Source organism: Schistocerca serialis, chromosome 2, assembly GCF_023864345.2.
Source record: "Schistocerca serialis cubense isolate TAMUIC-IGC-003099 chromosome 2, iqSchSeri2.2, whole genome shotgun sequence".
NCBI classification, from domain to species: Eukaryota; Metazoa; Arthropoda; class Insecta; order Orthoptera; family Acrididae; genus Schistocerca; species Schistocerca serialis.
In genome coordinates, this window is record NC_064639.1 from 55037141 (window position 1) to 55557377 (window position 520237).

The 520237-nt window shown below is 42.1% G+C and overlaps 2 protein-coding genes and 1 non-coding gene across 3 annotated transcripts; 1 reads left to right on the plus strand and 2 right to left on the minus strand.

The window, feature by feature from the left end:
- Positions 1 to 91062: 91062 nt before the first annotated feature.
- Positions 91063 to 157454, plus strand: LOC126455725 (proline-rich protein 36-like). Its single transcript, XM_050091494.1, has 3 exons — positions 91063 to 91107; positions 98778 to 101156; positions 157128 to 157454. The coding sequence occupies exons 1-3, from the start codon at positions 91063 to 91065 to the stop codon at positions 157452 to 157454; spliced, it is 2751 nt and encodes a 916-aa protein (XP_049947451.1).
- A 55954-nt stretch (positions 157455 to 213408) lies between these two features.
- On the minus strand, positions 213409 to 478305 carry LOC126456756 (putative E3 ubiquitin-protein ligase UNKL). Its single transcript, XM_050092503.1, has 15 exons — positions 478187 to 478305; positions 477879 to 478088; positions 477429 to 477615; positions 439228 to 439327; positions 425996 to 426131; positions 381545 to 381747; positions 373174 to 373319; positions 339527 to 339679; positions 301256 to 301439; positions 276991 to 277104; positions 254703 to 254863; positions 247993 to 248187; positions 247728 to 247889; positions 238721 to 238882; positions 213409 to 216149 (listed from the first exon to the last, which is right to left on the minus strand). Exons 1-15 carry the CDS (start codon positions 478243 to 478245, stop codon positions 215988 to 215990), a joined length of 2334 nt encoding a protein of 777 aa, XP_049948460.1. The 5' UTR covers positions 478246 to 478305; the 3' UTR covers positions 213409 to 215987.
- On the minus strand, positions 423234 to 423308 carry Trnal-caa (transfer RNA leucine (anticodon CAA)). Its single transcript has one exon. It is a non-coding gene; the product is annotated as a tRNA-Leu (tRNA).
- Positions 478306 to 520237: the final 41932 nt, after the last annotated feature.

A 520237-nucleotide genomic window follows, 5' to 3' on the forward strand; every position in this document is an offset into this window, starting at 1 on the left:
TCTACCAACTGAGCTACCGAAGCACGACTCAGGCCCGGTACTCACAGCTCTACTTCTGCCAGTATCTCGTCTCCTACCTTCCAAACTTTACAGAAGCTCTCCTGCGAACCCTGCAGATAAACTCCAAAGATATATAGAGACACACAGTATTTAACATCTTAAACAAGTCCATTATTTATCATAACCGAAAATATTCATAATTAAATAAATTAAACACGTTTTCTGCCAACATAATGAAATTACCTTAAGTCTTTACTGTGGGTGTCGTACTTGTCGCTTGAGATAAACTTTATCTCTGACAGTTGATTACATTACAACCTGGATGTGGGATTTTAGTAACTACAAATGCCCCAGTGTACAAAACCTCGCAGGAGAGCTTCTGTAAAGATTGGAAGGTAGGAGACGAGATACTGGCAGAAGTAGAGCTGTGAGTACCGGGCGTGAGTCGTGCTTCGGTAGCTCAGTTGGTAGAGCACTTGCCCGCGAAAGGCAAAGGTCCCGAGTTCGAGTCTCGGTCGGGCACACAGTTTTAATCTGCCAGCAAGTTTCATATCAGCGCACACTCCGCTGCAGAGTGAAAATCTCATTCTGGAAACATCGCCCAGGCTGTGGCTAAGCCTTGTCTCCGCTATATCCTTTCTTTCAGGAGTGCTAGTACTGCAAGTTTCGCAGGGGAGCTTCTGTAAAGTTTGGAAGGTAGGACACGAGATACTGGCAGAAGTAGAGCTGTGAGTACCGGGCGTGAGTCGTGCTTCGGTAGCTCAGTTGGTAGAGCACTTGCCCGCGAAAGGCAAAGGTCCCGAGTTCGAGTCTCGGTCGGGCACACAGTTTTAATCTGCCAGGAAGTTTCATGTCAGCGCACACTCCGCTGCAGAGTGAAAATCTCATTCTGGAAACATCCCCCAGGCTGTGGCTAAGCCATGTCTCCGCTATATCCTTTCTTTCAGGAGTGCTAGTTCTGCAAGTTTCGCAGGAGAGCTTCTGTAAAGTTTGGAAGGTAGGAGACGAGATACTGGCAGAAGTAGAGCTGTGAGTACCGGGCGTGAGTCGTGCTTCGGTAGCTCAGTTGGTAGAGCACTTGCCCGCGAAAGGCAAAGGTCCCGAGTTCGAGTCTCGGTCGGGCACACAGTTTTAATCTGCCAGCAAGTTTCATATCAGCGCACACTCCGCTGCAGAGTGAAAATCTCATTCTGGAAACATCCCCCAGGCTGTGGCTAAGCCATGTCTCCGCTGTATCCTTTCTTTCAGGAGTGCTAGTTCTGCAAGTTTCGCAGGGGAGCTTCTGTAAAGTTTGGAAGGTAGGAGCTGAACAAATGTTTATACAGAGAAACTGACCACCTAGAGAACATCGACGAGTTGTTATATAAATTTAAAAATATCCAAATTATGTCAAGCCTTGACCTAACTTCAGGTTTTCATCAAGTACCTCTCGCAATTAGTTCCAGAAAGTACACTGACTTTCTTTTATAATGAGAGATGTTACCAATATTGTGTAGTGCCTTTCGGATTAAACTCATCAGTAGCAGAATTTATAAGAGCACTAGACTATGTACTTGGCCAAGAAGTTGTGTCAGAATTAACTGTTTATGTAGATGATATATTAGTGTCAAATCGAAGTTGGGAGGATCATTTGAAGTTATTGAAAAAGGTGTGTGAGAAACTCAGAAAAGGGGGAATGACATTAAAACTAGAAAAATTTAAATTTGGTGTGTCAGAAATCAAATTTTTAGATCATGTCATTACTAAGGAAGGGATAAATGCAGACCCTGAGAAAATAAAATCTATTGTAAACTTTCCATCTCCTAGAAACCGAAAACTATTTAAATCTTTCTACAGAATCTGTGGATTCTATCGAAAATATATAAATGGACAATGCCTTAATGTAACATGTTTAAAATGCTTAGAAAAATGCTACATGGAATTGGTCCGACGAGTGTCAGAAAGCATTGGAGAAAATTAAGAACGAACTTTGTAAGAACAATCTTTTACACAGACCAAAATTTTAGTTTGGCATTTTGTCTTCACACCGACAGTAGTGATTATGGACTAGGACAACTATTCAGGAGAAGGTTGTGAAAAAATCTTCATTGTACTATTGCATTTGCCAGTAGAACGTTACTTAAACATGAGTAACAGAAAAAGAATTACTCACAGTAGACTGGGCCTTTACAAAATTTAAAACATACCTGTTAGGACACAAGATAAAAGTGTATTCAGACCACAAAGCCTTAAGTTATTTACAGGAGTGCAAACTATATCATAATAGATTAACCAGGTGGGCAATATTCATGCAACAGTTTGGCTATGAAATTGAGTATATTAAGTGGTCAGAAAATGTGGTAGCTGATGCTTTATCCAGGTTACCAGTAGGAGGAGATGAGGAAATGTATGATCAAGAAGAAGAAAAAGAATTTAAAATAAGATATATGAAGGGAATCCAAGATGAAAAGCTCATAAGGACACTTTGCAATAACGTCAGGAGGGGACAATATAACGATCCTAATTGGAAAGTGGTTAAGGACTGTTTAGGCAAAAGATGGTATCATAAACTTGACAAATACTGTAAGGTCTTTAAGGGAACACTCTTTAGAAGAACAGATGTGGACTCCGACAAATGGAAGCTATGTTGGCTAGAGTGTGAGGCAGACAAGTTAATAAAGTACACCCATTCAAGTTATGGTCACTGTGGAATATGTATAAAAAAGTTACAAGGAAACATCTACTTTTATAACATGGTAAACAAGGTGAGGAACGAAATATCAACATGTGACAAATGTCAAAGAGTAAAAGTAACTAACAGAACATGTCAGGGAGAAATGCAGAACATTATTCCGGATAAGCCTTTTAGATTTAGTAGCTGTAGACTTTTATGGTCCTTTACCCAAAAGCAAAGGTGGTCATTGTTTTATATTCGTCATGGTAGATGTATTTTCCAATTTAATTAAACTCTATCCTGTTCGAGAAGCTATGTGTAAAGAGATTACTGCAAAGATTGAGACAGATTACTTCAAGGATGTAGGAAAACCTAAAGCCATACTATCTGATAATGGTTCACAATTTGTTTAAAAAAACTGGAAAGTATTCATGGAAAGAGCTAGCACAAAACACATCTTGATATCTGTGTACAAACCATCTTCAAACCCAGCAGAAAAGGTACATGAGAGAAATAGGGAAACTTTCCAGGACATATTGTAGTCACAAACACCCTAGTTGTTCCGACCATGTAAACAACTTTGAGGACAGCATGAACAGCTTGCAGCATAGCTCTACTGGATTTTCACCATATGAAATTGTGTTTCATCTGAGATCAGCGAATCTTATTTCTGAATTAATAGACTTTCCACGATGTGCCTTAATATCAATGAAAGAACGTGAAGAGATTGTAAAGAAAACGATGAAGAAACTAGGTGAAGCTAGGAAAAACAGTCATGATAGGAAAATAAAGGCTACCACATTCATAGTAGGCGACCATGTCTTAGTGAAATCCCACGAACGATTGAAGTTATTAACAGCAGAACTCAAGATTTTTGATATTTACATTGGGCCATTTGAGATTATTGAGGACCCCCACCCAAATGCATACCGATTAGTATATCCCAAGTCGAGAAAGCTGTTTGGTCTTAGGAATGTTGTTTCTTTGAAGCCGTATATTGAGAAAAGAACAAATTGAGCCCTCAAACATTCCGTTATCTGGAAAGAATTTTACTGGAAAAAACGAAATGCTGTGAGATAAAGTCACAGGAACAAATTGCAATCACCATACTAAGCTGTGTATCATATCTCATGCAAAATGATGTTGCATCTAGACTGATTGTTACTTAATTCTGTTATAAGATTAGATTTAATGATTCCAAAGTGCTTGTTTAAGTAACTGTACAGTATTTAATGATTTGAAAAACAGGTAAACTTGATAAATGAGGGATTTTATTTTAATGATGATGCTAAGAGACAATACATGTCACCCAGCCCGACAGTTTGAGAATAGCAAATCTCATAATTTTGGAAATCTTGCTCATTCACTTAAATAGACCGTAATGCTTATAAAATTTGCTCTATAGTTAACAGACTATAATTTCTTGGATATGCAAGTGTGCTTCTGTTTTACAGCATGCTCACCATGAATAACCATTTTTATTTGACTGTGTTGATCACACAACACAGATACTTTATGTTGGCTTATTTCACCTCTTTATGGTGATATCTATCACATAATCTACAAGGTTCATGAGAGAATAGTATGCTTGAACTGAAATAGTTTTGTAACATCAGTGATGATATAGGAGTTAGTGCTATGTTTATTCTAATATGAGAAAATGTTTTAACTACGGTATTATTTTATAGTAAATTTCTAGGCAACAAACTGATATACATGTTTATGTAATTTATGTTGTGAGACAAAGGAGGGCGTCAATGGGTGAGGTAAGAATGAACAATCTACTAGAGTTGTGATAAAAAGTTGTATACAAGCCAAGACAGTGATTCAATTTCTGTATCGGACTGACAAGTGGACCAGGGTACACTTGTACGTCCTGGCGGGCTATTGTAATGTAATCAACCGTCGGAGATAAAGTTTATCTCATGCTAAAAGTACGATGCCCACAGTAAAGAGTTAAGGAAATTTCATTAGGTTGCCAGAAAATGTTAATTATGGATATTTTCTTTTGTGATAAATAATGGACTTGTTTAAGATGTTAAATGCTGTATATTCATATACATATTTATATGTGTCTTCGGAGTTTATTAAGGTCTGTAGACCAAAGACTCTAGAATGCAGGAATGTCTGCAACTTCTGAGCACATGTTGGCTTGCCGACCACTACTCTGTCAGTATTGGAGAGAGATGGACGTGCTTATGTGACAAGTGCAGTATAATGGATTTAGATTATCAATGTTCATAATGAAAATGGTGTAGTTCCTAACAAAAAGTACGAATAAATATAATTTGTAGCTGAAAGTATTTCAGATCCGATGGTGTTTATTTGGAATGATTGTTTTGCAGACAAATCTAAGAAAACCCCCTATACAAACGAGATCTGCAGTGTGCAATCTTTCAGCAACTTCTAAAAAAACTAGTCATGCTGAAATTGTTCTGGAACTGGTCGTATTATTCTCATTCAAAAACTCGTGGTGAGATTGTGGTCCTACCACGATATACCGCATAAGATTCCACAAACAATATCTCAGTTATCTAAGAAACGAGAAAGATAATAACCAGTACAAGGTGCATAATGATTGGCCTACCTTACTAGTGGAAAGGACAAGGGACTTTATCCACACAAGTATTAAGAGAATTAGTACACTAAAAGGATTGTCCAAAGGCTGAACCTCATTTGAAAGTACTGTGCATGAACAAATGGAATATTTCATTATTCTATGGTGTGTAGATGATGGATTTCAGCAACAGAAAAAAATACTTCTTTCTATTCCCTGTCACCATTCCTTCTAGATCAGTAGATGCACTTCCAGAAGACTTCAGAGAGGCAGGAATAAGCATGGCTGTTTGATTTTGTTGGTTAACACGAATGAAGACTTCCACTGTCGTGTTAGCAATCTCGATTTACAGGTGCATGAGTGAGACGAAATGTGAGGACAGTGGTTTATGCATGTCATCAAACCGTATATATGTATTTTGTCCTTTCAATCTTGAAACTGAAGAAACAATTTTAATTGTTATCCTATGTAAGATAATACCATTGCGTGAACTCAAAGATTAAGAGAGCTACCTGCTCATGATAAATCTGTAAGAGACCAACAGCCTTAGAATGTTCAGAGAAAATGTCAAGTATTGTATATTTAAAATATCATAATGCGCCTCTCGTGTGGCTCCGGGAAACTTCCACCGTAATTATTATTCTAAAAATTATTAATTAATTAGTAGACTGTTCTAGAATACTGTTTCTCCAAGTAGTGTCCTATGCCTTACTGATGACATAGAGTATACCGAGACAGTGATGTTTACGTAGGAAATCCTGATAAATATACCCAGTCTAGACGGGTCAGATTGTCGACAGTGGAGTGAATTCTCCGAATCCACACTGAGAACGGCTAAGGAGTTAACTCGTCTCCAGAGCAGGCAACCAGACCAGGCGACGGCTATCTATGCGCTCCAAGGTTCCGTAGATTCCAGTCCACTGTCGACAATCTGACCCTTCTAGACTGGGTCTATTTAACAGGCTTTCCTACGTAAACATCACTAAACAGAGCTTTCTGTTTAGTAAGTCCTTCTACTTGTGTAACTGCCTTATTTCGGTTTTCAGCCACAGGTTTTCTGCTTTGTGCTTTATAAGTTTTTCTACGCTGCTGCTACAACATATTTTCACTTTTATTTCAACATCAGGTACACAGAGCACATTAAAGCCCACACACACAACGAACACACTACGTCAGCAATAGCAACACACATACATAATACAGGACACCCATTTGGAAAAATAGAGCAAAATGTCAAATTACTCCACCGAATAAATAAAGGATATAAAATGGATTTACTAGAAGAACTGGAGATATATTCACATTACAGAAAATATGAAGATAAAATATTAAACGAAAAACTTGAAAGTGAATCAGTGAATTTCTTCAGATGTTTCGACAGTATACTTAAATAAAAACAGTAAAACATAGAAATATGCACAATTGTAAAATCGATATAAGTAAATTATGAGTCAAATTTTTAAGCTAAATAACCTCCGTACAAAGGCATATCATAATCTTGGAAGACCTATAATGTTATCGCTGTGGACTACTTGTAAGAACATCTTTGTAACTGTTTTGTTTATATAAGATGTTTTCGATGTTTAAGGTGTACATCAAGTTGTGTCTGATGTTTAGTGTGTGTGAGACTCTGCAGAAATGGACCATTAGAAAACTGTAAGTAGAAATTCTTGTAAATTTCGCCACTAACTTCACGAAAAGAATCGATAACCAACTAAAACATCGCGTAAGTAAAAGTCTACGAAATGAAGCACTCTTTCACACATTGACAACATCAATAGCAATGGCTTAATACACACAAAAACGCACTTGAAAATGGAAATTATTTCCCGAAACGCGTCGTGCGAAAAGTAAATAAAGAAAAATCGTGATTGGTAGCATAAGATTTATTTATAAACATTCGAAGATGATTTCCATTGATGGTGTAGGCAAGTGCCGAAGCATGCGGTACCGGATTTTATGGTGAGTGTGTGCAATGCCACCAGTGTGGGATCCCGGCTACTCGTGTAATATGCAGGTAACGTGCCCATGGAGCTGTTTCTCAGGTAGCCAGGCGATGTACAAGCAAACCGTATTAGTGGAGTTTATTTCAGTAATTGATTTGACAATACTTAACTTTGCCTTCTACACTGAAGTGTCGCAAGGAATTGGCGATATGCAAATAATCAATGCCCTTCGCTATACAAAATGTCCACGCAAGTAACTGGTGCGGATCACAAGTCACGGCTGTTGTGGCGCGGTTCCTACCAGTCCTCCCTTGTAGTGCGGCCGAGGCAAGACGGCGCGGCGCTTTCATTCTTCTCGTATGGAGGCCGGTGCTGTCGTGGAGACGTCGTCTCACAGCTCTCTCTGTTGTATCGTTCTCGATCTTCGTGCCGGCGCTTGACGTTACGCCGGACCAAGTAGTGTCAGACAGCGCGAGTTCCTGCTCCCACATGGAGAAAGGGCAGTTGTAAGACAGAATTGTTGGATCTGTCTCGAGTCGGACAGTAGCGGTGAAAGGCCGAATCCTGTCTAGCTTTCGCAGTAGTCCGTGGAAAATGCTGTGCCGCCGTCTGAGCGATGTCTCCAGACGTTGTTTGGAGAAACCCCTGCTATTGGTAAAAAAGTGTGTTTACTAGAAATCCTCCTAATAACTTCCCATACTTTTGAAGAACAAGTGAAACGGTTGATGGAGTCCACGAACGCTTCCCATGACCTTTTCTTGCTCTCCTTAATCGTACATCGGGCGTTGGACCTCGTGACCCAAAAGGCTGTGAGATTGCTGTTGGGCAGTACTTAGACTGTCGAAGATCTGCACGCCTCTTCCAGATTCCTGAGTGGCACTCAGTGGCCCACCGGGAAACGTGTTGCCTCCTAACAGGAGCTGATGACTTTGGTTCAGTAAGTCAGCAGCACAGCAGATCATTCGTGTGATGTGGTCCACCCATTTCTGGAAGCTGTTGCGATGTTCACACACAGCCACGTGGCTGAACAGTGTCCAGTTAGCCCATTTCGGTGGCTTCTGTTCAGGTAATGCTCCATCCAGTAAGTCGGTCCACAGTGGGGAGTTCCCACTGGAATGTAGGTCATCGGTTGCTTCCCACTGAGCAGAGTCTGCGAGGGCAGGGCTGTAGAAAGAGAGCAGCTCAGAACTGAGTGGGCCAGTTCTTCGAGACTAGATCCCTGGGGCAAGTACAGTTCGAGCCCCACAATACATTACAGGCACTGAAATTATTCAGTGGGAGAAATGGACGAAAGAGACGTCGGATAAGGCCCGCGAGAGCCTCAGAGTCTATTGCGTTCTGTGGAAGTAAGTGGCAGCAATGGATGAGAGGGCAGGCTGAATCTTTGGAGGGGCGAGTAGTTTCGCAACACTGGCAACCACAGCTCTCTGTGAAGTTTTGGGGTCAGGGACAGGCTTCGAACTGAATGGCGCAGTACGAGTGCACTGAGAAACGGAGAAACACAGGTACTAGAGCTGACATTATAGACCTCTATTCGTGTAGCAGCGTCGGCTTTCTGCGCATTCGGTCGGGGACGTAAGGCCGCAAACTTAGACAAAGGAAATCTGCTTAACGCGCTCAGCAAGTTTCATGCTACGAATGTCAGGACAAAGGGGTCAGATTTAACAAAATTCCCACGAATCATCTTCTTTATGTTTTGCACGTCGACTATAGCTTTTGGAGTCCACACATCTTTCAGTTCACGCTCGGGAATGTCAAGTAGATGCCTGCGAGTCACAATATTTTTGCTGTAGTTCGAGGTGCTGTGCAACTTGAAGAAAGAATTTCTGAGAATTTTGAATATCATTGCACGAAAGTGAATCACAGAGTGTAGGAAGACAGGAAATGAGAGTCAGTGTTGTTAGAGAATGACGCTGAACTGAAGAGATCAGAAAATAGAGCAAATACTTAAGAATTGTGATTATGCGTGCTGTGGTACTCTGAGGTGAAGAGAGTGTCCTCGTGCAGGGTTGCATCGGTCCCCCCGGGCCAGCTGCCGGCCTGCCCACAGCTACGACACGACACGACCCTGGCCACCCCGGCCAGCCAGCCCGCAGCCAGATCGTCGGCCGAGTGAAAGCTTAATTACACGTCGTGGGCGAGCTTAGAAAGCCAACTGTCAATCCCACACCGATGAATATTCTAATAAAATTGTTTTGTAAAATTGTTAAACATTTTATTGCCTACTCAGTACATCTATAGCAATCATTGTAATTTACAGTACATTGTCTGATCACTAAATCTACAGCAATCATTGTAACTTACAAATATAGTAGAGGTTCTACAGTTCACATCCTAGTGCAGTAAATTTGTATGTGCGTTGAGTGAACCAGACTGGTTTCTGACCTTACTTGCACGGTTGTGGCTCGATCTGTGCTACGAAAGTCAGTGAGAACTGCATGCGAGAGAATGCTTCTCAGATTACTATTGCCGCTCAACTGAGCAGAGAATGACCAGATGGTCTGTTCAGTGAAAGAAATGAGAGGATAGGTTAACCCCGTAGTGGCGTATAAGAAGTGGTCAGTTTCAGAGACGTATTCCTCTGGCACGAGAAATAGCTGCCCACGTCGATTGTAGGTAGGGTTGTAGGTAGGGGGCGGTGGTAAGTAAATCTGTGTGTGTGTGTGTGTGTGTGTGTGTGTGTGTGTGTGTGTCCCTCTTATCACAATTCATGGCATGTTAAAGCCATGAAGCGACCTGGAAATAACGTTAGGTATAAAAAAAACCGTGAGTCGACAACTAGACTTGAGAGACAAGCAAACCACTAAAGGTTTGTAAATAAAAACGGCCTAGGACCGCGTGTTGGTTTTTTAAAATTTATTAATCAGCTGACCGGTTTCGCTCGTGGTACAATCGTCAGACTAGATGAGGAGTGCAGGCGACAGGCGCGCGCCTACCGCGGCCGCACAGCGCGCTGCTCCACGCCTCTCCCTCCAGTTTTAATCGCCTGGTGACGATCGTACCACGATCGGTGCCGGTCACCTAATTAACCAATTTTGAAAACTTACATCCCGCTCTAGACCGTATTTATTTACAAACATTTTCTGATCGCTGTTTCGCAGGAATAATACTCCAAAAGATACTACATACAGACCATTTCAAACGGCCAACCAAACGGCTCGGTGTATGCTGCGCTTAACTTGTTTATGTCTCCGTGTTCGCTACTACAACAGCCCGAAGGTGGACGCACCATTTATGCATTTCCTCTGTCGTAGGTGAGCCTTGAAATTTGGTAACCATATTTCTGTGACTAAAGAGATTGGTAGTCTTTCAGTCTGTACAACTTTGAGTGTTTTACATCGTGCTCATTTATTCAGTGCGCATGACTCGGTCACTCAGCCACCCACCTCATTCTCGAAAAGACGTTCCGATGAGATCGCAGAATCTCGTTCAGAAGAAGCTTCTCTGGTCGCTGAACCCTAAATTTCTTTTTCTTTCGCGATAAAAAACCGCGTTTTCGTGGAACTCTCTCAATGGAACAGAAGCATCACAAATTAATGCGCTCTTTAATATCTGCAGCGATTTTGTTTAGAGCACTCACAATGCAAACAAGTTCGCACATGAAGAACACAACATGTTCCTGTCTCCACAAACGAAAGGATTCTGTCATTCCATACACTGTCAGTAGTCTTTAAATTCGAAAATGAAATACTTCTCTTTCCTTTTTCTCAATACAGGGACATACACTATAAAAAAAATTCAAAGGAAACAGAAACGCTCAAACAACACACATCAAAACTTAAATTCTCAGGCGAATTTTCTCTATTTTCAATACTAAAACAGCAGCCCAACAGAAGGACGAACTATCCTCTTCCCTCATATTTTTCAGTCTTGTATTCAAAAAAGTAATCAGAATGTAGGACAAATAAAAGAATTGACAGATTACACGAAAATAAAATTCACTGGCTGTGTTTTCTTACATCATCAAACAAGGAAGAAACAGTTCATGAAACTCCAGCTAAAACTGGATTACATAATTTCATACGTAAAAACTGAACACGTCAGAAATTCTTCGGCACCTAGTTGGACAACTCAATTCACCAAAATATTTCAGATACCGCACTAAATTCAGATATGTGGAGGTAATCATCCAACCTTCAAGAATAAAATGTGAACCAAAGAAAGCAAGTGTATCTAAACTACAAAGGACCTACAGAATGACTCGCAACAGATAAAACGAAAAATCAAAAGCCCGAAACGCGAAACTGACTCATTATAACATAGTGATCAAACCACAAGCATTATACCCATCGAAATATAGGAGGAAGGCCACTAATTCCATGGGTTAAAAATAGAAAAAAGAAAAATTTTACGGAATTGGTCCAGCCTGCTTCGACAGAATTTGATTGAAAAAGAAATATCAGGAATTACGTCAGCATACTGAGAAAATCTCTTACTCTTTCTGGAAAAGACGTTTGAAATTTTATGTTTCCATGTTTAGAATAAGTGATTACAGACTGACCAAAACAATTCTCCGTCTTGTCATCTCAGTGAAAGTTGGTGATTGAAACTCAATGAGATGATCAGGAAACGAGCGTCACAGATGGTGTGGTACAGAACACCGAGGCATTCAGAATGCCAGTCGAGAATCATCAGTACCGAGAACTGGAACCAACAGAACCTGCGCGGAAGAACGGATGAGAAAGTTCAGGGATAAGATGAAGAGATATTGTTAGACGAAGAGAGGAAACTCATCACCCGAATAACTTCAATAACGCCCTCCACTTGCGCTTAACGATGTGACAAAAAGATAAAAATTATTAGTTGCCGAGCATCACTAATAGTATTAAAAATTATGAGGATACAGGAGAACAGACAATCTTCTTTGTAAGATAATACTGACAGTGTTTTTCTTATTAACCTTTTACTGAAGAAGTGTCACAGAGAAGATCGTAGATGAGAGAGAGAACATCTGCAGGCACTCGTCTCGTGGGAATAAGACAACGCCACTGGCATCCGTACACTTCCCGGACAACAAGCATCACGTGTCAGGTAGGAAAACACCGACGTCAAGCTCAGGTAATGCACTGGTGTGACAAGCAAGGAGAGTTGCTGCTCGCACGGTCAGCTGGTTATAACCACATGGCACAACGTAATACCGTCCTGACGATGACCTTAGCAAATCGATCGGAAGGTGGGCAATTTAGCTGCTTTAGTAATTTATAATGACGCGGCCCAAAAACCAAATAGATTTTATTAAAAAAAGGCACAACTTAATGTTAATTAACAGGTTCAGGCTATAAGTAGCAAAGGGTGATAATGAAAGCGAGGAGACAAACAGCAGGTTCACGTGTAAGTTTTATTAACATCAAGTTCTGCTCGAAACAAAACATGAGGGTTCCTATCTCGGTGTCAAGTCCTACTGAGCGATCTTTATCGTACACATAATATACGGACGGCATAATCTCAGAAAACGAGTATCACACTGAATGATAGTTCAAAGTGAAACTTTTGAAGTAACAGCGTCAGAAGACCCTTACTTAGTCAGAGAGGACACAGTACACCAACATGGATATTGCGTCAATGTGAAGCGCTTAACGACTAATGGATACTGCTTTCTACATAAACTACCGTGAATGACTTCTCGACTAGCATGATAAAAAGGTGCACTTGAGAAAGACGTGTAAAATGTTTCACAGTAGACACGTTGCAGATACGCGTATATGCGAGATTATCATGATGAAATTCTGAATTCTAGAAGTCGACCAGAAAAACTTGAAGAGCTCTGACATTTGAAAGGCGTTAAAAACCTGATATTTTTCTCTGAAGAACCACAAGAAGTCGACAATAACACGACAACAATGACACTATCAGCTAAAGGGAAAAAATAAAATAAGGAAAAAACAGTTACATGTTGAAAGAAGGGAAATTTTGGTGAAATACACGTCCGTTATCAGCGAGCTACAGCCTCATCACAACCTGGTGACTGACGGACATCTGTGTAACCACAGATGGTGCGTTTGACTGTTTGGACATGGAGGGAGGTAGGAACTGCACGGTTCTCTGTGTTTAAAATCACCCTACAATCGGCCTGAAGTAATGTGGACAAACAAGAGGAAGAAAAAGGCAGAACAAACGGATGAGACCTAGACTATTGTACACAACAGTTGGATGTGAGATTGGTGTTTTAAATTCTACAACGTCTCGCTTCGTACCAGATACTTGAAAGGGTAGTTAGACATATGTACAAAAGTGTAAGAAGAATAAGACATTTGTATTTTACGGAAAGTCCGTGTCTGCAGTCTCGACTGGCTTCCATACAGTAAATTCAAAAGGGGTACTCAAATTCTCATTATTCAGTCGTCAAATGTGTTGTAGTAGGTAGAAAAGTTTGAACTGCGTGCATCATGCTGCGATGAAAAAACATTTAAGTGTTATGGTCCAATCCCCCACCCCTAGTAACGTTTTTTATGCTCGGCAACTTTCGAGGGTATTTGATTGAGTGTGTTAGCCCATGTGGAATGCAGTACATAGGCTGCTCGCTTGCACTGTTTCAAATTACCGTGTGCTAAAATGTGGGCAGCTGGATCAGCAGACAACTTTTGGCACTCGAAAACCAGTGTCTCACTTGCTGCACAGCAGCACATTTCTTTCCTCTGTCACATAACATGAAGTCTCTTTCAGTCATCGACATACATCACAGATCGACAGCCACCCCAGCCTAAACGGTAGCCAAAATAAAAGTGACCTTTAACGTGTTTTCGACACTGCGTGGAAACGTAATCTAAATAACAATTAATTTACGAATTTATTAATAGAATGTGCACGTCTGCGTGGACATTTTAAAAGTAAGACGGAGCAACACCACACAGTGCAGAGCTGACGGGGTGCTCAGCGGCGAGAACACAGTCGTCCGAGGCAGTAAGATCTCGCCGTCTCAGAGAGCTCCCAAAGTCCGTGGCCGTGCTCTGAAACCTGTGGCGCACGGCGCACAGGTGGCCGACGCCGCACTTCCCCTGTCCATTAAGCGGGGCACCTTGCAAGCAAGTGACGAGTAAAACAACGCTGGACTAGAACTTGCGCCTCTCCGCCTCCGCCTCCACGTCGTCGTCCACGGGGTAGGGGGGCGGCGGCTGTCCCCAGGGGCAGAGCGCGGCGTGCGCGGCGGGCGGCTGCTCCCAGGGCAGCGTCGCGACGGCGGGGGCGGCGAGGGCCGGTCGCGGGGGCGGCGCGGGCCGGGGGCGGCGCCGGCGCTGCGGCCTCCTGCCTGCCAACACAACACAGTCACAAACTGACGCCTTGTCCAAAACTACGTCCTGAAGACGACTTCTCGAAAACATAAAACTGACGCCTATCTGTGGATACAGCGGCTCTCCAAATTTCGGTTCGCGATGCTGCCGTGGCGCAGTTGCAGAGTGCACACCGGTAGGGGACACGTGTGGCGTATAGGGAAGCGACGTGTGTCCTCAGATTCGCGAGATGTGAGTCAGTTGTGAGAGTTTGGCGACGATCAGGTAAAAGCTACAGCACACAAAAAAGTCGGTGGGTGATAAACACAGAGGTGGTTTTGAGCACGTCAAGGAACAGAACATTACAGGTCTGGAAAAGATAATAACTGTAGGCGCCTCCACGACGGTAAGATGGTGCTGGGAGGTTGGCGCAAGCATTTCAACGAGATATTCGTATTGGTTTCCCTTACCCAGCAGTGCCAAAAGGCAATGACACAATTGCACTAGTTCCCTGCATCGAAACAGATGAGGTCAAAGCTGCCATTTGTAACATAAAAGTGGAAAGGCTCCAGGACCAGACGACCTTCCTACAGACATCTGGAAAACAGGCGAAGCGATCGTCTGGCTGGCAGAATTCTTCAGCTCCGTCTTTCATGGCGGCCACGTGCCCACCTATTGATCATGTAGTATCACAGTGCCTATTCTAAGTGCAAGAGTGATCCTGCCGAATGTACCAGCTACTGTCCTACCCTGCCCCCCTCCACACTATGAAGATGGTCGAACGCATCTTTGGTGACAGGCTGCGGGACATAGTCCTGCTCTCAATAAATCAGTGCGTGTTTGTTAAGGGATGTGACACGACAGACGCAGTTTTTGCTGCGGCATCTGATGGAGAAATTCCGCGAGAAAAGCGAGTCACCACATCTCGCCTTTCCTAACCCCGAGAAGGCATCTGTTGGAGAACCACACCAGATGATCTGGTCTGCTCTGCGCGGTCATTGAGGTCCTGTACAGACGGGGTAAAAATGCCATACAAGAACCCGAGCAGCGGTGTGTGGTGCTCTGCAGACTGACAGCTGGCGTTGCCAGGGCTCAGCTGCTCATTGTTTTCGCAGTGAGTACCAGGGAGGACCTTGATTGTCAAGTTCGAATACGGTACCCTCGTCTACAACTTGTGGCCGCCGTTTAAACATCCACTACACTGATAACCTCGAAACTATTCCATGTATTGGTGTAACTATACAAATTAATGGAGCTCCTCTTACCGAGGTACATAGAATTCTGATCTCTATGTTCTCGACCATAGGGTGACAGCTCTGTGAATCTGGTTGTGCGAGCAAACAGTCAAAGCGACCTGGATACGATCCACGACGTGACTTGTACTATTTTTGATGAGAAGACGCCTACGGAGGTAATGTCAAAGATATAGAGCACAGTGGTGAGGCCAGCTAGATCATATACACACAAGTGCTGAGCACTCGCCACAGTCACAGAAATGCGGATACTGAGGAGAATATAACTAGGTATTTACGTGCTCGACCATACCGACAGTAAAACGATCCGAATGTAGCTGGAGTGGCTCCAGTCAATGAGGAGATGGAAGAAGAATGGAGACCTGGGTGGTATGGAGGCACTGTACGGGCACCACCTGCCTCAGTCATCGGCTCAGACACCATCTTACTGCCGAATGCCAGAGACGGTGCGGCGTGGAAAACTTAAATTACGGTGACGAGACAGTATAAACGCAGATCTAGGATCGAGATCAGGATGACGATGATGATTTTGGCTGAGGGCGCTAAACAGCGAGATCATCAGCGTCCTTGCATTAATAATATACCGACGAGCATGGTGAACTGTTAAAAATGACAATAAAACGGAAAATCAAATTGCATTCCCTCACAAGAACTGGAAAACGACACCGATGACGCGAGATTCAGAAAAATCTGTAACAAAATCCCGACGAGACACAGGACAATAACTACATGAAATCAGAGATAAAATACTTGTAAAGGCACTGTTAAAACGGGAAAAGATGACTGTGGCTACGTAACTATTATAAATAATGAGTGACCGAGCCATTCTGTGACACATTAAATCTGACACCCAATATTTTGGGAAGAATTCCGGACGCCGCACAAAATCTCAAAATACAAACAGCACTCGCCTCATTATCAGTTAAAATATAGGGAGCGTCCTGTGGGACACCCACATCAACCTCAGGTTGTCATACAAAACATGTGAAATTAAAATATTTCGTATCGACACCTGTGGCATACTGGAGGCTTCTCGCGACGTAAGCCGCGCTCTGGCCCACTCTACTCTACGCCGTGTAACGGCTGCTTCTTCACACCGTCGCGCTCGGAAGCGGGTAAGCCACGGTCACACTGAAAGTCTTACAGGATGTGATTTATTATTCCTGATTTGCCTCCCGGCAACACATGGCCTTCCCGGTCAAAAATGAGGTGACAGCCGCATCGGCGAGTTCCTCTCCCTGAATGCCTGTGTGTCCTGGAACCCAGCAGAAAATGATTGCCTTGTCTTGCCTTTGCAAGAGAAGGAGAGTGTCCTGCACTTGTTGTACCATCCAAGCTGCTGGGTACATCTTTCCAAAAGCGAGAAGGTCACTTTGAGGACCCGAGCAGTTGAGGAATTTTTTTGTCACAGCGCTGTCTCGTCTGCCCACTGCCCCCAGGGTAACAAATAATTCGTGCTCTGGGAGCCCTGTCCTGGGAACAATGTCGAGGAATACGACAGAGCAGCTGATAAAATCTCCCCGCTCAGACGCATCTGTGTAAACAGTAATAAAATGCGGGTGCCCACGTAAAATCCCATTAAATTTAATCGTAAAAATGCAGTCTGGGGAATAACGGTTTCTGTAACCAATCTGTTCTAAAAGAACTCTGGGCCCCCCAGTAGCCAGAGGGATACCACACTCAGCCTCGGACCTTAATGAATGCCCCAATCTGTAAGAACACGAGGCTCTCCCGTCAGCAGATCCCCAATGGCCTCATTGTCTCTGGCCGATGACTCAACAGCCGTTCCAGTGGCGTCTGTTCGACGTAGCTGGATGCTGCGATGTAGGAACAGACAGAGCCCTATAGACACTTGGCGTGCTACGAAAAGAAGATGTGGAACAGACAGCGGCGGCCTCCCAGCCTCCGTGCACAGGCTGGCAGCGTGACCCGCGCAGTAGGCCCCTGTTGACAGCCTACTACCTCGTGGCGAACCGCAGCCAGCTGGCCCTGGCACCTGTATTCAAGCCGGGGTCACACAAAGTCCTTATAAAGTAACTGTCCGCCTTATAAAGCTACTGTCGGCTCCCCGAGACCTATGACCGACGCATTGAAGGATGTTTAAGCCTCGAGACATCTCAGTTTTTGTTGTTTAGGGTGTAGCAGCCGTGTTACCACTTTTCATCTCATCTTTCCCTTAAAAGTGTGAACGGTGATCCCAATTTTAAAGCGGGTAAATTAAATTAAGAACGTGACTGATTAAAATCAGCACAAACAGGTTTCTTCAAGGTGAATTTAAAACCTGTGGTGCAAGAGCATTCGTCCGACCGCCTGATCGTCAGTTGCAATTGCCGAGTAGCTGTTGCGAGGTTGGACGATGCACAGATATTGGAGAACTGGTCCACAGACGAGGAACACAGTGCGGGATGTCTTTCTGTAGACGTAATACTGCTTATTGCAATGGCGAATGCCGTGACACTTGAGACATTCCCTCGAGGGAAAACGGTCAGACGAGACATTCGCAACCTCGTATCTTCCGAGAGGAAGGACTCCACGAATGTGGGCAGACATCCACGGAAACACCACTGATTGAGCTGCAACAAATTATTACTGCTCCAGTTAGTAGCGTAGACCTTTTCCGAGTCGAAGAAGACACCCAGAGGGTTTTTCTTAGGAAAGAAAACTTGTCGAATTACTGCTTCGAGCAGGGTCGTGTTACCGAGCGCGGTTAAACCTCACTGGGGACGGCCTAGTAGGGGCGCACACTGCGCGCCCGTCCACTGTACTTCCCCGTGTCTTCCTTGCTGTGCAGCTCGTCAGCCTACCGCAGTTCGCCCTGTCCTTCCTCGGTTTTAAAATCAGGGTTAAAACAGTCTCCCCACGAGTTGGGAAAGTTCCCCGTCAAGTAGATCCCGCCGAGGAGCTGCAGGAGCGAGGCGCAGTGCGCCGGCAGCCAGTGCCCGGACGTCCCGTCACCAGCTGTCACGGAGAGAAAGGCTGCACGTCGGCAAAACCAGCCTTCTCCTCTGCCGACCGACATCGACGGGAAGCTGGCACTTGGCCACAGTCGGCTGTAGGGAACTTGTGCGATTCAGCCATCGGCTGAGCTGCGTGCCAGTGTCATTAAAATGTACGGTAGAATGTTCCTACGCACATGCGTGCCCACTAGACCACCGACTCCCAGTAAACGTGTCCTTCACGTGCAGGGATTCACGTGACGTGAGGGTGCGGCTTGCGACACTCGGGCGACGACGCACAGAAGCTCGGCTGTGGCCGTGATAGGTGGAGCAGCTGAGGCGGACGCAGCGTCAAGCGTGACGTCCTGCTCGGAGTTTCGGTACGGGACAGACTTTCACTGTTGTCATTCCAGAGCACAGCCGATTGTGGTTCATAATCACCACAGCGAACACATTTCCCGTGTTACTGAACTACCTGCTAACGTTTTCAACGAAATCAACTTTAAAAAAAAATGCAGACAAACAGTTTCGACAGCGAAAATATCTATTTTGATGGTAAGCAGTTTCGGTCAGTTTTTGACCATCCTCAGACGCTCATACCGCGATGATAGGCTGTGGCGGTGAATGGAGCGGGTGTTGTAGCAACAGCTTCGAGCAGTTCACATTCGTGGAGCTATAACACACGCTCCATTCACCGCCGCAACCTATCGTCACGTCATGAGCGTCTGAGAACGGTCAAGAACTCACCGAAGCAGGTTATCATCAAAAAACATCTTTTTGGCGGTCGAGGCTGCCTGTGCCCATTTTTAAAGTACTTTTTGCCAGACCGCTGTGGTCCACGGGAAATGTTCTCAAAAATCACTTAACTCACCTCGTGCTAATAAACTCAGGCATTTATCGTATCTTTGAATTTCATTTCGTAGCGTAATTAAGGAAATTATGTAATTACCCCCACCCATCGATCCATCGTTGGCCCGAAAATTAGCGTTTATTAACTCCACTGTCCACAGTTTAGTTAGCGTGGTTCATTGGGGGGAGAGATCTACAGACACTTGTAAGTAGAATCAGTTCTCAGCCTCTTTAATAGTGGGGGCGGCAGAGAACGGGAACAGACCTGCCACACTTCCCCAGGGGTCTCCCCCCTCCCTACGACACCCGCAGCGGAGGACAACATACTTGGTGTGGTATCGATACCAACGATGCCACGGCGTATTCAAGTTATTAGGTTGCCGCTACGACTGACACCGACGACGGCGCCCTCTAGTCGGTGCTGTCCAGATCTACGAGTTCCGCTCCAGGTTCTCCCCATTTGATCGAGAGCAGACGGCCGGGACACTTCGCATCAGCTTTGCTCTACATACGACGGGTCTCAGCATCACACCTCATCCCAAGTTATGTAACCGTGTATTAACTTGTTTTTTGCACCAGTAAACCACTTTTACTTACGTGCAGTACCGACGTATTTTTCCTGCTCCTGCTCCTGCCCACGCGCCGCCTTCCGGGCGGAATACAAAAGTTGGCGACGAGGTTTCCCCTATCATTTCTATTTTTTGTTTGCTCGGTACTGCTTTTCGTGCTAGCCTCAGTACAACACTTAGCCGGCCGGGGTGGCCGAGCGGTTCTAGGCCCTTCAGTCCGGAACCGCGCGACCGCTACGGTCGCAGGTTCGAATCCTGCCTCGGGCATGGATGTGTGTGATGTCCTTAGGTTAGTTAGGTTAAGTAGTTCTAAGTTCTAGGGGACTGATGACCTCAGCAGTTAAGTCCCACAGTGCTCATAGCCATTTGAACCATTTTTTTGTAACACTTAAATTTGCGTAAACCGTGGCGTCACCACAGGAACAGGCTTCGCTGTCCGATCTTGTACGTTTTCAGGCTCAGCAAATGACGCAGCTGCTTGCTGCCATAAATGGACTGGTCACACTACAAACTGCAGCTACTTCGGCGCCTCGGACGCCACCGCCTGTACCGACGCCGTCGCCGACGGCTCCGCGATTTCGTGCCTTCAATCCTGACGTTGGACGCTGGCCAGGATACATCGCCCAGTTCGAGGCACACTTCGCAGGATACAACGTACCAGGCACAGAGCGGCTTGCTTTTTCCATTGCCAACGCGGGTGTTGTGTCGTATCGTGCGCTCGTGAAATTGTTTCCCACCACCCGCCCAGAAACTAAAACTTACGACGAAGTGATTGATGCTTTGAACTCCCACATCCGTGGCAGTGTAAATGTGGTAGCTGCACACTACAAATTCTTTCGCCTCCGGCGTGGCCCTACTCAGTCCAATAAATCTTGGTTAGCGGACCTTCAGGGACTAATTTCTGACTGTGACTTTACATGCTCGAGTGGACGCTCATATGCGGATATAATGATTAGAGACGCTATCGAGCAGAATGTGGCAGTTCACCGCATCCGTGTACAAATCCTCAGATTTAAAAACCAGTCTTTGCAGGAAGTAGTGGACTTGCTAGACAGACAAGATACATTAGACATGGCTACTTCCGCGTTCGACGTGGCCCCGGGTGTGTGTACTGTTAGCGCGGCATAACACGTGCCCTCCCGCCTAGCCCCAGCCACGCCGCGCCGCTCGCGCGCACCTAAACACGTTTCCAAACCGGCACCCTCTAAGAAACTGAAATCATGTCCGAACTGCCTTCGCGCCCACCCACGGGACAGTTGCCCACCCCGTCAAGCACAGTGTTATTTTTGTAATAAGAAAGGACACGTGCTAGTTGTGTGCAGTAAGAGAAATTCTAATTCCCGACCTATCTCCCGTTCGCGTGATTCGCGTGGGCGTCACTGCCGTGACCGTGATTCACATCAGCTTATGGACGTTAATGCCATTTATTCCAAGCCTCCTGCTTCACGTGCGTCAACAGCTCGTCGTGTGAATCAAGTTTTGCCAGACACTTCCTCATTCAGTGCGATGCGAGGAAACTTTTTGTTACTTTGAACATTTGTGCGTTCTGTTCGCTTGCAGCTGGACACTGGTGCGTCAGTTTCTTTACTGAACAAATCAACGCATGACTTGCTTGGTTCGCCCCCGCTTAGTCGTTCGCATTCCACGCTGACTGCATTTACTGGCCAGGAAGTCTGTGCTTGGCGTGTGTAGTTTGGAAGCCACGTACGGTGCGACGACCCGCACAGTGTCTTTCCATGTGCTCCGCTCTAGTGATGCTACGAACATTTTTTGACATGGACGCATTTGAACTTTTTGGCCTCGCAATTCAGGACGATGTACTTGGCATCAGCGCTAGTGACCACGCAGACAGTGTTGCCGCACTATGCGATGATTTTTCTGAACTCTCTTTCTGATGGCCTTGGTTGTGCCACAGACTTTGCAGCGCATGTTGTAGTTACAGACAACGCCATGCCTATTTTCCGGCGCGCACGCCCGGTACCGCACGCACTGCGCTACGCCGTAGCTACTGAACTTCAACATTTGCAAGACAATGGTGTCATTGAACCTGTTTCTGCTTCGCCATGGGCTGCGCCTATAGTGTGTGTCAAGAAACCAAACGGTCGTCTCCGTATTTGTGCTGAATTTAAGTCAACAATAAATCCCCAGACAGTGGTCGCTACGTTTCCCTTACCGCGTCCTAAGACATTTTTGATAAGCTTCGTGAGGGAAAATTCATTTCCACGATTGACTTGCGGGACGCATACTTTCAGATTCCGTTCGACGAACAGTCGCGGCGCTGTTTTGTGATCAATACCCACCTTGTATTGTTCAAGTTTCGCCGCCTTCCGATCGGTTGTGCTTCGGCTCCTGCTATTTTTTTGTCTCATTTGCAGCAGTTGTGTGCCAGTGTCCCCGGTTGTTCCAACTATCTGGACGATGTAGTCGTATCAGGTCGCACCCCTGACGAGCATTTGCAGAATTTGCGTGCCTTATTTAATGTACTTTTGCAGGCAGGACTATAGTGTCACAGAGAAAAGTGCAAATTTTTTCTCATTGAGATTCAGTATTTAGGCCATATGATTAACGGACACGGTATCCACCCCTCGCCGTCACATGTCCGTGCGATTAGAGACTTTCCAGCACCCAGGAACTTGAAAGAACTTCAGTCTGTGTTGGGCGAGGTTACACGTTACATTAGGTTTATACCAAATGCAGCGCAGATTGCAGCGCCTTTGCATCGCCTTCGGCGTAAGAACGTTCCTTTTCTTAGGTCTTCGGAATGTGACGCTGCTTTCCACAAGCTCAAATCTGCTTTGTTGAGTGATCGCTGTTTGATTCCTTTCGATCCCTCCAAACCAGTTGTTTTGGCTGTCAAAGCATCTCACAGCATCGGAGTGATTCTCTCGCACCGCATTAATTCTGTCGATCGCACGATCGCTTTTGCGTCTAAGTTGCTCAATTCTGCCCAACAAAACTATTCTCAAATCGAGGAACAAGATTTAGCTATTGTCTATGGAGTGACTAAGTTTCATGATTTTTTGTACGGTCGCAAGTTCTATTTGGTCACCGACCATAAGCCTTTGACGTCGTTGTTTCTCCCGTCAAAGCCAGTTCCGGACCGTACCGCACAAAAGTTGCAACGTTGCCCAGCTTGGCAATGCTGATGTTTTGTCTCGTCTGCTTATCGGTCCTGACGCAGTGTTTGATTATTCCGAGCTGTCCTGCATATTTATTGATTCGCAAGATAAGGAATTAGCTGATGGTTTTCCGGTGAAGTTTCGTCTCATTGCTGCCGCGATAGCCGTCGATGCTTCTTTGCAGATTCTTTTGCAGTATTTCGTACTCAATGGCCTCCATCTGCTACACAGGTTTGTGATCCACTTGTTTGACATTACTTTGCGCAATGTCACAACTTGTCTGTACACCACGGTGTTATGTTGTTACGAACTTCCCGGGTTCGATTCCCGGCGGGGTCAGGGATTTTCTCTGCCTCGTGATGGCTGGGTGTTGTGTGCTGTTCTTAGGTTAGTTAGGTTTAAGTAGTTCTAAGTTCTAGGGGACTGATGACCATAGATGTTAAGTCCCATAGTGCTCAGAGCCATTTGAACCATTTTTTTGTTACGAACTGACAATGATCGGTCTCATGTGATTGTACCTCGTTTGTTGCAGTTGGAAATCGTCCGTTTACTGCACGCTGGTCATTGGGGTATAGTGCGGACGAAGCAATTACCGCGTCGTCACTGCACTTGGGTCGGCATTGATAAAGAAATTGAGAATTTGCTTGCTAGCTGTCGATCTTGTGCGGAACATCAATCTGCTCCCCGCCAGCGCTTCTTTGCGTGGCCGACTCCTACTGCACCTTGGCAGCGCGTTCATATTGATTTTGCGGGTCCTTTCTGGGACACCCGCTGGTTGATAGTTATTGATGCGTACAGCAACTTTCCTTTTGTTGCACTTACGTCTTCTACACCTGCCAGCACTATTCGGGCTTTGACGTCTATTTTATGTATCGAGGGCCTTCCTGAAGTTGTTGTCTCCGACAATGGCCCACAATTCGTCTCCTCAGAGTTTGAAGCGCCCTGTGCTGCTAATGGCATTCGCCATCTGACCTCAACCCTGTTCCGCCCCCAGTCGAACAGCGAGGCAGAACACTTTGTGCGTACATTTAAATCGCAGATGAGCAAGTTGCACACGACACACTCTCGCTTCGTATCGCTCTCAGCCGCGCGGCACCCGTTCCCCAGCGGAACTGCTGCACGGCCGCGCCCATCGGTCGCTGCTGCAGCTACTGCACCCGCCGCTCGCTCCCTCCCGCTGCTTCGCCTCGTTCTGGCTCGCCACCGCACGATTTGGTGTCGTATCGCGTTTTCTCCGGCAGGCAGCGCTGGGAGCAGGGGCGCATTCTTTGCCGGCTCGGCCGCGCCTTATTTGTCATTTGTGGTCCCTCCGGCACTGTCAAGCGACACCGGAACCAGATCCGTTTGTGCCGTTTTCGGTTTTCTCCCGCCGGTTATTTTCCGGCAGAATTGGATGCTTGACGGCTTCCGCCGCCTCAGCCCACGACTGCACCGACAGCGCCTGCCGGCGCCGCCGCCGCCGCTGCCGGTCCGCTCACCTGCACCGGACGGCCGCCTCTCGCCGCCGCCACGGCCCCACCTCCGGCCACCGCCGTCGCCGTCGCCTCCATGTTCCTCCACGGTGCCAGAAATGATGGACGCTGAGGCTGCTGTCACGCCGCCGCCGCAACCGTCGCCCATGGTGGTCGTTGCTCCGCCTCCTCATCCGAGCTTACCCAGCGGCGGTGCGTGGCCTGGGCAGATTTTCCAGGGGCGTTTTCCTCGCCCCTCGCGAGCAATTAGGGGTCGCAAGTGCACAGTGTGCCCCGGCAGTTCCGCTGTGCGCCCTGGGTCTCTGCACCCACCGTCAGAAACCGTACTCGACGACGGTGCGTCATTTCAAGGGGGAGGGATGTGGTATCCAAATCAACGATACCACGGCGTATTCAAGTTATTAGGTTGCCGCTACGACTGACACCGACGACGGCGCCCTCTAGTCGGTGCTGTCCAGATTCTCCCCATTTGATCGAGAGCAGACGGCCGGGACACTTCGCTTCAGCTTTGCTCTACATACGACGGGTCTCAGCATCACACCTCATCCCAAGTTATGTAACCGTGTATTAACTTGTTTTTTTCACCAGTAAACCACTTTTACTTACGTGCAGTACCGACGTATTTTTCCTGCTCCTGCTCCTACCCACGCGCCGCCTTCCAGGCGGGATACAAAACTTGGTTCTACAACATAATAAGTCTTTGAATCACTCACACATCTGGAAACCCATTCCATATGCTCGTAACTTTAACAGCCTGCACTGGGGTAAAACGTGTCAAATACTCTCAGAAATCTAGGAGTACGGACTCTGACTGGTGTCATTCACCTATCATTTGCAGGATATCATGTTAGTAAAGGGTGAGCTGGGTTTCGCAAGAGTGATCCTTTCTAAAAGCGTGCTAATCTGTAAACAGAACTTTTGGAAATTTGTGGTAAGTTCCTATGGGACCAAACTGCTGAGGTCATCGGTCCCTAGGCTGACACACCACTTAATTTATCTTAAACTAAGGACAACACACGCACACCCGTGCCCTAGGGAGGACTCAAACTTCCGACGGGGGCGAGCCACGCGAACCGTGGCAAGGCGCCTCACGCCGCGCGGCTATCCCGCACGGCTGTAAACAGTATTTTCCATCTGAACAAAATGTATTATATTCAAAGTCAGAATATGTTCAAGAATACGGAGGCGAACCGATGTTAAGGATCAGTCCGTAATTTTGTGCATTCGTTCTCTCTCTTCTTATGTACACCACTCTCCTGACTTTTTCGAGTCACTTGGGACTTGCCTCCGGCCGAGAGGTTCGCAATAAATTGGGCCAGTGCCGCAGGGTACTCTCGGTAAAACCGAACTGTGATTCGACCTGGACGCGGCAACATCTTTTTTTTGTTCAGCTCTTTCTGTTCCCTCTCAACGGAAGCGACGCCTGCTCCTGTGCCCTGGGGTCATCACCGTGCCCCTGCTCGCCTCCGGTGGCTCCCACAGTCACCTGACAGCAGTCCACATGATTTCTTCTCACGGAGTTACGTCAAAGATCGTATGTTCCTGCCTCTGCTGCTACTTACATTCGAAGCATAATTACAGCGGTCACTGATAGTATTGGAACAACGTTCGTACCACCCTAAATTACCGTTATCCTAGATGGTGGCGATGACGTCATCCAAGATGGCGGATGTGACACATCAAGATGGCGGATTTTGGCGGGAAGCTGGAATTTTGGCGGGAAAGTGCCACGCCCCCTACCCTAGAAAAATGGAGCGAAGTTCAAATTCCACTCACACCACGCTTATCTCTACTCTGCAAAGAACATAGCGAGGAAAAAGTACTTGTCTGTATTATTTAACCAATTTCAAGCAGGTGTGTTCGGCACTGGGTCTGGACTCCAACTGGCTTAGTTCATATCGGTGCCACCAGAGGGCGCTCTCCTGATATCAAACCATGACGCAAGCACAGTAATTCGAGACAGCTGCACTCAGTGTGTTCATCACGAGCTCCAGAAGCCAACTGACTTATCTATCGTGGCCACAAGAGGGCACTACCGTGACGTCGGTTGATGACACAAGATCGTTTGCTCTCTCTCTCTCTCTCTCTCTCTCCCTCTCTCTTTCTCTCTCCCTCTCTCCCTCTCTCTTTCTCTCTCCCTCTCTCTTTCTCTCTCCCTCTCTCTTTCTCTCTCCCTCTCTCTTTCTCTCTCCCTCTCTCTTTCTCTCTCCCTCTCTCTTTCTCTCTCCCTCTCTCTTTCTCTCTCCCTCTCTCTTTCTCTCTCCCTCTCTCTTTCTCTCTCCCTCTCTCTTTCTCTCTCCCTCTCTCTCTCTCTCTCTCTCTCTCTCTCTCTCTCTCTTGCGCACATTATCACTGCCTCGTCATCGCCCCGCAAAACGGCGGCCACTGACCTCACAGCCTCCACCCTAAAGCTTTACACTCGCGCCAGACATAGTCTTCTGTAAATATGCTAACGAATTGAACTGAACACAAGTGACACCAACATCGCTCATCTAACCCATGAATTACCAAAGTACTTAATTCCATTTAAATTTTAATCATATTAAATAAGTTAATTAACAATTTCAATATTCAATGATCAAATGATAAGTTCCACATTTTCCCACTATCAGCGCAGTGTTCATTCGTGACCTAGCACCCCCACCCTTAGAATGCTGCACTCCTATTGGCTACTGCATTAGTCACGTGATCCGACTTCACAGAACCTAGAACTTGGAATCCATTTTCGCTAAATTGCATCCACAGCTAAACCCACAAAATTGTCTCCACATTGTCAAATACATATCAGACTCACAAGAATATTGCAAGCCAAGAACATATTTACCACTGTAACTACAATTAAATATTACTATTGCTGCTACAGTCTGATACCTATCAATGTACAGGTAATCTCTCCTCTTGACGACTGTACTTCAGTATTTATAGCAAATACAATTTTCCCATCAGCCTCTTCTTTCTTTCTACAGACACGACATTCAGCAGTAATAAACTATTTTAGACTGACCGCCATATTGCATCGACAACTAAACCTCGCAAAGTGCCATACATATCGTCAAATACGTAAACACACCTACTCATTTACACACTCCTCCCACTGCGGCCAGGAGCTTGAATATTAGTGCTTGAGACCGATCTCCAATTCAGCAATATATCAACACATACCGTAACGATCTACTAAACACGCAATTCATATCCTACGCCTTACAAAATCACCCATTTTACACCAGAAAGCCCTCAGTGAATCGAAGTCACTGTCAGAATTGATGTACAAAGACCCACTCGTTTCCCCCAAGGTACAAACGCGCTACTCTTTCTGGTCCGGACCTGCCTGCTTGCTTGCTTGCGTTTCCACTGACATCTCCAGACTCTGGGATTACATGAACACACCTATTTTCACCATAATATCATATCACTTTCGCCGTACTTCTCGATAACAAGCAAACAGCAGTAGCCTACCGATCGCTAGGGCAACATAATTCCGAACATATACACTGGAAATTATTTCTCTACAAACCCGAAACTTTAGCTACGTGGAGCGTCCTCTAGACGACTGAGTAACTAGAAAAAAACACATTAAAATCATATTTCCACCCGCGAATACCCATCTCTCTGACGTAACACATTCCAAATCATCCCTACAATTTACGAGCCAACTAAGGTCTTTCCCATGTCTAGAGAACAGGCAACCGTGTCTTCCACATGCCAGATGTACACACCACAATCGATCTTCTCTCAACTAAATAAAGGCTCCAAATGTGCAGAAGGAGTGAACGGAACAATTTACATGGGAGCAAATAATGCTCCACCGCAAACGCACCATCTTCTCAAAATTCCACTTGATCACGAAAGCCGCCCAACACATACTAAGTATTAGTTCGCTATTCAGTCGTGTAGAAGACTACAAAGTTAACTCTTATACATTACATGGGAGAGAATAACACTCCAACAGGCCTCTGCACTCGGAAGACCGCTGCTGTTAACGGATAACGTGAATCAGTGCCGCCATACATACACCGAAACATTCTAGAAAACCGGCCACATATATCTCCCTACATTATACTTATGATTAACTGCACCGATCATGGTCTCAACTGAATGGCATTCGGCAACGAGCGAAGTATCGGAAATACACCCCACTGAAGGCTGTTGCTCTGGAAATGGAAATATCTGTATCTTTCTTACTACTGGACATACTCTTCCCTTTGCCATCCCAGAACCCACGTCAAATCCATACCCACCATACATCTGGACATAATCATTTCCTTTACACAAAAAGTAACTTTATAAACCTCAGGCTCAAATGCGAAGATATCACGCACCCAGCACTAATACTATCTACAATACGTCATCAATAACTGTTTGCCTACGATACGAAATAATACTGACCGAAAATCATCTATCCGTGTTCATGTCTCTTACGTTCTTCCTACGAGTCCTACCTCACTGTCATAGACGTAATCGACCAGATGTTAAAGAAAAAACACGATACCAGCAACTACTGCATGTTACTGTCAAAGGCGGTCTTTGTTCTACAGGTGCGCACAAGTATCCATCTTACATGCTATACCCTCGTTACAAATCGAGGTACGACATTACCTCTGAATGAGGCGGCGTTTTCCGGACAAATACTGTGACCGTGATCGTGTGAATACGTATTCTGAGCCAACGATGCAACCGCGTCATAAAAGCAATGAACTTTGAAACTGATTCTGCTAAGGAACATGGTATGTAAGAGGTATTTGTGACTCCCTCACACCGCCCCAACTAGAAAATTCTTTAGTATTTGCAACACATTCTGTCTCGAGACCATATCGGAGGTTCTGCGATATATCCACCAAGTCATAGGCGATGACTGATGGAGAAGGAGCACAAACAGTAGTAATAGTAGTAAGTGATGTGCCGATTGAGGTCCTAAGGAGAAAAAATGTACATTACCTTACCAGATCCCTAGTGTTACGCTATATGTTAGAAATTATGTCCATCATTTGGAATCTGGTTTTTTCATTCAAGCACATACTTGCATAGGCTCACACCCACAAGTGAATCATATTTCACGCACTCTTATATCTCTAAACAAGGCACCTTCCTGGAACCTGTCTGCTACAGTAAAATTACAACCTGGTTTTAATCACACTCTACACGTCTTGCACTCGCACCCATTTCTACAGCTTTCCACAAGTGCTAGTTCCAATTTAAGTCGGAGAAAGACATATCCAACACCTTCTGCAACCCGTGTAGAAACAGAACGACATGAGTTACTGCAACAGGGCCGTGCTTTGAGCATTCGGTGGAAATGCGCGCAATATGGTATGTCCCCAAACTAGATACAAGTACTACAGATCCCTGTCCATTCAAATCAATCAGCCCAACATGCTATCACTGTTATTCTCTACCCTCCCAACATAGAAAAATTACGCAGTATAGAAGCTCATACGATTTACAAGTCATCTAGGTATCGATGCGGATACAGTGACGCATAACTGCGGCGGACCTCCAGTGCGGAGAAACTGGTTTCACAATTCCTCCCCAGAATAGCGCAGAGTGCAGCCATCCAAGCATTCCTAACGGCCCCCTCAATCCCTCACCTCAAACTGCTGCTGCTACTGCAGATGCCTATGTGGACACGATCCTATTACATATTACATATATACAGGCAATGCAGAGGCCACTTTAAAGTCTGATCACCTATACTCTAGGCGAATGGTCGTGCGAGACGCTCCCTGTTGTCCCGTTTAGTTGTTTCAAACAGTGTTTTCTAACACGCTTCTGTACAACGCCAAACATTTCCTTTTTTTTTTTTTTTTTTTTTTTTTTCCTGCCATGACTTCCAAGCCTGTGTCAGGTTCTAAACTGACATTAAGACACTCTGATCCACGGCCTCTCACAGAATACTAGACATCGCACGGTGTAAATCATATTCTTACGGCGGATAGCATAACACTGGATGATTTTAAATAAAAGACAGTTACAAGATAAGGAAATCAGAAGAGTTTGGCTGCGTTGTGGAGAGCTTCCAAACTACCGTCCAAAAGGGATTCACGACCTCTACATTTAAACTCCTATGTCTCAGTGACGGAATAGATGGTGTCTCCGCATTCCATTTCGAGTGATTCATCATTTTGCACTCGTGTACGCAGTCACTGTTTCACTGCTAGCAACTCCCAGAAGTTGTCACCCATCCACAAAACTTTTTCCCCAACTCAAACAAGCGTTGTCAGTCATTCATTATGTGGTAACCAACAGTGCACCAATGCATGGATGGGATGAAAAAGACAAATGGTTCAAATGGCTCTGAGCACTATGGGACTCAACGGCTGTGGTCATAAGTCCCCTAGAACTTAGAACTACTTAAACCTAACTAACCTAAGGACAGCACACAACACACAGCCATCACGAGGCAGAGAAAATCCCTGACCCCGCCGGGAATCGAACCCGGGAACCCGGGCGTGGGAAGCGAGAACGCTACCGCACGACCACGAGATGCGGGCTGAAAAAGACACCGCCGATGTATTGTAATATTAAGCAACTCACTTGATAGCGCAAAGAATTTTACAGTAACTTCAACACCGGCCAGTCATGTGACAGCATGTTTCCCCAATTTCAGCATCATAGCTAAACCATTCCTTCTCTAATTTGCGAGTATCATTGCGAATATGGATGGATGACTAATCAGTATGCCCATTCACAGTTAATTCTTGAACACATAAATAAATAATCAAAGTATACCAGACAGTGCTCTACATATTTCTAAGACCTCGAGCACAGTACTTAATTTACGATCCATCTCTCCGTGAATGGGAGTCAGAGAGCATTCTCCTCGTCTTAGGGTAAAAGACCATCCTCACACAGTCATTGACCAACCCGCCCTGCTGCACCGTTAGAGAATTAATCTCCAACCGATCAGAATGCTACACTCCACGTCTCGTGAATGAATAGAGCCTTCCGAGTCCTAACCCACCCAAGTACACAAGATTTCTCGAGATGTGACCGTGTCAAGGAGCTTAGCACTTTGTATCGATGTGTAGTATCAGATTTCAAAGTGCCGTAATGTAATAGCATACAGTTAAGAAGAACAAGAAAAGACTTATTTTTATACATGATGGAGTTCGAGACGAATTGAGTTCGACACATTTTTACCTAAATCAACGAACCTATCAACTCTAAATTATTGTTCTAGAGTCTAGGATCTGTACCTGGAAGGTATTGGTAAGAGAGAGAACATAAACACTCGCACTCCTAAGACTACAGCGTACTGCACTTAAAAATTGGCCATAATGTTAGATCGAATACCTTTCCGGCCTATCAGACATCCATCCTTCGTCACAGTTTCTCTACGCTGAACTATCTTATCGAATCATAAAACGAAAAAACTACTTCCGTAAAACATTTACTTTGCATCATACGAACACAATATAGCTTTGTGGAGGCGTATAGTGTCCACTGTTCACATCCGATGACTGTTCAGAAATTATACGATGCCTGCATCAGGCCTATATAAAATGATAAATAGTAGCGGGGGATACATCCTACAAGGAAACAGATAAATGCATAGCAGCAGCGTCCGACATGTGAAAATTACAAGTCATTTCGCCACTAACTCTGTAAACACAACATCTTTCAGGCAGATGTGTACACAGGGATTGTAGCATGTCACAAGCTCATACCGCTAACTTAGTTATGACGCTTAAGTCTCGATTTTACACACAAGATGAGATAGGGGCGATTGCATAAATCAAAGCGCGTTTATAGGAGTGTGCAAGTTTCTTCACACGTGAGATGGAAGTCCTCTGATGACCGACAGGTTTACCATTTACGATCGCAGGTAGACAGTGCTTTGAAGCACATACGGAACACGTAGCTCTATACGAGTAGGACGCAGGCTATGTCACGTGACTGATGCATCCAGACAGAACACGGAAAAAAATTGACCTCCATCAACTTATCCTTCTCTAGAATTAATCTGTCAGCCATTAGATCGTACCTCGTTACAACTCCATCTCAATTGATCACCCGGTCCACTCTCTGCATAGACCCAAGTTAGCTTTCGAATATGGATCCACCGCATGTTATATCCGGATCGATGTTGAGATGCGGATCCACAATATGCCGCGCGTGGGATAGGGTTTGGAGGTGGACCCGTCATGCGCAATGTACGAAGTGGTGTTGGGATGCAGATCCACAATATATCAGTAGTGGGACTAAGTATGTGTCGCCCCACTCCCCATTGTTGCCAAATTTATTCAAGATGGCGGCGCTGACGTCATCCAACATGGCGGCATGTAGACTTGGCAACAGCTCATGACGTCATCCAAGATGGCGGATATGGAGGGAAAATAGACCAATTAGGCTATGTCCACTAACCTAAGCCTCCAGAAGAAAAAATGGCAGGAAGTTTGAATTCCAACAGGATAATGCATGCAAAACTGTATGTGTCTTTATTATCATTCATTATCATTTATTATCATTCATTATCATTTATTATCATTCATTATCATTTATTATTATTGACCTGCCTCCACTAGAAAATTCCCTCCAAATTCAAATTTCAACACGGTAATGGCTGCAAAACCTTACTTTTGTTTATTATTATTCATTATCATTTATTAACATTCATTATCATTCATTGTCATTTATTATCATTTATTATCATTATTATTATTATTATTATTATTATTATTATTATTTATTATTATTATAGGCCTACCTCCACTAGAAAATTGCGCCAAATTCAATTTCCAACATGATAATGTCCGAAAACTGTACTTCTATTTATTATTATCATTTATTATTTATTCAAGATGTCCGATTTTCTAGGGGAAAAAGCCATTTTCCTTACATCCATAACAAAAATCTATCACAAGTTCAAATCCCAACACCATAATCGATCACACGTACGAACTTTCTCTGTCACTTATCTTTTTTCACTGGTAACCTATCAGAATCGCGTCAAATAATAAACTGCACTTACAGTAACGTAAGTCACGTCCTTTGATTTTGCAGGGGGAAGGGACTGAAAACTTTATTTCAAGCAGTACGGTCATCACTTGTTCTCCGACACAGTCAGCACACACATCTTTTATATCGCAGTGCAGTCGCCACGACGTCCGCGCTCCCACTGAATTAGTTCAAATCCTCGCCACCCCATGGCCAGCGCGCGGAGACACTGCCGACGCCTGTCTGGTCAGGCGGCTTCAGTTTCAGTTGTGTTTGTGCACCGCTACATAAGCAGATGCTACAGATGCACTGCGAAGTGCTAAATGGCACGACCATTTTGTCAGACTTCCTTCCAAACTTAGTACGCCCCTCGTCCCCTCCCTCCGCCACTAAGCAACATTCTGTATTGCAGTCAGGAAACGGAGGAGAAGGTGGCCCTCCACGAGCTTACCGGACAGTAGCTGCTGAAGGCGAGGCAGAGGGGCGGGGGCGAAGGAGCTCCACCAAGAGAACTGGAAAATGACACAAACACACAGCACTCCTTCCCCTCCCCGAAGCCTATTTATAAGTATGTATAGCAGTAGAGTCTACACCTGTGTTCTTAATCGTACAACTAAGTGAGAAACTGTTAATGATGAACACATACTTGGAATTCACACCATATACGCTCTGAAAGTGTCAAAATTGTGAAATTTTATTCTTACTGTAGTTGCAGAGATCGAAAATACCGCTTGAGCTGGCCGCCCGCGGTGGTGGAGCCGTTCTGGCCGCTTCAGTCCGGAACCGCGCGACTGCTACGGTCGCAGGTTCGAATCCTGCCTCGGGCATGGACGTGTGTGGTGTCCTTAGGTTATCAGGTTTAAGTAGTTCTAAGTTCTAGTGGACTGATGACCTCAGATGTTAAGTCCCATAGTGCTCAGAGCCATTTGAACCATTTTTGAACCGCTTCAGTTGTAAATTACTTTATTTTCAGACGACCGGTTTCGGACTGTTGTAAGCCCTTCCTCAGGTGTCGTAGCTGTGCTGTGGTCCTCGAGTGCCGCGTGTACCGGGCGCGGTGTGATGCCTATGAGCGCAGAACAGGGAGTAGTTCTTAAAACAATTGAATGACACAGGCACTTGACAAATTTTTGGAGACATTCTTTCCAGACGATGTCCTAAAAACCTTAATAATACAGAATACCCCAGAAGACACGACAATGTAGCAAAAATAATAGATCAACAACTTGCCATACAACATAAACTAATAAAACAACACGTTCCCACATACAAGTATGCACCACAAAATGTACTGGAGAATGATGAATAGAAATTATACTGGAACAGAACCATTATAACAGATAAAACAACACCGCATAACAAATCTGACATCATACTCACCAATAAAAAGAAGTAATAAACACAACTAATCGAAATATCCATACCCAATACAACAAATATACAGAAGAAAACAGGAGAAAAAATTGAAAAATACATCGAACTGGCTGAGGAAGTCAAGGACATGTGGCATCAGGATAAAGTTGACATTATACCAATTATACTATCAACTACAGGTGTCATACCACACAATGTCCACCAGTACATCAACGCAATACAGCTGCATCGAAACACACACACACACATATATATATATATATATATATATATATACAACTACAGAAATCTGTAATTATTGATACATGTTCAATTACCCGAAAGTTCCTAAATGCAATGTAACATATACCGCACAGTTAAAAGGAAGTCACGCTTGATCAAGGTCCGCGTCACTTTCCATTTTTAACCAGACATAACGTCTGAGAAAGGAAAGAAATAATAATAATACTAATACTAGTGTGGTGATGTTAGAATGTGGGCCAGCTCACCCCTGCTCCTCCTGGGACAGGCGGCCCAGCAGACGACGGCGACTCCGAAGGCGAGCGCGACGAACCCGGCCCCCAGGCACAGCCCCACCGCGGCGCCCGACCTGCCGGCGACAACAGGCCACAGCACTCAACACCGTCCGCAGCTTGCAAACACATGTCACTCCGTCTTACCTATTCCCAATCTTTCCTTAGGCTACGAGCACACCGTATTACAAACTTGTGAAGGCTTTCGTGGCCACTTGTTGGCCATGCCTCGTGTTCTTCAGTCGACGCTCGTCTGAGGATTCTGCTGACGTCCCGCTAGCACTCGCGGCCGCGAGCTCGGGTCCGGGCCACCGCCAGCAATGGAGGGTGAAACATTCACACCAGCCACTCGTGCTACCGAAACGTCAGAGAAATCCTCAGACGAACGTCGGGTGCGGAAGCCGATAGGCAGCTTCCCACACCGTAATGTCGTATTTCGTAAGTTAACGAAGTTTATTTCGACATCTACAGTATTAAAAAATTGACTAGTTTTGCACCGTTCAACTTTCGCAAAAAAATATTAGGTCAAATAAATCAACTAGTAACACCACAGTAATTCTGGGTCCACTTCAGGCGATCGGTTAAAATTGGTGACATTCACGTAACAACCAAATGTGTTCACTATTGCCTAAGATAAGATTCTCCTACCACACCATAGCTTCACTGTTACTCAATCGGACGGTGAAAGAATGAGAATCGACCGCGCCACGAATTCAGAATAACGAAGGGAATGGACTTGTCGACGTCGGGTGTTAGGCAAGAACCTGACGTATCGAGGGCTTGCCAACACTAGTTAGATGCAGGCATCTGAAATACATCGAACAAGTTCATTGTGCTTGATGTTACAAAAACTATACATTTACATCTACACGGATACTCTGCAAATCACACTTAAGTACGCGGCAGAGGGTTCATCGAACCACCTTCGCAATAATTCGCGAAAACTCTCGAACAGCGCGCGGAAGAAACGAACACATATACCCGTATATCTCTTGGTGCGAGCTCTGATTTGCCCTACTTTATTAGGATGGTCGTTTCTCTCCGTGTGGGTCATCGTTAAACATCTCCACACGGTGTGGTAGGAGAATCTTATCTTAGGCAATAGTGAACACATTTGGTTGTTACGTGAATGTCACCAATTTTAACCGATCGCCTGAAGTGGACCCAGAATTACTGTGGTGACGTGCTGGATGAGTCACACCCGCCTATATGTCAGCACTTTCGGAACGTATTTCCGTAGGGTCTGAAACGTAGGGTGGTGCAACTGCTACCTATGGTGAGCAAATATTAGAGCAATGCTGTCGAACACGGCACAAGTACTGCACACTGCGGGCGCTTAGAAGTGACCGTCAGTACTCGTGTGCATCACGTACTCTGGTGCCTCGCGTGGCATAGTGAGGAGCCCTCCGTCGCCTCACGCCAGATCTCACTTGCTTCGCTGTCCCCGTCGCGACCCTCTCAGATGGGGGGTAGTGGTAGGAGGGTAAGTCGACAGCCCCTCAAAAACTCAACGCTGGCCAAGCATGGAAACAGAAAGACGGTGAGGAAAAAAACACTGCACGGTCCAAGGAAAAGAAGTGCAATACAGAGCACCCAGAGAGAGCAGTGCCGCTGAGTTTCAGTGGTCGCGGTGTTCGAGCCTCGTAATTTTTTTTTTTCGCTGTTCAGTGTAGCCAAATTCGAGTCTGTGTTCTGGTGTAACCTTCGTCTGGGAACCAGAAACGCTTGAAAACGAGGTGACAAGTCAACCGATTGCTCCGCTGGAAAACACGTCTGGTGTGTCATACACGACATTAGTCACAGTGCGTGTGTGATACGATAGGAATGTCTTATCGACGCACGTAATCTGTACGCCTGATAAGTGAGTGAGGTATTCCTTCTTGCCCTATTTAGGTGTTCGTATGAATGTGAATGTGATCACCCCTAAGGAAAGGATGAAAACGTGAGAGTTTGTCAATAGTTTGTCACATAGGCTGCAGCGAATTAACGCGACAGTTTCACAGCCACACAGTTTCTCTGTGCTCTGTCAAAACATACGTTTTTAACTGTTTGAAGTTGCGTTCCGTTTTGGAAGTTTTCACTCTCGAATTCCTTTGTGTAACATAGTTGTTTTCATTTCTCTCAGACGTCTATGTGGTATCTCGCCTGTTTTGAGTATTCAACGCGTTTACTTGCAGCAGTAACATATATTCTTGCCACATGACTCATATTCTATAACGAATGTATAGTATGACAACTGCAAAGACTACAGAAAGAGAAGAAAATTTCAGTGGCCGGACGGACAGTTCATTACGTTGTGGACAAAAAATTTACACGATGGAGGTTCGAACACGGGTCGCCCGCTTGGCAGTCCAACAGCGTGACCATTTTTGGTTTGTTTGTTTTCGTTGCGTCTGGTCTGGGCGGACGTCACACGAAGTCCGGCCACCTTTACTCAGGGGGCAACACGCTGAGGTGCCTTATAGGCCCTACTGCCTGCACATCTTCAGCTTGGACCGTCCATTGTCTCTATTTTGCGTTCTTTTCCCACAGTTCAGTACACCTTCTTCCTGGTTCCATGTTTCACCTGTGTTCAGTTTTTTACCTGCTAAGCACTGGGCCATCTTACCATTAAATCTGAGGGGGGGAATACTGGGTAGTTTTCCTTGTAAGCATTAAAACTGCAACCTCGACTTGGCAAGAAGGTGCTCGTATATGCAAATACTTAGCATTTGGATGCAGCCACACGAGATAGGTAGCAGTAAAACTGTCTACATTCCTATGCACAACGAAAGATTCAACAGACCGAATGCCGCGAGGAGATGCGCCTGCCGGCAGCGAGAGCAGACGGCAGAGGGCAGAGGGCCGCCCCCCACCCACCCCCACCCCCACCCCCACCCCCACAACACCACCACCACCACCACCACCACCACCACCGAGGCTGCGATCTACCCCCACGCTGGCGCCCGCGGCTGCCGTGCGAACGTCGAGTCTGCGCGACTTTTCCGTTTCGATTCCCTACAAAGCGCGAGTCAGCCAGGTATCTGTACGAGTTGTCAGTTCCATACGTGACTCACTGACAGTACCGTCATAGGATACTACGTTTTTCCGTTTTGCGAAGTGCGCAATTTTACAATTCTGAACATTTAAAGCCAGTTGCTAATCTCTACACCTCCTTGACTCGTTATCAAGAATCAATATGCAGGTTCTTTCAGACAGTACTTCACTACAGACAAGCGCATTACTGCGGAAAGTCTGACGTTACTATTAGCATTGTAACCTCACACTGTTTGTACATGACGCAGTTATCTATATTGAAGTACCGTCTGAAAATGGCTCTGAGCACTATGCGACTTAACTTCTGAGGTCATCAGTCGCCTAGAACTTAGAACTAATTAAGCCTAGCTAACCTAAGGACATCACACACATCCATGCCCAAGGCAGGTTTGGAACCTGCGACCGTAGCGGTCGCTCGGTTCCAGACTGCAGCGCCTAGAACCGCACGGCCACTCCGGCCGGCCGAAGTACCGTCTGAAAGAGGCTGCATACAAATATCAGTCAGATCATGATAAGATTTCAAAGTGGTGCAAAAGTTGTCAACTTGTCTTAAATGTTCAGAAATGTAAAACTGTGCATTTCATAAAACGAAAAACCGTAGTATCCTATGACTGTACTGTCAATGAGTCACAGACGGAATCGGCCAACTCATACAAATATCTGGATGTTGCACTTTGTAGGGATATGGAATGGAACGACCACACAGATTTCGCCATGGGTAAAGAAAATGGAAAATTCGACTTATTGGTGGAATACTGGGGAAGCGCAATTAGTGTACAAAGGAGACTACTTACAAATATCTTGCGCGACCCATTCTAGCATATTGCTCAAGTGTGTGAGAGCCATACTAAACAGTGGTAACAGAGCATATTGAACGTATACAGAGAAGGGCAGCAGAAATGGTCACAGGTTTGTTTGACCCCTGGGAAAAGTGTTGCAGTGGAGCTCAAGAAACTCAACTGGAGGACTCTTGAAGACAGACGTCAACTATCCCGAGGAAGTATACTAAGTTTCAAGAACCGGCTTCAAATGATTACTCTACGGATATACTACAACTCCCTATGTATCGCTTACATCGGGATCGTGAGGACAAGATCAGAATAATTACAACGGGTACAGAGGCATTAAGAAACAATCATTCTATACGCGCTCCCTACGTGAATGGAATCGGAAGAAACACTAATAACCACTTCACAGGTGGTTTTCAGAGTATAGATGTACATGCAGATGTAGATAATAACATTTCAGTTAATGCACGAGTGATTCGAATACTTTTCCTGTAAACTGCAGGTGGTAGCCCATGTCGGTACCAAAGAAGTGTGTCGCTTTGGATCGGAGGAGATTCTGTCTGGTTTCGGGCGGTTAGCGGAAATGGTAAAGACTGCGAGTCTTGCTTGCGAGATTACGATGGAGGTCACCATCTGCAGCACCGTTGATAGAATCGACTGTGGTCCTTTGGTGTAGAGCCGAGAGGAAGGTCTGAATCAGAGGCTCAGGCGGTTCTGTTACCGTGTAGGCTGCAGATTCCTTGACTTGCGCCATAGGTTGGCGGGTTCCCGGGTTCCACTTAATAGGTCAGGAGTCCACTACACACAGGAAGCGGTTACACGGGTAGCGGGCGCTGTATGGAAGGGACTGGACGGTTTTTTAGGTTAGGGGGTCTCAGGAAACCACACACAGGGCGTCAGTCTAAAAGGGGGCAGGTAAAACACACAAAACTAGTTGAAGAAACGATCGTTATTGTAGTTGTAAATTGCCGTAGCTGTGTTGGGAAAGAACCAAGGCACCAAGCCCTAATAGAAAACACTGAAGCTCAAATAGTTATAGGTACAAAAAGCTGGCTAAAGCCGGACATAAGTCCAGCCGAAATTTTTTCAAACGATCTAACAGAGTTCAGAAAGGATAGATTAAATACAGTTGGTGGTGGAGTATTTATTGCTGTCAGAAGTAATCTGCCTTGTAGTGAAATTGAAGCAGATAGTTCCTCCGAAATAGTATGGGTAGAGGTTATGCTTGACAGTTGGGACTAAACTATTAATTGGATCGTTTTACGGACCCCCGACTCAGAAGAAATAGTTGATGAACAGTTCAAAGATAACGAGTCTCATTTCAAATAGGTACCCCACTGATACAATTATAGTTGGTAGCGACATTAATCCACCCTCGATATGCTGGAAAAATTATATGTTTAAAGCCGGCGGCAAGCATAAAACGTCATCAGAAATTGTACTGAATGCTTTCTCAGAAAATTATTTTGAACAATTAGTTCATGAGCCTACTCGAAGCGTAAATGGTTGCGAAAGCATACTTGACCTCTTAGCAACAAATAATCCTGGACAAATAGGGAGTATCATGACGAAAACAAGGGATTAGAGACCACAAGGCAGTTGCTGCTGGGCTGAATACCCTAACACCCACAACCATCAAAAAGAAACGCAAAGTGCATCTATTTAAAAAAAGCTGATAAAAATGCTCTTAACGCCTTTTTAAGAGACAGTCTCCACTACTTCCGATCTGATCATGTAAGCGTAGAAAAGATGTGGAATGATTTCAAAGAGATAGTATCGACGGCAATTGAGAGATGTATACCACATAAAGTGATGGTACTGATACCCCATGGTACACAAGACGGGTCAGATCGCTGTTGCAGAAGCAACGAAAAAAGCATGCCAAATTTAACACAACGCAATATTCCGAAGATTGGCACAGTTTTGTAAAAGTTCGAAATATAGCGTGTGCTTCAATGCGAGATGCTTGTAATAATTAGCACAACGAAACTCTGCCTCCGAATCTGGCAGAAAACCCAAAGAAATTCCGGTCATATATAAAGCACACCAGTAGCAAGACGCAACCAATACCTCCACTGCGCCATAACAATAGTGAATTCACTGATGACAGTGTCATCAAAGCAGAGTTATTAAACACGGTTTTCCGAAACTCTTTCACCAAAAAAGACGACGTAAATATTCCCGAATTCCAATCAAGAACAACTGCGAAGATGATAAACATAGAAGTAGATATCCTCTGTGTGGCAAAGCAGCTTAAATCACTTAATAAAGCCAAGGCTTCCGGTCCATATGGTATACCAGTCAGATTCCTTTCAGAGTATGCAGATGCAATAGTTCCATATTTAGCAATTATATACAAGCGCTCGCTCACAGAATGTTCTGTACCTAAAGACTGGAAATTTGCTCAAGTCACACCAATACCCAAAAAGGGAAATATGAGTTATCCGCTGAATTTCATACCCATATCACTAACGTCGATTTGCAGTAGGGTTTTGGAACATATACTGTATTCGAACATTGTGAAGTACCTCGAAGAAAACGATTTACTGCCACATAGCACGGATTCGGAAAATATCGTTCTTGCGAAACACAACTAGCTCTTTATACTAATGAAGTAATGAGTGCTATCGACAAGGGATGTCACATTGACTCCATATTTTTAGATTTTCAGGAGGCTTTCGACACCGTTTCTCACGAGCGTCTTCTAACCTCAAACACCCAGGTGTCATGTTATAACATGACACCTTACACACTCAGGTTTCATGTTATAACATGAAACCTCTCACTGAGTGTGTTGTCAGAAATGTCTGCTTGGATGACTTTTCGCCACAATTTGTCTAAGTGCATGTGAGGGGAAGTAGTGAGCGGAAATTTGTAAAAACTGAGTGAAAGCAATGCTTAAATAGCAGCTTATTGAGACACCAACCAGGAACAACGAAACAGGACGGATAAATTTGCAGATGACAGGCTGTAAAAAAAAAAATGAAAACGAGCACTAAAATCGATATATAACAACACAATTCAGTTAACTACGTAATTTTAAGAAATAAAAAAAATTTGACCTACAGAAGATAACACATTGGAGTCGAAACATGTCTGGGTAAATATAAGAATAAACTAATTGTGTTTGCATAAGGCTGATTTCCAAAACAACCCAGTTTTTAAATCTCAAACACGGAAGAACGAAAAAAGGAGCTTCAGACCTTAGTAGAATGCTTGTAACAGGAACTTGGAACATACTGTGTAAACGGTGCCAAGAAAAATGTAAAAAAATTGCCATTTACAGGGCAGCCAGTCTATATAAACATATCAAAAAAAGTTTTGCATCACCCTGGTTCCCAGAACTCCTGAAGATAGACGTTGACTTGTATCACACACACAGTCGCTTTGACTGTTCAGAGATGTCACTAAACCCGCCCAAAAATGTAAACAACCATGCACGAGCCGTGCCTATTAGACGGAGAGGATCCGACAGCCGATCAGTTTCAGTCATTCCACCGGGAAGGAGGTACACGACTCGTGTTGTCTGTAGTTCAACCATGCCTAGACGATCAATACCGCGGTTCGATCGCGTCCGCATTGTTACTTTGTGCCAGGTAGGGCTCTCAACAAGGGAAGCGTCTAGGCGTCTCGGCGTGAACCAAAGCGATGTTGTTCGGACATGGAGGAAATACAGAGAGACAGGAACTGTCGATGACATGCCTCGCTCAGACCGCCCAAGGACTACTACTGCATTAGACGACTGCTACCTACAGATTATGGCTCGGAGGAACCCTAACAGCAACGCTACCATCATGAATAATACTTTTCGTGCAGCCACAAGACGTCGTGTTAAGACTCAAACTGTGCGCAATAGGATTTGCATGATGCGCAACTTCACTCCCGACGTCCATGGAGAGCTCAGGATTGACATCACGTTCTCTTCACCGATGAGTGTCGCATTTGGCTCGAACCAGACAATCGTCGGAGACGTGTTAGGAGGCAACCCGGTCAGGCTGAACGCCTTAGACACACTGTCCAGCGAGTGCAGCAAGGTGGAGGTTCCCTGCTGTTTTGGGGTGGCACGATGTGGGCTGACGTACGCCGCTGGTGGCCATGGAAGGCGCCGTAACGGCTGTAGGACACGTAAATACCATCTTCTGATCGATAGTGCAACCATATCGGCAGCATATTGGCGAGGCATTCGTCTTCGTGGACGACAATGCGCGCCCCCATCGTGCACATCCTGTGAATGACTTCATTCAGGATAACGACATCTCTCGACTAGAATGTCCAGCATGTTCTCCAGACGTGAACCGTATCGAACATGCCTGGGACAGATTGGAAAGGGCTGTTTATGGACGACGTGACCCACCAACCACTCTGAGGGATGTACGCCGAATCGCTGTTGAGGAGTAGGACAATCTGGACCAGCAGTGTAACTTGATGAACTTGTGAATAGTATGCCACGACGAATACAGGCATGCATCAGTGCTAGAGGACGTGCTACTGGGTATTAAAGATACCGGGGTGTACAGCAATCTGGACCACCAGCTGGGAAGGTTTCGCTGTATGGTGGTACAACATGCGATGTGTGGTTTTCATGAGCAATAAAAAGGACAGAAATGACGTTTATGTTGATCTCTACTCCTATTTTCTGTACAGGTTCCGGAACTCTCGGAACCGAGGTGATGCAAAACTTTTTTGATATGCCTATTGCAAAGTAAACATTAAAAAGTAATTCTGTTAATTAACAGAACACAGTTTGACGTTGCAGAACTGCAGCCGTGGTACGACATACGGTGCAAGCGGATGCATCCTGTTCCACACCTGCGTCCACATTCCGCAGTTGCATTTTACGGTGTGTGGGAAAGAGTACTTATTGTCATTTGCACCCTCCCCGTTCCATTCGGGAACAGTGCGTGGGAAAAACTGCTGTTGTTAAGCACCCTTTTGAGCTCTAATTGCTACGGTTTTTTCCTCGTGATCATTGTGAAAGACATCTCTGAGAGGACGTAATATGCCGCCCGGCCGTTCCTGCAACGTGTGCAGCTGGATCTGAGCAGTAAGCGTAGGCGTGAGGCTGGAAGTCTCTGGAGCGCCTGCGCCGCCCACTGGACCGGACGACGGTGAGGAGGCGTGGCGCTGGGCGTCGCACCTCGCCTCTCCCTGTGTCAGTCCCACAACGATGAGCAACTATCATTTCGTGGATGAATTGCATTGCATTTGCTTCGAAAGATACGCTGCCCATCATCTTCGTTTCCCACAACCAGTTTTACGTGGTGATTCCACTTTACCCGAAGTCGGATGGTTACTACAATACTTTTTCGGAAACGCTATTGAGAAAATTTAGAGAATCGGTGTTTGAACCTGTTTTACAATTGTTCTTTTCGAGAAACACTATTGAGAAAGTTTAGAGAACTGGCACTTATAAGCTCACTGTCGAACGTACATTGCGCGTGAGGTCCACGAAGATAAAATACGCGGCATCAGCGCTCATACGGAGGCATATACATCGTTATTTTTCCGTCTCTCTATCTGCGAGTGTAACAGGAACGGAAGTGACTACTACTGGTATAGGGTACCCTCTGCCACGCACCGTACGGTGACTTGCGGGCTATCTGTTTAAATGAAGACGTAGACGTTCCTGCGATTCACTGTCAACAGCGGAATGTAACAGTAATGGACGTCCTCGGCTGCCTGTGTACGACGTCTCACATTCACGCAGGAACGCTCTGGTCTTGCGGCATTTCGCTGCAGACTCGTACCGTCCTGTACACCATAGCCACCTCCGCAAACAGCACCAGGCAACTTCCGACATTACCCATGAATTGTATCAGCTGCAGCAGCGCCCCCTCAACAATTCGTCACTGCACCCCAGAAATTAACGCTATTACTGCTTGTTTCGCAGCTTTATCATTACTTTGGACCGTGCTAAGGCCCCCAAATCTCATAATGGTCGTAGACAATTTGTCGCAGGCATCTGGACCAGCTATGGCAAACTGAAGTTCGTGGTGTGTAGTACGAGAAGATCCACTCCCCCCCCCCCTCCCAGTTTCCACTGCACAGCAGCGATGAGACGGAACACAGGTGGTTAGCCCGTACTACAGGAGGCGCTGCCCTGTGGTACTTGTACAGTACAGGCTGACGCGTCCGCCGGCCGACACGCGCTGTACTCGCGTTGGCTGCGGTGTCTCCGCACCCGCTCGCTCTCGCCGTACCTGTGTCCACAAACCACCTGCAGAGTCCAGCTCCGTACACAAGACTGGACGACGTGACCCGTCCGGTTTGCGAGATGGCACTCGGAGTGGGCGGGGGGTTATGAAACTCGGTAATGGTTCGCGGTTCGAAGAACACTCGACGGGTAGGAACGTGCTTGTGTGGCTCTCCACGTTATCTAACCAATATTCTATTGAGTGCACAAAAGTAAGACCACTTTCCACGATCAGTCGTTATAACAAATCGCTACTGGAAACTTGACAGCACTATGGAAAGGGGCGGGGAGGGGGGGGGGGGGGGGGGAGGGAGCGCGGAAGAGACTTGCGAAGATAAAACTGTCTACCAATGTTGGTGTTGTCTCTCACGTGATGTATGTTAAGTACTTACCACATAACCCTTTATTTTTATCTGCGCATTTGTGTGAGTCCCCACTTGCTGAGCGAGCAAGGGGAGTTACTAACGCAACGTACTGTAGCACGCAGGGATTTTGGAACATATACTGTGTTCGAACATTATGAATTACCTCGAAGGAAACGGTCTATTGACACACAGTCAACACGGATTTAGAAAACATCGTTGTTCTGAAACACAACAAGCTCTTCACTCACGCGAAGTGTTGCGTGCTATTGACAAGGGATTTCAAATTGATTATGTATTTCTAGAGCTCCACAAGCCTTTTGACACTGTACCTCACAAGCGGCTTGTAATCAAACTCCGTGTTTATGTAATATGTCCTCAGTTAAGCGACTGGACTCATTATTAACTGTCAGTGACATCACAGTTTGTAGTAACTGACGGAAAGTCATCGAGTAAAGTAGAAGTGGTTTTTTGCATTCCCCAAGGTATTGTTAGAGGCCCTCTGCTATTCCTCATTCATACAAACATTTTAGGAGACAATCTGAGCAGCCGTCTTAGGTTGTTTGCAGACGATGCTGTCGTTTATCGTCTACTTATGTCATCAGAAGATCAAAACCAATTGCTGAATGATTTAGAAAAGATATCTGCATAGTGCAAAAATTGGCAGTCGACCCTATATAAAGAAAAATGTGAGGTCATCCACATGAGTGCTGAAAGGAATCCATTAGACTTTGGTTACACAAAAAAAAAAAAAAAAAAAATCAGTCAAATTTAAAGGCCGTAAATCCAGCTAAATACGTAGGTATTACAATTAGTAAAAAGTTAAATTGAAATAACACATAGAAAATGTCGTGGGGATGGCGAACCAGAGACTGCGTTTATTGGCAGCACACTTCTGCTAAAGTACACTACACTTGTCTTTCGGAGTACTGCTGCGCATTGTGGTATCCTTACCAGACACGATTAATGGAGTACATTGAGAAACTTCAAAGAAGAGCAGCACGTTTTGTATTATCGATAAATAGGGGAGAATATGTCAAGGATAAGACACACGATTTGGGGTGGATGTCATTCAAACAAAGGCGTTTCTCGTTGCGGCGAAATCTTTTCATAAAATTTCCATAACCAACTTTCTCCTCCAAATGTAAAAATCTTTTGTTGACGTCAACCTACATAGGGAGAAACGATCATCATAATAAAATAAGGGAGAGCAGAGGTTACACAGAAAGATGTATGAGTTCGTTTTCTCAGCGCGCTCTCCGGGATTGGACTGATAGAGAATTACTGTGACTCTGGTTCGATGGACCATCTCCCAGGAACTTGAGTGTGATTTGCAGAATACTCCTGTAGATGTGCATGTATCTGATCTCGAATTTAAGACAAATAGCCTTCGCCTTTCGTTTGGCAGCATTTCAATCAATATGGCAGTGGTGGTAATAGTGGTACGGGTGCAAGTTTCATATCAAATTGATATGCAAATTAATTACTCCCACCCCCACCCCCAGATTACAACATGTGATTTCCCCAGCCAACACTTGGGCCCCCTCCCCACCACCACCCCATCCCTCCATTCCACCACCTACCCTATATGCGGGAATTTCGAATTTTGGCGAGAATTTCGAATTTTAAAAAATGGCAGGAATTTAAAAATAGTGGGAATTTCCTTGTCCAAAGGCTTTGCTGATGTCCCAAGGCTTTGCTGACGTCCCACCCCTCCCCCAGAAATTGGAAGGAAATTCAAAGTGGCGGTAGCCTTCCTGGGAATCGAACCACAATTCTTCTGGGTGGAAAGCCCAAGTCCACATGGAAATTGTCCAGATCCTGGAGAAGAAGGTTAGTTTTGTGTACTTTATTTATTTTGGTTGGTAAACTGAAGTAAAGATCAGTCCAAATTACGTAATTAATAATAAAGATCAGTCATAATTACACAACTACGTGCATAGCGCTACACAAAGGGCACGTGAAATCGCGAGACAGCTTAAAAATTGACGATGACATACAACTGACGTCATCCTACTGGGAAAAAATTTTTCAGTACCACTCGAAACTAGTGGCACACTTACTCAAGCTCTACAAGGGATGATCCTTTTGTCCACAAGCTGGCGGGGAAAAAACGCTGGAGTGGAGGGTAGTATCTTTATCGTTGGCGGGAATTGCGTTCAACTGATGAGGTGCTGATGTCGGACAGAGATTAGTTTAATAATCTTACAGCTGGCGACTGTTTCACGTCACAGTTCAGTGCAGACACTCCCATTACGTTGCTCAACAATCAGCCTTCAGCCCAGGCGACCGAAATTAAGGAATGCTAACGCACGCTACCACTACTGGTGGAAAATGTTCCACTGTTCTAGTTACGCACCAAAGTTGTAGTGAAAAACACCAGCACTCGTAATCACTGGGTCCTGTGGCTACACATGTACTGGGGAAAAGGGAAAATCGTCCTCTCAAAAGACTGCACCAGGGGAGAGGGGCGGCAGTTGCACGTACGTTCTGCTGGATGTGCGGTCACAGAGTAACCAGTGTAGAGCCACTGGGCACTCATATCTCCCCTCCTCCCTCCCTCTCCCCACTGTAGGTCTGCTCTGCCTTGTCCACAAAGAGATCTATCTGGTGGCAGTTTGTGAGTTACAGATGGGTGCTTCCTGCAATCCGTAAATGTATTTCTCGGAAAGACTGGAACAATAATGAAATTCTGGAGAACTCTCCAGATCACTTTTTCAAATGGACAGCTGCGACGGCTTCTGCGTGCAGGCTCTCAGTCCGCTTCCCAACAGGTGGGCGTTGCCAGAGGTCCACGTGGTCCAGGCACTCGGTCAATGTCGAGGACGCCGTCGTACAGGAAAGCGCGCGACGCCGGGGGTCACAGAACGAAGCAAGATAGATGACGGTAGCTCGATAGCGCCCTGTTTGTCCAATGTGCCAGCATACCACCCATGCGATCACCTCTCGTTCTGCGATAAAACACTTCACTCTAACAAATGTATTCATCATCAGTGCACCTCCCATAACTGAGCACCTGTAAAAAAACGAAAACACAATCGTGGTGATACTAAATGTCCTGTTTCCAAGAAACGGGCACAGTCCATTTTCTTATAGTTTGTATACATTTTACGTTCAACTGAAGGATACAATTTGCATCTCTCTCTCCCCCCACCTGCTGTTATTTTGCGACAACAAACATACCTGTTAAGCCATTTCTTTCGGTTTGATGGACAAAATTACGCGGTTTCAGAGAATCCCTGCCGTTCAAATCAGTATTTATAAATAAACTGTCATGCATGTGTGTACTACAAACTTTTCATACACGTGGAATAACATTACAGAACACAGCAATTCACGCCATTAGCTCACATGTTGGAAAAAAACGCAATCATTTTATGTTCGACAACAACAAATTATAATTCAAGAGGACGCTATTGTTTCGTACGCTATGGCATGTACCATTTCAGCAGTGCATCCACCGGCGTTTGCGAAACGTGAAAAAAAGGACCGTGAGAGCGTGTCTTGTAACATCATCTGTTACACTAAAGAACCCTATGAGAGTCCAGCCACACATCAAAACAAATAACGTGTGTGTGCACTGACATCTGACATTTTTTGCTCCATAACTCGCCTCTAGTGACTGCTTTTATAGTTTCTGCCGCATCCAGCAGACTATCATTCGCAATAGCAGCAGAATCTTCCATCGTAGTTTCATAAGCAATTTCATCTTCACAGAGCAAATTGTTTCACGCAGTCTACTCACATGCTGGGAGGTTCCACAGCAAGTTATAACTCAAGGGCTGTCTGTTTTATAATTAGAGATTATGAACTATGATATAACACAGGATTTGTGGTAATACAAATATTTTAAACCCACGTTCTTTACGATACTAATTAAAACAATCATGATTCCACAAGAATATACGTACTCGATTTCTGTGGGTTTTATGAGCTAAGTCGGCGTAGTTTGAGAGCATTCCGTGTGTTAAGATTACAATGTGTCATGCACGAGGGCATTACATTCATTTCAGATGTATGAAATACCGACAAAGATCAGCATCTATACAGTCATTTATTATGTTCAGGAGGACTCCTCATCGTTATTTTGTAAGATCCAGAGGAGGTAAAAAAAAACTACGAAGTATCTGCTTACAAACTTTATCCAGTCATACCACTCCTTGTAATACAACCTCCTGTAAGATTTTATCGCATCTCTCTCTTCCGATAAATCGAAAAACAAATACCGAATCGGAGTTGACATCGAACATATTACACATACATATATCGCTCCATTGGAGCTCCTAGCTCCCACAGAAAAGTAAGTGAAATAATTATGGCAGGCCACAACGTCACTTACAGACTTCGTTACTACGACAGTTTGATTCCCAGTGCTGAAACTTCATCGACGTAACAGATGTTGCACAGTAGCTGTCTGATGTAAGTGAGTTACTGCACATGAATCAAGTAAACATGAATCGTCCTAGGTAACGATTTCACGAAACGTTGTTACTTCCATGTGTCATTTCTACCATAACACCTGATCGGTGTTAGTACCAATATTAACGAGGTGAGAGAGACAGGAATTTCCGATTTTCACGTATTGGAGATTTTAATGCATCATGCAGAAGGTATTATCAGAGATATAAATATGAATGCCTCTACTTCCTTTTGCGACTCTTAACAGCTACATATACACATAATTTTTTTTCTTTGTGCGCAGCTATGGCAGAGTGTGTTACGAATTCTAAAAGTTCAGTGGCCCCCTTAAAGTTTGTTCTTTAATGATCGCTTTCATGTATTAATATTATGCCAGCCATATAATGGCTTACAAAGCCTTGATTCTATCTGTTAAATGTCCTAGGATAGTTAAAGCGATACGATCATTCCTTTTCCTAAATAAAAAAGGAGCTGTATCTATTCCCTACATAGCTTACTGACAGCAAACTTCAATCAAGTTATACACCATCGTCGTTTCCATTTTGTCTACCAGCTTGATTCCTAAAGGAATTTTACTGCTGGAGGCAATACTTTACAGTTGAGAACAAAACCTTCAAAGAGGGAAAAAATTATATAGCTGCTGGATCTATTTATAAATCTTTTATGGATATTGATAACCTAACCCGCAGTGCTATGCTTACTAGTGACATATCCAAGCTACTTTCATTTAGGTTGAGCACACGATGTCCTGCATTAAGTTCCTGTCTTAGTACTGTACTTAAAACCTGTCGGAGGCGTGTAAATTTCTCTCTGCTCGTTAACATGTGTGCTGTGTTTCCCTCAAGCGATGCCTCCTGATCCTGCGTACCTCTTGTTCTACACAGCCTGCGTGCAGCATTGGCTGGTGCTCTTTTCAGTTACGAGTACCGACTACAGCATGTCAGATTCATAATAAAAGTGATATTGTCTGACTCGTTATGACACGATAGATACCCAGCAGGGTTTGCTGATACACACAAAATTCGTGGTGGATTTCAGCACACAGCTGTGTGTGTGTGTGTGTGTTTGTGTGTGTGTGTGTGTGTGTGTGTGTGTGTGTGTGTGTGAGAGAGAGAGAGAGAGAGAGAGAGAGAGAGAGAGAGAGATGACAACACAGGAACGCTATCTTGTGATTGCTAGTCTGTGGGAGATGGTCTTACTCCAGTACAGTCAACAAAACTCTACACAGGTTTGTGAACGTGACTTTGATAACTGGCCACATGCTCCAGTGGAGCACTACATGTATATGTAATACGCTTGATATCAACATGCATACAGTATTTGTTTTTCGATTTATTGGGAGACAGAGACATGGTAAAATCTTATTGGAGGTTCTATTACAAGGAGTGGAATGACTGTTTGAAAGTCTGGAACCAGATAGTTTTTTTTTTTTTTTTTTTTACTTACTCTGGATGTTACAAAACAGCGATGAGGAGTGCTCTCGAATGCAGCGCATGCTGATCTGTACCGGCATTTCATACGTCTGAAATGAACACAATGCCCTTGTGCACGACAGATTGTGATCTGCACACAAAGAATGTTCTCAGATCACACCGACTTTGCTTGTAAAACTAATAGAAATAGACTGTATCTATTATTGTGGAATCTGACTGTTTTCATTATTATCCTAACGAATGTGTGTTTAAAAAATATGTATTACCACAATTTTTGTAAATGTTAAAACTGGTGCCAACTGCTACCCTGAAAAAACAGCCAGCATCCCAGTGTAAGTTACAGCATTACCTGCAAGTAATGTCAAAAAAATTCAAATCATCATCAGTACATTACTTACGCAATTGCCTTTTTAGCTAGTGTTCATATTACCATTCAGGAAGTTACTCATACTCTCTGTTATCCAGCGTAAAGTAGCAGTTCGCAAGCAAGCCACACCATGGGCTCTTCTTCGAATGGACAAAGCCCGGTGTGAGGGCCGTGTTTCCATCAGCATTAGACAGGCACGTCCCAGGAGCACTAAGCTGGCGCGCTTCACCCATGGCGAGATATTTTTCCTCAAAGAACCCCGCCCCATAGGGAGGAGGGTCATTCTCAAGTGACAGGGCAATTGTGGCAGAAGACTAGGGTGCAAAACAGTGAGTCCTAAATTGCAAATCATTAGTACACTGAGCGATCTGAATGAATATGGAGGTTAAAACAAAAGGATACCTATTACAGAGAAAAGTACATAGGGGTTTTAGAAAATGGAACTATTTGATTAGTACTTTGCAACAAGAGCACGCAGTCTGACTTCTCGTGGCAGATTTGATAAGCTTTTACTGGCTCAAGACTAATTCTGAATAATTATTTCTCTATTTCAGGAACTTTTGGGGGGAGAATTAAACGTCAGGCAGGTAATATTAAGGGGATCGTAGTAACCTTCGGAAGTGACCAACGGTTACAATGAAACCACGTGTAGCAATAAGTTGAAATACTTCCGAGTGCTTAAGTTAAGCTGAATTACTAGCGTGTATACTATAAGTTGGAAATATTTAAGAAATGGCGTGTGCAGGACTTGAAATTAGAGACGAGTACTTCCACGTGGTGAGTACTGTGTGAGTCTCAATCTGTGTATGGGACAAAGGATAAAGAGAAGTACTCGTCCATGGTATCAGTTGAGGACCCACGTGTGTGACGAATATGATCTTAATATTACTTTGCGTGTTATGTTTCCGTGTGACGCTAGATTCAAACTCTAATACTCTGAGAGAGAAGCAAGCTGAGTCAGCCGTCTATCCAGCAACGCCACTTGGCTTGCATTGCACAGGAAGACGTGCATATGTCCTCCAGAGTTCGTAGTAGTAAAGAAAAGTTACGAAGTGGGGCAGTGTCGTGTGAAACTGGGATGAATACTAATTGAAGTGGGAAAGCTGAAAGTGAAGAGATTCTAACGTTGTGACTATTCTTCGTAATGTATTGTATGTTGCCAGTGTGATGTATTTCATGTAATTTAAGTAGGTGTGGTTTGCGTGGGAGAGTAGCAAGATAGGTTCAGAGGCAATGGGTTATGCATGTTCCTTTTTGTACCGCCCGGTCTGGAGTAAATTTTCGTGATGGTGGGTGTGAGAATCGAAGTATAAGATATAGCATAAGATAAACCATCCTATCCAGAAAGTGCACTGTAGCGTTAGATAATTACGAGACCATAAGATAGAGAATCACCAATGTAAAGCCATGCCCACTGGGCGGAGTTTCTCATGTGTAATTGTTGCACAAAATGTAATTGTGTGTTTAGGTTATCTTTGAATCATAATAGAATTTATCGGAATAAAAAAGATAGTGAAAAGGAAATGATTGGTGGCCTTGTTCTTCGAATAGTGTGCAGTCATGATAACCAGAATTTATAATGTGTGCGCCATTCATATTCAGTGCGATGGCCACGTGTTGATCAAAGCCGTTGGGTAAAAAAGAAAATGTGGTATTGTCAGAGCGTAGTGAACAATCAGAGTTGTGTAAATTCCCAATAGTCAGATATGCGTTATCCGTTTCCGTTGTGTAATATTCAAACAGGAGAATAATTTTTAGCTTAATTGTGGGTACTAGTGCTCATAATTAGTCATTGATGTTTTGCGAGAAATAAGAATAAATCCACTCGCTTGGCAGACCACTCATCTTGCAGGCTGACTGCTTGATGCCACAATATGAGCAAGGCACGTGGGTGCCTCTCATAGTGATCTTCAAACTTGACCCTAGCAGTATCAACTCATTTTCAGTAATACACATTACCAAGTGACCCATATAAAATTAAAAAGAAAACAAAATTCGATACTTTTTTTGTCTTCATTAACTACATGCTCTTTTAAGATGTACTGACATGTAAGCAGACCCAGAACCTGAAAATATGTTTTACTACACTCTTAGTTCTACCAACGACTTTCAATAATGTATGCTGCTAAGGGCAGGGCTACTTTATGACCACAACAAAAAATTTTTAAAAATACAAATTTCGTTACTTCTTGTTGAATTTCACTCACGACATAACCTCTAAAGGGAGACTGACGTACAAGTTGCGCCCTGAACCCGAAACACTAAAAATGACTTTCACTGTGAAAAGTCACATTTACTACTAAGACATAAATTTTGAGTTCGCTGAAAAATTTTAAACATTTATGTACTTTGGTAGAAGACTTCATTAAAAACAATAAATACTTTTTTCAGAATTTTAAAATACGAATACAAGTTGATTACAGTATTTGCAAAACAAGGGCACGGAAGTACCACTCCCCACTTTCTCCCTGGTATTGCGAGGATTAAAAATTCGTACATTTAAGCACAAAAGAACACCATAGTTAAAACTCAAAACTATCCATTTTAATTACATAATATGCATAAAAGAGAATTTTATCGCCATGAAAAGTTGCACGCCTGCTACTTAACCTCCATTATATTACATTTGCGAAAAAAATTGTACACCATCACAAATGTTAATAAACGTTTGGTGAGATACTTGGCACTGCACATCGTTGGCATTTTTGCTGAATTCTGGTGAATAATTTGTCAGCGCCAACTGTATACAATATGAAATATGAGAATCAGTTTATTTCTAAAATTAGACTTCACTATGTTCATCGTTCAAAACGCAGCCTCGCTTTCATGAGATAATTCAAAGAATGATACAACATACGCTGCCCACTTGTACAATGTTAGAATAGGTTCTTAACATTTACTTATTTCTGAAAGTTACCTTCATTGTATTCTGAGTTAAAGGAAATATCATTTTGAAATCGAATTATTTCCTCTTCAGGTTCAGTCTCACTAGAAGAAGAATATCTTCCACATCCATTTTTTGGAGAAGTTCTACTATGAAAGCTAGAACAGGTTTCGTGGTCTTTAAATCTGAAAATCGGTTTTCAAATTCCGTCTTTAGCGCTGTCATGTTGGCCGCATACTTTTGTCCAGGTCCTCTATCCAATGGTGTTTGATGATCCGACAGTATTGATTTTATTTGAGAAAGTGTTTCACATTTAATTTCTGTATCAGTGATATCAAAAGGTCACGCTTTTGCACGAAACACTGTACACAAGATATAAGAGTTATGACAGTTTTGTTTTTGCGTCGAAGCTCTTCGTTTAACTCATTTAGTTTAACTGTCATATCTGTTAAAAATGCCAGATCCAACAACTAGCTCACATCGTACAGTTGTGGGTACTCTTCCTTTCCTTCACACGCAAAAGATTTCGTCGCTGACAGAATTTCTCTAAATGTGTTGAGAACCATACCTTTACTCAGCCACCGAACTTGACAATGCAACACCAGGTCTCTGTACTGGCTGTCCAACTCTTCTACTAGAGCTCTAAACTTTTCTTCTCTGTAGTGACTGTGAGCTAACTGAATTCGCAATTTTTATGACAATACTCATAACATGTTCCATATTCAAAACATGTCCACAAAGCACTCGGTGACGCACGATGCGGTGGTGCTGGAAGAGAAGTGAGAAAGATTCATCGTTCGCACATCAGGTAGCAAATGCTTTGTGTTTGCCGACCGTGTAAAGTGCTGCATCAGTAGTAATAGATGCAAGTTTCTGAATCGACAAATCATATTCAGAAAGGAAGGATTTGAATGCGCTGTAAAAATCCTCGTGTCGCGTCTTTTGAGGTCAAAACTGTAAGCAAATCTTTTACAATGAAATCCGAAAACATCGTTTAACAAAAATAAGTTGTGAATCGACTCCATCTAGTGACTCGTTTAACTACAATGAGAAACGCAAGCAGTATTGGAAATCTGTTACGAGTTGGCCTTTTATATTGTATGCCGTTAATTCCACTTTTCTCGTTGTAGCAGGTCTTGACAGAGGGATGTCTCTGACGGCTGATATTATCTCTGACTTGTTTTTGAATGCCGACAGCAAAGACTCACTAGTCGCCAGAAAGCGCTTCTTAAAACAGTGCCATTGTAAAATGGTTTTGCATGTTTCATCAGTACTTGAGATACACGAAATGATGCTACGTTTGATGAGACTGGTGACGTTTTAAGGACACATTATTTCTTCTGAAGGCATTCAGCCGGATCCTGAAAAGTTAGAAGCAATCAGAGCCATTCCAGTTCCATCCACAAAAAAAACTAGTCCGCAGTTTTCTAGGTCTCGTAAATTTTTACCGTCGTTTTCTGAATATGCAAATTCTAGTTACAGCAAAACTTTGTTCTCTTACTGAATTTGTACAGGCGTTACAAAAAAAGACTGCTGTGGTCGTAGTTTACTTTTTAAGAATATAGAGAGTCTTCCTCCTCGACTCACTACCGACAGCTTTATGAACTTTTCTAGAGCAGCGTTCAGTATTCCCCTTTCCAGGAGTGGCTACAGTGGTGTTGTACACCAAACATGTGCGTCTATCGTTATGCACTATAACAAAAAACTGCTGTTGCCAGTGAGGACGGAAGCGGCACGTCTCCCCGCGTTTAGCGGCACTCGGCTTCCACGAACACGGTACTGACGGGAGTGAGGGCCGCGGGCAGGCGGGGCCCGCGCGGCCGGCGCCCGCACTCTGCAGCGGGAGAGGCGGCCGGCTGGCGCCAACGAAGACGCTACGCTGCTGTCACATTCAGCGCCTGCAAACACCGTGCAAAATACTCTTCGCCAACAAACTGGTAATTTACAAAACAGCTTATTTTGGACAAATGTTTTATGATCGATTCGTAAAGCCATGGCGAGTGCCCCAGCTCAGGATGATGGAGGACGACGAACACGTAGAATACAAAATTCAGCAGCAGATGGAGCAAGTTAGCCAAGACAAGTAGACGACCAGTAGGAAAGCTGCAGGTACAAGAAAAACACGTGTAATGTGAACGCAGTGGTAAAGCAGTTGTTGGAAAAAGTTAAGTCGCAGACTACTAAACTAAACCTTTGGTTCGGAAAGAACGTCTTTCTTTGTGAGTGTAGCGCACAGTGAATGTGAGATTTTTATTTGTTTTTTGTGTTTCCTAGCGTACACTCCTTAGTAAGGAGTACGTTTGTAATACAGACAATTTATATTCCTTCTCTTCTCTTTACTTTGGGTCCTACCCTACTTTTGGATATTCACCGAAGAGTCAAAGAAACTGGTACACCTGCCTAATATCGTGTAGGGCCCCCGAGAGAACGCAAAAGTGCCGCAACAGGACGTATCGTGGACTCAACTAATGTCTGAAGTAGTGCAGGAGGAAACTGACACCATGAATCCTGCACAGCTGTCCATACATCAAATGGCTCTGTGCACTATGGGACTTAACATCTGAGGTCATCAGTCCCGTAGAGCTTAGAACTACTTAAACCTAACTAACCTAAGGACATCACACACATCCATGCCCGAGGCAGGATTCGAACCTGCGACCGTAGCAGTCGCACGGTTCCGGACTGAAGCGCCTAGAATCGCACGGCCACACTGGCCGGCCATCCGTAACAGTGCGACGGGGTGGATATCTCTCCTGGGTTGGGTTGGGCTGATTTGGGGGAAGAAACCAAACAGCGAGGTCATCGGTCTCATCGGATTAAGGAAGGATGGGGAAGGAAGTCGGCGGTGCCCTGTCAGAGGAACCATCCCGGCATTTGCCTGAAGCGATTTAGGGAAATCACGGAAAACCTAAATCAGGATGGCTGGTCACGGGATTGAACCGTCGTCCTCCCGAATCTGATCCAGTGTGCTAACCAATCCGCCACCTCGCCCGGTGATCTCTTCTGAACAGCACGTTGCAAGGCACACCAGGTATGCTCAATAATGTTCATCTCTGGGTAGTTTAGTGACCAGTGGAAGTGTGTTCCTGGGGCCACTCTGTAGCAATTTTCGACGTGTGAGATGTCGGATTGTCCTGATGGAATTGCCCGAACCCGTCAGAATGCACAATGGACATGAATAGATGCAAGTGATCAGACAGGGTGCTTACGTACATGTAACCGTATCTAGACGTATCAGGGGTCCCATATCATTCCACCGGCACATGCCTCACACCATTACAGAGCGTCCACGACATCCACTCGATACAATTTGAAACGACACTTGTTATATCAGACAAAATGTTTCGACTCGTCAACAGTGCAATGTCGGTGTTGACGGGCCCAGGCGAGGCGTAAAACTAACTGTCATGTAGTCATCAAGGGTACACAAGCGGGCCTTCGGCTTCGAAAGCCCATATCGGTGATGTTTTGTTAAATGGTTCATACGCTCACACTTGTTGATGTCCCAGCATTGAAATCTGCAGCAATTTGCGGAAGGGTTGCACTTCTGTCACATCGAACGATTCTCTTCAGTCGTCGTTGGTATTGTTCTTGCTTTTTCGGCCGCAGCGATGTCGAAGATTTGATTTTTTACCGGGGATTCCTGACATTCACGGTGCCTTAGTGAAATGGTCTATGGGAAAATCCCCAGTTCAATGCTACCTCAGAGATGCTGTTTACTATCGCTCGTGCGCCCATTGTAGCAGCATGTTCAAACTCATTTAAAACTTGATAACCTGCCATTGTAGCAGCAGTAACCGATCTAACAACTGCGCCAAACACTTGTGGCTTATACAGGCGTTGCCGACCGCAGCGCCGTATTCTGCCTGTTTACGTATCTCTGTATTTGAATACGCAAGCCGATACCAGTTTCTTGGGCGCTTCAGTGTAGATATAGTTGTAGATGTAGAAGGCAACCACAACAGGTTGAAATTCATTTATTATTCTACAACTATTTACACGTGTATTATATCATAGTTCATTCCACTTTGATCAAAAAATCGGAAATCGTAATGTTGCACTGTTTACGTGACGACAATACTCAATGGTCCGCATACACAATTTATCCTTACCTGGATATTGTCCGTGTTGACAAGAATTGTTAAATTATCGCTACAAGGCTGTTTGACAATTGCGGGAAATTTTTACTGATGTCACGCGCCTCCATCACAGTTATAGTACAGAATACCCGAGTCTGAATTTGCATGGTGGTGGTAGTGGTTGCTGGTAGAGTAGCTGTCTGATGACTTGAGACTGTAAATAAATCATTCTGTGGCTGCAAGGATGATTTTTTGTCAATGCCTATTCGGTTTGGCGGCTGCCAGCCCCATCCACAGATGCACCTTGAAATATGCAACCAGTGAATGTCAGGTATTATTTTTTTGGGGTCACCGATCATCAAACGTTGAAGAGCCGCATCCACAACGCCACACACACAAGTAATCTTGTCCGACAGCCGAGGCGCCATCTGTGCGACGTTGTGCACGCGGGTCTCGATCTTTCGATGATCAGCGATCCAGAAAAATTAAAACCTGACATCCTCTGGTTGCATACTTCAAGGCGCATCTGTGATGCAGCTTGCAATCGCCAAATCGATTACGCATTGAAGAAATTAAAAAAAAGAAAAAAAGCATAGTCGCAGCCAAGACCAATTTATTTGTAGTCGCACACCTAAACCAGAATTAACCTCTGTGTATTTGTTGGTAGTGTTTTTGTAATTTTTGAACTGCCTCTTGCGATACCGATCTGGGTATAAAGATCACGCAAATACAATGTATTGTGTCAATTATGAACATTAATACGTCCCTAAAGTTATTTGTGCGAGGCAGTGCAGTGGGAAGAACTATCTAATTGAAAATACATAATGCGGCTTATTTTTGCAGCTATGTCAATGTGGCTGCGTCTGAATAAGCAGAACTTGGCACGCATTTCAACCTAAGTGTTTTCGACAGAAAACAAAGTAGGTCTCGCCCAGTGGAAAATAATTTACTGTGAGGCAGTGGTTAGGTATTAACTTTCACCACATCCATTACACCGTCGAGATTACAAGTGCCGAGATATCGAAGAGAGTGCAAGACCTGAAGACCCAACGTAGCTTCGAAATATCCCTGCGAAAATGCTGGAGTGGCTTTGTATTGTCGCCTGAAGTCAGACAAAGGACGTCTGAAAACAAGTTACTCCAGTACGGTTTCACAAAAAGTCACGACGTTAAGGATGCTCTGCGTACTTTCGTTAGGATTCCGATGAAATGCTGTCGTCGTCGTCGTCGTCAGAAAGCTTGTCTGCCCTCGACCCACTCACGCAGCTGCAGCGTTGCCCCCCAGGTAGAATGTGGCCCGCACACTTCCCTCCGTCACCGCATCGACCCGTCTTTGATGTCTTTGGACGTGCCCTGTCAATCCATTTCTTCTTTCAGTCAAACTCTACTGCAAAGCTTTTTTTATCTCCAGTTCGATTCGTTACCTCCTCATTGGTTATCTGATCTGCCTATCTAATCTGCGTATCATAATGCCCTGTTCTCTTCGCGTTTCGCTCCTTATCGAGCCCGTACGACTTCATATTGCGCTACACTTGGGACAATTAATTACAGAAAAAACTCAGTAACATTCAAATTTACAACAGTTTTGGAGTATTTCGAAGGTGCATGGAGAAACATAGACAAATTAAGAACTGAAATGCGCATTATTGCTCTTCCATAGTAATATCTATTTTATACGCCGTTCTAAACCGACTTTCTACGTGACATACAGACAACTTAATACTGAATGGATACTCACCACATCAGCGAAAGTTTATGATTGTACGGAGGTTATTTTTTCGAAGATTAATTTAAATTTTATATTCGACGTTATCAAATTTCTCTTCTTCAGAAATCCTTTACTCGCTCTCGCACCTACGAGTACATCTGTACTCTACAAGGCGAATTACGGTGTGTGACGGAAGGTACTCCATGTGCTACACTATCCTTCCGGCCCTTTCCTTGTCGAGTCGCGAATGGTTACCGCAAAAATGTCTGTTGGTAAGCTACCGTGTTAACTCTAATCTCTTTCCTTCGGTTCTCTTTTCGTGGGACACTCCCGGACGGCGTTTGTGGAGACGACCATCGACTATAGACCCAGTACAGCAACAGTGTGGTTCAGCCGACGAGCCGGCTCGTTTCCATCGACGGACGATCGAATCCCGATGGTCCTGTGTCCACTGCAATCGTAGTACACGATATCGTCGGCTCAACACGTGAACACGTAGGGCTGGTCTGCTGCGGACCTCCGTGTTCAACAACGTGCGACGAACGGTGAGCTCCGAGACACTGTGCTCTTTCGGCAGAGATGCCACAGATCAGCATCTGTACTACGTTACATAGCAGACCCCAACTATTCAGCGCCCAGTGGTAGTTTCCCTGTCCTCCTACCTCTTTCCGTAGATCCTCACGCCAGTAGCACTCGAACATTGGACCAGCTCGATGTGCTCGGTCACAGGCTGTTCTCTTTGTCAGAGTCGCCTGTCTCAGCCAGGTCTGTGCTCCGCTTACACAGCGTCACGTCACGTCACGCCACCAGGCGGCATCCGACGTCGCGGTCGGCAGTGGTCAGAATGTTTGGCTTGCCGGTGTGTCTTCTACGAGATCCCGCTCGGTTTTCCACAGAAAGAAAAAGAGAGAGAGCTGTGGACAAAGAAGTGGATAATGCGAGGAAAGAAATTCACCCAAATTCTGTTACTTAACCAGCTGGGACCGATGATTTTCCCGATTATCTAAGAATGGATGAATCATTCTTAACGAGAAAGAATACAGTCACGAGGGAGGCTGTAAGCTGCGAGAGCAGCAGTTCAGTGGACTGTTGTGTCGCCGTAGCTGTTCACGAAAATGATTCTTGAAGCCTGCAACATTATTTGTAGTTGAATGACGAAACACAGCATGGTAAAACAAAAAAATGTTCACGAAAACGTTATCTCTACATAAAGAAGGCAGTGTATCAGCTGGTCGTCTCGCTCACTGACTCATCATAGACAGAAACCTGAAACTTGTAGAGGGTGTGGACCTCATACTGTAAGCGTCGTTTAAGAAGGGATTTTTCGGTATTCCATCTCTAAGGAGATCAAATAAGGGATGAAATGTTTTTTTGAAAATATGTTGCTATTAAGACAATTTTCAAGCCAGACCTACGAAAATTGGCATTAGGTTTTTCAGACAGAAATTAAAAAATACGTGTATCAGCACTTTTGGAAATTCAACCACTAAGGGGATAAAATAGCAGGTGAAAGTTGCTTGGATATAAATCATTATTAAAGAACTACTAAAGCATTTCAAAGCTAAATCTGTGAAAACTGATATTTGCCTTCTCACTTAGAAATAAAAAATACAATTTTCAGTGTTTTTAGAAATTAAGTCAAATAAGGGCCGAAAGTTTTTATGAAATTAATTCATCATGAAAACATTTTCAAAGCTAACTGTATGAAAATTTTTATTTGGCTCCTCTGTTAGAAATTATAAATACATGTTTCATTGTTTCTTGAAATGCTATGTATTAGGGGATGTTCCTATGGAGATGCCAGCACACAGCACAAGAACGCAAAAACCTTCGATTCCAGCTACCAGAATTGATCAGAAGTACATTCCGTAAAGGCTAGTCTTCTACGGCCTTAATTAGTGCGGAAAGTATAGAAGGTGTTGCAATCTGTGAACCACATAAAAACTTTATTAGAGAAAAAGAAAACAAAAAACTCTTTGCTGACAATACAGACTGCGCTAGCGAAGCAATGGGCGTTAAACCAGTATATGATATATGTGGAACTATGGTTCACTATACAAACACATGGTGTTATGCAGATTAAAATCTGTTAAACCGAACGTCGTTTCGAAACTCAAAGATAAGAACAGCCGGACTGATGATACTGACGAACGACTCATGCAAGGGAAAGGACACCGTAAACGGAAGAATGATGTATACTTTTCTACTTGCAATGTAAGAACTTTGAAGAAACCAGCAGCACTACATGGACTCAAACAAGAGATGGAGAGGAGTAGCAGCAATTCAAGAGGTCAGATGGAAAGAAGATGGTATCATAAGAAGTGGTAATTACACAATTATGTGTAGTGGAGGAGACAGTGGTATAGTAGGTGGTAATGGCTTTCTTGTAGATAATAAGTATAAAGTAGCAGTCATAAATTTTAACTCTATAAATGAAAGGATGTGTACTTTGAGAATGAAGGCCCATTCTTTAACATCACTCTAGTATGTGTGTATGCACCCACAGAAGAAGATGAGGATGAAGTGGAGGAATTAGAAGGCATACCAAGGAATGACATATGCACAAATGGGAAAAGAAGAAGCCTTTAGAGAAACAGTAGGAAGTAAAAGCCTGCATGAGGCGTAGAATAAAAATGGACAAAGACTTGTAGTCTTTGCCATGGGCAATGCAATGGTAGTGAAGAGTACATGGTTCCAGAGAAAGAACATAAGGAAAGCCACATGGCGCTCGCCAGATGGCACTACTTTTAATCAAATTGACCATGTGGTAATCGACTGGGGACAAGCGTCTGACATCCTTGAAGTTGATAGCTGCAGGGGGCGTGACTGCAACTCGGATCATTACATGGTAAGAGTGAAACACAGACAACGCATAGCCGTCTATAGATTCAGAGGGAAGAGAAAAGCTTCGCGAAGATACAATGATTCCAAACTGAAAGAGAAGGGAGTATCCGATAAGTATGACACAGAACTGCAGAAGAAGTGTGAGACTAAACAAAGCCAAGCTCTAGAAAGTATCGAAGGGAAACGGGGTATAATTAATGAGGCTCAACAAGAAACTGCAGAAGTAGTTTTAGGTTTAGAAGAAAGGGTGAAAATGGCAGGACGGTACGTTGAAGATTGTAAAAAGGCAGTGGAAGAGAGAAATGAGGCAAGGAAAAGAATGATAAACAGGACAACAAGATCTAATACAGAAGAATTCATGAAGACAAGGAAAGAGGCAGATAGAATTTGCAGAAGAAAGAAACGAGAATTAGAGAAGAGATGGATTACGGAGCTAGAGGAAGAGTATAATGATCAAGAGGCAAGAAAATTCTACAAGAGAGTTCAGGAGCTGAAGAAATGCTTCCAACCACGTACGATATTCTGCAGAGATAAAGAAGGATATTTTATATGAGGAGAAGAACGGGTTCTAGACCGATGGGCCGAATATCTCAGTGAGCTGCTGAATGTCACTACAGAAAGAGAAGTTCTGGAAGAAAATTAAACAGAGGGTGACAAACCGTGGCAGAATGTTAGGATGAAAGACCTGTACCTATACCGACAATATAGGAAGTTTGGAAGGCAATTAAAAACCTAAGGAATAATAAGGCTCCAGGTAACGACAACATTTTAGCAGAGATGATGACTGATGGAGGTGAACATCTAACATGATTGGTACATTAGCTGATAGTGGAAATATGAGAAAAGGAAGAGATGCCAGACCAGTGGAACATGGGCATTATATGCCCGATTCATAAGAAGAAGGACATTGCAAACTGTGAAAATTACAGCGGTATTGCTGTAGTCAGCGTGATGTAAAAAGTATTAGCCAAAGTTATTGCTATGAGACTTGCACCAATTATAGAAGAAAGACTCGGGGACTACCAGTGCGGTTTTTGACGGGGCAACTACTGACCAGATCTTCATTATAAGGCAATTAAGAGAAAAGTGTTATGAATATAATGTGGATGTACACCAGCTTTTTGGAGACTTTAAGGGGCTCCGGAACGCCCTATACTTGCAATGTTAAAATAACGCTTATAAATTACATCTTTCCTCACAAAGTATTTGAGGTAGGAAGTTGAACTTTTTACAGATTATTTATTGGAATATGGGCTACAACTTAACACAGGGATTTTACAAAATTTTAGTTCAGTTATTAAAGATGATTTTTTTTCAATTGTAATGAAAATTCACAACATTTTTTTGCAATTTTTTATTTACATATTCAAAAATATACAGTTTTTCGGAAAAAGGCTGTGTTAAATTATGCAGAAGGTACTGTGTAACATTTACTGAAAGTTTGAAACAAATATGTTTGGAAGATCCTTAGAAAACATGTAATTAGCATGAGAAAATAAAAGTTTTGGGAATCGAGCGACAAAGATTGGATTAACTTTTTAGTGCATTCCAGGTCCATAGGATGGATTATCTTCATCCTCTGCAAACTCCTCCTCCAGCTTCCTCTTGTTCCTCCTCCTGTTTACTCTTGCTTGTATTTCTAGACTCTTTACAGCCCTGTCTGCAGCCCGAAGGCGTTCCTTGTCTAAAGCAAGCATCGCTCGTTGTTGTGTTCGTAGATTTTGCTACCATTTTCTTCAGTTGCAGTTACTGCAACACTGTTCCAAAAGGTGGTCATGTATGAACAGTTATCACATTTCAGTTGTATTTCACTAGCAAGTCCTACGTGGTTTATTATGGAGAGTTCCAGACCAACTTCACTACAATGAATACATCTTACACAGTTTGAAAAAATTCCTTTGAGAACTGACATATCAAATATTTCATTCACATCCGATTCGCCCATAAAACATTCATAGTTTTCACTCATTGAACCAAGCTTCTTCTGTGAAGTATTTTCTTTCCCACTTTGACTGCTATGGGCAGGTGTACTTGAGAGGTTAGGTTCACTCACTTGGTTATCGTCTTTATTGTTTACAGTAATAACACATACCTTTGGCTTTCCAACATTTCTCCTTTTCTTAAAAGCCTTCAGAGGATTTCTAATAAGTTTACTTTTACTCATTATTATACTTCAACAAAACAGACACTCAAGAAACAGAATTAATTACGAATATTTTCGAGATAACGACAGAGTAAATAAACATGAAACAATCGACAATCACACCAGCGATATATATTGAACCATCACAGGTTAGCCGTAACACATACTTTATCTCACATCACTAAAATGTACCTGATGAACACGGACGTTAATAATAACACCATTTGACAGCAGTTTAACAGCGCCACAGTGGGTCACGCCCATGTAGAACACATTTCAAAAAAAATTTAAAAATAGTTGTAGTCTTCGGAATTGAATAAATTATATATATATATATATATATATATATATATATATATATATATATATATATATATATATATATTCTGCAGATTCAGAAAACGCAAAAAAGTAAAAATTGAACTTTTCATGATTTTGAGCCTTTCCGGAGCCCCTTAAACAGGTCTGAGATAGTGTTAAAAGGAAAAACTATATGACATCTTAATGAAGATGGAGTTCCCAAGAAAACTTATCAGACTGGTACAAATGACCCTCACCAGCACAAAATGCCAGGTAAAAGGAGAAGAAAAACTTTCTAAAGAATTTGAGGTCAATCAAGGTTTAAGACAGGGTGATGTATTATCCATGCTACTCTTCAACATAGTGTTGGAGAGAGTGATGCGAAAGGTGGAGATTGATAACCGAGGTGGCACTCTGTTTAACGGTATGCACCAAAATCTAGCTTATGTCGATGATGTGTGTATGCTGACTAGAAGTTTGAGAGAAATGGAAGAAGGATTTGGCAGACTGGAAAATGAGGCAGAACAGTTGGGACTTGGAGTAAACAACACAAGAACACAGCATCTCTTTGCTTCCAGAAAAAATGCTGTTGTTAAAAATATTAAGTTGATCAGAGGAAATGATGAGAGATATGAGAAGTTCCAATACCTGGAAGTGCTGGTTACGTGGGATAGCAGAATAAGAGAAGAAATAAAATCTAGGATTGCTGCAGGAAATAGAGCTTGCTGGGCCGTGATCAAGATCCTTCTGTCACGTAACCTGAGCAGAAAATCAAAGGTGACTGTCTATAGAACGGTCATAAGACTGGTGGTAATGTATGGCTCAGAAACATGGACAATGAAAGTGGCAGAAGAAGAGCTCTGAGAAGATGGGAGTGGAAAATATTAAGAAAGATTTTTGGAGCCGTGTGTGAGGCGGGGCAATGGAGGATAAGGAGAAAGAAGGAACTGGAAGAACTGTATAGAAATTCTGACTCGGTGACTGAAATTAAGTGTAACAGACTGAGATGGCTGGGCCATGTAAAGCAAATGTCGGAGGATCTAGATGTCAAAAAGGTTTACACAGGAAATCCAGGTGGCAAAAGAAGCAAAGAAACGATGGATGGAGTACGTGAAAAGTGATTTGAGAAAGACTGGAGTCAGGAGATGGAGGAAACGAGCAGAAAGTCGTCAGCAGGATTGGGCTGTGATCACCAGAGCGGCCAAGGCCCTACATGAGCTGTAACGCCAACGAGTAGTAGTAGTAAACCGCCCGTTGGGGGACTTGTCAGAAGAGGAACCGTTTGCGCACATACGTTGAAGCAAACATTGAACTAACTTTGCCAACTTGTCTGTACTGTCACGAATACGGCTCTTGGGGTAACATTTTATAAGAGTCTTGTAAATTCCTCGACTGACCTAACAGGTAGCTGAGCCGGGTGCTTCACTGTACGTCTGTCAGCTCAGGTCTGACGTAATGAGGAGGTACATCAGCAGCACAAGCGAGAACGGTCTGACAAATAAATCGAAGTCAGTGTTCAATGTGCAAAATCTAGAAATCTCTTTGAGAGCTCATGACGAAATTTTTGAATTACTGAAACGAAGGTAGTCACGTTTGGTCGAGAAATGACTGCTTTGAGTAATGAGAAATGTTCCATATCATCAACTTGAAGCCTACTTTTCCATATGATTAACTTTTGTTTAGTGGCATGAATCTGTAATACGTGTCAGCATATCGTTTCCTCTTGCATTAAAACGCTCGATGATACCAAATAATTGGTCAGTCTGTTTTCTCTTAACTCAGTTTTCACCCTAGCAACATCATCATTGTGCCTGGTGTTGTGACGATCATCCAGAGAATATTTTTCCAACTCTTTAGCGTGATGGTAGCGATCAGTTGGTACTGTGTTCAAGACGCAATTCCCATTCAGCATTGAATGATGTGACGCCTCCAGCTTTTTTTAAAATAAATGCATAGACGCAGTGGTGTCCGCAATTCAGAACCTACGTGTAGCAGTGGCTCAACACGGTCGGTGTTGACGGCGAACAGCGACAAGCCGACTGTCGCGGCTGCGCCCTTTCAAATTCTGAAGGTGGCAGGGGTAAAATACAGGGAGCGAAAGGCTATTTACAATTTGTACAGAAACCAGATGGCAGTCTAAGAGTCGAGGGACATGAAAGGGAAGCAGTGGTTGGGAAGGGAGTGAGACAGGGTTGTAGCCTCTCCCCGATGTTATGCAATCTGTATATTGAGCATGCAGTAAAGGAAACAAAAGAAAAATTCGGAGTAGGTATTAAAATGCACGGATAAGAAATAAAAACGTTGAGGTTCGCCGATGACATTGTAATTCTGTCAGAGACAGCAAAGGACTTGGAAGAGCAGTTGAACGGAATGGGCAGTGTCTTGAAAGGAGGATATAAGATGAACATCAACAAAAGCAAAACGAGGATAATGGAATGTAGTGGAATTAAATCGGGTGATGCTGAGGAAATTAGATTAGGAAATGAGACACTTAAAGTAGTAAAGGAGTTTTGCTATTTGGGAGAGAAAAATAACTGATGATGGTCGAAGTAGAGAGGATATAAAATGTAGACTGGCAAGGGCAAGGAAAGCGTTTCTGAAGAAGAGAAATTTGTTAACATCGAGTATTGATTTAAGTGTCAGGAAGTCATTTCTGAAAGTATTCGTATGGAGTGTAGCCATGTATGGAAGTGAAACATGGACGATAAATAGTTTGGACAAGAAGAAAATAGAAGCTTTCGAAATGTGGTGCTACAGAAGAATGCTGAAGATTACATGGGTAGATCACGTAACTAATGAGGAGGTACTGAATAGGGTTGGGGAGAAGAGGATTTTGTGGCACAACTTGACAAGAAGAAGGGACCGGTTGGTAGGACATGTTCTGAGGCATCAAGGGATCACAAATTTAGCGTTGGAGGGCAGCGTGGAGGGTAAAAATCGTAGAGGGAGACCAAGAGATGAATACACTAAGCAGATTCAAAAGGATGTAGGTTGCAGTACGTACTGGGAGATGAAGAAGCTTGCACAGGGTAGAGTAGCATGGAGAGCTGCATCAAACCAGTCTGAGGACTGAAGACAACAACAACAACAACAACAACATTGATTTTATCATGTTGGCGTCATTTAAGAAGGGATTTTATGAAATCCCCTAAGAGGGTGAAACAGTGCATGTTGTTATGGAGGCAATTTTGAAGCTAGACCTGCGAAAATTTATATCTGGTTTGTCGGTTCGAAATAAAGAAACAAGTGTTTAAGCATTTTTGGAAATTTTACCCCTTTGGTGGTGATATAAAGGGTGAAATTTTCTTGAAAATAATCAGTGTTAAAGAACTACTAAAGCATTTTTAAACATGAAAATTGGTATTTGACTTCTTGGTTACAAATAAAAAATAAATGTTTGAATGTTTTTAGAAATTCAGCCTCCTAATGGAGTGAAATAGGGGATAAAAAGTTTTATGAAACTATTTCATTACGAAAACATCTTTAAAGCTAACATCTGTTTCACAGATTTTGGAAATTCAAACCTTTAGAGAGTGAAGTAGAGAGCGAAAATTTTTAAGAAAATATTTCATTGTATTAAAAAAATTTAAAATCTAAATCTATGAAAAGTGGTATTTCACATCTCACTTTTTAGGGGATGTAAGTTCCCATGGAAATGTCAGCAGAAGAAAGCAAAGACCTTGGACTCCAGTTACCAGAATCGCTTTTCAGTCATAAGTACCTCTGGAGAAGACCGTGCTTTTATGGCATTAATTAGCGTGGAAAGTTTAGAAATTGTTGCAATTTGGCAATAACGTAATAATTCGATTAACGGAACACTAACAAACAAAAAACCTCTGCAAACTATACAGTCTACGTGAGCGAAGTAGCAAGTGCTAAGCTAGTTAATTTATGTAAGTAATGTAAAAGATGACCTGTATGTTTAAGAAACTCATTTGAAATTCGAAGAAGAAAGACTACACAGGTAGTAGGATAAACCAAGTTCTGGCCGACTTTTGATATCAAATTAATTGTGCATATTAATTAACTGATCAATTAATTACCACCACCCCTGGTTTTCCCCAGCTGTAACGTGGGCTCCCTCAGGGAACTCCCAGCCCCCTCCCTTCCCCCTCTCCACCCTCAGTCTGTGTCTACCTGCTGGACTGGGAGGACCTCACAACAGTAGACTAATATAACACGCACAAGGTCTTTATTAAACAATTTGTTTAAGAATATTGTTTAGTTATTTCTGAAATTGCAATACATCTCGAAATTGATGCTGGTGTTTGGGCAATAAAGACAATGTTTAGCAATTGCAGTACTTTTTTAAATTCAAATACTTAAAGGAAGCACGTAATTACGCTATTGCAGATCACACTAAAGATATCCGAAAAACTTTCTCGTCCACCAGAGCCCGTGCTGGGCTCGAAGCACCGGCACGTGGCGGCAGCCTGCCTGGCGCGCCGCCTTCCTTCATGGCACATGGGTACGCCCTGTTGTACAACTGAACACAAACTGCTTCAGCGGTTATTAAATCTCGTGTTTAAGCAAAGTGTGGAATATTGTCACAAAACTCTTCAAATGCTGCTGATTCAGAACATGCGCCACAGGAAATATTAATTAGACAATTCATTCCACAAAGTGTATATATATCACGAAACTACTCGAGACACACTTGCATACAAAACACTGTAAGATGCATAGTTGGAATATTTAATCAATTTGCAGTGATACTGTATATTGTTTAAACAATTTTGGCATCATGTGAATTATCTCACATAGTTTATAAAATGAGGATGTCACAGCAATTAAATGTAACACTGCACAAAGAGAGAGAGAGAGAGCTTTGCAGAAGACAGAAGATTATTTAAACAATTTGCGACACACTTACACTTTTTGTTACGAGGCGTACTGCCACACTTGAAGTCTGAAAAGCTCGTGCTGGGTTCTGACACACTTGTGAAACCTTTCAGTCTTCATCCAGCCATCCTCCCCGAGACACTTCGGATCCTTTCGTCGGAAATACCACAGCCTTCCACTGTCTTTGAGAACAAGCTGCTTCAGGAGTTGTTAAATCCAATTGAATATGGCTCTAAATATACTTTCAAAAAGACCCCTGCACAGTAGTTTGCTTCAAGATGCGTCGTACATAAATCGTTAAATAATCTGCCAGGATGGATTTGACAAGTTGAGTAGGAAGTGTTGTTGTTGTTGTGGTCTTCAGTCCTGAGACTGGTTTGATGCAGCTCTCCATGCTACTCTATCCTGTGCAAGCTTCTTCATCTCCCAGTACCTACTGCAACCTACATCCTTCTGTATCTGATTGGTGTATTCATCTCTTGCTCTCCCTCTACAATTTTTACCCTCCACGCTGCCCTCCAATACCAAATTGCTGATCCCTTGATGCCTCAGAACATGTCCTACCAACCGATCCCTTCTTCTTGTCAAGTTGTGCCACAAACTTCTCTTCTCCCCAATCCTATTCAATACCTCCTCATTAGTTATGTGATCTACACATCTAATCTCCGGCATTCTTCTGTAGCACCACATTTCGAAAGCTTCTATTCTCTTCTTGTCCAAACTATTTATCGTCCATGTTTCACTTCCATACAAACACTTTCAGAAACGACTTCCTGACACTTAAATCAATAGTCGATGTTAACAAATTTCTCTTCTTCAGAAACGCTTTCCTTGCCATTGCCCGTCTACATTTTATATCCTCTCTACTTCGACCATCATCAGTTATTGTGCTCCGCAAATAGCAAAACTCCTTTACTACTTTAAGTGTCTCATTTCCCAATCTAATTCCCTCAGCATCACCCGACTTAATTCGACTACATTCCATTATCCTCGTTTTGCTTTTGTTGATGTTCATCTTATATCCTCCTTTCAAGACACTGTCCATTCCATTCAACTGCTCTTCCAAGTCCTTTGCTGTCTCCGACAGAATTACAGTGTCATCGGCGAACCTCAAAGTTTTTATTTCTTCTCCATGAATTTTAATACCTACTCCGAATTTTTCTTTTGATTCCTTCACTGCTTGCTCAATATACAGATTGAATAACATCGGGGAGAGACTACAACCCTGTCTCACTCCCTTCTCAACCACTGCTTCCCTGTCATGTCCCTCGACTCTTATAACTGCCATCTGGTTTCTGTACAAATTGTAAATAGCCTTTCGCTCCCTGTATTTTACCCCTGCCACCTTCAGAATTTGAAAGAGAGTATTCCAGTCAACATTGTCAAAAGCTTTCTCTAAGTCTACAAATGCTAGATAAGTAGGTTTGCCTTTCCTTAATCTAGCTTCTAAGATAAGTCGTAGGGTCAGTATTGCCTCACGTGTTCCCATATTTCTACGGAATCCAAACTGATCTTCCCCGAGGTCGCCTTCTACCAGTTTTTCCATTCGTCTGTAAAGAATTCGGGTTAGTATTTTGCAACCGTGACTTATTAAACTGATAGTTCGGTAATTTTCACATCTGTCAACGCCTGCTTTCTTTGGGATTGGAATTATTATATTCTTCTTGAAGTCTAAGGGTATTTCGCCTGTCTCATACATCTTGCTTACCAGATGGTAGAGTTTTGTCAGGACTGGCTCTCCCAAGGCCGTCAGTAGTTCCAATTGAATGTTGTCTACTCCCGGGGCCTTGTTTCGACTCAGATCTTTCAGTACTCTGTCAAACTCTTCACGCAGTATCATATCTCCCATTTCATCTTCATCTACATCCTCTTCCATTTCCATAATATTATCCTCAAGTACATCGCCCCTGTATAGACCCTCTATATACTTCTTCCACCTTTCTGCTTTCCCTTCTTTGCTTAGAACTGGGTTTCCATCTGAGCTCTTGATATTCATACAAGTGGTTCTCTTTCCTCCAAAGGTCTCTTTAATTTTCCTGTAGGCAGTATCTATCTTACCCCTAGTGAGATAAGCCTCTACATCCTTACATTTGTCCTCTAGCCATCCCTGCTTAGCCATTTTGAACTTCCTGTCGATCTCATTTTTGAGACGTTTGTATTCCTTTTTGCCTGCTTCATTTACTGCTTTTTTATATTTTCTCCTTTCATCAATTAAATTCAATATTTCTTCTGTTACCTAAGGATTTCCACTAGCCCTCGTCTTTTTACCTACTTGATCCTCTGCTGCCTTCACTACTTCATCCCTCAAAGCTACCCATTCTTCTTCTACTGTACTTCTTTCCCCCATTGCTGTCAATTGTTCCCTTATGCTCTCCCTGAAACTCTGTACAACCTCTGGTTTAGTCAGTTTATCCAGATCCCATCTCCTTAAATTCCCACCGTTTTGCAGAGTACGAAATATTAATTGTAATTAAAGATCGACATTGCTTTGGAATATTTGCGCGCATAAACAAATTGCGTAAAGTGTTTGACACCTCAGTACATATGCAAATGTTGCTTTAAACCACTTGTTTCAAATACACTGGCACACAAAACACTGCACTGTCTTCCCAGGAGCACATGGAACGGAAATACATCACACAAAAATAAATTAATGTAAACACACCCGAAAATACATCGTGCAGGAATATTTATAAATTGAAATTAAACTAAATGGACGCAAATACACTGTGTCGAAACTCTGAAGACGATCCTCCATCACGTAAAAATATTGTTAAATACACTATCACAGTAGTTTGGTACAGGAGGCCGGGCGTAATGCGGGATCCGCGAAGTGGCATGTCAGCCAGTGGCGACAGTTTATCGCACAGTGAGCCACTAACCAGAAATGGGCTCTCCAAACAGATTGACGAGCGCGCAATGAACGGATCGGTGAAACAAGTTGGTACTTCCAGAGTGCGCCAGAACCTGCATACAAAAGCGTGTGAAATCTATGGCCGGCACACCACCACCAACGTATCGTGCGTGCTCACACCAGCATTCATCAGCAAATGGGGAGGAATACTGCATTCCTGTTGGCTGCCTGGGTGAAATGGTGGGTGGAGGGGTAGAGATTGTGGTGTCACCGCCAGACACCACACTTGCTAGGTGGTAGCCTTTAAATCGGCCGCGGTCCGGTAGTATACGTCGGACCCGCGTGTCGCCACTATCAGTGGTTGCAGACCGAGCGCCGCCACACGCCAGGTCTAGAGGGACTTCCTAGCACTCGCCCAGTTGTACAGCCGACTTTGCTAGCGATAGTTCACTGACAAATTGCGCTCTCATTTGCCGAGGCGATAGTTAGCATAGCCTTCAGCTACGTCATTTGCTACGACCTAGCAAGGCGCCATTATTATTTGCTATTTATCTTGTGATGCATGTACCGTCAGACCGATGTTCACCAATTATGGATTAAAGTTAAGTATTCCAGCAGCTACGTACTTTTCTTGCTAGTATAACTCCTTTAACTGTTCCAGACCTCACGCCAGCCTGCATGAGCTTAAACGCGTGCCTTTCGGCTACCCGTCACTGTGGATTGGCTGTCTTGCCAGTCCACAACAGAGGTGGTGGTGGGCAGCTGGAGGCTGACACACTCTTGCAGCAACAGCCTCCAGCAATAACAATCGAGACAGGGCAGGAAGAGCGTAAGTGCACTTACTTATGTTTTTGGTAACATGTAGCTGTTAGAGAAAAAATTTTGTTTGCTCACATATGTACTGTGGTTCTAATGATGAGGACTGGGTGATGCACATACATTTATTTTTCGTAACATGGTGCATTCAGCTGTCTGAGACATATTCTTTGCTTTTCCAGGTGTTTCTATGGACGAGGAAGGAGAGGTAGGGGTATGTGTCGAGGCCAAGAGCCAGGAGCCATCGATTCACTCTTGTAAGAACCAGAATCCGACTTTCAAATTCTGTGTGTTTCACATATAAGTAATTTCATTGAACTGGAGAATACGATTTTCTGTTTATACTTCAGTGAGCTAAATAATACGATTTTCTGTTTATATTTCAGTGGCATAAATAAAACGATTTTCAGTACGATTTTCTGTGTGTGTGTCTCTAACATTTACAAGAAATAATTGTGTTCAATATCTTATTGTTGTAGGTAGGGTCGGTGAGCAAGACAGATGCCGCAAGCGAGGGTGAAATACCAGAGTGGGTGTATGAGATGGCGGCTGCAGAAGAAGCTTAAAGGCGGTGCCATCTCGCCCTTTTGGAGCAGGACAAGGGATTACTGGGTTGGGTGGGACAACTACCGGAAACCCTTACTGAACTGGTCAATCCTTGGACCCAGAGTGGAAAAGGTGATTACATCGCAACTGTAGTCGTTCCAACATATAATAATTATTACTATTATTGCCGGCCGAAGTGGCCGTGCGGTTCTAGGCGCTGCAGTCTGGAGCCGCGAGACCGCTACAGTCGCAGGTTCGAATCTTGCCTCGGTCATGGATGTGTGTGATGTCCTTAGGTTAGTTAGGTTTAACTAGTTCTAAGTTCTAGGGGACTAACGACCTGAGAAGTTGAGTCCCATAGTGGTCAGAGCCATTTTTTATTACTATTATTCTGAAATGTCGTTATTTGTTTACAACATATATTTCTTAAAAAGCGTGAGCGCTGTACTTAATTTTTTTTCATTATTCGTATGTTCGAGGTACGACAGTTGCCACAACAGCTGGCAGTGGCACGAATGCCTGGAGGGGTGGCTGCGGCGGCAGGAGTGGGACACGCACTGCCGTGGAGTGCGTGAACGGCAACGACCTCCCACCCCCCAGGCTGGTGGTGGTGGAGCCTCCAGCATGCAGCAGCAACATTGCCGGATGCCTTCACGACAACCAGGCTGCTCCCGCTAGGCCCCATCGCCTCCACCTCATCCTACTGCAACTCTTCACCACTGCCGGTCACAGAAAGTATGTGTGCATACCCCTCACTTCAGCAGGCGCCTCCTCCCCAACGCTGCCACCCACCAGGTGGGCGGAGTCGCCTCCTAGTTCTAGTGTTAACCTGCGGCTACCGGCAGCGCTGTCTCCCGTCCTGCTTGTCAAAGACATCAGATTAATGGCGTCATGACTCTTCTGGAATACTCGGTGGTTGCTAGGGCCTTTGAGGGTAGTATCTCTTTCACTAGAACTGAGAGTCAGCTTGGGGGTATCGCCACTCAGTCAGGTTTCTAGAAGCATGCCTGCCGGTGCTGGACACAGAGCTCCTCAAAGCCCTAGATTAATGCAGTACTCAGCTGCGAGTTGACTCAACCACGCAAACATGCACAACATCTGGGGTGATAATGGAGTTATATCTCGGAGCATACCAACCACTGAGTAGTCTCGTACTATTCTGGCCTGGTTTTCCAAGATGGTAGTAAGAAGGTCAGCTAAAGCAATACCACATCTCGGCATCCACATTCATTTCTGTGATCCTTTAAAACGAGTGTCCACTTATATCAAGCTCCATAACGATAAGATGAAAGTGTTAACGTCCAAAATGCATAGGATGCGGCTTGTTTTGTATGGTCAATCCTGGCCTGCCAGGGAAATTACAAGAAACATGCACAGCGCAAATCTCGATACAGAGGAGGTCTTAACATTCGTGGATGTTACAATGTTGACAGTATCGAGATCCCTGTAAAGATTCAGGACATACCAAAATTTGAGGCACAAAATCCCAGAATATCGGTTCATGTTTATGGCCTGGAGAAGAAAAGCATGCCAGATGAGCAAGAGAAGCATTATCTTGTTGGATCACTCCATTTTTCGAAATATACAGGTCAGGGCGATCTTCAAGTAAACATCAGCTCTTCTCTGAAAGTGATAGTCAGCATAACATATGGGTCAAAGACATGTCCCACCTTCTCGCCTCCCAGATGAGTAAACACGGGAGTAAAGAGGATATTTGCTTCAAGTGTCTACATGCCTTTTCGGAGAACAGTATTTAAAAAAGCATCTGAAGGACTGCAATTCCAAAGAACTGGTACGTGTTGTTATGCCTTTAGAAGTAAACAAGTTTCATAAATTAAAGAATGCTCACCACCATGAGTGATGTCCATTGTTGTATATGTTGATTTCGAATGTCTCCCCCCTATCACCCACTGTGAAGGGAACCCCCTTAGCCTCACATACCAACTTCAGTATGCTTGCAAGTATATGCGAGAAAAAGTTTTAAAAATTATAAGAATTATGAAAAAGTTGAAAAAACTTAGCAAAGTATATATAAAATAATTTAAAGGTTGTAGAAAACTCATCAAAAAGTTAAAAAATTGTAAATGGAGAAAAAATGTAATTTTACAGTGTTTCTCTCTCTTGCACTTCAAGTGTGTGTGTGTGTGTGTGTGTGTGTGTGTGTGTGTGTGTAAATAGAAAGTTTCACCTGCTGCTAGCTGTCGAAGTCGTATTAGTTTCAAGTGAGAGTTCCTGCCAGTTCATTTTAGAGCAGTTCTTTGGGGTGGCATTTTAGAGCCACTCACTGCACTGCATTATTAAATTTTTTCAGCCGCTTGAGGTGGAAAATGTTTAGAGCCACATCCTTCAACGTATAAATTAAGTCTTCTGTTCGGGTGGAATTTCACTAGTAATAGTAGTCGTAATAGTATTAGTGTAAGAAAAACTGTACCTCTGCAAAAGCTGTCATCAGTACTGAGACGTAATGCAGAAATTTTCACCCAGTACTGTTAATCATGTAGAAATATTCAAACACAACTGTAATGTAAAGTAAAAAAAGTTTTTTTTTCAGCCAGTACTATTATTTGTAAAACTGTGTGTGTGTGTGTGTGTGTGTAAAAAAAATTGGAACTGTGAATGTACAACTAATATTAATTCGTGTGTTGTAAAAACAATAAGATTTCTGAATGTAAAGCGGTATTACTCCTGTGAATATTTATGTCTGAATAAAAAAGACTGTTATTCGCTGCCACATGTCTTTGCTTTTATTTCACAAATCCCTACCCTCACAAATGAATATAAAGGCTGTGCAAGACGAAGATGGTATTCGTTTGAAACACAAGGGAGGTGATGTTTAAAATAAAATAAAAAACATGAAATAACGACATGGGACTTTGCCTATCATACTGCCTGCGTTGGATTACGGGCACAGGTAGCACGTGGCCATGTCTAGTTCCAAAGACATGTAGCAAACATGTCTAAAATTATATTTCCAGTGCTTGAGGAAAATCACAGGCACAGTATCTGGGATCAACTACATGGCTCGGGATGAAATCAGTAAAAGAACAATGCACGTAATGTGAGGTAAAATTCATTCGTTTCTCATCCAACTTGAAAGTAATTTCACATTTTCATACGCAGACACAGCAACACTACTTCCACACATCTTCTTCTTGTGTCAATGGAGAGCAGGACACCCGCAGAACAGCAGCAAACTTGAAGATTCGATGCATCCATGAGATCTTCTCCTTCCCATTTCACATACATGACGGCATCCATGTAGTCGAATGATTGAAGTGACGTCACCATACCTTTATAGGGTATGCCAGAATCGTCCCAGTGAATTCCGTGGTAGAAATGTGTTAACCACTCTGCACTCTTCCATGTTTTATATCACTGCACATTCCTGAAATACTTCTGACAAGTGCAAAGGAAAGTACTATGTCCAGTCGCAAGGAAGGTATGGATTTCACGTGGAGTACTGTAATAGCCTGGGAGACTATGTCAAGTCATAAGAATGGGTACTGATACTTCTATTTCCAGAGCCACAGCCGTCAGCAGGGTGTGTTTCTGATACTTAGCTCATTGTCGAATGTCATTCAACTGAGACCACAATCATAACTTTTAGTTGTAAGTACAGGGATAAAATATATATGTGACCGATTTCTTAGGATGATTAATTCTACCTGTGCATGCTCGGCCTGCAGCGTCAGTGATCTGTGCGGGGGTGATTCACGTTTCCGATTAATGGTAGGAGCTTTCAGAATGGAGAGGCCTGTTGGAGTGCAGGAATGTAGATGAATTAATGTGCTGTCCTCTAGACTACCGAATAGCGAACTAATACTTAATATGTGTTGGACAGCTTTCGTGATTGCGTGGAAATTTGAGGAGATTGAATATGTAGATGCATTTGCGCAGGACCATTATTCCCTCCCATGAAAATTGTTTGGTTGACTGCTTCTGCACAATTCGCGCCTTTATTTAGTTGAGGGAAAATCGATTGTGGCATGTACAGCTAGCATGTGGAAGACACGACTACCAGTTTTCTAGACATGAGAAACACCTTAGTTGACCTTGTAAATTATAGGGATGATTTGGAATCTGCTACATCACTGACATCGGTATTCGTGAGTGGAAATACCAGTTTTCTTTACTTTTTTCGAGTTTGTGAGTAAATGTCTTTGCAAACGTGACAGGTTTCTAGTTAGTCAGTGGTTTACAGCACGCCCCACCTAATTAAGTTTCAGTTTCTAGAGAGATAATTTCCAGTCTCTACCTTCGGAATTATATAATGCGAGAGGTACTGCTATGCAACCAATATTGATATGTGCTTGATATCGAGAAGTACTGGGAAAATAGTATGATATTCTAGCAAACCACACGAAATTAGATATGTTCTTGTAATCCCAGAGTCTGGAGATGGGTGTAGAAAAGCGAGCAAGCAAGCAAGCAGGTCCCCACCAGAAACAGTAATGTGGTTGTGCCAAGGGGAAAGGAGACTGAATTTGTACAACAGTTCTGAGAGTGACTTGGGTCTTATGAGGGTGCTGTGGCCACCCGTCTGGCGTGGATGACTGCCGACCATGCAGGGGTATATCTAATGGTGTGAGTATTCATACTGTGCTGTCTATCTTCGTGGTATATGTATGAATGATGTAAAAGGGGCGATTTTTGTACGGTGTAGGATACGAATTACATGTTTACTACACCGACACAGTAGGCAGTGATATATTACTGGGTTGGAGATTGGTTTCACGCTCTAATATTCAAGCTCCTGTCCTCAGTGGGAGGCAGTGTAATTGAGTTGGTGTGTTTCCGTATTTGACAATATGTAGGGTACGCAGTGATATACTGATGGGCCACAGGTCGGTTTCCTGTTCTAATATGGAAGCTCATGTCCTCGATGGGAGAGAAGTGTAATTAAGTATGAGTCTTTCCCTATTTGACAATATGTAGGGTTCACTTTGCAGGGTTTAATTGTTGGTACAATAGGGTAATCAGTGTAAAATATTTTTTTGCTGCTGGATGACAATCCACTTATTTCATCATTTTTCTTAAATGTGGTTGAAGAATAGGGTTTATGCGAGAAGTATTCTTGGCATAAAATTCGCTCATCATACTCTACTGGACTGGTTATATTGAGTGAGGACGTAATTGCGAGGTTTCAAGCCAACTGATTTAAGAAACTATTAGTTCACACCTGTTATCACTTTGCAGTTCGGCAGCAAAGTGACGTGCTGTGGATTGCGTGTGCTGCTTTTATATAGTACGCCCATCCTGCCTTAGATGTAATCGTACAGTGATCTCCTCACCACGAAAGTCAACAAGTCGATTATTCTGGTCCACAATACGCAACACCAAATAGTCCAATGTCTGAACTGTCACTGGAAGGTATATTGCATTGGTGAGAGTCTCAGAAATCTTATACTCTGTTGCAACTGATGGGAAGAATTTGTAAATAGTATGAATCAGACTGTCGTTGGGATAGTTCATTGCAATGTCACACTCAACCCGGATTGTGCTGACAGGCAGTATGTCAAGTCTTATCTGACTTGTAAAATTTACTATGATCCTTCTTCAAAACCTGTCCTTTTATGAAACTCAGTAGGCGGCCTATAGAACTTTCCTGGTTAAAATCAATCGTTGCATTCACATTGCTTATTTCAGATTTAAGTGTATTAATGTTTGCACCCAGCTCAATAGCTTTCCCAGTCTGTTTTAAGACTTCGTTTATATCATCGATATCGTATGCATCAGGTTCTATTTCAACAATGTCTTTTTCATCATTAATATCCAGGTGCAGTTTATTGTTATCTTCGGTTATATTTGGGATGCTGTTGTACGTCTCCAGTCCAATCAATTCCATTCACCAATGCTCAAATCAATTGGCGGATAGTAATTTGCACTTAACACAGGTGATCGTTCTTTCATTGTCAAAGTGGTTGCATCTGAACATCAACTGATGAAATGTTTAAAGCATTTACTTACATATGTCTGCTTTGTAAACGTCGAGAGAAACATGGTGCACAGATGTCCATAGAGGTGTGTGTTACAGTCCTGATAGCACCGAAAATTGGGGAACACGCGTCTTCTGCGAGTGAAGTGTTGTTTTAATTCTTCTGCCAGTTGCAGGTCACCAAATGAGTCGAATCAGTAGACGGTATTTGCATTTTTCGTAACATATGACAACCAGTGCGTGCCGGGACCTTCAGCTACATCTAAATTCACAATACCACTTGCACCAGTTTTCCACTTAATCTTCGGTTATGTATCTCGCATAAACACACCACCACGGAATCTTGGAATGTTGAATTTCTTCTAACAAACTGAAGTGGATCAGTATTTGTGAGTGTCCGATCTTGTGGGACTGCTAACGGGTTTGTTTCTATTTATGAATAGACCAAGCCCTTTCCTGTATGGATTCAAGTATAGGAAAGGTGGCTGCGATTTCCATCGTTTACTATACCAGTATCCTTTTTTCTGCGTATCGCCTTAGCCTTATCAGCTAAAATCCTCTCTGCAATGTGACGATTAGGGATACCTTTATTTGCAGCGTATGCAATGTAATTTTCCATACACGCTTCGTCGAGCAGCTTATCACCTCGTGCCAAGCGTTTTTGTAGCTTTATTCCAGGTCCACAATAGTCATATCCCGAAATTCGACTGGCAGTTTGTCTAGTGTGTCTCCTAGCACGCTTGTTGTTGTGGCCTGCGCAACCCATTAGGCAGCAAAAAGTTAACATCAGTCCACCTGTATTGTGCTGCAGGAAAACCAAGCCATTTGACTATTTGCTCGACGTCTTATAAATCTCTCCACGAGAAACAAATCCGGTTCTGAGCTTTTCTGCAACTCTTCGGTGCAGAAGCAACCTGCAATTTCTTCACTTTTACTATTCTGCAAGACACACACTAAAGCGCCAAAAAAACTGGCACACCTGCCTGATATCGTGCGGGGTCCCCGCGAGCACACAGAAATGCCGCAACATGACGTGTCATGGACTCGACTAATGTGTGAAGTACTGCTGGAGGGTATTGACACCACGACTCCTGCAGGGCTGTCCATAAATCCGTAAGAGTACGAGGGGGCGGAGATCGCTGCTGAACATCATGTTGCGAGGCATCCCAGATATGCTCAATGGTGCTCATGTCTCGGGAGTTTGGTGGCCAGTGGAAGTGTTTAACTCAGAAGAGTGTTCCTGGAGCCACTCTGTAGCAACTCTGGACGTGTGGGGTGTCCCACTGTCCTGCTGGAATTGCACAAGTCCGTCGGAATACACAGTGGACACGAGTGAATGCAGGTGATTAGACAGGATGCTTACGTACGTGTCACATGTCAGAGTCGTATCTAGACGTATCAGGAGTCCCATATCACTCCAACTGCACACGTCCCACACTATTACAGAGCCTCCACCAGCTTGAACAGTCCCCTGCTGACATCCAGGCTTCAAGGATTCGTGAGGATGTCTCCCTACCCGTACATATCCACCCGCTCGGTACAATTCGAAACCGACCAGGCAACATCTTTCCAGTCATCAGCAATGCAATATCGGTGTTGACGGGCCCAGGCGAGGCACAAAGCTTCGTGTCGTGTAGTCATCGAGGGTACACGAGTGGGCCTCTGGCTCCGAAAGCCCATACCGACGGAGTTTCGTCGAGTGGTTCGCACGCTCACGCTTGTTGGCGGCCCAGCATCGAAATCTACAGCAATCTGCAGAAGGGTTGCACTTCTGTCACATCGACCGATTCTCTTCAGTTGTCGTCGGTCCCGTTCTTGCAGGAAACCAATGTCGGAGATTTGATGTTTTACCGGATTCCTGATATTCACGGTAGACTTGTGAAATGGCCGTACGGGAAAATCCCTACTTCACCACTACGTCATACACGCTCAGTCCCATCGCCGACTATAACACCACATTCAAACTCACTTAAATCTTTTATAAATTACAGAGCGCAGCAATCAGTCGTCCTTTTGTTGCACGTTTTATTTGGCAAATCCAGATTTCGCATAGTGCCTAGCCATTAGCAATGCACTGTTTTGTAGTCTCAATGCATCTCAGTTCCCTGTTGTTCGGGCGTCAGTCACAGTTTGAAAGATGCATTGAGACTAGTTTGAAATCCGTTCGCGTGTCGCTGTGGTTAAACTACACCGTGCATGGCAAAATTGCGCTACTGAAAACCGCCACCGAGGCAGCGACAGGTGACAGGAGTGACCGCTGGCCGCGCGGAACTGCAGGGGCGGAAGGACGCGCAGCTGACAGGCCACAACCGTCGCCTACCAACAGTGACACCTCAACGATCATTGTTGCGTACAGGGCCACGTAGCAGGCGCCTGCTGCACGCACCACCCGTGGCGAGTGCTGTTCGTCGGCGAGGAAGCTGGGATTTACAGGCCGATACCGCAACACAACGTCCACTCAACATAATTATGTTCTCCTGGCTGGAGACCCGGCACGAATACAATCAATTATTACGCAGGGATAGTTTACGAAGCCACATACAGTAAATACCGCGTCTTTGCAAATTAAACACACCTACGGAAGAAACAGTATCTCGCGAGATACTGTAACTCCGGATACGGCCGCACTTCTTTCACCTATTTTCGTGTCACTGAGGTGTTCTGCTAATGTGGAGTGGTTTGTCCCACACTTGCAGACTCTCACGTGTTCTCTCTATCCGACATCAAATGTTCTACCTGTTTGTTGTACGTATGTGCCATCACAAGTGCTACACTGTAATTCGTATATACCTGCTTTCTAGTATATGTCTATGTCTTTTGTCAGTTTTGGGTGTGTTTTGGGTAGAACTGTATGTTGTGTATGCCCTGTCTTTTGAAAATGGTGATTTTACGTATGAGTTCGTACTGTATAACATCTTGTGTTTTCTCGTATATTTTCTTGATTATTCTGTTGTCTGTGGTTTTGTGTTTCCACTACAGGAGAACTTAACATCACGCGAGGTTTATCTTTCCGCATCTGCCAAATACACTTCCAGTTGCTTTGCACATTTTCAAAAAGAAAGGGAATAATTTAGAAAAGATTATCTTGTAAGGCAAAATCGAACGTAGAACACTATGGGCAACAGCAGAAAGTAGATGACTGGGTCAAGCGAAGACGACTGCAGGCCAAATTTTCCAACCAGCCAATATATAGCAAGTAATAATCGAGCGCCAGTCAATGCTAGAGCACACCTGCGTTCTTTCTACTAGAAGAAAAATAAAATTTGCCTACTACCTTAGTGACTCATTACCTAATTCCTTAAGCATCGAATGATTTAATTCAACTACATCCATTACCCGTGCTGTACTTTCTTTGACGTAAACCTCACAGTCTCTTCTAGAGCCGCTAACCCTTCCAAGACGTTGGTATCTCTAACAGAATTACAGTCTCATAGGCAAATCTCGAGCTCTTTTTTTTCCTCTATGATCTGTAATTCCCTCTCCAGATTACCCCTTGTTTTCCTTTACTACTTGTTCACAGGACACATCGAATAACGTCAGGGGTAGGCTACGCCTCTCATTTCCTTCTCAACCTCTCTTTCCCCTTCCCGTGCTTCAATTCTAATAACTACACTCTGGTTTTTGTACAAGTTGTATATAACCTTTTCCTCCCTGTATTTTAACTCCGCTACCTTCAAAATTTCAATGTATTCCAGTCAACATTGTCAAAATCCTTCTCTACAAATTTTATAAGCGTGCGTTTCCCTCCCTTCAAACGTAGTATCTTCCAAGATACGTCTAAAAGGTCAATATTACTCACGTATTCCAATATTTTTGTCGAAACTAAACAGATTTTCCTCGAGATCGAACGTCTACCAGTTTCTCCATTGTTCTGTAAACAATTCGTGTCGTACTTTGCAACTTTAACTTACTAAATTCATCAACATCATAATGATTCGGTTTACTCCCTGCTAAGCGAAGTTACTTCATTAATTTGTTAAGTAAATGGATCCTGGACTACATGTCTGCATCCACAGCGATCTTCAGCCCTTCTTAATATAATGTGAAGAGGTAGGCCGGTAATCTTCTTCGCTTGACTCAACCGTCTACTTTCTGCTATTGCCCATAGTCTTCTACGTTCGATTTTGCTTACAAGATGGTCTTTTCTAAATTATCCCCTTCCTTTCTAAAAATGTGCCCGAGAAACTAAAAGTATCTTCGGGCGACACGGGAAGATAAACTTCTCGTGATGTAAAGTTCTTCTGTAATGGAAACACAAAACCAGAGACAACAGCTACACAGAATAATCAGGAAAATACACGAGAAAACACAGTGTTTCACAATGACATACAAACACAAACTCATACATAAAATCACCAATATTTTCAAAAGACAGGGTATAAACATAGCATTATTTCCGCATTCTCTGTCTCATTCATGATATAATAATACAAACTGTTAATAGATGTCGGTACGATCGTGTTCTGCACGGAAAATGGCATCCCAGTCAACGAACAATCACGCCAACCATGATGTCAGGGCACCTATCAAATAGGGTAGTGTTTGTCAGATGGTCCAATAACCACAATCGTTGTGTACACAGTCACAGACGGTGCGGTGTGCAGTGTGGCACAGAAAAGATGCGTACCAGACTCCCTGCGGTGGTCGGCCGTAGGAAGATTGCAAGCAGAGCAATGCAGACTGATGCAACGCGGTGGCCTAGTGTGAGTCGTCCTCTTGTTTCTCTGAAGTGTCGACATTTTATGTTATAGACTGAAACTGTATCCCGAAGACCAGCACAGGTCGGGCCACGTTATCTGGCTGTAAGGGCACGACGACACCGCCTTAGTACTGCACTGCAACTGCCGTCTGAGCTCGCAGTATCCACTGGACGAGTTGTATCGAGGAATACGGTGTAGAGAAGGCTTCGGCAGTGTGGCCTTTATTGTCGTGGGCATGATGTATGCGTACCTCTGACACGTCTTCACAAAAGAGAACGTCAAGAGTGGAGTCGCCAAGGTGCCACCCGGACAGTTCTTTCCGCAGATGAGTCCCGATTTGGTCGGGAGAGTGATCCTCAGCGGATTCGCTTCTGGAGGGAACGTGGAACACTATTTCGAGATCCAGAGATTCGGAAAGAGACCGGAGGATTCCGCATGGTGTGAGCAGTGATTATGTTGACCACTCGAACACCTCTTCATGAAATTGTACAGGGGAATCGTCAAGGTGTAACTGCTATTAGGTATCGTGACGAGATCTTCGGACTTCGTATGTGGTTGCTGCGCGATGCTGTGGGCCCAGACTGCGTACTGATGGGCGGTAATGTTCGACCTCATAGAACACAAGTGGTTGATGTTTTCTTAGAAGATATGGGAGGCATGGCGTGGTCTGCTCCCTCTCAGATTGGAATCCCACAGACAATGTGCAGGCTGCACCAGGGAGACGCGGTGCATCGCGTCAGCATCCACCAACCATTCTCCAAGATCTGCGAGCAGCTCTGCAGGCAGAATGGGCGTTATTGCCCCAGCATGAGACGAACATCATTCAAAGCATTCCCCGTCGTTGTCAGGCTTGTATTGCTGCCAGAGATGTCATACCCCATACTGGGAACATTAACCAGTTGTTGGAACGTGTGTGCAAATCCGTTAAGTTGGCATTTTGCAGTGGTGAACTTCTGTGTTCTTTACATTGTTTTTACTTTACTGTCACCTGTTTGTACGGTATTTAAGAAAAATAATGGCAACCTTGCAAAATTTCCGTTTATTGCTTTAATTTTAGACACCAATGTACATATAACAGGCAGAAAATTTGATATAAGATACAAAGAACACGTGAGAATCTGGAAGTAAGGGAACAGTCACAAGCCAACCTCTAGAAAAGGAGACATGAAAATTGTGGTGTCACCGCCAGACACCACACTTGCTAGGTGGTAGCTTTAAATCGGCCGCGGTCCATTAGTACACGTCGCACCCGCGTGTCGCCACTGTGTGATCGCAGACTGAGCGCCACCACAAGGCAGGTCTCGAGATACGGACTAGCACTCGCCCCAGTTGTACGGACGACGTAGCTAGCGACTACACTGACGAAGCCTCGCTCCTTTGCCGAGCAGATAGTTAGAATAGCCTTCAGCTAAGTCCATGGCTACGACCTAGCAAGGCGCCATTAGCCTTACATAGCAATTGATAATTATCGTCTAAAGCATGTCTCAACAAGAACGATGTATACAACAAGGATGGATTAAAGTGAAGTATTCCAAAAGCAACGTACTTTTCTTTATAGCATTCATTGAGCGTCCTGTTTCAGACTTCACGATATTCTGCGTGAGCTTATAGCGTGCATATCGGCCCCCTCAAAATAACACTGTGTCGGCACTTCTGTCGACACATCAAAAATAATTAGACTCAACAATAAAAAAACACCTCCTAAACCTGCAATAAAATTATCACATACAAAAAAAATCAAAGCAGAGAACAAAACCCTGTTGAATGAACAAGTAACATGACAGAGAGCTTACTGTTTACATTAATAGATAAAATAATAGAGTAACAGTCTAAAAGAGGATTATTATCATAATAATAATAACAACAACAACACGTAACACCTGTCCACTCATTTGCCCAAGAGCCCCTCCACAAAACATTTAAACCAAAACTCATATCAACTGAAACCCAAAACTTTCAAAAACCCCCTGTCACATTCACATTCAACTTCCTACAACCCGCCCTGAGGAACCACTGACACACCCACAGCCACACCACAAAAAACCTACATGTACATTCTTTTTCTTACACAGACACACACACACACACACACACACAACTAAGAGAACATAAATGAATAAGCGTTGGTTTTCAGCATACACCTCGTTAGGAGGACAACATATACGTAAACAAACCAAACAGGAAGAGACATAAACTAAACACACAGTAGTTACGCCTTTAAACCATAGTTTTCTTTAAAATATCTACGACTAGTGACAGAAGACTGATAGTGCTCCACAGAAATTAGCGCAAACAATGTGAAAACTGTAAAGACAAAAGTTCGTAACTTGAAAACGTGATTATGTTTCGTAAATGAAGTTATAGTGCGACCTTCAGCAAGTGACCAGATTAGAGGAAACACAGATGCCAGCCAAAAACGCGAACAACTGCAAGCAATCAGTTATTTACGTAAGAAACAAGACGTGAACTGTTTTATAATCTACAAATATCACATACCAAAACAAAATTGTATCATTGTAGATTCCACTGAAGATGCCTTAAAGTAAAATGCGAAACACGTTTGGATGAAATGAAACACACTGGAGCAAGAGAAGGCGGTTTTTATTTGAAAAAACGAGTATTGGTCGTTGTTTCTGGCCACGGTACACGAAAAATTAGTTCGGCTCTTGTCACTAGCTTCTACGGTACAAGTCTCGCAACCGCCCGAGAAGGCAGTGCACCCCAGCAGGCGCATCTTGCTTGCTTTGGGTTTCGCCCGGTCGACCAAGGACAACCCGTCGGTACTACTTCCTTGCATCGCACTCTCTTTAGTCATTGATCAGAGGTCGTAGATACGCTCAATCATTCACTCCCTCCAGGTCCTTTAAGCATCTTGTAAGATGGTTCTGATCTCAACCTTCGCGATTAATAACCACTAGTTTTCTCTCAGTGTTAATACCTAACTAATAGTCTTTACCCTCGAGATCAGTAACTAAGTTTTTCTTAACTTCTTGCAGTGAGGGTAGGCTCATCTGCAAAGCGTAGGTTCTTCATTTTCCTGCTGCCAGTTGAAATTTCACGTCCCGAGATATCCGGTGCGTCGCCTATGACATACCCTGCATACGTGCTATAGGGCTCAGATGATAGTGTAGGAACATCCATTTGTCACGTCGAAAAACTGCGAGTCTCCAACTTCTGTCTTTATGGCTGCAGTATGACTTAAAAATTCCGTTTAGTAGTGATACTCGGTGTTCTGGAACCCCCATTTTTGAGCACATTCCACAACTTGTACCACATGAGACAATCAATCTAGGAAACAAACGAAGGCAGAGACACAGAACTCAGACCTCCTTCAATTATCTGCTTTAAATTCGTGGCTGCCTCTCTAGTACCTTCACTTGTCCCAGAATGTGATTTTTCTGCAGAAATCTCAAACTCCAAGAAATTTCTTTAGACTTCGATTCATTATGTAAAAGGAGGACTTTGCCAGCACGCAATATTAACGATATAGTCCGGTAACTGGATCAATCCCTAACTGATCCTTTTTTGTGAATAGGAATTACGTCCAGTCTTAAGGCCATTCACCAGTATGCCACACCGTATTACACATTAAATGTCAAGCACGCATACCTTCCATCACTGTGTGGATTTCTCTGGAATTACCGTCTGTACCTGGGGCTTTGTTGTTTTTCGCATGGTTGATGGCATTCTCGATTTCACCGAACTGAATATCGGGTTCCGTGTCTGATTCCTCGCAAATGTTCTCTTCCTCGATGTTATTTCCTTTGCAGTACAGGGTTTCGCAGTGTCGTTTCCATTTAACTACTGCTTCTTTCTCGTCAGCAACAAGATCGCTATTTACATCTTCTATAATTCACTTGTGCGGTTTGAACTCTCGGGTAATGCCGTTTATCTTCTTGGAGACGTCATGTGTTTGATTTAGCTTTTGATGCTGTGGTTTGATCACATACGCTGGCGAGATACTGTGTCTTGTCAGTTCGCCGGAACCGCGCTGCTGCTACGGTCGCAGGTTCGAATCCTGCCTCGGGCATGCATGTGTGTGTGATGTCCTTAGGTTAGTTAGGTTTAAGTAGTTGTAAGTCTAGGGGACTGACGACCTCAGATGTTAAGTCCCACAGTGCTTAGAGCCATTTGAACCATTTTTCAGCTCGCCGGCTGCGCCACGTTTTGCGTTGCACTCTTCCTAAACTTGAGCAGTTTGTACGCCACGTCGCTTCAGGGTTCAAAATCCAAGGATGCTTCGCTCGGAAGGGCGGTCTGTTCGGGAAGAGACGAACTCATTATTTCCTTTATTTTGTCTCGTGTTTGTGGGGGGATATTCCTGATACTCTGGTAAAATTGAAAACTGTCATCACATGCCTATTTTGGAATTGGAATTATTACTTATCGCGTTTCGAACTCGAGTGTGATTTGGATGTAGGAAAGCTATTCCGATATTTTCACATATGTTTTACTCATTCACTCCATTATCGTGCAATAAAATGCCTACATGATGTGCAACAGGAAATGGTGGTTCGATGCGATATTTGCTAAACCTTTAAGCACGAAAATCAAGCGTTCCTAATAATACAGACACAACGCTAACAAAACTGACGTTTACACATATCTGGTATTTGAAAGGATGCATTTCCTACAGGCAAGTATATTTGTGAGAACTTATTTCTCTAAACAAGACATTAAATGTGTAGTTTTCAGGAAGATAATCTGCACTTTGTGCTACGAGTGGTCTATTTTGAGTTTTGACACAGAAGCAGATGTACAAGGTGACTGACAATGGATTTGGGAATGGTGCTGCAAGACAAACGCAGTTTTACGGTTGATAAATTAATCATAAATTCCTGATGCCATTTACTGGAACAAAACGTGAAGAGAAACTCGAAAATACGAAGGAAGGGTATTATTCCAGTTATCTGAGACACACGTAGCAAAGTAAAAGAGTCTTACGCCGGACTCTCAGAGTGTACTGTTACAGTGAATGACATAGTGTTTACAGTTAGAAGTAAGCCAGCAATCGTTAATCACGTGGTGACTGGTAGAAAGTTTTTGCTGAGATAACACTGAGAGACGACTAGTGTGCGCAGTCGACAGTCACTTGGACGCTCTGCCCGCCTCCGGCAATGCCCCCCGGACACGCAGACACGAGGCAGGGAGTCAGACTCACCGCATCGTCCGCGCTGGCTGGCTGGCTGGCTGGCTGGCGGCTGCGCGCTCCGGCCTCGTGCGGCGCCCGCGGCTATCTGGCCGCGACTCGCTTCGCCTCGCCATATCGCTTCAGCGCCCCTCCCGTCCCCTTATCGAGACGTCCCTCGAGTCACACAGCCCGGCCAGTACACGATATGCGACTTGCAACTGACAGTCGAACTATTCCTCAGTTACAGCTGACATAAAGCTCCAACTGCTGGCCATTAAGACCGCGACGACATGAAAGCGGCATGCAGCAGAGGTCACATTGCCACGCACTCAACTACAACCGTAGAGTAAATATCTCTGGAGTCAGCATTCACATGCGCAGAACAGATTTTGTGTTGCCAACATACATTGCCGGCTTGGTCACGTGTTCTCGGGACGTCGTGTGTTTGTCCGTATAGCGCCCTCTATATTTAGAATGTCACTACATCTCTAGTACAGACGGATTCTTTTCGTACGAGTCGTGGATTATTTATATATGTTGCGTAGACATTTTAACAGTATCCATTTGATACCCGGAATAAACCAGCTACGTAACTTTTAGGTGCAAGTGATACTCGTTTTGCATTCTGCTTCTGGACACTGTTTTTGGTATTTTTCGGTATGATACGGCACTTTATAGTATTACAGAACCTGAAGTACATTTTGCACTGATAGTCTTGCAAAACGACTTGACAGTACGCTAGTACTTTTGAAAGTGTCCGAAAAAACACCGAATTTGCCACACATTAGCGATTATATCCCTGCTAATTCGTCCTTTTTTTCCTGCTATTCCTGCGTATTTATTTTCTGGTTTTGGGACCTAAAGGACAAATTTTCTTACTGGTGACACTTTGAACTATTTATTTAACGCATTTTACGTACTTGCTCCCAGTTTATTAAATAAATAGTAGACTGAGTAATCTATACATATAATCGACAAGTCACTGATAAATGCATGGAGGATAGTATTTGTTGAAACAACCAACCATTTCCTTTCCTGTTCCACTAGCAAATTTACGAGAGGAAGCGATTGTTTGTAAGCTTTTGTACGAGCCGTAATATCTATTATATAGTCATAAAATCGTAGAAAAATGTGTCTACAGAATCAAGCCTTAATTATAATGCGTCTCGAAATTTTTAACATATACATCGCTATTACACTATCAACAAACGGCGAAACACAACAAAAACTCTTGATATTATAAACTTCAAACGCTGCGGAAAGCACACACGCACAGCGAAGTCCCGAGAACACGTGACAATCCTGGTTTAATGTTGACAACATGCGCAGAACGCAATGCTCACTCCAGAGATATTTACTCTATGACTACAACCTCCGAAAGTAAAAAGATTAGCGTGGCAGCGCAACCGCAAAGATTGCGTAGGAGTGATGCCATCCGTGTTCTAGACTTCCCAATATTTTATGTGAAAACTCTTAAAGCTTTTTAAATAAAATTAACATTATTAATATTCTCCACGTTTATTCTTCGTGTCTACATATTTGCAATCCACTGCCGCTAGAGGGCTCCGAATTGTCGCGTACAACATGGCGATGTGTAATGTAGAGTCATGTAATCGCGCTTCTGAAAGCACGAGCCGGCCAGTGTGGCCGTGCGGTTCTAGGCGCTTCAGTCTGGAATCGCGTGACCGCTACGGTCGCAGGTTCGAATCCTGCCTCGGGCACGGATGTGTGTGATGTCCTTAGGTTAGTTAGGTTTAAGTAGTTCTAAGTTCTATGGGACTGACGACCTCAGATGTTAAGTCCCATAGTGCTCAGAGCCATTTGTACCATTTTTTTGAAAGCACGAATTCCAAGAGTTCGTCCGTACACCGAGTACCCCCTCCTTCAGCACGACAACGCCAGACCACACACTGCCCACGCAGTCTCGACTTGGCCCCATCCGATTTTCATCTGTTTACAACACTTAAAGAACACCTTCGAGGACTTCACTTTGATAGCGATGAAGTGGTGCACGCGGAGGCGAGGTCGTGGCTCCGTCAACGATGTGAAACATTTCTGCAGTGACGCTATCGCCAAACTGGTCTCTCGTTGGGAGAAATGTGTTCGTCGCCAACGTGAAGGGTTATGTTGAGAAATAAATGCGTGGACACGAAGAATAAACGTGTAGAATGTTAACAGCATTTGCTTTGTTTAAAAAAGCTTTAAGAGTTTCCACATACAAAATTTGCAGGCATTACCTTTCAGCACGCCCCCGTATATACTCGTATAAGGAAAGACCACGTTTCAGTGTTGTCTGTTTCTGTTTCGCGGAACTCGAACGAGCGTCTACTGGCACACGTCGGAATTCGTCCCCGGCAAGATCGTGCACTATGTAATATCTAATACATAATTTACTATTTTTCTCGAATATTAGAGTAGTTTATTCACTAATTATTAATCTTTGCAGCACGGAAGCTAATACAACTTTTAATATTACTTCGCTCACTGAATTTCGTGCATCATTTGTGCAACTCGATGTCAGAGTTTTTAATTTTCTGTCTTCTCTCTTTCTACTCTCAGCACTGATACGAGCAGGGTCCAGTTTTCGGGTACTCAGATTAGGTATACGTTCTATAATTGCATTTAAATCACCAATATCGTATAAGCCATGAGATATTTGTGCAACTTTACTACTTCCTAGATGTAATTCACTGTTCGCCATGGTGATGTTAGGAATGCTGTTGTATGTTTCAAGAGCGATCAGTGCAACACTCCACTCTCCCTTGCTTAGATCTACCGGCAGACAGTAATACTGACAAGCACTCTTCTGACATGAGACTGCATGACATCAACTGACTCAGTGATGTGCATGCTGCTTGTACAACAGGAAGTAATTGCATAATTCTTTAGGCAGACGTTATTCTAGTGTTTTTCTAACATATGTAACACAGTGGGTTCCAGATTCTTCCACAATATACAAATTAACAATCCCCCCCCCCCCAGTTTGGATTTCTCCATCGTCTTTCGCAACAAACGCCGCACAGCACTGCGCAGTACAGCTAGGAAACTAATTGTTTAATTAACAGGCCAGGTCCTTTCTTGTATCTTTTAAATATACTCCTTCCCTAATAGTGCCTGCCTGTTATGTCTTTTTGCCTCCTACAGTTGTTTCTCTGCATTTGGTACATTCTTCTCTGTTCAGGCTATGGCAGCAGCCACCTTCGTGCTAAAAACGCAACAGCGTCTAGTCCTGCAGAAATTAGAATAGAAATGGGATAATTCCACGAGTCGTGCTGGGTATTGGCAAAGCTGTAGAAGTTTTAAGACGTCTACTTGCTGTTCCTACTACTTTCTTCTCCAGGGCACTTTTTGCCACTGCCACCACAGACTGGACGCATTTTTTTAAACATCCAACAGGTTTTTTCTTCTTCTGTTTTATTGTATGATGAGCTGCGCTCATAACTTGTCGGAATTTAGTCCAAGCACCCAACACAAGTTTGGCATATATTGTTTGATCAACTGCAAATTCTGCAATATGTTACCGTATGCCTGTGTGACATGTACGAGTATGTTTGGCTTTGTCATTTAAATTTCGATCAACAGTGAGACATTCTGCCAAATGCTAAATCATGTTCCTTGGAGGCCTCATCTACTAGATTAATCGACTTATCTGCACGAGCTAGACAGTTTTCCATCACCTTTCCAGGTCCACAGCAGTTAGTTATATCCAGGGATATGTAATTCAATATGTAACTTATCGAGAATGGTGTACTCTGTAGCACTCATATTATGGTACTGGACTGTCTGCGGTTGGTGCACCCTGGTATACACCAGATCGTGAGCATTCACTAAACGTTGTGTGATGCTGGAAAGTCCAAGTCTATGAGAAACATGTCCGCTCCAGTGCGTCTCTGCAATTCTTCTCTATAAAAGTTCCAGCCGGGTACTCAGCTTCACTGTCCTTTATGACGTAAGTTCGGAGGTTTGCTCATTTCACTCTGCAAATTGTAAATATCTCCACTGGCCAGTTAAGCAGACAAAATTTCTTAAACGCGGTTTTGTCTTTTACAATAGACACCAAATCACCTACATTAAATTTCTGCTTCTATGGATCCAACATTTTAATACAGTTGTGTACTGCGATTAGACGCTCATTGTCACAAATGTTAAGAGGCCTCACTCTTATCAAAAGATGTTTAGTTCGAGTATATTCTCCAAGTATTTGTGGGAGACTTTCTAGCCATTTGTATGAACCGTGGAGATTAAGTAATATCCACATATGTTTTTTTTTAATGTTCAAACAATTCAGAATACTCACTTTCATGTGGGAAAATGTAGATTAGTGGTTTATTCTGTATTGCTCCGTTACTATCTTCAAATACCTATTGCAAAATTCCAGCCCATGGTCGATTCGAAGATTGTCAGGACAACGATTCATTCCTGACTGCAGCTATTGTTCATTCGCCTGTGCAACTTCCTTCCCAGTCTCTGCTTTCACAGATAAGGCCCAGGCAAATTTTGAATAAATATCTACAACCATCAAAATATATTTGAAACTTTTATTTACTGACGAATATCGTCTCACCTCAATGAGATCTGCCAGCCATAAATGATCCACACCTCACATTATGACACGTGTATGCAGGAATGTGGAGTGACTGGACTACCACTCCACCATTACTATTCTCCTTTCAAGGGGCACCGCCGATTACCTTCCCCAGCACTGACATAATCCGAGCCTGTGCTCTCAACCTAATCACCTCGATGTTAAGGGGACGTTAAATCCAATCTTCCTTCCTTCCTTCACAATTATAATTTAGTAAGGCAGCATTCTTGAAACTCTGAAGTGACTGATGTGGGCAGCGACCGCTGCGGCAGCCATAGCCATTGGGGCCAGCGTAGTGGAGGAACTCCAGAGGTAGACTTCCCAGTCTTTTATACTAAATGTCAGTGGCTTTTCCTGCGCTGTCTGCGACGGCTAACCCAGTGCCGATAATATTCATGTATTTGCCAGTGTTCGGGATTTTTATTCTTCTATCTGGTGTGTAGTTTTGCCTGCATTAGTCATATGTAATAATTAAGTCCAGATCGCAATAGTTATTTTATTTAAAATAACCTGTTTCAGCCCAGTCTTAGGCCACCTTCAGAATAGCACTGTGTAGACTAGAAATCGTGCAAGTTGCATAAAGAAGTCAGTGACTTAAAATAATCTGTCCTGATTATACTGGAAGAGTCTTTACCCATCACCTGCGGTTGACAGTGTTCAGAACAGTCAGTATACCTCAGGCGCTAGTGTTGGCTAGGCACCATTGCGTTATGTAGGTCTTGTGAGGGCGTGTTTAGTTCTATGACGCCAACGTCAGCCAATGAGGAACTATTTACATAATTTACGTATCATCTGAAGATACAGTTTATCTAAAAGTGAGTAATCATAAAAAGTAGTGCCTATACGACAGAACGGATTGTTAAAAATAGTGAGTAACTGTAGTAAGATTATTTAAATTAATATTTCTTGTAGTACCATTTGGCGGAAATAATTTACACCCATAGCATCGGCTATTTCGCTCTGAGCACTATGGGACTTAACATCTAGGGTCATCAGTCCCCTAGTACTTAGAACTACTTAAACCTAACAACACCCAGTCATCACGAGGCAGATAAAATCCCTGACCCCGCCGGGAATCGAACCTGGGAACCCGGGCGTGGAAAGCGAGAACGCTACCGCAGGACCACAAGCTGCGGACATCGGCTGTTTAATCAATAGAATGTGTGTATGGAATAAACAAATGAATTCACGTAAAATTATTATCATCTATGATAATTATACAGTAATTACACTGTGTTCTGAATAATACGAAATTTGAAACTTCCTGACAGATTAAAACTGTGCGCCGGACCGAGACTCGAAATCGAGACCTTTGCCTTTCGCGGGCAAGTGCTCTACCATCTGAGCTACCGAAGCACGACTCACGCCCGGTACTCACAGCTGTACTTCTGCCAGTACCTCGTCTCCTACCTTCCAAACTTTACAGAAGCGCTCCTGCGAACCTTGCAGAACTAGCACTCCTGAAAGAAAGGATATTGCGGAGACATGGCTTAGCCACAGCCTGGCGGATGTTTCCAGAATGAGATTTTCACTCTGCAGCAGAGTCCGGCACACTGTTTTAATCTGCCAGGAAGTTTCATATCAGCGCACACTCCGCTGCAGAGTGAAAATCTCATTCTGGATACGAAATGTAGTAGAACTTTGGCGCACTCTTCTCGCCTGAACTTGCTATTTACGGACGCCGTTGCTATACAGATGTCAAAGTAAGATGACCAGCAAATATCAAAATGTATATCATGGACGCCATGTGTTACCATAACGACTGACGTCGATCACAGCTGTCAGAGATAATCAGGACGGTGTTTTCTGAAGCAGCGCCAGTACAATTTTTACTGCAAGTTGCCAGCAAAATGCTAGTCATTCTCGTAATACAGACCTGTTGTAGGCCGCGCGGGGTAGCCGAGCGGTCTGAGGCGCCTTGCCACAGTTCGCGCCGCTGACCCCCCTCGGAGGTCCGAGTCCTCCCTCGGGCATGGGTATGTGTGTGTTTCCTTAGGGTAAGTTAGTTTACGTTAGATTAAGTAGTGTATAAGCCTAGAGACCGATGACCTCAGCAGTTTGGTCCCATAGGAACTTACCAGACCTGTCGTACGTAAGAACAACAGTACTTGGAAGCCAATAATCCGTTATTTGTGGTGAAATTACGTCAACGTATAAAAACTGATTATAAAATTGCGTCTAATCATTTAATAAAACTGGAATGCGGGCCATACTGTTTATACAGAACTATTTTCTCACAAAAAATAATGTACTTGGAAACCCATAAATCGTTATTTGTCGAGAAATTACGTCAGCGCATAAAATCTGGTAATAAAAGAGCGCATGATCACTTAATTAAACTGGAAAAACTAGGAAGTAGTTAATCATGTCTGTATTTTGCTAACAAATTCAGAACAAGATAATTAAATGTAACTCCCTGTTACGGAATTCTAGGTTACAAAATTAAAGTACAACTGGAATTAAGGTAAAACAGAAAAACAGCAGTCTTTTTAAATGACGTCTTCAAATAGTTCGAAGAAAGCTTATCTCGAAAATCACAGACTCCTTTATGTAACTGGCACGATGTTTATCTTTGACAGTGTTATTCTGAAGATGGCCTAAGACCGGGCCGAAACCGGTCATTTTGAATGAAATAACCATTGCGACCTAGATTGTTTTTCACCAATTTTATATAGATGACAAAATGTCACCAAAAATTTTGAACTTTTCCATAGTCTACAAAATACTGATCCTGTTACGTATTGGTGTACTTTATTGCAAACAGAAACCTACCTTGGCTGTCATTCACTTTTCTCGTTTTCTCAATGCTCAGAACGTCGTACTGCACGTGATTCCATCGATCCCCACATGCCAATGAATTCGTTAAATGTCATGCCGATTCCTACATGTGCTCGGAAAATACGTCCTAAATTCAGGTTGTCCTGTCCGAAAGCAATAATAAGGTTCACATTACCCTTTTCCAACTGCTTCAGAATCGTCAAAAATGAGTGGCTCCAATAAGACATTTGAACTTTCATACGTCGGACAAATCAAAAATATTTCCGTATTTGATTCTGGTTCTCCACTGCAACCTCGTCAATACGAATAAACAGTTAGGCTTTACCTTTTCAGGTGGGGGGAATAGCACTGCTTTTGCTGAACTTCTGGAAGGTTGCTTCATCGATTCCGTGCAAAATTTGTTCTTTCAGACCTTTCACGCCGTACACACCAATGGCCGCCTGTGCGATGACCACCTACCATCACTGAGTGGACGTCCAGTTACGGTACTGGCGTACAAATTCGAGATTCGTCGTGACTGAACGGCAGTCACGAACCAGGCGCCCGCTGCGGGGGCCCGAATACAGCCGAACGGTCGCCGGGGAGACTGGGCAGCGCCACCCTCGGCTGTACGGGTGCTCACTCGCCCGCCCGCACACGCCTCGCCTCGGCAGCCGCCGCTCAGCCCTGCTGTCATCTCCGCCCCCCTCGGCTGTACGGTGCTCACTCGCCCGCCCGCACACGCCTCGCCTCGGCAGCCGTCGCTCAGCGCTGCTGTCATCTCCGCCTGCCTCGGCTGTACGGGTGCTCACTCGCCCGCCCGCACACGCCTCGCCTCGGCAGCCGTCGCTCAGCCCTGCTGTCATCTCCGCCTGCCTCGGCTGTACGGGTGCTCACTCGCCCGCCCGCACACGCCTCGCCTCGGCAGCCGCCGCTCAGCGCTGCTGTCATCTCCGCCTCCCTCGGCTGTACGGGTGCTCACTCGCCCGCCCGCACACGCCTCGCCTCGGCAGCCGTCGCTCAGCCCTGCTGTCATCTCCGCCCCCCTCGGCTGTACGGTGCTCACTCGCCCGCCCGCACACGCCTCGCCTCGGCAGCCGCCGCTCAGCCCTGCTGTCATCTCCGCCTCCCTCGGCTGTACGGGTGCTCACTCGCCCGCCCGCACACGCCTCGCCTCGGCAGCCGTCGCTCAGCCCTGCTGTCATCTCCGCCTGCCTCGGCTGTACGGGTGCTCACTCGCCCGCCCGCACACGCCTCTCCTCGGCAGCCGCCGCTCAGCGCTGCTGTCATCTCTGCCTCCCTCGGCTGTACGGGTGCTCACTCGCCCGCCCGCACACGCCTCGCCTCGGCAGCCGCCGCTCAGCCCTGCTGTCATCTCCGCCCCCCTCGGCTGTACGGTGCTCACTCGCCCGCCCGCACACGCCTCGCCTCGGCAGCCGTCGCTCAGCCCTGCTGTCATCTCCGCCCCCCTCGGCTGTACGGTGCTCACTCGCCCGCCCGCACACGCCTCGCCTCGGCAGCCGCCCCTCAGCCCTGCTGTCATCTCCGCCTCCCTCGGCTGTACGGGTGCTCACTCGCCCGCCCGCACACGCCTCGCCTCGGCAGCCGCCGCTCAGCGCTGCTGTCATCTCCGCCTCCCTCGGCTGTACGGGTGCTCACTCGCCCGCCCGCACACGCCTCGCCTCGGCAGCCGCCGCTCAGCCCTGCTGTCATCTCCGCCTCCCTCGGCTGTACGGGTGCTCACTCGCCCGCCCGCACACGCCTCGCCTCGGCAGCCGTCGCTCAGCCCTTCTGTCATCTCCGCCTGCCTCGGCTGTACGGGTGCTCACTCGCCCGCCCGCACACGCCTCGCCTCGGCAGCCGCCGCTCAGCGCTGCTGTCATCTCCGCCTCCCTCGGCTGTACGGGTGCTCACTCGCCCGCCCGCACACGCCTCGCCTCGGCAGCCGCCGCTCAGCCCTGCTGTCATCTCCGCCTCCCTCGGCTGTACGGGTGCTCACTCGCCCGCCCGCACACGCCTCGCCTCGGCAGCCGTCGCTCAGCCCTGCTGTCATCTCCGCCCCCCTCGGCTGTACGGTGCTCACTCGCCCGCCCGCACACGCCTCGCCTCGGCAGCCGTCGCTCAGCCCTGCTGTCATCTCCGCCTGCCTCGGCTGTACGGGTGCTCACTCGCCCGCCCGCACACGCCTCGCCTCGGCAGCCGCCGCTCAGCGCTGCTGTCATCTCCGCCTCCCTCGGCTGTACGGGTGCTCACTCGCCCGCCCGCACACGCCTCGCCTCGGCAGCCGCCGCTCAGCCCTGCTGTCATCTCCGCCTCCCTCGGCTGTACGGGTGCTCACTCGCCCGCCCGCACACGCCTCGCCTCGGCAGCCGTCGCTCAGCCCTGCTGTCATCTCCGCCCCCCTCGGCTGTACGGTGCTCACTCGCCCGCCCGCACACGCCTCGCCTCGGCAGCCGTCGCTCAGCCCTGCTGTCATCTCCGCCTGCCTCGGCTGTACGGGTGCTCACTCGCCCGCCCGCCCGCACACGCCTCGCCTCGGCAGCCGCCGCTCAGCCCTGCTGTCATCTCCGCCTCCCTCGGCTGTACGGGTGCTCACTCGCCCACCCGCACACGCCTCGCCTCGGCAGCCGTCGCTCAGCCCTGCTGTCATCTCCGCCTGCCTCGGCTGTACGGGTGCTCACTCGCCCGCCCGCACACGCCTCGCCTCGGCAGCCGCCGCTCAGCGCTGCTGTCATCTCCGCCTCCCTCGGCTGTACGGGTGCTCACTCGCCCGCCCGCACACGCCTCGCCTCGGCAGCCGCCGCTCAGCCCTGCTGTCATCTCCGCCTCCCTCGGCTGTACGGGTGCTCACTCGCCCGCCCGCACACGCCTCGCCTCGGCAGCCGCCGCTCAGCCCTGCTGTCATCTCCGCCTCCCTCGGCTGTACGGGTGCTCACTCGCCCGCCCGCACACGCCTCGCCTCGGCAGCCGTCGCTCAGCCCTGCTGTCATCTCCGCCCCCCTCGGCTGTACGGTGCTCACTCGCCCGCCCGCACACGCCTCGCCTCGGCAGCCGTCGCTCAGCCCTGCTGTCATCTCCGCCTGCCTCGGCTGTACGGGTGCTCACTCGCCCGCCCGCACACGCCTCGCCTCGGCAGCCGCCGCTCAGCCCTGGTGTCATCTGCGGCACGTGCTGCACCTCAGCTACCGAGGCGCTGCTTCTCGCTGCACCATTTTGCCGTAAAAGTACTCTAACCGTCCACAAACTTTGCAGTTTCAGAATCGATTTCGCACTTGGCCCGAAAGCCAATAAGTGTGCTCTTTTGGAATCAGATAAATCACTCGATTTGTACATTACGACAGTGACTACACTGTTTTCTGTGCCACCTCGACACGATGTATATACCCCCCACGCCTAGTGCTGCCACCAGTGATATGTGAGTGGTTACTGCATACCGATTTGCAACGTAGGCAGTGGCCACATTAATGTGACTCGACTATGTTCCTATGTAGTTGGACGATCCGACAACATACTATGTGTAATATGGAGAAGTAATGGTCCATTGTTCTCCTTCTTCCACTTTCCTGTCGGTAAGGACGAGGCACTTGAGATAATGCTGTTTCATCCACTTGCTCATGGTACACAGGGGATTTTATACAGAAATAAAGACACACATGAAGCTCTTACACTTATTATTTCTTATTTATATTCTCTTCATATAGAAGTGTGTACGAATGTAATTCTGTGGCTACATCTGCCACAGTTGTTTCATACATTTCTACACGAATCGATGCACAACTTGAATCGCAAAGTTCAGCAGTGGTTGCTTCCCGTGGACAAAGTTTTGCATACCAACTCTGAGAGATTGCTCCGTATTTTGTCGAAGAGTTAATTCACGTGCGACCACCACCTCAGTCGACACACCAGAGCAACGGCAGTCCAGCTGGTCCGTACTGCCCACTGGCGCGTGTTCCGGATTTGCCGGTGCGTAGCACGTCATACGGATCTTAAGAAACATTTTCGTTAGGTTTTCATAAAACTTCGACGTAAAGCATTTGGTGAGAAATTTTTATATTATGCTTCAACTTACTGTAACTCTGCTTAATAATTTTTTCAATATAATGTTACTTCACTAAGTAAATTAAATAATTACCTTTGATATCAGATTTGAGTTATTCGGAAAATTACCTTTGTTTGGTACGCACCTCGCGTCCATTAAATTGTTATTTGAAAAGCCTTCAAAATTAATTATTACTTATTCGCTATCAGTTTAATTTTCGCCGATGATTTGACTCAACTTTGGTGTGTGATACATAGTGAACACATACTCTAGTTATACAGGTCACATATGTATTTATGAGATGCATTTGTTTCAATTATGTTGTGTACGATGCTGTATTCTATTTTGTGATTTGCAAATTCCTATGAGAGTACTGCAGTCATATTTGAGCTTCCTGATGCATTAAAATATTCTCTTTCTTTATTCACGTTTAGGGGATTTCAATTGATGTTTCTCGGAGTAGGTGAGTCGATTCGGTGAACGACGCATAGACGATCAGTCTCCCGTTTTAAATGTTACGAACTTTTTCTGTATCTCGGCGTATCGGTACTCTGCCAGATGCCACGAGCTCTCTGCAGGAATTGCGAGATACTGACGGAAGGAAAATAACACGTTTATCTTGTGACCCAGCTTCTGCGTCTATTGCTGAGCCCGGAAAAGTTCGGCGCGCGAATTGCGAATTTTTGAAGTTTTGTTGCCACGAGAGGCAGGCAATAGAGCCCAGCACAGCTGACGGTGCCCTCACGTCACAACAAAATACTGTGTACAGGGGCAAGTTTGTGACACCAGTCGACGGTGGAGCAACAGTGTGACAAACAGTGAAGTAATATTTTGTAGGTCGGGCACTCGTGTGCTACCGAGAACTGCAAATCGAACTGGGCCTGGCAGCCCGAGGTCAGAGCAGAGAGAGAGAGAGAGAGAGAGAGAGAGAGAGAGAGAGAGCTACGAAGAGCTGGGAGGAAAAGAAACTGAAAGCGTATTAGTCACGTCGCTATAAGAGTATGAGTAGTCGAGTGTAGGGGCTCAAACCGTTCCATCTGCTAGTCGAACTGGAGAGAGTAAAGGGGTTTTGAGTTTGAGAGAAACCGCGACCCATCCCCGGTGACGCCGATCGGCCGACTAGGTGACGCCGATCGACTCGTCCGAGTTCCGGCGAGACGTGCCTACCTGCGGCAGGGCGCCGCCGAACTAGCTGGAGCGCAGCGCAGCCAGAGGGGGGCTGGCCATCTCACAAGCTGTACCCTCACTGCCAACACTGCTTCCCTCAGGTTTCCCTTTTCCATAGCAATTTGCCGGCACAGTTTCTGGTGAGTAGACCAAGTACAGCCAGTGCCTCCCTGTCTCTCGGATAGATTTCCTTTTCGCAGCTGGTCTCATTCGTTTTCCTTGAGAACATACTCGCCTCACACGTCTGCCTATCAGTCTGTACCGGTCTGTCTGGACAGACATCATTACTCCCACGAGTGTATTTCTTCAAATCCGCTGACGATGTAACTACACTAGCTTCCCCACGACCTGAAATAAGTGGTGTACCACTGAAATTTCAAACTGACCCCTGCTACAGGTATGTGAACCGCTATATATACCCTTGCTCCATCCTTTTTTACTGTTATCCTAACCTTACGAAAAAAATTTCGCTAATTACTTTCGGTGTGCAACTCATTCTCCACCTACATGAACCCTTGTGCTGTAATCAATACTCGGCTGGACAATCAGTTTCCTGCAGTGCAGTGACGTTACTCCTAACATCACCCAGCACGGAGCAAACTTTCAATGCCCAACTTGTTATCCAACGAACTTAACTGTCTTGTCTTTCATAGGTAGTTATTTAACATCATCTTTGTATCACTGGTATACCAAGTTAGCTCCACAGTTAATCTCACACTAACCTCGTATTGTCCAATATTCCGTGTTCTAAACTAGACAATAGAGTTGTGTGCCATTTTGCGACACCCTTCGCAGAACTCGCCATTTTCTGGACCACTATATATGCCCTTGTTCCCTTTGTTTCTACCCTTATTCTACCCATGTGAAACAAAAACATACTGAATTACTTTGTCGCTTCTTCAGATGTCGTGTCTAACATTCGTGTGAAAGCTTAGCATTTTAGAAACGGTCTCTTTGTGTTGGCTACTGCGGGAGTCACCACCGACATAAACGAGAAAGGAGAGAAGACTCTGGTACACTATTACTTGTCACAGAATGCAGGCTTAGTATCTTCTTCCCGTTACTCAGTACTGACGCTCTCAGAGTCTGCGACCGAACTGGGGCCGACCGGCAATGGGCGACTAGTGAAGCCACTGTTAAGAGGGGGCGCTGAACTCTGGAGGTGTGGCGCTGCCCGCTGTCTCCACTGGCGCGCGGATCAGCGGCATCTGCAGAGGTCAGTGTTCAGTCAATGCATTGCGACTGCACAGCTCTAATGGATGTGCTCTGAGGGTGGAACAGGCTCAGTCATAACTTACGAATACACACTAAATGCAGCGTAGTTGTTTTATGAGTTCTGGAATGAATTTCGTGTCCTCGCCTTTGACTAAGGTATCAGGCAACCCAAACTTCAGTATCCAAATGTTAACTAACACCTGTGCCACAGTACTGGCATGTCGGTCTAAAATCACTGTTGTAGCTAAAACTGTGAAAAATGATCTACGACCATTATCACGTACCAGGTCCCTGAGGTGCTTTGTTATGTTCTTGTTACCGTGGTCTTCAGTCCAGAGATTGGTTTGATGCGGCTTTCCATGCTACTTTATCCTGTGCAAGCTTCTTCATATCCAAGTAATTACTGCAGCCAACATCCTTCTGAATTTATTTAGTGTGTTCATGCCTTGGTCTCCCACTACGATCTTTATCTTCCTTTCTTCCCTCCAATACTAAATTGATGGTCCCTTGATGCCTTAGAACGTGCCCTACAAACCGAACCCTTCTTCTAGCCAAGTTGTGCCACAAATTCATCTTCTCCTCAGTTCTATTTAGCACCTCCTCATTAGTTACGTGATCTACCTGCCTGATCTTCAGCATTCCTCCGTAGCACCACTTTTCCGTTTCTTGTCTAAACTATTTATCCTCCATGTTTCACTTCCATAAGTGGCTACACTCCATACAAATACTTTCAGAAACGACTTCCTGGCACTTCAATCTATACTCCATGTTAACAAATTTCTCTTCTTCAGAAACGCTTTCCTTGCCATTGCCAGTCTACATTTTATATCCTCTCTACTTCGACCATCATCAGTTATTTTGCTCCCCAAATAGCAAAACTCCTTTACTACTTTAAGTGTCTCATTTCCTAATCTAATTCCCTCGGCATCTCCCTATTTAATTCGACTATATTCCATTATCCTCTTTTTGCTTTTGTTGATGTTCATCTTATACCCTCCTTTCAAGACAACTCCCCATTCCGTTCAACTGCTCTTCCCGGTCGTTGCTGTCTCTGACAGAATTACAATGTCGTCGGCAAACCTCGAAGTTTTTATTTCTTCTCCATGGATTTTAGTAGCTATTCAAAATTTTTCTTTTGCTTCCTTTACTGCTTGCTCAGTATATAGTTTGAACAACATCGGAGATAGGCTACAACCCTGTCTCAGTCCCTTCTCAACAACTGCCTCCCTTTCGTGCACCTCGACTCTAATAACTACCATCTGGTTTCTGTACAAACTGTAAATGACCTTTCGCTCCCTGTATTTGACCCCTACCACCCTCACAATTTGAAAGAGAGTATTCCAGTCAACATTGTCAAAATCTTTCTCTAAGTCAGTAGGGTCAGTATTGCCTCACATGTTCCAACATTTCTACGGAATCCAAACTGATCTGCGCCGAGGTTGGCTTCTACCAGTTTTTCCATTCGTCTGTAAAGAATTCGTGTTAGTATTTTGCAGCCGTGACTTATTAAACTTGTTTTGTTATACCACAAATGTCGAACCCAACCATTGGAAATGGCTTCGACGCCCTTTCTAACATCTGGAAAGGGATTTTCTGATGCAAAATATCTGCCGTCTGCACGCACGTTACGCAGTCTCTGCATACTGCTCCACGTCGCGCTTCCTATTGCTCCACCAAAACCTTTCCACGACTCGCCTATCTGTTGGTCGTCGATCACCGTGACGTGGAGGAGACGGTCGCGACCCTGTTGTAAAACTGCCAGGACCACGACGCACGGTCCACACGTCATGACTCTGCAGAACAAATCTTCACGTGTGGTAAAGTGTGGCTTGACAGTCTTTATCCTCTGCCTGTGTTTGTGGCCATTCCGACACAATCTTGTCCAATGAACTCAACACGGCTACTTTGCATCTTAATATGTCCCTGTTTGTGTATTTTGTAGTCGGTTACGGACAACCTCATAATCGTACACACTAAGCCTGGAAAGTCCAACATGTTAGACGACAAGACTTTTAGACCGAGCAACTAATTCAATGACGCACGATCAGTCACAGCTTTCAATCAATGTAAGTAAGACAGGCAATATGATACCATATATGACTGACAACATTTCCTCTCCAGTTGTGGAATAGCTACATTCCTCCTTATTTAACTGCCCCGAAGCACAAGCTTGTAGATGATCCTGTCCATTAGTCGTCTGATCCAAAATACAACCGACTTCTTCATCAGAAGGGTCAGAAGAGAGGACCAACTCTTTTTCAAAATCTGAAAAAAAAAAACATGGGATCCGAATTCAGTGCCTCCTTCAATTTCTCGAATGGCAGCTGAAACTCCTGTGTTCACTGAAACTTAACACCCATTTTGAGTAACCTGTTCAAAGGTTCTGCTGTTACGTGAAATCCTCTACGAGTTTACAGTAACAGTTGCACAAAGCGGCGAATGACAGTATCTTTTTTGTCGTAAGTGATGCTGGAGAATTTTGAATTGATGATAGTTAACACGAGTTTGAGCAATATGCCACGCGGTCGTGCTGAGCATCGACCGTCCAGACTGTGTATCCCACTGGAAACATCGTCCAGTCGTCTGACACGCTATGATGTATGCTTTGAATAGATTGTTACGCCATTAAACATATCACAAAGGTCTTAAGCTCAAAACTCCATCTAATAACCACTGGAAAGCAGCAGGCGCATTTTTTAAACCGAATGGCAGCCGTTTAAACTGATAATATCCACACGATGCAGTAAACGCTGTCCGTGGTTTATCCTCAAGTGCTACTTCTAACTGACGATAACGAGTTCTGAGATCTATCGTACTGAATTACTGACACCAGTCGAAGTTATCCGAGGTTTCCGTAATATTAGAAACTGAAGTCCGCCCGAACAGGCCTCGGAAGGGTCAACCGACCGGCCGCCGTGTCATCTTCAGCCCACAAGCGTCACTGGATGCCGATACGGAGAGACGTGTGGCCATCACACCGCTCTCGCGGCCGTATGTGTTTACGAGACAGGAGCCGCTGCTTCTCAGTCGAGTAGCTCCTCAGTTTGCCTCACAAGGACTGAGGGCACCCCGCTTGCCAACAGCGCCCGGCAGACCGGGTGGTCACCCTTCCCAGTGCTAGCCCAGCCCGACAGCGCTTAACTTCGGTGATCTGACGGAAACCGCTGTTACCACTGCGGCGAGACCGTTGGCTTCTGTAATATTAGGGATTGGATAAGCTTCTGTAACGGTCTGTGCATTCATAAATCTGTAATCACAGCGAAGCGTATATTTCTTCGTTCCATCCAGTGATTTCTTAGGAACCATTACGATATTTGTGCTCCAGGGACTGTCACTGGGTTCTACGATCCCATCTCGTAGTTGCTATTCGACGAACTCGCCTGTTAATGTCTCGCTACGCGATACGGTTCCCTACGAACCGGTGTAGTACCGCCTGCCGGTGTGCGGTGCCGGGTCGCCGGAGGTACCGGCGATCCGCCGTCGCCAGGCTCGAGTGACCACTGCCCCTCCAGTGGGCCGGCTTCTCGCCTAACACAGCCGTGTCGACGGTTTTCTTACGGCTTCTATCCACACTCGATCTACCCAAGTTTCCTTCATCTAATACTTCCAGAGTGGCTACTTCTGTGCCTTTTGACAATTTCACCTATGCCAAAGTTATGTATGCTAACTGCAACTATATATTCCCCATTAACATTACTCACGTGTACTATGTTTCTGCGTACAAAACAATGTGACTTGTCCTACTCTTCATTACTCGACAGGGGCTGAACCACGTACCAAGTTGCACAAAGCAAATTCGTACCCACCGAAACCTATACTAACTTTCCCATACTAGCTGATATTTTATTCTGCCGATCAATCTTCAGTGAACTCGCCTGCGGTTTAGTTGGCGTCATTCTGACGACAAGTGAGCCTCGCAGCATGGCTTCCTTTGCAGTTGTATCACCCGAGACGCGTTGTCGAAGGTTAATCCTCACACGATGTGGGTCAAGAGTCAGTGAATATCCTCGGCGCGAGTGGTGCACTCAGGTACCGCTGGACTCGCCGACGGCGCGTGACTGGCGACGCACCGTGGCGGCCGGCCGCAGCCTGGTAACAGCCATTTGCGGCCCCCGGCCTCTGTTCCACAGCCGCGGCCGCAGCCGCAGCCACTCACTAGCAGCCGGCAGCCGGCAGCCGGCGGCTGCTTTCCGACGGTCCGAGCGGTCTCGCCTAAGTTTCATCTTCGTACACCTATATTTCAGGTGCATGAAGGTGGGGCACAGCTGGTATAATTTTTGTTAAAAATGAAACTCCTCCAGCTGTACTTAAGTTCAATGGCTGCTTCTCCTGATGGTGCTTCCCGTTATTGCTCTTCCGACAATCATATACTCGTCGGCCTATTTCCCCGTTCAAGTAACACTCCGGTTGCTTACACTGTGGACCTTAAGCCCACACTTGTAGCATCTGAATACATGCTGATACACCCGCTGCTTCGTGGCAAAATCTCTTTCCTCCCATTGCGCCGTAGTTATAAAAAATGCTTCAAATGGCTCTGAGCACTATGGGACTTAACATCGGAGGTCAGCAGTCCCCTAGAACTTAGAACTACTCAAACCTAACCCAAAGACATCACACACATCCACGCCCGACGCAGGATTCGAACCTGCGACCGTAGCAGTCGCGCTGTTCCGGACTGAAGCGGTTAGAACCGCTGGGCCACCACGACCAGTGCCGCAGTTATAAGAGGTGCTGTTACATCACTCTGATTGTCAGTGCGAACTGTTCGTGCCATTTCTGCGGCAAGTCCCGTTTTCTGCCTCCTGCAGGAAGACCTTATTGGCCTGTGCCTTCTAGGTGGGCACATACGTCTGAGCATTGACTTGGCGAATCCTATCTGAAAATACTTTGACCCATTACGCGAAAAAAACCGTGTGGTATTTTGTTGTTGGTAATGCTGGCTTAGTGCAGTGACCGACAGCTGAAACGACTGTGCTTCACCGAGGATCTCACCATGTACCACACACGTCTCCGCCTCCCCTGTGAAACACAAGTTAGCCACACGTACGGTTACTTCGTCCGATCGACCGCTCATTCCTGCAGTAACTGTAACATCTTTAATGGAAGCCGACACATCTTCCGTTGTTTTACCCAAAAAGGGATTGTTAGTTGTTACTACCGCTGGACGAAATAAGAAGCAGCTAACCGCCAAGTCTGGCTTATTTTCCCCCCGACTCGCGCTGTAACTAAACCTGACCGACTTTGGAAGCCTCAGGAGGTCCTCGTGCTCCTGCTTTCGGCGATAATTTTCTTCTGTTCACACCTGCACTCGCTCTGTTACACCAGAAACACTCTCTGTAGTAGTAGTAGCCGCTACTGCAATTAGTACCAGAAAAACAGATAAGCCACCAATACACTAAAAAACTTTATAAACTACTTTCTCCCGCATATTGTCATCCATTTACACTCTGAACAGTCGCGAGCCAAATGAGCGAGACGCCTACGAGTAAAACATGTGGGTGCTGCGGCAATTTGTGCCCAATTACTGGTTCCAGATTATCAGGTATGTCATTACCCTTAAACAGTGACAAGACCACGGGTTCACGTGACTCGAAAAACGTAATCTTAACCGTACTCTAAACGATACTCAACAAATTAGGTCTAATAAGTGAAAAAAAATACTAAATTAAACATAAGCAATGTGAGATTCACCAAACCCCATTCTGCCGAGCGGGAGATATGCCGAGCACATGGCTCGGATGTAATTTATTAAATTACCCAGTCTTGCAGCTCGACACCAAAGCAAAGTGTGTGCGTGTCGAGAGTTACCTACCCTGCGACCACTTCTCTCGCCAAACCGTAGTGCTCGGATGCCGGACGAACGCTTCCCGACGCAGTCTGTGTACTGACCACTCGAAGGCACCAGCTGTAACGAGCGGCTCGCTCACCCCGCGCCACTGGTCCAGGGAGGGCAGGCCGCGTGCACTTCAGGCCGTGGCGGCCTCGTACGGCACTCTACCCACCCTCGCAGCCGCACCGCGTGTTTGCAAACACAGCCGGACGTGGAATGCACTGCGAGTGTCGCAGACGGCTTCTGCAGTCTCGCCAGCTACGCACCGCCGCTCTTTCTCGGTGTGCCCGGGTGCAGCCGACGTCTGGCCGGCTACTAGGAGGCCGGGGCGCATATGTGCACAGTCTGCAGGTCCACCAAAACATCAGTTGCCAGTCAATTGGTTAGCCAAGGGAAAACTTGTGGAAGTAAAACCTCTGTATTAAGTTGTATAAACATTAGGTTAACGATTGTATTGTAGTATGGTCTTCGAATTTGAGAGTAAGCTCATGTTAGCAGTGGATAAGGGAGAAACCCATGTAGGGCAGCTCACGGTTGGAGTTGAGTGTAGCCGTCAGCACGGTAAGGCGATGTTTTGCGCTAAGTTTAATTAAAGAATCGTCTCTGAAGATTCAGGATAAACCTTTCGAAAGAAGGGATGCGTCTGAAACGTCCCCTTTTGATCAATTATACATGACTGTGCTTAACCTGACACACAATATTTTTAGCGCAACGCAGTCTGACGTTCAAAATTCCCTACAATGGCCCTGACTAACATTAAACTATACCTTTCACAAATCACTTACCTCACAAAAATCTTCGCTGCTCAAGCTACTGCAATACAGCGAGCGCCACTACTGCCAGCTAAATAAAAGATTCAAACTACGGAAGGCACTAACTACTGATAGGGATAGTTAGCAAATGAAAGATATTAATAGAGAACAAACAATGTATTTACCTTGATATCATCATATATAAATATAGCAGTTCATGACAAATTTCAAAACTCCACCATCTCTCTCCCCACATCCACCACTGCTGGCGGCTCACCTCCAACTGCGCAACGCTACGCGCTGTTCACAGCCAGCTGCCTAACACTACAATGGCGAGTATTACAACAATGCAAAGTAGCCACAGACTGCACACAGCACAGCCAGTGATTTTCATACAGAGGTGGCGTTACCAATAAAAAAAACTAAACAGTCTACAAAAACCTAAACAGCCTACTTACATAGCCCCCATGCTCCCCACAAAAAAATTTTACAAATTGACTTGGGCAGTGACCAATACAGATTTGAAAAAATTTTTCATAATTGCAATAACAAAGATATCAAATGCACACACTTATTGATACAACGTTGGTCAAAAGCTAAAATTTTGTCACAGTCCATAAAGACAGTCCTGATCATTCATCACAGTGAAACTGCCGTTTCTTTTCTCAAAGTCTGAGCAGTAAAAGACAATGCACACGGAAGTAGTGGATTTCCATGCCGTCTTGAAGAAGTAGTGTTGTCCTTCCAACGGAAAGACAGTGCTGACTCTTGACATGCTGACAGGTAATGGGCCACAATGGAGCAAACCCACAGCAGAGTCATTCGAAGTTTTGAAGAATATTGGTAGGTAGGTCATCACAGAGCAGACCCACTGGAGTGCTGGTAGAGATTGTGGTATTGGTGGGCCACCAGAGGTGCAGACCCACTGTAGTCCTTGTAGAGATAATGGTAATGGTGGGCCATCAAAGATGCAGACCCACTGTAGTCATTGTAGAGATGGCCAGCAGCCATCTGTTGCGATTGTGCAGGTGCGCATTCACCATCGAAGAGTCTTGCGGAGAATATAGCAAGTCCATAAACCACCACTTTTGCACTCACAAAGTTTTTGGAATTGTCCTTAGAACCAGCAATGCTGTTATCCAGTCCCTTGCTGAATTAGTAACACACGTGCAAACACTAACAGTCCCAACTTCTCACATATTGTCCATATACTATGACCAACAGAAACGTGTGCAGTAAAATGTAACTTAATTTGAAGAACTGGTGTCTATACAATTATAAATTTACAACATGAAAATAAAATTACAAAGGTACAAAATACATCATTAAAGAACATAACAATATAGATAACATTTGTAGTACAGGCTTTACAAAAAATCGAAATAACATATCCATCAGAGTTACAGGAATTGTGACATAAGTAAATATATAAAATAATGAGAATAGTTTTCGAAACATTAATTTGACACATGAGCATTAGACAGAACAGAATTAATAATGTCTAACATCTTTACAAAGTAAATAACATATTATTAATGCCAATTATATTCGAGGATAACAGTATTCCTCATCATAGTGGATGTAGCTTAGTATTAGAAGAGAAAAAAGTTCTATGAAACAGTACACAGAGACAGGAAGAAAACAAATACACAAGGGTACACCAACATATAGTGGGATAACACAAAAGGGAAAGGACAGGGTTTGTTTTACTGCAGTATTTTGCATGGAGATCTCCCTTTGTTCATCATTATTCCCAAAAAGTCCTATCTATAACTGCTTTCTGTATTCTATTCATATTTCTTTCAAAATAATTATTTCTCAGTGTACAATACTCATTTTGGCCCAAATATTTTTTCATATAACTTCGCAATGCATTCTTTACCTATTCTCCATAATCAGTTTCTTATATAGTCTACCCCCTCTTAAGCTAACTTAAATCTACTGAGCTCAGATGCTAAACTAAGGGACGAGGCAATGCAGCAGCACATAAAACAATTAATATAAACAGCAATGAAAAAAATGGAAAATCGCAAAGCAAGCTACACTAAATCTAAATTACCAAGCAATTCAACATTACAACTAATATGAGGCAATGCGCAGCAAACAAAAAAATAAATCTGGCTTAGCAGAGTAACACAAATTAAAGTTCAGTAGCACTATGCCTGGCAAACAGCAGCTTATATCTAAACATGACATAGCTCAAGCAGAAAAAATAGTACACTAAAGATAACAATGCAGATAAGGGAAATGTATAATCACATCTTAATGTCTAAGTAATTAAAGTGGTGCACCACAACAACTTATTGTAAAAAAAATATTACCATGTACTTGAAAAGAAAATTATGTGTCCAGTTACTGTTACTAGTCCCTTCTTATTGTTCTTTCCTTTCCAAGTGCTCCTTTTTTTTTAAAGAATGTGGATCACAAAATTATTATTTAATAGATCTGTTGACAGAAAGTGTTCACATTAGCAAATGCATTTAATTTTATTTTATGAAACCAATGCTGCAACACAGCTGGAAAACAGATGTCAAATGAAATAAGCAATTACGCAAACCAAAGCATAAAAATATCTTTCAATAGTCATGTGGCATTTCGTAAGTCAGTAGCTCTCAACTCTCGTAGAAAGACACTTGTCATAATCAGGTGTGCAGATGTACGAATATTTCCCATCAATTCATAAGCATTTCAGTAATTAGCACAAAGTACGAGTAACCATATGTTTTCAGGTAATGAGCGTGTAATATTTGCGATGCTTTCTACAAAGGAACGTCAATAGCCAGGATAATGGCCTCCCTTTTTTTTCTACCTGTGCCGCTGAAAGGCTAATGGCTTTTTTTCGGGCGGCTGTCGCCCAGGTGGGTGCCCGCGACGCATTACGTGCAGGTGGTCATTTAACTTTCTTACGGATATATTTACGACAGCAGTTTCCGCTACAGTGACAGTCTCACATAAAAATATTTCACAGGTCAAGAATTAGCGTTGCAAATCTGTAGAAAGAAAATCCTATAAATATAAGTGTCCAAATAAAATATTCGTCAGCATTGTGATACAGTCACGCATTTACGCACATTTCATAACTCTTAAAGTACGATTCTTGGTTTCCAACATACTTCTTATTCCTCATATACGGTAGCATCATCTTATTGATCATAAACATATCTCAACAGCATAGTACACATCGTCATCGTAATAATATCATAACATCTCAGTCAATTCTCAAAATCGTCGTAGCTTCCTCCAATAATTTCAAAACCTAAAAAAATTCTCTGCTCATTTCAATAGTGTCATCTACCTCAAACGTATTTTAAAATCATGCTCCCTTACCAAATACATCATTCAAAGCTCTCATAGTATCACAGTGATTCCGAAAAAATATGAACAGTTTACAAAGTACAGACAAAATACAGTTTCATAAGTGTGAAGTTACCCAACTGTGTATTGCGTAAACATGTGTCACTGATGTAGTAAAAAATGTTTATTTCTCAGTTAAATGATCAGATAGATGTGTAATTTGTGTGTTAGAGAAATATGGTACCGATGTGTAAAGTTGTATAAGCAAATACCATATTAGCTAGGGTTCCTTGTGGTTGCCACACACATGGTACACAAAGTAAGCGTGTACCCCCCTGAGGATTAATGTAATTATACCCTCAGGTGTTACAGATTACAGCAATGGAATGAAATGTATCACGGAAAACTTTCTTTGTAATTCAAAAAATCTTTAAAAATAAATGTTTTAAGTACAAAATTAATCACTCAAATACGTGTACTGTAGCGCTAAATGTGCGTCTTGTTGCAACATAATCTCTGTGGAAGTGTCGTAGTTATCGTCCTCCGAAAGCTAAGTTCTGCAGAGGTCAATGTACTTACCTCATAATACACAAAAGTGAAATGCTTTGCGTATAAATGTCTTAGTTATTACGCTTATTGCTGTGATGAAGAAAGTACTGTACTGTAACATATTGTTGTGCTACGGAAAAGGCAGTCTCATTGTAGCTATACTACAAAAGTTACTACTAAAACCTGTTTTACTTTCCAGAATAAAACAGAAAACTGTGCAGATATAAAACAGAAACACTGCAAAAGCAACATTGTAAATTTTCACTCATTAGTAGCGTCGTGATAAAACCGTGTAGTTGTCACATAAACTAACCACTGTGTCGTCTGGTATCTCACAGAAAGTACTTCAAACCCAGAATGTATTTTCAAGTAAACCAAAATGTTGCATTAAAATCTCATTAGCAGTACTGGTAAATGTTCTAAGTATGTGAGCCTTATAGTCGTTACGTAATCGTGCAACTAACAAGCAAGAATGTACAAATACAACACTGTGTCGTCTGTTCACTACAACAATGCATTCGTAATTTCTGTTTAAAAATGTTCCCTAGGTTCTAGACTGGATATTTAACTTCAAACATAGTTGTATGTTAACAGTTTCTTAAGTCTGACACAGCATACCAGTAATACAAAGTGAAAAGTTATATGACAAAGACAAAGTTAAAAAGCAGATTATCTTTCAATAAACGGTTTTACATGTGAAATGTGGTGTAAACCTTTACTCTTCCTAGTACGCAGAGTTTCAACTTCAACGCAATTATCATGTGGTATACGTCGGATTCTGTAAGGTCCATTGTAAACTAGAAAGAATTTGTGACTCAAGTGTTTCTTCTTATGTGACAATGAATGAGCTTTAATGAGAACTTTCTGACCAATATACAATTTCTTTGCATTTGCTTTACCGTGTAGTTTTCTCCTTTTGTCTGCTGCAGATTTTATATTTTTAAGAGCCAAATCAATTATGTCTTTGTGTCGAAGTTTACGTGTATTCGGGAAAGGTACAAGCTCTCTGATTCTGTTCGGTGGTTCTTCATTCTTCAGTACAAGAGTAGGTGGTAAAGCAGTGGAGTCGCGAGGCATTTCATTCAGCACGTTTTGAAATAAGTGTAAATATCTGTCCCAATGCTGATGCTTTCTGTGACAATAAAGTCTGCAAAGCTTATTGATTTCTTTCATAATCCGTTCGGAGGGGTTACAATATGGTGAGTACAATGAAATAAAAACAGGTTTGATTTTATGCATGCGTGACCAAACAGCAGATCTGAATTGAGGTCCGTTATCTGAAATGACTTTGCAAACGTGTCCAACTTCACGTAAGAAATTTTTAACAAAGGCGTTGGATACAGATCGTCCAGTGGCTTTACGTAACGGAGTGAAAGAAACAAATTTTGAAGTAAGTTCAACAGCGACTAAAACGTACGAAAATCCATTAGATGTTCTGACAAGCGGTCCCAAGAGGTCAACAGCAGCAAATTCTTTTAATTTAGAAGGAATAATAGGAAATAACGGAGCACGATGTGAGACAGTAGATGGTTTCGCCTTTTGACAAAGTTTACAAATAGACAAGACTCTCTGAATTCTCTTTTCCATATTGTTAAAATAACAAGTCGTTCGAAGAATATGATAACATTTTCGTGGACCAAAATGTGCGTAGCTGAAATGAATGTACCAAATGAGCTTATTAACAAAATCGTCAGGAATGCAAAGTACCCATAGCTTGTCATCAACAGTGCAGCGTTTGAACAGTATGTTGTTTCTAACCAGATAATAATGCCGAATCTGTGTGTGTGCCTTTTCATGCCATTTGCTCTTGATGTCTTTCCAAATCGGATCTTTATCTTGTTCATGAGCAATGTCCTTTAAAGATGTGGTGATGAAGTTTTCAAAGGCGACTTTCTGAATGTAAAGAATACTGAAATTTTTCTCAGTGTTGCCTTCTGTGTTACTTTTCTCAAGCCCAGCCGGTGCGCGTGACAGTGCGTCCGCAACAATGTTCTCCTTGCCGGGAATGTAGACTATTGTGAAGCGGAATTCTTGCAGAAACAATGCCCAACATTTTAACCTGTCATGATTTAATTTTGAAGACATAAGAAATTGTAATGCACGATGATCACTGTGCACTTTTACGTGCTTACCAGAAAGAAAGAAACGGAATTTGTTAAATGCCCAAACGATAGCCAAAGCTTCTAATTCAGTAACGGAATAATTTTTTTCAGATTTTGTTAGCACTCGGCTAGCAAAAGCAATGGTTTTCTGAATGGTAGTGTCATTTTCTATGGCTTCTTGAAATAAATGGGCACCAAGACCGACTTTAGAAGAATCCGTGCTAAGGCAGAAATCTTGTGACAGATCTGGATGAGCTAGTATTGGCGCGTTAAGTAGCGATTCTTTCAAAGAATTGAATTCCAACTGTGCTTGTTCGTCCCAGTTCCAAATAGTATTTTTTCCAGTGAGAGAACAAAGTTTTGGTGTAACAAGAATTTGCATATTCAGAAAACGACGGTAAAAATTTACGAGACCTAGAAAACTGCGGACTTGTCTTTTTGTAGATGGAACTGGAATGGCTCTGATTGCTTCTAACTTTTCAGGTTCCGGCTGAATGCCTTCAGAAGAAATAATATGTCCCAAAAACTTCACTTTTGTCCTACCGAATTCAGACTTTTCCAAGTTAACTGTAATTCCAGATTCTGCAAAAATATGTAACACGCTGTTGAGGATGCGATTGTGTTGTTCCCATGAAGTTTCTGCTATTAGAATATCGTCCACATATAAGGTGATGTGACGTTTTAAGAACTCAGGTAATATGGAATTTAGCCCGCGAATGAATGCTGCTGAAGAAATGTTCAAACCAAAGGGAAGTTTCCGAAACTGAAAACAACCGCCGAAACAAAGGAAAGCTGTGTATTTTCTACATTCTGGATGAAGTTCGATCTGATAAAAGCTGGATCTGAGATCAATGGAAGACAACACTTTTACACCATTAAAATTTTGAAGAAGTTCTTCCATCGTCTGCGGCCTGTCTGTTTCAGGAATAATGATAGTATTGATTTGTCTCGAATCTAAGACAAGCCTGATCGATCCATTTTTCTTCTCAACAACATGTAACGGATTGTTGTATGAGCTTACTGCAGGCTCAATAATGCCCTCGTCAAGCATAGATTGTATTTCTGTTCTAACACGGTCCCTATAATGTGCTGGAATTACGTATGGTCTAACACAAAATTTAGTATGCTCACGAACAAGAAATTGGTATTGAAATCCCTTGATTGTTCCTGTTTTGTGAGTAAAAACTGTGGAATGTGCTTGTAAAATCTCAAAAAGGTCCTGCCTATCAGTGTCATTACAATTCTCAATTGTTTGAATTTTATTCTGAATTAACTTATTAGTGTCAAATGCGCCGTCGATATCATCCCTGTCAGTACTTGCAGAATGATTGTTAGCGTCAAGTTCCGTCGAAAATTCCGAACTGTTGTCTAACAGGAGGTAAAGCCGATTAATTTCTTCGTCATGGTTTGAGAGCCAATCTTCAAATTTCAAAGCTACTGACTTACCTTCTTTTTCTAAAGTTATTTCAGCATCGTGAAAGTTTAAGATTGCTTTGTATTCATTCAAAAAGTCTACTCCCAGTATAATTTCCGTCGACAATAATGGAACAATAAGAAAGTTCATAGAGAAGCTGTGGCTTTGACAAAAGAATTCTAAGTTGGTTTGTTGGCGTACATCTACACTTTTTCCAAAGATTGCACCTTGTAATTTAATCTTACGTAACGGAAGTGTGGGGCAATCGTTCGATTTGTTGCATTTGCTAAAGGCTGTTTCACTGATTACTGAAATGGGACTGCCAGAGTCAAGTACTGCCGTAAATTTTACGTCATTTACTGTAATGTGAATCACAGGATATGCAATGTTGTTATGTTTTACGTCGTGTTCTTGGAGTAAGATGTCCCTAATGTCTTCCATTTTTTACGTAATTACTAGCTACGGCAGCTGCGTCGTCAGTTTCATAAGTACGTTTTGTGGCAGCCAGCGGTGTGAGTCATTGCCTATGGTCTCTTTGTTGGCGCGCGTCGTTATTGGGATTTGGAGACCTAACTTCTACAAATTCACCGTGACGAGAGGGCCCTGCCCTGTTTAAATCCCGCCAGTTCTGATGCAATTCAGGTCTGTCGTTACGATCACATCGTCTGTCGTCATGTCGATAGTTCCTGTAGTTTCTTTCTTGTCGGTTAAGTGGTGGAGAATTTCTCCCTGAATCGTAACTGCGCGCTGGACCGTTGCGTCTAAAGTTATTCTGTCTCCCTTGATAATAATTGTTTTGGTTCCCATATTGTCTGTTTCTCTGATTGTCTCTGTGATAGTCACTACCGCGGAGAGGTGATCTTTCCCTGTAATTATTACTACTCTGCCAACGGTTGTCATACGGGTGGCGTCTATTTTGGTCACGATTTGCGTTGCAAGAATAGACCTGTCGTGTCCAGTTATTGTTTCTGTCGTCACGGAATTGTGACGGAAGTGACCTGTAGTGATTGTTTTCCTGTTTTCGCATCCCGCGACTGTCTGTGTCAATTTCCAGTTCTTGTAACAGTCCCTGAAAAGCCTCAATGTCTTCTTTACAACGTCCTGCTAAAATAATATGTCGTAAATGTTCAGGCAATTTGAGTAAGCAAATGCGGATGAGTTCTGAGGGGCTGTATGGGTTTGAAAGATACTGATTCTTATGCAACATGTCTTCAAAATATTTCACAAGACTGGAAAATTTAGATTGTTCGAAATGTTTCATCATTATGATGCCATGTTTTACTCGGTCTTGTGTGGCTTGAGACCAATATGCTGAGAGGAAGGCATGGTAAAACTCTCCTTCACTGTGGCAATCGTGAATTACTGATCGCATTCTTACAGCTGGTTCATTCTCCAAGTAGCCACACATGAATTCTAATCTGTGTTCTAACGACCAGTTGGGAGGAAAACAATGAGAGAATTGATGGAGCCATGCTTGTGGATGAATGCCGTTGCCAGAATTCTTAAATGTTTTGAATTTACGTGTAGTAATGAACAGCTTATAGTCAAAGTCATCATGTCGGCGAGTCGCATATCGGTCATTGTTACGTCGTTTCGGCGGTTCCATTTCAAAATTCGATGCGCCTTGCCAATTTCTTTCATAATTTCCGAAGTGTCCGGTGTTATTATTTTGTGGTTGTTCCGTATTTCTATGTCCCTCTTCCCGTATTGGAGCGCGAGTGTCCTCTGAAATACGTAATTCTTGTATTACCTGCGTCAACTGATCTTGTACTTCCCGGATTTCTCTTTTGTGCTGTGTATTGATTTGATTTTGATTTTGTTTGAATTTTCTTATTTGTTCATACTCTTCTGTGTCAGTGAAGGCTATGGGTCTTGTGTCATTCAGATCATCATCTACCTTTGTAGATAAGTTAGTGAACTGATCCGAAAGTTCGGCTACTTTCTCCGATAGTGTACTTATTTCCTCCATGTGTCTTTCTGAACCAATTTTCAGGGTACCTACTGTGTCCTTTAAGTTTTCCTGAGTTCTTGCAAGTTGCGTAACAGAATCGGTAGATGCAACTGAGTCAATTTTAGCTTGCAAGGTCTCATGATTTTCATGAACAATAGTTTGCAGTTCTTTTATGGCTGCTTCGTGATTCCGTAATACATTTTCATGACGCGAAAAAATAGGTTGGAAATGCTCACAAATTTGTGTTTTTACGTCATTACAGACCTTTTGACATCTCGATTCGATGTTATGTAACTCAGTGGTTAAATCTTCACGTGTTTGTTCAAGTGTAGTGTCTAACTTTTGAAGATTTTGTTCCATTGTGTCTAACTTTTTGAGATTTTGTTCCACTGTGTCTAACTTTTTGAGATTTTGTTCCACTGTGTCTAACTTTTTAAGATTTTGTCCCATTTGTCTCTGATTTTGTTCCATTTGTTGCATTAATTGCAATAATAATGTATTAGTGTCTGGAATCTGTTTCTCTACGCTTTTCGGCAGTGCATTTGCACCGGCAACATTCACATTTTGACAAGCAGAAAATGCGTCTTGACTTATTTGAGAAAACGGTGATAACCCAAAACCTGAATCTACAGTATTTGCGAAATTGTGTCCTGTCATTTCGGATTCCTGAGACGAGCTGTTGCCGACCGAGCGGTCGATAATACTTCCCTGTTCACTACCTGTTTCACTGTCTACACCATTGTTTGCAGCCCGCTCCATTTCCCTATGCACAATTACCAAATTACTACTTTGAACATCAGTTAATTCATTACTCGGTGGCGCTAACACACTGCTTTCATTTTCACTGTCATTTCTCAGTTTACTTTGGAGCCTAGTATTACGTTTTTCACACGCCATTATTGTCACAGTATTTCACACGACAACACAGAAAAACACAATTTGAAGATCAAAAATAAGAGAACACATTAACACAGCACTGAAAATAATATCTAGTTAATTGCAGCTGCGAAATACTTGGTGCAAATCTACATGCATGCCACAACTGTTTTACTGTACAACAATGAAAGACTGCAACTACAAAGGAGATTTTCTCTACAATTACGCGCTAGCAATAAACAAAATCTACACTAATTACACAAACTACAACAAAAGATCAGAAGATTCCAGTGAGGTATCCTCGGCTAAGGGTCGACATATGAAACGTCCCCTTAGAAAAATTTTACAAGACTGTGCTTAAACTGACACACAATATTTTTAGCGCAACGCAATCTGACGTTCAAAATTCCCTACAATGGCCCTGACTAACATTAAACTATACCTTTCACAAATCACTTACCTCACAAAAATCTTCGCTGCTCAAGCTACTGCAATACAGCGAGCGCCACTACTGCCAGCTAAATAAAAGATTCAAACTACGGAAGGCACTAACTACTGATAGGGATAGTTAGCAAATGAAAGATATTAATAGAGAACAAACAATGTATTTACCTTGATATCATCATATATAAATATAGCAGTTCATGACAAATTTCAAAACTCCACCATCTCTCTCCCCACATCCACCACTGCTGGCGGCTCACCTCCAACTGCGCAACGCTACGCGCTGTTCACAGCCAGCTGCCTAACACTACAATGGCGAGTATTACAACAATGCAAAGCAGCCACAGACTGCACACAGCACAGCCAGTGATTTTCATACAGAGGTGGCGTTACCAATAAAAAAAACCTAAACAGCCTACAAAAACTTAAACAGCCTACTTACACTAGACAAGTTCAGTGAGCGAACTGTGAATTTTTAAAGTTCTATTCCTACTGCAGTCAGGAATTAGAGGCCACTGGATGGTAGTTTTAGTATTATGACAAAATACTCGAAGCAGACGGGAGTTTGCGACACAGGTCAATGGTCGAGTGCACGGAACAGGTAAGACAGTGAGACTGAGAGGAAAGTGACAATTTGTACGTCGGGCACTCGCATGCTACCTAGAAAACCACACGTTGCAAATCTAAAACATCTGATCGTTCTCAACGCACTCAGGCACTTCATCTTAAGGCAGGAGCTGAATAATCGGCTGCTCAGATCGATGTTGAAATGTTACTTTTTTTAATAATTAATAGAATATGCCAGAAATTTTTATTACGGATAAAATACATGAAGAATTTATTTTTTCTGTGTAAATAAATCTGCAAAGTAAGGAAAAAAGTCACGATTTAATGTAAGGAATAGGCAGTCGCCCTAATTTGTTTCTGGATTATATAAAAGCAGGAGCTGTGAGCTCTCTCTCTCTCTCTCTCTCTCTCTCTCTCTCTCTCTCGTTTGATGTCGGTGGTTGTTTCACTAGTGTTAGTGTCGCTCTGTAATGTTTGGCAAATAATTACTCTGATTTAATTTCAAAAGCCTTGTTTTCATTAAGACTGTACTTTCCTTTTTCATTAATTCCACATATGAAATTATTATGCTACATTTTGGAAATTTTCTAGGCTGCAGCGAAGGAGAGAAGCCAACGAATTGTTTGGTGGCCACAGCCGAACGCTACTAGTGTTCAAACGGCTATTACTTTATCCAAACTTTTACTTCAGCGTCCCTGAGACATCTTTTGCCGGTCTTTTCTATCAGTATCCGGGCAATGTAATTACGCAAACTGCGTAATTTTTAGATCGGTCACTGGCCTCTAAGCAATGCCGTCGATCACGTTCTCGGCGGTCTGATGGGAATCGGATGCTGGTTGGCGTAATGCACTTATCCAAAAGTAAAAGTTTTCTATGTACCAATTTACCATTGTAGAAGCTTGCCATCAGCAAAAGCGATAAATTTAATATTACCTTATTTTTTAAAAATATCAGTAATATTAAATTGGCGCAGCCAACGTCTTGCTGAATTATGATATTAATTGATGCTTGCTTGTTCTGTTTTTCATTAATGTCTCTATTGTTGGAGACAAGAAAAAACTGATGACAGCTACTCGAAACATAAATGAAATTAGCTGATGTAATGGAATTAAAGCAGACTCCAGGCAGCTACACGGAAAAGAAGGTATGGTTATCAACGTGTTACCAGTTGCCTTTGCTTTCGTAGTCTGCAACGCGTAGCTCTTTTAATTCATGGCAGTTGCCGTTGCATAATATGTAAAGTCGCTAACCGGTGTTAAAAAATCCGCTCGATATGTAAAATAACGGTCACTAAAAATCCGCTAGATGTCGCTAAACTTTCTTAGGGGCAAAGATATGTCGGCGGGCGAGGGGGTGGGGGGGGGGGAAGGGGAATTATTACACTACAAATCACATTAATTTATTGATAAATGGTTCTGAAAGTTTATTATTTTCAACAACAAAATTAGTCTAACATATGCACAGTTAGAAAAATCTGAAAAAACAAATTAAATTTGTAAACGAAGCCATTAAATGTTCCACTCAACCGAAATTATACGTGTCTCAAGCTTCCGATCTGAAGACAAAATTAAAAGTATGCTTTTAGCTATTAAAATTCTGTAGTTGTAACTATATACATGAGATTGATTATTAATAAAATAAAATACATACTGTGGTGTCACCGCCAGACACCACACTTGCTAGGTGGTAGCCTTTAAATCGGCCGCGGTCCATTAGTATACGCCGGACCCGCGTGTCGCCACTGTCAGTAATTGCAGACCGAGCGCCACCACACGGCAGGTCTAGAGAGACGTACTTGCACTCGGCCCAGTTGTACAGCCGACTTTGCTAGCGAAGCTACACTGACCGATACGCTCTCATTTGCCGAGACGATAGTTAGCATAGCCTTCAGCTAAGTCATTGGCTACGACCTAGCAAGGCGCCATAGCTTTGATAATTAATATTGTGAAGCATGTATCATCAAGAGCGATGTTCTACAAATGTGGATTAAAGTTAAGTATTACATCAACTGCGTCCATTTTCTAAGTTCTCATTTCCTTTTAACTGTTCCAGACCTCACGCCAATCTGCGTGAGCTTAACGCGTGCCTTTCGGCTTCCTCTCGTTGTGACTTGGCTGTCGTGCTAAGTCACAACACATACACTGTGACATTTTAAACGTGTTACATTGAAAGCCCAGATAATGTAGCTACTCATAACTCCAACTTTTATTATGAGATAAACCCTGAAATCGCGGAAAAAATCGGCTGTTTCACATAAAAAGACCAATGCCACTCAAAAAATATATGTTATAGCTAATTTTTTGCTATTTCACGGCTGGTCCCATAGCAGAAGTTGTTCGCAATGATGAGTAACTTCGATTCAACTTTTGATGCATGTCACGATGTACATATTACGCTGCACTTTCATGAAAGAAAATATAACTATTAGCTGAATGCTTTTACCTAAATTTCAAAATCATGTAACAAGTCTCCGGGATCATCAATTGCGTTAACTGAAGAAGTTGAAGCCTCTCCAGTTTCTCTTGGTCTTACTTTGCCGACTTGGTTAATAACATCTTCTGGGAGATCGTAAGTCGAGCAACTCATGTTTTTAATCTTGAGTTGGTCTCTGATGAGAAGAAAATTTACACTTTGTTCAGAAAGTCTGTTCCGAAGCTTATTTTTCACAATATTCATGGAGCTAAACACCCTTTCTACTTCGACGTTTGAATGTGGTAAAGATAGAACAGCAATAGCGAAATAACTCAAATCCTTGAAGGTTTTTATTCCAATTGCATTTTTATATTCGGCTACTTTAGCCCAAAAGCTAATAGTGTCCCCGTTTAGCGGATTCCAATCAACGAAGTGAATAGTTTGCCACTGCTGCAAGATTTTGTCAATTTTTTCGTCAGGGTATCTCATTTCCTTTACAAGATTAGTTAATACGTGTCTTTTGATTGTTTCAAAGTTTCTTCCTCACTCATTTTTTCTAAAGCTTTGTAGTTGGCTGGAAGTCTTTTTTGGATTTATTCTCCTAACTTTACGTTAAAATCAATACACCGTTTTTTATTCCTGCAGTACTAACATTATGATTTACTGGAAGCTTCTGCACATGTGACTCAAAAAGATATCCGAGGTAGGGGACGGGATTAAGGTGGTCTCTTATTTTGAGATCTATGTAGACTTGGTCGGTTGTTGCTGCCGTCGGCAACAGAATTCTTTGGCAGATTGAACGTAGCAAAGCCATCAAACAACTTAACTGTTTTATGGGGTTTGCTTTTTGACTCTCAAAGATTTCGATTGTTGCACCTCACCAAGAATTGTTTTCAAAAAGTACATATAAAGTCGATTCTGTTCATCTGAGTACATATTATAAAGCATCTCCGTTGTGTAACATCGATCTTTAGTAGTCTTAAAATGCAATTTTAACTCATCCCACTGGGATAAAATTCTTGCTATAGCCGGTTCGGTAGACAGCCATCGTGTGTCATACGCTTTCCGTTTTTTTAACGGTGCATCACCGCAATTAATTAGCTAAAAAATATTTTTATACTCAATTTGGCGCTTAGACGAGTGTGAGAACCAGGTGTAGGTTTCACGAACCAAGTGATTTCTGATGTGTGCGTTACTGCCCACTGTAATGAGTGACATACAAAAGGTATCAAAATGAGATGTGGAAGATTGTGTTGCGTTTTCAGAATTGTATACACGCTGTGGCTGAAACCAGTCATAACAGCTCCATTATCGGTTCCTATTGCAATTAAATTTTGTAGTTTGAGGCCCTCAGCTTTTAAACACTGTAAAAGTGCAGATACCATTCCAACGGCATACGAACTCTCCAGGGACTGCAAAGCTAAAAACGCAGACACTACTTTTTTTTTATTTAAACTAAAATATCGTACGATGATCCCGAGGTATTTCCTGATGCTTACATCTGTTGATTCATCTAATAATAAGCTATATTTTTGGTCACCTATGTCACTTAAAAGTTCCTTTTTGAAATGAGGTGCTAGAATATAATTTATTAGCTCCGAATATTTGGTTCTATGTAATTTCATGTCGTTTGTTGATTTCGAATCCTTATAGCATTTTTTACACACGTCAGTCAAGTGATCAGTGCTGGAAATTGAGCTATGTTCAGCAATGTACAACGCTAACGTACACTCAGCTCTTGCACATGAATTACATGTTTTCACTGGTACTGCAGAAAATGTCAGTTGCTTATTTTGAGAAATTAGTTCAGATTTTGCTCTATGTTTTTTCGTTTCCAAATGATTTTTCAAATCGTTAATTTTTGCATACATTTCGGACTGACAATAGCTACAACAGGCTTTAGTTGAGTTACTTGGCACAAGCTTCAACCAATGCTTGAACTCCATACAGTTTTCCCACTCTTTTCTATAACTCTGGCTGTAGACCTTTCTTTTAGGTGGCACTTCCATGATTTTTTTTTATAACTGCGTTAATTCCACACAACTACTATCGTTACACAATCAAAACTGATAATTTGTAAACTGCAAGAACTAACGACACCGCAACACATCGATACAACTAAAACGAATATGACATTCCAAACAGTCCAGTTCCAATACACAGTCCAGTTCGATACAACTAAAATGAATATGACATTCCAAACAGTCCAGTTCCAATACAGTATTCTTGTTCTCTCATTGTTGAGTCACGAAGCTCCTACAGTTTTTCTGCAGGCTCGCTACTGCAGTGCCGCCAAGCGGCTGTTCTGTATAAACGCTGCAACAAATGTGTGTAATCTTGTGGGACTTAACTGCTAAGGTCATCAGTCCCTAAGCTTACACACTACTTAACCTAAATTATCCTAAGGACTAACACACATGCTCGAGGGAGGACTCGAACCTCCGCCGGGATCAGCCGCACAGTCTATGACTGCAGCGCCCTAGACCGCTCGACTAATCCCGCGCGGCAAACGCTGCGAAAGGATTGTGCGTTTTGTAAATGAAGTGCAAAAGCACATTCAAAATAAAAATGCGGTAGTATTTCGGACTTATTATGGCACTATAAATTGCAGCAGATTTCAAAACTATCACTTTTTCGATTTCCAAAGAATGCTGTGAATAATTATTATAGAAATTTTAAAAAATGCCCATTTTAACGTACTTATACTTTTAGGCTTGCGAGAAAATATTTACATATTCTATACAGTCGTTTGACATCAGAACTTTGACACTTAACGAGACTGGCAAAAATCTCTTTATCATCTTTTCATGATGTTATTACTGTGTAAATGGCTGACTGTTTCTCGGATACAAATATCCTTGTCAGTGGACAACTTTTCCAATCTGTACCTATTAATATACTACTCATTGGTTTCATACTTCAGTTTCATTAAAAAATAAAAGTAAACACAGCTGTGCATTTTTGTACTAGGTTAAGGAGGAAATATGTGGATCTTTTTGTACATAATTAAGATAGCCGTGTATAAGTTTCCAAGAAAACTGTTAAAATTAGCAGGTCGTATGAAGGTTTATGATAGCAAGGAAGCGTTTTGAATCGCAATTGACTACATTATGCGAGGGAAGAGTTAATTAAAGTCTCTGGATAGAGTAGCATGGAGAGCTGCATCAAACCAGTCTCAGGACTGAAGACCACAACAACAGCGGATACTGGTGCTGTAAAAGTATTTTGCGGTACAACATGCATGCGTCGAGTTTTTCTCCATAGAATAATCTTTTATTTTCCCTCCCCACAAGGGGAATTCGGGAAGCAAAGGAATGTTGATATTTATTAGGAAGAGAAAATTAGCACAACACTGAGGATGTAGAGGTGGTCCATAGCCGAAAGTGACTGAGTTTTAAGACCGACTCATATGCAAAAGATTTAAAAGGTAACTTAGTCTCGACTGACTAAAAAATCACTAGAAGTCGCTAATTTTTTTTCCGCTAAAGCCACAATTTTGCCCGCTAAAAGTTCATGGCAACACTGATTCATGGTCATTTTGATTTTCTGCTTCTGCGTAGTTTGCATTGTAGTAGGCATTGTTGATAAGCGCTATACTAAAATGGCTACTTTTACGCTCCGCGCAAGCGAAATGAAAACGAATGATAGTGGATTGTTTTAGTTTGAAGCATCTATATTGTCATTTTAATTATACAATGAGTTTCTGGCTAATTTACGCTAATTATTCAGTGTGTTGTCAGGAGATTTTATTTTAAAGTGTATTTTCAATTTGTGTTATGACAAAGATAGGTCAACTTCAAAATACGGATTCCGCAAATGATAGTATTTCTAAAAAGAACGTTGATGGCGGTGATAATAGTACCGATCCGACGGTGGGAGAATTCGATGCTCAAAATGTGGAGGCAGAAGCTAATATGCAGGCACAAGCAATTGAAAGTGCCGAGCAAATACCTCCTCCCGGCGTAGATTCCATTTCTCTGTTACTCAATAAAATTGCTGAGATGATTAACGCACGCGATGAAGCGCTTGCTTCGCGCATAAATACTACTTTTGCTGAGAGAGACGTAGCGCTGACATCTCAAATAGGAGATAGTAATGAAATTAAACACTGGTTTAGGAACAATAGCATCCGAAACTACCATCTAAAGGAGGCACATAAGACTTTAGCAGAAACTGTTTCCAAACTGTCAAGAGATGTGGGAACAATACAATCAGCACACAAGACGATGGAAGATACGATGTGCGTGTCGACAGCCTGTCCGTAGAAACAGAAAAAGTGTCAAAAACCCGGATAGTTGAGCCAAGTGGCTTGAGCAGAAAGACAAAATGCTCACTGATAAAATAAATTCAACGTGGAAAGGCATAATACAACACGCTGGGAGCGAAGTGATGGACGAACTCGACACGGCTAAACGATAGGCCACATGAAGCACACGATACATCACGGCCTTTCACAGTGGCGAGACGAAATTTCGCCACAGGTCACGAGAAGCACCGACTATCGATACGCAAATGCAGGTCGCGCACATAGCAGGTCCACAAAGCTGGTCTCCACATACTTTGAACAGCATCAGCCTATGAACCCCGCTGTACAACAACCGCATAATGAGATGGGGGCAGGTGAAACCTTGACAGAGATCTTTCAGGAAGAAAGCCTGTTGAAACACTGACAATTTCAGGTCTTTATCGCAGACAAAAAACATGTCCATCCCGTAGTTTTCATACGTTCATTCCGTAACGTATCGCCCAGGTCATGAAATGAGAGACAAAGAATACAATTCGTTGCCTCATATATACAAGGAGACGGTGCTTTATGGGTTACCGAAGCGCCAGAGAACTGTACGCATTATGAACAGTTTGAAAAGGCTTTTCTTGCTAAGTACTGGATAGTGGCCACACAAAAATGCCTTAGAAAACGGGTCTTAAGCCCAGAAATTTACAACCCAAAGCAGGGTGGACTTAGGAAGTATTTCGAAAAATACATTAATTTAACGAGATACTGGTACGAGCCAGTCGCGCACAAAGATGTATTATGCATCTTAAAGGCAAAATTACCTCTGCACATAAGGGAAAAGTTAGTAACAGTCCCTGATTTTGACGTTGAACACTTTTTGTCAGTGCTTGATACCGTGGACTTAATACAAGAGTATGCGAAAAGCAGCACTGCCAACAATGGCTCGCAGTCCGCGTATAGAACGGACGCGGCCACAACCGTAACGGCGGGTCGCGAAGCAACAACGGCACGTCGCAAACCATACACGCACATCTGAACGGCGGCAATGGTGGTCCACAAAGCGGACAGGCATTCTTTCAAATACAGAGACGAAATAGCGATCGGTACCATCCTTTGAGCTTCCTGTTACCAGTCGCGTGACGAAATGGGCGCAATAGTTTAAATGCACAGATAAACATGCCGATCCAACAGGATCTGAAGAAATATCTTCAGTAAAAATATTTGTACAAATGCCAAAGTATTTTATATTTTATCTACTATTCTGTATGGAGAATATACACACTCCTTGAAGTTTTATGCTGAATTTGTCATACTATTAAAGTCTATTGCACAAGGAAGAACGTGTACTACTGTACCAAAACTAATGGACATAAATATTACCAATGATATATATGTATAGATAGCATTAGAATGTGATAAAACTACTGAAATTTGTTTGGCATTAGAAGCAGTAATGATCTTTTAATTTTAAGTATTTGCTGAATATAAGCAGTAGTTAGGAAGTTTTTCTGTCAGTTCTCATGAAAATACGTTTATGTTGTCGAAAGTGACTATGTAATGAGAAAGTTCCACTACATCACTAAGACTGTGACTGTGGAAAAAAAATATTTTCAGCATTAGTTACACTCCTGGAAATTGAAATAAGAACACCGTGAATTCATTGTCCCAGGAAGGGGAAACTTTATTGACACATTCCTGGGGTCAGATACATCACATGATCACACTGACAGAACCACAGGCACATAGACACAGGCAACAGAGCATGCACAATGTCGGCACTAGTACAGTGTATATCCACTGCTAGCGCCATTCGACGGCCAACACCGCGGTTCCTGGTGTGTCCGCTGTGCCGTGCGTGTGATCATTGCTTGTACAGCCCTCTCGCAGTGTCCGGAGCAAGTATGGTGGGTCTGACACACCGGTGTCAATGTGTTCTTTTTTCCATTTCCAGGAGTGTATATGAAGTCTAGAAGTTTGACAAGTTTATGATGGAAGATATTTCTGTATAAATCATTTAAATTATAGGATAAGGGAAAGTGATAAAAAAAAGCCAAATGAGAACTAAAGTTATGTTTTCATAATTTGTTGCCCAATAGAAACATAAGCAGATGAACTGTTACCTGCAACTAAGTGCATATGGAGCAAGAGACAGTAATATTCAGTGTAATTAGTTATCTTGTGGTAAAGATCTTTTTTTAAGGTTTAATTTCTATGGAATAAATATGTGATGCACTTATACATTGAATACTACCAAGTAAAGGACAATTAGTTAACTCTGTAAACAGAGCGCGTTCTCTGGTCACACTTGTGCCATATAGGGTGACACTAGACAGAGCTTTTCATTTATCGAAAGAAAGATGTATAGCCATGTAATAACTATACTAAAACTGTAAATATTAGTATGTAAGCAGCACAAAAGATAGCATTTCTAGTATGTAACTCAATCAGAAGCTAGTACAAGGTGCTATTGGACTGATATTTTATTTTGTATGTGAATATTTATGTCTATGTTAATTTCTTACTTACCTATGTCATGTGAGTTGATATGAATTATATTTTGAGTTAAATAATTGCTATGCAACGGTATACTGGCGCAATTTCATTAGCATGATGCATTACATGTTAAATGATGTGAGAACATGAGTTATGTGAGTTTATGCGGAGCAGGAGTTTAGATATTTGCCACATGCAATTTCGGAGGCATGTGTTAATTTCGTGATCGCGGTCTGTGTTGTTTGGATTTTGTTTGTGCTTTGCTCGTTGCCGATCCGTATCTAGAATGGGGTTATTTCGTGGGTACAAGGTAACATGACGCTAACCTAGGTACTAATACACAATCTATGAAATATTAAATGAGGGAAGTAAAGAATTTAGTGAACATCAGACCACGAGCAATGCATTGCAACGAACACGGCTAAAGAAAAACGAGCAACCCATTATTCGTGCAAAGTACGCCACTTGTAAGAAAGACAAATGTAAAAACTATGTCAGTTAATTTGTACAAGAAGTAAATGCGATCCAGGGAACGAAAAGACTGGTGTGGATAAGAAAAAGGGACTCAATTTATTTGTGAGCGTTTATATAAATGAAGATTGGTAAACTGGTGGACACTCAAGCGAGTGACGTTGGGAATCCAAAATACACTCCTGGAAATTGAAATAAGAACACCGTGAATTCATTGTCCCAGGAAGGGGAAACTTTATTGACACATTCCTGGGGTCAGATACACCACATGATCACACTGACAGAACCACAGGCACATAGACACAGGCAACAGAGCATGCACAATGTCGGCACTAGTACAGTGTATATCCACCTTCCGCAGCAATGCAGGCTGCTATTCTCCCATGGAGACAATCGTAGAGATGCTGGATGTAGTCCTGTGGAACGGCTTGCCATGCCATTTCCACCTGGCGCCTCAGTTGGACCAGCGTTCGTGCTGGACGTGCAGACCGCGTGAGACGACGCTTCATCCAGTCCCAAACATGCTCAATGGGGGACAGATCCGGAGATCTTGCTGGCCAGGGTAGTTGACTTACACCTTCTAGAGCACGTTGGGTGGCACGGGATACATGCGGACGTGCATTGTCCTGCTGGAACAGCAAGTTCCCTTGCCGGTCTAGGAATGGTAGAACGATGGGTTCCATGACGGTTTGGATGTACCGTGCACTATTCAGTGTCCCCTCGACGATCACCAGTGGTGTACGGCCAGTGTAGGAGATCGCTCCCCACACCATGATGCCGGGTGTTGGCCCTGTGTGCCTCGGTCGTATGCAGTCCTGATTGTGGCGCTCACCTGCACGGCGCCAAACACGCACACGACCATCATTGGCACCAAGGCAGAAGCGACTCTCATCGCTGAAGACGACACGTCTCCATTCGTCCCTCCATTCACGCCTGTCGCGACACCACTGGAGGCGGGCTGTACGATGTTGGGGCGTGAGCGGAAGACGGCCTAACGGTGTGCGGGACCGTAGCCCAGCTTCATGGAGACGGTTGCGAATGGTCCTCGCCGATACCCCAGGAGCAACAGTGTCCCTAATTTGCTGGGAAGTGGCGGTGCGGTCCCCTACGGCACTGCGTAGGATCCTACGGTCTTGGCGTGCATCCGTGCGTCGCTGCGGTCCGGTCCCAGGTCGACGGGCACGTGCACCTTCCGCCGACCACTGGCGACAACATCGATGTACTGTGGAGACCTCACGCCCCACGTGTTGAGCAATTCGGCGGTACGTCCACCCGGCCTCCCGCATGCCCACTATACGCCCTCGCTCAAAGTCCGTCAACTGCACATACGGTTCACGTCCACGCTGTCGCGGCATGCTACCAGTGTTAAAGACTGCGATGGAGCTCCGTATGCCACGGCAAACTGGCTGACACTGACGGCGGCGGTGCACAAATGCTGCGCAGCTAGCGCCATTCGACGGCCAACACCGCGGTTCCTGGTGTGTCCGCTGTGCCTTGCGTGTGATCATTGCTTGTACAGCCCTCTCGCAGTGTCCGGAGCAAGTATGGTGGGTCTGACACACCGGTGTCAATGTGTTCTTTTTTCCATTTCCAGGAGTGTATATAAAGTAAATAAGTGTTACATAAAGTGAAAGTTCATATGTCAAACTCACCGTTGTGAACTGCACGCCAGCCAAAGCAGTGAGAAGTCCGATGCACATGACTTGTCTTCGACTTATACGCACGCGTTGACACATGTATTCACACACAAAAGTGACCTAGTGAACTTATAAAAGGTATTAGTGCATTGCCGAGGTAATGGGCAAGTAAAAAAACGGCCTCGTCAATAAATAAACACAGTGTGAAAGCTTCCTTAACTGTCGCGGCACACAAACTTTGCAATTTTACACTGAGTGAAATTTTTTAATGTAGTAATTCTAAGCAGTGACTGTGCAGAAACCTTCTTGAAATGCCTGTGGTGAATACTAAACGGCGTAACCGAGTACTGTTTGTTAAGTGCGCAGGCAAGAAGTAGACTCATTTAATTTGAAAGTGCGCCATGATCTGTAGGCAGTGGTGCCAACTACAAACTAGTGATAAATAAAGTTCCCTAAAGATAGACCTGGATCGCAAGAACAATACACATGCAAGACCATAATGAAAGTGAAATCCATTGTACTAATCAAATTTTTCTCTAGGGCAGCTCTGCAATACGGTACTAATTTTTGTAGAGGTGATACTGCTTTGCTTTGATTTGCATATATCAACGGCCGCAGCCGGGCGTCACGAGTACGGAACAAGCAGTAGTGGGGACGCGGCCAGCCGCCAGAGCCGTTCGTACGCGTTGCAGCAACTGAGCAGCGAGGTTGCTGCAATCGCCGCCAGAGCTCACCACACCAGCAGTCCCACCTCATCAACGGAGCGCGCCAAATCGAGAAAATGTGACGTGTCAATCAGACGCGCCGCGCGTGTTACGTACTTACAGACAAGTGCGTCAAGATTCTTATTAAAAAACAAATCAGTAAAAAATAGAAAAAAGATCTAATTTTTCTAAAGTATTTAGTACAGTTTGTGGAATTGATCAGTTCTGTTACTTTCAATGATTCAAGATGTGTCATCTGCAACTAAAACTGAGTGACACCCAATATTAAGTGGCAGAACATATATGTAAAACAAAAACAGGATGGAACCTAAGACAGAACCTTGGGGTACTCCATGTGAAATGGTTTTCCATTTTGAAGTATAAGTTCCTCTCTTTGATGTTATAACCACACTTTGTCTTCGGTTGGTTGGACAGGACTTAAACCATTCTAATACTGTGCCCCAAATTCCATACTTTTCCAGTTTACAGATTAGTGAGGAATGATTCACACTATCAAAGGCCTCTGATAGGTCACAAAAAAAAATCCTGTGGCATGCAATGAGTTGTCTAGAGATGAGCTGATTTCATCAATAAAATTATTTATAGCAGATCCTGTGGTTTTGCCTTTTTGAAACCCATACTTATTTTTTGAGATTATTTTAAATTTTTCTTTTAAATTATTAATTTTTATGGTGACTACCTTTTCAAATATTTTTGATAGTGATCGAAGAAGAGAGACTGGGCGATAGTTTTCCATGTGTTCCTTTGTGCCTTTTTTGAATAGTGGTTTAAGTACTGCGTACTTCAGTGTGTTTGGACAACAACCTTCCTGACGGGACTGGTTAACTATTGTAGTCAGTGGCTGTGCAACTATTTTAGAGACTGTTTTTAACACTTTTGTTGCTATCCCATCGCATCCTGCTTATGTTTTACATTTTAGTGACAGTATCACATTTTCTCCATCTTTTACGGTAGTTTTAGTAAATGTACTGAAATATTGACTGTCAGTTTGCACACTGTTGAAGAAATTTACCTTGTCTGGGTACTCTGCTACATTGACATTAGATTTGTTTACAGTTATAAAGAATCGATTAAGTAAATCAGAAATTTGAGTAGGATTTACAGTATATGAGTCAAACGCATGCTATGTCACGCGTCCTGACAGAGCAGTGGAAAAAATGACATACAGCAACTTGTCCCTCTCTAGAATGCATCATCAGTCTACCATTAGATTGTATGTCGTTACAGCTCCATGTCAATCGATCCCCCATCCACCCTCTGTCATCCTTTAACGCAGATGCATGTAAGTTTAGAGGCGGACGGTTCTCTGTATTCCTGAAAAGCGTCAAATACAGTAGTCAACTCGTGTCTACCACTGGTACCTCAATAGACATACAATATAATGCTCCCTCGACGGAAAAATGAAAATTTACTTCTTCTCTGATTCCCTTCGCTTCCCTGTCGACATTTTCTCGGATTCCTCTTGGTGCCGCATACTTGTTCCCATGTACAAATTGCTCTGCACCAACAAGAAGATACACAAGTACTTCCTCAATTTCCCTGCATTTCAGTATATATTCGGCCAATTTATACCTATCCCCCCATTATTTTTCGCAATTGTATTGATTTTATGTCAGTTCCATCCATGCGATCATGACATAACCTCTCGTTCTGTGTTCTAAAATTGCCTGTAAATGTAGTACATCTGCAACATCTAGACCAAATGCACTACTCAGGAGACACGGTACAGCACTGTACTCATTTGTACCCAGTCACCTCCACATTTGGAGAGCGTTTGCTCTGTTTTCATGTGTTGTGGATGGCTCCCAGGACCCGCAGTAGACGTGAGTTAGCATTCGAGTGTGGATCTGCCGTGCATTATATCCAGAGCGATGTTGGGATGTGGATCCACAATACGCCATTCACGGGATAGGGTTTGAAGATGGATCCACCACGCACAATGTACAGAGCTGTCTTGGGATGCAGATTCACAATATACCACGACCGAGTTAACGTTCGAGTGTGGATCTGAAACGCACTATATATATATCCGGACCGATGTTCGGAGGCGGATCCACCACATTTCGCATCTGGGATAGGGCTTGCACGTGGACCAGTCACGCGCTAAGTACGAAGACGTGTTCTATGTTGGAAGTTCGGTCCACCAGGGGGGGACTGGGTCCTGGGAGCCATCCGCACACAGCAAACGCCCTCCAAATGTGGAGGTGACTGGATACGATCGAGTACACTGCTATACTACGCCTCCCGATCAGTACGTTTTGGCTAGGTGTTAGCAGCTTGGCTACATTTATAAGCAATTTTAGAACAGAGAATGAGGGGTTATATCATGATCGCATCGATAGATCTGACATAAAATCGATAGACTGCGAAAAATGGCGGCAATAGGTATGAATTCACTGAACATACACTGAAATGCAGGTAAATTGAGGAAGTACTTGCGTATCTTGTGGTTCACGCAGAACAATTTGTACATCGGAACAAGTATGCGGCAGCAAGAGGAATCCGAGAAAATGTCGACAGGGAAGCTAAGGGAATAAGGGAAGAAGTAAATTTTCATTTTTCCGTCGAGGGAGCATTATATTGTATGTCTATTGAGGTACCAGTGGTAGACACGAGTTGACTACTGTATTTGAAGCTTTTCAGGAAGACAGAGAACCATCCGCCCCTAAACTTACATGCATCTGCGTTAAAGGATGACAGAGGGTGGATGGGGTGATCGATTGACATGGAGCTGTAACGACATACAATTTAATGGTAGACTGATGGTGCATTCTAGAGAGGGAGAAGTTGCTGTAGCTCAATTTTTCCACTGCTCTTTCTGGATGCATGAGTCGCGTCACATTTGACTCGTATACAGCCACATGTTCTGTATGTGATTTAAAGCACTGTCTACTGGCGATCGTTAACGGTAAACCTGTTGGTCATCAGAGGACTTCCATCTCAGGTGTGATGAAACGTGACATATTCTTCTAAACGAACTATGATTTATGCGATGTACTCCAATCCCCTGTCGCATCTTGGATGTAAAATCAAGACTTCAGCTTCATAACTAAGTTAGCGATAGGTGCTTGTGAGGCACTGCAATCCCCGTGTATACATTTGTATGACAGTTGTGCCGTTTTCAGAGTTAGTGGCACAATGACTTGTAATTTTTACATGTTGGACGCTGCTGCTATATGATTATCTGTTTCCTTGTAAGAGGTATTCCCCATTACTAACCATAATTTTATATAGGTCTGATGCAGGCATAGTATAATTTCTGAAGAGTGATCAGATCTGAACAGTGGACGCTATACATCTCTGGAAAGATATATTGTGCTCGTATCACACAGATCCAATGTTTCAAGGAAGTAGTTTTCTCGTTTTACGGATCGACACCAAAGTTTATCGTAGAGAAACCTGCGAGAAGGATGTATGTCATGCGCTGGAAATATATTTCTTACATTGGAATATTAACAGCACTACATTCCATATGAGTAGTCGGTCGGAAACACGAGCGATCTAATATTATAGCCCATTTTAAGTGCGGAACACTGTAGCCTTAGGAGTGTGTGTGTTTATATTCTCTCTTACCAATACCTTCCAGGTACTGATCCTAGACTCTAGAACAATACTTTAGAGTTGAGAGAGTAGTTGATTTACGTAAAGTGTTTCGAACTCCATCCGTCTGGAGCTCCATCACGCACACAAATCATCCGTTACTTGTTGTTCTTAACCGTCTGCTATTACATCACAACACTTTCAAATCTGTTACTATACACCGATAACGGGTGCTAACCTCCTCGACATGGGTGCATCTGGAGTAATCTTGTGTACTTGGATGGGCGAGGACTTAGCTAGAGCTCCATTCATTCACGAGACGTCGAATGTAGCGGTCCACTTCTCGTCAGTTTCAGATTAAATTGGTAACGGTGCTGTAGGGCGAGTTGGTCAATGATGTCGTGAGGGGTCTTTCAGTCTCTAATTTCACCCTAAGACTGTGAGAATTCTCTGTGATCCCCCACCAGCATAGAGATAGACTGTAAAGTAACCACTATGCTCGAGCTGTTAGAAATATGTAGAGCACTGTCTGCTACACTTTGATGATGTAGGTTTTCGACAATTAACAATGAATGGACGTACTGCACAATCATCTAATGATACTCGCAAAGTAGAGAGAGGAGTAGTTTAGCTATGATACTGAAATTGGGAAACAAGCTGTCGCAGCATTGCTCGATGTTGAAATTACTTTAAAATTGCTCAGATTGTTTGCACTATCAACTATTATTAGAGTACACTGATGGTGTCTTTTAGACCCCATCCATTAACTGGTACACTGTTGGTTACCACATAATAATTGACTGACATCGCGTGTTTGAGTTGGAGAAAGACTTTTTGGTGGAGAAACACCACCTTCTGTGGTCAGATAGCACCGAAACAGCGATCGCGTATATTACTGCAATGTGAGGAATCAGTCGAAACGGAACGCAGAGCCATCAGCTTTTCCATCACTGTGACAGCTGAGTTTAAATGTAGATGTTATCAATCACTTTCGGATAGCAGTTTGAAAACTCTCCACAACGTCGCCAAACTCTTCCAGTTTCCTTACGTTGTAACTATCTTTTATTTAAAATCACCCAGTGTGTCCGGCGTGTCATGGTAGCAGCAGTAAGAAGATGATTTACACTGTGCGGCATCTAGTTTTCTGCGAGAGGCCATGGATCAGATCCTGTTAATGTCAGTTTAGAACCCGACACGGATCTTGAATTTGTGGCGGAGAAACAAAATGTATGGCAGCGTACAGAGTGTGTTACAGCATAAAAAAACCAATGTTTCAAACGACGACATAGGGTCACAACGAGCATCTCTTGTGGCTTACAGTATAGTCTGTGGGATACGGTCATCCTCCTACAGTACAGGTGATGAAACTTTAAACTGCTCTGTGCAGTGGATCAATACCTGTATATTTAATAGGATCGTCACATGTTCTCGATGCCGGCATGCATGCGGTATTTGTTTTCGATATATGGGAGAAGAGACATGCGGTAAGAATCTTATCGACTTCTCTATTGGATGAAGTTAGTGGAGCTTTTATAGTTTGTAATTTTTCTCTGGTGGATGGAACAGAATAACAGTGATAGAATATTGGGGTGACGCATGTGAATGGACCCTGAGGGACGTGGATGTGTAGTACCTGCTAGCACCACAATGCAGCAGCAAACTCCACATCCTTCCCCTAAGTTCCCGTACTGTCTTTTATACTACCTCGTGTTGCAGGAGCAGGCTTCGTTTGCGTCGAATGATCTAAACACAGTTCTGTCACATTAACACAGTTTCGCCTGTTTCTACATGGGTTGCTGAAGGTGGTAGATATAGCTTTCTCTGACTTCTACTCAGTTCCGACTTATGTTGGAACAATCATATGCACAAAGCCATAGGAATGGTAGCACAGAGTCTGAGGGGTAGTTGCAAGATACATGGGGGCTACCTAAAACCGTAATGGAACTTTACTGTTGCAGATAGGTTCGAGAAAGGTTGCTCATTTCGAGATATGAGAGTGTCAGAAATATGATATGGCATCGAGACAGAATGTGTCACAAATGCTGGAGAAATACCTAGTGTCAGCAGCGTGAGGGGATTGCACATACCTGTTTCATTCCACACTCCTTAGCCGAATCACTTTCAAAATTCGACAATTTTATTATGAGGGTGCACTGTCAGTGACGTGTAAGCGCACTGCTGGTGTGATAATATACACTCCGGCGATCACCGTCTATATTCATTATGTCATGGTATTTGTCTGGAAGAACCGCGTCATTCGTAGGCAATGCTATATATGGATTTATAAAGCTGGTATGGCTTTTAACATGGATACTTGTGTGCACCTCTAGAACCAAGACGGCTTGTGATGGTAATATGGTTGTGTTTTTGTTTTGTTTTGACATATAGCGATTTGTAAGACTATTACGTACATCTTTCTAAGACACGGTGGTAGCACTTGCAAAAATACTTATGAGGCATGTCGACCCATCGTTGATTTTCGGTCAGTACTGTTTTGTATTGTCTGCAATCATTTATTTAGTTGATAGAAGATCAATTGTGGTGTTTGTGTGTCTAGGAGTTGGAAGACACGTTTGGCAGTTCTCCAGACATGAGAAACACCTTAGATGACTTTGTAAATTATAGGTACAATTTGGAATCTGTTCCATCACTGACATCGGTATTCATGAGTGGAACTATCATTTTCCTCTATTTGTTTCACATAAAGGTCTTTGCAGACAGGATAAGTCTCTAGTTGCTTGGTGGTCTAGAGCACGCTCCACCTCGCTAAAGTTCGGGGTTTGTAGAGAAATAATTTCCAGTCTATATCTTCAGAATTATGTTGCGTGAGCGATCGGTAGGATATTGCTGTGTGCTTGATATCGAAGAGTACTGTGAAAGTGGTATAATATTATAGCAAACCAAGCGAAAATACATGTTTTCTTGTAATCCCAGAGTCTGGAGATGGGTGTAGAAAAGCAAGCAAGCAAGCAGGTCTGGACCAGAACAGAAATGCGTAGATGCCGAGGGGGAACGAGTCCGAATGTGTAGAAATGTTCTGAGAGTGACTTATTTCGGCTGAGGGCACTCTGGTCATCCGTCGGTTGTTGATAATGGCCGACCTCGCAGGGAAATGCTGATAGTGCTGCGAGGGGTATATACGGTGCTGTCTGTCTTCATGCTATACGTACAAATGATGTAAGAGGGCTGTTTTTGTATGGTGCAGGATACGAATTGTATGTTAACTACATCAACACGGTACATGGTGATATATCGCTGGGTTGGAGATTGGTTTCAAGCTCTAATATTTGATCTCCTGTCCTCATTGGGAGAGCAGTGTAATTGAGTAAGGGTCTTTCTATATTTGACGGTATGCAGGGCACTTTGCACGGTTCAGTTATCGGTGCAATATGGCAATCAGTGTATAATAGTTTATTGGCACTGATAGTCTCATCTACAGAAAGAACGAAACAGGTGGATGGTGATTTCACACCGGCGGCATCAGTAATTCGGCGGGTAAATTCGATAGGAGCCAATCATAATCCCCCATTCATTCACAAGGCATCCTTTGTGCTGGGCTGTAGGAGTCTCTACATAGTGGTGAGAACGTTTGTGTATGTTGAAAGCAGGAAGGGTAACACGTGATGGACGGGGTGCCGTATTAGCACTGCGAGGAAGAACGAATTCGCATTTTCCATGTTGTTATATCGATTGTGATGATGATTATAGTACACCAACCCGCATCAGTGATGTCTTTCCAAGCATTACGTCCATGGATGCAGTATTCATTGTCACACATAGTGCCGGACGCCTGTCCTTCATAACACTTGCTTGAGAGAATCTTGCCAGGATGCAGCACCTTCCAGAAGCGCTGATTGTAAGTCTTTATCAGATAACAAGTTTGTTTGTGTGGCCATCCTTTGATTTGCAAAACAAGTACTTTATCAGATAATTTCCCAGGACTGAGGAGAATCGAGACATATACTCGGTGTGAGTTTAGGCATACCGTAATTTTTTTGGGTGCTGTACAGATGTATAAGGTAACTGCACTGTTGTGTAAAATGTGTATATATTGCGGTGCAAAGTTACTGTGGTTCATGTTGTGGCATGACCAGAGAAGATGAGTGTGTATCCTATCGTGAGGAGTGTATAGATTCAGCACATCGATAACCGCGAGGGTATAAGAGAAATTTTTTATGTGGAAAATTATGTGCGCTATAGATACTGAGATTCGTTTGAGAAGCACAGCCGTCAAGAGGAGGCATTACCTGTACATCGATCGGTGTCAGGCTGTAGCAGCAATCGTAATACTTAATTGTAGTTACACTGCTAAATATTGTCGCAGGAACCATGGTGTAGTGGTTATGTGTGATACTAGACTATTGTGTGGAGGGTCATGATTTCAAAAATCACCTGGACTCTACAATTTTAATTTCTATTTTCGGTTCGAGTACATTCTAGAAGTATCCACAAATGTCAAGAGTCATTGTACTGTATATATACTGTATGTGTTCTGACCAGAGGCAGTTCTCTTCGCGCTCTTGTATGTGCAAGTGCTGAATAAGTGAAGTTTGTGTTTGTCATTCATCTAATTAATTCTCATAATAATTAAAAAACAGTCGTGATCGCAAATTTCTTTTAATGGGAGTGACTGGTTTCAGTGAGTCAGTTCAGCGTCGTGGGTCGGCGCAGTCTGTTCCATGGAAGTCCACCTGCCGTTCTTGAGTCTGAAGATGATCCTTGAGGATTGAAACCAGTCACTCCGATGAAAAGAAATTGGCGATCAAGACTGTTTTTTAATTATTATATTAATTAAGATCGCTGATAATGTTTTCAAAAAAATTATTTAATTACACTTTCTCCTACGTGGCATGATTCTGGCGGAGACGCTGGGTATTGGAACTTGTGATGGCGCACATGATCGACGACACAGTGGCTCCCATCAGGCCACGACAGAGCCGCCGTTTACGTGGCGAGAATCCCGAGTTCGAGTCATATTCAACAGATCGCGGAGCGGCCTGAGCTGGAGAGGCGAGCGCATCGCTGCCGTTACGTGCTTCGCTTACTCGGCCGTTGAGAGCTCGTGAAGAGGTTTTCTGTGCTGTGGGCGCCGCGGAGAGCAAAGTGTCGTGCGTTGTTTTTACAACGCGTGCAAATTGTCGTGTTCCGCGCCTCGCAGCATGGGAAAGAAGGGTGCGCAGGGGAAACCTGCCGCTACGAAGGGTCCTTCAGTTGTGCAACTCACTGAGTCTGCAGACCGTGCAAGGAACTCCCGAGAAGACGAGTCGTGGCCTGTCCCCCCTTTGTACGTCAAGTGCAAAGGCGGGTGGACAGCGCTGTTCGACACCATGACGAATTGCGCTCGGAACGAGGTGGTCTACGAGTCTGTCGATACAGACCCGCCGATCTGCGTTCGAGCCGCAAAGGTGGCCGATCACAGGGCGATCGAGGTCGCAGTGGCCGACCACATCGTCGACGCGCCGCCGGCGCGTGAGAAGGCACCTTCCGTAGGAAGGATGAAGACGACCGAGGCACTCCTCAGGGGGCTACCTCGGTGCTGTGATGAGGCAGCGGTCCGGGAAGGGCTGCTGCGAGCCGGGTTTGGTAATGCAGCCGCAAGGTTGCACAACCGAACCGACAGGAAGAGGGCGTCGCTCTATGCCGTGATCGTGCAAACGGTCGACGGCGGGAGCAACGTCTTCGACTTGCGGAAGTTGCTGGGCTCCCCGGTTACGACGGAGGCTCTCCCGACAGCCACGGACCCTCAGTCCCAGTGCTTTACGTGCCAGGGCGAGGGCCACGTTGCGAAGTATTGCCGCAACGCGGCGCGGTGCGTCAAGTGGTCAGGTGAGCACGACAGCCGCGCCTGCGACCGCGGCGGCAACGCTCTGCCGACTTGTGTCCGGTGTGGCAGAGCGGCCCGCACGTCGCCAGTTGGCGCGGTTGTGCGGCTTTCTCGAGCCGCAACCGTACCGGGGGCGGCGAAGCGGCCGCGGCCGCGGCCGCACCGACGCAGCGGCAGAAGCGAAGACGACGTCGGAAACGGCGTAGGGCGCACAACAGCCCGGCGCAGCTGAGGGACGGCGCAGCAGCAGATCCACCTGTCAGGGGCGGGGACGGCCGCTCGGAAACGGGCAGCCAGGACGCAGCTCGCTCTCCCGTGAAGAGATGTGACCTCGAACTCGGCAACGCCGTGAAGGAGGCCACAGCAGCCCTCAAAGCCGTCATGGCGGCGGAGAGGGCTGCCTTCGCAGCCGCCGTGGCTGCAGAGAAGGAAGAGGCCCTGAGGCAACTGCGAGCAGTCTTCGCCCGAGGCCTCAGCGCAGTCGTACCCGCGAACACTCCTCCTGCGACCTCGCAGAAGGACGTTCGCGCGCCTATCCCAGCGGTTGTCCCAGCAGCACCGCAGGTGAGAGGCGCAAAGAAGACAACCGCTGCCTCAGCGGAACCGGTGGCGACGCCGACCGCTGCGGGCGGGAGCGTCCATCATCGCGACAGCGAGAGCGAACGGCATACATTTCTCCGACGCTGAAGCGGCGCAGCTCACTGAACAAGCGGAGCGGCTCGAAGCTGCAATGCAGAAGTCCTGCGCCGTGCAGTAGAGGAGGACGCTGAACGGCAGCCGATCGCCGCCGTTCTGCACCAGCCTGATGAAGCTGCACCAAGTCACTGACGACAAGGCGCAGCAGAGGGCCTAACAGCAACGCATGCGTTGCCGCGCCGGACTCTCATGTTACAGGGAAGAAGCCACTGCGGCCGGCCCAGGAGACTACAAGCGAGCCCAGCCGCAGCACCCGGACTGACCCAGCTAACGACCACGCAACACATATGTAACGATGCACGATACCTCACGCTAACCTTCCCTCACCTTGCATGCTCTGTCGCAGCTAGCAAGCCGCTACTGCCCTTACTACCCGTCCTACTGTCGCAGAGGTTTTTTTCCCTTGGCGCTGGCCTTGGCACTTTTTTTCCTCTGCCCTTACAACCGCTACCCTTCAATCGTTTTCGACCACTTCTATCTCCTGATGGACCATGTTAGTGAGTAATCTTACCCAGACGCATGGATAACATCACAAAAAAATGGTTCAAATGGCTCTGAGCACTATGGGACTGAACATCTATGGTCATCAGTCCCCTAGAACTTAGAACTACTTAAACCTAACTAACCTAAGGACAGCACACAACACCCAGCCATCACGAGGCAGAGAAAATCCCTGAACCCCGCCGGGAATCGAACCCGGGAACCCGGGCGTGTGAAGCGAGAACGCTACCGCACGACCACGAGATGCGGGCGGATAACATCACAGCCTGCATCCTGTGACGCCTGATTCAAAAACTAACATGCTTACGGAGGTGACAGTAGAACTTTTGGTTTGGTCACCACGTTGGTGCGGGCGTGGAGGGGCCCCATCCTTTATAAAAATAGATCGCAATCTATCAGAGACAGAAGAAGAAGAGGATGTTCCGATGACAGCAACTGTGTGCCACCACATGAGACATCCTTCCGGGTTCTCTGGTGACGTTGGCCAAGATTCAAACAAGTGGCTGAAGGTATATGAGCGTATAGCCAAATTTAACGAATGGGATGACACCGTGTGTTTGGCTAACGTATTTTTCTCTTTGGAGGGCATTGCCAAGCGATGGTATGAGAACAAAGAGGAGAGGTTCACAAGCTGGGAAGTATTCCTGGCGGAACTGCGCAAGTATTTCGGCGGCACACAACGACAGAAGTGCAAGGCTGAAGATAAATTAAAGTGCAGGACACAACATCCTGGAGAAACTACAACATCCTACATTCAAGGCATCTTGGAGCTGTGTAAAATGGTGGATCCTCGAATGAAGGAGAAACATAAGGTTGCACATCTTATGAAGGGTGTTGCTGAGATGTATCAAGCCCTACTCCTGAAGGAGGTTTCGACAGCAGACGACTTCATAAAATGGTGCCAGTATATCGAGACAATGCATCAAAAAAGAATTACACGCAAGAAGTTTGAACGGCTTCCAAACGTCGTATCGATGTCTGTGATGGAGGAAGAAACTGATTTCACAAGCGATCTTCGTCTGATAGTGAGAGAGGAAGTTCAGAAGGCCCTTGAATTGCACGGCGAGCAAAAAACCGAGACGCTTCAAGAGGTCATAAGGCATGAAGTGGAACAGACATTGAACCCAATCTCTCGTCCTTTGAAACGGTGAAAAAGTCGAGACCCAGGCGAAGTTACGTTCCTACAATGCCGCATGAGGAACCTGTTTGGGCACCAAGGAAGACTGACGTCTGGAGGACCCAGTATAACCAACCAGTATGTTTCCACTGCGGACGACCGGGACGTGTGGTGCGCTATTGTCGAGAAAGGCGGCGGATATTTGATGACGCCCGCGCCAAAAGACAGCAGACCGATCTTAGCCGACGCCAACTCCGGGACGACGAAGATGAACAAGAAGATGTGGGTGCAGGACGACGTAGGTCACCATCGCCGCAAGCTAGTCGCTGGAGAGGACGCTCCACTAAACAAGCCGATCGAGGTCTCCATCGCCGTTTAGAAGCTCCAGCCGATCACCTAGCCGCCGCAACCTGGAAAACTAAAGGGTGCGACATTCCTTGGAGATGAGGCCACCGAAGAGAAAAATCCTCCGCCGTCGATCACTACGAAAATGATAGGAAACTACGTCGATATCCTCATGGATGGCCGACCAGCCCAAGCTCTTGTGGACTCTGGAGCGTCATATTCAGTCATTTCGGACAACTACCGTCGCCAGTTGCAAAACCCCGTATTCTCTCCTGAAAGTGGCTAATGGGAAATATGTAAAACCTACAGGATGATGTACAATTTGGGTGGGTATAAGTGGCCATACACAGCCCATTAGAATTTATCGTCTTACAAGAGTGTAGTCATGACGTCATTCTAGGATGGGACTTTTTGAAAGCTTCTCAAGCAATTATAGATTGTGGTCTCTCGAAGATTATGCTAGACGAGATGAGATACTGTGGACAGGAAGATGCACATCCGAGTGTGTGGAGACTATGTGTGCTGGATGAAGTGATCATTCCTGCAGTGAGCGCTAGAAAGGTAACTGTCATGTGTCACTTTGATCTCCAATAACTCATGTACTATTCAAGTTACATGCCATTCATACCAATTTAAGTTTACACTAATAGTTTTCTTAAGACATGGCGATCGATAAAATCGGATGAACCGTTTATATTTTGGAAATTCGTTGCTGAGTGTTACTTGTATAATTTATAGTGAGATACCAAACCTTAAACTAATAAAGATATTGAAAATCTGGTTACACCATCAGAATCGTCATGCAAATAATGGTAATGTACATGTTTCTTTTTAAGGTATCATGATTCCTCTGGCTATTATTAATTTCTGCATGAGCTGTGAAACGTCTGCCATTGTGGCTCCACAAAGCCTACCATCTTTGGCACCCCCAGCATGCACATCTGCTTCGTCGACACAAAGCACCCTCCGCGACACAGGCACGCGGTCGGCCTGGAGCACGCGCTGCGGCTGCCCACCCCTCTTGCTCTGGCTGACGTACGGCACCGTGTGGCCGCTGGCAGGCCCCGGCTTGCCAAGTCGCCCGTGCGGCCATGCCAGTTCCGAACTTAGAATGCTTTCAGGGCGCCACAGCTTGCCCGTTACCTCACACACTGTCGAGAGTGCCAGAGCAGAAAGGCAGTTCCTCAGGAACCAGCTGGCCGACTCATACCGATTTCACCAGCTGAAACGCCTTTCCAGCGTGTTGGGATTGACCTCCTTGGATGATTTCCAACGTCTGCTAGTGGCAATAGATGGATTATTGTTTGCACTGACTATCTGACGTGCTATGCCATTACAAAAGCCGTGAAAACAGCCGAAGCATTCGATGTAGCCAAATTCATCGTGGAAGACATTGTATTAAAACACGGTGCCCCAAGATCGTTAGCTACGGATAGAGGGAAAGTTCTTCAATCAAATCTTGTGGCAGAGATAACCTGTTGGTGCAACATTACTCATCACATGACCACCGCCTACCATCCGCAAACTAACGGGCTTACTGAACACCTTAATAACACCATGGCCGACATGCTATCACTGTTCGTCAATGTTGAGCAGAGCTACTGGGATGAGGTCTATCTTCCGTGACGTTTGCCTGCAACACCGCCAAACAAGACACCACATGATCTATGCCATTTTTCCTGGTGCATGAGCGTGAGGCGACTACGACTATGGACACTGTGTTTCCTTTACATCCTGATGACGTGGACGACGACTACATCGGCCAGGTGTTAACCAGAGCTGAGGATGCTCGGCAGTTAGCTCAACTCGGCACGCTGCATGCTCAAGAAAACAATCGCCGAAGGTATGACGCGAGTCACCGCCCTGTTGTCTACCAGCCTGCGGACCTCGTCTGCATCTTCACTCGTGTTCGGAAGGTTGGTCTCTCTGAGAAGCTCCTCAGGCGCTACTTCGGACCTTATAAGGTTGTAAAACAGTTGTCTGATGTTACTTATGAAATTGAAAATTTCGACCCCGACACAAGACGACCAAGGATCAGAGATACGGTCCACATCCTTCGAATGAAGCCCTATAAGGATCCTGCAACCCAGGGTAAATTGAAAGCTCCAGTGACAGGCAACAACTGGAAAGGTGACAATGAGCGTAGCGGCTATGGAAGTTCTAAGAACATCACAGCCAAGGCGAACATCAGTCATCAGGAGTTGAGTTGGAGTATGCAGGACCGATGACTCATTCCCGTACTAGGAGGACGTAACATCGAGATGCTGTTCTCTTAAGAAGCGAGCAACGTTGCAGAAACCGTGGTGCAGTGGTTATATTACTAGACTGTTGCATGGAGGGTAGTGAGTTCAAAACTCACCTGAACTGTAAAATTTTAATTTCTATATTCGGTTTCAGTACATTCTAGAAGTATCCACAAATGGGAAGAATCATTGCACTAGAATGTTGTGTACCTATATAAATATACTGTATGTGTTCTGGCTGGAAGCAGTTCGCTCCACGCTCTTGTATGTGCAAGTGCTGAATAAACCTTCATTAAATGAATTTTGTGTTTGTCATTCATCTAATTACACCTTCTTCTACGTTTCAATTTGTTACTGGTTTCCAATATTCTTGTGAGTCTTGTATGTATATGATGATCTGTAGACAACTTTTGCGGGTTTAAATGTCAGTGTAATTTAGCGATCTGTGCAAAATAATTTTACAGCTGAAAGTCTTGTCTGCAGAAAGCGAAGGCAAATGGTGCTCCCTCTGGACCCTCAACGCAGCTATGTGTCATCGCACCAGCAATGGTAAATACACATGTGCACAGTCCAGAGGATGACTTTGCACTTATTTAGATAGAGATGTGACATCAGTATAACAATCGAAGAACTTCCACATACGGTCGGTAGTGGACTGAGAGTGACGGCTTGTGCTGGACAGCGTCTGGTGGTGGCTCGCAATGGTATCAATGCTTGTACGCCCTGGAGTGTCTGCACTCTGCAAATAGGTATCCGCTGCTGTCCGGTCGCATCAGCAACGGTGCCTAGGTGAACACGTATTTCGAGAGGAATTTCTCAGATACCAAGTACGAAAGGGATGTCACCACCTCATGCTAGCGGGACCCGAGTGGGCACCTGGGCATGACTTCGCAGGGGGTGCCGGTGCATCCCGACTTCTGGATGCATGTGCAGTAGCCTCCTGTGCAACCCAGTGGATTGGGGGGGGGGGGAGGGGGCGGGGGGGGGGGGTTGCTGGTGGTGTGCACGTACATTGTTTGTGTGTCTGTTGCATAATTTTGCGAGAAGGTGTGCTATGCTGTGCTATGCACTATTTTCACAGTTCATGAGTTGATTTGGAGTCTGCAAATCAGTGTACTGCATTATTTAGGAGCAGTTTTCAGGTCTGTACTGAAATTAGTTCGTTAATTTAGGAGTTGTTTGCGTGTCTGCAGAGCGTTATTTAGGAGTAGTTTACAGGTCTGTGCACTGTGTGGCGTGGCCCCAAGCATGTGAGAGTGTGTGTTTTGTATCCATGTGATAAATATATTATCTCAAATCCATCCCTAAACATATTGTTCAAAAATAAATAAAGTAAACTTCTTCCTCTCTTCAGCACTCCACTGTAGACTGAGTCATTTTCCCCTCCAGACAGTCATCTTGGATTATGTCACTGAATTGACGACAGTGCCCTCTGGTGACAGTACTGTGTAGTAAGTCCATACTTTGTGACGAGCACACTGTTTCCTGCCATCTTCCCCCATCGTCTTGGGTTATGTCACGGAATGGTCGATAGCACTCTCTTGTGGCAGTACTGTGTACTAGGTCCAGACCTCGTAGTGAACACACTTTTTCCCGCCAAAATCCTCCATGTTGGATAACGGTACTTGCGTAATCAGCTGACGTCATGGTAGTCATCTTGGATTACGTCGCAAGAACAGATGACTGCGCCCTCTGGTGGTTTTACTGTGTACTAGGTCAGCTGTACTCTGGAACTCCTGACAAACACACTGGATGGCAGTAGTACCTCAAATTGTTTAAATAAAGACTGGTGCATGATTTCGACAGTTGATGATTGAACTTCCTGCCATTTTCTGGGGGAGGGGAGAGGAGGGGTTTGATTAGTGGAGGTAGCCCAATTGACTTATCTTCGCCCGGAAATCCGCCTTCTTGAATGATGTCACAACCACCATCTTGGGTACATCTGGCAACAATGCAGAGTGGCGCAGAACGAACTTAGTCCCCCTACTCCCAACAACATGCCGAATGGACCACTCGGGATTGCATTATGTTCTCTTCACCGATGATTGTCGCAGATGCCTTCAACCAGACAATCGTCCGAGACGTGTTTGGAGGCAATGCAGTCAGGCTGAACACCATAGACTCACTGTCCAGCGAGTGCAGCAAGGTGGAGGTTCGCTGATATTTTGGGGTGGCATTATGTGCAGACGATGTACGCTTCTGGTGGTCATGGAAGGCTCCGTAACGTCTGTATGATACGTTAATGCCATCCTCCAACCAATAGTGCAACCACATCGGCAGCATACTGGCGAGGCATTTGTTTTCATGGACGACAATTCGCGCCCCCATCGTGCACATCTTGTGAATGGATAACATCGCTCGACAGCGTGACTAGCATGTTCTCCAGACATGAACCCTATCGAACATGCCTGGGATAGATTGGAAAGGGCTGTTTATGGACGACGTGACCCACCAACCACTCTGAGGGATCTACGCCGAATCGCCGTTGAGGAGTGGGACAATCTGGACCAGCAGTGTAACTTGATGAACTTGTGAATAGTATGCCACGACGAATAGATGCATGCACCAGTGCAAGATTATGTGCTACTGTGTATTAGAGGTACCATTGTGTACAGCAATCTGGACCACCTGCTCTGAAGGTCTCGCTATATGATGGTACAACATGCAATGTGTGGTTTTAATGAGCAATAGAATGGGCGGAAATGACGTTTATGTTGATCTCTATTCCAATTTTCTGTACAGGTTCCGGAACTCTCGGAACCGAGGTGATGCAAAACTTTTTTATGTGCGTTTATTACATTTAATATCCTTGTCAGAAAAGCGCTAGGTAAAGAAAGCGCACTTCATCTCAGATTCAAGAGAAGTAAAAACCTAGCTGACTAGCAAAAGATGAACGAGGCGAAAATGAGGATAAGGAGAGCGATGAGAGAAGCGTTCAATTATTTAAAGTAAGACGTTGTCAACCGATCTCAGTAAAAACCCTAAGAGATTTTGGTCGTATGTAAAATCAGTAAGTGGGTCAAAGTCATCTATTCATTGTCTCTGCAACCACACAGGCTCAGAAACGGAAGATAACAGAGATAAAGCCGAAATACCGAATTTGGTCTTCCGAAATTGTCTCACCGTGGAAAATCGTAACACCGTCCCTCCGTTCAATCGTCGTACGAACGTCGACATGGCAGATATTGAGCCAACCGATCGCGGAACTGAAAAGCAGCTACCATCGGTTAGTAGTGGAAAGGCTTCAGGAACAGATGAGATACCTATAAGATTCTGGAAAGCTTATGCGAAGGAACCTGCTCCCCTTTTAGCAGTAATTTGTCGTAGATCGCTTGAGCAACGAAAGGTACCTAACGAATGGAAAAAAGAGCAGGTCATTTCCGTTTTTAAGAAAGGATGCAAGACCTATATCGTTGACGTCATCTGTTGTAGAATTCTGGAACATGTTTAATGCTCAAGAATTATGGTGTTTTTGGAAAATGAACATCTCCTCTGTAAAAATCAACATGGATTCCGCAAACAGAGATCCTGCGAAACTCAGCTCGCTCTGTTCCTCCATGAGCTCCACAGCGCAGTGGACAACGGCCCTGAGGTTGATGCCGTGTTCCTTGATTTCAGTGAGGCATTTGACACCCTCCCGCATTGCTATTTAATGACAAAAGTGCGAGCTTACGGAGTATCGGAGCAGACCTGTGATTGGATTCAAGACTTTCTTGCAGATAGAACTCAGCACGTCACTCTTAAAGGAATTAAATCGACAGATGTGAATGTAATATCCGGAGTACCACTGCGAAGTGTGTTAGGACTGTTGCTGTTTTCAATATATATATATATATATATATAAAATTAAAAGAGTTAGTGGGAAAAGCAGACTCCAGATTCATCGGAAGAATCTTATAGAAATGTAACTCATCCACGAAGGAAGTGGCTTATAAGGCTCTTGTTCGCCCGATTCTTGAGTATTGTTCATCTGTTTGGGATCCCTATCAGGTAGGACTGATAGAGAAGAGCCAACGGAGAGCGGCGGGTTTCGTCACGGAATCGTTTGGCTGGCGAGAGAGCGTTACGGAGATGCTGAACAAGCTCCACTGGCAGACGTTACAAGAGAGGCGTTGTGAATCACAGAGAGACTTACCTTTGACATTTCGGGACAGCAATTTTCAGGAGGAGTCAGATAGCATATTACTCGCCCCCCCCCCCGCGCACACACACAGACATGAATCTCGCCTGTTGACCGCGAGGCGAAAATTCGAGAAATAAGAGCCAATACAGAGGCTTACCGACAACCATTCTTCCCACGCACTATTCGCGAGTGGAACAGGGTTGGAGGGACCAGATAGTGGTGCCGAAATTACCCTCCGCCACATACCATTAGGTGGCTTGTGGAGTATAATGTAGATGTATATATACTTATTTGATTATTTGATTATTAAACATGCCTCCCGACATTTTGCTTTTAAAAAGGGCAAAGAAAAGTGTTCGGATGATCAGAACATCATCAAATATAACGAAAAAAATGGAATGAAACAAAGTCACAACCGAGAATCGCAATACAGACGACCAGTGCGGTAGTCTGATGCCTCGACTTTTTTTCTTAACAGTAATTTATTGAGCAGTCTTCATGTAGAGTTAACTTACACTGAAACAAAGGTAATGAACACGAGAGTGACACAGTTTGCATAGAGGGTGTGTCACAGTCCCGACAGGACTGCCTGAGTGCAGTGCTGCTACACTAGGGCGAGCTGCGGCGTTACGGTCCTCGGAAGTTTCAACGAGAGCCGCGAAGAAGGTCAAAGAGGCGCGCGGCCAGTGTTAACAGAACGTGTCGGACACCAGCCGGGAAACGGCGGTGTAGCTGCGAGCCGACGTCGAGCTTCGTGGCAAGTGGGCGAGGGCTGGCCGCGAGGCTGGCCGGCTCACGGCGAGGCGGCCACCCCAGGCCACAAAGCCCCGGCGCAGCCCTCGTACTCGCCGGATTTGGGCCCAGACCACTTCTGGTCGTCCTCCAAATTGAAACTGGCAACGACGCAGTTAAGGACACCCGAGAAAACTGTACTGCAGTCCTAAATGGAGTTCCGAAAAAGATTACAGTGACTGTTTCAAAACACTTTTAAAACGGTTTCAGGTGTGTATTGACTGTCGGAAGGACTATTTTGAATAAATGCATTGAATTTGTGAACATAATCCGCGAGCTTTATTTTTCATAACCACAGTCCTAACGGAACTGGGGCATGCTGTGTATACGAAAATAGAGTAATTAGAAGAAGCACAAAAGAAGTATCTTAACAGTTGTGAAACAAGTTTTGAAAAAGTCAGTCGGTAATGGTAGCAGTAAGCTCGAGACCGCGAGGAGAGGGGGGGGGGTGTCAAGGCTCACTCACACCGTCTGCTTTTTTTAATTTTTTTTTTTTTTAATGTTCCAAAAACAATACCAAAAGCGCAAAAGGAAGGAACACAGAGGAAGAACAGAGACGAGAAAAGAAAACTACAAGAAGGCCCGTAGCTGCTGCCGGAACTGTCTCTGGAAGGTAGGGAACAGCACGCTGGCAAAGAGCTCTCGAAATCGGGGCAGTTGCTAGCAGGACCAGCAAGCCGGAAACGTAAACTGGAAAAAATCCGAACGGTCACTGTCACCCGCACCAGTAACGCCAAAATCTACAAAGTGAACAACCAGCGATACGATCGCATTAATCTTTGTCCTCGGAAAAAAAAGAAGCAGCCTGTTGCAGAATTACCTCAATGGAATACCCAGCTTCGACAGAGCGAGTGACGAAAGCAAAAACTGCTTCCTGAGCCGGGACCATTCTGCTAGGTGACTATCGCAAGTAAACATGTTCTGCAGTGTATCTAGGGACGCGCACCTAGTGCATATACCTGTGTCACGGTATAGACGCTCGCTCGTGGAAATCGGATTGTTGAGTTGTTAAACATCCTACCAGGAGAAGGCTGCTGCCATCGATAGAGCCGGGAGACAGACATTGATTCACACAATTTTCCAGAATACTCGCAGTGCTAATTGTTCGACGGAATCCCTTCCGAGGGGGTCTACAAAAACTCGGCCGCTGCGGTACTCATTCCCCAAATAGCTCACGGCTAGGCAGGACCCTCCAATTTGTCACAGTTTAAAATCCAGACGACCGACGTTAACAGCGGAATCGAGATTCGCTCGATGCACTAAGGCTGACAGCAGAGGCGTAAGGGTATATAAGTCCCGAGTGATCGTCCAAATGGTGCGACAAACACATAAAACAGACGCCTTCCTCTTAATGTTAGAAAGGCCCATTCCGCCGCGGGAACGTGGCTTCGTCACACTCTCGTGTCACAACTTGGAGATACGACACTTGCATAACAAGCGACTGGTCAACTCCTTCACTTTCTTAGTCATCAGAGAGCGAAACGGGAAAAGTTGAGCGACTTAATAGGCCTTGCACAACACATATCCAATATTCGAATGGTAAGAGAGCGTCGTTCGTGTTCCAGTATTGCCGCCTGATTTCCAATTGAGAGTCACCATTCGCAGTGGACAACGATCGATAACAACTCGCAGCGCTGTATGTCGATAAACAGCAGTAGCCCAGGTGATTACTGCTCCGTCTAAGTCCCGTAAGTTAAGAAGTTTACTTTTGCCCTTGTTAAGTCGCGCTCTCGAGGCACGGCAATAATCATTGATGACCACTTTCGACAGAGGTATCTCTCACGTCGCCTTTGCCTTTCTGGGTTTTAACAAGCCTTTTGATCGTGTGAATCGTGAATTTCCGCTTCGGATTTTGGAGACGATCGGATGTACTGTTGAGTCTCCTAGGATGTTCGCACGTATTGCAGCTTCGGGCAACTGACACCCCCGATAACCATCCGTCTCTGTCTTATACCTGGAAGGCTGCTTCCCAGTTTCAGGGCTCAACACTTTCTGGAAGGACCGCAGCTGTTTGCACATACGCTAATGACGTGACGGTTCTGTTCCGGCGCACCCGCAACCCTTCCATCAGTTGCCGCTTCAACTGCAACAACATTGCTTTAATATATTGTACATCTGTAATCCACAGGGGGGCTCGATGCGCACCGTCATACCAGACGTGCAAGAGGCAATAACAAAATGGAGAAAATTCGTCGATATCAGCTAGGAAGGAAGCCAAATAAAATCGTCATAGATTGTCTAGCTTTTGCAGATGACACGGAGTTAATTACTGATTGACTATATAGTGCCAAAGAATAAATCGCAGATTTGTAGAAACGAATAGACAAAATAGGACTAAAAATATAGTTTGAAAAAAATTCGTGACAGAAGTCAATGATGCTCCTCCAAAATTTGAAACCTGTGACAACACAATATCTTAAAAAAAACTTTTAAATACCTAGGAGAAAGGGTGACAAGCAACACAAAAGGAAAGATAGCCATAGAAAATAGAGTACATAAAATGGAAAGGGCATTCCAAATGACAAAAAACATCTATAACAAAAAAAAAATCTGGTCCTGGAGTGCAAGACGACGACGCTATCAAACAGCGGTAAGGCCTGAAACACTGCACACAGCAGAAACACTTAAACTAACAACATTTGCGGCTCTCGAAAAACTGGAAAAAGTCAAAAAAGAATTTTAGAGAAAATATTGGAACCTATAAGTAATAGTAGCGTTGAATACAAATTAAGATCAAACAGAGCTCTATTTGAAAATGGAATAGCTAACTGATGTAATGCGGAAAAGAAAACTACAGTTCTGTTGCCACATATACCGAAGGGATAGTAACAGACTAACCGAGCAGATCTTCAGCTTACTAAACAGCTACAAGTCCAAACCCACACGGTTCACTGAAACTGACAAAGGTATGAGAAACACAGGAATTAGAATAGACATAACAGGTAACAGATTACTTTTTAGAGAAGCAAAACAAAACGTAGGATTTTAGGAAAGAAATAGTTCTCTAAAATGAAGGAAGTGGACCCGGGGAGAAAAGGAACGACACTACCCAAGGATGAAGGAAGTGGAGGAGCAGCGAAAATTAAACGCAAAGAAGCGCAACCAAAGTTGATCTGTTGCGTCAACGTTAGCCCACTAAGATAGCACCGTCAACGATAGCGAGTTTGGTAGCAGTTCAGGACAGACTTTTGTCAGAGACAGAGCCCTCTACTTGCGACACATCTGTGTAAGTGCCAAAGTTGAGTACTGTATTTGATTACTTGTAATAAAACTCATCAATACGAGTTGTCTGTCTGTCTAGCGAACCGAGTATGCGGGCTCCGTAGACACACTGCGAGAGAACGGAATAGTTTCACCTGCTGCTGATCGAGCTGGTGCACACCGAGACCAGGCACAGCGCTGGGATCACACGGTTAACGTTCAGTGTGACACATGTATAGGTGCGTACTCGAGCCGTCAGTCAAAAGGAAAAACACAGAAGGAACAGCACAGCAGTAGGACTACTCCAGCAGTCCGTCGCGGAGTCCCACAACGAACGCGCGAGCGGGAGACCGTACAGGTGCCAACCTTCGGTCGTTTTGGGCTGTACACTTTGTGTAGCCCGGCTGCGAGGCATAAGAGCCTCTGCATTGGGCGGCGTACCGTTTGCATATCAATCTGTGACTTCCCAGGGCTCCAGGTCTGCCCCACGGAAGGGTCACTCTGCAAGTGACGCAGACTCCCTAATGGACGGCAGTCGGAGTGAATTTCAGATACAGCAGGAGACAACAGGAGTCGCAGTAGGTGGCAAATCACGAGAGCAGACAGAGGGACAGGAGAGCATGATGTGTTACCGACTCCACTCGTGGCGGCGGGTGCGAAAGACACGGTTCCGACGCACTGTCGCTCCAGGCCAGCTCCAGAGGCACTACTGGCAGGGGAAGGTGTGGGCAGCTAACTCGTCCCCGTCGCGGTCCGAGCAGCAGCAGCAGCAGCAGGGGCGGCTGCAGCCGCACTGAGGGTGAAGCTGGACACCAGGGGACCAGGTCAGCAGCTGTTAACTTCCGAGGAAGACGGTGAAACAAATATTCTCCGCGGGCAGTTGTTTCGAAGATGGCCATTTTGGTTGAACAGGAAACACGTCCCCTGTTGTCCGCTGTTCAGCCACAAACGTGCAGATGACGTGGAGTGGCTCGCACCTGCACGTGACGCACTGCAGCCGGTGTCGATTTGATTGACATCCACGGCGAACGCTCCTCACGTCAGCACACTGCGTGCGCCACGAAGGAACACTGAATATCCTCATCTGCAAGCAGCACCGTACTGGCCGAACCTCCTCTGTGCTAGAGGGAGCGGATCTACGAATTTCACAAGGAACACATAGAGTTCAATGTCAAAATAGGCGGTATGCATTTTGTGCGAGGTGACATGAAAAGTATCAGCTAACCAGCCACGGACTTCCAGAGATCTGGGCTGCACGTTACGTACCGACTTAACAGATGAAAAAGTCACGGTAGCCGCTACGCGTACCCCTGAGCAACAACTGCCTTACTAACTCCAATACTACTAGCTTTGGAGCCCATAGTAACTTAATAAGAATGTTTGTTTTTAGACAACCTGTCGATGTATACCATTTAGAATACGGATAGATTATCCGGCATCAGCTTCACCTCTACTTTTTAAGAAACTGGGGATTCTCTTACAAAAATCTAGTCTCGAGATCATCAATAATACAGTGTACAAGTAAATGGATAGGATGTGAGAGACGTGTGAAACAAAAAAGTGGTATTGATCGAATTGGCCTTGTACTACTAGGAAAATAGAAGGAACATTGGCGTCAGGTTCTAATGAGAACTCGTCGTCGGCTAACTGCCCAGCGACAAGCTCCAGCAATAGAACTGTGTTAATTTTCTTGCTTCGATTGCAGTTTGACGTAGTTCTGCAGCAACATTTAAGGTGGACAAAGACTCGAGAAATTCGAGACTGTTATCTTGGAAAAAGTATAAAAAATGAACTCCTTAATTTCCTCGCTAACAAAGTAAAAAAAAAGCGTTGTTAATTTTGCGAAATAAAGTAAATACTTTTCTGTCATACTTGATTGCACTCCTGATACAAGCCACAATAAATAAATGACATCGATTATTAGGTTTGTTGTATCTTATCAGAAGACGCAGTGACTGCAGAAGATGCTTTCTCGAGTTTCTGAACATCACTTCAGCAACGGCAGAAAGTTTTGTCAAAACCAGGTCAACTACAACTCGATATTCGTAACTGCAGAGGCCAAATATGAAAGATCATCGAATCTGTGTTGAAGCCCAAATCCTTAAGTGTAATCCGAGAGCGTTTTATTTGCCACGTGCTAGCTACATTCTACAACCTGTTTTATCAAATGCGGTGAAATGTACAACAATTCAAAAAATGTACATCGTTTTGGGCTCATCCACTCATAAGCGGGAAATCTCATTGAATAGGGTACCAACTGTAACAGTGAAGAAACTTTCAGATACTCGATGGGGAAGTAGGGTGGAGATGGTCAAAGCTATAGCAATAAGGTACCAGACAAGATAAGTAAGAGGCGCCCTCTTTGAGCTCAGCAATATCACTAGTGACTCGAAAACAATGAGCGATGCACACTCGCTTTCTGTGAGCGAATCAGAAAACTTGGACTTTATTGTTAGCGTTTCCGGACAGCATGATCTTCTCTTCGGCATTAACGCAGTAACTCACCACAAGAAGAAAATATGGACGTAAAAGTAGCAGCCAAATCCGTCGAAATTTTAGTGAAGATAATCGAGAATTTACGTGAAGAAGGTTTTGTTAATGCCCACATAACTGCGGAAGGGATAGGTGGAAGTGCAGACATCGAGCGAAAATTTCGAGAAAAGAGAACTGGCAAGAAGAAGAAACAATCTGATTGTAAAAGTAACGATGTGGTTTGCAGGGCACAGCTTCCAGAGGGGAAATACGAATTTTTTTATCTTGTCGTTGACAGAGTATTAAATGTTTCAAATTCGCAATTACTTTAACAACTAAATGAGACACATGCACCAGCTACATAAATGCAGATAGTAAATTCAGTTTCTTCAAAACACAATTACAAAACTAGTAACATCTTTCCATCACTATAAATATATTTTTGCGACCCTGACACAGCCGGGCCGCCGCTGCCGGCTCCAGCCATCCACAGCCTGCACCGTTCTCAGAAAACATCTGAATTTCGGCAAGTCCACACAAGTCCAGCGAGCCATAAAACTGTCAGTAAAACTGCCTCTGGAGAGGTTTTGTCCTGTGTTTAGTGCTGTGGGTAGCTAAGAGCTGAGGCAGAGTCGTAGTACTGTCAGTCCCAAGTGTTTGACTCTACGCTTTAGCTGTCAATGATAAGAAAATTGTTCCCGCAGGATTGTTCACGGTTTAATTAAGTTTCTAATCAGATAGCCGAGTTAAGGACAGTGTAATATATTATTCTGTGAAATTTGGTTACTGTGGAGGAAGTTAAGATCGCCAACAAAAGGTTATCATTAATTAGAAACCTTGTGTGAGACAATTAAATCAATTTCTTGATTCGTACCGCGTCCCATATGCGTCCAGGAGGGGGAGGGGAGAGGTGAAGAGATAATCCAGAATTTTCACACATTTCTAAATGCGATTATCTGTTATTGTACGATACCGTAAATCCACAATTGCAGAGTGTGATGGGAAATATTGTGGCTTGAACTGTGATTATATAACTTTGGCTGGTTTGGTTGTTAGGCTGAACAAGGGGAATTACACCTTTTCCTTTGTGTGGTGGTGGTTTTGGCGCAGTTCTGTAGAAATGAAGAACGTGAAGATTTACACAAGATTTCCAAACTACTCCCCAATATATTCTCTACCACTTCCTCTTAAGCCCTTATCAAACTGCAGAAACAAACCCTTCTAACACGCTGATGCGCGGATAAGGGAGAGACGAAAAAATTCTACGTATCAGGGTCCTTATAGGCCATCGAGATGACTTCTCCAGTAAATGTTAGATGGCAATTTCCGACTAAAACATGTGTTATCCATTACAGCAGAGCTAAACCCTTTAGAGGAATGCTGGGTGCATTGCCATAAGTCCCGATGATGGAGGGAGGGCACAAGAAAATGACTAAGGTTCGGAAGCGTATGCCGACGGACAAGCAGGGCGTGCGTAGGGTGCCCTACACATTAACGTCACCTGACAAGTTTAGTTGCACTACGTCTAGGAGTTTTTCTGTTCTTGCCGAGTGAATTCTGAATTTGTACAGTAGATCGTTACAATTATACAATAGTTACGCGTTATTTATGAGCTGTTTTGTTTTATGTATGCGAAGGACGGAGAGGGAGGGGAAAGATGGTTTCCTTTGGTGGCGAATCGCTGGGAGCAACCAGATGCGTTGCGATAACTTTGACGTCGCATCAAAACGGGAGCAAGGCGTACAGTTCGCATTCGACCGTTGGAGGCAGGTGTGTTGTCCTCTCGGCAACCAGATACGTGTTGCTCACCAGCCATCACTGGATTCTGAGATTGACCGCTGATGTGTGGGAGATAAGGAATGAAGTTCACAAACTGCGGGAAGCATTTGTAGAATTAGTTAGAAAAGTGCAGGAGAACAAAATTCTCATCGAGGTGCAGCGTGTATACCAGGAATTGAGGCTGTCGAATGGCAAACTGAGAATTCTACTGACAAAATATCACTGACATTGTACCACAGACATTAGTTCGTAGGAAAAGAGCGTGGTTGAACGCAGGAGGAAAAATTTAACAGTGTTGGGAACAGTGGATAATGAAGATATCTAGGATCGGAATAACATGATTACAGAAGTGCAAACAAGTTGTCGAATTTAGAACAGGGCGTTCTGAATTACACCGAGATGGTACGTGAGTTAAATGTGGGGTTAGCCCAATCCACCCCTTATACAATGGACACAGTGAACAGTGGTTTGGGAGAAATACAAAAACGATTGAGTTTACTGGACAGCAACAACTAGCTGTAGGCAGACTTAAATTCCCCACCAGATTAAAACTGTGTGTAAAGGTGGAAGTAAAGCAGTGAGGACGGGTCGTGAGTCGTCCTCGGGTAGCTCAGTCGATAGAGCACTTCCCAGCGAAAGGCAAAGGTTCCGAGTTCGAGTCTCGGTCCGGCACACAGGTTTAATCTGGCAGAAAGTTTCATATCAGCGCACACTCCGCCGCGGATGGAATCTCACTCTGGAAACATCCTCCAGGCTGTGGCTAAGCCTCGTCTCTGCAATAGCCTTTCTTCCGGGAGTGTCGCCCTTGAAGGTTTTGCAGAATAACTTTTGTGAAGATTGGCAGGTAGGAGATGAGGTACTGGCAAAAATGAAGCTGTGAGGACAGGTTGCGAGTTATACCTAGGTACCTAAGTCGGCCCGCGAAAGGCAAAGATCCTCCCACCCCCCCCCACCCCCCGCCCCCCAAGTCTCGATCCAGTTCACAGTTTTAACTTGCCAGAAAGTTTCGTATCAGCGCACACTGAGCTGCAGAATGAAAATCTCATCCGAGTAGCCACACTATTACCAGAGTTAGCAGATCTCTTCCATGGTGCAAATAGTAAAGTGGGGTCATTACAGATGGCAGTCCATCACGTAGTAAACAGACGACTGAGTTCGGTATCACCGGTGCCACAACAGTTCTTGACACGGTTGCGACCCGGGCAGGTGCATCTGCACAGAGCGACAAAAGTTTGGGTGCGTCAAAATTTTGCCATCGAAAAAAAAAGTTTTAATTATAATTTTATGTTCAATACATCAGCATTCAGGGATTCAAAAATTTGTTGACAGAGTGTTGAGAGATATTTGTACCTGTCATTAAACTCGTATTTTACTACCAGTCCAGCTGTATAACGTCTTCTGTGTAGGAGCGCACCGAGACAGGGCTGGCCGGTTGCAAGGTGTGCGCAAGATGGCGGCCCAAACAGAAACACTGACTGAGCTTGTGCGTACAAATGTGTTTTTGTATGATATACGACTTTCTCATTGCAAAAATGTGATGAAATAGTAGATAACAAGGAAGAAAACTGATGCGAGTGTTTATCAAACAGTTTTTTTCTTTGTTTATAAATAAATGTGTAGCTGCATAATCTAGTAGGTACCAGCTGAACATTGTAGTGTAAAATACAGTTCGGCTGAAATAATAGCGTGTTTGCATACCTAGCGGTCCACTGTAGCACTATTTAAGGTACCAAGACGCCGCTTTAACAATAGTTACTGCACTATCGATGTAAGTCTATAGACCTCAAAAAGAACTCATCAGTCTTGAGCTAGTATATCGAAAGCATTTTCCACCACACACCAGGCCTTAAAGATTGGTTTACTGAAAATTGCTTTTGAAGGATCTTCCACTGCCGCTGCTTTGAGGAAAATAGATCATTAGATAGATTTCTAATTTAAACCGTTCGTCGTATGTCAGCACACGAGGGACGGGCATATTTGTGTCCGGCAATGTTTTTCGAGGCATAATACGTTTCCCTCGCACGAATCTGCGGAAAAATGCAGAGTCGTCAGATCTGGTGCTGCCGCAGCTGCCCACGTCGATATCCACGGAGTTGTAATCGAAATCAACAACTGCAAGCAGGATAACTGAAAACAATTTTTTGTAACAAAAACAACTTGAGCCAATGTTTCTTGACACTTTATTCCAACGTGTTTCCCACCTATGCTGGCAGTGCAGTTAGGACATTGCCACCGATCGACCAGTGCTGTCTTCCAGATTTCCTCTGCTGCTTGAGGCAAATCGTCGCCGCCGGCTGAGTTTTCATTTCTCTCCTGAGATTCCCTTTGTCACGTTTCAGGGGCGGAAATGTCTTTGATGGCTTAGTAGTTCAATCCTAGCACGGAACATGTGACCACAGAAATTACAAATGATGGAAGGTGGAGGACGTGGCTGGGCCTGGAGGAGTTTGCGTCTGTGGCGTTTGTCATTCTCCGGTCTTCGACGTTTCTCGCTCAAGGCTCTGAAGAGCATCTGGGGCAGAGCGCCAGCGACTGCGATCTTCTGCCATAGTGGATCAGTTACTCGGATCGATGCTCGAGGTTTTTAGATTTTTCTTATACTGATCCTTAAGACGGGCACCTCGTGGCCTTTTACCTGTGCTCACTTCACTGTACAGCATTTGACGTGGAAGTCTGTCATCTCTCATCCGCTGGACCAGTCCAAACATCTTAGTTGGTGCCCAATAATGAGAGCTTCTATACTACTCATTTTCGCTTTCTCACGAACGGTGGTATTCGATATAAAGTCATCCCATTCCATGTTCATGACGTATCTTAGCTTCTGTTGGTTGAAGCGTTCTAGTTTCTTCAGATCGCCGCGGTACAATGTCGAGGTTTCGCAACCATAGAGCAGCTTTGAGATGACAACAGCTTCATACACCATCAGTTTGGTGTATAGTGTTAGGTCTTTATTCAGGAAGACGACCAAGTGATACATAGGCAGAACGTATTCTGTTCTCCACGTCTTTTTCAGATGAGCAATTGGATGACAATATGCTTCTTAGCTAAAGGAAATGGTCCACTTGTTCCAAGGGGGTATCAGAAATGGATATGCTGAAATCGGGAAGGGAAGAGCGAGGAGGTGGCTGTGCGAGCACCTTTCTCTTTTGAATATCGATGGAGAGACCAAATCGGTTGTATGGATTGCTGAAACAATTAAGAGACTGCTGCATCTCTGCAGGTGAATGAGCTGGAGAGGCGTTGTCGCCAGCATACTGCAGCTCTGTTACACGAGTGGTACTTGACAACTTTTTTGAGTGGAGTCTGGACTGGTTAAAAATCCTCCATCGAACCTGTACTTTAGTTCTACCCCAGCGTTGCTTACAGATGTTTCATAAAGCATAGCTGCCAGATACGAGGCAAATAATGTTGGTGCGAGAACACACCATTGTTTGAGCCCACTCGTTATTGGGAATTCATTAGAGGTTTCATTCTCGCAGATGACCTGTCCAACCATGTCATCGTGGAGAGCTTTAATAAAGGCTACAAAATGTTCAGGGCAGCCGAAACATTTTAAGACCATCCACGTGGCTTCTCTGGGAACTGTGTCAAAGGCCTTTTCTAGGTCGTAAAAAACTAACAGTAAAGGCTTTTGTTGTTCTCTGCGCTCCTCCTGCAGCTGTCGTTCACACGAAATAGTGTCAGTCATCCATCTCGATGGGCGAAACCTTCATCGAGACTCGGGAAGCACAGTCTCTGAAAGTGAAGGCGATTTAAAAGGATTCTGGCAAAAATTTTACCAGCGACAGAGAGCAACGATATTCCATGGAAGTTACCACAGATGCTTCTATTGCCTTTCTTGAAGATGGTGACAACTGTGCAGTTCTTCATTTCGGCTGATACCTTGCGGGTTTCCCACATTAATAGTATGAGTGACAAGGGCCTAGTTTTTAGAGGCAAGCGGCCACTCTGAATAAGTTCCAACAGGATGTCGTTTGATTTGATTTGATTTTACTTTCATTCCAATTGATCGGTAGTGAGGAGGTCCTCCAGGATGTAGAACATGTCAGAAAAACAACAATACATGACAAATATTTACAACTCAAACAAATAAGCTGATGTACCATTCCACAGGTCCCAAGTGGAATGATCGTCAGTTTTTAACGAGCACTATATGGAAGGATCATTTTACAAATACTAATGATTTTAAAATAATTTATTTATTTATTTATAAGGTAATAAACGTGTAATACAACTACTATAATATTTATTTACAAAGAACACATTACTGCACTGAAATGGTGCAGAAGTTAAATTCTACTTACACACACACACACAAACAAACAAACAAACTTATTTACAATGAACACATTACTGCAATGAAATTGTGCAGAAGTTATATATATACAAATCAGTTGGTTCTACTGAGAAATTCATCAATGGAGTAGAAGGAGTTGGCTACCAATAAATCCTTTAGGCTTCTTTTAAACTGAATTTCATTGGTTGTTAAGCTTTTTATGGCTGCTGGCAAGTTATTGAAAATGTGTGTCCCTGAATAATGCACACCTTTTTGTACAAGACTAAGTGACTTTAAATCCTTGTGAAGATTATTCTTATTTCTAGTATTGATTCCAAAAAAGTGTTCAAATGTGTGTGAAATCTTATGGGACTTAACTGCTAAGGTCATCAGTCCCTAAGCTTACACACTACTTAAACTAAATTATCCTAAGGACAAACACACACACACCCATGCCCGAGGGAGGACTCGTACCTCCGCCGGGATCAGCCGCACAGTCCATGACTGCAGCGCCTTAGACCGCTTGGCTACTATTGATTCCATGAATTGAGCTGTTGGTTTGAAAAAGTGATATATTTTTAATGACAAATTTCATTAAAGACTAAATATATTGGGAAGCAGTAGTTAGTATCCCTAGTTCCCTAAACAGGCTTCTGCAGGATGTTCTTGAGTTCACACCACATATAACTCTTACTGCACGTTTTTGTGCCCGGAAAACTTCAGCTTGGCTTGATGAATTACCCCAAAAAATAATCCCATATGACATTATGGAATGAAAGTAAGCATAGTATGCCAGCTTTTTCATTTTTATATCCTCCATGTCTCACACAATTGGCATTGCAAATAGAGATTTGTTAACACGCTTCAGCAGCTCTGTGGTGTGCTTTTCCCAGTTGAATTTATTATCAAGCTGTAATCCCAAGAATTTAACACCGTCCACTTATTCTATCTGCTTGCCATCGTATGTTAGGCATGTACTCGTGGGATACCCTACCCCTTACTGGTTCTGAACTGCATGTAGTGTGTTTCTTCAACGCTTAGTGACAAAGAATTGGCTAGGAACCAGTGATTAATGTCCTCAAATATTTTATTAGCTGATCTTTCTAAGACTACACTTTATTTGGTATTTATTCCAATGTTTGTATCATCGGCAAACAAAACGAACTTGGCATCTGGTAATGTTACTGATGAAACAGGAGGTCCAGAAGCATTTCCTGGTTTCTTACTAAGGAGTACCTCGCTGAATTCTTGAAAAGTTGGAAGATCAGCCATCCAGGGTTGTGGAGGACGCTGTGCGACATGATTCAGAAAGTCTCCAGAGGCAGTAGAAGTGCGGTTCAACAGTGAGCTGAAGTGCTCTTTCCAACGATTTGAGATGTCCCGACTTTCAGTAAGGGCGGTGGTGTTGTCAGCAGCTTTCAGTGTTCCAGATGAGGAGCGGACTGGTCCATAAAGCTCTTTAATTCCAGCATAGAAGCCACGCAGGTTCCTGGCATCGGAAAGATTTTGGAGTTCCGAAGCTTTTTGTTGCTATCATTTGTTCTCGATTGCTCGTATTTCACTCTGACATTCCTGCTTGAGGTCTTGAAAGTGTGTGTTCTTTTCCGCGCAGGCCGGATCTTGAGCAAGGGCTAGGCAAGCATCCCGCACTGATCGTGGCTCGGATTTCTTCATTGCTGTCATGAAACCAGTCACTTCTCTTCCGCGCACCAAAACAAATAACATTCTCTGCAGTCTCTTTGATGATGTTCTTTAATGTGGTCCATTCTTGTTCGACATCATCTGTGATCGCTGGAGATTTTTGGAGTTGTTCTGACAGCTCGTCTCGGAAGTGTGAGCGAACGTCTTTGTTCTGCAGGTTGTGGATGTCGAGTTTTCTGCGCGGTGGGTTTGAGAAGTGGGATCGTGGCTTGCGATACTTTGGTAACCTCACACGCCTAAGTAAAAGTTTATGATCAGTCCAGGAATCATCGATGTTTCGAGCTGTTTTTGTGATGAGAATGTATTTCTTGTCATGCTGTCGAGTGATGACATAGTCAATAAGATGCCAATGTTTGGCGCGTGGGTGCTTCCGTGTGGTCTTATAGCGGTTAGGCAAGCGGAATTGCTTATTGGTGATGAAGAGGTCGTGCTCGGCACATAGACCAAGAAGTAATAGCTCATTTGCATTGCAGTTTACAACTCCTTGTTTACCCATGATGTCTCTACTGCTTGAGGTAAGGACAGTGGCTGTAAAACGCTGTACAGTTCTCGACGCACATATTTCACTAAGCTGGAGACAGCTGTCCTTTCCATGCATAATTAAAAGGCGATGGTGTGCTGTGGAACAGCTGTGGCCAAAATCTGGAACAAAATGTTCTATTGTTAGTAAGAAATGCATCATATGATACAAAATAATTTGTGTATGGCTTGACTGACTGGTGAGGCTCGTCGAGCAAAACAGAAGAATCTACGAACCTCCTATAGCAAATACCTAAAATTCATAAAGGGAGGCACAGGTTCAACCAACAAGTATCAGAATTGGCCAGGGGCAGGTCATTTGGAGTTTCTTCCTGACACATTGTCAAGTCATTCGTCATCAAATGTTCAAGAGTCAGAAGAACCATTTCCTGACGATGGAGATCGAGAAGAAGAAGCATAACTGAATTCATAATGTTAGTTCATCTGGCGAAAAAGCCAAAACGAAAGAAATACATGAAGATGTAACTGCAGTCACAGATTATCAGCACACCAGAGACAGCAAAAGAACAGAGAGGCGTGAGCTCGACCATGTGTCAACTCATGTTTGAGTCAAGACATTCCTGGCTCGAGCACAAACCCATTTAAAAATGAAGATGGCACAGTATTTGGAGAGATTGAACTTGCGATATTAAACGAAAAAACACCATCTCATTTATACCCCACAGTCCTTGCATCACCCAGTTCAGTGGTGTCACAATTTAGTGTTGACACTATGTCATAAAATGAAGTCATTTCAGTTTTGGAACCTGGGGAATCTTCCAATGACTTTTCTGGTGCCAAAGTTTGAGGTAAAAGTTTGTTTCAATGTAGATGACTAATGATTGACCTGTAGCTCAAACTTGTTTGTACACAGTGTTGAAAATATTTTTCAGTCTATATTTTATTTCTATAGTTCCACGTTTTATGATTATTACTGTTCTTGAAAATACCGGATGAATTACCTAGAACAGATTGTAATAGTACTTAGGAAGTGTATTTTTTGTGCAAACATACACTTTTTAAATGGAACAATGCCTATTGACATTCACAAGATAAAAGTAGGGTGAGTCAGATTACCAAGTGTCTAGTGCGAGTCTACGAGGTGTCGTGTTTGAAAAGTTCCCATACCGACGCTTGTAAAATAGCCCTACCTGTGTAACACACACTAAAGAACAACATAAGTGCATATTATGACCAGTAGCGAGACAACTGACCACCGCAGGTTGTGTTTAAAGTGCTCACAGGCAACAGCAATACAGGCTTTCAATCTTGTATAGAATAACAGCTGCACACATGCTAGCATTTCAGTGGAGATGTCTGAGCAGGCTGCTGTAATAGCACCAATTTCTTTAACATCGGCAGCTCGTGTGCCTTGCGCAGCGCCTTCCTCTCACTTACCAACCACTTCATCTGAATTCGCTGCTCGCGCACCCTGTGTGGCAATAACTGCTTTCATCTCCTTTTAATTTTCGGACAACGCCCTCTTTTCGACGTTTCTACTTTCGTTTCTCCCTTTTATTAATTCCCTGGCGGTATAATCCTTTTTAAAATCTTCCCATTCATATTGTTTCAAACTGTAAAATAAATCATCACTCCATTCTGCGGTCGCTGAAGACTTCTCTAGGCACAAATTGTCTGTCTTTGCTTGGTTGTCGATGCTTTTGCTTTTACTTAACAACGTGACCGATTCCTTTCTCATTTCGATGATATTTCCCACCAAAACGGTCCACTGAATTCCCTTTTCACATCATCTCTTCCTACTGATGCTACTGCAACCGAGCTACGGACAGCTATGGTTCCACCAAGTTCTATGCTCGCTGTTGCTTAGTTCGCACGCTGGTCCCTGTAGCATGACTCACTCATGCCCGCACCTGTTGTTCTGTGTACGCCATCCTGTGTCGCTGTTCTGCTGCTTACTTGTCTCTTAAATTCACTTTGTTTTGGCAGGTATGATTTCGTTCAAAAAATGGTTCAAATGGCTCTGAGCACTATGGGACTTAACATCTGAGGTCATCAGACCCCTAGGACTTAGAACTATTTAAACCTAACCAACCTAAGGACATCGCACACATCCATGCCCGAGGCAGGATTCGAACCTGCGACCGTAGCGGTCGCGCGGTTCCAGACTGAAGCGCCTAGAACCGCTCGGCCACAGCGGCCGGCCACTGTCTTCATTCGTGTCATCTCTCATACCTTGTTTTATTTGTAACGAGCACATCATCTGAATGTGATCGTTGACGCGTGTATAGTACTCAACGTAAGCCTGTTGCCGTCCCGTGGCATCGTCTAGTGTACTACTGCCATCTAGTACACTATGTACTTTTTTTTGTTTCGCTCGTTCTGACCTACTGTCGTCTTTGTGTCCATTTTAATTTTGTTAGCACTTTATATTTTATCTTTTAAAGACCTGTAAGGCTTTCTGTTAATTATTTGGATGTCATCGGTTGTAATTGGTATGCCCTTGTACATAACGTCTTTTAGTTTTCCCCACGGAAAAAGTCTAAAGGTGTCAAATCCAGGGAATGGGCTGGCCAAGGTACAGGTCCTCTGTGTTCAATCCAACAATCTGGGAACAATTTGTGAAGACATGCAGTAGTACTTGGTGCACTCTGGGCTGGGCAGCCATCATGCTGGTACCAAAGGTTCCTCCTAGTCTGCAGAGGGATATGTTCTAGCATCCAGGAAAGATGCTCTGTTAGGAAGCTGTGACACCTGTGCACGTTCAGTGTTCCGTATTTGAAAAACGGGCGTCTGAGCTGATAGTGCACTACCCAATACCACACGTCTACACTCTCGCCTGAAGAAGCCAACGGGGATTGTCAACAAACCAATAGCCCATGTTTTGGCGGTTTATCTGGCCATGACTGGCAAATCTGGCTTCATTTCTAAACAAGGTACATGATACGTTCGGATTATCCTGTCTTAATCGTTTCCATGCAGCTCCTGATGGAGAGAGATGTGATAGGGATGGAACCTACGTCTATGGAGAATGCGTAGGGCATACCATTTCCTCGTGCGATAGTGCGGGTGATAAAGTGTGGATTAACTGCAGCAGCATCAAGAACGTTATTTACCCTCTTCTGTCATTACCCGTTACTTCTTTCCTTCTGTTACGTTGTCTACTCCTTACACTATCACTTTCACGTAACAGATTTGAAGAGGCTGATAAATAACTGCCGGGATGGTTGCGGTCTTTGGAATATCTTGCCTCACACACCGTTCAAGAACTATCTGCTTTCTTTCTACTCTCTCCATACAGCATGAAAATGTCTGCTTCTTCTGCATAGGTAAATCCCATCGACCACTCACGATATAATGGTTGGACTGCCACACACTAATACTCTAGCAAGTCGCAGTGCACCCAAGGAATACACAAGCACACTGTAAGCAAACACGATAACATTGTACCTAGCAACTACACAGGTTCAGTGGCACAAACGAACGTCGGCCTGGAAAATTTTCAAATTACAGTATCTCGCAAACGTCTCACAGTAGGATGTAGCAATAACCACCACTTACATTCTAATTTACCCTACTTTTAGTCTGTTAATGTCAATAGCCATTGTTTCATTTAAAAAAGTGCACGTTTGCACAGAAAATATGATTATAGTTTGTTTGTTGGCTAACAATACGAGCCCCTTGACTACGAATCTATTCTGTGAAAACCTCACATCAATAGCACTTTCCATTTCCTCAGTATTTGGGGTGCGAGTTTAAGTTGATTTACCTTGTATACAGGGTGCGAAATACGCGCATTCAGGCTTCACAGCGCGACTCCTCACATGCCAGCAATAAACAAATGTCTCTCACAAAATTTCGTCCGGCTAGTACATCCGGTAGAAAATGACGTTACGGAGTGGCAATCTGGCAACACTGTAAGCACATGTCTGTTAACTACCTCTATCAGCACCAATTAGCAGTGCTGTACAGTAGAGTTGGGCAACACGATTCTTTTTCCCGATTCGATTCCTACGATTCAATCTCACATTGTGAATCGATTCCTACGATTCGTTCACAATTCTTTCACGATTCATTCTAGTCTGCGATGGCACGATTCTTACGGAATGCAAAAAGTTCATCTTACTCACAGATGGCAGGACATGTCTGAAATTGTCAATGGGGTTAGAATCGAACTGTGTCATGATAAGATATGCCAGAAATAGTTTATTTATGAGTAAACATGCATATGACGTTACAAGTGTGAGTCTCGATTTATGCATGTAATGCCTTAATTGATGAAAGGTCGCGTTTGATTTCATTGCATCTATTGTTTTATTTCAGTATGCCAGGAAAGAGGAGTCGATTTGTGCGAAAGGTGGTGCAAAATTACGTGGTATGCCAGTTTGGTTGTGTGGCTTGAACGTATCTAACTGCAGACGTCTGTTTTATAGTAACAAAATCTAGCAGTGAGGCAGACATGGTTTGGCTCATATCATATATGAGCCAAACCATGTCTGCCTCACTGCTAGATTTTGTTACTATAAAACAGACGTCTGCAGTTAGATACGTTCAAGCCACACAACCAAACTGGCATACCACGTAATTTTGCACCACCTTTCGCACAAATCGACTCCTCTTTCCTGGCATACTGAAATAAAACAATAGATGCAATGAAATCAAACGTGACCTTTCATCAATTGTTTTTCTGTGCTAAGATGTCTTTCCGAGTCCACATCAGCCTTGTAATTCATGACGCTGCTGACAGCCCTCCCACACAGCAAATTTAGCTTGACTTTCATTTCTTCTAAATACAAAGCACAGGTATTTTGCTTTTAATTTATCTGAGAACTTGCCGCTGTCACTACTATTTACGTGAGAAGACGACATACTTCTAAACAGTAGGATTCAATCGTATACATCGACATTACTTCACTAAAATTTGATATGAATCTGAACACGATAACATTCGAAAACTCGAACTTGAAATTATTAATTACAAAAGCTTTTGTTTAAAGATAAACTTAAAAATCTAAATATAAAATTTTATCCAAACTGTTACAGCCGTTCCCAAGAAACACGAAATTCGCGTTTTTATTTAAAAAATTCTTTTGTGTAAAATCGCGTGCTGTAAGGAAAGACAAAGATAAACATGAAAACCAAAACCTTAACTATATTCAATACGTACTAACAAAATTTTACGAGATGGCGTTATAAAAACATGTGAAATAGCGTTTTTACGAATGGAACTATGTAGGATATATATATATTGCAAAATTGACTTTACGGAAGAATGGAACCATGTAGGTGAATTCAAAAAGCAAAAACCAGTCTAAATACAAAATTTCATCCAAATCGTTAGGGCCGTTTTCGAGATACGCGAAATATAATACATAATCCAAGTGCTATTGCTCGTGTGTATAGAAGGTGTGTGTGTGTTTTGCATTGCATCTGCAACAAATAAGAGGTACGTATTTATTCATCATACTTGGATTTCTTGATTTTAATCGAGTGTATTGGGAGCTGTGTACTCGCTGTACATCGTTCTGTCATCACTAGTTCGTGTATTACTCGCGCAAACTAAGCGGACGTCGGCGCGGTGGCTGATGGTAGCGATAGTAAATGGGAAATGCCTTTACGCTCGGTGCCGTCAGCCACCGCCAAGTGTCAGCAAGTTTTCACGAGTAATATTACGAACGACTGCTCATCCACATTGCCCGAGAACGAGTCCTCCCTGATGAGCAGTTTGGCTTCAGGCAGGGACACGCAACCGCTCACCAACTCCTACGCCTTGTAGAAGAGGCACTGGACGCCATAGAACGTAGGGAGTACTTTGGGGCCATACTCCTCGACGTGTCCAGAGCGTTTGACTCGGTCTGGCACGAAGGGCTGCTCTACAAATTATTTTCCCTTGGCTTCCCAGTGTCCCATGTACGGCTAATAGCCACATACCTGGAAGGCCGCACCTTCCATGTCAGGATCCCAGATGGGAAATCTACACGACGACGAATCAGAGCAGGAGTACCACAAGGCAGCGTACTTGGACCGCTACTCTACTCCCTCTTTACAGCCGATCTGCCCTCTGCGCCGAGGGTACAATTAGCTCTCTACGCAGATGACACTGCACTCTTCTCTCGTTCTCGGAGTGCGGCAGTTCTTCAACAGCAGCTCCAGGGGGCTACAGATTCCCTAACCGTTTGGGCTAGGACCTGGCGTCTGGCATTTAATCCCTCCAAAACCCAAGCCCTTATCATCGGCCGACGCCGTATTCCCATTCGGCTCCCTCAGGTGACGGTCCTTGGTACCCCAGTCCCCTGGACTCGTACTGCAAAGTACTTGGGTGTTACCCTGGACCAACGCCTCACCTGGCGCCCCCACATCGACGAAGTGCGTCGTAAAGCAATGGGGCGGCTATGCCTGCTCTACCCTCTCATCAACCCAACTTCACTCCCCACACACCTTGCTGTCAGACTGTACACCTCCCTTGTTCGTCCCATCCTTGAATACGCGGTGGTGGTGTGGGGCAATGCTGCCCCCACCCACCTCCGCCGACTCCAAACCGTCCAGAACCGGACTCTCCGGCGTGCCCTCCGCCTCCCCTTCGACTTCCCAACCCACGAGCTCCACCTCCTGGCTGAAGTGCCGCTCCTTCGTACCCGCATCCTCTCCGCAGCCCACTCCTTTTACCAACAAACCCGTCTCTCTCCTAATCCCTTAATCCTTTCCCTGGGTACCCGTGTTCACCGTCTAGCCACCACCCGATGGCCTGACCTTTTATTTCGCCCCCCATGACTTCACATACAATAGCCATCTCACCTCATGACAATCACTCTCTCTCACACCATTGACCTTCCCCCCCAACATGTCATGTCATTCACTCCCCCACACGCCACCACCCCACACCCCCAATCCCTACTGTCGGCCTAATTCACGACAGGCCTTTCCTCTTTCACTCCTTCATCTGTCACCCTCTGACTTCTTTCTCTCTCCCCGCCCCCCCAACCCTCCACTCCACGACTGACTGCCATCACCATCAAGACGCCGCTATGGAGAAGAAGAAGAGGCCAGGACAATGGCCTTTCGTTTTCACTATCTCTCACTATTCCTCCTCCTCTCTTTAATTCTGTAACGTAGTCGTAAACCCCGGCTAGTCTATGGGCCGTCCGTTCGTTTTCCCCCACCCTTCTACTGTCCTGTCTTCTTTCAAAAAAAAAAAAAAAAAAAAAAAAAAAAAAGGGGGGGCAGTCAATTGGGCCATTCGTTTTCCCACTTCTTACACTATCACTCTCACTATCCTTTCAACTTTATATACCTAATAAAAAAAAAAACAAAAAACTAGCACAACAGTCAAGGCCAACAACACCTGTCATGTGACACCCACATTCTCACCACACCAATTAAGAAGGAGAAGCGCATTAAAAGCGCTAGAACTTCGTTCCCAGCTGAGGATTCAGCCCTCCATCATGTGCGTCGTCGTCGTCGTCGAGTAATATTACGGCCCACGAACTTCGTTTGGTTATTCCTAGCTTCCTTTGTTCACACGCATCCTCCATTTGACAGCCATCTGGCGGTCATAATCATTCGGCACGACTCGGCATGATTCGGAAGTTGCCTTCGAAGCATAGCGTACTAAGAATCGATTAATCGTTGGAACTTGGAATCGTCACGACTCGGAAATACACAATCGTTCTTACGATTCTTTTGAACGACGATTCGTCCGTATCACGATTCGATTCTTACGATTCTTAATTTAGAGTCATTCAAATGAACGATTCATTCACGAATAGCCACAACTCTACTGTACAGTTGGTGCGGTGGGTAGAGTTGTGGCATAGCGTGCAGGACGCCATGGGTTCGACCCTGGGTTGGGGTGCATTTTTTTTATTTGCTAATTTCATTGTGACATTTCATACTGCAATATACGCCATTTCTTAAGTCACACGTATCCTTAACATTTTGTAACGCTGAACATAACAAATACGTGGTTAGACAAATAAAAACAGATGAAACTAATGACCTGTCATAGGACAGAACAGCTACGAAAACAATATCAATTTCGAGATGCTAAAGACGACAGCCCAGTACAATAACACAACGTCTACTTGTCATTTATACTGCATGTAATATGAGCGTTCAGATTCGCACAATAATAATGTCCATATTAATGACTGCATGACCTTCACAACAGAATACGTTGTCCTCAGAACAACAGGGCTCAAAGCGACCTCCCTCATGTCCAAACATTGCGCAGCCTGCCGGATCATACAGCTCTGGGCCCTTTGTAGCAAAGCTGCGTCCAAGGGCAGCACGAACACACTCTACCAATTCTTCCACATTCGTCGGCGGAGTGGAATACACGTGCTCCCTCAGGTGTCTCCACAGAAAGAAATCCAGGGGATGTAGGTCAGATGAACGAACGCTGTGGCCATACAGCTGGACCTCCACATCCGAGCCATTTCCCTCTAAATGTTCTGTCCAAATACTGTTGCACATTAATTCCAGAGTGTGGAGTGCACCATCACGGAACCATTTCCTCTGCCAAACATGTAGTGGAACATCTTTCAGCACATCAGGCATATAGTTTAAGAGGAATGCACGATACCTTCTTGCAGCGAACTGGTCAGACAGCACGTATGGGCCCAAACCCCTGTCGCCCAATATTCTGGCTCGGACGTTGTTACCAAAGCGAACTCGATATCAACGGCTGCGGGTGGCGTGCGGGGTAACCCCACCAATGGTGGGCATTGTGCATATTGAAGACACCCTCACGAGGGAATGCTGCTTCATCCGACCATATTACGGTGTTCACGAAGTCACAGTTGGCTACCCGTTGTTGTTGGAATCGTTCACAGAATTGCATCCACTGATGGCGACCTGCGGGATGCAGGTGTTGCGTGATAGCATAACGGTACGGTTGCAGCCCGTGCTCGTGCATCACGAGACGCGCAGCCGCCTGGCTGTGCTACGTGTGCCTCGCTGAGGTTCTCGGTGTATGCCCTCTAGAACAGCTTCCTCAGCAGCTGGAGTATGGCGAGTGCGTGGAGACCTCTGCCGTGCAGTGGTGGAAGGAGGGAACCTGACTCCCGAACGTGCTGCTCCAGACAACAAAACACATTTTGATCCGGATGGCACTAACGAGCATATCTAGCAGCATATTCACCAGCCCAGGTGTCAGATGCACCAAGAACGAGAAGTATATCCACATATTCATCATCTGTGTATGCCACACATCTGACACACTGGTTTAGAGGTTTACAATGAGAAAACTCGATAAGTGTACGCATGTACATTGGTCTGAATAAATTCACATTCAAGTTTTCCGTGTAAAATTTTATCTCCATATTTTCTGTAATGTGAACATATCTCCAGTTCTTCTAGCAATTCCATTTTATGTCCTTTATTTAGTGAAAGTGAATCAGTGAATTTCTTCAGATGTTTCGATAGTATACTTAAATAAAAATAGTAACTCATAGAAATAAGCACAATTGTAAAATAGACATAATTAAATTATGATCCAAATTGTTAAGGTAAATAACCTCTGTAAAAAAGCATAACATACTCTACGGAAGACCTATAATGTCATCTCTGTTGACTACTTGTAGGAGCATCTGTGTTACCGTTTTGCCGGCCGGTGTGGACGAGCGGTTCTAGGCGCTACACTCTGGAACCGCGCGACTGCTACGGTCGCAGGTTCGAATCCTGCATCGGGCATGGATGTGTGTGATGTCCTTAGATTAGTTAGGTTTAAGTAGTTCTAAGTTCTAGGGGACTGATGATCGCAGAAGTTAAGTCCCGTAGTGCTCCGAGCCATTTTTTGTAAGTGTTTTGTTTATGTAAAATGTTTTCGATGTTTAAAAGTGTACGGTACAACAAGTTGTGTGAGATGTTTAGTGTGTGCGAGACTCTGCACAAATGGACCATATGGAAACTGTAAGTGCAAATTCTTCTAAATTTCGCCACTAACTTCACAAAAAGATCGACAACCAACTACCAATAGCGTCTTTTCTTATATATTGCAGTAAAGTCAACGAAATGAAGCAGATTCCCACACATCGACAACATCGCATAGGAATTAACTTAAATTTTCATAATCAACAGCCTCAGTTACACCGTTTACGTAGAATTTACCTAGGTTTCAGTCGGGAAAACCTAACCTTTTTCAGAATAACAGTTATTACCGTTTGTCCATAGTGGACATCGTCAAGCTAAAACTACAAATCCATAAATTATCGTCAGACTATAAAACTCATCTGAACTGCCTCGGCCCCACTTCGCGACCGCGATGCGTCAACCACGAGTGCTGTACTGGAACTGACCGTAGCGTCTTGAGGCCCGCCTAGGCGGACACAATACCTTGCGCCTGCGCGTAAACTGTACGACAGTTAGTTGTTGGCACAAGACGTAAACTTAGCTCCTGACCTTGCATATACCAGCAAAGTGAAATAAAAGGTATAGCTGAGGAAAAGGGCGTATATGTTAACTTGTGCAGAAAGTACTTAGATCGACTGTCTTAACATTTATGAAGTATTCATTGGTCATGATATGAGGGAGGCATCATGTGCTTACAAGGTATGGCCTATCTAGGAAAATTATTGTGCTTAAGCACGAAGTGTAATCACCTAAAAAGAACTTAGGAGTGGGAAGGATAATATAAAGCCAACATCGTCATTATTACGAATAGGTCAGGACTAAGACATAATTGTTAAGCACTTGCTCAGCTATGGTTACAACGCATGAACATCCTATTGACTTAGCACACAAATTGTCATGATTGAACTCATGAACAAGTCTATATCTAATCTGTAACATCTGGCAACACGGGCCATATAAAATAGATGGTAATTATTCAAGATTAGTATATTTGACCTGAAATAGTCTAGAATCAAGTCAAACTAATGCACGTGCTTGAATGAGCTTCTTGGTGAAGTTATGGTTATGAGGTGCAGAAAACACTGTAGTAGGGGATAATGTGGCGGCAATGGGGTACTCAATTTGCCTTCATACTGTAAAAACTGTGTGTGGACCACTGCCATCATAATTCGGGCCTGATGACCAGTGCCATTGAAATTAGGGAACGACAGCGGAAATATGCCTGAGGCTAAAGTGTGACTTGGCGAACATCGCTCCAGTCAACACACTTAAAAACTATTGACCGACATAGATCAATTATGCTCAAAGCCAAAGTGTGACTTCGCGAACATCGCTCCGGTCAAAACACTTAAAATAATTGACCGACATAGGTCAATATGTAATTAAAGAACTAGTCTAAATTATGGGAGGATGACGGGAAATGGTTAAATTATGATATGATTTGGCGAGCAACTCTCCAAGGACACCTTTAAACGTCATGGAGTAAGATCAATTCAAACTGATCGTGACTGGTAGCAGATGAGTTATTTATAAACAAACCTAAAGTAAATGGTTTCTGTCATAAATAATGTCCTATCATAAATCATGTTCTACCAAGCGATGACAGACTATAAGTAATTTGCTTGCCTGAAACAGACTTACGAGTCTGTCCTCTGGATTTTCTCTAGCTCGTTTCAGTTTTTGAGATTTTCGGTTAAGTGAGCTTGTGGAACGTATCCAATGGCTCTCGACATATTCGATAAAAACTAAAAAAGCGGCCTTCACCTTGCAACTCCGGTTAAATTCCCGTCAGTTTGTCGTTTAGTGTTAATTTCATATTTCCACTTTCTTCGTTTCCTCGAAGTGAGTGCAAACAAAGGCAACATTTGATCGTCATGAGAACTGCTACGCATGTTTACTGGACAGCAGCTGACTCGCTCGCATTGTGCATGTTGACTATTATACGGTGGTGCATCTCAGCTTGCAACATCTGGTTTCAATGACTCGAGCTATGCTGGAATACGAATAGCTGAACATGAAAATTCTACCTCTCACAGAGACTGCTCATTAAAATTGAAAAACAGAGGAAACGAGATGAATAGAATTAACAAACGATTGCTCACCCAGCAAGAAAATGAAGTTACGTATTGGAGAAATATGCTAAAAAGAGTTGTTTCTGTAGTTAAGAACCTAGTTTCTAGAAGTCTAGCATTTCGTGGAGACAAAGAGATGTTTAGCTGTGTGAAAAATATAAATTTCATGATGTGTCTGGAATTAATTGCGGCGTATGATTCTTTTTCGGCCGACTGTACAAGGTTTGGTAACCCTGGAAAAGGATTTACTTCATACTTGTCACCAGCAACTTATGAAGATTTAATACGTCTTATGGGGACGCCAGTGACCCAAAACTCTGTAATGAAGTTATTTCTTCTAAATATTTTTCAGTCGTAGTAGATTTCATGCCTGATATATCCCATAATTGTCAGTTAAGTATAATCTTTAGATACGTAAATGAAGAGGGGTTCTGAACTGAAAGATTTCTGTGTTTTATAGAAACACTAGGGAAGCTTTTTGAAGCAGTTTTGAATTCTTTATCACTACGTTGACTGAACTTTGACGACTGTAGAGGATAGTCATACGATAACGCAGCTAACATGTCTGGTGCAAAACTCTCTAATTTTCTTGATTCCACGTCCGGTTCACTCGCTGGCTGTACTGTTCAGCTACAATACAGTTATTTGCAGATTCTACCGGCAGATGAAACGTTTTGGAAACATTTTTTGATTCTGAAGTCACTGTCAACAACACGATGGTGCGTGCGTGAGGATGCTTGGCAGAGTGTGAATGTAGATTAGAAAGCTGTGTTTTCTGCATTGAGAACAAATTCAGAAAGTGACTGTGGTAGAATTAGAAGTGAAGCTGAAAGTCATCTGAGAAAGTAGTATTGAGGTAGCTTTCATGACATGAGTGTTGGGTTGCATACTGCAACAGTTTGGCAAAGCAGTAAAAAAACAGCAAGCTGAGGATGTAGACATTTCTACTTCTGTTGATGACTCTCTTGTAATGTTTATAACTGGACTTCAGACGTCTTTTTCAATTCAGAAGGATCTAGCTGAAAAGGAGCTTGTGGAGATCAAGAATTCGGTATCAGTTCCATCTCCTCCAGCTGCTGAGAATCAAAAACGGAAACGTCAGATTAAATGCAAGAAATTCTTTGATGAATACAAGTTTCCTGTAGAAGAAACAGAAAAAGATTGCTTTGTAATGTGGAGATGAATGAAAATGTCGTATTCTAAGATTATACAAACTCTTCAGGATGAGTTGCAGAAGGAAGTCAAAGTCTACAAAGAACATAACTTTTCATCTCTCTCAAATGCCACAGAACTACAAGCTGTTCAGATTTATGACGCTGCAGAGAAACTTAGAGCTATTTCTAGTTCTGACCTGCAGAACAACTTTGGTGAAGAATGTGTACATTTTAACTCCTATCCGTTGTCTATGAAGAAAGAAGATGGTGACAAATCGTGCTCGCTTCCTTTTCTTTGTAGAATGCTGGTTTCAAAAAACAATTGGTGAGATGCCTATCCAAATATCTACACAGTACTTAAGATTTACAGCTGTACTCCAGCAACAAACTGTTCAGCTTAAATGTCCTCTTCAGTTTTAATACGGATGAAGAACTGCCTACAGATAGCAGAAAATCAAGAAGGACTGGTCAGTCTAGCCACAGTATTAGGCGTGACAATTAGTCTGGATTTTCAAGCGCTAAATGAATTCGCAAATGCAAAAGTGAGAAGGAAGTCGTTTCTTTTAAGTTCGCTGTATTTTGGAAAAGGCCAGTTAAATGGTGTTGTACCGTGTATTTGGGAACGACTAAATTTCACGTTTATTTTTGGTATAGGCTATTAAACTGTAATACTGTTTTTATCATATCTTGTGTCCAAATTTGATGATTCTGTGGCAATTTTTCAATAAAAGGGGCTACTAAACCTTGGGAGCTATTTTGTTAGTTTTCAATATTTAACTTGCTCGTGTGCTTTGTGTTATAAGTTGTTTAAATATGCCAATGAAGTTTAGAATTGAAGCTGATGATTACACAGCCCCGTTGTTGGTTGTCCATAAACAAATAGCGATGCTGAAGTTTAGGAACAGCGAGAGTAAAATAAACTACTGCACAGGGGCGTCACGCGAACTAAATACGACCTCGGTTGCGACTAGCAGAAAAAGAATTTCCTACAGAGCTATGATACGTATCACAATATGTTGGAAAATGGCTTGGCCATGTTTTACGACATAGTAAATGTGTTAGTAAATAGGGACCGAAGAAAATTATACGTCCTGGTTCGAGTACCTTTGGTAGAGACGAATAACAATATCGATGTTACACGCTATACCCACGTCCAGTGAGACGGAGAGGGATGAGAAAATGGGTACAAGACTCGAGAGGTGATAATACTTTCTGAGCGTGGAGAAACTCCTGCTAAGAGTCCATAAGGGATCTAAAGGAGTGTTTGAAGGGGAATGTTGCCGTTTTTACAGCCAGAGAAGTGCAGACTGAGACACGGGCGTTGGAGCTGCAGCTGTTTCCGGGGAAAACGGAGGCAGCGGAATGTCAGAAGGAAATATCGGCACCACAGCCTCGCTTTCAAAGGGCGAGAGCACATTGGACTTATTTAGTTTTTGCACTGCAAACGGTAATCGTGAATTGCTGTATGAATGGAAATCACAGGGAGCATTTTGGTGAGATGGCCAGGGCGACTTTCCACTTCCCAGCTACAGTCACGGGTGTGGTCGTACTACATTTCATTCCGTCTGCTTTGCACTGGGCAGAGAAACTGCTGGAAGTAGCGTCAGTGCAAAATCTAACCTGACTTAAGAAAATTACGAAATCGAAATTCCGACACTAGCCGCCATCGGTCATTCAAATAAACTGAATGGAACCACTTGAAAATTTGTGCCACACCGAGACTCCACCCTGGATTTCTCGCTTTACGCAAACAGATGCCTTAACAGCTTCGGCTGTCTGAGCACGCCTCCCATCTGACCCAAATTCTCAACACTGCGCACACTACATACGTAGCCCCCCCCCTCCCTCTCCCCCACCCCGGCATTACCCTCACTGCTCGCAGCCCCACAAGAGGTCGGGCGAAGAGTGCATCTGCTCTGAGCGATCATTACCTGACGTCAGGGCACACGTACGTGTGTGTGTGGTGTCTCTTCCCGTCAAGTTGGGAACTGGATTCCCACGGGAAGCGTGCTCGGACAGACGGACAAGCGAGCCCCGCATAAAGCGAAGTCTGAGGCAGACTCCCAGTCCTCACTCGTCGCCATTTGATTTATTTCAGTACGCAATTGCAGCTAATGTCAATATATTTCACTTTCATCACTTATACAGGGTGGTCCATTGATAGTGATCGGGCCAAATATCTCACTAAATAAACGTCAAACGAAAAACTACAAAGAACAAAACTCATCTAGCTTGAAGGGGGAAACGAGATGGCGCTGTGGTTGGCCCGCTAGATGCCGCTGCCATAGGTCAAACGGATACCAGCTGCGTTTTTTTAAAATAGGGACCCCCATTTTCTTATTACATATTTGTGTAGTACGTAAAGAAATATGAATGTTTTAGTTGGACCACTTTTTTCGCTTTGTGATAGATGGCGCTGTAATAGTCACAAACGAATAACTACGTGGTATCACGTAACATTCCGCCAGTGCGGACGGTATTTGCTTCGTAATACATTACCCTTGTTAAAATGGACCATTTACCAATTGCGGAAAAGGTCGACATCGTGTTGATGTATGGCTATTGTGATCAAAATGCCCAACGCGCATGTGCTATCTATGCTGCTCGGTATCCTGGACGACATCATCCAAGTGTCCGGACCGTTCGCCGGATAGTTACGTCATTTAAGGAGACAGGAAGTGTTCAGCCACATGTGAAACGTCAACCACGACCTGCAACAAATGATGATGCCCAAATAGGTGTTTTAGCTGCTGTCGCGGCTAATTCGCACATCACTAGCAGACAAATTGCGCGAGGATCGGGAATCTCAAAAACGTCGGTGTTGAGAATGCTACATCAACATCGATTGCACCCGTATCATATTTCTATGCACCAGGAATTGAATGGCGACGACTTTGAACGTCGTGTACAGTTCTGCCACTGGGCACAAGACAAATTACGGGACGATGACAAATTTTTTTGCACGCTTTCTATTTAGCGACGAAGCGTCATTCACCAACAGCGGTAACGTAAACCGGCATAATATGCACTATTGGGTAACGGAAAATCCACGATGGCTGCGACAAGTGGAACATCGGCGACCTTGGCGGGTTAATGTATGGTGCGGCATTATGGGAGGAAGGATAATTGGCCCGCATTTTATCGATGGGAATCTAAATGGTGCAATGTATGCTGATTTCCTATGTAATGTTCTACCGATGTTACTACAAGATCTATCACTGCGTGAGAGAATGACGATGTACTTCCAACATGATGGATGTCCAGCACATAGCTCGCGTGCGGTCGAAGCGGTATTGAATAGCATATGTCATGACAGGTGGATTGGTCGTCGAAGCACCATACCAAGGCTCTCCCGTTGACCGGCTCTGACGTCCCCTTATTCCTTTCTGTGGGGAAAGTTGAAGGATATTTGCTATCGTGATCCACCGACAACACCTGACAACATGCGTCAGCGGATTGTCAGTGCATGTGCGAACATTACGGAAGGCGAACTACTCGCTGTTGAGAGGAATGTCGTTACACGTATTGCCAAATGCATTGAGGTTCATGGACATCATTTTGAGCATTTATTGCATTAATGTGGTAATTACAGGTAATCACGCTGTAACAGCATGCGTTCTCAGAAATGATAAGTTCAGAAATCACATTGGAGCAACGGAAATAAAATTTTCAAACGTACCTACGTTCTGTATTTTAATTTAAAAAACCTACCCGTTACCAACTGTTCGTCTAAAATTGTAAGCCATATGTTTGTGACTATTACAGCGCCATCTATCACAAAGCGAAAATACTGGTCAAACTAAAACATTCATATTTCTTCACGTACTACACGAATGTGTAATAAGAAAATGGGAGTTCCTATTACAAAAACGCAGTTGATATCCGTTTGACCTATGGCAGCGCCATCTAGCGGGCCAATCATAGCGCCATCTGGTTTCCCTCTTCAAGCTAGACAAGTTTCGTGCTTTGTAGTTTTTTCGTTTGACACTTATTTCGTGAGATATTTGGCCCGGTCACGATCAATGGACCATCCTGTATATGCAGCTGCGGGATCAAAAACAAATAGTATGTGTTCTTTCGGATGTGCCCTAAATCTTGATCTCTTACACTCTTTAGACACAGTGACAGCACCTCTCCAAGGCAAAATTTCCACGAGGCAAATGTTGCAACATATTCACAAATACTAACAGAACCGTCACCGAAACGGGGTAACTTGCTATGTTCCTGATAGCGATTTGCCTACTTTACTTTTGTCCGAGACGTATAAACATCCATTCGGTAGAATTACCGGTATCTGTCAAGTCCTTAACTAACATAAACTGAGAAATATAGACTAAGAAAACCGTTAGTATAACTTTAAAAAAATGAAAAAAATTGATAATGTAATGTAACTGTAAAAAAAGGTTTTGCAAACCGAACCTTAGAATGATAATATATAATTAGGAAATCATTCACGTAAATCAGCTCTCGTAAGGAAAAAAGCTAGTGTAATGTGCGCATTCTAGAGTTTCGTAAGAAGATCTGTGGAATTGGTGAGGAGGATAATCTGTAGTAGAAATTGGTGCACAGGATAACCTGTAGTATCACGTATCGGTACAACCTCACAGGGGTCGTAGTTGGCAATGCAACTGCAAGTTTCCGTCAGATGGCAGCAGCGGTCGTGCGGGGCGCTTCCGACCCGCTGGCGTGGCGTGGCGTGCACCCGGGGGCGACTGGGCCGGGCCGCTGCCGTAGCGGGCGACGGCTACGACCCCGTCGATTGCGTTTTAGCACAGAGAGCCTCATCCTTGTTGCCGTTGTATCAGCTGGACTTTATTTCTTGCTGCAATAACTGTAATCAGTCTTCATACGCTTGCAGAAAAACGAGTTAAGTAAATCTTCTGTTTACCGTGTTGACTTCTGCTGCTGTCCAGCTTTTCTACGATGACAGTTCGCTCTCCACTCTGTGGCCCACTTCTCCTTATTATTGTGTACGAAGTTGTACACAACATAATAGAAGACAAAATTCTCTACTTTTTTTTTTAAATATGGGAGAAGAATTGCACAGAAGAAGATTATTGTTCGCGATTAATTTTCTTTTAAATTTCTACCAGAACGGCGAGTAGTTAAGCGCTGGGGCGGTGTGCCAGTGGTAAGGTCGACCAGGCACACCACCAGTACAACTGACCTCAGAGCGAGCGAGCCTAAAATGGAGGCGTCGATGTCCTACGTAGCGAGCTTCTGTGAGGTAACGCTACATAACCTCACTGCCTGGGAGCCACAACAAAATCAAATGTAGACAGAATGATCGTAGCTCAGCAGCTGAGAATAACTACACTATGTGATCAAAAGTATCCAGACACCCCCAAAACATACGTTTTTCATATTAGGTGCCTTGTGCTGCCACTTACTGCCAGGTACTCCACATCAGCGACCTCACTAGCCATTAGACATCGTGAGAGAGCAGAATGGGGCACTCCGCAGAACTCGTGGACTTCGAACGTGGTCAGGTGATTGGGTGTCACTTCTGTCATAAGTCTGTACTCGAGATTTTCACACTCCTAAACATCCACTGTTTCCGATGTGGCAGTGAAGTGGAAATGTGAAGGGACATGTACACCACAAAAGCGTACAGGCCAACCTCATCTGTTGACTGACTGACACCGCCTACAGCTGAGAGGGTCGTAATGTGTAATAGGCAGACATCTATCCGGGCCATCACACAGGAATTCCAAACTGCATCAGGATCCACTGCAAGTACTATGACAGTTAGCCAGGAGGTGGGGAAACTTGTATCTTATGGTTGAGCGGCTGCTCATAAGCCACACATCACGCCAGTAAATGCCAAACGACGCCTCACTTTGTCTAAGAAGCGTAAACATTGGACGATTGAACGGTGGAAAAACGTTGTGTGGAGTGACAAATCACGGTACACAATGTGGCGATCCAATGGCAGGTTGTGGGTGTGGCTAATGCCCAGTGAACGCCATCTGCCATCTGCCAGCGTGTGTACCGCCAACAGTAAAATTCAGAGGCGGTGGTGTTATGGTGTGGTCGTGTTTTTCATGGAGGGGTCTTGTACCCCTTGTTGTTTTGCGTGGCATTATCACAGTGCAGGCCTATACTGATGTTTTAAGCACCTTCTTGCTACCACTGTTGAAGAGCAATTTGGGGATAGCGATTGCATCTTTCAACACGATCGAGAACCTATTCGTAATGCACGGCCTGTGGCGGAGTGGTTACACGACAATAACATCCCTGTAATCGACTGGCCTGCACAGAGTCTTGACCTAAATCCTATAGAACACCTTTTTAGATGTTTTGGAATGTCGACTTCGTGCCCGGCCTCACCGACCGACATCGATACCTCTTCTCACTGCAGCACTCCGTGAAGAATGTGCTGCCATTGCCCAAGAAACCTTTAAGCACCTGATTGAATGTATGCCTGCGAGAGTCGAAGCTGTCATGAGGATAAATGTGGGCCAACACCATAGTGAATTCCAGCATTACCGACGGAAGGCGCCACGAGCTTGTAAGTCATTTTCAGCTAGGTGTCCGGATACTTTTGATCTCATAGCGTATCTCATATAAACGTGTTTTATGAGGAAACAATATTCAGTTCTATCAGAAACCACACTGCCATTCTGTCCGTGTCACTAGAACCAGAAAAAATGACATTCTGTCGACGTTATTTGACATATCCTCTCGTCTGTTACATTGCCAGATGCTAAGTTTCTTTTGTTTGTAGATGATACAAATATTGCAATAGGTAGCAAGTCAAGTACAGATGGCTGCTAATCAAATTTTCACTGACTTTAATAAATGGTTTAAAGCTAATTCACTGTCCTTAAACTTTGAAAAGACCCACCATATGTAGTACAGAAGCTGTAAGAGATTTCCTTCCACCATGTTTATAACATATGAAGACATGCAGATCAAAGAGGTTGACAGTGTTAAATTTCTGGGATTACAACTTGATAAATTCTGTTGGGAAGGACGCACTACAGAAATGCTGAAGTGCCTAAACAAGTCTGTATCTGCAGTGAGAATGATGTCAGATGAAGGAGATATAAATATAAAAAATCTTGCACACTTTGATTACTTTCAGTCAATTATGCCATACAAGGTTATATTCTGGGGTAACTTGTCAAAACGAGCAGAAGTTTTTAGTGTGCAAAAGTGTTTAAGACTCATTTGTGACATAAATTCAAGAATGTCATGTAGAAACCTGTTCAATGAACCCTGTATTCTAACCACTGCTTCTCAGTATATTTATTCCTTAATGCTATTTGTTATGAGTATTATATACCTCTTTCCAACCAATAGCTCAAAACATAGTATCACTATTAGGAATAAGAACACTCTACATAAAGACCTAAAATCACTTACCTTAGTACAAAAAGGGGTCCAGTATTCAGGAACACGCATTTTCAATAAATTGCCAACAACCATTAAAAACATGGTTTCAAATAAAGCAGAGTTTACACAGAGTTTGAAAGACTTTTTGATAGTCAACTCCTTCTACTCTATACATGAATATCTTAACAAAGACTGTTAGACTGGCTTAAGTAAAAATGTCTGTTAGATTTCAGTTTTGACAGCACTTTGTCACAACAATCAAGGTTAGTTATTTTGTGTATGATAAATATATCAAAAGTGCATACCTGTGTTACATTCTGACAGTGTATTAATTGTGTAAATATTAGCGGTTCCAGTTTACTGTAATGTAATCACTTATTTTGACAATCTCCTCACAGTTGATCACGATAGTGAGTGTTATATTCAAATGTTTCACATTTTTTATGTTATACTTTTATGTTATACCAATGAGAATAATCTCATTTTTGGGTCTATGGAATGAAAACTGAATGTAAGCTAACCTAATTGTCAAATCGCATTTTGAAAGAGTGAGTTTAGGTAATATATAGTTTAGGCAATATATAGTAAACCTTTTTCTAGTAATGAGTGCTTGTCTTTGGAGAAGTTGATGTGTCTCCTCGTCTTCCCTAGCATACTTCTCAGAAACTTCACTTCACTGGATTGTACCCTACTCTCCTCTCTTCTAGTCATAATCCAAGTCTCTGAGCCATAAATTAGTATGGGTGTGAAGTAAGTCTTGTATAGCACCAGCTTGCACCTCATTGGCACTTCCCTTCCCCACACCAAACCCCCCAGACACTCGTAAAAAGTATACTCCATTGTATTCTTTTACTAGTTTCTGTCTCCAAACGAGCATTCCCCATTAATATTGAAAGTTGTCCACTATTTCAATATCCCATCCCTTAATATGCATTTGTCCCTTGCCCTCTCTATCCCTTCTGGTTACCACCATGGTCTTGCTTTTGTCCACACAAAATTTCATTTCATATTTCTCTACCTTATCATTTAGAATGTCTTTTATGTTTTTGTACCTCCTTACCACTTGTTCCCCACACCACAATATCATGAGCAAATAGTAACAGCTTCATCTCCCTTCCTCTATGGGCTTCTTTCATCTCCTTGACTATTTCATCCATCACCATTATAAACAGTAGTGATGATATCACACTTCCTTGTCTTAGTCCCATAACATTCTTAAACCATTCAGCTCTTCCAACTGGTGTTTGCACACAACTAGAGCTTTTTTCATGCACTGCCTGGATGACTTCAAGTGTTTGCTTTCCAACTCCCTTTCTCTTCAAGGTTGCCCATACCTTTTCGCTGGGAACACTGACATATGCTTTTGCTAGGTCGAGAAATGTCATCACCAGATCTTTCCCATACTCCCAATGTCTTTCCATCAACTATCTCATTCTAAAGATTAGATCCACTGTTGATCTACCATGACAAAAGCCATACTGCTCCTCTTCTAACTGCCCTTTCACTTTTTCTCTCACTTTTCTTTCCAGTATCCTAACAGTTATTTTTGCTTCTTGGGATATGAGTGTGATCCCTCAATAGTTGTCACATACTTTCCTGTCACCCTTCTTTAAAACTTTCCCCATTCTTCAGGTGCACATTTTTGGGTCCAAATGCATCTTATTAATCTATATAGCACTTTAGCCCAACTGGTCCAGCTGCCTTTATCATCTCCACAGTAATTTCATCCATCCCAGGTGCCATTCCTGTTATCATTTTTCTCAGAGCTAGTTCCGCTTCTAATATTGTTCTACCCTCCTCTTCTTCCAGGCCCCTGCTCCCTTGCCGTACTTCTATTCCCTTTCCATTGCCATTTTTCACATTTAGTAATTTACCAAAGTACTCTTTCCATCTTTTCCTTATCTCCTCTGGTTGCATTAATAGCTCTCCGCTTTCCCCTTTCACTAGCTTTGTGCTTGTTTTTTCCTTCCTCATACTCTTTGTAATTCCATATATCACCCTCTTACCACTAGTAACATCTTTTTCCAACTCTTGGGTGAATTTCTCCCAGCTGTTCCTCTTTTCTTCTGCTACCATTTTCTTACACTTATTTTTACTATCCTGGTATGTCCTTTTATTTCATGTGTTCAGTCTCTGTTCCATTCATGCCAGGCTTTCTTCTTTTCTTTTACTGCCTCCTTCACCCTCTCATTCCACCATGGTGTCTCCTTTTCCTTTACCCTTCCAGACACTCTGCCACAAGTATTCCCAACAGAGCTTACAAACGCTTTTTTGAACTTACCCCATTCCTCTTCCACATTGCCATACTCAGTGTTAGGGATTTTACACTTAAATAACTCCTTAAACTTTTCTTGGACCATGCCATCCTTTAGTTTCCACAGCCCCGTGGGATTAGCTGAGTGGTCTAAGGCGCTGCAGTCCTGCACTGTGCGGCTGGTCCCGGCGGAGGTTCGAGTCCTCCCTCGGGCATGGGTGTGTCTGTTTGTCCTTAGGATAATTTCGGCTAAGTAGTGTGTAAGCTTAGGGACTGATGACCTTAGCTGTTAAGTCCCATAAGATTTCACACACATTTGAACATTTTTTTAAGTTTCCATGCTGTTATTTTCCTTTCACTTTCTTCCTTTATGTCTTTCAATTCATCAGATCTCATCTTTGCCATCACCACTCAATGGTCTCCATCAAAAGCCTCTCCTGGGGGTGTAGTTACATCCATCAACTGTCTCCGATTTTTCTTTTGCATCAGAAAGCAATTGATGACTGTCTTCATCCATCTATCATCCCATCCATATCTCATTATCTTTTGGCTATTCTTTTTACAGAACCACATGTTGCCCACAATCAGCCTGCTACTTTCACAGAAATCCACCAGTTTCTCTCCCTCCTCATTTTTCCTCCCATATCCATATGGGCCAATTATCTCCTCCTTCCATAGCATTTCTTTGCCTACCTGCACATTTAGGTCACCCATTATTATTGCTACCACATTTGCAATTATACTCTCTAATACCTCTGGAAATTCCTCTACGTTCTCTCCTCTATGCTATATCTCTAGTGTAATGTCAAATCAAATGGTTGGGATAAGTCAGAGACAATTCCTATTGGGAACATTATACTATTTAAAGACTTTATTATGTAGGCAGAGAAACTGTCACTGTGGAACAGCATTTTTGAAATCCAAACTGTGATTTACTAAGTTTTCCAGTGACACCACTCTTGGCAATTTTTGATAAGGGCACATCATGATGTACTTTATCAAAAGCCATTGAGAGGCCCAGGAATACTCCTGCTGCTTGGGACTTTTCATTTATTTTTTCAAGTACATTATGGACAAATTGTACTGCTGCTGATGTGGTACTTCGACATCTTCTGAAACCATGATGGAAATCACTTTGTATGTCAGTGTTGTTGTAATGTTCCAAGATTTTTTTTAATGTTATTTTCTCTATCAGTTTGATGAAAGTTGAGATTATGGCAATGGGTCTGTAGCTCTATACACGCTTTATTTCCCGATTTTTGTGTATTGGTTTCACTACCTACAGTTTCAACTTATCAGGAAACACACCGTCTTCGAGAAGACAGTTTATTAGATGAGCTAGTGGTTTCATTAGTTCACGTTTGTTTTTCTTCAATAGATATGCAGAAATTTCATCTAATCCTGCTGATTTTTTGTTTCTGAAGTTATCAATAAGCTGCAAAATGTCATATGTGCTTACTGCAGCTAGCGTACTGCATTTCTGTTTGTTACAGAACTCAAATGAGTGCTGTATATCCTGTTTCATAGAGACCTCATCTTCAACAGTATCTGTGAAGTAACTATTAAAAATATTGCTGACTAGAAGAGTATCGGAGATATCTTCATTATTCACAGTTCATTGCACATTATCAATTTTAGTTTCTGTTTCATTAATTCAGATTTTATTTACAATTGGCAAATCTTTGAAATGTTATCTGGATATCATATCTGCTGGCTGATTCTTTTTGATTTTAATCTCCTGACTTCTTCGTGGTACCTGGTACTGCTTGTAGAGTTCTTTATGTAACTCTGAATTAGTCAGTCTGTATCAGCTGTCTTCCATTTTTTCTTCTAGATTTTTTGTTTTAAAATATGATGGCGCAGGTTTTGATTTTGAAGGTTGATTTTTCTGGACACACAGTTTTTGTAAAGGCATGGCTCTATTTATGTGCTCCATCATAATTCCTGCGATCCCAGTGGTAGTCATAACTGATTCCCATGGTTCCTGGCCAAAATTATGTCTTAGTGTTTGTGTAGCAATGTTGTTTGCAGATAATATTCGCCTGTGCTAATACATTTTTCGTGGTTTGAATTTGGTATTACATTTTAGCACTAGTGTTTGGCCTAAATGATCTCAGAGGTGACCATTTATTGGTTGAAGGCTTCTTGACTGTAAAGAGACTGTTATTATTTCTATGTAGAAGTGGCAACAAATGTTTAATTGGACTTCATGAAGAAAAAATCTGCAGGTCTGACTTGCAGTTAATTAAGTATTTAAATGACACAATGCTATGATCAGATAGTCATTCCATCTTCAAACAATGTGAGCACAATATCCTGATACATGCACCTCGAATATAACAACTCATAAACACGTTACAATATATTAATGACATTTATAAGGAGTATTGCAGTAATTACTAAACACCATGTAATTAAAAAGATAGTAATTATTATTCACAGAAATCTATATAACTTACGGCGACCACACCCTGCCTGTCTAACCCATGTTAATTTAGGGAATTTTTTGCCCAATTTCTGAAAAAACTATTTGATGCAGGACCTTAATATTTTTACTGTATGTTACATGATGCTAATAGATTCAACTGTACTAAAATCTACTTTATCCATTTATCTAACCCATGTTAATTTAGGGAATGTTTGGCCAATTTCTGAAAAAAACTATTTGATGCAGGACCTTAATATTTTTACTGTATGTTACATGATGCTAATAGAGTCAACTGTACTAAAATCTACTTTATCCATTTTATAGTTTTTAAGAAATACTTTTTTAAATTTATTAACAAAAAATATTAAGTTTTTTCTGCAGAAAATATTTTTTTGTGAACTTCCTAATGGGGGGATATTAATGAATGTAGTACCAGAGGTGGCTTTTTATGTTATGCAGAGTCTCTGAAAATTTCATTCATTTATCTATGATAGTTTCTGATATAATTGGGCATATGTACTGAAAATTTTAGTTTGCGGGAAATTGACTTTAAAGAAAAAGCTATTGAAATTTATTACTTACAGTTAATTAAAACTGTCCTACTGCATATGATGGCCCTTCTTTGGTCTCTAGCAGGTCTTTCAGCTTCTTTTTCACCTTCCTGGATGTTTGTCTTGCTTTCTTGGCCATATTAGATGCAGACCTGTCTGCATCGGCTATCCTCATTTTATCGCAATGTTGCACCCCAGTGATCATATTTTCACCAGGATTACTTCCCAGCCCTTTCAGTACCCAACACTTTCCAATATTACCACAATTGAATGTAGCATTCACCATTTTATCATGATGAACCATTTCCAAATTTTTAAAGGGAAGAGATTTCCCCAAGTACATTTTAAATATTCTCCTCGAGGAATGTCAGCTTAATTGTTGTTGTTGTTGTTGTGGTCTTCAGTCCTGAGACTGGTTTGATGCAGCTCTCCATGCTGCTCTATCCTGTGCAAGCTTCTTCATCTCCCAGTACCTACTGCAGCCTACATCCTTCTGAATCTGCTTAGTGTATTCATCTCTTGGTCTCCCTCTACGATTTTTACCCTCCACGCTGCCCTCCAGTCCTAAATTTGTGATCCCTTGATGCCTCAGAACATGTCCTACCAATTGGTCCCTTCTACTTGTCAAGTAGTGCCACAAACTCCTCTTCTCCCCCATTCTATTCAATACCTCCTCATTAGTTTTGTGATCTACCCATCTAATCTTCAGCATTCTTCTGTAGTACCACATATCAAATGCTTCTATTCTCTTCTTGTCCAAACTATTTATCGTCCATGTTTCACTTCCATACATGGCTACACTCCATACAAATACTTTCAGAAATGACTTCCTGACACTTCAATCTATACTCGATGTTAACAAATTTCTCTCCTTCAGAAACGCTTTCCTTGCTGTAGCCAGTCTTAATTTTATATCCTCTCTACTCCAACCATCATCAGTTATTTTGCTCTCCAAATAGCAAAACTCATCTACCACTTTGTGTGTCTCATTTCCTAATCTAATTCCCTCAGCATCACCCGACTTAATTCGAATACATTCCGTTACCCTCGTTTAGCTTTTGTTGATGTTCATCTTATATCCTCCTTTCAAGATACTGTCCATTCCGTTCAACTGCTCTTCCAAGTCCTTTGCTGTCTCTGACAGAATTACAGTGTCATCGGTGAACCTCAAAGTTTTTATTTCTTCTCCATCGATTTTAATTCCTACTCCGAATTTTTGTTTTGTTTCCTTTACTGCTTGCTCAATATACAGATTGAATAACATCGGGGAGAGGCCACAACCCTGTCTCACTCCCTTCCCAACCACTGCTTTCCTTTCATGCCCCTTGACTCTTATTACTGCCATGTGGTTTCTGTACAAATTGTAAATAGCTTTTTGCTTCCTGTATTTTACCCCTGCCACCTTCAGAGTTTGAAAGAGAGTATTCTAGTTAACATTGTCAAAAGGTTTCTCTAAGTTTCCAAATGCTAGAAATGTAGGTTTGCCTTTCCTTAATCTATCTTCTAAGATAAGTCCTAGGGCCAATATTGCCTCGAATGTTCCAACATCTCTATGGAATACGAACTGATTTTCTCTGAGGACAGCTTCTACCAATTTTTTATTTGTCTGTAAATAATTTGTGTTAGTATTATGCAGCTGTGACTTATTAAACTGATAGCTCAGTAATTTTCACACTTGTGAAGGTCTGCTTTCTTCGGGATTGAAATTATGATATTCTTCTTACAGTTTGAGGGTATTTCACCTGTCTCATACATCTTGCTCACCAGATGGTTGAGTTTTGTCAGGGCTGGCACTCCCAAGGCCATCAGTATTTCTAATGGAACGTTGTCTGCTCCTGGGGCCTTGTTTTGACATAGGTGTTCTGTCAAAGTCTACACACAATATCATATAACCTATTTCTTCTTCACTTACGTCTTCTTCAATTTCCAAAATATTTCCCTCAAGTAGATCGTCCTTGTATAGACCCACTATATACTCTTTCCACCTTTCTGCTTTCCCTTCTGTGCTTAGAACCGGTTTCCCATCTGAGCTCTTGATATTCATTCCGGTGTTTCTCTTTTCTCCAAAGGTCTCACTAATTTTCCTGTAGGCAGTATCTATCATAGCCCAGTGATATATGCCTATACATCCTCGCATTTGTCCTCTAGGTGTCCCTGCTTAGCCATTTTACACTTCCTGTCAATCTCATTTTTGAGATTTTTGTATTCCTTTTCGCCTGTTTCATTTACTGCATTTTTATATTTTCTCCTTTCATCAATTAAAATCAATATCTCTTCTGTTACCCAAGGATTTCTACTAGCCCTCGCCTTTTTACCTACTTCACCCTCTGTTGCTTTCACTGTTTCATCTCTCTAAGCTACCCATTTTCTTCTAATGTATTTCTTTCCCCTGTTCTTGTCAATCATTCCCTAATTCTCTCTCTGAAACTCTTTACAACATCTGGTTCTTCCATTTTATCCGGGTCCCACCTCCTTAAATTCCCACCTTTCTTGCAGTTTCTTCAGTTTTAATGTACAATTTATAGCCAATAAATTGTGATCAGTGTCCACATCTGCCCCTGGAAATGTCTTACAGTTTAAAACCTGGTTCCTAAATCTCTGTCTTACCATTAGATAATCAATCTGAAACCTTCCAATGCGTCCAGGCCTCTTCCATGTATATAACCTTCTTTCATGATTCTTAAACCAAGTGTTAGCTACAATTAGTCATGTGCAAAATTCTAGCAGGCCGGCATCCTCTTTCATACCCCGCCCCCCCCCCCCCCCCCCCCCCCGTTCCATATTCACCAACTACTTTTCCTTCTCTTCTTTTTCCTACTGTCAAATTTTCGTCTCCCTTAACTATCTGAATAACTGCTTTATTGCATCATACATTTCTTCAATCTCTTGATCATCTGCGGAGCTAGTTGCCATATAAACTTATACTACCTTGGTAGGCGTGGGCTTCATGTCTATCTTGGCTACAATAATAAGTTCACTATGCTTTCATAGTAGCTTATTCGCATTCCTATTTTCCTATTCATTATTAAACCTACTCCCGCATTACCCCTATTTGATTTTGTATTTATAACCCTGTATTCACCTGACCAGAAGTCAAGTTCCTCCTGCCACCGAACTTCACTAATTCCCACTACATCTAACTTTAACTTATCCATTTCCCTTTTTAAATTTTCTAACATACCTGCCCGATTAAGGGATCTGACATTCCACGCTCCGATCTGTAGAATGCCCATTTTCTTTCTCCTGATAACAATGTCCTGCTGAGTAGTCCCCGTCCGGAGATCCGAATGGGGGACTATTTTATGTCTGGAATATTTTACCCAAGAGGCCGCCTCCTTCATTTAACCATACAGTAAAGCTGCATGCCCTTGGGAAAAATTACAGCTGTAGTTTCCCCTTGCTTGCAGCCGTTTGCAGTACCAGCACAGCAAGGCCGTTTTGGTTAGTGTTACAAGGCCAGATCAGTCAATCATCCAGACTGTTGCCCCTGCAACTACTGAAAAGGCTGCTGCCCCTCTTCAGGAGCCACACATTTGTCTGACCTCTCAACAGATAGCACTCTGTTGTGGTTGCCCCTACAGTACTGCTATCTGTATCACTGAGGCACGCAAGCCTCCCCTCCAATGGCAAGGTCCATGGTTCATGGGGGAAGGGGGGGGGGCGGTGGTGGGAGGGGGGAGGCATTAATAGATAGCTCACAGAAAGGGGGCCCAGCTCACCACCAAGCCTGTGTGCAGCGATGTCAAGCACATTTGGCTTGAAATCTCATTGACTGGGGTAGGATTGTCTGCAGTGATGAGTCCTGTTTCGAACTGAGTCCCGACCTTCAGTGAAGAAGCGTCTGGTGGTACCCCACGCAATGGTGGGATACCAGCCTGACTGTTACCCACCATACAGCCCAACAACCAGGAATGATGGTCTGGGTTGCCATTAATTTAATAGTGGGATCCCTTTGGTTGTAATCCACGGTGCCATTACAGAACATTGGTACATCGATGACATTTTACACCCCATTTGGTTGCCTCTCATAGAAAGCCATCCTGGGTTTACATTTCAGCAAGATAATGCCTGCCCACACACAGCAAGAGTTTCTACTGCTTGTCTTCATGCCTGCCAAACCTTACCTTGGCCAGAACGGTCGCCAGATTTCTCCCAGATTGAAAACATTTGGAGCATTATACGCAGGGCCCTCCAACAGCTCAGGATTTTGACAATCTAACTTTTGTAAACCGTCATTACCAGTTCTGTAAAGGCCTCATCACTACTGCTGTGGTGACTGAGTTGCCACTGTTGTTACAGTGGACTAAGTTTGTGAGTTCGTGAAACAGCTCCTGGTGCAGTACACCGCTAAGATCATTTCTCCCTGCCAACATTACGCAGCTATTCCCCAATGTCAGGTAACAGGATAGGAGAACGAAGGTTCTACAACACTTCAACAAATTAGTAACAAAGTAACACAAATGAGTTAAAAAGGTTTACTTATCTTTGTGACTTTTTTAATACCAAAGTCTGCAACGCTGCATGTAATATAACACAAACAAGGCTCTCAATGGCTAAGTGCAAATCATTGTACGAAAACTTCACAGGACACAGCAAATGCAATTTTCAACGACAGTCACTTCACTTCAAAGAGTTCACTAAATGACATTCCCTGACTAAGTCATCCTTGGACAGTTATCTATAACCCAGTGGGTGAGAGCTGCTCTTCTATCTTCAAAGTAGGCTTCTGTCTGTTGTCGTCCAGTCATTGGTGGATTGTACTTGGCCGAGGCTTAGTCGATATCTTCATCCTCAGCGCCACCCGTGGCGCTGGTGGAACTCGTACCAGTGACGATTCTGTGACACTGGTATCAGCTCGCGTCTTTGCAGCTTTGGTGCTTTTGTCCTGGCTGTCTTGTCTGGGCAATACAGCACTACAATGCAATTGTACAGAATCTGGCATGATATCCTTCAGGGGGACATATCCAGCAGTGCTATCAATCAATGCCAAGCCAAGTAACTGCTTACATAAGGGACAGAGGTGGTCCAATGCATTATCAACTTGCTCAGTTTGTGAAACACTTCTTCTTGAATAAATCATACAATTTTTCTGAAACTGTAAATGTTTGTCTGTACATGTACATCGCATGTACCAATTTCCGTACCATTTGCATAATCCCTTTGTGGTGTGCCTTGTTTTTGTCTCAGTATTTCAGAAAAGACTTTATATGGGAACAAGTCTTTAGCGCTCTATTGGAAACACCATCTAATGCACATGAGCTTTTTTTTCAGAGAATATGTAATTTTCTTAAATTCAGAACTAATCGATGAAACATACATACAACTTAATTTTGTGTGAGTTGCTTCTTCGACATACAGCTTTCATTTTTCTCTTTAACTTGTCCCAATATCTTCTATTACATTTAAGAAATTCGTATTAAAGGTAACTAACAATGGCAAATCCAGGATGGAAAATATTATGAGAAGGACAGACTGCTACTCACCATACAGCAGAGATGCTGAGTTGCAGATGGGCACAACAAAAAGCCTGTCAAACAAGTAAGCTTTCAGTCAAAAGGCCTTAATCAGAATTAGACACAAAGGGAAATACACACACACACACACACACACACACACTCTCTCTCTCTCTCTCTCTCTCTCTCTCTCTCTCTCTCTCTGGCTGCCGAGACCACCCAGTGACTGAGAGATCCGTTTGCATATGTGTGTACATTTTGCTAATTCTGATTAAGACCTTTTTGGCCACAAGCTTACTTGTTTGAAAACCTTTTTGTCATGCCTGTCTGCTACTCCGCAACTCTGCTATATGGTGAGTAATAATCTATGCTTCTCAGATTAAAGGTACCAGTCACATGTGATTCTTTCTAGCTCTTTAATTTAAATCAATAAAGATGTTATCCAGTCTTGTGGTCCACTGTCCTGGCTCTCATTTCACTATACTCCATAAGACTAAGACTGTTGTTGGACTACAGATTTCTGTCATAATACACATGTCCTTTTATTTTTTTCATACCTTGCTTAGTAATTTTGAGTCATTTTAGTTGTGTGCAGCTGCTACAGGATCTATCCTTTTTCTTGCCAGCACATACATGTCCCGTTTCCTTTTGCAACTTACTTTAATCTCTCTAGGCAGCAATGGGTTTCTAAATAACTGTTTAAGGTTTTCTCTATTAGATTATGCATTAATATATCTAAAAACAAAGATGATGTGACTTACCAAATGAAAGTGCTGGCAGGTCAATAGACACACAAACAAACACAAGCATGTCTGATGTCTGCTTGTGTCTGTGTATGTGCGGATGGATATGGGTGTGTGTGCTAGTGTATACCTGTCCTTTTTTCCCCCTAAGGTAAGTCTTTCCGCTCCCGGGATTGGAATGACTCCTTACCCTCTCCCTTAAAACCCACATCCTTTCGTCTTTCCCTCTCCTTCCCTCTTTCCTGATGAAGCAACCGTTGGTTGCGAAAGCTTGAATTTTGTGCGTATGTTTGTGTGTCTATTGACCTGCCAGCACTTTCGTTTGGTAAGTCACATCATCTTTGTTTTTAGATATATTTTTCCCACGTGGAATGTTTCCCTCTATTATATCCAGATTATGCATAAAGATATTTTCAGATAATGATATCAATTTATCATGGAATAGCTTAAATTTTGTCAGCATTTGGTTCCTCATAGATTTCATCCTATGACATGTCTCATAAACAATTCTTAAAAATGTTTAACCCTACTGCCATTAACTGTTCAGACTTTCACTGAGGAACATCTGTACCATAAGGCACTATTTTATTTATCCTAACTAACTGTGCATCATGATTAGAGATGGTATTTGTTACTGGGTATACAGTTACTTTCTTGCTTTGAGCTTCACTGAAGAAAGTGTTATCAATTAGAGCCCTACTGTTTTTATCCACCTACATTGGGCAATTAATTGCTAAAATCAAACTGTATTACCCAAATATGGATTTTAGATCATTTTTCCTATCAAGGTCCTGTAGGAAATCTACACTGAAATCGCTACAGACTGTTAACTGCTTGTTGCTCTCTGACAGATAATGTAATATGGAATCTGTATGTCTCATAAACAGTTCACAATTTACCATTGGTGACCTATATTCAGTTACAATTACAAGTGAACTATTTTTCATCATAAGCATACACTTCTGCATGTTGATCTCTACAAAATCTACATGTTTAAACAACTCGCAGTATATTTGAGTACTCTAAATGCAATTTGGATTACACAAGTGTGTGTGTGTGTGTGTGTGTGTGTGTGTGTGTTTTTCCTTCACCAATTTTTTTGAACATTTCCTCACACTGAATGACATTCTTGAGATTTTGTAGATTGTGTGGAATACATCAGGAACAGCTCTTTCACTGCAGTCTTTATTAAGCCTGAGGATATCTACATCTACATCTACATCTACATGATTACTCCGCAATTCACATTTAAGTGCTTGGTAGAGGGTTCATTGAACCACAATCATACTATCTCCCGGAAAAACGAACACCTAAACCTTTCTGTTCGAGCTCTGATTTCTCTTATTTTATTTTGATGATCATTCCTACCTATGTAGGTTGGGCTCAACAAAATATTTTCACATTTGGAAGAGAAAGTTGGTGATTGAAATTTCGTAAATAGATCTCACCGCGACAAAAAACGTCTTTGCTTTAATGACTTCCATCCCAACTCGCGTATCATATCTGCCACACTCTCTCCCCTATTACATGATAATACAAAATGAGCTGCCCTTTTTGCACCCTTTCGATGTCCTCCGTCAATCTCACCCGGTAAGGATCCCACACCGCGCAGCAATATTCTAACAGAGGACGAACGAGTGTAGTGTAAGCTGTCTCTTTAGTGGACTTGTTGCATCTTCTAAGTGACCCTCTATCTCTATCTTGTGGGTAAGTCAGGTGCTGATGCTCATCAATCATGTCAAATGTAGTGTCAATGTTTTGTGGAATGATGTCCAATTCTTGTCAACCTTAACAACATTTGTTGCTGATGGAAGCATGACCGTGATAAAATTCCGTTAACTGTGTATAGTGTTTTACAAAGGTGATTCATTTTCAAGTGGTACTGTTGGTATGTCAAGTCTTTACAAAATTCATTAAAAAGAATTTTTGAAAACTTTTTGAAAAAGTTTCTTTAAATGCTTACTGTAAACAAACTACTTGACCAATCTATAAGCTCCAATTATTTTAACAACAACAAATTTTAATTAGTTTACTCATGCTGAGCTCAAAGGGGCAATGCGTAGTAATTACTTAAGAGATGAACAACTTCTTAGCTGAGATCACTATACAAAACATTATTGTAGATAACCGGTTTCGGTAAAACTAAGTTATCTTCTTCAGATCTGTAATAAAATTACAAGGTGTGCTACAAACTGTTACACAAATAATGTCGCATTAACCAATAGATAAACCAAATGACAACAAACCTTCACAAAGGTCATTACAAACACCTTGTGCCAGCTACATACAAAATCTTTCCATTGAATTTCCAGGTATATCAACGCAGAATGAGTGATGCGATGGCATATTGAAATTAAAATTACTTTGTACATCACAGTTTGCCAAAACATCATTCCCATAATACAATGTATCATGCCTATCAGGGCACCACAAGACTAAATGTCAATAGCCAGTGCACGAGACGAACTGACCACAAGCACAACAAGCATCACTGGAGCATATAGATTCTAACAGAAAAATTCAAATATGTAATTTAAAAACATCCATGATTCTGAAATGTTTATAAAATATTTTTGATGATTTTTTCATGACAGAAACCCTACATACCATATGTAAAATACTTGTGTTATATCATTACAAAACAGCAGCACTTTTTTTATTTTTTGACATTATCGCTACATAAGCAACAAACATAGTTAAAACAGAAAAATAATGTTTTTTTAAACTTATTATAAGAAACACAAGTAAGGCAGTACGCTAAAAATTATTTTTTGTAAATTATTAAAATCAAGATACAGCAGTGTTCAGCCCAATATCTGCAAGTTACACCATTATAGTGCAATGTATCATATCAAGTGCACAAAATAAATAAATAAATAAAATAAAATAAAATAAAAAATTGGCGATATGATAGCTTATATCAGGGCCATGAATATTATGTAGGATATCAGCGAAAAACCATCAAAAATAATTACAGTACGCATATGAGATTGAGTACAAGAATGTATGTACCCAAAGAATACTGAACATGAGAAACTAAAATACAATTCTGACTCACAAACCTAAAAAAGATCATTCATTGCATTATATAAATATAAGTTACAGATTAATATATAACTTAATGTAGCCAGCAATCTATCTTCGTACTTCAACCTATAAAAGGCTATCCAATGTGGATGGAAACTTGAATAACCCATAGGATTCACCACAAATGCGGAAAAAGTGAAAATAATTGGTAAAAGAATACTTAGAGGCTTCCTTTAGTAAATCATTACATCACAGTAGCTCATGGTCTACGTGCAGCATCATACAGTTGAAAGTACCGAAGAACTAACCACACTAGATACCTAGCACTTGTATGGATCAGGTAATACCACTTTTTATATAAAGAGTAGAAGGCCATTATCGGACAATGACTAACACAGAAGACTCTGAACTACAATTGTGTGTAAATGGTGTTCTTCTGTATACCTTTTACACTGAAGTGCCAAGGAAACCAGTAGAGGCATGCATATTCAAATTCAGAGATATGTAAACAGGCAGGATACGGGACTGTGGTCGGCAACAAGAGTCAGACGCAGTTGTTAGTCAGTTACTCCTGCTACAATGGCAGGTTATCAAGATTTAAGTGAGTTTGAACGTGGTGTTACAGTTGGCGACTGAACGTTGGGACACAGGATCTCTGAGGTAGTGATGAGTAGGGGATTTTCCCATACAACCATTTCGTGAGTATGCCACGAATACCAGGAATCTGGTAAAACATCAAATATCTGACATTACTGTGGCTGGAAAAAGATCCTGCAAGAACGGGACCAATGACAACTGAAGAGAATCATTCGAAGTGACAGAAGTGCAATCCCTCTGCAAATTGCTGCAGATTTCAATGGTGGACCATCAACAAGGGTCAGCATGTGAACCAGTCAATGAAACATCATCAGTAAGGTCATTTGGAGCCGAAGGCCCACTCGTGTACCCTTGATGACGGCACAACACAAAGCTTTATGCCTCGCCTGGGCCTATCTACACTGACATTGGACTGTTGATGACTGGAAATATGTTGCCTGGTTGGACAAGTCTCATTTCAAATTGTATCGAGCAGATGGACATGTACGGGTATGGAGACAGCTGCATGAATCCATGGACCCTGCATGTCATCAGGGGACTGTAGTTGGTGGAGGCTCTGTAATGGTGTGGGGTGTGTGCAGTTGGAGTGATATGTGGACCCCTGATACATCTAGATATGCCTCTGACAGGTGACACACACATAAGCATCCTGTCTGATCACCTGAATCCATTCATGTCCATTGTGCATTCCAATGGACTTCCGGGCTAGTCCAGCAGGACAATGTGACAACCCACACATCCATAATTGCTACAGAGTGGCTCTAGGAACACTCTTCTGAGTTCGGACACTTCTGCTGACCACCAAACTCCCCACACATGAACATTTTTGAGCATATCTGGGATGTGCCACTATTACAGTGGCACTCACCTGAAGATGGCCAGAAGACTCTGCGCCGAAATATCGTGGCAGGACATTACTGATATCCGGCAGTTCTCCCATGTTTCTATGGAACATATCTGGGATGCCTTGCTATGTGCTGTTCAGAAGAGTTATCCACCCCCTCGTACTCTTTTGGATTTATGGACAGCCCTGCGGGATTCATGGTGTCAGTTCCCTCCAGCACTACTTCAGGCATTAGCCGAGTCCACGCCACATTGTGTTGTGGCACTTCGTACTCGCCGGGGACCTGCACGATATTAGGCAGGTGTACAGGTTTCTTTGGTGTAGATAGAGAACTATTGCATACAGATACTAGGTAGCCATTGCATCTTAGATTCAGTTTTTCTGTTCTGTGATAGTTACAACTTTAAATTGGTGAATGTAGGCCTGCACTGCTGTATAAACGAAAGATTACTGAATATCTTTTAATATCCTATTGAATCTTATTGTGTAGATAGAAGGTAACATATGCCATTGTTGAGGCATTTGGATGTCTCATATTTTGCTAATACTCCTGCAGTATTTTGTTGTGCAATAGTTTGAATGTAGATAGCTAGTTACATAGTGGTATGTGTGTCACATAAGTGATGAGATATTTCATACGTAGATATCTAGCAAAGTGATGGGCTTCTATTCTTCACAGAAAGTGGTATTACCCTTTTGTATACAGGTGCTAGGTATCTAGAGCGGTTAGTTCTTCAGTACTTTCAACTGTATGCTGTTGTATATAGAACTTGAGTTACGGTGGTATAATAAAATGATTTATTACGGGAAGCATTCAAGTATAATTTTATTAATTATTTTGGCTTTTGTAACACCTATGGCATATCCTATGGGTTATTCAAGTTTCCATCCACAATGGATAGCCTTTTTGTACCTTCACGTATAAGGAGAAATGGTTGACTACATTCATATTTTCCTCAGCATTAAGTTATATGTTAGTCTGTAACTTATGTTAATATAATACAATGAATGAGTCTTCAAGGGTTTGTGGTACAGGGCTGCACGTTGGTTTCTCACGTTCAGTATTCTTTGGCTACATATGTCAATGAACTCAATACAACAATACCAGAGAAGGAAAGTTGCTACTCACCATATAGCGAAGATGCCGAGTCGCGATAGGCACAAGCTGGTGTTGGTGGGAAGGATCCATATGGCACAGGCTGAGAAGCAGTCACTGAGATGAGGTATATCATGTTTGGCAGCGTGTTCAGCAACAGGGTGGTCCACTTGTTTTTTGGTCACAATTTGTCTGTGGCCGTTCAGGTGGACGGACAGACTGTTGGTTGTCATGCCTTCGTAGAATGCAGCACAGTGGCTGCAGCTTAGCTTGTAAATCACGACTGGTTTCACAGGTAGCCCTGCCTTTGATGGGATAAGTAATGTTAGTGACCGGACTGGAGTAGGTGGTGGTACGAGGACGTATAGGACAGGTCTTGGATCTACGTATATTACAGTGGTATGAGCCATGAGGTAAGGGATTGGGAGCAAGGGTTGTGTAAGGATGGACGAGTATATTGTGTAGGTTCAGTGGATGGCGGAATACCACAGTAGGAGTGGTGGGAAGGATAGTGGGCAGGACATTTCTCATTTCAGGGCACGACGAGAGATAATTGAAACCCTGGTGCAGAATGTAATTCAGTTGCTCCAGTCTGTGGGACCTTGGGAGACTGGAAAGATAAGGCACAGGAGATTTAATTTTGTACAAGGATGGGAGGATAATTACGGTCCGTGAAGGCTTCAGTGAGACCCTCAGTAATTTTGAGAGGGACCGCTCATTACTGCAGATGCGACGACCACGGGTGGCTAGGCTGTACGGAAGGGACTTCTTGGTATGGAATCGATGGCAACTGTTAAAGTGAAGGTATTGCTGGTGGTTACTAGGTACAATATGGATGGAGGTACTGATGTAGCCATCTCTGAGGTGGAGATCACATCTAGAAAGGTGGCTTGTTGGGTTGAGTACGACCAGGTGAAGCAAATGGAGAAGTTGTTGAGGTTCTGGGGGAAAGTGAATAAGGTGTCCTCACCTGCAATCCAGATAGCAAAGATGTCATCAATGAATCTGAACCAGGTGAGGGGTCTTGGATTCTGGGTTTTTAGGAAGGATTCTTCTAGATGGTCCATGAATAGGTTAGCATAGGATGGTGCCATGCAGTTGCCCATAGCCATACCACTGATTTGTTTGTAGGTAATGCCTTCAAAGGTGAAGTAATTGTGGATGAGGATATAGTTGGCCATGGTGACTACGAAGGAGGTTGTTGGTTTGGAATCCATAGTGCGTCTGGTAAGGTAGTGTTCGATAGCAGTAAGGCCATGGGGATTAGGAATGTTAGTATACAGGGAGGAGGCATCAATAGTGACGAGCAGGGTACTGTGTGGTAGAGGGACAGGAACTGTGGAGAGTCAGTGGAGTAAATGGTTGGTATCATTTATATAGGAGGGTAGGTTCCGGGTAACAGGTTGAAGGTGTTGGTCTACAAGAGCAGAGATTCTCTCAGTGGGGGCACAATAACTGGTCACTATGGGGCGTCCTGAGTGGTTGGGCTCAAATAGCTCTGAGCACTATAGGACTTAACTTCTGAGGTCATCAGTCCCCTAGAACTTGGAACTACTTAAACCTAACTAACCTAAGGACATCACACACATCCATGCCCGAGGCAGGATTCGAACCTGCGACCGTTGAGGTCGTGCAGTTCCAGACTGTAGCGCCTAGAACTGCTCGGCCACCCCGGCCGGCTGAGTGGTTGGGTTTATGGACTTTAGGAAGCATGTAGAAGGTGGGAGTGGTAGGGGTAAGTAGAGAGATGGACTCTGGGGAGAGGTTCTGGGATGGGCCTAGGGATTTGAGTAGTGACTGGAGATCCTGCTGGATTACAGGAATGGGGTTACTGTGGCATGGTTTGTAGGTGGAAGTATCTGACAGCTGATGGAGTCCTTCTGCCACGTAATTCTTGCGGTTCAAAACAACGGTGGTGGAGCCTTTGTCTGCAGGTAGGATTTTAAGTCGGGATCAGTTTTTAGATGGTGGACTGTGGTTCTTTCTGTGGATGTAAGGTTAGTTTGCATTTGGTGAATGATAGTGAGGCAAGTTTCGAGGTTAAGAAATTCTCCTGCTATGTAATCCCAAATTCCTGGAACCCATAACACACATTGAAACTCTTGCCTTGCAGGAACCTGAGCAACATGCACAGTGCCACCTCAAAAAGCTCTCCATCCTGCTCACACCATATTTCGTCTGTGACCCAAGGAGTTCTACTAGCCCTCGTCTTTTTACCTACTTGACCCTCTGCTGCCTTCACTACTTCATCCCTCAGAGCTATCCATTCTTCTTCTACTGTACTTCTTTCCCCCATTCCTGTCAATTGTTCCCATATGCTCTCCCTGAAACTCTGTACAACCTCTGGTTCATTCAGTTTATCCAGGTCCCATCTCCTTAAATTCCCACCTTTTTGCAGTTTCTTCAGTTTTAATCTACAGTTCACAACCAATAGCTTGTGGTCAGAGTCCACATCTGCCCCTGGAAATGTCTTACAATTTAAAACCTTGTTCCTAAATCTCTGTCTTACCATTATATAATCTATCTGATATCTTCTAGTATCTCCAGGATTCTTCCATGTATACAACCTTCTTTTATGATTCTTGAACCAAGTGTTAGCTATGATTAAGTTATGCTCAATGCAGAATTCTACCAGACGGATTCCTCTTTCATTTCTCTCCCCCAATCCATATTCACCCACTATGTTTCCTTCTCTCCCTTTTCCTACTCTCGAATTCCAGTCACCCATGACTATTAAATTTTTGTCTCCCTTCACTACCTGAATAATTTATTTTATCTCATCATACATTTCTTCAATTTCTTCATCATCTGCAGAGCTAGTTGGCATATAAACTTGTACTACTGTAGTAGGCATGGGCTTCGTGCCTATCTTGGCCACAATAATGTGTTCACTATGCTGTTTGCAGTAGCTTACCCGCACTCCTATTTTTTTTATTCATTATTAAACCTACTCCTGCATTACCCCTATTTGATTTTGTGTTTATAACGCTGTATGAATATCAAGAGCTCAGATGGAAACCCAGTTCTAGCCAAAGAAGGGAAAGCAGAAAGATGGAAGGAGTATATAGAGAGTCTATATAAGGGCGATGTACTTGAGGACAATATTATAGAAATGGAAGAGAATGTAGATGAAGATGAAATGGGAGATACGATACTGTGTGAAGAGTTTGACAGAGCACTGAAAGACCCGAGCCGAAACAAGGCCCTGGGAGTAGACAACATTCCATTAGAACTACTGACGGCCTTGGGAGAGCCAGTCCTGACAAAACTCTACCATCTGGTGAGCATGATGTACGAGACAGGCGAAATACCCTCAGACTTCAAGAAGAATATAATAATTCCAATCCCAAAGAAAGCAGGTGTTGACAGATGTGAAAATTACCGAACTATCAGTTTAATAAGTCACAGCTGCTAAATACTAACGCGAATTCTTTACAGACAAATGGAAAAACTGGTAGAAGCTGACATCGGGGAAGATCAGTTTGGATTCCGTAGAAATATTGAAACACGTGAGGGAATACTGACCTTACGACTTAGAAGAAATCTTAGAAGAATCTTAGAAGAAAGATTAAGGAATGGCAAACCTACTTTTCTAGCATTTGTAGACTTACAGAAAGCTTTTGACAATGTTGACTGGAATACTCTCTTCCAAATTCTAAAGGTGGCAGGGGTAAAATACAGGGTGCGAAAGGCTGTTTACAATTTGTACAGAAACCACATGGCAGTTATAAGAGTCGAGGGGCATGAAAGGGAAGCAGTGGTTGGGAAGGGAGTGAGACAGGGTTGTAGCCTCTCCCCAATGTTATTCACTCTGTATATTGAGCAAGCAGTAAAGGAAACAAAAGAAAAATTCGGAGTAGGTATTAAAATCTATGGAAAAGAAATAAAAACTTTGAGGTTCGCCGATGACATTGTAATTCTGTCAGATACAGCAAAGGACTTGGAAGAGCAGTTGAACGGAATGGACAGTGTCTTGAAAGGAGGATATATGACGAACATCAACAAAAGCAAAACGAGAATAATGGAATGTAGTTGCATTAAGTCGGATGATGCTGAGGGAATTAGATTAGGAAATGAGACACTTAAAGTAGTAAAGGAGTTTTGCTATTTGGGGAGCAAAATAACTGATGATGGTCGAAGTAGAGAAGATATAAAATGTAGACTGGCAATGGCAAGGAAAGCGTTTCTGAAGAAGGGAAATTTGTTAATATCGAGTATATATTTAAGTGTCAGGAAGTCGTTTCTGAAAGTATTTGTATGGAGTGTAGCCATGTATGGAAGTGAAACATGGACGATAAATAGTTCGGACAGGAGGAGAATAGAAGCTTTCGAAATGTGGTGCTACAGAAGAATGCTGAAGATTAGATGGGTAGATCAGATAACTAATGAGGAGGTATTGAATAGAATTGGGGAGAAGAGGAGTTTGTGGCACAACTTGACGAGAAGAAGGGACCGGTTGGTAGCACACATTCTGAAGCATCAAGGGATCACAAATTTAGCACGGGAGGGCAGCGTGGAGGGTAAAAATCGTAGAGAGAGACCAAGAGATGAATACACTAAGCAGATTCAGAAGCATGTAGGTTGCAGTAGGTACTGGGAGATGTAGAAACTTGCACAGGATGGGGTAGCATGGAGAGCTGCATCAAACCAGTCTCAGAACTGAAGACCACAACAACAACAACCCTGTATTCAGCTGACCTAAAGTCTTGTTCCTCCCGCCACCGAACTTCACTAATTCCCACTATATCTAACTTTAACCTATCCATTTCTCTTTTTAAATTTTCTAATCTACCTGCCCGGTTAAGGGATCTGACATTCCACGCTCCGATCTGTAGAACGCCAGTTTTCTTTTTCCTGATAACGAGGTTCTCTCGAGTAGTCCCCGCCCGGAGATCCGAATGGGGGACTATTTTACCTCCGGAATATTTTACCCAAGAGGACGCCATCATCATTTATCCATACAGTAAAGCTGCATGCCCTTGGGAAAAATTATGGCCGTAGTTTCACCTTGCTTTCAGCTGTTCGTAGTACCAGCACAGCAAGGTCGTTTTGGTTAATGTTGCAAGGCCAGGTCAGTCAATCATCCAGACTGTTGCCCCTGCAACTACTGAAAAGGCTGCTGCCCCTCTTCAGGAACCACACGTTTGTCTGGCCTCTCAACAGATACCCCTCCGTTGTGGTTGCACCTATGGTACGGCCATCTGTATCACTGAGGTACGCAAGCCTCCCCACCAACGGCAAGGTCCATGGTTCATGGGGAAGCCCAACCTTGTAAAAAAACTAATCTCCCGTGCCTTATCTTTCCAGTGTCTCACAACCTCCCAAAGTCCCACAGTCCGGCCACAGAGGAGCATTCCCCTCATAACTCAGTACCATCCAGGACTGGAGCAACTGAATTACATTCTACGCCAGGGTTTCTATTACCTCTCGTCATGCCCTGAAATGACAAATGTCCTGCCCACTATTCTTTCCACCATTCCTACCGTGGTATTCCGCCGCCCAGCGAACCTACACAATATAGTCATCCATCCTTACACAACCCTTGCTCCCATTACCTCTTGGCTCATACCTGTGTTATAGACCTAGATGCAAGACCTGTCCCATACATCTTCCTACCACCACCTACTCCAGTATGGTCACTAACATCACCTATTCCATCAAAGGCAGGTCTACCTGTGAAACCAGTCATGTGATTTACAAGCTAAGCTGCAACCACTGTGCTGCAGTCTATGAAGGCATGACAACCAGCAAGCTTTCTGTCCGCACGAATGGCCACCGACAAACCAAGAAGTCCCTTCGGTACAGCCTAGCCATCCATGGTCGTCACATCTGCAGTAATGAGCGGTCCCTCTCAAAATTACTGAGGGTCTCACTGAAGCCTTCACGGACCGTAATTATCCTCCCATCCTTGTACAAAATTAAATCTCCTGTGCCTTATCTTTCCAGTCTCCCAAGGTCCCACAGACTGGAGCAACTGAATTACATTCTACACCAGGGTTTCAATTATCTCTCGTTGTGCCCTGAAATGAGAAATGTCCTGCCCACTATCCTTCCCACCACTCCTACTGTGGTATTCTGCCGTCCACTGAACCTACACAATATACTCGTCCATCCTTACACAACCCTTGCTCCCAATCCCTTACCTCATGGCTCATACCCCTGTAATAGACGTAGATCCAAGACCTGTCCCATACGTCCTCGTAACACCACCTACTCCAGTCCGGTCACTAACATTACCTATCCCATCAAAGGCAGGGCTACCTGTGAAACCAGTTGTGATTTACAAGCTAAGCTGCAACCACTGTGCTGCATTCTACGAAGGTATGACAACCAACAGTCTGTCCATCCACCTGAACGGCCACCGACAAATTGTGACCAAAAAACAAGTGGACCATCCTATTGCTGAACACGCGGCCAAACACGATATCCTTCATCTCAATGACTGCTTCTCAGCCTGTGCCATATGGATATTTCCCACCAACACCAGCTTTTCTGAATTGCGCAGGAGGGAACGTTCTCTGCAATACATCCGACATTCCTGTAACCCTCCTGGCCTCAACCTTTGTTAGTCACTGTCCCCACCCATCCAGCCCCTCTCTGTTCCCATTCCAGCACTACACAGCCGTCATTTCACTGCCATACCCAGTCTTTTAATTTCTCTCCGTTCCGCTAGTTACCCCCTCCCCTTCGCACCTTCTTTCCTGCCCTCTGTCTAAACTGCAACACTTCGTTCACTGTCTGCCACTTTCACCATACTATCCCTCCCCCTCCCTGCCTCAGCCTCCTCCTTATCCCCATCTAGTTGGCACTCCCATCATGCACTGGTGCTGCTGCTCACAGTGTGGTTTCAGTTCTCTGAGATTGCAGATGAGTGAGAAAGTTGTGTTTGAGTGTGTACGTATGTGTGTGTGTGTGTGTGTGTGTGTGTGTGTCTACTGCTGACAAAGGCCTTAATGGTCGAAAGCTATAATTGTGTGAATCATTTTGTTGTGCCTATCACGTCTCGGCATCTCTGGTATATGGTGAGTAGCAACTTTCCTTCTCTGGTATTGCTACATTCCATCCTGGATTTTCCATTGTCTGATTTGTACTCAATCTAATATGCACACTGTAATGATTTTTGACGGCTTTCAATTGGTATCCTACACGCTGTTCATGACCATGATATAAGCTAGCACATCCTCTAATTTTGTTGGTGCACTAAATATGATGCATTGCATTGGTTGAAAATAGTCTTGGTTGCAATTTTAGTTTTTTTATTTATCACCTACATTTCACCTCATTTAGGCACCTTCATGCTGATCTTAATTTAGTATTTCTTAGTTGATCCTTTAGACAGTGTAGCTAAAGGGCGTGTATGTGTTATACAAGTCTTGGAGTCATTCATGTCCATCTAGAAAGTATTTACTGAGGTTAATGAAGGCGATGTTTGTCTGATGTACTTGACAATGCCCTTTAGCTACACTGTCTAAAGGATTGTCCTAAGAAATATTAAATCAAGATCAGCCTGAAGATGCCTAAATAAGGTGACACACATAGTTGATAAATAAAACAACTAAAATTGCAACCAAGACAGTTTTCAATTAATACTACTAACACTGGTTTGCTGATTCATGCCACAGATGGATTGGATGAATGATGCATTGCACTATAATGGTATAATTTTCAGACTGGTTGTGCTAGCTTCAGATATTGGGTTAACACTGCTGTATTTTGATTTTAATAATTTACTAAAAACAATTTTTAGCATACAGCCTAACTTCCGTTTCTTAAAAAGTTTAAAAAAATTTAATTTTCTTTTGTAACTATGTTTGTCACTTACTTGGTGATATTGTAAGGGGGAAAAAAATACTTGCAATTTTGTACTGATATAGTGCAAGTATCGTAAATATAGTGTACAGGGTTTCTTAGCAATATTGTCATGAAGAAATAATCAAAAATATTTTATAAACATTTCAGAATTTTATATTTATATATACGTATATTTGGAATCTTGTTTGTTTTAAATTACATATTTGACTTTTCCTGAAAGAATCTATGTACTACCGCAACACCTGCTATGCTTGTGGTCAGTTCCTCTTATGCATTGGCTATTGACATTTAGTCTTGTGGCACCCTGGTAGGCACGACATATTATGGTAATGGTATTTTGGCAAATTGTTATGTACAAAGTAATTTTAATTTTGTAGTGCCAACGCATCGTTCATTCCATGTTTATATACCTGGAAATTCAATGGAAAGATCTTGTGTATAGCTGGCACAAGATGTTTGTAATAACCTTGATGAAGGATTTTGCCATTTGGTTCTTCCATAGGTTAATGATGCATTATTTATATAACAGTTTGTAGCATTTCTAGTAATTTCATTACAGATCTGAAGAAGATAACTTAGCTTTACTGAAACCAGTTATGCACAATAAAGTTTTGTAGAGCAATTTTGGCTAAGACAATCTTGTTCTCCAAGTAACAAATTATAAAATAATAGTAATGTTAAATTGTAACAGAATCATTTAGCAATTTGTAAAAACTTGTTTGATGTGAGGGCAGGCATTAACAGCATAAGTTGTCACCAAATCATGTTATTAGATACATATATCTCAATCAGTAGTGGACTTTGCAATGATTGGCCAATTTTTCTGTCTTTAAATCTTTATTTCTTCACAACAGAATCATAAACACATACATTCCGATTCCCCTCATTTTTTACTGGATATCAGCTTGAACACCAATAGTGACATGCAATTTTTATTACACTTCCTTGTCATACAGTAAAAAAACATCACTGAAGGAAAAATGTTGACTGAGATTCTATCTGAAATTTTGTTTGGCGTATTTGTGCTATTGTGAGCATATAAAACTATCATTCTTCTGCAGTTTCACTGTTTTATATTGGGCTTAGAGATTTAACCAAACAATCAGGAATGTGGGAAAAAAATGTAGAAATTTATAATGCTGTGAGCAAAGGATGTGAAAATGTCTTTAGGCTCACCGTTACTAAAACTAAACAGATCACACCGAACGAGTATGAACATTTGGTAGGTTGTGTATACTGTTTATAATTGCAGAACTGATGCATGGTATACAAAAAAACTACTTGAAGAGAACAAAAATCCTAGTGCAAATACTGTCAGTTATAGCAACATTATTTCACATGCTTACAATTAGTTTACAAATATAAAATTGAAAAATGTTTTTTGGTACATTAAAACATTTCATAGAATTATGCAGCATCTAAACAATTGCGCCATACTTTTGATTTCTATACACCAACAAAATACTGAAACATTTTTCCACTTTTAACAAAAAGATCTATACAACATTATAATATGTTTTAATAACCTTTCAGGAAGTCTCCACTGGCTCAAATGTAATTACATTACAAAGTAACTTATAATCCTGCTGTGCAGTCTTTCTTCGGCATACAATTACTCATTACTGGCCCATATGCATTGTTTAGAGGTTTCACAGTCATACATACAGGTTTACCATTAAAAATATAAAGTAAAATAAATAGAAGTGCCCCACAAGTATAATATCCATCATATCAAATATTTATTCATATATGTAAATTTCTTTTTAAAAAATCTTTTGAGTTCAGGATAGAAGCAGCTTGGCACTAAAACAGTAGTAAAACATAAAAAAGAGATATTAAAATATGGAGTGATTTCCTTAAAACATTAAAATGGAACCATGCTAAATGCTGGACCAGAAGTGGAACCACACTGCACCAAAACATAAAGAAATTTATTAACAGCTATTTCTTCACATAACAAAATAGGTTGTTATTCTCAAATGTCAATAAGTAAAAACAGTGTCCATACCCATCTTATGATAAAAATAAAGATCAAGGAATTGGGCCTAAACTTCTATTGCTATAGTTACAAATATGTGGTACGACATTTACCATTACAAATATGTTCAAATACTGTGAAAATTCTCTGGACTTCATACATACAGCATTCCTTTTATAGATTGTTAATTTAGCATTAAGAAACTGTGGTTTCTTAAAAATCAGTGTTTATCAGCTCTACTACCAATGAAATCTACCTACACTGCACATATGCCTTTTTCAGGAAGTATTTTATGATACAAAGAAAACTGACAACATATAATGTTCAAACTTGTGACTTGTGAAAATTTTACCTCTAATACAACAAGCCAAAGAATTTCTTTTACTTTATTCAACAACATACTGGAGGTATGAAAAGAAAATACAACTATCATCAAAAAGGTTACAGCTTCAAGATTACTTTGTTTTACAGTGCATTTTTGTAGGCTTTGAGTGGCAATATGGAATATAATATTTTTATGTTACTGTCTGTATAATCATCTCTTTCATCTATTGCTTTCTTCCTAGGCACATCATGCTCCTCAGACCTGATCTTCATTCATATTTTCTCTCTTCTATCATATAAAGTTTAGCACATATAAATTTTAATAAAAATTTTGTACTTCCTTTTGCTTGTACTTCAAAGTGTGGAAACACTGTCCAACAATGTATCTGGTTCCACAAGTCAAATAGTTAAAATTAATCAGTCTTAAATCATTAAGCAGTATAAGTATTATGGTCCATGTGCACTTTAAAAGGCAAATTATATTTTTGTAAATTAAAATGGAAGGTCTGATGAAAAGCACTTGGAAATATTCTGCAAATTCTGGGTACATGAATACTAATTCAGTCTATTTGCTGATTCTTCTAACACAGCGAACACAGTAACCATACATGCTTTTGCCACAACTGTTGCTTATTTTATTTCTTAATATTGTACTATCACTAAAACATAATTTTAATGGTTTCCATGTCCATCTTTTAAGAGTAGATGTCACAACTGTTTTTTGTCATTTTTCTATGAGGTAAAAAGTATGAAAGTTGTAGAAACTGTGGCATGGACTACACATTATACATCAAGATAGCATGTATTTCAATGAGTACTTGCAATAGCAAATGAACGACCAATCAACGTACACAGTAATAAACACACAGTAGTAGGAAAATACGTAGACACAGTCACCGTATGAATTGTAGGTTATATTATTTAGGTAACTTCCAGATACTTTTGTATCAGACCTTCTATACTGCTGTTTCTATCCATACACTATTATAAAGCATACATACTTTTTAAACTCGGATATAATTATTTTGTCTTCATGCTTTCTCTGGATATAAAACGTTCTTAATCTGTACTTGAAGTGTTTATAACTAATAATTCTATTTATCACTCAAACAGGAGTATTGCTAATAGGCATCTGACAGTACGGACATTCCTTTTGGGTAAGAGCACAATTACTACATAGCACAAAGTGATTACATGGTTTTAGAGTTATACTACGATTTCCTTCTTCACAAACCATACACTTAGTAGCAGTCTGCAAGTAGATAACCTGAAACAATTTAAATAACATACATATCAGAAAACAAAAATGTACCAAGAAATATAGCACATTTTAACAATTAGTCTGCAATATATGTGAAAATATTCTTTCAGTTGTAATGAAATGCTGGACTATTGCTCTCTTTTTCACATAAGGAATCATGAATAAATAAAATTAACTCCTGCAACCAAAAGTCAGTCTGCAAGAATTCTGAATCCATACCCACAAAATGTGTGCAGCAAAACTGAAACAGTAACACCAGGGCATTTATATGTTGTACAGTCATTTGATGCCAAAGTTATTAGAATGATACAAGTAAATTTAAAAAAGGCATTCATGTACAATTTGCTCTACAAGTGACTAGATAAGAGAAGCATCTGCCCCTATCTGTTTAGGAATTTTTTAGTGGTTTAAACTAAGAGCAAAATCGGAAATGTAACACTGAAGCAAAACTATTGATCAGCTGAAGCTGATACTTGTGTAACTTGTAACTGATAAAGAAAATGTGAAAGATAGGCCTTATTCAACTGTTTTGTAGCCCACGGCTTTTGCTTGTAATTCTTTAACAAAGAGAGGAATTTGGAATTTCTACAAAGATTACAGAGAACTTTAAAAGGAGGGGGAAAGGGAGAGGGGGAGAGGGGGGGGGAGGGAGGGGGGGGGGGAGAGAGAGAGAGAGAGAGAGAGAGAGAGAGAGAGAGCGCTTTATGTAAGAGTCTTAATTGTGCCTGTCTGCAACTTAACGTGTCTACTGTCCGGTAAGTAGCAATTGTCTTTCCCCAAACTGATTGTGTGTCTAAACACACACACACACACACACACACACACACACACACACACACACACACACACACTTAGTTCAACTGGACCAGCTGTTAGAACCTTGTAAAGAGACACTCTTGGCAGACTTACGGTGAAAACTACAATAGACAGTAAGATGAATGAGATCACAAAATCACCAATACATTTGACAGGGTGGAAGCAGCAGCCCACTCTGCTGGGATTACTATACATTCTGGGGGAAAGCATATTCACAACTGACAGAAACCAAGGTGACTGCCACAGCATTTGGGAGCTACCTGCAGGCACAGTCACTACAACTTCAATGGTGGCAGTACTGCAACACGGAACATGACTGAAAACACCACATTATGTAGTCCTACATGTGCAGTTCTACTCAGTAAAACAGTCCTCCATTCAGATCTCCAAGGCAATACCCACATGGAACTATCAGACAAATGACAATGATAATTACAGTGATGGTGTGTAAAGTCAGAATGCTAAAGCACTGAGGAGAAACATGATCTCAAATGAAAATAAATGAGGCAGATAGATATTTTAGGAATAAGTAAGTAGCAATGGCCAGAAGACTGTGGTATTTGGAGTGGAGCTCACAGGATTATTCACACTGGGTCAGATGATGGTAGAGGGGGAGTAATACTAATAATAATGAATAGGGAAACTGGAAATAGAGCAAAGGTTTATCTGTAGCAGATAGAAAAAGGATCGATGGTCAAATTGAATGGATATCTGACAGACATTGTGATCATATAAGTATACATGGAAGCCACAGAGGAGGATGGCAGCAAAACTAAAGTGTACAATAATATTAATGAACTCTTAAAATATGTCAAAGGGGACAATAATTTAAACGTAATGGGGGCTGCAATGCAGCCATACTAATTGTCATCCAGAAATTAAATTTTCTAGAAATTTAGAAAGGAAGGTAAGGAAGAATGAGTGAAAGGAAGATGGACAGAAAACTCAAACAGGATAAGAGAGATGATGTACACAGACAAATGAACTGCCACTTTTAGAGAGCACAAAATAAGGAGCACAATGACCAGCGATGAAACAGATAACTGGCCAATGGAAGCAAAAATAAAGTGAGAAGATGGAAACAATACTTTGTGTTGGCCAGGAGAAATTAGGTCAACTGAAAATGAGTACAAGATGCAAGAAGGCGATAAAAGAGATACGACACTTTTTTATGAATTTCAAATATCTTTGCAGGATCTCTGATGGAACATATGCCCTGGTATTGCTCAAATAGCAGTAAAACTCTTGTGGGCATCAGGAAAATGTGCAGAGCACAAACTATACAAACTCACAAATAAAATCTATTCAACTGGGAATGTTCCACTAGATTTTGTACAGCATATAACTATTTCACTGTCAAAGAAAGCGACAGCTAACAGAAATGAAAACTGCTGCACAATACATATAATATCAAATCGCTCAAAAAGACTACGAGAGTAATCTACTGGAATAGATGAGATTTATGTAAGAATGGAAGGGAAAACTGAAAGCAGGTTAGGAGAAGACAAATTTGGTTTAAGAGAACCAGAGGCAATCGAGAAGTTATTTTAGCATTGGGTTAATAATAGAGAACAGATTCATAAACATCAGGGAGACACACATTTCATTTATATATTTGGAATTGTGGAATGGAATAACATGTTTTCCATTCCTAAGCACTGTGGCATCAACTTCAGAAGTAAAAAGAGTACTCAATCCATCCTCTTTATGCAGAGCCGACTGGAGCAGTCAGATGTCCACAGGACTTTGTCCAGGGGCAAGGGGTGACATGCCTTTAATACTGCCATTTTGAATGAAAACGAGTTGGTTTTGAGATGTTTCACAATGTGAGAACCAAATTTTATTATTGACACAAAAACCTATTATATCCTAAAGAACTGACGGTTATCCACTCACTTTTAGAGGTTATCCACTCGCTTTTAGAAGTGCACAATATTTCTATACTGGCTAAAAATTCCGTGCTCCAGATTCCAGAGGAGAGATGAGTAGCTTTCCTTGCTCTCTCACGCCCCTTCCAACACTTGCTGATTCCTATGTGAGCCATGTGGCTCGATCAGCGGTATTCCCGCCGCCGGTACAGATCATCTTTCCAGCAGTGTGTGCAGAGCGCGCACTGGCGCCACCTGTCGGGCTGATCGGGAGTGAGTGGAAAAGCTGAGGAAGGGGGAGTGATTTTGCTTTTGGACGCCGAGCAGTAACAGTGTTTTGGGAACTATGGTGGACAGATAAGGTCCAGTGTCAGCCAGCAAGCTGGGCACATCTAAAGGGGCTGTGACGACGCTGTGGCAAATATCTCCGGCATGGAAAGAGACGTTACTGGGAAGCCATTGCTGGTGTTTTTTTTTCGCTTGCTTCATGTTTCCTGGCATTATCAGGACCTGCGGTGGCTGGCTTTGTCGAACAGGCAAGAGGGTAAGGGCCTTGCTTGTCCTGTAAATTGTGGTTGGAATCCACTACTGGGTTCTGTGCGGTTGACTGTATTTTCTTGGGCGGCCGTCACTACTCCTACTGAGTGTGGCCTTCAATGTGTTGATTTGAATTAGTTTAATATGTAATGTTTTAAGGTGTATGTGGTGTGGTTATTAACATCTATGAGGGCCTGGAGTGCTGAGACATTCCGTTGTAGATCCCATTGAAAACAGTTTGCTGGCCCTTGTTTAAGTACTGCCTGGTTATTGTATTTATATCACACCATGGAGTTAAGATGGCCAGTCACTACTGATATATCTACATATAAAATATTTCCCTGGATATATTTATCTCTGAATTGTAATAACATTACTGTTACGTTCCTGTTTGAACTAATAGTGTGTCTGAGAGACTAGTGTATAATTTTGAAATCAGTAGTTTCCTAAATTCTTACCGAGAGGCCAGTTGTTATTGTGTGTTTAATAGCGTGAAGCGGATTCTATTGATGGTGGTACTAGAATACCTTCAATGACAGTAGATCGATATTGTACCAGGTGTACCGGTATGAAAATGAAGCACTAATTTTGAATTGAAAAGTAAAACCATTTTATTCAAAGTACTGACCATTGCTTTCTATCCATTTTGACCACCTTTCTGGCAATTTGTGGACACCACACTAATAGAAATGTTCGTCTTTTGAAGCAAACCAATCAGACACCCAATTTTCGACTTCTTCGTAGGAATCGAAGCGTTCCTCATCCAATAGTTTCCCACTGATGAAAACAAATGGTAGTCGGAAGGGGCCAAGTCTGGTGAATACGGCGGGTGGGGTAGCAGCTCCCAGCCAAGTGTTTTGATTGTATCCTGAACCAGTTTTGCTTTGTGTGCAGGTGCATTGTTGTGTAAAAAAATTACTTTGCCATGTCTTCTGGCCCACTCTGGTCTTTTTTCGATCAATGCGTAGTTCAAATTGATCATTTGTTGTCTGTAGCGATTAGTATTCACAGTTTCACCGGGTTTTAGAAGCTCATGATACACCACACCTTTCTGATCCCACCAAACACAGAGCATTGTCTTCTTGCCGAATTGATCTGGTTTTGCAGTCGATGTTGATGGTTGTCCTGGATTAAACCATGATTTTTCCCATTTAGGATTCTTAAAATAAATCCATTTTACATTGCCAGTAACAATTCGATGCAAAATTGATTTTCTTTCATGTCTTTGAAGCAAAATTTGACAACGGTTTTTCGGTTTTCCATCTGTCTTTCATTCAATTCATGTGGCACCCATTTTCCACACTTTCCGATCTTTCCCATAGCTTTCAAACGGTCAGAAATTGTTTGTTTGCACAATGAAAATTAGCATTGCTGCCACTTGCTTCTGAGTCAAAGTATCATCTTCATCCAATATTGCTTGCAATTTGGTGTCTTCAAACTTTTTTGGTGGTCTTCCATGTTCTTCATTTCTTACATCAAAATAATTATTTCTGAACCGTTGAAACCGTCTTTTGTTTGTTGCTTCTGATAGCTCATGGTCACCATAAGCCTCGACAAGCATTCAATGCGACTCAGCAGCACTTTTTTTTCAAATGAAAACAAAAAATTAATGCTTTCCGCAAATCATCACTTTCTGGTACAAAATTCGACATTGTTAACACGACAAAAACATATGATGATGTTTGTTCCATGACTTGACGTATACTAAAGATCCTTGATAGATCTCATACAAAAAAAAAAAAAAAAAAAAAAATTTAAGGCTCGTTCACAACAAATGTTCCCTATCGATACATTTATATCTTAACGCTCATTTCATACTGGTACACCTGGTAATTAATTTTATGTATTAATTTTACTGATGATGTGTTGTAATGATTAGTGTTTCTAGTTATTTAAGGCAGATGTCAGTCTGTTGTAGATACCCACTAGTTCCGGGATTTTCTCATGCCCATTTGTGACTGTTGCTGCTCCCGTCTGGGGGTCCATGTCGAGCCTGTATAGGAAACAGCTGAGCGTGGGGGCGTCCGTTTTCTGAGCGTAGTTGTTGAATCTCACGAGCTTGTTTGCTCACATGAAATTTTATATGCTAAATTATGTGGTGCCTACCATTTAAATAACCTGCTGTGTGGCAACCATTTAAATAACCTGTTGTGTGCCATGGTATCCGATTGTTGCCTGACCTCTGAATTATTTTGGTAGTAACAATCACTATCTTAATGAAAGGGTACATTAGTTAAATATCAGTAAATTGTTCTTCAGCTTGTTTACAATTTAGAGTATATAAAATTTAGCCCATTTCAGTAAATGTGTAATATGCTATAAGTGCTGTGTTTTTATGAATGTTTAAAATTGAAGTAACTTATTTTCACCTGAATAATAATTTTTAAAGATGTGTGGTAGTTTTAAACATGTGATGGTTTTATCTGACAAGTTCTCTCGTTTAAAGGTACCAAATAAAACGTTCGGTGCAACTGTCAATGGTGATTGCCTGATGTGTTACTTTGGTCCAGTCCTACCACACTACAGCCTATTGTGCTGAGTTTGTGTTACTGCGTGAAAGGGGGAATTACATGTTGTTTTGACACTTCACTATGCAGTGATGGAATGATACGAGAGACCAAAGTCGAGGCACCATTTCTCTCAGTCATCACCGAGATTTATTGTGCTGAGTTTGTGTTACTGTGTGAAAGGGGGAATTACATGTTGTTTTGACACTTCACTATGCAGTGATGGAATGATACGAGAGACCAAAGTCGAGGCACCATTTCTCTCAGTCACCACCGAGATTTAATTTGCACATTGAACAGGCAAAGAAGGATATAAAGAACTACCTCAATTTGGACATGGACAGAAAATCATCACAATACTGTCTGCTAACAACATGACGGTAGTTGCCGCTTAATGAAATGCAGTCTATGTTAGCTGATTGCTGTAATAGCTATTTATAAATAAGAAGGAAACTAACATAATGGGGACTGAGTATTAAACTAGGACAAGGAACTCCTGAACAGTTGGGCTAATTTTGCTGTCCTGGGAGTATGAAGAAGGAAGATGCAGAAAAGACAGTAGCAAGAATCACTCGAGGCAAATGGCTTTCTGAAAAAAGAAACAGCTACCAACAATACATTAAGAACCTGGAGATGAGAAAGATTAATGTTGGTGCAGTCTTCAGTCTGATGACTTGTTTGGCATAGTGCTCTGTCCTCTGCAAGTCTCTTCGTATTCAGATAACTGCTCCAACTCCCTCACACTTCTCTCTGTTGCCAAACTGACAATTCCTTGATGCCTCAGGGTGTGACCTATCGATCAATCCCTCCATTTACTCAAGTTATGCTATAAATTTCTTTGTTACCAATTCAATTCAGTAACTCCTCGTCACATCTATGATTATCTGTTTAATCCCTAGAATTATATCAGTTCCTCGATCTGCCCATGTGATCTTCAGTATTCTGCTCTAGCACTACATTTTGAACCCTTCAATTCTCTTCTCACCCAGCCCGCTTATTGTCCCGTTTCATTTTTGCACGAGGCTACATTCCGGTAGAATACCTTTGGAAAAACTTCCTAAATTTATATCAGTTGTTAACACATGGCTCTTTTTCACAACGGCTTTTCTTTCCATTGCCAGTTTGTATCTTCCCTATTCTGGCCAAACATCAGTTATTTTGCTGATCAAATGGCAAAACTCGTCTACTACTTCCAGTGTCTCATTTCCTAACCTGAGCTTTACGTCTTCTCCCAGAATTTTAATCCACTTTCCAAATTTCTCCTCATTTTCCTTTATTGCTCACTCAATGGACAGACTAAATAACATGTGCCGTCTGGGTTCTGCATGGGTGTTGTAAATAGCCTTTCACTCCCTTTATTTTACACCTGTTACTTTACTTTTCCAGTCGACACTGTCAAATGTTTTTTGTAAATCTCTAAGTGTTAGAAACACAGGCCTCACTCTGTAAAATAAGTTTTCGAGGCAATATTGCTTCACGCGTTCCTACATTTCTCTGGATTCATAATTGGTCTACTAGTCCAGTCAGCAAAGCAAAATTTGGGGAAAAATATCGTGTAGTCAAAAATTTTTGAACAGGAGGATAGAGTATGGTGAACAACACACTAAAATCTCCACCAGCAGGGTGTCAGCACGGGGTTGAGGGGTATTTAAATTTACTGTTTACTGATTGATTAATTAATTTTATAACTAAAAAATTGAGGCTGTTAGTGAAAATGTTTCCCAGTGCAAAAAAATTGTCCTATTCATTTTTTTCTCTAGGACTAATAGTTTTTATGTTCTAAGTGATGGAAAAATCACAGATTATTAAGAGAAAGGAAGTTTAATGGTATAGGTTGGAAAGAGAGGGGGTAGAAACATGAAGGGAGGTCATGATTTTCCCTCGCTCACAGATCTGCAAACCGAAGAGCACGCAGCTGATTCCCCATTCTATTTACCCCACAACATCACAAGAAGCAACTACAGGGTGTTTCACAAAGTTATATCCACCCTCTGCAGTGCCTTTCGAATCACGGGCAATGCAGTAAGCAGACATTCCCACAGAGTGTTTGGTTTTCACAAATTGCATTAACACTAGACAAAATGCGGATATGATTTGCTAATAATACTAGTACAAGAAACACATATGGACAGAATCTACACAAATCTCTACACTGCTTGAGGGGAAATTGACACACTGTCATTCTGTATTGCAGCTTCTTACCCAATGCTCGTATATGAGCAGACAAAATAACTTCACTGAGCCTGTATTTGTAACAGTGAAACAATTTTCAGTTTATTAATGAGTATTTATTTGCAATTGTTAAGTGAGCATTTATGTAAAAAATGTTCCTATAAACAATGGCTGAGAAGTGTATAATTTGTAAGTGTGATATTGTTAGTGACCTTTGTAGTCTCAGTGGGAAAGGGGTTGGATTGGTAAATGTGGCACCTTGCTGCTGTCTCCTGTTTACACCGTATTGTAAAGTCATGTGATTGTCTTGTCGGTTGATGGTGAATTAATGAATGACCAATAAGTTACTGCACTTCCATCACCATTAACTGTGTTACTGGTAGACTCCACTCACTCAGGAACTGTTGGCACTTGTAGAGTGGATCCACTTACCACATACCCACAGTATATGTTTCAAGGTGGACGTTAATATGTCTGGTGGAATGGGGCTGATCATGTTCAAGTCTAGAACAGTAATTTGCCCATGACACCTAGGTGACCCACTTCTGTTGCAGAGAGCCAATTTAAGCCTCTCAGCCTCTTCAGAAGTCGGGAGCGCTGAGAGTGGGGAAATGCATTCGATACCCTTTGTGCTGTGAAGAGCATTACAGAAAGTGGTAGTGAAGACAACATATTTGATGTTGACAAATAAGTACTGACACCATGTGTCATTTGGGACAGACTTTCCAGTATAGTAGACCGTTACAGCTGTTGAACATTTGTACATAATGTCTCATTTAACCATGGGAAATAAGTACTCATTCAATAAAATGAAAATAGCTCCACTATGTAAACAGGACTCAAGTGAAGTTATTTTGTTTACTCGCAAAAGAGTGCACGATAGGAAATGCCAGGAAGGTACAGTCTGCCTGTAAACTTAAAAGCAAGCAGTGTTCGTGGTGGGGGAAACTGCCTTTCTAGGAGGAATGCTACAGCTGTCTTAAGGATCACTAAGAATCAACATCCTCTCTAGCAGTATAGAACACTGTGCAGAAATTCACATATATTGTGTCCATATGTGTTTCTGGCATTAGCATTATTAATAACTCATACCTGTATTCTGTGTAAAGTTAACACACTTTTTAGGAAACAAACAACTCCCTGGAATGCCTGTGCGCTGTTACCAGTTATTTTTAAGACATCCTGTTGAGGATGGGTATAACTTCCTGAAACACTCTGCAGCTGTTTCTTCTGAAACTCTTCACTTTGCAGACCTATGAAGGAGGGAATTAGAAATTGCACAACCACAATCTGACGACCTACCTTCTCATGTTTTTCACCCCCCTCCTCCCCAGGTGAGGTACACACATTTAATATTTCTTCTTACTGCACTTCATTTGCCAGTGAACAATAATTTTGTACCATTAAAACTCTTAAAAATAATTTGTGATCTTTTCCATCCACTGCAATGTGGAAACTGTTAGTCCTAGGGGAAAATATGAGTAGCACTGTTTCTATAGAAGTTGCCCACCTCCAGCTCCCTATACACACGACCCACTGTGGGTCATTTTAGTATTTTGTTTGTGGCAGTTCCTCCTGTCATTGCATAAAAATTTATGACCACACAATTCCCCCCCCCCCCCCCCCCCAACTTTTCTTAGTGTTCCTTGACTTGGATGCACCTTGAAGTCAGCTCCTACCAGCTTTTCCATTCTTCTGTATGTGTCAGTATTTCACAGTCATAACTAAATAACTAATAGTTTGAAAAACAAAGATTCTGTGACTTACCGAACGAGAAAGTGCTGGTAGATAGACACAATAAAAAACACACAAATTTCAAGCTTTTGGAACCCACGGTTGCTTCATCAGGAAAGAGGGAAGGAGAGGGAAAGACGAAAGGATGTGGGTTTTAAGGGAGAGAGTAAGGAGTTATTCCAATCCCGGGACTGGAAAGACTTACCTTAGGGGGAAAAAGGGACAGGTATACACTTGCGCGCACACACACACACACACACACACACACACACACACACACACACACACACACACATACATCCATCCGCACACAGGCACACATATGTAAAGGCAAAGAGTTTGGGCAGAGATGTCAGTCATCAGTCTGCCTGTGTCTGTATATGTGCGGATGGATGTGTGTGTGTGTGTGTGTGTGTGTGTGTGTGTGTGTGTGTGTGTGTGTGTGTGCCCGTGTGCACGCGCGCGCGAGTGTATACCTGTCCCTTTTTCCCAGTAAGGTAAGTCTTTCCGCTCCCGGGATTGGAATGACTCCTTACCCTCTCCCTTAAAACCCACATCATTTCATCTTTCCCTCTTTCCTGATGAAGCAACTGTGAGTTGCGAAAGCTTGAAATTTGTGTGTTTGTGTATATCCACCAGCGCTTTCTCGTACGGTAAGTTATAGAATCTTTGTTTTTTAATATATTTTTCCCATGTGGAATGTTTCTTTCTATTTTATTCATATCATTAACTAATAGTTTGGTAATATTCACCTGTCAAGCACCTGCCTTCTTCGATTTATTAAATTATTCTTGAAATCTGATAATATTTCATCTCTCTCTCACATCTCGTTCAACAAGTGGAACAATTCTGTTATGGCTGGCTCTCTCAAAGACCTCAACAATTCTAAAAGAATGTCCAGGGATCTCGTCTCGGCATACACTTTTCAATGTGCTGTCAAATTCTTCTCGAATTATCGTCATTTTCATCTACAGTCGTCTTTTTCTATAATTTTTCCTTCGAGCCCACTTCACGTGCGTAGCCCTTCTACTTTTCCCTTCTTTGCTTGATACTGCCTTGCCACCTGAGCTCTTGACGCTGAACAGTGCTTTTCGTTTCTCCGAAGGTTCCTTTCATTTGCCTACAAGTGGTATCTATCTTTCCCCTATTTATGAGTACGTCTAACTGACTTGCACTGTCCTCTACCCATTCCTGCTTAGCCATTTTGCACTTTCTGTCAATATTATTTTTTAGTTATTTGTATTCCCTTTTGCCTTCTTCATTTACTGCATTTTTATATTTTCTTATTTTGTCAATGAAATTCAGCATCTCCTATGTTACCAAGGATTTCTACTTGACCCTGCCTTTTTACCTATTTGGTCCTCTGCTGCTTTCAATATACCATCTATCATCTCGTATTTTATTCCTTTCCTCTGTTTCAATTATTGCTTAATGTTCCCTCTGAAACCCTCAACAATCTCTTGTTCTCTTATTTTATCAAGGACCCATCTCCTTGATGTCCGATCTTTTTTCAATTTCTTCAGTTTTAACTGACAGTTAATAACCGAACAACAACAATCACAAGTCCATATCAGCCACTGGAAAAAGCTTACAGTTTAAAAATCTCTATTTTACTACTGTATAATCAACTAAAACTTCTAGTGTCTCTCAGTCTGTCCCTTGTATACAACCTTCTTATATAATTCTTGAAGTGTTACCAATGATTAAACAACACTCTGAGCACGATTCTACCATGTGATTTCCTCATTCACTCCTTTCCCCCAATCCATATTCTCCAACTAATTTTCCTTCTATTACTGCTATCAAATTTCAGTCCCCGATCACAACTAAATTTTGGTCTCCCTTAACTTTTTATCTCCTCATACATTCTTTCAATATTTTTATTATTTAAGGGTGTATACGCAGACAGGAAAAAAAAAAAAAAAAAAAAAAAAAAAAAAAAAAAAAAAAAAAAAAAACCATAATAAATTTCCGGATTTTTTCAGGTAAAAAATACATTTTCTCCCATGTGAAATACACTTTTTCCGTGTTAAGTGACAGTATACTTTTCCTCAGAACAGTAAAACTTATCAATCCTGTGAATGGTTGTGGTTTTATACACCGGCATAGAATTTCCCAGCCCTTTAGAAAACCAAACTCAGTAAAAAGAAACCAACACGTTTTGGAAAGATCTTTGATGTACAGCAACATGCATGCTGCATATTTTTGTATTATGATAGTATAATTATGAATTCCACCAAACACCGAAGCACTGAAATCGAGACTGCGATGTGCTTTTGTAAGCCAGTCATAGCTCAGGTCACTTGATCTCGCCAGCCGATGACAGCGGATATTCAGAGCATAGGACACCTGACGTAGTCAGGCAACATCAGTGTTACGTAGCGCATATACACAAATTGGAAAAGTTCATGGTTTAAATTAATATACGTAGTGTTGCTACAAGAAAACCAAAGCTTTCACATATAATATTGATCTTTTTTGCACATGTTACACTTTAAGATATATCACACAAATGTGACAGTAAAATTTTTAATAACGACATAAATGTCTGATCATCTGGGCTCACAATTCTTCTAATAGTTGTCCACAAAGAGTTAATTTTTAAATGAGATTCAAACACTCTGTGATTTAAGAAATTCATTGTACGTTCTCGAACATAGTTCACCTTGCATAAAAGTAAATTTACTTTGAAAGTAATACTTTTCAAACAACCATTCACAATATTTTCCTGCAACCTGTTAGAAACAGGTTTGTTTCAGCAGTTGCAAGAGCGCCCCTTGTAACACGCATCACCGCGCTTGCGCAGCTACGATGGCGCAGGAAGCCCGTATACATCAGCCCCAGATCTACAATATTTCGGAACAGCGGCAATACTAGATAGTGGTTCCCTCCCTTGAGTGCAAAGCGCAGGAGGAGGAGGAGGAGGAGGAGGAGGAGGAGATTAGTGTTTAACGTCCCGTCGACAACGAGGAAGTGCAGTGCCCCGCATCTTCACACAGCATTCTTCTATCGCATATCCTTGTACATTGCTCTGTGGAATTCAAACTTATAACAGCAGAAGTTAAAATGTCCCCCCCCCCCCCTCTCTCTCTCTCTCTCTCTCTCTCTCTCTCTCTCTCTCTCTCTCTCTCTCTGTGTGTGTGTGTGTGTGTGTGTGTGTGTGTGTGTGTGTGTGTGTGTGCGCGCGCGCGTGGGGGTGGGGGCAAATGCCTTGCAATTAATATTGGATGGGATTATCTGTAATCCAGAGGACAAGAACTCTTCAGAAAATTTGCACTCTTTATTGTCTATTAGCTAATAACTTGCTTTTTTTGTGTAACATGAAATAGGATACATAAAACCAATAAAGACAAATGACAAGGCAGACAGTACACATTTCTTCAGTCCTTAAGTTCTAGCATTTTTCTCTCTCTAACCTTGCTACAGCTTTACATGGTGCCCTTTCCTTTCTGCGAAATCTATTAACTCATCAAACTTCTTCAAATGTTTTCCCACATGAAAAAAACGAAATATCATTGCCTAATATTGAAAAAGCTGTTAATACAAACAGTACCCAAGACTGGTGTGTTTTCTCAATCTGGTTACGTCTATTTTGTCACTGTCTTCTAGATAAAACAAAATAGGCCTGTCTAATATTGCAGGAATTGTAACACACAACAAATAAACAGACTGTTTTATCACAAATGGTCACTTTTTTTAACACGACAGAATATAATTCACGAAGTACCAATATCAAATGTCTATTAGGCCTACTACAAGCACAAAGCTTTATGTTCGGAAATAGTTTCACATTTCATTCATACGCTCCAGCTTCTCAAGCTGGAGATCAAAAAGCAGTAGTACGAAATTTTTATACAAATTTGGAACTGTCATATTCTTTCATAATTTGTGTGACGTCCCCGTTTCTTCTCCTTCCTCGTTATAACAAACAATCTTGTCACCACTAATTCTGTAACTATTCCTGCCAGTGTCAAAACTTATTCTCCAGTTAATTTCACTAACTCTGCCACAATCAACTGCTTAGTTATCCTGTGTTTATTCTCCGGTTATGTGTTCACACAATGCTACTCCAAGAATAGAACTTAGGCAGCTGCTACCAGGGTTTGTACAACTGGCAATTACTAGTGTAGCAATCTGGCCAAAAATTATCTATCAAAAATTCATTTTCTTGGATACACCGAGAAGATAATACATAATCTTTCTTGCCTGTTATTCCTGTTAGTAGTTATTTCTGCTCTGGTAGTCTGAATCTATGGATTTAGTTGGTAATTATAACAATGCTGATCATTCAGAAACCCAGTCAATCACATAAACAAACAGCGACTGACATTCACCTGTTCGGCTTTATTCCGCTCAGCTCGTATAGCCCCATCCCCTTCTGTCTGCATGAAAGCTTATTTCCAGATGCATCGGGGATTCCCCTTGCAGATACATGACGTACACTATGCATGCATTCAAAAATCAACTTATGATCCCTTCAGAAATAAACTTATAATATGTTTATAAATGTTCAAAAACCAACAGGGATGCATTTCAAAATCATATGAATAATCGATAGACCAACATGTGCTGGATACTAAGCACATTGTGAAAAAAGGCTTTTTCCTCAAGAATATGAATTCTTGCCACCAGGGGCAGATATTCCTGTTTGCCCCCATTGAATCTGGCTGCTTGTGCACGCCAGTAAAATTTTTCTGGGTAGCATCCTGCTGCAACTGCTTATACAGCTAACAGCCACACTTCTGCAGCCAGAAACGGGAGAAAGTATCACACATGCACGGCTATCTGCGCACATGCCTGAGCCTGCTCGCAACTGCTCAAATGAATCTAATGTAAACAGTTGTGATGTCACATTCATCGGAGGCAATTAGTTGTTTTGAAGCATTGCACAGTCTTCCTAAAGCCTTTGACACATTTTGCTGTTGGCAGATGCTTGTGTGAGTACTGTGTTTTATTGTTGTATATGGGGCATTTCATTTACAACTTAAGTTTTATTTTCGTTTTTCTTTTTTTTTCTCTTGTTCTTAGTTTATTGCTGTAATATTGTTCTGCAGTAGCAGGATACAGTAGCATCCTTTGTTACAGTATTGTTTCTTACCAGGTAAAATTACAAAACTTTAACTGAAAAATAAAACAAAACAAAAAATTCTCGAAATTCTAAAAAATTTCCGGGTTTTTCCGGTTTTCTCCCGGAAGAAAAAATTCCCGGGTTTCTCCCAGATCTCCCAGGTCGTATACACCCGGTATATGCTAGATGGTGTATAAACTTATACTGCTATTGTGGGAGTTGGCTTCATCTCTAACATCTTTATCTACTTACTTTACAACAAATGTTTCACATGAAGTAATTTTTGATTCCATTTTAGGTTTGACCTCCATTTTTCAAAACTTCCTCCTGTAGTGTGGACCAATTGGGGAAGGGATCTTAAATACTGCCAACTGCCTACAGTGTAAAGGATCCTCTGCACAGAGTAACTGCAGAGACTTAAAATATTTGCTTAAACACAGTATTGAATCTTGTGTGGTGGGGTTATTATGTTCCCTTTCTGTACAGTCCGCTGACAACTCAGTGGTCTAGAGCTTCTGTAAAGTTTGGAAGGTAGGAGACGAGGTACTGGCAGTAGTAAAGCTGTGAGGACGGGGCGTGAGTCGTGCTTGGGTAGCTCAATTGGTAGAGCACTTGACCGCGAATGGCAAAGGTCCCAAGTTCGAGTCTCGGTCCGGCACACAGTTTTAATCTGCCAGGAAGTTTCAACTCAGTGGTCTCACTTCTGATGCCTGAGCTGCTATCTTCCCAAGCATGCCAAAGAGTAGATGCCCATGACCTTGGGGAACCTGGATTCACAGGAATGGCCATTGTGCCAGATGACCTTTGCTGTGGCCAGGTGGCAGCTGTGGGGAGAGCCCTCGATTGAAGTAGCTGGTATCAAGGCAGACATTATGCACTAGAAACACTTCAAACTAAACCAACATAATGGCCCTACTGAGCTGCCTACCTCAACAGATAGGTATAGATCAGTATTTCTGTAAGTGGTCTTTATCAACCTCTTGGATCGATTTGAACCTGCAAGGGGTCCATGTCAATGGAAAAAAAAAAAAAAAAAAAAAAAAAAAAAAAAAAAAAAAAAAAAAAAAAAAAAAAAAAAAGGAACTGAAAATGCATCAGATGTAAATGGGGGTCAATGAAAGTGGTTGCCATTTAGGTAGGTCATAAAGAAAATTCCAAATTTTTCTCACAGCAATGAAGCTTGCCCCAATGTATGCCAGCGTGTGTCTCATCGACTAAGAGAGAAGATGGAGCCACTACTTACTTTTACTCTCCTGCTTGCAACATTCAGCAATATTATTAATTATTTTTATGGTTCCAGTCCTTAGAGTACTAGCCCCTGCTCTTCTCTGAGGAGTGGACAGAGTATTTGGCACTGCCAGTAAGGTGCCATGAACCATTTCATCAGTCATAGAGAGATGTATTACTCTGCAACACTACATAACATAACAATTATCTCGCAGTGGCTTCACATGCACTGTTACATTGCATAGGTTGGCAGTCAGTGGGTACAAAGTTCGAGTGGGCTGAACTGACCGACTTATGCCAATCCTGAACTAGTGTCCTTGTTCATCTCTTTGTGAACAGTTTATAGTTAAGTAATGTGCAAGTCGAAGAGAATCAATGTATGTTGTTTTGGAGAGGTGGTGGAAAATATCCTTTTCTTTACCTTTTTTTTGTAGTTCCTTACATCTGCCAAGAGATACCCAAATCATTTTCTGAATATGAGAGGGCTAATTTTGATTGCTACATCTTGTCATATTTACCAAAATAGTTTAAATTTTGTTAACAGATAACTGATTCTAAGCATAGCAGAATCTAAAAAGGAACATAGATAGTAAATTGTTGATTATTTGAAGTTTTGACTCATTCCATCATTCTTGGACCAATGATTACCTAAGTGCATTTTATGCAACAAGTGCATTTTATGCAACGAAGTGTTAAGCATAAATGCTATGAAATCATCTGAAGAAACAACCGAGGATCATTTGAGAACATGTCACTGTGATAAAAAGAGGCAAAAAACTTGAAATACTTTCAAATACTTAATGATAAATTTCATAAGAGACATTTGAGAACATGTCACTGTGATAAAAAGGGGTGAAATACTTAATGATAAATTTCATAAGAGACCAGCAGTAGACAGCATTTTTACTTTGACATCACAAAGAGATTCTGTTGATTTGTGAATGTCTTAAAAAATCTAGCTACTTGCAGCAAAATCTGGAAAACTGTAGACTATTGGGGAACAGTTAATTTTGCCTGCCACTGAAGAAGTTTTAAAAACTGTTCTACACAAACCTGTTTACAATATACTCAAAAGATTTCCTTTGAGCACAATACTGAAATCAACTTGTGTAGTTACATGCAAATGACCAATTTCTCCATACAAATGGATGAGTCAAGTTTATCTGGTAAATTAAGCATTATTAGTATTATAAATTTGTTTTATTATGGACCAAAAAATCCACAAATAGCTGCTGTTCATGAGAACTGTGGGAAAAACCAGTAAAGGCGAATCAGTAGCTAATGTTTCGAAAGATTATTTCGTCGAAAAAGTGATCCCATTATCAAATACGATGTCAGCAGCAGCAGGTGGAGCACCTAGCACATTTGGGTGCTATCAAGGAGTTATAAGCTATTTAAAACAAAATGTACCCAGGGTGTATGCAGTACACTACGTCAACCGTCAACCACAGTTAGATGCTAAAAATCTGAGTAGTAGACAGCATCAATCTCTTAAATTTGTCATTAGCACAGCAAATTAATTTCGAAGTGAGGTGTTGCATTCTAGGTTATGTACATACCTTTGTAATGCTGATACTTCATCACAATGAAATGCGCAGGGTGTAAAAAAGCTTATGTTTGACATGATTTTTCTGACTTCTTGAGACTGTTTTAGACTTTCTGGGCACTAAAAATCCAATTTTAAAAGGAAATCTAATCAAATGGAAACCATACATCGCTTATTTAACATACTTGTTTTCTAATTTTAATGAGGTTAACTTGCCATTGCAGTGTGACAGTCTAAATTTGATAAAAACAAGTCCACAATTTCAGTTTTTCTTCCAAAATTAATCCAACAAACACTGGAGAGAGCAAATTCTTCCAGTTTCTGTCACAGACAAACTGCCAGAATGATCGCATTTCAATGTACGTTCAACATTTAAATATCCGTCGCACCGACTCTGAAATTAGATTTGATTTTGACTGTGGAAAAATCTGTGGATTATCAATCAACACAGTGAAGTTGGAGAAATGAATGTCATAGTGCAAGAAGAATTGATGCCAATAGTCACTAATGAAAAACTTAAAAGTACAGTTTATAATGGAATACGGGCAATTCTGGCTACACAGACTCAGGCTCATACCTCCCATTAAAAGCATTTTTATTAGTTTTACTAGACCTGCATTTTGTGTCACTAAAGTAACAAACACATAAAACTTAACTTTTTTTTAGTTTTTTGCTCTACTTTTCTACAGTTAAACCGATCCATTTGAACTGCACAGTATTAGCTGTTGGAAACACACTTCAGGTTGAGGAATTTGTGAAACTTAAATGTATGTAAGGCAGGACCCTATCTAAAATAGGAAAAATTGGCATATGGTCTGTGAGATGAAAAAGTCTAGCAACCTCTAGGAGAATGTAAAGATTTCAATACATACAGTTACAAACCAACTGCTTTCCCTACACCAGCTACCCCACAAGAAGAGGGACATGCATGAAGACTGGGAACAAAACAATTTATTACACACACTGTGCACACTAGAAAGTGCAGAGATACTTTTACAGGGATGAAACAGTTATTTTTCACACAACAAATGGAAGATAAATTTGGAGAAGCAGACACACTGGAAAAAAATGCGAAGTGGATTACTACTGTTAAAAGTATCTCCTGTCGTCTAGTCTCGAGCACATAAGACGTGCGAAAAGACTGAGGGAGTATTGTTCCAGCTAGAACTTCGAATACTGTACAAGGAGTTATCTACTACAGAGACCTCAGGATCCAGACAGACAGAGAGCTACGAGGTAATCTAGAATGGCGATTGTCCGACGGACAGTGTTAAAAAAAATATCCGAATGGAGACTAGGGCTTTCATCTCAGTTTTTGAAAGAATGTCCTCAAATAAAAAGTTCAAAGTTACAGTGTACAGATGTGACGTGAAAACTTACGTCTCACTGCCGACGAGATATTTTCGACGCTTACATTCTGGACGCACTGTCCGACTGAAAGGCAGACCCGAAATTTGACAACTGTCGCAGATCACTTCGTAAAGGTCCCCGTGCAAACAGCCAGCTACCCGAGTAAACTGTGCGCAACATCATTCTCCGTGTCCACCATTTAGCTCAATACTCGAAAGGTAAAATAAAATACAATAATATAAAACCACAAACTGTCTCTCACGTACAGACGTGAGAAGAAAATACGAGCACACACATCTAGTCAGTACGATAAATTATGCAAAAGTCACAGCTATCACCTCATCTTCTTTCAAAATGCAATTTATCATCTGCTGTAAAACAAGAATGTGCAACAAAATGAAACATTATTTGCAAGAGAGATCCCTATCCCTTCGGAGTTCCAATCTTACAGTGCCAGCACAAGCCCACCGGCAGAAACATTTTCTCATTTTGTATCCCTCCGACGACACGAGGGAGGAAATCCCACTCCACAGCTTTTCCCTTCCAAAATATATGTGGCATACAATCAAAAACAAGTCACCGGACAAAAAAGATTACGGCACTGGGCCGAAGAAGTGACATATCGTCTTCTTACCCCGATCTACAACCTGAAGAACTACACCGAGAAAAACAGCTAAAAGAAAGAAAAGCCCAAAGAAAAAAGAATACAGCACAGAACTAATTCAACAGTTGTTATGCAACCAGAGCTCTCACTGACGGCTGACGACTCCACGGACAGTACACCGATCGCACAGGACTAATCTGCAGACAAACACACTGCAGACACGCAGACACACACACACACACACACACACACACACACACACACACACCAGCTTCACCTTCACTGACTACACCACCTTTTCCTTTTCAGTGATTTTACAATGGAACTCCAACGTCTACTCTCCCCACCTGGAACATATTCACCAATTAATCACAAACCCACAGTACTGACGGTGTCGAACTGCAGCCTCACGTGTCAGTTTGTCCGTACGGTACCGTCATATGCCAATTTTTATTTAATGTGTGACTCAAAATTTATTTCCCAATCTTTTCACATCTAACATTTTATTAGAGAAATGTATATAACGACAATAATTTTACATTTGTCTGTTACCGAGATAATAATAATGTCCTTTTGCTCTCCTGTAGAACTGAATTTTTTTTACATACGAGGTCGCCATTCGGCACCACCAATACACGTACGACGACAATACGGAAACGGTAGACTGCAACTCACCGTATAGTGGAGGTGTGTGGCCACAGACGGGCACAGTGAAAACTATTGTCAAAATATTAAAGCTTTCAGATGAAGTTCTTTTACATTAGAAAACACACACACGTTCACACGAGAACACGCGACCGCCGTTTGACGGCACCGGAGCTCGACTGCGATTGTTTCTGGTGGAGCATTAATATGCTGGAATGTGTGGTGGAGGTAAGGAGGCAGCATGAGCTGGTGTGGGGGAAGGTGCTAGTGCTGTCTGGCAGAGCATGCAGGGACAGCATAAAGCTGTTAGGTGCAGTATCGGGAAGCAGTGCTGTGGAGGGTAGGTGGGAGGCAGGACTAGTAGAAGTTTAAGTTGGGCCACGGGGTTTAGAGCAATGAAGAATTTCCACCCGTGCAGTTCAGGAAAGGGTCCTGTTGGTAGGTAACCGGAGATAAGGATGTTCACCCTTTTGCTGCAGAATTCTCGTGCATATTCTCACTTCGAATATAACAAAATTCTGCACGACGGAAAAGCTTTCGTCTGCTAATCTGCACAGTTTTAGAGAAAGCACCCGTGGTGCTCAGCTCGCCTTTTTCTCACACGATATCCTGCGCACTGTGGACTAATGGCAGATTCTGTAGATTTCCACACTGCAGCCCGATATGACGGTACGAGCATACAGAATAGGTTCCCTAATATGTGAGTGGGTCGAACACTTCTCCGACACTTCGGGGCCCGAACCCGAGTGCAGGTCGAGATGCGACTCCGTGTTAAAGAGACTACGCGTGAGTACGGGACGAGCCGAGATTTTCTATACGTGCGAGCCACCTGCCACTCAAAAACTGGACTTACTTCGTACAAGAACAACGTACGGACGCCTCGAGACCTGCCCGCCGATCGGTGCTACCTTCTGTTGTCAATTTCTAGAATGATTTCCAAAGGAACACTAGCAAATGTAACAGCCGCCGTCACGACGGGTCGAGCCGATACGATCGCACCGATGTAATTTTGTCTGTTTACTTGATAGTTTCACAGTTTGCTGTACTTCTACTACAAATAAGTCACGTTTGGTCAGTGAGTGAGACATTTTGAAAGGTTCCGGAGGAAGAACTTTCACAATAATTCGCCTTGCTCTTTTTCCTCGGAACGACGATCGTACTTTCTGTAGTTATTTTTTCGTACTTTCTGTCATTATTTTTTCAAAATTTGTAATCTATCATAGAACTAGTAAATACGTAAAATAAATCTCTAAGCTCGCCCATTTTTTAGTACGTATTAGTCTCGATGAAACAGCAATTACATACGTGCTAACAGAATGCGATACGTTGTCCTCGGGGGAGACTGTTTGTCAGAGACGAGGGCATTGACAGGGGAGCCCCAGGGAAATATGATAGGACTGCTGTTATTCTCCATATACATAAATGATGTGATGGGATGAGCAGCAATCTGCAATTGTCTGCTGATGATGCTGTGATGTACAAGAAGGTGTCCAAGTTGAGTGACTGTAGGAGGATACAAGATGACTTAGACAGAACTTCTATACAGGGTGATGAATGGCAGCTAGCTCTAAATGTAGAAAAATGTAAGTTAATGCAGATGAGCAGAAAAAACAAACCCATAATGCCAAAATACAGAATGATAAGAGTCCCACTTGACATAGTCACATCATTTAAATATTTGGGTGTAACACTGAAAAGTGATGTGAAATGGAATGAGTATGTGAGGATTCTGCTAAGGACTCTGTTTATTGGCAGAATGTTGGGAAAGTGTGGTTCATCAGTAAAGGATACCGCTTACAGGACACTAGTGTGAACTATTCTCGAATACTGCTCGAGAGTGGGATCCCCACCAGGTTGAATTAACAGAAGAAATCGAAGCAATTCAGAGGCAGGCTGCTAGGTCTGTTACCAATAGGTTCTATCGACGTGCAAGTATTAGGGAAGTGCTTCGGGAACTTAAATGGGAATCTGTAGAGGGACACTATAGAGAAAATGTAGAGAACCAACATTTGAAGCTGACTGCAGAATGATTCTATTACCACTGATGTACATTTCACGTATGGCCATGAAGGAGGAGGAGGAGGCGAGAATAGTGTTTAATGTCCTGTCAGTAACAGGGTCATTACAGACAGAGCATGAGCTCAGATCAGGGAAAAATGGGAAGGGAAATTGGTTGTGCCCTTTCAAAGGAGCCACACCAACATTTGCCTGAAGCAATTCAGGGATATCATGGAAAACCTAAATCGGAGCGGCCAGATGCAGGTTTGAACTGTCACCCTTCCGAATGTGAGTCCACTGTGCCACCTCGCTCGGTTAGAGAAGTGAAGAAGTGGTAAGAGAAATTAGGGCTCATAAGGAGGCACAGAAATAGTTGTTTTTCCTGGTCTCTATTTGCGAGTGGAACAGGAAAGGAAATGACTACTAGTTGTACGAGGTACCCTCCACCACACCATATATGGTGGCTTGCAGAATATGTAAGCAGGTATAGATGTTAACTTCTTACCTTCTCAATTTCTTCCAAGTCACTTCTCAACTGTCCTTCTAAGGACTTAAGAGTTGCAAGTGATAACGATTTCAGTTCAGATACTCTCCTCAGACCATGCAAATACGGACTTCCTTGTAAAAGATCAACCTCCTTTTGAAGTGCTTTTGCTTGTGATAGTGCCTGAAAAAAGATGTTCTGCATCAGGACATGCCATACCATATTTTTCCACTGCCACAAAGTGTTCTACCTGTGTTTAGTCCATATTATTTTAATTGATAGATGAAAACAATGAATTATACCAGCATTACCTTTACAAAATAACTTGTCACATAGAATGGAAAATCTGAGATGAAATATGGTAACAACAAAATGAAAGAGGATAGACTACTATCAACCATAGATGAGGTGTTTATTGACAGACATGCGCTATAAACATTGACTCGATATATATATAAGCTTTTATATACAATTAGCTTTCTATTCCACCAATGCGACTACAATAACAATCTTCTTTCAACGTGTCTGTCTGCCGCTCAATGGCTCTTCTATGTGGTGAGTACAATTTACCTTATTTCATATGGTTAAACAGTGGAAAAACCAGGATGGAATAGTGACAATATTATGAAAAGAATAGACTGCTAATCACCACACAGAGATGCCGAGTCGCAGACTGGCACAACATGTAGACTGCTATACACGTGAGCTTTTGTGCAAAAGGCCTTCTTCTGAAGTAGATAACACATACACATTCATGCAAGCAATGTGGGTGGTGGGTGTGGGTGGTGGGAGTGCAGAGGTGGCCAGGACAAGGAGGGGGGGGGGGGGAGGACAGCAGGGTAGGAGGGAGGGGGGGGGGGGAACAGTAAAGTGCTGCTTCAGGGAGCATGCAGGGATGTGTAGCACACAGAATAGAGCAGTTAGGTGCAGTTGGGAGGGAGGGGATTAAATAGGGGAGCAGAGTGGAAAATGTGGGAAGTTGGAGAAGGGAAAAAGGAGATTCTGGGTGCACTGGCGGAATAGGAGACTGTGCAGTGCTGGAGTAGAAGCAGGGGAGGGAGAAATGGGACTAATGAAGGTTGAGATCAAGGGTTGTTATGGGAACACGATGTTGTCGGTAGCAGCAAGGAACTAGATGGCACAGGCTGGAAAGCAGCGACCGAAATGAAGAACACTGTTGGGCAGCGTGCTCCGCAACTGAGTGGTCCAGCTGTTCCTTGGCGACAGTGTATCAGTGGACATTCGTGCAGACAGACAGCTCGTCTGTTGTCGTGTCTGCGTAGAACACGGCACAGTGGCTGTGTAGATCACACGATTGCTTTCACAAGTACCCTGCCCACTGCCGGGATAGGTCACGAGCAGGACTGGCGTAGGGATGGCCTCAGATATTGCACAGGTTCGGTGGGCCACCCATTACACATCGAGAAGTCCCTTCCGTACTCTCTAGCCACCTGTGGCCGTCACATCTGTTGTGACAAGCTTCCACACTTGTAAAGAAACAAATCTCCTGTGCCTTATCTTTCCCGTCACCCACCATCTCCCAGAGTCCCACTATCCTGCCACAAAGGAGCTCGGTACCAAGTCACATTCTCTATCAGGTTTTCGAGTACCTCTCATCGTGTCCTAAAACGAGGAATTTCTATCCACTATCCTTCTCCCCCATCCTCCCATAAGGGTATTCTGCTGCTCGCTGAACCTACACAATATCCTAGCCCAAACCAACTCCACACCTTCTACCTTCTCCCAACCTCTCGCCTCACATCCCTATAATAGACCTAATGCGAGACCTGTCCCGTACGTACTCCCACCACCACCGCCGGGCAGACCTATTGGTGGAAGCTGTTGTGTGATCTACGAGCTAAGTTGCAATCCCTGTGCTGTGCTCTACACGGGGATGACATCTGACAGCTGTCTGTCCGTACGAATGGCCACCGACAAAAGCGACCGTGAGACAGCAGGACCACCCAGTTGCTAAGCACGTTGCTCGACACAACATTTTTCACTTTGACAACTGCTTCACAGCCTGCGCCATTTGGTTCCTTCCTACTGACAGCAGCGTTTTGGAAATGCACAGGTGGGAAACACCAATCTATCTCACATTCTCGGACCCATGACCTCGACCTTCATTAGTCCTTGTCCTCCACTCACCTATCCCTCCCCAGCTTCCACTCCAGCACTGCACAGCTTTCTACTCTTCCAATGCACCCACGGTCTCCTTTTTACCCTCCCCTACTTCCCACCTTCCCCCCCCCCCCTTTCCACTGTCTAACCTCCCAACCGCACCTAGCTACCCTACCCTGACCCAGCCACTTCGCCATATGCTCCCACAAGCAGCACTTTACTGTCCCCCAACCGTACCCCACTGTACCTCCCCCTCCTCACCCCATCCACCTCCGTGCCCCCCACCATTCAGACTGCTTCTCCCATTATGCACAGTTGCTCGCAGTACAGCCGTATCGGCCAGGAACAGAGGTCACGAGTTTGTGAATTGTGCTTCCGTGACTGTGTGTGTGTGTGTGTGTGTGTGTGTGTGTGTGTGTGTGTGTGTGTGTGTTGTTCACTTTAGAAGGAAGTCTTTTTGTTGTGCCTGTCTGTAACTCACACACAAAGAGAGAAAAAGTACACTGGTATAAAATAGTTAGCACAAAATACCTGCTAACATTCCTCAGCAAACAAAATGTTAATACCATTTTATCACGTAACAGCTTGTGATAATGATGACAGCTTGTGATGATGACGATTAGTATTAGGTCCTGAAGACAGATGTGCTGGTAGCAAAGTTTCAACTGCACTTGAATTTTAATATGAGCCTATCTGGTTTCATAATTGCAGAATAACAAAACAAACATGTAATAACTTAATGGTATCCATTGTTGGATATTCACAACTACAATAAATATATTTATAGCAAATATTGATCTTCAATCATTAACAATACAAAAGAAAGATAATGATGAAACTGCCATTCTATGAGGATACATTCTAACATGTCACACTGTTGAGTTGTATACACAATTCAAGTAAATAACATCTGCACCAGTATGTCACAAACATGTGGCTTTTTCATGTGCAATACTGTGAAGACGCAGAGAATGTGGTATAAACGACACTTCAAAATAATAGATATAAACCGTACTACTTGATGACTGTTGATAGTCAACTCCCCAGTTTCCATTTCTCAAATGTGAAGTATGATAGGAGCTTTTTTGAAGTTGTTATTAAAACCATAACAGACAATGTTTTCTTATTGAACAAGTTTACAGCACCTGTACTGGTTAAACAGTGCTTGTGAAAGAGATACAAAGAAATGGACAGCAATAGGGATGAAGCTAATCTGAATGGAATATGCTGATGACATCGCCTCCATGAGTCAGAAGACACAATGGTGAAGGCAGTGAGAGAGTTTTTATCTGTCATCAGTCTTTTAACTAGTTTGATGCAGCCTGTCCAGAACCAACCTCTTCATCTCAAGAGTAGTACTTACATTAAATGTCTTCAATGGTATGCTAGCCATATTCCCTAAAGTTTTCACCATATAGAGCTCCCTTTAGTACCACTGACGTTAGTTCTCGATTCCTTAACATGTATCCTACCATCCTGTTCTTATTTTTGTCAGTGTTTTCCAGATATTCCTTCCCTTGTCTATTCTCGAAGAACCTCCTCATTTCTTATAGTATTAGCACCACATCTCAAACTCTTTGATTCTCTTCTTTGCTGGTTTTTCCACAGTCTGTGATTCACCTTCATACAATGCTGTACTACTAACAAACATTCTCAGAAATTTCTTCACTCCTCTTCTTGCTTGATACTAACACACTACTTTTAGTGAGAAATACCTTCTTTGCTTGTGCTACTCTGCTCCTTATATTCTCCTAATTTCATCTGTCATTCACAATTTTGCTTCCAAGATGGGATAATTCTGTAACTTTGTCTACTGCTTGGTCCCAAAATTTGGTGCCAAGTTTATATATCTTATCATATTTCTGCTAATCCTCGACACTTTTGTTTTTATTTGGGTTATTCTCAACCTAAATTTCATGCTCATCAGACAGAACTCTTCATCTGACAATTCTTTAATGCTTCCGTAGTTCCAGTGAGGCAGCAATATCATGAAAGCTTATCATTGATATCCTTTCACCTCCAATCTTCTTTCTTTTATTTCCATCAAAGATTCTTTGACAGATACATTATCAAACATAACATCAGAACTGTCTTTCTGTCGCCTTTACCTTTCCTACAGGCAAACTAATTGTCACATAACAAAGCCTCAATTTTCTTTTCCATTTTTCTGTAAATTATTCTTGTCAGCAGCTTGAATGTATGAGCTGTTAAATTAATAGTTCTGATACATGTAGTGACATGTGATACTACTTGCATTTATTTGCACTTGCCACATTCAGGATTGCACGGATGATATTTTTCCAAAGTCTCACAGCATACACTATGCAATCAAAAGTATGTGTGCACCCCCAAAAACAAACGTTTTTCATATTATGTGCATTGTGCTGCCACCTACTGCCAGGTACTCCATATCAGCGACCTCAGTAGTCATTAGACATTGTGAGAGAGCAGAATGGGGCGCGCTGCGGAACTTACGGACTTCGAACGTGGTCAGGTCATTGGGTGTCACTTGTGTTATATGCTTGTACGCGAGATTTCCACACTCCTAAACATCTCTAGGTCTGCTGTTTTGAATATGATAGTGAAGTGGAAATGTGAAAGGGCATGTACATCACAAAAGCGTACAGACCAACCTCGACTTTTGACTGACAGACACCGCCGACAGTTGAAGAGGGTCGTAATGTGTAATAGGCAGACGTCTATGCAGACCATCACACAGGAATTCCAAACTGCATCAGGATACACTGCAAGTACTATGAAAGTTAGGTGGGAGGTGCAAAAACTTGGATTTCATGGTCGAGTGGCTGCTCATAAGCCACACATCATGCTTGTAAATGCCAAACGATGCCTTGCTTGGCGTAAGGAGTGTAAACACTGGACGATTGAACAGTGGAAAAACGTTGTGTGAAGTGACGAATCATGGTACAATCCGATGGCATGGTGTGGGTATGGCGAATGCCCGTTGAACGTCATCTGCCGCCCATGTGTGGTGCCAACAGTATAATTCGGAGGTGGTAGTGTTATGGTCTGGTCATGTTTTTGCAACCCTTGTTGTTTTGCATAGCACTATCACAGCACAGGCCTACATTGATGTTTTAAGCACCTTCTTGTTTCCTACTGCTAAAGAGCAATTCGGGGATGGAGATTGCATCTTTCAACACGTTCGAGCACCTGTTCATAATGCACGGCCTGTGGAGAAGTGGGTACACAACAATAGCATCCCTGTAATGGACTGACCTGCACAGAGTCCTGACCTGAATCCTATACAACACCTTTGGGATGTTTTCGAATGCCGACTTCATGCCAGACCTCACCAACCAACATCGATACCTCTCCTCAGTACAGCACTCCATGAAGAATGGGCCGCCATTCCCCAAGAAGCCTTCCAGCACCTGATTGAATGTATGGCTGCGAGAGTGGAAGCTGTCATCAAGGCTAAGGATGGGCCAACACAATAGTGAATTCCAGCATTACTGACGGAGAGTGCCACGAACTAGTAAGTCATTTTCAGCCAGGTGTCCAGATACTTCTGATCACGTGGTGTATCTCTAGCCTCACCGATTCTACACACCGATGTAAACAATCATTTGGTTGCTGCTTCCCCCAATAATTTAAAAAGTCCTGAAGGAATGCGATCTATCTGCTTTGCCTTATTTGATTAGAAAGTAGGTGTATTTCAAAGTACTGTCAAACTTTCCGACTTTGATACTGGAGCTCCCACATCTTACCAACTGGCTCCCATTCCTTCATCTTTCACATGCAGCCCCTATCTGCTCTCTCCTCTATGTTTAACAGGGTATTCCTGCTGCAGTTGTAGTTTTGACACCTTTCTTTCTAATTTCACCAAATGTTGTTTTGACCTTCCTGTATCTCAATCTGTCCTGATGAGAACTTCCTTTACGATTATTCTTCCTGTAGCCATTGTACGTTAACTACCCTTCACTTCCTACTGATTTCATTCCCAAGAGAATTATACTGCTCTATTCCAGTCTTTTCCTGAACATTTTTGTACTGCCTGCTTTCATCCATCAGTTGAAGAATGTCTTCTGTTATCCAAACTTCTTCAGAGTTATCTTCTTTTAACCTGTATTTGTCTGTCCAACTTCTATGATTGCCCTTTTTAATTACACCCATTCCTCTTAAACTGAAGTGTCTAGCGAGACAATCACAATCTCTATAACCTAAGAGATCTTCAAACACACACCACCATTCCTCAGTACTTCAGTATCCCACTTCTTTCCATATTCATCATCATCATGTGGGGTCGGTGATGCTTTGCTGGATATTTCTCTTCCATAAATGTCAATCCAGTGCTTCCTTTCTGAGCCATCCTTTCTCCCTTAGGTACCCTACTACCTTCACCTTCCATCTCAGTTTCAGTCTTCCTCTTCTCCTTGGTTCTTCGATTTCTAGGTCTTCAATTCTTCTCCCCACATAGTACTCCCCTCTTCTCTGCACATGTCCATACCATTTTAGCCTACTTTCTTGGATCTTCTTCCCTATGGGCCCCACTTCCACAGTTCCCCCAATGTACACATTCCTTGGTCTATCCTTTCGTGTCACCTCACTCGTCCACCTTAACATTCTCATTTCTGCCACTTCCATCTTTTTCTCTCGGGCTTTTGAAATTTGCCAAGTTTTTGCGCTATACAGCATCGCAGGCCTCACCACAGATTTGTAAAGCTTTCCTTTCCTTTTGCAGCTAACCTTCTTATCATACAGTACTCCACTGTTTCCTCCAGTTCATCCATCCACTATTTATCCTGTGCTGTATTTCGGCCTCCAGTCCTCCATCACTTTGCACGTAAGAGCCTAGGTATTTGAATTTATTGACTAGCATCAGTTGCTCTCCTTGCAGGTTAATATGTAGGTCTTTGGCATCCTTTCTACACATATACAATGTTTTCACCCTGCTAATTCTCATTCCCCTTTCCTCTAGAGCTTTTCTCCACTGTTCAAGCTAGTCTTGAAGTGCCTCCTGGGTGGGTTCACAGATTGCATCATCGGCAAACATCATGCTCCGAGGTGCCTCTTTTTTCACATCTTTGAATGGTACATCCATGACAACATCAAAGAGATATGGGTGGAGGGCAGATCCCTGGTGTAGTCCTACTCTCACTAGAGATGCCCTTGTTGCACCTGCACTGCCTCTGACTTGTGTCATTGCACCTTCATACATGTCTTTACCACCATGATATATTTTTCTGGCACGCATTTACTTCTCAGACATCTTCGTATCTCTTGCCTCGGTAATCTGTCATATGCCTTCTCAAGTTTGATAAAGGCCATATGCAGTTCAGCTTGTACTTCTCTGTGCTTCACCATCAGCTGCCTTAGTGCAAATATTGTGTCGGTTGTTCCTCCTTTCCATATTGATTCTTCCTAATGATTATCTTTAACTTCAGCCTACTCTTCATCATTATTTCTCTTGTGATTCTTAAACAGTGTTTTTTTATGTTACTAGTTGGAATAATGACAATATTATGGAAAAGATAGATGCTACTCAACGTTTGGCAGATTGTTAAACATGTGTGCTTTCAGCCAAAATTCCTTCTTCTAAAGCAGACAAAATACACACACACACACACACACACACACACACACACACACACACACCTGCAAGCCGGGTGGTTTATTCTGCGTCATCGGGCCCTGCCTCAGAGACACGATGTGAGCTGTGGAAGACGGTCTTGACAATGCCGAAGACATCACGAGGAGAAGAGAAAACCTGTTATCTATGTATTCACTTGGGATCTACTAAGACTGACCAGTCTGGACACTGTCCGTATTGATGTATTTGCGATGTTGTGTATAATGAGGCAACTCTGTTATGCATGCTTACTGTTAAGTGAGAGTACAATATATGATAGCATAATATTTGTTTTGAGAATCTCACTATCAGACCTTGCTCGTCCCCCCCCCCCCCCCCCTCCCAAAATTACAGGCACATCTCCAATCAATAATCAACATTTGGCTTTAATGGAGGGGCTTCCATTGCCTTCAGCACCCTCACATCACCAATCACTGCCAATTCTTCTGTCTTGTGGGGGTACTTTTCCAGCTCGAGAGGAAGAGGGTGCCCATCCACTCCTCAGCCCTGTACGAGGCTGTCGGCAGAATAAGGCTGTTTCCTTGTATGGGAATTCTTTGATTATCATTGCTGATGATTTTTACCCAAACTTTAAGCAGCTGCTGAGATCGAACCCAGGACCTGAGTGTAGTTGGAGACATTACCCCTACCACTATACCGTGGTGTGTCTTCGTGAGAAACGTATTACTACGAATGACGTTTCAGTAAATCAGGTGATAGGGGCAGCTGCCAGCCGAATACAGTTCCTTTCTGAGTGTCACGTGCTTAATGTATTGTCTGTTTTGTCGCTGCACACTGGCACTGCAAATTATCAATCATAATTTTAAATTTATCTGAGCTATAACCCAAAAGTGAGCAGAGTTGGACTAAAAATTGACACCGAGAAAGTGCAAGTACAGATGTATCTAGAGGAGCAGCGTGGAAAAGCCCGTTACAAACTGGCGATCTCAGTTCCACCAAAGTGAAAAGTAAGTATCTCGACATACGGTTTAACGAACATGACACCTTTATGCCGGAGATAGTACGATGGTTTTTACTGCATCAAAAACAAACTTTGGCATAAAATAGGTGTCGATGCAGCACCTAAAGTCGTTCAAAAAGGAAGGCGAGGACACCGCGATGGGCACGACCGGTGGATTGCGTAACTGGACACTGTACGGCAAAAGTGTTGCCAGTGGAAAGACCTCAAGTAACACTTCTGCCTGGGGAATTCAGAAAGCAGCAGACTACAGACCAATACTAACAGGAGATTAAATCATATTGCCGAACTACAGGCAGTGTGTGTTTTCGAACAGCAAAAAAATCTGGAGTACAAACCTCATCTCTCTGTTGTTCGGCAATGCTCGCTTTCCTATTAGACTCTTCAGATTCACGCTGCCAAGCTTCACATGCAGTACGGGCCTGTGCTATTCTCTCATCCCAGGAAGCCAACTTGGATCTACTACTAGCGAGCTCCTCACATAGCCTTTGCATATGCACCTGAAAGAAACACTAGCTTTCAGCAAGAGATCCTGCCACACACAAAGTAAAAAAAAGAGATACAGCTACAGTTATATAGGAAAATACACTCTAATATACTTACATCATTAGATATACTGTTGCCCATTGACGAACTGAGAGGAAAGCTACCGATCAGCGAGGACGAGAGGTTTCCGCGACTGCTCGGTGACGTATTCTGGTGCGTTGTGAAATCGAATAAACTACTGGACCCGAAGCTATTTATTTTTGATGCACTACTACTCAATGTCATTGTGGGTGGATTTAAAAATGAGCTCCCCTATGAAAATAAAGCAGGTTGTTTACACTTACAATACACACAATAGAATTATTACATTATGAGACATAGCATAACAACAATAATTATTTTGAAACTTTGTGCAAGAGAATGTCACAGATTATCACATTAAAGAATGTGGAAATCTGAGAGCACCAAACTTCTACCTTGTTTAATAAGTAAATTAAAGGTAAGGCAACCAACACCTACAGCTGACTGACATGTGGTGCACAGTTACAAGCAAAAGGAACAGTATCTGTTGTGTGTTTCTATGTTCTAGAAATCAGCAGTTATAGGTGTATGGTTGACTTTCCTTTATTTTGCATATTATTTATTGAGGAATTTTCACTATTGTTTTTCTTTTTTCTTTACACAAGACACACATTAATTACTGCACTGTCACAAAATACTCATACAAACTTTACCTTCACACAAGAAAATGGGACTAGTGCCTCACATAGAATAATGTGGCAAGTAACTACAAGATGTATTCATATCACGGTGCTGCAATTTAAATTGAAATTCCATTTCTACATGTTTTATTTACTACCACAGTTGTCTCTCTGTATTTATCATATCGTATTCTGTCGAGAAGTTTTCAAAATCTGCTTTTTAGAGTTCCTTCTTTCATTATAGTAGTTAGTATATTACTTATGTCATATACACAAAAGCCCTGCTTTTACGTTTTTGCATTTTACATTTTCCCACTTTTTACATCCACGTTTGACCATCCCAAATGTAAGTCCTATTCCCTCAATACAATGCTTTCCCATCATTAACAATTTCATGTTACAGCATTTCCTGCATTTTAAGTACTCTTTGATGTTATCATGACCTTTAACACTGATTTTCATACAGATTCCTGCAAAAAAATCCACCCTATTCCTGCTCGAAGTCAGCCTTGGAACAAAATAGAAAATACACTATATCCGCAAAGTTATTGATCGTGTAATGTAGCATTAGTGTGGTAAGCAAGATTTTTACTGTGGGCATGCTGCATTATAGTCACCTGTATTATAGGTTCGCAGTATTTGGAAGTGTGGGAAAGTATGCTCAGTCACTGCCTAAAATGATACTCATGATCCGACAATAGCGACTCTAGCAGCAACCTTCCTACAGCTCACTGTGTTATATTACAACAGTTTTAACTTAATTTCACAGTCATTTACACAAACAAATATTGGTTTTGAAAACAGCAGTCTCTATAACGGGCTTTCACAAACTGTCATTACTTCTGCCTGAAATGCGTTAATCCGTACTAGGCATGCAATCTTATATTGGTATGACCCAATGTCAGGCATAAACATTCCTCCTCGACATGGTCTGCAACGTGATAATTTCTGCTCTCTTTCTCGCCCAGGATGTCCCAGAATCAAGTGACTGCCTTGATAGTAACAAGCTGTAGATATCATGCCTATTGTTCTCCGTTCACGAAGGTTGCCAACTTAAGTGTTTTAACCAATATTGTATTACAAGTTCTATTTATCATAATTTTATAGTGACTATCAATAAAGTCTCACATTACAACATGAATATGATTTCATGGAAGAGTACAGCTAACTGCTGTTAGAAAGAAACAAAAACAATTGATTATTTCATATTTTTTTTAAATAGGCAAAATTTAAATTGTTTCAATTTCATATTTTCAACAATATAAAGAGAATGACAAAAAGAGTAATTTATCCATTTTCGACTGTTGTGTCTCCAATGCTTTCCCATAATTTACACTTTTCTGCATTTTACAGATTAAGGCATCCCTACCAGCCAGTTTATATCTCTACCAACATTTTCTCACTACTCCAAAAGAAGGAATTCTTCTAGGAAGACTCTGGTGTTTATTCTGTGTGTCTGATGTTATCACAAATGTGTGCTACACATAAGACACTGAACACGTACTGTAAAATGGGGTGAAGTTGATGATTTTGAACTTTTAACTTACATATGACTGAAAATAATACAATTATTATATTGTTTTTGTTTCAGACGACTGGTGTTGAGCTGTAGTAATAAAACTTTTGGAGCTTATTACCTTTTGTTATAACAGATTGTCACTCAGCTTCACATCACAAAACAACTTCAGCCCACCTGAGGCGTAGGCAGAGGGGGGAGGTGGGGTTGAAATTGACTGATGACCTGTTAATAACTGTACACTCTTTATGATTGTAGGACGACATTAATTGTCCTGAAAAATTATCAAAAACTAAACAATAAATCTGGCATAATAATTAAATTTTAATACTAATTCCAGTAGGCAAACCTACGTTTATAGCATTTGTAGACTTAGAGAAAGCTTTTGACAATGTTGACTCGAATACTCTCTTTCAGATTCTGAAGGTGGCAGGGGTAAAATACAGGGAGCGTAAGGCTATTTACAATTTGTACAGAAAGCAGATGGCAGTTATAAGAGTCGAGGGGTATGAAAGGGAAGCAGTGGTTGGGAAGGGAGTGAGACAGGGTTGTAGCCTCTTCCCGATGTTATTCAATCTGCATATTGAGCAAGCAATAAAGGAAACAAAAGAAAAGTTCGGAGTAGGAATTAAAATCCATGGAGAAGAAATAAAAACTTTGAGGTTCACCAATGACATTGTAATTCTGTCAGAGACAGCAAAGGACTTGGAAGAGCAGTTGAACGGAATGGACAGTGTCTTGAAAGGAGGGTATAAGATGAACATCAACAAAAGCAAAACTAGGATAATGGAATGTAGTCGAATTAAGTCGGGTGATGCTGAGGGAATTAGATTAGGAAATGAGACACTTAAAGTAGTAAAGGAGTTTTGCTATCTGGGGAGCAAAATAACTGATGATGGTCGAAGTAGAGAGGATATAAAATGTAGATTGCCAATGGGAAGGAAAGCGTTTCTGAAGAAGAGAAATTTGTTAACATCGAGTGTGGATTTAAGTGGCAGGAAGTCGTTTCTGAAAGTATTTGTATGGAGTGTAGCCATGTATGGAAGTGAAACATGGACGATAACTAGTTTGGACAAAAAGAGAATAGAAGCTTTCGAAATGTGGTGCTACAGAAGAAAGCTGAAGATTAGATGGGTAGATCTCATAACTAATGAGGAGGTATTGAATAGAATTGGGAAGAAGAGAAGGTTGTGGCACAACTTAACTAGAAGAAGGGATCGGTTGGTAGGACATGTTCTGAGGCATCAAGGGATCGCCAATTTAGTATTGGAGGGCAGCGTGGAGGGTAAAAATCGTAGAGGGAGACCAAGAGATGAATACACTAAGCAGATTCAGAAGGATGTAGGCTGCAGTAGGTACTGGGAGATGAAGAAGCTTGCACAGGATAGAGTAGCATGGAGAGCTGCATCAAACCAGTCCCAGGACTGAAGACCACAACAACAACAACAACTAATTTCAGAGTAACACATGCAGAAAGATAAGTCTTATGCATTTGCAGCTCTCATATTTTTACTTTGTATCATTTTGGTTTAACAAACACCTTTTCAATTTGCAAAATGGGGTGTAAACAATGTTGTTGTGAGTCCTAATCCCATCGGCATTCATTAGTGCATGAGTGAATTTGGTGCTGAATTTGGATTTTGTTTACCTCTCTCTCTCTCTCTCTCTCTCTCTCTGTCTGTCTGTGTGTGTGTGTGTGTGTGTGTGTGTGTGTGTGTGTGTGTGTTTTCCCTTTTCTGTACAGTTTTTTCCACGTGTTAAATAATGTGTCTTTGCAGAGTGTCGTGTATTGATTCACAACTTGTTTACTTTCTGCTATTGCTTTTTGTATGTGGAAATTATCTTCTACATATTACAGAAGAAAATATACACTTTTGGAAAAACAACAGGAACCTAGAGAACTCAATGGAACTAGTAGAGAGACTCGAGAATGTAGGCTTACCAGACACATTAAGCGTCATGTCATTTGATGTCACACCCATTTACACTTGCATCCAATAAATGAAACAATCAACATCATATAAAGACTAAAACAACAACGAAACACACCAGATTCACACATTAATGAAATAGCAACCATACTCAAGACCATAACAGCACAAAATTACTTTATATTCAACAAATAAATTTATTTCCAACATGAAGTACTGCCAACGGATCACCAATTAGTGGCCCCCTAGCCAACATACTCATGAAAAACTTAGAGAACAAATCTTCACACACATAATAAAACCAATATACTGGTATCATTATGTACCAAACAACACACACACACACACACACAAACACACACACACACACACACACACAAACAGAACAGCTACACAATGAAATAAACAACTTACACCCACAAATTCAATTCACATTACTTAATTTTATGGATCTAACCAAATTAAAAACAAACAGCCATCACTACAAAATATTCGGGGAACCAACAACCACGAGCACCACCATTTACAATCTACCAAATCCCCCAGCTGCAAACACAAAAACGAGCTACAGATTCATGCTGCAGGGATTGAACAGAACACCCATAAGCAAACAGAATTACACACAAGAGCTGAACACAATAAGACAAATAGTAGTGGAAAATGGTTACAAGACTGATATGATAGAGAAGTTAAATCAAACGGTGGAAAATCCAGGATGGAATGTAACAGTATTATGAGACGGAAAGTTGCTACTCACCATATAGCCGAGACACTGAGTTGCAGATAGGCACAACAACAAGACTTTCACACTTAAAGCTTTCGGCTAATGGCCTTCGTCAACAATCAACAACAAACAGACAGACAGACAGACAGACAGACACACACACACACACACACACACACACACACAGAGAGATAAAAGTAAACAAAATTCAAATTTGGTGCCAAAGGCACTTGGACAAAAATAAGTGTCGATGGGGTTAGGACACACAGCAATATTGTTTACATTGTGTTCTGCGAAGTGAAAATGCATTTGTTAAACCAAAATTATGGAAAGTACATTTAATATGTGTGTGTGTGTGTGTGTGTGTGTGTGTGTGTGTGTGTGTGTGTGTGTGTGCAGTGCTCCCAGAACACAAAAGAAGGACCTATCACAAAAAACGTGAGTAATAACAAATATATACACAAAACATTTTGCCACACAAAAATCATGTTTTTAAAAATCAAGGTGGGGGTAAATTTTACATTTACATCGTACAGTTTGCAAATGACAAGCTATCAGTGGAGGACACCATACATATGGTCCTGTAAAAGCCATATAACGTAAAATCAAGTAAAGAACAAAAACGAACAACTGTCTTTAGGCCTCATTTTGTTACAACAATTACAACCCAAAAAATGTTCACTTGTTACAGTTTTTCAGTAAACCGAACCCACTGACGACGGCACACAGGTACCGAAACATATTTGGGTGACAAGAAAGAATAGTGTTTTGCATAAAATGTGAAACCCATACCCACTAATATGCAATAAGTTTAAGGAGAAAAAAATGTGATCACAAATCTGTTTCATGAAATTCTGAAGAAACACACTGTCTTATTCTTTAGCACTGAAAACTGGCTGACCACCATGTGTTTTACTATGATGACCATGAATTTTGTTTAACAGGGTTTCTTTGGGAATTTTACATTCAAGTACACTGTTAATGCTTATTTTTCCATTTAAAATTCCCGTGAGACACAGTTCTAAGACACCAAGGTTATATTTCTTCAATTTACCCTGTTTACATTTCTCCTTAAACTTTTTGTGTATTAGTGGGTTTAGGTTCCGCATTTTATGCAAAACACTATTCTTTCTTGTTACCCAAATATGTTTTGGTACCTCTGTGCCATCGTCAGTGGGCTCTGTTTACTGAAAAACTGTAAAAAGTGATCATGCGACATTTTCACACTGACAACTCTTACGATCTCAACTGTATGATGCAGCAAACAGAACTGTGTTCTATGTGGCAAATTCCTAAGATCACATACAGACACTTGCAACAATCACTTCCTCACTCCACCACTAAGATCGTTATAAACAACTGTTGACTTGTTGCTGTTTCACATTGTTGCTGCATTCATTATAACACATTTCTACTGTATTAACGAAGGTTTGTTCACAGAAGAACAACTCAAGAAAAGATATCAAACTTAACTCTGTTCCACTAAGAATATGCAAAGTTTTATTTGTGTGTCTATAAACAGGTAGGTATAATAGATTAGCTTTTGTTACTGCTCTAGTAGTCATTGTTAAGGGTCACTGCAGAACATACATAAGACCTAGACATACAAGTTGTTTTATGTTAGTCACCCGATAAAAATTTTAGCCCATTAAAAGAGTCAGTCCTGAAAATGATTAGTGTTTGGTAAAGAGGTTTGGAATATTGTACATTTAGCTACTGCAACAAAATAAGAATTTTCAAATGGTAAATGTAATAACTGAAATTTTAGTAGTTATTTAACATAAAATATTTTTTTAACTTTAGTTGACTTCACCCTATTTGATGGTAAGAGTTTTTTTTTATAATGTTCACATTAAACATAGCAATGATCATATTGCTTTAATTTTTATGAATGAATACACAGGAGTTGCAAACAACAATCAATTGACACACATCACTATGAAAAAGGTCATTACCGAATCAAGTGAATCTTGATGAGAAAACCTCGCAGCAGACAGAAAACTTGATTGAAGCTGTTGCAATGGAGATGAAGTAGACGGTGAGAAGTTTCCTAGAGAGCTTCTGCTATTCAGTGTACTGCCGGGGATGTTAACAGGCGCTGAACTGCCAAGCACACCTGCATGACAGACAATCAAACACTAATTCAATTATTCGACAAACACAAAATATTTATTATACTGATATCTGTGACAGATTTTCTCATATTTATTATTATTTTTATTATTATTTTGAGCTTTTCCTCATTGCAGAGGCTTATCTCCAACATAATAATTTACTTGGAAATTACAATACAACCCATAAACGTTCTTAAACTGTTGTTGTGGTCTTCAGTCCTGAGACTGGTTTGATGCAGCTCTCCATGCTACTCTATCCTGTGCAAGCTTCTTCATCTCCCAGTACTTACTGCAACCTACATCCTTCTGAATCTGCTTAGTGTATTCATCTCTTGGTCTCCCTCTACGATTTTTACCCTCCACACTGCCCTCCAATACCAAATTTGTGATCCCTTGATGCCTCAAAACATGTCCTACCAACCGATCCCTTCTTCTAGTCAAGTTGTGCCACAACCTTCTCTTCTCCCCAATCCTATTCAATACCTCCTCATTAGTTACGTGATTTACCCACCTTATCTTCAGAATTCCTCTGTAGCACCACATTTCGAAAGCTTCTATTCTCTTCTTGTCCAAACTAGTTATCGTCCATGTTTCACTTCCATACATGGCTACACTCCATACAAATACTTTCAGAAACGACTTCCTGACACTTAAATCTATACTCGATGTTAACAAATTTCTCTTCTTCAGAAACGATTTCCTTGCCATTGCCAGTCTACATTTTATATCCTCTCTACTTCGACCATCATCAGTTATTTTACTCCCTAAATAGCAAAACTCCTTTACTACTTTAAGTGTCTCATTTCCTAATCTAATTCCCTCAGCATCACCCGATTTAATTTGACTACATTCCATTATCCTCGTTTTGCTTTTGTTGATGTTCATCTTATATCCTCCTTTCAAGACACTGTCCATTCCGTTCAACTGCTCTTCCAAGTCCTTTGCTGTCTCTGACAGAATTACAACGTCATCGGCGAACCTCAAAGTTTTTACTTCTTCTCCATGAATTTTAATACCTACTCCAAATTTTTCTTTTGTTTCCTTTACTGCTTGCTCAATATACAGATTGAATAACATCGGGGAGAGGCTACAACCCTGTCTCACTCCTTTCCCAACCACTGCTTCCCTTTCATGCCCCTCGACTCATATAACTGCCATCTGGTTTCTGTACAAGTTGTAAATAGCCTTTCGCTCCCTGTATTTTACCCCTGCCACCTTCAGAATTTGAAAGAGAGTATTCCAGTTAACATTGTCAAAAGCTTTCTCTAAGTCTACAAATGTTAGAAACGTAGGTTTGCCTTTTCTTAATCTTTCTTCTAAGATAAGTCGTAAGGTTAGTATTGCCTCACGTGTTCCAACATTTCTTAAACTATATTTTCAAAATATTCCTCCAGGTGTTTCGATCTTGTGTATCCTCTTCCTCTGCGCCCATTCTCCTCACTGTGTGCTGTACATTTTGGAGCCAGGTGGTCATAGGTCGTCGTCTTCTTCTTCTCCCCTCCGGTTCCCACTCCAGTATCAATTTTGGTATTCTGGCTTTCTCCATTCGTCGTACATGCCCGTACCACTTTAATTTCTTCCTATCCATTACGTCATATATTCTTTCTTTTATTTCCATTCTCCTTATTATTTCGGTGTTCCTTATCTTTTCTTTTCTGTAGATTCTTGCTGATCTTCTCCAAAAGTCCAACACTAGAGCTTGTAATTTTTTAAAGTGCTTCATGTTAATTGTCCAGGTCTCCATTCCATACAGAACCACACTCTCTAATATGGATTTGTATATTAATTTTTTAGTTCTGCTCATTACATTCCTGCTCCATAAGGCTGAGTTAAGCATCCCAATGACCTTCCGTCTGCTACTAATTCTTTTATTGATTTCTGATTCTGATTTTCCCTCGATTTCTAAAATGGATCCCAAATAACAGAAAGTGTTTATCTTTTTGATTTTCTTTCCTTCAATGTATAGCTCCTCTGAATCATTAGTCAAGTATTCTGTTCTTTGGTAATTAATCTTCAAACCCCAAGTTCAGTATGCTACTGCTACTTGATTGCACATATAGTTAGCATCCTCCCCATCTTGTGTTACGACTACTTGATCATCAGCAAACAATAAATGATGTAGGTAAACTCCATCTCTTATTTCTAATCTCGTATTTATCCACACGTAAAAATTTTCTTGTTAAATTACAAAAATCTTAGGCAGGACAGGAATTAGCATTTTAACACAAGCAGTTTTACTGAAAAGGAACATTTGACAAAATCTGAAAAAGGAGAAGAAGAAGAAGAAGAAGAAGGAGAGCTCCTATGGCTATTAGAGATCTATCAGCAAGTGCTGATCATGCAGCAAGGCACTATATTATTTATTTTAACTAACTATCTATCATTAAGAGACACTAATCACTAAAGGTTAAACATGTATTTGCTTATTAAGTACTTTATCTAATAAGACACAGTGTTTAGTATCTCACTCCACACATTCATGATATATTACTACTGAATTCAAATATTTTGATCTTTTTTCTCATTAGAACCATTCAAGAACACTCTCTCTCTCTCTCTCTCTCTCTCTCTCTCTCTCTCTCTCTCTCTCTCTCTGGAGTAGTAGTTTGAAAACTAAGATTTTTTCCATATTTTCCATATCTCTCCACTGCTAAGTGTATCTTCATTTGGCATGGTTTAGTGGTCCATTCTCAAATGCAGATGAAAACTGTACATGATTTATTTTCAGTAGCAGTCCATACGAATATGTTGCTATGTGCTACCTCATATAAAAAGCATTCTTGAAAGTGCATTCTCTTTTGTCAGTATGCTCCCAAGAATTTGGTAAAAATATTTTGGTGGAACATTTTTGTAGTTTTAAGTTACAAGGTTCATTGATTACCAGAAAAAAGTAAAAACTGTCCAAGATTACTACTATTCTTCATTGATGGATGAATTTCACAAGTAACTGATAAAAAAAATCAACCCTGAGTGGCAATGTGGCAGTGAAAATATTTTCTCTCATCAGGGCGATACAACTGCCCAAAAGTCTGTGGCTGCTATGGTATTTTCTCTTGTTAGGGCAGTATGAGAGAGTAACCCCCAACCCCCCCCCCCCCCTCCTCCGCCCAAAAAAAAAAAAACCTGGAACAACATTGTTGTTGGCAGAGCTTGTGTAGTAAGGCATGTAATGCCACAAGGCATGTAATGTATAATGCAGCTCACAGCCAGTTCAGTGCCCCCTGAGTTTTTCACCTGGCTTGTTCTGTTCATCTGAAGTGACTGGTGGTTTTGCTAGCACTGTTTTGTTCTCGTTACGCTTTTTATGATGGCAAGTGTGTGTAGCTATGAAATTTTGTTTTCTACTCGGTAAAAATGTTGCTGAAGCTGTTTTAGTGTTGAAAGCGACTTACCAAGATGACACTATGGGAAAAACTCAAATGTACAAGTGGTTTGCTCAATTTAAAAATGGCGACACGTCGACTGACGACAAAACCTCATTTTGAACGTCCAATTGCTCGAATCAACAAAAATATTGAAAAAATTCAAGACCCGTGCTCACAGACTGTCGACAGACAACTGATCGACCGTCGGAGATTAGTTGGTTATCTCTGAGCTCGGTTCAGCGAATTTTAACAGAAGACAGCAGACCGGTTATTCCACCATGACCATGCAGCTGCACACTTATCCAGCTTTGTTTGACAGTTTCTGGCCAAAAACGGCACAGTTCCGCTGCCCCGCACACCTTACTCGCCTGACCTGGCTCCGTGTGACTTTTTATTATTTCCACACACGAAAAGGGGCACGAAAGGATATCAATTTGACAACACTGAAAAAGTTGAGAAAAAACCGAGGGAGGAGCTGTCAGCCATTTCTAAAGATGACTACAAAAAATGCTTCGAAAAGTGGGAGCACTGGTAGAACAAGGAAGGCGATAAGGTTGTTTCGTAAATGATTTGAAAATATATAGCTTTTTGTTTTTTGGGTACCTCCTCATATGTTTGCCCATAAGTCTGTCGCTGCTATGGTAAATGTCAAATACCTAGTACTAAAAACTGAAGTATGATATCAGAGACGATATTGTAAGACACGAGGAAATGACACATGCGAGAACATCCAAAACAAATGATGGAATTATGGTAAAAAGATTCTTATTTTTGTGCAAGATGCAATTTTTTCAGGACTTCCAGAATTTAGAAAAATGTGTGGCAGAGCCTACTGCACTAAAATACAGACTACAAACTACTTGGTGATGTAATATTCCCTTATATATTATATTTTTTGTCATTTGGTTGTCCTATTAGTCTCCAAGCCTACAGTTAGAGAAAACAAAATATTGCCTTGAGGTTTTGATACATATGACAGCATCGTCAGACTGTGGTTACCACTGATTTATTCATTTGGCAGTCTAAGCTGAACTTGGGACCCTTTCGAGCAGTCTTCTATAGTATGACACTAGCTTGGTAGCAATGGCTTGTAGTGCTTCGAGAATTTCGGGGTAAATTCTAGAAACACTTGGCTCTCCACTGTCTTGAACACCCGATACTTTAATGATGAGGGTGAGAGTCTTTTTACGGTGCCACACACATCTGTGTGTGCAGGAAGGACAGCTGTGTCAGACGAGTGGCCCCGACAAGTGGTTACCAGTAGCGCCTCGGAATTTATATAAAAAAGTCAATGAGTGTTTGTATAATGTTCCGTGGTTTGTGGTGACATGAGGACTGTTACAGAGACAGATGAAGCATGTATTGTATAGAGACTTCATGTCTTGGCTCTACATGAGGCAGAACTTATGTAATTGTGTGAGTGTTTAGTTGATTCTGACATTTATCTTGGAACCAGTTGGCTTGCTGGAGTTTGTACAGAATAACTGTTACTTTGGGATGAGAGTTGAAAATATATTGTTGTTGAACTGACAAGATTCTACGAGTACATCATTTATTTCAAGAACAGAGAGTTGGTTAATATTATTCCTGTCAACCTGATACAGTCTTCGGAGAAGAATTAAACAGTGAGAGCGATGTAGCTCATGACCCAAAGAAGAGGATCGGTTGCACACGCAACGTATGAGTCTACTGGAAGAGACACAAGAGTCGTGCAACCCAACACAGCACTGTCTCTTGTCGTCCAAGAAAGCGCTAGAATCTGGCGACCGTGACAGGACTCGAAGAAAAAGGAAAATTGTAAGCCAAAAGCGGGAAGAAGATATTTGAGTTGCCAAAGCAACCAGGCATAACAAGACTGAGAAACTGTTTCAAGTAATTGCATTGTGTCTACTGAACCAAAGGAAATTGCTGACTGCAACGGCTGCCGTTCACCGTTGCTGACTTCGTGTCTGCTCGCCGATGCCATAACCAATGTTCGAAGCTGCCGGCGCCTGTGCTATTCAGTGGTGCCAATTCTATACCTGCTCACCGACGCAGCCTAGAATTCTACCCCGGGTGAGCATGAAATAAACACTTTATTACTCTAGTAAGAAGTGTCACAAAATACTGTGGGGTGACGTTTACTGTATAATTGAAACTAGTATTAGATGCTCACAAGGGCTAAAGTCTATAGAAGCATGGACAGTATACAACCAGTTGGAGAGATGACAGAACCAGCCATGGCTATGAGAATTGCTAAAGAAGGGCCTGACTTGTCTGAATTAGTAAATGTAATTAAAGCCCAGAGTGAAGGTCTAACTAGATTAGTTACTAAGTTAGAAGCACGGAGTGTAACTTCAACTGCTCAAATTGCCTCTTTGAGAAACGAAATAAGTACGACTTTAAGTGAAAAACTAGAAGTACAGGGTGAAGCTTTAGATTCTAAGTTTGCTATATTAAATGATAAAGTGGAGAATTTGTGATTAGATTTAACACTTACCATGCTAAGCCCTTAACTGCATGCCACTCCCTGTGTGCTGGCTGATTTTTTCTATTTTCAACAGACTTTAAATAGCTGTGAAGGACATTTAGTTAGAGATACATAAAAACTACAGGTATGGTTTAAAACTTTAAGGTTTCAACTTTAGATGGGTTAACAGCCATGTGTATGGGGCATATACTGTTTCCAAGAAGTGATGCGGATTTCTCCTCGATTTTGTGAAAATAAATTTTTGTCAAAAATTTATTTTTACTACTTTATTCAATTTAAAGAAGAAATAAATTTTGGAAAGTGATCATTTGACAATGAAAAGACATTTGTTATATCATTTGCACATAAAGCATAGCTAGATACACGTAAGCTATTTTGTATAGTGAACCACAGTGTGATAAAGCTTGAAGCACGGGGTGACACACAAACCTACATTACACTCACTGCACTCATAAGAAGTAACTTTCCTCCCAGCTTTCCCTGTAATGTTCTTTAGTTTTCCACTACACACTACACAACGTCTTTGTGCTTTCTTCTTCCCTTCTGCCATTTCCACACGGTTCGGAAAATGTTTCTTCGTCAATCGAGCAATCGTTGCAGATCCATGAGAATCCTCAATTCTCTCTCCTCTCTGTAACACTAACGCAGTGCAGACCTCCTGTATAAACTTAGGAATGCTCAGTTTCTTCTCATTGATGCAATTGTGCAAAATACAACCATTGGAAACTGCCATAATTATACTGTGGAAGGCAAGCTTTCTCCACCACTTCACTGTTTTGTGATCAAGTGCTCCATATGAAAGACACTGATCAAAAAGGTCTACACCAGCTTTATGTTTGTTGTAATCCAGCACTGCCACTGGTTTCAACTTCTGATTGCCTTCTCTTGTAGCAACAGGCAACATTGAGGACGTGTGCCTGGTACTTATCATCCACACATCCCTCTTGTCTTTCCATCGCAATGCTAGCACATCGCTCTTGCAGCGAAATATTTGTTCACCCTTTTTGAGTTTACCCTTTTCGAGAGCCTTGGGCAATCCTTTTCTGTTTGGCATTACAGTCCCTACAAGACCAGTGTTGGCTCTAGCCAGTTCTTTGGCTAGCTGAACACTGGTGTAAAATCTGTCAACATATACAGTGTGGCCCTTACCTTGGAGTGAGCCGAGCAATCGCTTTACCACTGCAGAAGCACTGTTGTCCAGTTTATCGTCCCTTCCGTGGTAAACTTCAAAGTTGTATATGTACCCAGTTTTGGATTCTGCAAGAATGTATGGCTTCATGCCATATTTGTTTGGCTTATTAGCCATATAAACTTTGAAACCTACACGCCCTCTGAAAGGACACATACCTTCATCAATGGTTAGCACTTCACCTGGCTTATAACTTTCTTTCAAATTCCTTACCAAATCATCCAGAAGAGGCCTGACCTTATGAAGGGCATCAAAGTCTACTTCACCTTTCTTTTTTTGCTTTGAATTGTCATTTATGTGGAACATAGACAAAATATTCAGCAATCCGTCCCTTGGCATAATATTGGGGTAAAAATTGCAGCTAACCACTGGATCACTACACCAGTGACTGGCCATACTTGGCCTCTCACTGATTGACATGTGGAGGATAAAAGCGAGAAATGTCTTTGTTTCAGCAATTGTTAGCGTCCTCCACTGCTTGAATCTAGAATTGGGCCCGAATTTGTTTTGTGCTCTCAGTGTGGCCAGCTTCTGTCTAGCATATAGGTTTGTTTGTTCCTTCATAATTGAAATAACCCTGTCTTTTATAAAATGAGAAAAAAAATCTAAATATTCACTAGACTGACCGAGTCCTACATTATTTAGCACACCATGAGACCCTGTAAATAACAAAATGTTTGGTGTTTGATCCACTATAGTCCAGTCATCCTGTGAAATGTCACTCATTCTTGGCCTCTTTTGATGATGAGTGGGGGGGAACACAGGCGGTGTCTCACCTTCATCTGACAACAAATCTGTGTCTGAAATAATACAGAATGTAACAGAACAAATCGCAACATGAACTGTCTTTTCTGCATCGATTTAGTAAGATGTTAGACTTACCTGGACTATCGTTATTTTCCGGCATTTCGTAATCACTGTCACTATCGAAATCCGAAAAATCATCATCAGTAGGTTCAGCAAGTACTTCTTCAATCATTTTTCGAAGTTTTGCATCCTCATCACTCGCCATTGTGAGTAAAAAGAAGATAAACAAGCTAAAACCAAAATACTAGCGCCAAAATCAACGGTGAACAAACGACAGGACACCACAGAACACGTAACATACGCGTGAAAAACACGCGTGAATTCGTTCGGAAATATATACGGATATATCGCATTACCTCACTAGGGGCTGCGATCTAGCGCTAATATGATGAACTACAAGCATTACAGGACCTACATGTTGCAGCGGGAATGCTAACTATGCATTTGAAACACTAAAACAATGTGGAATGCGGCGGGACGTAATATTACGGCGGCCGCATTTTCTTCGTTTCCGCCCGCGACGTAATATTACGGCAGCCGCACGGTAGGTGTTAAAGGATGAATTAAGTAATTCCATAACTGTCCAGATGAATCAAATGTTTACTGACCTGAGCCAAAAGCAGGATGACCAACTGCAGAAGTTGACTCAGAAATTAGAATCTGACATTGAAGACAAGTGTAACAATACAGAGTCTGAACGTAGTGAAAAATTTGGATCATTTCAGAGTGTGTGTAATGTTACATTTGATGCGGTAAAACAGAGGCTGCATACTTTAAAAGATAGGGTGGAAAAACAGGGTAAACTGATCCCTATTGTCCAATTGCAATTTGCGCAGGTATCAACACTCGAGCTGATGACGTGGAAAGAAATTTTACGGAAAAACTAGCAGCTTCAGACACTATAAATATAAGCTGCCTGGAGGAACAGGTAGAGGAGATAATAGATAGAAAAGCTGCCACAATAGTAAACTCTGACAACATGTCTACAAAGCTATCCTATGAACTTCATGACACAGAGAAATGATGATGAGTTATGGAAAGAATTCAAACTTATGCAGGACGGAGTAGGGAACAGAGGGTCTTCCACTAACATAGTACTAACTAGTGATGTCATGACCGATTTACAATGGGGAGAGAATTCCGGGTTATCAAGGCAATTCACTAAGTTTAAGCCGGATGGGGAGGTACACCCAACTCGCTTCCTGAAGCGATTTAACCAGGCATTACCCAAGTTTTGGGAAGACACAAAAAAGATTGAATTTGCAGTGGGGTATCTTTTTGGGAGAAGACTCAGAGTGGGGTACCATAACATTGAAAACTTTTCTTCTTGGTAGACTTTCAGAAAAAGTTCAAAGGAAAGTAATGGTCACCCAGCACCCAGGAGAAAATACTATCGGATGTGTGGGACCCAAAATATTACGATAGTTCCTAAGGTACAATGATAAGATATTTTGATTGGCATTTAATGAGGGCGAAGTACTTTGATAAGCCCATGGAAGAAGAAGGGTTGGTTAGGATTCTTATAAGACGTTTACCTATTTATGCCAGAAAGGATATATTGTGTAGAGGATGGAAAACAGTAGAAGAATTATTATCCTTTGTAGATGCACTTGATGCCATAAATAGGGACCGAAATGAGAGCATACATCAAAATGAAAGTCAAAATTACTGAAGAAATAATAGTAGTAGTGGTAACTTTAAGAGACACGTGGCAAGTTTAGCGAGAGTACATCAGCATAGGCAGAATGATGGTAACGAAAATTTTCAAAAAAAAAAAAACATTCACCTTCAACTATAGGCCCAGCTATGTCACAGGAATTTGTACCGAGTAATAATAGAGTCCAAAGTAGTAATGTGATACCTCAATTTGGTAACCAACCTGTGCTTACAAATAGTGAGGAAAACGTAGTGTGATCCGGACCCTGGGCCGGGTCCCAGGTCGTATAAATACACTAGGAGGCCTAAATTATAATAAATATGTTACTTATATGCATTAAGAACCCACCAAAGAGTGGTTGTTACTGGAAGAACATACCGATAACAACATTACTCCACAACCAATTACAATTGGAAGAATAAAAGATATTGAAGTTAACATCTTTATAGATTCGGGTAGTGAAGTGTCACTCATTTCGAGGAGTTCTTTAACACATTAAGAACTAAGCATGACTTACCTATACCATCAGTAACAGGAGTATATATAGTCGGTATAACTGGAACTCAAAGTAAGGTTGTCAAATATGAAACCCAAGTAACTTGTAACATCATCAGTGGTATTACGTTCCATCAAACACACCTGGCCGTAGAAAATATTAACAGGGATGTGTTATTTGGCATAGACTGGCTATCAGAATTTAACGTCGTGTTAAATTTTGAGGAAAATTTGCTTTATTGTGGAAAAGGAGACTAAAAGTGTTGTGTATCATTTGTGACAGACAACAATATGGGTAAACAAACAACAGAGGCCCAATGTTTGAAATTAACAGAGAGCGCACAATTGTCAACAGAGATTGGAAACATAAGTCATACATTGCACCAGACGGACATACAAAACAAAGTTTATGAATCCCAAATATTAACAAATGACCAAAAGTTAGATTTATCAGGGATTTTACTAGAATATGAAATAGTGTTTTCCGATAGTCCGGGTACCAAGCTCTTTCATTTTTAATGAACTGTCGATTACTACATAGTAGACTGATGTGGTGGATGTTTTTTCTTCAAGCTACCTCTCAAACCACAACAACTCGGACTGCTCTGCACATGTGCGAATCTGGCAGCTCGGGTGCACCAGAAAAATGTTTCCGGGTAGCATCTGTTTGCTTGTTGCTACTGTTCATACGCAACTCAACTGCGTATGCACATAAGCCCGCTGGCAACTACTCAAATGAACCCAACGAAACCGTTGTGACGTCATGCCCATCGGTAGCAGTTTCTTGTTATGAAGTATTGCACAGTCTTCGTCCTACAGCCTTTGATACATTTTGCTGTTGGTAGACGCCTGTATGTGTACTGTGTTTTGTTAATGTAAATGTGCATTTACTTTGCAACTCAGGTTCTATTTATTTTTCCTCATTTATGTTTTATTGCAGTAGCGTGCTGAAGTAAAATTCTGTGTTAGAGTATCAGTTCTTACCAGTCAAAACTACAAAAATTTGACTGAAAACTAAAACAATGAAAAATTCCTGGAATTCTAAAATATTCCTGTGCTTTTCCCAGTTTTCTCCAGGATAAAAAGATTCCTGGGTTTTTTCTGGTTGTCCCGGTGGGTATATACCCTGCAGGTGCAAAATCAGTGACAGAATGATGTTTATATATTAATGACTGCAGCAGAAACTTTCAGGCACGAAACTGGAAACCTGCTTATAAATCAAACTTCTTGAAGTAGTATTGTAATGAGATGGAAAGTTGCTCTCGGCACTCAATAGTGTTGAAAATGGAGGTAGACTGGCAGTATTAGTTCCCTTTAAAGGCAAGGAACAGTTGCCCGGAGTCCCTGAAATCCCAGCCTCGTCTGGAGATGATCAAGCCACAACTATTTACCAGGCAGCAGAGAAGTGGGGTATGGCTGATAAAATTCAGGCACAGCTGAATAAATGGCAGCTGTAAAAATATAGAAAAAGTGTTTGGTCATTACCTAGGCTGAATTAATGGCAGCTGTAAAAATCTAGAAAAATTGTTCAGTTGTGTCCTGTCATACCTACATTGCCGTCATCACATTTTTATTTGGCGTTTCAGTTCAATGACGGAGGCAAATTACATGTCGGACTCAGAAATTTTCAAGATGTTTAGAGTAAATTGATTGGAACTTGACAAGAACGCTTACATAACCTGGAGCAGTGAAGTATCTGATGATGTACAGTGTATTAGTCTCTGACTTCTTGAATTCCAACTGCACAGAAACAACTATGAAAAGATTACAAGAACTGCTGGAGTTAATATGATCTTTCTATGCAGCATTCCAACAAATGGGACGTCATTTCATATCCCAGGAGCTGTTACTCATTCTAGGTGAATGGCAAAGGCCATGCATTCATTCAAGATACACATATTTCAAGATCAGTTTTATTTACCTCATATGGAGAATAATTCATTAACAAGAATATGTATTTATCCTGAACACATGTACTTCTGAGCCAAGTTTCTGTCAATAAATAAATAAATAAATAAATATCAAATGAAAAGGAACATTATACACAAAAATGATCTATCTTATTTTACAAATGTTGACTTTTGATGTTTTGTCACACACGTTACATAAACGTTCTTCACAAGGTTCCCTATCAGTGCCGATTATCTCCCAAAGACTTTCAACATGAAAAAATGACTTCCATTATAAAAGTGTAGTTCAGAAACTTGAGGAGATGGCTGTTGCCATGATGCACATAAAGGAGTACAACAACATCCTCATGAAAGATGAAACTGGGAAACAATTTCGATGAAATTACCTTTTGGTTCTACACAAATGAGTGTACTGAGGCAATAATTGTAACTAAAATGGTTTCTCAAATTGAAAATATGTGCCTTGTTGAAAATAAAGTAGTATTCCTTGAATTTTTCATGTAGTTTTTAATTCCTTGGAAGAACTGTTCAGAAACGGGAGTCAAAATTATTTTAAATAATTACTGGGTTTACTTGAATGTGTCACATACATTACTCGCACAAAAGAGAAGTGTAATGCAGAGATAAGGAAGAATGCAACATGTTTTTATGGAAACACATGTTGTGGGTGCTATGGTACAACATCAAGGTGATTGAGTGTTGCTTAGGGTTTCTTGGATTGAGATGAAATTTTTCACAGATTATTTTTTTGTCAACTGGAACAAAAGCAGTAGGTGGGGGAGGCAATGTTCTAACTTTGAGAAAATTGCATATAGCTGAAGGCCACCCTAGTGAGCACTCTACAGGGCGATTATAATTAAAGTGAATCATTCAAAACGCTGTAAAAACAACAAACAACACTGGTCAGAACGACGTCAAATTGCAATGGAATATTATTGGAGAAGGGGGAAAACGTATGGCAGAAGGAAAAAAATAGTGTGAAAATTAATCAATAGATGGCGCTGTATGTGTCAGAATATATATAATTGAAAATACCTATTATGCACATGACCCATCGAAGTTGGTATAAACACGCCGGGTACACGGCTTTTCCTCCTTTTGTGTCTGCGATGTTCGCCATGACTGTCTTAATGCATGATCGTGCTCTGTTTGTAAAGCTATATTACAAAAATGATGACCATGCACACGTCGCTCTGCAGAAGTTCCAGACACTGAAGGGTTTGAAAAAAGGCGTTGGTCCAATGACTGCTGTGGGTCTGGAGAAAATGATTTGGAAATTCAAAAAGATGGGTTGTTTTGGTGTGCTACCTGGAAGAGGGAGGAAACGAACTGATTCGACATCAGTGGAAGTAGTGGTCACAGCAATGCAAGAGGAGACGAGTGGTGGTGCGCAAACGTGTAGTGCACGGAAAATTGCCTGAACACTGGACATACCCGTGAGCAAGGTTTGTAAAAGCTATGAAACATCCCTCTTTGCCATCTATTCAAAATTACCCATGTACACGAGTTGCTTCCTGTTGACCTGCCAGCAAGAGAGACCTTTGCTTTAGAATTTCTTGCTCATATGGAAGTGGACAATGATTGACTGTGGAAGATATTGTGGACAGACGAAGCGCACTTCCATCTAACAGGATATGTCAAAACACAGAACTGTCAAATAATGGGCAATGGAAAATCCACACACAAATCAACCAGTACAACTTTATCCTGAAAAGGTCGCTGTGTGTTTATCATAGGGCCCTATTTTTTTTGAAGAGACAGGTGCTTCCAGTCCCGTTACCTGTACCATCACTGGCAAGCGCTATGAGTGTCTTTTGCGCAACCACATCATTCCAGCTCTCCAACAGAGTGGATGTGTGGATGGGATCATTTTTATTCAAGATGGCACACCTCTACACATTGCAAATCCAGTTAAGCAGCTGGTGAAATGCCATTTCGGAAATGCTAGAATTATCAGCCACCATTTCCCTACAACCTGGCCATCCCGATCACTTGATCTTAATCCGTGTGACTTCTGCTTGTGGGGCTATCTGAAAGATGTTGTGTTCAGTGTTCCAATTGCAAACTTAGCTGCACTGAAGGCACACATTCCGAACGTGATCCTGGAAACACTTCGATCTGTTGTGGAACATGCTGTTTCTCGATTACAACTTCTCGCAGAAAACAGTGGACAGCATACTGAATATGTTTTGCGCCAGTCACACGGAAATTAATAAACCAATTTGATGTTGACTGATGCTTTTTATGTGGTTTTCGCCCTCAGAACAACAAAAACCGATGTGATTGATGCTTTTTATGCGGTTTTGGGCCTCTGGACAATTAAAAACTGATTGCTTTTTATCCGATTTTTGGCCACAGGAGAACTAAAAACCGATTTTTCCCATCTGATGTGATATGACCTTGCCATGGTGGATGGGCTTACATAATTGAAAGTGGTAGTTTAATGTTTATATAACGACTGACCACTCGTTATCAATAGCCTAAAAGTACTATAGTAGGAGTCTCATGGAAATGTTGACACTTAGCACATCTGACACAGCCATACGTCAAGAAGTATTTGTGGGCTATTGGTTAAGGAGTATAGCTACTAAACAGTTTACATAAGCATAGCATAAAATAGATTTTGTAGTTAAAATTGTAGAAGGTAGGAAACTAAGGAGACGGGACCCAGCTAAGTTGAAAGAACCAGAGGTTGTTAAGAGTTTCAAAGGGAGCACTACAAAATGACTACCGAAACAAGCAAAAGACAAATGGGCAGTTTTGAGAGAAGGCAGCAGATGAACAATAAGGCAAAAATATGAGGTCTTGGATATTACAAAGTATGCTAAGTTTCACTGACAAAAAGAGAATGTAATGCAGCAAATGAAGCAAGGCAAATGGGAACACCAACATTTTTTTTAATATTTTTATTTAAAAAAGAAAAATAATAAAAAGTAGTGTAACACCCAAAGCATGAGCAGCGGCCATAGAAGAAATTTAAAGTTGCAAAAGTATGCATGGCTACAGGTCAGTTGGCTGCAACTTTAGGAAAATTAAAAAGAAAAGTGAGGCAGCCATACAAATATCAATAGCTCAGATGGAAGGGATAGAAGGACTAAAAAATGAAATAAACTTGAAGGCATTATTATAAAAAGGAAAGACAAGCTCGGGTCCGGGAGTGTGTTGTCTGAGAAGAGAGTGACAGGGCACTGAAATATGTAGCTCGAAACAAAGTACCTTCGCACGAAATTCCTACAAAATATTTACGATTCTTGACAGAACCAAACATGACAAAAGTGTTCCACCTAGTATGCAAGGCATATAATACACTCTGGGACTTCGAGAAGCACATAGTAATTTCTACTCCATAAGAGGTAACTGCCAAGGAGTATAAGCATTCATCAGGTTACCTTTCATTAGGAACACGGGTACACTCAGCGACTGTGATATGGTTTACAAATGATAGAGCACAGCAATTAGTTGTCCTCGTTTGCAGGTTTTATTTGCCACATCTAGATTTCCGCAGTGCCTAACCATTATCAATGTCAAAAAATTCAGGAAGTATATTGTCAGGCAATACTATAAAAAGTTACAACACATGGCATAACCTATACGGCTTATACACTAGATTACATACCACTATTTCATAGTATCAATGCATGTCAGTTCCCTGTTGTTCGGGTGTCTATCACAGTTCTTTCAAGACTACTGTATAATTAAGGTAGGATTTGTGGAGAACACATCGATTTGGCTGAGTTGCATCCTCTATAGCAACTACGTAATATATAACACTCAAAGGAAAGCAGTTATGGTCTCTAGTAAAAAACTTCAAATTTGCCTGCGATAAACATAAACCAAAATACAAGCAAAATTATTTACATTGCTGTCTGACTTATTTCCACATTTAACAGATGGTAGGAGCAGTCCATTCTATACAGTAGCTGGAAAATGCTTGTGGTTTCTTAAAACTCATTATAAATTCTATAACCAATTTTCCATTAAAAACAGTTTCGAAGTTATCAATAAAATTAAAAATACACCAATAACTGATGAAATGAAATTTGTTTTCTTGATTTGTCAACTTATACACAAACATACCTATTGACAAAACTGTGCAGGTAATTCAGTGTAATTTAATGGAACAAAAGAAGCTTTCTATGAGGGAAGTAGATGAAATCACTGCTACTTATGATAATTTTAAAATTTAACTACTTTAAATTTTATTCCCAACAAGATGATCTAAGCAGGGGAGCTCAAGATCAGGAATGCTCGCTGACGTATTTATCAATTATTTAGAAAACAGATTCTTTTATGAAAATTCCTCACTGGTGGACAAAATTGTATACTACTTTAGGTACACAGATGACAGCCATTACCATAATACTGTACAAGTACAATGGTTATAACACTGAACTTACAGGATTTTCTCCACGGTATGTTAGTGTAGATGCATGTACGTTGTTAATAACAGCAATTCAGTAATTTGTTTTATTGTATTTATAATTAAAATCTGTTTAAAGTGACACAGAGACACACATAATGGAATGCCAAGTCACACCAACCATCCATTGTGCTGACATTTGGCACCCACTATGAACTATTCAGTAAATAAGAGGAACAACATACCTGTCATGATGATTACATAAAGAGAAAAATAGTACAAAAGATAAAAACATTTAAATTAAATCAATTCTAATAGTTGCAACATATAGCATGTGCCTCCTTGTGTCTTGTAAAAATAAAAATTAGTTTTACCAATCTGATGTTACATGTATGTTTTAAAGAATAATGAAACAATTGACTCACCGACTCATAAGGAGTGAATCTGGAATTTTTTATTTTATTTCCTATGTTTACTGTTAAATGAGGAAATAAGTCTGACAGCAATGTAAATATTTTAACTTTTATTTTATTTCATGTTACTCCCAGGAAAATTTGAAGTTTTTTATTAGAGACCATAACTGCTTTCCTTCGAGTGTTATATATTATGTAGTTCATACAGAATGCGCCACACAGCCAATCGATGTGTTCTCCACAGAGCCTACCTTCATTATACAGTGGTCTCTTAAAGAACTGTGACTGACACCCGAACAACAGGGAAACAACATCTGTCGATGCTATGAAACACAGGTAGGTGTAATTGAACATATGCCAAGAGTAACTATTTATAGTACTCCAAAAAAAGGACGACTCATTGCTGTGCCGTACCATTTGTGGTACAAGTATTGACGAACCGTTAGTTTAATAAATCACAAGTGTAAAACCCTAGTACAAAGTACGTACAGAAGGAACAAACGACCGGTAGATGCCGACCTGGTGGTACACCAGTCGAGGTTCGAGAAATACGTAGGAACTCGCAAGACGATAACCGGTCCTACAAATCATCTTCGGAGATAGGTCAGAAAAATGCAAACCCGCATTTATAGTATTTGTAAATTTAGAAGTGCTTTTGACTCTATCGACTGGAATATACACTTTGAAATTCTTAATTTGTTCGGGATAAAATACAAGGAGAGAAAGATTATCTACAACTCGTACAGAGACCGGACCTCGGCAGTAAGAGTTGGAGGACACGAGGGAAAGGCCGGACGTGAGAAATGAGAGAGGACCGCAGTCTACTGCAAACCTCCGGGCATCGAGCAAGCCGTAAAGAATACCGACAGTCAGCGAATTTGAGCTCGAGAAGAAAAAATAGAAACTCTCACAACTCGTGGCACCAAATGTTTTACAGAAATTACAGACGGAATTAAAAAGGGAACTCACTTTTACCACCAAGTTAGGACTTACAGATGACCTCCGGTTCTTGAGAGCCAAAAAATCTTTTATTTACAATTAACTACATACACCCTTAAAATCCGTGCCACAAATGGGAGAAACATCAGCATACTCCGAGCTGCCGAAATAAGAGCGCCTGAGGTTGGTGCTCGAAATACGAGAGAAGTTAAGATTCGAAGTGACAAAATCTGTCAAGAAACACAGGTGAAGCGAACACTGTGCAAAAGCATAAGAATGTCAAAACTGAAATGATTCAGATAATGTAATGAGGACAGATCAAATGAGGACAGTGAGAAAAGATGATGATGATGATGATAATACAGAAATAAAAAAGCAAACTTTGCAGATGACATTTCATTTCTGTTAGACAAAAACGGAATATATTGGGAACAGAATAGATACAGAATCAAAAGGTGTTATGAGATCGGTTTTCCATACACCGTGCAGTTTGCAGACAATCCACGATTTTATGCTAGAAGACAAACGTCTTGGACCGAGAGACCAAAGTCCACGAAAGTAGTGAGTGTTTAAAATATCTCTGTTATTAACTCGAGTTCCTCTCCTTTCCAGCCTCGTGACACCCCAAGCAGTACAATGCTGCTTTTATTTCTGCTGCCTGCCTCGTCTTTATATTTCTCATTCCACGGTTTATTTGAGATTAATATACGTGAAAAATTCGAGTAGCATCCATTTTTATACACTCACACAGAATCGGAGCAAGTTTCTCTCTCCCATTCAACAGTCACAGAAATGCGACCGGTACAGAGCTCGGTATAACGTAGTCTGGACTTTAGCGACACGATTGTGTATGTTTTAGTAATTTTGGTTAAAAAGTTAGTCAATTTTCTCAACTGACAACAATTCCTCTGCCTACGGCGTTCGCCATACGACCGCGTCCTTGATTTTGATTCTCGGATTTGGCGACCCTATTGTGAGGCGAACGTCACTAAAAATAAAATGAGGGTAATTGAGAGAAATGAAATTAAAGCAGCTGATGCAGAACAATTAGAACGGGAAATGAGAGATAAGTTTGCTATTTGGGTAACAAAATAACCAATGATGGCAGAAGAAGAAGAAGAAGATGAAGGGGGGTGGGGGGGGGGGGGGGAGAAAGAGGGGGGTATATATATATATATATATATATATATATATATATATATATATATATATATATATAAAATATATGAATTTAAAGCTAGGAAGTTTACAGCCTGACAGAATGGACCAGCTGATAAGATATACAGTGAGATATTGAGGAATAGTCAATTTGGTAATTTAGGGAACTGTGCACTGCAATAACTGTAGAGAGAGACAGAAGCTTCACAGAGTGTATACGTGGACGAGGAAAAAAATTTCCCGGACTTCTCCCAGTTAAAAAATACTCTTTTTCCTTGTTAAGTGACAGTATACTTTCCCACGGAACTGTAAAACTTATCAATCCTTTGAATAGTTAACTTTTTATACGTCATCGGTGTAGAACTTCCCACTGCCACTTTAGAAAACGAAATCTGGCAAAAAAGAGATCTCTGCCGATATGCAGCAATGCGTAAGCTATGTATTTTTGTAATTACGAAAATGTAAGTCCGAATTCCACCGAAGACGGCACCTCAGCTTCAGAAGTGCGGAAATCGAGATCGCCGTACCCTTTTGTAAGCCGATCCTGGTTTGTATCGTGTGATCTCGCCGGCTGGTGACAGGTAGGTATTCGGAGCATATGACACGTGTTGTGGTCGGCCAAAAGCGACATCACCGTTAAGTGGTGCGAACGTATAGGAAAAGTTGACGGGTTAGAGTAATATACATAGTGTAGCTACAAGAAAAGCTACGCTTTTACAAGTAATATTGGTCTTTTTTGCATGTGTTACACTTTAACAAACATCAAACATCACACAAATGTGCCAGTAAAATTTAAAATAATGACATAAATTTCTGGTCTCAAAATTCTTCTATGTGGCCAGTCCTCAAAATATTAAGTTGTAAACGAGAGTCAAACGCTCTGTGATTTAAGATATTCATCACACATCTCACATGTAACGTAATTCGTCTTGCGCAAAAGGGAATTTACTTTGGAAGTAATGCTTTTCGAACCACCGTTCGCAGTATTTTCTCGAGACCTGCTAGAAATAGATTCATTTCGACAGTTGCCAGAGTGCAAGAAAACAGGTGTTACTGCAATTGTGCAGCTACGATAGCGAAGGAAGCCCGCACGTTCGTACGTATAAAGCATTAATATATCTTACGCTATGTCATAAAAGAAACAGGGCATCAGAGGATGCTACGAGAACTCAAAAGTTCGTAAACCGTACTGAAATGTATAATTCAGCCTGAAGTGCACATTTGTATGTCCAGATTCACAAAGAAGTAGGCCCCAACCTAATATTATGCTTTCCAGAGTGGTTTTCAGGATGTATATTTTCTCCGAGTACCAGTACTGTACTATCTCTAGTTTGGTTCTTTCTTATGGCAAAATGTCATACGTGCCAGAAGATGAAAATGTGCACTTGGAATTCAGCAAACTAGCCTATACTGTGGAATGAAACAAAACTGACAAAAATAACTTCACTGTTCTGCAAGGCAATTATTGCCCGACTGCCAAAAATGTGGAAATGAAATAAAATCACAAAACTGAAACTAGTAATATATTTCAGTCTTCTGTAATTATGTGAATGTATTTTACTTCACATGATAACTCCCGGCCACAGAAATCTGTTTTGCTTTCATTTGACGTGGGAGCTGTACCCTAAGAGGAAATAGCAAAATCACTAAACATAAAGACAGGTCACGTGGAGACTACCCACCTCCCCAGTACAACCTGAACTTCTTTGCGCATGTGCGAATCTGGCACCTGGGGCGTGCCAGAAAAAAATTTTCCAGTTAGTATCTGGCTTCAAGCAGCCAAAGAAGCGGGAAAGGTACTGCTCTTGTGTGATAGAACTGCGCATGAGCGTGAGCCCACTGGCAACTGCTCAAACCAACCTAATGTAAACACTTGTTAAGTCACACTCATCAGAAGCAGTTTGTTGTTATGAAGTATTGCATAGTCTACATCCTAGGGCCTTCGACGCATTTTGCTGTTGGCAGACACCTGTATGTGTACTGTGTTTTGTTACTGTAAACGGCCCATTTCCTTTGCAACTAAAGTTATATTTTGGTATTTCTCTCGTTTATGATTTATTGCTGAAGTATTATACTGCAGTAGCGGGATATAGTACTATTTTCTGTTAGAGTATCAGTTCGTACCAGTCAAAATTACAAAATTTAACTGACAATTAAAACCACGAAAAATTCCCGAAATTCCGAATAATTCCCGGGTTTTTCCCGGTTTTCTACTGGATGAAAAAATTCCTGGATTTTTCCCCAGATTTCCCGGGGCATATACACCCTGACTTCACTACAGTAACCAGGCACAAGTGGATGTAGTTTCCAGTAATGAAGCAAAGATGAAGAGACTTGCACAGCATAGATTGGCTCAGTGAGCTGCATTAAACCAATCTTTGGACCGATGGTCACAACAACAGCAGCAGCAAATAATAAGCAATGCAAATTGTTTAATGTCATTCTGGCAAATGGTTGATAGGGTTTACTTGCAGATCTACTGAATACTACTCATAAAGTTGTCCTTACACTCATACTGATTTTATTTAGTTGCTTTTTATAACAACGCCTGAGTATGTATTAATTATCTCTGTGCTTGCCAAAAATTTTCTAATATTTCCATTGAACTGTGTGCATGCTTTACATCCTTTACTATCTTACAACACACATATTCAAAAAAGAGAATAAGTACAATATCACAAAATTATTTGTTGCTACCACACTACATGTGTCTGCAGCCCTCCTCTGGCTACCAGAATGCAATATTCTCCTAGCTTTCTATGATGCATTTGGCCACTGCAAGTGGCTCAGTAGAGGGTAGGTGCAGTTGGTTATTGTGTCTGACAAACCTTTCACACACATAAAAAGTGGAAAACATATCGAAGACACTAAGGACTTCCACAACATATTGTAACCAAACATTTACATAGACTTTGGGATGACTGCAAAAGATATAAAGTAAGTAACACAGCGCTGTTCTACATTTTCAGGTAGATGGTCCTTCATCTGATAAAGAGTAGGAAGTAGTGACCAACTTAACTTAGCAACATGCAGATGTCTGATGTACACTCTTCAAACTGATTTACTAGTCTACTGGAACTAAATATAATAGTTGACGGTGTTTCCTCCTTTACTAACTCAGAGTGTGTAATAATGACATCCAAAATAGGCCATTATTTTCTCACACACACACACACACACACACACACACACACACACAAACACAAATACAGAAAGAGAGAGAGAGAGAGAGAGAGAGAGAGAGAGAAATGTATCACTTACTTCAACAAGCCCATACAGGCATTTATGAAGCTCTAAATGAGTGTATACTCAAAAATGTGCAGGGAAACTTTTCATCAAATTAAAGAATATATAATACATACTTACCAGAACTTGCTAATCCTGCAGATATAGACAGTGGAGATTCTGCTTCTAAGTCTTTGTCTAGGGAAGCTGTTAAACTAAATGGTTCATCCAGTGTCAAATCCTCCAATGCATTACCTGAGGAGAAATAATTTATTTACATGTCAGCATTATTGGCTTCAAAATACTGTACAAGAAAGTCTTAATTACCAACAGTAACACTTATTATTTCTATACATACACCACACTACATAATACCACAATCTTCTACATATAACAGGTATTTTGGATGAAAAGAGGGAGGAAGGGGGGGGGGGGGGGGAGAGGGGGAAAGATGGGACTGAAACAGAGAAAGAGAGAGAGAGAGAGAGAGAGAGAGAGAGAGAGAGAGAGAGAGAGAGAGAATTCCTTTTTATTCCTGACTAACTAAATACCCGCAACTTCAAACAGATATGCATTTGCCAATCGCAGACAATTTCTGTCCACCTCATCTTCACACAATGTGTGTTTGCAGGCCACCTGCAGAAGTAACTTATTCCAATCCGTGTTTAGTTAGCTCATCATATTACTTTTTCTGTGCCATAGCCAGTTGAATGTAGACTGTAGTGCACATATCAGGAATTAATAAAATATTTGATCGGCACAGAAATAGGGTACACGTAGAAAGTAGAAAGATCATCACTAATGTGGGCAGTAAAAAAGATTGCACTTGTTTATTTATTTATAGTAAGCTTTGCTAATTTTACAGAATTCTTCGATACACTTCCTGGACAAATGCAAACAAACTGCACGAGAAACACTGTGATAAAACAGTAATTCAACAGTAATGAATCGTCTGCTCCTGTGCCTTATTCATCATAACTGCAAATGATAATCGTACCACAAATTTAAGTCTGCAAAATGTGAAGTGGAGGTATGTTGGAATGAGGAGTATTCGGGATATGAAAACAGATTGTCTCTCACCCTTACTAGTTAACCTGCTAAGACCGCGGTCTTAAACACACTGGCCAATGTTCGCCTAACACACAGTCATTTTACATAGTAAACCTGTGGAGCACTGAGGCTTCTAAATCATGTTATCAGTTGCGGCAGACCAGCAAGATTGAGAGAATTCAGAAACTCCGAAGCATCAACTGCTGCATCACTACATGCAATTTTAGTAATCTCTCCCAGTAACAGATGTAGTACTGTATTACTGACAGAACCATTTCTAGGCAAAAGACTGGCCGGTTTTGTGAAACATACCATATTGCGACAGTCATCTGCAATATGTAGCCATGCACAATTCATGAGCTCCTCAATGCAAGATACCACAGTGCAAAATTTTGATGAAAGGTTTATACTGCCAGCTGTGTCAACAGGTAGTCGTTCTTCTCCAGTAGCTAATAAATATTCTGAGAACACTTGTGCACAGTCAATCACTAAACATAATCCTGTGTTTAGTTTCAACAATAATTTGTGCATCTGGCTCCATAAATATGAATTTCTTACACATGTGTCTAGATCTGCTTATGACTGGCAACATCTGAAAGTGTTGTGACTCGCCGATCTTTCAAAGTGCCGCCGCACAGTTACGCGCATCCTCTACATGTGGCGCTGTCTGCCAGCCATGCAGCAGCAGCGCCACCTAAGCAGCCAGCAGCCACTAAACCCGCACTCAGTTATGATTTGACTGTTAAAGTGTACACACGTCTTACTCTGCTTACTTTATCTGTGACTTTCATGTATTGCGTTCTTCCTTGAAGTATATTTGTTCAACTTGAAGTTATAACAACGAGGTAGAGATTTTTCCTTTCCATCGTTGACGCACGTTTCCATGTCTACTTTAGAGCAACTACTGCAAGGTCTGATAGAACAGCAAACGCTTCTCACAAATGCGATTCGTGATTTCGTTGCGGCATCAAATGTGGGGCGTCTCTCATCGTTGTCTCTACCACCTTTTCCTCCTTACAATGAGACGTCGGAAGACTGGTCTGATTATGAAAAACGTCTTCGACAGCACTTCTTGGCACTTCATGTCGCGGATGAACAAACATGTAAGTCTCTGTTCCTTTCATGGATTTCTCCTCAAATGAATTGGTTGTTGCTGCAATTGGCTCCTTTGAAAGATCCTGCGTCTTTGTCCTTTGCTGAAATGTACTTACTCCTGTCTGTCTATTTTCAAAAGCAAACGCATGTGGTAGCCTCTCGTGTTGCCTTTTAGCGTTGTCAAAAACAACCGAATAAATCCTATCGCGCTTGGGCTTCTGAACTTCACGGCCTCAGTAGAAAGTGTCAATTTGTTACTGAAGTTCACAAAGAATCCTACGCTGATTCCATGGTACGGGATGCTATTATCCGATCGGCACCCGACAAAGAAGTTAAGCAATGTGCCCTTCAGTTGGTAAATCCGACTCTAGATGAAGTCCTATCCATCGCTCAGCTTTTGAAATTTCTCGCGCCGCTGGAGCGCAAATAGAGGCATGGGGCGACATTGGGGAAATACAACCTCTGTGCGATGTTGACGAAGCGTGTCCCCGCCGGCCGACATGGCCGCAGTATGCTCCCAAGTGCAGCCTCGGCCTAACCGTAAACAAACCTCTAAGAAACTGCAGCAAAACCCACGGCAACTTCCTGCATGTCCGCGGCGTTTTACGAAACATTCACGAGAAGATTGTCCACAGCGTTGGGCCGTGTGTCACAAATGCAAAAAAAAAAAAAAAGGGTCATGTGTCATCTGTTTGCAAATTCGACCGCATACATGATGTTCATGGACATGATGCTGATTCTGATTCTGTGTTGTCTGTCAATTTTACTTCTTCCCTTTCAGGGTCGAGATGTTCGCATGCAGGTGGATACTGGTTCTGCTGCTGCTATCATCAATTCTCAGACTATCTTCAGTTGGGTTCTCCAATCCTGTCACCTGTCACTACGCAATTAGGGACTTACAATAAACAGAAGATTTCTCTCTTGGGACAATTTGATGGTGAGGTATCTTACAAATTTGTCGTTCGCACTGTTCCCATATTTGTGGTCGACCATAGTAATGCGGAGAATCTTTTTGGTTTCGATGCCTTTCGTGTTTTTGGGTTCTCCATATATGACTCTGTCAATATCGTCTCTGATGCTATTCCTTATGCTCAATTGGATTCCTTGTCGACGACATTTTCGTCCCTTTTTTCTCCTGGGTTAGGCCGTGCAAACGACTTTGAAGCTCATATCACACTCAAACCCACTGCTCGGCCTAAGTTTTTTCGGGCTCGGCCCATTCCTGTGGCTCTTCGTGATCAGGTCAAACGGGAGTTGGATCGTCTCACTGCTTCATGGGTCTTGCTTCCTGTCACTTCCAGTGAGTGGTCCTCCCCTGTCATTGTCGTTGCTAAGCCAAATGGTGATATTCGTCTCTGTGGCGATTTCAAAGCCACTGTAAATGCTCAATGTCTCATCAATACTTACCCTATGCCTCAACCTGAAGAACTGTTCACTAAACTTGCTGGAGGCCAGTATTTTTCTAAACTTGACATGTCAGAAGCTTATCAACTTCCTCTCGACACTGCTTCCTGGCTGTTTCTGGACCTTAACACACCTTTCGGCCTCTATCAATACCAACGATTGCCATTTGGGGTTGCCCGTGCCCCTGCTCTCTTTCAGCGATTCTTGGAACAATTATTGCTCACTGTCCCTGGGTGCATAAATTACCTGGATGTCATTGTTCTCACTGGCTCCACCACTGACGAACATCTTCAACATCTCCAAACACTTTTTCATGTCTTACAGACTGTCGGTCTTAAGTGTAATCTTCATAAATCACAATTTTTTCAGGCATCTATCACATACTTGGGGTTTCAACTCTCTTCGGGATGGTATTTGTCCGCTTCAGCAAACTGTCACTGTGATTGATGCCCTTCCTCGCTCTACATCTGTTAAGGAACTGCAGGCCTTCTTGGGGAAAATAGCATACTATCACAAGTTTTTACCATCTGCTGCTTCGGTGGCTCAGCCGTTGCATCGCCTGTAGCATAAAAACGTGCCTTTTCACTTGTCCGCGTCATGCGATGCGGCTTTCCAGAAATTGAAGACTATGCTGAAACAGGCCCCGTGCCTGGCTACTTATCAACCAGGCCAGCATCTTGTTCTTGCCACGGATGCCTCTCAATACAGGGTTGGTGCAGTCCTTGCGCACCGTTTTTCTGACAGTTCTGAACAACCCATTGGTTATGCCTCCAAAACGCTCATGGATGCCAAACAAAAGTATTCTCAAATTCAAAAAGAAGCTTTGGCCATATTTTATGCTCTTCATAAGTTTGGTGTTTTTCTCTATGGATCCAAATTTCATCTTGTTACGGATCACAAACCACTTGTTTCATCCATCAATGTCACTTCCCGACAAGGCTGCACACCGCCTCCAGCGTTGGGGTCTTTACTTGTCTCGTTTCAATTAGGAGATTCATTTCCGGCCGACGGCTCAACATGCAAATGCTGATGCACTGTCTCGCCGTCCCATGGGTCCTGATCTGGCATTCGGTAGGGACGAACTTTTGTGTTTCCACCTGGATGTTGCCGAGCAGCGGGTTGTGGACGGGTTCCCCATCACCGGGACCGGCTGGCAGCTGCTATGGGTTCTGACCCTACCCTCTCCCGGGTTTTACGCTGTATTCAGAAGGGTTGGCCAGATCGTCTATCCTCCTTCCCACTGAAAATGCTTCGCCGTATGTTGTGGTACCTGCGTCTTTGCGTGCTTCGGTCTTGCGCCTCCTTCACCAAGGGCACTGGGGTGTCTCTCACACAAAGTCTCTGGTGCGCCGTCATGTGTACTGGCCCGGCATCGACTCTGAAATTGCACACATGGTCACTGCCTGTGGCCCTTGTGCATCACAGGTTGCCGCCCCGAAGTCATCTTTGTCACCGTGGCCTTCGCCTGAGAAGCCCTGGGAGCGTATTAATGCTGACTTCGCAGGACCTTTCTTAGATACTTATTGGCTACTCGTTATTGACGTCTACTCTAACTCTCCTTTCATTGTCCGTTGCATGTCGCCTACCACCGCGGCAACCACCAATGCTCTAGCTCGCAATCTCTCTTTGGAAGGCCTTCCCTCTACTCTTATTACTCATAATGGTCCGCAATTTGCCTCTTCCAATTTTGCGGATTTTTGTGATCGTCACGGCATCCATGCATGTCACGGCCCCTCCGTTCCATCCACAGTCAAACGGTGAGGCTGAATGACTGGTCCGCACATTTAAGGCTCAGATGAGGAAACTCCTGACTTCTTCTGCTGCTCCTGATGATGCGCTTTTCCAATTTCTGGCTTCTTACCGTTTCACCCCCATGGGCGACCACAGCCCGGCTGAGCTCTTACATGCTGACATCCCCACACGCTACTTTATCTTCTGCAGCATTCCATCTCACGGCCGCAGGTGCCTTCGCTTGGCCGGGCCACCGCCGACGAACCTGTACAAGTACGGGGATATGGCAGGCGGCCAAAATGGAGTCCTGGCCCCATCTTATGACACCGTGGCCAACGCCTGTATGAAATCCAGATGGACACGGGTGTTGCAGTGCATCATTTGGACCAGCTTCGGCCTCGTGTGCCGGCAACACCTGTTCCGGATGCCGCTACACCACCTTCGGCTCTACCTGTCGCTCGGGATACTGGAATCTCTCATTACTCACAACGCAGTCCTCTCACCATCATATTGGTGCCAGCACAAGAACTGACACCACCCGGAGATGTGCCCATGCAGGAACCAGATGACCATCATCTGTCGGAGCAACTCTACTCGCCTCCTCCTCCTCCTACAGACGCGGACACATCGCCCATGTCTCCTGTTATAACAACCGGATTTGCCGCAACGGGCAGACTGGTGCACGGGGCCCCAGCAGATTCGACCCCCACGTCTCCTGTCATCTCGACCCGTTATCATCGGGGACACTTCCGTCCGTACGGCAAGCCTCCTCCTCGAGACTTTACTGCAAGTCAAACAACACCTATGGATGTTAGCAATCTACAGGCCACCTCCATCAAGACCTGTGCAAAAACTTCAAAGGGGGAAAAGTGTTATGACTCGCCGATCTTTCAAAGTGCTGCCACACAGTTACGCGCGTCCTCTACATGTGGCACTGTCTGCCAGCCGTGCAGTAGCAGCGTCACCTAAGCGGCCAGCCAGCCAGCGGCCGCTAAGCTCTTGACTCAGTTATGATTTGACTGTTAAAGCGTACACACGTCTTACTCTGTTTACTCGATCTGTGACTTTCATGTATTGCGTCTTCCTTGAAATACATTTGTTTAACTTGAAGTTATAACAGAAAGTCTCCATACAGGGGCCCCACAGCACCATCCACTGTTTTGTGTCTACTCCTAACACAAAGTGGCTCAATAACATTCTTGTGTACCACTGAGCACTTGTTCCAAACTATTACTTTACATATCTGCAGTAATGCTCCACGACAACTGGTCTTTCTTACATTTCGTGACGGATATTTTTGTCTCACGATGTCAAGTGGTAAATTGAGTGTCGAATGGCCCATCTTTCCTCCTCCTAGCAACATTATCGTAATGGCCGAAGTGGTGGCGAACACAACCTCTCTGTGCCTGTATGGCTGCCAGATTCAAATTTGGTAGAAATGTGTTACCTTTATCTCTGGGCACATTGAGGAAAATAATGCCGCCCCTTTGATGTGCTATGCAATCCATAGTAATGTCATACGCCTGCTTCCGGTCATAATTCAACTGCGATCTCTCGGCTCCCACAAAAGCGTGCAAATTGTCGATTTCATAATGCATATCGCAGGTATGTATTCTGTCTGTATCAAATGCTGATGGTCACATTGTGGAGTAATATTTTGTTGCACATGACCACACATTTGTCTCCTAGTATAATAAGCATTTTGTTGAAAACACGCAGACTGTCTCTGCAGACAGAGACGAGTATCTCCTAACTCACTGTCGCTTTATATTTCTCCCACAGTACAAGAGGATTGCTCGGTCTACACGTTGTTGGTATTATGGGATGCGGCACCGAGACCAACTCGGCACCACACATTGTGCTTCAGTGTTATGAGTGTGCACAGTGTACACCATTCCTGATGCGCCGCTCCCAGTGTCAATTGTGTCCCAGCACACATTTACCAAATTTTCTTCTGTGGAAACATTTCCCTGATGTGTGCTGCATGTAATACCGAGGCACCTCTGGATACAATGAAATTCTCACAAACGGACAGTGCTTACATAATTTGAGGATCACTGCCAATGTTGTACGGTCCACAAGTTCCCAAAATGTGACACAGGGTGTGACAGCGATCAGTACTTTCAGTTGCAATTACCACTGAAGTGCCACTGGTGTTGGCCAGGTGACCGTCGATCTACGTGTATCACAACTTTGCAATCACCTGTCTACATTCATTTCAGAGTGGTCATAAACTGTTTGATGAGGTTATGGAACATGTTTTGCAATGTTTGGCACAATGTGGCAGCTTGTTCCTGGAATGTGTGCACATCTCTTATTTGTTTCTAGTTTGTCACTGCCTGTTAAGTATAACTGAGGGCATATTAAATGATGGTCACGTGGTGGGAAGAGAGAACTCACCTCGTGGTAAACCTCCCCCTGCACTGTAAATGTCGTTAGAAAATTAAAGCGCTCATAAACTGATGTTGCACCAAGAGATGTCATCTGAAACAAATGTTACACTTTCTAATGTTGTGCAGCAGTAAACGTTTTGACTCTAATACGGTACCCGACATGTAGGTGAGAAGATCTGTCGGTAGTTGTAGCATCTGATCAAGTTTTATTTTCCCATTCATAGATCATAGGTCATGAGGTTCTGCTAGAAACCTCTTTGCCCCGCAATGTACACACAGTGCAAGTAGTGCTCCAATTTTAACGAATTTGTCCTTCGAGTAATTTTTATGTGAATCATAATAGAAGCCTTCCTTCATTAAAGTGTTACGTGAATGGCACGTTCATACGACCGAGTCCTTCACGATTTGTTGCAATCGTGCTTCATACCGTCGTGCAGCCTGGGCAGCTCTGCACGCAGCTGGTTGTCGTATCACGTATCGTAAGCAAACGTCATGCTGCTGGAAGGTGTCTGAGGTTCTGGATGCAGCCGAATGTTGCTTCTTGTAATGCAAATGGGCATCACACAGTCAGACCATACCGCAGGCTCTACTAATAGAAGCTGTAGCACGCATCGAAGCCAGTCGCGAATATTTTTCCTGAGAACTTTTCAGTCTGTGAACGTCATTATGTTGCTTGGTATTTGGTCACACTGATCCAACTGCAGTCCATTTTCTTTTTGACATTGTCCTACTCACAAGTGATGTTAAGTTACAAAATAAAGCATGTGGCTTTACATACTGAATATATCTGCTGAAATAGTGGTGTGTTCGGATGCCACAGAGGAGTTGTGGTTGTGCCTCCTATACATAAGGGACGTGATGTCATAGGTATAGGATTGTACTGGCATATGTAATAATTGTAAGCAACTCAATATTTATTACCTCGGTTGCAACTTAGCTCTGAAGGAGGCACGTGATCACTGTGGAGTGAGCAGCACAGCTCTACCAACACAGTGTATGATACCATTTGTCAAAGTCTACTGAATGTATCCACTGATACGCCTCACTGTTGATGGATGATGAATTAGGCCGTTACTAATCCCTCACTACCCACCTGCCACACTGGGCTGCCACACTAGGAGCTGAGTACACACCTCTTTACCCTTATCACTGCACATTGCAGATAGTTGGGCAACAGCAGTCGACAGAGAGGCTGGAAGAGAGTTTTGCCCTGAGACACGTCTGACATATATAATTCGCACATCTCCTCCTCCTCTTCCCTCTCACTGTCTATCTACTCCTCCCCTCTCTCAGTTCCTTCCCCACTATCTGTTCAGCCTATGTGGAAGGGGCTGGGAAACCACTGTGTGCCCCTCACTTGTAGGAAGCACTGCACAGCAGCGCGGTAAGGCACAGCATTACCATTCCTCCACAATATGCCCTGTCATGCTGGGCAGTTGTCAGGGGCTACAAAAAGTATGTTTTCCCCTATTATCTCCATGCCTATTGGAGCTAGGAAATTATAAACCCCACATTACTCATGAGGTCTGCTGATTCTGTGCTAAATTTGATCACTATTGATTTCGATCAGCTTTCAATATAAAGTGTGCACCTTCCTCGTCCTGCAACCCCCGTACCTGTACATATTTGAGGAGCACTGTTTCAAATAGTATTACGTTGGCCGATGGAACAAATTGAGTTTGTTGTATTTTCCTATAGTTTCCAAAGTAATTTTCCATTCTGTGAACTCAGATTGTAACAAATAGTATTCACTAAAAGTGTAAATGGCTGTTGGAACTAGTTGTGGTTTCAAATTATACTGAGTTTTCTATAGTGTCTGACTTGTGTCCCAACATTAATACGTTACTTTGCTCAGTTGGTTATAATGACAAACAGCACACTTTACTTTCAAACTTATCAGTTCTATAACGACAGTTATATTTTATTTGTGAATTGTGAGTAAGGGAACAGCTTTTTTGATTATGAAGGAATTGTCGTAGGTGATAATTTGAGAGGAAGCTGAAAGAGGAAAAGAAAATGGACATAACCATCAACTTAAATCTGAGACAAGGCACATAAAAATAAGCTTTAAAAACGAATACTGGGGTCATAATTCTCACTAAAAACATTAATATGTACCCCCAAAATTTTAATAAATGTTGACATCCTATAATTTAATATAGTACTACGCCAACATGCAGATTTATGACTCCCCCTCCCCCTTCTATAGTAGACACTCCAATAAAGATTCGGACATGACCATGTCCACACCACAATGCGAACACACAGGTAATTTCCATTGCTGCAATATACCAGCACATTTCTTACTAAATGTGTATTGAGAATGTGTATTTGGAGTTCTAAACAAAAATGAAGATCTACAAGTTTCATTGATGATTTGTGTTTCTTCACCAAAGAGACATTACCCGAGAGCTGATATCCAGACATTGATGACTGTTAAGTATCACATTTCAGTAAATAGAGATTTATAAACCACGGGTGCTAAATTTTTTGCAAAACTGTTTGGATTTGGGTAGAGTCATCTAAATACAACTGGGTTATGGGTGGTGAAGGATGTAGAGAACGAAGAGTGAGTGACCAGAAGAAAGGGAAGTTTGCAGCAAAAAAAGAGTTTCATCTCAAACCTAGAGGGCAGGGAGAGGCATTATTCTAGGAATGAGAACCAGCAATTGTACCTTTCTTCAGAACTGAGCATCAGAAAGTTGTTCAAAACATATAATGCAAATGTACCAAGTGAATTACAAGTAAAAATGTAGTCCTTTCAGAAAATATTCAACTCAACTCAAAATTTCACTACCTGCCTCAGATACTTAAAGCCACAGTTTTAAAATGTCTCACATATTAGCGACAGCTGCCCAAAATGAAAAATCACAAATTTTGACTAATTTGGGAGCTCAGAGGTTAAGGGCAAAGACATTTCACCAACTTCTGAAGGAGAAACCCCACAATTCAACAACACTATGTTTTGATATGCAGCACATATAGGTTCTTCAACTATCAATAAATAAGGCACATTATTCACATCAAGTAAACTATCACACTCTCTATGTAATAGATACTGATAATAAAAATCCACACTTCTATTGCAGGAAATGTAACCCAGCTGGCAGAATTTCTGTTGGGTTGCTTTAGGTCTCTACTGAGTATTTTAGTTTGAACATTTTTGCAGATAGCTGTGGAGCTCCATGTGGAACATGCTTTGATTTTATTTTTTCCTGGAATAGCTCCTCAGCAGCTTAGGAAAGTAACAGTGTCTTTTTCCAGTAAGATGTGACTTATTTCTTCCTACGACAAGAGTCTTTGGACGGAAATAATTGGCAGCATTCAACCGTATTTATGGCCTACATACAGTTCAACAATTATTTTAGAGAGACTATGCTCTTATCATCAGCTTGTAAAACTTGGCTCATAAAGTCAAAAGAACAACAAAGATGTCAATTCAATCCACCTCTCAACCTGACCCCCTTTGATTTTTTTCAAATTTGGTGCATTCAATGACCCAGATAAGAGATGAAAAAATACCAATTTTCAGATGTGTATTACAATTGTGAAGAAAGTTATAGGACTGGGAAGTTTGAAATTTGTGCTAAATTTACATGTATATGTCAGAACATAAATGACTGTAAATCTGGTTATAATTCAGTTACAGCAATGAAAATGGTGCCATTGCAAAGCTAATGAATAGACCTTTTACATTGATATGCCACACTGCAGCTTACTGAGAATTTTCATACCAAAGGTCATTGACCTTGGCCTTTGATGGATACGAAAATGCACTTCACACAAACACACACTCCCCTGCACCACAAATGAAGTTACTTTTACTAGGTTAATGACTCTCTATCCAAAATAACTTCTTGTGTCCTATCTACATAGAAATTCTCAATTATCCTAAACAATTGTACTTTTTATAATAAGTGGAAGTCAAGAAGTGCTCTATCTACCTGATTGCCTCGATCCGTGGCTTTCAGGACGTTATAAAACAAAAGCATGAATTGGCTTTCACACGACAGATATTTTCGGGAATCAATGCCGGTTAGCACGGAGGAGGTCATTTTCTGAGATACATTACCATGTTTGACCTCGGGATATGTTATAATACGTTTGACCTTAGAATATGTTGTTATACATTTGACCACAGAGTATAGTATATGATTCTACAACAAATGGGGCCAATGATATTGGACAGTAGCTTTGTGTATCACTTCTGTCATCTTTCCTTTTACGCGCGCGTGTGTGTGTGTGTGTGTGTGTGTGTGTGTGTGTGTGTGTGTGTGTGTGTGTGTGTGTGTGTGTCATACACTTTCTTCCACCCACACAACACAGTTTTTGTTTGAGGGTTCTACAGTATACTACAGGCAAAAGAGGGTCCAACTCAGTACTGAACATCATTTATCAAACTGTGAGATGCATGACCCCCAGGGAGAGGCAGATCGGCGTGTGAGGCTAGGCCCTAAAGGCGTGCAAGAGAGGTGCAGTATATTTTTAATTAAAAAAGTAATAATAATAATAATATTAATAATAATAATAATTGGACTGATTTTTTCATAACAACACTGTTACATCAGATGTTGCCAACAAAAATGAAACTGTGGTCATATTTTTAGCACTGTTTGAAACAATCGAGCGCTCCGGGGCAATGTCGGCTGTTGGTGGATCCCCCACTGTTGGTTGCAGTGTGACCGTATACTTAACTATCACGCAAAGTACGAGCTTCGGCACATCTATCTTGATGCCCCATTACAAACTTTCAGACTTTGCGAGGAAGACTCGACTGCAGTATGAAGCGGTTCCTGGTTAGCGACAGGCACGGAGACATTAGCTGCCAGAAGGGAGGGAGATAATAAACACATCAAAAAAAGTTTTGCATCAGCTCAGTTCCCGGAACACCTGAAGATAGATGTTGACAGTGGATATTGTATCACAGACACAATCTCTGTGACTGTTCAGAGATGCCACTACACCTGCCCAAAGATGTAAGCAACCATGCATAAGCGGAGCCTATTCGACGCAGGGGGTCCGACATCTGATCAGTTAACGTCATTCCACCAGGAAAGAGGTACACGGCTCGTGTTGTTTGTAGTTCAACCGTGCCTAGAAGGTCAATACTGTGGTTTGATCGCATCCACATTGTTACTTTGAGTCAGTAAGGGCTTCAACAAGGGAAGTGTGCATGCGTCTTGGAGTGAACCAAGCGATGTTGTTCAAACATGGAGGAGATAAAGACAGATAGGAACTGTCGATGACACGCCTTTCTCAGGTTGCCCAAGGGCTACTACTACAATGGATGACAGCTACCTACGGATTATGGCTCGGAGGAACCCTCATAGTTACACCACCATGTCGAATAATGCTTTTCGTGCAGCCACAGCACGTCATGTTACAACTCAAACTGTGTGCAATAGGCTGCATGATGCGCAACTTCACTCCCGTCGTCCATGGAGAGGTCCATCTTTGCAACCAGGACACCATGCAGTGCGGAACAGATGGGCCCAACAACATGCTGAATGGACTGCTCAGCGAATGCAGCATGGTGGAGGTTCCCTGCTGTTTTGGGGTGGCATTATGTGGGGCCGACGTACACCGCTGGTGGTCATGGAAGGAGCCATAATCACAGTACGATACGTGAACACCATCCTCTGACCGATAGTGCAACCATATCGGCAGCATACTGGCGAGGAATTCGTCTTCATGGACAATAATTCGCACCCCCATCGTGCACATCTTGTGAATTACTTCCTTCAAGATAACGACATTGCTCGACTAGAGTGGCCAGCACGTTCTCCCGACACAAACCCTATCGACATGTGCCTGGGATAGATTGAAAAGGGCTGTTTATGGACAACGTGACCCACCAACCACTCTGAGGCACCTACGCCGAATCGCCATTGAGGAGCAGGACAATCTGGACCAACAGTGCCTTGATGAACTTGTGGATAGTATGCCACGACGAATACAGGCATGCATCAGTGCAAGAAGACGTGCTACTGGGTATTAGAGGTACCAGTGTGTACAGCAATCTGGAACACCACCTATGAAGATCTTGCTGTACGATGGTACAACATACAATGTGTGGTTTTCATGAGCAATAAAAAGGGCAGAAATGATGTTTATGTTGATCTCCATTCCGATTTTCTGTACAGGTTCCAGAACTCTTGGAACTGTGGTGATACAAAAATTTTTTTGACATGTGTACAAAGGTTAAAACAAGAAGGTACGGTGAGGAGTATTTATTGCTAGGCTTCACAGAAACTAGAATTAATGGCGAAGAACATCTACAGTGTGTAATTTGCTTAAAAATTTTAGCTGCGGACAGCACGAAACCTAACAAGTTAAAGAGACATGAAATCAAACATCCTGAATTAATGGGAAAACCAAAAGAAATTTTTGTCAGGAAACTAAATGTTTTACTGCCTACCCACAAGAACTTTGCTAAAATGACAAATGCGACTTCTAAGGCCCTTTTAGCCTCGAATAGGATTTCATATAGGATTGCTGAATTCAAGAAACACTATCAGCTGTAAAAACTAGCAGCAATTGATATAGTGTAGCCAAAGTTCAGCGACTCATTTACTCGACAGCTGAAATGTATTTCTATCCCTAACAACACAGTGCACAGAAGATGACTTTTAGACATTTCTGACAATTTACTCAAGCAGTTAACAATAAACTGTGTAATAACAGTTTTGCACTTGAAGTGGATGAAGTGACTGGTTTTCATAAAGATTGCTTATGTTCATTTTGTTGATGAGTTTAACATTGAAGACGAATTACTTTACTGTGAGCCGAAACCGAAAACAACAACAGCTGAAAGCCTTTTGACAATTTTTTAAAATCAAAATGGGATATTATGTAATAAGTGCACTGGAGTATGCACAGATGGAGCTCACTCAATGTCTGGAGTTCACGGAGGATCGCAACCAAACAAGCTGTAGCTTGTGATGCAGTATGGACTCACTGCACAAACCATTGGGAGGCTCTGGTTGCTGAAGGGAACAGCACACCCCTTGTGAAGTGCTGTGTATCGTTATAGGAACAATTAAGAGTGCTAAAAAGAAAGTTTCAACCGAACAATGAAGTATTCTGTTTGTTAAAGGAGAAAAGTCACTCTTTAGAAGACTGTTTCAGAAACAGAGATTTTCTATTTAAAATAGATTACCTCATTGACATTTTTGAGGAATGAAATATTCTTAATACTAAACACTTCACAGTAATTGGGCAACTGTACTATCTCGGAATGAAAAATGGAAGGTGTTCGTACACTATTTACAGCTGGGGGAAAACCAAATGGGATGTGGCATGCTAGGTATGTTCCCTACCCTAGTGTCACCGTTACGAGGACACAATGGAGACAGAAGCCTGCCTTCATCAACATCTTGCAACACTAAAGGTTCACTTTGAAAAGTATTTCAGTGACAATTTTGATAAATTTAATTCGATTAAAAATCCATTCAAAAATGCTCCTGAACCACCACATCCACATATAGAAGAGCAAAAACAATTTACTGATCTCACTTTGTGTTATTTCATTGAAGAGTAAATTTAATTGAAGTGTCTCTGTGGGAGATACGGATCCGTATTGGCAAGAAATTCCCAATGCTGAGGCAAAATGCAATGAAAACTTTTCAGCTTTGGCAGCTATGAAACCGAACTACCATTTGAAGCTAAAAGCACGCTATTTCTGCTTTTACAGCGTGTCTGGAGAAACTTTCTTCTCAAAAGCAAGCTCATCCATCACACAGAACTTCATAATTTAAATTTTTAATGTTCTTGTTGGAAATGGAAGAGGATGTAGATGAAGATGAAATGGGAGATACAATACTGCTTGAAGAGTTTGACAGAGCACTGAAAGACCTAAGTCGAAATAAGGCCCCGGGAGCAGACAATATTCCGTTAGAACTACTGACAGTCTTGGGAGAGCCAGTCCTAACAAAACTCTACCATCTGGTGAGCAAGATGTACGAGACAGGCAAAATACCCTCAGACTTCAAGAAGAACATAATAATTCCAATCCCAAAGAAAGCAGGTGTTGACAGATGTGAAAGTTACCGAACTATCAGTTTAATAAGTCACAGCTGCAAAATACTAACACAAATTCTTTACAGACGAATGGAAAAACTGGTAGAAGCCGACCTCGGGGAAGATCAGTTTGGATTCCGCAGAAATATTGGAACACGTGAGGCAATACTGACCCTACAACGTATCTTAGAAGAATGATTAAGGAAAGGCAAACCTACATTTCTAGCATTTGTAGATTTAGAGAAAGCTTTTGACAATGTTGACTCGAATACTCTCTTTCCAATTCTGAAGGTGGCAGGGGTAAAATACAGGGAGCGAAAGGCTATTTATAATTTGTACAGAAACCAGATGGCAGTTATAAGAGTTGAGGGACATGAAAGGGAAGCAGTGGTTGGGAAGGGAGTGAGACAGGGTTGTAGCCTATCCCCGATGTTATTCGATCTGTATATTGAGCAAGCAGTGAAGGAAACAAAGGAAAAGTTCGGACTAGGTATTAAAATCCATGGAGAAGAAATAAAAACTTTGAGGTTCGCCAATGACGTTGTTATTCTGTTAGAGACAGCAAAGGACTTGGAAGAGCAGTTGAATGGAATGGACAGTGTCTTGAAAGGATGGTATAAGATGAACATCAACAAAAGCAAAACGAGGACAATGGAATGTAGTCAAATTAAGTCGGGTGATGCTGAGGGAATTAGTTTAGGAAATGAGACACTTAAAGTAGTAAAGGAGTTTTGCTATTTGGGGAGCAAAGTAACTGATGATGGTCGAAGTAGAGAGGATATAAAATGTAGACTGGCAATGGCAAGGAAAGCGTTTCTGAAGAAGAAAAATTTGTTAACATTGAGTATAGATTTAAATGTCAGGAAGTCGTTTCTGAAAGTATTGTATGGAGTGTAGCCATGTATGGAAGTGAAACGTGGACGATAAATAGTGTAGACAAGAAGAGAATGTAAGCTTTGAAAATGTGGTGCTACAGGAAAATGCTGAAGATTAGATGGGTAGATCACATAACTAATGAGGAGGTATTGAATAGAATTGGGGAGAAGAGGAGTTTGTGGCACAACTTGACTAGAAGAAGGTATCGGTTGGTAGGACATGTTCTGAGACATCAAAGGATCACCAATTTAGTATTGGAGGGCAGCGTGGAGGGTAAAAATCGTAGAGGGAGACCAGGAGATGAATACACTAAGCAGATTCAGAAGGATGTAGGCTGCTGTAGGTACTGGGAGATGAAGAAGCTTGCACAGGATAGAGTAGCATGGAGAGCTGCATCAAATCAGTCTCAATACTGAAGACCACAACAACAACAACGTTCTTGTAATTCTCATTTGCCATACTGTAAATACTGTTCATTACGCAGTTTTGAATAAATGAAAATGTGAATAAGATAGATAATTTGTTCCATATTGTCAATTCAACAATTTGTATAGTTTTGGTTTCTGTTGCACAAAATCCTTCTAAACTGAATTTGGTAAAACAAATAACAAGGCAAAGAAAATATTAAAAGAATGAGGATTTTTGTTCATAAAATGGAGGGGGTGGCTGATACTTTTGCTCGTGAAGAGTGGCCCCATTGGAAAAAAGTTTAAAAACCACTGGTGTAGAAATTGATAAGGATTCTATAGGGCCCTGGAGATTTGTCCTATTTTAACAATGTCAGATGTTTCTCAATGCCACTGACAATAACATATATTTCACTCATCTTGGCAGTGGTAAGAGAATTAACTTCGGATTTTTTGCTTTTACTTTGTTACGCTCAATTTTAGTTCCTGTCTTGTCAATAAGTATCTGGATACTAACTATGGTGGCACTGACACTATTATGGAGTAGTTTCTGTTTGTTTAGAAGTTTCTATACAGATTCGTGTACCATGGAGGGCACCTCTCATCATGAACTATTTTTCTAGGTACATGTGTATCCAGTTTCTGATCACTTACTCTTTTTAACTTGACCCACATTTATTATATATGTCCTGTCCAGAGTTTAATGTTTCACGTTTTATGCTGAGCTACAGTGCTACAGTCTCTTTATCTAATATGTTGAACATCCAGGGTGATGAGAAACAATCTGAAAAGCTTGTAAGGGTGTTGCAGGGTAGGTTGAGCTGATAAATAATTGTTCAGAAAAAAAATATTGATACACTGTGCTGTTTCTAAGTTAATCAGAATTGATGTTAGCCAATCACACTGTTGCGCATGCAAATTCAGGTAGCTCACCAGAGATGGTGTCGTCAAACATATGCTTCATTTGGTTTCCTAAAACTGAACAAGAATGTCATACAAAAGCTGGACACAGGACAGTAATAAAGATCGAACCTGAGACGTAGGCTGTGCAGACTCAAGCGCTATCATCTACGCTGTACCAAATTGTATCTGGCGAGTCACTTGAATTTGCGTGGGCACGGGAGGCAGTGGAAGGGTGGAATAATAATAATAATAATATAATAATAATAATAATAATAATAATAATAATAATAATAATAATAATACGGTATCGCTCGATACTATTTCACTTGCACTCTGTACAGTATGTCACAACGTTCTGTTACAGGATTACTTTTTATTTTTTTTATTTTAAATCTGGCTCATATGTAATTCCAGTCACTGTGTAGAATTTTGTACACCAGCTATGCTGTGTCATGCTCATGCAAAATTCTCTTAACTGTCTTCTCTGATGCAGGAAATTGCTAACGACTACACTAAATTATCAAATGACAACTGAACACATATTTTCACTTTCAATCATATGCTTACAGATATTATAACTGCATTTACAATTCAGTCCATTAACGTGACACTAACACATTCTTTCTCTACTAGAACTCAAACAAGAGTAGTTGATGATGATTGGTTTTTGGGGCACTCAACTGTGTGGTCATCAGAAGTACCAGTTTTTTCACAGTCTAATTTTTACACAAAGTCCACTTGAGCCACTGTCACAAATTATGATGATGATGATGAAATAATGAGGACAACACAAACACCCAGTTCCCGGCCAGAGAAAATCCCCAACCCTTCAAACAAGAGTGCTGCCAATCAATATAAAATCTTTCTTACATTACAATCAAAAAACATCATTTGTTTTCCTCCTAAGAGACTCCATAATCCCACTTATCCTGTGCACATCTTCTGGGTCCGCAGACTGCATACCAGATGACCAGCAAGTAGTCAGCATTCTGCTGGCTTCCACGCACTATGGCTACATCTTTCATAGTATGCCCCCTCTGTAGGAACAGATATGGTACACACAGTAGGTCTGTCAATATTTGATCCTACCTACTTTACTTAAACATCATGGATGTTTTTAGCTCATGCAACAATTCTTCATATATTGGAACAGGATGTCCTGTGCTTTTGAGACTGTTTCTGATAATGCTGCAAATAACTTTCTACTTTTTTAGTAGCCACTTTTACTTTTGTATTGTCATGGCCCCCACCAACAAAATTGTAATTATACAAACTGATTATTGTATAATTAAGTTCTCCTCCTATGATTACAGGATTGCTAAAGTTACTAGTGAACTGAAATATTCTCTAAGGTCTTAGGTTACATCTGAAGGAAAATCTGGTGGTCGTAAGAAAAATCTAGTTATAAGTTTAGAATTTCTTGTCTCTTGTGACAAATATACAAGCTCCATTTGCCATTTGCCTATCCTTTCAATATACAGGGTGAGTCACTAACTATTACCACCGAGAATAACTCGAAAAGTATGATAGTAGCTGAAAAGTTTGTGGGACAAATGTTGCATGGGACAACGGGGGCCATAATATGACATTGGTTTTTTTGTTGCTAGGCGGGGTCGTATCAGAGATATGAAGGTCAACTTTGTTTTTTTAAATGGTATGCTGTAGTTTGGCACCGATTTTCTGATAGCAGCTATTGAGATGAATCCAATGATGTGTAGCAGTAAGGTCTTTGAAAGTAAATGAAGGTCACAAAGGTGGCATGAACGTATATTTACAGAAGATGTTCAAAATAATGACCATTGGTATCAATGCACTGTTTCAATCTTCTTATCATGGATTGAGTGGTATTCCTTATCCCTTTTGCTCTTACTGAAGCACATGCTCTGTTAATTCTCTCTCGTATATCGTGCAAATAGTAAATATTCGCCAAATACGGCGTATCCATCTAACGTACCATTGACATGTAAACACCATTCGATGGTTTCGTAATACAACACTAATAGGAAAGGTAAGACTAGTATTGTCGAATCAAGCGAATGTAAATGATGTATTCCTTCGAAGAATAACTCAATATGCTTCTCATTTACAAAGAATGCCCACGAAATTCAGTGAGAGCTAGAGACTTATACACTGAAAGATATCCTCAATATACTCACCCTATACATTGTACACTTAAATGTGTGCGAGATAAATTGAGAACAACTGGATCTTTAATGCATCGGAAACATATCTGGCAAAGGAAAGTTACTAATGAGTAAACAGAAATTGGTACTCTCTCCACTGTAGTCCGAGATCCTTGTGTTAGTTCGTGTCAAATTGCAAGGGAATCTGGCATGAGCCAGAATAGTGTTACTCATTTTCTGCATCCCCATAAATATCATCCTTACCATATCAGTCTCCACTAAGAATTAACTGGTACAGATTGTATGCATTGCATTGAGTTCTGTTGGTGGGCTCAACTTCAGACTCTGAGGGATGACACATTTATTAATTTGATTTTATTTACTGACGAGGCTACATTCACGAAGCACAGAAATGTTAATTTGCGTAACATGCATTATTAGGCAACTGGAAATCCTTGTTGGCTGCAGCAAGTCGCACACCAAAATCTGTGGTCGATGAATGTATGGTGTGGTATTCTAGAGGACAGAATTACAGGCCCCTATTTCATCGAATGAAATCTTAATGTTAGGAAGTATGACACATTCCTGGAAGAAACATTAGGTATGTCATTGGAGAAAATACCTTCGGGAACAAGGAACAGAATGTGGTATCAACACATTGGGCATCCAGCACATTTTTCGCTGATGGCTAGAAATGAACCGCAGAGACAATTCCCAAATTGTTGGACTGGACGTGGAGGAGGTGTGTCGTGGCCGTCTTGTTCGCCAGTCTTGACGCCTCTGAATTTTTTATTGTAGGGATTCGTAAAAGACATTGTTTATAAAGAGGTTCCAACTACGCCTGAAGATATGGGAGACAGAATTGTCAGTGCGTGTCCTTCGATAAGTGCCGAAGTGATTAGCAACACCACTCAATCCACAATAAGAAGATTGTAGCACTGCATTAATACCAATGGCCATCACTTCGAACACCTTCTGTAAATGGATGTTCGTGCCACCTTTGTGACCTTCGTTGACCTTCAAAGACCTTACTGTTACACATCATTGGATTCATTTCGATAATTCCTATCAGAAAATAAATACCAAACTACAGCATCCCATTAAAAAAAAAAAAAAAGAAGCAAAGTTGACCTTCAGATCTCTTAAGGGACCCCACCTAGCAACAAAAGCCAACATCATATTATGGCGACCGTTGTCCCACACAACTTTTGTCCTGAAAACTTTTCAGCTCCTATCATACTTTCGGAGTTATTCTTGGTGGCAATAGTTAGTGACTCACACTATATACTTAAGTTATCCTAAAAATCTCACTGTTCTCAATTTCAGCTTCTAATCAGCTTTCTGTACCTAGTAATACGTGAGCTTCACTCCTTTTTAGGATCAATTCAAACTCTAGCCCTTTGTTGCTAATGCTTTGACAATTAATCAACAGGATTTTAATAGTCTTGTCTGTGGGAGGCATTTCTTTGGAACGTACACTGACACTTTTGAGTATCCTACAGCTATCATTATCTATATCAACCTAAAAATACCTTGTGTGCACCCCACACACAGTCAGCTACACGAGTAGCAGCCTCTCATGTGTAGTGTACACCTGGCCCATTTAGGGGGTCCCCACTATTCTCAACCATTTGGTGTAAGCCTAGGAAGTTGCAGCCTAGCTTGTCACAGAAGCTCTGGTTCAAGGCTTCCTCTTGACTCAGAAGCAGATGGCCACAATCAGTTTTGGAGACAATGCTGCAAATTATAAGCTTCATTGAAACTTCACAAGCAACACTGTCTTCTTACTCTTCTCTTCCTTTCACTGAAATTATTCGGGTACTATCTAGGAAACCAGATGACCGACACCATTTGTTGCAACGTGCACCACAACCTGCAGCAAGTTGCAGCATGATCTAATGATGGCTGCCAGATCTACCTCTTCAATTTGTTGAATGACGCCCCTGATCACACACACTGAGTGCACCTGGTTTTCCATACTACCATTTAAAACTATTTTTCTAAGAGATTCCATTATCTGCCATAAGTCAGAGCTGCTGAGAACAATAGACTACTACCTGTTTGCATTTGCCTCCTTTAGACAACGGATACAATATATTTCCCAACCAGTGAAGTGAGTCTAATTGGTTCACTTTTAGTTCCAGAGGAAGGCAGCACCTCCAACTTGTCAGTCAGGGGATAAGGGTAACACTTGCATTCTATTTGGTCCGTCCAACCTAAACCTATCAGTTACATGACATTCCCATTCGAGTGACAAAGTAGTGACAGATCCTGTACTTCCCGTAGAGGAGGCAATACCCACAGGAGTATAGTACTTGGAGATACGAAGTACCTCTCGTAAGGACTCTCGCTAACCCTCGCAACACACCCATCGGTTGTAGCTTTGGATCAATTAACTATACTGTAGGTGATTAGCAGCTGTTTACGAACATCGACTAACTCGTCCCGTACCCAAGAGCAGCATTCACAGTGTGGATGCATTGTGGTTGATGCAAATTTTATAAACCAACACACAAATAACTTAAAGTTTTCTGATTCTCTTTCAATTTCCCAGTCTGACAAGCTACAAGTATTACCAGCTGACCTAACAACTGAAGCAATTAACTGGAAAAACTCTATTACAGCAACATAAAAAGTTGAGATAAATTTATTGGTACACTGAAACATTTTTGAGGATAAAGTCACTAATCAACTCAGAAATTTTGTTTATTTTATTTATGATTATGATTTATGAGAAATACTGACAATGTGTGTTCTTGTTTAAAGAGGAAACTAAATGCAGCACAATATGTTAGGTTTAATATATACTACAGTAACTGGATTTCATGAACACCGATTTACTACGAAGTATGTTGTATACATCACACACAACCTTAGAAAGCAGCGAAAAATATATGTTTACTTGCTTTTTACTCATGGCTCTGTACGCATGTGTCATGTATATTGCAAGTGTCACACCCCTCCTCACTATGTCCATTTCCTCCTGACCCCCTCCCCACCCTGTTCCTAGCTCACACACACACACACACACACACACACACACACACACACACACACACACAAATCTGTTATATAGGGTGACAATTACTGAAGTATATGGAAAAAGATAAATTAGTTACAAACTATGGTGTGGACACACTTTATTCAATATGTAAATGTCACTACAGATATTCTGATTTAAGTTATGACATGTTCCACATGCCTGCCACCATTGGCGATGATGTGGCACAGATGAATGGCAAAATTCTGCATGACCCGCTGAAGTGTCTGAACATGGATGCTGTCGGTGACCTCCTGAATGGCTGTTTTCAATTCAGCAATAGTTGTGGGGTTATTGCTGTAAACCTCAAAAAGAAATTGCACATGCTCAGAGACGGAGAATACAGCAGCAAATCAAGGCCCGTGCCAGTGGCCTGTGGATACCACAGAGTGAGAATGCAGCCCACAACGTGCTCCTCCAGGACATCAAACACACTCTTACTTCAACAGGGTTGAGCTCTGTCTTGCACGAACTACATCTAGTCGAAATCAGGATCACTTTCGACAATGGGGATGAAATCATCTTCCAAAACCTTCGAGTACCATTCGGAGTCACCGTCTCGTAGAGGAATATCACACAGTTATTCCGTGACAGGACACTGCACACCACACAGTCACCCAATGAGGGCGAAGAGACGTCTCGATAGCAAAATACAGATTCTATGTCCCCCCCCCCCCCCCCCCCCCCAACGCGACAATTTTGCTTATTGATGAGCCCATCCAAATGAAAGTGAGCTTTGTTGCTAAACTGAACCGTACTGCACATACTAATTTCCATCGTGCCCAGTGGCCAACCGTGCAGTTCGAGCATCCTAAGGCAAACCGCTCAGAAGTTCAGACAATTTTATTTCACATACTGAACATAAACACTCGCAAGTGTTAAAAAACTCTCAAAAATACTGTCACTGAAAGTTTTCGAAATGAACAAAGTAAGTTAACACTTGGCAGTACGATCTAAATATGAAGCACTCACAAATTTTTGAAAATACACAATACGAGAGACCATGTGAAAATGACACAAACAGTAGGTCAGACCTATTTGGCACAAGCAATCTCACACAAAGGAAAATTCAGAAGTAACCTATATACGTAAATAAATGTGTGAAATGAACAAATATTGTTACTTAGTAGAATTTGTGATACCTTTTACCCTAACATGCCAATGATGAACAACACAGTGTTTATCACAGTCAAAATCACAAAAATTGTGGAGTGCCAACAAAGCATGTCATTGCAATTCATGCCATTTTAATTGAAGATTTTAATTCCCAGGTGATAGAAATAATTTTTCATTTTCATTCAATTACCTCACACAATACCACAAAATTTAGAGCATTTAAAATAATATAGAATAATACACACTTACCTACAACAGATTCAACAGTATCAGCTGCTGGATAAAATGGAGTAGCCAGTGGGGACACTGATGGCAGTGGTATAGAATTGCTAATGCTATAATTCAAATAAATATTTTGTTTCCTATTTGCCTTTTCCATTGGTGTAAGGAGGGGATCCCGCTCTATTGCTATTAGTTTGTTTTGCATTGCACTCTGTAACAAAGAGAGAAAAAATTAGTGTTTCAATAATTCATTAAGGGTGTGATATAGTGGACTTTTCAGCCAGAACAGGAATAATACATACTGCCTCAGAAGGAAACTTCACAAATAAATGAAAATAAATTCTGGATTCTGATGACAAGTACGTTTAGTGCTTTAGAAAATTATAAGGTACTGAATGAAAATTGCAGATTCCTCTCCCATCTCCTCAGATAATATTTATGAAGAAAATAACAACCCATTTACAATCACTTTAAGGAAAATTATTAGACAATATTTTGATGATTTAAACAATAATATCTCTATTCATTTACTCACGAGTCTGTAGCTCAGCACATTAAATATTTTTGAACTGTTTGTGAGAAAAGCAACCAAGAAAATTTTGAAAAGCAGTGCTAATTCTTGAGTTCCCCCTCCCCACTTTTGTAAAGTTACCAACACATTATCTCACTGCTTTTTTCTTTGAGATAAACACAATGCAGAACTCCCACAGACTGCTTAGTGACAATTCTGTGATATATGCTGCCTTCAGTGTCAGGACGACAGCCACTTCACGAGGTCTCGAAATGATGCCCGTGGGCATTATCATTCACTTATTGGGAGACAAATCAAATCAGATGGACCCAAATTTGAATTTAAAAGAGGGATATGGTAATATCGAGAATTACGAATCCTAAAGAATTCATTTTCTTTAAATCCTCTGTGAAGGCATTCTGGGTGTGACAATCCTTTGCAGGTTTTGCTTTAGCAACTTAGTTATTTCAAAATTGTTACACCGTCATACCAATCTGCTGTCAATGTCCTACCTCATTAAAGTTCGATTGGCGATACACACATTTGCAACTAGATGCAATCCTCTTCCGTTGGCACACCTCGCTCTATTTACACGTACCGGATTGACACAATCGAGAAAGTACAAATGTGAAGTTTCTAAGTAAATTCGTCAGAAGTTTCCGGGCAAAGTTTCCTCGTAAGTGTTGCATCACTATCCAGTCTTTCAGCAAAAGCAACAAGTAGTAGTGAGAAAGCTGCCTCAAAGTATCGCATTAGCAGCCACAGGCCGAAGGCCGCGGTGCGGCAACAAGCGGATCAGAAAAATGTACACGTAAGACGGTTGCGACTTGAGGCTAACCGCACTCGGCGGAAAACTGCACTGCGTGACGGTAATGACCGCAGCAGGCGGGTCGACGTATCTAAACCGGGGCAAGTCCACCGTTACGGGTGACACAATTGGGTGCCAGGTTTCAGTGAAACAACTGTGTCTCAGAGCAATATAAATATGGCCAAGTTTTGAGGCAGAAGCACTTCTCGTCACCGGAGTCCGACAGCACCACCACGGACGAAGAAGCGTGCCGGATCACGTAAGAACGGGAAACCGTCATCGGGCGCCTCGGGTTCAAGACTGGGCTGCACCTGCCACCACTTGCACTAAGTTCCTCACAGGGCTCAGTGCTGTGGCACCACCGGCCTGCCGTTCATACCTACTGCTGCCTACAATGAGTTTCCCCCTGGAACTTAGTACCACAACACCAGCTGCCGTCTGGCTCCTGCCGGGGAGGAGTGGGCCGAATTCCAGTGTAGGTAGCCTTCCTTCACTACTGCAGAAGACACCACTCATCAGAGCAGTACCGGCAGGGGCTCTCCTAGTGTTCAGTGACAAGACAGGCAGCAACAACAACTATGTCCGTCTGTGGATGAGGATGGTGACACGACTACTGCAGCAGTGCAGTTCTGTTGACACATGGTGGGGTGAGTGCAGTCTTTTGTTTTGGTTTTGTTCAACTCCAAGTTCGCTGTGTGACAGGTGAACGCAGATGATATTTGGAGGTGTAAATATAGCTCAGTTTTCACCTGATCAATATGGGCAATACAGATGTCACTACAGAGAGGTGTGCCTCACTGTCTAGTAGTATAAGTTGTTAACCATTACTAGTAGTTCAGGAAGTGAAGCTAAGCACGGTTGTTGTTTTGAAGAATAGCAGTGATTACGAGCAACCACTCGTGCGAAAGTAGTTAAGTGACAGCACGAAGTAATACAATACCGTTACAGTTAAGCGTGCTCATAATTTGATTTTACTCTTTGCAGAGAAAGGAATACAGCTCAACATTTAAGCACGTAAGATAGTGGGAAGTCTTAGTAGCGTGGTATGCTTAAGAGGTTTTTTTTTCTCCCTTTTACGACTGTGTGATCGAGAGGAGGCAACTGTTTCGGGGTCAACGGAAGGTAACCGTGTCTGGGTCGATACCACAAGGAGCTCTGGGGTGTTTAAATTTTAAGAGGCAAAGTAGAAAAGTTGTAAGCAGAAAAGGTTGAGCAGGATAAGAGATTAGATGGATCAGACACCGACATGAAGAAAATTGCTAATAACAAAACTCCACAGTAAAAGGAGTAATTGCAGAGAGAGCAGGAGTGCTGGATAATGGAAAACTGGCCTTGGGATGCCAGAAATACATTGATTAGGCAAAGAATGAAAAAAAAAAAAAAAAAAAAAAAAAAAAAAAAAAAAAAAAAAAAAAAGGCAGAGAGGAGGGAGAAGAAAGAAAATGAAACAAAGAGCAGCAGGCTTGTGGATAGTTTACTTGTTCCTGTGGGACAGCCGACTACCGTTAATGTAATTGAACCTGTCAGTCCAGTGAAGAGAACGAAAGAGTGTGGTCTCAGTTGCCTCAGACTGCAGTCGTGTGTGTGAGTTGCGTTTGCATTTGTGTGTGTGTGTGTGTGTGTGTGTGTGTGGGCGGGCGGGCGGGCACGCGCGCTCGCTTTCTCGCACGTATGTATGTCTATTGTTGACAAAGGCCATTGGCCGAAAGCTTTAAGTTCGAAAACCCTTTCATTGTGCCTATCTGCCACTCAGCATCTCTGCTATATGGTGAGTGGCAACTTTCCTTCCCATAATATTGTTACATTCCATCACAGATTTTCCATTGTTTGATAAGGATAGTTTATTGAGACAAGAAGAGTGTCAGTTTGTAAGTCCGGGATGGAGAGTTAAAATTTTTTTTGTGCACGTGCGAGGCAAGGGGCCTAACAGTGAAATACGTTTCGTAGTATTTGTGCTAATGAGCACGACAAGAGACCCTCGAGAGGTCATGTGAGATTAAGCAATACGAGCAAGAGATGATAAATAGTTAATGGAATGTTTAAAGATTAATATAGTAATTGCACAGTAGTTAAGGATAGCTGATTTAGTAGTACGTACTTGTTTTACAGATTAAGGGTGACAGTAATTTCAGTAGAGAAGCAGGTCGAAGCAAGACTTCAGGGGTCAGGTTTCTCCATGGGGGGAGGGGGTAGTGTAGTGTCACTAACCAGTCTTCGAGCAAAAGTAACGAGAAGCCGTGAGAAAGCCACCACCAAGTATCGCATTAACAGCTGCAGGCTGATAGCTGCAGTGTGGTGACGTGGGTCAGAGTAACACACACTTGAAGGGACTGCAAGACACGGCTAGCAGTACTCGGCAGAAAACTGCACCGCACTGCACAGTAGTAACGACCGTTGCAGGAGGCAGGAGGGTTGACGTCACCGCACTGAGGGAAGTCTCTGGTAACAGATGATGTAACTAGGTGCCAGGTTCTAGTGCAACAACTGCACCTCAGAGCGATACGAATAAGGCCGAATTTTCAGGCAGGAGCACTTCTCGTCGGCGGAGTCCGGCAGCACCACCACCCACCAGGGGCATGCCGGACGGTGAGAAAACTGGGCTCGCCAGCAGTAGCCGTGGGTTCGGAACTGGGCTGTGCCTGCCACCTAAGTTCCTCACGGGACTCGGCGCCACGGGACTGCCCACCTGCCACCCACACCTGCTACCACTTCCACTGAGTTCCCTCCCAGGGAATCCGTGCCACAGCATCAGTGCCATTTGATTCCTGCCAGGGAGCAGCGGATCGAATCCCACGTACACTCTGGCACAGTGGCCACGAGCAGAGCCGAGGAGCCATTCGAGAGCGGGCCCCGAGAGAGCAGCAGCGCACCGCCTATGTCGCGACCGTGGCCTACGTAGGCTATAGACTGTCCGGTCGTATCTCAATGAGGAGCTAGAAACTTGACTCTGTTTTCAAATGTAGAGAGACATGTAGAGGAACTATGGGCCTGTTTTAAAAAATATGTAATCATAATAACAGGAGGGACGCTCTGTGGCATAGAGCCACTGTAAATAAACTTTTAAAGAAACAGACTACTGCATTATAGGTGTCAAACAAAGCATACCGCTATAGATAGAGAGATGCTGAATGAAATGCATTTGCTATCAGGAGAGCAACATCTGAGCCTTCAGAGACCACCGTAGCAGAATACTGTCAAATGATTTTTCACAAAACCCATAGAAATTTTCGTCATACGTAAAGGCTGTTAGTGGCACCAAAGTTAGTGTCCAGTCCCTAGCGAATGGGAGAGAAACTGAAACTACGGGTAGCATAGGCAAAAGCTGAAACGTTTAACTCTGTTTTCAAATGTTCCTTTACAAAGGAAAACCCAGGAGGATTGCCCTGACTGACTCCTCGTACCAAAGGAAAGATGAAAAAAATCAGTGTTAGTGTCAGTGGTTGTAACATTACAAGTCAAGACAGCTGTAACGGAACTTGAATAGTGTAAAGTTATCGTTAAAAACGCACGCCGCGTGATTTGTTACGATTTGGTCGGTCATAATAGTAGTAACATGCTTTCGAATACAATTAAAATATAACGGCGATACCTGTTTAGCATTATTGGAAATAATATGTAATAAATTAATGAGTAAGGTAGCCGATCCTATAAGAAGAGGTAGAATTGGGCATATTAAGGTGTTTTGCTTTATATCGAGTAAGCCGATGATACGGCGTCTTTTTTTTTTCCGTTTACTCTTAGAAGAAAAAAAAGAAAACCAGTAACGAAGTGCTAATTGTGCGTTGTGAAAAATATAGGGGCGAATTTTAAATAGCTACAGTGTATAATCAGACTAACAAATGGACATTCAGTTACGCGAAATAGCGGACAGCGAAGTGTGGTCATTAAATTGAGTACACCTACAGGGCGGTCAATTCCGGGATGAGTCTATTCGCATCTCACGAGGGACGCGGTATTGAGACCGGTTTCTTTTTTAATTATATCACGGAGAGCGGGCTTCGATTTATAAAAAGAAGAAAAGCTGTATCATTATCACTGACTGTTGGTGTTAAGCAACCAAAACTGTTCATCAAAGGGTTTCGGTGAATGAGTGGTGAATGCGAAATGAAACTGTGTACGAAGTTATGTTAAATAAAGCAGAAGAGACAAGACAGTTTGGTCGTATCTGTTATTATTCCATAAACCGCAACATTTATTCTCGTTGTACGAAGCCTTTATAGACGATCGTTATGACAATTTGCTTTGAAGGGAACTCGTTACGAGTTACGTTTTGGGGACCTGGTCAACAGGGGATAGTTCGTAGATCTTAACTACTGCAGCTATTCTGGAATCAGGTGCTACCATGACCATTGTGTGTTGTCAATGGCTTAAGGTCATCATATCTCATGCTCTAAGATCGACGCGCCTTTCCTCTTAGTGTAACGGTGTCTCACGGTAACCACGACAACGCCGACGGCGAAGGAAGATACGGTAGAAGTGGCGCCACAACGTGCGGCTCGATCGAGGAGGATTGCTGCATCGAGTCGAGTGTCATCCGGATTCACGAACCCTAGAGTTGGAAAATATTGTAGCAGCCAGTGAGTCTGTCCAATGAAAGAGGTATTCTTCAATAATCGCTAAAAGTGAGCGATACTACCAGGTATGATTAAAATAACTGTATAATTATAAAAAAAAAAAGGAAGTTGACACTTGTGATTTCGGTAGATAAATATATATAAATACATAGTGAAAATAAGTGTATGTCTTGGTAGTGAATAATCATGTCAAAACGAACGAAAAGAATACATGATAATGTGCAGTTGAGTAGAGTAATGAGTAGAGAGAGAGAGAGAGGAAAGTGAAGAGGATAGGGATGATGCATCCCATGAGCTCAATGTGGGACAGGAGACATGTACAGATAATAATACAGTTATTGATTTAGAGCCGTTAGGAGATTCAAATACAATGATAAGTAAGGTAAGCAGTGTGGGAGAACATAAAGATCTTGAGGTTTCGGAAGTAGATCAGCAAGTTGATCCACAAAATGGAAATATTAAAGTAAAAAAATGTTTGATATGCTGGTATCAATAAATACTCAAATGGGTGTAATGAATGGAAGACTTGGTTCACTAGAAAAAGATAATAAGCAATTAAAAGAGGGCAATCAAAAGTCAAATGAAAAATTTGAGGACAAATTTGGTTCATTAGAAGTTAAAATGGATTCTTTGGAAAGCAAACTCAACACCTTTGATTATAAACTGGAAAATACTAAGAAAGAATTAAAGGCGGACTGGGAGACTCAATTAAATGCGAAATTTGGAGAACTAGATGTAGAGTTTTCTAACACCTTAGAAAGGCAATATAATAATTTAATGGGAAAACTTCATGACGTAGAAAAGAAATATGAGGTAGTTTCGAAGAGTTATGATGGCCTGTCCAATAGGGTGGTTAAGTGCGAAAGCAGCTGTTTCAATGCTAGCGCACAGATAGAAGAGCTTTAGAAACAAATAGTCGAGTTTGAGTCTGATGCTCGTAAGGGGATTGACAAGTATTTTGTAGATCAAACTAAAAGACTTGACGAAGATCTAACTGAATGGATAGAAATAAAAGGAAATGAAATTGTAGACAAGGTTGAGACTACTATTGGATCCCAGCCAAATGAAAATATCAATGAGCACCTAAGTAGAAATGATGAATTAATTAAGCTCTTCACTAGCGAAATTCAGAAAATAAAAGAGAAAATAGTTGATGAGTTACCTAAATGGCAAAAGGAAACCAATCATAAATTGGCGGAGTTAGAACGAAAGTCATCACACAATTTGTTGACCGTGGACGTACGTTCGGAGAATAGGTCGAAAAACAACCGAACATGTGATAATACGAAGTACAATTGTGGTGAAAATTTGCATTGGGAAGTTGATGATTCGGTTGGTAAAGATGATGATTCTTTTGGTCAGCGAGGATATTTGTCTTCTTTAAAGGTGGAGAACAGCATTTTTAAAAGTAGACAATCCCCAACATTCTCCACTGAAAAGAACAACCTGCATCTGAAAATCTTTATCAATAATTGCAAAAGAGTATTTCCGCGTAGCTGGTCAGAACATGACCGACTTCAATTTATAGTATCCAAAATTACCGGAGAAGCCGCATTATGGGCCGCCGAAGTGAGTGAAAGTTGCCATACTTGCGCTGAGTTTGAACAACTTTTTTTGGCTAAATACTGGTCGTCGAGTAAACAAGAGAAATTAAGAAAAGAGGTTTACCAACCTGAGTATTTTAACAGTAAAAGGAGTACTTTAAGGCAATATTTTGAGAAGTACATAAATAAGACACGTTATTGGAGTGATCCAATTTCTCACAAGGAAGTGATCAGAATTTTGAAGGGAAGGTTGCCCATAAATATACGTGAAAAGTAAATAAATGTTCCTGACCACGATGTAGAACAATTCTTGTCGGTGATTGACTCTATAGATATGATTATGGAAGACGAAAGACAAATGAGTAGTAATCAAATGTCGACTCACACTCTTAGTAATACGAATAATTATAATAATACTTTAATGTATGATAATAATAATAATAATACCGAAAACCAGGTCAAACCCACATCACAGGAGCGTGGACAATCTTCATCCTATTGTTGCAATAAAAACAATGATTATAATAAATATAGAAGAGATACTTACTGTGCTAGAGGTAAACCTCGATATGGTGACGCGAATGTGCATAGTAGTGATATTAATAAGAGTAACAGGTAACCAAGTGATGAACCCAATTGCATTCGACCTTGGGAAGATAATTCGAAGCATAATGTTCATCGGCAGGATGGAACAAATGCCTCGAGTCCTCATCCAGCACAAGGAGTTATACCAGTGGGCGAAGGAGCCTCCAATGTGCGACGGGGTGAATACCATAACTCGGATCATACTGTACGGATTGTGGAAGTTCATGAACCCCCATCGATGACTCAACGAGATAGATTAAACTAATACCAGTCACCAAATGCCTTCCTAGGATGACTGGAAAGGAGAAGGAAGGCAGGCGTCAATTTGAAGTGAGAGTATTAAGGTACAATAATGATCAGGATATAAGGAATGAGTTAACTGAAGAAAAACCTGAAGTTTCTAATAAATGCAGACAAATTTTACAGGCAATAATTCCAACAAGTATAAATAATGTTGATGTTGAAATATTAATTGACACTGGAGCAACTATTAGTGTCATGACGTTGGACTGTTTAAAACAGATAAACCGAGGGGTAAAAATGCCCACTTTTCCTATCACAGGATGTACCGTGTCTGGCGCGTTCAGCGCAAAAATGCAAAAAGTTGTGAAACAGGTACGTGTCGACGTTACAATACAGGGGGCTCAAATAGAAAGTACATTCCTGGTTGTTCCTAAAATGACAGTACCATGTATCTGGGGTTTGGATTTTTTATGTGAGACCGGTGCAATCATTAATTTAGAGAAAGGTGAATGTATATTTAATTCCAATGGTAATGTTTTGACAACCACCCTGAGAAAGGGCCGAGTAATTCCAAATCAATTGTGTATGAATCTAATGGTAAAATATGTCAGTATTGATGATGAAAATGTGTATGATATATGCCTTATTGAATGTTCTGAAGAAATGATGGATAAAATGTCATTGCAGGAAAAGGGGTTAGAATCAGAATATTTATCTGTTATCCAAAGGGATGAACTGTACTACTTGTTGGAAGCATATCAGTCAATTTTTAGTAAACGTCCGGGTATAATAAAAGACTTTGAATGCCATATAAAGACGTATGCACATAAACCCTTTTGTCGTACTTCCTATTTTATCCCATGGACAAAGAAAGAAGTAGTCAGAAAGGAAATCAATAAAATGTTAGAATGGGGTATTATTGAGCCCTCAGATTCTGAATATTGTAACCCTCTTGTGGCGGTAATTAAACCCAATGGTGACATCAGATTGGTGTTGGATGCCAGAGAGATCAATAAGATCATTATACCTGTACAAACGCGACCGGAGAACCTAGAAGAGTTAGTACAAAAGTTTTATGGTGCCCGCTTCTTAACTTCTTTGGATATGCGTAGTTCATATTGGCAAACTAGAATATCGAAAGAATCTAGAAAATATACTGCATTCGTTTTTCTGGGCCGAAGTTACCAGTTTACTGTCATGCCATTTGTGTTGAAAGTAAGCAGTGGTGTTTTCATATCGGCATTAGATACCGTACTGGGCAGAGACCTTTTGAATGAAGTTACTTTATATGTGGATGATTTGCTCATTGCTTCTGAAACTTGGGAGGAACATTTGGACTTAATAAGAAGAGTTTTCGCGAAATTTTTAGAATATGGAGTTACTGTAAATTTGAGAAAATCCAAGTTTGCTCATAACCAATTGAAATTTCTTGGACATATAATCACTCCTGAAGGGATAAAACCAAATCCTAAAAAGATGGATGCGATTAACAGATGTGCTTACCCAAAGAATAGAACGGAATTAAAGTCATTTATCGGCTTAGTTTCATTTTTTCGACGATTTTTACCCAATCAGTTAGGAAGCCAAGACTGTTTGTTACGGCTGTTAAGAAAAAATGTCATGTGGGAGTGGAATTCCGAATGCACGCAAGCTTTTGATAACATCCGCAATGCTTTGACTAATGCTCCACTGTTACATCATCCGAGACTTGATCAAGATTTTTATATTGCTGCGGATGCTTCTGAAACAGGATTGGGTGCCACTCTTTTCCAGATGGACAATCCAGAAGATATCAGTACCATCAAGATAATTGGGTTTGCCAGCAGAACACTCTCTAGCTGTGAACGTGCATATTGTACTACTGAATTGGAAGTACTGGCCGTGGTCTGGTCCCTTAGAAAGTTTCGCTATTTTGTATATGGAAAGAAGATCATTGTATTCTGCGGCCACAAAGCTTTATCTTTTATTTTAACAGGAAGGATGTTCCATTCACGTTTAACCCGGTGGGCCTTGCTACTGCAAGAATATGATATTACGCTCAAATACATCAGAGGGAAAGACAACATCATAGCCGATGCTCTTTCAAGATTACCGAAAAGAAAGAATGACGACGAGTGTGAAGAACGGACTATTGACCTTAAAGTCATGAATTTATCAAGGCAATATTGTGAGAGGCAGATTTCACAGCTATCTCGAAGTTTTCCACAACTGCAAGAAGATGATAAGTTGTGGAAAGCCATTAGGCATGCTGTTGAAAGCAAAACGCTAAGTCACTCTCAAGAACAGTATCAATTAAAATCCGGAATATTGTATCGGAGGAAGGATGAAGAAGATGTTTGGAAAGTTTGTGTTCCAAATAAATATTTAGAATCACTAGTATGGTACACTCACTTGAATTGGGGTCATTTTGGTTCCGCTAAATGTACAGCCAAAATAGCACAATACTGCTATCATCCAACTTTGGGACGTATAGCTACAAATATTATTAAGAAGTGCAAAACATGTCAGAAGGCGAAACCCATAAACTATTGTCGGAAGATAGAATTACATCCTATCATCCCACAACAACATTTAATGTTGGTGTCATGTGATGTCTGTGGGCCATGTCCCATGACATGTGGACGGTTCAAATATGTATTGCCTTTCTATGATCTCTTTTCAAAATATGTGAAATTATATCCTTTGAAAAATCTCCACGTTCGACCCATGTTACGCAAATTTATCAACAACTATATAACTGAGCTTGGCAAACCTATAATGATCTTGACAGACAACGCTGCTTATTATACAAGCAAAGTATGGAGACACACTATGAAAGAACAAGGAATCCAGCACATTTACATCTCAAGATTTTACCCTTGTGGAAATCCGGTTGAAAGAATCTTCCGAGAGTTGAACCGATTTTTACGGACGTACATACCCAAACAACATTATAAATGGATCGATTGGATTTATGAATTTGAGAAAGTGTATAATGACTTACCACACTTATCGACAGGTTATTCACCTAACCAAATAGTATTTGGTGAAAGTATTGTGCCAGAATGGATGAAGAAATTACCTGCGATAGAACAAAAGATTACCAAGAAAGAAGATATGGTGAAGAAGGTCTACGAAAACCTGAAGCATCAAGCACAATTGAGAAAAACCCGTTTTGATAAAAATGTGAAGAAAGTAGGGGAATAAATTTTATTGAGAAATCACCCAAAAGCATCAACCAGGAAAAGACTGAATAAGAAATGGCAATATTTATATACAGGTCCATATAAAATAATGAAAATACCTCATGAAGGGAGCTACCTCCTGGCAGATTGTGATACTGATGTAATTAAAGGCTTGTTCCCTCACATAGACCTGAAGAAGTATTATCAATAATGAGCAAAATATAGATTCAAGAAACACTGAATGATACCAAGACTACACTCAGTGGACTAAATAAAAGCACCAATGGATAAATACGTACTTATACTAACTTACAAAGAAAATTAAAGAATGTACCGACGATTTCCATGAGATACCTTCTTGGTATCAGCAACAATGACGATGCTGAAATACGATTTATCCTCTCACCGAACAGCGAGGATGGATGATTTAAAAGTGGAATTAAGAGGAAAAGAAAAGGACCAAATCCTCTCTGGTTAAACAAGTGGCCTGATAAGGGTTTTGGCCTAGGATGCCAATCGTCGAACCCGGCTGTGATCCCTGCCTTGCACAGTCGGTTGAAGAACTGAGGGCTTCATCCAAGAAAAAAAAAATGTGGTGTGAATATGAAGTGATTAGTGCGAAGTGTTTCTAAGACAACCTATAAACAAATGTGGAATTTAGTTAAGGGCATTTTGTCTAGGCCCATTAACTCAAGTTAAATATTGTAGAATGTATGTACTGACTTGTTGAGTGAATCTGAGAGTGAGTGTATTCGCCGAAACAAATACCCTCTCCTGTCACAGTACACAAAAAAAAAAAAAAAAGCCTGTTCTGTCTGGAACCCTCTTCAAGACATCAGAGTCTGGGGGGCCGTGTAACATTACGAGTCAAGACAGCTGTAACGGAACTTGAATAGCGCAAAGTTATCGTTAAAAACGCACGCCGCGCGATTTGTTACGATTTGGTCGGTCATAATAGTAGTAACATGCTTTCGAATACAATTAAAATATAACGGCGATACCTGTTTAGCGTTATTGGAAATAATATGTAATAAATTAATGAGTAAGGTAGCCGATCCTATAAGAAGAGGTAGAATTGGGCATATTAAGGTGTTTTGCTTTATATCGACTAAGCCGATGATGCGGCGTCTTTTTTTTTCCGTTTACTCTTAGAAGGAAAAAAAGAAAACAAGTAACGAAGTGCTAATTGTGCGTTGTGAAAAATATAGGGGCGAATTTTAAATAGCTACAGTGTATATTCAGACTAACAAATGGACATTCAGTTACGCGAAATAGCGGACAGCGAAGTGTGGTCATTAAATTGAGTACACATACAGGGCGGTCAATTCCAGGATAAGTCTATTCGCATCTCACGAGGGACGCGGTATTGAGACCGGTTTTTTTTTTTAAATTATATCACGGAGAGCGGGCTTCAATTTATAAAAAGGAGAAAAGCTGTATCATTATCATTGACTGTTGGTGTTAAGCAACCAAAACTGTTCATCAAAGGGTTTCGGTGAATGAGTGGTGAATGCGAAATGAAACTGTGAACGAAGTTATGTTAAATAAAGCAGAAGAGACAAGACAGTTTGGTCGTATCTGTTATTATTCCATAAACCGTAACATTTATTCTCGTTGTACGAAGCCTTTATAGACGATCGTTATGACAATTTGCTTTGAAGGGATCTCATTACGAGTTAAGTTTTGGGGACCTGGTCAACAGGGGATTCGTAGATCTTAACTACTGCAGCTATTCTGGAATCAGGTGCTACCGTGACCGTTGTGTGTTGTCAATGGCTTAAGGTCATCATATCTCATGCTCTAAGATCGACGCGCCTTTCCTCTTGGTATAACGGTGTCTCACGGTAACCACGACAACGCCGACGGCAAAGGAAGATACGGTAGATGGTGTTGAGAAACAGCTGAAATCATTAACATTGAACAAAGTTACTGGGCCCGATGGATTCCCAGTCAGATTCTATACTGAATTTGCAGCTGAATTAGCCCCTCTTCTAACTATAATCCATCATAAAAAAATTATAATTAAAAAACTATCATGCCCAGTAGTTGGGAAAAAGCACACATCAGACCCATCTATGGGACAAGTAGAAGAAGTGATCCATAAAATTACCACCAATACCCTTGACATCGATTTGTTGCAGAAACTTAGAATATATTCTGAACTCAAACATAATGAAGTATGTTGAACAGAATGACCTCCTCCATGCCAACCAGCACGGATTACAGAAACACTGATCATATGAAACCCAACTCACATTGTTCTCACACGACATACTGAAGGCTTTGCATCAAGGCAGTCAGGTAGATACAGTATTTTTGATTTCTGAAAAGCACTTGACTCAATGCCACACCTATGCTTATTGTAAACAGTTCAATCATATGGGGGATCAAGCGAAATTTTTGACCGCATTGAGGACTTTTTGGTAGAGAGGATGCAGCATGTTATCTTGCATGGAGAGTCATTGTTAGATGTAGAAGCAATTTCGGGTGTGCGCCAGGGAAGTGTGTTGGCAGCCTTGCTGTTCATGTTGTATATTAATGACCTTTGAGACAACATCAATAGTAACCTCAGACGTTTTGCAGATGATGCACTTATGTATGATGAAGTACTATCTGGAGGAAGCTGCATAAATATTCAGTCAGATCTTGATAAGATCTCAAAATGGCGCAAAGACTGGCAACTCGCATTAAATGTTCAGAAACGAAAAAACGTAGTATCCTATGACTATAATATCAATGAGTCACAGTTGGAATCAACCAACACATACAAATACATGGGCATAAAACGTTGTAGGGATATCAAACAGAATGATCACATAGGCTCAACTGTGGGTACAGCATGTGTTAAGACTCTTGAAGATATAAGTAAACCAACCCAAGAAAGTCTACTAACAAAGTTTCAAGAACTGGCTTCAAATGATGAATCTAGCAATATACTACAGCCCCCTACATATTGCTCACATGTGGGTCAGGAGGTTAAGATTAGAATAATTACAGCACACACAGAGGCATTAAAAAAAAATCATTCTTCCCACACTCCATACACGAATGGAATGGGAAGAAACCCTAGAAACTGGTACAACGGGATGCACCCTCTACCGTACAATTCACTGTGGTTTGCAGAGTATAGATGTAGATATACATGTAGCTCAGAAGTCAGGATGCCAAATGTCAATTCCGGCCTACCACGATTAAGTCCAGACATCCACTCATAGAACTCCAAATGAAGTGGTAAGCTTTGTGTTATCAGGTCAGACAGTATCATAATAGCTTTCCTGACATTAAGAATAAAGTATTAAGACATTGCGGCCAACAAAAATATGACATGACACGAGATCTCCTGGTAAGTATGGCCGACATCCACTGCAATCATTTTTGAAACATGAATTATGTTTTCTTGGTGATACCTTCTTCTATGTCTGGACTGACTTTAATATTAGAGTGACTTCCTGAATCAAGAACTAATGTAATATCTGGGTCACATAAGAAGGATATCGCAAGATAAACACAGCCCCTATATGACTGTTCGAAGTCGAAATCTGTTTTGGTCGGTGAAAACTGTATCGCAGAGGTGTTCTCATTTCACCTTCAAAGTTGAAAGCAACTGAAGAACACAAGGAATAAGAGGCAGGATTCATTGCAGTTATTTACAGTAGCACATTGTTGAAAGTTACAAATGTAAATAACTACAACATCGTTCTCAAAATTTTCAGGGACTCTAACACATTAGAAAGGAAACTAAACTCTGCAATTAGTCCCAGGAAACCATACAACACCAACCAACTGTTATGTCATCTGGTACAAATTGTGTCAGTAAATATCAGCATGAAGGGGCACATCATTAGCACATTGATATCCCAGCTTTTCTGACTGAAATTATTACGTCTCTCAACAATAAGTCCATAACAAGTCCTAACAAGGAGACTACCTAATCAACTTTCTGTGATCCTTTTATATTTATTGTGTGTGACGTTCAGAACTCAAATATCAATAAAGCATCTCAATGAAACACACAGAAGTTTTTGAGAAAATCTACTGCAAAGATTTCCTAGGAACATTAATTCACTGACGTTAAAACAATTTTCAAGCTGCACCGCACAGCTTGCTCAGTACTATCAGAGAATGGTAATAGGGTAATCAATGGATCACAGGTTCAATCCTGCTGTGGTGCTTTTATGGTTTAAATACAAACACCTACATTATTTAGATATAAAAATTCAAGTATTTACTAACTGACATTTCTAACTGTCATTTTCAAGAAAAATTCACATCTTCATACTTCTAATTACATATTGCACATACCACAAATATAAATTTTAATCATCAATGTTTTATAAAATATTGCTTATAAAGATTGGTTAAATTTAAAATAGCATTATATATTTATTAACAATCTTTTATAAAACACTGATAATTAAGAATTTATATTTGCGACAAAAACTGGAATTGTATGCTTGATATGTACGAGGGTGAGTCAAATGAAAACCTTAAATTTGTAATAACAAATCGAAATTTCCCGCCGTTATCCTGTAAGTTGATAAGCGCACTACAAACAGCGTGCAGAATGGCCTGTAGGTGGCAGCATAGTGCAGGTGCACACATACCGTCGCAGTATCAGTATAAAGATGGCCACCCCACTTGCGACTTGCACCAGGGAAGAACAGCGTTCTGTTATTCGGTTTTTGCGTAGTGAAGGTGTGAAACCTATTGAAATTCATCGACGAATGAAGGTTCAGTACGGTGATGCATGTTTGTCACAGCAGCAAGTCTACGAATGGAGTAGGAAGTTTGCAAATGGTGTGACTTCAGTGGAGGATGCTCCTTGTCCAGGTCAGGCACAATGAGTGGTGACTCCACAGAACATTGCAGTAGTTGAAGCCATAGTGAAGAAAAACCGCCAAGTGACACTGAATGACATTGCATGTTTACAGATTAGCCATGGGTCAGCACACCACATTGTGCTTGATGTGCTCCAGTTTCACAAAGTGTCTGCGAGATGGATGTAATGGCAGCTGACTCCTGAAATGAGAGAACGACGTGTTGATGCTTGTGAAGAACTTCTTTGCCGCTTTGAACAGAAGGTGATGGCTTCCTTGCAAGAATCATTACTGGGGACGAAAACCTGGGTTCACTTCCACCAACCTCAAATGAAGAGAGCGAGCAAGGAATGGCGTCATTCCTCATCACCAAAGTGTTTTCCATATGGTTGGACCACTCAAAGACACAATGGGAGGAAAGAAGTTCCGTTCTGATGAAGAGGTACACCACGCGGTGCATGAGTGGTTGCACGGACTACCAAAAGAATTTTTTTCTACAGAAATTTATGCACTTTGTAAGCACAGGAGGACTTGCACTGAGCGTGGGGGAAATTATTTTGAAAGGTGATACAGCTTTGTACTACTTCTGCACAATAAATAATATTTTAAAAAATATTTAAGGTTTTCATTTGATTCACCCTCATAATTAGAACAAAATGATGTGCATTTATCATACAAAAATGATGATTAGATGTGATAATTACTATATATGTGATGAATTCTACATTTAAATGAAGTAAGAACTTGATGCAAATGAAAAAATATGCCATAGTGAGATTCAAATCAGCGAGCCATTCTCTGAGTGAGCCATGCTGATCGTCGTGAAAAATATCATTAATTTTTAGTTGGAAAAATTCAAAGTTGATATTCTCCAGAATTTTTGGAAGTTGCAATGAATGCTTAGGGCCTTTGATATTTGAGTTCTGAACTTCACATACTATAAATACGAAAAATTGCAAATATTCGATTGTCGGCTAGTCTCGTTGAAGAGCGTATCATTCCCTGCCAATAAAATTTCTTGAAGAGTATCACATACTGAACCCAGCTGACTGTACAATAATCTGGTATGCAGAGTGCACATGATGAACGGAGAGAATGTTTAAGGCTTGTGAATGTGGGTTTTTCGGTTTGACAAACCCACATTTAAATTTTTATTACAATGTTTAGCTCAGATTGTGAATATTACCTTATTTTCTTCACTCTGTAAACAACTTGTTTTAGTCCTCAGCTACTTACAGGGTGTCACGACATACAATGATAAATATACCACTTTTATGTACTTGTAAATGCTGGGCATTACGAATACAATCCATAGCTTCTAATAACAACAGAAACAGAGCATCAGAGATAGCTTTTCCCACAAACAAAAGTTAAACGGAACTTTACGTACAATAATGGAATTTCCAAATGCAAATAATAAACAATTTAGTATAGGCTCTAGTGACCCGGAGGGGAATGGTGTCTAGTACATCTACATCTATATCTACTTGGATACTCTGCACTTAGCCTGGCAGAGTGTCCATCAAACCACCTTCACAATTCTCCATTATTCGAATCTCATATAGCGCGTGGAAAGCACAAACACCTATATCTTTCCGTATGAGCTCTGATTTACCTATTTTATCATGGTGATCATTTCTCCCTATGTAGGCAGGTGCCAAAAGAAGAAAATATTTTTTGCATTCGGAGGAGAAAGTTGGTGATATGAATTTTGTGAGAAGATTGCTTCACAATAAAAAAAATGCCTTTCTTTTAATGATGTCCAGCCAAAATCCTGTATCATTTCAGTGACACACTCTCCCGTGTTTCACGATAATACAAAACATGCTGCCCTTCTTTGAACTTTTTCAATGTACTCTGACAGTCCTATCTGCTAAGGATCCTACACCGCACAGCAGTATTATAAAAGAGGATACACAAGCATAGTGTAGGCAGTCTCCTTAGTAGATCTGTTACATTTTCCAAATGTCCTGCCACTAAAACGCAATCTGGTTAGCCTTCACCACAACATTTTCTGTGTGTTCCTTCCAATCTAAGTAGTTCGAAACTGTAATTCCTATGTATTAGTTGAATTTAGGGCCTTTAGATTTGACTGATCTATCGTGTAACCAAAGTTTAACGAATTTCTTTTAGCACTCATGTGGATGACCTCACACTTTTTGTTATTTAGGGTCAACTGCCAATTTTCGCACCAATCAGATATTTTTTCGAAATAGTTTTGCTTTTTTTTCTTATCTTCTGATGACTTTATTAGTCGATAAACGGCAGCGACCTCTACAAACGACTTAAGGTGGCTGCTCAGATTGTCTCCCTAATCATTTATATAGATAAGGAACAACAAAGCGCCTATAACACTACCTTGGGGAACACCAGAAGTCACTTCTGTTTTACTCAATGACTTTTCGTCAATTACTATGAACTGTGACCTCTCTGACAGGAAGTCACAAATCCAGTCACATAACTGAGACGATATTCCATAAGAGCGCAATTTCACTACAAGCTGCTTGTGTGGTATAGTGTCGAAAGCCTTCTGGAAATCCAGAAATGCGGAATCAATCTGAAATCTCTTGTCAATAGCACTCAACACTTCATGCGAATAAAGAGCTAGTTGTGTTTCACAACAACGATGTTTTCTAAACCCATGTTGACTGCATGTCAATAAACTGTTTTCTTCGAGGTAATTCATTATGTTCAAATACAATATATGCTCCAAAATCCTGCTGCATACCAACGTTAATTATATGCGCCAGGTGTGACCTGTGCAACTTTCCAGTCTTTTGTCAAGCAAATGGTTGTATATACCTATCAGGTATGGAGATAACGCTTCGGCATACTTTGAAAGGAACCTAACTGGTATACAGCCTGGACCAGCAGACTTGCTTTAATTAAGTGATTTAAGTTGCTTCACAACACTGAGGATATTTACTTCTTCATTACTCACGTTGGAAGCTGTTCTTGATTCAAATTCTGGAATATTTACTTCCTCTTCTTCTGTGAAGGCATTTCAGACGGCTGTGTTTAGTAACTCTGCTTTGGCTCTTCAATAGTATCTCCACTGCTATCGTGCAGAGAAAGCATTGAGTGTTTCTTGCCACTAACATACGAGGGCTATCCACAAAGTACATTACGTTTTGGAATTAAAAATAAATAAAGTATTGGAAATTTTTTTTATTATATAAAGATGAAAGCCACACTTAAATACTACTTTTTACATAGTTGCCATTTAAATTAAGGCACTTATCGTAGCGATGGACGAGCTTGGAAATTCCTTCGTCGTAAAATTTGGCCGCCTGCGCCTTCAACCACGTGCCGACTGTCTTTTGGGACAGAAAAGGTGTGATTTTTGTGGATTTCCTGGAAAGAGGCACTACAATAAACTCTCAAAGGTATTGCCAAACTCTGCACAACCTCAGAAGAGCAATACAAAACAAGTGCAGGGGAAAGTTGGGCTCACAAGATCTTGCTGATTCACGACAACGCCCGGGCCCACACGGCAAATGCCACTCGTGAAGTTCTCGAATCTTTTAAGTGGGAGTTGTTCCCTCATCCGCCGTACAGTCCCGACCTGGCACCGAGCGATTTCTACTTATTCCCAGCAATGAAGAAGTGGTTGGCTATGCAGCATTTTGGTGACGACGCACAGCTTCAAGAAGAGGTAACCACATGGTTGAAGGCACAGGCGGCCGAATTTTACGATGAAGGAATTTCCAAGCTCGTCCATCATTACGATAAGTGCCTTAATTTAAATGGCAACTATGTAGAAAAGTAGTATTTAAGTGTGGCTTTCACCTGTCTATAATAAAACAAAATTCCAATACTTTATTTATTTTTAATTCCAAAACGTAATGTACTTTGTGGATAGCCCTCGTACTTCACATACGACCAGAATCTCTTTGGATTTTCTGCCAGGTTTTGACACTAAGTTTCGGTGCGGAAACTGTAACAAGCATCTTGCATTGAAGTTTGCGCTGATTTTCAAGCTTCTGTGAAAGACGACCAATCTTGGGAATTTTGCATCTGTCTAAATTTGGTATGTTTGTTTCGTTGTTTCTGCAACAGTGTTCTGACCCATTTTGTGTACCAAGAACGATCAGCTCTGCCGTTTGTTAATGCATTTGTTATAAATCTCTCAATTGCTGCTGATACTATTTCATTGAATTCAAGTCACATCTGGTATACACTTATATTATTAATTTGGAAGGAGTGGAGATTGTCTCTCAAGAAGGCGTTAAGTGAATTTTTATCTCCTTTTTTGAATAGGTATATTTTTCGTTTATTTTTGGAGGATTTGGAGGTTACAATATTCAATTTCGTTATGACAATCCTGTGTTCACTAATCCCTGTATCGGTTTTGATGCTTGTTATTAACTCAGGGTTATTTGTTGCTAAGAGGTCAAGTGTGTGCTCACAACCGTTTACTATTCACGTAGGCTCATGAACTAACTGCTTGAAATAATTTTCAGAGAATGTGTTTAGCACAATTTCGGATGATGTTTTATGCATACCTCCGGAATTAAACATGTATTTTCACCAACATATCGAGACTTCAAGAAGAATATAATAATTCCAATCCCAAAGAAGCAGATGTTGACATGTGTGAAAATTACCAAACTATCAGTTTAATAAGCTACGCCTGCAAAATACTAACACAAATTCTTTGCAGACAAATGGAAAAACTGGTAGAAGCTGACCTTGGGGAAGATCAGTTTGGATTCCATAGAAATATTGGAAAACGTGAGGCAATACTGACCCTACGACTTATCTGAGAAAATAGATTAAGGAAAGGCAAACCTACGTTTCTAGCATTTGTAGACTTAGAGAAAGCTTTTGACAATGTTGACTGGGATACTCTCTTTCAAATTCTGAAGGTGTCAGGGGTAAAATACAGGGGCGAAAGGCTATTTACAATTTGTGCAGAAACCAGATGGCAGTTATAAGAGTGGAAGGGCATGAAAGGGAAGCAGTGGTTGGGAAGGGAGTGAGACAGGGTTGTAGCCTCTCCCCAATGTTATTCAATCTGTATATTGAGCAAGCAGTAAAGGAAACAAAAGAAAAATTCGGAGTAGAAATTAAAATCCACGGAGAAGAAATAAAAACTTTGAGGTTTGCCAATGACATTGTAATTCTATCAGTTGCCAATGACATTGTAATTCTATCAGAGACAGCGAAGGACTTGGAAGAGCAGCTGAACGGAATGGACAGTGTCTTGAAAGGAGGATATAAGATGAAAATCATCAAAAGCAAAACGAGGATAATGGAATGTAGTCGAATTAAATCGGGTGATGCTGAGGGTATTAGATTAGAAAATGAGACGTTTAAAGTAGTAAATGAGTTTTGCTGTTTGGGGAGCACAATAACTGATGATGGTCGAAGTAGAGAGGATATAAAATGTAGACGGGCAATGGCAAGGAAAGCATTTCTGAAGAAGAGAAATTTGTTAACATCGACTATTGATTTAAGTGTCAGGAAATCGTTTCTGAAAGTATTTGTATGGAGTGTAGCCATGTATGGAAGTGAAATGTGGGCGATAAATAGTTTAGACAAAAAGAGAATACAAGCTTTCGAAATGTGGTGCTACAGAAGAATGCTGAAGATTAGGTGGGTGGATCACATAACTAATGAGGAGGTATTGAATAGAATTGGGGAGCAGAGAAATTTGAGGCACAACTTGACTAGAAGAAGGGATCGGTTGGTAGGACATATTCTGAGGCATCAAGGGATCACCAATTTAGTACTGGAGGGCAGGGCGGAAGGTAAAAATCGTAGAGGGAGACCGAGAGATGAATATACTAAGCAGATTCAGAAGGATGTAGGTTGCAGTAGGCACTGGGAGATGAAGAGGCTTGCACAGGATAGAGTAGCATGGAGAGTTACATCAAACCAGTCTCTGGACTGAAGACCACAACAAGAACAACACCAACAACAACAACAACACCAAGGGTAAATTAAACTCACCACCACCTATGAGAGTCCGGTAAGTCTTTGAAATCAAACTCCAGATTTCTTTGAATCTTTCAGCAACTGTATGGAACTGGGAGGTCGGTAAGAGGATCCAATTATTATTTTATTCCGCTTGCCAACAATGACCTCTGCCCATACTAAGTCACAGGAAACATCTACTTCAATTTTGCGACTAGATAAATTGCTTCTAACAGGAACAAACACACCACCGCCAACTGTGTTTAGCCTATTCTTTCGAAACACCGCTAGGTTCTTTGCAAAAATTTCTGCTGAGCTTATATCCGGCTTTAGCCAGCTTTCAGTGCCTATGATGATTTGAGCTTCAGTGCTTTCTATTAGCAATTGGAGGTCTGGTACTTTCCCAACATAGCTACGACAATTTATAACTGTTATACTGATGTGAATGTATGCTTTCCCGGCGTATACAGCTGGCAAAGATGATGAGTATGTCATTCGTCGAAAAGTCGCAGTTTGAAGACATCGCCACCCGGCTGGAAGCCCGAGAACTTTTCGCCAGTTGTTATACTGATGGTTCCTGTATCTACATTCTTCCTGTGTTCAGCTCGCACCCTTTGTGACTGAGGCCCCGTTTGTGTTTTCGTGAGACGCTCTAACCTAAACAAAAATCGATCCACACCACACAGCCCCTGCTACCTGTGTACCCGCCTCCTGCGTATAGTGGACACCTGAGCTATTCAGCGGAACCTGAAACCCAACCACCTTAAATGAAGGAAGGTCCAAGTTTAACATCTAGTCAACTTTACAGCCATGTGAAATGGAATAGTGGCTCGTTTAACTAGTAATCTGCACGATTGGATGGTGGCCTCAATCCTACTGATAACAAATTCGTATATAGTGCTTTGATCAACAATCAAATTCTCTTACTCCCTCATTCTAGTAATGGCATGGATGCAAAAAATGACAGATGTAAAAATAACTGTGTCAAAAGCAATATTCGACCAAATAAATTATTAAATTATGAAACAGAATTCGTAGACTGCCAATAGATAAACATAAAAGTAAAAGTACATGACATTATTCTTGCTTTCAGAATTGGGGGGGAGTGATAGGTTAGAAAGGAAGGGCAAGTCACTCACACCCCATGATGAAGGAACCCACCTGCAGTGAGGGGTGTGTGTGTGTGTGTGTGTGTGTGTGTGTGTGTGTGTGTGTGTGTGTGTTGGTAAGCACTGTGCCAGCTACAGTCCAAGGATGATAATTACAACAGAGTAAACATAAGTTATGAGGAAGAGAAATGAATAGTGTAATTATGAAGTAGGAAGAAGGGAAAATAGGGAAAAGGAGGTGGAAGGGGGACGGGGTGGGGGATTGGGGGGGGGGGGGGGGGGGGGGGGGGAGGGGGAGAGAGAGAGAGAGAGAGAGAGAGAGAGAACAAAAGCAATGAAGAACTAATTACATGTGACACAATAATAATAATAATAATAATAATAATAAAACCAGAATAAAAATATATAGGTAGTGAAGTCAGCGAGCAATTTGGTGGTGGAGCAAATATGTTTGCCATTAATACCTAAGCTTTAGGGAAGAAGGGCATTTGCTGTGAAAAGGGTCATGGCTGTCAGAGCGGGGCCAACAGACACATTTAGAAGTACATGGCACATCAGAAGCCCTCTTCCCTGTAGAAAAGTTATCTGTCCCATCACCGAATCCCTCAATATCTGAACTGATGACTTCTCCCAGTCCTTTCCACAACTACCCCAGACTCTAATCATAAACAGGCCTAACACCCAGTGGCTTCATTTCACAACTGGACAAATAAAGCTCACATTTCCAAAAAAATGAGAAGTACCCCACTGACGTACATGGTATGTGTGGACAAGCAATGTGTTGTTGAAAAGCTGCACAACAATACTGTCACATCAAACACATATGGATGCAGGATGGCTGCAATGTATTGTTGTGCCATACGGATGGCAGATATATTGATTTTTTTAACACCAGTTTAACCTGACTTCTAAACCCGCTCAAAAAACTGGTTTCCGAAAGAATTGATTTTTGATTTTTATTCTTATTATTTCCTGTAGTAAATGTAGAAAGTGAAGGATATTACATGACTTAGTAATCAGGTAGAAGAATGTCTTTCTGTTTAGAAAATTTAGAGAGCTCTAACAAGATAGACATCTGAGCACCACATAAACACATGGTTGAGAAGATTACAGTCTAGTATCTTACTCACGTAGAACTAATGTGGGAAAAGGAGGAGTTGTCACATATATTAAGTCAGAACACAAGTCCAAAAACATTGAGACAAGTAGATTTTGTAGTGATCGGCACACAGAAATGTGGCTTGTGAAATAAGGCAATTAATTTTTAATTGTAAACAGAAATTTTGAACTATTTATGAGAAATTGGATTCCTTACTGTTCTACCTGTCAGACAGCAGCAAGCTGTTAACAGTCTTTGGTCATTTCAATGTACGAAGTTGTGCAAGTAATGCCCCAAATTTTTTATGTGAAAAATCTTAAATCTTTTTAAATAAACCAAATTTCATTAACATTCTACATCTTTATTCTTCACGTCTACGTATTTATTTCTCGACACAGTCAACCTGATGGTGAACTCATTTCTCCGGACGAGAGAACAGCCTGTCGATACTCTCAATGTAGAACATCTGAATCTGTCGACGGTGCCACATTCTCACCAATGTTAGCACTGCTTTGTCACTATCAAAGTGAAATCCTCGAAGATGCGGGCGGATGGGGCCAACTCTGGACCAGACCGATGGCGCTGGCACTGTCCTGCTGAAGGGGAGGGTGACCTGTGCGTAAACCAACTCTTTGAACAATCCCAGAATGAAAAATGACGTTTATTACTCCACAGTAACATTCTCTCTCCACACTAACATTGTCTTTAGCGCAGAAGGGATTACACAATGAAGCATGTCAAATTTTTGATCTTTTACCCACTAATATAAAATGGCTGACAGACAGCAAATTAAAATTTGAAAACAAACTGAAAAGATTTCTCCTTGACAACTATGTCTATTCCAGAAGAATTTCTATTATTGTAATGTGCAAAGAGTGGTGGGTAGGAATTATTTCATAATAATGGTCGTGATGATGCTGATGATAATAACAGTAATAATAATAACGATAATATTAATAATAATAATAAAAACACCTGTGTGAGGTTGTTAGATCCTCCATCAGGCGCCTCCCCAGGTAGTGAATAGGGGAAAGCTTCCCAGATACAGGTGGTACTGAGGAAATCAAATACTTGGGGCTGACCAAATACTAACTTGAACCCAAGAAATTCAAAACGTCTGTGTGAAAATCAACTGTGTTCTGGTCAGTGTCTGTTAGCTCAGTGAGCTCGGCTGAAAACAGTACAAAGGCCTCAACAACTTCTGGAAGGATCCAGGTCAAACCACTGAATCGTGCACACAATCACAACTTTACCCCAGATGGTACACAATCCGCCCGTCAAGAGACAGCAACTGGAATTTCGGATTCTGGGAAGTCCAGACAAGCACAGCAGAGGATGTGTGAGATCTCTGGTAAACTTCCCTACAGACAGAAAATATTCATCAGAACACTGAACGTCAACACACTCATCCAACCACAAAAACTACACAACCTCACTCAATAAATCAACCAACAATGAGTCCTCATCCTTGCTCTTCGAAAAACACGACAGACTGATGACAAAACCATGGACTATGGAAATTACTGCATCTTTGAGAGCAAAACAGAAAGTTACGAAAGGTGCACCAATCTTTGGCATGGCTTTTCTTGTGCATAGATCTATCATAAACTCTGTAAAGGAAATCTCATCCGTCAACAATCTACTTATGACAATGCACATCCAGAGTGCCAACAAAAAGTGTACCCTCATCAATGCACATGGCCCCACCAACATCGACAACAAGAACAACCCCCCCGAAACCGTCAAAAAATTCTGGAACCAAATTGAAAAGACCATGAACAGAATTCATCAAGATGATGTGAAAATTCTAATGGGAGACTTCACTGCTCAAATTAGCAAGAAAAATACTTGGCAAGAATTCTGCACTCCAAAACATGAACACAAACGGCACGCAGCTCGTAGATATCTGCCAATAATTTGACCTCAAGATTATGTCTACCCACTTCAAAAAACCTGCACACAAACAGAAAAACGTGGCTATCACCAATCCAACAACTCGGTGAACACCAGATCAATCACATAGCCATCACCCATGCGCACTACAGAACCATCCAGGATATCCAAGTCCGATGGGGTGCAAACATTCATTCAGACCACTACCTTATACAAATCAAAGTAAAATATTTCACAAAGATAGTTCAGCACAAAAAAGTCCACATCCAAAAGTGTTATGTACCAAAAATTCAGGAAATAAAAATCACAGAAGAATGGGAGAAAGAACCGGTGAAGAATTTGACTGTCTTCTGCAACAAAATAACCAGAAAAGCTAAAGAACTGATCCCACTGCAAAAGAAGGTAAAACACCCCTGGTGGAATTCTAACTGTGATCGAGCCATCATTAACCGCTGACTCAGGTTCCAAAAATACGACAGCCGCAAATCACCGGAAACCTCAACACCCGCAAGCAGACAAACAGAACCATCAGGAAAACAAAACACAACTACATCACTGAACAACTCAAATCATTAGAGGATAACTTCAAGAACTTCAACAGCAGAAATTCCTACAAGACTTCCACAAGCAAAATTAAAAGTTACTCACCACAAAATCTGAGTTTCAGGAAACGAGAATGAAAACTTGCACTCACCAACCAAGAAAACTACGAAGAACTGGCATGGTACTTTTCCGACCTCCTCAATTGCCCCAATCCACCAGAATGTTTCCAACACCTGGTCCCAGAGCACACAAACCCCGATGCAGAACCATCAACACAAGAAGAAATCCATCACCACATCAAGAACGGAGAAAATCACACAGATCACCCAAGAAATCTGGCAAAGTGGAAAACTCCCAATCGACTGGAAATGAGCACTCATCCACCCACTCCACAAAAATGGAAACAAATCCGACGTAAATAACTACAGAGGAATCTCCCTCCTCCCCGTCCCTTACAAAATACTCTCTGCCTGCCTCCTACAATGTGCACAAGAACAGCTCGAGCCTCTAATTGGCGAATACCAGACAGGGTTTAGACAACAAAGATCATGCACCAAACAAATTTTCAAACTGAAATCGACATTAAAATTTCGAGCCACACAAAATCTCCCAACCATCTGCACATTCGTCAACTTCAAAAAAGCCTACGACTCCATCGGTCGACAATCCCTCATTAATAACCTCGAAGAAAGCGATCTTGACCCGAAGACACGATGATTCATCCAACAAACCCTAACCGAAACCACTTCCAAAGTTAAGTTCAGTGGATAAATCTCCCACCAACCTTTCCTCATAAAAACCGGCGCCTGACAGGGTGACAGACTTTCCCCACTACTCTTCAACATCGTTCTCGATAAGGTCATCAAAGAATGGAAAAAGGAACTGGAAAAACAAAACAGCCAGAGACCCATCGTGCTAGAGGGGGAGGGGGGCATCTATGTCACATGTTTAGCCTTTGCTGACAATCTCCTGATCCTCTCAGAGGATGAACAAACAGCAATTTGTCAAATCGATGTATTCAAAGAATGTGCCGAAAAAGTTGGGCTCCTAATCTCTTTCACAAAAACTGAATTTATGGCCACAAAATATGTAAAAACAGAAAATTTAACCACAGAATACGGCACAATAAACAGAGTCAGTCACTTTAAATACTTGGGTGAAGTCACCGAACCCACAGCAACAGAAAGATTAGCCCAAAAAGCACACGAACACAAAGTGTGCAAAGCATATGGGAAAATTGCAAACATCTACAACAAAAGGTGCATGAATATCAAAACAAAAATTCAATACTATGTGACTGACTGTCATCAAACCTGAAACACTATGCAAGCGAGACCCTAAACCTCAATTACAAAGGGGATCTCGACAACATCAAAAAAGTTGAAAGGAAAAACATTTACAAAATCCTGGGTCCAAAGGTCGCAGATGAAAGATATCAGCTACATTCAAATACAACAACAGAAAAATACTCCAACATTGAAACAGACTTCCGCGAACGACGACTGAAGTTCTATGAGCACATCATGAGACCTGATGACAACAGGTCAGCAAAGAAACTTCTAATGTACTCACGGAAATTAAGGACGATGAAACTATGGATCAAACAAGTTCAATCTGTCTCAGAAATGCCAACATCACGTCCGTAGACATCGCAGATCGAAAAATCTTCAGACAGAAGATCTACTGCTGGGAAGTTGCACCAGAAGAAAAACCCAAGAGATCTACGAAAAAATGGAATGTTGATCTAAACATAGCCAGAGGATGAAACAATTCCGGAAGGACAAGGACAAACAAGTTCAATCTGTCTCAGAAATGCCAACATCACGTCCGCAGACATCGCAGATCGAAAAATCTTCAGACAGAAGATTTACTGCTGGGAAGTTGCACCAGAAGAAAAACCCAAGAGATCTACGAGAAAATGGAATGTTGATCTAAACATAGCCAGAGGATGAAACAATTCCGGAAGGACAAGAAAAATAGCAACCATGGATCATAGTTTGCTTTGTGCGATCCTCTACGAGTCTAAAAAGTTTAAATAAAATGAATAATAAAACAAAAAGCTTACAAATAATCAGGATGTAACCACATTTACAAATTAATTTGTGATGTGACTGTAAAATAACTCATTTCACATCATCACAATTTATCATGCAAATGATCCATGGAACATGAAACTAACTCACTCATTCCTATAAGGGCTCATGCAGCAAGAAAAGACTTGTGATATTGCTATAAAGATTGGTGCTGAAAATTTTGTTGCATTGAGCAGCTGTTTGGATTGTTTCAAAAGAATATCTCAATCTGTCATTTCAAAGTGTAAGTGGAAAATGTGTGACCAATTGAAAGAACATTACACTGCCACACTGATACAGGGCTACGAGACCAGAAACACTTTCGACGCTGATGAAATTGATGTCTTTTACAATTTAATCGTAAGAGAGAAATATGCCACAGAGACTAAAAAATGTAAAGAAATATGATGCTACTGCATGTAAATACCGACTGAAAAAAAAAAGGCCCCCATTAACAATAGGAAAGTTTAAAATTCTCAGGTGTTTCACAAAACATAATAATTCTACTGTGTGTGTATGAGTGCAACAACACTGCCTGGAAACATTTTAGAGCTTTACAAGATTTTTCAGATGTTTAACTGCCAAGATGGGTGGCACAACTGGAAAACTGTACTCATTAACTGACCTATGTCCTGCACATCCAAAGCAAGCATAATTTCCGAGGAATCTAACTGCTGCGTTCCATCCTCTGAACAGCACAATTCAAGTGTAGCATCTCGACCTCAGCACAATACCCTCAGCCAAATGAAGAGTACCAACTGAGCAAAGTTGATTTCATTCCTCGAGAGGAAGGAAATGACGAGGCTTGAAATTATACAGGCTATGCATGTGTTTATTGTTGTCTGGAATCCTGTAACCCAAGAGACTGTTAAATTATATCACACAGGCTGGCTGTAATACACCAGTTGCTGCTGAAGATGACATTGTTACAAAAGAAGAATGGAGCAGAATCACATATATTTCTGAAAATGCTGAGTTTCAGGACTCGAGTCTTTGTAATGATGACTTCCTGATATCCACACTGACAGAAGTGAAATGTGTCGAACTCTTGTGGTATAAAGTAACACTGAGGTAGGAGCTGGTTGAGACAATACTGCTGAAGCAGAACAAAAAGACGAGACCGCAGTGCCAAGATTTGTTCTTGCTGTGCAAGGAACTGATACCATCAGCAATTTCTTTTTCTCTTTTAATGTACTGTATTTTCCAGACTATATTTTTCTTCAGAAAATTGCCTCCAAATTGCAGGGCCGGCTTTAAAATTCCCACCAGTCTTAAAAATGGCCATATATTCAATGCCACAGGAAACCTATTTCTATCTGGCAACATCGGATTCAACTGGCAGCAGCAGTGCACCGATGTGACGAACGTGAGTCGTGGGGATTCACTAGCTTGCGAACAATGTCTCTCTCCTGCCTTGCGATCACAAACCTAAAACACTGCCTAGCCTATGATGTGTCGTTGCAGTCTACAGTGCCGGTGAATTGGAATAGAACGTGATTTGTGTTATCAGTACCAGTGCAATATTTTTGTTATTAGCTAGTTCTGTAATGAAATAAACTAAAAGGTATTCATATGATGTGGACCATAAATTGAAAGAAATAGCATATGCAGAAGAACAGAGAAACAGACCAGCTGAACAGCATTTTGGCCCTCCACCAGCAGAAAAGACAATTTTTGACTGGTGGGGTAGCAGAGAGAGAGAGAGAGAGAGAGAGAGAGAGAGAGAGAGAGAGAGAGAGAGAGAGAGAGCTCTCAAAATGAGCAACATAAGACTGACTGCAAAATGGCCAAAGCTAGATGGTGACGTATCGAAATGGATTCAAAGACATCGTAAAAAATGGTATTGGAATTGATGCAAAAATGATTGAAATACACACTCACAAGCTACCGCTACAGTAGAACTTAGCAGATTTTGAGGGTGGAGTTAGGTTGGTGCTACAGGTTTATGAAGCGTCATGGACTTAGCATGCAAACCAAAACCAAAATGTCTCCAAAAATGCCACAAGTGTCTGAAGAACATTATACTTCCATTGCTTTATTATTGAACATCTGAAGAAAACCAGTTTGAAACTAAGCCAAATAGTGAATATGGGCAAAATGCTTCCGACATTTGATGTGCCCAGTAACAGAACTGTAGCCATGAAAGGTGCTAAAACTGGAACTATAAAAACAAGCGGACATAAAAAAATGCACTACACTCTTGTCCTTTCATGCTGAGTTGAGGGTACTAAAGTTAATCCAGTGACCATTTGTAAGTACAAAACAATGCCAAAACCCTCTGAAATACTGCCAGATGCTGTTCACATACATGACAATGGTCGGATGGACAGGGCTAGTATGAAATTATGCATTAACAGAGTGTGGGAGAGAAGGAAAGGTGATTTATTGAAGAAGAGTTCTGTTCTTGTGCTAGATTAGATTAGTAGTCACTCGAAAAATTCTGTTAAAGAGAAATTGAGACAGGGAAATACAGAACTTGCTGTTATTCTGGGAGACTTATTTCACAATTGGAACCTTTTGATTTCTCAATAAACAAACCATGTAAAATGTATATGTGAGAAGAATGAAACAAATGGATACGAGAGGAAAGCCAATGTCAGTTCATGCTGAAGGGAGCTTTAAAATGACTTACAATCAAATAAGTATGTCAGTGGCTGAAACAGCTGCGATCTAGAGTGAGAGAAGACATTATTGTTAAATTTTTCAAGTAGTGTGACATAAGTAACACACTCAATGGCAGTGAAACCATCTTATATATGAAGAGGACAATGACAACGAGGAAGAAGAAGAAGAACGTTCAGGTGACGTTTTTCTAGCATTTTATTGGTCAGTTCAGTTTTATAAACTGTGTGGTGGGACTTATAGTCCTTAAAACTCGGTAGATGAATCATTCCAACTTATACCAACTAACTGAAGGGGCAACTTCTTTTACTACAACATGCTGGAAGGGCAAAAGAAAGAAGACTTCGGGTATTACTGTTATTATTATTATTATTATTATTATTATTATTATTATTATTACTACTACTACTATTATCATTATTAAATTAAGACTTTTCTATAAAATGTGTAATAATTATACATCTATTACATTTAAATTTGTAGCACAAGATACTGATAATTTTGTAATTGACCAGCACTTATATCACATAAATATGCATGAATTATGCTTCTGGGTCACTCCTTCTGTGCACTGTGTTACAATCCCCATTTACAGAAAAGGCCTGTTTATGGAAAAAATATTTGGGTCTCTGGAGATTCGTTAAAATTGGGTTTTACTGTAACTCAAGTCAGGGCAGGTTTGCTCTTCTGGCTAAACACTAACTCTTGTTTTCCGGTAAGAAAAGTTTGCAAGACAGATACAAACTATGGGATGATATAACTGATATCTAACAACTGCGAACTGCAGATAAGGTATCATGACAACCAGTAAGAAACTAAGCAAATCCTCTTGTCACAATTGTCGTGAACTTCAAAAATAGTGACTGTATGGAACACACCTCATTCCACCAAATCAAAGATTTGTAAGTCTGTAAATAGCTCCACTCCCGTCGGTCACTTGAGGAAAACTTTTGAGATACATTTTGTCGGAAAACACAATTTTTTTACCTGTTGTTGTTGTTGTGGTCTTCAGTCCTGAGACTGGTTTGATGAAGCTCTCCATGCTGCTCTATCCTGTGCAAGCTTCATCATCTCCCAGTACCTACTGCAGCCAACATCCTTCTGAATCTGCTTACTGTATTCATCTCTTGGTCTCCCTCTATGGTTTTTACCCTCCATGTTGACCTCCAATACTAAAGTGGTGATCCATTGATGCCTCAGAACATGTCCTACCAACCGATCCCTTCTTCTACTCAAGTTGTGCCACAAGCTCCTCTTCTCCCCAATTCTATTCAATACCTCCTCATTAGTTATGTGATCTACCCATCTAATCTTCAGCATTCTTCTGTAGCACCACATTTCAAAAGCTTCTATTCTCTTCTTGTCTAAACTATTTATCATCCATGTTTCACTTCCATACATGGCTACACTCCATACAAATACTTTCAGATACGACTTCCTGATACTTAAATCAATAGTCGATGTTAACAAATTTCTCTTCTTCAGAAACACTTTCCTTGCCATTGCAAGGCTACATTTTATATCCTCTCTATTTCGACCATCATCAGTTATTTTGCTCCCCAAATAGCAAAACTCCTTTACTACTTTAAGTGTCTCATTTCCTAATCTAATTCCCGACTTAATTCGACTATATCCCATTATCCTTGTTTTGCTTTTGTTAATGTTCATCTTATACCCTCCTTTCAAGACACTGCCCATTCCGTTCAGTTGCTCTTCCAGGTCCTTTGCTGTCTCTGATAGAATTACAATGTAATTGGCGAACCTCAAAGTTTTTATTTCTTCTCCATGGATTTTAATACCTACTCCGAATTTTTCTTTTGTTTCCTTTACTGCATGCTCAATACACAGATTGAATAGCATCGGGGAAAGGTTACAACCCTGCCTCACTCCCTTCCCAACCACTGCTTCCCTTTCATGTCCCTCGACTCATATAACTGCCATCTGGTTTCCGTACAAATTGTAAATAGCCGTTCGCTCCCTGTATTTTACCACTGCCACCTTTAGAATTTGAAAGAGAGTATTCCAGCCAACATTGTCAAAAGCTTTCTCTAAGTCTACAAATGCTAGAAATGTAGGTTTGCCTTTCCTTAATCTTTCTTCTAAGATAGGTCGTAGTGTCAGTACTGCCTCACAAGTTCCAACATTTCTATGGAATCCAAACTGATCTTCCCCGAGGTCGGCTTCTACCAGTTTTTCCATTTGTCTGTACAGAATTTGCGTTAGTATTTTGCATCCATGACTTATTAAATTGATAGTTCAGTAATTTTCACATCTGTCAACACCTGCTTTCTTTGGGATTGGAATTATTATGTTCTTCTTGAAGTCTGAGGGAATTTCGCCTGTCTCATACATCTTGCTTACCAGATGGTAGAGTTTAGTCAGGACTGGCTCTCCCAAGGCTGTCAGTAGTTCTTATGGAATGTTGTCTACTCCTGGGGCCTTGTTTCGACTTAGGTCTTTCAGTGCTCTGTCAAACTCTTCACGCAGTATCATATCTTCCATTTCATCTTCATCTGCATCCTCTTCCATTTCCATAATAATGTCCTCAAGAACATCGCCCCTGTATAGACCCTCTATATACTCCTTCCACTTTTCTGCTTTCCTTCTTTGCTTAGAACTGGGTTTCCATCTGAGCTCTTGATATTCATGCAAGTGGTTCTCTTTTCTCCAAAGGTCTCTTTAATTTTCCTGTAGGCAGTATGTATCTTACTCCTCGCGAGATAAGCCTCTGCATCCTTACATTTGTCCTCTAGCCATCCCTGCTTAGCCATTTTGCACTTCCTGTCAATCTCATTTTTGAGACGTTTGCATTCCTTTTTGCCTGCTTCACTTACTGCATTTTTGTATTTCTCTCCCCCATTCCTCGCAATTGTTCTCTTATGCTCTCCCTGAAACTCTGTACAACCTCTGGTTCTTTCAGTTTATCCAGGTTGCATCTCCTTAAATTCCCACCTTTTTGCAGTTTCTTCAGTTTTAATCTACAGTTCATAACCAATAGATTGTGGTCAGAGTCCACATCTGCCCCTGGAAATGTCTTACAATTTAAAACCTGGTTCCTAAATATCTGTCTTACCATTATATAATGTATCTGAAACCTTCTAGTATCTCCAGGGTTCTTTCATGTAAATAACCTTCTTTCATGATTCTTGAACCAAGTGTTATCTATGATTAAGTTATGCTCTGTGCAAAATTCTACCAGGCGGCTTCCTCTTTCATTTCTTAGCCCCAATCCATATTCACCTACTATGTTTCCTTCTCTCCCTTTTCCTACTCTCGAATTCCAGTCACCCATGACTATTAAATTTTCGTCTCCCTTCACTACCTGAATAATGTCTTATCTCATCATGCATTTCATCCATTTCTTCATCATCTGCAGAGCTAGTTGGCATATGAACTTGTACTACTGTAGTAGGTGTGGGCTTCATGTCTATCTTGGTCACAATAATGCGTTCACTATGCTGTTTGTAGTAGCTTACCCGCACTCCTATTTTTTTTTTTTTTTTTTTTTTTCATTATTAAACCTACTCCTGCACTCCTATTTGATTTTGTATTTATAACCCTGTATTCACCTGACCGAAAGTCTTGTTCCTCCTGCCACCGAACTTCACTAATTCCTACTATATCTAACTTTAACCTATCCATTTCCCTTTTTAAATTTTCTAACCTACCTGCCCGATTAAGGGATCTGATATTCCACGTTCCGATCCATAGAACGCCAGTTTTCTTTTTCCTGATAAAGACGTTCTCTTGAGTAGTCCCCGCCCAGAGATCCGAATGGGGGACTATTTTACCTCCGGAACATTTTACCCAAGAGTTTGTTGAAAAGTGGTCACGAAAGCCTTAACAATTTTGTAAGATACAGGATGATATAGCAAAATTTCTAGTTGGTGTGATGAATGGTAGGTAGCTCTAAATGTAGACAAATTTAATTTAATATAGATGAGTAGGAAACACAATGCCTATAATGTTCGAATACAGCATTAGTAGCTGGCTGCTCAACACAGTTATGACAATTAATATTGCAAAGCAATATGAAATGGGATGAGCATTTAAGAATTGTAGTGAGGAAAGCAAAATTGCCAACTTTTGTGTACTGTGAGAACTTTAAGATATTGTCACGCACAAGACAGCATACAGAACACTAGTGTGAACCATTCTCAATTACTACTACAGTGTTCAGAGTCCGCATTATGTTGACTTAAAGGAAGACATCGAAGCAATTCAGAAGGCAGGTTGCTAGATTTGTTACCGATCGTTTCAGTTAACACCCAAGTATTATGGAGGTGCTTTACGAACTCTAATAGGAATCATTGGAGGGGAAGCAACATTCTTTTTGAGGAATGCTACTGAGAAAATTTAGATACTTGGCATCTGAAGCTAACTGCAGAATTATTCTGCTGCCACCAATGTGCAAAAACTGTAAGATAACAGACATTAGGGATTGTACAGAGGCATACAGAGAGTTATTTTTTGCTAAGGGTATTTCCAATGGAACAGGTAGGGAAATGACTAATAGTGGTACAGGGTACTCTATGCCACAAACTGTATGGTGGCTTGCAGAGTTACGTATGTAGATGTAGTTGAACAAGTGGAAGTCAAAAAGTAGAGGGACTTACATTTTCTTGCCATAGGGCTCGGTAACACTGCTCTAATCCAGGGCTGAAGTATTGTTGTCTCCAACAACTCGCCACAACATGTTACTCCTATTCCTGTGTTAGTCACCGTATTGTAGCAGAATGTGAAACGCGGCAGCTTCATTGGTGGTCTACACCGAGTAGGAAATGAGCGCAACGATTCGCGTTTTGTTTGCGGAAGGTGTTAAACCTACAGAAATTGTTTGTCCGATGCAAGCAGCTGCTTATCACAAAGCAAGATTTTCAAATAGGTAAAGTAATTCAAGCAGGGAAGACCTTAATGTGATGAGGAAAGCTCGGGTAGACTATTGACATCAACCACTGAGGATAATTTGGAAGTTTTTGAGGGTACGGTGATGTAAAACAGACGAATCACAGTGCATGAATCACCAATACTTTACATATCAGTCACGGTTCAGCGTATTCTATCTAACACGACAGGCTAAATTTTTGGATAGCGTGTGCAAGATGGGTAACGAAAGAATTGTCAGTGCCGTATAAGGTGCAAAGAATGGACATCTCTCGTGCACACGTGGCCCATTATCATCACGAGGGAGATGGATTTCTACAGCAAACTGTTACTTAGATGAAATGTGCGTGCATCATCACAAACCAGAAAGCAAGGCTGCGAGCATGGTTTGGAAACACCAATTGTTGGCAGAAGCTAAGATATCTAAATGTCAACTGCAGCTGTAAGACTATTCTGGTAACACTATCCTGTGACTTGGAAGGTGTGGTAGCCATTCATTTCACCCCAAGAGATGAAACTGTGAACAGTGAGCACTATTGTGACGTGTTGCGAGTTGAACTGAAACCTGCAATCAAATTCAAATGTCGTGGAAAACTGTAAAAAGGTGTCATTCTGCACCAAGATAAAGCTTGGCCACATTATGCCAAATGGGCAGCAAAAACAATGGGATTCAAACTACTGGAACACCTGCCATAAAGTCCAGACCTGGCTCCCAGCACTAAAGGAAATGGTCAAAGAAAGATTTGCAACCAATGCACAAGTCACTGACGCAGTGCAGGTGCAATCAAAAAATTTTTTTTCCAACGGAATCAAAAACTTGTGAAATGTTGGACAATGTGCACTGAAGTGCAGATAGGTTACGTAGAAAAATAATGTATGGTCCGGTTTTCTATCATTAGAATAAATGTTACTTTTCTCAAAAGTCCCTTTACTTTTTGATTTCCCCTCTCAGATATATGCAAACAATCCCACGAAAGTCTATTTAGAGCATTTCAAGAACAAGCATTAAGTGAGGAATCTACGAATATACAACAATCCCTTATGTACTGCTTCCATGAGAATCATGAAGACATCATCTGAACTGTGAAGACATCATCAGATTAATCATAGCATGCATGGGGGCATTTTGGCAAGTAGCTGGTATGAAATTTTCACTGAACTCTCATAACTGACTTACATTTACCAAAATGTAATGCATGCATGGCTTTCAACATGCTTTCAAACTTTTTAGCTCCATAAGTCTAATCTGCAACTATGCAGACACGAGTGAAACAGTATTTTTTTTTTTTTAAACTGCTGCATTTGCCACTGTGCCGCATAGGTTGTTTAATTGAAGGAAGAAATAATTCGATGAACAGTTTTTGTCTGCTTTTCTTCTTAAAACAAGATATCCAAGAAAAGGAGAAATTATCTGCTGGTAACATGGCCTTCTGGGAACCGAAAGGAATGGCACAGTTCATAAAGTGGCTGAGGTGACATGTTTAGGGGAAACAGATTGATAGTTGTTCCAATCTGCCTAACAACAAAGTGTACTTATTGCTTTCCAGTTTGCTAGTTGGCACTGTTACACATTTTGCTAAAAGTGTAAATTATATACCATCAGAATGACAGCCCTCAGCTTACAAGAACCATAATGAAGGGTACTACTCAACATGTAGTGTAGTACTTAGTTCAACATGTATTTCATCTGGTAATAATTATAGAGATGTGCCACACTAATTCACCCATTGGTTATTCTCTGTGTGTGTGTGTGTGTGTGTGTGTGTGTGTGTGAGTGAGAGAGAGAGAGAGAGGGAGAGAGAGAGAGAAGGGACTTCAGTTGATAGTTTAACCTAAAAATATCAAATAGTTGGACACGACTCACATAAAACAATTAAAACTACAGAGTAAACAAAGAGCAGGTGCACTTACAGTCTCTTGAAATGTTTCATGCTGAGTTGATGAGAAAATTGACGACATTCCCATTTTGTGGTGTGCGAGCTGAGCTCCTGGTGCTTTACTGTGGGAACTATTTGACCCAGCACTACTTGTGGATGCAGACTCTGAAACCTCTCCACTCCCATTCTGTGTCAAACAGTCAAAATAATTCAAACAATGAGGATTATTCTGGTCAGAAAAACAAAACAAATAAAAAATTTGACAATTACATAGTGAAAGTGAATGTAAAGAAGTCGGTCACATTACTACTGACAAAATTAATATATTAACACTTTGCCATCCGCACATCTTGTACAAATTTATTCGCTCGGCACCGGGAGCGCTAATTTGGATTATTTGGCTTGCCGCCGGCCGCTTGTCACCTTTCCGTTGGTGATGAGCTTCAAACACATTGACTTTGCGCACTTTAATTTTTCTAGAAGTCCTCTATTTTGTCGTACCGTTCCACAAACTTGAATTTTCGTTTCAAGTAACATCTCTGCAAGTTCTACACTGTTATAATAACTATCCACGTAGAGGTGATGCCACATTCCATAACAAGGTGTCAATAGTTCCATCACTGTTTTCACTGAAGGCTGTCCAGTGCTGGGAGTATCTTGAATGACGAAATGTATCCTGTATTAAAAAAAAAGTAATCAGAATAATGAGCAAAGCTAAGCCCAAGGAACACTGCCGCCCCCTCTTTATCAAGCACATGATATTAACTGTTGTGAATCTATACATCTACACAGCACTGCTTTATGTCAAAAGCAACTTAAATGAGTTCGAGACCAGAGAGAACAGACATCCCCACAACACCAGAGGCAAACTGTACTTCAACATACTAAGACACAGACTCACAAAGACTGCAAAATCACACAAAATAATGAGTTTAAAACTCTTCAATAAACTTCCAGCATCTGCTCGGTCACTGACCAGTAATATTTTCAAACGTTTGGTTTATGACTGGTTACTCAAACACCCATTTTATAAGATAACAGAATATTCCTAAAAGAAAAGGAATTAAATTGTAAAAACTTTACTGTAAAGTTATTGTTAATTGTATATTTAATGTTCAGACCTATTCCGCTGTAAGTGGTCAATGGTGAATAAACTGAAAACTGAATACTCGAATTACACAACATCCAAATGAGTATGCCATATTTTGTAATTTTCGACAGATTGTAAACTTTAAAATTTAACTGTCCACACCACGGTATCATTTCTTCAGATGTTTTGACTTAGATCAAACATTTCTTTAAACTTTTTGGAAAAATAACCAATTACAAATTGCACTTTGTAAAGCCGGTCGGCATTATCCGGTTTATTATTGTTGTTGGAAAAATGTAAAAATAATAATATCTGTCTGAATCGGCTGTGGGACATCATTTTGCAAAATACCGGTGTGTCTATCAACGGATCTGCAGACCAATAATCATTGACCCTTGCTTTTTTTACAATTCCCATAAGAATAGCGAGCCCAAACCATTTTCTAAGTTTGGGTCCCGTAACATCGACTAATTTTGCATTTTTTTTTTATCCAGTTTCCTTCTATTGCAATTTTGACTGTTATACCTGTTGGTTCCGTTGTTAATATATTCAAATAGATTGTTCCCAATATATAATTCTACAATATCCATGACGCTCTGTGTATCTTTGGGAAATATGTGTGGTCTGGGAGATCTTTCAAATTTATTATTGGTCCCCAGTAAATCATAGTCTGCCTTCTTCATCTGATTCATCCACATCAGTTGGTAACCGTAGCATTCGCCGAACTCTTCTTGGACAAAGTTCACTATCTTCTAACGATTCTGATTCACTTTCATTTTTTTGATATTGTCGCGTAGAGGAATGTGTACGTAGATGAATGACGAACACTAACTTCCCTTAATGAAGGTTTATTCAGCACTTGCACATACAAGAGCGCAGAGCGAATTGCCTCCGGGCAGAACACATACAGTATATATACAGCTACGGAACATTCCAGTACAATTATTCTTCCCATTTGTGGATACTTCTAGAATGTACTTGAACCGAATATAGAAATTAAAATTTTTCAGTTCAGGAGAGTTTTGAGCTCACGACCCTCCATGCAACAATCTAGTATAACAACTACACTATGGAGACTGCACTAGTTGACTTCTTCTGCGACATTGCTCCCTCCTTAAGAGAACAGCATCTCGGTGTTACGTCCTCCTAGCCCGGGAACGAGTCGTCGCTCCTGCATACTCCGACTCCCGATGCCCGATGTTCGCCCTGGCGGTGATCATCTTAGAACTTCACTTGCTGCTACGTTCTTTGTTACCTTTCCGTTTGTTGCCTGTCGCTGGAGCTTCGAATTTACCCTGGGTTGCAAGATCCTTACAGGGCTTCATCCGAAGGAAGTGGACCGAATCTCTGATCTTTCGTCGACTTGTGTCAGGATCGAAATCTTCAACTTCATAAGTAATATCAGATAGGTCTTACAACCTTATAAGGTCCAAAGTAGAGCCTGAGGAGCTTCCTAGAGAGACCAACCTTCTGAACAGGAATGATGATGCAGACGAGGTCACCAGGCTGGTAGACAACAAGGCAGTGGCTCACGTCATACCTTCGGTGATTGTTTTGTTGAGCCTGCAGCGTGCGGAGTCGAGCTTACTGCCGTGCTTCCTCAGCTCTGGTTAACACCTGGCCGATGTAGTCGTCGTCCACGTCATCAGGATGTAACAGAGACACAGTGTCCATAGTCGTCATCGCCTCACGCCCATGCACTGGGAAAAATGGCTAAATCCTCTGGTGTCTTGTTTGGCGGTATTGTAGGCAAACATTACGAAAGGTAGCACCTCATCCCAGTTTCTCTGCTCAACACTGACAAACACTGATAGCATGTCGGCCAAGGTCTTATTAAAGTGTTCAGTAAGCCCATTAGTTTGCGGATGGTAGGCAGTCATCATGTGATGAGTAATGTTGCACCGACGGTTTACCGGCATGTCTGTCACAAGATTCAACTGAAAAACTTTCCCTCGATCCGTTTTTTAATACAATGTCTTCCACGATGTATTTGGCTACCTCGGATGTTTTCACTGCTTTTGTAATTGCATACCGTGTCAGATAACCAGTGCAAACAATAATCCATACATTGCCACTAGCAGACATTGGAAAAATATCCAAGGAGGTCAATCCCAACATGCTGGAAAGGCGTTTTGACTGCTGCAATTGGTATGAGTTGGCCAGGTGGTTTCTGAGGAACTGCCTTTCTCCTCTGGCACTCTCGACAGTGCGACACATAGTGAGGGACACTCCTAAATAAACCTGGCCAGAAAAATCTCTTGCGGATCCTGTCATATGTCTTAATAAACCCTAAATGTCCAGCATCAGGTGTGTCATGGAATTTCTGTAGAATATCTAAGTGCATGTGTTTCGGAATCACTGGTTGCCACCTCTTTCCAAACGGATCAAAGTTGGTTTTTTTTTTTTTTTTTTTTTTTTTTTTTTTTTTTTTTTTTTTTTTTTTTTTTTTTTTTTGCATAGTAATACATTAACTACCTTAAACTGTCCTTTCACATCTTCTGACCGATTTAAGGCAAGCATAATTTGAGTTACCTTGGTGTCCTCCTCCTGCTCAGCAGAGAGATCCTGGAGTGCAATGAGACAGAAAAGTCTTGATGGTCTTCCACACGGTTTCTTGAGAGACAGTCGACATCTTGGTGTTTTCTTCCACTTTTGTACAGAATGGTAATGTCACACTCTTGAAAATGAAGTGCACTCCTGGCGAGTCGTCCTGTTGGATCCTTGTTATTGTTGTTGTGGTCTTCAGTCCTGAGACTAGTTTGATGCAGCTTTCCATGCTACTCTATCCTGTGTAAGCTTCTTCATGTCCCAGTACTTACTGCAACCTACGTCCTTCTGAATCTGCTTAGTGTATTCATCTCTCGGTCGCCCTCTATGATTTTTACCCTCCACGCTGCCCTCCAATGCTAAGTTTGTGATCCCTTGATGCCTCAGAACATGTCCTACCAACCGGTCCCTTCTTCTTGTCAAGTTGTGCCACAAACTTCTCTTCTCCCCAATTCTATTCAACACCTCCTCATTAGTTATGTGAGCTACCCATCTAATCTTCAGCATTCTTCTGTAGCACCACATTTCAAAAGCTTCTATTCTCTTCTTGTCCAAACTATTTATCGTCCATGTTTCACTTCCATAAATGGCTACACTCCATACAAATACTTTCAGAAAGGACTTCCTGACACTTAAATCTATACTCAATGTTAATAAATTTCTCTACTTCAGAAATGCTTTCCTTGCCGTTGCTAGTCTACATTTTATATCCTCTCTATTTCAACCATCATCAGTTATTTTGCTCCCCAAATAGCAAAACTCCTTTACTACTTTAAGTGTCTCATTTCCTAATCTAATTTCCTCAGCATCACCCGATTTAATTCCACTACATTCCATTATCCTCGTTTTGCTTTTGTTGATGTTCATCTTATATCCTCCTTTCAAGACACTGTCCATTCCGTTCAACTGCTCTTCCAAGTCCTTTGCTGTCTCTGACAGAATTACAATGCCATCGGCACACCTCAAAGTTTTTATTTCCTCTCCATGGATTTTAATACCCACTCCAAAATTTTCTTTAATTTCCTTTACTGCTTGCTCGATATACAGACTGAATAACATCGGGGAGAGGCTACAACCCTGTCTCACTCCCTTCCCAACCACTGCTCCCCTTTCATACCCCTCGACTCTTATAACTGCCATCTGCTTTCTGTACAAACTGTAAATAGCCTTTCGCTCCCTGTATTTTACCCCTGCCACCTTTAGAATTTGAAAGAGAGTATTCCAGTCAACATTGTCAAAAGCTTTCTCTAAGTCTACAAATGCTAGAAACGTAGGTTTCCCTTTCCTTAATCTTTCTTCTAAGATAAGTCGTAAGGTCAGTATTGCCTCACGTGTTCCAACATTTCTACGGAATCCAAACTGATCTTCCCCAAGGTTGGCTTCTACTAGTTTTTATATTCGTCTGTAAAGAATTCGCGTTAGTATTTTGCAGCTGTGACTTATTAAACTGATAGTTCGGTAATTTTCACATCTGTCAGTACCTGCTTTCTTTGGGATTGGAATTATTATATTCTTCTTGAAGCCTGAGGGTATTTTGCCTGTCTCATACATCTTACTCACCAGATGGTAGAGTTTTGTCAGGACTGGCTCTCCCAAGGCCATCAGTAGTTCCAATGGAATGTTGTCTACTCCGGGGGCCTTGTTTCGACTCAGGTCTTTCAGTGCTCTGTCAAACTCTTCACGCAGTATTGTATCTCCCATTTTGTCTTCATCTACATCCTCTTCCATTTCCAGAATATTGCCCTAAAGTACGTCACCCCTGTATAGACCCTCTATATACTCCTTCCACCTTTCTGCTTTTCCTTCTCTGCTTAGAACTGGGTTTCCATCTGAGCTCTTGATATTCATACAAGTGGTTCTCTTTTCTCCAAAGGTCTCTTTAATTTTCCTGTAGGCAGTATCTATCTTACCCCTAGTGAGATAACCCTCTACATCCTTACATTTGTCCTCTAGCCATCCCTGCTTAGCCATTTTACACTTCTTGTCGATCTCATTTTTGAGACGTTTGTATTCCTTTTTGCCTACTTCATTTGCTGCATTTTTATATTTTCTCCTTTCATCAATTAAATTCAATATTTCTTCTGTTACCCAAGGATTTCTACTAGCCCTCGTCTTTTTACTTACTTGATCCTCTGCTGCCTTCACTACTTCATCCCTCAGAGCTACCCATTCTTCTTCTACTGTATTTCTTTCCCCCATTCATGACAATTGTTCCCTTGTGCTCTCACTGAAACTCTGTACAACCTCTGGTTTAGTCAGTTTATCCAGATCCCATCTCCTTAAATTCCCACCTTTTTGTAGTTTCTTCAGTTTTAATCTACAGTTCATAACCAATAGATTGTGGTCAGAGTCCACATCTACCCCTGGAAATATCTTACAATTTAAAACCTGGTTCCTAAATTTCTGTCTTACCAGTATATAATCTATCTGATACCTTCTAGTATTTCCAGGATTCTTCCATGTGTACAACCTACTTTTACGATTATGGAACCAAGTATTAGCTCTGATTAAGTTATGCCCTGTGCAAAATTCTACCAGATGGCTTCCTCTTTCATTTCTTTCCCCCAATCCATATTCACCTACTATGTTTCCTTCTCTCCCTTTTCCTACTCTCGAATTCCAGTCACCCATGACTATTAAATTTTCGTCTCCCTTCACTAGCTGAATAATTTCTTTTATCTCATTATATGTTTCATCAATTTCTTCATCATCTGCAGAGCTAGTTGGCATATAAACTTGTACTATTGTGGTAGGTGTGGGCTTCGTGTCTATCTTGGCCACAATAATGCATTCACTATGCTGTTTGTAGTAGCTTACCCGTACTCCTATTTTTTTTATTCATTATTAAACCTACTCCTGCATTACCCCTATTTGATTTTGTATTTATAACCCTGAATTCACATGACCAAAAGTCTTGTTCCTCCTGCCACCAAACTTCGCTAATTCCCACTATATCTAACTTTAACCTATCCATTTCCCTTTTTAAATTTTCTAACCTACCTGCCCGATTAAGGGATCTGACATTCCACACTCCGATCCGCAGAATGCCAGTTTTCTTTCTCCTGATAACGACGTCCTCTTGAGTTGTGCCCCCCCGGAGATCCGAATGGGGGACTATTTTACCTCCGGAATATTTTACCCAAGAGGACGTCATCATCACTTAACCGTACAGTAAAGCTGCATGCCCTCGGGAAAAATTACGGCTGCAGTTTCCCCTTGGTTTCAGTCGCACGCAGTACCAGCATAGCAAGGCCGTTTTGGTCAGTGTTACAAGGCCGGATCAGTCAATCATCCAGACTGTTGCCCCTGCAACTACTGAAAAAGCTGCTGCCCCTCTTCAGGAACCACACGTTTGTCTGGCCTCTCAACAGATACCCCTCCGTTGTGGTTGCACCTACGGTACGGCCATCTGTATCGCTGAGGCACGCAAGCCTCCCCACCAACGGCAAGGTCCATGGTTCATGGGGGGGGGTGTCTCTTAGTGGTAGCACTAATTTTGCCACAGACTCGGCATGAGAGGTTTCTATGATGCTCAGCTGCTCTGCAATTAACTACTCAGCATTTGCTACTCACATGCGTTTTGGAGTGATCTGTGGTTTTCGGCGACAGTTAACTATCCACAATTCACTGATATCGTTCTTAAACGAGACGACAGAGGCTGGGATGACCAAGTTATTCTTCAGTGGTATGCTTCTCTTACATTCCACTACAAGATCCATGGGTTGATACATGACATGACACATAACAGCTACCTTTCTAGTGCTGACTGCAGGAATGATCACTTCATCCAGCACATAAAGTTGCCACACACACTTGGATGAGCATCTTCCTGTCCAAGGTATCTCATCTTGTCTAGCATAATCTTCGAGCGACCACAATCTATAATTTTTTTGAGAAGCTTTCAAAAGGTCCCATCAGAGAGCAGAGAGTGACATCATGACTACACTCTTGTATGACGATGAAATCTAAAGGTTGTGTATGGCCACTTATACCCACACGAATGCAAATCTTCCTGTAGATTTTACATATTTCCTGTTAGCCACCTTCAGCAGAGATGTTTTGCAGTCGACAAATACAGTTTTCTGAAACTGGCAACAGTACTTCTCCGAAATGACTAATATGTTGCTCCAGAGTCTACTAGACCTTGGGCTGGTCGGCCATCCATGAGGATATCAATGTAGTTTCCCATCATTTTTGTAGTGATCGACGGCAGAGGGTTTTTCTCTTTGGCGGCCTCACCTTCAAGGAAGGTCACACCATTTAGTTTTCCAGGTTGCGACAGTTAGGTGATCGGCTGGAGTTTCTAAACGGCAATGGAGACTTTGATCGGTGTGTTGGGGAGCGTCCTCTCCAGTGGCTAGCTTGCGGCGATGGTGACCTACGTCTTCCTGCACCCACATCTTCTTGTTCATCTTTGTCGGCCTGGAGTTGGCGTCAGCTAAGATTGGTCTGCTGTCTTCTGGCACGAGCGTCATCAAATATCCGCCACCTTTCTTGACAATAGCACACCACGTGTCCCGGTCGTCCGCAGTGGAAACATACTGGTTGGTTATCCTGGGTCCTCCAGACATCAGTCTTCCTTGGTGCCCAAACAGGTTCCTCATGCGGCATTGTGGGAATGTAACTTCACCTGGGTCTTTACTGTTTTAAAGAGAAATGAAGGACGAGAAATTGGGTTCAACGTCTGTCCCACTTCCTCCCTTATACCCTCTTGAAGCATCTCAGTTTTTTGCTGACTGTGCAATCCAAGCGCCTTCTGAACTTCCTCTCTCACTATCTGATGAAGAATACTTGTGAAATCAGTTTCTTCCTCCGTCACAGGCATCGATATGACATTTGGAAGCCGTTCAGAGGTCTTGCGTGTAATTCTTTTTCGATGCATTGTCTCGATATACTGGCACCAATTTATAAAGTCGTCTGACAATGTCGAAACCTCCTTCAGGAGTAGGGCTTGATACATGTCCTTAGCAACACATTCATGAGTTGTGCAACCTTATGTTCCTCCTTCATTCGAGGATCCACCATTTTACACAGCTCCAAGACGTCTAGAATGTAGGATGCTGTCTGTTCTCCTGCACGTTGTGCCCTGCACTTTAATTTATCTTCAGCCTTGCATTTCTGTTGTCGTGTGTCGCCAAAATACTTGCGCAGTTCCACCTGGAATACTTCCCAGCTTGTGAACTTCTCCTCACTGTTCTCATACTGTTGCTTGGCAGTGCCCACTAACTAGAAAAATACGTTAGCCAAACACACGGTGTTATCCCATTTGTTATATTCGGCTATACGGTCATAAACCTTCAGCCACTTGTTTGGATCTTGGCCATTGTCACCAGAGAACCCGGAAGAATGTCTCATGTGGTGGCACACAGTTGCTGTCATCGTAACGTCCTCTTCTTCTTCTTCTTCTTCTTCTTCTTCTTCTGTCTCCGATAGATTGCAATCTGTTGAATATGGCTCGAACTCGGGTTTCTCGCCACGTAAACGGCGGCTCTGTCGTGGCCTGATGGGAGCCACTGTGTCGTTGATAATATCCAGTATCACAAGTTCCAATACCAGCGCCTCCACCAGAATAATGTCATGTAGAGGAAGGTGTAAGTAGATGAATGATGAACACTAAGTTCACTTAACAAAGGTTTATTCAGCACTTGCACATACAAGAGCATGGAGCAAACAGCCTCCAGTATATATACAGCTACAGTACATTCCAGTACAATGATTCTTCCCATCTGTGGATACTTCTAGAATGTGTACTTGAACCGAATATAGAAATTAAAATTTTTCAGTTCAGGCGAGTTCTGAACTCACGACCCTCCACGCAACAATCTAGTATCATAACCACTACACTACGGCGACTGCGCTACTCGCCTTCTTCTGCAACAATATCCAATATCTTCTTCCCAATTGGCTAAGTCGTCAAGAACGTAGAGAAAACGACAGCGCATTCATCGTAAATAATTGTATCGTCTCTTTCGTCTGCCATGATGAAAGTGCTCAAGTACTTATAAAAACAAAAAACTTGTTGACATGTGTAACTTATTGTTACATAAACAAAACACCAACAGAATGAAAAAGATACTAAAGTGTTGTGACCGGCCACTGTGCGGTACTATGCTCACGACACCACTGTAGTGTCGCCAGCCACTGAGCGATACTATGGTGTCGCTGGCTGTTGACCGTTATTTCGCGCACGACACCACTGTGGTGTCGCCGGACGGCAAAGTGTTGAGTAACATAACATAACTTCCAACCATGATGTCCACTATAGACTTAGATGCAGAAGAAAACAAGTTAGTGAAAAGTAAAGATATGGAAATGAGATAGAGAAGTGAACATAAAGTGAACATCAAGTGAAAGCACAAAGGAATTTTAATTCACATTACATAATACATGACACACTCTCTAAGATCTCACATTTGCAGTATTGTACCCAGAACAGGATCATTTGGTTTGGAGATGATTGGAGGGTCTCAACTAGGAGCTCTGTGATGGTCTCAGCTACAGATTTCTGGACCTGCGTTGTAAAGGTGGAGATTTGTAGGATCCCCTCTTTCCCCTCGATCGTTAAGCATGCACTACACAAAAAGCAGTTACTCAGACAGCAGGGTACCTTACATCTACATCCACACAATTACTCTGCAGTTCACAAATAAGTGCCTGGCGGAGGGTTCATCAAAACCACCTTCAAGCTATCTCTCTACCATTCCCCTCTCAAAAAGCATGCGGTGAAAAGCGATCACTTAAATCTTTCTCTGTAAGTCCATCTTTATACAGATGGTTGCGGAACACTGGCTGTCCAATATACAATGTCAAATCAAAACACCTTGAGCCGTCTAAATTTCCAGTTGATATCCTATTTGAACAACCAGTTCAGCACTATGTTATGTCATGTAGGAAGCATCACAACTCTGGTCCTGGTCCAGTAAAAAAAGGGGACAGCATTCAGTGACTGGTACCCATAGATTTCTTCTCAACACAGCGATCCCTTCGATCATCGCTCCTGGCCGACTCTAGGACTCTCGTTGACCCCATTCCACCCGGGGGCCCCCTGAGTTGTTACTGGGATCATCTGTGGCACTGTTCGTCCATCCGTCAGTCTTCACTCCACCACCCTCGTTCCGCCCGCCATCCTGACTTCGCCACCCCTGCCGCAGTCGGCCGTCTTGCCACCACTGTCCTTGCAGCCAGTCTGGCTGTTCCCACTAGCTTCACCGAAGCTGCCACTGTGGCCGCTCCTGTCATTCCCGTCGTTTGCCCGATCACCGTTTTTTCAGTTATGACGACATCGCCGATCCCATAGCGTGTTCTGCCACCCACCTGTCGTGCCTCCTCAGTAGTACTGCTCTGAGTCCCGTCAACACCGGGCCCTCTTCTGTAGCCATCTGTGACAGAGGCTACTTGTCATTCCCCTCAGCGGACACAGCACACTCATTTTATCAGGATCATTTTTTTTTTTTTTGTGCTTCTGTACTATTCCCGTGTATCAAAGTCACGCGTCCTACACCCTTTGCTCGGCAGTCTTGTTAGTTGTCTCTTGCATTCTTATTCAGTGGTTTTGTACTTTCGAATGTTCTTACGTACGCACAGTGTTTTTGTTCAGCTCAAACTGCACAGAATGCAAGGCTTAGTTATTGTATTTTTCTGGTCAGTTCGCGCGCACCAATTTCCTTCTGCCAGCTGTACTGTCGATTCGTCCCATACCCTGGGGAGTTGCTGTCTGCGGTGAGCGGCCTCTCCCCACGAGTAAATAATGTTTCTGAGAAAACAATATCTTCTGTTATTAAGGGGGAGGGGAAGATGTATTTGCCCGGTAGTCATTTCTTCCACACACTGGGCAGGGTGTGTGGCCAGCTGCCCTGCCAAGAGGAGTGTGTAAACAGCTCTCATTGAAACAGAGAGTAAGGAGTCAAACTAGAGCACCGAGTGGTGCGAGTTTGATCCTCATCTTGAGTGAATTTTGCTTTTCTTCTCTGTCTTCCTTTATGTTTTGCTCTACTTCCATTGTTGATAACAACTCAAACATCATCCGTACACTGAGTGCAAAAACGATAAAAAAAGAGACAGAATCTGATTGCTTTTATGTTTAATAAACAGCAGTTGCATAAAAATGTATTTATTATGTTACGATTTATAATCTTTTGGTGATGATCATCATAGAAAAACTGGTAACAAACTGTTTTTGCATCACGAACATTGTGTGAAGGACACCTCGGCATTTCATTTGCAATAAATTCAGCAGTTGCATAAAAATTAATTTATTATGTTATGATTTATAATATTTTGGTTACAATCATCATAGAAAAACTGGTAACAAACTGTTCTTGCACCACGAACTTTGTGTGACGGACACCTCGGCATTTCATTTGCAATAGAGGGTAACATATGTTATTAATATTTTGCAATACTGGTTTTTCGTAAGTTAATTTTGAGGCCCTAAACCTGTCTCTAAAGAAAATTTCGCAATATTTCCCCTTATTTTTGGTCATATTAGCCAAAACATTTTTACACCAACACAATTAATTTATCAAACAACTCGCATCGAATGCAAGACAATAAAAAAAAAAAAAATGTCTGTGTAACAGCGTACACTCACCCCTCTGAAGGCTGATGCCATTTCAAAGGATCGTAAGCAATTTCATCTCATTTTGTATGCCAAAATCTTACTTGCTGAGGGAACACCCACTACGATGAACAGCTTTAGTGTGATATAGTTGTAGTTAAACTACATGACCATTCGTTCCATTCTCCAAGCCCCAGCCCCAAACCACATCCTCACCTTTTAAGAAAAATTGTCCTGTTAGTCGAATTTGTTTTTAATATGTGCTACAATTATCACAGATGAAAAAGACACAGTTTCAGAAAAGGCAAATCGACCATCACAATTGACAACACCCAACTTCGTGCAATATCAAACTTCTCCTAGGGTACTTCCAACGCTGTGTACATTTGTGTTGCTTTTGACTAGTTTTACCGAGGCAAGTCCATAAAATGACAGTTAATGATATGTGTGGAAAAGCGACAGAATAAGTTGCTCTACCAACTTTCACCATAAGGTAAACGTGTTGCTACTTACAACGGAAAAAGCCAGTCCACTATAATACACTAATTAAATTTTCAAGATTCATCTTGATGAGTCTCCAGGAACCCCTCACATACTATTCCACTGTCCTTCAATACAGCCATTTACTGTATCTAAATTCCTTTACTATGTGTATCCGATTAGACTTAATGTATAAGTATATAGCTAAACGGCATCAAATATTCGTATACTTTTAATTTATTTGAATACTGCCAATGGTGGTCAAAGTTTCTGATCACTTGTCCCACCCCAAATAAATTAATTGGCAAAATTTAAATGGAAATATTCTTTGGGGTGTGTGGTGTTATTAGCAGCACTTTGCAATAACAATTATTTATTAACAAGACTAAACTACATATGACTTCGAGAACGAAGATTCACACAACTCGATAACAGCAATGTCTATTCTCGACAGTGTTTATCGGGTGCACACTAAAAAAGGAGTGCAGTGATGCCGAAGTGGTGTGAAGCGAGAAGGATTGGTAACAATACGGTCCCACAGGGTCAGGAGCTCGTAGGCAATCCACTGACGAGCGGCAAGGTGCCATTACGACACAGTCTCACAGGATAACGGGCTTGCAGGCAATCGGACAAAGATACTGTGAAGCAGTGCCCTCCAGAATGGCTCAAGGAAGTGTGATGATGCACGGTGAGCATCAGTAGCAGCAGATGTCCAGTCCGTTCCAGAGGCTTATGGCGGTTGGCCGTTGGCTGGGGCCCAGAATGTACGTGGTCATCAACGGGTGGAGCACCGGCACGAGTGGGTGTCCGGCAGGAGAGTACACATGTAATGTGACGCAAAAACTAGACCACGTGAATGCGGTGAGGTGCATATGACCACAACACCACGTACTGTGACTCGCACAGAGAGGCCGGTGCCCCAGGGTGCTGCAGCGACTGTCAGGGGCTCGTCAGTACACAGCCTAGAGACTCTTCTATCGATGAACATCCTCCGAGGTGACGAAAAGTATATACATAAGCGTGGTGGCAGAATATACAGGGGTGCAGTCTGGCGTATACCCCAGAAATCGATACTTCACCGAGCGTGTTTTGCAGTGCAAGGAGCCATTCTCGACGTGATGAAACTGCTGCCCATTTTGTAGTGTAAGGTACAGCGGTCCCTCTCCCACTCTATGTCTACACCTACGTACGTGCTCCACGAGCTGCCATACTATGCAGGGCGGAGGGTACCCGTACCACTACTAGTTGTTTCCATTCCCACTTCACTCGCAAATAGAGCAAGGGAAAAACTGCTGTCTGTACATCTTCGTACGAGCCCTAATTTCTCGTATCTTGTTTTCATGATCCCTACAGAAAACGTATGTTGGCAGCAATAGGATCGTTCTGCAGTCAGCTTTGAATGCCGCTTTTTTAAACTTTCTCAGTAGTGTTCTTTGAAATGAACGTTTTCTTCCCTCCGGGAATTCCCAGTCAATCTTCCGAAGTGTATTTGTAACACTCACGCATCGATCGAACCTATCGATAAGAAATGTAGCAACTTACCTTCGGATTGCTTCGGTGTCTTCTTTCGATCCGACCTGAGGCAGATCCCAAACACTCCAGTAGTACTCAAGAACGGGTCGCACTGGTGTCCTATATGTGGTCTCCTTTAGAGATGAACCACACTTTTCTAAAATCCCCCCCCAATAAACCAAAGCCAACCATTCACTTTCCCTACCACAATCCCCATGTGCTCATTGCATTTCGTATTGTTTCACAACATTACGCCCAGATATTTAAAAAACACAACTGTGTCAAGCAGGACACTACTAATGCTGTATCTAAACATTAGGAATCTTTTTTTCCTACTCATCCACATTAATTTATATTTTTCTACAGGGTGTACAAGTGGACAATGAAAAAGCAATTCTCCGATATTTCCAAATTTTCCTGGTTAAAAATACTCTATATCCCGAGTGAAAATACACTTTTTCTGTGTTAAGTGACCTTATACTTTCCCTCGGAACCATATAACTTATCATTCCTCTGAAGGGTTAAGGTTTTATCCACTGGCGCACAACTTACCGGCACCCAGAGACAGAGACAGAGACAGAGAGAGAGAGAGAGAGAGAGAGAGAGAGAGAGAGAGAGTTGGAAACACATCTGATGTGCAGCCACATGTACACTGCATACTTTTGTATTATGAAAGTATATATTCGAATTCCACCAAACATAGCACATTAGTAACCGAAGCATTGAAATCGAGACTGCAACGCACTTTAGTAAGCCAATCGTAGCTGATGTCATGTGATCTCCCCAGCCAACAATAGCAGATATTCAGAGAGTAGGACACATCATGTAGTCAGCCAATACCAACATCACTGTTAAATAGTGTGAATGCACAAATAGAAAAAGTTAATGGTTTAAATTAATACACATAGTATAGCTACAAGAAAAGCTAAGCTTTAACATGTAATAATGGTCTTTTTTTGCATGTGTTATACTTTAAGATACATCACACAAATGTACCAGCAAAATTTTAAATACTGACATAAATGAATGGTCTTGTAAAATTAAATTTACTTTGAAAGCAACACTTTTCAAACCACCATTCACAACATTTTCCTTCGACCTGTTAGATTCGTTTCAGCAGTTGTCAGAGGGGCCCAGAAAACAGTGTTACTGCATGTGCACAGCTACAATGACGTAGGAAGCCTGTATCTTCATACGCATATAGCATTAGGAGATCTTACATTACATCATAAAAAAAACAGGATACCAGAAGACTCTCCAAGAGCATTGGAATTATGTAAACCATACTAATATGCATAATTAGGCTTAAAGCGCACATTTGTATGTCCAAATTCACAAAGACGCCCCAACCTGGTATTAAGGGGACATTGTATGTCCTATGCCGCCATTGTTAAATTATCTAATTTTGTGAACCATTATCCAGGAAACTTTTTAAGACCCCCAACTTACAACTTTCCATAATTATTGAATTCACCTTTCTACATACGCTGAACTAGAATTGTATCGTGCTCCCCCCCCCCCCCCCCCTTTTTTTTCCAAACACTCAATTTTTTGACAGAATTTTGTAAATAAATGAACATAAAAACAAAACAACTCAGGATATTTTAATTATTCAGGTTCCATATGTTTTGAATCTCACACTTGGCATGCTGTGAAAATTTCATGTCTCTACCGTCAGTACTTTTTTTAGAAAATGGCTCATTTATTGCAAAAAATGTAGTTCAGAGAGATTGAAGTTTAAAACTTTTTCATAACAATTTCTTATACACTTACATTTCTGTGTCTTTCACGCATTAGAATTGCCCTGGCACATAGTCTGTGTCTTCTTCAGTGTCACAACAGCCCAGTACTTGCCGCCTCCTTTTCTTTCTCGCTTCTTTTGTCATTTGCTGAGCAGCTAACTCTGCTTCAAGTACACAAAGCTCATCCAGTAGCCGCAGCCCTTTAGCTGTGTTCTGTCCAAATCTTACCCCTAACTTCTCCAGAATCTTAAGTCTGTCATAGTTCCCATCGTTAAATGTTATTACAGCATCAGACACTGTTCACTTAAGAGTCATAAGGCCAACAAATACATTTTTAGGCACACGGCACCACACAACATTATTGAAGGACTCATTCATTCACATTCTGGGTCTTCCCACGTAAACACTTCTTTAGTAGCTTAGGATTTGCCAAATCTCTGTAAATGTGTTTGATTGCCATAATATCATTACTTTTACCACTGTCACCTGTTTCGAAAAGTTACTTTCCTTTACGATGCACTAGGGGGCGTAGTCACTTCAGAAACATTATCGTAGTTTCCTTCACTCATAGCACACGTTTTCAAGTACTTCAGAAGAAAATGCAGGTCTCACATATCTGTTCCCCACAAACTTGCGTTTCTTGAAGTTACTTTTACGCATAGTCATTTTATTTACGTTTAAAAAGCAACAGAAGTTTGATAACTACAAAAATATCCGATAATCACACTACTTTCAATGAAAACTAGTATCAGAAACAAAGGACTGATTTGTTTATTCGTAATGCTAACTTCTGAGACGTAACAGTAGGCACAAAACAAAGCAATTCACAGCCTTCTAGACTGTGTAGACTGCTCAACTTTGGCAATATATACGTAGCCGCGAAATTTGACAGTCATACATTATGGAGTAGAAAACTGAAAACGTCAAATTTCAATGAATTTCATGTACAATGCCCCCTTAAGCTTTTCATTGTGGTTTATGGGACGCAAATTTTCTTGGAGTAGTAGTACTGTATTATTTCATGTTTGGTTCTTTATTATGGTCTACCGTATCTTCCTTCGCCGTCGGCGTTGTCGTGGTTACCGTGAGACACCGTTATACCAAGAGGAAAGGCACGTCGATCTTAGAGCATGAGATAAGATGACCTTAAGCCATAGACAACACACAACCTGATTCCAGAATAGCTGCAGTAGTTAAGATCTACGAACTATCCCCTGTTGACCAGGTCCCCAAAACTTAACTCGTAACGAGATCCCTTCAAAGCAAATTGTCATACGATCATCTATAAAGGCTTCGTACAACGAGAGTACATGTTACGGTTTATGGAATAATAACAGATACGACCAAACTGTCTTGTCTCTTCTGCTTTATTTAACATAACTTCGTTCACAGTTTCATTTCGCATTCACCACTCATTCACCGAAACCCTTTGATGAACAGTTTTGGTTGCATAACACCAACAGTCAATGATAAAAATACAGCTTTTCTCCTTTTTATAAATTGAAGCCCGCTCTCCGTGATATAATAAAAAAAACCGGTCTCAATACCGCGTTCCTCGTGAGACGCGAATAGACTTATCCTGGAATTGACCGCCCTGTAGGTGTACTCAATTTAATGACCACACTACACTGTCCGCTATTTCGCCTAACTGAATGTCCATTTGTTAGTCTGATTATACACTGTAGCTATTTAAAAGTCGCCCCTATATTTTTCACAACACACAAATAGCACTTCGTTACTGGTTTTCTTTTTTTTCTTCTAAGAGTAAACGGAAAAAAAAAAAGACGCCGTATCATTGGCTTAGTCGATATAAAGCAAAACACCTTAATATGCCCAATTTTACCTCTTCTTATAGGATCGGCTAACTTAATCATTAATTTATTACATATTATTTCCAATAACGCTAAACAGGTATCGCCGTTATATTTTAATTGTATTCAAAAGCATGTTACTACTATTATGACCGACCAAATCATAACAAATCGCGCGGCGTGCGTTTTTAACGATAACTTTACGCTATTCAAGTTCCGTTACAGCTGTCTTGACTCGTAATGTTACAATGGCATAATGCCATACATGCCAGAAGATAAAAATGTGCACTTGTAACTCCGTAAATAGTGTAGTGCCTCGAGGATTTCAGGGTAATTTCTAGAGACCCTCATATTTCCACTGTCTCCAACACACTTTATTTTAGAGATGAGTGTGGTAAAGAAGAACTGTGTCTACTGCACCACAATTACGTGTGTGCAGGACGGACGTGTATCGGACGGATGATCGGGGCAGGCAGGCTGTCGCCGAGTCCCCCTAAGAAGTTACAGGTGCACATCAAGGAATAAACGTGCTGTACTCCGTGCGACATCAAACATTATTGTGTGAACATTTAAATGCTGTTGAAACAAGAGAAAAGACAATTACTTATTCATTCATTCTCTTACTTCTGTAAGGTCCGGACAGTTGTCTTGTTAAACTTGGAGTGATTTGTAGGCTGTATTTTTGGAAAATGAATGCGATAATTTCTGACAGACCAGAAGGTGTCGAGCTTACGAAAAATGTTTTAATTGTACGAAAACTTATGTGTCACGAAAAGACAGTGACATTGAGTTCAAAGTATTCTCGAGTGCACAGAGTTATTTTAGAAGTATAAAAAATTCCTCCAAAGTAACATCTTATCTTCGGAGAAGAAGTTGTGCAGGACACCACAGCCGGCTATCACGAAAATAGGATCGGCAAAGCAACTCCAAATAAGCTCGATAGCCACGGGGGAGAGTGAGTCTTGCACACCAGTACCACACTGCCACACTTAATCACCGGAAACTGCCAGAACGTGGCGACCAAAGTGAGCAGGATACACAAAGGAGGAATTATTTTGAAGAAGATTGAGATGAGAAAAAGTTGAGAGTTGCCGTAGCAAAACGAGGTGAAAAAATTGGTCTGCAAGATTCGATTAAGAAGATTTGGTTGTGGGGAGGAAGCAATCTTCACACAAGCAGTAACCAGCCGACGCCGACGCAGTAACCAGCCGACGCCGACGCAGTAACCAGCCATCGTTGCCGGTTGCTGTTTTGAGTTGCTGACTTTGCGCCCACCAACGTCGTCACCAGCACCCGTGCGGTTCACCGGTGCTGTTTCTACAACTCACCGACGCTGCCTACAATCCTATGCAGAGTGTGCTCAAGATAATAACTATTTGAATGTAAACTAGGCTGGTCATTATTTACAGAGGTGATTTTTTTTTAAATGATCACAAGATCAAAGAAAATTAAAACTATGGAGGAGAAGGAACAACCTACAGAAGCTGTAGAACCAACCATGGTGATGACAGTGGCCAAGATCACGCCAGACTGGACTAAAGTAGCAAATTTAATTAAGGAGCTAATTCTGAAGTTAGACTCAGTGAATACTAAGTTAAATAGCAAATTAGATGCTCAGAATGTTTCGTTATGTGAAAAAATTGATGGGCAAAGTGTAGCCAGCGCTGCTCAAATTTCCTCTTCGAGGAACGAAACAAGTGATCACAATGTTGCTTTAAATGAAAAACTAGCACAGAATGTAACTTCAACTGCACAAATTGACTCTTTGACAAATGAAATGAGTAGTACTTTAAGTGAAAAGTTAGAAGCACAGGGTGAAGCTTTCAATTCTAAATTTGACATGTTTTAAGTGGAAAAATTTATGAGTACATTTAAAGAATAAATTAAACAATTCTTTAACTGTACAAATGAATCAAATGTTTACCGAATTTAACCAAAAGCAGGATGATCAATTTCAGAAGTTGACCCAGAAATTAGAATTTGATACTGAGGACAAGTGTACCAATACAGAGTCTGAATTTAATGAGAAGTGAGGGTCATTTCAAAGTGTGTGTAATGTTACATTCGATGCAATGAAACAGAGATTACATACCTCAAAAGATACCGTTGAAAGACAGGACAAACTGATCCCTATTGTACAATCACAAATTGCAGGGGTCAACACTCGAGAATCTTGTGAAAATGTACGTAATGTTAAATGTAATTCCGTATGACAGAAAACGAACGTCTTGAAAGAGAGCAAAGCTCGACCTAAAGAATTAATATCGATTATGCAATCAAAAATTCCAGGCGTCAGTACACGCATTGTCAGTCCGTGAATAAATAATGTAGAACAAAATTTCAAAGAAGAAATACTCGATGTTGACATTATAAATGTAGGTAGTCTGGTGGAACCTTTTGAGCTAATTATAGATCGAGAAGTTTCCGAGAGTATAATCTCAGGAAACACTACAACTGTTGTCTTTTTCAATCTTAATGAGGCTAACAAGGTTATAGATGACTCTTGCGAAGAAATCAAATTTGTCCAGGACAGATTAAAGCATAGAATAACTTAATATTGTGTTTCCTAGTAAAATGGTAACTGTTTCATTGTGGGGAGACTTTCACACGAAATTTAACGAGAATATTGGTCCGTAAGTAATCAAGTGTGGTTAATGTCAGATCCATGTGATCTGGGGGGAGCCACATCTGTTCCGCAGGATGTTAACATTCTGTGTTAACGGGCGGAGTGACGACCGTCGGATCCCGAGTTGGGTTCGGTGTTACTTCCATATTCATTTTCCTACATCAAAATCTCTTCAAATCTTATACTATCCTGTATTATGTTTTCTTCCTCTTATACTGTCATATAGTTTAGCACTTGGGCATTCTCATCTAGACGTCGTGTGCAAGCAGGGTTGATATCGAGGTCATACTGCTTCGTGTGGAGGTAGTGGCAAGTGATCTCGTCAATATCCATAGTCTTACTTGTTTCACGGGTGCTGTGATTCCCCGTTGTATATTTACCGTGATGTATTGGGTTGTTATATCAAGTCAAGACTGAAGCATTGGGTAATATATCATAAAAAGTGAACTGACAGCACGTTCTGCTTTAGTCTTGATGTAAAGGTGAGTTGACAGCATGCTCTGCTCTAGTCATCAAGGATCTCGAATCCAATCATAGTTAGGTTTTATTTTTGCCGAAAGTAGTTTTTGAAGGTAATCTCTTAACCAGTTTTCCATACGAAACTGTGTGCAGAGGTATTCATGGACGGCAACAGAAAAAAAAAAAAAATAATTTTTTTATATATATATATTGATGTCTGCTTGTGTCTGTGTATGTGTGGATGGATATGTGTGTGTGTGCGCGAGTGTATACCTGTCCTTTTTTCCCCCTAAGGTAAGTCTTTCCGCTCCCGGGATTGGAATGACTCCTTACCCTCTCCCTTAAAACCCATATCCTTTTGTCTTTCCTTCTCCTTCCCTCTTTCCTGACGAGGCAACCATTGGTTGCGAAAGCTAGAATTTTGTGTGTATGTTTGTGTTTGTTTGTGTGTCTATCGACCTGCCAGCGCTTTTGTTTGGTAAGTTTCATCATCTTTCTTTTTAGACATATACCCACTGGAACGTCGTCCTCAGTTAATCCAGGAGCGCCACTGCTGGTCTTTGTGACTGGTCCTGGGGTCTTGTTTGTAGTATCGACAGCAGCCGATACAGTCGCCACAGATTGTTAGGTCATTTTTTGCCTAACGAGCCCGTCTCTCTCACCATCCGCGTATAGTTAGGTCATATTTTTGCCTAACCAACCAATGTATAGTTAAGTCTGATTTGGGCCTAAACTATTGGACGATATGATATAATATGAATATTTCTATATTTGCAATGTTATGATACATAGTTTTTTTACTTGCTACTGAATATTTTGTCTTTGTGAAAAATTATGTGAATGATACGATACGGGATAAGAGGAATAATGAGATACTTGTGATGATATGATACATAGTTTTCTACATATTATGGAATAATTTATACCTTTTGTGAAACGTGATATGAATTTGGAGGGTTTATATAAATTTTGAAAGGGGTGGGTAGTGTAGGTACAAACATGACTAACACTATGCACGCACACCACACCTTTCAAACAACCCTCGCAGACAAGTGTGGCTGATTCTTCACCATTGCCGTCCCAGAGGAGTTGCTAAGATCTTGATCTTCCTTCAGGGACTTCAAAGGTAAAGGTGAGAATGTCCATTCTGCAGGAGATGTTTAACCTTCCTGTTACCAAGCTTTTCCACACCTCTATTTTACCAAGCGGGGTATTTGGACTACCCCAAAAGAGTTTTGCGTTTTAAAGTAATATTTGTTCTCAGATTTCGTTATTTCCATTGAATGGGTTTATTTAGTATTGAAAAACAGCTTTTCAGGTTATTAGAAGTATTTAAGCAGATCACAGATACAAAGCACAAAAAAAATTTATATCTTTCACTAAATTCAGTACTCAACGAACAGAAAATTAATAATCTGTGTACCTCAACAGTCACTGCAGTAAAATAACAGAAGACTTTTTTCAACTTCTCAGTCAAGTGCAGTTTTGCACTGCATGCACTTCACAGTAACAGTTTCTTGTGTATATTACAAACAGGTTTCTTGCACGTTACACAACAGAATCTTGTTTTCCGATCTTCGTTTCTCTTGCAATCTTCACATCGTTGTGGCGTCGGTAACTTGGAACACTGGGTCTGGATCACTACTGTAGGATTTGCAATACCACAAGCTTTCAGTGCATCTTGTACATCTTTATGAAGACCGTTGATATTTTTGGCTCTTTCTTCCATGTTGCCTTTGCCGAGTCCAAATACCAGTTCAGTCGTGAAGAGTTTACGTCGGCTTCGGTTATTCTTATGCCATTCATTCAAGAAATCTTTGAGTGTACAGAATATATGCATTCTGTGCTGCAATATCTATCACTTCCATGAAGATTCTTAGTGGCCACCGCCTCGTTCCTCTAACACAACTGTATTCTCTTGTCATTTTGTCCCCATTATCTACAGCACCTTTGGTTTTGTTGTAGTGCAGTACGATTTCGGGTTTGTGTTCACTTTCTTCACCACTCACTTGTCTCTAATTATGCTGAGTAGAAAGTAGTATTACTGCCTCTCTATTCTTTGGAACATAGGAAACTAAGGTCAAGTCATTTGTGAAACCAAACATTGAAAAGTGAACTTCTCCCTTTCAGTTTGGCAAGAATTCCTTCGGAATTTCTTTCTTATTGGAACGCAAGGTACCAACCAAAGTCGTGTTTCGTTTTAGTAGTTCAGCAGCCAATGGAAAACTAGTGAAAAAATTATCAGTTGTTACACCATGACCGTTATTCAGAAATGGTTCCATCAGATCCAAAACAACTCTCTGTCCTTGATTCACTTCCCGAGTATTGTCCACCATTCCTGTGTAAATTTGGATCCGTAATAAGTAAGATGTCTTCACATCAGCACAAACCCAAATTTTAATGCCGTACTTGCCAGGCTTGCTCTTCATATAAACCCTAAAATGGCAGTGTCCTTGGTACGTTGCTAATCATTCATTAATAGTCACGTATTCATAAGGATAGAAGTTCTTGCACAAGTTAGATTGAAATTTGTCAAACACTACCCTGATGGCTTATAGCTTGTCCTTGATTTCTTCAATTCTCTGTGCTCTTGTCTCTCTGTTGTCAAATCGCAAGAATTTCAGTACAGACAGAAATCGGTTTCTTGACATGGCAGCAGAAAAGAATGTCTGTCGAAAGGCAACATTACCTCCCCACAGATCATAAGTACTTGTGTGATGTCCATGAGTTCGACCAGCTCCTATTAGAATTGCTATAATACAGCGTACACTTCAGATGCATTTACATCTCTCCATGTAATTTTGTTCGAAGAATGAGCTGCATTCCACAAAGAAATTACTTGTTAGGCTTCCCTGTTTGTTTCTTATACAATGATGCTCACAATTTCCAGTGAGATAAATAATAAAAATGACTCTGTTATTGTTTTGATTGTTTTCCGTCATTCACTGGGCCAGGTGTTACGTTCAAAATGTTGCGATGTCGCCGCCGCCTATTGGTGGTTCACTACAAAATTTTAATTCACTCCTAGAAACAAACAAATCTCCAGTGTCTTCGTCGTCTTCTTTTTCATCATCATCACCATCATCATCATCATCATCATCATCATCATCACCATCATCACCATCATCACCATCATCATCATCATCATCATCCTCCTCCTCCTCCTCCTCCTCCTCTTCTTCTTCTTCTTCTTCTTCTTCTTGTTCACGTGAATGTGTAATGTCTTCTGATATTTCATCATCAGCTTCATCTGATGCTATGATATGGTCTTTGTCAAGAGGTTCCATATATTAATTCAGTTCATTATCAATGGCCCCTTCATTTCCATCGTCCCTGATATCAGAATTGTATTGAATTTCCATGATCTCTTCGCTAGAAAGTCCTTTGGACAGCCTTACTTGCAGATGAAATACTGATTCGTGTATGTCAGCTCAACTGTGAACGTCAAATTCAACTCCACAATAGTAACCAGCAACAATAACAAACATTGGGTCTATGGCAAAACTCAACAAAGAAGATCAATGACAGATATATTTCCCAAAATCTTCTTTTTCTACAAATAAGAAAGTAAGACGTTTCATACCAAGCGGGGTAGTCTCACAATCCCACCAACAAATGACTTGAATAACAATAATAAAGCCAAAAAAAATTAGACAGTCATTAATGTGAATTCAACGTCAATGATTTTAGTACAAAGTCATGAAACCACAGGCATGTGGCCCTTCAGATAACATTATTATAGGGAAAAAAATCAACCTGGGGTAGTCAGAATACCCCGCTTGGTAATGCGAGGGTTAACATCATACCTACCCCAGCTTCTCACTCAAGTACCTGCGAAGTGGGGATCCTGGGAAAGGGGCGTGGGAAGGGTTTCCTGTCTTTGGGACTATCTTATTTCTCTTCTTCGTTCTTAACAACCATTTCTACTTATTCCTTTCTTACTTCCCTTTTGAGTACCTGTCTATCTTTCCATCTGTCCATACGCATACAGTTCTATTATTGAAGTCCTCAATTTCCGTGGTTTTCTATAACCTTCAACTTATTTTCCATAAGCTGGCCGAAGAATCAGGCTACACGACTACCCGTACGCATATACACAATAAAACACAAAGACACAAACAGGAAGAGTACAGTTTAAGATAATGTGGGAACCATCGTGTTGGATGGAGAAAAGTGTGCACATAGTGATAGGTATGTGCACCTGGTTATGTGAGGTGGGGGTTCAACATCACATAAAGGTATATACAGGGATTTATTCTTATATGTAAGAGCTAAGAGTATTTATGATTATGATGACGGTATTACACTAGTATGTGTACATGAGAGACGTAGGAACATATTGTGGTCGTTATGCTACATCATATACTTAAGTGGACAGAATTGGTGTCAGTCTAACGACTGATGAATTCCAGAATGAGATTTTCACTCTGCAGCGGAGTGTGCGCTGATATGAAACTTCCTGGCAGATTAAAACCGAGTGCCCGACCGAGAATCGAACTCGGGACCTTTGCCTTTCGCGAGCAGGTGCTCTACCATCTGAGCTACCGAAGCACGACTCCCGCCTGGTACTCACAGCTTTACTTCTGCCAGTACCTCGTCTCCTACCTCCCAAACTTTACAGAAGCTCTCCTGCGAACCTTGCAGAACTAGCACTCCTGAAAGAAAGGATATTGCGGAGACATGGCTTAGCCACAGCCTAGGGGATGTTTCCCGAATGAGATTTTCACTCTGCAGCGGAGTGTGCGCTGATATGAAACTTCCTGGCAGATTAAAACTGTGTGCCCGACCGAGACTCGAAATGGGGACCTTTGCCTTTCGCGGGCAGGTGCTCTACCATCTGAGCTACCGAAGCACGACTCCCGCCTGGTACTCACAGCTTTACTTCTGCCAGTACCTCGTCTCCTACCATCCAAACCTTACAGAAGCTCTCCTGTGAACCTTGCAGAACTAGCACTCCTGAAAGAAAGGATACTGCGGAGACGAGGCTTAGCCACAGCCTAGGGGATGTTTCCAGAATGAGATTTTCACTCTGCAGCGGACTGTGCACTGATATGAAACTTCCTGGCAGATTCAAACTGTGTGCCCGACCGAGACTCGAACTCGGGACCTTTGCCTTTCGCGGGCAGGTGCTCTACCATCTTAGCTAGTGAAGCACGACTCCCACCCGGTACTCACAGCTTTACTTCTGCCAGTACCTCGTATCCTACCTTCCAAACTTTACAGAAGCTCTCCCGCGAACCTTGCAGAACTAGCACTCCTGAAAGAAAGGATACTGCGGAGACATGGCTTAGCCACAGCCTGGGGGATGTTTCCAGAACGAGATTTTCACTCTGCAGCGGAGTGTGCGCTGATATGAAACTTCCTGGCAGATTAAAAGTGTGTGCCCGACCGAGACTCGAACTCGGAACCTTTGCCATTCGCGAGCAGGTGCTCTACCATCGTAAAACATCCCCCAGGTTGTGGCTAAGCCATGTCTCCGCAGTATCCTTTCTTTCAGGAGTGCTAGTTCTGCAAGGTTCGCAGGAGAGCTTCTGTAAGGTTTGGAAGGTAGGAGACGAGGTACTGGCAGAAGTAAAGCTGTGAGTACCGGGTGGGAGTCATGCTTCGGTAGCTCAGATGGTAGAGCACCTGCCCGCGAAAGGCAAAGGTCCCGAGTTCGAGTCTCGGTCGGGCACACAGTTTTAATCTGCCAGGAAGTTTCATATCAGCGCACACTCCGCTGCAGATTGAAAATCTCATTCTGGAAACATCCCCCAGGCTGTGGCTAAGCCATGTCTCCGCAGTATCCTTTCTTTCAGAAGTGCTAGTTCTGCAAGATTCGCAGGAGAGCTTCTGTAAAGTTTGGAAGGTAGGAGACAAGGTACTGGCAGAAGTAAAGCTGTGAGTACCGGGCGGGAGTCGTGCTTCGGTAGCTCAGATGGTAGAGCACCTGCCCTCGAAAGGCAAAGGTCCCGAGTTCGAGTCTCGGTCGGGCACACAGTTTTAATCTGCCAGGAAGTTTCATATCTGCGCACACTCCGCTGCAGAGTGAAAATCTCATTCTGGAAACATCCCCCAGGCTGTGTTGAGCTCACGAAAAAGGTTTTACTTGTACGAAAACTGTTATGCGTCACAAAAATACAGTGACATTAAGTTCAAAGTATTCTCAAGTGTATGGAGTTATTTTAAAAGTATATAAAATTTCTCCAAGTAGCATCTTATCTTCAGAGAAGAAGTTGTGCAGGGCATGGCAGCTGGCTATCATGAAAAGAAGATCTGCAAAGCAACTCCAAGTAAGTTCGATAGCCATGGGGGAGTGTGAGTCTTGCATACCAGTACCATACTGCCACCCTTAATCACCGGAAACTGCCAGACTAGTTGACACTAGCCAGCAGTGTGGAATGAAACAATTCATTTCAAATAAATTGACTGCCTCTGTGGAAAAGATTAATAAAAGCCAAATCCCTTTAGTAAATCAATGAAACTAACTTCACTGTTCAGCAATGCCACCAATGCTCGAGTGCCAAAAAATGTGGAAATAAAATAAAACCATAAAACTGAAATTAATAACATATTTCAGACTTCCATAATTAAGTGAATGTATTTCAATTCACTTGATAGGTACCAGCCACAGAATTCCATTTTATTTTCATTTGAGGTGAGAGTTGTAAACAAAAAGGGAAGAGTAAAATCATTAAATGTAAACACGAGTCACCTCCCTCCCCACTACAATTCTAGACCGCTATGCACATGCACTAATCTGGCAGCTTGTTGCTACTGCCAATACAGCAGCACTTCAAGTAGCCACAGAGAGGGAGCAGGTACTGCTCGTACACGACTGAACTGCGTGTGCACGCGAGCTCGCTCACACTCATTGGGAGCAGTTTGTTATTATGAAGTATAGCATAGACTTTGTCCTAAATCATTTGACACATTTTACTGTTGGCAGACACTTGTCTGTGCACTGCGTTTTGTTGGTGTGAATGGCAGATTTCCTTTACAATTTGAGATCTTTTTATTCACTCTTTTTACTGACGCAGTATTATTCTGCAGTAGCAGACTTCAGTAAAATTATTTGTTAGAGTATCAGTTCTTACCAGTTAAAATTACAAAAATTTAACTGAAAACTAAAATGATGAAAAATTTCTGGAATTCTGAAAAATTCCCCTGTTTTTCCTGGATTTTACAGTTGTCCTGGGCTGTGCACACCCTGTTTGACACTAAGATCCAGCTGCCATTCGTCACATCAACTAGAAATTTTGTCCAAGTCATCCTGTATCACCCTACAGTGACTTATCTTTGACACCTTCCTCTATACCCCACTGGACACCTTCCTCTAGACCACAGCATAATCAGCAGACAACTGCAGATTGCTGCCCACCCTGTCTGCCACATCATTTATGTATATAGAGAATAGCATTGGCCCTATTACACTTAACTGGAGCATTCCTGACATTACTCCTGTCTCTGACGAACACTCCCTGTTGGAGACAACGTACTGGGTTCAATTACATATCTCGGAGCCTATTCTGTATGCACATATAGTCTGCAGTGGGGTGATGTGTCGAATGCTTTTCAGAGATCTGGAAATACTGAACCTGCTCGAAGATCCATAGTTCACTGTATATCACGTGAGAAAAGAACAAGCTGGGTTTCACACGAATGATGCTTTCTAAAGCCGTGCTGATTTGTGCATATGAGCTTTCCGATCTCTAGGAAATTTATGTATTTGAACTCAGAATATGCCCTATAATTCTGCAGCAAGCCAATGTTAAGTATATTGATCCGTTCTTCTACCCTACTAATATAAAAAAGTCACCTGCACTTTTTTTCCAGTCACTTGGCACTTTGTGCTGGTCAAGAGATTCGTGATAAAAGTAAACTTAGTAAATGGCCAACGAAGTGGAGTATTTATAAAACTGAATTGGGATTCAATCCAGACCGTGTGACTTATTTGTTTTCAACTCTAAGTTGTTTCTGTTCAAATGTTCAAAAGCGTGTGAAATCTTATGGGACTTAACTGCTAAGGTCATCAGTCCCTAAGCTTACACACTACTTAACCTAAATTATCCTAAGGACAAACACACACACACCCATGCCCGAGGGAGGACTCGAACCTCCGTCGGGACCAGCCGCACAGTCCATGACTGCAGCGCCTTAGATCGCTCGGCTAATCCCGCGCGGCTAAGTTGTTTCTGTATGCCAGGAATGCTTATTACTATGTCATACATACAGGACTATGTGTGATGGTCAAACAATGGTAAGTTTGTACGATTCTCCTGTGTGAATGATTTCTTAATCGTGGAATCTGAAACTTGGGCCTTCCTTTTGCTATCTTCTACTGCCAAACCAGACTGGTCGACAAGTGACTGGATGGAAGCTTTATACCCACTTAGTAATCATATGTATGACCAGAATTTTTTCGAGTTCTCTGCCAGATCTATATCCAAGGTATGATGGTGGTGGCTGTTGTATTCTTCGTGTATAGATCTTTCCACAGACACACAAACCGCTACTAATTTTTGCCTCTCAACATGAATTTTGTTATTAAACCGCTGTGGATCTTTTCTGTCCTTAATCCACTTACTAGACACATATGTGTCCAGAGCACAATTCACAATCATTTTAAACTTTGCCCATAATTCCTTCACGGCCATCATTCTGGAACTAAATGAATGCAGTTCGTCGACTAAGTGAGATGCTAACAATTTCTTATCTGCTCTTTTTAGCAGAAACACTCTCCTAGCCCTCTTGACTGATTTACTAACTTTCATAACCATAGTCGCTATGATATCGTGACCACTAATCCCCTCTATACTGACGCCATAAATAATGTCCGGCCTGTTTGTAGTTTCGATGTAAGATACTTCCACTGCATGAGGGCTACCGACAGAAGTTTTCAGAAAAGGTAATCAAAAGCAGTTCACAAGACTGACTGACTGTAACCCTTGCAATGAATCCATACACGTCCAAGTCTATACTCGTTAGGTTAAAGTCACTACCAATTAGTATTAAAAGGTCTGGGTATTGGTGCACAACTGACTGTTGACTTGCTTTGAATGGCCCTATGACTGTCACAGAGGAATTTGGTGGTCAGTAAAACCATCCAACAATTAACTCGGTTTCTCCTAAACCTGTAACGTGTGACCAGATAACTTCAATATGACAGTCAATTTCAACTTCAGAATGTTTTTGTCGACTGCAATGAACACTCCCCCCACCTACAGCATTTAATCAGTCTTTCCGGTAAACATTTCAAGACTCGCTAAATATATCAGAGATTTTTGCTTCAATTTTGAGCCAGCTCTCAGTCCCAAGAATAATTTGAGATAGAGAACTGTCCTGGACAGCAGTAAATTCAGGAACTTTGTTACAAATACTTCGACAATTTACTGATGAAATTTTAGTCGAACAGTCTTTACCCTGTACATGGTCTGATTTTCCTACACATGTATCGTCTGGTAAGTGCCCGAGAGAGTACTTCAAACTGCCACCTGAACTTAAAAAACCACCACCACCACCACCACCACCACCGCCACCATGCGCACTGCAGAAATACTCTGCTACCTCTGTGTAGTTTTTAAGTCAGCAGGCTCCATGTCAAAAAATGCTCAAAGCAAGAGATCGGCATTACTGGAACATAAGGACATTGCTCGATGGTGATCTCAACTGCTCATACAGGTGAAATCCATTAAGCGCGCGCACACACATGCACGTACATCGTACAAATTAATGTACTCCCTTGCATTTTTTTTGTCTGTGAAAGCTAATCTTGTGGTGTCACCGCCAGACACCACACTTGCTAGGTGGTAGCCTTTAAATCGGCCGCGGTCCGCTAGTATACGTCGGATCCGCGTGTCGCCACTGTCAGTGATTGCAGACCGAGCGCCACCACACGGCAGGTCTAGAGAGACTTCCTAGCACTCGCCCCAGTTGTACAGACGACTTTGCTAGCGATGCTACACTGACAACTACGCTCTCATTTGCCGAGACGATAGTTAGCATAGCCTTCAGCTATGTCATTTGCTATGACCTAGCAAGGCGCCATAGCATTTTATATTTATCTTGTGAAGCATGTACAGTCAAGAGAGATGTTCACCAATTGTGGATTAAAGTTAAGTATTCTACCAGTTACCTCCTTTTTTACTAGACTCAATTCCTATAACTGTTCCAGACCTCACGCCAGCCTGCGTGAGCTTAAACGCGTGCCTTTCGGCATCCTCGCATAGTGACTTGGCTGTCTTGCCAAGTCACAACAAATCTTATGAACCATTGTCAGGTTTTTGATGTTTCCGGTAGCATATACGCAGATTAGTGACGAATGTTTGTGGGCAGTGGAGACAGGAGCAAGGCCGACTGACAGCAGTGCCGGGCTGGCGTGAGCTAGTGACTTTCTAAACAATCTACAATACAGGATGTACTGAAGCACAAACTGATAAGAACAGATTTGTTGGTACGAGTTAATGTTTAAGGGTAGTGAAGGTAAATGTGCGGAAAGATCAAACAGAAAATGTAGCTCATAGTGGAATCAAGCAGGCCAGGCAGTGCAGTATATCGTCGCCACGGGATGTCACTCTGAACATGAATGAAATATAGAGCAGATAACAGTCTCGTCTGCACTCCTCAAATTGTATTAAGTTATACAAAAGCGACCGTCGACCACAACGGCAACCGTTTACTCACACTCCCCAAATTGTACATCAAATATTTAGGAACAAATTAGGCATAAGAAATAAAGTGCACAGTGGAAGACAAAACATGGATTCAATTGTCACATATTACTGTGTGTGTAAATGCTCAGAAAGTGAAAAGTCTGATGCTACTCGGTGTTTAATTAGACAAGGTAACGGCATACAGACACCGTGTGTGACGGCACTCCACCTGTGAGAATAGCAGAGGGTATGCTGTTACTACTGCCCTCCCCTCTCCGCCTGTGGACAGTGTTCACCTCGCTCTGCCAGGTAACCACCTCGAGGTCAGCTTTTCTGTCTCCTCATAATTTAAGTTCTCAAAACTGAATTTTTATTACGATACCATCAAATGTCACATAAAATACTTAATAACCCATTATACAACTACACAAGTACATTGAACGATAAATAAATGAAGCACACTGAAGATCGGCGAATGTCAGTTTCACTCCATATGTGTGCACAATGTCACTATCTACATAAGTGACCCAAGTTGCAATTCTCTGTGACAGGTAGGACATCCGCCGGAGTTCATCAGTGTCGTTCACGCTCCGTGTTGTTCCTGTGCCCACACGGTATACGAGGTGTGAGAATAGTATCAGATGTCGAGTGACCACTGCAAACAACACAGAGGTACCGTGTACTCGCAGAAGAAGGTGGTATCGGCACCTAACAGAGTTCGGAAGTTTTTGTGCATCCTTCCTTTTAGCAGGAGGTCTCTGGGACAACGGCCATTTACTATTGTGACAAAAAATAAAACCACCTACTGCCGTCCTTGTGATTTTATTTTATTTTGTCGCTACCAGTTTCAACGCTTCATTGCGTTATCTTCAGGCTGTTTTTGCAGTGGTACAGGTTTATATGATCTCCATGCATAACCCATTAGTTGCCAGCATTACTGGATACGCAGATAATGTGTCAGCACTCCAACCGTCAACTGCCAAATCATACGGACAGATATATGTTGTTTTTTTTTTTTTTTTTTTTTTTTTGGTCACGAGAGTTTGAAAGTGCCCTCGTCCTATGTCTCCGTTTTGTCGTATCCACATCTGTAGAGCAATCAGTCGTAACAATGGGTGGGAATACTCTCCGTCAAAGTTACCGTTCACTGTGTCTCTACGCTGCAAACGGGGATTGCCGTACCGTGTGCCGACACTTGGCATCTGCACCTCTGACCTAAAAATGAGAAGTAGACTCCCTGCAACATTCTGTGTCATCCCACACTGTTTGTCAGAGACTAGCAGTGGCAGGGCTAGGGAATTACTGCCCCACATGCAGTCCGTCACTGACACTGACTGCAAAAGGCCGCATCCGGAGCAGTGCCGCGCCCTGGAATCGTGGACTGTAGGCGAGTGGCGGTGCACTGCGTCCGGTGGCAAATCGTGGTTCTGCAGTACCTCAAACAGACTGCCGTCAATGAGTACAGTGGTGACCTGACAAGAGGTTCAATTCTTCCGACACTTCGAAGAGACATGGCAAAATTCTCAGCTCGACAGTTTCGGGAGCACTCGGATACGGACTACGGGCCACGGCCGGTAGTGATCGAGAGAATGTCTCGGGCCGTAATGTTAAGTTACAGAGGTCGTGGACCCTATACCTCCAGCGGAAAAGTATTGCCAGGTCACTTTTTGACGATACGATGCTCGTCTGACTGTAGTATAAATATCTATGAACTGGCCGCATAATGTCGAGATACTCCTGTGGCCGGCAAGATCCCCAGATCTGTCCCCTGATACGACACGTGTGAGAAGAGCTCAAAATGTTGACTCTGTCCCAATGCCAGTGTACGGAATATCGAGGACCAACCGCGATAGTCTGGGCCGCGTTGCCATCTCCGTGTCAGCCTGCCTGGTCAAATCGGTGCTCGTGTCCCGGCCAGGAGGGCTGCGACACTGTAATGGTGAGTGGGCTTGTACTGACGAGTTTTTTGTAAATCTGACTCCACTTTTTAATGACTGAAATAACATCACGTACCGTCGTGTACTTTTGTTTCATTTCCCCCTGCATCCTGGGTACTTCACTTTTTTTGTCAAACAGTATATTTACAATGTTTACCGATGTCACAATGACATAAAACACACACACACACACACACACACACACACACAAAAACACACACACACACACACACACACACACACACACACACACACAAAACTGTTATAAAATAAAAGATAAATTACTTACTGAGGAATCGCTGCTCTTTTCATCCCTCTTGCAAGAATCGTGACCGTTGCTTGATTTTTCGGAAGGAAGTGCACTCGATAAAATGTCTGCAAGACTCATCCCGGAATCCACTCGAGCGACGAGATCTCTTGCTAAACTCATTTCCTCTGTTATGGAAAATAAAATATTAATAATTACTGAACAATGAAAACGCGTTGGCACATCGTCAAAACGTACCCAGAATGTTTAAATGCAACAGTGTTTGAGGGTACAAAATTCAAGTTTATTTAATTCGGAAATTTTCTCAAACTTCAGATGTGCAATTTTTCTGTACCCTCGCTATCTACAAAAGAGCAAACACATATACCATTAATTTTATTGTGATATTAATAATAGTTAAAAGGAACAATGAAGTCTTCTTTATAGGTAAATGATATCTTATACACGTTCAAATATTTGTTTCGAATTGTGATTATACATATCTAATATTCCTAAGGCGACACACAGCAAACCGAGTTCGACAGCAGACACCCCTACATCGCAGCAGGTGCCGTGCGGTGCTACTGACGCAGTACGGAGTGCCGAGGAGGACCCGAGTATGCCATCCCCACGTGATTCCATGAATGTATGACACACCAATATAAATGAAGGACAGAGAATAATTTATGTTAGGCTGTCAGTTCAGAATGAGCTTAGCTATTACTAAAATCAGATTTCTATACTTATTTAGGTAGTTAAGGTTCATCATTATTTACAAATGGCAGAAGTTACTCGATGCAGATAATGACAGATAATAAGGGAACACTAATTAGTTATAATTAAAGGAGATTTTTACAATCAAAAATAGTGATAACCAAAGCTGAAAGCTGCAGTAATCGCAGAAACGCGATGACGAAATACGTCCTGATTCGACAAATATTACACAGTTGCTGGTTTCAAAAATTCGAGGAGGAGAAGAGATATATCATTATTTACATTCTGACTCAAGAACTACATTTTTTACACAGGTGCACTGGTGAACAAGATCGAATCTGCACAAAGCTGGAGGGGAAAAGAATTCAAATTGTCTTTGCCCATGAAAGCTACAGTATGGCATTTAGGGCTCAGCAACTTTGCGATATAAAATAAAATGAAGACTTCTGTGATCATTTTTATTTTTGTCATAAAACTGAAGACTGGACTAGACAATACGGATAAGTTATTGTCAAACATTTCCTTTCTAAACCGAGTTAACAGAATATTTAGAAGTGATATTGAGGTACCCTGATACAGTGGTTTGCGAATCAGTGTGCGTAATATTTACTATGAGAAGGAATTGACATCAATCGGAAGTCAGACTCGACAATTAAGAGATGCACCAAGAAAGCTGTCAAATGCTTCAAAATTTGAACCTCTTCCCCAGGTGCTAAATTTAGGAGATGGGAGACACCATGTGTATGTATGTTTTTCTAAATCTGAGTAAGGACGTAATTCAATTGCTTAGTAAGTACTTCGTTCAATTGCTTATTCAAGTTTTTTTATGTGCGTGGCTGCCTGCCTGCCCATCAATAGCTCCTCTACATGCTAAGTAGTAATTTATTCTAATTAATATTGTTGATACATCACAAAAGTAAACGCCTCCACTTATTTAAGCACAGCATGAAATTTGAAGTTATCTCTTTGCCTACTTTTCGAGAAACAGCAATAACAATGCAACAAATTTTGAAAGAAAAGAATTCACAAAATTCATTAATACTTAAGTTCTGAGGTCACACAAATAGAAGTGTCTCAGAAGGTAGCATAGCTTAATATACAGCACTATTTTATAGGATTAGCAAAAAATTCCGATGTAAATATTATTGTTAAGATTACACAGACTGAAAATTCCTCGATCGTCTGACTAAGAATGAACAAAACAAGACTGGAAATATCACACAATCGGTATATACAATTTTAACAGAGAAGCTGATGTGGAATGTATTGTATCAAATTTACACACTAGTTGTGTAAAACCCCATGAAAAGTACAAACAATAGTTGGTATGTGCTCCCCCGCCCCCTACCGGCACATATACGTGCACGTGGAAGGAATAAAAAGAGTGGAGGGCAGGAAGAGAGGGAGCGGGGTGGGGTGGGGGAGTTCCCCTTGGCTCTATAGCCCAGTCACACTCATGTGCTGTGAAGAAGAAAGCAGGTTGAAAATCTGAGCTAAACTGTAAAAGAAAAATCAGTTTAACCTGAAATACTTTAAAACTGATTGCTTTGTTTATGGCAAATATGGGAATTTTGCAACCAGACAATTACATAGTAATCAAACTGCTCCTGTCATATGGCAATTTACTGTCACGACTGGTATCAACTACCGAGCAGTCATGTTCGCATGCACAAAAGCGCAGCTGCAAGTAATGCACGAGCAGTATGAGGCTGAGCATTGTCATGTTGCAAAATGACAACTGTTGTCAGAAGTCCACATCACTTTGATCTTATTGCAGGCCAAAGCTGATTTTTTTCTCGCATACTGAAATACCTTACACTTGTGATAGTGTTTTCCCTGGTCATGTAGTATTCTAAAGTAATGTCTTGTTCATTACAAAAACAGAATCAGCAAAACCTTCCCTGCAGGTGGGAGCATCCAGAACATCTTGGGTTCTGATCATGAGAAATGTTGCCATTCCTTGCTTGCTTTCTTCATTCTGAGTTGCTGGTAGTAATCCAGTTTTGTCTCCTGTAATGATTCCCATAAAGAAGACATCACATTCTACTTTGATATGCCGCGAAAGTTCTTCACAGATTTTGATGTGTCACTCTCAGTTCTGGAGTGAGCTGCCTTGGCATCCAATTTGCAGAAATTTTGTAAAAGTTAAACACTTCACAAAAGATGCGATGTGCTGAGCCATGACTTATGTTTAGGTCTGTGGCTATTTCATCCACCAATGGGTGGCGAATTCCTATCTCAATGACTTCAACTGCTGCAGTAGACTCTGGTATCACAACATGGTATGCCTCACCTGTGCACTGAGTCTCTGTCATAGCAGTCATGCCGTTTCTGAACTTACTACTCGACTCAGGTACTTGCTGCATTGATAGTGATGCATCATCACTCTGGACCACCATTTTCCAATGGATTTAAATAGGTTTCATACATTTACCAAAAGAAAATAGACTGCTACTCTTCCTTGGCACACGTTGTAAGTGGGGCGGCCATTTAGAATTGGTACTGGGGGCGCATTTCATTTGTCTGTAGTATGCGGCCACCAGCGGGGCATCCCTTACGTCACTGGGAACAGTACTGCCAACTTGCACAACAATAGCACGAAATGTCTATTTTTAATTATACTATTAAGGTTTTCATTTGACTCCCCCTCATAGCAGATTCTAAATCAAATAATGGTTTTCAAATGTATTAATTGAAAATGCAGTATCTCCAGTAGCCACTATCAGTCTGCGTGGCATGAAATGGCCGTTCCATGTCAAATTGCCTAATTCTGGAACATTTTACATCTCGATCCTCACAGATTTTGATGAAATATTGTGATACGATTCATACATGTCCCCACCAAGTTAGATCTGTTATGTCTTGGGCAATATTTTGTTGAATGAAATGAAATTTGGCTATCTTGTACAATTGTGTGTGTTCTCTTAAGAATAATAATGACAAGAATATTACAAGCCATATTCACCCAGAAAATTTTGGACAAATTCACCTGAAAAAATTGCAAAGATTCACTTCTTCTATCCCAGGGAATAGAGGCATGACAAACGTGAAACTTGGCATATAGCAACCTAACAGCACAAGGTTCTCGAATACAAAGTTTCATTTATGTACCACTTTTCAATACTGAATAAATGAAGTGCAAAGTTGAAGACTTTATAAAAAGATCCGAAATATGGTATATTCAACCAGATTTTGCAAAAACTATATCCTCGAAAACTTTCCAAACTGAGCTCATTAATGGCCAAAAGAAATGTATTTCATTATACAATGTGAGCTAACAATGCTGGATAATTTGAATCAAAGACGAGCACGAAAACTGCAGCATGAAAAAATGTAAACTTCTGATTCTTGTATCTCATTGAGTAAATGCATGCTGAACCAAAATTTCTTACGCAATAGATCAGTAGCATAAGTATATGCTAAGTTTCATTTACCTACTATTTTTCAATAGTCTACAAATTCATCGAAAATGTGATGGTTTTTGTTAATAAGTTAAAAAATAGGGAATATTCAATACTTCTTTTACAAATACTGTTCTTTACTAAAGTTTCAAAACTAATCTTATTTGAAGCAATGTGTTTTAAGCTCCCCGGGAACAGTGGGTTTAATTTTCAACATGGGCTAACAATATTACATAAGTTGAGACTAACTAGTCGGAAAAGTCACACTGCAAATATAGTCTTAACTTTGGCTCATATCTCGCCGATTAAAAGCACGATGAACATGAAACTTCCGACAACAATAACAGAAGTTTTTCTAATATAAAATATTATTAGAGACTGCTTTCAAAATTTCCACAAAATCAGTTCAAACTTTACTTTTTTAGTAAAAATTACAGAAATAGACCACATTTGATTTGCTTTTAGAACATCTGTTTGCCATAATTGATTTCAAACTAATCACAGTTAAGAGCATGTTTTCACATATTCAGAAAATCACCTTCAACTTTCCAATTTGAGCTAACAATACCTGCAATACCTGCAAATGATAGAGAAACCTCGTTCCTTATCACACTTACCAACTTCATCCTCACCCATAATTACTTCACTTTTGAAGGCCAGACCTACAAACAAATCAGGGGAACGGCCATGGGAACCAGGATGGCTCCCTCCTATGCCAACCTCTTCATGGGCCGCATGGAGGAGGCTTTCCTGAAGACCCAACAGCTGCTTCCCCTGGCCTGGTATAGGTTTATAGATGACATCTTTGTGGTCTGGACTCATGGTGAAGAAACACTCCTTAATTTCCTCCATAACCTCAACTCCTTTTCGAATCTGAATTTCACCTGGTCCTTCTCCAAAACCCAAGCCACCTTCCTGGATGTTGACCTTCATCTTGTTGAAGCTCACATCCACACCTCTGTCCATATCAAACCCACAAACAAACAACAGTACCTTCACTTTGATAGCTGCCATCCTTTCCACATCAAACGCTCCCTTCCCTACAGCCTAGGTATTCGTGGCAAACGTATCTGCTCCAGTGACGAATCCCTCAACAACTACACCAATAACCTGACCAGTGCTTTCCTCTCCCGCAACTATCCCGCAGACCTTGTCCACAAACAGATTTCCCGAGCAATACATTCCTCCCCGTCCAACAACAATGTTCCTACCCCCAGACCACACAGAAGCATCCCCCTTGTCACCCAATATTATCCTGGCCTCGAAAACATCAACAAATTACTCCGCCAGGGATATGACTTTCTCAAGTCAACCCCTGAAATGAGATCATCCCTTGACAAAATTCTCCCCACACCACCCAGAGTTGCCTTTCGTCGCCCCCCTAACCTCCGTAACATCCTTGTTAAACCCTACAATATTCCCAGACTACCTTCTCTACCCAGCGGTTCCTACCCCTGTAACCGACCCCGCTGCAAAACCTGCCCCATGCATCCGCCCACAACCACCTACTCCAGCCCCGCTCCTGGTAAAACATACACAATTCAAGGCAGGGCTACGTGTGAAACTACACATGTCATTTATCAACTGACGTGCCTGCACTGCACAGCCTTTTACATCGGCATGACAACAACCAAACTGGCTGAGCGAATGAACGGACACAGACGAACTGTCCGCCTAGGAGATGCCCAATATCCAGTAGCGGAGCATGCCCTCCAGCATAATTCTAGGGACCTAGGAACCTGCTACACCGTATGTGCCATTTGGCTTCTCCCACCCAACACCAGTCCCTCTGAACTGCGGAGATGGGAACTTGCACTCCAACACATCCTTTCATCCCGCCATCCCCCTGGACTGAACCTACGTTAAACAACCTCACTCCCATTCACTCTTCAGTCTTCTCCTCTTTCCCTTTCCTCTTTAGCCATTCACGCATCTTTTCATCCTACATAGTTGTGTTTATCTTTATACTTTACTTCTGTATGCATCCTCTTTGGTTTGAAGCTGGCACAGTACTTACAGTAGAATATCTTTGGCTTCCCTCTGACAACCATGCCTCCATCCTTGCTACCCTCCCTGTTTACCTTTCCCTGTTGCTTCATAACCTGGGTTGTGAGTAACTGAATCCACTTTCCCTTCTTCCCTTTTTTCCCCCTCTCTCCTCCCTGATGAAGGAACAAAGTTCCGAAAGCTAGGAATGTAAATTTTCAGTTCTGTTTTATGTGTATCTATCGGCTGTACTGAGCTGAGGTAAGTACTGGCCAGCCCCTCTATCTCTTTGTTAGTATTTGAAAGAACATTTGAACCAACGAGTGTTACTTCAAACACTTTCCAAGAATATTCGTACCTTTTGGACCAAGTATAGGCATGAAGATGAGCAGAACAAGGAACCAGCAAAACCCGAAATTTGTTATGTATGCGACAGGCATGAAAACAACAGAACAAAAAAAAGATGACGACAACAACAACAACATGTAAGGAACAAAGAATATTGGCAACTTATAAATCACAATGACAGTAATAGACAAGTGTGAAGAAATAAATAAAAAAATATTTTTAAACAGCTATGAAATGTTATGTTTTGTCAATTAAAACATAGCTAGTGATTACATAAAGATTATTTTTCCTACAGTTAAAAATGTTAATACTAACTGGGGTGTACAAACTGCAAGGCACCCACTCTAAGTTTGAAATTCATTCCCATCAAAAGGTTAAGAACCTGGATGAATAAACCCACCCTTGTCTGGAACTGCACAGCTACTGAGTGGCCCTAATGGCCAAGGAGGCTAGTCTGTTCATGTTCTTGAACTGGTAGCGACAATGTCACCACGGACCAATGCAATCCACTGAGATATTACTTGTTGATTTAAAAATGAAAACCACATGCAATGAAACATGGACAATAGACTGCTGCATTATAGCCTGTGGCCATGGTACATTCCCTCATATTTGTCAGTCACTTTCACTTTCAGGTATTGTTAGTGCACACTGGAAATTGAAACGGAAGTTTCTGAATGCTTGAAAATATACCTTTCCAAATGTTGTTAGTATGGAATCAATTATGGACAGCAGATGCTCTACAAGCTATGCAATGTGATCTGTTTTCATAGTTTGTAAGAAAAAATCAAGTTTGCTCCGATTTTGTAGAAACTGAGAAAGCAGTATGTGAATGATATTTTTTTTAGAAAACTTCATGTTACTAATTTGTTGCGTCCAAAGTTTCATGTTTATTGTGCCTTTAATCAACGAGATACAAGATCTCAAAGTTAAACCTTTATTCACAGTGCAGTTTTTCTGGATAGCCCTGGTGGGGCTTAAAACACATCCTTTTGAATGAGACTGCTTTGTAGCTTTACTAGAAAATTGTATTTGTAAAAGAAGTGTTAGTGTACCCTAATTTCACAATAATTGTCATTTTTGATGAATTTGTAGATTATTGAAAAATATTAGGTGAATGAAATTTTATATCTAACATCCTTATGGTAATGATCTATTGCATATAAAGTTTCATGTTCAGCATGCATTTACTCTATGAGAACTGTGATTTTTTTTCATAATGTGATTTTTTCCGCCCAATTTTGATTCAAATTATCTAGCATTGTTAACCCATGTTGGATAATCAAATGTACATTTTTTGCCAGTTAAAGTCATGGTCTTTCTAATGAGCCCAGATAGAAAAGTTTTATAGAACAGTCTTTTCTGCAAAATAATTTTAGGATCTTTTTACAAAATCTTCAACTTTGGACTTCATTTATTTAGTACTGGACAGAGGCACATTTATATTTGAGAAGAATGCTTTTTAGGTTACTACATGCCAAGTTCCCATTTGTCATACCATTAGTACCTGACATATAAGAAACAAAACTGAAATTTTTTTGGACACCAATTCTTTTAGGTGAATTTGTCTAACATTTTATGGCTGAAGATGGCTCATAAAATTATTTTTGTTATTATTTTCGAGATAATACATGAAGTTGTACAAGATGGCCAACATTCACTTCTTTCAACAAAATATTGCCCAAGCTGCCAGAAATTCCCGTTCACTCTTGTCAAAGTCGTGTATGGACTTCAGCAAGTGATTATACCATAGCCAGTATTACTTCGATGAACATGATACTTGACCAATGTTTATTGGGTGCAAATGCGAATGTTCATATAAAATTACCCAAAAGCAAAGTGTGTAAGTGGGTAATACCACCAATCATATCTCAGCATGAGTTGTTACAAAAACAAGACTTACACGACAAAAACACAAAGACATGTTAAAATCCAAAGAATGAGGTGCCCAAACATATACTTACGTTCAACATGTGCGAATGCACAAAAGACACCACGAGGGCAGTACCCGGCAGTTTGAACGTCATTACATTTTGTCGACTTGTAAATCTCAGGGTGAAATTGTTGCTCAGTGCGTGTATGACAGTATGCACACTGATCACCGTTGTCACAATTGCTTGGTTCACCCCATTCGTCACCGTGTTTGACACTCGGACAAGGTGTCGATCTGAAACGAAACAGATACCGAGCAAGATGTTATTTCTATTAATTATCTATTTCAAATAGTCTATGTGTCACTTAGACTGGGGTTGGAGTTAAGAGCCACTAGGTAGCACCATTCAGGTATAAATCTTTAGCCCCACATCCTGTCGACATCGGTAATTTAATATTTATAAGTTCTGGGAAATCCTGTGACTTTCTTGTCACCAAAATTCTGTACTATTTTAAATACTTCAACTGCCTGTAAAATAAAATATAGGAGTATTGACCCTTCAATGGGAAGTTAAGCTATACAATGTATAGAATCATATAATTCCCCCCCCCCCCCCTCTCATTCTTTTCTAATAATTTTGTACCCTAGAGAATATTGGCATACAAACAAACAAGGAGAGATATGCTCTTCAATCGATTAATCTTCTGTTTGTCTCTATAAGCAATAACAGGCGGACATATTACGAGTTCCGCCGAGCAAAAAAAAAAAAAAAAAACAACAACCTTACCAATTTCTTTCAAAATTTCTTTTTTAATTATTTAAGCAGCAATTTTTTAATCAGTTTCCATTATATATTTTACTTTATGCACCCCCTCCCCCTCCCCCCTCCTCCTCCTCTGTTCTCAGAGACACTATTCCACAAACCACTATGTTCATGCAATAAAGTTTTAGTTTTAAGTGTTGGGTTTCAGTGGCAACTCCTCTCTCCAATTCAACATAAAAATCTACTGACTATATGACACAGTTTTATAGTGACATCAGGCACTTCAGAACTTCAACAATGCCAGACACTTATGGTCTATCCAGTCTAAAGAGGCATGGATACAAAACTACCAATGAGTCACCTCCAATTTATATAAAAGCACTGTGATACAAAGAAGCAATTGGATGCACTTTTAACATTTTAAATTGTTATCAAGGCAACTCAAAGTATTCAAGTGCACCTGTAAGTCAACTACACATCAGGCATCCATTGGTATTTTTGGAGTGGCTCACTGTGGTAAAGCATATCAGTTTGGGGAAAGTGACATGTGTGTCATCACCTACCTGATGGATGAATGATGGTCGTGACATTTGCAGAATTTATTTTACTACTTAAGTGATTTAGATTCACATAGTGTTCGTAAGTTTATTTCATATTTTTGCAGGTACACGTGTCTGGATGGATGCAGCACATCTGTGAGGCAGGACAATGTTTGCAACTCGTCTATTCTTTGTGGTGCCTGGCAGTTTGGCAGTTTACTCCACCCTATGTTCCCCAGGCTCGGACATGTACAGTGCCCCATGGAATATGAGTACCATGATAATATGTCAAAAACAAAAGAGGAAACTAGAAGATATATTTTATCTGTAACATGAGCTAAAAAAGTTGTTATTCATGTCAAACAGTACATGTGTAATGTCACAGTTTATGAAGGTTACCATCTGGTAAAGGGGAGATCAATATAATCAGATTTCTAAGGACACGCTTTTTATTACTGTTAGAAAGTTGAGGTAAGAGAAGAAAGGTTCGCAGCTGCCAATGCAGAAGAAGATGCAGAGAAGACAAAGTTCACGTACGAAGAAAAAACAGGGTTTAACTGTATGGCTAACTTAGAAGTTGCAACACAGTATTTAAAAGTAACAGCGATCATAAATTTTATCAATCATACACAAATTATAAATTTTATCAAACATAAACACTTTTCACAGATCACAGAATACTTTGAGGTCAGAATCTGACATAATGGTTAAGAACAATGAGGATCAGCACACTAGCAGGATGAAATTTCTGATAGAGATAATGAGCTACTGGTAAAGCTAACAGGAAATCCTCCTGACAAAAGAACAAATGAGTCCAGTGTAACTGAGGGACACTGGAACTTAGCTCATTCTTCATATGATTCCGTGAACTAATTTACCTCCTCTTTCACATGACACTACAGCTAATTCAGGTTGCTTGATTAATTATTATATCATTAGGTTGAACCCATGTAAGTAATTTCACATTTCGAACTCTGAAAAGTAATTTTCAATAATATGTCAAAATACTTGTCGATATTACATCCATCCATTGTTAGGAACATGTACAATCAATCTGTTTCTTTATAATTAGAACTATTCAGTTCCAAACAACAAAATAATGTAAGCGACACCAAAAAATAACATACGTACAGTATCTTTGAAACAAGAAACATGTTAGGAAGATTTGGAATGGAGTAATTCATGTGCAATTAACTAAAATGTAATCAACACTGTTTATGCAGTGCATTTCAAAGATATTTCCTTAGAAACAGAAGAATTGTGGTTGATTTGGTACCACATTCAATGTATTTCACTTGTAGCTACTGGATGATGATATTTTTTTGCAATTGCTGATAATTTTTCTAATTATAATTGGCAAATTTGCTGTATGTAACAATGTACAAATTGCTATAATGAGAGTGTGAGGGGGAGGAGAAGAATATCAATCACTTCTGTCACCACACCAGAGAATGTTATCACTCGATGCCACACAAAATCTGGGCGGGGAACTAAAAACGTGTAACGGTCAGAGTCTGACAACAAAACATTGAACCCACCAGCAATAGTCACTCTGAACTCCAGCACACGACTGTGTCGTATCTTTGTGTGAGGCCAATCAAGAAGATTGGTTGCTTGATTTGGGAGAGGGGACCAAAGAGCAAGGTCGTCGGTCTCATCGGATTACAGAAGGACGGGGAAGGAAGTCAGCCGTGACCTTTCAAAGAAACCATCCCAGCACTTGCCTAAAACGATTAAGGGAAATCGCAGAAAACCTAAATCAAGATGGCTGGACGCGAGTTTGAACCGTCGTCCTCCCAAATGTGAGTCCAGTGTGCTAATCACTGTGCCACCTCTCTTGGTCCAATTAAGAAGGCTGTCACATTTCGTCCTTTCTGACTACAATCTGATTTTGTAAAGATTTTGCAGAACTCCCATCACTAGTTATTTTCCTTCTGTGGCTTGTTTGGCATAATATCTTTTCTTTACAACAGTCTTACATCATATCTGTCGAATATTTAGGGCTCTTGATAGTTTGTGCAGTTAATAGCCACAATAACCGATTTGTACTAGTTACGAGTTAGATGATGAACTATGTTCAGATTTGATCATAACAACATCACTATTCTCATGTAGGGATGTATTTGTTTGTTAATATGTGCACATGCAGCTCTTTCGTATGGCTTAATGATTATCATATCCTCTTTGGTAAAATATTCTGGAGTTGAAATAATTCCCCATTTGAATCTCCAGGTGGAACTACTCAGAAGTAGTTGTTTTGTAGAGGAACAAACCTGCTGTCCTATGGGCTCTAACAGAGAATGCTGTATCCCTCAATCAAGGTGGCACATTAGAGAATTTAAGGAGAGAGATGGATAGACTTAAGCTAGATATAGTGAGGAATAGTCAAGTGCTGTTGTGGCAGGAAGAACAGTGCTCTTGGTCCAATCAGTACAGTGTTATTAACACAAAATGAAATAGGATGAGTAGGTCTAACAATGAATACGAATGCAGGAGAGTAGATAAGCTTCTATAAACAGCATAACGAATACATCATTACAATGAAAACAGATATTATGAAGATAGATACGAAGATAACATCCACCACAGTAGTACAAGTTTAAACACCAACAAGCTCTGCAGATGAAGAGACCGGAAGAATGTGCGATGAGATAAATAAAATTATTCAACTGTTGTAATTGTGACAGAGAGTGAAGTTTGGTAGCAGGAAAGGAATAAATAGGAAAATTTTAGGAGAACATGGACAGGGGCAAGGGGAGAGGGAGATGGAGAGGGTACAGCAACAAAAGAGGTAGACCCTAGTGGAATTTTGCACAGAGCACAATTTAATCATTTTACATGGTCTATGAATAACAAAATAAATTTGCATGCATGGAAGAGAACAGCAGAAAGTGGAAGGTTTCAGACATATTGCACAATGGTAAGACAGAGATGCTGAAACCAGATTTTAAATTTTAAGATATTTGCAGGGGGCAGATGTGGACTTCGTCTGTATGTTGATTATGAACTGCAGATTAAAACTGAAGGAATTGCAGAGAAATATGAAATTAAGGAAATGGGACCTGGATAAAAAGAAAGTATGAGAATTTGATCAGAGTTTCAAACAGAGTGTTAGGCAATGATTGATTGAAACACGGGAACGGAAACAACAGAAGATGAATGGGTAGCTTTGACGAATGAAACACTGAAGGCAACTGAGAATGAAATAGGCAAAAAGACAAGTTCTAGTAGAAATCTGTGGATAACGCAATAGATACTGAATTTAACTATGGTACGAGAAATTTGGAAATGGAATTAAAGTTCAGGGATAAAAACAAAAACTTTGAAGTTTTCCTATGATGAAATTCTATTGGACATGACAAAGGATTTGGAAGAAATCACTTGAATGGAACGGAAGTCACCTCGATAGAAGGTTGTACGAAGATCATCAATAAGAGTAAAAGATGGGTAACAGACTGTAGTTGAATCAGGTGACACTCACTCATAGAATTATACTATCAAATGAGACACTAAAACCAGTTGTTGTATTTTGTTATTTTGCAGCAAAATATCTGACAATGGCCAAAGTAGATATGATTTAAAATGCAGACTAGCAATGAAAAGAAAAAAAAAGAGTTCTTAAAAACACAATTTGTTAACTTGAAATGTAAACTTAAGTGTTAGGAAGTCTTTCCAGAAGGTAATTGTATACAGTGTACCCTCGAACATAAGTGAAACGTGACCAATAAACAGATCAGACAAGAAGAGAATAGAAGCTTTTGAAATCTGGTGCTACACGAGATCAGATGGGTACATCTAATAACTAATGAAGAGATACTGAATCAAAGTACAGAGAAAAAGAAGTCTTTGGCTCAACTTGACTAAAAGAAGAGACCAGTTACTAGGATGTAGTTAGAATGGCAGAGAGAGAGAGAGAGAGAGAGAGAGAGAGAGAGAGAGAGAGAGAGACTAAACCTCAAATACTGTAAGTAGGTTCACCTACATCTACATGACTACTCGAACCGTATCTACGACGACTACTCGAACCTTATCTACGACGACTACTCGAACCTTATCTACGACGACTACTCGAACCTTATCTACGACGACTACTCGAACCTTATCTACGACGACTACTCGAACCTTATCTACGACGACTACTCGAACCTTATCTACGACGACTACTCGAACCTTATCTACGACGACTACTCGAACCTTATCTACGACGACTACTCGAACCTTATCTACGACGACTACTCGAACCTTATCTACGACGACTACTCGAACCTTATCTACGACGACTACTCGAACCTTATCTACGACGACTACTCGAACCTTATCTACGACGACTACTCGAACCTTATCTACGACGACTACTCGAACCTTATCTACGACGACTACTCGAACCTTATCTACGACGACTACTCGAACCTTATCTACGACGACTACTCGAACCTTATCTACGACGACTACTCGAACCTTATCTACGACGACTACTCGAACCTTATCTACGACGACTACTCGAACCTTATCTACGACGACTACTCGAACCTTATCTACGACGACTACTCGAACCTTATCTACGACGACTACTCGAACCTTATCTACGACGACTACTCGAACCTTATCTACGACGACTACTCGAACCTTATCTACAACGACTACTCGAACCTTATCTACAACGACTACTCGAACCTTATCTACAACGACTACTCGAACCTTATCTACAACTACTACTCCAACCTTATCTACACGACTGCTCAAACCTTATCTACACGACTGCTCTGTTATTCATATGCAAGTGATTGACAGGGAGTGAACTGAACCACTTTCAGATTATCCGTTCTCAAATCTGATGTGAAAAACAAACATCTACATCTTTCCGTGCACGCTCTGTGATCTCCCTATATATTTGGGACTCAACAAAATATTTTCACATTTGGAGGAAAAGTTAGTAATTGAAATTTCATTACAAGATCACACTGCGACAAAAAACACCTTTGTTTTAATGATAGAAACTCCAACTCTTGAATCGCATCTGTGAAACTCTCCCATTCAGGGCAGCACTACTCCAGAAGAGGACAGACAAGCATAGTGTGGGCAGTCTCTTTAGTAGATGGACAGCGTCATCTGCAAACAATCTACAGAGTGATGCTCCAATTGTATCCTAAAGCATTTACATGGATTAGGAACAGCAGAACTGTAACACTTCATTGGGGAACATCAGATATCGCTTCTGTTTCATTCGCTGACTTTCTGTCAGTTACTATGAACTGTAACCCTTCAGACAGGAAATCACGAATGTAGTCGCACGAACTAAGATGATACTCTTTAGATTCGATTAGAAACCATTTCTGAGGAACGGTGTGGAATGACTTCTGGAAATCTAGGAATATGAAATCAATTTGAGATCCTCTGAGAATAGTATTCATTACTCTTATGAGTAAAGACCCAGCTATGTATCACAATAATGATATTTTCTGAAACCATGTTGACTGTATGTCAATAGATCATTTTCTTCAAGGTGTTTCATAATGTTCAAATGCAGAATTTGTATATAATATGACAACGGATGTATGTATGTTACATATGTTGTCCTAATCCAATGGATCAATTTCGACCAACTTGGTACACATACTACTTACTGTACGTAAAGAAGTACTATAGGGGTAAGTACTACCTCCCATTGGAGGGTGGGGGTGAAAGTGGGGTGACATGGGAGATGGACAGAGAGAAGGGGTAGAGTAGATGAACAGAGAGAGGTGGTGGGGGAGGGCGAGATGGACAGAGAGAAGGGGGAGGAAGGGATGGTTAGAGGGGGGAGAGGAGGAGGTGGTCAGAGGGGAATGAGGAGAGGGGTAGGAGGAGGAGGAGGAGATGTATGCAATGTACAGTCTTAGACATAAAAACTAACCGCTGTCCAGCCGCCACAGAAACTAAGCCTGAACCGTTCACTTAAGGTGGCCAATAAAACTGAATGCCCCTGACAAAACCAAGTCCAGCAATCTGCACAATCTGGCAACACTGTAAGATGCGGAAGTGTCAGGTGGAAGTGTTGTCTACTTTCTAGATGTCTTCCGATTGTGCGGGCCTGTGGTCTAGTGGTAACCGTCGTGCATTCTAAACTTATGGTCACCTGTTCGTGTTCAACTGCTGCCCCCCACCCCCCCCCCCCCCCACCGCCTCCATTTTTAACCACATTTCAGCCCTTGTCTAAAGTTATGAGTGTGATTGAACATCGAAGATAATTCGCTTCACATTCTACCCACCAACAACAACAAGTACTTCCGGAAACAATTCTGTAGGACAGCTCGTGGCTGCGTCGCTATCATAACAGCTTACGCTCGAGCGTTTCCTCGCGCTGCAGCGGCGAACGGCCACCGGCCAGACGCCACCTGCTGCCAGAAATTCAGCGCCGCTCAGGTGAACACAGTGCGACGATGTCAGTGTATATATCAACTGTCATTTTCGAATTTGAAGTTCTGGTTATCATTTTACAGTTGAGCATTGGATTTTGTATACCTGAAAACCATGAACTACGATTAAGCATTATAAAATTGAGTTGCAAGTGGAAAAAGGTGTAATATGAGCAACACAATATTTCCATTTGGTATAACGGAGGGGTGAATGCAGAGGAGGCAGCTAGAAAGATTTGAACTGTGTGTGGAGCGAGTGCTTTTGGGAAAAATACGCTAGAAAAAGATATTGTTGTTTCAACAAGTATCTTTCTGGCATGAATGATTTTCCACATTAAGGAAGTCTAAAAATGCTGATATATGTGATGGATTACCATTTAATCATCATTCGACATTTACATTCAACAGGCAAAGTTCAGAAGTCTGGTGTAGAAGTACTGCAAGCTCTAATTCGAAACAACAAAAATCAACGGAGTGACTATTATTGAACATCATCAGGTCGCTCATTGAGCATTCCTATGCAGTACCGTCAGTGGTGACAAGTTATGATGCCTTTATCGTTAACTTCCTAAGAAGAAATGAAAGGCTGAGCCCCACCAAAAGACGTAAACTGGTAGTGTGAACATATTTTACACCTGATAGCTCCAAAAATGTGTTTTGGGCTACGAATTCTGCCCCAAGGGGTGTGTGCATCACAGCTGGAATTTGTTGCCAACAACTGAAACACCTTTCGGTCGCAGTGTAAGAAAATCGACTGACAAAACTACATCACCTGTGCTACTGCATGACAACGCACTCTGTTGATTTGAGAAACAGAACTTTCGAGGAGATTGACAGCAAAGTCGTCTCTCAGGCAATTGATAGGGAAGTTCCCTCTCAAGTACTTGTCCTTCTCATCATATACTCGTAAAATTTTACCTTTCCCGCTGTCGATTGATCAACCGTCAAGGCAATTCATTTCTAGACGAAAATACTCTTTAAACTACACTACTTTAATGACATCGTTATAACCAGTAGGTTTCTGCAGTACACTACTTTAGCATTATCAGATTGTTTTAGATGTCGTGAAAGAAAATTCTGCTGTTGATTAATTTCTCTTTGATGATTACTGTTGCGTTCAGTAAACTAATAGACAGAAACATCACGTCGGCAGTCTATCTTAATAAAGCATTACTTATCTGTAAGACGATTGAGCCTATTTCAACACGAGTTAGTAGGATATTACTGACTTTTGACTTCGAAAAGGTCTGTATTTACTTCATGTCCTGCATCATTCGCAAATATTATGAAAATGTGGCAGTTCATAGATAAAATTATGTATTCACAACAACAAAAAATGTCGGCAGAAAACAAAAGTGGCATTACGAGTTTAGTAGTACCATAAGGTTTTCGCTCTGACACTAAGGGTTTGTGGACATTAATCACTGGTTCCTAGCTAATTCCTTGTCACTAAACTTTGAAAAAACACACTACATGCAGTTCAGAACCTGTAAGGAGTGTTCCACGATCATATGCCTGACATATGATTACAAGCAGATAGAAGAAGCGGACGGTGTTAAATTCTCGGGATTACAGCTTGATAATAAATTCAACTGGGAAAAGCACACCACAGAAGTGCTGAAGCGTCATAACAAATCTCTATTTGCAATGCCAATTGTGTCGGACATAGGGAATATAAAAATGAAAAAGCTGGCATACTATGCTTACTTTCATTCCATAATGTCGTATGGGATTATTTTTTGGGGTAATTCATCAAGCCAAGCTAAAGTTTTCCGGGCACAAAAACGTGCAGTAAGAGTTATATGTGGTTTGAACTCAAGAACATCCTGCAGAAGCCTGTTTAGGGAACTAGGAATACTAACTACTGCTTCCCAATATATTTATTCTTTAATGAAATTTGTCATTAAAAATATATCACTTTTTCAAACCAACAGCTCAATTCATGGCATCAATACTAGAAATGAGAATAATCTTCACAAGGATTTAAAGTCACTTAGTCTTGTACAAAAAGGTGTGCATTATTCAGGAACACGCATTTCCAATAACTCGCCAGCAGCTATAAAAAGATTAACTACCAATGAAATTCAGTTTAAGAGAAACCTAAAGGATTTATTGGTGGCCAACTTCTTCTACTCCATTGATGAATTTCTCAGTAGAACCAACTGATTTGTGTGTGTGTGTGTGTGTGTGTGTGTGTGTGTGTGTGTGTGTGTGTAACTTCTGCACAATTTCAGTGCAGTAATGCATTCATTGTAAGTAAGTATTATAGTAGTTGTATTACCTGTTTATAACCTTGTTTGTTGTTTTTTGTGGTCTTCAGTCCTGAGACTGGTTTGATGCAGCTCTCCACGCTACTCTATCCTGTGCAAGCTTTTTCATCTCCCAGTACCTACTGCAACCTACATCCTTCTGAATCTGCTTAGTGTATTCATCTCTTGGTCTCCCTCTACGATTCTTACCCTCCACGCTGCCCTCCAATACTAAATTGGTGATCCCTTGATGCCTCAGAACATGTCCTACCAACCGATCCCTTCTTCTGGTCACGTTGTGCCACAAACTTCTCTTCTCCTCAATCCTATTCAATACTTCCTCATTAGTTATGTGATTTACCCATCTAATCTTCAGCATTCCTCTGTAATACCACATTTCGAAAGCTGCTATTCTCTTCTTGTCCAAACTATTTATCGTCCATGTTTCACTTCCGTACATGGCTACACTCCATACAAACACTTTCAGAAACAACTTCCTGACTCTTAAATCTATACTCGATGTTAACAAATTTCTCTTCTTGAGAAACGCTTTCCTTGCCATTGCCAGTCGACATTTTATATCCTCTCTACTTCGACCATCATCAGTTATTTTGCTCCCCAAATAGCAAAACTCCTTTACTACTTTAAGTGTCTCATTTCCTAATCTAATTCCCTCAGCATCACCCGACTTAATTAGACTACATTCCATTATCCTTGTTTCGCTTTTGTTGATGTTCATCTTATATCCTCCTTTCAAGACACTGTCCATTCCGTTCAACTGCTCTTCCAAGTCCTTTGCTGTCTCTGACAGAATTACAATGTCATTGGCGAACCTCAAAGTTTTTATTTCTTCTCCATGAATTTTAATACCTACTCCGAATTTTTGTTTTGTTTCCTTTACTGCTTGCTCAATATACAGATTGAACAACATCGGGGAGAGGCTACAACCCTGTCTTACTCCCTTCCCAACCACTGCTTCCCTTTCATGTCCCTCGACTCTTATAACTGCCATCTGGTTTCTGTACAAATTGTAAATAGCCTTTCGCTCCCTGTATTTTACCCCTGCCACCTTTAGAATTTGAAAGAGAGTATTCCAGCCAACATTGTCAAAAGCTTTCTCTAAGTCTACAAATGCTACAAATGTAGGTTTGCCTTTCCTTAATCTTTCTTCTAAGATAAGTCGTAAGGTCAGTATTGCCTCACGTGTTCCAGTGTTTCTATGGAATTCACACTGATCTTCCCCGAGGTTGGCTTCTACTAGTTTTTCCATTCGTCTGTAAAGAATTTGTGTTAGTATTTTGCAGCTGCAGCTTATTAAACCGATTGTTCGGTAATTTTCACATCTGTCAACACCTGCTTTCTTTGGGATTGGAATTATTATATTCTTCTTGAAGTCTGAGGGTATTTCGCCTGTTTCATACATCTTGCTCACCAGATGGTAGAGTTTTGTCAGGACTGGCTCTCCCAAGGCTGTCAGTAGTTCCAATGGAATGTTGTCTACTCCGGGGGCCTTGTTTCGACTCAGGTCTTTCAGTGCTCTGTCAAACTCTTCACGCAGTATCATATCTCCCAGTTCATCTTCATCTACATCCTCTTACATTTCCATAATATTGTCCTCAAGTACATCGCCCTTGTATAGACCCTCTATATACTCCTTCCACCTTTCTGCTTTCCCTTCTTTGCTTAGAACTGGGTTTCCATCTGAGCTCTTGATATTCATACAAGTCGTTCTCTTATCTCCAAAGGTCTCTTTAATTTTCCTGTAGGCAGTATCTATCTTACCCCTAGTGAGATAGGCCTCTACATCCTTACATTTGGCCTCTAGCCATCCCTGCTTAGGCATTTTGCACTTCCTGTCGATCTCATTTTTGAGACGTTTGTATTCCTTTTTGCCTGCTTCATTTACTGCATTTTTATATTTTCTCCTTTCATCAATTAAATTCAATATTTCTTCTGTTACCCAAGGATTTCTACTAGCCCTCGTCTTTTTACCTACTTGATCCTCTGCTGCCTTCACTACTTCATCCCTCAAAGCTACCCATTCTTCTTCTACTGTATTTCTTTCCCCCATTCCTGTCAATTGTTCCCTTATGCTCTCCCTGAAACTCTGTACAACCTCTGGTTCTTTCAGTTTATCCAGGTCCCATCTCCTTACGTTCCCTTCTTTTTGCAGTTTCTTCAGTTTTAATCTACAGTTCATAACCAATAGATTGTGGTCAGAGTCCACATCTGCCCCTGGAAATGTCTTACAATTTAAAACCTGGTTCCTAAATCTCTGTCTTACCATTATATAATCTATCTGATACCTTTTAGTATCTCCAGGGTTCTTACATGTATACAACCTTCTTTCATGATTCTTAAATCAAGTGTTAGCTATGATTATGTTGTGCTCTGTGCAAAATTCTACCAGACGGCTTCCTCTTTCATTTCTTAGCCCCAATCCATATTCACCTACTATGTTTCCTTCTCTCCCTTTTCCTACACTCGAATTCCAGTCACCCATGACTATTAAATTTTGATCTCCCTTCACAATCTGAACAATTTCTTTTATTTCATCATACATTTCTTCAATTTCTTCGTCATCTGCAGAGCTAGTTGGCATATAAACTTGTACTACTGTAGTAGGTGTGGGCTTCGTATCTATCTTGGCCACAATAATGCGTTCACTATGCTGTTTGTAGTAGCTTCCCCGCATTCCTATTTTCCTATTCATTATTAAACCTACTCCTGCATTACCCCTATTTGATTTCGTGTTTATAACCCTGTAGTCACCTGACCAGAAGTCTCCGATCCGTAGAACGCCAGTTTTCTTTCTCCTGATAACGACATCCTCTTGAGTAGTCCCCGCCCGGAAATCCGAATGGGGGACTATTTTACCTCCGGAATATTTTACCCAAGAGGACGCCATCATCATTTAATCATACAGTAAAGCTGCATGCCCTCAGGAAAAATTACGGCTGCAGTTTCCCCTTGCTTTCAGCCATTCGCAGTACCAGCACAGCAAGGCCGTTTTGGTTATTGTTACAAGGCCAGATCAGTCTATCATCCAGACTGTTGCCCTTGCAGCTACTGAAAAGGCTGCTGCCCCTCTTCAGGAACCACACGTTTGTCTGGCCTCTCGACAGATACCCCTCCGTTGTGGTTGCACCTACGGTACAGCTATCTGTATCGCTGAGGCGTGCAAGCCTCCCCACCAACAGCTAGGTCCATGGTTCATGGAGGGGGGTTTATAACCTTATAAATAAATAAAAAAACATACATTTTTATTTTAAATTCAGTGCACTATTATTTTTAAAATTATTCTTTCATATAGTGTTCGTTAAAAAATGCCGATCATACCACTTGGGACCTGTAGAATGGTACATTAGCTTAATTGTTTGAGTTGTAAATATTTGTCTTGTATTGTTGTTTTTCTGACATGTTCTACATTCTGGAGGACCTCCTCACTACGGATCAATTGGAATGAAAGTAAATCTAATCTAATCTAAACTAAAAGTAGCAAGACGAATTATGCTCAAGTGTTGTCTTACGATTCCCTCATTGAATTTTTATCTGCCTGCTTGTAGCTCTCCCACAAAGAAATTAAATATCTGGCTTTCTGCGAGTATCGAAAGGCGAACAGAGGCAGCGTGCACCTGACACTCAAGCACATAACCTAGGAGCTAGCGAACAGCTGCGGTGTCTTTGACGTACTTATTGGCTCAGTAGCCGCTATGGCAGATAATTCGCAATGTAAGAGACGAGAGCAGTTCTATTTCCTCCGTGGAACCACTTTCGTTGACTCAAAAGCAGTAACTGATATCCTTATGTCACATCTCAAGAGAAAATTAGTCGCAGTATTCAATTGAAATGACACGATAATATCAAGTGGATTTAGCAGGATAGTTCTGTGCCATCAAGGAAGTAACTCGTCGGACACAGAGTTGCCAAATATATTCTGCGCTGTTGCCAAGTTTCAGTTATACTGCCAGGAAGGTTACCAGCTGATGTGTTCTGTGAGTGACCTCAGATGCGACTATAGCTTCATCTCAAAGTTGTGGGTGGCAAGGGCCGCAATATTCTCATTATATGTCAATGAGTCTTATTCACATTTTTGTAACTAGGTTCAGGGACTAGAGTGTAAATACTTGCAATAAATTGATACACTGAGTGCAAACTAAATGTCATAAATTAATAACTGGGACAATTATTTGTGTTTTACTGTCTTAATCGGACTGAAACCTAGAAAGCGTATTCACCAGAAGCGATTCACAGTTTTGGAGCTTCTCCAGTGGTTGAGCTGGCAACGTATCTTTGCTATACAATATTGTTATTGAGATCACTGTAATTGGCACATCCGCGAGAAGACAGGCACGGCCTGGCTTTTTGTTGTCAGCTTTTCTGACGGATATTCTGCCTTTGCTTGAAACGTGAAGACTTAAGGTGAATTCGTATATTCCATATGGCAAAAATTTGATGATTCTATTCTTAGAGCTCTAACATTCTAAAAACAGTTACAATAAGTGGCAGAAAAGTGCCTGTGAACCAACAATTAATAATGCAGTCATAATTAGTGGAATCTGAAAAATTTCATCTGTCATCTGATAATTGTGAAAAACTACTTTTTCATCTGCACAGCACCGCAGTATGAACTCAAGGGTTTCATAGAATTCCTACACTTAATTTCGTTGTGATCGTTTTCAATGACGGCAGGGGAGGAGCAAAACCATCTGACTTGAAACATACTTTTCCAGTGGGATTTGAATCTTTGGCTACAGTTGCAGTAGCACGTCCAGTGATGTACCAAGAATGTGAGCAATCACTCATTGCTGTAGTATAGGCTAGGGCAGAAAGAAGCAGGTTTCCGACAAAGTAAACGATGAGAGACACTGTCGCTGTCACTTATTAAACAGGAATTGTTCAGAAAATTACAACTATACCTAGTAAAATGAGTAGGTTGATGCAGCTCCAGTCCGGCACTATCACTAAGTTGCAAACATTTTCCGAATAGCACTTAAGATAAAAATATATATGTATGTGTGTGTGTGTGTGTGTGTGTGTGTGTGTGTTCTTTCGAACATGTCCGAAAGAACAGACACCACACATATATCCATATTCAGCGAGTTTCAGGAGGAATAGTAGATATTTTAGCAGCTGGTAGTACAGACCAATTGCATAAAAAAAATTCCAAATAAATGTGTCCACTTTTTATTGAGTACAGAGATACAGCTGTTAGTACGCAAATCTAACAAACTCAAAGGAAAGGCAAATGAGGACGTTAAAAGTTGATTTTCAAAAATTCCCCCACCAACTTCAATGCACATTTGACTTCACTTGAAAACTCCACGTGTAGCTCTTCTGAGGTTGTCTTTGCGTTGTTTTATGAGGGCTGCAGTATTCATAATCCGAATGATCAAATTGGCTCTTGGGTTTACTTTTTCTTTGTAGACTTCACCTTTAACCATCCATGCAGGCAAAAATCCAAAGAGATAAGGTCCGGGAACCTTGGTGGCCAAGAAAAGTGCCCATATCTACTGGTCCATCTTCCGCGAAATGTTAGGCTTGAATAACGTGTCACCTGACAACTAGAATGTGCAGGAGCCCCGCCATGCTGGAGTAACATATGAATTCTTGTAGCCAAAAGAACCTCTTCCAATAATGCTGGAAGCTCATTTTCAAGGAAGTGTAGACAACTGGGTCCTATAAGGACCAACATACGAAACAAAAATGCAACGAACCCATATGTATGTACTCAATAAAAATTGGACACATGTTATATGGCATTTTTTCTGCAATTTGTCTATACTACCACCTCTTACAATATTTACTATTCCTCCTGAAACATCCTGTATAATTATTCAGGTCTCGATGGGTCATTGAAAGTTTTCAGTGCTAGACACACGTCATCGTCCAAACCCTCGTGGGAATACAGTGTGGAATAACGGATAATGGATTGGGGGTGGGGGTGGGGGTGAGGGGGGGTGGGGGGGTGGGGTGGTGAGATAGGTACCACACATGTGGTATGCGGCAAAGATGTGAATTTGCATCTGATGAGAAGCATGTGTAGATAGGTGCTGCAGAGAGTTTGGCTGCTGTGTCCCGATAGTGCCCACTGTCGGAGGTTTGGGTCCTCCCTCCAGCACGGGTGTGTGTGTTGTCCATAGCGTTAAGTTAGTTTAAGTTAGATTAAGTAGTGTGTAAGCTTAGGGACCGATGAGCTAAGCAGCTTGGTCCCATAAGATCTTACCACAAATTTACAAAAATTTAAATCCAAAATACTGCATCTCAGTTCTTACAATAGTGCAATAGGTACGCACTGGTTAGATGTAACTGAAGAGAGATTCCAACTCTGATTGTGGTTAAGAGCGAATCCCAAGTGAAGGCTATGAACAATTGAGAGCGGAAACTTAATGTCATCGGAGCCTTGCTGAAGGACCATGACATGCGATCGTTAGACTGACTGCAGAAAGTTCAGTTCGTAAATAGATACATACTTAGCAAAATGTATCATGTTGCAGCAGTCTTACCGATACCGCAGGTCTTCGCACACAAAATACTAGCTGCAGTGTGTTGGTATGTGTGGAAACAAAACATCTTCAAAGTATCCTTCCACACGGCGACTTTGCAGAGGCAAAACAGAGGACTTGGAATTAAATACATTAAATCTAGATGTGACGCATTCATGCTTTTATAGTAATACATGCCACTAAGACAGGCATCAAGAAACTTCTGTTCCTCTCATTAGATCCTGGGGATAGGAACGCTCCTGTTAATGTAGCACATATAGGTGCAAGCCTAGATTACGTCCGAAAGTACTATGTCGATTGCATCTGTATAAGACCCACCAGCACAAACTAACACTAGAACAGTCTATGATTATATTACCAGGCATCGTCTTTACAACCCAATTCAGGTAAATTAACCTACAAAAATTGGATGAACATCCGGAAAAGTATCAACAGTAAAATTCTACGAACTAGAGTCAGTGCCGTACGTTACGACGTTGTAAACGAAACCATACCCGCAGTGGAACGATTATGGAAAATCAAATTCAGACCACCTCCATACTGCGACAAATGTCAGCTTGTAGAAACTGTAGTGCACATTTTCTTATGTGAAAAGAGTATCAGAATTTGGAACTGGAATAGGAAGAAATTAGCACTATCAACAGAACCGCAGAAAGTCATATACGGATAACTGAAGCTTTACAACCCAACTGGAAATGTTACCCGTCCGCAAAGAATAACAGTTTTTCGTGGATTCTGGGACAGTTTGTGTTTTATGTGTTAGCAAACAAAACTTCTAACTTAGAAAAGTACATGTTTTATATTGCGGAAGAACATTTTAAGCTGAAGAAGAATAACAAATATAAGGAAAGGTTTCAAAATTTTTTGTCTATTGCATTATATGGGCCACAAAGAGATGGACAGTTTTATTGATTAGAAGCAGAATACTATTCTTTCACTTTTTTTATTCCTGGAATCTTCTTTTACATTGGTTCTAAAGTCAGAACAGTTCTAATTTGGTAAAACTCCTCCGGCTCCGAAATTTCTTTCATTTGTGGAAAAATATATGGCTTTCTCACAGACCTCGTATGCATCCAGTACATAAAAACTTAAATTGTGAATACGTTTCTGAATGAATGTTTGTTATGTATTTTTCTGTCACCCTTTGGACTATTATAAGTTATGTTCTACATGGAATGCACGCCATTGGAGGCGACAATCTGTAATTTATTTTACCTTAATTACTACTTCAATTTTGTTCTACAATTTAAGGCATATATGGAAACAAACATGGAATACATGGGAATAATGCAGCTACTCAGTGACAGGTATAGGGGAGGCATTGTGGCCAGGCCTCGGATCTTCGACCCCTGTCCTCTTTGCCTCCGCCTACCTGGTGCTGAAACTCTTCTCAAACTTTAAAAATAAAAAAAAAAATAAAAAATAGTGCAGTGGTCAGCACGTCTGTCTAGTAAGCAGGAGGTCCAGGTTCGAATCCCGGTCGGTCACAAATTTTCATCTGCTGTTGTTCTGCATTTCAACGCGCTCTGACAGTGTGGACGTCAGTCCTTCAATATTTAAGATGCAATTGTTTTTTGAGGCTCTAGAGGTGATTTGTGAACATTTGTCTTGCCATCAATGTAACGGGACTTCAGTGGCATCCAGCCCTTTGTCATTGCTGTGTGATGGCGCTAACCCATGTCATATTCATGTGAATCAGACTGTAGCGCATATTTAGTCAAATAACAAATGGTCAGTATACAAGTATTTATGAACAGTAGAAGCAAGATTGCAGCAAACTGATCACTTAACCAAGTGCAACGTAGAGTATCTGTGTAATGAGTCATCCAGCTGAATAGCTGAGGGTAATATTTGTTAAGCAATTCACTGCATAATTAATGTAATACTCGCACGATGATCTCTGTAGTCTTACTGTAACATTAGCAGCTCACGAATGGAGTACTATGTTTGTTAAATCGGATTACTCAAGCTGATGCCAAATATAGAGAAGCGACGACGCCACCACACTATCTTTACTGAAGTAGGTAGTCAGCGCTAAATTATGTGCGCCACCATTAATGTTACTGTAAGCAGTTTGATAGCATAACACCACCACACCCACTGAAAACCTGTACGATTATCATCACACAGTTGTAACTCACAGCGATTACAAGTTGCTGATGTTTGTCAAGAATAGCGGAAAGCGTCTCACGATTGTCAATTCCATTTGCACGCCTAGGATGGAGAGAATCCTAAATAACAGTAATAGGTCACCCAGCGAAGAGAAGAGTCCACGATGGCTCAAGTTCTCGCAGTTTGATATTAATGCAGTTCCCAATGGTTTTACACAGCGGGTACTTTTGGCTATCGGAATACTTATATGGGAATTATCAAAGTGTAATTGTTAGAATGCTCAACTACCTTAATAACACCTCATTCTGGATTGAATACAACTCTGAAAGTGACATTAATTTGACGTTTCCGTCCATCTCCTGACATCTTACTGAATGACATCTGAAGTGCACGCACAGTTATGTTGCCTGCCGCATGGATTCTGTGAAGTGTTGTGGCAGCTGGCAGTCATTGCTGAATACAGACATGTGCAAATATCATCACTGCTCTAAGGGAACTCGTCTTTGTTGCATTTTTCCCATACCGTAATTAGCACAATAACAATGCTTATTCTGCTGAAGAACTTGATGCCCGTAAGTCATGAAGAACTTGATGCCCGTAAGTCATTAAATAAGAATCTTCGAGCGGTAGTAATGCACGAAAGGAAACAGACTGTTGGACAAAAGAATGGACAGCTCCCTCCTTTTTGCTTTTCCGATAGCGCCTACAATAAGAATCTGGTGTCATATTGTGCTTCAGAACCCTAAACTGTTTATTTTTTTTGCTTCATACTAAAACAAAAGCTATGATATGAGAAGAGGAAATGACTTATATGCTTCTTAGGAACTTAAGTTTTTAGTGTTTATTTTCTCACTTCAGACTAAAACAAGGGCATTGATATGAGAAGAGGAAATGAAAAATATGATTCCAAGACATAATATTTCCTTGTGTGCTACTACTGCGTGCATGAAAGCTCTGCAGTTAATTTTTGTGTCTTAGATAAATTTTGGTATCATCTCACATTACTTTGTGAGAAAGTTCCCATTGTTTTGTGATTCAAATAGAGTGGACATTTCATCACTGGTAAATATTCTGATGACTAATGACATGATACCCTCTGCAGTTCCTCCATGGCACCTGTGAGTAGAGTCTCACGTTGGTTACTATTAGAACATGCAGGCAGCGATGTCCTCTCACTGCAGTCAGAGCCAAGGTGATTTCTTTCTGTTTATGGTGAAGCGACTGCTGCAGTATCCACGCTCAGCCAACATAAACAAATCGCTGTGGCATTGGGCGCTGCTAATCGATGCACTTATCTCGAGCCGCGACAACAAGAGCTCACTGTCTCTCCTAATGATATCATGGAGTTAATACATCTTCCTTACTTAACGTAATACGCAGGTCGTGGGTTGGGTAAAAATTCAGTTTGTAACTTCCTATAGCATTAAAATCCTTTACAGTCATATTTGATGCAATATTTATTGTTGGTTGTCTCTCTAATGTTAATAGTATTGATTCAGATTGTGCGTGAACACGAAAACACACACACACAGTCATTGATTCCAGGGAGGGTGACAAGTAATGTGTGTTGAACAACGCATGCACCAGTCAATTCCTCAGTCGGGGTCGAGTGGATGGGATTTTTCAATAACCGTGCATTGCAAGAATTGTAAGGAGGAGACTGAAAGTAAATGGACTTGTATGCTAAAGAGCTGCGACAAAGCAAAGCTTGACCGATTATCAGATAATTGTCCACGGGTTTTGTGGATGAGTAAACTTTTAGTAACGAACCCACTCACCGTCATTACATAAGATTTCTCGAAGGCGTAGGGGCATTGATTTCATTAAGTCGTCGATAGTGATGGTTTACAGACAGAAGTTTTCTATATTCGTCCAAAGGTCACTTGCATTTGTAGGTCCAGATGGCAATGACCTTGTTACCTCTGTCCATATATTCTCTATCTGGTTGATGTTTATCCTCTCTTGGCCCTGAAACCTATCTTGCACTGCTCTGCTGTGATGGATGGGGCTCTGCACCTCTAAATAAACTGTTATCTCGTTACTTCATACATTTATATTTAAAGAACGTATTTGTGATGAGCACATTGTATTAGTATTTTCCATAGTGTTTAATAATTCAGGCCCTGTCATAGATAAATGATCTAGATTCAACAGTCCGATTAAGAATGTGGTTTACCCTGTCTATCATATGATGAGAGCCATAGTCAGATATCCACATTAAGACTGACTGGCTGAATCCGATTAGAACGATCTGGTATCGAAACGAAACTGCATCAGATAATTTGAACGTCTGTGTTGCAACAATGCTGGGCATGTAATTCCTTTGATGGAGTAACATTTAGCAATTGTCTAAGAAAAAGTGAGAAATATGTCTACTAGCAGCAATGTAACGTAACTATAACCCATATTTATGTGATAGAAATACTGAATCGAACAATACACATCTATTTCAGTGGTGGGAAGATACACCATATCAGATTTGCTGGTGACATCATAATGATAATAACAATAATAATAATAATAATAATCCCATGTGGCGGATAGGGGAAAACCTCCCCCATATGGGTGGTACCAAAGAAATCAAACACTTGGGGTGAACCAAATACTAACACAATCCTGAACAGCTACTCAATCCGTTGAACCCAAAATCCAGACACGTCTGAGTGAAAATCACCGGTACTCTGGTCACCGTCTGTTAGCTCAATGAGCTCGGGTGAAAATGTTTGCTTCCAAAAGCTTCAACACCTTCTGGTTCTGTCTGGTCCTGGTATCACCCAGGCCAAACCAATGAAACACAGGCAAACATGAACTGTGCAAGCAAAATCAACGTTACCCCAGGTGGTACACAATCCGCCCGTCGACAGACAGCAGCTGGATTTTCGGATTCTGGGGAGTCCAGGGTAGCATGGCACAGAATATCGGATATCTCTGGTAAATTTCCCTACAAGCAGAAAACATGCAATTGAAAACTAAACATCGGTACATTGATCCAAACACAAAAACTAAATAATCTCACATAAGAAATCGACCGACGAACAATTCTCATCCTTGCTTTTCAAGAACCGTGACTAACTGACAATGAAACCTTGCATTACGGAAACCATCGCATCTTCAAGAGCAAAACACAACAAAACGTAGCGAAATGTGCACCAATCTTCAGCATGGCATTTCTCAAACACAGATCTATCATCAACTCTATCAAAGAAATCGCACCCATCAACAATTGACGTATATGACTATGCTCACTAAGAGCCCCAATTAAAAATATACACTCATCAATGCACATGCCCTCACCCACATCTAAAATAAGAAAACACCGAAAATGTCGAAACATTCTGGAGCACACTCGAAAAAACTATGAGCAAAAGTCACCAAGATGACGTGAAAATACTAACAGGAGACTTCAACTCGCTATTTGGGACAAAAAAAAAAAAAAAAAAAAAAAAAAAAAAAAAAAAAAAAAAAAAAAAAAAAAAAAACACACTGGTACAAATTCAACACACAGAAACACTTACACCAATGGCACACGTCTGACTGACATTTGCCAACACTTCAACCTCAAAAGGATGTCCACCCACTTTAGGAAAAAAACACTTCCCAGGTAATTAGCTTAGCTACCAGGTGCAAGCTGCTTTCGTTCGCCTTTCGAGACTCGCTGAAAGCCAGATTTTTAATTCCTTTGCAGCAGAGCTACAAGCAGGCAGATACAAATTCAATAAGGGAATCGTAAGACAACGCTCGAGCAAAATTCGTCATTCTACTTTTAGTAACCCTTAGTGTTAAAGCGACAACCTTACAGTACTGCAAAATTCATAGTACCAGTTTTGTTTTCTGCTGACATATTTTTTATTAATGTGAATACATAATTTTATCTATGAACTGCCACATTTTCATAATACTTGCGAATGATGCAGGACAGGAAGTAAATACAGACCTTTTCGAAGTCAAAAGTCAGTAATATCCTACTAACTCGTGTTGAAATAGGCTCAATCGTCTTACAGATAAGTAATGCTTTATTAAGATAGACTGCCGACGTGATGTTTCTGTCCATTAGTTTACTGAACGCAACAGTAATCATCAAAGAGAAATTAATCAACAGCAGAATTTTCTTTCACGACATCTAAAACAATCTGATAATGCTAAAGTAGTGTACTGCAGAAACCTACTGGTTATAACGATGTCATTAAAGTAGTGTAGTTTAAAGAGTATTTTCGTCTAGAAATGAATTGCCTTGACGGTTGATCAATCGACAGCGGGAAAGGTAAAATTTTACGAGTATATGATGAGAAGGACAAGTACTTGAGAGGGAACTTCCCTATCAATTGCCTGAGAGACGACTTTGCTGTCAATCTCCTCGAAAGTTCTGTTTCTCAAATCAACAGAGTGCGTTGTCATGCAGTAGCACAGGTGATGTAGTTTTGTCAGTCGATTTTCTTACACTGCGACCGAAAGGTGTTTCAGTTGTTGGCAACAAATTCCAGCTGTGATGCACACACCCCTTGGGGCAGAATTCGTAGCCCAAAACACATTTTTGGAGCTATCAGGTGTAAAATATGTTCACACTACCAGTTTACGTCTTTTGGTGGGGCTCAGCCTTTCATTTCTTCTTAGGAAGTTAACGATAAAGGCATCATAACTTGTCACCACTAACAGTACTGCATAGGAATGCTCAATGAGAGACCTGATGATGTTCAAGAATAGTCACTCCGTTGATTTTTGTTGTTTCGAATTTGAGCGTGCAGTACTTCTACACCAGACTTCTGAACTTTGCCCGTTGAATGCAAATGTCGAATGATGGTTAAATGGTAATCCATCACATGTATCAGCATTTGAGACTTCCTTAACGTGGAAAATCATTCATGCCAGAAAGATCTTTATTAAAACAAAAATATCTTTTTCTAGTGTATTTTTCCCAAAAGCACTCGCTCCACACACAGTTCAAATCTTTCTAGCTGCCTCCTCTGCACTCACCCCTCTGTTATACCAAAAGTAAATATTGTATTGCAGACATTACACGTTTTTTCCACTTGCGACTCAATTTTACTATGCTTGACCGTAGTTAACGATTTTCAGGTATGCAAAATCCAATGCTTAACTGCATGATGATAACTAGAACTTCAAATTCAAAAATGACAGATGATACATACACTGACAGCGTGGCGCCGTGTTCACATGGGCGGCGCCGGATTTCAGGCGGCGGGTGGCGTCTGGCCGGTGGCCGTTCACCGCTGCAGCGCGAGGAAACGCTCGAGCGTAAGCTGTTATGATCGTGACGCAGCCACGAGCCGTCCTGCGGAATTGTTTCTGGAAGTACCTGTTATTGCTGGTGGGTAGAATGTGAAGCGAATCATCTTCGATGTTCAATCACACTCGTAACTTTAGACGAGGGCCAAAATGTAGTTTAAAAAAATAAAAAGTACAATTGGACGCGAACAGGCGAGTATAAGAATGAGATTTTCACTCTGCAGCGGAGTGTGCGCTGATATGAAACTTCCTGGCAGATTAAAACTGTGTGCCCGACCGAGACTCGAACTCGGGACCTTTGCCTTTCGCGGGCAAGTGGTCTACCAACTGAGCTACCGAAGCACGACTCACGTCCGGTACTCACAGCTTTACTTCTGCCAGTACCTCGTCTCCTACCTTCCAAACTTTACAGAAGCTCTCCTGCGAACCTTGCAGAACTAGCACTCCTGAAAGAAAGGATATTGCGGAGACATGGCTTAGCCACGGCCTGGGGGATGTTTCCAGAATGAGATTTTCACTCTGCAGCGGAGTGTGCGCTGATATGAAACTTCCTGGCAGATTAAAACTGCACTTGCCCGCGAAAGGCAAAGGTCCCGAGTTCGAGTCTCGGTCGGGCACACAGTTTTAATCTGCCAGGAAGTTTCATATCAGCGCACACTCCGCTGCAGAGTGAAAATCTCATTCTGGAAACATCCCCCAGGCTGTGGCTAAGCCATGTCTCCGCAATATCCTTTCTTTCAGGAGTGCTAGTTCTGCAAGGTTCGCAGGAGAGCTTCTGTAAAGTTTGGAAGGTACGAGACGAGGTACTGGCAGAAGTAAAGCTGTGAGACCGGACGTGAGTCGTGCTTCGGTAGCTCAGTTGGTAGAGCACTTGCCCGCGAAAGGCAAAGGTCCCGAGTTCGAGTCTCGGTCGGGCACACAGTTTTAATCTGCCAGGAAGTTTCAGGCGAGTATAAGTTTAGAATGCACGACGATTACCACTAGACCACGGGCTCACTGAATCGGACAACATCTAGGAAGTAGACAACACTTCCTCCTGACACTGCCGCATCTTACAGTGTTGCCAGATTGTGCAGATGGCCGGACTTAGAGTTGTCAGGGGCGGTCAGTTTTACTGGCCACCTTAAGTGAACGACTCGGACTTGGTCTCTGTGGCGGCCGGCTGGCGGTCAGTTTTTATGTCTAAGACTGTACATGACATACGCACATGCAGACAAAACCAAAATTAAAAAGTTAAGTGTGTTACAAAGTACAACTGTAAATTTAATGATACGGATCTATACTTTGAGCATAACATCCACTTTCTGTAGCTGGACTATGCCAATGTGGTGTATTACTTTCACAAATGATCCGTCACTCTTATGATTTCAAGATAATTTTTACCTTAATTATGTTTGTGTCCTTTAAGTTTTTTGATGCAGTGGACCTGACACGCAGTGCCACTGATCTGTGTAGGTTGGCTTCTTCACCGTCTGCAGAGGGTCAAGGGCTATAGGAGAGCGTCAATCTACACAAGCTACGAAATGACATAATCACCTGTTACATCACTCGACCATATTTTGTTGTTCTTACGAGGCATAATCAAAATGTAATGGGATTTTTTTTTAATTTAATGGGCTTTATACATCTGATTCTCAATTTTTTCTCTTATCTTTTTGGTTCAAATGTTCCTGATGTATGTTTGCATTTTCAGCTGTTTTGAATATTTAGTTTACTGTTGACAGTCTAAAAGGTCATATGTGTTTTTAAGAGCTCGGCAAATGTTTACTTACGAAAAACATGGATCACAGAATTTGCATTACATTTGGCTTGAAAACTGTAATAAAGTGCAGCAACACATTTGAAATGTTGACTGTGGCTTGTGGCGAATCTGCTCTGAGTGAGACAAGAGCTTATTGAGTGGTACAAACATTTCGAGGGGGGTTGAGAAGCTGTATAAGACCTCAACTGCTCTGGACTCCCCAGCACACCAATTACTAATGGCGGTGTAGAGAAAACGATTCTGGAAAATCATCGAATCGCCATCAGAGAGGTTGCCGACACTGTCAGCATATCCTTTGGCTCATGCTAAGCAATTTTTTCAGATGTTTTGGGCATCCAACGTGTAGCAGTACAGTTTCTTCCACAATAGCTGAATGAAGCTGACAATGATCCTGAACTTCTAAAGGTTATAACAGGTGACAAAACATGGGTATACAGGCATTACGTCAAACCCAACACAAACTGTCTGAAGAGACACACTGAAAAAAATTTGACAAATCTGATCACTTGTGAACTTTTTCTCACTGTTTTCTTTAATTATAATGGAACAGTGCATCACGATTTACTGCCGTAAGGTCATACAGCCAATAAGGAATACTACCTGGAAGCTACGCTCCAATAGCATAAAGCAATCCAAAGAAAACAACCGAAACTGTGGCAAAACCACTTGTGGAAACTGTATCATGATATTGCTCCCACTCACATCCCAATGTTTGTGATTTTTTGGCAAAAAGCGCAACTGTTATGTTGCCTCGGACACTGTATTTGCCAGACACGGTCCCGTGCGACTTCTTTCTTTTCCCGAGGCTCAAGAAAGGACATTGTTTTGCCACCATTGATGAGATAAAAACAGAATGCCTAAAAGAGCTGAATACCACAACAAAAACTGAGTTCCAGAAGTACTTGCAAGACTGGAAAAAGCACTGACAGAAGTCCATTATATTTGACAGGGATTACTTTGAAGGGACAAGCTGATGTTGACAAATAAGTAAAGATTCTTTAAGAAAAGTACAAATTCCCATTACTTTCTGATTCACACCTCATAGATGACAAGTACAATGTTGGGTGAAGAGATCTTTGAATAATTTGTAGATCAGATCATCATCTCTGAATAGAAATTTAAATCAGAAAGACATTTTATATTTTCTCTCTTCAACTGACATTATTGTCTGTCCATCTGCTCCTCAATTTCCAAGATGCCACAGTGTAAGTGACCCCCTCACAGCAGGTGGAGACGCTCAATTGCCACCACATCTTAGTGACGATCTTTGCTCACACATCTGTCACCAAATCTGCACATATCCAGCTAGCATACAGTGGGAAATTATCTACACACTACCTACCTAAAATACTGTTTTTACACGAATATATTTCATCGGCTTGAGAGGAAGAAGTAAAATACGTCATTCTCGATGAACGTGTTCACCACATAATTCGGCAGTTTACTCTGATTTCCTTTCATGTGTATTGGTGTGACCTGTACAGTTTCCAGTCCTCGAGTACAGATCTTACGACTGATATGACTGCTAAATATGGAGCTAATACATTAGCAAACTCTGGCAGAAATGTAAGATTGTCTTCACTAAGAACCCTGGTGTTGCCTTTGTATCCTGGTAGAATTATTAAATTGTGGTCTTCTATAATGGACTGGACTGCGGAAAACATTAACATTGTACTTCCAATCCTATGGTTTTTATACAGCAATTTGAAGCTTGTGTGTCTTGGTCTCTCAGATTTGCTTGTCAACTTCGATGTAGGGTCACTTTTTACCTGAGTTCCTCTTTAAGGATCCTCGTAGTTAATTGGTGAAGAACTGGTCAAGCAAAGGGCCAAGATTTGTCACCACGAGCTGATGTAGATGTATTCTTTATTTAATGACAGTTTTCAACAAACACACACAGTGGTATGAGGAGCTCATAGTCCCAAAGAGTTGCCAATTTATTAATGGAGGATTTTGAAGACATGGCCCTAAGGATGGCATTTTTAAAACCTATTTCTTTTTTGGAGGTATGCCAATGGTACATTCATTGTATGACCACATGGGAGAGCTGCTATTAATGGTTCCCTAGATCATTTAAGTTGCCTTCATCTCCACATCATGTTCGCAATGGAGGCTGAAAGGAGTGGAAAGCTACCGTTTCTAGATGTCTCATTTACAGAAAGGAACACTAGGATACAATGATTATCAAAAGCCCACGAGCACGGACCATTATCTGCATGCATACAACTGCCATCCCCCGTTCCAATGCACGGCAGTCGTGCAGACTTTCGCAAGAGCAGCTTAAGTTGTTTTAGATATAGAAAGCTTGACCAAAAGCTACATCACCTTAAAGTTGTCTTCAAGCAGAATGGCTATACAGAGAAATGGATCTGCTGTGCTATCCACTTTGGACTTAGGAGGAACCATTAGAAAAGACATGTAAATTGGTGGCTTCTCTATCTCTTTCTGTGAGCATATCTTTAAAAATATGAAGAATTTTAAAAAGATATGAGATAAAAAGTGTTTTTTATCTGCCAGTCAAGATTAGAGCACTCCTTGGCTCAGTACAGTATGACCTGAGATTGAGAAGTCCAGTGTGTACAAAATCCCCTGCCATTTTGGGAAAGCTTATATTTGTCAAACAATTCGTACTATTCAGATCGATGTGCTGAGCACCAGGACAACGCAACTTTGTGTCAGCCTGAGAAATCTGTTACGGCAGAGCGCCATCTTATTGAGGGGCATAAAATGTTGTATGGAGAGACAGGTGGACCTTGTTAAAATGACTTCATGATCTGGTTGCAGACACGAGAAGAATATTATTAGTTTACAATGTTTAAGATTTTATAATTTTATTTACTTACTCTTATTTACTTACCCGAGACAATGAAACTGTCTATACAGTTATTTGTTTATTGTTGGAGGAAAAGAATAGAGTTAAGGTTACTTTGGGTCACTGGGTAATTCATGTTAATTCCCATAATTATTAGGCTGGAATACTTAATGATTCTTTATTATAGAAAATGAATTTTTCCTAGTATGTAGGTCACTTGGTGCTAAGTGTGCTTATACCATTGTAAATTATATAAATGAGTAGCCCAGATGTAAATGCCGCCAAATGCATTTTTTGTCAATTTTGAGTTGATCACACTAACGTGTAGATTTTTTCGGCACTTATTTGATGGAATAGGTTTCAGGGTGGAAAACCTGCTATAAGCTGTTGACGATGGCTATAGAAAATCGTGTTCATTTGCAGAAGCCACTAAGTGCACAACTACTGCACGTTGTCTTCGGGTGCACCGCTCATTAAATATCCAATGTTTACAAAACCTCCTAAGTCCAACAGGAATGGCGATCGCTGTGCTGTGTCCAGATGCAAAGTGTGCCAACTGACATCAGTCTTACTAATCTAGATATTCAAAGCTACCTTTCAGTTTGTTACAATTATAAGGGATATTTTTCTTACTCAGAGTTAGGTTGGCTGCAATGTAGCAAACACGTATGCAACAATGAAGCTCATCCTGCAGATGCATTGTCAAAATACAAGTCAGTAAGCAGAGTTCAGATGACAAATATGATGTTTGCATAACTGATTTTGTGGATGGTTTAAATTCAGATGATGGTACTCGTACAAATGAGTTGGGAGTAATAGAAACAGTAGCAATTTTGCAGGACGTCAAACCCATCTTTGTACCTGCAAATGACCAGAACAAGACCGAGGGAGACTGCCCTTCGCAGCAAAGGGAGAGGTGTCCCGATCAGTAGAAAAGAAATGTTTCCAAAACAGAAAGGTAAAAACATGAACAGTATATTTAAAGCAATGTTATGCAATGAAAACTGTGTTGACACTAATTGTTATGACATATGTGGAAGGATTAGTGAAAGTTACTGTAAACCAGCATTTCCAGATTTTTTTTTTTTTAAAGGGAGAGAGAGAGAGAGAGAGAGAGGAGAGAGAGAGAGAGAGAGAGAGGGAGAGAGAGAGAGAGAGAGAGAGGAGAGAGAGAGAGGGAGAGAGGAAAGAAAGAAAAACGCACAATTTTTTTAAAATCTAATGTTGACTATTCAAATTTGTTCTCTTTTTGAGGTTAAGTAAGTCAGTTTTTCCTGGTAAAATTATACCACCTTCATATTTTTATATGCCAATTTTGTAGAATATTCAGACTTTTCTTTGAAATATAATGTTTCTGTTTATATACACAATACTTAAATTCCGCATTTCTGTCATTCCTAACATATCACCAAGTAGCGGATTTTGCAACCAAATGTTTGTTTTGAAATTGGATAGATACATTTGTAAAACCCGCTAATTGGATAAATCAGGTGCAAAAACCAAGAAATCAATATTTCACTTAAAATTTTAATGTATAAAACATAATTGCATATTTCAGCCATTAATACCATGCAATTAATAATTTTGTACTTATTTTTAAAAAAGAAATGAAATCTTTAATAGTTTGGACAGAATGAGTTTTCCACTATTATCTCAGTTTCTTTTATTGTGCAGCTAGCGGATTTTGGATGTGGGCTACTCAAATGAAAGTACATGTTACTCTGACCTAACTGTAAACTGAACGACATGACAGTTCTCATAACAGTCCACAATTATAAAAAGAAATGAGCATGTTTTTTCCATTGTTATGAAGGCCCATACAAAATTACAGGGATTCCACATCCAAAGACTGTTTTCTCAGTAGCCCCTTTGAGCGGAAAAGAAAAGGTCTCTCTAATATAGATGTGATCATGAGTCATGTGTCATAAGAAACATCCCTTTTCACTTAACATAGTTTTACATTAGTATGTGGTGACAATAGACATTAACAAACTTTAGAGGGCAAGTAGACTTCAAAACATACAGAAGGTGTTTCTTTTTCTATATTGAGCTGGACATTAGCTCCATCGCTTTTGACATGGGAAATCAAGGAGAATACACCCTTAGATATGAAGTAGACATATGTTGGACTAGCATTCAGATATGACTGTTGCACCATCTAATAGGAGGGCATTCACTGTAACACATCATATGAGGGCATTCAGAGTTACAATAGTGATTATGTACAGAGGAATCAGACAAATACAGTACAAAAGACAGATTACAAAACCGAACATGAATAAAGGCTATGGCAGGATTGGGTTACCTTGACATATATGTATAAAAGGAGCAGGTATATATGCAAATGCTATTAACAGGATATTGAACACTATTATGTATGTATGCATGTAAAGTGTGCTGGAAAGGATAGGTGGACCTACAGGTAACGGATGACCTCTTCCCGAGATGAAAAAAGATGCACGAATAGGAACAGTGTCGCAGTGGATAATTATGCAGTAGCGTAGGGATAATTTTAGTGTGGAAAGAGGTGTAGCTTGTTTGTTTTGTTTTAGGATGCAAAAACATCTAGGGTCATACACACGCTTGTCAAAACTGTGAAATACGAAGACAAAGAGAGGGGTTAAAAGGGGCTAAAAACAGGGATGTGGAGAAAGGTCTATAAAATACACCACAGAGAAACGGAGGTCCAAAACTAAAAATTAAATGGCCTTCACCATATTACTACGACAGATAAAAAGTAAAACACGGTCGACAGCCCGTGCGTCATTTGCTAAAATGCCCGATAACTCGGGCATCAAACTCAGGCGGGAACATACGACGGTTAAAAAATGGGCATTCTGTCAGGAAATGGCAGACAGTTAAAAGTTGGGAGCAATGTGCATAAAGTGGTGGGTGAGCGCCACTTAACAAATGGTGATGGCTAAAAAGGCAGTGCCCAATAGGCAACCCAGTTAAAATGACCTCCTGTAGGCGGGAGAGCTGAGCGGAGGTCGTCCGAGCTGCTGGGAGGGGCTTAATAACCCGAACTTATTCCCATGAAGGGAGGACCAGTGGTGATGCCAATGTGACCCCACCTCTTGACAGACAGCAACACAGAAATCATCACTGGAGGGAGGGGGAGATATAAGAACTAGTGGGCTGAGGTACAAGGACTGCAGCCTTGGCAGCAGTGTCACCAACCTCGTTTACTGTCAGACCGACACGACCAGGGACCCACATAAACATCACAGGGGCTCCATCAAGAGCGAGCATGTGACAGTTTTCCTGGACCCGCTGCACTAAAGGATGGGCAGTGAACAGGGCACAGATGCTCTGAAGGGCACCGAGTGTGTCCGAGTAGATGACAATTTAAAAGCCCGTGTCCCCGATGTACTCCGTGGCCTGATACAGGGCGAAGAGCTTTCCTGTAAATACTGAGCAGCGTGCCAGAAGCTGATACCGAAAAACATCAGTGCCAATAACGAAGGCACACCCGACACCACGGTCAGTCTGACAGCCGTCAGTGTACACGAAGGCACTATCCTGAAGTTTCGTGCAAAGGTCGTTAAACTGAAGGCGATAGAGCGAGGCTGGAGTAGTATCCTTAGGAAGTGACTGAAGGCCGAGGTGAACACAGGCCGCCACACAAAGCCGAGGTGGTGAAGGGTTCACAACCACCAGGAAAGCTGCAAGTCGCACGAAGATAAGCTGCCGGAGCAAGAGGCAAAAGCGAACTCCAGGAGCTAACAGAGAAGAAGGACACACACTGTACTGGCGATCGAAGGAGGTGGCCACGCACGGTAGACAAACGGCATGTATACCTGCTGAGGTGAAAGTCACGGCAGTAGGACAGCGGTAGTTCAGCAGCTTCTGCATACACTTTCAATCGGACGAGTGTAAAAAGTGTAAGTGGCCAAATGGATATCACGATGGTGGATAGTATTGAGACAGTGTAAGAGGGACAAACATAAAAAAGCACCCATAGTTTAGTTTCGAGCAGATAAGGGACAGGTACAGAGGAGGGTGGTTCGATGTGCAGCCCAGGAATATCGCTGAGGACACACGTGACACTGAGGGACTGCATACAGCGGGCTGCCAGATAAGACACGGGGAGGACCGAGAGAGTTTCCTACCAAGCATGAGCCCCAGGAATGTTGTAGTTTCAACGAATGGGAGAGCAACGAGCCCAAGATGTAAAGATGTTGCGAGAAACCAATTGTGCCACCAGAAATTCATAAAAACGGTTTTGTTAGTGGAAAAATGAAAGCCACTGTCGATGCTCCAGGAGTAAAGACAATCAAGACATCACAGAAGATGCTGCTCAATGAGGCAGGTCAGTAGAGAACTGCAATAGATGGCAAAATTGTCAACAAAAAGGGAACTGGAGATGCCCAGCTGGAGGCAGGCCATTATAGGGTTAATGGCGATAGCAAAGAAATCAATGTTCAGGATGGAACCCAGAGGCACGCCATTTTCCTGGATGAATGTTTCCGACAAGGCAGAACCCACACGTACATTGAAAACAGGGTCTTTTAAAAATTCCCCCAGGAAGTGGGAAGTGGGGGAGGTGGCCACGGAAGCCGCACGTGTTGAGAATATGGAGGATACCAGTCCACCAGCAGGTGTCATAGGCTCCACGAGATCTACTGTATGCTTTCTTGTGATGACGGCCTGCAGAGTCCAATGCAGAAAATTTGTCGGTGGTGTGCACCGTCGAAAAGGATCTTCGAGTCGGTAAAAGAGAAGACCGTATGCCTTTGTTGGACTTTTTCCAGCCATTCCAGTCAGCAGAGGAAGACTCGTGTTGCTGGCTCGAGTACCTACTGCAACCTACATCCTTCTGAATCTGTTTAGTGTATTCATCTCTTGGTCTCCCTCTACGATTTTTACCCTCCACGCTGCCCTCCAATACTAAATTGGTGATCCCTTGATGCCTCAGAACATGTCCTACCAACTGATCCCTTTTTCTGGACAAGTTGTGCCACAAACTTCTGTTCTCCCCCATTCTATTCAATACCTCCTCATTAGTTATGTGATCTACCCAGCTAATCTTCAGCATTCTTCTGTAGCACCACATTTCAAAAGCTTCTATTCTCTTCTTGTCTAAACTATTTATTGTCCACGTTTCACTTCCATACATGGCTACACTCGATACAAACACTTTCAGAAACGACTTCCCGACACTTAAATCTATACTCGATGTTAACAAATTTCTCTTCTTCAGAAACGCATCCTTGCCATTGCCAGTCTTCATTTTATATCCTCTCTACTTCGACCACCATCAGTTATTTTGCTCCCCAAATAGCAAAACTCCTTTACTACTTTAAGTGTCTCATTTCCTAATCTAATTCCCTCAGCATCATCCGACTTAATTCGACTACATTCCATTATCCTCGTTTTGCTTTTGTTGATGTTCACCTTATACCCTCATTTCAAGACACTGTCCATTCCGTTTAACTGCTCTTCCAAGTCCTTTGCTGTCTCTGACAGAATTACAATGTCATCGGCGAACCTCAAAGTTTTTATTTCTTCTCCATTGATTTTAATACCTACTCCGAACTTTTCTTTTGTTTCATTTATTTCTTGCTCAATATACAGATTGAATAACATCAGGGATAGGCTACAACCCTGTCTCACTCCCTTCCCAACCACTGCTCCCCTTTCATACCCCTCGACTCTTATAACTGCCATCTGCTTTCTGTACAAATTGTAAATAGCCTTTCACTCTCTGTATTTTACCCCTGCCACCTACAGAATTTGAAAGAGAGTATTCTAGTTAACATTGTCAAAAGCTTTCTCTAAGTTTCCAAATGCTAGAAACGTAGGTTTGCCTTTCCTTAATCTTTCTTCTAACATAAGTCGTAGGGTCAGTATTGCCTCACGTGTTCCAACATTTCTACGGAATCCAAACTGATATTCCCCGAGGTCAGCTTCTATCAGTTTTTCCATTCGTCTGTAAGGAATTCACGTTAGTATTTTGCAGCTGTGACTTATTAAACTGATAGTTCGGTAATTTTCACATCTGTCAACACCTGCTTTCTTTGGGATTGGGATTATTATATTCTTCTTGAAGTCTGAGGGTATTTCACCTGTCTCATACATCTTGCTCACCAGATGGTAGAGTTTTGTCAGGAGTGGCTCTCCCAAGGTTGTCAATAGTTCTAATGGAATATTGGCTACTCCCGGGGCCTTGTTTCGACTCAGGTCTTTCAGTGCTCTGTCAAACTCTTCACGCAATATCATATCTCCCATTTCATTTTCATCTACATCCTCTTCCATTTCTATAATATTGTCCTCAAGTACATCGCCCTTGTATAGGCCCTCTACATACTCCTTCCACCTTTCTGCTTTCCCTTCTTTGCTTAGAACTGGGTTACCATCAAAGCTCTTGATATTCATGCAAGTGGTTCTCCTTTCTCCAAAGGTCTCTTTAACTTTCCTGTAGGCAGTATCTATCTTACCCCTAGTGAGATAAGCCTCTACATCCTTACATTTGTCCTCTAGCCATCTCTGCTTAGCCATTTTGCACTTCCTGTCAATATCATTTTTGAGACGTTTATATTCCTTTTTGCTTGCTTCATTTACTGCATTTTTATATTTTCTCCTTTCATCAATTAAATTCAATATTACTTCTGTTACCCAAGGGTTTCCACTAGTCCTCGTCTTTTTACCTATTTGATCCTCTGCTGCCTTCACTACTTCATCCCTCAAAGCTACCCATTCTTTTTCTACTGTATTTCTTTCCCCCATTCCTGTCAATTGTTCTCTTATGCTCTCCCTGAAACTCTGTACAATCTCTGGTTCTTTCAGTTTATCCAGGTTCCATCTCCTTAAATTCCCACCTTTTTGCAGTTTCTTCAGTTTTAATCTACAGTTCATTACCAACAGATTGTGGTCAGAGTCCACATCTGCCCCTGGGAATGTCTTACAATTTAAAACCTGGTTCCTAAATGATGACAGACTAAAGGCAGAAATAGTAAATGTCTTTTTTCCAAAGCTGTTTCACAGAGGAAGACTACACTGTAGTTCCTTCTCTAGACTGTCGCACAGATGACAAAATGGTAGATATCGAAACAGATGACAGAGGGGTACAAAAACAATTAAAATCTCTCAAAAGAGGAAAGGCCGTTGGACCTGATGGGATACCAGTTTGATTTTACACAGAGTACGCGAAGGAACTTGCCCCCCTTGTTGCAGCGGTGTACCATAGGTCTCTAGAAGAGCGTAGCGTTCCAAAGGATTGGAAGAGGGCACAGGTCATCCCCGTTTTCATGAAGGGACGTTGAACAGATATGCAGAACTAGAGACCTATATCTCTAACGTCAATCAGTTGTAGATTTTTGGAACACGTATTATGACTTTTCTGGAGACTAGAAATCTACTCTGTAGAAATCAGCACGGGTTTCGAAAAAGACGATTGTGTGAAACCCAGCTCGCGCTATTCGTCCACGAGACTCAAGAGGGCCATAGACACGGGTTCCCAGGCAGATGCCATGTTTTTTTTACTTCCACAATGGGTTCGATACAGTTCCCCACAGTCGTTTATTGAACAAAGTAAGAGCACATGGACTATCAGACCAATTGTGTGACTGAATTGAAGAGTTCCTAGATAACAGAACGCAACATGTCATTCTCAATGGAGAGAAGTCTTCCAAAGTAAGAGTGATTTCAGGGGTGCTGCAGGGGAGTGTCGTACAGCCAGGATAATTGCCGCTCTTTTTTTATGCAAAATCTAGTTTTTCACACATCTCAATGTCTATGTCATCATATCTCATGAATAATTTTGCAGGCACTTTCAGTGGTATACGTGGATACCACCTGCAAAATGTGTTTCAAATACTGTTAGTAGTAATAAATTAAAACAAGATGCACCATGCGGTAGTTTTACTGCAAGTACAGTGACAATGTAGTAAGCAATAGACTTTTTACATTTCATCATTTGGTGGAGTGTGTCCACAAAATAATTTTTCATGAATGTTAGAAATTATGCTTGAAGTTTATCAGAAGTTGTTTACTGCTCTCATTCGCAAATACTGGACGAATATAGTAGCAGTAATTTTCGCCTAATAAGCTTAGCAGCTTCAAGCAGTTTACAGTTTCTGACTGCGGAACGTGTCTCACTATGTCAAACCTTTAACATTAGATTTTCTCTCTTAATGAGTAGATTAAGATAGGATTTTAAATTTTTCAGTTCAGTCATTCAGTCAATAATTATATAAAACATTGAAAATCAAATTTTAATAGCCCCCGGAAACCGTTAGATACGCAAGCTGCAACTAGGATTGTGAATCACGAACCGTGCTAACTGCTTAGTAACACAGATCTCACAGAGCTGCATTCATTTAACAGTAAATAGTGTAGCCACTGATGACTCCATAGCAGTAATGAGACACGTTCGGGTGTTTTAACATAACTTTCACAAATTATATGTAAAATAAGGGAAAGGCAAACAGTCAGTGCATACAGTGGACTGACATGTGGAGCATAGAAACACGTAACTAGAAACTGTACTCACACTAGATTTCAAGCTCTCTTTCCTTTTTTTTTGTGGATAGATGAGAAATGGGATAAGCGGTAAGTCGAGGCAGTGGGAAACAGGTTATGGGATGTTTAGGCCAGGGGGACTGCAAGAGGGCAGGATATGGCAGAGACACAATTCCCACCTGCACAGTTGAGAGAAATTATTGCTGGAACATAGTATCCAAATGGTCCAAACAGTGAAGCAGCTGTCGAAGTCATTCATGTTGTCATGTGCAGCACGTTCGGCAACTGGATCCTCGAGTTTCTGGTTTGCGACAGGTTGGCTGTAGCTGTACGTGCTAGTGGACAGTTGGTTACTTATCGTGACGAGATAGAATGCTGAGAGTAATTGCAGCACACCTGATATGTACCGTGGCTGTTTTCATACCTGGACCTGCCTCAAAGTGTAGGAGATGCCCGGGATTGAACTGCTGTAGGAATTAGTGAGTGGGAGTACAGGGCAGGTCCTGCACCTGGGTCAGCCACAAGGGAATAACCGACAGGATGCAGGATTGGAGTGGGAGCGGACAAGGATATTCTGTAGTCGGGTGGCCAACAGAGCCCTACTCGGGTGGTGTGCATACGGTATCCCTTATCTCGGAGCATGACAAGAGGTAGCTGAAGCCCAGGTGAAAGGTGTGGTTCAGATTTCAAGGCCGGAGTGATACAGGTTGATTAGGGGAGTGCCGGTTGCTGGCTAGTTAACAGGGTTGCTGGTGTCAGAAGAGATGGCATGGGAGATCAGTTTACGGGCGAGCTGGATGGGATATTGTCTATGAACACAGGCTTCAGTCCAAGTTATCAGTGCATTTAGACAACTTCTACATTCCACAGCAGATTCAGTGTCCACAGGTTTCAGGCTGTAAGGAAGAGACTTTTGGACACAGAATGGGTTACAGCTGTCAAGTAGAGTTACTGTAAGTAGTCGGTGCACCTGATACGAACAGACTTAATTATAGTGTCATCTGACAGGTGGAGAACAGCATCTAGGTAGGTGGCTCACTGAACTGAGTTGAGAAGAACCAGGTGAAGTGGATTTGGGAGTACGCATTGAATTTATGGAGTCCAGACCGTGAAAATGTCATTGATGAGTCTGAACCGAACGAGGGGTTGTAGGTGCTGGTTGAATAGGAAGGATCCCTCCAGATGGCCCATAAATATCCTGGCATAGAATGGTGTCATGTGAGTCTCTCAGCAGTTCCACAGAATTTTTAACAGATTTGGCCTTTGAAAGAAAAATAATACTGTCGTCAAGATGTGGGTCGAGGTTTTAAGCGTAGTGAGTACAGTGTTTCGGTTTTCAGTTTGTTGCAAAAATTACATTTATTTGTGTAGACACTACTAGCATGAAATACCCAAAAGTAAACTACCATCTGTCAAACAGACATTAACAGTTTTCTTTTACTATTTAGGGGAGTGTAAATTAATTATGCACCAAAGTGTCATACTGTGTGTGAAGTGAAAATTTGTTTGGGAGATTAATCACTTCCGACAAACGAGCTGAGAAACTCAATGCTGAAATTAGACGATCTGTGTCAGCTACTGCAGCAACTACATAAATTTGCTGGGAGATTGCCGAGACTTAACAACTGAAAAGAAACGAGACTTTTTTCCCCAAAACCTTGATGAATTAGCACACATCATTCTCTGAAGGTCTTTACAATCGAAAAAGATTACCAGTTAGAGATCAGCCAGCAGATGAAAAGCACCCCAAATAGGTGCGTGAAATCCATCATTAGTTATTTGAGAAAGAACTGAGCAGGCACAGGCAACCATTAACAGGCAAGAGTGAAACTAATATAAAAATTGATAAATCAGTAAATTGCACATTAATGTAGACAATTGAAAGATAAATTTTACACACATTATTTAAAAATAAAAGGAAAGAAATCCACCACCAGTTTAATGCTGCTAATCTCACATATATTTCAGTCATTTAATTTACTATGGAAAAGATCAAAACAAGGTTGTCATGGAATTCGTATTGAATAGCTTTTATGTTAAATTACTAGTCTCTGTCACAAAGGCACAAAATACGAACCCTTCTAGAGGTCTTGAATAAAAACATTTTGCAAAAGGATCTTTTTTATTTATCTTGCAGGCACAATACAAACGAGACAATTATTCTGATAGTTTTTGAATTAGCTGTGAATTCTTTCTCTAAGAACTATCTCATGGAGTACTTATCCGTGCCCCAAAGGGATCATTCAAGGAGGATGACAAAAACAATTTATGTGTTTAAAAAGTTTATGTGCCTTGATGAAGCTGAATTGCAACAACAAGGACAGACTGCAGTTTGTTCTGTTTGTACTTTCATTAATGCTTCATATGTTGGAGCTAAATCCTGTGTCGCTTCAAAAGCCAAAGCTCCGTATTTGAATTTCAGAATTCTTTCAAAACTACTTCACATGTATATACCACGATGTCGATAGTGACATGCTGAGTGTGGCTTTACAAAAACTGGAATATAATTCATGGTTCCCATCAATTCTTCTATCACCTTAATTTTATGAGTAAAAAATTACTACAATCACTACACTGAATCATACAACAGAGCAACCAGACAAAGATAGTTAAGGATTCAAGTAGGAATATTAATGGAAATGAAATGCTTGTTTCTAGTACACTAAGAGTACTCTTATTCAAACAATCTGATTTGAGTGACAAGTTCCGTATGTCAGAACCTTCACAGTGGCATATAAATGAAGATGTCAACACACTTCAGTTACTAAACTGAACACTGTAAATTATCCAATTGAAACAGGAACAAAGTTCGTGGAATACAATAATAAATAAATTATACAGAAAAATTAGGAACAGAAGTTGCATGTACTTCATGTTGTGTAGGAGTTCCAGGGCAAAATAAGATTTCTTTGAAGAATAAGTATGTTTACAGAAAAGTGTGATTTTTGGGTCATATGTGACTCAAGTGCTTTGTATATAGTAGGCTTATAGGTTGTATTATTACAGTTACTACAGCAATTCAATATTAATATTTAAGTTAAAGTAATAAAGTTATTCGCTACTTTTGAACAGTATTTTTTAAATAAAAAGTAAATATGATTTTATGCCAATCTACGATTTTTCAAATGGGGAGGTACCCCTTCCCTTCTTTCTATGGAGCTGAAATCATGAACAACTCATTATTTTGTGCAAAGAAAACAAGTTATGGGGCAGCACAAGGAAACAGTCAAAGTTGAAAAATAAGATAATCACTAAGTGTCTTGTTTTATTTTTGGAAGAAATGCCAAAATCGCATGTTTTATGCACACTTTCTTACACTATAATCAAAAACATAATATAAAGTTATCTTAAAAACTAGTCACTCAATCAAGCAGACAAAACAAAAAACAAAAATCTGTCTTGTGGGAAATTTGTCTTCTACTGTGGATCCAAATGACAAAGAGATAAGCAGGTTTCTTTGTCTGTGTGAAAGAAGTATACATCACAAACAACTTAATTTTTACGTAAGTTTTATAACTGTAAAAAAATTGAAATGGAATGTGGAGCAAGTGTCTACCCTAAAAAAGAACGAGACAGAGCTGGGAACAAGACATCCACTACTGTTCCTGGAACAAGGACAGGCCACAACAGTTCTGGGAATGAGGACCAACCGTTCCTGGAGCCAGAACTGGCCGCAACCATTCCATGAATGAAGAAAGGCCACGACTGTTCCTGGAATGATCAAAGTGAACTATGAACAACTGTTCCTTAAAAATCATCCCTCGATCTTTCCGTTCACTTTTGTGAACCATTACTGTGGACCCATTCATTTACAAACAACCCACCTCTAGATGGGAAGTTAAGAGACAATAGTTTAGAGGTTTCAGTCAACCAAGGCATAGGTTTGTTCTCTGGGAGCATTGTAACCGACCATAATGGGGTGACCCTCAGAGATATCTATGGGATTGTGTTTGCAGAGAAGATAAACAGTGGGGGTGTGTGGGGGCTGCTGGTGTGGGGAGGGGTATGAATTTAAACGTCAGGTAATGAGACGGACCAAAGATTCTGGGATGGGATCATGGTAAAAGGCTTTGTATCAGACATGTCAGGAAGTTGATGGAGACCCTCGGGCACACAGCCACTATGGCTCATGACCACTCTGGTGGATCCTTTTCTGCACAATGGATGGTAAGGTTTGGGGTGATTTTCAGATTATGGACAGCTGTGTGTTCCATAGGAGTGATGGACTAACCACCTTCCACCCAGTCATCCCCTGGTAATCATCCAGGAATTCCTCACTTCTAACCTGGCCTCACCTTGCTTTCCTAAATCCCCCCTCCCATCTTTTTCCACCTCTCCCCCTTTCTCAGTCATCCTATGCTGTTCTCCTTCCCTCCTACAATCTCTCTATATCTCATTTATTGTCTACCCTCTGTACTCCTTTCATCTTGTTGTGCTACCAGTGAGTCATCTATTGAAAGAACTGCCCCACTCCTTGCATCCTCCCCTACACTCTCCCCACCTCCATCAGATCAGGCAACTGTTTTCACTAATCGACAATTAATATCAGTGTAGCCTGGCCACAAGAGTGTGGGTCTGGGTGTCTGTGAGTGAGTCTGTGTGGTTGTGTGTGTGTCAATGTGAGTACTTTTACTAGTAAGTTAGTTAGTTGTTTGCGTGTTCCATTGATCAATCACGCGGTACGGTAGTCGCTATGATGTGGAACGCGTCAAGCGCACAAGAAATGCGCATATGAAACATGATTTTTTAATATATACATATTACAATACAGAGTTAAATATTAATATTTCTTTTATTTACCCCATTCCCTTAAATTTCAAAAAATGCATATAATATATTTATAGATTTATTTATTCCTATTCAAGAATTCATCTAGGGTATAGAAGAAGTTGTCAAGCAGATATTATTTCAAACTTCCTGGCAGATTAAAACAGTGTGCCGGACCGAGACTCGAACTCGGGACCTTTGCCTTTTGCGGGCAAGTGCTCTACCAACTGAGCTACCCCAGCACAACTCACGCCCCGTCCTCACAGCTTTAATTACGCCAGTACCTTGTCTCCTACCTTCCAAACTTCACAGAAGCTCTCTGTCCGGCACACCGTTTTAATCTGCCAGGAAGTTTCATATCAGCCCACACTCCGCTGTAGAGTGAAAATTTCATTCTAGATATAATTTGAATTTATTTTTGAAGCTATTACTGCTATCTGTCAGACATTTTATGTCATCTGGTAATTTGTCGAAAATTTTTATAGCAGCGTATTTTACCCCTTTCTGTGCCAAAGATAGGTTGAGTGAAGGATAGTGTAAGTCTTTCTTTTTTCTTGTATTATAATCATAAATGTCACTGTTGTTTTTAAACTGGTCCATGTTGTTGAGAACAAATTTCATTAGTGAGTAAATGTACTGTGAGGCTGTTGTAAGAATTACAAATCTTTTAAAAAGATGCCTACAAGATGTGCGGCTATGAACCGCACACATTATTCTAACCACTTTCTTTTGAGCCGTGAATACTTTTTGTCTAAATGTTGAGTTACCCCAAAGTATTATTCCATATGACATCAGAGAGTGAAAGTATGCAAAGTATGTTAGGTTACTAATTTCTATATCCTCAAAATTGGCAATTATTCTGAATGCAAAAGTTGCTGAACCTAGTGGCTTTAGAAGATCCAAAATATGAATTTTCCAATTAATATTCTCAGCTATATGTACACCCAAAAACTTAGTATGCTCTACCCTGTCTACTGACTTCTGTTAATGTGTTATATTTCTTGAAGGAACTGCACTTTTTGCAGCAGAAAATTGGATGTTCTGTGTTTTCTCAAAGTTTAGAGCAAGCCCATTTGCAGAAACCTCATTAACGACTTTTCCAAAGACCTTATTTGTATCATTTTCAATTGGAGTTTCTTTTACTGGATTAATATTGCATCATCAGCAAACAGTGTCAGTTCAGCTTTCTGTTTCAGACAGGAAGGAAGGTCGTTCACATATATCAAGAACAGAAGGGGATGCATGATTGAACCCTGTGGAACACCTAATGTAACTTCACCTGAGTTAGATTTTTTAAAATCACTTGGCCCAAATAAGGAACCTTTTTTGCTTCCTGTTCTGTAGGTATGACTTACACCACTCGTATGCTATTCCATTTATACCATAGAATTGTATCTGTAACATTATATAATGGTTCACACAAACAAATGCTTTGGACAAGTCAGAGAAAATTCCTATTGGTGACATTTTACTATATAAAGACTCTATTATGTGGACAGTGATATTATATATTGCTATTTCAGTGGAACATCAGTTTTGAAATCCGAACTGTGATTTACTAAGTATCGTGTTACTGTTGATATGGCTAATCACTCTCGAGTACATTACTTTCTCGAAGATTTTTGAAAATGTACGATACTGGCTGATAATTATTGACATCTGTGGTGTCCCCATTTTTGTAGAGAGGCCTGACAATGGCATATTTTAACCTGTCTGGGAAAATACCTTGAGTTAGTGATGCATTTCATATGTGACTCAGAACATCAGCTGTAATTGCTCCACATTGTTTTAATATCTTATTAGAGATGTCATCTACGCCAACAGAACATTTATTTTCCAAAGATTTAATAATTTTACTTATTTCACAAGAATAAAACCTCAAAAATTAGTGTGCATACTATTTTCTGTTGAAAGGATACGAGATTTTCCGTTGTTTTACAGGTAAAATGCCAAAAATGGAAACCATTTGATTAATAGGAAAATTCCAAAGTAGCTCAATGCATAAATGAACAAGCATACATAGTTGAGCATTTTGCTAAAGTTTAGTAAAAAGGTCATTTCTGGAGTTAGTAATATTTTTTAGGTGTGTAGGTTCACTACAGAGTGCATTCTGTCATGGCTGTTATATTTATTTGCAAGAGTTATTCCTTATGGACTTTGTGCAGTGACAGGAATGGTAGTACCGCACTTCATGTCATTGCAAGTGTAGAAACGATACTCCTGCACTGTACGCGGCTCCAAGGAATGTGAATGACTCCAACCTAGTACAGAGCAATAATGTCAATTATACCAAATCTGTTTTTAATACCATTTTCTTTAATTGCTTGAATATGAAGTGCATGTCGGTCTCACATCAAGATGCAAGAAGTCCGACTGCAATTCCGAGTTGTTGGAGTACTGATGTAGTAGATGTTGAAGTCGAATCACGATTTAAGATGACTTCGTCTAGTCAAGAATATCAACTAAACTCTAGCACAATTGTGTGTTTCTACACTCCCGAGACTAGTCTGCTATAAGTGACTGCTTGCTTTTCCTTATTTCACATGTTTCACAGTGGGCTCTCTGCAATAAAGATCAGCATGCAAAAAGTGGTGAAGTCCAACATTTTATAAACTGTGTATCAATAGCCTGCTGCATACTATCTATTCAGTACACAATTTTGAAGCGATATTTACAAGGTCATTTAACATGGTTAATGGATGGACTCAAAAAACGTAGGACAAAAGTTTGTGAATGTTTAAGTTAAGTAACAGGCTACGACTTAAATTATACCTCTGTACATGTAACAAATGAAGAATCTTTATAATACAAGAAAGATGTTAATAATGAGATATATGTGAAACTTAAACAGTCATATATAAGGAATCCAGTACTGGGAAGCCTGGACTTTTAAGTCGACTGCAAATTCATGAACTATAAGTTTGCCTTACCTGTACTTGAATTTTCTTGGGCTGCGCCGTTTATCTCTACTGTTGTGGTACTGGGGACATGCGTAACCTTGTCTACACAGCCGAGGAGGTCTTTTGCACAGTTCGGTCTTGTAATTTGCTAAAACATAACTGGTATCTACAATGAAAATGGCCTCATTAGTACACAAGACTTGCAGAACCACTTTTATTTAATGACACACAAAATAAAAAATAATTATTCTCATCATAAATAGAATGATAAAAAATACTGCTGTTGTCAAAACAAGCATTCAAATTACAATCCAACAACAACAAAAGGAAGTAAGCGAAGCAGCTGAACTATGCGCTGCTGCTCACCTACATTGCGGGGAAGAGTCACATACAGCAGACTTGATAGTACTCCCCCCTCATTCACATTCTTTGCTACTGTACTATATCAAAAGCTATAAAGCATTAGGCCTAGGAAGAAGAAAAAAAAAAAAAAGTGAACCCCACTTGAAACCATTAAATAACATCAAAATGTCCTACTGTGAATGGTGACATTGTCAGAACCCCTTGATCTCACTTAGAGCACCACACAGACCAGTATGTTGCTTCATGAATTCTACTCTCACCATATACAGGGTGGTCCATTGATAGTGACCGGGCCAAATATCTCACAAAATAAGCATCCAATGAAAAAACTACAAAGAAGGAAACTCGTCTAGCTTGAAAGGGGAAGCCAGATGGCACTTTGGTTGGCCAGCTAGAAGGCGCTGCCGTATGTCAAACGGATATCAACTGCATTTTTTAAAAATAGGAAACCCCATTTTTTATTACATATTCATGTAGTACATAAAGAAATACGAATGTTTTAGTTGGACCACTTTTTTTGCTTTGTGATAGATGGCGCTGTAATAGTCACAAACATGTAAGTATGTGGTATCACGTAACATTCCACCAGTGCGGACGGTATTTGCTTTATGATACATTACCTGTGTTAAAATGGACCGTTTACCAATTGCGGAAAAGGTCGATATCGTTTTGATGCATGGCTATTGTGATCAAAATGCCCAATGGGCATGTGCTATGTATGCTGTCGGTATCCTGGACGACATCATCCAAGTGTCCGGACCGTTCGCCTGATAGTTATGTTATTTAAGGAAACAGGAAGTGTTCAGCCTCATGTGAAACGTCAACCACGACCTGCAACAAATGATGATGCCCAAGTAGGTGTTTTAGCTGGTGTCGCGGCTAATCCACTCATTAGTAGCAGACAAATCGCGCGAGAATTGGGAATCTCAAAAATGTCGGTGTTGAGAAAGCTACATCAACATCGGTTGCACCCGGACCATATTTCTATGCACCAGGAATTACATGGTGACGACTTTGAACGTCGTGTACAAGACAAATTACGGGACGATGACAGATTTTTTTGCACATGTTCTATTTAGCGACGAAGGGTCATTCACCAACAGCAGTAGCGTAAACCGGCATAATATGCACTATTGGGCAACAGAAAATCCACGATGGCTGCGACAAGTGGAACATCAGCGACCTTGGCAGGTTAATGTATGGTGCAGCATTATGGGAGGAAGGATAATTGGCCCCCATTTTATCGATGGCAATCTAAATGGTGCAATGTATGCTGATTTCCTACGTAATGTTCTACCGATGTTACTACAAGATGTTTCACTGCAAGACAGAATGGCGATGTACTTCCAACATGATGGATGTCCGGCGAATAGCTCGCGTGTGGTTGAAGCGATATTGAATAGCATTTTTCATGACAGGTGGATTGGTCGTCGAAGCACCATACCATGGCCCGCGCGTTTACTGGATCTGACGTCCCTGAATTTCTTTCTGTGGGGAAAGTTGATGGATATTTAAAATCGTGATCCACCGACAACGCCTGATAATATGCGTCAGCGCATTGTCAATGCATGTGTGAACATTATGGAAGGCGAACTACTCGCTGTTGAGAGGAATGTCGTTACACGTATTGCCAAATGCATTGAATTGACGGACATCATGTTGAGCATTTATTGCATTAATATGGTATTTACAGGTAATCGTGCTGTAATAGCATGTGTTCTCAGAAATGATAAGTTCACAAAGGTACATGTATCACATTGGAACAACCGAAATGAAATGTTCAAACGTACCTGCATTCTGTATTTTAATTTCAAAAACCTACCTGTTGCCAACTGTCTGTGTAAAATTGTGAGCCATATGTTTGTGACTATTACAGCGCCATCTATCACAAAGCGAAAAAGTGGTCCAACTAAAACATTCATATTTCTTTACGTACTACACAAATATGTAATAAAAAATGGGGGTTTCTATTTAAATAAACGCAGTTGATATCTGTTTGACCTATGGCAGCGCCATATAGCAGGCCAACCATAGCGCCATCTGGTTTCCCCCCTTCAAGCTAGACGAGTTTCGTTCTTTGTAGTTTTTTCGTTTGACGCTTATTTCGTGAGATATTTGCATTTAATAAGTTATGTACTGTCAACCTGTTTTAGTGCTTTGAGAATTTCGGAGTAAATTCTAGAACCACTTGGCCTTCCAACGTTTTGAACACCTGATATTTTAGAGGTGAATGGGAGAAACTAATATGCCCTACTGTGCATTGCAGGTCAAAAAGCAGTTATGAGAATAAGATAGACCCGGCGGCCGAACCGCGGCAGACAAGTACCTGCTGTACGGTCCACAGAGTTTCTGTGTACGGGTCGAGAAGAACAAGGAAAGTTTCTGTAGTATTCTGTGCTCTTTAGTGTATGTGTTGACTGTAGAAAGACTAATGAACAATTGAATATAGATTTTTAAGTTCATTCATGTAGTGGACTTGTTTAAGACAAGAGACTCTTGAATTATTTCCAGTCTTGGCTATGAACGAACCAAGACACATGTATGCTTTTTGAATACGTGTAAATGAGTCTAATGTTTAAGGAATAAGTTAGCTTGCAGAAGTTATTGTCTGTGAAAGTTGAAAATATATGTGAGGTGGAAAGCGAAAAGGGACCGCTTGTCGGAAGAGTAAAATTTTAAGAACAAGCACAAACATTCAATAATGTGTAAAATATCGATTTTTTGGTATATAATAGTTGACTTCATTCTGTACATGCTCGTATTGATTTGAAACTTGTTTGAATACAACAAGAGTCAATTATATCATTAAAAGCAACTGATGTCAGTCTTCGGAAAAGGGACCTCTTGTCGTTATGGGGAAATAACATTGGTTTGACAAGAGGTCCCTTTTCTAAATATCGCAGCTATACATGCAGTACTTCAAAAAATAGCATCTCTTAAATTTTAGAAGCATTTTAAGGAGCTCAGAGTAATTTCGTGTAAAAGAAAACCGTTTTGTGATTTCAATAATGTCAAACACCACATGTGGTCCTATTTTTGCGAATGCCTAAAAAAAGAGATGTTGCCAATGTATAGTTGGTAGCCCTTAAAGAACAGCTGACAGCACAAATTTCTAAGTTTAAAGTACGCAATGTGTGAAGATAGAATTGTGAAAGCACTAAACGATATTGGTGTAGGTGGTGATTTATGTGATGAAGATTATGAAGTATTTCAAGATTATTTTTCTGAAAGAATGCCAAGTAGTGACGAATCAAGTGATGAGTCAGTTAACCTAACTGATATTTCTTTATTACAAGACATTCCGAAGTTTAATGAAGCCTTAGGTAAAAACAATAATGTTATTGATAATGTTATTATTGAAATAGAACGAAATGTTAATAGTGATCAAGTTGTAGATGAGAATGGTGGTGCTGAAGACTTTGACCTGGTCGTGACTGATGACTGCATAAATTCAATTGACTCTTTTGATGCTGACAGAGACCATGCTCTCGTTTCAGAGTTTTTAAAAGAGAGTTGCAGGTGCAAAGAAGAATGTTGCAATTACTATTCAGTTGATGAATATTTGGAAATGCGTTGTGAATGTGCTGAGACTGATCATTATGAGAACAAAGTCAACACATTAGCTCAAGTAATTTTAGGCCAATTGTGGTGTGTAACTTCAGATTCTTCTTTGACAGCTCGTAAGCATAAAGTACAAACTGAGAGGAAACAACCATGAAGTAAACACTTAGTAAAAGGTTGGCATGTTTGTAAAAACACTTACATGTTTTCCAACAATATTAAAATTAAAAGACTAAAGCGCCTAACAAAAGTGTATGATGACACAGGATTGATTGTCAAAGCTCATGGTAATGCAAGAAAACTTCCTAAGAATGTGACTTCTTTTTCTGATTCAGAGTTCGTTGTAATGTTTTTTTTTACGCAATTACGCAGAACAACATGCCATAATTTTGCCAGGCAGAAGTAGCACTCAGTATAATGCAAATTTCATACTTCTACCTTCAAGTGATAATAAAGCCAAAATTTTTGAAACTTCCTTTACAAATGATATGCCCGAAAAACCAGTACCAAGTAGAGTGTTCTGTAATATTTGGAAGGAGATATGCCCAGAAATAGTTGTCATGACGTCCAAATCATATCTTTGTGCATTTTGCCAACGGCATTTCACATCAGGAACTGCAATGGCTTCAGTACCTGAAGAAACTAAAATGGAAACTATTGAAAAAAAAAAAATGAGGTCCCATCTACAACTTGTTGCAAAAGAAAGAGAGTTTTATAAGGGAACTATCAAAAAGACTACGGAAAATTTTGGAGATGGTGTTAGAAGTTGTGTACACAACAGTTTTGACATGGCCCAGCAGGTTCACACACCCCGCAACCCGTTGCAGCCTGGACCTATTTATTTCTTGGTACCATTCAGAATAGGAATATTTGAGGTTATGTGTGATAATGTGAACAAACAAGTAAACTGTCTACTACCAGAAAGTGTAGGAACAACACAAGGATCCAACGTTATTGTCAGTCTTTTCCACAACTACTTGGAAAACTACAGTCATGGAGAAGACACTTGGAAAACTACAGTCATGGAGAAGACACAATGTTCATTCATGATGACAATTGTGTAGGTCAGAACAAGAACAATATCTTATTAGGATATCTTGCTTGGAGAATCAGTTTTGTCATTCATGCCAGTACGTCACATGAAATTTTGCATGTGACTAGGCATTTGGACTTTTAAAGAAAAGATGTAGGGTCACCTATATCTCTACCATACAAGAATTCACCGATTGCATTGAGAAATCTACACCTACAACACATGTTAACTCAGCTGTTGCTGTTGGAAATGAAATAGGTGAAGTTGCTGTGATTACATATGACTGGCTAAATTTCTTGAAGGATAGTAATGCTAACAAAGTACCTCACATAACTAAATACAATCACTTTTGAGTTCAACGTTAGCTACAAAGGTAGAGTACATTACAAATTGGACATTGATGGAAATGAATTTGTGTACCGCATCTTCCCCAATGACAATGGACCCATTGAGTTTCCTGCTGCAGTAATTCCTCCAGGGATCACAAAATATCAGGACCTACTGCAAAGAGAACAACAAAGACATTCTGTGTCCCAAAGTACGCTCAGAACGTGAACCAGAAACTCAAGTCTGACACTGAAGATCCTGAAGAAGAACCTGACCAAACAAATATTCCAAAACCAAAGGAGAGGCGAAAATGCTCTTGTTAAAAGTGCCTTTGAGCTCATTCAGACTTTTTTTTATGAACAGAAAATGAAGTCCTTTGGCAACTACAAAATATGGGATCTCACTAATCTATTTTGGATGATTTGTGAATTCCAATTTCTTGTGATTCTAGTCCCATTAATTGCTCCAGAATCAAAACATGATCCAAAAAATGCCATAACAAAGTGTAAAAATATAAATATAGCGCCAATTAAAAAAAAAAAAAAAAAAAAAAAAAAAATAAGCACAGGGAATGATTTATTTCTCTCAACAAGTGGTCAATTTATTTGGTTTCAAATATATTTACTCTCTAATGTGATATAAGTCTGAGGGAGTAATCCGCTTATTGTGAAGTGTTAATTTAAAAATCTCCAATCCACTTCACAAAGGACATTTTAAGTGTAAAATATTACATTTTTTATATATATATATATATATATATATATATATATATATATCATACACACAAAATTCAAGCTTTCGCAACAAACTGTTACCTCATCAGGAAAGAGGGAAGGAGAGGGAAAGACGAAAGAATGTGGGTTTTAAGGGAGAGGGTAAGGAGTCATTCCAATCCCGGGAGCGGAAAGACTTACCTTAGGGGGAAAAAAGGACGGGTATACACTCGCACACACACACACACATATACATCCGCACATATACAGACACAAGCAGACGTCATTTTTTCCCCCTAAGGTAAGTCTTTCCGCTCCCAGGATTGGAATGACTCCTTACCCTCTCCCTTAAAACCCACATCCTTTCGTCTTTCCCTCTCCTTCCCTCTTTCCTGATGAGGCAACAGTTTGTTGCGAAAGCTTGAATTTTGTGTGTATGTTTGTGTGTCTATCGACCTGCCAGCGCTTTCGTTCGGTAAGTCACCTCGTCTTTATAGTTATAATAGAGGGAAACATTCCACGTAGGAAAAATATATCTAAAAACAAAGACGATGTGACTTACCAAACGAAAGTGCTGGCAGGTCGACAGACACACAAACGAAATATACATATACGAAATTATATATATATATATAGAGGGAAACACTCCACGTGGGAAAAATATATCTAAAAACACAGATGATGTGACTTACTGAATGAAAGTGCTGGCGGGTCGATAGACACACAAATAAACACAAACATACACATGAAATTCAAGCTTTCGCAACAAACTGTTGCCTCATCAGGAAAGAGGGAAGGAGAGGGAAAGACGAAAGGATGTGGGTTTCAAGGGAGAGGGTAAGGAGTCATTCCAATCCCGGGAGCGGAAAGACTTACCTTGGGGAGAAGGAAGGGGTATACACTCGCGCACACACACACATATCCATCCGCACATACACAGACACAAGCAGACATTTGTAAAGGCAAAGAGTTTGGGCAGAGATGTCAGTCGAGGCGGAAGTACAGAGGCAAAGATGTTGTTGAAAGACAGGTGAGGTATGAGAGGTGGCAAATTGAAATTAGCGGAGACTGAGGCCTGGCGGGTAACGAGAAGAGAGGATATACTGAAGGGCAAGTTCCCATCTCCGGAGTTCTGACAGGTTGGTGTTAGTGGGAAGTATCCAGATAACCCGGACGGTGGAACACTGTGCCAAGATGTGCTGTCCGTGCACCAAGGCATGTTTAGCCACAGGGTGATCCTCATTACCAACAAACACTGTCTGCCTGTGTCCTTTCATGCGAATGGACAGTTTGTTGCTGGTCATTCCCACATAGAAAGCTTCACAGTGTAGGCAGGTCAGTTGGTAAATCACGTGGGTGCTTTCACACGTGGCTCTGCCTTTGCTCGTGTACACCTTCCGGGTTACAGGACTGGAGTAGGTGGTGGTGGGAAGGTGCATGGGACAGCTTTTACACCGGGGGCGGTTACAAGGGTAGGAGCCGGAGGGTAGGGAAGGTGGATTGGGGATTTCATAGGGATGAACTAAGAGGTTACGAAGGTTAGGTGGACGGCAGAAAGACACTCTTGGTGGAGTGGGGAGGATTTCATGAAGGCTGGATCTCATTTCAGGGCAGGATTTGAGGAAGTCGTATCCCTGCTGGAGAGCCACATTCAGAGTCTGATCCAGTCCCGGAAAGTATCCTGTCACAAGTGGGGCACTTTTGGGGTTCTTCTGTGGGAGGTTCTGGGTTTGAGGAGATGAGGAAGTGGCTCTGGTTATTTGCTTCTGTACCAGGTCGGGAGGGTAGTTGCGGGATACGAAAGCTGTTTTCAGGTTGTTGGTGTAATGGTTCAGGTATTCCGGACTGGAGCAGATTCGTTTGCCACGAAGACCTAGGCTGTAGGGAAAGGACCGTTTGATGTGGAATGGGTGGCAGCTGTCATAATGGAGGTACTGTTGCTTGTTGGTGGGTTTGATGTGGACGGACGTGTTAAGCTGGCCATTGGACAGGTGGAGGTCAACGTCAAGGAAAGTGGCATGGGATTTGGAGTAGGACCAGGTGAATCTGATGGAACCAAAGGAGTTGAGGTTGGAGAGGAAATTCTGGAGTTCTTCTTCACTGTGAGTCCAGATCATGAAGATGTCATCAATAAATCTGTACCAAACTTTGGGTTGAAACCACCTTCCCTACCCTCTGGCTCCTACCCTTGTAACCGCCCCCGGTGTAAAACCTGTCCCATGCACCCTCCCACCACCACCTACTCCAGTCCTGTAACCCGGAAGGTGTACACGAGCAAAGGCAGAGCCATGTGTGAAAGCACCCACGTGATTTACCAACTGACCTGCCTACACTGTGAAGCTTTCTATGTGGGAATGACCAGCAACAAACTGTCCATTCGCATGAATGGACACAGGCAGACAGTGTTTGTTGGTAATGAGGATCACCCTGTGGCTAAACATGCCTTGGTGCACGGCCAGCACATCTTGGCACAGTGTTCCACCGTCCGGGTTATCTGGATACTTCCCACCAACACCAACCTGTCAGAACTCCGGAGATGGGAACTTGCCCTTCAGTATATCCTCTCTTCTCGTTACCCGCCAGGCCTCAGTCTCCGCTAATTTCAATTTGCCACCGCTCATACCTCACCTGTCTTTCAACAACATCTTTGCCTCTGTACTTCCGCCTCGACTGACATCTCTGCCCAAACTCTTTGCCTTTACAAATGTCTGCTTGTGTCCGTGTATGTGCGGATGGAAATGTGTCTGTGTGTGTGCGAGTGTATACCGCTTCTTTCCCCCTAAGGTAAGTCTCTCCGCTCCCGGGATTGGAATGACTCCTTACCCTCTCCCTTGAAACCCACATCCTTTCGTCTTTCCCTCTCCTTCCCTCTTTCCTGATGAGGCAACAGTTTGTTGAGAAAGCTTGAATTTCATGTGTATGTTTGTGTGTCTATCGGCCTGCCAGCACTTTCGTTCGGTAAATCACATCATCTGTGTTTTTATTTATATATATAAATTTGAGGAAGTTATGGCAGGTTGAAGATATATATATATATATTTTGTCTGCTTGTGTCTGTATGTGTGGATGGATATGTGCTAGTGTATACCTGTCCCTTTTTCCCCCTAAGGTAAGTCTTTCCGCTCCCGGGATTGGAATGACTCCTTACCCTCTCCCTTAAAACCCACTTCCTTTCGTCTTCCCCTCTCCTTCCCTCTTTCCTGATGAGGCAACAGTTTGTTGCGAAAGCTTGAATTTTGTGTGTATGTTTGTGTATCTATCGACCTGCCAGCGCTTTTGTTCGGTAAGTCACCTCATCTTTGTGTATATATATATACACAACCTGCCATAACTTCCTCAAATTTAGAGATAGAAATAATTTATTTTTACAGGTTGTTCAGAATTTAATGCTGAATGTAAAAACAACAAAAACTCAAATTCCTAAATTTTCAACAAGAGGTCCCTTTTTGCTTTCCGCCTCACATATAGTGATTGAACTGAAAAGTATTTTATGAGTACCAAAATTATTTCAAGGATAGAGAAGTATTTTAATAAACTCCTTTAACCAGCTACAGTCTTCAGACAAGAAGCTTTTGGGAGATCAATGTAGCTGATTAGCCAGAGAAGAGAATCGGCTACACACAACATGCAAGTTAACTGAATTGAGAGGCGTGTGAGCCTTGCAACCCAATAGCACACTGTCTCTTGTCCTCCGAAAAACGTTAGAACGTGGAGACCTAAGTGACAGGACCCGAAGAAAAAAGGCATTTCAAGACAGAAACGAGAAGAAGATATTAGGTGTTGTCATAGTAACTAGACCTAACAAGATACGAGAACTGTTTCCAGTAATTGTACAGAGTCCAATAAACCCATGGAAGAAAGTTACGAGTGCAACGCAGTAAAAGACGTGAAAAAGTAATAGTGGATAGGGGATTGGGGTGTGTGTGTGTGTGTGTGTGTGTGTGTGTGGGGGGGGGGGGGGGGGGGGGGTAGGGAATGGAGAGAAGACCTCAAGTTTTCGACTAAGAAGATCAGGTGTGGCGACTAACCAGCCACCGACACTGCCAGCACCAATGCTGTCCACTGGCACTGATTACACATCCGCTCACCAAAGCAGCTAGAACTCTATGCTGGATGAGTGAAAAACAATAATTGCTTGGTAAAGTTGAAGGAACTGTTGAATGATAAGCTGTTAGTGTAGTTATTGTACTCAGTGGTGTGTTTTCTTTTAGATGATTACCAGGTCTAAATTCAATAAAGTTACACATCAAGAGCAGTAACTACCAGAACCAGCCATGGCTACAACAGTGAATAAGGAAACACCAGACTGGTCTGAAGTAGCAAATTTAATCAAAGAACTATGTCTAAAGTTAGACTCAGTAAGAACGGAGTCAAATGCTCAAATTACTACTCTAAGTAAAAATTTAAATTCTCAAAATGCTTCCCTGAGAGATGAACTGAGTGCGAATTTAGGTGAAAAACTAGAAGCACGAAGTGTAACTTTCAGTGAATGGCTAGATGCAGAGAATGCTAATTTAAGTAGAGAAATAGACACAGTGAATATTCAAGTACATAATAAATTGGACATTCAGAATAAGACTTTAGGATTGTTAAGTGCAAAAGTAGATGAACAAAGTAAGGAATTTAACCAGTTGCGAGAAGGTATAGGAAATTTGAAGACTGAATTTGATATTTTAACCACTAAAGTGGAAAATTTTAAGATAGATTTGAAAGGTGAATTAAATAGTTCTTTGGATACTCACGTTAATCAACTATTTACTGAATTCAACCAGAGACAGGATGAGCAACTTCAAAATTTAACTATAAAATTAACAATTTGACATGTAGAAACAGAACTTGTCGAAAAATTAGGATAATTTCAAAGTGTATGCAATGTTACGTTCGATGTTCTAAAACATGGATTACACACCTTAAAGTAGAGTGTTCAGAAACAGGACAAGTTATTGCCAATAGTTCAATCGCAAATTACAGATGTCAGTACACGAGTAAATAATGTGGGACGAAGTTTTAAAGGAAAAATAACCAACTTTGACATTATAAATGTAAGTAGTTTGGTGGAACCATTTGAACTAATTAAAGATCGAGAAGTTACCGAGACTATAATCTCCGGAAACATCTCAACGGTTGCTTTTTCCGAACTTAATGATGCATGCAAGGTTATGGACGACTTTTGCGAAGAATTCAAGCTTATCCATGACAAAGTAGAAAATAGAATAACTTTACATAATGTGTTTCTTAGTAAAGTGATAATTGTTTTGTTGTGGGGAGGCTTTCTCACAAAATATAACGAGAAGTATTGGTCCATAAGTAATTGAGTGAGGTTAATGTCAGATCCATGGGATCTGGGCGGAGTCACATTTGTCTCCCAAGGACGTTAACGTTCTGTGTTATCGGGAAGAGTGACGACCGTCAGATCCCCAGTTGTTTTCGGTGTTTCTTCTGTACTATTTTTCCTGCAACCAAATTCCCTTCAAATCTTAAACTATTCTGTAATCTGTTCTTGAATTCTTAAAATATCCTATAATTTTAGTATGTAGGAAACCAGACATGACAAGATTGAGACCAATTTAAGAGAATCATGGATGAACAGTGACTTGAAGTGAAACAAACAGAATGTTATATTAGTGGAAAGTATAATATGACGGTACTATTTAAACCATGTGATGTCGAGACGAGTTAAACTGAACAGAGAATTTTATATGTGTATAAAAGTATAGTATAAACCGAATGACTAAACAACTATGTTATCGTAGTGTATAATTTTCTATTTTCATAGAACATTCTATACCTTTTATGAGACATGAAGTGGATGGGAGGGTTTCCATTAGTTTTGCAAGGGGTGGGTAGTGCAAGTACAAGCTTGACTAACACTACATGCACACCACACCTTTCAGACAACCTTCACAGACAAGTGTGACTGATTCTTCACCATTTGCTGTTCCATAGGGGTTGCTAAGATTTTTCTTCGGGGACTTCAAAGGTGAAGGTCAGAATATCCGTTCTGTAAGAGACGTTTAACATCATACCTCCTCCGGCTTCTCACTCAAGTACCGGCAAAGTAAGGATCCTGGGGAAGGGCGGTGGGAAGCGTTTCCTGTCTTTGGGAGCCATCTTCTTTCTCTTCTTCGATCTCGGCAACCATTTCTACTTTTTCCTTTCTCACTTCTCATCTGAGTACCAGTCTATCTTTTCCTCTTTCCATATGCATATACTTCTATCGCTGAACTCCTTATTTTCCGTGGTTTCCAATAACCTTCAACTTATTTCATATAAGTAGGCCAAAGAATCGGGCTACACAAACACACTTCCACATACACACACCATAACATGAAGACGCAAACAATGAAAGTACAGATTAAAAGCATGTGAGAAGTGTAAAGTGTTGTAGGGGGAAAGAATGTGCACATACAGAAATATGCACTTATGGTTGATTATTGTGACGGTTCTACATCACCTTGTTACTGTCACGGTCGCCACGTTCTAACGTTTTTCGGAGGACAAGAGACAGTGTGCTATTGGGTTGCAAGGCTCACACGCATCTCAAATCAGTTAACTTGCATGTTGTGTGTAGCCGATCCTCTTCTCTGGGTAATCAGCTACATTGATCTCCCAAAAGCTTCTTGTCTGAAGACTGTAGCTGGTTAAAGGAGTTTATTAAAATACTTCTCTATCCTTAAAATAATTTTGGTACTCATAAAATACTTTTCAGTTCAATCACTATATATTTTCAACTTTCACAGACAATAAGTTCTGCAAGCTAACTTATCCCTTAAACAATACTCATTTACACATGTGTCTTGCTTCGTTTATAGCCAAGACTTGAAGTAATTCAAAAGTCTCTATTCTCAAACGAGTCTAATACATGAATGAACATAGAAATCTATATTCAATTGTTCGTTAGTCTTTTTACAATCAACACATACACTAAAAAGATCACGGAACACTACAGAAACTTTCCTTGTTCTTCACGACCCATACACAGAAACTCTGGGGACTGTACAGCAGGTACTTGTCTGCCGCTGTTTGGCCGCCGGGTCCATCTTTTTCTCGTAACTGCTTTTTGACCTGCACATACAAATAGGCAATGCACAGCAGGGCATATTAGTTTCTCCCATTCACCTCTAAAATATCGGGTGTTCAAAACAGTGGAAGGCCGAGTGGTTCTAGGATTTACTCCGAAATTCTCTAAGCACTACACTGTATTTCCATCTTCCCCCTGTGAGCATAATATGTGAGTACTGTACTACGATAGGTCATATAGTTACCTTGCCACTTAGGGTCTTCATTCATTAAATTTCGTTCCTTATCCAGTGCATTTGGTCCATTACTTATGACACTTGGATCTGATTCAGGATGTTCTAGCAACTGTAAAAACATAACACGAGATACATATATGAAGATGCATAAATACAAATTATCCATCATTGCTTTATTATTGCCTCATTTGCATCAATACAAACATCATGCAATGAGCAAGATGTGTTTTACATTCTGCGGAGATAAGGAAAACAAGAAACGCTTGTGAGGACAGCATCAGATAAGTCAGCAATTACACTCAGCACGATAAAAAAGATATCTATTTGCCTGCATTTACAAGGAATAAAACTACAACAGATAACCAAAAGAATTACTTCTCAAACAACCTTCAATAAATACCGGTTGATCAAAAAGTCAGTATAAATTTGAAAACTGAATAAATCACGGAATAATATAGATAGAGAGGTACAAATTGACACACATGCTTGGAATGACATGGGGTTTTATTAGAACCAAAAAAAATGCAAAAGTTCAAAAAGTGTCCGACAGATGGTGCTTCATCTGAACAGAATAGCAATAATTGGCATAACAATGTAACACAAAGCAAAGATGATGTTCTTTATAGGAAATGCTATGTCCACCATCATTCCTCAACAATAGCTGTAGTCGAGGAATAATGTTGCGAACAGCACTGTAAAGCATGTCTGGAGTTATGGTGAGGCATTGGCGTCGGATGTTGTCTTTCAGCATCCCTAGAGATGTCTGTCGATCACGATACACTTGCGACTTCAGGTAACCCCAAAGCCAAATAATCGCATGAACTGAGGTCTGGGGACCTGGGAGACCAAGCATGATGAAAGTGGCGGCTGAGCACACAATCATCACCAAACGACGCGCCATCTGTTGGACATTTTGTGAACTTTGGTTTTTCGGTTCTAATAAAACCCCATGTCATTCCAAGCACGTGTGTCAATTTTTACCCCTCTATCTACATTATTCCGTGGTTTATTAAGTTATCAAATTTATACTGACTTTTTGTTCTTCCAGTACATGTAATTTTTTACTTTGAATATTCACACTTAATCTCTCAGAAAAAGTCTACACTGTCAGAAATGTACATGGCAAGTTCCATGCCATTTCAATAATTTAGACACAGCTTCACTTCACTTGTGGAAATTTCATATTTCGTGTACTTGTAGTAACAATAGGACATTAAGTTAATATACCTCATCAACGACTGTTAAGTTAACTGTAACTCCGCTGTAATAAATTGTAAGATTTTCTATATACTAAAAAATAAATGGAATTTTATATTACAGTTTCCAGAAGCCAGTCCTACGAAACCTGACATGAAAGAACAGCAGCATTTGGTTTAGAGTACTTCACATGTGGCATCTTGCTGCTCACACAAGACAATGTTTTAGATATGTTAATACAAATAGACGAAAATATTGCTACAAAAAATTGGATTACTTTTATACACACTGCCTCAACAGAATAGAATTCCAAATCTATAGTACCTCAATCAAATGTTAATTATCAATATGTATGATGATAACATACGAATTTTTAATTTTGGCAATATCATGGTACATTCATTTCTTTAAGTTTCTAGTATTACCACTTCGAATTAGCACGTACGTACGCGCGCGCGCGCACACACGCACACGCACACGCACACACACACACACACACACACACACACACACACACACACACACACGCGCACACACACACACACACACACACTGCCAGTACAAAGTAGTCGGCAATGACAACACAGCTGTGCACTTTTTTGTGTGTGTGCTGTAATATTAAGTCCTGAAGAAGGCTATAACCCAAAAGCATGTTTTCAATCACATTTATATGGCTATTGAGCACTCAACATCTCTACTATAGTCAGTTATTACCTTCATTCATTTGATTATTTATATTCCACCAAGTATTTCAGGAAACTTGGAATACATCTACATGTACATGTACCTGGGTAGGTACAGGGGGCAGGCGGTGGCGGGTGGAGGGAAGGGGGTTGTCTGTGTTCAACCCCTGGGAACACTGTAGAGGGTGGAGGTGAAGATATGTACAAATTTCTAAATGCATTTCAATTCAGAAATCCACCACCGGACACTTGTCAGGGGTAGCACTAATTGGAGACAAAAAGAACTCGACATCTTCAACTTTTGTAGTCCTGTCTTCCTCAGTTGCGTGTAATATTACGGTATATTGATAATTTTTACTTATGGACCGTCTGACAGCTACTGAATAAAACACAATTTTAGTGCCATACGCGTTTCGCCTCTATTTTCTGCAAGGCATCATCAGTGGCAGGTTGCGCGGACAATTTCTTACAGATTACGCTCCTGTTACATTTTTGGTGTTGTTGTTCTTCTTATGAATGCCAATTTGTGGTTTTTTCCACACTCCACAGCACTATGAACAGAACGCTTGTTTCAATGCAATGTTTCAGTTTCTGTTCCCAACGGCCATTATCGACAGGACTGTACGGTCAGCTGCAGATGTTCCTCACAGAAGACACAATGATAATTGTATGAAATGTCTCGCGGTTTGAGCATTTGACAAGACGACATCATCTGGTGCAATTTGCATCACACACTCATTACACTAATTGGTCTCTAGTTGAAGTGGACGTTAAGTTTTCGCCCAATCGGAGATTGAGTGATGGTACTGCCCACCGACTCTCAGCCACGTACAACTGAGAACTTCCAGTAGGTGGCATTTATAATCCGTATTCAGGTGCCGAGTCATATGGCTGTGACCAGTTAAGAAATGGGCTGAACTGAGGGACACATCGAGAGCTCTGAGAAATTGCTGTTCACTGAAAGGCTCATTACATGGCTCCGGCAGTTTACAGTGAGAGATAGGCAATTATCTTTTGCTTATGTGCCTGAAATGTATTGCGCAAGTACAGGTGAATCGGTAGACACACGACCATGGAGGGTTGTCAGTCACTGGCAGCCTAGAAGACTGTGCAATTTTGCCCGTAACTGAGAGGTAAATCGACATATTCGCAGTGATACCAGCATTTGTTCTTCTTCTGCTCAGTTAAAAAACAGTATATTACATACAGTCTTGAAAGGTTCTCAGACAGGCCATCAAAGGTTGTCTCTCATATCCGACAGACAACACTTTGACAATTCCAGATTGTCACTGCAATTTCTCCAGAAGAGGGGGGGGGGGGGGGGGGGGGGGGGGGGGGGGGGGGGGAGAGAGAGAGAGAGAGAGAGAGAGAGAGAGAGAGAGAGAGAGAGAGAGAGAGAGAGAGAGAGAGAACAGTAGTCGAAACCTTGGCGGAAAATGTAATTCAGCTGACCCAGTCCTGGATGGTACTGAGTGTTGAGGGAAATGCTCCTCTGTCGCCAGATGGTGAAATTATGGGAGGTGGTGGGAGACTGGAAAGATACGGCATGGGAGATTTGTTTTTGTGCAAGGTTGGGAGGATAATTGCGGTTTGTTCAGGGTTCAGTGAGACCCTTGGTATATTTCAAGAAGAACTGCTCATCACTGCAGATGCGATGCACAGTTGGCTAGGTTGTATGAAAGGGACTTCTTGGTACGAAACAGTTAGCAGCCGTCTAAGTTGAGGTACTGATGGAGGTTAGTAGGTTTGATATGGAGAGAGGTACTGATGTAGCCATCTTCGAGGTGGAGGTCAACGTCTAGGAAGGTGGCATGTGAAGCAAATGGGGCAGAAGCAGTTCAGGCTCTGGAGGAACATGGATAGTGTGTCCTCACCCTCTATCCAGATTGCAAAGATGTTATCACTGAACCTGAACCAAGTGATGGGTTTAGGATTCTGGGTGTTTAGGAAGAATTCCTTTAGATAGCCCATGAATAAGGTGGCATAGAATGGCACCATGCGGGTGCCCATAGCCATAACCCGGATTTGTTTGTAGATAATGCCTTCAGGGGAGAAGTACAAAGGTTGACTGAAAAGTAATGCCTCCATCTTCGTAACTCTTCAACAGCTGGCAGCATAGGTATGCAGCAGGTACTGGCTTGTTCCGTAGCCTCTTCTCTACAGCTCCAGTTGGCAGGAAGCCTTAGCATTGAACAGTTGTGTTGTTACAGACGGTCGGTCAATGCGATTTAAGCAACGTGCAGTCATTGAATTCTTGACAGCACAAGGTGTCACCCCAATGGAGATTCATCAGAGAACGAAAGCAGTTTATGGTGATTGTGCTGATGTGAGTACTGCACGTCGTCTGGCGAGTATGCTTAAAGATGGTGAGGCAGGAACATCTGACCTGCGTCAAAAACAAAGAGTTGGACATCCTGTGACAGCAACCACCCAGTTTCACAAGCAAAATGTTTACGGATTGATTCAGGACAATCGTCGTATCACTCAGAGAGAAACTGCAAGCACAATCAGCATTTCACAAAAATGTGGGGGTCACATTATTGCTTTGCTTGGCTATCGGAAGATCTGTGCGCGATTGGTATCCCAGACGTCGACTCCTGAATTGAAAGCACACAGGCTTGAAATTTGCTAGGAACTCCTCTCGCATTACGAGAATGAAGGTGATGCCTTTCTCCATTCAACTGTGACAGATGAAACGTGGGTACACCATTACGACTCCGAGACGAAACGTCAGTCTATGGAATATTGAGGGTTGAATAACATTTAGGCATTTTTTTGTTCTACAGATTTTTATTTGTATGAACTAGTTTTCGGCTTATTAGGCCATCTTCTGATAACTACTGGCTATAGTTTACAAGGAGCTTGTGTTCTTACAAATCAAACATTCTAGATTAAGATACAACACACTTACATACGATCTTTAGTTGTGGTATTGTCTATGGAATTTTCAAACGGATCTTTGATTTTTCGTTCTGTAAAACTGTTCTTTAATATAATAAATTACATTTTATGGTTTGTCAGTACCATGTATGACAACAATTAGAATTATTTAGAATACACATTATTACAAAATTACAATTTTTTGGTATTTGTTGTGAACAGTTGCACTGGACACTAATTGTTGGTTGTACAACAGCGATCTTTTCTTTGGGGGTTACATTTTGTTATTAGAAAAATTGTGCATTACTATATACCAAATATTAACATTGTTATAGTTGAGTTACAGTTAGGAATGTAATACATAATGGTTGTTACATTATACTGGGGTGTGAATTTGTTTACTACTGGGACGCTTTGTGGTTAGTAGCAGGTCTACTTTATTGTATAAAGTTTAAGAGTGGTGATTAGTTCAGTTGCAATTAGTCATTTAGAACCAGCTGGGGATTTAGGGCTAAGTGTGTGTTAATTTCAAGTGCTTCTAGTAGGCAGAGATTTCTGCCTTTGTTGGCTATATGTAGCACTTCTGTGTGTGTTAGATATTTGTGTCCTCCTTTGAGGACATGTTCAGCAAAGGTGGTGTCTGATTTATTTAATCTCCAGCTGAGTTCATGTTCAGTCAGCCTCGTTGATATGGCCCAGCCCGTTTGACCAATGCACAGTTTCTTGTAGTCAGAGCAGGTTATTTTGTAGACCCCATTGTTGCCTAGTTTATCAGTTTTGTCCTTGCTATTGAATAGGAGATCAGCTGTAGTGCCTCTTACATAAAATGATGTTTTATAGTTTTGGGATTTCAGTGTTTTAGTTTGTCTGATAGTTTACCTAGATATGGAATAGTACACCAGTTGATTTTTGGTGTGGTTATTATTGCAGATGGGGCATAAATGTAGAGCAAGAGCTTCCTTCTTTGTTTCTTGTGCAGGATTTTGTCAACTAATTCAGGGTTATAGATATTGTTATATGCTATAGATTTAATGGTGTCTACTTCTGTTTGGAAATTCTGTTTTGACGTAGGTATGGATGTGAGGCCATGTACCATGGAGTGGAAAGCTGCATGTTTGTGTGTTACTGGGTGTTGTGAACTGTGTCTGTTGTTGTGGGTTTTCTGTAAATTTTGAAAGTATGTGTATTTGTGGTGATATCTATTTTAAGGTCTAAAAAGTTTATGGATTTTTCACCTAGCTCCATTGTGAATTGTATGTTTTTGTGTTGTGAATTTAATTGTTCTAGGAATGTGTTCAGTTGTCTGTTGGTACCTGTCCACATACACAGTACATCATCTACATATCTATGGAATATCGTCACAAAGACTCGCCCCAGAAAAAGAAATTCGAGACGCAGCCCTAAGCTGGAAAAGTCATCGCCACTGTGTTCTGGGATGCAGATGGTGTTATCCATGTCGATTTCCTCGTTGGTGGAACAACAATAAATTTACAGCGTTACATCACAATGCTGCGAACTCTGAAATGACGGCTAACAAGGGTCCAAAAGGAAAAGGGAAATGGAAATGTTTTCCTGCAGCATGACAATGCCAAACCACACACTTCACGTGCCACCACTGCAGAACACTTCAGAGACTGAATCTCACCACCCTACAGCATCCTCCATACAGTCCAGATTCAGCACCGTTTGACTTCCATCTGTTCCCGATAATGAAAGACGATCTGCAGAGACATCATCATACTTCTGATGAAGACGTTGAGAGAACTGCGAGACTGTGGTTGTTGAAACAGGGTGTTGACTTCTTCCGTGACGGCTTCACAAAACTTGTTCATCGTTGGCAGAAATGTATCCAACTGGCAGGTGATTATGTGGAAAAATGAATATTGGCATTTAAAGATCACATTCTAAGGATTATTTCTGTGTTTGATTTATTAAAACATTCCCATCCAAACCCAATTAACTTTTGATTCAACTCTTGTAATTGTGGGCGACTAGGAAGGAGGTGGTCAGTTTGGAATCCATTGGGCATTGGGAGGCGCAGTGTTCAATAGTAGTAAGGCCGTGGGCATTAGGGATGTTAGTGTAAAGGGAGGTGGCATCAATAGTGACAAGTAGGGCAGCGTGAGGTAAACGGAGATGAACTGTGGAGAGTCAGTGGAGGAAATGTTTGATATTTTTTTTATATAGGAGGGTAGGATCCAGGTAACAGATTGAAGGTGTTGGTTGGTCTACAAGAGACCAGATTCTCTCAGTGGAAGGACTGTAACCAGCCATAATGGGGTGTCCTGGGTGGTTGGATTTATGCAATTTAGGAAGCATGTAAAAAGTAGGAATGCAGGGATTGGTAGGGGTGAGCAGTGAAATGGACTCTGGGGAGAGGTTCTGGGATGGGCCTAAGGATTGAGGAATGACTGGAGATCCTACTGGATTTCTGGAATGGGGTCACTGTGGCAAGGTTTGTAGGTGGCTGGCGGAGTCCTTCTTCCAGGTAATCCTTGCAGTTCAAAACAACAGTGGAAGAGCCTTTGTCCGCAGGTAGGATTATAAGGTCAGAATCAGTTTTTAGATGGTAGGCTACAGCTCTTTATGAGGATGTAAGGTTAGTTTGCTTGTTGAGGGATTTGGGGAATATTTGTGAGGCAAGGTTTAAGGTTAAAAATTCTGGAAAGTTAACAGGGGGTGATTTTGGAGCAGTGGGGGTGGATCATGACTGGATGGAGGAGTGAAGTGAGTCATGCAGGGTTCAACAATAATTTTTGGTGGAGTCCGATTGGTAAGGTTGTTGGTGAAAAAGTGTTTCTACTGTAGGGACCGGGATAAGGAAAGAAGGTTTTTAACAAGTCATGCACATTTGAATTTGGGAGTGGGGCAAACAATAAGGCCTTTGAAAAGGGTTGGTATTTCTATGGGGCTAAGGCATCTGGAGGAAAGGGTCATGACTGTGTTTCAAGTCTGTTTAGGTTCTGGATTCTGTACGATGGTGGGAGGGAGTTTGGAGGGTGGGGTAAATGTAGTAGGTCTGTGAGAGTAGTTTTGTCAGCTATGAGGGACATGGGGAAGATCTGGAGGTTGTTATAGAGGTAGTGGACAGTTGTACTCCAAAGCAAAAGCAGGAAGTGAGCAGGGTAGAGTGTTTTTTGAGGTGGTGTGAATGTTGCTCTAGTTCCTGCAGGGGAAGAGTTTTAGCGAGTTTTTGCATTCTGCTATCATCGTGTGTTGTGTTATGCTGCTTGGAGAGTGGCTTCAGCTGCCAGAGATTGCAATCATGTACATCCATACTCCGCAAGCCACCTGACGGTGTGTAGCAGAGGGTACCTTGAGTACCTCTATCGGTTCTCCCTTCTATTCCAGTCTCGTATTGTTCGTGGAAGGAAGGATTGTCGGTATGCTTCTGTGTGGGCTCTAATCTATCTGATTTTATCCTCATGGTCTCTTTGCGTGATATACGTAGGATGGAGCAATATACTGCTTGACTCTTCGGTGAAGGTATGTTCTTGAAACTTCAACAAAAGCCCGTACCGAGCTACTGAGCGTCTCTCCTGTAGAGTCTTCCACTGGGATTTATCTATCATCTCCGTAATGCTTTTGCGATTACTAAATGATCCTGTAACAAAACGCGCTGCTCTCCGTTGGATCTTCTCTATCTCTTCTATCAACCCTATCTGGTGCGGATCTCACACTGCTGAGCAGTATGCAAACAGTGGGCGAACAAGTGTTCTGTAACCTACTTCCTTTGTTTTCGGATTGCATTTCCTTAGGATTCTTCCAATGAATCTCAGTCTGGCATCTGCTTTACAAACGATCAACTTTATATGATCATTCCATTTTAAATCACTCCTAATGCGTACTCCCAGATAATTTACGGAATTAACTGCTTCCAGTTGCTGACCTGCTATTTTGTAGCTAAATGATAAGGGATCTATCTTTCTATGTATTCGCAGCACATTACACCTGTCTACATTGAAATTCAATTGCCATTCCCTGCACCATGCGTCAATTCGCTGCAGATCCTCCTGCATTTCAGTACAATTTTCCATTGTTACAACCTCTCGATATATCACAGCATCATCCTCAAAAAGCCTCAGTGAACTTCCGATGTCATACACAAGGTCATTTATGTATATTGTGAATAGCAACGGTCCTACAACACTCCCCTGCGGCACATCTGAAATCACTCTTACTTCGGAAAACTTCTCTCCATTGAGAATGACATGCTGCGTTCTGTTACCTAGGAACTCTTCAATCCAATCACACAATTAGTCTGATAGTCCATATGCTCTTACTTTGTTCATTAAACAACTGTGGGGAACTGTATCGAACGCCTTGCGGAAGTCAAGAAACACGGCATCTACCTGTGAATCCGTGTCTATGGCCCTCTGAGTCTCGTGGACGAATAGCGCGAGCTGGGTTTCACATGACAGTCTTTTTCGAAACCCATGCTGATTCCTACAGAGAAGATTTCTAGTCTCCAGAAAAGTCATTATACTTTAACATAATACGTGTTCCGAAATTCTACAACTGATCGACATTAGAGATATAGGTCTATAGTTCTGCACATCTGTTTGACGTCCCTTCTTGAAAACGGGGATGACCTGTGCCCTTTTCCAATCCTTTGGAATGCTACGCTCTTCTAGAGACCTACGGTACACCGCTGCAAGAAGGGGGGCAAGTCCCTTCGCGTACTCTGTGTAAAATCGAACTGGTATCCCATCAGGTCCAGGGGCCTTCCCTCTTTTGAGCCATTTTAATTGTTTCTCTATCCCTCTGTCATCTATTTCGATATCTGCCATTTTGTCATCTGTGAGACAATCTAGAGAAGGAACTACAGTGCAGTCTTCCTCTGTGAAACAGCTTTGGAAAAAGACATTTACTATTTCGGCCTTTAGTCTGTCATCCTCTGTTTCAGTACCATTTTGGTCACAGAGTGTCTGGACATTTTGTTTTGATCCACCTACCGCTTTGACATAAGACCTAAATTTCTTAGGATTTTCTGCCATGTCTGTACATAGAACATTACTTTCGAATTCATTGAACACCTCTCGCATAGCCCTCCTCACACTACATTTCGCTTAGTGTAACTTTTGTTTGTCTGCATGGCTTTGGCTATGTTTATGTTTGCTGTGAAGTTCCCTTTGCTTCCGCAGCAGTTTTCAAACTTGGTTGTTGTACCATGGTGGCTGTTTTCCATCTCTTATGATCTTGCTTGGCACATACTCATCTAATGCATATTGTATGATGCTTATGAACTTTGTCCACTGATCCTCAACACTATCTGTACTTGAGAAAAACTTTTATGTTGAACCGTCAAGTACTCTGAAATCTGCTTTTTGTCACTTTTGCTAAACAGAAAAATCTTCCTACCTTTTTTAATATTTCTATTTACGGCTGAAATCATCGATGCAGTAACCGCTTTATGATCACTGATTCCCTGTTCTGCGTCAACTGTTTCAAATAGTTCGTGTCTGTTTGTCACCAGAAGGTCCAATATGTCATCGCCACGAGTCGGTTCTCTATTTAACTGCTCAAGGTAGTTTACAGACAAAGCACTTAAAAAAATTTCACTGGATTCTTTGTCCCTGCCACCCGTTATGAACGTTTGAGTCTCCCAGTCTATATCCGGCAAATTAAAATCTCCACCCAGAACTATAACATGGTGGGGAAATCTACTCGAAATATTTTCCAAATTATCCTTTAGGTGCTCAGCCACAACAGCTGCTGAGCCAGGGGGCCTATAGAGACATCCAATTACCATGTCTGAGTCTGCCTTGACCGTGACCTTCAGCCAAATTATTTCACATTTCGGATCTCTGTCAATTTCCTTCGATACCATTCACTTCTTATTGCTATAAACACGCCTCCCCCTTCACTGTCCAGCCTGTCTCTGCGGTATACATTCCAATATGAGTTTAGGATTTCATTACTGTTTACATCTGGTTTCAGCCAACTTTCTGTCCCTAGTATTATATGGGCATTGTGACCGTTTATTAATGAGAGCAGTTCTGGGACCTTTCTATAGACGCTCCTGCAGTTTACTATTAGCACATTAATATTGTTATTCCCTGCTGCATTTCGCCTACTCCTACCTTGCCGCGTCTCAGGAGGTGTCTTGTCGGGCCTAGGGAGGGAATTCTCTAACCTAAAAAACCCACATGTGCACTCCACACGTACTCCGCATGTAGTGCACGCCTGACCTATTCAGGGGGACCCTACATTTCTCCATCCGACAGCGGAGGTCAAGAAATTTGCACCCCAGATCTACGCAGAATCGTCTGAGCATCTGGTTTAAGCCTTCTACTCGGCTCCAAACCAGAGGACCGCAATCGGTTCTGGGAACCGCTATATGGTGAGTAGCAACTTTCCTTTTCATAACTTTTGATAATTTTGCAGTTTGGCAATCTCATTTGAGCTAATTTTATTTGTTGAAGTGTTTTTTGTAATTTTTCCCAGCTGTTACTCACTGATACTGTACATAAAAGTAAGTTTGATGGGTGAGAGTTATTGGTAATTTTTAGTTTATTCTGTGCCAACATCTAATGAAGAAAATATTTACAAATTAAACTGCAGCAGTAATTGGAGAGAACCACTGAGAGGCGGGAAAATTGCACATTCCAGTGTCACTTTTATTTTTACTGTTATGTACATAAAATGGAAACACACTTAAAGTACAGAATAAATGGTGACAAAAATAGACAAAAATGGTTACTTCCAACACACTCTTAAATACTGGAAATACACTGTTGTAGAAGAATACTTAGTACCACAAGATATTCTTGAACCTATTCTCAATTTGAATGCAATAAACCTATTCAATATGGAAATCAGCAGATTTAAAAAGCACTGCTCATGCAAAACCCAGATTGCCCTTTTCTCACACGATGTGCTGTGGACTGTGGATAAAGGGCAACAGGCAGATTTCATATTTCTACACTTCGGGAAAGCATTTGACATTGTGCCCCACTGGAGATTTAACGAAAGTGCAAGCATACAGAGAAGGTTCCCAGGTACGAGTATGGCTCGAAGAATTCTGAAGCAATAGAACCCAGTACACTGTCCTCGATGGCGCACGTTCAGAGATGAGGGTATCGTCAGGAGTGTTCCGCTATTGCTCTCTATACCTGATGGACAGGGTGAGCAGTAACCTGCAGCTGTTTGCTGTCACGTACAGGAAGGTGTCGTACTTGAGTGATTGTAGGAGGATACAGGATGATTTAGATAAAATTCTTAATTGGCGTGATGAATGACAGCTAGCTCTAAACATAGAAAAATGTAAGCTAATACAGATGAGTGAGAAAAATCATCTCGTACTGTTCAAAAACAGTATTAGTGATGTGCTACTTGACACAGTCATATTGTTTAAATATCTAGGTGTAACATTACAAAGCGATACGAAATAGAACGAGCGTGTAAGGACTGTAGTAGGGAAGGTAAGTGGTCGACTTCAGTTTACTGGGAGCATTTTAAGATAGTATGGGTCATCTGTATAGGAGACCGTACTGTGGCTTGCAGAGTAAGTATACAGATATTATCTGGTAAAAGGACTGGTATAACCACACCCATAAAGAATGTGTTTGTAATTTACATGATGCCAATTTACAAGTTTCTGGCTTTATATCCCAAATTAGTATTGTCATTTTCATTCCACAATATTGTGACAACTACCACAGTCATCTCTTTCAGGATTCGAGTGCAGATTTTGTCGCTCACTGATCGGAGTCCACACACTGAGCAGTGAAATCTGCACTCACTACTCAATACGAACACAGATGGAAATGATGCCGAAATATCCTGGAAAGAAAAATGACGATGTTAGCTCACTTGGAAACCCAGTAACTTGGAAAACATACATTTTGTGGAGAGAGTGTGCAAGATGACATACGGGATTTTAGCCATCACCGTACTTTTTTCTCCACCAACTATAAGGGGTTGTCATATGAGTCACTCTTGTGTCTCACACCTGACTGGGCCTCAGAACATTCTAGCCTCCATTGTGTGAGCAGCACAGACACCTAGACTTAGAACCGATAATTCTCACTGCACACAATCGCAGAAATGTATTTCACTGAAGACAAAACTTTGCAGCTTGAAAGTATTTCACTTGGTGAGAACTATTCCTGGGAGCACTAAAGTCTCGTGATGGCTTCCATCTTACAGTGACAGAGAAGCTGTTACAGCATTGTGGTGATGCCCGCAGACAAGGGGAACTCCACAGTCATCCTAAAGAAAACCGAATAAGACAGAAAGATGTAACAACTTCTGGAGGATCTTGCACACAGGTCAATAGGAAGTGACCCTACAGAGAAAGTGGACCAAAAGATCAGGGCTCAAGGCTCTGTTGAAGGAGACGGACCTGCCTGAACAAGTCGTCAAGAAGCTGCGTCCCAAAGTGCCAGCACCACTTAGACTGTATGGACTCCCCAAGGTTCACAAGGATGGGGTTCCTCTGCGACCTATTGTCAGCAATATTGGCGCAGCAACTTACCCTACTGCTAAATACCTGAAGAAGATTTTGACACCACATGTGAGTAAATGTGCACATCACATCCAGAACTCAGAGGATTTCCTGCAACGGCTGTGCCAGCAACACATCACAGACACAGACATCATGGTTAGTTTCGTTGTGGTCTCTCTCTTCACACGAGTCCACAGCAGTCACTTGAGCTTATTGGAGAGAAGTTTGATGGGGCTCTCCTTGACCTATTCAGGCATGTACTGACCTCGTCGTAATTCCTATATGGGGGTCAATTTTATGAACAAACAGAAGGGGTGGTGATGGACAGCCCTCTATCACCAGTGGTGGCCAACCAATTTATGGAAAGGTTTGAAGAGGAGGCACTCTCTTCAGCCACATATCAACCCAAGTGTTTTTTTTTTTTTTAGGTATGTGAATGATACCTTTGTCATCTGGCCCCATGGTAGGGAGAAGTTAGATGAATTCCTGCTACATCTGATCTCTTGCCATCCGAAAATTCAGTTCACAATGGAAATGGAGAAGGATGGACTGCTTCCGTTCTTTGATGTTCTAGTGAAGAGAAAGGCAAATGGCATGTTTGGACACAGTGTGTACCGCAAACCCACGCACACTGACTTATACCTACAAGCCAGCAGTTGCCACCATCCGGCACAGAAGAATGGAGTGCTCAAAACACTGGCCTACAGAGCACAAACTCTGACAGACCCTGATAGTTTGGCCACAGAAATAGAACACTTACGATCAGTGTTCAGCAGGAATGGGTACTCCTCTAGAGATATCCAGAAAGCAATTCAACCTGCCAATCAGCCAAAGGATCCAGAAGAGGCAAAGAAGATGGCATACCCGCCATACGCCAGACCTATCTCTGCCAAAAATCAGCAGGATTCTCCAGAACTATGACATCAAGAGCATATTTTGCCCACCCACCAAAATTGGGGAATTTAAAAGATGACCTGGGGCTATGCAAGCCAGGTATTCACAACATACCATTTTCCTACTCGGGTAGTAAAGGACAGCAGCAAATTGATAGATAACACTTTTATAGACCAAGATAGGTTTAAAAACAAATTCTTGTCCTGTTGAGAATGGGCTTTCTGATCATGATGCTCAGCTAGTTACAGTATACGACACAGCTCCATTCAGTAATTCAAAGCTGCCCTCCAAAGTTGTGTGTTCAATTAATGACTCAACAATTAGAAATTTCATAGAAAATCTTCAGCCGTTAGACTGGGATGAGGTGTACAAGGAACCCGATGCTAATTTAAAATATAACTTATTTTATGATACCCTTGTAATAGAATTTGAAAACTGTTTCCCCAAGAAAGTAGTTAAACCTAATTATAAGAAACCATGCAAAAAACCTTGGCTTACTAAAGGAATAAAAATATCTTGTAACCACAAAAGGGAACTGTATCTAACAACAAGAAAGAGTAATGACCCAGAAACAGCCAAATATTATAAAAACTACTGTACTACATTAAGAAAGGTTATTACAAAGTCCAGAAGCATGTGCATCATGTCTGAGATTAATACCTCTGATAACAAAATCAAAACAATTTGGAATATTATTACAAGGGAGGCAGGGCAACAAAGAGTACAGGATGACGGCATCACCATCAAAGCAAATGGAAACTTGATAAACAACAAGCTGGAAGTCGAAAACACTTTGAATAATCATTTTTTAAATGTTGTAGAGAAAATAGGATCTAAATGTTCATTAGAAGAAGCAAAGCAGTTAATGGAAGAGGCCTTACCCACACCATTTGGTACAATTGAAATTCCATCCACCTCTCCTCCTGAAATTAGGAAGATGATAAACTCTCTCAAGAATAAAAGCTCACATGGAGTTGATGGCATTTCCAGCAGGATAATAAAAGATTGTTCCCAAGGAATAAGTGGGAGTCGTAGCCACATATGTAACAGCTCTCTGAAACAGGGTATTTTCCCAGATAGACTGAAGTATGCCACTGTTAAACCATTGCATAAAAAAGGGGATACGTCTGATGTCAACAACCCCATCTCTCTTCCGACTGCCTTATCCAAAATTCTTGAGAAGGTAATGTATTGAAGAGTAGCTTCACACCTTTGTAAAAATAAAGTTATAAACAAAATGTCAATTTTGGTTTCCAGAAGGGTTTTTCAACGGAAAATGCTATATATACTTTCACTAATGAAATATTAAATGCTCTGAGTACCCGGAAGTCACCTGTTGGGATTTTTTTGTGATCTATCAAAGGCTTTTGATTGTGTAAATCATGAAATACTTCTAGATAAGCTCAAGTACTGTGGTATGAATGGGACGGTGCTCAAATTGTTTAAATCATACCTAACTGGAAGAGTGCAGAAAGTTGAAGTAAGCAGTTCACAAAATATGCAAAAAACTGGTTACTTCTCAAACTGGGGAACAATCAAGAATAGGGTGCCGCAAGGTTCGGTCTTGGGTCCTCTGCTGTTCTTAATATATATTAATGACTTGCCATTCTATATTCACACAGACGCAAAGCTGGTACTTTTTGCCGATGATATATACAAGTATAGCTATCACACCCAACAGACAAGAATTAACTGGTGCAATTGTAAACGGTGTTTTTCAGAAAATCATTAAGTGGTTCTCTGCAAATGGGCTCTCATTAAACTTTGACAAAACACAGTACATACAGTTCCACACAGTAAATGGAATGACACCATTAATAAATATAGATTTCCATCAGAAATCGGTAGCTGAGGCAGAATATTCAAAAATTTTAGGTGTATGCATTGATGAGGTGTTGAACTGGAAAAAACACACTGAGGATCTGCTGAAACATTTGAGTTCAGCTACTTGTGCTATTAAGGTCACTGCAAATTTTGGCGATATACATCTAAGTAAGTTAGCTTACCACACCTATTTTCATTCTCTGCTTTCGTATGGCATCATATTCTGTGGTAACTCATCATTGAGTAAAAGAGTGTTCATCGCACAAAAGTGTGTATATATTCACTTATGAAATTTGTTATTTACAAGCCGAATGAATTCAAAAGTAATAGCAGTGTACATGGCTACAACACTAGGAGAAAGGATGACCTTCACTACTCAAGGTTAAATCTAACCTTGGCTCAGAAGGGGGTAAATTATGCTGCCACAAAAGTCTTTGGTCACTTACCTGACAGATAGCCATATAGCATTTAAAAGGAAATTAAAAGAATTTCTTAATGGCAACTCCTTCTACTCATTAGATAAATTTTTGGATGTAGTAAGTGGGTAATTTCCCCAACCCCCACAAAAAAAAGAAGAAGAAGAAATTAAAAATATTAAGTGTCATGTAATATTTTGTGTAACATAATATCTTGTAGAGACACCCTTTATTAATCTGACACGTTCCACATCATTACAAAGTGTCGTATTCATGATCTATGGAACAAGTACTAATCTAATCTAATCTAGTGTGGGCTGTCATACATTGGCCAGACCACCAGAACTGTGGACATCAGGTGTAAAGAACACCAGAGACATACCAGACTTGGACAGGCAACTAAATCAGCCATAGCAGAGCATTGTCAAGAACTTGGTCATTCAATGGATTAAAATGACGCCAAGATTGTGACACAGACCTCAAGATTTTGGGACAGTGTTATTAAAGAAGCCAGTGAGGATAAGGTCACAGACAATCTAATCAACCGTGACTCGGGATACCAAATCAGCACTGCCTGGAATCCAGCACTTGAGCTTGTGAAAACTCAACACAGGATACTCCGGGATTCTACAAGAAGTAAAAGTGGAGACCGAGAGAACAGACGTGAGACACAGTGTCGGACTTTAGAGACCAGACCTGACACAACCCAGATCGTGAACTCTTCTTCAGAAGACGGCCAGGCCGGGCCGGACAGCGGTCGGAACACCGGCAACCAGAGAGGACCAATGTAGCCGTGCCTGGCAGACGCGGACTGCAGACGCAACACACAACATGACACGGACCGATTATGGAGTGCCCAGCACGAAACAGAGGTGGAAATCATAGTAACAGTCATGAGACAGAGTACCCAACATCTCAGATCAGGTCTGACACACCTCAGATGGCGACCACAACCATTGAGGACGGCCAAAACGGGCGCGGACGGCAGTCGGAACATCCGCAACTGGAGGGGTCCATTGAAGCCGAGTTTGGCGGGTGTGGACCACAGACGGAACACTCGACTCTGTGCAGACCAATTAGGAAACACTCAGCTCCTTCCAGGCATAAATACTGGACTCGATCGACCCAAGGACCAGTCTCAGGTAGCACCTGAAGAAGAGAGCGAGGCAAGCTGTTGAAATATTGTGCGAGAACGACACGAACATCCGGCTGGATTCCCGAATATCCAAGATGTCAACAAATTGCCGGGAAAGTACGAAGAATTACGAGGTTTAGGTAGTAGACCAATCTGTGCGGCTAATACACTCAGGTGTACTGAACCATCTGGAGGAAGATATACATTGGAGACAGTTCTTTCCTGTGCCATCCTTATTCTGACAGTCACAGCTTCAAGAGGGGTTGGAAGGGGCACAGGTTCACTACATACTGAGTTTAGGACAAACGCAAACTCCACCTGACACTCGATTGTAGTCACTACGGTTCTTGTAATATCCCGTATAGCCGTGGAGGGCAGGGGTTCTGCATTTCCGGGAACCAGGTTATCTGAAGAGCAATGCAGAAAGCAGTTGTAAAGCTTAACAGTTGCCGTAGCTCAACCAGATGGTGGGAAAAACCGCCGCAATTCCACTGGAGATGATGTCATCGTGAGACTGGGAAGGCATGGAACATTCACTGAGGTAGTTTACGCCTCAGAGTCACCTGCTGCCACCGACTTATTGCCTGAGCAGTCTATATCCATTGCGTCTGACGGTCTAGCGAGATCTAGCTCCTCAGCAAAAGTCAAAATCTCCACCCCATCCTCAGATGCAGAGCTTGTAGGTAGTGGTGGTGTGGGTGCCACCGCAATTTCCTTGGTCTTAAGGGTTTTCTTTTTAGGTTTCTTTCGCTGCTACTTGGGTTTCACTGGCTGGGAGGACTTCACTGATTCACTCTCCGGGACTGAGGATGAGCATGAAGCCCTACGACCAGCTGCTTTTGGGCTCTTCAGCCACTGGTGGGTGTCATCTTTCCCACTAGCAGAAGCCTGGGAAGGGAGTGACCCAAGGGACCCCTTCCCAGAAAAATCCGAAGAAGAGTTACGCTTCTCCATCTTAGAAGTGGGGATGGACGTACCCGATGGTGATGGTGGTGGTGGTGGTGGTGGTGGTGGTGGTGGTGGTGGGGTTGCTCTAAAGTAGGTAGTGCAGGAGCAACAGGGAGGGAAATGCCCCCTACCATCAAGGGGGCAGGTGTAGTCTTCCGGCTCTGAGAGGTGACTGGGGTTGACAGAGCTGATGGTGCCAGAACTGTTGCAGTGGGGGTGTAAGACTGTCATACACACAGGATGCAGGCATTCAAATTTTCTCTTAGCCTCGGTGTAGGTCAGTCGGTCCAGGGTCTTGTACTCCACAATTTTCCTTTCTTCCTGGAAAATCTTGGAATCTGGCAAGCAAGGCGAATGATGCTCTCTGCAGTTGACACACAGAGTGTTGGTATGTGATGGGCATCCGCAATCTCAACATGTGACGCTGGAAGTACAGTGGGAAGACATATGGCCAAACTTCAATCACTTAAAGCAGCGCATCGGGGGAGGGATATAGGGCTTTACATCACATAAGTAGACCATCACCTTGACCTTCTCAGGCAATTTATCACCCTCAAAGCTTAAGATGAAGGCACCGGTGGCAACCTGATTATCCCTCAGACCCTGACGGACACACCGGACGAAATGTACACCTCACCGCTCTAAATTGGCGTGCAGCTCATCGTCAGACTCCAAAAGAAGGTACATGTGAAATATGATACCCTGGACCATATTTAAGCTCTTATGGGGTGTGATGGTTACAGAAACATCCCCCAGCTTGTCAGAAGTGAGTAACACTTGTAACTGGGCAGAGGACATTGTTTTGATCAAGACTGACCCAAAATATCATTTTGGACAAGCCCTCTGCCTCCCCAAACTTGTCCTCTAAATGCTCAACATAAAATTGAGGCTTTGATGTCATGAAAGATTCCCCATCAGTTCTCAAACATACAAGGTACTGGGGCGAATAAGATCTGCTGCCATCCTTAGGCTGACATTCCTCCCATGGTGAGGCCAGGGAGGGGAACAATTTAGGGTCATACTTCTGTGTGTTGAATTGAGCTCAGGAATGCTTAGAGACTGCTGGTGTTTCACCACCAGCAAGAGATGATAGACTACACTTCATCTTCCCTGAAGCCACCCACTCCGATCAGGGGCCCTCCCCAAGGGTGCCACCCAACCGCAGCAAAGGCTACCTGGCAGAATGGCTGTTGCTCGGAGTCCCGAAGCCCCAGGTGGATGGGGATCTACCCCTTGGCATATGTGGGATGTTAATGGAGCAGGCATCAGCTGAGTGATCCCTGTGTGGACAGGGGGCTACAGACAACAGGGTACATGGCAGCCCCACCACAATGGACAGGCAACAGTGCTGGATTTCAGGCGCAAAGAAGTCCACGGTCATTGTCGACGCAGAAAGCGATAGTGCGCGGTGGAAAATGCTCCCAGGAAGGTGTCCTCGCCCAATAGATGGAGAATGAGCAGGAGTGAAATGCGCTGACGAGGAAGCGAACTAAGGATCTCGATGCATGATGGCCACAGTGCACCGTGTAAGGTGCCCTTCCCAAATTGACTGGCTCTTTGGGAAAATTTTGAAGAATGGAGGTCAAACCCGACACGGGACCATCACATAAAGGCCGAAAGGTGTGAGAGTCCTTTTAGCCACTTCTTACGACAGGCACGAATACCTCGGGCCTATTCTAGTCCCCAGATCCGCAGGGGGGCTAAGTGGGAAGTGCGCACATGGAGTATCTGGGTGCAGTGGACGACCGCAGTCTCAACATGTGGTGCTGGAAGTGCAGCAGGAAGACACGTGACCAAATTACAAGGACTTAGAGCACCGCATAGGGGGAGGGACATACGGTTTAACGTCACAGTGGTAAACCGACACCTTGACCTTTTCGGGCAATGAATCATCCCCAAAGGCCAAGATAAGGGACCAGTAGCAACCCTGTTGTCTTTGTGTCCCCTGTAAACGTGCTGGATAAAATGAACATCCCGCCGTTCTAAATTGGTGCTTAGCTCGTTGTCAGACTGCAAGAGGAGATCACAATGGAAAATGATCCCTTGGACCATGTTGAGGTTTTTACGGGGAGTAACGAACACAGTAATATCATCCAGCTTGTCACAGGTGAGTAACATTCGGGATTGGGCTGGGGAAGCTGTCTGAATCAAGATTGTGCCGGTCCACATCTTGGACAGCGCAGTCACTTCAGCAAACTTATCCTCAAGCTGTTCAACGAAAAATTGAGGCTTCATAGGTAGAAAGGAGTCCCTGTCAGTTTTGCCACAGACTAAAAACTGAGGCAAATATGGCTCTCTCTGTTCTGTAGCCCTACGTTCCTCCCACGGTGTAGCAAGGGAGGGAAACGATTTAGGGTCATACCTGCCCCAGCATTGTATTTGATCATGCCCTTCTTATAGACTGCTGGTGCCGTACAGTCACCAGCAAGAGATGACTTATTTTGCTTCATTGCGGGTCGTCCGCCCTGATGCCACCCACTCCAATCAGGTGCTCTCCCCATAGGTGCCACCCAGCCACAGCAAAGGCCAACTGAAATGATGGCCGTTGCCGGAAGTCCTGATGCCCCAGGAAGACGGGCATCTACTCCTTGGCATACGTGGGGAGTTTACAGCTCAGGTATCAGCAGTGTGATCCCTGTGTTTTCAGGAGGCTACCACCAAATGGGTACATGATGGCGCCATCACAATAGACTGGCTACCGTGCTGGATATTAGGCGCAGAGAAATCCAATATTGTCATGGGGGCGAAAGAGGACAGGAGACAATGGAAGAAGATGACATACCCCAGAAAGTGTTCTCACCCAAATAGTTGAATAGCAGGTGGAGATGCAAAGCCATGACAAGAGATTCAGGAGATCTAATGTAAGGGCACTATGGATAACTCGTGCACCACATAAGGTGTCCTTCCCCATGTGGCCCACACTTCTGTAGAATTTTGAAAGTGGCAAGTCAAACCATAGAATGGGATCTGAAATCATAGGGCCAAAAAGTGAGAGACTCCTTTTAGTCACCTCTTACGACAGGCAGGAATACATCGGGCCTATTCCAACCCCCGGATCTGCAGGGGGACCCAAAGTTGGCATTTAAAATGCCTGTCTTCTGTAAAATGACAGAGTGTGACACGAGAAAAAGCGCTATGTAGAAAATGATGGCAAGAATGAAATCAAAGAAATGGACATGGACCCCTCAAGCCCCCCAGTAGATACAGGTGACAGGCACTTGGAGTTAGCAAACCACAGGCAAAGCAGACAGGAAGTCGGCGCAACTAGTACTGAGTGCACCAGTCGTGTCCATGGAAGGCTGCCTGGGAGTGTGTGCACAGAACTGAAGGACCGATACAGTAGGCTGGTGGCTGCAAATACAAATAACCAACGGTAATACCAAACTTGACTAAGAAATGAAGTACGTGACAGCACAAGAAGATAGGGAATGTCTACCAGAACCAAAATCTGGAATCACTGGTACGAAAAACAGCTAACAATGTAAAGTACTTTGTCACATTGACAGTATCACATACAATGGTAAGTTTGAACTCATGGAGCACATTTGTGCAAGGAAGTAAAAAGTGAAGTACAACAGCAAAACATTACAAAACACCAGTAAAAGGTCTACCACTTCACAAAGGTGCATGGAACCACATCTAAAACCCAACAAAATTAAGAGTGGCCTGCTTAAAATGCATTCAACTAACAAAAATTGTGGAAAACCATAACGTCATACTCACACCCAACATATTATATTATTTTACAATGAGAAGTCATGCACTTCAATTATGCAAAGGGTTAAAGATAACTTGTGAACTAAAACAACCCACCTAAACGATCACCATCACCTGAATGTGAAACTGAAGAAAACTGGGAAGATGTTTATATTCCTGGGCATGAAGTTATTGATGCATTGAATGTTAGCATTTCTGTTTTACCCCTTAATATGCGTCCCCTTAAATGCCCAGGCAAGATACGAAGCACAAGCAAACGGTATGTACAAAGAAGAGTGGAAGAACTTTAAACAAGTTTTACAAAATCAACATCTTTAAAACTTTGTAAGCATATAATGTAAATGCATTTGGTGCAGAACCTGAAGGTAGCAACATGTGTACCCAATGTGAAGTGTGGTTTTAAAACCTAAACACTGCTATCTCAGCAGCCACCTATACTGAGAAGGTACAATTAATGACACTGACACCAGATAGTTTCCTCAAGCAGCACATACAGAAATACATACCCACTTACGTTATTTAATTTCAGAAGCATGTAAAATAAAAAATGAGAAAGGTATTTGGGCATGCCCAGATTCCTGCTGTGGGCATCCACTGCAAGATGATACACTTGGTGTTTCTCTGGAATATTACCTAAGTGATAACCAAGATTGCAGCAGGAAAAGTCCTAATCGGGCTGATGTTATCTCTGTAACCGAAAATGGTGAAAAAGTTAAAAATGTAAAAAGATATGACCTAATCAGTAAGAGAAGCATATGGTCTAATGAAAAAGGAGAACCCAAATTTAAAAATTGGTCTCAAAATGAGTAAAGAGCCAGCCAGTGAAGGAAGTATGCACATGTATTTACTGCACCAATTTGAAACTTGCGTGTTTCACCATAAGTAGTGTTACAGGGAAGAAGTACAGAGAGATGGACCTGATGCTTTTGTGCACCTCTCAAGGGCTGCAAGATTAATGTTGGAGGAGTGTGTGGTGTGTCCTGGTGCTGAAGTGTTGACCATTTAAGCATTACACCACCAATATGCTGACACTGACATTACCTACGCGTTGTGGGAGGGAAGAGAGTTGATGAAGAAGTCAGTGGAACTAGGGAAGTTTGCCACAGAGGTTAGGCATTGGCTCGCGAAAGGAATAGATCATCATTGTATCTGTAGGATTCAGAGACAGACCACAGCAGATGAAAAACCAGACACATTCCACAACACTGACAAATTAGCCCTTCATTTCGCCTTTGCTAAGAACTGGTATGTTGCTTTGCAGAACGAAGTTCAAAATTACCACTGGCACACATCACAGGTGTCAATATTCACATGTGTTGCTCAATTCCTTGGAACATCACATTGTTTTGGTATTGTCAGTGATGATCTCATTCTTGACAGTGCACATGCAGGCTATGCATCAGCATGATAATTGATGAAACAGCATCTAGAGGCCTTACAATTCCTAAAAATGTGCATGTGACAAACTATCCAGCATCTCATTTCATAAACTGCTTTCAGCTTTAAGAGCTTGGAAAGCACTGTACATGAGATAATAAATAAATAAATAAATAAATAAATAAATAAAACAGCAACAGATCGTGGAAAAAGTGCTTGTGATGGGGTAAGAGATCTCTATAAACATCATGCAACAAGATTTAACATCCAGCATGAAGTTGTTAATGCTATAACCAAAGCTACTGGGTTTCTACAGACCATATCAAAATTTCTACAAAGTGTGAAACTCTTACTTCTAAATGCAAGTATATTAAAAAAAGACCATGTTGGAAGCAACTTCATTTTTTGCGTTTAAGACAATATTGGTAGGTGGGAGAAGTAATTAGTGTCTCTCAAGAGCTGCAAGATGTAACTGTCTCCTTTATGGCACCTCACGGTCAGGCAAATTCTTTCAACTAGCCATCATCAACAGATCAGTGTGCAGTTCCCATTTCCCAAGTACTGCTCCTATTGGATCATCCTTGTCCATGGGCAAATTCAGCTTGGCAGGAATAATTGATGACATTTCCTAAACAAGTGCATGTGACAATTTATCCAGCAACAATGTTGACTATTATATGTAGGCAATTTTAATTCATGGAATGTCATAAAGAAGTAAAATCATGACAGAAGGCAATAAAAATTTCTGAATAATATCAGAAACAGAAAAATGTATATACAGAGTTATTTTCTATACCTATTTTTTTTAATGTAAAATGCTCGAACAAAATGAACAGTTGTTGTCCCATTCACTTATAAGGCTGTAAAATAATTGTTCTGATAAATATATAACAGTTTTGCATTACATTTACTCAACATCATTAGTCAATTAAAATTTTTAAGTGACCAGGATCTTTTGACCTTGAGAATAGCTAGGTATAAAACAAAAATTTCTCAAAATTCGCACCACAAAATATTGCCCACTCTGATTGTACCTTCCATAATTACAATTTATAAATTCGTATGGCTAACATGCAGTTTAAAATTATAGAGGAGGAGGATGAGGAGGAGGAAGCAAGGAGGGGGCTAGGGGTATATTTTTAGAGTCATCAATTGAAGTTGGTTCTTGAAACTTTGTATGTATGCTTTCTCAGGACAGTTTACATCTACCTTCAAGAATCTACCAGTACAGTTTCTTCAGCAGCTCTGTGACACTTTCCCGTAAGTGCTGCTCTTCTCTGTATACATTCAAATTTCTCTTATATTCCAATTTGGTATGTGCCCCAAACCCTTGATCAATATTCTAGAGTGGTTTTCGTGTGTTATTTGTAAGTATCTCCTCTGCAGACTGATGGAATTTTACCACTATTCCACCAAAGTCCGAAAACAGAAGTCTATTGTATCATTTACTGGTGGCTGAGCCTAGGTGCTCATTCCATTTCAGTACATATAACTTGCCTTATTCCTGCAATTTTGTATACAGAATGACTTATTTTGATGCATTAGTTCCACTGGGTTATGAGTTCAGCATGAAGTAAATGCATTTTCAATATGAAGTCTGAAACATACGAAGACGTGCTGAAAAGTAATGCGTCCAAATTTCTTATCCAACAACTGAAAATCCAGGAGGGAATGTAACAATATTATGAAGAGGACAGCTACTCACCGTATAGTGGAGATGCTGAGTTGCGGATAGGCACAACAAAAAGTCTGACACACAAGACAATAATCTTTCAGCCAGCAGGGCCTTTGTCAAAAATTCAAAAATAGACCCCCCTCCCCCCCCCCTCCCACACACACACACACACACACACACACACACACACACACACACAAGCGCGCGCGACCACAGTCTCTGTCAGCTGAAGCCAGACTACACTATTTCTTATTCTATTCTCAGTCTTTGTTGAGGTATTATATGTCATGCATATTACTCGGTCGACTTTTCACCATAACTGACACAAGTTGCAACTTTCTGCCACAAGAGGGCTTGGAATTGTAGTGTGCAATATTGCAGTGTGCAATGTAACTATGTCAATATGTGACAACCAGCGGGCTGTAATCAAGTTTCTAACTGCAGAAAAGTTTTTCCATGCATGGAGCACTCTCTCCTTTAGCACAACAATACTAGATCACACACTAACACTGTGACACCTTCGAAAATCCAACATCTTATAAGGTTTACTGTCCATCGATCATCCTACAATACAGTCCTGACTAGGCTCCATCCAATTTTCATATGTTTCCACTTCTTAAAGAACACTTTTGTGGACTTCACTTTGACAGTGATGAAGGGATGCAAGCAGAGGTGAGGCTGTGGTTCATTCAACTATTTCAAACATTCTGCAGTGATGGTTTCAACAATTTGATCTCTTATTGGAAGAAATGTGTTTGTCGCCAGGGTGACTATATTGAGAAATGAATATATAGACATGAAGAACGTTAATGAAGTTTGTTTTTTCTAAAATTCTTGAAGGGTTTTCATGTAAAAATTAGTGTTCAGCACACCCTCGTAGAAGGAAAGAATCACCACAATAGTGAGGTGCAGTGAAAGCTATCGGAATGAGGAAATGGTGCAGAAATTTGCATTAATTTAATACTGTCTTTACTACCAGTAAAGATTACTGTGAAAACTGAGTGCGGCATAAATACTGCAAATTGTAGATCTCAAGAACTATGCCACATGGAAATTTGCTGTGGAAGCATACTTATATCTGGATGATTTATGAGACCTAATGAATGGTACACTGAAGCCTATTGAGAAAAATTATGCACATAAGGACCAGGAGGCAATATCAAAGTTGATGTTATTAACTGATCCAGTGAGTCAAGTACACAGAGAAAATTGCTATGGCAAAAGAAATTTGGGACAAGTTACAGTATGCATTTGAAAATGGCAGCCTTCCAAGAAAAGTCGGATTACTCTGTGAATTTATGACCACTCGACTTGATATTTGTAAAAATGTGGACGAGTACATTAACAAGATAACATCTACATCAAACAGATTAAGGAGCACTGGATTCAAGATTGTCGATGAATGAACAGGCACATTATTTAGCAGAACTGCCTGAAAAATATGCACCCATGGTTATGGAGAGAGGAAGCTCGTGCTTACCAATTATGGGAGACAGAGTGAAAGTGAAGTCCTGCAGGAAGCGAAAAGTACATCATTGTGTCATACTCTGGAGAAGAAAATTAGCTACAGTACTTTATTCTATCATGGAAAGTAGAAAAGTAAGAAACTAGTAAAGTGCTACAACTGTCACAAGATGGGTTAAAATTGCACCCCAGTGCCATAAAAGGACACAAACAAAGGAAAAAGAGTATGATGCGAATAGTCCAGAAAGGAGGGCAGCTAATCAAGGTTAGGCACTCTCCACTTATTACTCTTGAGGAAAAATGGATAACAGAGAACCAGAATGGATGTTTAATTCAAGAGCATCAGTGCATATTATTACAGAGAAAACAAATATTTATGCTGTCACTAATAAAACACATATGGGTATATCCACAGCGGAGGGGCAACAGATTAATCTTCAATATAAACGTAGCAAAAATATTTACTCAACACGGGGAAATTATGGCTATGGCGACTTATGAAAGGGGAATTTTCAAGTTAGATACTGTTAAAGACATATATGAAGATGTAAACTATTGTGTGTACTCTGCAAAAGGTTTCTTATGGCATAGAAGACTTGGGAACGTAAACAGAAAAAGCATTTCATTATCAGAGTACACGGTAACAGGAAGGGAAGATTGTGGTAAATGCAAAGAACTTCATGAAATTTGTATACAAATTAAACAGGCTAGGTTACCATTTAAACCACAGACAGCTTGCATTTAAAACACACAAATTACCTTCATAGACTACTCAATATATAACTATGTTTATTTTTTAAATTCTAATGATCAAGTGATTAATATTTTTCCAAAGCTTTTCAATATGGAGAAAGAGAACAGGAAATAAGATTAACTAGTCAGAACTGATAATTGGGGTGGGGGATTGTACCAATAGAAAATTCAATAAACAATTGAAGGAAGTAGGACTTAGACACCAAGTCACCATCAGATATCGTTCATCCCAGAATGGAGCTGCACACAGAGAAAATAGGACTATTGTTAAAACAGCAAGAAGTATGTTAACAGATGCTGGGTTACGTAAATGATTTTGGGCAGAGATGGTATCCATGGCTGTATATTTGATCAACTGACTGCCTACCAAAGAAATAAAAAATTCAACTCCCTATGAAGTGCAGACAGGAAGAAAGCAAAACCTATGACACTTACAAATTTTTTGATGTGAAGCTATTGTACAGATCCTGGTATGTTGTTGTCGTTGTTGTTGTTGTGGTCTTCAGTCCTGAGACTGGTTTGATGCAGCTCTCCATGCTACTCTATCCTGCAACCTTCTTCATCTCCCAGTACCTACAGCAACCTACATCCTTCTGAATCTGATCAGCCTATTTGTCTCTTGGTCTCCCTCTACAATTTTTACGCTCCACACTGCCCTCGAATACTAAATTGGTGATCCCTTTATGCCTCAGAACATGTCCTACCAACTGATCTCTTCTTCTAGTCAAGTTGTGCCACAAACTTCTCTTCTCTCCAATCCTATTCAATACCTCCTCATTAGCTATATGATCTACCCAACTAATCTTCAGCATTCTTCCGTAGCACCACATTTCGAAAGCTTCTATTCTCTTCTTGTCCAAACTAGTTATCATCCACGTTTCACTTCCATACATGGCTACACTCCATACAAATACTTTCAGAAATGACTTCCTGACACTTAAATCTATACTCGATGTTAACAAATTCCTCTTCTTCAGAAACGCTTTCCTTGCCATTGCCGGTCTACATTTTACATCCTCTCTACCTCGACCATCATCAGTTATTCTGCTCCCCAAATAGCAAAACTCCTTTACTACTTTAAGTGTCTCATTTCCTATTCTAATTCCCTCAGCATCACCCGACTTAATTAGACTACATTCCATTACCCTCGTTTTGCTTTTGTTGATGTTCATCTTACATCCTCCTTTCAAGACACTGTCCATTCCATTCAACTGCTCTTCCAAGTCCTTTGCTGTCCCCGACAGAATTACAATGTCATGGGCGAACCTCAAAGTTTTTATTTCTTCTCCATGGATTTTAATACCTACTCCGAATTTTTCTTTTGATTCCTTCACTGCTTGCTCATTATACAGATTGAATAACATAGGGGAGAGGCTACAACCCTGTCTCACTCCCTTCCCAACCACTGCTTCCCTTTCATGCCCCACAACTCTTACAACTGCCATCTGATTTCTGTACAAATTGTAAATAGCCTTTCGCTCTCTGTATTTTACCCCTGCCACCTTCAGAATTTGAAAGAGTGTACTCCAGTCGTCATTGTCAAAAGCTTTCTCTAAGTCTGCAAATGATAGAAACGTAGGTTTGCCTTTCCTTAATCTAGCTTCTAAGATAAGTTGTAGGGTCAGTATTGCCTCACATGTTCCTATATTTCTACGGAAACCAAACTGATCCTCCCCGAGGTCGGCTTCTACTAGTTTTTCCATTCGTCTGTAAAGAATTTTGCATCCGTGACTTATTAAACTGATTGTTCGGTAATTTTCACATCTGTCAGCACCTGCTTTCTTTGGGATTGGAATTATTATATTCTTCTTGAAGTCTGAGGGTATTTCGCCAGTTTGCTCACCAGATGGTAGAGTTTTGTCAGGACTGGCTCTCCCAAGGCCGTCAGTAGTTCTAATGGAATGTTGTCTACTCCTGAGACCTTGTTTCGACTCAGGTCTTTCAGTGCTCTGTCAAACTCTTCACACAGTAGCATATCTCCCATTTCATCTTCATCTACATCCTCTTCCATTTCCATAATTTTGTCCTCAAGTACATCACCCTTGTATAGACCCTCTATATACTCCTTCCACCTTTCTGCTTTCCCTTCTTTGCTTAGAACTAGGTTTCCATCTGAGCTCTTGATATTCATACAAGTGGTTCTCTTTTCTCCAAAGGTCTCTTTAATTTTCCTGTAGGCAGTATCTATCTTACCCCTAGTGAGATAACCCTCTACATCCTTACATTTGTCCTCTAGCCATCCCTGCTTAGCCATTTTACACTTCTTGTCGATCTCATTTTTGAGACGTTTGTATTCCTTTTTGCCTACTTCATTTGCTGCATTTTTATATTTTCTCCTTTCATCAATTAAATTCAATATTTCTTCTGCTACCCAACAATTTCTACTAGCCCTCGTCTTTTTACCTACTTGATCCTCTGCTGCCTTCACTACTTCATCCCTCAGAGCTACCCATTCTTCTTCTACGGTATTTCTTTCCCCCATTCATGACAATTGTTCCCTTGTGCTCTCACCGAAACTCTGTACAACCTCTGGTTTAGTCAGTTTATCCAGATCTCATCTCCTTAAATTCCCACCTTTTTGCAGTTTCTTCAGTTTTAATCTACAGTTCATAACCAATAGATTGTGGTCAGAGTCCACATCTGCCCCAGGAAATGTCTTACAATTTAAAACCTGGTTCCTAAATCTCTGTCTATCTGAAACCTGTCAGTATCTCCAGGCTTCTTCCATGTATACAACCTTCTTTTATGATTCTTGAACGAAGTGTTAGCTATGATTAAGTTATGCTCTGTGCAAAATTCTACCAGGTGGCTTCCTCTTTTCATTTCTTAGCCCCAATCCATATTCACCTACTACATTTCCTTCTCTCCATCCTGGAATCACAGAAGGAAAAATGGTACCCAAAGTCTTAAGAAGTACATTTTTGTAGGCTATTGTCAAGCCTCAAAGGGTTACTGACCCATGAATCCTACGTATAAGAAGATGGTGATCAATAGTGGTGACATATTTCTTGACAATTATAAAATCGAAGTAAAAGAGTGTCATCAAGACAATACAGCCTCAAATTTAATAAACATTAAGTCTGGAAAAGAAACAGAAACTGAAGATGAGGAAGAAGATGACAATGAACACATTGTTCAGAGTAGATGTACTTTATGTTCCAACTGATCCATAGTTAGCCGGCCAGAGTGGCCGAGTGGTTCTAGGCGCTACAGTCTGGAACCGCGTGACCGCGACGGTCGCAGGTTCGAATCCTGTCTCGGGCATGGATGTGTGTGATGTCCTTAGGTTAGTTAGGTTTAAGTAGTTCTAAGTCTAGGGGACTGATGACCTCAGATGTTAAGTCCCATAGTGCTCAGAGCCATTTGAACCATTTGATCCGTAGTCAGGAGATCCTCCTGGATACACACATCATGTGTCAGAAACAAGCATACACAATAAATATTTCCAACGAAAATCAAAAATGCCATTGTACCTTCCACAAACCCCAAATGGAATGATCATCGTGCTCCTGTAAAAAAAATTAACCAGATTTTCATGTATGAGTTAATAAACACTAAGTAGACACATTCTATGAACATACAGTTGTAGAGGATGAAGAAGAAGAAGAAAATATTTTCTTCTCATACACCTAAGCCTAAGGAATACCCTGATTATGAAATGTATGCAGCCCAACCTTTTAATGATGAACCTACAACAGTTGCAGAGACTATGAGTGGCTCAAAATCTCCACAATGAAACATGCCTCAGAAAGAGAATTTTTCAAAAGAAAACTTCTGAATGGGTGGAAACTTAGGTGCCTTTTCACCCTAGCAATAAAAGAAATTTTACTAATTTATCAAATGGATATAAAGATAGCATATGTAAACCTGAAATTAGACGAAGAAATACACATACATGTGATCTCACCAGAAGAAACTAGAAAAACTCATCTGGAAAAAGAGAAAATTGGCAAGTGATGAAAAGTATTTATGGACTGAAACAAAGTAGTTATTACTGTAACAGATGTCTGCATGAAACCTTAAAATGAGTATGAAACAATCTAAGGCAAATCCTGGTACCTACTATAGAAGAAGTAAAGCAGAGATCAGAATAATAGCTACATGGCTGGATGATTTCTTGATTTTAACTAAAGATGAATAATAAACGAACAATTTAAAAAGACTATTCAAAACCAAGTTTAACATGCATGAGTTGGGAGAGGTACAGCAGTATTTTACAGACTATAAGATTACAAAATTCAAGTGCATCTTACACTTGTTTGATTTACAATTTCTGCCAGTCTAAAAATTGGCCAAATATTTAATTCCACAGGAAATCTCTCTCTATCTGGCAACACTGGATTCAACTGGCAGCAACAGTGCACCGATGCGACGAATGCGAGCTACAGGGATTCACAAGCTTGCTAAGACTTCTCCCTCCCACCCTGCCATCACAAATGCAGAACACTGCCTAGCCTGTGATATGCCACTACAGTCTACAGAGCCAGTGAACTTTAAGTGAAAGAGATCTGTGTTGTTGGTAATAGCACAATATTTCTGTTAGTAACTAGTTATGTAATGGAAAAAAATAACAGATATTAATATGTTGTGGGCTATAAATTCAAAGTAATAGCACATGTAGAAGGACATGGGAATACAACAACTGGGCGATATTTTGGCCCCTACCAAGAAAAAAACCATTTGCGATTGGCACTGAAAAAAAGAATGAGGAAGACTAAATGTAGAAACAGAGGACTGAATGCAAAACTGCCAAAACTAGATGATGACACATTGAAATGAAATCAAGGACACTGTCAAAATGGCATTGGAATTAATACAAAATTATTCAAATACTAAAACTAGTGCTACAGTGGAACATAACAGACTTTAAAGATGGAGTTAGGTGGTGCTACAGGTTTAGGAAGTGTCATGCGAATCAAAACCAAAATATGGGTCAATGGAAGTGTCAGATTCAACCCATCTGCTTTGACCCATGGTGAAAGGGTGTTATGGTGTGTGACGTTACTAAGGCGCGGAGTTTATGAGTTGGTTGTGTTTGTAGATGTTGTCTTGCTGTGTTTGATGGTGCCCCCCCCCCTCTCTCTATCTCTCTCTCTCTCTCTCTCTCTCTCTCTCTCTCTCTCTCTCTCTCTCTCTCTCTCTGTGTGTGTGTGTGTGTGTGTGTGTGTGTGTGTGTGTTGTGGTTTTGTTTTTCGTAGTCGTTGGTGTTTGTCTTTTCGAATGAATAGCTATTAGCTATGGTTGACCTATATAGGTCAAGGGAAATGACTGATGCTAATTTTCGAAGTTTTATGTGTAGGTATTGGTGTTTTCGTATCGTCAGCTGTCGTCAATGGAAATGTCTGATTCCAATTTCCGTAGTGTTTGCTGTAGGTGTTGGTGTTTTGGTATCATTCACAAATGGTTCAAATGGCTCTAAACACTATGGGACTTAACATCTGAGGTCATCAGTGCCTTATACTTAGAACTACTTAAACCTAACTAACTTAAGGGCATGACACACATCCATGCCCGAGGCAGGATTCGGACATGCGACCGTAACAGCAGCGCAATTCCAGACTGAAGCACCTAGAACCGCACGGAAACAGCAATGTGGAACTAATCTAAACAGCAAATATGGACGAAACTCCTTTGACATTTGATGTGCAAATAACAGAACCATTGCCATGAAAGATGATAAAACTGTAACTACAAAACAAGCGGACATGAGAAAATGCACTACACTGTGGTCTTTACATGTTGTGTTGATGGTCATTTTCAAGTGCAAAACAATGGCAAAACCTTCTCAAACACCGGTTGAATGGATGAGGCTGGTATGAAATTATGGATTAACAGAGTGTAGGAGAGAAAGTAGATCAGTTTAGTAGTCATTCGAAAAATTCTTTGAAAGAGAAAAGATAAACTGAGACACAGAAATACAGAACTTGCTATTATTCTGAGAGGACTTCACAACTGCGACCTCTTGATATGTAAGCCATTTAAAGTGCATATGGGAGAGGAATGGAACAGTCAAACAATGGAATATAACAATACAATGAAAAGGATAGTTGCTACTCACCATATAGCAGAGGTGCTTTGTCGCAGATGGGAACAACAAAAGGACTGTCAGAGAGTAAGCTTTTGGCCAACAAGGCCGTGATCGGAAATCTCTCTCTCTCTCTCTCTCTCTCTCTCACACACACACACACACACACACACACAACTGACCACAGTCTCTGGCAGCTGAAGCCAGTGGCTGTAGTCATTGGTCGTGTATATACGTGTGTGTGTGTGTGTGTGTGTGTGTGTGTGTGTGTGTGTGTGTGTGTGTGTGTGTGTGTATTTTCCATAAAGCCCTTGTTGGCTGAAAGCTTACCTTCTGACAGTCCTTTTGCTGCGCCTATCTGCAACTCAACATCTCCACTATATGGTGAGTAGCAACTATTCTTTTCACAATATTATTATATTCCATCCTGGATTTTCCATTCTTTGATATATTTTGTGTGTGTGTGTGGGGGGGGGGGGTTAATTCCACATACTGTAATGAGAGCTCTTTGACTGTTCCTTAACAATGTGCTTTAATGCATTGTGTTCTGTAATTATGTATGTTAAAATATAGCTTGCCTTATCCCTGCCATTTCGTTCTCAGAATTCCTTATTTCTCTGCACTAGCATTTTTGATGAACATATAGATTGGTAGAGCAATAAGCACAAGCAATTATCCAGTCACAACACTCAGCATGCTTACTGTACTGTACTGTACAAGGGACACAGGTGGGTCCTAGAAGTATGGGAAGAAAATCTCAGGGTAAGTCTCCAGGCTGGTAGTGAGACTGCACTCAACATTCGGTAATCATATGTTGTACTCAATCAGGATTCTATAAAAATCTGACAATTACCTAGGCCTATGTTGCAACTTTTCCATGAACCATGGGCCTTGCCGTTGGTGGAGAGGCTTGCGTGCCTCAGTGATACAGATAGCCGTACCGTAGGTGCTACCACAACGGAGGGGTATCTGTTGAGAGGCCAGACAAATGTGTGGTTCCTGAAGAGGGGCAGCAGCCTTTTCAGTAGTTGCAGGGGCAACAGTCTGGATGATTGACTGACCTGGCCTTGCAACATTAACCAAAACGGCCTTGCTGTGCTGGTACTGCGAACGGCTGAAAACAAGGGGAAACTACAGACGTAATTTTTCCCGAGGGTATGTAGCTTTACTGTATGGATAAATGATGATGGCGTCCTCTTGGGTAAAATATTCCGGAGGTAAAATAGTCCCCCATTCGGATCTCTGGGTGGGGACTACTCAACAGGACGTCGTTATCAGGAGAAAGAAAACTGGCATTCTACGGATCGGAGCATGGAATGTCAGATCCCTTAACCGGGAAGGTAGATTAGAAAATTTAAAAAGGGAAATGGATAGGTTTAAGTTAGATATAGTGGGAATTAGTGAAGTTCGGTGGCAGGAGGAACAAGACTTTTGGTCAGGTGAATACAGTATTATAAATACAAAATCAGAAAGGGGTAATGCAGGAGTAGGTTTAATAATGAATAAAGAAATAGGAGTGCGGGTAAGCTACTACAAACAGCATAGCGAACGAATTATTGTGGCCAAGATAGACACGAAGCCCACACCTACTACAGTAGTACAAGTTTATATGCCAACTAGCTCTGCACATGATGAAGAAATTGAAGAAATGTATGATGAGATAAAAGAAATTATTCAGGTAGTGAAGGGACACGAAAATTTAATAGTCTTGGGTGACTGGAATTCGAGAGTAGGAAAAGGGAGAGAAGGAAACATAGTGGGTGAATATGGATTGGGGGGAAGGAATGAAAGAGGAAGCCGCCTTGTAGAATTTTGCACAGAGCATAACTTAGTCATAGCTAACACTTAGTTCAAGAATCATGAAAGAAGGCTGTATACATGGAAGAATCCTGGAGATACTAGAAGGTATCAGATAGATTATATGATGGTAAGACAGAGATTTAGAAACCAGGTTTTAAATTGTAAGACATTTGCAGGGGCAGATGTGGACTCTGACCACAAGCTATTGGTTGTGAACTGTAGATTGAAACTGAAGAAACTACAAAAAGGTGGGAATTTAAGGAGATGGGACCTGGATAAACTGACTAAACCAGAAGTTGTACAGAGTTTCAGGGAGAGCATAAGGGAACAATTGAGAGGAATGGGGGAAAGAAGTACAGTAGACGAAGAATGGGTAGCTCTGAGGGATGAAGTAGTGAAGGCAGCAGAGGATCAAGTAGGTAAAAAGACGAGGGCTAGTAGAAATTGTTGGGTAACAGAAGAAATATTGAATTTAATTGATGAAAGGAAAAAATATAAAAATGCAGTAATGAAGCAGGCAAAAAGGAATACAGACGTCTCAAAAATGAGATCGCCAGCAAGTGTAAAATGGCTAAGCAGGGATGGCTAGAGGACAAATGTAAGGATGTAGAGTGTTATCTCACTAGGGGTAAGATAGATACTGCCTACAGGAAAATTAAAGAGACCTTTGGAGAAAAGAGAACCACTTGTATGAATATCAAGAGCTCAGATGGAAACCCAGTTCTAAGCAAAGAAGGGAAAGCAGAAAGGTGGAAGCAGTATATAGAGGGTCTATACAAGGGTGATGTACTTAAGGACAAAATAATGGAAATGGAAGAGGATGTAGATGAAGATGAAATGGGAGATTTGCTAATGCGTGAAGAGTTTGACAGAGCACTGAAAGACCTGAGTCGATACACGGTCTCAGGAGTAGACAACATTCCATTAGAACTACTGATGGCCTTGGGAGAGCAAAACTCTATCATCTAGTGAGCAAGATGTATGAGACAGGCAAAATACCCTCAGACTTCAAGAAGAATATAATAATTCCAATCCCAAAGAAAGCAGGTGTTGACAGTTGTGAAAATTACCGAACTATCAGTTTAATAAGTGACAGCTGCAAAATACTAACGCGAATTCTTTACAGATGAATGGAAAAACTGGTAGAAGCCGACCTCGGGGAAGAACAGTTTGGATTCCGTAGAAATATTGGAACGCGTGAGGCAATACTGACCTTAAGACTTACCTTACAAGAAAGATTAAGGAAAGGCAAACCTACGTTTCTAGCATTTGTAGACTTAGAGAAATGCTTTTGACAATGTTGACTGGAATACTCTCTTTTAAATTCTAAAGGTGGCAGGGGTAAAATACAGGGTGCGAAAGGCCATTTACAATTTGTACAGAAAGCAGATGGCACTTACAAGAGTCGAGGGGCATGACAGGGAAGCAGTGGTTGGGAAGGGAGCGAGACAGGGTTGTAGCCTCTCCCCGATGTTATTCAATCTGTATATTGAGCAAGCAGTAAAGGAAACAAAAGAAAAATTCGGAGTAGGTATTAAAATCCATGGAGAAGAAATAAAAACTTTGTGGTTCGCCGATGACATTTGAATTCTATCAGAGACAGCAAAAGACTTGGAAGAGCAGTTGAACGGGATGGACAGTGTCTTGAAAGGAGGATATAAGATGAACATCAACAAAAGCAAAACAAGGATAATGGAATGTAGTCGAATGAAGTCAGGTGATGCTGAGGGAAGTAGATTAGGAAATGAGACACTTAAAGTAGTAAAGGAGTTTTGCTATTTGGGGGGGCAAAATAACTGATGATGGTCAAAGTGGGGAGGATATAAAATGTAGACTGGTAATGGCAAGGAAGGCGTTTCTGAAGAAGAGAAATTTGTTAACATCGAGTATAGATTTAAGAGTCAGGAAGTTGTTTCTGAAAGTGTTTGTATGGAGTGTAGCCATGTACGGAAGTGAAACATGGACGGTAAATAGTTTGGACAAGAAGAATGCTGAAGATTAGATGGGTAAATCACATAACTAATGATGAAGTATTGTATAGAATTGGGGAGAAGAGGAGTATGTGGCACAACTTGACTAGAAGAAGAGATCAGTTGGTAGCACATGGTCTGAGGCATCAAGGTATCACAAATTTAGCATTGGAGGGCAACGTGGAGGGTAAAAATCGTAAAGGGAGACCAAGAGATGAATACACTAAGCAGATTCAGAAGGATGTGGGTTACAGTAAGTACTGGGAGATGAAGAAGCTTGCACAGGATAGGGTAGCATGGAGAGCTGCATCAAACCAGTCTCAGGACTGAAGATCACAACAACAACATGTTGTAACTGTTTAATATCATCTAGACATTTTTACTCAAAAAAGAAAATACATCTGACTCTTCTGAAGCTTAATTACATATGAGGAACTTATATGAAAATGCTGTTCTTGGTTTCAGTGTGGGAGACCATATATTTCCACCTGTCAATTTCAATTTGCAGAAATGTTGCAGTCTTGCTGTTGATGTTTATTGGCCGCATAAATCTATTTACTGGAAGGGAGGAGGGGGGGGGGGGCGTGTGGAGCAACTGCTTTACTGTCCTCCCCCTTTTACTACATTAACAAACTTATGAGTCTGTAACTGTAGCTTAATTATCATACTGAAATCCTGTCCTGCTGTTTAAATGCGCAAGTGCTGATGGGCAGTTCTTGCTCTAAGGATAGTAAGCCAGTTCCAAAATTTACATTGAGTTGAGATGTACTTTCATAATTTATTTATGCCAGCATAAATGGTACAGTATTAAGTGAAATTCTTCACAAAACTTCTGATCTGTTAAATAACTGGTAATTGAAATGACTAGCTCAATCCCTAATAAATAATCTTAAATCTATCAAATCTAACTTATCAAACGCATTTCTAATTCTTACTGGGTTTGACAGTTAAAGTAAGCGTAAAAGTAAACAAAATGAACTGAGAACGGTGATAGGGAACTCACCTTAAGCTCATTAATATCGTACACTGGGGGCCTTAGGTCATGATTACCATGAGCAAACGCGCAATGTGGTCCGTTTTTCACACAAAATCCTCGTGAATCCGTATCATGAACGCACATACATGTCTTGTAATATCTCAGGTGATAGCGTCTTTCTGTATCACCTGCTGTGCGGTGTAAAAACTGACAACTGAAAACAATAAATAATAATCCAGGATCGCATTCCATGCAAATATGTATAGATCAATAACATTTGCTGTATTTTATCATGCACAAATGACAGAAACTAATCCGAAATGGTTGTTAATATTTTTAATGAAAAAGAACTAACAATTTTATAACGTAACGTGCTTAGATGAAATGCAAAGGCGTTACGTGATGGTCGACGAAATGCGTATAAAAATAAAGAGGTATTTAAAGATTCAAATATAAAAACTACTGGTTTGAACTTACTCATCTCCTTCGGGGCACTGTCCTGTCGTTTCATCAAACTTCGTGCAGTAATTATCAGCACTATAATTAAAAGTTCCATCTCGTCTTCTAACGGGTCTCCTCCGCCGCTGATTCATAAAATGCCAATGAAAACAAGTGAAAGGTCTGTGTTGGGTACATTTATGCTGAAGAAACAATGGACACTGTTCCACACGAAACTCCTTCAAATATCTGTAAAAGGAAGAAAAATCATCTTCATCCTTATCGGTGAACTTTTATAGTGCAAACGCCCTCCAGAAAACACTCGACACTTCAATCCCGGAACTTACGAGTAATGATTCGGCTTTTCTGTTGGAGTTGTCAACAAAGTTTTTGATTCAGACTGCATTTTGTGATGCTAACACACTGCGCATCATTACTGCGCACGGAACGCTGCGTCTGACAGGACGCGCTTATTGGTAAGTGTGTGTGGACTTCGCTTGCTACCCCATTGGAGATTGAAGTCACGTGGAAGAGGCCAGATCGAAGAAATCAGTGGAATGGAGGCCGTTACGAAAGCGAATGTGAGACAAGAGAAAGAAAAGTTTGTGTTGGATGCTTTCGTAGATTCATACACTACCTACGTGAAACGATTTATCAACCGCTAAACATCGAGGAACACGCCAGGCCGTTTACACCACATAAAATTCAAATGGGAAAGTGTCAGGTAACGAGGATTATCAACTTGTGACAATGTTGCTTGACATTCTGATGAAACCAGGATCTAACACGACATTCAACGTCTGTATGAATAGAGCAAGTTTTAAATTTATCGTTCGTTACACATCTCGCAGTTTGATTTCTTTTGTTTCACACATTGAAGTTAAGGATATTAATCACATAATCTTCAGTACTGTATTAAGAACGCGTCGTACAATTTTGCAAAAGTTGTGTGAATTCCAATATCCCGCTAGCTGTCAATCAATCACTAAAATTGCTATAAATGTAACAAATTGCGGATTTAGTGTCGTGTAACTCTCTTCGCCACTTACACCTTGCTGCTTGTGTTAGAGATACGTGGGGATTTTCTGGACAGTCCACCATGTAAATATTCTAGTTATTCTTTTCTGTCCGCCTTAAAAAGTATATTCATAAGATTTCAAAGTGGTGCAGAGAAGACAACATGCGTTAAATGTTCGGGAATACAAAATTGTGCATGCCACAAAATGCAGAAACGTATAATAAGAGTGCAATTTCAGTAAATCGTAGATGTATCCTGTGAACTAATAAAAATATCTGCGTGTTACAGTTCGTACAGATATGAAATGGAATGATGGCATACACACTTATGTGACCTAACCTAGAATATTCCTAAATTGTGTGTGGCCCGCACCCAATACGAATAATGCAAAATATTGACAGTAGGATTGCCCATGCAGCATCACGTAAATGCTGAAGAAACTGAACTGGCAGATGCTTGAAGGTTATATAGTAATGGTGGGAGTGATATATAATTTTGTTGTAAATAACAGATAGCTTTTATTCACTCTTACATAAGATACAGTAGGAAAGAGAGCCAACAACAGTGTAACCATGCCAACTGAAGCAAAAAAGAAGTGACATCCTGCTATATGGGGAACTTGCACTAGATTCGTCTGCCAGTTCCCGTGAAAATGTTTGTTGCAGGTGTGGGCTGCTCCCGTTCTGCGGGTGTCATTTCGGTGTCCTCTATTGGTACCGAAGTTGAGCAAAACTGTATGTTGAAATGTCACCCTCCACAATGAAGTGCAATTTGACAGGCTGAGTAAGGAGTGTGCCGTTGCAGCTGTACACAGGTTTGAGCCACATTGTTGAAACTGCCACCTGTTTGCAGATCTTGTCAATTTTGAAATGGTGGCTTATACTTGAGACTGCTCTGTAAAGTCCAGAGTAGAGCGAAAGAAGCAATGGGCATATTGCATCACACCTGAGCAACACCTGGAATGTTTTCTGCTGATCTTTGCACACGAATATCTTCAGGTCTCCATTTCTGGCAGTATTGGTAGGCTCAGTTTTCCTCATTCCAGTTCCAGTTTCTGCCAGCTGTGTTTGTAGCTCGAGAATGACCAGCTCAGAACACTGGCTCAATTAATCCTCCTGGCATCCACAGCTGCTCGCTGTAGACTAACTGTACAGGAGAGTGTTGTATGTCTGCCTTCATTGTTCTCAATTGGAGTGTGACCAGGGGCAATGAGGGGTTAGGCCTACACATTAGGTTAGTTGCAGGCAGTTACACCACTCCACCATCCTGTTGCTGGTGGCAAGTACATCGGAGTGCGGGCTTGGATGCAGTCTCACGGTAGTAACAGTTTGTGGGAAAACTGGCTTTTCAAATTGCCTCCCTCAGTCTGTGGTTACATTATGCAGAATGCCAAACCTGGAGAACTGTGAGTGTACTATTGCTCAACTGGCACGTATGTTCTGGATTGTGGCAACTTCTGGCCACCTGTTAAAACTATTGATCACTGTCAGTGAATAGTGTCGTCCCAAAGAATACAGCAACTGGTCCACGGTGTCCACTTGCATATGCAACTCTTGCTGACAGTGTTGGAAATGGAGTGATCGGAACGAAGATTTACCTGCCAATCTTATTACACTGGCATGAATAGACATGCACGTGCTTGCACACAACAATCTTTTTGATCTCTGGGCCACGCATCATTGTCGGATACTAACTTATGTGCAACTCAGATTCCTGGGAGGACCAGGTTACGCAGTGTGTCGAAAGCCTCACAGTGATGTTGTTCTGGTATGTAGGGTTGCTGCACCCCAACCCCTTTGCTACATCACACCAAATTCCGTCCAGCAGATTTGGAGGTGATACACATCTGAGCTGCAGAGCTATTCACTGCTCTTGTGCAAGACTGCATAACAGAGGAGGTTCCTGTTACTTAGACACCTACTCTACCCAGTGAATGGAGTTTAAATTGGTGCAATTCTGAGATACTCAGTCTGTGATGAGGTGTTTTTTTTTTTTTTTTTTTTAAAAAAAAGCACATTAGTTGTGAACTGTGTGATATATTTGGCGTGACTTCACTGTTGTTGTGAGCCAAGGTCTGTCTCTCTCTGAAAGATAGCTGCTTGGCCCATACAAAATCTGAAGTGTCCCCCTTCAACAGATGCTTGGAAATGGTTCTTAGCGAAGTAAATAACAAACAACTCACGGTCAGTAGCAATCCATTTTTGCTGCTTCATTAAGTTTTTAAAAAGGAATGCAAGCGCCTGCCATTTGCCATCCACTCCTTTACCAAAGAGCTGTGTCTGTTGCTGTTTGGCTCACATTGACCAAAAGCACGTAAATGTTGTCTCGGCAGCAATGTCTGTGACAGACGTTTCTTTAGGTCGTGGAAAGCTGCTTTTTCCCCTGGACTCCACGGTATTTTAAGATACCAGTAGTATATTTAGCATTGAGTAGTACTGAGAGTGGCTACTCAGTGGCAGCCAGAGTGCATCAGTGGGTCCTCTCATCAGTTTTGGGAAGGGGTACCTGTTGTGCTGCTTTTGCCCACTCATATGATGGTGAGAAGCCTGTGCTGGAGACAGTATCCCAGGAATTTAACCACGCATCACCAAGGCAGATATGATGTCGAATAGTGCATGTCACAGTCCCTGGTGGCACTGGCGGGTTTGGTGAGTGTTGGAAAATCCTGAAGCAAGTCATGGGGAAAGTACATCATCTGACATTGTTTTGTGAATCTTGTCTCGGAGTTCTTGTGTGAAGCATACATGTGTGCTCCACACTGCTGTGAGCACACAGTAGAATCACAAAACCCTAATGATGAGAGGAGCCGGGTTTCTTTGTGTGGGAAGCCACACGTGCATCACACTGCACTTGATGCAACCAATTGGCTGTTGAGAATGTTTGAAACCAGCAGAAAGTTACATAAAAAGTCTGGAGCAATTATAGGACCGAGTATGTCTGTAATAGCAAAAGTCAGTGTCAAGTGGCAGTCGGAATTCAGATGCAGTGTTAACTGCTTTTCATCATAGACAGGGAAATTGGAGTTGTTGGTCGCATTAAGCCCATCTCGTTGTGTTCTTGTAAGATAGAGCGCTGACTTCTGAACTCAAATCAGTCAAAAACTCTTCACTCGATGTACCGGCCTGCACAATAAGTCAGAATGATTGTTTGACTGCAGATAGTGTGGCGTTTGCACCGTCTCTGTACCACACCCAGTTCTAGGAGCTTAACTGTTGCTGGCAGACCTTAGTGCCCAGTAATACATGTCTTTTAAATCTGCGCAATTGCTAGACCAAATGCATTGGCAGGCAGAGTTGCCAAAATGCCTGGGGTAACAACACCGTTGTTCTGGTGATTCTTACGGGACAGCATTTTATTGTGTATTTGTTTTCCTTCCCCCTCCCCCCCCCCCCTCCCCTCACTCTCTCCAGTTGTTTCTTGGTAGCTGTTGTTGGTGTGTAGCAACTTACATTTTGAGTTTTGGCTCTTGGGTTGCCAACTGCCCCGTGGTGGGTTTAGTAGATGTACGCAGTGGGTGGGAAGTATTTGTGCACGTTCCAGAGTCAGTGATGCAGCTTCCATAAACCTGTGCATTGTAGGAACACTGTCTGTTATTGATTTTTGTGTATGTACAAATTTCATCTAAGCTGTTTATGAAGTTGTGTAGCTTTTTTGGCTAAGACTTGTTGTGGTAAGGGTGTGTCACAATGACAGCACAGTTGTCAACTGGAAGTTAATGGAACCATAGCTTGTGAAAAGATTGTTTGGGCAAAAGTTCAGGGCCCACTAATGATTGTAAGAATTTGGGTACTTGTGATGGTGATTTGTTACCTTTATTGACATTTGTGATTTTTTTATCACAGCTCTGGTGACAATAGGAAACACTGTATGTCAGCTTCCTTTAGCGTACTATAAATTTGTATTGATAAAGTCTCTTGTATCACTTCTAGGTCCTCCACTCAGTGGGGCACATGCCACATTATCATACCATAAGCCTCATAAGTGTGAGGTGGGGGGAGAGGAGGTTGCATGTTTCCGTGGCACTGAGGCCCATGTTTGCGGTAGTGCAGCTACTGGCAGGGTGAAGCCGAAGATTGTGCCACAGCTAGGGGCTGGGAGCTCTGCCAGCAGTGGTCAGGTACTGGCAGTTGTGATCCTGTCACCAGCTGCAGATTGGCCACTGACGCAAAAGCTTCAACTGTTTGTTCTCAATCTGGCACAGTGCCTCATATATCAGAGACTTGGTCATACAACTGTGGTGTGTGATGGGAGAGCTATGTTTAGAAATTGTGAAGGCACAGCTCATGGATCTGACAGCTGTAGTCGACATTCCTCCGAAATGTATAAACTTCTATGGGGATTGACCAGTATGGAGCAGAAGGTTTGGTTTTGTAATGAGAGAAGGAAAAGTCGAGACTGTGGTGAAGCAAAAAAAAGTTTCAAACCCATGCCATCTTTTTCCCCCTCCAGCGCGTAACGAAACCAGTTGCCAAGTGTGATGCTGCCACAGATTCAAGTACGAGTACATGCTCTTGTCAATGTACCTGGGGAGTGGAGCTACACTTAACCTCGATGGAATGAAGACTGTTGCTCGGCCATCAGAGCTGGGTGTGCAGTTTTGCAGCAGTTAAATACCACCTGGGTAAGTCTGTGTGCCGTCAAAATTGTGAGAGCACGAGCAGGTGAACAATAAAAGTACTGAAGAGGAACCCCCAAAAGGACTTCGCAACTTCCATTTATCGGTCTACTCCCTCTGCACGAGTTTGGAACTCGAGAAGGTGGGTTTCGTGTGAGGGCTTTACATCTCCCCTTATGTTCTTACTGAGAAATGGTGTCTCGCTTAGGTTTTAGCTGGAAACTGTATCATCCGGACAAACTACAGCACATTTGCTGTAGGGCTGTGGAAATGATGATGCTCTGCTTCTACTCGTGCAGTGGTGTGATGTACGAGCTTCCATTCTCTGTGTGGGAATTGAAATCATCTGTGCCTACAGCCAGAGACGCTGCACCAGGACCAGGTCAGATTCACCCCCTGCGGGTCCAAGGTTAGAATAGGCCCGAGGTATTCCTGCCTGTGATAAGAGGTGACTAAAAGGAGTCTGTCACGCTTCGGCCTTCATGTGATGGTCCCCTGTAGGGTTTCACCTCCATTTTTCAAAATTTTCCGAAGAGCAAGCCAATTGAGGAAGGACGCCTTACATGGTGCATCGTGTGCATCATGCACTGAGACCTATTGCATCCTTCATCAATGTGGATCTGCACTTCTGCTCATTCTCCAATTGTTGGGCAAGGTCACCCTCCTGGGTGTGTATTTTTCCATCAACTGTGCATATCATTTTCTACACTGACAATGATAATGGGCTTGTTTGCTTGGTTCCACTTGATATCCAGCATGGCAGCCAGTCCGTTGTGGTGGGGCTGCCATGTACCCTGTTCGTTGTAGCCCTCTGACCACACAGGGATCGCTGTGCTGATGCCTGCGCCCTTAATAACTCCCCACTTATGCTGAGGAATAGATGCCCGTCACCCTGAGGCATCAGGACTCCCAGCAATGGTCATCCTGCCAGGTGGCCTTCACTGTGGCTGGGTAGTGCCCATGGGGAGGCCTGCTGGTCGGAGTGGGTGGCATCAGGGCGGATGACACAGGGTGAACCATAGTACATCATCTCTTGCTGGTGGTCAAACACAAGCAGACTCTAAGCACTCATGGGCTCAATTCAACACACAGAAGTACGACCCCAAATTGTTCCCCTCCCTGGCCACACCAGGGGAGGAACGTCATGCTAATGATGGCGGCGGCTCTTATTCGCCCCGGTACCTTGTATGTTCGAGCGCTGATGGGGAATCTTTCATGACGAAGAAGCCTCAGTTTTTTGTTGAGCATTTAGAGGACAAGTTTGGGTAGGTGGAGGGATTGTCTAAAATGCGATCTAGGTCAGTCTTGATCAAAACAGCATCCTCTGCCTAGTCATGGTCGTTACTCGCTTCTGACAAGCTGGAGCATGTGTACATAAACATCACGCCCCATAAGAGCTTAAATATGGCCCAGGGTATCATATTTCACAGGGGCCTTCTTTTGCAGTCTGATGATGAGCTGTGCGCCAATTAAGAGTGGTGAGGTGTACATTTCGTTTGGCGTGTCCACTGGGCACCGAGAGATAAACGGGTTGCCACCGGTGCCTCCATCTTGGCCTTCGAGGGTGATACACTACCTGAGAAGGTCAAGGTGATGGTCTACCACTGTCATGTGTTGCTCCTACACCATCTACTTCTGTAGCAACCCCCCTCCCCCCAACCATCAGGGATACCAATCCCCACTTCTCCGCCGGAGAAGTGTAAGTCTTCTTCAGCTCCTCTCGCTAGGAAGGGGTCATTGGGTCACACCTTTCCCAGGTTTCTGCTAGCGGGAAAGATGACACCTGCCAGTGGCTGAAGAGCCCAAAAGGAGCTGGTCGTAGGGCTTCACGCTCATCCTCAGTCCCGGAGACTGTATCAGTGAAGTCCTCCCAGCCAAGGAAACCCAAGGAGCAGTGAGAGAAATCCAAAAAGAAGATCCCGAAGACCAAGGGAATTGTGGTGGCACCCACAGCACTGCTACCTACAAGCTCTGCATCTGCAGATGAGGTAGAGATTCTGGCATCCGCTCAGGACATAGATCTCGCCGAACCCTCAGACACAATGATATAGACTGCTCAGGCAATAAGTCGGTGACAGCAGGTGACCCTGAGGCATAACTTCCTAATTGAATATTCCATGCCTTGCCAGTCTCACGATGACGTCATCCTCCAGTGGAATTGCGGTGGTTCATCCCACCTCCTGGTTGCACTATGGCAACTGTTAAGCTTTACACCTGCTTTCTGCATTGCCCTTCAGAAAACCTGGTTCCTGGAAATGCAGACCGCTGCCCTACACAGCTATAGGGGATATTACGAGAACTGTAGTGACTATAATAGTGTGTCAGGTGGAGTTTGCGTATGTCCTGAAATCAGTATGAACCTACATCTGTTCCCCTTTTTTTTTTGCTGAATTCCAGCTTACCCTTCTACCATTTTTTCTCCAGGCCCACTGATGTTCCCCTCCGTCATGCATCCCATGCACAGCTTTGTCTTGACCTGTCATAACATCCAAAAGACTCGGCCCTGACTGAGGCCCTCTGCCACCAGTTCTTTTCCATTTTTGGTGTGTTTTGAGGTTCATACATTGTCTATACTGATAGCTCGATGGTTGCCGCTCACACTGGCTTTGCTTACGTTCGTGCAGGATGTAACGAATTCCACTCCTTACCATATGACTGTAGTGTTTCACTGCAGAGTTAGTGGCCATCTCGTATTCTTGAGCATATCTGTTCTTACGCTGGCGAGTCACTTCCTCATCTTTAGTGACTCCTTGAATGGTTTACAAGCTCTTGACCAGTCGTAACCTTCACCATCCTTCATTTCTCAGTATCCAGAATTCCCTTTTTGCCCTTGAACGAAAGAATGGTCGGTGGTCTTTGCCCGGACCCCAGATCACTTTAGGATCCTGGGGAATGAAATCGCTGACAGGCTAGCCAGATTGGCTACCGACAAGCCTCTTCTCGGGATCATTATTCCTGAACTGGACGTTCAGTTGGTATTATGCTGTCAGGTTCTACGGATTTGGAATACGGAATGGCATACACTGACTTCGTCGAACAAACTACTGTATGGACCTCTCGCAAGGGCTCTGTTGTCTCTTGCCAGCACTGCGTTGGCCATACTCAACTGACTGTGGACATCTCCTCCGTCGCAACGATCTGCCCCATTGTCATTGTGGTACCCATCTGACAGTGGTCACAATTTTGCCAGACTGTCCTAACCTAGCCACTCTGCAGCGGACTCTTAATCTTCCTGACTGGCTAACCCCAGTGTTAGCAGATGATGCCTCAGCCATTGTCCCAGTTTTATGGATTATTCGTGAAGGGGTTTTTTATCACTCTGTCTAAGGGAGGGCACCTTAGCCTCATTGGCTCGTCAAGAGGTTGACAGGATGCCCTGTCATCTCCTTTCCCCCAACCGGACAACGGCTGTCCAAGCCTGGTTGTCTGCCCCAGGCTGTGCTCTACCCTTCTTTTTCTCTTCTCCCTTCTTGACTCTTCTGTTTGGCTCGGTGTTGTTCTTCTGTTTTCCTGTGCTTCTCTCGCCCTATCTGTGTCACAAGTCTTTTCTGTGTAATGTTGGGTGGGGTGCCTCCAGTAATTGGCAAAAGTTAAGGCCCCTGTCACACTTTCTGCCCTTGAGGGCCTCTGGCTGCTCCCGGATGGGGCACCTTGCCAGCCTTTCTTCCTTTGCTCTCTTACCTGCTTCCTTATCCTTTTCTGTAGGCTCTGTTGACCTACGGTGGACCTTGGAGTTTTCTTTCGTCAGGTTTCATACACTAGACTCTTCTTCGGTGTGTAGTTTTGTCGATTCACCTGTTCCGGGTAGGACTGACCGTTGATATCTAAAAATATTCGTACACACAGAATACATAAATATACCCTGGGGATAGGACAGGTACTCAGCCACAGCCTTTACGGAGGATCTAACTCAGAATTCCAAAAAGTTATTTTAGAAAACCATGTAAAGCATAAATCGAGATGGCCGGACACAACAGACTCCATTTCCTGTGTATGAGGTAAGTGTCACAACAGCTGTACTGCCTCATTCAGTTGCTCCCTATTGTACAATGTTCTTTGATTACATACAACGTACTTGAGGTAACTTATCATATAAAAAATAGCTTTGATCTTCAGCACTGCATACACTAAGACAACCATTGGTGACTTCTGGACCACGAACTTGCCTCCATAGTCTGTGTATTAACTCCAGTCTGTTTGGAAAATGACTCGAGGCCCGTAAGCATTCGACTGTGTTCCACATGTCCATATGTGTCTTAATTTACTTACCTTTGTCAACCTGAAAAACTGAACTGGCATCCTGCCAGTTGGTTGACTCCTGACATACAATTGTCTCGTAAAGCAGGAAACTGTGATCACGCATCAAAATGTGACAGAATCCTGTTAACTGACAACTGGTATTTGTCCCTAAAAACTTTGTATTTGTTATAAAATCTCTAGATTTACATTGTCCAGTCACATTAATGTGATCACCTTAGTAACCACTTTTTGCAGTGCAGAGCACTACTCGCTTACTAGACCGAAATGCTGACCATTACACCACCGCAGCACTGTTTTGCGAGTTGTAAGATAAGAGTGGCACTGAGATTCTGGAAGGTACTGACAGGAATGTGGAATCGTGCCAACATTGTTGCCACGGCTGCCTGCACTAGATTTGTCAGTTGAGGATCCATGGTGCAAATAGCCCGATCGAGGTGGTTCCACAGTGTCTAGAATGCATTTAAAGCTGGGGAGTTCTGTGGGCGGTAGAATACAGTAAACTCACCCTGGTGCTCATAAAACTGTGCACACACACTTAGAGTTGGGTGACACATTGCATTGACTCAGTGCCATTCTGATGAGAAAAAATAAACTATATATAAGGATATAAATATAATGGAAGGAAACATTCCACGTGGGAAAAATTATATATAAAAACAAAGATGAGGTGACTTACCGAACAAAAGCGCTGGCAGGTCGATAGACACACAAACAAACACAAACATACACACAAAATTCAAGCTTTCGCAACAAACTGTTGCCTCATCAGGAAAGAGGGAAGGAGAGGGGAAGACGAAAGGAAGTGTGTTTTAAGGGAGAGGGTAAGGAGTCATTCCAATCCCGGGAGCGGAAAGACTTACCTTAGGGGGAAAAAAGGACAGGTATACACTAGCACACACGCACATATCCATCCACACATACAGACAGACAGACAGACAGACACAAGCAGACATGCTGTCTGCTTGTGTCTGTATGTGTGGATGGATATGTGCGTGTGTGCGAGTGTATACCTGTCCTTTTTTCCCCCTAAGGTAAGTCTTTCCGCTCCCGGGATTGGAATGACTCCTTACCCTCTCCCTTAAAACACACTTCCTTTCGTCTTCCCCTCTCCTTCCCTCTTTCCTGATGAGGCAACAGTTTGTTGCGAAAGCTTGAATTTTGTGTGTATGTTTGTGTTTGTTTGTGTGTCTATCGACCTGCCAGCGCTTTTGTTCGGTAAGTCACCTCATCTTTGTTTTTATATAGAACTATATATAAGGATGGACGTGGTCTTCGAGGATAGATGCATACTTTTGTTGGTCCATTGTAGCTTTCAGAAAGAAGAGATCGGCCAGAGAATGCCAGGAAAACATTCCCCATGCCATAATGCTCCCACCTCTGGCTTGGATCTTCTGACCGCGTATGCAGGGTTTTTGCTTTCAATCTGATGGAGCATAAATGGTGGTTTATCTGAAAAAGCCACCTGTCACCAGTCGGTGAATGTCCAGTTGTGATATTGGCACACAAATTCCAGCCTTCATCACCACCGAACAGCAGTCAGCACGGGTGCACGAACTGGGCACCTGCTATGGAGGCCTGCATGCGGCGACGTTTGTCGAGGAGATGCTGTCGGTAGCCCCTCAGTTCATCTGGGCAATTGGTAGCTCTGGAGTTGCACATCTCTGTAACCGTCATTCATCCCTGTCATCTGTGGCCTGTGGTGTGCCACAGTTGCTTTGGCACCAGTTTTGGTTTGCGCCATTTTTCCGTGCACGGGTATACTTAACCATGGCAGCACACGAACAGTCTACAAACCTAGCTGTTTTAGAAATGCTTACACCCTCGGCCCGGAAGCCGACGGTTGTGCCCTTTAGGACCTCAGATAAATCGCTCCATTTCTTCAGTGCGATGAAGACGACACTGTTCTTCGTGTCCCTCTGACACACTTCATGCATTCTCCTCTGGTAGAGCTACCACGTTCCATCCCTGAACGGTTACTGCATTCTGATGAACGTAGATAGTGGCCACATTAATGTGACTCGACTGTGTATAAGCTACGTTCAGTGTTAATTTATTACATACTGCACACTTGTAAGCATTCTTGATTGACGGTTTCCTTTGCTTTCTCCAGTAGGAGTTACGGTGTTTTATTGGTGAATATGTCATTTCTGTCACCACCAAACACAACTTTTTCTCCAAATCTTATACTAATTGTTTGAGAAGACTACTGCCTGAACTCCGAGCAATTTCAGAACTTGCCTGCATCTATAAGAAAACAGATAGACATATTTTGTACGATGATCTGGGCATGACAAAGGTTTGTGCTAGTGGTGCCAAGAATCCGCACAAACAAACAAAAGCAACATCGAGTGGACTGCTGTGCTGACACTCAGAAACATTGTGTGATGAAACATGGATATTCCAATATGATCCTGAGACTAAAAATTCAGGGGTTATCTACATTGATTGAGTGCCTGAAGATCAGACTGTCAATCAAGCTGATGTAACTATTCTGGAGACCCTCCATGAACATTTGCGAAGAGGAGGAGACCAGATCTGTAGAAGAATCGCTTGTGGATTCTTCGTCAGGACAACACGCCTGCTCATAATGCGTTGTCTGTGTAGAGGGTTTTGACAAAAACAACAATCCAGTAACGGAACATCTATTTTATTCGCCTGACATAGCATAATGTAATTTCTTTCTCTTCCAAAAACTGAAGTCTGCACTCAAAAGAACCAGGTTCGAGTCCGTGGACACAGTGAAGGAAAATGTGATGGGCCTCCTCGACAACATAACAGGAAAAGACTTGCAGCACTGCTTCTGGCAGTGCAAAATTCTCATGGAGCAGTCCAAGGTGGAGGGGAGTACAATGAAGGGGACATTTCTGTTGTGTAAGTTTTTTCAATAAAGAGTTAGGTCATGAATCCGCAAAAACAAACGCTCTGGAAATACAGTGAAGCTCGCATATTACTAGGTGCAGAAAGTTGGTTGAAAACTGAAATTGATAGCAGTGAGATTTTTGAAGAAAATTTGAATGTTCATTGAAAGGACATGCTAATGGGAAATGCAGATGGTGCACCTCCTAATGTAACCAAAAATTTTAGAGAAAAGTTCATTTTGCTTGTACCTAAGTTCCCAGTCATACTGTAATCATTGATGGTGACTAATTACCAAGCAGTCAAGTGGGGAAGTAAAAGATCTGTTAGTAGTGGGTGTGAAAAGACATCGTGTGAAGCAATACTAAATGCCTTCTCTGAAAACTACTGAGAACAGATAGCTAGGAACCCTACTCATGATGGAAATCTATTAGATCTGATGGCAACAAACAGACCTCTGACGTCTTGGAGGAAGTCCACATTCTGAAGTTTATCAGTGACCTTGAGGCAGTTGTAGCAACTAGAGAGATAAGCGATAGTGTCAATGAGGAACTTGAAATCTGTAGCTTAGGATAGACTAAATTGAAAAGGATGGGAAAAAATGGCATAACTATGGCTCAAGAATAGTTGATAGTGCACTGGATAGCTATGTACCCAGTAGCACAGTTAGCTATGGGACACATTCTCCTTGGTTTACATGCACTGTAAAGAAACATCTACAGGAACAGACTACTGCATGACAGGTATAAAACAAAGCATAGGGCTACAGAGAGAGATGGTGAATGAAACACATTTTGCCGTCAAGAGAAGAATGTGTAGAGCATTCAGTGACTATCATAGCAGAATATTATTAAATGATGTTTGACAAAACCCAAAGAAATTCTATTCTTGTGTAAAGGCTCTCAATGGCCCAAAGTTAGTTTCCAGCAATTTGAAAATGAGATAGGAACTGAAACTGAGGGCAGCAAAGCAAAAGTAGAAATGCTTAACTCTGTTTAACTGTTCCTTTACAATAGAATTGCCCATAATTAATTCTTGTACCACTGAAATGGTAAGTTAAATAAGTGTTGAGAAACAGGTGTAATTGTTAAAATTGAACAGCCTCAGCACACATTGTAATACCTATTAGATTCTATACTGTATTCTTCTAATTATAACCTATTGTAGATCCCCTGAACAAAAATACATGCCCAGTAGTTTGACAAAAGCAGATGTCACACCCATTTATAAAAAGGGTACTAGAAGTGATCTCTAAAATTACCATCCAATATTCTGGAACCCCTTTCTTGCAGAATCTTAGAACATATTCTGATCTCAAACATAAAATGGTATCTTGAACATAACGGCCTCCACCAAGCCAACCAGCATGGATTCCAAAAACATTAATAATGTAATACCCTACTTGCACTTTTCTCACATTACATCCGCATAGTTGTGGATTATGGCAGTCAGGTAGATACAGTGTTTCTTGAATTCTGAAACGCATTTGACTCAATACTAAATCTATGCTTATTGGCTAAAGTACAATGGCATGGGTTATCAAACGAAATTTGTTACTGGGTTGAGCATGTTTTGGTGTGGGGAGTCATCGTCAGATGTAGAAGTAATTCCAGGTATGCACCAGACAAGTGTGTTGGGACACCTGCATTTCGTGCTGTATATTAATGACCTTACAAACAATATTAAAATTAATCTTAGGCATTTTGCAGACCAGGCAGACATCAATAGTGAAATACGGCTGAAAGAAGCAGCTGAAATATTCAAACAGATCTTGATAGAATTTCAAAGTAGTGCAAAGATTGGCAACTGGCTTTGAATGTTGAGAAATGTAAAATTGTGCACTTCAGAGAACAAAAAAAGAGTATCCTGTGACTACAATATCAGTGAACCATAATTGGAATTGGTCAGCTTGGACAAATACTTGGGTATAACACTTGCAGGGATATGAAATGGAATGATCATATAGCTTTGTCATGGGTAAAGCAAGTGATAGACTCCAGTGTATTGGTAGAATATTGGGAAATTTGCATAAGTCTACAAAGCTTACAAATCACTCACGTGATCCATTCTGGAATATTGTTCAAGAGTGTGTGCTCATACCAAAGGACTAACAGGAACATCGAATGTAAACGGAGGAGGACATTATGAAAGGTCAGGTTTGTATAGCGTGTGGGAGAGTGTCACAGAGATGGCGAAGAAACTGAGACATTGGAAGTAGGCTTTCTCAGAAAAGTTTAATTTTATCTTCGACAGTCTACTTCCAATGTCTCAACAACCGACTTTAAATGATGAAAGTAGTAGTGAGGAGAAGATTATATTAACTGCAGCACACATAGATGTACTCAATCAATCATTTTTCCTGTGCTTAGCAAGTGAATGGAATGGGAAGAAACCCTAATAACTGCTGAAATGGGAGATAATCCCTGTCATGCACTTCAGTGATTTGCAGAGTTTTGATGCAGATGTACATATCGCATGAAAATATGCAAACTTACTGATTTGTATCTCCCTAAGATTTTCAGTGATTTGAAATGTAAATATGGCTGAACTAAGATGTTTAAGGAACATCAAAGATGATTATCATCGTCATATTTTAAATTCTCGTCAATGTGGAGCCCTAAAACACAAGTTATTGTTTCTTCCCCAGGTGTTACACTTACTAGTTGCGCAGAACTGAATATTTTGTGTCCCTTTTTGTTGTTGAAGGTGAGATCATTTGCAAGAAATCACTCAACAATATTCTGAAGAAAATGATTTGCCAAAATTTCTGTTGGTGTTCATGTGTGTGGATGTCTACAACAGTAGTGTCATCTGCAAAATGAATTAATTCTGTTCATTTTATTTTAGGTGGAAGAATGATAACAAGCACGAGAAGCAATAGTGGGCATAAGATAAAATCTTGTGGGAACCTGCGATTTTCCCCATTCATAAAAATCTCCCCTGCTTGCACTGTGTGTGTAGACTCTACCCCACTCCAATCTACCTGGCTGGATTGCTTGGTCCCGTTCTGCCAAAATGGCCAGTCTGCCTCTCATGTCGTCATGCATGCACAACTCTCTAAAGGGCAGGGCAGGGGCGTACTAGCCAGCAGTTCTGACACCACCTCTCTCCTCGGGATTGTTGTGGTGGGGCCGCCATGTACCCATTTGGTGGTAGCCCCATGACAACATAGGGATTGCATTGCTGATGCCCGAGCTGTAAACTCCCTGTGTATGCCGAGGCGTAGATGCCCGTCTTCTTGGGGCATCAGGACTCCCAGCAATGACCGTCGTGCCAAGTGGTCTCTGCTGTGGCTGGGTGGTGCCTTTGGGGAAAGCACCTGATCAGAGTGGGTGGCATCAGGGCAGATGACCCGCAATGAAGCAGAGCAAGTCATCACTTGCTGGTGACCGAACGGCGCCAGCAGTCTCTGAGAAGGGAAATATCAAATACAATGCTGTCAGGTATGATCGTAAATCGCTTCCCTTCCTCGCCACGCCGTGGGAAGAATGTAGGGCTGCAGAAAGAAGAGTGCCATATTCGCCTCGCTATTTAGTCTGTAGCAGAATGAGTGGGGACTCCTTTTTACGTACGAAGCCTCAATTTTTTGTTGAACATCTTGAGGATAAGTTTGGGGAAGTGACAGCACTGTCCAAGATGAGAAACGGTGCAGTCTTGATTCAGACAGCATCCCCAGGCCGGTCCTGGGCCTTACTCGCTCGCGACCAGCTGGGTGATATTACTGTTTCTGTCACTCCCCATAAAAGACTCGACACGGTGCAGGGGATTTTTTTCCATCGCGACCTCCTCATGCAGTCTGACGATGAGCTCCACGCCGATGGCAGGATGTTCATTTCATCCGATGCGTTTACAGGGGACCCAAAGACACCGACCGGTGCCTTCATCTTGGCCTTTGAGGGTGATACTTTGCCTAAAAATTTCAAGGTGGTGGTTTACCGCTGTGATGTTAAAACCATATGTCCCTCCCCCTATGCGGTGCTTTAAGTGTTGGAAATTTGGGCACATGTCTTCTTGCTCCATTTCCAATGCCACACATCTAGACTGCGGACGTCCACTGCATCCACATACTCCGTGTGCACTTCCTCCCACTTGTATCAACAGTGGAGACCACCACTGCCCCTGCTCACCGGACTGCACAGTACTCCAAAAAGAGTGGAAAATCGTGGAGTACAGCACACTGGACCAGTTGACTTACCAAGAGGCTAAATGTAAATTTTAACGATTACACCTCATTCGGCTGACGTCCACATATGCTCCAGCTACTTCAACATCACCGCCACAAATGATAGTAATTACATACACTGTGCTGCCAGAATACATCTGCCCCCTTCGTGGTAGGGGGCAAATATTCTTCTGTTGCTCCCAAAGCACCTACTTCGGAGCAATACTCCGTCAAACGCGAGGAACATTCCCTCCCCCCAGCCGGAGGAGCGACAGCTTCCTCTAGCTCCTCTTGTGCAGCAGCAGTCCCGTGAGACTCTCTCTTCAAAGGTCTCCACTAATGCCACAGTGGACACTCGCCAGTGGCTGAAGGAGCCTTAAGCTGCCGGACAGTCTTCCTCCGTGCCTGAAGCTATTTCAGAGAAGTCCTCCCAGCGAGCCCCTAAAGAGAAGCGAGAGGGCAAGCAAACCAACACCACCACTCCCTACCGGTTCAGCATCTGAGGATGAGGTGGAGATTTTAGCATCCCTTAATCTCACTGATGCTTCATCCGCCATAGGAATGGATACTGATACTCAATTGGTGGTAGCAGGTGACCCTGAGGCATAAACTGCCTCCTTGCGTGCTTCGTGCCTTCCCAGTCTCACGATGATGTCATCCTCCAGTGGAATTGCGGCAGTTTTTTCCACCACCTGGCTGAGCTATGGCAACTGTTAAGCTTTAAACCTGTTTTCTGCATTGCCCTCTAGGACCTCTGGTTTCCAACAATGCAGAACCCAGCCCTCCGTGGCTATTGGGGATATTACAAGAACCGTAGTGAGTATAATAGTGTCAGGTGGAGTTTGTGTTGATGTCCTGAACTCAATATGTAGTGAACCCGTGCCTCCTTCAAACTCCTCTTCAAGCTGTGGCTGTCAGGATAAGGACGACAGAGGAAGTATCCGTGTGCAATGTATATCTTCCTCCAGATTGTGCAGTACTCCTGAACGTTTTGGCTGCACTGATTCAGAAGCTCCCTAAACCTATCCTACTTTTGGGAGATTGTAATGCCCATAACCCCTTGTGGAATGGTACCATACTTACTGGCCGAGGTAGAGATGTCGAAAATTTACTGTCTCAACTTGACCTCTGCCTGTCAGGATAAGAACGACAGAGGAAGTAACCGGCTACAATGTATATCTTCCTCCAGATTGTGCAGTACTCCTGAATACTGGGGCCCCCCACACATTTCAATTTGGCTCACGGTACTTCCTCAGCCATTGAGTTATTACTTTGCAGACCAGGACATCTCCCATCAGTCCACTGAAGAGCCCACAATGACTTGAGTGGTGGTGACCACTTCCCCATCTTCCTGTCACTCCTCCTGCATAACGCCCATGGATGCTTACCCAGATGGGCTATAAACAAGGTAGACTGGGAAGCTGTAACATTTGCCATCACCATTAAATCTCCCCCACACGGCACGATATCATTGATGTGGTGGTTGAATGAGTCACAAAGACAATTGTTTCTGCAGTGGAAAATGCGATCTCTTGTTCCTCAGGGTGCCCCGGTGAAAGACAGTACCTTGGTGGTCGCCGGAAATTGCTGAGGCCATTAAAGAGCGTAGGCAGGCTCTACAGTCTCATAATCGGCACCCTTTCCTGGAGCACCTAATAGCTTTAAATGGCTCTGTGCCTGCGTTCCCCAGCTTATAAAAAGACAGAAACAGGAGGGTTGGGAGAGGTACGTCTCAACCATTGGGTGCCATACATCACTTTCCCAAGTTGGACGAAGATCAGGCATGTTTTTGGGTACCAGACCCCCCACAGGTGTGCCTGGCATTCATATAAATGGAGTGTTATCTACCGACTAAAATGCACTTGCCAAGCACTTTGGTGCCCACTATGCTTAGGCCTCTGTGTCGGAAAATTACCCCCTGCCTTTCGTACCTTCGAACAGCTGATGGAAGGGAAACTCCTCTTTTTCACTACACATCACAGTGAATCGTGTAACGCTCCATTTACTGAGTGGAAGCTTCTCAGCGCTCTTTCTCATTGCCCCGACCCACCTCCTGGGCAAGATCAGATCCACAGTCAGATGATTAAACATCTCTTGTCGGACTTCCAGTGACATATCCTTGTCATCTTCAACCGCATCCGGAGGGATGGCATATTCCCGTCGCAGTGGCAGGAGAGCATCATCGTTCCTGTGCCGAAACCCAGTAAAAACCCACTTGATGTGGATAGCTATTGGCCCATCAGCCTCACCAATGTTCTTTGTAAGCTGCTAGAACGTATGGTATGTTGGCGTTTCTGTTGGCTCCTGGAGTCATGTGGCCTACTGGCTCTATGTGGTCGCTCTACCACTGATAATCTAGTGTCCCTTGAGTCTGTCATCTGAACAGCCTTTACCAGACGCCAACACCTGGTTACCATCTTTTTTTATTTACGAAAAGCTTAGGATGCGACCTGGCAACATCATATCATTGCCACATTATATGAATAGGGTCTCTGATGCCATTCCTTATTTTTATCCAAAATTTCCTTTCTGTGTCAAAGTTGGTGCCTCCCATAGTTCCCTCCATACCCAGGAGAATGGAGTGCTGCAGGGCTCTGTATTGAGTGTCTCACTATTTTTAGTGGCATTAATGGTCTAGCAGCAGCTGTAGGGCATAACCCTGGTATGCACAACAAACTACAGGCCATTAAGGAGAATACGAGTGTGTGGAAGACCTCCATGCGGGCCTCTTGTAGGGACTCTGTGGTTCTCTGCTGGCTCCGCATCAGCCATGCTTGAGTGACCCACGGCTATCTCCTGCACCGTGAAGACTCACCTCGTTGTCATTTGGATGCCTAGTTGATAGTGTCCCATATTCTGTTGCACTGTCCGGCTTTCGCTGCCCTGCAATGAAATCTTCAGTTTCTGTACTCATTACCGTTAATTATAGCAGATAACTGATTTAGTTTTATGCGTGGGGGAGGGGGGGGGGTTTATCCTTCATCCTTGTATCTAAGTTTTAGTGCTTGTTGTTTGTTTCTCTGTGTTCTCCACCCTAGTGCTTTTAGGCTAAAGGTTTTAATGTGTTTTTTTTTTCTCGTGGTCAGCCAGCCACAGTCATCGGCTCTCTTGTTCTAATCCCTTCTACCTGTTTCTTGTGTCTCTCTCTGGTTTTCTTGTCCTATTTTGTTCATTGTAGTGTTCGTTGTGCTGTGTCATTTGTTTTATTCTTTCTCTTGTGGAATTGTTTTAAAAAGGAACAAGGGACCAATGACCTGTCAATTTGGTATCTCCCCCCCCCCCCCCTCCCCCCTTTAAACCAATCAACTGACAAAGTAACATGCCTTTTGCAGAGGAACATAAATATGAGCCCCTTGCATTTCGTGTCACATGAATCGGTACAAAGTGCAGACTCAGTCAGAATAAATACTGTGTATAGATGGACAAATAAAAATTTTGAGAACAAAAGAGACAGATGTCATAGTATAAAAAATGTGGCTGGAAATGAATATCATGAAATTTGCAATTCCATGTTGAAAAATATCATACCAACCTGTGAAACTGAAGTCTGTCCAGCAATTAGGTCCCACGAGCTCAATAAATATATTAAAAATATTATGAATTCAAGAGAGAATTTTGAAAAAGAAGTAAATGAAAGTTACAAAGGCATTTTCATCACTTGCGAAAAATCCCCTCTGAGGATATAGTCAAGGAGAAACTATAAATAAATGGAAAAATATAATGCGATCCTCCAGAAAAATCTACCCTGCTTCCAGGATTGTCATAAGCAGTAAGTGAGAGCAGTACTGACCAAATCAACTGCAGAATTAATGAGATTTGTGATAGATTAGGTGCTATGATTATAAAGTCAAGTTAGTTTTTATTCAAAGATTGTTTGGCCAAGGATGGACTGATTTCTGAAAAGCATTTGACGCAGTATCACACCTAAGGTTATTATCAAAAGTTTGATCATATCGGGTATCAAGTGAAATTTATGATTGGGTTGAGGCCTTTTTGGTAGGGAGGACACAGCATGTTACGTTGGTTGAAAAGTCATCATCAGGTGAAGAAGTAACTTGGGTGTGATCCATGGGAGTGTATTGGGACCCTTGCTGTTCATTTTATATGTTAAAGACCTCGAAAACAATGTTAATTATAACCTGAGACTTTTTCCAGAAAATACAGTTATCTATAATGGTATATTGTCCAAAAGAAGCTGCATAAATATTAAGTCAGTTCTTGATAACATTTCAATGTGATGCAAAGATTGGCAACTTGCTTTAAATGTTCGGAAATGTAAAATTGCATACTTCAAAAAATGAAAAAACATAGTACCCTATAATATCAATAAGTCACAGTTGGAATCTCGTACAACTTGTACAAATACCTGGGTGTAACACTTTGTAGGGACATGAAATGGAGTGACCACATACACTCAGTTGTGGGTAAAGCAGGTGGTTGACTTCAGTTTATTGGTAGAATACTGGGGAAGTGCAGTCTCTCACGTGACCACTTCTAGAATATTTCTCAAGTGTGTGGGACCCGTGCCAAACAGGGCTAACTGAGGATATTAAACATACAGAGAGAAAATTATGGAACTATATGAAATAAAATCATCATAACCTTGAATGGTTTGCGTTAGGAAGTTTAAACTGCAAGGTTTGCTTCGGGGCATGCTGGGAACTAGTGTGCATGTGCATGGTCTGGTTTAGCAATGAAGCCCACTTTCATTTGGATGGTTCGTCAATAAGCAGAATTGTTGCATTTGGGAGAATGAGACTGCATTTTGCAATCAAGAAGTCTCTTCACCCTAAACTGATGACTATGTGGTGTGCAATGTCCAGTCATGGAATAGTCTGTGTGATATTCCTTGATGGCATGGTGACTACCCGAACATTATGTGAGGGTTTTGGAAGATGATTTCATCCCCATTAATCAAAGTGACACTGATTTCGCCATCGAAAGCACTTTAACTGCATTGTGGCCCTGGGGTACCCAGAGGCCACTGGCATGGGCCTCGATTGACCGCCATTTTCTCCAGATCTGAACATATGTGAGTCCTTCTTGTGGAACTACATTAAAAACAATGTTTATAGCAATAATCCCAGCTCCGGCACCACTGCAGGCCATGCAAAATTTCGCTAAGGGTCTGCTCGTAACCTTCACCAATGATGGCAGGCATATCGAACATGTCATAACCTAAATCCAAATATCTATAGTGATGTCTACATGTTGAATAAAATGATGCACACCGTAGTTTGTAACTAATTTACATTTTTTTCATACAGTTCAATAACTGTCACTGTGTACAGAGAACGGCAGCACGGAAGGTCACAGATTTTTTTGATACATGGGAGAGTGTCACAAAGATACTGAAGAAACTGAAATGGCAGACCCCTGAGGATAGACGTAAACTACCCTGAGGAAGTCTACTAACAAAGTTTCAAGAGCCAGCTTGAAATGATGACTCTAGTAATATACAACCACCTCCTATGTATCACTCATATAGAGATTGTGAGGATAAGTATGATATCCACCACTATTAAAGCTCCACACCAAACAACGCATCATTGGTTGCACCTCTCCATGTGCTACTAATACTGCAGGCCACCTCTGTGCGTGTGCACGTGCTTCAAACCACAATGTTGGCCTCCAATGGCACTCAGCGACTGACCACACAGGATATACAGCGACCCGAGCTGCCGGCTCCATTAACTGTGGAGCCTTATTTATCGCCACCACCAACATCTACAAGCCAGTTCTCATCATGCTATGTTTTACTCCACAACTTAGGAGTGCTACATTGCAGTGGACCTGCTGATCAGTATTGATTTGGCTGTGCTCTGGATTAGAAACTGAGTGCTATACTGGAACTTGGACTTAAACATTCACTAGGCTTATTATGTCAGCGGGCTTGTGATTCTGCCGGAATTCTGCATTTCATGTGCGCTTCCTGAACATTGGTATAACCACCATCAATTTATGTAATTTTCTATAAAGTGTTCAACTACAACTTGGCACTTGGTAACAAAGTTATTTTTATCAGTGTTTTGTCAATAAACTGTAGAATGGTGTTACATTTGTTGTGTTATTCCTGGTTATGTCACAATAAAATGGCGACAAGTCAGCAACCATCTACATTGGAAGCTCTACTCATTCAACTTATTCTTCAGCAGGATGTGAACCAGAAGCAGCTACTGAACATCTTCCAACCATTTCTTTAAAGCATACTGCAAATGCAAGCAACGCAGCAAGTGCTGGCTATTTCTCCCTTTAATGAGGCTTTAGAGGATTGGGAAGCCTATGAATCAAGATAACTAGAGCATATCCACACATTCAAGGTAACTGATGCCAGCCTCATGAAATCTTTCTTTTTGACTTTGTCAAAACCTGGAATTTACTTGCTGCTGTGCAATCTGGACCCCATATCTAAGCCTTCAGAACTCATCTTTTCAAATATTGGTTCATTGCTGATTAATTATTACCAGCAGCATACCCATGTTATTTCCTCCCAGGTAGCATTTTACCAATGCAAGAAACAGAATCAAAAAGAATTGGCTGCAGAGCTGTATGCTTTAGGGTGAAAATGCTATTTTGTTGCCCATAAAAGTGAGTCCTATGCAGAAGAAATGACCGTGGACGTGGTCATCCAGAGTACTCCAGGCAGGGATTTCTAGCACGAGACACTTCAACTCGAAGACCCGTCATTAGACCAAGTTTTGAACTTAGCACAAAGTTTCAAAGTGACTCAAGCAGCAGACTGGAGTCATGGATCGACATAGCAGCCATTAATGTAAACACATCCCAGGCAGCTGCCAATGGCCACACTAGTGGTGATTTGGACGTAGCAACAGTACAGGCAGGATGCCGTACCATCGACCGACGTCCTCCATCCCACTCAAGCCAATCAGACTGGTATTGGTTAGTGAAACGACTGCCATCCCGTCCGGATTGTGTTAAAAACATCAGTGTGAAGACTGCCCTGACAAATGGACCTATTGCTAAAACTGCTCTGCCAATGGCCATTTAGCTTCTGTATGTCTTAAGTCCTGTCAGGCAAGGCAGCCTCCTGCCCAACAAGTGGATGTTAATCTGGTAGCCACTACAGACCATCAAGAGACCACCAATAAGCTTTTTGTAGAAGTGCAAATTGCAGAGAAACCAATTCAGTTAAAAGTAAATATCGGTGCAACCATTAGCATTCTGAATTATGGTATCTATTTGAATCTTGGAGCACCTGCCTTGCAAGAAACAGATGTCTAATGGTATATAATAAACGCACCATCCCAGTATGTGGTCAAATTGAACTGCCAACATCATATCATCACCTGCCACATTACCTTCTTAGTCATTAACAGTGATTCCACTGAGAACTTGTTTGGACTTCTCTTTTCAGAAATTTAGGCTTTCAATAGAAGATTCTGTGTATTTGGTATTTGAAGGTGGTTCACACTCGGACCTAGAGACACTGCTAGGATTATAAGGACCTGTTCACCCTGGAGCTCAGCACTGCAAAGGATTTTGAGGCACGTCTCACACTGAAGTGTAATGCACCGCCTCGTACTTTAGAGCCCACGCCATTCTGTTAGTTCTCAGAGACCAGGTAAAGGAAGAATTGGATCGACCAACTGCAATTGGAGTTCTAGAACCTACTCCTCCTAGTCAGTGGGGCATAGTGCTAAAGCCACCGGGGAAGATCCACCTGTGTGGCAATTTTAAAGTAACTGTCAATGCCTAATCAGAGATTGAGGCATATCCTATTCTGAAGCCAGAAGAATTACTGCCAAATTAAAAGGTAGAAACATCTTCTCTAAAGTAGACATAGTGGATACATACCTCCAACTTCCCCTTGATTCAGAATCTCAACAGTTTCTTGCACTTAATACGCCGCACGGACTTTATCATTTGAAATGACTAATGTTTGGTACAGCAAGTACCCCCCCACCTCTCCCCGTTTTTCGGCACTTTTTGAAACAATTAGTACTCAAAGTGAATTGATGCATTAACTATTTAGATGACATCATTGTAACAGGGAGAACCTTGGTAATCTGAAACCTTTATTCAGCATCTTAAAGAAAGCTGGCCTGAAATGCAGAAATGAAAATTGTTGTTTTTCCCAGTCTGAGACTGAGTACTTTGGCTACATCGCTTCCAGCTTGGGCATTCGTCCTCTGGATAAACGTGTTGAAGCCATAATCAAACTTCCCATACCAATAATGCATAAGCAACTTTGTTCCTTTCTGGGGAAGATATCGTGTTACTGAAAGCTCCTACCTGCAGCAGCAATAGAAACTGCACCTTTCTCCCTGTCATGCAAAAAAGGGGTGCCTTTTCAGTGGACACCAGCTTGAGGGCATGGCTTCCACAGGTAGAAATCCTACTGTTGACAGCCTCGTGCCTCGCACATTTTCTTCCATCAAAGCAGATACTTATTTCAACAGACGCATCTGATACAGGTGTCTGAGCAGTCCTGGCACACAGGGAGGCAGAAGGCTCTGAACACCCTGTGGCCTACACATCAGAAATGTTGACTGACACCCAATGCCGATACTCCCAAATAGTAAAAGAAGCACTGACCATCATCTTCGCGTTAAAGAAATTCCACATTTTTGTTTATGTGCACAAAGTTTCACCTCATCACATACCATAAACTGCTGATCTCATTCAATCCAGCAGCAAAGATTCCAGATGGGACTGCTCACTGCCTCCAGCACTGGGCTGTATTTTTGGCGTGCTACAAGTATGAGATTCACTTCCACAACACAACTGAAAATCCAATGCTGATGCCTTATCCCGCCTTCCATGTGGACTTGATCCAGAGTTTGACAAAAAAGAAATTCTGTGTTTACACATCAATGAAGAAGCAGAAGCCACCATAGATTCTTTTCCCATTACCAGCTCCCAGGTTGCAGATGCAACCGGTAATGACAAGGTACTCCAAGTCCGGAGTCACATATTTCATGGGTAGCCTGAACAACCACCTCCCAAGGCTTCGGCGGCATTCCGTCAGTTCTTTAATGCTCACAATCAGCTCATGTTGATCAACGGAGTGCTTCTGCTCATTTCCGATGGACACCCACGGGTAGTGGTTCTTTGTTTTTTACATCAGCATGTTCTGCTACTATTGCACCAAGATCACTGGGGGTATCCTGAACTAAACATCCGGCTTGCAGGTTCAGTTACTGGCCGTGCAGGAACCAGGAGACTGAACAACTCACCCAGACATGTCCGTACTGCCAAAGCCAGCAGGCAGCTCCATTACATTCATTTGCTCCTTGATCACCATGTGCTCGCCGTTGGGAACGGGTACACGTTGATTTTGCTGGGCCTGATTTAAAGCAGTGTTCTTGATAGTGATTGATGCTCACTCCCGATTTCCGTACAGTGCCTGCTGCAATGCCACATCAACCAGCGTCACCATCACAGCCTAAGAAAAAAAATTTGCAATTGAAAGTCTGCCGGAAGTGCTTGTAACTGACAACAGTCCTCAATTATGTAGTGAGGAGTTTGGTAGTTTCTGTGCCCGGCATGGCATTTGCCACATTCCAACACTCCATTTCCATCCACAATGTAATGGAGAAGCTGAGAGGATAGCCAGCACATTCAAAACTCAGATGAAGAAATACCTCCAGGATCACTCCACTGATACATCATTAAGTTTTATTTTTTAACAGCTACATGTCCACACCCATAGGAGACAAAAGTCCTGTGGAACTTTTCTATGGACAGCACCCCAGAGCCTCTTGAGCCTGCTCTTGCAAATGCCATGACCAGCACCACCACTATTGCCTGCTTCCAAATTATGCCCTGGGACCTTGGTGTGGGTGATAGGATTTTGCTGGCAACCAGCCTGAATTCTGGGAACAATCGCCCAGTACTGGGACTGGAAGGACTCCAGGTGCAGCTTCTGGACCGGGATGTTCTGTGACATGCTAACCAACTTTGTCCCCACCTAGTTTTCCAACAGTTTTTTCCGTCCCCATCCCCACACCACCATTACAAGTCACCTACTTCTCATTCCACCCCAAGCTACCCAGACAGACGCCGGACTTACAGACGCCTTTCGTACACAGCTAGCTGACCAACACCACATCCCAACAAGAGCGACTTACCCCTGACATCGACCAGCACCAGATGCCCTTCTGCAGGTCCGGGGGTTAGAATTGGCCCGCGGTATTCCTGCCTGTTGTAAGAGGCGAATAAAAGGAATCTCTCATGTTTTGGTCTTTGTCTTGGTCCCCTCTCGAGTTTGACCTCCATCTTTTCCAAATTTCTGTTGCTAGTTTGTGCCATTTGGGGAAGAACACCTTACATGGTGCTTTTGGTTTGTCCATCGTGCACCAAGATCTTGCATGCTACCTATTATCATGTAGCAGGCTTTTTACCCAACGTCATATGGGTTGCCTCCTTCTCATCTCCTGCGCTGTACCATCCTTTGCGGCCATGACAATTCTGGACCATTTCGGCACCTGAAATCCAGTGTGGTAGCCAGTCCACCATGGTGGAGTTGTCATGTACGCTCTTGGTGGTAGCCCCCTGACAACACAGGGATCGCAATGCTGATGACAGAGCTGAGACCTCCTCGTATATGCCAAGGAGTAGGTGCCCATCCATCTGGGGTACCAGGACTCACGGCAATGGCTATCCTGCCAGGTGGCCCTTGCTGTAGCTGGGTGACACCCGTGGGGAGAGCTCCTGGTCGGAGTGGGTGGCATTAGGGCAGATGACCCACAATGAAATGGGTTAAATCAAATCAAGCTGGTGGTTGCTTGGCCCCAGCAGTCTCCAAGCGTGTAAGGAATAATTTTGATGCTGCAACCTATGATTCCTGATCGTTTCCCTCCCTGGCTACCCTGTGGGAGGACCGTTGGTCGACGTGGTCTCGAGAGCCGTATTTGCCTCAGTACCTCGTTTGCAGCAGGACTGATGAAGAGACCTTTCAGGCCCCAGTTTTTTGTCGACCATCTTGAAGTTAGGTTTGAGGAAGTGGCAGCATTGTCCAAAATGCGTAGTGCGTCGATTTTGATCTAGGCGGCCATCTAGCCCAGTTGTGGGCACTGCTCGCCTGTGACAAGCTGGGTGACATTCCTGTCTTGATTACGCCCCATAGAAGCCTTAACATAGTCCATGGTATTATTTTCCATCGTGACCTTTTGCAGTTGGATGAGGACCTACACACCAACTTGGAGTGACGGGGTGTCCACTTCATCCGCCACGTGCGTAGAGGCCCCAAAGATAACAGGGTTGCTACCAGTGCCTTCATCTTGGCTTTTGAGGGCGACTCGTTACCTGAAAAGGTTAAGGTGATGGTTTACCGTTTCGACATGAAACCTTACGTCCCTCCTCCTATGCTTTGCTTCAAGTGCTGGAGGTTTGGCCACATGTCATCTCTCTGTACGTCCAGCAGCACTTGCCGGGACTGTGGTTGCTCTCTGCACCTGGGCGCTCTGTATGTGTCTCCTCCCACTTGTGTCAACTGTGGGAAGTGCCACTCCCCCTGCTCGTCTGATTGCCCTGTTCTCCATAAGGAGCGGCGAATAATGGAAGTCAAATCCATTGGCAGGCTCACCTATCAAGAATCAAAGAGGAAATAGGAACACCTTCCGCCTTCATCCTGTTGCAATGATGGCATCGTGTGCTGCGGCTGCAACTTCATTGCCCCGGCTGTCTCTGCGTTTGTTAAACCTCCAGTGGGCCCTCAGGGCTGCCCCGACTCTTCCTCGTGTCAGTGATGGGAGACATTGCTCCTTCTGGTGCACCCACAGTACTTCCTTTGGGAGACCAACCCCCCAAATTGACGGGGCTATCAAGCTCCCCCCCCCCCCCTCCCCCCCAGGGGGTCCACAATTCTTTTGTGGATACGTGCGTAGCGAGCACGGGACCCCGAGCTAATGTGGCCCTCCTTCCTTTCCGGGCTCTGGGAGTATGGTTTGTGCCTATGTCGGGAGACGGACGCTCGAACATGTAACACATTCTTCGCTATCTCTGCTTGCACGTCTTCATCCTTCCTTTGTCCTTCTCTTTTCCTTACCTCTTCTCTTTTCTGCATCCTTCCCTATTCCCCATCTTCGCCCCCCCCTCCCCTCACCTCCGGCTGTTTCCTTCCCATTCTCCCCCTCTGGGAGTATGGTTTGTGCCTATGTCCGGAGACGGACGCTCGAACATGTAACACATTCTTTGCTATCTCTGCTTGCACGTCTTCATTCTTCCTTTGTCCTTCTCTTTTCCTTACTTCTTCTCTTTGCCCTTTTCTCCGCTGCGGCATTTGAGACCTCTCTTCTTTTCTTTCCCTTTCTTTGTTTTTCCCTTTCTCAAAATTCCTCCCTGTGTTTGTCTGAAGGCCGACCCACGCATTTTCATGCGTAGCCGGTGATGGGGTAACGTGTAATTCCCCGCCCCGGGTAGACAGGTAGGACACGTACGTACCCCCTGGTAACAGCCAGGCCCAGGGAGGGGTGATTACCCAAGCTGATACCTTCCGAAAGTACCGATTGGTCCCTCCGTCCGTTTCTCGGGAGGTGTGAACTGAGGTGTGAACAATCACCTAAGGCGGGAGTGGCCTCAGAGAGGTCCCCCACAAGGGAGGAGCGCGCCATCGGAGACGCCGCTAATCAAGGGGGATTCTTCCGCAATGGTTTCCTCATCTTCCACTATGTCTGCTCACAAGCGTAAGTTCACTGAGTCTCAGCCACAGACAGTTCTTCCATCGTTGCCACAGTTCCTTGTTGTTTCTCGGTCTGACGAAGGTCACGACTTTTCCACGGTCAACCCTTTTATTATTCGGAAAGGTGTTGATGCAATTGCAGGTCCTGTAAAGTCTTGTTCCAGATTACGGAATGGGACCTAGTTGTTAGAAACAGTCAGTGCCCTCCAGGCACAAAAATTGCTGCATACTTCACTGCTCCACACCTTCCCTGTCCGGGTGAAAGCACACCGCACTTTAAATTCCTCACATGGAGTCGTTTATACCCACTCCCTCGACGGATTGTTCGACGAGGAAATTCAACACTACCTGTCTGACCAGAGCGTAACGGCTGTTCGTAGAGTCATGAAAAGGGTTGACACGAACTTCGTTCCAACCCATACTGTCTTCTTGACATTTGACCGAGTTCAACTCCCATCGGACATAAAAGGGGGCTATGAGATAATTTCCGTTCGCCCCTACGTCCCAAACCCTACGCGTTGCTATCGGTGTCAGTTCAATCATACCAGCCAGTTCTGTTCCAACCCGGCCAAATGTGTTACGTGTGGCAAGGAAGCCCATGAGGGTGCTTGTCCACCTCCATCCCCTCGTTGCAGCAACTGTATGGGTGACCACGCTGCTTCCTCTCGAGATTGCCCCATTTTTAAAGACGAAAAGCTCATTCAGGAAATCAGAGTGAAGGAAAAGGTGTCGACCTTTGTTGCTCGAAAACTATTCTCCAGTCGAAAGCCCACTGTGCCTCAGACAGGAAAATACAGCACTGTCCTTGCCTCTCCTCGGCCAACAAAGGAGGCGGCCACGCAGATTTGTGATCTCACCTTTAGTGACATGGTCGTCAGATCGGCCAGCGCAAACATCGCCCGTTCAACCTCCCCACTTTCGCCTGCTCACTCTTTGGCTCACCCTTCATCGGGTTCTGCTAAATCTCGATCCCAAAAGTCAGACACCCGGACTTCCAAAAAAGAGCATACTTGTGAAGATTTTTTACGTACCCCAACTTCACAACCATCGGTTCCTCCTTCATTTAAACATCATGGTTCCAAGAAGGCTAATAAGAAACCCAGTTCCTCTCCTTCTCCGCCACGGCGTGTCTTATCTACAGGAACACCTGGCGGTAACCGCCCTCAGCCGTCTTCTGTGTCGCCGAGGCGCACTGCTGGTGGCCGATCAACCGACCGATCGCGATCACTGGTGGCAGGAGCTGCTCCTGAACAACCTATGGATCAGGATCTTCTGCCTTCAGCTGAGTGCCGTTCCACGCTGTCGGTCGCAAGCTCTGAGCAGTCGCTGAGTTGACGGCAACCTTGGTCACATTCTTCCATTTTCTGTCCACTGTATGTCCATTATCCATTGGAATATCTGCGGCATTTGAGCCAATCGGGATGAATTGTCAATCCTCTTAGGATTCTACTCGCCAGTCATCTTCTGTCTTCAGGAAACAAAGCTGCGTCCCCACGACCACTTTGTTTTCCCCCATTTTCAGTCAGTCCGATTTGATCTCCCCTCTGTTGATGGCACTCCAGCACATGGAGGACTCACGATTCCTCTCCATGGTACTCTCCATTATCACCCAATCCCTATAAACACTTCCTTCCAAGCAGTCGCTGTCCGTCTTTCCCTTTCTGGATACCCCTCCTCCCTTTGTACTGTATACATTCCATCGTCCACACCAATGGCACGAGCTGATCTCCTTCATCTTCTTGGTCAGCTACCCCCCCCCCCCCCCCCCCCTCCTATTTGCTGGTTGGGGACTTCAATGCCCACCACCCGCTTTGGGGATCTCCACATCCTTGTCCGCTTGGCTCACTATTTCTAGACGTCTTCCACCAAATGGATCTTGTTTGCCTCAACACTGGGGACCCTACATTTTTGTCTGCCTCCACGACAAATTTCTCTCATTTGGACCTTTCGGTCGGTACTGTTCCGCTAGCTCGGCGCTTCAAATGATTCTCCCTTGCTAATACACACTCAAGTGACCACTTTCCATGTGTCCTTCGATTGCAGCCACAACCGCCATATATGCGCCCGCGACGCTGGAAGTTTGCCCAAGCCGATTGGACACTTTTTTCGTCTCTAGCGACATTCCATGACCGTCACTTTCCTAGCGTCAACGATGAGGTCACTCATATTACAGACGTTATTCTTACAGCTGCGGAACGTTCAATACCTCGCACCTCCGAATTGCCCCGGTGCCCCCCAGTTCCTTGGTGGAACGAGGCATGCTGTGACGCAATACGTGAGCGCCGACGTGCTCTTCGCGTTTTCAGACACCATCCTACTTTGACCAACTATATCCGCTATAAGCAGTTCCGTGCGTGGTGCCGTCGCGTCATCTGTAATAGCAAGAAGGCAAGCTGGGACTTCTTTACTAGCTCATTTAACACCTTCACTCCCTTTTCGGAAGTTTGGAGTCGGATTCGACGGTTATCAGGCGCGCCTAGTTTCTCCCCGGTCTCTGGGCTCACTATCACGCATGATACATTAGTGGACCCCGTCGCAATTTCTAACTCATTGGGTCAACACTTTGCTGAGATTTTGAGCTCTTCAAATTACCAGCCAGCGTTTCTCACGAAGAAACGTGCAGCGTAATTGCGACCTCTTGCTTTCTCCTCTCAAAATCGCGAAAGCTACAATACTGTTTTCTCCATGTGGGAACTCCAACATGCACTCTCTTCTTCTCGCTCCTCCGCCCCAGGACCGGATGGTATCCACATCCAAATGTTGCTGCATTTATCATACCATAGTCTGCGTTACCTCCTTCGCCTTTATAATCGAATTTGGACCGACAGTACTTTTCCCAGACGATGGCGGGAAGCTATCGTCGTTCCTGTTCTGAAACCTGGAAAGGACAAACATCTCCCCTCTAGCTATTGCCCCATTTCTCTCACAAGTAGTGTATGTAAGGTTTTGGAGCGTATGGTGAATTGCCGTTTAGCTTGGTGGCTGAAGTCCCGCAGTCTTTTAACACCTGCCCAATGTGGTTTCCGAAAGCATCGTTCTGCAGTTGACCATCTTGTTGCTCTCTCCACTTATATCATGAACAATTTTCTCCGGAAACGCCAAATAGTAGCAATATTTTTTGATCTGGAGAGAGCATACGATACCTGTTGGAGGACAGGCATCCTCCGCACACTGTTCTCTTGGGGCTTTCGCGGTCGGTTGCCCCTTTTTCTTCGCGAATTTATGACAGAGCGCACATTTAAAGTGTGGGTGAACACTACTCTCTCCCGTACTTTCTCCCAAGAAAACGGGGTACCCCAGGGCTCTGTGCTAAGTGTTGTACTGTTTGCCATTGCCATAAATCCAATTATGGATTGTCTCCTTCCTGATGTCTCGGGCTCCCTCTTTGTGGACGTTTTTGCGATCTACTACAGCTCTCAACGGGCCAGCCTTCTTGAACGACGTCTTCAAGGCTGTCTCGATCGCCTCCACTCTTGGAGCATCGAAACAGGGTTCCGCGTTTCTCCTAGTAAGACCGTTTGTGTTAATTTTTGGCATCATACAGTGTTTCTTCCACCTTCCTTACATCTAGGACCTGTCAATCTTCCGTTTTCAGACGTCGCTAAATTCTTGGGTCTGATGTTTGACAGAAAACTGTGCTGGTCCTCCCATGTTTCCTATCTTTCGGCTCGCTGTCTGCGATCCCTCAACACCCTCCGTGTCCTGGGTGGTACCTCCCGGGGAGCGAACCGAGTGGTCCTTCTCCGCCTCTATCGCACCTTAGTGCGCTCGAAATTGGACTGTGGAAGCGTAGTTTACTCCTCTGCTCGGCCGTCTGTTCTTCGGCGTCTCGACTCTATCCACCACTGTGGATTACTTTTAGGGTCTGGAGGTTTTTACACCAGCCCTGTGGAAAGCCTTTATGCTGAGACTGCTGAACCTCTGCTGTCCAACCGGCGAGCTGTCCTTCTGCGTCGTTATGCTAGCCATCCGTCTTCCATGCCTGCTAATCCGGCCCATGACATTTTTTTCGACGCCTGCTTGGATTTAGGGTATGCAGGCCGCCCTTCCTCCCTACTACCACCGGGAGCCCGCTTCTGTCAACTGCTTCATTCTCTTTCCTTCCGTTTTCCTAAAACTTTCTTGACAACTTGGGGTACAGCACCGCCTTGGCTCCATCCCCGGACCTGCCTGCTCTGTGACCTTTGTCAGTTTCCCAAGGATGGTACCCCTTCACTTGTTTATCGTCGGGCATTTTCTGCTCTATGTGCACAAATGAAGGAAGCCACATTTATTTACACCGATGGCTCAAAAACATTGTTGGGTGTAGGGAGTGCCTATATTGTTGGCGACACCCCAAATCGATTTCGTCTTCCCAACCAGTGTTCGGTTTATACTGCGGAGCTTTACGCTGTTCTCCTGGCTGTCCAATACATCTGTCGCCATCAGTGGATACAGTATGTTATCTGTTCCGATTCTCTCAGCTCTCTCCTCAGTCTCCAAGCTCTCTATCCTGTCCCCCCTCTGGTCCACCGGATTCAGGACTGCCTACACTTGCTCCACTTGGGGGGTGTCTCGGTGGTGTTCCTCTGGATCCCAGGACATGTTGGTATCTGTGGAAATGAGGCGACCGATATAGCGGCCAAGGCTGCAGTCTCTCTTCTTCAGCCAGCTATTCGCACGATTCCCTTTGGCGATGTATGGAGTGTTTTATGTCGTCGTGTTGTTCTTTTATGGCACGCACATTGGTCGACACTTCCCCATAATAAATTGCGGGACGTGAAAGCTCTTCCCTGTGCTTGGACCTCTTCCTCCCGAACACGTCGTTGGGAGGAGGTAATTTTAACTAGACTCCAGATAGGGCACTGTCTTTTTAGCCATCGACATCTTTTAAGCGGCAATCCTCCCCCACTCTGTCCCCACTGCTCTCAGCTGTGGACGATAAAACACCTTTTACTTGAGTGCCCCTATTTTACTCCGTTACGCACCCGTCTACAGCTGTCGCCTGATATATCGTCCATTTTAGCAGATGACACGTGCTCAGCCGATCGCGTTCTCGAGTTTATTAGTGCCAGTGAGATGACGTTAGTCATTTGAAGCTCTTTTTGGGGACAACCAACCCCCTTGTATAGTGGTTTTTTAAGCTTTCCTTCTGATTTTAGTTTCTCCAATTTTTTGAGTTTCGTTCCCATTGCTGCTGGTTTCCGTTTTCGTTTTTTACCTTTTCCTAAGTCACTGGCCGGGTGCTAATGACCATAGCAGTTTTGCGCCCTAAAAGAAAAAAAAAACACCTCTGCCAAAGGTACACCAACCTCCAGCCTTCTCCAGCTTCTCTCGCGCAGAAAGGGTCACTTGGAAGACTACCTTCTCAGGCACCCTCCAGCGTGACAGGTGACATCAGTCAGTGGCTCAAGGAGCCATGAGTGGCAGATCGAAGAGTTTCCCACGTTTCAAGGTTGCTACTATGGAGAAGGGGGGGGGGGGGGGGGGGGGACGACAAAACTGGGTAAGAAGGAAGATGTTCCGGTAGCCTCTGTGCCACCTGTCCTTACCAGCTCTGCGTCTGAGGACAATTTGCTGATTTTGGCGTCCCCCAACGACCTCAATCACGCCCCTACCTCAGACGCACTTATTCTCGACTCGGGTTCTCCTTCAGTGGTGGTCGATGACCCAGCGGCATAATCTGCCTTCTCGGTCCCTTCACGCTTTTTTTGGCCGCGGACAATATCCTCCTCCAGTGGAATTGCAGCGGTTTTTTCCACCACTTTGCTGAGCTCCGACAACTTCTCAGCCTCCAGCCTTTCTTTTGCATTGCTCTCCAGGAAACTTGGTTTCCGGTGTTGTGAACCCCTGCCCTCCAAGAATATCGGTGTTATTACAAGAATTGGGCAGCTTATGAGAGAGTATCTGGTGGCATCTGCATCTACGTCCTTCACTCACTTTACAGCGAGTCTGTCCCTCTTCAAACACCTTTAGAGGCTCTTGCTGTTTGGGTGTGGATGCCTCAGGCTGTTTCTGTCTGCAGTCCCTATCTTCCACTGGATGGTGATGTCCCGCAGCATGCATTGGCTGCGCTGATAGCCCAACTGCCGCCACCTTTTCTGTTACTGGACGACTTCAACGCCCATAACCCTCTGCGGGTTGGATTGGTGGCAATAGGCCAAGGCACTGTCGTTGAGCAAGTGTTGTCACAGCTCGACCTTTCTCTTTTAAATAATGGTGCCTCCATACATTTCAGTGTGGCGCATGACATGTACTCAGCCATCGACCTTCCAGTCTGCAGCCCTGGCCTTCTACCATTTGTCCAATGGAGTGTGCATGATGACTTAAGCGGTAGTGACCACTTTCCAATCTTTCTGTCACTGCCAGAGCGTCACTCGCCTGGGCACCTCCCCAGATGGGCTTTGAATAAGGCTGATTGGGACTCGTCCATTTCCATTGCCACTATTGAGCCTCTATCTCATGATGCCATTGATCAGGTGGTTCTCACAATAACCACCGGCATCATTTCTGCAGTGGAATCTGCAGTTCCCTTTTCTTCTGGGTCCCCTCGGCAGAGGACTGTGCCTTGGTGGTCACCGGGGATCGCTGAGGCGATTCGAGATCGCAGGCATGCCCTCCAACATCATAAGCAGCACCCATCACTGGAACACCTCCTTACCTATAAGCGGCTCCATGCCTGAGCTCGATGCCTTATTCACCTACGGAAGCAAGAGTGCTTTGAAAGGTATGTCTCCACCATTGTCATCCGTACCTCTACATCACAGATTTGGGCCAAGATTAGGCAGCTCTGTGGATATCAGATCCCCGTCAGTGTACCTGGGCTTTCACTGGATGGAGCAGTCTGTACTGAATCAGACACAGTTGCAGAACTCTTAGCCAGGCATTATGTTCAGAGTTCTGCTTCTGCGAATTACCCACTGGCCTTCCGTTCCCTGAAAGAGCGGTTGGAACGTCAGAGCCTTTCCTTCCATACGCACCACTTTGAATCGTACAATGCTCCATTCAGTGAGTGGGAATTCCAAAGTGCCCTAGCCGCTTGCCCTGATATGGCTCCCGGGCCGGATCGCATCCACTATCAGATGCTCAATCACCTCTCCAAGGACTGCCAGCAACACCTACTAAACCTTTTCAACCGTATCTGGGTTGAGGGTGAGTTCCCGTCTCAGTGGCGGGAAAGCATTATCATCGCAGTGTTGAATGTTCTGTGCAAGTTGCTCAAACGCATGGTGAATCGGAGGTTGAGTTGGCTACATGAGTCCCGTGGCCTTCTGGCTCCGTCTCAGGGAGGGTTCAATAAGGGCTGCTCCGCCACCGATAATCTGGTCTGCCATCTGTACGGCCTTTGCTTGCCGTCAGCATCTGGTTACCATCTTTTTTGGCATGCGGAAGGGGTACGATGTGACGTGGCGACATCACATCCTTACCACGCTTCATGGGTGGGGTTTTAGTGGCCGGCTCCTGATTTTTATTCAAAATTTTCTTTCACTTCATTCCTTCTGCATGCAAGTTGGTCCCTCCTGTAATTCCTCCCGAGTCCAGGAGAATGGGGTTCCGCAAGGTTCTGTCTTGAGTATCTGCCTCTTTTTAGTTGATATCAATGGACTAGCTGCAACTATGGGAACGTCTGTATCGGCTTCTTTGTATGGTGATGACTTTTGCCTGTGCTATAGCTCCACTGGCATTGCAGTTGCTGAACGACAACTACAGGGCGACATCCGCAGGGTGCAGTCCCGTCTCAATTATGAGAGCCTGCTGCATTGCGGTTGCTTGACCCCATACTTCACTGCGGGATCCAACTCGCAACTGGAGCTCCACACAAGCCCTATAAACAGCATACTTGTGGAGGCTGGTGTCCCTCCATTGTGGATCCGGCACCAACGACTACTGGCTACTTATGCTGCACATGTTTGTGGCTTGCCCAGGCATCCAGATTACTGTCTCCTGTTCTCCAACTCAGTCATCGATCTTCCAGAAAGGCGGCCCCAGTCAGGGTGTATAATCGCTGTTCACATCCGGGCTCTTCTCTCTGGGCTTGAGGTTTTCCCTCTCCAACCTCTTTTCTGGGCCCATATGTGTATACCCCCATGGTGTGTGCCCTGCCCGTGGCTTCAGCTGGATTTAGCACAAGGCCCGAAAGACTCGTCTCTTGTGAGGCCCTCTGCCGATGCTTTCATCCCATCCTTGCTGTGTTTCCCGGCTGTGCCATAGTCTGTACCAACGGTTCGATGGTTGCTGGTCGAGTTGGTTATGCCTTTACTCTTGGGTAACAATCTGAACAACGCTCATTGCAGGATAGCTGGTGTTTTTACTGCAGAGCTTGTAGCCACCTCCCGTGCCCTAGAGTACATCCGCTCCTACTCAGGTGAGTCCTTCGTTATCTGTAGTCCCTATCGACCAGTGTTTCGGGTCATTAACGTGCTGACACACTGGCCAACTGGCTATCAGTGCACCGGCCTTCCGGAATGTGATCTCCAGTCAGTATTGCAGCAAAAAGTCCTTGGTACTTACGGTGATGAATGGCGTGCCCTGCCTTCCCCCAACAAACTTAGGGTCATCAAGGAGACGCCAGGTTTGTGGAGCTCCACTTTGCGAGCCTCTCACAAGGACTCAGTTGTTTTCTGCTGGCTATATGTTGGCCACACCTGGCTGACGAACGGTCATTTATTGCACCATAAGAACGCACCTCCATGTCGCTGTGGATCAGCTTTGATAGTGGTCCACGTCTTGTTGGCCGGTCCGCTTTTAACTGCGCTCTGGCAGACTTTTGCACTGCCTGATACGCTCCCCGCTCTTTTAATACATGACACTGACATGGCAGGCTTAGTTTTGAGTTTTATTCAAGCAGGGGGCTTTTATCGCTCAATCTGAGGGTTTCTCTTTTTTTGTGTTGAGTCTGGCCTTTGGCCTACGGTTTTAGATTGGGGTTTTTAGTGTACTGCCCCCTTTCTCCCCCCCCTTTCTCCCCCCCCTTTCTCCCCCCCTTTCTCCCCCCCTTTCTCCCCCCCTTTCTCCCCCCCTTTCTCCCCCCCTTTCTCCCCCCCTCTTTCTCCCCCCCCTTTCTCCCCCCCCCTTTCTCCCCCCCTTTCTCCCCCCCCTTTCTCCCCCCCATGGTCGGACAGCCGCTGTAACACTCTGTGAGCTTTTAATTCCTCTTTTCTGGTCTTTGTCTATGTCTTTCTCGTTCTGTGTAGTCCCTTGTCCTCTCCATTGCTTTTCTTTCTTCCTTGCGGGTACTTCATGGTCAGAGTCATGGAAAAAGGGACTGATGGCCTTTGTAGTCTGGTCCCTTCAACCCCGACAAACCAACCAACTAGTACCAGATGCCCTTCCCGGTCTAAAGAGATGTCGCCCGATCATCAACCACAAGTAATTCGAGATGAAGATGAAGAAATGCCGCTGGCTCCTCCTGTTCCATCTGCTCCACTGCCGAGGTCAACACCATGCAACCTTCACCTGCAGCTGGGGCATTTTCATCCATATTCTCCTGTGCCCCGAATCACTAACATCACTGAGGACTCAGAGGAGGACCCCATGTATGTAGTGTTCATTCGCAGCATATGCTTTCCCCACTTCCCTAAGGATGAAGGGGTGTGGTATCCACCATTATTAAGGCTCCGCACCAAGCAGCAGTGTAATCCATTGCACACAGCCGAGAAATGCCACTAACAGTGTAGGCCGTCTTCATACGTGCGCTTCAAACCACAGCGATTGGCCACCCGTGACACTTGGTGATTGGCCACCCAGAATGTACAGCGACCCCAGCCACCAGTGCCATTAACTGTGAAACCTTATTTAACACTGCCACTGACATATACAAGCCACTTACCTATGTTCTGCTCCACAGCTCGTGTGTGCTACGCTGCCGTGGACCTGCTGTTCAATGTTAATTTGGCTGCACTCTGGACTTAGAATCCGAATGCTATATTGGAACTTGGGCCTTAACACTGACTAGGCTTAGCATGTCAATGGGCTTGTGATTCTGCCGGAATTCTGCGTTTCATGTGCACTTCCTGAACATAGGTATACCCAACATCATAATTTTCCATAAAGTGTTCAACTATAATGTGGCGCTTGGTAACAGAACCTTTTGTGCCAGTGTTGTGTCAGTAAAATGTAGAACGGTGATATATTTATTGTGTTATAACCAGAAATAACAGTAAGATTATAATAATTACAGCACACACAGAGGCAACGAGCCAATAATTCTTCTCATGCTCCATACATGAATTGAACGGGAAAATATCCAAATAACTGGTATAAGGGGGCGTACCCTGTGCCATGCACTTCAATGGTTTGTGGATGTACATGTAGGCTGCCTTTAAACAGACTAGGCTCAATGACCTTCTGTAAAACCATTAAAAATAATGCAAACTAATATTTTCAAAATCATTAAAAATAATGTAAACTAATTATTTCTGGGGAAGGGGGGGGGGCATATAAAAGAAAAAAAAAACCCTGTTAGCTCAAAAGAAAGCTGCCAAACATTGTTCACAGTAATGTTTGCTTAATACCATTCAAACAAGCGAAAATTCTTGTCTGATGCACTGAAATATAAATGACTTGAATTTGAAATGTTCCTGCAACCTAAGCTACAAAGTTGATAACTTAAAAGTTCTTCTCGCAGAATGTTAAAGTGAAATAATGATTTGTTTAAATGAACATTGGCATATCTCTAATTTAGTAAATATTTTAAATAAAATTGAAAATTTCAACATTACAAGCAGCTATTGCAGGGGGAAAAAATTCCGTGGAGGACGTTGCATACTTTTGGATTCTTCTATAAGGTACGAAGTGAAAACAGATTTTAAATGTTTAAATGAAGATTGTATATTTCAAAGCTGTGCAAAGAGCTTGAAGACCTTAATGTGTTAGTGATCGCGGTGTACAGAATTCCACAAAGGGCATTAATTAAACCATTCCTCTCTAAATTCCAGTGCATTTTAAATAAACCAAAGAAAGAAAAAAGTGGTAATAGCTGCTGGTTGTAATGTAAACACTGCAAGTGGCATCAAAGAATCAACAAAAGTTGTTGATTCAATTAAAACGTCTGGTTTTAAACTAAATTTTTTGGAGTTCACCAGATAAAATGTTCACTCAGCCACATCCATTGATAACATTGTAACAAACTGTTAATGTACATAAATTATGTCTAGACTTAGGACTTTCAGTTGACTCAGCCTTGTTTGTTTCACTGCCAAAACTTATAAACTCGATACAAGAAAAAGTTATATCAAAAGACATTTCAATAAAACAAATAGTGAAATATGTTATGAGAAACTAACAAAAGTTAGCCGACTGTATAACAACTCCCAACTGCTTCAACAACCCTTAAAATATAAAACTTGGAAGTAGGGAGCAGTGGGAAAAAAACATGTCTGCTTCATTGATGGGTCGAAATCAGACCAAGGTGCTTCTGGGGCCGGCGTGTACGGGGCTCAGCCAAGACTGGAGGGCATCATCTCTGTAGGAAAACTGGCCTCGGTATTCCAAGCTGAAATTACTGCAATCTGGGCATGTGGGGAGGAGAATATGCGTCGGTGCTACAAGGACTATAGGATTTGCATCTATTCAGACATCCGTGAAATCATTGGCAGCCTGTGCAACGAGATCTAAGATTGTTGCAGAATGTGGAGCCAGGGGGAAGTAATAGGGTTAACCTAGTGTGGGTCTCTGGCCACTCAGGGATTGGGGACAATGAACAAGCTGACAGATTGGTCAGGATGGGGGCAAAGACTCCATTCATTGGCCTGGAACCTGTCCTGACAATCACAAAGGCTATGATCAAACTAGAGCTACAGGGCTGGCTTAGAAGACAGCATATAGAATACCGGACCATGGTCTATAAACAAAAACACAGTAAGGTAATGATGCCAAAGCTGTGTTTTAAAAGAAGCTATGTAATCCTGGGCTTGAACATAAAAGAGAATAAACTCATGGTTGGACTGATGACGGGCCATGGGAATTTCAAAAAACTCTTACATGCAGTGGGTATAATGGAAAAAAACTGTAAATGTAGGATCTGTGATGAGAGTAAAGAAACTGCATCACACCTAACCTTCGAATGCACGGCATTGGAGAGCAAGAGACAGAATTTTAGAAACAACTAGAAAAAATTTGTGGTAAGGTCTTACGGGACTGAACTGATGTCATCGGTCCCTAAGCTTACGCACTCATTAATCTAACACACACACACACACACACACACACACACACACACACACACACACACACACACGCGCCCGAGTTGAGGACTCTAACCTCTGACGAGGGGGCAGCCTTGCGGACTGTGACAAGGTGCCTCAGACTGCTCAGCTACCCCACACGGCAGGACAACTAGACCTGAAAAAATGTCCAACAAATGTCTGGTAAGGGACTCCTTGCACTATTTAGGGGCATTGGTTGGCTTTGCTAGACATACAAGGAGTGATACCACACAATAAAGTCAGTTTCGGTGCGGGCAGTAGCGGGTTAGACCAAAGCTGTTTTAGCTTCCCTGCCAAAATCAAATCAAGTGAAAGTAAAATTGTCTCTCAAAGATGGTAATTAAACTAATGAAAATTTCAGTGATTTTTTTTTAATAGTTCTTCTGAAGAATTTAATGAAACTTCCCCACTGAGAACATACTGCAATAAACCATCAAGCAAGGTAAGATGGATCACACAAGGAATAAAAATTTCCCATGAGAGGAAAAGAAAGTATAAAACCAGCTGAAGTACAACAAAGATCCTAGTTTTGTAAAATATATTAGAAACTATACAACTATTTTAAGAAAGTTGTGTAACCTTCAAAACAAATGACAAATAGTAAATTCAATCTAGAGCAAAAAATAAAAAAAGTTTGCTGTGAATTAGCTATCAGAAAT

Bases quoted from the DNA above. Each gene is read 5' to 3' on its own strand.
- LOC126455725 (XM_050091494.1), top strand. From the start codon at position 91,063: ATGCAGCAGAGGTCACATTGCCACGCACTCAACTACAACCGTAGA. The intron at 91,108-98,777 runs GTAAATATCTCT...TCGCCTCGGCAG, and splicing joins CACTCAACTACAACCGTAGA to CCGCCGCTCAGCCCTGCTGT. The intron at 101,157-157,127 runs GTCGCTCAGCCC...GTGACTTCCCAG, and splicing joins CACGCCTCGCCTCGGCAGCC to GGCTCCAGGTCTGCCCCACG.
- LOC126456756 (XM_050092503.1), bottom strand. From the start codon at position 478,245: ATGCAGTCTGAATCAAAAACTTTGTTGACAACTCCAACAGAAAAGCCG. The intron at 381,748-425,995 runs GTAAGGCAAACT...GTTTCGTTTCAG, and splicing joins CCAAGAAAATTCAAGTACAG to ATCGACACCTTGTCCGAGTG. The intron at 301,440-339,526 runs GTAAGTGCACCT...TCTTTGTTACAG, and splicing joins ATGAAACATTTCAAGAGACT to AGTGCAATGCAAAACAAACT.